Below are 554,833 nucleotides of genomic sequence, written 5' to 3'. Positions count from 1 at the left end.
ACAGGTGAATGGACGAGTCTTCTTCCAGCTGAATTCAGGTACCCCAGATACCTCTGACACCTCAAACAGCAGTGCCCACACGCACTGCCCCCCGTGTCTGAGCTCCCAGGAGCGTCTCCTCTGCCGGTGCCTGGCACCGGTGCCTGGCACCAGTGCCTTCCCAGCACTCCTCAGAAGGACCGTTCACCTCAGCCAACACGCATTCATCTCAGACTGGCAAAGAACTCGGACTCGGAAGCTTACTGGGGAGTCCCCATTACCTGTAAAGAGCTTAAAGTGAAGTGTCCAGAAAAGATCTATGTTAGTGTAAGGAATTATTATTATTATTATTATTATTAGATGGACATACAGAAAATGTGGGGGATTGTGAAACTGGGGACTCTTGCAGATCGTGGAGTGGCACAGCAGTGACGACCACCAGGCTGAGCAGCAGGGCAGTGTGGGCTTGCTGATGAGGATGAAGGCACTCAGTAAATACCCTGATGTTCGTGAGCTTGGAGGCTGAAGGGTAATTAGAGCACGATTCAGAACAAGACTCGAATCTACACAGCCTGTTGTCTTAATGCAGTGAGAACACATAAAATACATTATGAACGACTGTGGGAGTCTGATACAGCGATATTTAAAAAGCTTTAAGCAGTCAGATACACTTATGTACACAATTCAGAAAATATTTCTTCCGATGTCGTAACACCTTCCGTTCGTTTTCTGCTGGCTCGCTACTCAGAAAATGTCTGAAAACGTTGTTCGCAAATGTTGTGCTTGCATGAAAGATCTATGACAGACGTACTTTCTATTGCCAAATAATGGTACGTCGGTAAGAAAAAGAAAAACGCCATTTCCCATAATACCCCAGATCGAGCTTCCGTTTAGTGACGTCACATACGGCTTTAAAAATCCTCCCCCGACTTCGTCACGTCCTCTTGGAGTTGGTGCCATCTTAGAAAGGTTAGTATGGTGTTTGTTCTCCGGTTTTAGTATTGTCGAACAATCCAGAGCAATCTGCTGCCATCCGTGGTTTTTTCTAACATTTGACTTTCTCTCGTTCACAGAAACAACTCCACAAGATGCGAGCGAAGGTAAGAGTTGTTTTTTTTGTGTGTCGAATACCGGTCTGTTGACGCATGTTTAGCAGTTGTGTTCGTGCAGTTCCGCAGCTGAAGGTCTGCGTGCTTTCTGGAGATCGGGGCAGCGGCGCTGTGCGCCTCTTAACAAGCCGCTACAGTCCTGTCACTCGGGAAGAGGGGTCAGGGTCTGAGCCGCCTCGGATCAAAGCGGCTTTTGAGTTTGACAGCGGAGCGATCCTGCCGATAGGTTAGCGCCATTTTATAACTCCGGCCTGCGCGACCGCCCTGACCCGCACGTAATGCACTGAGCCTCTAGCAGGAAGATCCCCGAGCCCTGGGGGCGTGAGCGGTCGCTCTGCTGCCGGAACGGCCTGGGCTGTTGGTGAGCCTCCGGCTGGGGGTGCTCATCGCTGTCCGGCCTGGCTCGGAGCGGGCGTTGGGCTGAAAGCGAGCGTGGTGTCCGAGTGACACTCGGCTCGGGCTCCGTGCGAGTCGCACGGTTAGTCCCCTCTGCCTGCGCCGTGTGCGGGCTGATTCTCCGGCAGGGCTGGGAGGCTCGGCCTGACTGACGGTGTTTTTCTCTCTTTGCAGTGGAGGAAGAAGAGAATGCGCAGGTAAGCGGCCGAGCGGGCCGGGGGGAGGGGGGGGAGCCGAGACCACGCTGCAGCGGCTGAGAGAGGGCAGTGCGGCCCGCAGCGCGCTGGGACTCCTAGCTGGAGCTGTACTGGCCCTGCTGGGTAACTCTAAATTCTGCTGGGATGAATCGTGAGGAGTGGAGCCGAGATACAACTCTGTCCCACTAAAAAGATGTAAAGCTCTTAAGCATTAGTCTCAAACATGGGGGGGGAATGAACAAGTTCTTGATGGGCAGCAGCACATATGCACGTCTCTCTGCCCATATTTCACAACTCCTTTACAGTTACAGAGTGCTTTCCTGGACACTCCACTCAAAGCTCTTTATAGGTATTGGGCTCTCCTGCACCATCTAGATGAAGCAACGGCAGCCAGACTGTTGGTCTGCTCCCCACACACCAGCTGTCAGTGCGGAGGGGAGCAGAGTGATGAAGCCAGTTCATAGATGGGGATTATTAGGAGGCCATGACTGGTAAAGGCTAGGGGGAAAATGTGGCCAGGATGCTAGGGTAACACTCCTACTCTTCTTAAGAAACTGCATGATTTTTTTTAAAAAAATCATTGCAGAGAGTCGGGACCTCAGTTTTACCTCTCATCCGAAGGACGGTGCCTTTTTATTACAGTATAGTTTGCCCATTGTTGTATGGCTCCTAATGCCCCAGTATAGACTGCACCCCCTACTGGTCCCACTATCACCACTTCCAGCAGGAATCTTAGCTTTCCCAGGAGGTCTCCCGTCCAGCTACTGGCCAGACTCGCACCTGCTGAGCTGCAGGGGGCTGCCAGTTGTGAGTTGCAGAGCGATTATAGCTGCTGGCTATTGCAGCAATGTACACTAATCTGATGGCAACTGTTCCCGTGTTAAGCCGTGTTTTAATATACCAACTGCACGGGGAACAAAGGATTTATTGTACACATGTATTCTAAAATACCTCCCTGAACATTCAAAATGGGGATGACGAGAGCGAGAGGGGTTGTAAACGATGGGCTGAGCTCTGCTTTGAACTGATAAATAATACAGGTCTTTAAGCTGATTCTGCTGACTAATTTCACTAGCAGGTTCAATTTCAAATTTTAACTAATTTCACTAGCAGGTTCAAATTTTATCCTGGGGGGGCAAAGTTGGCTTTATGGCACAGCCCAATAAAACAAGGAAGGCGATGAGTTTCCTGGCAGTGGGGATGAGGGATTTCCTGGGTGTTGGGACTGGGGTGCAGCATCAGCCTGGCACTCCTGTGCTGGTGCCCTGTGTGGCTAAGGTTTCTAAACCATCCAGGTGGGGCTGCACATTGGGGGTGGTGGAGGGGAGTCCCCATTACCTGTAAAGTGCTTTGAGTGGAGTGTCCAGAAAAAGCGCTATATAAGTGTAAGCAATTATTATTATTAAACCAGTGTTTATGGGGCAGGGGGTAGCAGGGCTGCTGGGTCACTTTTTACATTGGCAAATCGCTTAGCACTTCATCTTGTGGAGTTGGGTTTGATTTGGGGACCCTGGGCCTCTTATGTTCTTGTATGGGGGTGGGGGGGTAACAGGTGGTTTTGGGGTACCAGAGCTGACCTCTTCCAAGTTACCAAGAAACGTGTAGAAACTGAGAAAATTGTATAAAGGGTTTACTGTAATATTCTCAACGGGTAGCCAGCTTGTCCTGGGTCAAAACTGTCATCTCCTGGTCAGTGTGCTGCTAACCGCTGCCCTCTTGTGGTCACAGGCTGAAGCGGAAGAGAAGAAAGATGAGGCAGAGGTCCAAGTAAACTGGCTTCTCTCCACTGCAACTGTGAGCCCTTCTGTCCCCGCTGCCTATTCCCTGCGGACGGCAAGCAGGCCTGGAGTTGCTGCTGCTGCAGCTGGAGGACGTGCCTGTTGTTACACCCCTCATGTACCAGGCAATGCTGTGGGGGAGAGACGACCTGACCAGCAGGAGGAGGAGATGAACTGGCGACTGAGCTCTCCTTTGGGAGGCACTGGACTCTTTGACACCAGCCCAGCACAGTTGCTTTGTATAAAACCTTCAATAAATTCTTTTGGTATTAAAAACCATCTTGATGAGTGTTCCCTTTATTTTTTACGGAGTAACTCCCTGGTGCTCTTGTGGCCTGCGCCAGGGGATTGGGGATGGGCAGCTCTAGGCCTCAGGGTGCTTGTTAGACAGGGGACCTGTGATCTTTGAATTCAGTCACTCACTCCACTCCAAGCCACCTGTAGGGCCCCAGCCTTCCAGGACTGGAGCAGCAGGTCTGTGTAAAGAGAAGCTTGTGCAGGCAGGTGGAGTGTAGTTCTGATGTGCGTGGCGTACTGCTGACCGACTGGGCTGCCAGCACCCGAGTGACTGGGTTTAAGCCTTGATTTTGAGTGAGTGACTTAAGACAGGTAGACCACTGTGCTCGGTCTGTATGGATGGCTTAGTGTGACTGCTGTCAGATTTTGGATCCGTGCTGCTAACCTGTTCAGAAAGGATGGGGGTGGTGTGTTTGTATTGCAGTCTTTTAAGCAGAGCAGCCCAGGGACAGGTGTGCCCCCTGCAGGAGGGGTAGTTGATGCCCCTTATCCATTGCAATGCTACTTTTCCCAGTAGTATCGCACTTACCATTAACAGGAGAGGATGCAGCTCAGAGACCATTTGACCTGGTTGTGTTATTAATTGAGCAGAGGATCTCAGCCAGCTCTTCCCTGGAAGAAACCAGGGTCTTAACACACCTGTGAGCCTTGTTCCACACTCCCACACCCCTTTGTATAAAGGTGTGTTGTTTGGATTTTCAAATGCACTAAACATAGTGAATTTGTGCATTATGTTTAAAGGAGGGTGGTCACCACATGGTAGTGCTGCCATTACAAAATGACCCAAAATCCTCCTTTCGGATCCTGAGGGGCATTAACATCCCCGTGCCTGAGCTCTTACCCCAGTGCCGCAGGGGTGAAATATAAGCTGCTCTTTCAGCTCCTGGGTTTCTTCACACTTTTGTATTAACGCTTACTTCCAAAGCCCAAGTACAGTATTTTTAAGTCTATGGCCTCAGGAGTTTCTAATTAATAAGTATTTAATTAGAAATTATGTTTAGAACCATAACTGTTATGTAGTGTTTGACAAATATTTGATACTGTTTACGTCTGCCTACAGTTAGTGACGGAATCCATCCTCTTTGAATTTTGCGACAATCCAAAACAATGTTAAGCCTTCTTCACAGTGAGTTTAGTCAGTGTCGCAGAATGCCGATAGGAGGCGCTCTTGGGTCTCTCCTCCACCTCTTTGAAGTTAGCGCTTCCCGAGGTGAGTCGCTCTTGATTGTGAACGGCGAGTCGTCGGTCTTGGAGGACCAGTGCGGAGTGCGCCTGGGTGCTGTTGTTCGTGTTCTTTGAAATATTTTAGTTATAAAATAAAAATATAAATGCCTTTTCATAAAACTTGCATGATAAATATCCCGAGAGAGCCACGACATTAAAAAGAGCACCAACTTCCTTTCCCGGTGCTGCAACGTTGTTCAAGGTAAGGCGTTGCAATTTGCTGTTGAGTGTAGGCCGTGGTGTGACGTGTTGAGGCTATTAATAGTATTGTCGATATCGTTAATTTTAGTGAGGTTTTTTGTTGTCGTGCAGAAATTCTAAAGTGCATAGTAGCAATACTTAGCGGGAGCAGCAGAAATAATGTTCCATTATAGGGCAAGGAGCTGCTGAATTCTCCAGTCCAACCCAGTTTGGAGTGTCTCAGTCTGCACTGCCGATGTCAATGGGAGTCTCGAGTATAATGCCAGGAAATAACTAATCCAGATCTCAGTGAAATCAGTGCTAATCACTGTGTCACAGTCTGAGCCACTCCAGGCTGTACTGGACTGACTTGTCTGTTGTCTTGATTAGTTATTACCTGAGATCAGATTCCCAGAGATACAGACAGTAGAGTCTGAGCCACTCCAGGCTGTACTGGACTGACTTGCCTGTCCTCTTGATTAGTTATTACCTGAGATCAGAACCACATTCCCAGAGATACAGACAGTAGAGTCTGTACTGTACTACAGGCTGTACTGGACTGACTTGCCTGTCCTCTTGATTAGTTATTACCTGAGATCAGAACCACATTCCCAGAGATACAGACAGTAGAGTCTGTACTGTACTACAGGCTGTACTGGACTGACTTGCCTGTCCTCTTGATTAGTTATTACCTGAGATCAGAACCACATTCCCAGAGAAACAGACAGTAGAGTCTGTACTGTACTACAGGCTGTACTGGACTGACTTGCCTGTCCTCTTGATTAGTTATTACCTGAGATCAGAGTATCAGACAGTAGAGTCTGAGACACTCTTGGGTCTCCTGCTGTTTTACATTAATCACCTTGTTGACATTGTATTGCAGTGCCATTGTAATGGATGACGCAGTGGACCAGAGTCTCGCTCTCCAACATTGTTTGATTGTCTGTTGCAGATGTCTCCACGGAGGACGTCGCTGAGCTGAGGAGTCCAGGGAACGCGGCGCCCACTCGGACACGCAGAGAGAGAGAGAGCCGCACGCGGACTCCACGGCACGCGCACAGACAGGCGTCCGCGCGAACATTGCCACACAGAGCCAGGCCCGTGCGCGCGATCACCCACATGCGTGCTGCGTCTCCCTTTTCCTGGGCACGGCGCCATGCCTGACCGGGATAGCGCATACCTGTCAGGCGGGGGGGGGGGCGCGGGCGGCGGCTCGGGCAGCGAGGAAGGGGGCAGTGGGGGAGGGGGCGCGGGGGGGGCGGCAGGAGGGGGAGCCGGGGCGGGGGGAGGGTCTGGGCCGGCAGGGGTGGGGTCCGTGGGGGGCGGGGCCGGGGGCGGGTTAGGGGGCGGGGGGATGGGCGGGGGGAGCGCGCTGGGCAACGGCAGCACCTGCGGCAGCGGGGGGGCAGGCGGGGGCCTGGGGGCGGGGCCCGGCTTGGACGACGTCTGCCGGGACTTCCTGCGCAACGTGTGCAAGAGGGGGAAGCGCTGCCGGTTCCGGCACCCCGACTTCAGCGAGGTGCCGGACCTGGGGGTGCAGAAGAACGAGTTCATCTTCTGCCACGACCATCAGAACAAGGAGTGCGTGCGCCCCAACTGCCGCTTCGTGCACGGCTCCAAGGAGGACGAGGACTACTACAAGAAGACCGGGGAGCTGCCCCTCAGGCTGCGGGGCAAGGTGGCCGCGGGGCTGGGGCTCTCGCCCACCGACCTGCCGCTGAGCCGCGGCGAGGTGCCCATCTGCCGGGACTTCCTGAAGGGCGAGTGCCAGCGCGGCAGCAAGTGCAAGTTCCGGCACGTCAAGAAGGACTACGAGTACGAGGCGGCCCGCGGCGGCGCCGGGGGGCTGGGGGTGGGCGGGATGGGGATGGGGATCGGGGGCGGCGGGCTGGTCGGGGGGGCGGGGGTGGCCGGTGGGGGGATCTCGGGGCTTGTGGGCGGCGGAGGGGGCGGCGGGGGAGGGGGCCTGCTGAGTGTTGGGGGCGGGCTGAGCCTGGGGGGCTCGAGGGACCCCGGAATGCCAGGGGGAGGGGGCGTCGGGGCAGGACTGTCGTTGGGAGCCCCCGGGCCCCGCAGGTTCGACCGCGGCCCCTGCTCGCTGTACGACCCCCTGTTCGAGGGGGGGCTCTTCGACCCCGGGCCCCTGGAGGACCCCGTGGACGCCGCGGTGCAGCTGAAGAGACGCAGGCTGGAGGGGCTGAGGCTGGCCGAAGGGGGTGGCGGTGGGTGTGCCGGGGGCCACTATGAGCTCGGGGTGCAGGCAGCCCCCCCGCCTCCCAGGCCCCTGGAGTACAGACTGCTGGAGGAGGAGAACGCGCTCCTGAGGAAGAGAGTGGAGGAGCTGAAGAAGCAGGTGAGAGAAGGGGGAGACGCACGGCTCGGGCCGAAAAGAAGGGGTGAGAGGGATCAGAAAAAGATGACGGAGGGACACGGAGGCGGCGAACACCCCCTCGAATTAACATTTCCTTCGCTGACTCCTCGTCCATCTTCCCCCCTCCCTCTCTCGCAGGTGTCGAACCTGATTGCCACCAATGAGGTGCTGCTGGAGCAGAACGCCCAGTTCCGCAGCCAGGCCAAGGTCATGACCCTGTCCTCTACGCCGGCGCCCTCAGAGCAGAACCTGGCGCCCCCCGTGGGCTCGGTGAGCTCCTACAACCACAGCATCGCGCAGACGCACACCACCCTGAGCAGCGCCGCCCTGCAGCCGCGCCCCGTGAGCCAGCAGGACCTGGTGGCCCCCGCCGCGGCACCCCCAGCTCCCCCGAGCAATGCGGCCCCTCCCTCCGCGCCCCCGCCGCACCTCAACCCGGAGATCACCCCTCTCTCCGCCGCCCTGGCCCAGACCATCGCGCAGGGCATGGCGCCTCCTGTCTCCATGGCGCCCGTTGCGGTCTCCGTGGCGCCTGTGGCAGTTTCCATGGCGCAGCCCCTCCCTGGCATCACCATGAGCCACGCCACCACGCCCATGGTGTCCTACCCAATCGCCTCGCAGAGCATGCGCATCACCACGCTGCCGCACTGAGGCTCGCCCGCCTCCCTGGACAGGACAGCTGCTGCACGGGGGCCGGGCGTCTGGACGGAGAACTGAGAAGGAAGTCCTTCGAGTCTGGGAACTTTGTTGACCGGAAGAACTTTTTTTTAAATTTAGTTTTTTTTTTTTAATCGATGATACAATCCTTGTAGCTAAAACAAAAATGTTGATGCGTTTCATAGAAAAACACAGAGCCTGATGGGCAGACTGCTCCCATACTGAGGGGTGTGTGTCTGTGTGTGTGTGTGTGACTGGATGGGAAGACTATGTCTGGGGGTGTGTGTGTGTGTGTGTGTGTGTGACTGGATGGGGAGACTATGTCTGGGGGTGTGTGTGTGTGACTGGATGGGGAGACTGTGTGTGGGGTGTGTGTGTGTGTGTGACTGGATGGGGAGACTGTGTCTGGGGGTGGGGGTGTGTGTGTGTGACTGGATGGGGAGACTGTGTCTGGGGGTGGGGGTGTGTGTATGTGACTTGATGGGGAGACTGTGTCTGGGGGTGTGTGTGTGTGTGTGACTGGATGGGGAGACTGTGTCTGGGGGTGGGTGTGTGTGTGTGTGTGACTGGATGGGGAGACTATGTCTGGGTGTGTGTGTGACTGGATGGGGAGACTGTGTCTGGGGGTGTGTGTGTGTGTGACTGGATGGGGAGACTGTGTATGGGGGTGGGTGTGTGTGTGTGACTGGATGGGGACATTGTGTCCTGGGGGGTGTGTGTGTGACTGGATGGTGTGGGGTGGGGGATAGATGGGGAGGCTTTGTGGGTGCCTGACTGGGAGATGTGCCAGCCAGAGTGTATGTAGCCTTCTGTCCGCGTGTCTCTGTTTTCCCTGAAGCGTGTGCTGTTCTGAGGAAAACCAGACCTGTAAATAAAAAGAACAAACCTCAGGCAGCAAGTTTTTATTCTAGTGATGCAGTGGGACCAGTATGTTAAGATATTTTGCACTAACATTACAATGGCGTTTGAAGTAATAGTACTGTAAAACAGGCCTGTTGCAATACAGGACTACAGTGTTTGAACAACAGAAAAGCTCTGTTACAACAGGTGTAGGAACTAAAGTGTAAGTCTAACTTGTCTTATTTATAAAACAAATTAATCAAATGGCTTCAGCTCATCCCAAAGTCCCATCTGTAGTATAATGGAAAGTGCTAGTGCAGTTTCACACTATGAACACAAGAGGGCACTCATATTTCTTATCTGGAGACTGCAGGTAGCGGTGCTTTATAAACTATAATTGTATACGGGTTGGTAGCTGCGTCAGCATGCGCAGTCTACAAAGGAACGAGTGTTTATTCCATGCTGAAAAGAGAAGAGAGAAAATGCAACGTTACACTTGAAGAAGGCTTCACAGCTGAAACATTGTGTTTTCTCCCTTCTCTTTTCAGCATGGAACAAACCTATCACTTGTTCCTTTGTATAACTGTATACTATGTGTATAATCGTGCAGTTTATCAGTACTGTACATTACCTGACCAATTCCTGCCCAGCAGCTTACTGACCTGTCTTTACTGTCCATTAATGTTACTAAACAGTCACTCCTTTTTTATTGCCACTGACCGGGCTGTTGTGGCTGTAGAGTAGTACTGTCAAATCAGCAGATTTAAAGGCCAGCTGGCCTTGTGACAGAACAGGGATAAGATGATGGCTTTCCAAGTTCAGGACATCGGTGTTCACAGAAACAGGACGGACCAGTGTACAGACACTCGCGACCAAAAGACAAATACACATTTCTGTTCATCCCGCATTAACCTGCTGTTTGCTGATTCTCGAGTGTTTGTCTTTCTCGTTGCAGTGTCTCTACGCTTTAGTGAAAAGATGTCCTGCCACATGGAGGCAGCACCCTGGCCCCGTCAGGGTTAGGGTTAGAGTAAGGCAGGGTTAATCCTACCCCTAACCCAGAGACCCGGGCAGCAGCTCTGGCTCAGGCTGGTCCCTGTGCTCCTCTGGACTAACGAAGACAGTCAGTTTCGTTAAGCAGGTGTGAGCTGGGCTGAACCAAAGACTGACGGACACTGCAGCTCTGGGCTCTGCAGTCGTGGTGCCGGACAGCCACGGTCTGGTGTTGGAGATCTCGGAGGATCAGCCACAAGTAGGTTCTGATTGGCTGTAGTTTAGGCAGAAAGAAGCGAGCTGATTATAGCTAAGCTGGGGAGAACCTGCAGCCAGACCGGCTGGCTGGGTCTGGGGATTGTGCTCTGGACAGGTGGCGTTCCTGTCGTTGTTTTCTCCAGCGTGAGGGACTGCAGTCAGGTGCTGAGCGCCGCTGCCGGCCCCCGGGCTGTGTTAACAGGCGGCGTGTTTACAGTGCAGCCGTGGAAAACAACAGCTGTCCCAGTTCTGAAATCTCCCTGCAGCACTTAGTTCATTAAACATTGAAACCGACAGAGACGGCCTTTCTCTTGTCTCTGCTCTCCTCTCTCCCCCTCCACCCCTCCCCTCCGCTCTCCTCTCTGTCCCCTGCCTGTGCCTCTGCCTTGCCTGCTCCAGTCCTGCTCTCTCTGGGACTCTGGCGGCTGCAGGGAGGTCTTGTCTAGGACTGCTGGTTGATTTGCAGCACTCGCGCTCTGCAGGTCCAGATGGGTCTGTGGCACAGGACCCAGGATATGAAGAGGAGGCCAGGCCAGAGAGCACAGGAGAGTGTGAAAGATGGGGGGAGAGAGAGGGATAGCACAGTGCACGGACGGTATTTTGAGAAAAGCAAACTGTGGGAGAGCGCAGAGAAAGCAGGACAAAGTTGCTGTGATACTGCTAAGAGTAGTCAATCAAATTCCTAGCATTCTTGAAGCTCGCTGTCACAGTGGAGGGAGAGTCGGAGCAGGACACAGAGCAGCGACAGGATAAAAGCTTTCGGTAAAAGTCTGTGCTTGAAGGCCACACTGGACTCGCCGTGCACCTCGCACACACACTCACACCTCCCAGGAGCTCAAGGCCAGTCTGCCGCCCAGCCAGCCAATCACCGGTATCATGGCAACACTGGAACTTGGCAGTGTCGCCAGAACAGTTGCTGGGCAAAAAGTCTGTCACCATGGAAACCCACTTGGAAGGGAAGGGTAAGGGAGATAAGAGGGTGAGGGTTTGGTAAGAGAGCGTTTTCATCACCCTTCCGTTCGTTTTCAGCGACCAGCTTTAGAGGGTTGCAGAGAACCAGATCCTCACCCAGAGGGCACAGGGCGCAAGGTGGGAACACACGCACATGGGGGGGAGGATTACAGACCCAGACCACCTGTCGTGAACTGGGAGGAATGTCATCACAGAGGGAACGTGCAAACTCCACACAGACAGAGCCAGAACCCAGGACTCTGGGGCCACAGCAAAGTCCTTTCTTCATGTATCTTACCCAGACCTCTGCAGCACAACATCCCAGTTCTGCCCTTCCATAATACCTAGTTGTGGAGTCTCTAGACCAGCTCCTGTTACTGAATGAGACCAGCCTTATTATGTCCTGATTAATATGATTTTAGCCCCTGATAAATGAGGCACATAACCCTGCAGGGACTGGGGATCCTGCAGTCCGGGAAGGTGTAGCTTCACCCCATGACTCCTGCAGGGCCTGACGCAGATGCTGAAATAGCTGGGAGATGTTAATAGCTATAGGTCTGGGGGGGATTTGTCAGCCTCATGCGAAGCCCCACAGTGAGGAGAGAGGGTTCTCCCATTGTCAACAGTGCAGCTCCTGTGAGGCCTCCGGGCTGGGTGGATTCTGCTGCCTCTCAGCTTCCTGGTCTTCTCTATCTCCCCATCTGTGGCTCACCCTCTCTTCATGTTTTTCTTTCTCCTCCTTTCTCTCTCTGTCCTCTGTTACTCTCTAGCAGTAAATTCTTATCTTCTCCACCCCCCCCCCCCAGTGTCTGTTTCCAAGCCTCCTTTGTGGTCGATTTCTCCAGTTCTGGAAACCTCTTCCTCGTCTCTCTGTGACTGTGGACACTCCGGTCAGGTGTAGCTGGTCACGCAGACTTGAGTACTGCAGCCACATCTTCCGAAAACAGCTCTCGAGTGACACTGACTTCTTAGAAGTGAATACAGGAAGTCAATTGGGGAAGCATTTCACTGTTGCACAACAGTGGTTAACCACTCAGCCAAAGCCGCTAATCCTGCAATACGGACCAGCAGGGCTGCGGCCGCGGGAGACTTAAAACATTTTCTGTAGGAGCACTGAATATGATTAACTTTGGAAAATGCTTTAATCATTTTAAAAGGTCAATCTGATTAACCCGACCTGTGTATCCAGCTTTCTCCATTTTCAGTGATCAGAGCCAATGAATGTGGTTCAAAGCCAGTAACTAAGCCCTTGGCTTGGAATAGAGCTCACAGACACAGTGTTACCCCAGAACTGATTTAAGGCACAATTCTGATTCAAGGTATCTGAGTACAGGGTTCAAACTGAGGGGGGGGGCATTTCACTGGTTATGCTCCTCTGAACCAGCTCTAAGGCCTGCAGGCTTCCTTTCCTGAAAAGAGCCAGTCGGGTCAGCTGGCACCTCATCATTGTGAGCTAATCGTACTGCAGATGAAGGCCAGAAAACTTAGAAATATGCAATGAGGACATTGTCACCGCCAATGAAAGGCAGAACAGGCTCTACAGGAAAAAAAAAGAAAACAAAAACCTTTAATTGTGTTTAAATAAATCTCACATGAATCATCGTTTACTCTCTCGAGGAAAGCCATGCGCATTTATACAGCATTTTAATCGTAAGCATCCCCAGAGCGGTACATGAAGCGTTAGCTGACCTGGCTTCATCAGAGATCAGATACAGAAGGACCGTGCCTGCAGGAGAAGATGTTGTGGATCGAATGACCCTTGAAACACATTTCACCCTTCCCCCCTTTCCCTCCCCTCCCCCCAGATAAAGAACAGACACTCAACACAAATGCCTCCTTGTTTACAGACAGGGCTGGGTTTCGGAGGATCCTGGCTCCTGAGCCTCTGCAGAGAGGCCGTACGTTTACAGAACACAGACAGGAAACCCCCGCTTCAGCACAGCCTGGGGTCAGTGTCCAGCCTCTCCTGCCGCAGGGCTGTCGGACTGTCCGCTCAGTGCCGACCCCCAACGCCCCCGACCTGCAGCTGCTGGTCTGAAAGCAGTCCCTCTCTGAGCTGAGCACGATCTCAGACAGCTTCACCCCTCAGATCACAACAGGGCTGACCTCCCAGCGGCTCTGGGGCTGGTCAGCCACTCAATTCAATTTCAATTCAAGTCAAGGTGCTTTATTAGCATGACCGATGGGTACAATCAGTGTTGCCAAAGCAAATAAAAATAATAAAATTAACATGAAACAAAACAAAAATAAAATAAAATCTACAGAGATTTACAACGTACATTCGCACACAAACATATGGAGCATTACTGGGAGACAGACTCACTGTTCCTCAGGCTGTGACAGGAGATCACATACTGGGCTGCCAGTTCAACTGAGTTCCCTCCTCCTCCAGTCATTCACCCAGAACCATTAATTCATGAAACCAATAATGCGGTCAGTGAGCATCTGAGATCTGGGTTGGAATGAGCCCAGGGGATACTGTGGTGGAGTAACGCTACAGTGTTTGTATGGGGCGAATGAAGCACAACTCACTGGGGCTGAACACACAAATTACAGTCACTGCAGTGTACGCACACACACTGGCTCTCTGTTAGTACACTTCTGAGGCATTTTAAATCTATCCATCCATTTTCTAACCGTTTCTTAAAATCCAGGGGTGCAGGACTTTGGACTGTAGCACAACTCTCTCAAATGGGGGGATTAACATACAGATAGTACCTCAGGAATTGAACCCAGGTCACTAAGAGGCAGCTTAACTAACTGCTACTAACCGTGCCACCCTAGCTTAAAAACACAGTATAAAACCGCTCTATGAACCAGTCACTGCGGGGTTTAGATCGATGACTCAAAATGGACGTGTTTTCAAATTTAAAGACGCGGTCACAAGTTGGCAAGAAGTGTAAAGGAAGTTAAAAAGATACCATGCGCACACACACCCAAAGCCCCACCTCTGCACCACCAGAATAACGGGACTCTCTCTCTCGGCGGGTAGCGGGGCGGAGGAGAAAGGAAGAGACGTCGTTCAGCCCTGCCTTCTGCTGTAGCGTCGTCTATCCCACCGTCACTCCTGCTCAGTCTGAGCCGTCTGGCAAGCGGCTGTGGGTGGGCAGGGCAGCGTCTCTCTCCGCAGCGCAGGGCGTGTTGCAGCAGCTCCGGCGGCTGAAGAACGAAAGGCGTAACTTGGGCTTTTCGAGTTTGTTTTTATATTTTTGAGGGCTTTCAGGCGAAAGCGGGACATTTTTACGCACGGCCCATCATTTCGTCCCGATAAAACCGACGCGCCCGCGGAGGCTCGTTTAGCTGGGAGACGGGCAGAGCGTGGCAGCGTCTGCGCGGTCGACGAGCTCTTCTCGGAGCCGCTCAAAATTTTGACCTCAAAACTGGTTTGTTTTCATTCGCAGAAGTAGCCTCGATACAACTGGTACTTTTAGCTGACCTTTTTTTCTTAACTTCAGTTTATTTTTCCGACTCTTTGGCTAAGTTTTTCCAGTTAAGTCTCCGGACCTTCACAGTCCGGGGCGCTGTACCGATACAAGCGGAACCAGCAGCGGCTCCGATCGGATCGGTTCGACAATGCGGACGGATTCAGGCTCTATCCCGATCCCGACCCCGGACGAGGTCCACGCCCTCGACCCGCCGGTCACCCCGGGGGCGGACGCCGTGTCGGTGCTGTGGTCCTTCGGGAAATGTCTGGGTGCCCTGATACCCGTCTACTTGGCGGGCTACTTCGGGTTCAGCATCATGCTGGTGGTGTTCGGGCTGATGGTGTACACGGGCTGGAAGCTGACCCGGGAGGGCAAGGAGACCAGGCTGCGCTCCGCCATGTACCTGCTGGAGAACGAGCAGGAGATCACGGCCACCCGGGTCCTGCGGACCAAGAGAGAAATGCCAGCCTGGGTGAGCGAAGCGTTGTTCCTTCCTGCGTGCTGCTCCGTACCTCCGTCAACCTCAGACACACAGCTGCTTATCACACGCACACAGCTCAGACTCGGACACCTAGAGGATTCGCTACTGTGCCAACACACATTGTAAATTTACCCTTACTGTATAACAGAGGCAAAGCCCAATATAAACCCCATTGCCTTCTTTCTGTGATTGTCCTTCACACACAAGCTGTACTCCACTGCGGCACTGCTGCCGGTTCCGTCCCAGTCCCTCGTAGTTACGTCATCGGGTCTCCAGTTACTGCGTCGCTGCGGAGCGTGCCAGATGTGTGTATACAGAGAGACACGTGCGAGCTTTCTGCTCAACGTCAGAATGCAGTTTTGCGTTTTGCGCTGTCACTGGAAAGTTGTTTTTTGTTTTAAAAAAAGGTCTCACACTGCAGGAGAGGAAGAGACTTTGTCTGCAGCGCTGTCCACTCATGCTAGTTTTTTGAGCACTTATACCCACACTGACCCACACTGCTGTCCTGACCCCCCACTGACCACCACTGAACTCCACACTGAGCCCCACACTGAGCCCCGCACTGACACCCACACTGACACACACTGAGCCCCACACTGACACACACTGAGCCCTGCACTGACACCCACACTGACACACGCTGAGTCCCACACTGAGCCCCACACTTAGCCACTCACTGAGCCCCACACTGACACACTGACCCCCACACTGAGCCACTCACTGAGCCCCACACTGACACACTGACCCCCACACTGAGCCCCACACTGACACACACTGAGCCCCACACTGAGTCCCACACTGAGCCACTCACTGAGCCCCACACTGACACACACTGAGCCCCACACTGACACACTGACCCCCACACTGAGCCCCACACTGACACACACTGAGCCCCACACTGACCCCCACACTGACACACATTGAGCCCCACACTGAGTCCCACACTGAGCCACTCACTGAGCCCCACGCTGACACACACTGAGCCCCACACTGAGCCACTCACTGAGCCCCACACTGACACACACTGACACACACTGAGCCCCATACTGACCCCCACACTGACACACACTGAGCCCCACACTGACACACACTGAGCCCCACACTGAGCCCGACACTGACACACACTGAGCCCCACACTGAGCCCCGCACTGCTATGTGAGGCCCCACACTGACACACACTGAGACAGCGCTCTCCCTCTGTCTCAGTGGGCTGGGCTGTGTGCTCACAGGGCAGCTGACAGAGCTGTGTGAGTAGCTTGCTGTTGCAGTCAGATCCGTCTCAGATCAGATCAGAGTTTTCCTTCCTTGGTGTGAAAATGTCAGTCAGCTCTTCTGTCTCCGTCTCCCCCCTCTCTCCCTCCTCCTCCAGGGGCTCACGTCCTGGGTGGGACAGCTGGGTTATTTCCTCCCTCTGCTTGCACTGTTACACTTCCTGCTCTATGACAGGCTTGTCGTTCTGAATGAGTGTCTTAACTGACTTATCTCATTAAATAAGGAACTGGATTAATTAAAAATAAACCCACTGACCCCCTTCCTCCTCCCATCTTCCTCCTCTGCCCCTCCCCTCCCTCTGTGTCCATCCAACTCTGGCTATATTAGGCAATTCTCCAGCCCGTCTCCTGGGCCCGAGAGTGAGCCAGTGAGTCATTAGAGGAGAGAGAGGAATCAGAGCAGCGAGGAGACTCGCACTGAGATTGTAGATGAGACTGCAGTTCCTCAGTCCGTGTCTTGCCAGTGCAGAGTGCCAGTGGAGGCACTGATTTTGGTCCCGTTTCTGCTGGGAGTAATAATAATAATAATTGCTTACACTTATATAGTGCTTTTCTGGACACTCCACTCAAAGTGCTTTCCAGGTAATGGGATCTCCCCTCCACCACCACCAGTGTGCAGCCCCACCTGGATGATGTGACAGCAGCCATAGTGCTCCAGTCCCTCACTACACACCAGCTCTCAGTGGGGAGAGCAGAGTGATGAAGCCAGTTCAGAGATGGGATTAGGAGGCCGTGATTGGTAAAGGCCAATGGGAAATTTGGCCAGGACACCAGGATTACACCCCTAATCCCCTATTCTTTTCGAGAAATGCCCTGGGATTTTTAATGACCACAGAGAGTCAGGACCTCGGTTTTATGTCTCATCCAAAAGACCAGAAAAGGGACCTACTGTACCACTATCCTGGGGCATTAGAACCCACACAGACCACAGGGTGAGCACCTCCTACTGGTTCCACTAACACCTCTTCCAGCAGCAGCATTAGTTTTTCCCAGGAGGTCTCCCATCCAGGTACTGACCAGGCTCATACTTGCTGAGCCTCAGTGGTCTGCCAGTTGTGAGTTGCAGGGTGACATGGCTGCTGGCAAAAGCTGCTGTCGCCTCCTGTTCTGAGGCTCATGGATGAAGCAGAAAGCACCAGCAGTGCTCCCTGAGACAGACCAAGCTCTGTCCCTGAGTTGCCTTCTGCTCTGGGGCACTATATTACCCCTATTGTACAAATACTGCTCTGTGTGAGCATCTGCGTCAGGACCTGCAGTGATATACACCAAAACGAGCTAATCCATTTTATGCTTAGTGTTGTGTCTCACACCCACCATTACTTTCAAGGCTGCTGGTAAACCCAACCCATGAGTGTGTGTGTCCAGCTTCTTTGACTGGAGGCTTGGAGGAAACTGAAAGGAACAGCAAAGCGATGCTCTGTTTGTTTCTCTCAAGTGTCTTCATGTTGTATTAAACAGCCGGAGACTGGGAAGGCTGTGCAGACATGCCTGTGCTCTGCTCTGAGAGTGGTAACACTGTGGTCCACACTGCCACATGAGTGCTACTTCCTGTCTCTCTGTGGCCGGAAGCCCTGTGTTTCAGAGCAGGCGGAAATAGGAGAGCGTATCGTTCAGGGGGCAGCTAATGAATCATGCAGACGCTCCTGCGCAAGTATTCTACAGACAGGTGCTCGGTTTGTCCTCGTAGGCTCTGCCCCGTCCATCTCTCTCTCCCTGTCTCTGAATGTCAAAGGCCCTGGCACTCTGCTGGTCAGGCCTGGGTGTGTCAGTGCAGTGCAGTGCAGTGCTGAGGGCCAGTGTTTCCCAGGGGAAAGTGATACCTGTTTCCCTGAGATCTGGCTTTCTTCAGAAAAACATGTACACACATACAGTACACAGGCAAGGGCATGCACACACAGGTATCGACACACTCAGGCTTGCACGCATACACACAAGTATGTACACACAAAAGCATGCACACAGGTACGTACACACAGGTATGTCCACACACAGACGCACACAGGCATGCCCACAGATATGTACATACACACAGGTATGTAAACACACACAGGCATGGACACATGTACACAGGTACAGTATGTACACACACAGGCATGGACACATGTACACAGGAATGTACACACAGACATGTACATGTACACACGGGTATGTACACACAGGCACGGACATGTGTACACAGGTATGAACACACACAAGTATGTACATACACACAGGCATGCACACATATAGACAGGCATGTGCACGCACACAGACATGCACCCACGTATGTGCACTCAGAAAGGTATGTACACACGCAGGCATGTACAAACTTGCAGGCCCTGTTTTCTTCTTTCGTATGTCACGCTGTTGGCACAGGCGAGACGGTGTGTTTCTGCTTCTGCTATTTCTCTCTCATCTCCCTCCCTCGCTCTCTGCTTCCAGTCCCAAGGTGCTGCACTGGTGTGCCGGGCACCAGCACTGCTGCCAAACCTCTTTCACAGCTGCAGCCCACAAGGTCACGCGGTGAACAGCCCGGCCTCAGAGAAACACTTGCACAACACAAACATCAACAGTAAAGCAAACAACGAGCAGAGTCAAAGTTCACAAGATGTCGGGTACTTCTGTGGAAAGGAAAGGGTGGCTGGAACCCTTGGAGAAGGCTGGCCCAGTGGAGACTGGCATTCTGGAGGCTAGCATGGCTGTGGAGACTGGTGTAGTTATGAGATAAGATCACTTTATTGGCCGTATACAATTTCTTTTATTAGGAATTAGTCTTTTCACATACCCCAGCTTGCTCTCCATGAGACACAGACAGGGAGAGAAGCTTGGGGTCAGAGCGCAGGGTCAGCCATTTATAGGGCACCCCTGGAGCAGTTGGGGTGAAGGGCCTTGCTCAGGGGCCCAACAGAGTAGGATTCCTCTGCTGGCTGCAGGATTTGAACCAGCAACCTTCCAGTCACAGGCGCAGATCCTTAGCTGCTCCATGTTGCTCTAGAGGTTGGTGTGATTCTGGAGACTGGCACTGTGGAGGCTGGCATTGCTGTGGACACTGGCATGGAGCTGGTGATTGGTGTGGTTCGGGAGGCTGGTGTGGCTGTGGAGACTGGCATGGATCTAGAGATTGGTGCTGTGGAGACTGGCATTCTGGAGACTGGTGTGGTTCTGGAGACTGGCGCTGTGGAGACTGGCATGGATCTAGAAATTGGTGCTTTGGAGACTGGCATTCTGGGAACTATTGGTGTGGTTCTAGAGACTGGCACTGTGAACACTGCTGTGGTTCTTGAGACTGGTGCTGTGGAGACTGGCATTCTGGAGACATGTGGTTCTGGAGACTGGTGTGGTTCTGGAGACTGGCGCTGTGGAGACTGGGGTGGTACTGCAGACTGGCGCTGTGGAGACTGGCATTCTGGAGACTGGTGTGGTTCTGGAGACTGGTGCTGTGGAGACTGGGGTGGTACTGCAGACTGGCGCTGTGGAGACTGGCATTCTGGAGACTGGTGTGGTTCTGGAGACTGGTGCTGTGGAGACTGGGGTGGTACTGCAGACTGGCGCTGTGGAGACTGGCATTCTGGAGACTGGTGTGGTTCTGCAGACTGGTGCTAGGGAAACTAACATTATTCTGCAGACTGGTGCTGTGGAAACTGGTGTGGTTCTGCAGACTGGTATGGCTGTGGAGACTGATGTTGTTCTAGAGGTTGGTGTGATTCTGCAGATTGGCACTGTGGAGGCTGGCATTGCTGTGGACACTGGCATGGTGCTGGGGGTTGGTGGTGTTCTGGAGGCTGGTGCTGTGGAGACTGGCGTGGTTCTGCAGACTGGCGCTGTGGAGACTGGTGTGGTTCTGCAGACTGGTGCTGTGGAGACTGGCATTCTGGAGACTGGTGTGGTTCTGCAGACTGGCGCTGTGGAGACTTGCATTCTGGAGACTGGTGTGGTTCTGCAGACTGGCGCTGGGGAGACTGGTGTGGTTCTGCAGACTGGCGCTGTGGAAACTGGTGTGGTTCTGCAGACTGGCGCTGGGGAGACTGGTGTGGTTCTGCAGACTGGCGCTGTGGAGACTGGTGTGGTTCTGCAGACTGGCGCTGGGGAGACTGGTGTGGTTCTGCAGACTGGCGCTGGGGAGACTGCCGTGGCTCAGACAGCTTGCATGCCTGCAGGACGTGGACAGCTTGCTCCTCGCCGCCTCGTGACAGGGGGTCGGGGGTGTGTGGTAAGAGTGCATTCAGGAGCTGTGCTGTTTCTGATGCCTGGAGCCTGATAGGGAGCTGAATTCTAGCAGAAACAGCGTACGCAGATAACAGATCTTTAGACCACGAGGCCCTGCTAACACACACACTCACCAGCACTGCTAGGGGAGTACAGACCTTGTGTGTGGGAGTGTCTGTGGTAATGTTCTGAACTCCCCACACACTGAAAATAGGCCCAAAACAAAGGTTTGGTACTTTTGCATTTAAACAAAGATGGCATTTTCACTCAGTCTGACTCCCACAGTCACACTGGAACACTGTCACACACACATGCACACAGTCACACGGGTACACTGTCACACACACACATGCACACAGTCACACGGGTACACTGTCACACACACGCACATGCACACAGTCACACTGGTACACTGTCGCACACACACACTTTCACGCTGGTACACTGTTGCGCACACACACACAGTCACACCACTACACTGTCGCAGACACACATGCAGACAGTCACTCAGGTACACTGTCACACACACACATGCAAACAGTCCCACTGGTACACTGTCACACACACACACGCGCTGTCACACCAGTAAACTTTCGCACACACACGCAGTCACACAGTACACTGTCACACACACACATGCACACAGTGGCACGGGGAACACTGTCGCACATACATGCATGCAGTTACACTGGTGCATTCTTGCACACACACACAGTCTGATGGACAAAATTGTCTGACCCTCTGTGTCTCTACAGGTTAGTTTCCCAGATGTGGAGAAAGCAGAGTGGCTGAACAAGGTAAGAATTCATGCTGCAGTGCGACAGTAGGCTGGTGACTGTGGGATTTTGATATCTGATAGATGCCTTCCCTCTTGGTCCTCCCTCCCTGCATGAGCAGATCCTGCAGCAGGCCTGGCCCTTCCTCGGTCAGTATGTGGAGAAACTGCTTTTGGAGACGATCGCCCCCATTGTGCGCGCCTCTAGCCCTCACCTGCAGACTCTCAGCTTCACCAAGGTCAACCTGGGGGAGAAGGTAATACTGATGCAAAGATGCAAACTGCACGCTAATTCACTACTTCACAGGTACTGCACATTGAATCACTACTGCACACCAATACACTGACTGCACAGGTACTGCACATCGATTCGCTACCATACACCGGTTCACCATTGCACACTAATTCACCTCTGCAAAGGTACTGAACTCTTATTCACTACTGCGCAGGTACTGCACATTGATTCACTACTGCACTCTGATAAACTTCTGCATGGGTACTGCACATTGATTCAGTACTGCACACTGATTCACTACTGCACAGGTACTGCACATGGATTCACTAGTGCACACTTACTGCACAACCATTCGCTGCTGCACAGGTATTGAACACTGTTTCACTACTGTACACCGATTCACTGCTTCATGGGTACTGCACATTGATTCCAAACTGCACCCTGCTGCAAAGTGATTTACTAGAGCACAGGTACTACGCACTGATTCACTACTGCACCCTGCCGGACACCGATTCACAACCGCACAGGTGCCGGACAGCGATTCACAACCGCATAGATGCACACCGCAGACACACAGCTCCAGTCCAGTGCTGAATGATGCTGTTGTGTTGGCAGGCTCTGAAGGTGGTGGGGGTGAAGGCTCACACTGAGAATGACAAGAGACAAGTGCTGCTGGACCTCTACCTTAGGTACTGGACAGATTTCTGTCCTTCTCTGTCTGTTTCTCTCACTCTGTCTCATTCTCTTTCACCCTCCTCCCCTCACTCTCTGTTTCACCATCTCTCTGTCCTGATGTCTTCCTGACAAGATCGGATTTCATATCCTTAAAGCTGTCGGCTCGTCTCTCTCCTGTCCCTTCTCTCTGTCCCTGCAGCTACGTTGGTGATGTGGAGATCAATGTGGAGATCAAGAAGTACTTCTGCAAAGCCGGAGTTAAAGGGATACAGGTGAGAGGGAGCTGCCTGTCCGGACTCCGCCCTTGCGTGACCTCATGTGACCCCTCGTGACCCTGCGTGACCCCGCAAGGTCACGTCTCTGTGTGAACTCACGGTTTGCTGATGGAGACATTGTCTCGTTTTCACATCCTGTTCATAGCTCATCCTTGTTTTCCCCGGTCTGTTTTAAACTGTGAGCAAACCCTGCCTGAGCTTGAGAGGCAGGGGCGAGGGAGAGCTGAGGTGCTGCAGGAGTATTTGTTGTCTCGTCTGAGAACCTTCATGTGGTGGCGTCAGTGTGACCGTCTCCCTGTCTGCCGTCTCCTGCTGCCCGTCTGTCCGCAGCTCCACGGGATGCTCCGCGTCATCCTGGAGCCGCTGATCGGAGATGTCCCGCTGGTGGGAGCCATTACCATGTTCTTCATTCGCCGCCCTGTGAGTCCCCTCGCCCGGCCGGTCCGTCTGCTCCTGTTCCAGCGATCCCCGTCCGTTACTAATGTCACTCTTCTGTCTGTCCCGGCCAGCGACTGGACATCAACTGGACTGGAATGACCAACCTGCTGGACATCCCTGGGTTAAAGTGAGTGGATTCTCTTCCCAGAAGTAACGTAATCAGTAGAGTAGTAAACCATTCTCTTGCGGTTTGTGCGAAACCATTTCATGTTGCAGTGCTGTTGAAACATCTCTGTACTATTTGCCCTGCGTACCAGAGTGTCCGTACAGCCCTCTGCTGTTTGTCTGGTGCATTACAGTGTGTGTTTTCAAACAGTGGTCCATTGTTGCAGTGCAATATAGTGTCTGCATATAGAGGTTTCTGATGTTTGACCCTGTGCATTGTAGTTTTTTAAATACAAAAAATGCTGGGTGATTTAAAATCCTAAGAAGTACAGAGTTTAAAAAATGCCCCCTAGCTTGCCCTGTGTGGCGCAGTCTAGTCTTTGTCCTCTGCAGTACAGTGTTTGTACTCTGGTGCTTGTGTTCCTGACCCCCGTGTTTTAATACCATCCTCTGGTGGTTTTCCTGTGGAGAGCAATGTCTTTTTAACTACTGCCCCCTAGTGTTTATTCTGGATACAACAGTGTCTGCTTAATCAGCGTTCCCCCGGTTTGCGCTGCAGCTCTTTTTCGGACACCCTGATCATGGACGCCATCGCCTCCCACCTGGTCCTGCCCAACCGGCTCACGGTGCCCCTCGTGGCCAACCTGCACGTGGCACAGCTGCGCTCCCCGCTGCCCAGGGTACGGACACCCCCTGCACCCGCCACTCGGCTCGGTCTCGCGCCCCTTCGCTGCAGCTGCAGCGCTCTGAAGTTCACCCTGTCCCTCTCTGGTCCCCCCCCTGCAGGGAATCGTGCGGATTCACCTGCTGGAGGCGGAGGCGCTGGCTGCCAAGGACACCAAGATCAAGGGGCTGGTGAAGGGCAAGTCGGACCCCTACGCCGTGGTCCGAGTGGGCACGCAGACCTTCACCTCCCGCACCATTGACGACGATCTCAACCCGCAGTGGAGAGAGCTGTACGAGGTGTGCTGGCCTGTTCGAGACTGGGGGGCTCGGCACCCTTGTTAGGGGGTTTGCATGCTCACATCCTCCTGTCTGCGTGTGTGACAGGTCATAGTACATGAGGTGCCGGGCCAGGAGCTGGAGCTGGAGGTGTTTGACAAAGACCCGGACCAGGACGACTTCCTGGGGAGGTAGGGCTCCCTCTGTCACTGCGTCTCACTCTCTCCCGTCGCCTCACTCTTTGTGGTGCTCGTCTCACTCACGTGTTGCCTCACTCTTCATGGTGCTCGTCTCACTCTCTCGTGTCACCTCACTCTTCATGGTGCTGCGTCTCACTCTCATGTCACCTCACTCTTCATTGTGTTGCGTCTCACTCTCTCGTGACACCCCACTCTTTGTGATGCTTGTCTCACTCTCTTGCTCACCTCACTCTTCATGGTGCTGAGTCTCACTCTCTCGTGTCTCCTCATTCTTCATGGTACTCATCGCACTCTCTCGCGTCGCCTCACTCTTCATGGTGCTGCCTCTCACTCTTTCGCATCGCCTCACTCTTCATGGTGCTGCCTCTCACTCTCTCATGTGGTCTCACTCTTCATGGTGCTCGTCTCACTCTCTCGTGTCGCCCCACTCTTCGTGGTGCTCGTCTCACTCTCTCGTGTTGCCTCACTCTTCATGGTGCTGCGTCTCACTCTCTCGTGTCGCCTCACTCTTTATGGTGCTGCCTCTCACTCTCTCGTGTCGCCTCACTCTTCATGGTGCTGCCTCTCACTCTCTCGTTTCACCTCACTCTTCATGGTGCTCGTCTCACTCTCTCGTGTCGCCTCACTCTTCATGGTGCTGCCTCTCACTCTCTCGTGTTGCCTCACTCTTCATGGTGCTGCCTCTCACTCTCTCGTGTCGCCTCACTCTTCATGGTGCTGCCTCTCACTCTCTTGTGTCACCTCACTCTTCATGGTGCTGCCTCTCACTCTCTTGTGTCACCTCACTCTTCATGGTGCTGTGTGGAAATGCTCTCTCTCTGTCTCGCAGGATGAAGAGCGATCTGGGCTGTGTGAAACAGACCCGCGTTCTGGATGATGTGAGTTGACGGACAGCGAAGTGTTAATGAAGACTTGACAGGCACCCTTCCCTGTGTTGTGAAAAGTGTGTGACAGTGTGTCATTGTACAGTGTAGAGCTCCTATCCCTCAGTGTCAGTGTACAGTGAAGAGCTCCTATCCCTCAGTGTCAGTGTACAGTGTAGAACTCCTATCCCTCAGTGTCAGTGTACAGTGAAGAGCTCCTATCCCTCAGTGTCAGTGTACAGTGTAGAACTCCTATCCCTCAGTGTCAGTGTACAGTGAAGAGCTCCTATCCCCTAGTGTGTGAAGAGCTCAAGTCTCTCAGTGTGTCAGTGAAGAGCTCATCTCTCTTTCCCAGTGGTTCCCTCTCATGGACACGGAGACTGGTAGCGTCCACCTGCGGCTGGAGTGGCTCTCCCTGCTGCCCAGCGCGGACAAGCTGGACGAGGCAAGTGCCCTTCTGCCTCACCCTCACACCCATCGCCTTGTACACAACCTGCTAATCCCCTCTCTCCCGCTCCCCCCTCTCCCAGGTCCTCCAGAGGAATCGCTCTTTCTCCACTCAGAAGGCAGAGCCTCCCTCGGCAGCCATCTTGGCAGTGTACCTGGACCGTGCACAGGAACTTCCTGTGAGTCACACTTCGTGTCACTGTCATCTGTCTGCTTCCTGTGTGGCTGCTTGGGCCTGACAGAAGCCAGGAGACATCTGTACCGGTCTCTTTGTGTTCTGCTGTGTTGTTGTGTAGTTGCTTGTACTGTTTTGGTTAGCTCACAGGGTTGCGTGTAATGGTGTTCTTGTTGCTTCATTGGTCTGATAGACTAAGTGTTACGCTTAGTTCAGGGGGGTCGTGTGTGTGCTTGTGCAGTGATGTGTAGCTGTCCTGACCGTGCCTGTTTTTTTCAGTTGAAGAAGGGCAATAAGGAGCCCAGCCCCATGGTGCAGCTGTCCGTGCAGGACACCACCCGCGAGAGCCGAGTGAGTTACCCCCAGCACCCCACTATCTCCATACCCTGACAGCCAGGGAATCCATACACCAGTACAACAGCCACTCCTTAAATACCCTGACGCCCCAGTACTTCCAGTATCTCCAGTACTCTTTATAGTACAGTGTTTATACCTCTCCACAGTTTAAATAACATGAGAAGGGTTGCCGTGAGATCAGGCCCAGGGGCCCGTCTGTCCCGTTTGGCAGCTGGCACCTCATTGATCCCAGGATCTCATCCAGCCATTTCCAGACGGAAGGCAGGGTATCGGCTTCAACATCATGCTTGTGCAGCTTGTTCCACACTCCCACCCCGTGGAGAGGAGAAGGGTAACCTGTGATCCCCTCTCTCTGCCTGTGACAGACCTGTTACGGCACGAATAACCCCGTGTGGGAGGACGCCTTCGTCTTCTTCATCCAGGACCCCCGCAGACAGGACATTGACGTACAGGTGAGTGATGATCACAAGCACCCCGCATCCATTATCCACGCATCTGCCTCGGATCCACCCCGGATCTAACTGGGACAGGACACCATCCACCCATCTTCTAACCGTTGCATCCAAGTCACGGTTGCAGAGGAGCTGGATCCTTTCCGGCAAGCAATGAGCACAGGGCAGGGTCCACCCTGGACAGGACTCTAGTCCATCACAAACCCACACGCTCACACTAGGGCCAGCTTTCCCAGAAGCCTTTTAAGCTGCCAGTATGTCTTTGGCCTGTGGGAGAAAACCTGGAGAAATGCACACGAACACAGGGAGAACATACGAACTCCATGCAGATCGCACCGTACAAATTGAATCCAGGTGCGAGGCAGCAATGCTAACCAGTGCGCCACCGTGCCACCAGTCCCTGTCATTTAGAGATGTGAATCAATATGGCCAGGGCGTCTGTAGAAAGAGGAAGGAAACAGGAGCACATTAATGGGAACATGCAAATTCCACACGGAAGGTGTGCAAATTCAGAATCACTATTGAGGCAGCAACAGCACTAACCACCATGCCACTGTACTGCTCAGTACTATATCAATTATAATACTGTGATTCTGATGTTTAGTACCAATAAGATAAGATAGCACTTTCTACAGTAGGTCATATACAATTTCTTGTATTAAGAATTTGTCTTTTCACATACCCCAGCTCACTCTCCATGAGACACACGGACTGGGAGAGAACTTGGGGTCAGAGCGCAGGGTCAGAAATTATTACGGCGCCCCTGAAGCAGTTGGGGTTAAGGGCCTTGCTCAGGGGCCCAACGGAGTAGGATTCCTCTGCTGGCCGGGGGATACAAACCGGCAACCTTCCAGCCACAGGCGCAGATCCTTAGCCACAGAGCCACCGCCCTGCCCTTTACTGCCACTGTGACTGCTGCAGCTGAAACAGAGATCTTTGAAAGTGAAAGATAGTAATAGCAGTGATAGTAATTTTCCTCTCAAGCTGTTAATGGTGTTATCTACTACTTGTAAGAGTGACGGTAATTAAAATGTTGCTAACGACCACCTCTTCCTTCCCCTCCTCTCCTCCTCCTCCTTCTCCCTGCCTCCTGTCTCCCCCCCCCCCCAGGTGAAGGATGATGACCGCTCCCTGACCTTGGGCAGCCTGTCCATCCCTCTTTCACGGCTGCTGACCGCTCCTGACCTCTCCCTGGATCAGTGGTTCCAGCTGGACAGCTCTGGGTCAGCCAGCCGCATTTATATGAACATCATCCTGAGGGTGAGCGAGAGAGAGACTGTACAGGCTCAGTGACCGCAGCCTGGCCATAGAAACTGGGCGACACAGGCAGACCCGGCTGCCCAGAGAGGACAGGCTGTGCTCCCACTGCCAGCGGGGAGACTTCCTACTGCACTGTGACAAATATTCCTCCCAAAATTTACAAATCTAATCCCAGAATTCCCACACCTGCCAGAATCACAACAGGCCCCAATCCTACTGGGAGAGGGAGGAGGGAACTCAGCTGAACTGGCAGCCCAGTATGTGATCTCCTGTCACAGCCTGGGGAACAGACAGGGGACCTTTTTCTCAATAATAATAATACAGTTTTTGATCTCCTGTCAGCCTGAGGAAAAGTGAGCCTGCCTCTCAATAATGCTCCATATGTTTATATGTAAATATCTTATGATTTTGTCTTTATTGTAAATGTCTGTAGATTTTTGTTTTTAAGTTAATTGTATTTGTTTTGCTTAAGCAACACTGATTTTACTCATTGGTCATGCCAATAAAGCATAATGAGTTGAACTGAAAATTGAGTGCCCCCTGGTGACCATGCCCTGCTACTGCATCATCATGGGGCAGGAAACTGGGCTACTGCCGTTTTTCACAGACGTGTTCTCTCTCTTTTCTTCTTTTTCTGTCTTTGCCTTTCTGTTATCATCTAGTATGATTTTAATATAAAGCCCTTTCCAATATTTCCTGACGAGAACAATGCCGCATGAAATCAGTTGCACTGATTGATCGCCATCTCTTCCTCTCTCTGCGTCTCTCTCCACCTTGTTCCCCCCCCCCCTCAGATCCTCTGGCTGGATGACAATGCCTCCCCCAGCGCCCCTGTGTCGCCCCGCCCCTCAGTGCCTGTGCCCGTGCCAGCCCCCAGGGGGACAGGGCAGGGTGAGGACGGGACAGGCTCAGTGGTGGCCCCAGGTGGGGTCAGTGTCCCGCCCTCCGCCTCCGCCACTCTGCCCCAGCACACCAGCCCTGGTCCGAGCTTCGCCACCGAGGTGAGAGAGAGGGACTACGGCAGCACGGGGGTTAATTACTGTACCAGCTCGCAGCTCAGGATTAGTGTTCTTGCATTGCATTGATATAATTATTATAATTGCTTTATTATTATACTGCCGGCCTGGGCACTAAACTGTCACACACTGAAAAAACGCAATCCAGCCTCACAGTGATGTGAAGCCAGCAGCCATGTCATCCTGCAGCTCACAACCGGCAGCCCACTGGAGCTCAGCAGGTGTGAGCCTGGTCAGTACCTGGATGCGAGACCTCCTGGGAAAAACTAAGGCTGCTGCTGGAAGAGGTGTTAGTTGGGCGAGCAGGGGGCACTCATCCTGTGGTCTGTGTCTGTCCTAATGCACCAGTATAGTGACGGGGAAACTATACTGTAAAAAGACACCGTCCTTCGGATGAGATGTAAAACCGAGGTCCTGACTCTCTGGTCATTAAAAATCCCAGGGCTTTTCTTGAAAAGAGTTCTACCCCAGCGTCCTGGCTAAATTTCCCCCCTGTTCTTTACCAATCGTGCACTGATAGCTGGTGTGTGGTGAGTGCGCTGGTGCTCTCTGGCTGCTGTTGCATCAGCCAGTGGTGGAGGAGAGTCCCCATTACCTGTGAAGCACTTTGAGTGGAGTGTCCAGAAAAGAGCTATATAAGTGTAAGCAATTATTATTATTGATGTGGTACTATAGCCGAGCGTTATGGAGTAGCTGGGCCAGGGTGCAGTAACACAGTTTGTCCCACAGGGGGTGCTGCGGATCCATCTTGTGGAGGCTCAGAACCTGATTGCCAAGGACAACTTCCTGGGCAGGGGCAAGAGCGACCCCTACGTGGTGATACGCACAGGGGGCATGACCTTCCGCAGCCGCGTGATCAAGGAGAATCTCAACCCCACCTGGAACGAGCTGTATGAGGTTCGTTATTGTCCTAGTTTCCCCCACTTGGATAGGGGTTTTGCGCTGAGAATTGCATGAGCTGTAGTGTGGGAAGACGCCAGCACAGTAATTCTGATTGCCTGGCAGGTAATCCTGACTGAGGTGCCGGGGCAGGAGGTCCAGTTCGAGGTCTTTGATAAGGACTTGGATCAAGATGACTTCCTGGGCAGGTGAGGCGTGAGCATGGGATGGACTCGGGTAAAGCAGGACACCTTACTTTCACAGTAGTGCGCCCCCTTGTGGCCATGCTGTGGAGGGTGGTTGCAGCTCTGTGGCAGTTACATAACAGAGTTCTCTGTGTGGACAGGCTGAAGATCAGTCTGAGAGACATCATTACATCCCAGTACATCGACGAGGTGAGAAGTGATGGTCTGTGTTTGTCTCTCCCTATGTCTGTCTGTTTGTGTTATTGACCCGTGTGTGTCCAGTGCTGACTCGTGTGTGTGTGTGTGTGTGTAGTGCTGACCCATGTGTGTGAGTTGTTCTGACCCGTGTGTGCTGTGCTGACCCATGTGTGTGCATGGTGCTGACCCATGTGTGTTTGTGCTGTGCTGACCCATGTGTGTGCGTGCTGCTGACCCGTGTGTGTGTTCTGTGCTGACCCATGTGTGTGCTGACCCATGTGTGTGTGTGCTGCTGACCTGTGTGTGTGTGCTTGCTGCTGACCCGTGTGTGTGCTTGCTGCTGACCCGTGTGTGTGCTGACCCATGTGTGTGCGTGCTGCTCACCTGTGTGTGTGTTCTGTGCTGACCCGTGTGTGTGCTGACCCGTGTGTGTGCTTGCTGCTGACCCGTGTGTGTGCTGACCCATGTGTGTGCGTGCTGCTGACCTGTGTGTGTGTTCTGTGCTGACCCGTGTGTGTGCTGACCCGTGTTTGTGCTTGCTGCTGACCCGTGTGTGTGCTGTGCTGACCCGTGTGTGTGCTGACCCATGTGTGTGCTGTGTTCCAGTGGTTCACGCTGTCGGAGGTGAAGTCAGGGCGGCTGCACATGACCCTGGAATGGCTGCCCAGAGTGACAGACCCCGCCAGGCTGGATCAGGTGAGGCGGACACACAGACAGCTGCAGTCCCTCCACCTCCCCTCGCCGTCTCTCTTCTCCCCCTGATTCCACCCGCCTCTCTCTGCGCCAGGTCCTGCAGCTGCAGTCCAAGAGCTCCTATCAGAACAAGGTGGTGCCCGCGTCCGCGCTGCTGTCGGTGTTTGTGGATCGTGCCCACGCCCTGCCTGTGAGTCAGTCCGCAGGGAGCAGGGGGGTCTCTGTGCCGCTGGGTATAGTCACACAGCTGTTTGCCCCATTGCATGGCAGCTGTGAGCCTGATTCCTGTGGCAGGACTGTAGTTTGCTCTGTGCGATGGTTAACATTGTTGTAGTGTGTTGTGTTTGTGCAGTGACAGTACGTTGGACTGTACGGCTGCAGTACTGGTGTGTGTGACTCTCTCTGTGCAGCTGAAGAAGAGTGGGAAGGAGCCAAAGGCAGGAGCAGAGCTGATTCTGCAGTCGAACTCCCACAGGACCAAGGTCAGTCATCACATTGCACTTTGGATTCATTAAATGAGATTTGACATGTTGATTAACAGTCTCAGTAATCATAATTATATCATTAAAACCATAAACTACAAATTACATAGGTAACCATAACCATAGGCAGAAAGTTAATTAGTTAGTGGTCTCCTGGTGTTGGAAAGACCTGTTTCCTGCTGAATTCCCAGAGGGCTTGTGTATAGATCGGGGCGAATCTGTGGGGGGTTGAATTGGTTGAGGTCGGCAGGTGTTTTCCAGTGGCTGTCTCTCCCCAGGTGTGTGAGCGCTCCACCAGTCCGCTGTGGGAAGAGGCCTTCTCCTTCCTGGTTCATGACCCCCAGGAGGACATGCTGGTTGTGAAGGTGAGAGAGCAGCGTGCAGCGTGCAGCGTGCATGAGTGTGCTCATGTGTCAGGTTTGCTCCGTGTGTTAATCTGTACTCTCTCTCCCTAGCTCTCCCACAGCTGGGGGATGCCGCTGGGCTCTCTGGTCCTGCCTCTGCGGGAGATTCTGTTTGAACCGGACCTGGTGTTGGACCGATGGTTTAACCTGGATGGAGCAAAACCTGAGAGCCAGTTACTGCTGAGAGCTACAATGAAGGTAAGAGGCACAGAATCAGCCCTGCATGCAGTGAGAAGATTCACAAGTGCATCATCATCCCTGGAGAATATCACTGCATGCAGGTGTGCAACACCGCTTCATAGCTCGGTGCTGATGATGAGCGATGTACAGTAACTCTGTGTCATTGCTCAATGCTGATGATGAGCGATGTAACTGTGTCATTGCTCAGTGCTGATGATGAGCGATGTAACTCTACGTCGTTGCTCAGTGCTGATGATGAGTGATGTAACTCTACGTCGTTGCTCAGTGCTGATGATGCATGATGTAACTCGGTCTCGTTGCTCAGCGCTGATGATGAACGATGTAATTCTGTGTCATTGCTCTGTGTTGAGTATGTTTGCGTTCTGTCTCCATGCAGATCCTGGATTCCCGAGTGACGGAGTGTGGACTAGGGGATCGGAGCGCGCTGGACAGAGCCCCTGCTGGACTGGAGGGAGAGGTGCAGCCCATCCCCAACCCAGAGAAACCAACCACCAATCAGGATCTCCGACACCGATCAGTGCCTACGCAAGGGTGAGACATTCGGAGACACATGTGTCATGCATTTGTTTGATTGATGTAGTTTTTTTGGGATAGGGACATAACTCAGGACATGACCTTTACCTTGAACAGTGGGTCTGTTCTAGGAGAGAACTCTGACCTCCTTGGTAGGAGGTATCCTGGGATCTGGAGTGTGGACAGGCGGAGGCAGGCAGTGTCTCACTCCCGGATGTGTGTGTGTTGTAGGGACGGGGAGCAGGGTCACGGTGCACCTGGCCAGGTGAAGCTGTCTCTGTCCTACTCCAGGGAGGAGAACCGGCTGGTCATCATCATTCACGCCTGCAGGTCTGTCTCCTTGCACGGATGCTGGGTCCATCTGCGAGCGTCTGTGTGTCTGTCTCTGTGCCGAACTGTCCATGTCCACACTGTCCAGGCTGTGTCTGTGCCCCTGGGTCTATATTCATGCTGTTCCCCTGTGTCTGTCCAGGCAGCTGACAGCCTGTGCCAAGGACGGCTCAGACCCCTACATCTCCTTCAGCCTTCTGCCAGACAAGAACAAATCCACCAAGAGGAAGACCAGTGTGAAGAAGAGAGACCTCAACCCAGAGTACAACGAGAGGTCAGGGCGGGAGGCGGAGTTCTGTCCTCGTGTGTGTGATGTGCAGCTCTCAGTGTGTGGTTCTGACCCTCTCCATCTCTCTCTCTCTCTCTGTAGGTTCGATTTTGAACTCTCCTTAGCGGAGTCTCAGAAGAGGAAGCTGGAGCTCTTTGTCAAGAACAGTGTTTCCTTCATGAGCCGAGAGAGGGAGCTTATTGGCAAGGTCTGAATGCCCTCCTGTCTGTCAGCCCATCTGTCTGTCTACCTGTCTGCCCGGCTGTCACCTGTCACCTGTCTGACCAGCTGTCACCTGTCTGCCTGTCTATCACCTGTCACCTGTCTGTCCAGCTGTCACCTGTCTGCCCGTCTATCACCTGTCACCTGTCTGTCCAGCTGTCACCTGTCTGCCCGTCTATCACCTGTCACCTGTCTGACCAGCTGTCACCTGTCTGCCCGTCTATCACCTGTCACCTGTCTGACCAGCTGTCACCTGTCTGCCCGTCTATCACCTGTCACCTGTCTGTTCAGCTGTCACCTGTCTGCCTGTCTATCACCTGTCACCTGTCTGTCCAGCTGTCACCTGTCTGCCTTTCTATCACCTGTCACCTGTCTGACCATCTGTCACCTGTCTGCCTGTCTATCACCTGTCACCTGTCTGCCCGGCTGTCACCTGTCTGCCCGTCTATCACCTGTCACCTGTCTGCCCGGCTGTCACCTGTCTGTCCAGCTGTCACCTGTCACCTGTCTATCCAGCTGTCGCCTGTCTGCCTGTCTATCACCGGTCACCTGTCTGTCCAGCTGTCACCTGTCTGCCTGTCTATCACCTGTCACCTACCCGACCAGCTGTCACCCTGGCTATTTCTGTGCTGTGGTCTGTCTGTAGAACGCCTCTCTGTCTGTAACCCCTGGTGTGTGTCAGTCTGCGAGTGGGCGCAGTGATGCCAGCCCCTGTCCCCTTCCCTTCCAGGTCCAGATCGACCTGGCGCAGGTGGACCTGAGTGCAGGGGTCACGCAGTGGTGAGTAGGGCTCAGGGACAAGCTCCATCACGAGGCTGAACACAGCTCCTCACATTCCTGTCCAACAGGAAACTGTTGGCTTGAGCTGCTGTCTTTCTCCCACTGACTGTGTCTCTCTCCGACAGGTACGACCTGAAACAAGAGACTCACTAGATAACCAACAGCAACTGTGATTCAGCCTCACCCAGCGATGCCTTTCCACCCCCCCACCCTCTCTCTCCTTCTCTCCTCCCCTTCTCTCCTTCTCTTCCGTGCCAAGAATGTTTTTAAAAGGAATTATTAACAGTTTAATTGTACTGCTGTAGTGTGAGTACTGGTGAGGAGCAGACGAGAGAGGGAGACATCCCCAGCCCCTAGGAGACACAAACATGCCCCTCGGCCCTGCAGCCCAGCTCAGGTCTGACCCAGGGTCAGGAGCAGGCCCTCGAAGTCACGACTGCAGGGATTCGTCTCGCGAGACTTCTGCTAGCCCCTTGAGCTGCACTCCTGCGGGAGGCAAGGGAAAGTATTGTCTCCACGGCTCTGTTCCCCTTTCGCCATGCTTTTGCATTGCTCGGTGCCTCCCCACGATTCCGGCTTATGCCTTTTCTCACTGTGTCACGATATATATATCACGACAGCGCAGCCCCGTCACGGAAGACTGGAGTCCGGAAGTTTCTGTTCTGTTGGTTTTATCACAGGCTGTGTCTGCAGTCGTGGCTCCCCTTGCCCCTTTGCTGTTTTGGTTCGGAACTGCGCCATGCTTGGTGGCCAGTGCCAAGGTGCCCCCTGGGCACGCCCCCAACGCCACTCAGCCCCTCCCCTACCTCCGATGGGCGTGTCCAGGGAGCAGGTTGCAGTCTCCCTGGATTAGGGACCAGCCAATCAGCCGCAGGGAGGGAGGGGCTTTTCTCCATGGCGATGGGGATCCTGGCTGTGACCCTCGAAGGGACTGGGACTGTTCTGGAGGCGGGGGTTTCCAGCAGTCTTTGTCCTGGAGAACAGGTGCATCAGCACAGGCACCTGCACAACTGGGAGAAGCTGCTCAATTCATCCAATTAAATCAGAGACAGTGACAAGGGAGGGGAGGAGCAGGGGAAGCGGAGTCCAGGGTTCGACTGGAGAGACAGCCTTCATTTTGCCTTACCAGAATATGCCTTTTTATTTTTTGAAAAGCCAAAGATGTTTCTTGAAATGCTGTAATATCTGTTTTTTAATATTAGTATTGTTCCTTTTATTGTTTTGAGAGTGATTTGAACTGGTTCATTCCATTTTTTTACTGCCCAGTGTTTTAATCTGTGTAGCTGAGTCCTCTGGTTTCTGTGTGAGAACGATGCCTTATTGTCAGGCGTTCTTTTGCTATGACACCAGGTCCCAGATCTCCTGTATGGCTCCCACATTCCCACGCATTCCCATACAGTCCCTCACAGCGCCTCACAGCGCCTCACAGCCCCTCATAGAGCCCCACACACCCCTCACACAGCCCCTCACAGCCCCTCACACAGCCCCTCACAGCCCCTCATACAGCTCCTCGCAGCCCCTCACAGCCCCTCACAGCCCCTTACAGCCCTTCACAGCCCCTCACAGCCCCTCACAGCCCCTGACAGCCCCTCACAGTCTCTCAAAGCCCCTCATACAGTCCCTCACAGCGCCTCACAGCCCCTCATAGAGCCCCACACACCCCTCACACAGCCCCTCACAGCCCCTCACACAGCCCCTCACAGCCCCTCATACAGCTCCTCGCAGCCCCTCACAGCCCCTCACAGCCCCTTACAGCCCTTCACAGCCCCTCACAGCCCCTCACAGCCCCTTACAGCCCCTCACAGTCTCTCAAAGCCCCTCATACAGTCCCTCACAGCGCCTCACAGCCCCTCATACAGCCCCACACAGCCCCTCACAGCCCCTCACAGCCCCTCACACAGCCCCTCATACAGCTCCTCGCAGCCCCTCACAGCCCCTCACAGCCCCTCACAGCCCCTTACAGCCCCTCACAGCCCCTTACAGCCCCTCACAGTCTCTCAAAGCCCCTCATACAGTCCCTCACAGCTCCTCACAGCGCCTCACAGCCCCTCACAGCCCCTCACAGCCCCTTACAGCCCCTCACAGTCTCTCAAAGCCCCTCATACAGTCCCTCACAGCTCCTCACAGCGCCTCACAGCCCCTCATACAGCCCCACACACCCCTCACACAGCCCCTCACAGCCCCTCACACAGCCCCTCACAGCCCCTCATACAGCTCCTCACAGCCCCTCATGCATTCCCTCACAGCCCCACACACCCCTCATACAGCCCCACACACCCCTCACACAGCCCCTAAAAGCCCCACACACCCCTCACAGCCCCATACAGCCCCACACACAGCCCCACACAGACATCACGCCTTGCAGCATAATGAGGAGCTGTAGGTGTTCTGTCCCGATGATGTTGTAGCACTAATAAGAACTGTGCACAGGGCACATCCCTTGTGATCGCATTTCCTCTAGATCTGTCCTGATGTGTTCAGCTCAGAGGTCATGTGTATCTTGTTTCACCCACAATCTTGGATCTGCAAATGGGGTTGTTCTTAAGACACAAAGGGTTGAGATTTAGGACCTGGTGCAATTGTGCACAAATAAACTCCTGGTTAAATTATTGTCATTATTGAAGTGTACGTTCGTTTGGACTCTGTGTTGATGAAGAAACGGGAGGTATCTATACCTCTGCAGTGACAGTGCTGTGAAGTAGAGCTCACAAGGTATAGATGATGTTTAAAAATGAAAAAATTTATATATTTCTGCTTTTGTCCCTCCAACAATATCAGCCTTGAAGAAGGAGTGGATTAACGGCAGAGCAGTTCTGCAACAATCAGAATGGGGACAGTGAGGCTGTGTGTGTATCAGACTAGTGTTACTGAATGAGACCAGGCTGCCCAGTGTAAATCAGTCTGTGGATGGGGCAACAGCCTTTGTGGAAGAGGGATTTCTGACAGACTGACTGTACAATCACAGTATTCAAATGCCACACAAAATACCGCCGGTGTCACTGTACCGCTCTCAATAAAACTATTTGCACTGCAACACACACTCTATCTGGGGTGGTTTCTGTCTGAGAGTCTGCTGTGCACTGTGCATGTTCACACACTGGGTAAGCAGAGAGATGTCTCTGGCCATTTAGAGATATATAGGAACAGAAACCTGGTTATAAATAGACAAGGTGCTTAAATGAGTGATCAATGCCAGTTATTTAAGGTTGGGAGTGGATATAAATTTCCTCTGGCTGTTTCATGGTCACGAGCTGCAAAACTATCTAAACTGTTCTGTTTGGGTATAAAACCGAAGCTGGCGGCGTCAGACAGCTGTCTTTCTGTTACCGACGTAGCACGCTGACCAACAGGTGGACAAGAGGAGCTCTTCTATAAGCAACAAAGGTGTTCCTGGTTTAGGCACTCCTCCCTCTCGGCACTCTGAAACACAAAGACCCGACTAGTATGCATTCCTGTAACGGGTGATGACTGCTTGCTTTTCCAAAGAGCACTGACAGTTCTGGCTCTGTAGTCCTGGCAGCTATTCTGTTCCTGTAGCTCGCTCCTGTGCTCTGTGCTCCGTGCTCTGTGCTCTGCAACTGTAATCTGTACAGGTGCACAGGAGCACTGCACTGGTATTTATAGATAAGGGTGTTGTCTTTCCAGTTAAAAAAAAAAAGCTTCTCATAACACAAATATTCCCTAGCAGCAGTTCCTTGTATCTTAACGTTTTTCAGCCTGTATTGATCAGCTGTAGGAACTGTCTGCTGTCCAGGAATGTAACAGCTCCCCCTGCGGCTGCATTAGAGAGTAAACTGGATGCGACAGCGGGAATTACACGTCCTATTATTTAAGTATTGTAGACACATAGGCTCCTCGGTACCAGTATAGTTAAATATTTACGTGCGGTAAAGGCAACGCAACAGTCAAAAAAATATTTTCAAGTGAACTTCTACTTAAAAAAACCCAACATGGTGTATTTGAGTTTTAATCGAAAGTTACGTTTCCCCTGAAGTGAAAGTTCGGTTCGCCCAGACAAGACAGCAGGACAGCGCCCCCTTCTGTCCGTTGTTGGAAGCTGCGGGACTCCTTCGCTGTTTCTCTTTCATTTTAGCCGAACCGAAAGTGAATGCCAGTCTGGGCAGAGAGCAGTCGGACTCGCACCGCCGGGTCAGAAAGCGGTTCAAAAACAAATCAGTTTGATCTCTTATTGTGGACACCAAGTCTTAATTTGACTTAAGAAAGGCACGCAGCAGAGAAGCAGTGTAGGATCTGATAGCTGGGCAGTGTCAAGGTCTTCATAAGGTAACAATTCACTTTATACTTCCTGTTTACATTCCAGTAGTTCAGTGTTGTAGCGACGTTTTATGTTTAATCATTTTATTTACTTTAGTATTCATTCAGTTTAGTTTGTCTTGTCTTTAGTTTGTCGAAATGTAAACACACAGGTGTTGTCGAAGTTTTAATTGACGGAAGTGCCGAGTTCAAGGTGTGAAAGAGAAAGTGACTGGTTGATATAATCTTGTAAAATATAGCATATACATCCTATAATTATTTTGCTTTGCTACACTAAGCTAAAGTTTTCATATGTAGACGATTGTGGAGCTATAATGTGGCCGTAGTATAGACGAGTGTGGAGCTATAGTGTGACAGTAGTGTAGATGAGTGTGGAGCTATAGTGTGACAGTAGTGTACAAGAGTGTGGAGCTATAGTGTGGCAGTAGTGTAGACTAGTGTGGAGCTATAGTGTGACAGTAGTGAAGACGAGTGTGGAGCTATAGTGTGGCAGCAGTGTAGACGAGTGTGGAGCTATAGTGTGACAGTAGTGTGGAGCTATAGTGTGACAGTAATGTAGACGAGTGTGGAGCTATAGTGTGGCAGCAGTGTAGACGAGTGTGGAGCTATAGTGTGACAGTAGTGTGGAGCTATAGTGTGACAGTAATGTAGACGAGTGTGGAGCTATAGTGTGGCAGTAGTGTAGACGAGTGTGGAGCTGTAGTGGCAGTAGTGTAGATGAGTGTGGAGCTATAGTGTGGCAGTAATGTAGACGAGTGTGGAGCTATAGTGTGGCAGTAGTGTAGACGAGTGTGGAGCTATAGTGTGGCAGTAGTGTAGACGAGTGTGGAGCTATAGTGTGACAGTAGTGTAGGCGTGTGTGGAGCTATAGTGTGACAGTAGTGTAGACGAGTGTGGAGCTATAGTGTGGCAGTAGTGTAGACGAGTGTGGAGCTGTAGTGGCAGTAGTGTAGATGAGTGTGGAGCTATAGTGTGGCAGTAGTGTAGACGAGTGTGGAGCTATAGTGTGACAGTAGTGTAGACGAGTGTGGAGCTATAGTGTGGCAGTAATGTAGACGAGTGTGGAGCTATAGTGTGGCAGTAGTGTAGACGAGTGTGGAGCTGTAGTGGCAGTAGTGTAGATGAGTGTGGAGCTATAGTGTGGCAGTAGTGTAGACTAGTGTGGAGCTATAGTGTGGCAGTAGTGTAGACGAGTGTGGAGCTATAGTGTGGCAGTAGTGTAGACGAGTGTGGAGCTATAGTGTGACAGTAGTGTAGGCGTGTGTGGAGCTATAGTGTGACAGTAGTGTAGACGAGTGTGGAGCTATAGTGTGGCAGTAGTGTAGACGAGTGTGGAGCTATAGTGTGGCAGTAGTGTTGACGAGTGTGGAGCTATAGTGTGACAGTAGTGTACAAGAGTGTGGAGCTATAGTTTGACAGTAGTATAGACGAGTGTGGAGCTATAGTGTGACGGTAGTGTAGACTAGTGTGGAAATATAGTGTGGCAGTAGTGTAGACAAGTGTGGAGCTATAGTGTGGCCATAGTGTAGGCGCATGTGGAGCTATAGTGTGACAGTAGTGTAGACGAGTGTGGAGCTATAGTGTGGCAGTAGTGTAGACGAGTTTGGAGCTGTAGTGGCAGTAGTGTAGATGAGTGTGGAGCTATAGTGTGGCAGTAATGTAGACGAGTGTGGAGCTATAGTGTGGCAGTAGTGTAGACGAGTGTGGAGCTATAGTGTGGCAGTAGTGTAGACGAGTGTGGAGCTATAGTGTGACAGTAGTGTAGGCGTGTGTGGAGCTATAGTGTGACAGTAGTGTAGACGAGTGTGGAGCTATAGTGTGGCAGTAGTGTAGACGAGTGTGGAGCTGTAGTGGCAGTAGTGTAGATGAGTGTGGAGCTATAGTGTGGCAGTAGTGTAGACGAGTGTGGAGCTATAGTGTGGCAGTAATGTAGACGAGTGTGGAGCTATAGTGTGGCAGTAGTGTAGACGAGTGTGGAGCTATAGTGTGGCAGTAGTGTAGACGAGTGTGGAGCTATAGTGTGACAGTAGTGTAGGCGTGTGTGGAGCTATAGTGTGACAGTAGTGTAGACGAGTGTGGAGCTATAGTGTGGCAGTAGTGTAGACGAGTGTGGAGCTATAGTGTGGCAGTAGTGTTGACGAGTGTGGAGCTATAGTGTGACAGTAGTGTACAAGAGTGTGGAGCTATAGTTTGACAGTAGTATAGACGAGTGTGGAGCTATAGTGTGACAGTAGTGTAGACGAGTGTGGAGCTATAGTGTGACGGTAGTGTAGACTAGTGTGGAAATATAGTGTGGCAGTAGTGTAGACAAGTGTGGAGCTATAGTGTGGCCATAGTGTAGGCGCATGTGGAGCTATAGTGTGACAGTAGTGTAGACGAGTGTGGAGCTATAGTGTGACAGTAGTGTAGACGAGTGTGGAGATATAGTGTGGCAGTAGTGTACAAGAGTGTGGAGCTATAGTGTGACAGTAGTGTAGACTAGTGTGGAGATATAGTGCGGCAGTAGTGTAGACGAGTGTGGAGCTATAGTGTGACCGTAGTGTAGACTAGTGTGGAGCTATAGTGTGGCAGTAGTGTAGACTAGTGTGGAGCTATAGTGTGACAGTAGTGTAGACGACTGTGGAGCTATAGTGTGGCAGTAGTGTAGATGAGTATGGAGCTATAGTGTGGCAGTAGTGTAGACGAGTGTGGAGCTATAGTGTGGCAGTAGTGTAGATGAGTGTGGAGCTATGGTGTGACCGTAGTGTATACGAGTGTGGAACTATAGTGTGACCGTAGTGTAGACTAGTGTGGAGCTATAGTGTGACAGTAGTGTAGACTAGTGTGGAGCTATAGTGTGACAGTAGTGTAGACTAGTGTGGAGCTATAGTGTGGCAGTAGTGTAGACGAGTGTGGAGCTGTAGTGGCAGTAGTGTAGACGAGTGTGGAGCTATAGTGTGACAGTAGTGTAGACGAGTGTGGAGCTATAGTCTGGCACTAACAGTGGATGGATTTCTGGACTCTGGACCAGAGAGTTGTGGGTTTGAATCCCAGCTGGGATGTTGCTGTTGTTCATTTGAGCAGGGTGATTCAGTCAAGCTGCACGCTGCCTTTTGGACTCTGGAGCTCTTGTTTTACATGGTGGACTGGATTTTCAGTGCAGTGGTCCAGTAGCGGCACTGAGAGACACAGAAGAGGCTGTTTGTGTGGCCCTGTGACAGATTCAGATTGGACAGAGTGTTTTTAGAGGGGTGAGTTACCACATCCTGAGACTGCTGGAGTTGAGCACCGCGCTTTCTTGACTAGGAGGAAGGAGGCATGATTAAGACAGAGACTTGGGGGAGGAAAAAAACCTCGAATCACAGGGCGTGATGTATTGTTTTTGTAAAAATTTAGGAAGCCACTTCCGGAGTGGCCCTGGTGAAGTCAGTCAGAGCCGCAGAGCCATACCGCTGAAGGCCAGCGCCATGGCAACAGCCAGCGGAGAGATTCATGGGACAGAAAATGGGGAGGAGCCCATGGAGACGGTAAGAGCCATAGAAGCTGACAAATGGGATTCTGACACTCGCATGTCAGTCACTCTCCGCTTTATAGAAAAGATGTCGCCCCAGAATCAGTGCAGAGAAGCGCAAGCAGGAGCTTTAGGGATATCCTATGCTGACAGTTGAAAGGAACTGAACCTTTTATTCTCAAAAAGACAAGATTACAAGGGAACCTGAAATAGGTTTATAAAATCTTCAAAGTAAGTCTAGCAGATTTCTTCAAAATGAACAGTTAAACATGAGTCTGAGGAGAAGAGTGGAAGCTATGTGGACGTTTATTTAAAACTAAGAACCCTTTACCCAACAGGTGGTGAGAATATGGACCCCCGCTACCTAGTCACGTTGTTGAAACCAATATTTTGGATTATTTTAAGAAATATACAGTATGGATGAGATTCTTAGGTCAATTATCTACTCACTATCAGACAGACTAGATGGGCTGGATGGCTCCTCTCATTTAAAACCTTTACTCTGTTCTTCCTGCATTCTCTTTAGACACAGTCCGCTCCTGCAGTGTCTGCACCCTCTGCTCCCTGGCCTGCTCTGTCTGCACCCTGTCCTGCAGTGTCTGCACCCTCTGCTCCTGTCTGCACCCTGTCCTGGAGTGTCTGCACCCTGTCCTGGAGTGTCTGCACCCTCTGCTCCTGTCTGCTCCCTGGCCTGCTCTGTCTGCATCCTGTCCTGCAGTGTCTACACCCTCTGCTCCTGTCTGCACCCTGTCCTGGAGTGTCTGCACCCTGTCCTGGAGTGTCTGCACCCTGTCCTGGAGTGTCTGCTCCCTGGCCTGCTCTGTCTGCACCCTGTCCTGCAGTGTCTGCACCCTCTGCTCCTGTCTCCTCCCTGTGCTGGAGTGTATTCAAGTTCTGCTCCTGTCTGCTGGGTCACAGGCTGCAGATCTCACTGTGCTGGGTTTCTTTTGCAGGATTACAGCCCAGTGACAGAGCAGCCAGCTCCACTGCCTGTCACGACAGCTCCGCTCTGGATCTCTGTGGACTTTCTCACTGAAGATAGGCCTACGAAAATAAAAATACAGAAGATGCTGCAGAGTTTCTGTAACAAAGAAATACAATGTGAAATATCAACAATGCAGCTGGTGGAGGAGGGTACCCAACATTATGAGCTGCAGATATCACCCCCATTTGGTGAGACAGAAGTAACTGCACGTTATTCCTTGTGTCCACATACCAGGCCGTTTGATAAGATCACCCATATACAATTTCATGCATTAGGAATTTGTCTTTTCACATACCCCAGCTTGCTCTCCATGAGACACACAGACAGGGAGAGAGAAGCTTGGGGTCAGAGCGCAGGGTCAGCCATTTATACAGCACCCCTGGAGCAGTTGGGGTTAAGGGCCTTGCTCAGGGGCCCAATCTTCTGCCAGACGTGGGATTTGAACCAGCAACCTTCCAGCCACAGGTGCAGAGCCTTAGCCACAGAGCCACCGCATTGCCTCCTGTAATGATCTTTATGTTGATCTGCTTCTGCATTTCATGAGGTCCCATAGTTGCTATTGGTCATTCTTGCAGACTGCGGTCCCCATGCCCCATTTTAACATCAGTGTTTCCAAACGCATATACTGAGAGAACCAGTAGGATTTGTTCCAGTTTGAATACCCGACTAACACTGTAGGCAGATTATATGCACAACATCAGTGACAAATCCCTTCCTGAAACTCTAAAGAGAAACATCATGAGAGTGTAAGTCTTAATTCCCTTTTGAATGGTTTCTCCCCAGCTTTGAGGGGGAAAAACAGACGTGTAAGGTCTGCAAATGAATTTGTCTCACCAGCTCTGGCTGACCAGGCCCCTAGGCCCTAGGCCCCTGAGACTCCCTGCTGGCCTGTTCCACCTGGACCCTTGCCATCCAGCCTGTCTGGACCCTGCAGGACGGGTGTCTGACTACAGACCCCCAGTACTGAGGCCGTCTCTCCATGAAAGAGCCCTGGAGTTTAGTTTAGGTTGCAATGTGAGTGAATCTGGTCTCGTCTCGTTTCTTACAGCTGTGACAAGGCTGCTGGAGAAGAGATCTTTGGAGCTGGAGAAAGACAAAATTAAAGTGAGAGTTCACTTCTCAGCGTCCCGGTCACAGCCTGGAGCCCCACCTCAGAGCCCCGCCACCACGCCAATACAGGTCTGTGCTGCAGGCTCCTGCTGGGCCCGGTTCCGTCGGTCCAAAAGCATGTCTCCCCCGAGTGTGTCCCCCCCAGCACACGCCCAACTTCGGTCCAGCGATCGGCTAGGTCGTCCAGCCCCTCACTACACCCAGCTGTGCTTGTCCTTTCTTGGTTTTTTACATTTCCAGTGTCCGTTTTCTTACCCAGTTGTAGAAGTAACTCCACATCTCCAGAAATAGAGATTGATTTGTTTTTCCAAAAATGGTTTGATTGTGCAAATGGAGACGTCAGTTAGGGATTCAATACCATGGCGGAGAGTTCAACTGACACAAGTGCCTGGTCTTTTTTAAAAAAAAAACCTTTTTTTATTTTTTAAAATATTAAAGCTCTTTCTATAGAAACCATCTCTTTCTTGGAAATGTGCAGACCTTTGAACTTTGCGCCAGGTTCCTGATGTGCAGTTTATGAACTCCAGGTTAATGTTGTTTTTTTAATGGAGAATTTTCTCAAGTAATACAGGCGATATTCAGAGATGCTTTGCTGCGCTCTTGCTGCTGGGGTTTTTTCTCAAAGTGCTGGTCCTGAGGGAGCCCCGAGTGACTCCCTGGGATTCGCAGACTTGCAGTCTCTGTCCTTCCTCAACGCAGAGAGCTCGCTGAGCAAATTACTGTACTCCCTTCCGTTATTGTCCCAGGCAGGAAATTTGCTTTTCAAAGCAGCTAAAAGACGGAACACAATACATAATTAACACAAACAAACCTTTTAACAGATAGGAAACACACATGCATAAGATGAGAAAAACAAGAGAGCAGCTTAAAAAATCTTCACCGTTTAGAAAAAAACAAGACAGTGGGTCATCAGCATGTGGGAGAGGTACAGAAGAGACATGCATGATGAAAAAAACAAAGAAAAACATCCAGTCATTTGTCCAAACTAAGCACATGAAGCTGGTGGTCAATCCCAGGAAGGATTGAACTGCTGTGCATCCGAAGTCTGAGCTCCGTGCTTGTCCGTGTGTCTTCCAGGAGCAGATCCCAGTGAGAGTGACAGTGCAGGCAGATCTCACAGGGCTCGGCGCGCAGGCAGCAGAGCGCTTCCTGCTGTCGTATGGGAAAGGGAGCCCTTCTCCGCGTGAATTCACCATGACGGGCTCCTTCGAGGAGGTGGCCAAGTTCCACCGGGCGTTCTGCGAGTGCCTTCCGAATTCCCAGAGGGCCCCCCGAGAACCTGAGGGGGCAGAGAGCGGGCCAGCCAGTGCCCCACTGGGGGTGGTTAATGGGGACCCTGGTCCCAGTGCTGCAGACACTGCAGAACCAGGTGTGCCAGGGAGCAAGGCGCCCATCCCTGTGCCCCTGCTGCATTTTGACTACATCAGCAAGGCCTACAAGGATGAGATTCAGAAGATCGAGCGAGAGAACAACGTGGCGATCACCCCCCACGTCTCAGTGTCAATCGATCCAGCAGGAGGCAGTGAAGGCAAGGCCACTGTGGAGAGAGCCGAGAAAGAGTTCATCAGCCTCTTCCAGGACGTGGTGTCCCATGTGTCTTGCGTCCAGATCCCCCAGCCCAGCCTGGATCACGTGGCCGAGGCGCAGAGAGAAGAGGCCAGGCTGGTTCTGAGCGTCAGTGCGAAGGGCTGCCAGGTGATCGGACCTGCAAGGAGTCTGGCCAAGGCCCGGATGGGTGGAGGGGCAGCAAGTTTCAGATCTGGTGTGGAGTCGGTGCCGGAGCTGGAGATAAAGAGCCAGGACCCTCTGGTGGACCAGGGTCTGGAGATAAACAAGGCTTACTTTCACTTCATCCGTTGTCTGTTTACAAATCAGGTGGTGGCTATCCAGCAGAAATTTGGAGTGATAATTAGGGCACAAGACCTGGATGACTCTGTAATGACAGTGAAGGTGAAAGTTGAGCCTGGGGAAGGCAGAGCAAACCTGCAGTCTCACGCTCTCCGTGCGTTCATACAGCTCTACCAGAAAGTGGCCACCAAGATCATGGGCTGCACACTGCAGGACCCCAAAGACACAGAGAAGGCCAAGACAGTCTTCAGAGAAATCTGTGATCGCCACCCTCTTGTGATTGATGTGGAAGCACCTGGCCCCTGGAAGCTGATCGGTTTTCCAGAGCACCTGAGTCCCGTGGTAAAAGAGATCGAAGCCAAGCTGGGGGGTCCTGTCTTCTCAGAGGGTGCGAGACTGCGGAGTGGGCCCTTGGGCTCGGGGCCCTCAGCCAGGCCTGAAGGGGCCACTGGAGGCCAAGACCACAGTACAGAAGACCAGGAGGACACCTGCCCCATCTGCATGGACTCCTTCCATAGTCCAGAGACGCTGAAGTGCAAGCACCGGTTCTGCAAGGAGTGCCTGGAGAAGTCAGTGGAGGCCATGGGCCCCATCTGTCCCGTGTGCAAGGACGTGTTCGGGCAGGTGGAGGGGAACCAGCCTGATGGCAGCATGTTTTGGCTCGTACATCCATTTCCTCTCCCAGGATACCCAGGCTTCAGCACAATTGAGATTCGCTACTCGATTCCCAGTGGGAGACAAACGGTAAGAGCCTGGTTTCTGTCTTGCAGTTAGGCAGCTCGGCCTGGCTTCCTGCCGCGGTGTATTACAGCATGGGGCTCAGTAGAAGCCAGTGGAACACTGATGTGCGCAGATCAGGAGTGGTATCTTTCCCTTGAGGTTGCAGGCAGTGTGATTTCGCGCTTGTTAAAAAACGTTTTCCCATAAACAATTTAAATAGCTCTTTTTCCCTCCGAGACCCACTGCGGTGTCGCGACACTCTGGGTGAGATGGCCTTCTGAGTCACGGTGCTGTGGGCAGTCCACCCTGAGCTGGCAGCCGATGCCCCGCTGACTGTGTGGCAAACATCAGTGTCACCCATGAGCAAGGGGTGTGTGGTGGAACTGACCCTTTGGTGGGGGAGTACCCTAGCTCTCTGAGCACTGACACCCCCTGTTGCAGGTGGCGTGTCCTCTAAATTTGTTGACCATTTCTATGTGGCAGCCAAAGATCTGCTGCCTTCCAGGGAGCTCACGGTGTGAATCACTGGCTCAGCAATACATTTCTAAAAATGAAGTTTAATTGATTGATTCTCCGTGTGGCTGAAAGGCACTGCTGTGGGCTCGATGTTATCTTTCCGATGTCGGATGTGATTTCAGGACAAGCATCCCAACCCAGGCAGGCTATTCCATGGAGCACAGAGAACAGCGTACCTGCCTGACACCCCCGAGGGCCGTGAGGTGCTGAGTCTGCTGAAGAAAGCCTTCGACCAGAAGCTGATCTTCACAGTGGGCACGTCCAGGACCACAGGAGCGGTGGACGTCGTCACCTGGAACGACATCCATCACAAGACCAACACCGATGGAGGCCCGCAGGCGTGAGTGATCCTGGGTTCACATTCCTCCCCTGTAAACTCACCTGCATACTGAGCTGCAGTCCAGCTCGGATGCCCAAACCAAGGGGAGCAGATCTTCACTCGGCTCCACAGCCTCTGAGCTCCCTTCACTTGCCCAGCGGCTGCCCGTGTCTGTGGGCACACCTGGGTCCCCAGCAGCTGCTGAACAGGACGCCCTGACAACATTTTGGGGTTTGTGGGGTTGGGGTGATGTGTACAGCAATCACAACAACGGTCTTTATACTAACGGCGATAATAATAAAAGCTACCTGCACCCAGAGGTAAATACAGTATGTTCTGCTAAAGTGAAAACTCAATGGCTGCTCATTGCTCTTTCAGAGTGGTACAGTGCCCTGAAATAAATAATAATAATTCCTTACACTTACTGTATATACTGTAGCACTTTTCTAGACACTGCAGTCAGTGCTTCACAGGTAATGGGGACTCTCCTCCACCACCTGGATGATGTGACAGCAGCCATAGTGCACCAGTACCTCACCACACACCAGCTCTCAGTGAGGAGGAGAACAGAGTGATGAAGCCTGAACTGGCTTCCTAATAATGGGGATTATTAGGAGGCCATGATTAGTAAAGGTCAGGGAGAAATTTGCCCATAACACCAGAGTAACACCCCTACTCTTTTCGAGAAATGCTTGGGATTTTTAATGACCACGGAGGGTGAGGTTTTCCATCTTATCCGAAGGTCGATGCCTAGGACCCACACAGACTACAGATGAGCACCTCCTGCTGGCCCACTAACACCTCTTCCAGCAGCAACCTTAGTTTTTCCCAGGAGGTCTCTCATCCAGGTACTGACCAGGCTCACACCTGCTTCAGTGGGCTGCCAGTTGTGTTGCAGGGTGATAATGGCTGCTGGTGGAATACTGCTAACACAGTACGTTACACAGTGCAAGAGGAGATACAAGGAGCATTGGTTAAGGCTAAGTCTCTTGGCAGGTTTAGATGCCTGGAGGGACGTGGTTCAAGCCCTCTGGCCTCAGCCACAGCCTCACTGCGTCTCCCTATATGATGAGCCTTGCTGTTCTCCTGGTCCGTCTGAGTATTCAGCTGGAGTGTGTCTGTGTCCTGTGCAGGTTCGGCTATCCTGATCCAGACTACCTGAAGAGAGTGAAGGAGGAGCTCAAGGACAAAGGAGTCCAGTAAGGAGAGAGGAGATCAGACAGCAGTACAGAAAACAGACCGATGGCCTGAGGCAACAGTACACCTTCAGTAATGAGAAAACTAGTTTTATTCGGCCAATGTTTCTGCCAACTCCTGTGGGCACCTCCTGTCCAGATGAAGTTGTGCAGCAGGAGAGAGGTGGAGCTGCACTGGCAGAGTTTCCTCCATGAACAATCACCTGGCTCAACCATCGACGGTCTGGCTGTGTACTGCTGTGGGAGTTCAGGTGTGTGTGAGGTCAGCTCTGCTCTTTGCTTTTTTCCTGGCAACCCAGCATCAGTGCTACTTTACTGTGCAAAATAAAAAAAAAATCTTTCACACGTCATCAGAGCTCTTTCACTGTGGAAAGTTATCGATGTAGGTTACTGTCCTGTCTTCCTCTTGTGTGAGTGTGAGGATTGGACACAGCCAGCTGTGGAGTCGGTCCTCATGTTGTTCACTGCACTGCTCAGATTATACTTATATATTGAGTTAATAGCAGAAGTCACACAGAAATAAAACCTTTCCTTTTTACGTGTCGTATATAGAATGCAGAGACCGCAACAGGACTTCCTTCAGACTGCAAAAAGTTTCAACTTTATTTTCTCAGTAATGACCATTCGTGCTCCAGGTGAGGTCAGAGATTAAAAGCATCGTCGCTGTGCGAGGATGTAGGCTGGAGGCCTGCAGTGGGCTCAGTGCACACAGTGCCCCAGTGCCCCTGTGCCCCCCGCCCCCCCTCCCGTTAGAAAAGCCCTTTGCTCTTCTTGAGGCAGAGCTGTTTCCAGTGGGGCAGACCATCAAACTCATCCCGGGAGATTCCCATGACGGCAACAAAGTCCTCATCCGAGAGGTGTTTCTGCGGAGAGGGAGAGGGAGGCGAGAGCTCAGTGGTAGGGTGTTGGGGTGGCGGAGTGTCAGGGTGTTGGGGTGGCACAGTGTGGGGGTGTCGGAGTGTAGGGGTGTTGGGGTGGCATAGTGTGGGGGTGTTGGAGTGTCAGAGTGTAGGGGTGTTGGGGTGGCATAGTGTGGGGGTGTTGTAGTGTCGGATTGTCAGGGTGTTGGGGTATGGGGGTGTTGGGGTGTCGGAGTGTAGGGGTGTTGGAGTGTGGGGGTGTTGGGGTGTCGGAGTGTCGGATTGTGAGGGTGTTGGGGTGTTGGGGTGTCGGAGTGTCAGGGTGTGGGGGTGTGGGAAAGCTCTGTCTGATTGCTTGCTGCTGCCCTGAGCCTGAAGTCCCAGAGCAGGACCCTTGAGCGGTGACTCAGAACTGGAGGCAAGCAGGTCCTGACTCAGCTCTGCCCAGGCTTACTTTACTGGAGTCCTCTAAGTCAGGGGTCAGGGATTAGAGACGGGGTCTAGGGCTTAGGAAGAGGGCTTGGTGACTGGGACAAGGGTCAGGGGTCAGGGAGAGGGCTCAGGGACAGGGAGAGGGGTCAGGGGTCACAGTCGGGGGCAGAGGGGGTACAGTTGCGCCCTACCTCCTTCAAGGCGGGATCCACGCCCTCCGGCAGCTCATGCGCCTGTTTGTTGAGCAGCTCCTTGGCAGAGAATTTCTTGTAAGACTTGGGGGCCTCATCTGGGGCCGCAGGGCTTCCGTTCAGATCCTAGGGGGTGCACAGAAGAGACCACTTACTTCCCAGAGTCCAGCTCCCTTTGGACCATTCATCTCAATGCTCTCCGGTGATCTGTTTTAGTTTCCATGTTTCTCCCTCACTATGTGAATTAGGGATGGCACGCTGGGGTCAACGCTGGGGCCCTGGGTCCTGTCTGCGTGGAGTTTGTATGTTCTGCCTGTGTTTGTATGGGTCTCCTCCACATGCTCCTGTTTCCTCACACAGTAGTGGTGGGGTTAATCGGTTTCTGGAAAAGCCCGTGTGTGAGTGTGTGTGTCTGTGTCATTGTGTGCCCTGCGATGGACTGGCATCCTGACCAGAGTGTACCCCCAGTTGTGCCCGTTGCTTGCCAGGATAAGCTCCAGCTCTCCCACAACCCTGAATCGGATGAAGTGGTTAGAAAATGGACGGATGGGTCTGTAAATAAAGAGCTGACTGGTAGACTTGATGACCTGTCCTGCAGCGAAATCTGGGTGAACTGCTGTTTCTCACCACCAGAAGGCGCTGTGACCACACTCCCCTGCCTTCCAGTGTGTTTTACACTGACGATGTGCTCTGTTGACGTCAATCACCCCTCACTGAGGACACCCTGCTGCTAGACCTGCATCTTCCTTACCGCCGCAATCCTGGTGAAAGAGGCAGCGTCGCCCAGCTCCTTCTTCAGCTCCTCGTAGGTCTTTCCTCCCTGTGAGGGAAACAGCAGCTGAGGAGTTAAACAGCCGCGGCGGGCAGGAGAGCCGGAGACAGGAGATGAAGCAGAGCAGTAAAGACAGGGTCTTGGGGGCACTCACACTCCACTTGTTGGGGTCCCAGGCGGTGAACCAGCCAGTGAAGGTTGGAGGCTCGAAACCCTGCTTGATGAGTAGGATGGGGGTGTCAGGGTCACGCCCCCCAGGGTGAGTGAGCAGGTACTCCTGACATGTGACCACCGCCTGCTCGCGCTCAGTCTTGTTCGCCGAGTTGCCCACCCAGAGGAACACCTGCGCAGGGCACCCAGACACACATCACTGCTGCTGACACCAGCACATCACAGCACAGACACACGCATCACAGCACACATCACAGTAGAGACACATGTATCACAGACACACATCACTGCTGCTGACACCAGCACATCACAGCACAGACACACACACACATCACAGCACAGACACACGCATCACAGACACACATCACTGCTGCTGACACCAGCACATCACAGCACAGACACACACACACATCACAGCACAGACACACGCATCACAGACACACATCACTGCTGCTGACACCAGCACATCACAGCACAGACAGACACACACACACATCACAGCACAGACACACGCATCACAGACACACATCACTGCTGCTGACACCAGCACATCACAGCACAGACACACACACATCACAGCACAGACACACATCACTGCTACTGACACCAGCACATCACAGCACAGACACACACATCACAGACACACACATCACAGTAGAGACACATGCATCACAGACACATATCACTGCTGCTGACACCAGCACATCAAGCACAGACACACACACATATCACAGCACAGACACACGCATCACAGACACACATCACTGCTGCTGACACCAGCACATCACAGCACAGACACACACACATCACAGCACAGACACACGCATCACAGACATACATCGCAGCACAGACACACATCACAGCACATCACAGCACAGACACACACACATCGCAGCACAGACACACGCATCACAGACACATGCATCACAGATACACATCACTGCTGCTGACACCAGCACATCACAGCACAAACACACACACACACATCACAGCACAGACACACGCATCACAGACACACGTCACTGCTGCTCACACCAGCACATCACAGCACAGACACACACACACATCACAGCACAGACACACGCATCACAGACACACATCACTGCTGCTGACACCAGCACATCACAGCACAGACACACACACACATCACACCACAGACACAGGCATCACAGACACACACATCACAGCACAGACACACACATCACAGACATACATCACAGCACAGACACACACATCACAGACACACATCACAGCACAGACACACACATCACAGTACAGACACACAGCACAGACACACACACATCACAGCACAGACACACACATCACAGTACAGACGCACGCATCACAGACACACATCACTGTTGCTGACACCAGCACATCACATAACAGGCACACACATCACAGACACACACATCACAGCAAAGACACACAGTCACATCATAGACACACACACCACAGCACAGAAACATATCACTGCTGCCAACACCAGCACATCACAGCACAGACACACACCACAGTACAGACACACACACACAACAGCACAGACACATCACAGCACAGACACACACACACACATCACAGTACAGACATACACATCAGAGCACAGAAGTAGGCACATTACTGAACAGATGCACACACATCGCATACACATCACAGGACAGACACACACTATGATCACTCCATGACTGCACTACTATAATACTGACCCATTAGAAAATAGCACAAATGAACTAAACATTAACATGACATCATATATAGGGCCTTTCATCATACTTGGTCCCAGGTGTCCAGAAGCATGACATCATCCTCGCTGAGGTCATCCTGTGTGAACTGTGTCACCTCAGTGGCAATGAAGCGACCAGTCTTATTGGATAATTCAAAGAGGCGGGGCTGGTGATCTGGAACTTCCTGCTGTAGCCTGCCAATAAGAGAGGGAGTTGCAGTTTAAAGCCTTCCGATGACTTCACAAAATGTGGAGCAAATGCAGGGTAATTATCAATATTGACAGCTGTTACTGGTGTAATTCCAGGATTGATAACTTCCCCTGGGGTTATTCTCATGTTTTACAGCTGCCCCTTGGGGTAATTCCCATGATTGACAGCTGCCCTTGGGGTAGTTCTCATGATTGACGGCTGTCCCTGGGGTAGGTCTCATGATTGACTGCTGTCCCTGTGTTAATGCCCATGATTGACAGCTGCCCCTGGGGTAGTTCTAGTGGTTTACAGCTGCCCTTGGGGTAGGTCTCACGATTGACAGCTGCCCCTGGGTTAATGCCCATGATTGACGGCTGGCCCTGGGTTAATGCCCATGATTGACAGCTGCTCCTGGGGTAGTTCTCATGATTGACGGCTGGCCCTGGGGTAGTTCTCATGATTGATAGCTGGCCCTGAAGGAGGGGGTCTGACCTCTTGTCGTTGGCGTAGGGTGTCTTCCCACCCAGCTGCTCCCAGAACTCGGCAGACTCCAAGCCCTCAGCCACAATCTCCTCGGACCCTTTACCAATCAGCGCACTCAGCTTCTTCGCCATCTCTCGCTCGTCCCCGCTGGAGCCCTGCAGCGCGAGACACAGCCCTGAGGCCTGGCTCCACACTCCCCTGCTTCCTCACAGGGGTGGGCAGGTCCCCCTCCCACACCCCACCTTCCAGCTTTCTCCTCCTCCAACAAGTCACCTCTTGTATTCTCCTTAGCCTCTGCCTCCTCTCTTCCCTTCACCTCCTCTCTGCTCCTGTCTCTATCCTTCACCTGCTGTCTGCCTCCTGTCTCTACCCTTCACCTCCTCTCTGCTCCTGTCTCTCCCCTTCACCTGCAGTCTGCCTCCTGTCTCGATCCTTCACCTCCTCTCTGCTCCTGTCTGTACCCTTCACCTCCTCTCTGCTCCTGTCTCTACTCTTCACCTCCTCTCTGCTCCTGTCTCTCCCCCTCACCTCCTCTCTCCTTTACCTTTCCACACCACACGAAGTAGCCTGCCTGGTGCTGCAGCAGGAAGACATCATTGGAGTTGAGGGAGGCGGCCAGTGCCGGCACCTCGATGGCCTTGGTGTTGGACGGCTCGGTGCCGCGGACCTGCAGCAGTCGGATGGGCGGCTCGGGGTCCGTGAAGCCCCTCCGGGAGGTGCCACCCTGGAGCAGAGGTCACGGGGGCAAAGGTGAACGCTGGCACACAGTATCGAGTACTGCAGACTTGCCAAACCCCACAGTCCCCCGCCATCAGATCCGTGATGCTGTGATCTCCTGCTTCCTTCACAAATCCGCTCACACGACAGTATGAATCATCCGAATAATATTTATAGACAGCGGGCAGGAAAGCTGAAGCTCACCTCGAAGATGACCATCCTGCCCTTGAAGATGGACATGAAGTGGCGCGGCTCCTTGCCCATGGTGACGCGCACCTGGACCGGTTTCCCGCCGTACTTCTGGTCCAGACTGACCGCCTGGTAGGCCGAGGCGGCGATCTCGTCCTGGGAGGCGTGACGACCCTGAGTGGAGGTGAAAGGTCAAAGGTGCCGCCAGTGAAGCTGACGCTGGAGTCTGTTGAAATGGAAGACAGCAACTCGGCCGAAGCGCCAAGAGCACCTTCCAGTCCCAGCACAGGGGAGGCTAGCTGGCTCTAGCAATAACACTGATATATTAGAGAGGTACAGCTACTCCACAGCTCTCTGGTCCCGAGTTTGATTCCAGACTAGGACACCTTCTGTGTGGAGTTTGCATGATCTCCCTGTTTCCTCATGGGTGTTCTGGTTTCCACCCACCTTCCAAAGACATGCAGTCCAGTTAAATTGCTCAATGTGTGTGTTTGTGCTGTGTGTCCTGACACACACCCTGGACAGGACACCAGCCCATCACAGGACACCAGCTCATCACAGGACACATACACCCTGGACAGGACACCAGCCCATCACAGGACACCAGCCCATCACAGGACACACACACCCTGGACAGGACAACAGCCCATCACAGGACACCAGCCCATCACAGGACACACACACCCTGGACAGGACAACAGCCCATCACAGGACACCAGCCCATCACAGGACACACACACCCTGGACAGGACACCAGCCCATCACAGGACACCAGCCCATCATAGGACACATACACCCTGGACAGGACACCAGCTCATCACAGGACACCAGCTCATCACAGTGAAACACCTGACACATGTTACCCCTTCTTTCAAAAGGGGAGGGAACAGGAGCTTCTGGAGAACACTATCTGCACTGCACAGTCTGGAATTGAAGCCAGGACCTGGACATGAATCTGCTGTGCTGTGACACTACAGTGCAGGGCATTCATATATAGCACACAGAAATAACTGAACTGTTTTCTGCAAACACACAGGTTTGAAGGACTGTTCACTAAGCAAGATCACATCTTGCGGTGGCTTTATGGCTAAGGATCTGCGCCTGTGGCTGGAAGGTTGCTGGTTCAAATCCTGTGGCCAGCAGAGTAATCCTACTTCGTTGGGCCCCTGAGCAAGGCCCTTAACCCCAACTGCCCTATGGGTGCCGTATAAATGGCTGACCCTGTGCTCTGACCCCAAGCTTCTCTCCCTGTCTGTGTGTCTCATGGAGAGCAAGATGGGGTATGTGAAAAGACAAATTCCTAATACAAGAAATTGTATATGACCAATAAAGTGATCTTATCTTATCTGTCTGAATGCCTGCCTGCAGTTCCCAGGCTGTCCAGCAGGTGACAGCATCAGCCTCACCTGCCAGAAGTAGAGCAGGTAGCACTTCCTGTTGTTGACCTCATAAGTGTACAGCACCAGGTAGCAGTCGCCTCCGTAGAAGAAGCCGTAGGACTTGGGGTCAACGGGGGCCAGCTCCACATTCTCAATCCTCCACACCTGCAGAGGGCGACACAGATCGGTGCAGCTTCTGCTTCCTGCTGCTGGAGTTAGCACCCCTCCCTACACACCTGGCTTATGGCCATGGGATCAGTCAAGACCAGGTAGTGTGGATCTTGGTTTAGCGTCTCATCTGAACGACAGCGCCTCCTACAGCCCGGTGTCCCTGGTCACCAGACTGGGTATGAATTTCACCAAACCACTGGTTTGGAAACTCAGGCACAGAAGGAAGAGCGCCACCTTGTGTGCTGCATGAATCCCGGCTCTGTTTTCGACCTTAAAGTCCATGGCTCACACAGGAAGGAAGCGATTATTATTAAAGTCATGGGTGCTGCATAGTTTTGCATAACATTGCTTAACCAAACACTAATACCAGACTGTGTCCAGTCGCAGGGCTAGCTCCAGTGCAGATGATCCATTTCATTTTCTATATTCAGATGAATCTATTTTCATATAGAAGGGATTGACTCCTCCTCTGTTGTCTTCACTGAGCTGCACTGGTTACTGGACTGGGCGGCTGCGGAGCTGCTGGTGAGCCCGTGTCACGGCTGGGGGAGCTCACCTCCACCTGGCCCGAGCCATCGTCCACCATGCGCTCCTGTGCCGAGATCTCCGGCTTGGCGTGCATGAGGGTGGCGTCAAACTTCTCCTGGGACACCTTGGCTGGGGGAGACAGGAGGGCAAGGGATCTATCAACTTATACCCATCCAACCGTCAACAGGAGCAGGTGAAGGTTCGTTCCACGCCGAGAGGAAAGGAACAGAGACACAATGTTTCGGCTGTGGAGCTTCTCAAGATGTGAGGGAGAGAGGCAAACCGGCAATTAATGCAGCACAGGAGTGCAGAAGAGAGGGTAGTTGAGAAATTCTATATTCTAACAGAGAATAAAATATTCTCTATTCTAATATCTTCGAATATTCTCTATTCTAATGGAGAATAGACATTTCTCTATTTCGTTGCAGGTTCTGACTTCACACCTGTCTTCCAGTTCTCTCCCCTCCCTGCTCGGTGCCTCCTCTCAGCTCAGTTTCCCTCTCTCCCTCACACCTGGAGAAGCTCCACAGCCGAAACGTTGTGTCCCTGTTCCTTTCCTCTGAGCGTGGTATGAACCTTCACCTGCTCCTGTGCAGCCCGTGCACGCTAACACAGTTACCAACTTCAAGTCCTCAACAGGTCAGCCGGCCAGCCCGTAGCTCGTGCGCCTGCCAGCTGAGGCTCGTTCGTTGGGGGCTAGTGTGCAGCTCTGATCCTGCTCCCTTCTTCAGCTGAGCCGTCGGACGGGGCCTCAGCTGTCAGAGGTCACCCAGCAGCTCCTGCTAGGCGGCCTGTTATTTTTAAGACTGCTCTCAAGATGAGTACCACCTCCGGGCTGGACCCAGCTTGCAGCTTAAATCAGAACACAACTGTGGGCGCCGGTACCCCAGACCACAGCAGGACCCCTCGGGAAACACCAGCTGCCAGGTCGGGGGTGGCGGAGGGGCACGGACCCAGGCTCTCAGGACTCACCCACTCTGCCCACGCTGTAGGTCCTCCCCATGCCCACCGTCTGCTCCCTGACCGCCCAGCTCTGGAACAGCTGCTTGAACAGCGCGGACTCGGCGCCGTCGTTCACCGTCTCCACGTTGGTGGTGACCGGGTAGTGTTTCATCTTGATGAAATCCTGCGGAGCAGAGGCGACACCCTCAGTCCAGCAGGGCTCGCAGGTCTCCCGGGACCTTCAGACCTGGGGGAGAGGGGCTGCACTGGCTCACTTCACTGAGGACTGAACTCATTTACACCCTGCGCTGAGATACAGAGGCTTCTCACTGTACCTGAGTCACTCCATCAAAACTGGCAACCTTAGATAAAATCATGATCTGCTTCCTAGGATGATGGGTCAGTTTAGAAGAGGTGCCACTGCCCCATAACTAGAGTCTAGAAAAATGCTAACTGTAATAGCGATTCCTTGAATTTCTGTAATGCTTTTCAGCTCAGCCCTTAATAAACCAGCTCAGAGCCTTCCTTCTGACGCGAGGACCCAGTCGTATTCCCCTGCGCGGGACACACACCATAGCGCGGGCCATGGCGGTCTGCCGCTCTGCCTTGTTCGCCCGTTTCCCCTTCCACACGAAGATCTTCACACCGCCCTGGTCCAGGATGTAGCAGTCCTGCAAAACACAAGGTGGCAGTCAAGAGCGGAGCCCGGCCGCAGGGCTCGGGGGGTTGTGCTTGTCAGGCTGGGGCGTCATCAGCTCGGTGACCCCTCTCTCGGTGTGTCGCACACTCACATCGTGGTTCAGCAGGTCCTGGACCAGTGGCCTTGTTGCAACCTCGGTGACCTTCATCTGACCCTGAGCATCAGACACGCTGCGGGAACAGGACAGGGAGGATCATGGGATCACAGGACGTTATTGACATACAAACAGACACAGAGGCTGTAGGCACAGACTGACATGGAGACACAGACTGACACACAGAGACAGACATGAAAGGATAGATAGACACACAGAGACAGAGACACAGGCTGACGTGGAGACAGACTTGGAGACAGACAGACACAGACTGACGCACAAAGGCACAGACACAGACTGACACATAGAGACACAGGCTGATGTGTTGGTCACTGACAGTCACTGTTACAGTCACTTTCTAACAGACTGATGTGGAGACAGACAGACAAACAGAGACAGAGACACAGACACCCAGACACACAGGCTGACATGGAAACACATAGAGACAGAGGCTGACATGGAGACAGACTGACACACAGACACACAGGCTGATGTGGAGCTGACACACACAGGCCCTCAGCCTGAACTCACTGGTACAGGGTGACGTTGGCTTTCTGCTGCTGGTCGGCCTGTTCGTCCGGCTCCCCGCTGCCCAGCTCCAGTGTCCGCTGGCCCAGAATCCCAGTCAGCATCTCCAGCAGCTCCGGCGAGTCCTGCTCCGCATCGCCCTCAATCACCCCGATCTCAGCACGGCCCCCCCGCTCCCGATCCCGAATATCCCTGGCCAGCAACATTCCCTGCAGGAGACAAGCAAGAGGACACACCCCACAGGTCTGATTGCACAGCAGTCTGATCCAGTCCAGGTTTTACCAGTTACAGGAAACTGCACACAAGGCGACAATAAGCCTTAATAAGGTTTTAAGACGAAGTGCCCTATTGTTTACTCAGTAGGACTGAATGTTATATTCCACATCAGGATTGTAAGTCCAGTGAGAACAACGAGCCCTCCAGCAGGTAAAACCCGGGTTTCTCAGGGAACTATAGTTCTGATTCAAGTCTCATTGTTAGCCAGAGGCCACAATTAACAAAACAGGACAGTCATGTGGTAAACAACACCGGTAAGACAAGTTTGGGGTGATGGCTGTACAGTATGTGATTCACAGTCAGAACGGTCAGTGGAAGACATCAGTACGAGGCCTTCCTCTCTCTGCACTGTCTCTCTGTGCATATGGACTGTGAAGACTGTGTCAGTGTGCACATAGTGTGTCCAGAGATACTGTCCAGTGCTCAGTAACCAGTGTTGTCCACTGTCCAGTGTCCAGCACCTTGAGCCGCTCCTGTTGGTTGCTCTCAGGACCATTCCACTGGATGATGGTCTTGCCGATGTCCAGGAGGAAGACATCTCCCAGGTTGAAGCTCTTCCAGTCCATCTCCACCTGCAGAGACCCAGTAATTTCAATTCAAGATGCTTTACTGGCATGACCGATGAGTACAATCAGTGTTATCAAAGCAAAAAAAATACAATTATCATTAAAAAATCTACAGACATTTACAATAAAGACACATCATACAATATTTACATATATTGTAGACATATGGAGCATTATTGAGAGACAGGCTCACATACTGGGCTGTCTGTTCAACTGTATCTTTGCTGCACAGGACGTCCCACTGTATGCAGGACACACCCACCATGTGGTCCTCCTGTCACTCACAAGCCACGCCCACAGTAAAACACCCCACTGTAGCCAGTACACTTGGCTACACTTGGTGTGTGTGTGTGTGAGAGAGAGAGAGAGAGAGAGAGAGAGCTCTGTCAGTGCGTGAGTGAGCTCTGTCAGTGTGTGTGTGGGACCTGTCAGTGTGTGTGTGAGCTCTGTCAGTGCGTGAGTGAGCTCTGTCAGTGTGTGTGTGTGGGACCTGTCAGTGTGTGTGTGAGCTCTGTCAGTCTGTGTGTGTGTGAGCTCTGTCAGTGTGTGTGTGGCAGCTCTGTCAGTGTGTGTGTGAGCTCTGTCAGTGTGTGTGTGTGGGAGCTGCCAGTGTGTGTCAGCTCTGTCAGTGTGAGTGCGTGCGTGTGAGCTCTGTCAGTGTGTGTGTGTGGCAGCTCTGTCAGTATGTGTGTGTGAGCTCTGTCAGTGTGTGTTTGAGCTCTGTCTGTGTGTGGAAGCTCTGTCAGTGTGTGTGTGGCAGCTCTGTCAGTGTGTGTGTGAACTGTCAGTGTGTGTGTGAGCTCTGTCAGTGTGTGTTTGAGCTCTGTCAGTCTGTGTGTGGCAGCTCTGTCAGTGTGTGTGTGAGCTCTGTCAGTGTGTGTGTGGCAGCTCTGTCAGTGTGTGTGTGAGCTGTCAGTGTGTGTGTGAGCTCTGTCAGTGTGTGTGAGTGGGACCTGTCAGTGTGTGTGTGAGCTGTCAGTGTGTGTGTGAGCTCTGTCAGTGTGTGTGAGTGGGACCTGTCAGTGTGTGTGGGACCTGTCAGTGTGTGTGTGAGCTCTGTCAGTGTGTGTGTGAGCTCTGTCAGTGTGTGTGAGCTCTGTCAGTGTGTGTGTGAGCTCTGTCAGTCTGTGTGTGGCAGCTCTGTCAGTGTGTGTGTGAGCTCTGTCAGTGTGTGTGTGTGTGTGTGTGTGTGTGTGTGTGTGTGTGTGTGTGTGTGTGTGAGCTGTCAGTGTGAGAGCCAGGCTGATGCACCTCTTTGGCAGTCACCCTCCTCTTTCCCTTCACGTGCAGCAGCCTCTTGATGTCGTAGCTGTTGGTCTCCGTGTGTTTCATCCCTGATGCCACGCCCCCCTTCTTATAGCTGCAGAGCAAGCCAGACAGACAGATGGGTGGACAGAGCCAGACAGAGGGACAGCACTCTCTCGCTCCGCCCTGCAGCCCCGGGTACGTGACGGAGCGATCTGACACTCAAGCACTCGGTCAACTCAAACCCTTACAGGTGGAACAGAAGATGCAGCTGTCAATCGGGACACCACCTCCTTGAGCACCACCAGGGATACCTGTCCCTCTTTATAACCCTCTGGGCCTGCAGTGTCAGGGCAGGGGGTACAGTGTAGCACACTGCAAGGCTGCTCTTCCTCAGAACCGGGCCTGTTAAAGCTCAGTGCTTCCCTGACACAGCTGGGCAGCTGGATCCAGGCTCCGGGCGCCGCCGTGGGGACTCACATGACGCCCTGCTTGAAGTAGCCCCTGAAGGTGTCCGACTCGTGGCCCTGGACCTCCCTGTGCTGGACGGGCCTCCCGCCCAGGAACTCGTCCAGCTGGGTGATGTAGATGGCGGCGGCCCCCTGCTCGTCCTGCGTGGATTCGGACCCGATCCAGTAGTGGGCGTGGTAGGACACAGTGGTGCCGCACCGCTGCGTCTGAGAGAAACACACACGTCGGGACGACAAGAGACTGAGCTCAAGCCCCTCTGCGCCCTCTGCTGGCGGGTTCCAGGACCCACACATGCGGCGCGCTGGAGAGCAGGACAGGTTAGAAGCTTGGTGTTGAAACTCCACCTCTGACCAACGAACACACACACAGTGTGGAGAGGAAAATCGGATTACAGTTCAGAAAGTGTTCACGTCTTTTCTCCTACCCAGCACACAACAGAGCAGTACTCCGCATCAGCTGTACTTCGAACTGGACTTGGAACAAGTGCGTGAACTTAATGTGAAGACTCTGATTTATTTAACTGCGCCTTTATTATTTAATCAAGGGTTTAGTTAATCCTCAGATCCGTTCGTTACGGAATACGACAGAGCAAGGCAGGCCTAATGGCCTCCGCTTAGCTGTAGTCCTACTGCATGCTCTAATTTATGTTTACGTGCATAATTGGCAGCTTGATTAAAAATACCATAAAATGAATGAAATCATCTGCTCACTCACAGACAGCAGGATGTAACAATCTCCTTCGTAGAAGCTGCCGTGGAACTTCTCCTGCACCAGCACCAGTTCCATCTTCTGCAACACAAGGAGGGGGAGACTGAGCAGAGCTGAGCAGGGCTGGAGGAACACAGCCGAGGGGGGACATCGGCCGAATTTGCCCTCAAGGCAGCGGGGCTGAGGATTCCGGGTTCAAATCCCAGGTGGGACACAGCTGCTGTGCCCTCGAGCTGGGTGTGCCGCTCGGGTGGCTCCAGTTGAATGCCCAGCCGTGTAAACGGACACTCACGTGCGTCTCTTTGGATAAAAACTTCAGCCAAAAGATGACCAATGCATCTCCAGAGAGATGACGGAGCAGCTCCTTGGAGAGATGGTTCAAGATCTAACCGTAAATGATCAGGATCTGATGCTTCGGAGAAACTACAAGATACTTAAATAGACATCTGGAAGATAAAACCAAAGTGGGAGTGTTTGAAGGAAACTGAAAATGAACTGTGGAGCAGATCAGAAGAACTGTGTGCGATCAGAAGAGGCAGCACAGGTCCTCCTGGAGAATGGGCACTAATACACACAGTCCAGGGAGACGCGGTGGACTGGGCTACAGCCAAGGAGCTGTGGAGCCTGTCGCTGCCCCGCTGTGGGCTCAGGAATAGCGCGCTCAGGCTGGGGAAGAGCATCATAGGCTACATCACACGCACAGCACACAAAACAGGGGAAAGGGAAAGGGTTTTTAAAAGTCTGAGATCCGGGTTTTGAAGGGCCCCAGAACAAGGATTGGGCAACTTTTCCTCTGCTTGCTGAAATGAGTTATGCCATGTAAGACTTATATTAAGGACATGAAAGATTAAAAACAGAAGGAAGGTGTCTGTATTCCATTTTGAGTGCGGTCTATTCTAGAAAATCGGGTGCTGTGATTTAGGGCGACACACTCGTCGTGCCCTGACGAGGCTCAGAGACAGCCCCGCTCGCCACGGGTGCCGGAGACTCAGCTGTACCTCGATCCTCCAGACAATGATCCCAGGCGTGTGGGTGACGGCGCGGAACGTGTACTCCATGCTGCCCGCGGTCTTCCTCGGCTCTCCTGTGGGCTGAAACACCACCATCATCATCATCATCATCATCACGGCTGTTTCAGCACACGGCTCCGGCCCTCCCAGGGCAGCTCCCACTGGCGACGCTGCAGGTCGACAGGTGTCTGTGCAGCCACACAGGGGCGCTGTCGTGCAGCAAGCAGTGAAAACCCAGGGCTGGCCCACTGGACATCCCCGCCTCGGAAGCAGGGAAGGTCTGAAACTCGCCAAGGCTTCCTGGCCCAAACCAGTCACTGACCAGGGGAGGAACACGCTGTCCTGCTAAGGATGTTTTACATGTGGACACTTCGACCGCTGTCTTACAGGAACAACATGCACAGGACCCTCCAGGGAGATCTGGCCTTCAGCTCCAGAGCTTCAAGCCCTGTCTGCCCTGAGTGACAGTGACAGCTGCCCCTGAAGGACAAAATACCTTCGCACAAAGCTCTTGGGACCTCCACAGCAGTCAGGAGACAACAGACAACAGGTAACAGGTACCAGGTAAAACCCACAAGTTCATCTCAGACACTCAGTCAAGGTCTTTTACTGCTTCCTGGGATCTTTGGGTTCTGGCACCAATCACACTTACAAACGTGGAATCTTCCCTGTCCAGCTCAAACACAAACACCCCCACCTCCGGCAAAAACCACCCCGGTCCCGAAACCATTATCCCACGCCTGTCCTCATTCCTGCTTCTGTCAGTGTGTGTCAAACTGCAGAGCTGAGAGCCGAGAGCCTACAGGAATCCCGGCTGAGGGTCGGCTCCTACCTCAGTGCAGCGAGCTGGTCAGTCAGCGATGTCCGGCGATGTCCGGCGATGTCCGGCTGCAGGGCTCAGGCGAGATCGAGACTCACTGGACCGACCTGCTTCGGGGAAAGGAGCACGAGGATCTGCTGCCTTCGCTCCTGCGTGCACCAGCCCAGCCCGGCGCTATTTGACTGAGTTTGCATGTTTCGAGCGTCGCTGCCTCCTCCCTTCAGGCCCTCCTCCGAAAGGGAAAGGCCTTTGACCGCCAGAGGCAAATGAAGACAGAACTATTACAGACTCGCATGCAAAGGAGAGGCCAGGGGGTGGGGGCGGCGATCTCAGGAGCCCCTGCAGCTGACCGCCCCAGGGGGTGGACAGGCTTGGGGGCTGGACGTCGATTTCAGGAACGTACCTCACCTGTCCACTCTCACCCTGCCTGGGGCCCAAACAGAGCTCTCGGCTCTGGGCCTACATTGCCTGCATCCCTCATGCCGAAAGGATATCTCAGCAGCTGCATTAACGCAGTGATCTGTTGATTTAGGAAAGAAATCTCGCTCCCAAGACACAGGCCCCCTGACATCTCCACTAGCAGTAATGTGATGCCACAACCAGCCCTGAGAGGGTTAACTGCGCTGCTCCTGGTTTTGCATCCAGGGACAGATAAGAGACTCAGATCCTGCCTGATGAGCACCGAAGGAGAACTCTTTCCGATTACACGAAATGAATTTCTCGCTGTGTTCGTACACCGTTGGCAAGACAGACAAAACGTTTACGTACAGGGAAGGCCCACTCGAGAACCATCTTTCCAATTCCTTATGAGACCCAGCGATGGGGAATACATCCCTTTGTGAAGAGAGGGCTGTTCACCATGCCTACCCTGATGACGACGGACATTGACAGGCGCTGTCTTAGGCCATTTGCTTTCTAAACAAGGTTCTGTGCTTTCTGCACCTCTGGCGTGGGCACCGGCGGGGCGGCTGGGAGCAGCCATGCAGGGCTGGAGAGGGCCTGGCTTTCTCATTGCAATACAGCGGGAAGTCTGCGCGTGAAAACCCCCCCGAGCCAGAGAGCAGGATATGCTGCCCTGGGGCCTGTGGGGAGAGCAAACATTTTCTCCATTTTCTCTAAACAGAATGCAAATCCCCTGGGGCTTGTTTGTCCTGTGATGTTTGACTGCCAAATAGGCCTCAATGGCAGCGATAGGGACTCCAGCAGGGAAGGAGAGAGCAAAGCAGATAAGACCGACTCCTGAGGGAAGGAGAAATTTGGAGAATTTGATGCGTGCCTCTGAGTGCACGGCTGGGAGTGCCTCACTGCGTCTGCTCCAGATGCACACGGGTTCGACTGACAGGAGCAGCTGAGACACGGGTTTGACTGACAGGAGGAGCAGCTCAGACAGGGGTTTGACTGACAGGAGGAGCAGCTCAGATAGGGGTTCGACTGACAGGAGCAGCTCAGACAGGGGTTCAACTGACAGCAGCAGCTCAGACAGGGGTTCGACTGACAGGAGCAGCAGCTCAGACAGGGGTTCAACTGACAGGAGCAGCAGCTCAGACAGGGGTTCGACTGACAGGAGGAGCAGCTCAGACGGGTTCGACTGACAGAAGCAGCAGCTCAGACAGGGGTTCGACTGACAGGAGCAGCTGAGACAGGGGTTCGACTGACAGGAGCAGCTCAGACAGGGGTTTGACTGACAGGAGGAGCAGCTCAGACAGGGGTTCGACTGACAGAAGCAGCTCAGACAGGGGTTCGACTGACAGGAGCAGCAGCTCAGACAGGGGTTCGACTGACAGAAGCAGCAGCTCAGACAGGGGTTCGACTGACAGGAGACTTCAGTAATACTGCAGACCTCCAATATGCTGTGTACTTTGCTGTATACCTTCAGTTTCAGGAAATGAAAAATCATCACACGGTGTCCCCAGGGACTCAATAAAAAAACCTCAGCTAGAGATAACGACCTAAACTCTCCAGCGGTCTCAATGCCATCTCTGTTCCTGCGGTTATCTGCCTCCCATCCACTTTGATTAGCATCTCCACACAGGCAGCAGGAACACTCCTGCCAAACTGAGGGCCTCTGTCCCCCTTACTGACACTGGTCGGGCTGGATCGAGAACCGGCGAACGGACAGAAAGAGTGCAGGGTGCCAACTGTACAGGGGTGAGAGCTCCAATAGGGGTGCAGGAAATAGGGGAGCACTACAGCAATCTCCTTGTATTGTAACCTCTCCTCTTCCTTGTTGATCTCAACCATGTGAACTCTGGTTCTCCAACTAGTTCAGTTAGCAGGTCGTAGCAAACTAAGGGGGTTAGGAAACTGTCAAAGTGGACAAAGGAATTCAGAAAGATTGAGAAAAACGTCTGCTGTGTAGAAAATGCAAATGTGGGAGAACACCTGGCCGGTGACTACAAGCAGGTAAGTGTAGGGTGTTATATGCCAGGAATGACAAACAGATTAAAAAAATGTAAAAAGCTGAGCTTAGAGAACTACTTGCGAAAAAGACCTCAGTGTTTGTGTGGAGAAACCCTCCAGGCAACATGGAGAAGCAGTAAAACCAGCGAAGGATGCGAGGATACGTCTCGGCGGAGGGCAGAGAGCCAGCCTGCCACGAGGCAACCCGCTCGCTAGCACAGCTTTCCGAGGAGACACAGAAGTGGCGATTTGAATATTGCTTTACTCGGCCACAATGTAAATCGGCTCACGGCGGCGCTCGCACTCTCGCTGCCTTATAAAGGCACAGCTTTCCCCAGGGGACGTGCAGGAGTCTGCCTGGACACGCCCCAGGCTCCCTGGCCACGAGGCCGGACAGCCTGAGCAGTGCAGCTGTATTCCAGCACAGGGTATTGATCTAGCCACGTCTCCACCCACTTCATTGACCCGTAATTGTTTAATTGCTTAACGAGCCACAGAACCAAGCCCTGGCCCAGCTCTTTTCCCAGAATGCTCTCCCCTTGTTCCCTCCACGGCTGACCACAGCCCCCGCAGCCCTCAGGCTCAGACACCCAGACAGGGTGCTGCCACCACTGCAGCACTCCCAGACTCCCACTGCACGGCCGCGCAGTCCATTCCAGGCTTTACTCACTGCTACACAGAAACCAGCAGCAGATCAGTGACCAGAAACGTCAACCTTACTACAATGTGGATGCTTGTGCAAAGGAGTACAAAGTTAAATATTAAAACGGAGATACAGTGCGATTACCTGCAGCGTACTTCACTCCTAGAAGCGCACACGAAGAGATAACCGTCCTTTTAATCAGCTTCCCATATACGCCAGCAGCACAGCGCAGGCCTCATGAAATACAGGAACTAAAAACTGCACAATATCCAAATTACCTGCAATATTTCCTGAGCGTCTAGAAAGCAGCTGAAGTGAGAAAGGTAGATCAATCAGAATTATGACAATGGCAGAGCTGTCAACTCCAAGAGATGAGGAGCCAGTAACACCAGCAAACTCGGTACCATTTTGCCAGTCGAGGAGCAGCGCGATGCCCCCTCCTCTTCCTCGCCCGCTGAGGGACAGAACCAGAGATCGGACCGCAGGCAGACCCCCCCCCCCCAGGAATCACAGCAACACGCCAGGCACGATTTCAGAAAGAAACCTTTTATTTGACTTTTTTTTCTTGCTTTACAAAAGTTTCCAAAAATACAATATGGATATCTTAGGAATCATTTCAAGCTTCTGAAGACTTCTGTTTTATAAAAACAAAGTTGTTGTTGGTACAAAGTTTTTAAAAACCCGAACGGTATCTTGCCCCCCCCTCACACCAGTTCCGCACATGACCCTCAGTGACTGAACGCCGCTGTTGCTTCATGTGGGCAACGCTGTTCGGCAACAGAGCCCAGCTGTGGTCCTCACCCTCGTGTTTCGGATCGGGACACTGAACAGACTGTTAGAAGGACAATGAAGATCAACAGCGAGGAATGTTCCTAAAAGAAGAAACCGAACGTACACAACATCCCCTGGGAATGAGGGTTCCAGACTGCCGCCACACCCTGGTCCGGAAATTCCAAACTTGTTACCTTTCCCAGGGGAAATTTGCATAGGAAAACGTGTGGGGAATTCTCACACACACACACACACACACAGAACGTTTGTTTTGGCTTGATCTGTCCGATCTGCATGATTTGCATCAACATCTCTGCAGCTGGTACAGCCTGGACTGGACCAGACTGCCGTGCAATGGGAGTGTGAAACCACTGTACAGCCTGGACTGGACCAGACTGCTGTGCAATGGGAGTGTGAAACCACTGTACAGCCTGGACTGGACCAGACTGCTGTGCAATGGGAGTCTACAGTTCACTTGCTCAGCTAATTCTTAATTTTGCAGAAATGTAGTTTTTTTACACAAATGACTGAAAGCAGCAACAAAAAGGGGACATGGGGAACGCGATCATGTTTGCTCCTTGTCGGGCTCGAAGATATGCTTCCAATATTATTTATGAGCTCCTGACAACTTAAAAGAGATTTCACACCCCAAAACACCCCAAGCACTTCTGCACTTCATCTGAGCAGTCACCCGATATCAGACCTGATACAGAAAGAGATGTTTCAGAATGGCTGCCCATAAAAAATGATAATTAACAAAAAATTGAGAAACTTGAGCATCCAATTATACTCCCAGTGCAGAGCTCTCTGAGCCAGTCCAGGACTGACACTGCCGTCAGTGAACCTCCCAGTGCACAGCAGGCTGTGATGAAAACAGCAGAGAAGTGTACGAGTGCCTGTACCCACAGCCCTGCAAATAATGAGTGCCCAGAAGGCATGAGTTTAGGTGGCAAGTCGGACAGTGACTGGTGAGACAGGTAAGGCCTGGTACCTCAATGTCTGGCCCCCTGATCTAAAACAACCCCTACTCCCAAGCCAGCCACTTCCCAGCAAGTGCCAGGAGAACTCGGCTGTTATCCCTGAGATATCCGAAAATGGGGAACAGCCCCCCATCCCCCCAAAGAAACTGATCAGGGCTTAGCCCTGTCCCCATGCCAAGCAGAATGGCACTCTTCTCAGTACCATACAGAACATCACACTTTGTCAACTCTGTGTATCACTGACATGCGGTACAGTGCTGCACCAGCCTCTTCACTCTGCTGGAACTAGAGAAACTGGAACACAGCAGCCGCCATGCCGGATCTCCGCGCACGAGAGCCTTACAGCGATCATAACAGGATTCCCACTGTCATGACATCTGCATTCTTGGGGTAAACATCAGACTTCTGCCTGCATGGCTGCTGCAGACCCTGAGTGTGACACATGCAAATCAGAGCTTCACTCCATAGAGGCATCTGCGTGGAAGTGTGCTCCATTTTGGCCTTGGTGTTGTGCAATTCTGGTACAGCACATGTTTACAATGGGATCAGGCCTCCATTTCTAAGGCACTGCAATTCCTCAGATCACCACCAGAGGGTGATCAGCTCACACTCAAAAATTAAAGACCTCCATTTTGAGAAAATAAGGCAACTGGATTTCTTTGCACTTTGTGTGTTCATATGCAAATACATAAAACAGGCCAACTATAAGATTTTTTTTTTCTACTTGAGTGAAAACACTTTGCTCCCAGGTTACCCCTACACCAAATCAACCCCACTACTTTAATAACTAATACTTGTTTGTGTGAAGAAAACTGCATTTACTTTTTCTTCGCATAATGACTTGGGTCTCTAGAATACAAGCTAAACCCTTTTTGCTGTAAAGGGAAATAAGCACCCAGCAGCTGATTGTTCCTCCAGATCACAGCTCCTTGTCTCACAGCTCAGTCACAGCAATCAGCTGCAATACTGGCTCCCTGCCCCAGAGTACTTTATTTCATAGTGTCCATTTGAAGTCCCCTCTAACGTTTGCTCTCAGCTGTTAACAAAGCGAATGAGATTTACAACTGAACCCATTACTAATTAGCGCATTGTAGGGACTGCCCTCACTCAAGTGCGCTGCCCGAACCGAACCAACCAGACTGGAGCAGAAGGAAAAACACTGATAGTTTGGGAGTGTCTGATACATAACCACTCCCATTGTGGGCATGTCTCATACAGAGCCACTCCCACTCTGGATGCCTCAACACATGATCAGTCCCACTGTGGGTGTGGCTAATGCGTGACCACACCCACTGCGCATCTTTAGTCAGAAATAAGACAGCGACTTCTTAATTTTATGAAGCGAGCTAAGAAGAGAGTATGTAATGTTCTGTGCGCTGAAGCTGTTGAGAAATAATGCACTTTTAGGGGATTTTGAAGTCCAAGACTGAGCAATAGCATATCAATTCCAGGCACAAGTATCAATTACAGGCATAAGGGGGCAGCTGGAATAAAAAAAAAAAACAACAGAATTGAGATTCCAAGACTGAGAACCCACTGCTACAGCTTGAGTACTGCCTGCCCAGTGTACCAGACACCCATCCCAAGGGCAGTACTAGAGCTTCAGTCCCACAGTCAAATTAGCTGAAGATTCAAGTTAATGATCAGACACCTGTTAAACTGTGATCACAGCTAGTTTGGTTTTCAGATCCATGAAACCGAAATTGAGAACTCTTTCACAGAGAGAGAGAGAGATCGGAAACAGTGGCTCAGGAGATCGGCCTGCTTCAGGTTTAACAAAGAGCTGCAGAGCTCTGGGACTGGATACAGTATTCGAACCCTGCGACCCTCCTTGCAGTAAATGGGCATAGACAGGTGTATAAAGTTTTAAGTACGAGAAATACATTCTTTTCTTCCGTACAAGGGCACTGTAGCTAAAGGGTAAAACCTCAAGCAGGTACACTGCTGTGCAATTGCCCCATGATATCTGTAATGCTTTTCCAGGATTGCTAATGCTTTCACAGAGAACAAACAGGGAGAGACAGTCTCACGCCACCCTTAGTGTTTTCCTGATGAGCATTTTAAAAAAGCACCCTACCGCCCACTACACACCAGGGGCACTGCTGCCCCGAGTCCAAACGCCTGTCTTTGCCAAGCACAGTGTAGTTCAGTACTCAGATCTCAAGAGAAAGCAGGAATTCTCTTTCAACAAGGGGCTTCAGATGAAAGGACTGGTCTTCGGGGGGAGAGACAGAACTGCGCTCCTTGAAAACAGTCTGACAAAGGCTGTGTGGTTGTCAAACGCTGTGTAAACTCAGTGCAGTCTGGCTTGTGTCAGGGCTGACTGGGTGTCCATGGGGGCAGAAGCATAGCACACAACAAGCTGCTCCTCACTTTCATACGATTTCACACAGCAGGAAGCCCTGTGCCCAGGAAGGGATCTCCGCACATGCTGCTCTGTGATTGACTGCTCTCGCCTGTGCGGCAGGCATGGTGGGACTGGTCAGCCAGCAGAAAGATCCTCCTTCAGACACACGGACGTTAGTGCACTGGGACTTCAGCCATGACATGACAACCCAGGAGTCACCGCTGGAAACAGAACACCTGTTCTTAAAGAGTGAAAAACACTTCACTACGCAAAGAGTGGCGGTGGAGGGGAGTCTGGAGCTGTTGAATTCCCTCCAGCATAGGGGTGGACCAGATTCTGGGATCTGCTAACAGGCTGGAATGTAGTTCCTCTTTTGATATAGCATCTCTCATCTGCTGAACAGTCACAGCCAGTGCTGGTCACAAGTCATTGCATGTGGCACAACCAGAAATGCTTTGGCAGACAGAAAACCTGACCTCTGGCCGGCCAGGATGGCACACTCCTGAATACTGAACCGCCCTGCAGAGTGAGCCCGCTGGCGGCACAGCTGTGCTTCCCCACGCTGCTCTCGAAACATGACACAAAGGCCACATGTTCACAGGAATAAAAAACACACACCGAGAGCTTGTATAAAAACCACAAGAAGGCTATAAAAAAGAGAAAAGCCTTTTTGTGAAAGAAAGAGTCTGGAATTCTGAAAGGCACAGCGATGGACAGTCAGAGCAGAGCAACAGGACAGCTCCCGCTCAAGAAGCGGCCATCTTGAACGCTTCCTGAAGGTTCCCGCCCGGAGCGGGGCTCGTTTCTCTTCCAGAAGGTGTGGCGTCCTGCTCCGAGCTCCGCTCCAATCCTGGCAGGTCCTGTCCCAGCACAGTGCTCGCTCGTGCGGAGCGGGACGGCCTGTGCTGAAGACCTCGGCGGCAGGTTTGCGTTTCTTTCCGTTTCATGGGAGAATTCCCACTGGAGTGGGGGGTGGGGTGGGGTGATGTCTTGGAAGAGCGTGGCTGCAGGTCCGAGGACTGGCGATGACGAGCTGCACCAGAAGGTGGCGCCGTGCCACGCACAAGGGGTGGGGTGGTCAGGGGGCCCGCAGCTGCCCCAGGCCCGTGTACACGTCCTCCGCCTGACTCAGCTCCTCGAACACAGGGATGAGGCTGAGTAGCTCCGAGTCCTCGAAGTCGTCAAACCAGGACACCACAGGCACCTGGGGGGGACAGACAGCCGTGTACCTCTGGGGTTCCAGCTGCGAGCACGCTCGGGTTCGAGGACAGTACAGGGCGTGCAGGGAGAGCTTCAGCCGCCGTGGGCAGAGGGGCAGTGACACACAGAGCATCACTCTGCAGGGCACAGGCCAGGGCCAGGAGGATGCCATGGTGGGGCGAAGGATTTCAGGGGTCAGGAGGGGGTACTCACTGTACTCTCGGGGTGGAAGATGGAGGATTTCGGGGGTCAGGAGGGGGTACTCACTGTACTCTCGGGGTGGAAGATGGAGGATTTTGGGGGTCAGGAGGTGGTACTCACTGTGTTCTTGGGGTGGAAGATGGAGGATTTCGGGGGTCAGGAGGGGGTACTCACTGCGTTCTCGGGGTGGAAGACGGAGGATTTCGGGAGTCAGGAGGGGGTACTCACTGTACTCTCGGGGTGGAAGATGGAGGATTTTGGGGGTCAGGAGGGGGTGCTCACTGTACTCTCGGGGTGGAAGATGGAGGATTTCGGGGGTCAGGAGGGGGTACTCACTGTACTCTCGGGGTGGAAGATGGAGGATTTTGGGGGTCAGGAGGGGGTACTCACTGTACTTTCGGGGTGGAAGATGGAGGATTTCGGGGGTCAGGAGGGAGTACTCACTCCGTTCTCGGGGTGGAAGATGTAGGATTTCGGGGGTCAGGAGGGGGTACTCACTGCGTTCTCGGGGTGGAAGATGGAGGATTTTGGGGGTCAGGAGGGGGTACTCACTCCGTTCTCGGGGTGGAAGACGGAGGATTTCGGGGGTCAGGAGGGGGTACTCACTGTACTCTCGGGGTGGAAGATGGAGGATTTCGGGGGTCAGGAGGGGGTACTCACTGTACTCTCGGGGTGGAAGATGGAGGATTTCGGGGGTCAGGAGGGAGTACTCACTCCGTTCTCGGGGTGGAAGACGGAGGATTTCGGGGGTCAGGAGGGGGTACTCACTGCGTTCTCGGGGTGGAAGATGGAGGATTTCGGGGGTCAGGAGGGGGTACTCACTGCGTTCTCGGGGTGGAAGATGTAGGAGGCGGGCGAGTTGTCCAGGATCAGCGTCTTGCTCAGCTCGCGGCCCAGCCGGCTCAGGTCCTTGACGTAGCAGCCCTGGTGGAAGACGCAGGACTCCCGGAACAGCCGGGTCCGGAACACACGGCGCTGGTCCAGCAGGTCAGTGACAGGGTCTGCGTACTGCAGGGGGGGCAGGGTGTGTCAGGAGTCACGAGCACGGAGGCAAGCAGACTGGACACACTACAGCAAGAGCACGTGTGAGCGTGTCAGTGTGTGTATTAATGTGCCAGTGTGTGTGTGAAGGTCACATGGTTTCATGCCATACTACAGACTCTAACCCCTTGACCAGCCCGTGACACCCCCAGACCACCACAGTCTCGACCCCTTGACTACGTCACATCATGTCAGGACACAAGGGGAACCTACATGGAAGTGCATTAAAATCCAAGAACAGGAGGCACTTCCTTACACAAAGAGGTGTGGGAGCATGGAACTAGCAGAAGCAGGGAAGCTGCTGTTCGTGTGCAGGTCTGAAGCAAGTCTGAAAAACAGGGTGCTGGAGGACCGCGGTCAGGAGGCCCGGAGGACTGGACTGCGATGTGTTTTGTGCCACCCCAAGTGGCTGGCGCGGTCTTCGCTCATGTACCTTGGCCAGGCTGGCGGTGAACAGGATGCACTCAAACAGCTCGCCCATCCGTTGCAAGAACTCGTCCACGTGCGGCCTCTTCAGGACGTACACCTGAAACACGGCAACAAGTCAGCCTGGCGGAAAACACATCCCTGCCCCTCTTTCTCAAGGAGTGTGAAATAGAGAGGACGCCCCATTAGTACTCCGGCCTTTACCAGTCATGGCCTCCTGAGAATCCTCATCTATGAACTGGCTTCATCACTCTGTAAAGCACTTTGAGTGGAGTGTCCAGAAAAGCACTACGTAAGTGGAAGGAATTATTATTACTACTGCGCCCCCCACCTCAGCCGTCAGTGGTCTCCTGTGTGCCCCTCTCACCAACCTAGTGCAAGGTGGGAGCTCTTCCAGTGGAGCCAGCAGGGGGCGCTCACCCTGTGGTCTGTGTGGGTCCTTATGCCCCAGTATAGTGACGGGGACACTGTACTGTAAAAAGGCGCCGTCCTTCGGAGGAGACATAAAACCGAGGTCCCAATTTTCCGTCGTCAATAAAAATCCCAGGGTGATTTTCGAAAAGAGTATCCCGGCTTCCTGGCCAAATTTCCCATGGGTCTTTACCAATCATGGCCTCCTAATAATCCCCATCTCTTCATCACTCTGCTCTCCTCCCCACTGAGAGCTGGTGTGTGGTGAGAGTACTGGTTTCTCTGGCTGCCGTCGCATCACCCAGGTGGTGGAGGGGATCCCCATTACCTGTGAAGCGCTTTGAGTGGAGTGTCCAGAAGAGCGCTATATAAGTGTAAGGATATTATTACTATTCCTGTTATCGTTACAGTTATTATTACTGCACTGGGCTCCTCTCCCGCTGCCTGCTCTTCCCGTCCGTGCTCCCCTCGACTCCGCTGTCAGCAGCCGCCTCCTGAAACAAGTAATCAAGAATAGGCCGCAGTGCCAGGATCCAGCCTATCCTGGATTACTTGAACCACGGAGCAGCTAGGGATCCCAGCGTTCTCCCGGCTTGGGGGGCGTACAAGGAACGCTCCTCTTCCCGTCCTGCCTCCTCCTCCCGCCGCACGCGTCTTCGGACTGGGCGCGGCGCCAGCTGGAGACCCGTCCGCGGCGCCACATGGCCTTGGCGGGACTCTGTAACCCCCCCCCACCCCCCACCGTGGGGGCAGAGCGCCCTCAGCCTGCCTCGTACCCGCACCCGTCACCACACAGGCGTGAGCGACCGCAGGGGGGCCGCTCCCCGACTCCCTCACCTGGTGGGTGGTCCCCTCGATCTCCACTGGCACCACGAAGTCCGCGTTACTGATGGGCTGCAAGACACCAGGCCAAAAAGTCATGAAGAGGGAAACACAGGGGGTGGGGCCCATGGTCTCAACCCCCTGACACCCCACGGTCTCAGTCCCTTGACCGGTATGTGACACCCTCTGACACCCCACGGTCTCAGCCCCTTGACCGGTATGTGACACCCCCTGACACCCCACCGTCTCAGTCCCTTGACTGGTATGTGACACCCCCCGACACCCCACGGTCTCAGTCCCTTGACCGGTATGTGACACCCTCTGACACCCCACGGTCTCAGCCCCTTGACCGGTATGTGACACCCGCTGACACCCCACCGTCTCAGTCCCTTGACTGGTATGCGACACCCCCCGACACCCCACTGTCTCAGTCCCTCGACCGGTATGCGACACCCCCCGACACCCCACGGTTTCAGTCCCTCGACCGGTATGAGACACCCCCTGATACCCCACGGTCTCAGCCCCTCGACCGGTATGTGACACCCCCTGACACCCCACGGTCTCAGTCCCTTGACTGGTATGTGACACCCCCCGACACCCCACCGTCTCAGTCCCTTGACTGGTATGTGACACCCCCTGACACCCCACGGTCTCAGTCCCTTGACCGGTATGAGACACCCCCTGATACCCCACGGTCTCAGCCCCTCGACCGGTATGTGACACCCCCCGACACCCCACCGTCTCAGTCCCTTGACTGGTATGTGACACCCCCCGACACCCCACGGTCTCAGTCCCTTGACTGGTATGTGACACCCCCCGACACCCCACCGTCTCAGTCCCTTGACTATGTCAAAATGGAGGACACAAGGGGAACCTGTGTGGAAGTTTATTAAAATCCAAGAACAGGAGGCACTTCCTGACACAAAGGGTTGTGGGAGTGTGGAACTAGCTACCCGGCAACATTGAGGCTGAAAAGCTGGATTCTCTCAGGAAAGAGGCCAGATGAGATCAACTGGCTAAGGCAGACAGGCGGCTCAGAGGGGCCTAGGGGCTGCGCTCGTTTGTAACAGTTCTCTTGTCCTCATACCAGTCTCTCTGCCAGCTGTGCACTGCTCAGTGTCCTCGCCCATGATCCCCAAAGCACAGGGTGAATAACTGAAAACTTCTACATCATGAAAAACCCTACTGTATCTCCCCACAGAGCCAAGACCACGAATATCAGTTTCACAAGGGTGCGACACTCCACTCATTTTAATGGTATGAGTCCGTTTCAAGGAAGCTTTAATAACCCATCCAGTCACCCTGTGTTTGTGATTCCGACACAGCACAGTCACCCTCCTGGCTTTTCACCTCTGACCTCTGACCTGTCCGCCCCCAACCGCAAACACGGGAGGGGCCCCGAGGTGCCGCGGCCTCACCTTGAAGGAGCTGTGCACCAGCGTCTCGTCCAGGTCGATCACCACACACATCTTGCCCTGGTCCTGAGGCGTCACCTCGGGCAGCAGGCAGGGCCCAGGAATCTGCCGGAGAGGGGAGGGAGAAGCTCTGGGATCCAGGCGGGACTGGACCTGTTCCCACAGGGGAGCCGGAGAAACCCCAGAGTGTCCTGGACTCGCCCACCTGCGGCTTCCGAAGCTTTGCCTATCCTACACTTCCAGCAAGACCTGGTACACCTCGGGCACGTGTGGTTATTGTGTTGGAAATGTTACATGTTGTCAGGTTTTTATGGAATGAGGCGCAACGTTTCTCTTTTCTTCTGGGAAAAGGGAAGCTGCTGTCAGGACACTAGCAGAGTCGGGTTCGCTGAGAGTGGTCATGTAAGTCCTGTCCCCCCGGTCACACCTCTGCCAAAGGTCAGCTCGGGGTCCAGCCCTCTCGGCTCTCCAGGGCGGTCAAGACCAGCGAGAAGCTGCTGTGCTTTTAGACTGAGGGGCGTCGATACTGCCCCACAAACTCTGCCCACTGTAGCGACTGGTGTGGATTCGGGCCCCAGAGACACCCGCCCCTGCAGCTCCGCTAACGAAACCAGAGCAGGGCCCCCAGCGGACCCTCCCACAGCGACGGGGGCGGGCTGGGGGGTCCTGTTGGTGTCTCCTCTGCAGGATGGGATGCAAGGCGACTCAGTAACACACAGGACGTCCGGGGCAGAGCTGGGGAGCCTCTTGCTAACAAGCCCCGGGCTGCCCAGCCAGAGATCAAGCCTTGCGCAAGGGCACTGCTCTGATCCGTCAGCCCCCCCCCCCCTTCAAGAGGGGGCAGCTTGTGGGTCCTGACCTGCACTTTCCACTTGGCTGAACTGCACTACTTGAAAAAGGAACTACAAGGGAGACAGAAATATAATGGGACAACTGATCTCAAGGCTGATCGTTTTTCAGATTCATCCAAGGAAAACCGGTCAATCAAGTAACGCTCTTCAGCTCCAAAACGCACCCGGCATCCTCCTCTGCCAACATGGCGGTCACCAGAGCGACCGTTACCTTGGCAACCGGCCCGTTCTCCTCCGCCTGCGGCAGGGTACCCTGGGCTGGGGGCAGTGGCGGCACATCCTGGGCTCTGAGGCAGCAGAAGAGAGCGCTGAAGATATTCCGGCTCCGGGGCTTCTTGGGGGAAGAGCTCTTCACCTGGCCTGGGGAGAGACAGACAGCAGGGGGCGCGTCAGTCCGCCAGGGGCTCTCCGAGCGGCCAGCCGGAGCCGGAGACTGGCCGGCTGGCTGCTGGAGGGAGCCAGTTCTGTGCAGACAGACGCGAGAGGATTGACATGATCTAAAGGGCCTGGCTTTGCAGCCTCAGCCCGTCCGCTCACGAACCGGCTGCTGGTAAAAACAGAAGCGGATCAAACTGCTGTGCAACACGGAGTCCAATCCCTCCTTCAGGGCAACGCGCCAAATATACCGTGCCTAAAGCCAAAACAAGTCACTTCACACACAACAAAAGAAGTCTAAACACAAAAGAGAGAGAAACAGGGAAGTAGGAGGAGAGGCAAGTCCAGCCCTGCAGTGGACCGGGCAGCCCACAGACAATAACCCAGCAGCACTGGGTGTCCAGCACACAAACCACACTGGGAGCCCCGGAGCCCCGCTGTCCCTGGGGCGACTCAAGGGGACGCGCTCCTCCCTGTGTGCCCCTGGGAGACGTCAGCAGTCAAGAGTGACCCAGCTCATAAACCAGCGAATGACCACGCAGAGTCACCGACTCCGTATCGCACCCACCAGCCCCCGGCTCCCCCCCGACCCCCCGGAACCCAGCGGGGCCGCCAGCCCCCGGCTCCCCCGTGACCCCCCGGAACCCAGCGGGGCCGCCAGCCCCAGGAAGCCGAGAGAAGTGCCTCTTGCGCTGAACACCTTGCTTCTTCAACATGGTAGCTCCCCCTCAGGAGGACTCCAGCACCTTCCTCTGTCCAAGACAGAGACACACCCCCTCACACCCACACCCACCGCCTGACAGGGGTGCTCTCTGCGGTCTGGAGGGCTTTCCCTTGGTTTAAACCCCCAGCAGGTGGACCCCCCCCCCAGCTCCTGCAGGGCTGAGCGTGAGGAAGTGGGGCGTGTCCGTTTCCGCCAGGGCGAGGACCACACCCACCAGCAGAGGGGTGCGTGGGAGCCAGGCCCCGCAGTGCACAGCCACATGCGCCAGGCGATCGTGCGCGCGTGCTTGCGTGTGTGCGTGCGTGTGTACGTGTGTGTGTGCGTGCGTGCGTGCGTGCGTGCGTGCGTGCGTGCGCCTGTGTGTGTGTGGGCACACATGTGCCTCCTGGGCTCAAGCCTGGCGAGAAGAGCTCTGCTTGACCTGTCTTGTCAAACTCGGCCGACAGCAGGCTGTTCACTATTTGACCGTTTGATTTTGACGTTGGATTTTAAACGGCTTCTCTCAGATTTACAGCCACAGCTGGAGGCAAGCCAACACGAGTGCCCTCTCGACAGCCTGCACAGCCCGGGCAGGGGACAGCGGAGACCTGCCAGGCCACGACCATTCCAGAGGCACCGGAAACAACTAAACCACCGCAGACAGCACCCGACAGCCAGCGGGAACAAATCAGACACTTCCGACACACTGGCTCGCAGCGCCGTGCCGGCAGAACCCCGAGTCTGGCGGCACACCGCCTCCTCCGGAGCCGCTCTCACCCGCGTCGTGACGACGAACCTGACGTCACTCGAGCCTCGAAGAGCTGCTCGCATACGCAGTCTCTGGCGTGCGCCTCCGCGATATTGGCGAGTGAGCCAATTAAGGCAGGAAATAAACACGATCAAAGTGCCCCGCGCTTAAGGAAGAAACGACAAAAATAACCGCACAACAGCTCTTCAGAAACGCACTCTGCTTGTGAATGACTCTTCGGCGGGAGCAGCGATCGATTCCTGCAGAGAGCCCCGCGCTGCCCCAGGTGACTCTATTCACACCAGCACCCCGGGGAGGGGGGTCCCACACCTCCTGCTTGTGCACGTTACTCCTGCCGAAACGCAAAGCTCTTTTCAGCGCTAACAGCCCAGCTACGGAGCCGGGACACCCCCTCGTTCTGACCGAGTAGCCTCACTGGGCTCTCCAGCACCAGCCACAGCAGAGCTCATCGGCCCCCGGGACCGCCACGCAGGGCCTGCCGGGGCCGCGCACGAAGACGTTGGGAAAACCGTAGCGCCGGATGGCGGACAGCTCGCGCCTGAGGGCTGCACTGGGCGGCGGGGCTCGGCTGGCCCACCTGAACCCTAAAACTCCTCAGAAACCGCTCTGGCGTTCATGAATATTAACCAGCCCCACCACGCTGCTGCAGGAGGCGGAGACAGCAGCCAGGGACGGCCGAGAGCTGCACCGCGCCGATGAAACAGCTGCCCCCGATGCGAGTGCATTTTTAGCAGCAGCTCAGTGTCTGACTGGAAGGCGTCACAGGGGGTGATCAGGTCAGGTCAGCCCAGTCCATCAGCGGGGTACAGCTCCCCTCTACTGTGGACATTTCTACAACTGGCTGTCTCAGGAAGGCTGGAAGAATCGCTAAGGACAACAATCACCCTGGTTACTCATCTTTCTCCCCCCCTCCCTCTGGTAAGCCTTACAGGAGCATAAAGGCACAATGTGTTTTTTGAGTTGTATGTGATTTAATTTGTTGTTGCTGCTGCTGCTGCTGTTCTGTGTTTAGGTCTTTGGTGATTTCTTTAACGTCTTTGTATTGGAGCCTACGTGCAAACAAGCATTTCATTACACTGATGCATATGACAATACACTGAACTGAACTTTGACTTTGAACGCAAGTAAAAAAAGCAGCAACAGAAGTAGTAGTGTAGTGTCGCATTTGGACAAGAGCTAATTACCATTCTGTCCACCACAGGCTCCAGGTGAAACCTGTCATGTTTCCAAGAGTTGAGTGTGAGTGATCGGGCTCAGACTCTACACGGACACCTGACCTGGACAGTCACAGCCCAGAGAGCCATCACCGCGGCGGTCAGCGGCCCTGCCCACACCCCGGACTCACAGGACCGGTCAGCAGCTCCAATATACCGCACAGACACCTCAAGACCGCACCTCCACCACACCGCACGGACCCCTCGAGCCCCCATCTCCTCTCCACCACACCGCACAGACACCTCGAGCCCCCATCTCCTCTCCACCACACCGCACAGACACCTCGAGCCCCCATCTCCTCTCCACCACACCGCACGGACCCCTCAAGACCGCACCTCCACCACACCGCACAGACACCTCAAGACCGCACCTCCACCACACCGCACAGACACCTCAAGACCGCACCTCCACCACACCGCACAGACACCTCAAGACCGCACCTCCACCACACCGCACGGACCCCTCGAGCCCCCATCTCCTCTCCACCACACCGCACAGACACCTCGAGCCCCCATCTCCTCTCCACCACACCGCACGGACCCCTCAAGACCGCACCTCCACCACACCGCACAGACACCTCAAGACCGCAGCTCCACCACACCGCACAGACACCTCAAGACCGCACCTCCACCACACCGCACAGACACCTCAAGACCGCACCTCCACCACACCGCACAGACACCTCGAGCCCCCATCTCCTCTCCACCACACCGCACAGACACCTCAAGACCGCACCTCCACCACACCGCACAGACACCTCGAGCCCCCATCTCCTCTCCACCACACCGCACTGACCCCTCGAGCCCCCATCTCCTCTCCACCACACCGCACAGACACCTCGAGCCCCCATCTCCTCTCCACCACACCGCACGGACCCCTCAAGACCGCACCTCCACCACACCGCACAGACCCCTCAAGACCGCACCTCCACCACACCGCACAGACACCTCGAGCCCCCATCTCCTCTCCACCACACCGCACAGACACCTCGAGCCCCCATCTCCTCTCCACCACACCGCACGGACCCCTCAAGACCGCACCTCCACCACACCGCACAGACCCCTCAAGACCGCACCTCCACCACACCGCACAGACACCTCGAGCCCCCATCTCCTCTCCACCACACCGCACGGACCCCTCGAGCCCCCATCTCCTCTCCACCACACCGCACGGACCCCTCGAGCCTGTATACCACACATACCATGATATACCATGGTATACAGGCTTGAGGTGTCTGTGCACTGTGGTGGAGATACACCATACAGACCCTGTCTCCACCACACTGCACAGACACATCAAGACTGTACTCTCAACTTTTACACTTAAAAGAAAGTCATTCACAAGCAAAAGAATAGATGGCAAGCAGCACCGTTTTAAAAAGGCAATACTGTAACAGCTATATTTTCAAAACACTGGATAAAATGAAAATCTCAGCACATAAATTTCCCTGGAATCATAAAGGCAGTAAGAAGAAGAATGCTTTAAATGAGAGGCCATTCAGCAATCGCAATGTACTGCACGGATCCGTCAACAGCGCACAGCACAAGAACATCTACCCTGTGCTGCACGGATCCGTCAACAGCGCACAGCACACGAACATCTACCCTGTGCTGCACGGATCCGCCAACAGCGCACAGCACACGAACATCTACCCTGTGCTGCACGGATCCGCCAACAGCGTACAGCACACGAACATCTACCCTGTGCTGCACGGATCCGCCAACAGCGTACAGCACACGAACATCTACCCTGTGCTGCACGGATCCGCCAACAGCGCACAGCACACGAACATCTACCCTGTGCTGCACGGATCCGCCAACAGCGTACAGCACACGAACATCTACCCTGTGCTGCACGGATCCGTCAACAGCGCACAGCACACGAACATCTACCCTGTGCTGCACGGATCCGTCAACAGCGCACAACACACGAACATCTACCCTGTGCTGCACAGATCCGTCAACAGCGCACAGCACACGAACATCTACCCTGTGCTGCACAGATCCGTCAACAGCGCACAGCACACGAACATCTACCCTGTGCTGCACAGATCCGTCAACAGCGCACAGCACACGAACATCTACCCTGTGCTGCACAGATCCGTCAACAGCGCACAGCACACGAACATCTACCCTGTGGTGCTGCACAGATCCGTCAACAGCGCACAGCACACGAACATCTACCCTGTGCTGCACAGATCCGTCAACAGCGCACAGCACACGAACATCTACCCTGTGCTGCACAGATCCGTCAACAGCGCACAGCACACGAACATCTACCCTGTGCTGCACAAGTACATCGATACTATAGTAGTTAAAGTCACTATCGCGCACTCACAGCCCGCCCCTGACTTCCCTTCAGTGGCCTCGAGACAGACTCCAAGTGCACGAGCGCGGCGGTACTTTCCGGCCGCTCTCGTGCCCAGTGACGCCGCCGCGCGCCTGGTGCCCCCGCGTCTCTCGGGCACTCCCGCGGCTGCCCCGAGCGGAACGGGTCGCTCCTGCAGCCGGGGGGGGGGGGCGCGACCCCCGTGTCCGAGAGAAGAATGAAGGTCCCATTTCCGGGTCACGGGACATTCCGCTCCTTCGAGTGCAGCCTGTCAACACTCCCGCAGGACTCGCGCTGGGCTGGGCAAACACTCGCCTAGTAACGAGTACTACAGCTTTTGTTTCACTTACTCTAGACTTTTCGCCGCTCATGAACACCCGCTGCTTGTACCTTGTTTAAATATGATGAATTCACTATATTCACTGATCCCGCCTCACGCGTTTTACGCCGCTCATATCCCACAGCGCAGTGTCTCGGGTGTAAGCAGCGGGTTAAAGACACGATACCAACAGATAACCCCGCTAGCAGACCTCCGGAGCTCCGCACAGATGCCGATGTCCATGCCTTGCTGCTGAATGCAGAAAGCGGACTTTTCTCCCCCGGCAGGTGGAAATTGACATTTTAGACACGAGCCACAGCCCCCCGGGGTTCGGGCTGGGGCTCGAGGACAGGGGTCCCCCCTCAGTCCCGAGGGGGCGCCGTGGGGCGAAGGGAAACGCGCGAAGTGGACCAACGGGCAATAAGTAGGCGATGCAGCGGAAGGCAAGTTTCTGGAGCTGCTGTCCCGTAGGTGTCGGGAGAAACCGCCCAGCACAGGCCGGACAGTCCGGGAAAAACTAAGCGGCCCCACGTCACCTCCAACAACCAGCACGAAACCCACCCGAGCCGCGGCTCGCGACCCGGGTCACCCGCTCCCCCCCCCCGAGAAAGAAAAAACACAACAACTTCCAGCGCAGGAAAGGCTCCCGCGCGCACGGGGTACTGCGAGTGGAAGCGTGGAAAGATTCACGCCCACTGTCCCGCGAGTTACAGACACGGACGGGGCACGGAGCCGCCGGCCCGGCGCTCGGGGGGCTCTCCGGGCTGTCGTCTAGAGCAGGAGGTGAAACAAAAACATTGCAATTAAAAATACTTGCAGTGACAGCCGGGGGGGGTGTGGATGGGGGGAGGAGGGAGGAGGGAGGGGGGTCGACCACACGTGATTCTAAAAAAAACACCACACGCCTCCACGCCAGAGAGGACTGGGGCTGGAGGGCGGCGGGCGGGCTGGCGCGGTTTTTCTCTGCAAAGTTTTCCCCGACTCCGTTCTGCACACAAACACCCCACAGCAAACACGAGTGGCGCCCCTTACCTGGCTTCGACGGCAGAGCAGAGTCCCCTCGCTGCGCTTGCGTGATGATCGAGCTTTCCATCTAACGAGCCCGCGGCGCTGCCCCCCGTCCCTCCCCCGGATCAGACCCGCTCCCCCGGCAGGTGAGCGCTCGGCCGCCGCCCCGGCTCCCTCCGGTCCCGCTGCGCCCCCTCCTCGCGTGTCCCCGTCCCCCGGCGCGGAGGGGCAGGGGGGCGGGCTGTCCTGCGGCTCGGTCGCTAGGGGCTGGTCCCCGGTCCCTCGGCGTGTGCGCGGCTGCCCGGCGCCCAGCGCTGTCTCTGCGAGCGGCGGTGTTGCTCCAACATGGAGACTCAGCCCGGAGGAGCAAAACAACCGAGGAAATGGGGCAAGGGGGCGGGCGCGGCGGTTTCAAGCTGCCCTTACTACGGATAAACAACCCCCTGGATCGGGCGTTTGCCGACGAGATAACGGGAAAAGGACCCCGGGAACACCCCCCTTTTGCCCCCCAGGAAGAGGGCCCCTGGGGTCCTTTCGGGTGAAAAGTGCGGTTTAAGGGACCTTTCGAGCTTTGTTTTTGCCTTTTCGGGCACCCTGAGGGAAGCCTTGAAACCGCTCGCCGGCTCCGATTGGCTGCGCGCTGCAGGGGGCGGGGCTCGGCGGCATTCTCCCCCCCCCCCCCTCCTCTGCACGCGCCGTGCTGAACACATTCCAGCGCGCGAGAGCTGGGGACCCGCAGAGAGTCCCGCGACTTCAAACCGGTGGAAGCGAGCGTGTTGTTGGGGGGGGCGGTGTCAAAACTGCGTTTGTCAGCGCCTCAGGAGAAAAATCGTTTCACTTTTCATCGTATCTGACCAAAGGGGCTGGCGAGAGGGGGGGGAAAAAAAACCATTTTGAACGGTTGATTTATGAAACATCATTTCGGTACACAGCGCGGTATTGGCAGGTTTCGTTAGAATAGACTTATGAACGGCGCCGATAGGAACCATTAACACAGCTTCGAGTCTGAAATAGCGGCACAGGACGGTGCGGTGGCGCTGACGAACACCATTTTGAGTGTGCGGCCGCCGAGGACAAAGGAAGACGGTGCAGGGCGCTGTGCTGTCTGCGGTCCTGCCCCGCCTGGCCGCTCGCAGCTCCGGGCTGAAGCTGCACGACACACGCAGCCCAGTCGTCCGGCTTAGCTGACAGGCATCGCGTTTTAACGTTTGTAAACCTCAGATTGTCAACGTTTCAAATATAAGAGAAGGGATGAAATGTGTTTGGCAAATGAAACGCCACTATGATAAAGCGAACTCCCGAGAATGTTATTTTGAATCAAGTGAAAAATGTCTGTAAGGATCTACTGTAGGGAAAGCGTGGATAGGATAGCGGCACTGGCATTCAGTGTGGATACATTGTTGGTTTGTTATTAGACTTAGAAATCGTGTTTTAAGAAATCCTTTTCAAAATTCTAGTTTAAATATTAACTCCTGTCGGTTAATATTAGTGTTGTTGCCGTCAAGAGGAAAATACGCCCTGTGGTTATATGAGTATGGCTGGTTTTCAGGCTTGTCCCGTGTTTGCCTGACGCCCTCTCGCGCGAGGCTCGCAGCGGCTCACGGGCGCTGGATATGACACGGAGGGAGATAAAAACGCTTCAGCATAGGCCAGGGGAACTGGGAACAACCCCCCCCCACCTCACCCACGCCTTCATTATTGGAGTCATTATATTAATTAGTTCAGATTAAGTGATACCCTGGGGTTTCGGTAGAACTTGCTTTCCTGCTGTCTGCACCTCACACAGCATGTAGCAGGTGTGTACGGGACTAGTTTTACTGAGAAGAACATTTTAACCCTACGTCCTGGGAAGCCACTGTTCAATGCGTAAGTTAAAAACTATCCTTCCTGTCTTTTATTCATGCTCACGTCTTGCAGATACATGTGTGACAGGTAAAGGAATATAATTGCCCTGCAGCTCACATCTGACAACTCACTGAAGCTATGCAGGTGTGAGCCTGGTCAGTACCTGGATAGGAGACCTCCTGGGAAAAACTAAGGCTGCTGCTGGAAGAGGTGTTAGTGGAAGTAGGGGGTGCTCACCCTGCAGTCCGTGTGGGTCCTAATGCTGCAGTATAGTGACAGGGAAACACTATACTGTAAAAAGGCACCGTGCTTCGGATGAGACGTAAAACTGAGGTCCTGAGTCATTTTAATGTCATTAAAAATCCCAGGGCATTTCTCGAAAACAGTAGGGGTGTTAGTGTCCTGGCTAAATTTCCCATTGACCCTTACCAATCATGGCCTCCTAATAATCCTCATCTCTGAACTGGCTTCATCACTCTGCTCTCCTCCCCATTGAGAGCTGGTGTGTGGTGAGGTACTGGTGCACTCTGGCTGCTGTCACATCATCCAGGTGGTGGAGGGGATCCCCATTGCCTGTAAAGTGCTTTGAGTGGAGTGTCCAGAAAAGCGCTTTATAAGTGTAAAGAATTACTATTATTATTAAAGATCTTTCTGTAAAGCCATCAAACACAGGTGACAGGTGAATGGACGAGTCTTCTTCCAGCTGAATTCTGGTACCCCAGATACCTCTGACACCTCAAACAGCAGTGCCCACACGCACTGCCCCCTGTGTCTGAGCTCCCAGGAGCGTCTCCTCTGCCGGTGCCTGGCACCAGTGCCTTCCCAGCACTCCTCAGAAGGACCGTTCACCTCAGCCAACACGCATTCATCTCAGACTGGCAAAGAACTCGGACTCGGAAGCTAACGTCTAAAAAACAAAACAAGACCTTCATGTCACTGCTGCTGCTGGGACCTGGAACTTATCAGACCGCTGTACTATAGAAGTCTCATCTATATCCCTGCATTGCACAGCGGTCTGATCCTGGCCAGGTGTCACAATGTCATCGACCAGACTCCCAGTGCACAGCGGTCTGATCCTGGCCAGGTGTCACAATGTCATCGACCAGACTCCCAGTGCACAGCGGTCTGATCCTGGCCAGGTGTTACAGTGTCATCGACCAGACTCCCAGTGCATAGTAGTCTGATCCTGGCCAGGTGTCACAGTGTCATCGACCAGACTCCCAGTGCACAGCGGTCTGATCCAGTCCAGGTGTCACAGTGTCATCGACCAGACTCCCAGTGCACAGCGGTCTGATCCAGTCCAGGTGTCACAGTGTCATTGACCAGACCCAGTGCACAGCGGTCTGATCCTGGCCAGGTGTTACAGTGTCATCGACCAGACTCCCAGTGGACAGCGGTCTGATCCAGTCAAGGTGTTACAGTGTCATCGACCAGACTCCCAGTGCACAGCGGTCTGATCCAGTCCAGGTGTCACAGTGTCATTGACCAGACCCAGTGCACAGCGGTCTGATCCTGGCCAGGTGTTACAGTGTCATCGACCAGACTCCCAGTGCACAGCGGTCTGATCCTGGCCAGGTGTCACAGTGTCATCAACCAGACTCCCAGTGCGCAGCGGTCTGATCCAGTCCAGGTTTTACCAGCTGCTTGGCTTCTATGCACTAATCCAATACAGGGGACCTTCAGGCTTACCTTATGTTGAGTGGATGTGTAACATTGATGTGCAGAGTCAAAATACTGAGGAATAAGTGAATTCCTATAGCATTTCTGCTTCAGCTGCACAGTCTGCAAGAGAACATCGCAGCAGGAGAAGCGTGGAGTGCCTCTAAACTGCTGTGCAGAGGAGGTCACATGGTGGGGGGTGGGGACGGGTGGGCACGTCTTTGCACAAAGGGTTGCTGGAGTGTGGAACAAAAACCCAACCATGTGGTTGGAGCCAATACCTTGGTTTCTTCCAAAAGCCGATGGTTTGTGATGCTTGGGTGGATTAGCAGATAGCAAGCAGGTGAGCTAGAGGGGTCAGATGGCCTCTTATCGTTTGTAACGTTTCTCGTGCGGCTGTAGGCCTGCCTGAGAGCTGATGGGTGGCTTGATGTTCCTGTTGCCAGTACTGAAGCTGTGACTCTCCCTGCCTGTCCCGCGAGTCCCTTGTCTCGAGTGTCTGTGTCCCGTGCTGATCTCTACTTGCCCCTTGTCTGGAGCGCTGGGTGTGGCGATGTTGGCCATGTTGTCGAAGCTGATGCCCCGGCTCCCTGCAGGAAATGGCTGGACGAGTTCCTGGGATCAATTACTGGACAAAGAAAAACAGGCCAAGGAGCGTGAGGGGCTGGAAGGCCGCCTCTCGGTTGTAACCTTTCCCATTTCCTTACGTTCCCACCCAGCTCCTTGCATCCTGCTCATCCCTATGGAGACAACACAGAAAAACAGGCTCTCGCTGTAGTGCATTCCGCACGACAGTCCAGTCACCCCGCCTCCTCCAGCCCACGCTGCCGGGGGGGTGTAACCTCAGCGGACGCGGCTGCTGGGTCTGCCGAGCAGACAGGCAGCAGCACACGCGCGCCCGGAGACAGGGGCGGGAGGGGCCGAGGAGGGACTCCTGGCTCCCGATTGGCTGACTCTGCGGAATGCCTGGTAACCTCCGCTGCAGGTCACATGGTCCCTGGGGGCTCTGGCACGCAGGGGGACAGGTCCGGGTGGAGCCTCCTGCAGCAGCAAGCTGGGCTGCAGTGAGGGCCAGTCCACAGCCTGGCGCTGTGGGGCACAGCCGAGCGGCGCAGTCCAGCCTGGCGCTGTGGGGCACAGCAGAGCGGCGCAGTCCAGCCTGGCGCTGTGGGGCACAGCAGAGCGGCGCAGTCCAGCCTGGCGCTGTGGGGAACAGCCGAGCCGCGCAGTCCAGCCTGGCGCTGTGGGGCACAGCCGAGCCGCGCAGTCCAGCCTGGCGCTGTGGGGCACAGCCGAGCCGCGCAGTCCAGCCTGGCGCTGTGGGGCACAGCCGAGCCGCGCCAGTCCAGCCTGGCGCTGTGGGGCACAGCAGAGCGGCGCAGTCCAGCCTGGCGCTGTGGGGCACAGCCGAGCCGCGCAGTCCAGCCTGGCGCTGTGGGGCTGCAGAGCGGCGCAGTCCAGCCTGGCGCTGTGGGGCACAGCCGAGCCGCGCAGTCCAGGAAGCAGGTGTGCAGTAGAGCAGTGTTCTCACTCTGCAGCCTGATCTCACCAGCCCTCAGAAGCTTAGCCAGGCTGGGATGGGTCCCCTGTGGGCCAGGTTGCTGCTCTAAGTGTCGCAGGGAGACCAGCTGGGGGCGCTCTTCCATCTGGACCAGAATTTCCAAGCCTCTGTCCCAGTATGGTGACTGGAGATACTGTGCACCAGGATGAGACGTGAAACTGAGGTCCTGGCTACTGGGTCATCACAGACCCCACGACTCTTTGTAACAGTGGGAGTGGGGTACCTTGGTGGAGCCATTTCTCCCTCTCGCCTGCTGTGTGGGGGTCCTCTTGTCTGTGGACAGTTCCTTGCTCCAGGGCAGGGCATCGTGGGTACTGCTGTGACGGGAGGGTGCAGTACAGCAGGGCGGCGCGGTGTGGGACAGGGGTACCAGGGCTGAATCGTCATAGAAACAGGGGCTACTCTGTAAATGATCCGTACCTCGCCCTGGCTCTTGCACAAACGCTGCACTGTCGCCCTCTCTGCCTCGCTCTCTCTTCCTTCCCCCACTGGTCAGTGTTCCTTCGATTGCGTCACGTTTCCTGATGCCCTCCTTCCCGGCTCCCGTCTGCTCTGCCTCTGCCCACGACCCCGGAATCCCCTCTTCCCCTCTGTTCCTCGGGGCTCCCCTCTCCCTGTTCCTCGGGGGTCGGGGGGCACGAGGCAGGCGTGGACGTGATCTGAGAGGTGCCCAGGCTCTGGCTCCGGCTCCCAGTGGCTCTTCGGTTCTGGAAGCTCACCAAGGCAGCTCCCTGAGCGATCGCACAGGGCCAGCAGCTCCTTCCCGACTGTCGGGGACTGAGGGGACACCTCCGCATCTCTGATAATCTCTTGGGATCTCAGAGAGATGGCGCTTGGGTTCTGTGCTCTAGGGGGTGGTGAGCTACCTATTCATGATCCAGCTCAGCACTGCAGCGTCCTTGCAGGGCCTGACACAGACGGTCACACAGAAGGGCTGGTGTTTAAAACCCAGAAAAAAGTGGATAAGAATATAATAAGTGTAAGGGTATTGTTGTTATTATTATTATTATTATAGTAGGACAGTGTGTGTACAGTGTGGGTGCCTGGATAGCTCTGTTGGCAGAGCTGTACAGTTTTCCTATGCAAATCTACAGGTATCAAACCAGTACAACAAGTCAGTTCTTTCTTGATATAAAAATGCACAAGTTCACGAACAGATATCTGAAAGCAGACGAGAGTCCCACCGAGACTAATCCCAACACACCTGCCGACAGGACCACGGATCAGGTGTCTGATCTACTGGTGAAGAGTGGGAGAATTGTAACTGGCATGTTTCTTTTCTTCCTCGATTGGATTTTAAAAAGAGTAAAAAATAAAATCAGTTCCATTTCAGGCCCCAGTGGTGTATCGGGGGAAGAGAAGCAGAGAGCAGGGAGGGCTCAGCGGAGACGGGGACAGACAGACGGGCCCTTGCCCACAGCTGGTGCTTATGTAAGTCAGCCAGGGCGAGGGGGGGTGGGGTCATGTGACTTTCAGGAAGCGGACTCCCCCGGCCCTGCCCCTGACTGGCCTCAGCGGAGCCTCGCTTCCAGGAAAGGGGCCTTCTGGGCAGGCGGAGGGGCCCGCAACAGGGAGACTCATTGAGAAAAACACCACCACGGAGCAGCGCGCGCCCCCCGTACCCTCTGTACCCCCGCCCCCACCACAGCCGGCCCCCCTCCCCTGAGAGAGGCTGGCGGAGCCCAGAAACCTCGGTGTGGGCAAATTCAGGACAGGGAAGAATCTCTGCCATTTTCAAATGAGCAGATGTGATGCAGAGCGGATCCAGCTGCAGACTAGAACCACAGCCCCCCTCAACATCTTAAATCAATTCACCAGTATATCTTCAACTGCTGTGCACTGAGCTGAGTAAGTGCTCAATAAATGATTTATTACATGAGTTCATAACCTTAATATCTGCAACATGAGTAATCAAGTTAACAGCCACAGTTCTGGCTGTCGCTGTGGGGACTGGAGGAGTTTCCCAGGAAGTGCTGACAGTGCGTGAGACCACAGACACGATATCACTGCCAGACTGCACAGTGCACTGCAGATTCTACACACTTTTCAATACAGACACACCTCCCTGCAGACACTGTGCACTGCACACACTACACACATCTCCCTGCAGACACTGCACTGCAGACACTGCACACTGTGCATTAAAGACACACCTCACTGCAGACACTACACACTGTGCATTAAAGACACACCTTACTGCAGACACTACACACTACATTACAGACACTACTGACTCCAGACACTGCATACTACATTACAGACACTGCACTGGAAACAGTAAACACTGCACATTACAGACACCAGTCACTGGAGACAATACCCACTGTACATTACAGACACAATTCTCACTAAAGTCTCTGCTCATTGTACAGTGTACAATGTACATTATAGACACTGCACACTACAGACTCTACTCACTGCACACTGCAGACACTGCACACTACAGACTCTACTCACTGCGCACTGCAGACACTGCACACTACAGACTCTACGCGCTGTGCACTGCAGACACTGCACACTACAGACTCTACTCACTGCGCACTTCTGACTGCACACTACAGACTCTACTCACTGCGCACTGCAGACACTGCGCACTGCAGACACTGCACACTACAGACTCTACTCACTGCACACTGCAGACACTGCACACTACAGACTACTCACTGCGCACTGCAGACACTGCACACTACAGACTCTACTCACTGCGCACTGCGCACTGCAGACACTGCGCACTGCAGACTCTACTCACTGCACACTACAGACTCTACTCACAGTGCACTGCACACTACAGACTCTACTCACTGCACACTGCACACTACAGACTCTACTCACTGCACACTGCAGACACTGCACACTACAGACTACTCACTGCGCACTGCAGACTCTACGTACTGCGCACTGCAGGCACTGCACACTACAGACTCTACTCACTGTGCACTGCAGACACTGCACACTACAGACTACCTACTGCGCACTGCAGGCACTGCACACTACAGACTCTACTCACTGCACACTGCAGACACTGCACACTACAGACTACCTACTGCGCACTGCACACTACAGACTCTACGCGCTGTGCACTGCAGGCACTGCACACCGCAGACACTGCACACTACAGACTCTACTCACTGCACACTGCAGACACTGCACACTACAGACTCTACGTGCTGTGCACTGCAGGCACTGCACACTACAGACTACTCACTGCACACCGCAGACACTGCACATTACAGACTCTACTCACTGCACATTGCAGACACTGCACACTACAGACTACCTACTGCGCACTGCAGGCACTGCACACTACAGACTACCTACTGCGCACTGCAGGCACTGCACACTACAGACTCTACTCACTGCACACTGCATACACTGCACACTGCAGACACTGCACACTACAGACTCGACTCACTGCACACTGCAGACACTGCACACTACAGACTACGCGCTGCGCACTGCAGACACTGCACACTACAGACTCTACGCGCTGTGCACTGCAGACACTGCACACTACAGACTCTACTCACTGCACACTGCAGACTCTACGCGCTGTGCACTCCAGACACTGCACACTACAGACGTTGATTGCTGGAGCAGTCCACACTGTACCAGAGATATACTTTAAATTCCATATTGCAGACACACCGCACAACCTGCAATCGATCTCTGGATCAGAGAAAACTCCAGTTTCAAACGAAATTCTTAAGAAAACTAATGGAAACAGATCATTCTCGGAAACCTGTTGTACAGCAGCTGATCCTCTCCGGGTTTACCGACTCCTAAGACGCTGTGTGTGTAACCCTGCAGGCTGTGCCGGAGATTTCAAGGCTGTTACCTTATTTTCAGCTATTATGCACAGACAGCTGTGTGGAGTTAAACCCGTTGTGTGAAACGTTATCTTTCTATTGCATCACGGCAGCTTGTTTTTGTCCATTTAATTTTAAAATATTTAGTTTGCATATCAAATTATACAATGATTCAAAGTCATTGTTTTTTTTATTTCCTGCATACATATTACTTTCGTAAAGTGATGTAGGGAAAATTTTGGTGATGCTTCTTTTTGTTGTTTTGTTGGGCTGGACTCCACCGTAAAAGAGATTTTATAATAACAAAGCTTGAAAAAAAGGAAAAACCACTGACGGCAACAGCGCCTTCAGCCTGGCCCGCCCTCTGGTGGCCGCCAGGAGAAAAACAGCCGGACTCGCGCACTGTCACGGGACCCCCAGAAAAAAAGTGCTCGCTCTGCAGAGGGAGCGCGCCGCTGATCGTGCAAAAGGGAACAGGAGACACAGGTACTGTAATCGTACTCCTTGGCGTTTAAGTGTGATTTGTGTCATTTACACCAAACACCACACGCCAGGGGGAAGCGGTGCTTACGAGCGCTTGTCGCTTTATAGTCAGGCTCTACTGCATTCAAAGCCGTATACGTAGTAGAAATGCAAAGTGCTATGTAGTAATATGATGTATGTGATTTATAGCGTATTGGCTTTTCAACGAGACTTCATTCTCCACGATACAAGCTACAGACGATGCTCTCCTAGTTACGTCACAAGGCACAGCTGTTATGTCACAAACACCGGCCCGGGGCACGTGGTGCGCCATGAGAGTCAGACCCAGCTAGCTGGTTCACCAGACCCGGGCTGCTCACAGCTCCACAGAGTAGGAGACCAACGCCTTGCCGAGGTAATCTGTGGTTTTAACGCGTTTCTGTTAAATCTCCGGCCCCGAGCCCTGTTATATCACGTCCCTCTCCCGGGAACGGCTAGCGGTGTCCTTCACACGGCTCTGGTAAAGGTTGCAGTGCGTCTCTACGACTCGTTTGCTCTCCAGCAGCGGTTTCAGACGAGAGCTCCGGTGCGCCTGGCTTGGTGTTTTGGGGAGATACCGGTTTAGGCGGATCTGGGTCTGTAGTGTTGAACCAGCGGCTGTGAGTGGGACAGTGCTGCGTCTCTCTCCGGGTCCGAGGAGCCCAGTGCGGGCTGCGCCTCTGTACGCCCTGCGGGTCGCGTCTCCGGTCTGGATGCGCCGCCGATCACCACCAGAGTAACACCAGAGCCTTCCGACTTGTCTTTAATGTTCAAGAACCGACACATGATCGCAAATGAGACTTCGAGCAGCTTGATTATGCTTGATTATTATTATTATTATTATTACTGCTGGTGCGAATCTGAAAATATGCGTGTGTTGGCAGTTCTGCGACTACAGCCGCTGTAGGACGGTGTCCGAGTGGCGGCAGTGTAGGACCTTGGAAGAGGACTCTTCTCTGCGGCCCGGGAGAGATCCGTCTCAGTTTCGTGGCTGGTTGTCAGGCAGAGCTGCAGCTGGGGTTGGAATGAGGGAAGTGTGCTTCAGTGTAACCCCACAGAGCACCCCGAGAGCAGAGCGTACCTAACCCAGCCTGTGCCCTTCCTCTCTTCTCTCTCCTCTCTCTTCTCCAGGGATGTCCTGGTCTTCAGACGGCGAGAGCCAGACCTCCAAGCTTGTGAGGAAGTCCAGGGACGCGCCTTTCGTCCCCATCGGTGAGCCAGAGCAAGGCCTGGTCCTGTGTGTGTTCAGGGAGGGTGTCTCTGGTCCTGTGGTGCTCTGTGTGTGTTCAGGGAGGGTGTCTCTGGTCCTGTGGTGCTCTGTGTGTGTTCAGGGAGGGTGTCTCTGGTCCTGCAGTGCTCTGTGTGTTCAGGGAGGGTGTGCAGTGCTCTGTGTGTGTTCAGGGAGGGTGTCTCTGGTCCTGCAGTGCTCTGTGTGTGTTCAGGGAGGGTGGCTCTGGTCCTGCAGTGCTCTGTGTGTGTTCAGGAAGGGTGGCTCTGGTCCTGCGGTGCTCTGTGCCCGGGCCCTGTGTGTGTTCAGGGAGCGTATTATTCTTGTACTTAGGAGATACTGAGAGCTCACACTCCACACAAGACCACAGCACTTTGTACATCATAATACACCGCCTGTAACATACCATGAACTGAGCCAGGTGCCCAGGCTACTGAGCCAGCTCTGAGGACTGAGGGCCCTGGCTCGGTTCTGTGCTACTGGCCTTGTACTTGGTGTCCCCGGGCCTGTGGCTCTAGCGGTTCTGAGCCCGATATGAGATGTTGCAACTGTGCTGCCGTGGTGACGGACTCTGACCCCTGACCCCTGACCCCCGACCCCCGGGGGTGGTGTGGCATCTCCATGTGTGGCTGACTGCGTGTGTCCTGTCCAGGCATGGCGGGCTTCGCAGGAGTGGTGGCGTACGGGCTGTACAGGCTGAAGTCTCGGGGCAGCATGAAGATGTCCGTCCACCTGATCCACATGCGAGTGGCCGCGCAGGGCTTCGTGGTGGGCGCCATGACGCTGGGTGAGTGGGGTGGGGGGTAAAGTCTGTACTGCGGGACACATGGCTGCGGGTTAGCCCCTCGCCGTCTCTCCCTCCCTGCTCCCTCGCTCTGCGGAGGGCCTGTTACACATGGCAGGGTGTCATCACCTTCCCCTGTGCCTCGGGGCTGCTGGGAGCTGCAGCGGGCAGCTGGAGCAGATTCCGCCCTTTTCAGAATCATTTCTACAGATCGCCCCCTCCTGCTCACTGTCGGTCTGTCGGACGATGGGACGATGCCCGCCTTGGCATTCCCAGGAAAACCTGCATGAAGTAACTAACGGGCCTCAGGGAGCTGGGAGCTGGGAGCTGGGAGCTGGGAGCCCCCCGCCCACCCCTGACCTCCCTGCAGTGCCCCTGCTGCCCAGGCCTGAGCGCTGCCCTCTCTCCGCAGGTGTGATCTACTCCATGTACAGGGAGTACTTGGCACCCCGGGATCCCAGCCAGTCCAGTAAGTGAGAGGGGCTGCCGCTCCGCCTGCCCTCACCGACTCCGCGGAGATGCACTGCCCTCCCATCGCCGGCAGACCAGCACCATTTCCAGAGGTTACATCAGACTGCTTGTCTGCTCTCCGTGAACTTGTCCATTGTGAACTCACCCTGAGGCCTTGTCAAGGCTGACTCCCAATGCACAGCCTTCTGATCCACACCAGGTTTTACTGTGTTGTCATCAGACTCCCAGTGCACTGCAGTCTGATCCACTCCAGGTTTTACTGTGTTGTCATCAGACTCCCAGTGCACTGCAGTCTGATCCACTCCAGGCTTTACTGTGTTGTCATCAGACTCCCAGTGCACTGCAGTCTGATCCACTCCAGGCTTTACTGCGTTGTCATCAGACTCCCAGTGCACTGCAGTCTTAAAATCATTTGACATGCTGTGTAAAAACCACCACCAGGTGCTGGAGATCTCCAGCTTGCTAATTTGTTTTTGTGAACAGGTTAATCTGTCCAGACAAATGTGTTCAGTTAAAAAATGTACAGAATTTACAATTTTGCTTTTCTATTTCATCAGTACACCTTTTACAGTCATGTTACAACTTTTAAGTACCAGACATGGATCATAGTGCTCTGCTGTGGGAGTCTATTATTCACTTGGTTTCATCTCACATTGAGATAACTTTACTAACAGCAGGCTGGATATAAGGAAATAGTCAAGAATAGAGAATTAGCTATTTATCTGTGGAGAACAGTCAACTGATGGCTTACTTCACAAAGGAAAATAATAATGTGACTATAAATTAAACTAATTTATTTGACACTTAAAAGTTTTTCTTTCTTCCGTTTACAAAAATGGGTTGAGATACTGAGACACAGTCAGGACGGCAGTCCTGGTGCCACGAGGCTGGGTTCACTCTTTAACAGGTTCACTGCAGCATACCATGGTGAAAACAGCATGAACATACAGTACAGTCAGGCGGAAGGAGGGGTGGTGAGGAAATCATGATGCAGACAATAGTGTAAGCATGATCAGAGCTGGGGGAGTCTGCTGGATCATCATGCTTTACAGCAGTAAGGTGTTATAAAAGCCTGTCTGGGCTTTGACCTTTGACCCCACGAGCAGGTCACATGACCTGCACCACATTAGCGTACAGGATGACGGGTCTGGAGTGGCTGGGCCATCACGCAGGGCGTCCATCACCCTTCTAGCCTGGGCACCTCAGTGCGTACCCTGCTAATGCCCAGGACCGCAATCACGTCCCTGATCTCTCGCCTGGACCGGCTCGTACCGAGGTAATCAGGTCATGTACCGTCTTCTGTGAGAGCCAGCAGGACAACATACAGCCTTCAGCAGCACAAAGGACCTGGGCACCTCTGAACCATTCAATAAATAAAATCATGGATAATTAGTAACTGAAATGATCCTTTGATTAATTAGCCCTGGTGCTGCAGAGGACTAGAGAAGGGTCAGGAGTAGCAAAGACACGAGCTGGACGTGCTAAGACTGGCCACTCCCAGTCTCGAGGTCACCTCCCGAGCCCAGGGCTCTCGAACGTTACCATTTCAGTAGTGAGACGCCTGCAGCTGTCTGTTCGTCTCGCCGCACGCCGGCGCCACTCCTCAGCGTTCCCCATCGGACAGGAAGACTCGGGAGAGGCTCCGGCCCAGAGAGGCCCGCCAACTGGCTGGGGAGGGAGGGCGCTTGGTGCACAGTGTGAGCCTGGCTCTTGAAACCGCAGCTGCAGCTCCCTTCCAGGGCAGGGCTAAGGCACTTGACTGTAATTACAGCAGCCGACCCCGCGGTGGCGCTGGCGGGCCCAGTCGGGGCTTGGTGGTTCTCAAGGCTGCTACCTTGGCAACCATTTAAAATGGACATTAAAAGGAATGTTTTTGTTGTAGTATTGCTCCCACTTTGTTAAAAAAATATACCTAAAAAGGAAATAAAAAGATGCATAAGGTAAAAAGGATTCTCAAGAGCAGCGGTTTTCCAGTTGTCGTCGGCCGACAGGAGCCTCTCCGGAGACGACTGAAATCTGGGCGAGGGGGCAGCCCCGAGGTCACCCCCAACGTGCTCCTGCTACTGCTACCGCTCCGCACACGGCTGGCCGTCCATGTTGTTCAGGAGGTAGAGGTCGGTGTGCACGGTCAAGCCCACACGGAACTGCGGGGGGGAGAGGGGACAGAGAGTTACACGGGGCGGGCTGGACTGGGCCGGCGGGGTGGCCAGCGCCCGACGCAGAAGGAAACCCCCATGCAGGAGTGCGCCCAGCCAGGGGCCACCTTGTGACCCCACCTGCTGAAGCAGGATGCCGCATAAAGACGGGAGAGGTCAAGGATCTGGGGACGGGACCCTGTTAGGAAGAGTCTACAGAGACAGTGGGCGGCCTGGGGTTTCCCTCTGGGTCAGGCTTTGACCTTTGACTTTCCCACCGGAGGATACTGCTGAATCCTGAGCACAAATACAGCCTGGGGGCTATCAGAGTGGGAACCGAGCTCTTGACCAGGTCAGGCGATCACAGCGGTCATTAACGCACATCTGTTATATTGATGTGCCTCTTGACCACACAGGACCTCAGCCAAGGGCCTGAACACCTCTGATAACCCCTCCCCTGCTGTGTCAGAGATAACGAGATGTTTTCATTCATACAGCTCATTACCGACCCGGGGAATCAATCAAGAAAATTAACGGGCAATCACAGCCAGATTAAGAGCTGATTTCTGCTGGTCACGAACAGGTGAGGCCTGGGACTGTGGCTCTGCGGCCTTCACCAGCACGTCCACTCAGCGTTCAGATTTCTGGGTCGGGGGAAGGGGGGGTGCAGGGCTTTGTCATTTCCATCTGCAGTGTAACCAGACCCTCCCTGATCAGCAGTGAAATGTTTCAGTTCTTAAAGCCTTTGGGATTTGTGTTCCAGAGGTCAGCTCCGTGTCTGGATACAACAGGCTCCTGCCAGTCCAGGTCCTGTTTTCCTAACAGGAAGGTCTGGAGCAGTTGTGGCTCCTGTGGTGAATACGTGGAACAGAAACCCTACAGTGCTGGAAGATGGCTGGGGACAGGGAAGCCTGGACTCAGCTGGGAGTTTGTTTGAAGGCAGTGCAGGGCTGCTGGGGGCAGGGGTTTGACAGAGGTACAACACACCCCCGCCTTAAAAGTCCTGGCGGCTCGCTTTGCTGGTTTGCCTACAACTACACAACAGATGACCACTCCCGCTGGAGGAGGTTAGGGACATTAGAGAGTGACCACACCCTGCCTGACCACGTCTCCATGAGGGGGTCTACGGTCTGAACACCTGCCCAGTGTATGTTACATCTAGCCTGGGGCAGGTCTGCAGGAAAAAGGGGCTGACCACAGTCTGGGCAATGCCCTGTCTTCAGGAAGCCAGAGACAGGAAAAAGATCTCACTCTGACCCTGGGAATGTAGGCTATAGCAGATGGAAAGGTACCAACACTGTGCAAGACGAGATCAGGGGGTTATTTTTGGAAAGGAGGGCAAGGTTTGTTTAATCAGTGGAATTTGTAAGCGTCTGCTGGGAAGTTAATACAATTTTTGTGATTAAACATCCTGCGATCTACCTGTTCAGTGGGTGACAGCTTAGCCTGTAGACATGGCAAAGGGCACCACAGCCGCTGGTGGCAGGCTCCCCGCCCAGCAGCGCCCCCTGCGGGTTAGCGCGAGGCACAGCTTCCTTACAGAGCAGGGCTGCCTCACGCTCGGCCCGGACAGCTTGTAATGCAGACATGACTCACAGCACACCACCATTACCACCGACATCAGTACAACAGATCTGTCCCCGGCCGGGCCCAGTGCGCCCGTGGATCCGTACTGACTCGGAGCCCAGACTGGCAGAACCACGGTGTGGCCAGCTGCGAGTCTGGGACAGGAACCGGACCAGGGCATGACACAGGGGAGGGTGCACAGCCCCCGGAGGACACCCTGGCAGGCCACAAGGGGGCGCTATACAGACGGGCTACTGTCTAATGAAGAATAGTGCCTCGGGGCTGGAGTGGGCAGGTGACAAACTCTAAGTCAGTAAATCACTCGAGTGGCCGGCGGTAGCCCCCAGCCTGTGAGTGGCACGGTGCTCTCTGCTGAGACACTCCAGTCCGCTGACCGCCGTCTGAGACACTGCTACTGCGGGATCGAGGCACTTCGGCTCATTTCATCCACATGTCCTCAAGCGATGCAGAGAGGCCCCGCGGGCGATACTGTCCATCAGAACATGGACACCCCAGAAACACGGAGACCGCGCTCCCCCACAGCGGCTCTTCTCCCCGGCACAGCGCCCTCTGCTGTCCACAACAGGGCAGCCCGTGAGTGACGCCCAGGGCTTTCTGCCAGGCTGCAGGGGGACACGTTGGGCGGAGATCACTCAAGAGGACGGTTTCTGGGCTGCAGGCAGGAAGCAGGGGGGCAGCTGGCCACTCCCTGGGGGAGGGGGGGGGATATTACCACATGGCCACACAGCACAGCAGAAACAGACACACCGGTTCAATGCACACACTGGTGTTCTTTATTTGTGTACAGTCGTCATCCAGAAGTAAGAAAATCACTGTACAGAAGCTTATCTGTGCTGATTGGGTTATTATAAAATTATCTTTCTTCTCCCAAGTGGGCTGTTCGGTCGATTTTAATTTTAACACTGGTTACAGGCATCGACTGCACCCTATGATCAGGGCAGCCGACATGACACATCATACAGGATCACACATGATCGAGAACCATGGTGGACACACTGTACACATGTCCACACAATAAAAAAAAACATTGATACAGATTAAAATCCCATGATTAAAATGAAGCTGACCAGCCTGAATGCTGTCACATTCATAGAACATACTCCCATTTTATTCCTATTGCAACCTGCTCCATCGCAATCTATCCCACTGCCAAAACCCCACCCATCCCAGTCCCATCTCTCCAGTACATTCCTGCTCGCACTCATTTAAACAAATAAGAAATCTGCACATGTGCACATCCAAAGTGGCACATGTGCCTTTTAGGGTGTCAATTTCATACCCTGTCCTCATTAGTGTTTTACATTTGACTTTAAACCTGGTTTGAACGGACTTATAACTCAGTTTGAACCCACCACAAACACAATTGAACACTGAGCTGTAACCCCCGAGTCTGAGTACTGCTCAGGAGGGGGAGGGGAACACAACTGAAGGCCTAATTAGGTTAGCTGGACATTGCCAAATCCTCCACTATACCACAATGCTTTGCAAGAAGACAACACCACTCGCAGCACAGGATTTCGCTGCCTGCGTTAACACACCAGCACCCCAGTAGTGTCCTGATTCCTCTTTTGCACAGGGAACACTGAGGCTGGTCTGCTCACACCACTGGGTCACACTGTTCCTGAGCGAGCCAGTACACAGCGACTACACACACACACACACACACACAGGTGAGGCGTTACCCTAATACCACACCTTTGAAATTAAATATCGACTTCCTGTGTGAGGATCTACGTTTGGCCCTGCAAGACACAGACGGCCAAGCTGATCTCAGAGGTAGAGAATGAATGAATCCACACGATCTTTTACAGTCGTGTTGTGCAGACAGGCTGCTCAGTTCTCCAGAAAAGCCTTTTTAAACCCTGTAAAATCGTACAGAACATGCACAGCTCCAGCAGAGGGAAGCCAGGAAGAGGCACCATCAGCCCCCACTCAAAAGCTCATGCAGAAATGCATCTTAATATTGTCAACTCAGCTTAAACACTAGAGACATGTTTCTCTTACTTCGTGCCTATGGATGTGTGGCCTTACCAGCACTGAAACAATAATGAAACTCCCAGCAATAAAACAATGTCAGCTGTACCTGATGTGCTTTGATTGTCAACTTCTTTCAAAATCTTAATCATACCAACGAACAAAGAAAAAAAATACTGTGCAATATGAGTATAACACCTGTCAAAGTGCTGTCAGACCATCTGCATCAAAGGGGCAGATCTCCAGTGAAATACATTTCAAATACTAGAATATGACACACAGGAAGGCTGATGGATCTTTTCCACAGCAGCAGCAGAGTGCAGGAAGCCTGAGGACACAGGCAGGGAGGGAGGCAGTTTTGACACGGGCCGTTTAAAGCTCTGCAGTTACCCCGGGCCGCCACCAGGGGGCGACAGGACACGAAAACTAAGCTTCCTGCTAGGAGGCTCCATGGAGGAGAGCCGGAGGAGATCCGAGAGAACTAAACCAACATGCACAACATGTGAGAGCATGCAGACAGCTGTGTGGGCAGAGGAACGCCACATATAAGGACAAAAGAGAAAAAAAACTGCTCTTTCACATCAAACCAGAAGCCCCTGAGTTGAATATCTTATCGACGGGAATACTGTTTTCATTAACTGGTGCCTCCCAGATCTGGGTCTGGGCAGACAGGGCGCTAGTCCAGAGTTCTGATCTGACCGAACCACAACACGAACACCCGATTTAAAATGATCTAGGGGCTACAGAGAGGGGCAATGGAGAATTATTCGCGAGGACAACAAATAAGCAACAGTGTGTCAGCTAGGCTGCAGGAGTGGGGTTCCGTCTCCACCAGAGTTCGAGGGTTCAAGCCGGGGAGGAGCCTTGAACTCCCTTCCCATTCCCAGAAGGCTACCGTGTTGCTGGTTTGTTGTGTTTCACCCTTATCAATGGAGCATATTACAGACTTAACTACTCACAATTAAATGTCTCCTGATGTCCAGTTATCCCTGACCTTTACAGCTGATGGGGACCCTTGTTCAAGCAACCCCTCTCCCCAAATTAAAAAAAAAACACTCAGACTGAAGTGTAGTTAGTATAAACCACACAAATCAATTAAAGATTCTCAACCAGGCATCTGGGAACCCCAGGGGATCTTCAGAGATGTCTAGAGAGTGTAGAAAAAAACAACCCACTGCAGTCTAGCAGTGAAATCCGCTCTACTCCGACCAAGGACCTGTTCACCCACAACTCTTCCTGCAGCACAGCTAGTAATCACTGCAGACGCCAGCTTGAGGTTCTGTATAGTTTGAGGGATTTTGTTCAAAAAGGGTCCCCTAGCCTGAAAGGGATAAAACCCCCCTGTAACAAAATAATTTCATTCAATTAAAAAATGCTAAAAGCAGACACTTGGCTGAGAAATACAGTGTTTGAGAGAGCCCTGCCGGGCCCAGTCCTTCAGGAACAAATTCTGAGGATCTCTGACTCAAGATGGGGGCTGCAGTCGAGCACACAGCCTGCACCCCATCAAATAAAAACGCACCCCTAAAACCTGCTTCTGGCAGGCACACAGGCCGAACACCACCTTGAGCCTCCTCCTGTTACAGCTCCAGCTGATCAAGAACACCCCTATTCCGAGGAAGAGCTCAGGAAGGGACCCAGCTGTACTCCAGGAGGGCTCATCAGAGCTGAGACTAGAACTGAGCCCAGGACAGGGGCATCCAGGGCAAGGTGGCGACACAAACGGGTCAAAATTAAATCACCAATTTGACGGGAGTCCTGGGTGTTCCCATCACAAGCCTTGACAACAGAACTAACTTGGAAAGTTAAACATGTAGGGAAAATCATGACCAGGGCCCATTTTATACAGGCTACAAGCAAGAGCTAACTCTCCTGCAGACCGGAGATCAGCCCAAAGGGTGCAATTGTGTGTATGGGGGGGGGGACTGATGAAAACAGGCTGAGCCCCACCCCACCACACAAAGCATCCTTTATCCCAGCAGCCTCAGAGAGATCCGGCGCACCCCCGGTCCGAACCCGGCAGCCCGCCACGGTGCAGGTTAAGCGTCTGACTCGGACGGCTCCTCGATAAGGACCCCTGGCATGTTCCTTACCCTGCTGCCCACGTCCAGACACTTCACTCCCAGCACGATCAGGCACTGCCAGGCCTGCAGGGAACAGAAACCAACACAGGCCGCTGTGATTCAGGAGAACATGCACGTCACTCGGACACCTCCACATGCAGCATCACAGGACACAGGACACGTGTGTGCCTGCTGATCACAGCAACATGCACCAACACAGACACGCCACACACGCGTGCACTGATCACAGCAACACACATGCCACAAGCATGTACCTGCTGATCACAGCAACACGCACCAACACAGACATGCCACATGTGCACCTGCTGATCACAGTAACACACAACACAGACACGCCACACACATGTGCACCTGCTGATCAATGCAACACACACCAACGCAGACACGCCACAGCTTGATAAAGGGGCCGCGATTCACTCACCAGGTAGCCCACGAAAACCAGGTAAGCCACGGACAGCAGGGCAGCCAGGACGTACAGCAGCACGCTGCCCAGGCCGGCCACGTACACCACCACAAAATACATGTTGATGGCGCAGACCACCAGGATCAGCAGCCCACCACCGATCTTCCACGCGCTGGGGGGGGAGACATACGTCATGCCAGACTTAACAAACGAAGGTTCATCACAGTGGGGCAGTGTTGCTACAGTGCTCAGAAATGTCTGTAAATACTCTCAGAGATACAGCGGGAGTTTTCTGTTTGTCACCCGGTCTGGGCCGCTGCGGGCAGGCGGGCGAGCTGGTCTTACTCACAGGCCGTTGGTGAAGTCGCTCATGACGGAGGTCAGGCTGGTGAAGGTGAGGATGGGGATCAGGGCGAAGGGCAGCTGTGAGTGACACGGGGGGAGAGACGGAAGTTAGACTCTCAGCCAGCAGCCCTCTGCCGTGACCGACTTGTGCACAGTGTACTGGTACAGGCCTTGTGGAAGATACGACTGCACACATGGACACATAACACCCATATAATGAACAGTGTAAGATTGGGGCTCCCCTGGAGCAGGGGTACAGTCGGTACCCCGATGGACTGGGGCTCCCCTGGAGCAGAGCTACAGTCAGTACTCTGCAATAATGGGGCCCCCCTGGAGCAGGGCCACAGTCGGTATCCTGATGGACTGGGGCTCCCCTGGAGCAGGGCTACAGTCAGAAACCCCATGGAGTACGAGCAGTGGACAGCTGTATGCTCTGCTTTGTGTTCCTTTGTAAGCTGCAGTTTATTCGTCGACAGCGAGCTCCGGTCAGTGTGAGGGTCTCGGGGTGTCACTCTCTCGCTCCACCTCTGACCTGCACCCAGCCTTGGTCCCCCCTCACCTGCAAACTCTGCAGCACGTTGAGGAAGTCGTTCATGCCGGTCAGGTGCTGCACGTCCTGGAAGATGGCGACCAGCAAGGTGGGGGTAATGGCGATGGAGCGGGTCAGCAGGACCCGGGCGAAGCGAGACCAGCGCAGGTTCAGGAAGCCCTGAGCAATCGGAGAGAGAGGGGGGGCGTGAGTGAGGGAGAGAGACACTGCTTGTTCATAGCGCGGACCCCCAACATCCCAAAACCCAGTCAAGCCCCGTGAGGTCCTGCTCATCAGAACTCAAGAGGTCCTGCAAGGAAGGAGGCCTTTCGGCTGGACTGAGACCCGGCGCCCTGCATGTTTCCACCCTGTGAGAAGAGGTCACGACCCCTGGGTGGGGTCTCCCCTCTCCTCGCGTCCCCCCAGAACTCACCTCCATGACGAACTGCCCCGAATACGTCCCCGTCATAGTGGAGCTCTGTCCTGCCGCCAGGATCCCCACGGCCCAGATGTAGAGTGCTGCCGGCCCGAAGAAGCAGCCCAGAACCACGCCCTGCGCAGCAGACACACAGAGCCATGGGGAATCAGTGACCGTCCGCATCACACTGGGGCGGAGACACCTTCCTCCGCACGCAGGCCAGATCAGAGCAGGAGGAGCGTCTTTCACAGCTCAACACAGCTTTTCCCCATTCAGTCCCCACGCCCCACTCTCAAAGCCCCCCGCGCCACACTCTCGATCCCTCGATCCCCCCATCTCTCAATGTCCCCTGCCCCCCCACTCTCTTTGGCCCCTGACCCCCGGTCTCCTCGATCCCCCCGTCTCTCAATCCCCCCGTCCCCCACTCTCCATCGCCCCCACCCCGCTCTCAATCCCTCCTTCTCAATGCCCCCCGCCCGGCTCTCAATCCGCATCCTGACCCCCCAGAGGACTGTGCCACCACACTGCCACCAGCCTGTACCCCCTCTCCACCTGGACCCCGGAGTGCTCACCCCCTTGTAGATGTCCACTTGCAGCGTTTGGTTGTTGCTGGGGAAGAGGCCAGAGTGCGGGCTGCTGTGGTTGACACACATGTCGTGCTGCAAGAGGGGAGACAGATCAGAGAGCGTGAGGGTGATGCTGTCCAGCCTCCTCACAGAACCCCACCCAGGACACTGGGCAAACTTCCCACTGTCCAGTCTCACTGGACCCCATCCAGGACACTAGCCAAACTGTTCCCACTGTCTCCTCACAGTCTCTTCACAGAACCCCACCCAGGACACTGGGCAAACTGTTCCCACTGTCCAGTCTCACTGGACCCCATCCAGGACACTGGGCAAACTGTTCCCACTGTCCAGCCTCCTCACAGAACCCCACCCAGGACACTGGGCAAAGGGCTCCCGCTGTCCAGTCTCCTCACAGAACCCCACCCAGGACACTGGGCAAAGGGCTCCCGCTGTCCAGTCCATACAGTTTCCACCTGTCCCTGAACTACACTTCACTGAAGAGACCCAGACGGACAGGACTGTCCTTCCCTCTGCAGCTCAGCAGGGTGACCAGCAGTGTTTCCCCGGAGCCTGGCTCCTGCTGCCCCGAGGCTAGGGGCGCGCCCAGCGCCCCCAGGCGCAGATGAGGGCATGCCCGCTCACCACTTGCTGGTTGGTCTGCCCGTAGAAGGCCTCGGCGAAGACGGTCACGACAAAGACGTTGATGAGGAAGGAGACGAAGAGCGCGATGCACGATTCGATGAAGAAGTACTTATTGGCCTCTTTGACCTCCTTCTTGTTGGCGCGGTTGACCTGTCTTGACTGCAGAGAGAAGGCAGAGAAGGGTTGGCGACCTGTCGCAGTTGTAGTTGTAGTTAACTGTTGCCGTGCTTCAGCAATGCTGTAATGGATCAGTTAAGCCAACAAAGCCCTCTGGACTGAGGAGCAGAATTCTGGACCTCATCTTGCTTTGACACCTAAGAAACCTGAAGAAACACGGACAGCCGAGTGCCTGTCGATGTGCAAAGCCCTGCACCGTGCTCCGATTTCTCCAAAATTCCTCCTCTCGCCGGGACTTCCCGTGTATTTCGGTACGTAATCTGGAAATGTCATTCTTGTCAGTTTTAGAGTAATACTGCACAGCAGACCAGATGCGAAGGAAGTCTGAAACACACACGAGTTCTGCTTCACTAGTGCATTTCTAACAGACTGCTACTGTAGCTGGAGAACAGTGCACCCACCCCCCCCCCCCCCGTGCCCCCAGACCCCCCCTGCCACCAGCAGCCCCTGGGGTCCCGGTACCTTGACCAGCGCCGAGTGCAGGTAGATGTTGTGCGGCATGATGACCGCGCCCACAATGCCCACCGCCTGCTCCAGCTGCACAGGGCCGCAGTCCTTGCAGTAGGGCAGGAACATGCCTTTCAGCAGCTCGCCCTGGTCCGGCTTCACCATCACGTACTGCAGTGACACACAGGCACGAGCAATCACAGAGCGCCCAGAGGCGGAAACACGCGCACGCAAGGGCCTGCCGGGGAGAAAGGCAGCTCGGACACAGCCGATCAGGGAGAAGGTGGTCCCAGCAATCCAATCGGGCAGCTCCCAGCCAGCCAGCTAGCTCATAAGTCGATCGAGTCCAGCAGTATCGGAGTGGGACAGCCTAATAAAAGGCACTTCCGAGACAGCCAGCCAGATCCAGCTGAGACACAAACCACAGCCTGTTGGGAGGACAAGGTACAGGGCAGTTACCTCGTATCCAAAAGTAAGGCCCATGATCGTGATGAGGAACCCAAAGAAGGCTTCCAGTTTCCTCAGGCCTGGGGGGGGGAGACAAAAAGCGTAACACACAGGAGCTCATTATAATAAATATAGCAGACTCGTGTTTTACATAAAATATTTTTAGGGGAATTTGTGGATGCGTACACGGTGACGAAAACGAAAAAAAAACAAATAATGGGGAAAATTTCACAAATTCAAATCTGGCTCCGCACGCACCTGAGCTTCGATTTGGGAAGTCGCTACAGAGCCTATAGCACGCCGGTGCTTTCTTTATCGTGCGGCATCACCCTCAATATGGTTCGCAAATCGAATACAAGTACAAAGAGGAAAGAAACAAGCATGGAGGGGAAAGGCAAGAAAAGTGCCGGATTTGGAGCTAAATACTGAGCTTTTGAACAAGTGAAGGGGTGGGATGACGATGACCAGTTTAGCGTGGACGAATAACTAGAATTAATCTTCAATTCGTTCTTTATTTTTATTAAATTTTATTTGTTTTATGCTGTGTCCTGTTTCACTGTTTTCATAACACTTTAAACTGCCCACATACACATGCTAATACACTTCCAATTCAGTTCACTTGTCTTGGGGAGGGGAACAGGACGGTCTGATTATATGTGATTTGGGGTATAGTTAACCTAACTACGGGGTAAAATGAGAATCTACTGTATAAACTAGACAGATGCTAGGATCCAGATGAAAAATCAGTGTCTGTATGTTTCGGAATCAATCATTCCACTGTGAGCGAGCGTGAGCTGCTGTCACCACATGGCTGCAGACTGTGGAGATCGAGTGTCTCCCCACTCACGTCCCACAACAAGAAGGCCGGCCTGCGGAGAGACAGACGTACCGTACTTGTCCAGGAAGAGGAAGACGAAGGTGTCGATGATGGTGATGAGAACACCACCCCACAGAGGAATCCTGAAGAGACAGGAGAGCGACAACACAATGAGACTACAGGCCACACACACAAGCACACGTGCACACACCAGAACCAAGACTTCAGAGCATGCACACAACACATTGAGAACACCCTTCCAAGAACTTAATAATAATTCCTTACACTTATGTAGCACTTTTCTGGACTCCACTCAAAGTGCTTTAAAGGTAATAGGGAATCCCACTACCACCACCAATGCGCAGCACCCACCTGGATGATACGACAGCAGCACAGAATGCTCACCACACATCAACAGTAAGGAGGAGAGCAGAGTGATGAAGCCAATTCATAGATCAGGATTATTAGGAGGTCATGATTGGTAAAGGCCAATGGAAAATTTGGCCAGCCCGTACTCTTTTTGAGAAACAGGGATTTTTAATGATAATGGAGAGTCAGGACTTCCTTTATGTCTCATCCAAAGGACGGTGTCTTTTCAACAATAGAGTGTCCCCGTCTCTAGACCGGAACATTAGGACAAACACAGACCGCAGGGTGAGCGCCCTCTGCTGGCCCCACTGTCACCTCTTCCAGCAGCAACCTTAGCTTTCCCAGGAGGTTTCCCATCCAGGTGCTGGCCAGACTTGTACCTGCTGAGCTTCAGTGGGCTGCAAGATGTGAGGTGCAGGGTGATATAGCTACTGGAAGGTGCTGGCAACGTCCTGTAACCTCTTGCTGGGAGTGCCTTTATCAGGCACCGGACTGTCTGACCAGGCATGAGCACGACCCTACCTGCCGACCGAGAGCAGGTTGAAAGCGATGGCGCAGCCGATGACCTCCTGCATGTCTGAGCCGATGATCGCCAGCTCCACCATCAGCCACAGCAGGATCCTCGGCACCTGGGGGGCAGGACCGCGTCTCCGTAAGAGAGAGGAGACTCATGCTGTGGCGGTGGCAATAGGAACCAGGGGGAGAGGGGGAAGGAGACAAAGACCAAGAGACACCACAGACAAAGACTGACCGCTTGACAGCAGAGACACAGGCGGACAGAGGGACAGTGGAAATCATGGACAGACAGTGAGGTAGTGGCAATCATGGATGGACAGTGTGTCACCAGAGAAGGACAGATAACGGAATAGAGGAAATCACAGACAGACAGTGGGACAGTGGAAATCACAGATGGAAGACAGGATACTGGAGAACATGGATGGACAGCGGGACATAGACAGTGATATCTGATTGAGTGACCGGAGAGGAAGGGAGAGACTTACAGTGGGGTACTGGCGGTAGCACACCTCCGCCAGGTGCATGCCAGTGACGACCCCCAGCCGTGCAGCCAGCCTTTGCAGCAGCAGCCCGATGATGGTGGCACCCAGGAGCACCCACAGCAGCTGAGGGGAGAGAGATCAGTCTGGGCACAGACAACACACAACACAGCCCCCAACACAGTCATCTGGACACAGACACACTAAAATACACAACACAGCCCCCAACACACAGAGTCGTCTGGGCACAGACTGTAGAAACACACAACACAGCCCCCGACACACAGAGTCATCTGGACACAGACACACTAAAATACACAACACAGCCCCCAACACACAGAGTCGTCTGGGCACAGACTGAAAAAACACACAACACAGCCTCCTACATACAGAGCATGTGGGCACAGACTCTGTACAAACACACAACACAATGACTGTGGTTTGGGGCCTTAACGATTTGAATCAGGTTCTGGTGCATTTGGTAAATATTTCGGTGCAGCAGTAGCCTATGCAAGCACCACCCTAACAACACTGCAGAGCCCCACAAACCCACCAAGGAGAGTAAGGTCACATGACAGGATCAGCCCTGGCAGCTTTAAAGGGAATCTGGATCAATTTGCTTGATGCGTCTGAAACCACCCGGTGCTCGACTGCCTGGTGCACAGCGATACCTTGAACCCAGCCTTGGCTCCGGACTGCAGGTCCGATTCGATGTTCCCTGGGTCCAGGTAGGCGATGCTCATCAGGAAGCCCGGCCCGGTGAACGCCCACAGCTTCCGAAAACTGAACACGCCAGCCTGCACAGAGAGAGAGAGGGAGAGGAAGGGTGAGTTATTGGCAACTGCCACCAAGCAACAGTCCAGACACTTGTCAGCGTGCCTCAGACAGGGTGGATTATTAAAACGGTCGCTGTAGGGTCAGACTTATCTGCAGTGCGCTGCCCTCACAGTACTACCACAGACAACACTGGAGACAATAACAACACCCAGCTCCCACCAATAAACTGCAGCAGCTGTTCCTTAGCAGCTATATCAACTCATCTATATAGCAACTCACAACCAGCAGCCCACTGGAGCCCAGAAGCTGTGAGCCAAGCCAGTACCTGGATGGGAGACCTCCTGGGAAAAACTAAGGCTGCTGCTGGAAAAGGTGTTAGTGGGGCCAGCAGGGGAAGCTCACCCTGTGGTCTGTGTGGTCCAGGATAGTGATGGGGACATTATACTGTAAAAAAAGAGGCACCATCCTTCACATAAGACATAAAACCAAGGTCATTAAAAATCTTAGGGTGTTCTCAAAAAGAGCAGGGGTGTACCCCAGTGACCTAGCCAGATGACCCCTACCTACCTGGCCTTTACCAATCATGTCTTCCTAATAGCTCAGGAGGGTAGCTGCGTCAGCATGCGTAGGCTGCAAAGGAACAAGTAATAGGTTTATCCCATGCTGAAAAAAAGAAGAAAGAAAACACAACATTTCGGTCGTGGAGCCTTCTTCAGGTGTGCACCTTCTTCAAGGTGCTCACGCCTGAAGAAGGCTCCACGGCCGAAACATTGTGTTTTCTTTCTTCTTTTTTTCAGCATGGGATAAACCTATTACTTACGTCTTCCTAATAATCCCTATCTCTGAACTGGCTTCATCACTCTGTTCTCCTCCCCGCTGATAGCTGGTGTGTGGTTGAGCCTACTGGCACACTACGGCTGTCGTTGCATCATCCAAGTGAGGGCTACACATTGGTGGTGGTAGTGGGATTCCCCATTACCTGTAAAGCACTTTGAGTGGAGTGTCCAGAAAGGCGCTATATAAGTGTAAGGAATGATTATTAAACACCCCATCCTGTCCCAGGGTTTCCTGCAGTCCACCTGCCTTGGTATCCTCAGGGATGGGCACCTTCTCCTCGAAGTAGGTGGTGAAGGGCTCGTCATCCTGCTCACAGGCGGCCGGGGGGGAGACAGCGTTGTACTGCGTCTGCACCATCGCACCCTCCCTGTTCTCCTGGGAACTGGGCTCTGAAAAGCAGGACAAACAGGGGATCAAGACTCCAGAGACTGACCGGGAAAACAAGGAGGACATCTGGGAAATGTGGCAAACTTCTCTCCTTGATCCTTCAAGCACATGGCTCAGACCATCAGCCCGTCACGCTCACTAAATCCGTTCTGGGTTTTACCAGCTGCAGGGAGCTGCTGCTGAACCAAGAGCTAAAGAACATTCCGAGGGGACAGGAGAACAAGAGGAGGGAAAGGAGGAGAGGGGGCAGGAGAACAGGAGGAGGGAAAGGAGGAGAGGGGGCAGGAGAACGGGAGAGAAGAGCGGAGGGGACAGGAGAACGGGAGAGTTGACAGTTGTACAGGAGGATGGAAAAGAGGAGAGGAGGACTTGTGGGGACAGGAGAACAGAAGAGGCGAGGGGGCAGGAGTTGAAACAGGAGAGAAAGGAAGAGAGGGAACTTGGGAACAGGAGGAGAGATGGGAGGAGGGACAGGAGAAAAGGGGAGAAGAGGAGGCAGGAGAACTGGAGAAGTGAGGGGGCAGGAGAACAGGAGGAGAGAATTAGGAGAGGGGACAGGAGAACAGGAGAAGCAGAGGACAGGAGAACAGAAGAGGAGAGGGGACAGGAGAGGCAGGAGGGAAAGGAGGACAGCGCTCTGCAGCAGTACTCACGCAGCCTGGAGTGCTCACACACCCCTGAGCTCTGGACGGTCATGTGGCTCTGCTGTGTGGAAACAGCTCTGCTCTAAGCCCGGTCTCCCTGCAGCTCTGCCTGTGTCCTGCTCTCAGGACTGCCTCCCTATTTATTTCACAACGACTTCCTCTTTCCACATTTACGTAACACTGACGGGGCATTACTAACGACTCCACCCGGGCAAGTGACTGGGCACGCTGGCGCTCCTGCTGCGCAGCGGCTCTGTAAAGAGAAGCGCGGTACAGCCCAGTGGAACGTGGTACCAGCAAGGTGAAGCGGGGGCACAAGCAAAGTTAATGCCCACATTAAGCAACAGATGTCCTGGAAAGAAGGCTCCAATCCCACAGTGCTCTGATCCACTCCAGGTTTTTCAGCTGCAGGACTCGGGTATAGAATTAAACCTAGGGGCTGGAGATCTCGCACATGTGGGCTGAACATATATTCAAACAGCAAGGGGAGATTCTCTCTCATTTCTCCTGTTCTGCTTCTTCTGTAGATCTTGTACAAGGTAACAGAGCCTGAAGCAGTGTCTCTCTCACACAGGCCAGTGCAGCTCAGGGGCTGTAAGCCAGTGTCTCTCTCTCACACAGGCCAGTGCAGCTCAGGGGCTGTGAGCCAGTGTCTCTCTCTCACACAGGCCAGTGCAGCTCAGGGGCTGTGAGCCAGTGTCTCTCTCTCACACAGGCCAGTGCAGCTCAGGGGCTGTGAGCCAGTGTCTCTCTCTCACACAGGCCAGTGCAGCTCAGGGGCTGTGAGCCAGTGTCTCTCTCTCACACAGGGCAGTGCAGCTCAGGGGCTGTGAGCCAGTGTCTCTCTCTCACACAGGCCAGTGCAGCTCAGGGGCTGTGAGCCAGTGTGGGGCGGAGCGGTGGCTCTGTGGCTAAGGATCTGCGCCTGTGACTGGAAGGTTGCTGGTTCAAATCCCGCAGCCGGCAGAGGAATCCTACTCCGTTGGGCCCCTGAGCAAGGCCCTTAACCCCAACTGCTCCAGGGGCGCCGTACAATGGCTGACCCTGCGCTCTGACCCCAAGCTTCTCTCCTTGTCTGTGTGTCTGTCTCATGGAGAAAAGCCGGGGTATGTGAAAAGATGAATTCCTAATGCAAGAAATTGTATAGGGCTAATTGTATACAAGAGATTGTATCTAATTGTATACAAGAGATTGTATCTCTCACACAGGGCAGTGCAGCTCAGGGGCTGTGAGCCAGTGTCTCTCTCTCACACAGGCCAGTCCTACTCAGGGGCTGTGAGCCAGTGTTTCTCTCTCTCTCACTCTCTCACAGTGTCTCTCTCTGTGCAGTAGGACACAGTGTTCTGTTCTCTGCTCTGTAGAATTGCACAAGCTCTAGCATGACCCTGCTGTTTGTGCTGCGTGACGTTAACCCCTTGTTCGCAGGAAATCGCAGATCTTGGACAGGCCTCACCTGGCTGCAGGACACCCAGGAGCCCGTGGTAGGACTCACACAGAGAGTACAGGAGCCCCCCCCTCCCCAGCAGTCTCGAACCCACGACCCTCTGAAGACACCTGAAGACACCGCCAGAGTGCCGAACCCTGAGCTCACGTCGGGAGGTACGCCCCTGAACACTTACCTTCCTGAATGGAGGGCTCATGGCTCGTGGGCATGGTGCCAGCCGCCGCTGGGGGCAGAGGAGGAATGTGGAAGCTCTCGGGGGGAGAAACCGTACCTGGGGGAGGCAAGAGAGAGACGGGGATGACCATGGCGTCAGTCCTGCAGAACACAACCCAGGCGCTAACTCTCATCTCTTCTCCCCTGACACAGAGCGTAGCGCCCCAGTGTCTCAGCTGGACAGTGGGCAGAGAGATCCCCATTCCCCCCCCTGCACGGGGCCAGCAGCGGCAGACTGACCACCTCGCTCCGCTGCTGGACAAGTGACCGGACGAGCCAACCTCTCTGCCTGGGTGCGCAGGAGCGCCGTGTCTGCAGCCAGCGGTATTTCTCATGTACAGCCGTGTCCCAGACACACAGACGCACAGGGTCTGCTGGAGCGAACAGCCAGTGGCCTTGAGAAGGGCTCACGGAGCACAGTGCACAACCTCCCCCTCCCAGAACAGCTACACAAACAGAGGAGTGGAAACTGGTCAGGGCATATACTGTAGACGCAGCTGTTTCAAACCACAACAAGGAAAGTCACATCCCTTTTTCTCCTGGCCCTTTCAAAACAGAGGTTAGCTGACACTTAGGAAAAGGCAGAGAATGAGGTGAAAATGGAAAAAAAGCTCTGAGCCAGCATGACTCGGCAGAACCTGGTGCCTCGTGGCCCCGAGGCTGTGAGATAAACAGCTCCAGGCCGCGCTCCTCCGCTCCTCCTCACGACGCAGGGAGATGGAGGTCTCTTGCCCAGCCTGGACACAGGAGCAGAGTGGACACCTGCCTGCAGCTCTCTCTCTACACCTCTCACCAAGACAGCAGCCCATTACTTCATAACTGAGAGGTGGCTCTGTGGCTAAGGATCTGCGCCTGTGGCTGGAAGGTTGCCAGTTCAAATCCCGCGGCTGGCAGAGCAATCCTACTCTATTGGGCCCCTGAGCAAGGCCCTTAACCCCAACTGCTCCAGGGGTGCTGTATAAATGACTGACCCTGCACTCTGACCCCAAGCTTCTCTCTCTGTCTGTGTGTCTCATGGAGAGCAAGCTGGGTATGTAAAAAAAAAAAGACAAATTCCTAATGCAAGAAATTGTATATGACCAATAAAGTGATCTTATATATATATAGCACTCCACTGAAATCTGCAGACACACACAGAACCAGTACAGTGAACACCATGTCCTCTGGAGTCTACACACTGAAACAGCATAGTGAACACCAAGACTACTGGAGACTGCAGACACACAGACACACAGACACACAGACACACAGACACACAGACACACAGACACACAGACACACAGAATCAGCACAGTGAACACCATGTACACTGGAGTCTGCAGACACACAGAAACAGCACAGTGAACACCAAGACTACTGGAGACGGCAGACATACACACATAGAATCAGCACAGTGAACACCATGTCCACTGGAGTCTACAGACCAGACACGTACACAGAAACAGCACAGTAAACACCATGTCCACTGGAGTCTACAGACCAAACACGTACACAGAATCAGCACAGTGAACACCAAGACTACTGGAGACTGCAGACACACACACAGCACAGGACAGGTGACCCACAGGTCACAGGTTATGAAAGCAGCGCACATTGGAAACTGAACTGAAATTGACCACATGAGACTGCCTGCAAGAGGCCCAATATAGAATGACTATATTAACAAAAAATAATTTCAGGTTTAGTTTCACATGCACTCAGTGTAGTGCGCACAAGTATTTGTCAATGGGGAAAAAAAATTGCACAATTTGAATTTTTTGCATATACAAGCCATTATGAATTAGAGGGAACATTGGCCATAGGTCCCAGAACACTGAGCACCCTTGACAACCCTCATTGCACAGCTCCCCAGCAACCCCACAGTGTCCAGACTGAACTGGAACTCTCAAGACCACCTGAAAGAGACTGACACAGCAGTAAATGCCCCACCTTCACAGAGCTGTAATTAAATACTCAACACCAACAGCCAGTACTGAACACAGCAGTCAGCATTCTACAACCACAGAGCTGTAATTAAATACTCCACACTACCTAGTACTGAACACAGTGGTCTGTGTCCCAGTCACAGATCTTTAATAAAATACTCAACACCACCAGAAAGAGACTTAACACAGCAGTCAGTGCCTGGCAGTAACAGAGCTGTAGTTAAACACTCACCACCACCATAGTCACAAAACTGTAATTAAATACTCAACATCATCACCCAACGCTGAACGCAGCAGTCAGTGAGCCTATTTCACAGAGCTATAATTAAATATTCAACACTACCAGACAGGGCCTGAGCACAGTGGTCAGTGTCCAACGTCACAGAGCTGACATTAAACCTGAACATCCCCGTTCACTGCCTGAACCCAGTGGTTAGTGTTCCACAGTCACAGAACTGTAATTAAATACTCAACACTAGCAGGCAGGGCCTGAACACAGCAGTTAGTGCCCCACTTTCACAAGGCTATAACTACTCAATACCACCAGCTAGTACTGGACACAGTGGTATGTGTTCTACAGTTATAGAACTGTAATTACTCACCACCACCACCCAGTACTGAACACAGCAGTCAGTACCCCTATATTACAGAGCTATAATTACTCATCACCACCAGCCAGTACTGAACACAGCAGACAGTGTCCAACAGTCAGAGACCTGTAATTGCTCAACACCATCAACCAGTACTGAACACAGTGGTGTCCCACATTCACAGGCCTGTAATTAAACACTGAACACAATGGTGTCCCACATTCACAGGACTGTAATTAAACACTGAACACAGCAGTCACAGAGTTACTGTATAATTAAGCACTCAAGGCTACCAGAGCAGGAGGCAGCAGCCCCAGCAGGCCAGCTGTACTTACTGTGGCGGGAGACCAGGCCAGACAGAGTCAGGAGCCCCAGCAGACTGGTGAGCCTGAGAGCGGGAGACAGAGGAGTGCTGTGCGCAGACTGTGGCGCAGGGAGCAGAGGAGGGCTGCGTGCCTGTATCACCCCCTCCTCTCTCTCATATCTGCAGCTCGCAGCTCGCCCTGCCCCTCCCCTCCCCAACGGCTGCCGAGCCCCACAGTCACACCCTCCTGCTCGCCGGGGACACCCCCCAGGACACAAAGCCACCCAGCGCAGAATGACACAAAAACACACCGCAATACAACACCTGTATTCGCCCTTCGAACCAGCCTCTCCGCGTGTGACTGCAGGCAGCAGGAGCCCCTCTCGAGCTGCTTCAGGGTCAGCAGCAGCAGCAGACTCGTGACAACCGGAGCAAAATCCCCTCTGTGCTGCAGCACTGCTCAGAGCCAAGCCTTAATACGCCCCCCCTGCCCTGCTCCCTGCCCCCCCCGACACATCACCCCCTGCTGCCCCCTGACACATCGCCCCCTCCTGCCCCCCGCCCCAACACATCGCCCCCTCCTGTCCCCCCCACACTGCTCCCTGCCCCCCGCCCCCCGCCCCAACACATCGCCCTCTCCTGCCCCCCCCCACACTGCTCCCTGCCCCCCGCCCCAACACATCGACCTCTCCTGCCCCCCCACACTGCTCCCTGCCCCCCGCCCCAACACATCGCCCCCTCCTGCCCCCCCACACTGCTCCCTGCCCCCCGCCCCAACACATCGCCCCCTCCTGCACCCCACACTGCTCCCTGCTCCCCGACCCAACACATCGCCCCCTCCTGCCCCCCGCCCCAACACATCACCCCCTCCTGCCCCCCCCACACTGCTCCCTGCCCCCCGCCCCACATCGCCCTCTCCTGCCCCCCCCACACTGCTCCCTGCCCCCCGCCCCAACACATCGACCTCTCCTGCCCCCCCACACTGCTCCCTGCCCCCCGCCCCACATCGCCCTCTCCTGCCCCCCCCACACTGCTCCCTGCCCCCCGCCCCAACACATCGACCTCTCCTGCCCCCCCACACTGCTCCCTGCCCCCCACCCCCCGCCCCAACACATCGCCCTCTCCTGCCCCCCCCACACTGCTCCCTGCCCCCCGCCCCAACACATCGCCCCCTCCTGCCCCCCCACACTGCTCCCTGCCCCCCGCCCCAACACATCGACCTCTCCTGCCCCCCCACACTGCTCCCTGCCCCCCGCCCCCCGCCCCAACACATCGCCCTCTCCTGCCCCCCCCACACTGCTCCCTGCCCCCCGCCCCAACACATCGCCCCCTCCTGCCCCCCCACACTGCTCCCTGCCCCCCGACCCAACACATCGACCTCTCCTGCCCCCCCACACTGCTCCCTGCCCCCCACCCCAACACATCGACCTCTCCTGCCCCCCCCACACTGCTCCCTGCCCCCCACCCCAACACATCGACCTCTCCTGCCCCCCCACACTGCTCCCTGCCCCAACACATCGCCCCCTCCTGCCCCCCCACACTGCTCCCTGCTCCCCGCCCCAACACATCGCCCTCTCCTGCCCCCCCCACACTGCTCCCTGCCCCCCCGCCCCAACACATCGCCCTCTCCTGCCCCCCCCACACTGCTCCCCGCCCCAACACATCGCCCCCTCCTGCCCTCCCACACTGCTCCCTACCCCCCGACCCAACACATCGACCTCTCCTGCCCCCCCACACTGCTCCCTGCCCCCCACCCCAACACATCGACCTCTCCTGCCCCCCCCACACTGCTCCCTGCCCCCCGCCCCAACACATCGACCTCTCCTGCCCCCCCCACACTGCTCCCTGCCCCCTGCCCCAACACATCGCCCCGTCCTGCCCCCTGCCCCAACACATCGCCCCCTCCTGCCCCCCCACACTGCTCCCTGCCCCCCGCCCCAACACATCGCCCCCTCCTGCCCCCCCACACTGCTCCCTGCCCCCCGCCCCAACACATCGCCCCCTCCTGCACCCCACACTGCTCCCTGCTCCCCGACCCAACACATCGCCCCCTCCTGCCCCCCGCCCCAACACATCACCCCCTCCTGCCCCCCCCACACTGCTCCCTGCCCCCCGCCCCACATCGCCCTCTCCTGCCCCCCCCACACTGCTCCCTGCCACCCCGCCCCAACACATCGCCCTCTCCTGCCCCCCCCACACTGCTCCCTGCCCCCCGCCCCCCGCCCCAACACATCGCCCTCTCCTGCCCCCCCCACACTGCTCCCTGCCCCCCGCCCCCCGCCCCAACACATCGCCCTCTCCTGCCCCCCCACACTGCTCCCTGCCCCCCGCCCCCCGCCCCCCGCCCCAACACATTGCCTTCTCCTGCCCCCCCACACTGCTCCCTGCCCCCCGCCCCAACACATCGCCCTCTCCTGCCCCCCCCACACTGCTCCCTGCCCCCCGCCCCAACACATCGCCTTCTCCTGCCCCCCCACACTGCTCCCTGCCCCCCGCCCCAACACATCGCCCCCTCCTGCCCCCCCCACACTGCTCCCTGCCCCCCACCCCAACACATCGCCCCCTCCTGCCCCCCCCACACTGCTCCCTGCCCCCCGCCCCAACACATCGCCTTCTCCTGCCCCCCCACACTGCTCCCTGCCCCCTGCCCCCACATTGCTCTCTATCAGAGCCCGGTTCAACACAAAGCACCTGATGACAACCTGCAGACTTGAGGACGCCTCACTCCTGCGGAGAGGAGCAGGAGAGAACCCCAGGTGCCAGGAATTCCAGACGAAGGAGGGATAAAGACACTGGGGGAACTCGGGATGCTGGGAGGTACAGAACTGAAAGAGCCGCCCACCCCCTGTCTTCCAAGCCACGATCCTGGAGAGCACAGCCCCGGGATTAGGAGCTCCGTTCGGAACGCCCGGTCTCGCCTCAGGAAGGGGATCAGGACAGCAGGGAACACCCACAGTCCTGGAGCTCTCTCTCCAGGTTTACACCACCAACAGCACTGAGCCTCGGGACCACCCAGACTGCTCCCCACACGCACACACAGACACACACACTGCCACCGCACACAGAGCTCTTTGGTCTGTGGATGGACATCTTTGGATGGACTGTCCTCCCCTGGCCGGACGCAGTGAAGCCAGGACCGGCCCATCCACCGGCAGGACGGATGTAGAAGGGAAGGTTGAACCTGGGAGTCAAACTCACATTTCCAGCTTTATCAGGGAAAACGCAGCCAGCAGGTTCTGCTGTGGCGCGCACACACCCCTCAGTGCTGGTGTGTCACCTTCGAGATTACAGCAGCGAGACAGCTCTAGGCTCTAGGCAGGAGACGTGCCATTATTCACAATAAAACACCATAATAAAGCCAAAGAAACTACAGCCTTCAGGAAGCCTAGAGTATAACAATTAAAGATAAAAAAAATGGAAAGAGAGAACCTTGATCAGCATATTCCAAGGTAACATGTTATCTGAATATTTTTCAACTTAATGCACTCTGCTGCTGTTCAAGGATAAAGCAAGAAAAAACTGCACAACTGCACTTCTTCAGACCCCCAGCTTCATGTTTTCACTTTACTACAGCGACACAATCAGGGTCTCAAGAGCTGCCCAGCGATCAGATCCCTTTCCCCAGCAGAGATCACAAGAAACTGGAGGGAGAGACGGGAGAGGTGCAAGAGAGGGGAGGGAGACAGGAGAGGGGAGGGAGACAGGACATAGGAGGAGAGAAAGATAAGCAGGGGAGTGAGAGAGAGACGGCAAAGGAGTGACAGAGGAGAGAGAGAGAGAAAAGTGACAGGAGAGGAGTGAGTGAGGAGAGGGACAGGAGACAGAAAAGTGAGATGGGAGTGAGAGGAACTCCAGCCTCCTCAGGTAACCCAGAATAGCCCCTGAACGCTTTCAGAAACAAACAGCGTCTCAGATCAGAACAGCCCTGTGTGCTCCCCAGTGTGAGCGAGGTTTTCAAGATTTGTTTCTTGGGACTTAAAGTCTTAACAGAAACCTAATCCCCCCCGGACCTTTCCCAGTCCCAAGGTCCTGACAGACGCGGGCTTGGGCCTCTTCCAGGCAGTTTCACAGCCAAAAGACGAGCCAAACCCATCGGATGTCTTCAGCCTGAACTGACACAAGAACCACTCCGCACAACTGGAAACTACATAAAGTGCATTTATTACAAAGAACAAGATGTTGTACTTTACACAAAGGGTGGTGGGAGTGTGGAACAAGCCGCCCAGACACGTGCTTGAATCGAGTACCCTGGCACCTTTCCGGAAAAAGCTGGATAAGATCCTCCAGTCAGGACAGGGGGGCACTTCTTTACACAAAGGGTGGTGGGAGTGTGGAACAAGCAGCCCAGCCATGTCGTTTGAAGCTGATGCCCTGGCTTCTTTCAAGAAGCTGCAGCGTGAGATCAATTAGCTACTATCGACCCAATGAGCCAGACGGGTACAAGGGTCCTCTCTCCCTCGTGACCTTCCTTCTGTTCTAATGAATCACTTCTTTCCTCCTTCACGAGGACAGGAGACTCATCACCTCATGGCCACAGCTCAGCTGCTGGGACTGCAGCGTCGACTGGTCCCGAAGGCTGGCCACCTGCAGCTGACCGGGTCGGTGATGGGGACACACACACCCCTCCCACCCCGTTCGCCCCCCAGTCCACAGCTCCTCCTGGGGCGCGGAGAAGTGAGAGTCACCAAGTTTCTACACAACCGCTTCCCTCTGCCATGACAACACATTCACTGGGAAAGGACGGACTACAGGACCTTACAACACAGTGGGCAAACCCAGGGCCGAGCAGGATCGGCGGCTGCACATCGCCACTGTTCTTGGGTAATATGGGTACAACTGGCCTGCAGCATCACCGCATGGCTCTCGATGAGAGCCGCCGGTCTGCCCGCCCGCATGTCAAGCGCCGGCACCAGAGATACTAGAGATTGCAAGGGGCGAGCCCAGCTGCCTCCCCAGACTGTGACGTCAGCGCCTGACCGGCTGCTTCGCTCGTCGGCGGAAGGAAAGCCCCCCCCCCGCGAACCCCACAGTGGCTGCGACGAGGGACAACGTCCACACGCACCCGGCAGGCCGCTTCATAAGTCTTCCCGATAACGACCGACTTACTGTGCTTTTAAAAACCCCAGCTCCGTCGCCAGTAAAACTTCACACACGGAAACAAGCCGACCAAAATCAAAATCGCATTTTAGGGGGCTCCTCCCGCGAGTTAGATTCACCCTGACGTGCCACCGCACCAGTGTTAAGCCTGAGCAGTTTTCAGGACTGTGTCGCACGTATAGATTTATTCACGAACACTCATCCAGGTTACCTCTGACAAAGGTTAATTCAGAACTGGACCAAGAAAACTCGCTTGTCTGAGGTACACTCATTAAATGAACAACAACCCTTCGCACAGTCTCGACCAAGCAACAACGGAAAACCGCTTACCTTTGTTGTCCGAGCATCAATTAATGGGTATTTAAAAACTCTTTTTTAAATAATTTAAAAATAAATAAGACAGGACACATGACAACACGCAGACACAAGCAATGACATGTTAACTCGTAGAACCCTCCCCCACTCGCTCGTCTCATTGGCTGCCGGCTCTTTAATCAAGTCACTGGGTGGCTCGTGAAGGTGTCAATCACACATAGAGCAAGAGGAACACGGGACAGAGCAACTCCACACATTCGGGAGGTCTGCTGCCCCCCAGCGGCCGGAGGAAGAATTTCACCGTTATGAAAAATCATTGCTCGTGTCCCAGTATGTGAGAACACGTACATCAGCAGTGTGCGGGGACGTAACGGGGTAAGAAAAGCTTAGATCACAAGTGGAGAAACAAAGAGACAGATAAAAAGGCGGAAAAGAAGAAAAAGTAAACAGCAATGTAACAGGAAAGACAAAAACGAATCAAACTAAAGCCCGAATAAACAAGAAGGTTTGTAGGAGTTACCGGGAGCGAGCTCCAGAGCTTGAGAGCACGACGCTTGTACCTGCACGTCGATATTTAACTGTTTGGTTGTTTTTTTAAATCTATCACGTACATCAAAATAGAAGAAATTCCCATTTACAATGAAGACCTCGAAAACGGAATGTAATATACAGTATATTTAAATACAGTATATACAAATCTTAAAATGGTGACAACTGAGAGAAAAACTTGAAACAGTACAGCTGTACACAAGAATATACTAATCCCAATGTAAGTAGTGTTAACAGGAAAAATCTTAACATGCCGCAAAATCCTGTACGTACAGAATACACGTATAACATATGTAAGTAAGAAAACCCATATCATGTCTCTAGGTATATCTTTAGATTGTTTACAACTCTCCCACCCCGGGCTTACAGACTTGCAGTTATTTAATCAATACATATTCGTTAATTAATTGAGTAAATTCTACTGCACCAGAGAAAACCGCAGGGTCAGATTTTAGCTAGTGTGTGCTTAGTTTAACTTAGCTTAGTTACTCAGATTCAAATAATACTTGTCAAATGCATGTGCTGTGATTTATAATATCACTCCCAATCGAAACAATAAATACTGCATGTCGATACACCGAAAATGACGAACAATTTGTAATGCAGTGCGGCGGGGTTCTTGAACAAACGTGACGTTTTTACACGTTCTCACATGTTCTCACTGTGAGATTCTTTCTAATATCTTATTTTTAGTCAAAGACAACAAACGCTTGTTTTGAGTTTACTTAATTTTTAATCCAGGTAGCGCTTTTCCGTTCTCCTGCTCCATCGGAAGCGCTCGATGGATTAATTTAGTCCCCCTGGATCAGGAATATCCTGGCGCACTGACTCTCACCCCGGGAGTGTCTGCGGGTCTGGGTTCGTCGCGGGTGGGAATCGCGGGTGTACGGCACTGGTTCATTCCCAGTGTAGTCTCAACTGCGGGATCGTGGGCCGCTAGCCCGCCACCTGCTGGCCGCCTCTCTGCGCGCTGGCGGTATTGTGGAGGAAAAGCGAACTAAACGGGCGCGCCGGGCGACCGGAGCTGCTGTCCGGCACCATTGCGTCTCACCTGGACGAAAGATGGCGAAGATCTTCGTATTCCCGAGTCGCCTCATGTCTCGTATATCTTATACCTCCAGCTCCCGCCGCTGCCCGGGGTCACAGGGGCTGCCTGCAAGCCATTTCGTCCGACAAAGACACGTACACAGATCTCGGCGGAGTTTATTGTGCTATTGATTGCTTTTAAGGTGTTGCTCGGGTTTTGAAAAACGCAAATAGCGGGTTATTGTCCGTAAATTTCGTTTGTCTCACCGGTGCTTTCGGGTTTTCGCCTTCACCCCCTTCTAGAGGAACAGCCCAGCACCGAAACGACAAGAGGGAGTTCGAGCTCTCTGAGGGCTGCAACACGGGGGTGGGGGGTGAAAAGGGGGTAAAGTCCCGCCTCCAGCAGGCAGGTGAGCTGTTGGCACCGTGCAGCCTCGCCGTCTGGTCATGGTGCAACAGCTGAGCTCCATTCACAAAAAGGGGAGACCAGGAGATGTCGTATATAGGGCCCTCATTTGGAAAAAAGAAAGTTTTCTAAGAGTTTAATAAACTCAGGGGTTGCATTAATAATAATAATAATAATAATAATAAACTTTATTTTATATAGCGCCGTTAAAGGTGGCTTCTCAAAGCGCTTTACAGGATGACAACAACAATAAATAAGAAGAATACACAAGATAAAACACAATTACAATATATAGAGGAGAGCGTGGATGGTGGTACTAAGAGAAGCAGCGGGGTGAAGAATGGAACCAGTTCAGTAAAGGCTTTTCTGAGTCTGGATCTGAAGGAGTTTAGAGAAGGTGACTCTCTGATATCCTTGGGGAGAGAGTTCCAGAGCTTGGGGGCATAACAGGAGAAGGCCCTGTCACCCATAGAGTGTAGATGGGCTTGGGGGACAGTAAGGAGAGCAGAATTAGAAGGTTGCGAGGTGGGGAGTAGGGCGATAATAGTTCAGACAGGTACTGAGGTGCCAAGCCATGCAGAGCCTTATAGGTGAGCATGAGGATTTTAAAGTCTACACGGAATTTGACCGGAAGCCAGTGCAAGGACTCCAGGATAGGAGTAATGTGAACACTTGCACTAGACCTGGTCAGGATTCTGGCTGCTGAATTTTGGACATACTGCAGTTTGTTCAGAGTAGATTTAGATACCCCAGCGAGTAGAGGATTACAGTAGTCAATTCGAGAGAACACAAATGTGTTGATCAGCTTTTCAGCCACAGTTAATGATAGCATAGGGCATAGTCTAGCGATATTTCTAAGGTGAAAAAAAGATGTTTTGACAGTATGCTGCACATGTGGGTCGAATGTTAAGCCAGAATCTAATATATGAGAGAATATTATGAGAGAGGGAGCCATTTCAGGAGAAGAGTTAACCACAGCACGTCCACGGTTTTGTTTGCCTTTTATTATAATGTGATTTCTTGGACATGAAACAATTTTGCTTGTAAAAAGTACTAGCAGTGTCGTTCTTTATATGTTGTTATTAGGCCCGCTGTCCAAACATTACAGCCAGCATGAGCTACTCCACAGGCCGAAGGAAGCTGCATTCCGACTCCCACTGCACAGCAGCTCGATCCGGGTCGGGTTTCACGCACTGCTGGGCTCTGGTGCGACCTGCCAGCCGAAGTGACCTCCGGGCCGGCTCAGACTGCTGTGCACCGGGAGTGCTTCTGCTACAATACACAAGGCCAGCACGTCTGGCGCACACAGGTTTGAGCACGTCCACATGGGTACTTCCAAGGGCAATAAACGAAAGCCTACTGGAATGATCTGGGGGTAACTGGGTAATTACCCAACCGCAGCAAACGTCATTTGGAGCAAAGGTGTAATTAGCCCTGTCCTGTCTGAGTCACCGGCGCAGGGAGAGGAGACCAGAGCTCACGCTCACAGCTCTCTGCGTGTCCTGGTTCAGAAGGATCCCAGGTCAGAGGTCAGAAGGAGGGTGTTCTCAGTGTGAGTCCTGTACCCAGCCTGCAGGAATAGGGATCCCGTCACTGCTGTGGTGATGATTGTCTGATTACTGGACATGCTGTGACCTCAGAGAAGATGGACACAGATAGCAAGTCTCAGGCTGTCACAGTCTACTCTCCTCCAAACAGAGCCCACTCCGTCTCTCTCAGCTGCCGCAGGATTTCTGCGATGCAGGGGTTGGCTGCCTCCTCCTGATGCCAGTAAAGCGCCCCCTGATTCTCTGTGGGCGGTCCATCCCCCTTCGTCCCTTCAGACCCACACAGGGGGCGGTCCTTCAGTGGAGTGGGCCAATCAGGGTCTTGCTGCTGTGGCCCGGGGTCCAAAGCTTCAGTCGTCACGGCAGCCAGCGGGGTTGACGGAGCCCGCGAGTGATGGCCAGGCGATCCCAGGCTCTTCTCTTTGTCACGCTCACCGGCCCCTCCTGCACTGACCAGCTCCCCTGGTTTCCCATCAGCCCCAGTGCTGCTGCTCTCCTGCCCCCTGTCATCATTCCCTCTCGGCTCCCCGTCAGGATCCGCACCCCCCTCACCCTCGTTAGCCTCATGGCTGTACACCCCACTTTCTCCCTGCCTTCCCTCCTCCTGGTCCAGCTCTTCCTCAGCACCTCCTCTGCCTCGAGTGGTGTCCACACACCCTGCTCCCGCCTCACTGCTGTCCCTTACAGCCCCTCGCAAGCCCCCCTCCTCTTCTCCATCAGGGTGCCTCTTGCTGTGTTGACTCTCCCCCTCTCTGGGCACCCCAGCTTCCTCTTCTCCTCCTAGCCCTGTTTCAGGGGGCCCCAGATCCCCGCTCTCCTCCTCATCCTCCTCCTGCCCTCTCTTCATCTCAAACACCTCAGGCTCTGGTTCTCCAGGACTTCCCAGCTGCTCTCTCTCTTGTTCCCAGACACTGCCTCCCAGACCAGACCCCTCATTCGGAGACTCTTTCTCACCCTTTACTCCTACACCCCTTTCCATCTCCCTATCCATCTCCCCAGTTCTGCTCCCCACACGTGCCTCTGGCTCCCCAAAACTTCCATCCTCCTTCCCTTCCTCCCTGCCAAAGGACGCTGGCTGACCCATGATCACAGTGTCCCGGGAGGTGTGACTGTCGGAGCTGCTGCAGGACAGCGCATCGGCTTCCTCTGCCCTTCCTTTTATCTGCTCCCCCAGACTGTCCTGCAGACTCTCCCACAGAGCTTCTTGGAACCCTTCCGGCAATCCCTCCCCTGGGCTCCCACATAGCTCTGCCCCCAGCTCATTTCGAAGCTCCTCCTTCAGGCTACCTAGTAACCCCTTCCCCAGACTCCACTGTAGCCCCTCCCCTACATCCCTCTGTAGCCACCCCCCCATATCATTCTGTAGCCCCTCACCTACATCCCTCTGTAGCCCCTCCCCCATATCCCTCTGTAACCTCTCCCCCATATCACTCTTAAGACCCTCCCCCACATCAATCTGTAGGCCCTCCCCTACATCCCTCTGTAGCCACCCCCCCATATCAATCTGTAGCCCCTCCCCTACATCCCCCTGTAGCCCCTCCCCCATATCCCTCTGTAGCCACCCCCCCACAACAATCTGTAGCCCTTCCCCCACATCCCTCTGTAGCCCCTCCCCCACATCCCACTGTAGCCCTTCCCCCACATCAATCTGTAGTTCCCCCCCTACATCCCTCTGTAGCCCCTCCCGCATATCATTATTTAGCCCCTCCCCCACATCAATCTGTAGTCTCCCCCCTACATCCCTCTGTAGCCCCTCCCCCATATCCCCCTGTAACTCCTCCCCCCTCCTGGAGATTTCCAGAGATCCCATCTCTTCTGACATGCCAGTCTCATCTGGTCCTTGAACCTCTGGGCTTTGAGAGCCTTGAGGTCCTGACTCTTCGCTTCTAGCCCCAAAAGAAGACACCTCAGAATTGTCCATCTCTTTCCCCATCCTCTCTCCATGCTCCCAGTGCTCTGCCCACTCCTCTTCCTCCTCGGTTTCCGAATCGGGGGCGGTATGCCTGCGAATGCGGAAGACTGCCTCCCTGAGGGTCTTGGGGTAAGAAGACCGCTTCCTGGGTAGGGGAGGAGGAGGTGGAGGATGGGGCAGGGGGCAAGAGCGAAGCACCCTCCCCTGGAAATGGGTGTCAGGGCTGTGGCACCTGGCAGCAGAAGGAGAGAGGGAGGGAGACTGGGAAAGAGACAGGGAGGGAGAATGGAAAGGAGACTGGGAGGGAGACAGGGAGGGAGACAGGGAGGGAGACTGGGGAGGAGACAGGGAGGGAGACTGGGAAGGAGACAGGGAGGGAGACTGGGAGGGAGACTGGGAAAGAGACAGGGATGGAGACTGGGAAGGAGACAGGAAGGGAGACTGGGAAGGAGACAGGGAGGGAGACTGGGAGGGTGAATGGGATTGAGGAGAGCCAGGCATTGGGCAGGGAGGGTTACTAGGACAGGAAGAGAAGGGGGGACAAGGAGAGTGAGAGAGACAGGGAGTGGGAGAGGAGGAGTAAATCTCCTCTGGGTTGAGCAGAGGAAGAGCTAAGGACTCTCCCTTGCAGACAGTCTTTTTGTCCTTGGGTAGTTCCTGCGTTCCTTCCAGTGAAAGGCATGCGTATCTGAGAGGCGCTTCTCTGTTCTCTGGCTCTGCTGTCTCCAGACCGCACACACTGTCCTCTGTCTCTGCTGTCTCCAACCCAGAGTCACTATCCCCTGTTCCTGCTGTTTCCAAAGCAGAGACACTGTCCTCTGTCTCTGCTGTCTCCAAACCAGAGACACTATGCCCTGTCTCTACTGTTGCTAAGGCAGAGACAGCGTCTTCTGTCTCTGCTGTCTCCAAACCAGAGACACTATCCCCTTTCTCTACTGTTGCTAAGGCAGAGACACTGTCTCCTGTTTCTGCTGTTTCCAAACTGGATACACTGTCTCCTGTCTCATCCCTCTCCAAACTGGACACGCTGTCCCCTGTTTCTTCTGTTTCTAAATCAGAGACGCTGTCCCCTGTTTCTGCTGTTGCTAATCCAGAGACACTGTCCCCTGTTTCTGCTGTTTCCAAACTGGACACACTGCCCTCTGTCTCTGCTGGTGCTAAAGCAGATACACTGTCCCGTGTCTCTGCTGTCTCCAAACCAGAGACACTGTCCTCTCCCTTCACAAGTCTGCTGGAGCTTCTGTGCAGCTGGATCTCAGCTGTGAGCAGACAGGCGTCCTGCCCTGACAGTTCCACTGTCTTCTCAGCCTCCCAGGTGTCAGCCTGGCCCAAGTCATTGACAGGCGCCTGGACACCAGGCTGCTCTAGGGTGTCCAACCACATGGGTTTGCTTGTTAACGGCTCTCTCTCGGAAATCGGGCAGGAGACGCCCCCCAGGTTGGACCCCGAATCCTGGAGGGGGATTCCCAAGATCCTCACGGCTCGCTCTTCCAAAGTTTCATTGGCAGTGATCCGCGGACCAGTGGGGAGGGGACTGAGAACTTCCCTTGGCCCCCTGTCAGTGGATTCCTGCAGGCGTCGTGTTCTGGGAGTGTCCCTGGGGTCATTGCTCAAAGTGTGGTTTGGCAGCAGATCAGACCACTGGGGCCCCCTGCTGGGCGAAGGGTCCCCCGTGTCTCCTCCGCCAGCGGGTGGACTGTGGCTCAGAGCGGCAGCCTTTGACTCAGGCTGACCCGGGCAACGGCTGCTGTCTGTACAGGGCTCTGTGTCAGCAGGCGCCCCGGAGCTGGCTGAGTTTAAGTACCTGACGTGCTCTTTTTGGGGTGGAACGATGAATTCAGCCCGGACTACAACACAGGTGGCGTCAATGACCAGGAATCCGTTTCTGATGGGGGTGCTGTCAGGTTCTCGCTCTGTGTTCTCCCCTCGGTCTGACGCCTGCCCTTCCCCATTTCCTGCCCTGCTCTCGCTGGGATTATCGATCAGGGCTTTGCCAGCTTCCAGGCAGGAATCCCTCACTGTTTTGCTGCGATCTGAACAGGGCTTGCTTGGGAATTTGCCCTTTGCACAGTCGTATATGTTCTGACTTTTGTCTTCCTGGCTTGGAAAATGAGTCTGATCTTTGCTGTCTGCGCTGTAGTAATCGCTCCTGACTTTTCCTGGCTTTCCCGCTACCTTCTGGTCTCCTGTCCCTCCCTGCGGGGAAGGAGAATTCCGGGGCTGGGCCAGGCAGCTGGGCTCTCTCCAGAGGGGGAACCGGAGCCGGTCTGGACCGTCGGCCTGCTGTCCTCTTGTCCTGGGGGCTGACAGCGTGCCATGTTCTCTGGCTTCCACCCCTGTCATGACAGCTCTCTTCCTCTCCCTGCCTCTCCGCCGCGGCACAGTCTGGAATTTTAGATCCCAGCTGTCCGCCGGGACTGTGGGCTCCCTCTGGACGGCTCGGAGCAGCTCGTCCTGTTGAGCGCCTGCAGGCCAGCTGTCCATCAGAGCCGGGCCGGGCTGGGCACTGGAGCTGCTACCAAGCCCCAGAGGAGGCGAACGAGCCTGGGGGAAGGTACCCCCCAGAAAACTGGGGTCCGGCCCTGCGCAAGCTCTGTCTCTGCTGTGGGAAGCTCTCTCGCTCTTTTCCTGCCCTGCACCCCCCAGAGATCCCACCCCAGTGCCCCCCCGACTGGGCAGGGCTGAGGGTCTGGGTCTCGGAAGAGAAAAGGATTTTGAGGCTTCTGGGAAGGATGCAGAGTCCCCCGGCTGGGACACCAGGCAGAACACGGTCTCCCTTGGGCTCTTCCTCTTCGTCTTGGTCTTAGTGGTGCTGGAGACTTCAGGTTCCCCCTCCCCTGGCCTGCCCCCCACCTGTGCGTTTCTGGGGTGCTCTGCCTGGGTGGCGCTCCCTAGCGGTGGTTTAGGGAGCGTGCTGGGCCCTCCCCAGGTACTGTACCCAGCCTGCTCAGGCCAGCTTTCAAGACCTGGTCTCTCCATTTTCTTTCTCTCTGTCCGTTCCTCCCCTGCCTCGCTCTCCCTCTCGCTCCTCCAGGTCCCAGGAGGGGGGCTGGCAGGGCCATGGGGGTGCTGCTCCCACTCCGATGGGGGTCTGTCTATTCCGGGGACCCCAGGTCTCTTCACTTCCCTCTTCTCTGCCTGCTCCTGTTGCCGCACCGTCCTGTGGGGGGAGCTGTAGGGTGGCGGTGGCACGTAAGAAGGGGGCTGGCTAAACAGCCTCCGGCCAAGCCGCCCGGGCTGGTTCTCTTTGCTCTCCGGCCCCCTGCGGCGCTGCAGGCTCTGGGGCCGAGGCAGGCTGAGGTAGGGGTTCACTGTCCTCTGTTCCTCTGGATAAACCCCCCGGCGCAGGGATGCAGGAGGACCAGCACTGGGCACCCCCTGGCGTAGTGGCCCACCCTCCCTGGCACCCCACTGCGACAACCTCCCGCTCTCCTGCCCCCCCCATGTCTGGGGCCCCCAGGAGCCCGCCTCCTGGTGCCGCTTCCTGGGCAGAGAGTGCCAGTAGCGGGCGGCCCAGGCCTCCAGCTGCCGGTAGCTGTCACTCTGGCTCCTCCGCTCCACCCTGCGCCGGCTTGGGCTGCACGGCTCCCTCCGCTGTCCCGACCCCTCTCTCTGCACCCCGATCTCTGCCTCCCGCTCCCGGGTCACTCCCTCCAGCAGCCCCCACTTCCTCTCCCGCCCCGGCACCTCGGCTTTCCTGGGGTCTCCAGGCTGACGGTCCAGGGTGAAGGGCCAGCGGGGAGGGAGGGGGCAGGCTGCCCAGTTGGTGTAGTCCTGCAGGACTCCCCCTCTTCGTGATCCTGGGACGGTCCAGGAGCTGAGAGCTGGCAGCCCATCAGGCTCCAGCTGGAATCTCTCCTCTGGGCATCTGGAACAACAGAGCAGCTCTGAGACAGATGCTCTCCTGCTCAGAACCCTGGCCACTTCCTGTAGGGCCCAGGCCACTTCCTGCAGTGCCCAGACCACTTCCTACAGAGCCCAAGCCACTTCCTGCAGTGCCCAGGCCACTTCCTACAGAGCCCAAGCCACTTCCCGTAGAGCCCAGGCCACTTCCCACAGAGCCCTGGCCACTTCCTGTAGGGCCCAGGCCACTTCCCACAGAGCCCTGGCCACTTCCTGCAGAGCCCAAGCCATTTAATGGGGCACTGTGTATGTGGGGTGTGTGGAGTGGGGTATGAGTGTGTGTGTAGTGGGATATGAGTGTGTGGAGTGGGGTATGAGTGTGTGTAGAGTGGGGTATGAGCGTGTGTGGAATGAGTGTGTGTGTAATGTCAGTGTGTGTGTGTAGTGGGGTATGAGTATATGTGTGGGGTGAGTGTGTGTGGAGTGGGGCATGAGTTTGTGTAGTGGGACAAATGTGTATTTGTAGTGGGGTTTGAGTGTGAGTGGGGTTTGAGTGTGTGTGTGTGGTGAATGTGTGTGGAGTGGGGTAAGAGTGTGTACATGTGAGTGTGTGTGGGGTGTGAGTGTGTGTGGAGTGGGGTGTCTGCGTGTGGGGATGCTGTGAGTGGAAATATCACAGCTGTGACACAGCAGGCAGAAGAGTGCAGCAGCCATAGCCACACCTGACCTTGGTACGGCTTGGCTCTGTGTGCATGCAGGGCCTCACACAGACGCTCACTCAGGAAGCGGATGTTTACACAAGGAGTGGCACTGCTGTCATAAACTCATAAACCAGACTGCAGCGGCACTGATTTCCTGTGGTGCTCAGCAAAACCGCTGCACTGGGGCTGTGGTATGAACTGATCAGCCGAAAGCACTAAAAGCACCCTGACCCTGCAGGCGATCCTGTCAGGGTCAGTGCAGACAATCTGCTCCATCAGCTAAGATAGCAAAGTCCAGTGTGTTTATAGAGCTGGAGGAGGAACAATGAATCTCTCTCTCCCGTACTGGTACACTGTGACAGCGCCTCTCTCTGCCTCTTGCACGCAGCGCGTTGACGGCGTGGATACTCACCCGTATCGCCCCACTTCTACCCCGAATCTGGGGTCCCAGGCCTGCTGCCCCGCCGGGCCTGTCCAGAACTCCATCACTCAGGGGTCCAGAACTGATATGGAACTCGAGAGCCCAAACGAATCTAGAACACAATTCAACACAGCACAGAAACACTAACCTGGAGCTCCCTGACCACAGACCCCGAGGCTGTCTGTGTGGTCACTGCTCTGCTGGGAGACATTGCCATGCTGGGACTCAGACATAGTGATGCAGGGATTAAGTATTTTATTGATATCAAATTTTGTTTATATTACTATTAGTGTTAATAATAATATTAATGACTATTAATAATTAAACAGCCTCTCCAGCTCTCACTCTCTCCGTGACACTGGGCAGATTTGGCTGCACATGATAATTTGCAAAGCCCTTACCTCCCTGAATGTGCCCCAGCACAGCCTCACGCACAAAGCAGAATGCAAGAGCATCACACGGACCTGGAGGCCAGGAGCCGCAGGTCTGTCTGCTCCAGGCGCTGTCCTGCTGTCCCGCTGTCCTGGTGCCTCGCCGGGCTGATCGGACTGTCTGGACTTGCGCTGAGCCGCAAAGGCTTTTAAACCAAGAGGCAGGCCACCCCCCCTCAGCTGCAAATACCCTCCCGCCAGACTTTCGGGAACGTCCCCTCGTCAGCTTCGACACCTCTAATTAAAACAAGCAGCCAGGAATTCTTTAATTAAGTTCATATTTAGTAGGTGTCAAACACACACTGGTCCACACCAACTCCCCCTGAGAGAGGCGGAGATGAAAAACCACCGACACACACAATCACACACTCACAATACACACATACAGTACACAATGTCTCACACACTCACAATATTTCACACACTCGCTCACACACATGAACTCTCACACTCACAATCACACACTCACAATATTTCACACACTCACACACAATCTCTCACACTTATAATATTTCACATACATTAAAAATCTCATACACACAATCTCTCTCACACTTTATCACACTCTCTCTCACACTCTCCCTCTCACACACACACAAGTACACATTCTCTCACAAACACACAGTCAGATACACACTCTCTCTCTCACAATCACACAGTCAGATACACACTCTTTCTCACGCACACACAGTCAAATACACACTCTCTCTCTCACAAACACACTCTCGTAGTGATCAAAAACAACAGCAGCCCTCCAGAGCTGACCTCAGCACTCTGCCCCCATTGTCTGGGCTTGTGGCACTCAGCCTCGTCTCTTTGTCCTGCTGCCCAGACGGGACGCCACTCTGCACCCCACTGCGGGGACACAGGGAGAGCCCTTGCAATATTAGGGTGCTGGCCAAAACATTCACGAGTTGAGCTTGAAAGTTGTGTTTTTTGCTGCTCATCTGCTGTCCTACTGTTAGTGCAGTGGCCGGTGCTTTAGAAATTAAGGGTCACACAGCGGTCAGTTAGTCCAGGAGCTGGGCTCTGTCTTTTACCATAGTTCTTCAGCGGAACAAACAGGATTTATTCTCTGAACAGAAACTCCCTACATCAGCAGGGAGAGACTGAATTCCTTTCTGAATGCATGGTCAAGGGAATGTGGAATTGTGAGTAACTGGGCAGCAGAGTTTGGATTCTTGTCAGAGCAATAGGGCAGGGGCGTGTGGATTTGAGAGTAATGGGCCAGCAATATGTGTTTTCAGGTGGGAGTAATGGGGTAGGAGAGAGTGGATTTGTGAATAATTGGACAGGAATGAGGATTCCTGTGGGAGTAAAAGGACAGGAGAGTGTGGATTCCTGTTGGAGTAACAGGGCAGGAGAGTGTGGATTCCTGTTGGAGTAACGGGACAGGAGAGTGAGGATTACTGTTGGAGTAACGGGACAGGAGAGTGAGGATTCCTGTGGGAGTAACAGGGCAGGAGAATGTGGTTCTTGTTGGAGTAACAGGGCAGGAGAGTGTGGATCCCTGTTGGAGTAACAAGGCAGGAGAGTGTGGATTCCTATTGGAGTAACAGGGCAGGAGAGTGTGGATTCCTATTGGAGTAACAGGGCAGGAGAGTGTGGATTCCTGTTGGAGTAACAGGGCAGGAGAGTGTGGATTCCTGTTGGAGTAACAGGGCAGGAGAGTGTGGATTCCTGTTGGAGTAACAGGGCAGGAGAGTGTGGGCATGGGATCCATTTGGATTCTCTAATGTTTTGGTTCGTAAGAACAGGTGCAGTTATCACACGTGAGCTCCTTGCCTTCGTAGCCAGTGTGAAACCCAATGACACAGCACCAGGCCCAAAGACACAGCACCAGGGTCCAACTCTGTTTTGAGCAGTTTATTAGCAGCTTACCTCACGCCCTGACCAGGGCAGCTGACACTGTAGAAAGAAACAGTTACAAAACTTATATCAAAACTTTAGAAAAAGATTAAAGTGTACAGACAGAAAGAAACGGTTAAAAAGCTTCTAAAAAAGCCACATGAAAGTGTAGCACAACAGTAGGCAAATAGGCATGATGTCTGTGAATGTCAGTCCAGTGGGGCTTCTGTGTCAGAAGAGGTGCCCAGCTCTGTTGTCCCAGCGTGCCCCACAGAGCCCCGTCTCTCTCTCTCGGTGTCCCAGTGCACCCCACAGAGCCCCGTCTCTCTCTTTCGGTGTCCCAGTGCACCCCACAGAGCCCCGTCTCTCTCTCTCGGTGTCCCTGCGCCCTGCAGAGCCCTGTCTCTCTCTCTCAGTGTCCCAGAGCCCCGTCTCTCTCTCTCAGTGTCCCTGCGCCCCGCAGCGTGCCGCGGTAGATGCTGATGTTGAGCTGGTCGTCTTGGTGCAGCAGCTCGGTGTGGAAGCTCCCGGGCAGCAGCTCTGTTAAGAACTCCGGTGTGCCATGCTCCTGCCGCATCTCGGACGCCAGGTACAGCACTGCCCCCTGCTGGCACAGGTGGCGCAGCGTGGCTAGCAGCAGCGGGTAGGTGTCCCGCGCGTACACGATGTCTGCCCCCAGGACGAGGTCCCAGTCGGAGGGGAAGTGGGCGTGGTCGCGCCCCCAGCTGAGCGCGCGCACCGAGGGGGGGTGGGGCCAGCAGGGGGCGGGCTGGTTAGCCGAGACGTTGCGCTGCAGCTGGGGGAGGGCATGCGGGAGGTCCGTCAGCGTCACTGCCGCACCTGCAGGGGGCGGAACACGGCTCGGTGAGGGACTGGTCAGGGTTCGAGTAGGGGTCAGACTGGGGACAGGGAGAGGGGTCGGGCTGGGGACAGGGAGGACAGGGGTGTGGTCTGGGTTCGAGGGAGACAGTAGGGGTCAGGCTGGGGTCAGGGAGGAGAGTGGTGTGGTCTGGGTTCGAGGGAGACAGTAGGGGTCAGGGATAGGGGTGTGGTCTGGGTTCGAGGGAGACAGTAGGGGTCAGGCTGGGGTCAGGGATAGGGGTGTGGTCTGGGATCGAGGGAGACAGAAGGGGTCAGGCAGGGGACAGGGATAGGGGTGTGGTCTGGGTTCGAGGGAGACAGTAGGGGTCAGGGAGGAGAGGGGTGTGGTCTGGGTTCGAGGGAGACAGTAGGGGTCAGGCTGGGGTCAGGGAGGAGAGGGGTGTGGTCTGGGTTCGAGGGAGACAGTAGGGGTCAGGCTGGGGACAGGGATAGGGGTGTGGTCTGGGTTCGAGGGAGACAGTAGGGGTCAGGGAGGAGAGGGGTGTGGTCTGGGTTCGAGGGAGACAGTAGGGGTCAGGCTGGGGTCAGGGAGGAGAGTGGTGTGGTCTGGGTTCGAGGGAGACAGTAGGGGTCAGGGATAGGGGTGTGGTCTGGGTTCGAGGGAGACAGTAGGGGTCAGGGACAGGGGTGTGGTCTGGGTTCGAGGGAGACAGTAGGGGTCAGGGAGGGTAGGGGTAAGGGCTCGAGACAGGTCAGAGTTGGGGTTCAGGCAGGCACAGTGAGTTGTATTACCCAGACGAGCAGCCAAGATGCCCACAATGCCAGTCCCCGATCCGAGCTCAATCACACGCCTCCCTGCAAAGTCGAACTGCTGCTCCTCGAAGTACCGGCACAGACAGAGAGCCTGGGCAGAGACAGAACAGGAGCAGGCTCAGTTCAGGCGTCGACTGCAAGCAAGCAGACGTCCCACACACGCCCCCTACCGGCAGACCGGGCTAAAGCCGTCTCCGGGAACACTGCGCTGCGCGAACTTCCACCTCGGGATGAAATGGTATTCCCACGGTCCAACATGCAAGTCCGTAGGAAAAGCGAGAAACCAACACAGTCATTTTATCCAGGTTAACTTTAAAGGGACGTTTTTCGGTGCCAGCGTCCCAAGTTGTGACCCCCCCCCAGCCCCCCACTCACCGCCTCCCAGACCGGAGCGGCCACGCCGAGGCTGGCGCTGAACTCCTGGCAGATCCGCAGCTCCTGCCCGCTGAAGCGGTACGCGCGCTCCTCCGAGAACGAGTCCGAGAAGAGGCGGCAGTCCGCCGGGAACAGGTCGTCGTGCTCCTCCTCGACACTCATCGCCGTGCCAGTTAAAATACGACGGAGTTTTAAAAAAAACACAAACAGATTAAAACGAGGGCGGGCGAGAGGCGCAGCGCCTGCTGCCCGCAGCCAACATCTGGGCGAGCGGGCGCTGAACCGGGCGGCGCGGTTCCTCTCGGCGGCCCCGGGTGGAGCCGGGCCCTTCTCAGCCCGCTCGCACGGTCCGGGTCGGTCCGGGTCGGCAGGGCTGAGCGCGAGCCAGCAGGGTCCGCTTCTCACGCGGCGAGCGCGCGCCCCCTCGCAGCGAGCGCCACGTAGGAAGAAGCGGAGAGGCGGTTTGGTTACAGGCTGATGACGTCGTTTTCCACAGCGGTGTTTTGTAGTTCCTTATCCCAGTGCCCCCGCTGCTTCCCATATTTTGAAAATCTCTGCTACGTCGCGACAGGCAGCACATGAAAACTACACATTGGGAAGTACTCTGAGGAACTCGAACTATTCGAATGGAAGACAAACATCTTGATTCAACATACACACTCCGATATTGTACAGACACTTCGGAGCTGTAACAAGAATGCTCCTGCCATACGCGGACCACAGTTAGACCACAGGATCCTATCCGTCATTCCAGTTGAACACGAGTGCGTACAGCAGCTAATACGTGAGCTTCTGCAGTTCTTCCTTCTAGGAAACGCGCGGGACGCCACTACTCTGCAGTATCGGACGTTGCCCAGCAGATGGCGCCAGTGTTCGTACGAACAACGTTTCGCTTTTTCTTTAACAGAACAACACGGCGTTTCCAGATCACAGATACCCAGCCTGGTCCTACAAGAAATGTCGCAGACTGACCTACGCAAGCCAGGCAGGAGTGAGGCGTCTGGCGGGTGAACGTAAAGAAGGCGACAGGTCCGGACAGTGTTCCCGGACGGGTCCTTCCGTCCTGTGCCGACCAGTTGGCCACGGTTTTTACAGATATTTTTTAATATTTCACTTCCCGTGAAATATTTAATCTTCCGTTCCCGTGTGTTTCAAGAAAACCACCATTAAACCAGGGCCAAAGAAAAATACTGCGACCTATTATAATGATTACAGAGCAGTAGCGCTCACATCGGCCGTAATGAAATGCTTGGAAAGGCTGGTCATGAGGCACAGTAACACTATGGTACCCGAGTGCGTAGGCCCCCTGCAGTTTGCATACCGGCGTAACAGGCCCGCTGGCGACGCTGTTTCCCTGGCTCTTCACACTGCCCTGGCTCGTTCGGGTGATAAAGACACACGTCAGAACGCTATTCATTGATTCCAGCTGTGCCTTTAAATCTGTAGTTCCATCCAGACTAGACAGGAAGCTTAATGTCCTGGGTAACAGCCCCTCTCTATGCAGCTGGATTATGTGGGCGTAGGTGGCTCTGTGGCTAAGGACCTGCGCCTGTGGCTGAAGGTTGCCGGTTTGTATCCTGCGGAGGCTACTCTGTTGGGCCCCTGAGCAAGGCCCTTAACCCCAACTGCTCCAGGGGTGCTGTACAATGGCTGACCCTGTGCCGTGACCCCACGCTTCTCTCTCCCTGTCTGTGTGTCTCATGAAGACCAAGCTGGGGTATGTAAAAAGACAAATTCCTAATACAAGAAATTGTATATGGCCAATGAAGTGATCTATCTTATCTATGGGTTTCCTGACTGGCAGCCCTCAGACTGTGAGGGTCGATGGAAAGCTTTCTTCTTCGCTGACCATCAATATAGGAGCTGGGTGCTTAGCCCCAAGCTGTTCTCCTTGCCTACCCACCATTGCGTGGCCAGACACGGCTCCAACTCCATCTACGAGTGCCTTGACAATCACCTCTCCCCCAGCGCCATCAAAACCAAAGAGCTGCTCATCGATTCTAGAAAGCAGGGTGGGGACCACACCCCTATTCACGTCAGTGGGGTGGCTGTAGAGATTCAAGTCCCTGGGTGCCTTCATTACTAGTGATTAAACGTGGTCCCAGCATGTAACTGGAGCTACAACAGCGCCCTTACTTCCTCAGACAGGTGAAAAAAATGTGCCTATCTCTAGCTGTCCCTACTACATTTTACAGGTGTGCTGCTGAGAGTGTGCTCAAGTGTGGCATTACTGTGTGGCCTGGCAGCAGCATGTTGTCTGATCACAGGGGGTGATCAGGTCAACCCAGTCCATCACCGGGGTACAGCTCCCCTCTACTGTGGACATTTCTACAACTGGCTGTCTCAGGAAGGCTGGAAGAATCGCTAAGGAGAACAATCACCCTGGTTACTCATCTTTCTCCCCCCTTCCCTCTGGTAAGCCTTACAGGAGCATAAAGGGATGAACCTCCAGATTCAGAGACAGTGTCTTCCCACAGGCTGGCAGATTACTGAACTCTTCCCCTGGCTCTGGCTCACACTGATGTGTTTTTTCCCCTCTCACACTGCTTGTGCTGACTTGCTGTTTTAAAGTTGTGTGTTATTTAAGCTGTGGTTGCTGCTGCTGCTGCTGTTCTGTGTTTGTGTTTTGGTGATCCCTCAATGTCTTTGCGTCGGGGCCTACATGTAATTAAGCATTTCACTGCACGTGCGCAAACGACAGACTGAACTGACACTAACCTGCAGGAGCTGCACAGAACGGAGCTATGCTTCCATGGTGCTGAAGCCGACACCCTGGTATCTTCAACACAGGGTTGGGCAAGATCCTCCAATCAACTAACTACCAGCAACACAATGAGCTATATAGGCCAAATGACCTCCTCCCAGTTGGACTCCCTCTCATTTCCAGTTAAAGCTGCTCTCTTACGTTATAGGTAGGGGTATCTAGGCTAGGTATCGGCTCAGGTGAGCGTGTGCTGTATCGTTTCACATGTTGTGCTTTTAGGGCTGGACAGAGGTCAGTCCACCAGCTAGCTCAGGGTCCAGTCGGGCTCTGAGGGCCCCAGGGGTCCTGCAGGAGTGAACTCTGACCCCGCGCGTGCCATGTGCAGGCTGGTGGAGTCCTGGAAGGGGGAGCTGGTCCGGGGGAGTTTCCTGGAACAGCCCTGTCCTGCCCGGAGCGGGACTTGGGACCGGGATTCTGGGTAGCGGGGCTCGGCTGGACAGGGGGGCAGCGCGGGGAAGGGGGGGGGGGGTCGGCCAGCTCTGCTGACTCAGCACGGGACGCGCTGGCCCGGCTCCAGCTCGGCGGCCGTGACACGCCCCGCAGCGACCGCTGGACGCTGGACCGCCCTGTTCCACTTGGCCTCGATCCCGGGCCAGACCCCTCCGCCTTCGCCTCCCCCTGCCGCGTGGACCCGGGGCCAAGGCTGTACACAGAACAGCACGCCGCTCCCTGCCCTGGTCCCTGAGGAAAACAGCACCCAGCGAGGCCAGCCTGGGCCAGGCGGGGTCAGGCCTGGGTCTACACAGCTGCAGTGCTCAAAACCAACAATACTCCCGTGTCAAACACATTCGTACAGGTGAACAGGACCAGCCGGCCACTGCTTCCGCTGCCTGCAACATTCTTTCTCACCAGGAGCCTCTGAGCCTGATGAAAAAGACAGAGGGGTCTTCTTGACCCGTCGATTACGTCTTCTGGACAGCGTGGGGCAGCATTTAAAAAGGCAAACCCACGTCAGGACAGACAGTGCTGAAGTGTAGGATTTAGAGAGATGTATAACACACTATCGAGGGCTGATTTCGAGTGCTGTGTACGGCGCTGGTCACCACACGCTAGACAAGACACTGCGGCTCTGGAGTCCGTGCAGAGAAGAGCAACCAGGTACACAGGCTGAAGGAGCTGAACCTTTTTAGTCTTGAACAGAGAAGATTGCAAGAGGAGGCGGTTCAAGTTTTCGCAGTCCTCAAGGGCACTGACCATCCTCAAACCTGAGGACACAAGTGGAAAGTGCACAAGTGCGTTTAGAAAAGTGCAAAGGGGGAAGAGCATTGAACATTTAAAGCAGGAGACACGTCTTTATGTGAAGGGCTGTGGGAGTGTGGAACAAGCTACTCAGCGATGTTTATGAAGATGACACTCTGACTGTTTTTTTCGAGAAATGGGTGGATTTTGGGGCCAATTAACTAACTATCAAACGGGCTACGAGGGCCAAACAGTCTTGTCCCATTTGTATCTGATCAGCTGATCAGGTGGGCTATCACCTGGGAGGTCATGAGTAATCACTTGGCCCAATCCGGCACCTGCATTGTCCAGCTCTGGCTCTGCGCTGTCGACCTGCACGCTGTTGGCCCAACTTTCCTGCTTCAGCCACACAGGAGCACCACAGCGTGGATCTGGGCCCTGTATTGAAAGCACAGTGAACTTACATTGATGGACTTTCATGTCCAACCCTGCAGATCCGTCTGGCATCATGCTCTCTGGCTCAGAACAGCTCTGCGTTAATATTAACCAGAGACTCCAGGGGCGTCTGAACTGGGATGCCCTCCTTTCTAGTAGTTAAGGGAACTTTCCAAGAGCTGCTCAATGCCACACGCCACTGCGCTCCGACATCTACACAACACTTACAGGTTGCGGGAGCCTGCAGCAGAGACTCCTGGGAGTGATCCAGTGAGGAATTATGGGCCGAATCCCACTGGTAGCTGGAAGGCTGTGCTCACTCACATCAGAGCCTTCATGTTCAAGAACTAGACAGTTCACGGACCTTTTCGCCGGAGCAGTGCAGACTTCACCCACCTTCAGCTCATACCTCTGACTTTACATAATTTCTGGCACGCGGCTTCGCGGGCAGACCTTGGTCCCAGCGTGGACTTGTTTTCAGAGCGCAGGCTGGCAGGGTACAGTAAACAGGTACCGGTGCCAAGCTCTGAGGCATGCTGTCCACCCTGCCCTCTACCCCAGCTGGCAGTGCTGCCCTTCTCTCTTACTAGGTGGCAACAGAAAAGCACAGGGAGCATCATGCTCATTTAATCCTGTGCTACAGTTGCACAGCACTCCACACTCAGACTGTGTCTCCAGTGATGAAAGCTGTGTGTGTGTGTGTGTGTGTGTGTGTGTGTGTGTGTGGAGTCAGTATGGTGTGTGTGGAGTCAGTGTGGTGTGTGTGTGGAGTCAGTATAGCGTGTGTGTGTGGAGTCAGTGTTTTGTGTGTGTGTGGAGTCAGTGTGGTGTGTGTGTGTGGAGTCAGATGGTGTGTGTGTGTGGAGTCAGTGTGGTGTGTGTGTGTGGAGTCAGATGGTGTGTGTGTGGAATCAGGGCAGTGTGTGTGTGTGTAGGGGGAGTCAGGTCAGTGTGTGTGTGTGTGTGTGGAGTCAGAGCAGTGTGTGGGGGGGGAGTCAGGTCAGTGTGCGTGTACAGTATGTGGGGGGAATCAGGTCAGTGTGTGTGGAGTCAGGGCAGCGTGTGTGTGTGTGTGTGTGTGTGTGTGTGTGTGTGTGTGTCTGTGTGGAGTCAGGGGAGCGTGTGTGACTGGGCCAGTGAGAGAGTCTGAACAGCTGACTCAGCACTGAAGGGCTCTCAGTTGGTGGCTGGCAGGGTGGGGCTGGGCTGGCCAGCTCAGGTCCTGGCACGTGGGGAGACCAGAGTGATGACAGCGCAGTTCCCTCTCCGGGTCAGACCTGCTGCTGGCTCGTGCAGAGCCGCCTCCTGGACCCGCATCCCACTGACCCCCGGGACAGGCGGCCGGCCGACAAGCCGGAAGAAATCAGGGATGCAAGGCTGAGGCTCCACAGAGGAACATATTCACCATTGTTGTTACACTTGGTTTCAAGCAGGTCACTGACATCAGGATCTCAGCCATGTGTTTCAGACAAAACAGCCTTGACCCCAGCAGGTATCAGGTGACCACAGGCCAGAGGGACGCTGTCAAACTGCGCAGGACTTTAAAAAGCCCCCGTTTCCAGTATTACACTAAAGTGAGTACTGTGGCTCTGCCAAAAACAATGAGGTATAATAAATAAAGAACTGTATATTTTAATTAATATTGTCTTATTGCTAGTATCAAGAGAACAAACGGACAAAGTCTCACATTAAGAAAAAATGTATATGTAACAAAATAAAATCATCTGTCCTAGTTGTACATACTGAGGTCACTTGGTCTGATAACATAGATAAGCAGCATCAAATCGCAGCAGCTGTAGTTTTTACACGTAAAGAGTTTGAATGGAAACTCCAAAACCCTTAATTGTGCTCAGTCGCTTCTTAATTAGATTACAGCTCCTTGAAAATTGCACATTTTAAGGTACTTGTTGAATCTCATATACAGTAGGTACACACACAGCTCCATCGGTCTCATTTCTGACATCAACAAAGAAGCTTTAATTAAGCAAAAGGTTTTTTTTTTCTTAATTAAAAAAGGAAGCTCAAGTTGAACGCAAACCACATGAGAAGGTGGGGTCCCCAGCAGCAGGACTGGGGACCGCAAGTTCAAGTCTGCTGCAGCCTGACAGGCGCCGCTGTCTCTCCAGGACCTCTGTCCAACCCTCTGCTCTTCATGTGTTAAAAGTCAAGCAAGTCGAGCTCCAGTTTCCTCTGTGATTACAGGCAGGACTAGTGCTGAGGCCCCCACAGCAGCAGAGTCGGCAGAGAGACTGGGCCACCACCTTCAACAAACAGCGCCCCACGTGCCTGACCGCCACTAACGCCACAGAGCGTTGGTAGATTCGCACTCAGCGCAGAGCTTTCTGGGCCATCGCCCTGAAATTCTTTATTACAAGCGAGGCTCAGTGGTGAAAAAAAGTCACGCCCGCGGTTTTGGCCCTGGATCGACAGCGAGGGAGCTCAGGGACCTCAGCTCTGCTGTCCGAGACCTGAAGTGCAGCTCCTGTCTAGTAGGCAGATGGTCAGCTCCTGCCTAAAGGTCAGGTGGTCAGGTGGTCAGCTCCTGTCAGCTTGTCTGGCGGGCAGGGGTCAGCTCACACCTAGTTGTCAGGTGGTCAGCTCCTGTCTATTGGTCAGGTGGTCAGCTCCTGCCTAGCGGTCATGTAGTCAAGTTCTCAGCTGGTGCCTAGTGGTCAGGCGGTCAGCTTCTGCCTAGTGGTCAGGTAGTCAGGCGGTCAGCTCCTGTCTAGCAGTCAGGCCCTATTGCACTCTGACCCCTCAGGTGAGCCCCGTCCTCGTGGGGCCCTCAGATCCTGGGGCTCGGGTTCCGTCCTGCCCCCCAGTTCAGGTGGGGAATCCTGGGTCTTCCTCGGCTCTGCCGCGGCCCTTAACCCCGGCGCCCTCATCTCTCGATGAACTGCAGGCTGATGTGGCTCTGTGGCACAAGCAGGGTTCTGGTCATGGGCCGGACCTCACCGCCCTCTGGGTCAGGCTTCACCTCGAACCGGGTCAGAATCTGAGGGGAGGGGAGAGGAGAAGCGAGACCTGTCACCACTGGTGAGGCTTAGTAAGGAGCTTGGGGAAAAGCAACTTTAAAAAGTCAGCAGTTACAATGATCACTGTAGTCTGTGTATAGTTACTATTTAAGGCGATTACCTCTTAAGCACTATTTTCTTAGTAATTTTAACAAAATAACCCCTTGCAGATGCAACCTGGACCTATTACACAGTAAGAGAGCCCTGGTCCCTGGCCAGCTCAGTAGCGCCCCCTGCAGGGCGGCGCAGGACTGACTCTCACCCGTGCCAGCGCCAGGTACAGCTCCAGCTCCGCGATGCGGCGCCCGATGCAGCTGCGCTTGCCCACGCCGAAGGGGACGGACGCGTAGGGGTGGTGACCCTCCTCGCGGCTCAGCCAGCGCTCGGGCCAGAACCGGGCCGGGCTGGAGAAGAACCGCGGGTCGCGCGATGTGGCGAAGTGGCACAGAGTGATGAGGGTCTGGGGGGGGGGAGAGAGGAAAGGTCATCAGGGGTCTCGTCAGAGAGAGAGCCGCTCACACACACTGCAAGAGAGGCACTGTCACACCGCACGGAAGTCATCCTAACACTCAGGAACACAGGATCCGGCCCACGAGAGGAACCATCCGGCCCGTCTGGCCTGTTTGGTAGTTAACCGAACCCAGGATCTTATCCTGAAGTTTCTTTAAAGAAGCCATATCAGCTCCAGCAACATGGCCGGAAGATTGTTCCACACTCCCACCACTCTTTGTGTAAAGGGGTGCCTCCTGTTTGCAGGTACAAAAGGACATTCCCTGTAGTTTCTACTTGTGCCCTCCAGCTGGACTCTCACTGTCCGTGCTGAAGAAGTCTACTGGCTTTGACTTTGTTGATGCCTTTGAGGATTTTGACTTTGTGTTTGAAGCGCTTTGAGAAGCCATTTCTAAAGGAGAATTATAAGGTAAATATTACTTAATATTATTTATATCGCATTCCCTCATTGGTCTTCACTGTTCAAGGCTGCAAGGTCTGCTTGCACACTGGGGGAAGGGAGGGATCGGCTGCTCACCTTCTTCGGGATGAGGTATCCTCCCACCTGGATGTCTCGGTCTGCGATGACCCTGGCGTTGGCAGGAATCACTGGGTACAGCCTGGAACCGAGAGGGGGTGTGAACGGGGCAGCGGCAGAGAGAACGAGGGAACGAGACTCAGAGAGAGAGTTGGCTGCCCAGAGAGGACAGGCTGTGCTCCCACTGCCAGCAGGGAGAAACAGAGACAGAGGTGCACATCCTACTGCACTGTGACAGATACTCTGGGATTAGACAAACATTCTCCCTTAAATTCAGAAATCTAATCCCAGAGTTCCCACACCTGCCAGAGTCAGAACAGCTCCCAATCCTACTGGGAGAGGGAGGAGGGAACTCAGTTGAACTGACAGCCCAGTATGTGATCTCCTGTCACAGCCTGAGGAACAGTGAGTCTGTCTCCCAATAATGCTCCATCTGTTTACAGTATATGTCAATATTTGATGATATGTCTTTGTTGTAAATGCCTGTAATATGTCTGTAGATTTCAGTTTACTTTTATTTTTGTTTTGTTTCATGTTAATTTTATTATTTTTATTTGCAACACTGATTGTACCCATCGGTCATGCTAATAAAGCACCTTGACTTGAATTGAAATTGATAGAACAAGAGAGAGAATGAGGGAATGAGACTTGGAGAGAGAGAGAGAACGAGGGAGCCGATGGAACGAGACTCGGAGAGAGAGAACGAGGGAACGAGACTCGGACAGAGAGAGAAAGGCGCAGGTCAGTGCCTCACCTGAGTACCTCCTTCACCACGGCTTTCATCAGAGGCATCCGGGCCACGTCCACAGCCCCTGGCACCTCCCGGCCACCCAGGACCCCCTCCACCTCCCTCCTCAGAGCACTCTGCACCTCGGGGTGACGAGACAGCTCGTACAGAGCCCAGGACAGCGTGCTTGAGATCTGAGGCCACAGAGACATGGGGAGGTTAATCCAGTTTCTCTGGACAGTACTGGACACTCAGTCCTCTGGGGTGTTAATCCAGTTTCTCTGGACAGTACTGGACACTCAGTCCTCTGGGGTGTTAATCCAGTTTCTCTGGACAGTACTGGACACTCTGACCTCTGGGATAGGGGTATTATTCCAGGTGTTCTGGACAGTACTGGACACTCTGACCTCTGGGATAGGGCTATTATTCCAGGTGTTCTGGACAGTATTAGACACTCTGACCTCTGGGATAGGGGTGTTAATTCAGGAGTTCTGGACAGTACTGGACACTCTGACCTCTGGGATAGGGGTGTTAATTCAGGAGTTCTGGACAGTACTGGACACTCTGACCTCTGGGATAGGGGTGTTAATTCAGGAGTTCTGGACAGTACTGGACACTCTGACCTCTGGGATGGGGTACTATTCCAGGTGTTCTGGAAGGGCGCTCTGGTGCCCCAGGAGGGGTGGGCAGTGCTCACCGTGTCCACTCCGGCCAGCAGCAGCTCGGTCACGTTGCCGTACACCTGCTTCATGGGGATGCCCTGCTGGGACAGGTAGTAGGTCAGGTATCGGCCCTCCAGAGTCTCGCCCCGCGCCACGCGGGCCGCCTCCTCCGCCAGCCGCTGGTCAATGTGCCCCTTCGCTGAGAGAGAGATAGAGAGAGAGGGGGTGGGCATCAGTACCTGCGCCACGAGCAGCCACGTGCGCCAAGACTGGACCGGGCCCGGGCCTGGCCATCTCTACTCACCGAATTCAAACATGTAGTCCCAGCACTGGCAGAAGGTGCGCCAGGGCTTGGGGAAGAGGCGGTGCAGCCAGCGTGGCATCGCCATGGTGAGCAGCGTCATGACGAACATGGTGTTGATGGCCTGGATGAAGCGCTCCGTCTCCGGGGGAACCTGGGGCTCCAGGCAGCCGATCCGCGACTCGAACAGCACCGAGGAGATGCCTGCGGAGGAACGTCAGCTCCTGAGCCATCGGCACATTCCGGCAGGGTGGGGCCGGGCAGGACGGCTTGTCTAATGGGCCAGCAGTGACTTACTCGGCCGGCTGAAATAATTCGGGATCAGCTGGGACTGGAGCTCTGGGAACGGGGTGGGATCAGTTCTCAGTGCAGCCGGAGGGGGCAGGTCAGGACGCACCCCTCTCTGAACCCTGCACTACAGACACTCCTCGTGCCTGTGACCCCTACTGAGGGGGATCTGCAGGGCAGGAGCCTCTGGCGGGGCTGAAGGAGCCAGTGCCAAGCAGGCCTGTAGAGCAGGAGAACGTCTCTCGCACACTTTCAGTGCTGGTGGGCTTTGTGGTGGACTATTTCCATGTGCTTTGCGATCCTCAGCAGCACTGACACTTGACTGTGCTGTGCCAGGCCTCCCTCTTTAGTCACATGATGCAGGCCCAGTAAAAGATGCACCCCCCCTTGCTCACAGCTCTCGGAAGATACTGTTCCCTTTTAAAAAAAGTGTAGCTCTTCACACCCCCTACCACGTGGTGCCCCATTTTATACCGGTGCTCACCCTCTAGCCCGAAGCGGTAGAACTCGCTGGCGACATCCTTGACGACGCCCTGGGCGTTCTGCCGGCGGCTGAACTGCAGCTTGGCGATGAGGTCCGTCACCACGCCGTTCAGCGTGTCGCCGTACGCCTCCACCGCGCGCGGGCGCAGCATGTGCTTGCCCAGCAGGCTGCGGATCGCCTGCCACTCCTCCCCCTCCCTGTGCGGGCAGACGGACAGAGGGTCAGGGGTCAGGGGTCAAAGTGAGCAGAATGTAAAAGCAGCTGCCAGGGAGTCTGAGCTCCAGTCCCCCATGTGCCTCTGGTTTTTAGTCCTCAGGAGCATAACTAAACTAATTAAGCGTTTGAATGGGACCAATTAGCCCTCTTCCCAGGAGTGAAGGAGCTGGTGTTAGGAGACTGAGAGGTCCCCCTTGCCTGTGGCTGTGGAAGACGGGGCATGTTATTGGTTAACGGGCTACTCAGGAAAGGGAAAAGGGGAACAGGTGCGTTTGGAGGCGAAAACTGCCTAAAAGTACAACCCAGCTGTGCTGCTGAAACCCATTCTTTGGGATCCTTGCGGACACAGCTGGGGGTTCGGCAGTCGATGTGCTACTGAGCAACTAAAACAAGCATGTCGCTCTGATGCTCTTCAGTACCAACACAACTACGAGAGAATGGCCCAGAGTGCATCCCGGCACCCGACGGGTTTACCGCCTTCCTGCGCCTTCACTTCCTGCGGCTTGACCTCCCCTCACCCCCCCACCAGGCCTCGGCCGTGTCAAACACCACGCGTGAGGAAAAGACTGAGTGACGTAGGCTCCGCGGAGCGGCTCCGCCACCGCAGTCCTGACTCACGTCCTGTGCACTGCTTGGCCAACCCCCCCAGGCAGAGAGTGGCTCTGCTGAGTCACCACCCTGCTCTCTCTTACTCATCTCGTTCCCTCTTCGCCATCATGACTTTCTCTTCCTTCTCCGCTGCTGTTGTGAAAATCCTACCCAGAATCAGAGGAAATCACCTATTTTCTGAAGGCAGATTACTGTAACGGACAGGAAAGGCAGAGGCGCTGGCGTAATCAGATTGGGACAGCAGCATTGCCACCCAGTAGCCTGATCTCGTCATCAGAAGCTCAACAGGGCTGGTCCTGGTCAGCACTGGGATGGGAGACGCAGCATGTAATGTAAATATGTGTATTTATTGTCTGTATACACACCAGGTGGCTGTTACAGTGGATGACAGTATATTACATCATCATGCGGATGTGAGGTGTGTAGGCTGCTGATGTCATTGTCACGAATCATGATGTCATGAAGCTGAACTGCCAGTCCTGCACACACGGCCTCTCACACACACCCTGTGCATGCTCACACTGCGCACACAGCCTCTCACATCCTGCACAAACTCACACTGCACATGCACCCTGGACACACTCATACTGCACATGCACCCTGCTCACACTCACACTGCACATACAGCCTCTCACACCCTGTTCACACTCACACTGCACATGCACCCTGCTCACACTCCCATCCCAGTGCAACCCAGGTTGCTACTGTTAGTGGTGTTGGGGTACCAGTAGGGGGTGCTCTTCTCCCTGGACCAAAGTTTCCAAACCACAAAGGACACTGGGCTGTGGGTTTAAACTGAGGCCCTGACCGTTCAGCCAGTAAAGATCCCAGGGCTGTTTGGTTTGGCTGAATCTCACTCCAGTGCACTCTGGCACAGCTGCAATTCTGCATTGGAATAGGTGGGTCCAGTCCTACGTATAAAAGACTTTGGAGTCCTTTAGGATTAAAACTGCTATGTATCTTAATAAGATAGATAGATCGATCAGGTGGGTAGCTGCGTCAGCATGCGTAGGCTGCAAAGGAACAAGTAATAGGTTTATTCCATGCTGAAGAAGGCTCCACGGCCGAAACGTTGTGTTTTCTTTCTTCTTTTTATCAGCATGGAATAAACCTATTACTTGTTCCTAGATAGATACTTTATTGTATCTTATTATTAATAAGATACATATAATAATATTATTATTATTGTACCTTATTATTAATTATTTCCTGCCGGCGCTCAGGAGAGCAGAGGACAGAATCTGAGAGAGTGAGCAGGGGGCGAGCAAGTGAGTGGGGGGGTCGGACTCACGCAGTCAGCAGTCCGTAGGCGTGTCCGCGCAGCTGTCTGTAGTCCTTCCAGGAAGAGAGGTCGGACCGGATCGGGTGCTGCCCCTCCTGCCGCAGGACCTGTTCGATCAGCGCGGGCTCGGCCACGTGGACCGTCAGGATCGGCCCGAAACTGGCCTTCCACACGGGACCGTAGCGAGCGCGGCCTTCCACCTGCAGCCAGAGGAGTTACTGATCAGCCCTCCAAAAAACACAAACTGAGGAAGACAAACAACTGTCCGGCAGCCCACGCTGCAGAGCGCGCGCGGTCACTCAGCTCTGAACAACAAACACTCCATCTGGCTGACAACCTGCACCCTGAAGCAGGACAGGACACTCCATCCAGCAGCAGGAGCGACTGCTGGGACTGACTGGATCGACACACAAGCGCTTTGTGGACCTTCAAAGCTCTGGGCAGAGTACACTGGCAATAATTAAGGATAACTAATAATTAGGGATAAGCTGGATCACAGACACAGTGAAAGCTGCTGGACTCGGCAAGATTCCTCAGTCCTCCTCTCCACTGGGCTGACACTCGGCTGGCACGTGCCCAGGGGGTGGCCTGTCCCTTGGCAGCAGGTGGGATCTGGTACGCAGCCCAGGAGCATCACCACAGCATGACTCACCCTGACCTGTTTTAACCATTTATTCGCTTGGGTGACGCCTTTATCACAGGCGACCTCGAAAAGGTTACAATTATCAAATCGCAGCATGTAATGTAAATATGTGTATTTATTGTCTGTATACACACCAGGTGGCTGTTACAGTGGATGACAGTATATTACATCATCATGCGGATGTGAGGTGTGTAGGCTGCTGATGTCATTGTCACAAATCATGATGTCATGAAGCTGAACTGCCAGTCCTGCACACACGGCCTCTCACACACACCCTGTGCATGCTCACACTGCGCACACAGCCTCTCACATCCTGCACAAACTCACACTGCACATGCAGCCTGCACACACTTATACTGCAAATGCACCCTGCTCACACTCACACTGCACATACTGTACAGCCTCTCACACCCTGTTCACACTCACACTGCACATGCACCCTGCTCACACTCACACTGTGCACACAGCCTCTCCCACACAGCACACACTCACACAGCGCACACACTCACACTGTGCACACACTCACACTGTGCACACAGCTTCTCACTCCCTGCGCACACACAATGCACATGCACCCTGCTCACACTCACACTATGCACACAGCCTCTCTTACCCTGCACACACTCACACAGCCCCTCACATCCTGCACACACTCACACTACGCACACAGCCTCTCTTATCCTGCACACAATCACACTGCACACACTCACACTGCACACACAGCCACTCACACCCTGCGCACACACAATGCACATGCACCCTGCTCACACTCACACTATGCACACAGCCTCTCTTACCCTGCACACACTCACACTACGCACACAGCCTCTCCCATCCTGCACACACTCACACTACGCACACAGCCTCTCACACCCTGCACACACTCACACTGCACACACAGCCTCTCTTACCCTGCACACACTCACACTGCACACACAGCCTCTCACACCCCGCACACACACACACTACGCACACAGCCTCTCACACCCCGCACACACACACACACTACGCACACAGCCTCTCACACCCCGCACACACACACACTACGCACACAGCCTCCTTTATTCAGTTGTAATTACACATACCACACTTTACAAGAGTCAAATAAGTTTTTCTACAAGCCCTACTAAGCCTGTAATTAAGAACTGGCATTACCTCTTGCTTTGGTGATGGATACTGTGTGAAAGTAAAGAGGTAATGAAATAGAATCATTTAATTATCCACCTCAACCATGTCACACACTGAAGCCCAGGTGAAATGCTGCTGTTGTAGAAAAGTGCATTGAATTCACAGGAATTGCAATGTAAAGCACATAGAGACAAATTCTAAATCATTATGCTGGTACTAGGAAAGGACTTAAAAATCATCTTTATCACGACTGTTAAAAACTTCAATGACATGAAGGTGCAGAATTGAGTTTTTTATCCCTGTCATAAACTAACCCCCATGTGAACAGGGCTGCAGACACCTGGCACACCTCAACACCTCCATCCCAGTGCACAGCAGCCAGGTTTCCCTTTATAATCCAATACCGCCTGTTTGACAACCAGGCTTTGCCATCCAGTACAGACTGTCTGACAACCAGGCATTATAAGCCAATACTGACTGTCTGATAACCAGGAATTATTGACTAACACAGACTACCGACTGACAACCAGGCATTGCATCCAATACCAACTGTCTGACAACTACACATTATTGACTAATATCAATTGTCTTACAACCGGGCATTATAAACCAATACTGATCGTCTGACAACCAGGCATTATTGCCTAATACCGACTACCAGCTGACAACCAGGCATTATAATCCAATACCGACTGTCTGACAACTACGCATTATTGACTAGTACCGACTATCTGACAACATGGCATTGTAATTCAATACCGACTGTCTGACAACTAGGCATTATTGACTAATACTGACTGTCTGACAACCAGGCATTGCAATCCATTACAGACTCTGGTACAAACAGGCATTATAATCCAATACTGACTGTCTGACAAACTGGCAAAATAATCCAACACCGACTGTCTAACAACCAGCCAATCTGCAGCAGAAGGTAGTAATGGTTTCTGGGCCATCCTGTATGATATTATCTATGACTTCACTAAGATGCAAACAACTATGACATATAACTTAGCTCTCAGAGATTCGTGTTCTATTGCACATTCACCAAAAACACTTCTCTGGTGGACCGTGGCTGCCAGCACCTGCGGAGGAGAGGGGTCCGTATGTTCTCAGCCTCTTACGGCAGGAGTGCCAGAGCCCACCCCCCTGCACAGGAGCGCTGCGGAGGGTCAGTCTCAAGGCCACGGCTTGTGTGGTGGACAGCGGTATTGATTCCTCTGAACAGCAGATTACCGCTGCTGTTGAGAAGGTTTGTTTGTCTGGTGGATTCTGGCTGTAACCTTTCAGATCTGGATTCTGAAAACCAGTATGTTTTTTTTTTCCTGCTGTTTTGGGAAATCCCTCTTAACTTATTCAGTATCGCTTACAATAAAACAGCCCAGATGTCTGAAATCGTGCGCGCATGTCTCTCAAATTATTTTTAATGTAGAATTCATATTTTGTAACACAACATCACCCCAGCCCAGCCAACAGGTAACACATAGATATATCATATTAGCTACTGTCCGTTCAAAAGAGTGCAAATTTGTTTTTCTGGCATCACTATAAAAAACTGCAAAAGAAAAACCCAAATAACAACATACATTGGACAGACGTTAAACACGAACTCGTCGAGTGTCATCGGGTTAGGTGTCCGTGACTGTGTCTGTGAGCGAACGGCTCTCACCTGCAGCTCGTGCAGCCGGGACAGACCCCCCCTGGCGAAGAGGTCCCACGCGAAGCTGAAGCCGGAGGGTCCCGGCATCTCTTGGAGGGTCTTGAGCGCCCGATCCTGCCTCGGCAGGGACACCCTGCTCTCCCACACGCTTTCCAGCCACCTCACCACCGGAGAGGCGCTCCGAGCAGTCCCTTTCAGAGCCTGTAGCATCTTCTTGGGCGGATGTCAGAAAACTTGGGAAGCTGTTCAAAACAGAATTCCTGTCCCCCCACTTCGGCTGCAGCTACTATTTATATTTCACCGGCACGCCGGTACTAGATCACGCCCCCTTCCACATTATTCATCAGGCCTACCCATCACAAGGTGCCGCCAGACACGCGGCAGCGGGACCTAGCCCGGGGGGGGCGGGGGACGTTTGGAAGGTGTGTCCAATCAGAACGCAGATGAGGAGCCCGTCCCCCCTCTCGGTGGGCGGGGCCTCGAGAGGGGGCGGGGCCAGCGAACAGCTGGAGGGACTGGGCGGCAGGGCTGGGGCGGGAGCCGTGTCGCGCTTAAAAACTTCAGGAACCTCTCACGTCATCCATCCTACCTGTACCCGCCCCTGAGAGCGAGAGCACACTCTCACCTGCTCACAGCGCAGGAGACGGGCTTTCGCTTTTAGGACCCTTTAGGACAGTATATTTAGGGACAGTGGGAGCCAGGTGTCAGAGGCAGTGCGAAGAGGATGAAGGCGCAGCGCGGTTAGGGTTCACCTGAAGTAACAGCCTCTTCCGAAACGACATTTTTAATCGCGCTGTTCCTGCTGGACTCAACTGATTCATTCTCTGTATAGTATTATTTCTTCCCTTTTTCTTTCTGTCCGTCCGTACACCAACACCGCTGCTGTAAAACAAGTTGCCCTTCGGGGATAATAGACACTCTCTTTCATTACGCATGTGATATGGCATCATAATCTCATTCTTACATGAAATTACAGCTGTCCGTATGGGAAATTCTGGTCAGAGTGAAACTCCTCGCTCTCGGTTACAGCTCCTGAGCAGAAGCACGTCCGATGCCCGGAGACACGTCAGGCAGCGTGGCCGTGAGTCAGGCCGCGACTCGGACCCTGCTGGGAAATTGCAGCAGTCCGGGCTCCTGCGCCATGACGCGCGCAGCAGAGCGCACTTCCCGAAGCCACGGCAGGATGTTCCCTGAAAGGCAAAACTTTCGCTATGATGGACGAGTCGTGAGGTCATACGACAATGAGCGCCCGAGAACTTGAGTTAAACCACAGAAGGCCGCCGACAGCGATGCGCAGCCTATTGGTCGGGACTGAAATGAGATGAATCCATAACCCACGGACGAGACCGGGGTTAGCGCCGAATTGAAATTAAACCGGTTTGTTGCCTGCAAAATATCAGTCCGTTGGGATTCAGGGCCGGCCCATGTAAAGACATACGAACATTAATCCATCCGCGTGCAATAATCGATAGGAGTGAAATCGTAAAAGATCACACTGAAGATGCTGTCTATGGCCCCACTCCCGCGAGCGGTTCTCATACGAGACCACAGTTAGCGCCAGTAAGGGGTTAACCGCAGCGCGGATGACTGGAGAGGTTTGCTGACTCAGGCGACAGCTCGTGGGATCGGCCTTTGAACTCCCAGATGAAAACACAGTCGACAGAGAGTTAGTCCGGGGCTCCTGATCCAGTTCCAACTCGCGCACTGTTGATGGGTAATTTTCTCCTGGGTGTTCAGCATTAATGTTTGAGCTGGGTTCCTGGAAGGCAGCCCAGACTCGCGCTGCCCCGAACACACCTGTACACAGACCCTGGCACGCGTGTCCAAAACACCTCCCCACGGAACAATAACCTCTACCACCACAGCGAAACATCTGCTCTGCCGCGAGTCGGCGTTTTCAAAGGACCCCCGTTAAGAGTTATTAATTTGTCGGGCTCACTGAAAACCGAGTGTCAGCGTGCGTTTTGTTCTGATACCCATTCCCGGAGGCCAGCACTCGGCTGTTTTCCCGGGGGGCGGGGGGGGGGGGTAAATTCGGATACACTGTGCCGAGCCGCTGGGCGTGTTGCCAGACAGCTACTGTAAATAATTCCCGTCAATGCAGAGATTAGCCCTGGGTTGGCGGGTCGGGGAGGGGGCGAGACTAGAGTGTCTAGAATAACCATTTTTATTAAAAATATATAAATCCATCTCCAGAATGACAGGGCCCACACCCTCACCCGTTTCACAGATTTTAGAGATCTTTAAAATTGGCATTCTCCTTGCCAACACGCTGTCTTTCTTACCCTCCCCACCCCTCCTCCTAAACAAAACGCCTTTATTGAAAAGACTATCTTCTTTTCACACGTAGTCAACGAGGAGCCTAGAGATGTCATGAGCTGTCTTCAGGTAATTTCACCGCGGTCGCGAGGCTCCGGTTTCTCGCGCGGCGCAGCAATTATGTCGGAACAAAGGGGTGACGTCACGAAGCCGTCTGAGGGGCTGCGAGTGTCTGCGAGAGCGGAAGTTGAGGTGTCACACTTTAGGATTGAGAGAGGCGTTTCCACGACGATTTATTATTCTGGAATTCGCGGAGGTCTAATAAAAGTAACGGGAAAGGGTCCTTTGTCTTGATTTGGGGGTAATGGCCAAGAAAAAGGCGAGATTTGTTTTTTTTTCCTGCGCGACAGAGAGACGTTCTTCACCATGGGGGGGGGGGCAGACCCCCCGAGAGGCTCGCACGCATCCCGGTGTGGCTCGTCCGACAGCAGCCGCGTGCGTGGGTAAAGTCCGCGGGAGAGTATCTCGGGGTTATCTGCCTGTCGTGGATCATTCCGGCTTTTGAAATTGCAGGCTCCCCTTCCCAGCAGTCGGTACAGAATTAGAACGACCAGCACAGCGCGCTCAGACACCCGAGTCCTCTCGCTTTATCTAACAGAAAGCACCTTTCGCCCATTTCAGATTAGGTCAGCCGAGCTGTGTGGTGCAATGCACGCCTGAAGGGCGACCGTGTGGAGAGCGTAGGATGCTGCAAGGTTGTGGGTTCAAATCCCGGTGGTGGGGGGGGGACAAGCATGGCTGCTCTCTGCAGAAGAATGCCCAGCCGTACAAACGGCATGTGAGCTTCAGCAGAGAAAGAAAGAAATACTTCCCATCGAACAGCCCTCTGGGAGACGTAGCTGGGCGTTAAATGAATCGCTAACAGCTCCGAATTAATCTGGCAGGTTGGAGACGGCGTCACTGACCTACTGCAGCCGGGAGGCGTGCTGCTGTAGGAGAGGCTCTGTCGTGCCAGCCTGGAGTCTGTCCGTTCCCACGTCTCCCACCCCAGAGGGTACTGTGCCCGGGTCTCACAGAATCCCTTGAGCCTTAAACCCATCGCCCGTCATCCTCGACAGAGGGGCCAGCGTCAGTGCGGAGCCCTGCAGCACAATGACACCATGACACCATGACAGGAAAGGTGCTGGTCATCAAAGCTGAGCTCTTGCCTGTCTTGAATTTTCTGGCTTCTACCTTCCCAATCCCACACCGTGTTGCGGCGGTGCTGAGGAGATTGATGTTTCAATTTCTATGGGGTGGGAAGCAGGAAAGACTCAGAAGGGAAATAATGTACAGGCCGCTACCCTCAGGGGGGAAGTCTGTCCCAGATATTGCTACGAAGCTGCTGTGCATTTTCCTGGCCTCTGTGCTGAGAGGCTTTGCAACAGCACCTGCAGCGCGTACCTGGACTTATTTTTCCAGGCTCTGGATAGGTAGGGAGGTGTTCAGAGTGTGGGGTGTCAGACCCAAGCTGGATGTCCCACTCTCTGACACATGCCCTGCAATTTATGGGACAGTTAAAAGTTTTCTAAGATCTCACCCAATTGGCCATATTCCCCTCCGAGATGTCAGCGTCCAAAAACTGGAAGATTTCGTTGCACCCCAGAACAATAGGCAGACCCCTGTGGGCATTTTAACATCAGCCCAAACAAGGAAGGTGTGGAAACACACATCCTCTAAGTTTCTGTGCAACATTCACAGAGATTTAGCCTGGAGTGTCGTCCACCAGTGCTTACCGGTACGAACTTTCTTGTACCGTAGGGGCCTCACCCCCAGCCCTCGCTGCGTTAGTGTGGGCTGCGGCGAGGAGGAGAATGTGACCCATCTCCTGTGGTCCTGCTTTTTTGCTAAGGCCTTCTGGGCACAGTTTGAAGATTGGTTGCAAGCTCTCTCGCCCCAATTTACCCTGACTGCTGCTTTCGTCATATACGGCATCTCTCCTGTCAAACTTCCTCCTGACGTGTTTGACAGGATCTGGGCCGTGGTGAACAGTGGGAAAGACGCCCTGTGGAGAGTGAGGAACATGGGGCTGTTCAAAGGCATCGAGGTCCCAGTCAAGGCAGCAGGTAGCCTGGCCCTGTTCATCACCCGAGAGAACTATTACCTCAGAGATCTGTGGAGAGAAGGGAGGGAGGAAGCAGAAAATCTGTGGGAAATAGAGAGCATAGGTCAATATCTCAAGAAACTGTGAAAAACATTATCATGTTTAAGTAAAGAATGAGATTTGCACCAGAAAAAAAGAAATTGTTGCTATGTAACTGGTACAGTGTCAAAATGCAATGAGATGTGATCATATATACTGTTTTAAGTATGTATATTAATGTAAAGTGTTCTAAATTGTGATGTCCTGTACTTTTTTGTGAAAAGAAAATAAAGTTCTTAAAAATTGAATTGCCCTGCAGCACAAGGTTCACTTCAGGAGGAAGGGGCAGGGGAACCCATTGGGTATGTCTGCCGGCCACAGAGCCCTGTGTACAGTCCTCCAGACGCGTGGGAGCATTGCCCAGTTTCATCTTTACTTTAGTCTCCCCAGAGTCCTGTTCCTACAAATCGTGTGGATTTAAAGCAGACTTAAACTCGTCCCCTGCCTGTGTTTGGGAGAGCAGTAGGGTCCTGGAAAGAACAGGCCCAGCCGGGCTGGGAGGTCACGCGAGTCACATGTCGCCACCGGTCCTGGACCTTTCCCACAATCCATCTGAAACAGTGATGCAGCAGGAAGCAAAAGCATTTGGTCATTTGTGTTCAGGCCAGTCCCGCCCCACTTTAACTTTTATTGCAGGTTGAAAAGAGAGGAAGATCGTTCAGTTCTGCATCAGTGGATAATAATAACAATTGCTTACACCTATATAGCACTTTTCTGGACACTCCACTCAAAGCGCTTTACAGGTGACGGGGACTCCCCTCCACCACCAGTGTGCAGCCCCACCTGGATGATGTGATGGCAGTCAGAGTGCACCACTACCTCCCCACACACCAGCTCTCAGTGGGGAGGAGAGCAGAGTGATGAAGCCAGTTCACAGAGGGGGATTATAAGGAAGCCATGATTGGTAAGGGCCAATCCAGGGGTGCCATATAAATGGCTGACCCTGCGCTCTGACCCCAAGCTTCTCTCCCTGTTGTGCATCTCATGGAGAGCAAGTTAGGGTATGCAAAAAGACAAATTCCTAATACAAGAAAATGTATATGGCCAATAAAGTGATCTTATCTTATCTTAATTTGGCCAGGATGCTGGGGTAACACCCCTACTCTTTTCAAGAAACGCCCAGGGATTTTTAATGACAACAGAGAGTCAGGACCTCACTTTTATGTCTCATCCGAAAGATGGCACCTTTTTACAGTATAGTGTCCCCGTCACTATACTGCAGCACTAGGACCCACACAGACCAGAGGGTGAGCGCTCCCTGCTGGTCCCACTAACACCTCTTCCAGCAGCAGCCTTAGTTTTTCCCAGGCGGTCTCCCATCCAGGTACTGACCAGGCTCACACCTGCTGGGCTTCAGTGGGCTGCCAGTTGTTGTTGCAGGTGCTGTTTTCACACACCGTGTGCTGGGCTGGAGTCCCGGTCCTGGGAGCAGTGTCTCCTGGGTAATGGATGGGCGTTTTGACACACCGATCTTGTAACATCTGCATTACTGCAGCTGTGAAGCCACAGCCGAGCCGGCTGGTTCTGGCCTAGGCCACAGTGTGGCCGAGGTCTGCCTGCTGCTGATCTCGGACATTCTCCAGTCTGACAACCTCGTCGACAAGAAATTCAAAGACATGTGCCTGCATTCTAGTTAAACATCTGTAAGCCGAGGGGCTGTTTGAAAACAGCGGTGTGCCTCAGTGGGTGAGAGGTCACTGTGACAGTGGGTTGTAGAGCAAAGGTCCGCTGGAGGGCAGAGGTCATCGTGACACACTCTGTCCCAGTCTGAAGCAGCCCTGGGCCTTGGGCTCGTCCACCCCCTCCCTCTCGCTGGGAGACGTGTGGCATCACGGTAGACTAATGGCAAAATGTCCTGGCTTTGCTCTGGTTTGAAAGACAGATACAGAGGAACCATCACGTAGCGATGCTTAGACACACAGCACAGCCCTGCCCTGAACTTTCCCCTCATTCCCAGCTCCCATGAGCCCTCCTCACACCGCAGGGACTGCTGGGATGCCTGCTGGAAACACGCTGTGCCGGGAATCACAGGAGGGGTCACCCCGTCTCTCTCGAGCCACCCCCCACTCTCCAGCACACAGCACACACTGGACCCAGCTGACTCTCACCAGCCAGGCACTCCTGCTCAGAGGCACCAAACCTCACATTCACCCCTTTCTCTAAGCCAATTAAAATCAGCACATTTTGGTCAGCTGGAAAGATTACCCAAGGTTAACAAAGTTTTATAACGACACCCAAGTGTATTGAGAGGTTTATGGAGGGCTTTGGTTACAGTAAATTTGGATTAACGCGCCTGAATGAGGGCGGACCCCCCTGTCCACAGGACGAGGAGGCTGGGACCCCCTGGGGAAGAGGAGTGACCAGGGGGCAGCTGCAGAGCTGGAGATGGGGAGGAGGAGGGAGGCAGAGAAGGAGGTTACTGTGCGTACAGGATTCAGAATGTTGTAGGTGAGGAAATAACAACAGGACTGATTACAAATTACCGACAGCAGAGGCTGAGGTCATCCCTCGCAAAACGTCATTATAAACTTCATTTGATGAAGCCAGTGGCATTTTCAATTAAGAGCCGACCGTGGTAACCGGGAGAGCAGGGGAAGCTGCAGACACAAGCTGAAACTTGCCGTCTGCTGGGCAGGTCCCCGACTCCTCCAGCACGGCTGACTGGAGGTGTGAAGGTCTGAGTTAGCGATTGCAAGAGGGCTGAAGTTTGTTTTTTTTGTTTAGTTCAGTTGCAGGCACAGTCCGAAGAAAGACAGTTCACCGCAAGCTCTCCGCGCTCGGAGGAAAAGATTCAACACCGGGCCTGCAGGGCATCTGATGAGAACACGTCAGGAATACCTTCAACCCCAGTCTGAGCTCTAAATCCATTTCCTAATCCGTCACGGTGTTGGTTTTGAAACCCTTTCCTTGACGACAGGTTACAGGCAGAGGCGACTATTTTCCCCTCGTCAAGCAGTTCAGCTCAGGAAAGGGGAATGAGACTCGTCGTTGCTGCAGTCGAGTGGCTGGTTCGGGTGACCCTCCACGCCGCTAGAATGACAAACAGACGCAAGATCCCGCGGGAGGGAAAGAAAATCCCACTTCCCAGAGCTCCCCTGTCTGGCCAGCCCAGCCCAGCCCCGTGTGGTATCATGGGTAACGTGATTAAGCCGCTGCCCTAACGAGGAGCAGGTTGCCGCCTGGCTTTCGATCTCCCCCTGTTCTGCAGCGTGTGCAGATGTCCGGCGCTGGGAGCCTTCCAGGCACTTATAAACCTCACTGCGGTGAAAACGGAAGAGCCCAGTGGAATCCGGGTACAGCACAGCTAGCAGCTGGCGCAAGCATGTGGTACACAACACCCTGGGAACCGTTCGGAAAAATACCCTACAGAATAACCGCCAGTGCTGGGAAACGTCTGCTCCCAGCTGGCGGAGATCTGGAAAGATGAGCTGGATGACGAGGACTCGGCCTGACAGACCGCACCAGACGGGATTGCTGGGGGGAGATTGGGGGCGCGGTTCTGCCGGATGAGCTATGGGTTCCCAGCCAACAGGCAAGCAGTGGGAAACGGCTCTGCTTCGCGCCACACCTCTCCCTCTGCTGGGGTGCCCGCGCCCCATCTCGCGGGCCGGCACCATGGCCTGCGGCTCCTCTCCTACTGGGGGGCGTAGAAGATGACAGCCTCCACCCTCCACGCACACTGTCCCCCCTTAACCCTTTAATCCCCAGGCTGGAGCGCTGCGGCTCTGTTCGGGGCCTGTCAAGGATGGGCCCCTGTGCTCTTCAGAACGCAGACACGCCCCGCCAGCCGATTTTCCATTGTGCTGTTTACAGTCTCTCTCGCTCCGGAAAGCAGGGCGGCGTGGCAGTTGCTTTGCTTCCCCGTCAGCCAGGGACAGGATTTGCAGGAGACCATGAAGGCTGACATTCCCCAGCCCTGATCGCAGGGCTTTTGAAAAACCAAAGCACTGAGCAGCTTGTCTCCGGGAGCAGTGCCAGCGGATCTCACAAGGACAAGAAGAGGACAGGAGCACGTCTCTCCTCTCAGACCCCCATGTATCCTTCAGGGAAAGAAAGGAATTGAATCAGGAGGCTCTTTACACAAAGAGTGGTGGGAGCCTGGAACAAGCTACACAGCTATGTTGTTGAAGGCACTAGCTTGACCTCTTTCAAAAATTGTCTCATGTCGCTCAGCTACTTGCAACCAATGAGCTAGATGGGCTAAAAGGTCCATTTCAGAATGTTCCTGAATCCGGCTTCTAGTGTATATTTAACTGGAAATAGCAGGCTCAGAATCACAGTTAAGATGATACTTGTACTGAGGAGCTGGAGTGAAGGATGAGGCCAACTGATCACCCCGAATCCTAGCGTGGAGAACGAGCACCGGGCTCGAGAGGAGAGAGGGCAGGCAGGCTTGACCTGAGAGTCAGGCAGCGTGTGGACACAGAGCTCCCTCCTCCCGCTCTTAACTGGAAAGGGCTGTGTGGCATACTGCAACAGCGGACATGACTGCGAGCAGGAAGAGGAGGCATGCTTGTTTACCCAGCATCCCCTCACCCATCAGCCCTGCTCTCTCTCTCTCTCACACACACACACACACACACACACACACACACACACAATGAGCGGATTGTCTCGGCACGTCCCATCAACAGAGCCCTCATTGTGCTGCAGAGAGAAACCGCTCCATTCAAAATTATCCAGCCCCGGCATGCGGGATCGTGTTGCGGCCTGCGCCTTCACGCCCCGGAGAAGCCACCTGCAGCGTTTCCGCAGCGAGTGACTCACCCTGCCTCCGCCCGCAGGCCCAGCGTTAGACATCACCGTTAACCCTTCCTGCACGCCGAGCCAGGACCTGCTGCTTCCTGGCCAGGACTCCTGCTGACCTCTACTAGCAACTGAATCAATAACCTGCTTCAGGCTCTTACAACACTGTCCCCGCCAGGCCCTGTAAGAGCGCAGAATTCAAGTGACTCCGGTCAACACTTTTGTTGCCTGAAATGTACATGGGAGTAGAGCACTAATTCACAGTCGTTAACCTGGTGCTGGTTGGGCTGTGCTAACATTTTATTATATGTTAAGAAAGAAAGTAAACTGTGGGCATAAACACAGTAAATGTGTAATTCACTGACAACAGCACTTGTATTACAAGTTTACAAAGAACCATTTGCAACACCTAAGCTGGAAGCAATAGAGAGGCCTGGCTGGAACTCTTATCAGTCTAATTAAGGGCGGCTCTAAATTGTTTGTCCGGTGGGTACAAGAGTTATAATGGCTTTCTTCCTCATTTATTTCACAACGGATCAAGCTGCTCCGCAATGCAGATACAGCCCAGGAGAACCAGTCTCGACTGCACCACACCGCCAGCAGGCGCAAGAAGTACTGGTGCCACAGGCGCACACGAGTCTAAACAGGCTTGGAGGTTTGGAAAAGAGACACGGCCCAGGGCAGTACTTCTGGTTACACCTCCAGGCATGCAAGAAAAAATCAGTCACCACAGCAGCCCATTTCCTTTTACAAACACGCTTGCATACTCCAATCTTTTACAGGTGCTAATGACCAACAGTGTTTAGAAATGTGCCACAGCGCAAGCGGAAACTGAAAATGTAGTGCATTGACGCCTTACACAAAGAGTAGCAGGGGTGGGGCACACACTGCCCAGTCACATTGCTGTAGCTGGTTCCCCTGGGTCCGTCAATCGGGTGGACGAGATTCACAGGCCAATAAGCTACTAGAATCCAAACACCCGCCAGGCGCTGAGGGGGTGCCATTCCCAAAACTCCAGTGTTCTTTGCAACTGACAGGAAACCCAGGGAACAGCCAGGCCACCGGGCCTTAAACAGTTAAAGCTGACAAGAACAACTGTAAACCAGTGTCTCCGCACTGGGACAATAGCCCCCTTTCATCCGAACCAGGTGCTTGGAATTGAGATGGAGGTGGGGGCAATGTGTAATTCAGAACTGTGAATTGTCTGAGAATGTCCCTGCGCTCCCTGCCTGACTCAGCACTCCTCTGCGCTGGCCTCAGCATCTGATCTCAGGAGGGAGATCAAACGAGAGGTGGGATGAGGGCCAAACCGCCGTTTCCTCTCTGGCTGTCGTGTCTGGACAGGGAAAAAAAAAACCCTCCAGGCATTACAGACTCGGCAACAAAGTAAAACACCAAATCCCCCCAAAAAAACACGCTCTGATGGCAGGGCGCTGGAAAGTGTGCTGCATTGCTGGTCCTGAAACCAGGCACCACCGCAGGAGCAAAGCAGGAAGTGCCCCACTGCAGCCTGTCCAACCCGCACAGCTGCTGTGGCTGAAGGCAGCACACCTGCAGGGGGCGCTATAGGGTTCGACACACCAGCCTGCAAGCTCCACGCTTGAGTGAGGGAGGACACTGCCCACCTAGACCGCAGTAACAAAATTGAAAAACACTCTACTGCAGCACAGTAAGAAAAACTGACTATACCTCTTTAGTAACTGTGGTAATGTACCAAATCCACAGTGGTTATTATTCTTTAAACATTTTTTTTAAAGGAGAGCTGGAACGATAAGAATTCTGTAACTGTTTTGCACTAACCACGCACCCATCTGAAACACACCCAGCCGAGATCTGGTAAGGCTGCAGAAGAAAAGCACCTATGTTTGGGACTCTCTCACACCACACTGCCTCATTTCGAGCAGAGTTCTCTTTTGGACGCCATGCAACTGACGCAGTGTTAGAACCTTGGAAAGAGCTCAGGGAAATGACACAGGCATGAGTACTGGTCTGAGGCAACTGTCACATACAGGCACACTAATCTCTTCAAGCTAGAACAAAGGTGACTAACACAGTACTGAAACAAGGAAAAGACATCAGAACTGGAAACTAAAAGGCAATTAAACTGGAACTAAAACTGCAAAGTAAAAGGGAATTCATTCACGAGTAAGAACAGGAGACGGTCTTTCACACAAAGAGCTGGGTAGTCTGGAAAAGGGTTCCATGACAAACAATGACAAACAACCAAGGCCCAAACTCTGGGCTCTTGCAATATGCGCCTGGGTGAAATGTCAGATTCTCTTACCAACTAAATCACCAAACAATCAAGATGGGTCGAGTCCTTACCAGTTCTTTTTCATAATAATTGTCATTATTTATTCACCAAAAAAAATCACAGTTACTGCTTAAGTTGTGCACAGTGAAGTCAACTCCAGGGCCTGAGAATCTCTCCTGCAGCAGTATTGTAGCACTGTCCCAGCACACTGCTAGAAGCCAGGTCTGAGGTCTCATGCTGCAGGGTCTGAAAATCTGCAGGGTCTGGACAATAAGGTAATTGCACAGGTGTCTGGAACAAGATTGGGGGAAGAAGTTGGGGGTAATTATTCAGAATGAATCTGGCATAAACCACTAGATTTTAATTGTAAATGACACTTTTTGTAGTGACACCAGTGAGCCCCCTATCTCCCCATCACATGAAAGTGGGGGAATCCTTTTCTCCTGCGTGACCCCAGGTCGGTGTCAACTTGCCCCCGGAGGAGGGGTGTGTGTGCTCACCTCCACTGACTCAACGCAGGGCTGCAGCTGAAGTCCCATCAGTGAACCAGCACGTTAAAAAATGACAGTAAAAAATAACACCAAAGAATGTAGATAAATGAACTCTCGGGTTGACAGTTTTAGACTCTGATGTCAGGTATCTCATTTCAAACTTCCATACTTCTGAGTTTCCCGAGGCTCAGTTTTCCGTAGATTTATGCTTTCCTGCAGACTGGCAACCGGTCAGCAGATCAGCTGCTCGATGCGTCTCCGAGTCCTCCGTTCTGCGGAAGACGGCCATGTAGTTTTTCCCACCATTTCGCTGGACTTTTTTCCCCTCCTCTGTACAGGTACCCAGGCGATCAATGATGATGTCATCAACCTGCAACAACAAAAACAGTCTGAGAGCCAAAAAACACCCTGGCCCGAAGAAGGCAAGGGTCCCAGGGTCAAGGATCAGAAGCTAGGTTTGGCCATGTTTGACTACTCTTTGTGTACAGTAACAAACTTTGCATGCTCTCAGACTATCATCTCAAAAGCAACATCTCAGTACACTCGGCTGTTTGACCCTCCACCACAGAGACAGGGATAGCAGTGAAACTCCCAATCAGCCGAGAGCACTCTCCCTCCTCACCCCCGCTCCAAGCCTGTCAGAGCACTCCGCCACCTCACCCCCGCTCCAAGCCTGTCAGAGCACTCCGCCACCTCACCCCCACTCCAAGCCTGTCAGAAGCACTCCGCCTCCTCACCCCCACTCCAAGCCTGTCAGAGCACTCCCTCTCCTCACCCCCATTCTAAGCGTGTGGGCGCACTTCGCCTCCTCACCCCCACTCCTAGCATGTGGGCGCACTCCGCCTCCTCACCCCCACTCCTAGCATGTGGGCGCACTCCCCCTCCTCACCCCTACTCTTAGCGTGTGGGCGCACTCCACCTCCTCACCCCCACTCTTAGCGTGTGGGCGCACTCACCAGCTCCTCTGGGGTGACACGCTCAAACAGCGGGTGCTCCGTGAAGTGCTTCACCATCCATAGGTGCACATCCTCCACGTCTGTGATCGTATACACCAGGCCCTGCAGACCACAACAGTACAGCATGCGTCATCATTACTGAAAGGCCCAGCAGGAGCTGCCCTTCTCAGTCTAGGAGTGGAGGGGGGAGTAAGCTGTATTACATGCAGATTATCAGCTGTGTCCATCACATAAAGTTCCTACACGGCCAGCCCTTCGACTCCAACTGAGATGTACCGGGAATTATTTCAGTCACATAAGAGATGGTGCCGTCAGGTGGTCTGAGACTCATTTCCGGCCTCCGACTGCGTGTGGTGCTTAATGCAAAAGACCAAAGCACAGCGGCAAATAAGGTTTCGAAAATCCAACTTGATTTATTTTCTAGGGTAAGCAGAAATCAAGTACACAAACACAGCACTGGAAATTCACCCCAGTCTGTATCTGTAAATCAGACAGCTCCCTGGGCACCGTATGGAGACTGGAATACAGTGGGCACAATGGCACACCACACTGTGTGAACTTCTATCATTTTACAGCCATACTGAGGCATTACGTAATTTGCTGGTAGTTACAGTGGATCATGTTGGAAGCCAAATTAATAATTAAAATAATGTCATCATTTCATTCCATCAGATAAAAGTAAAATCTTGGCACCAATTTTGTTGGAAGCAGCAGAAAGAGACGATTTCAGGTTCATTTCTGGCTATCAGTGTAATTCTTTTTGGCGCTAGATCAAAGGATAAATCCAGCTGGCTTCCCGGGGCGGCTGTAGGAGCTCTCCTCAATACAGCCAGGGCTGCCGTTTTCCTGGATGACAGGGCTGCCGGCCTGAGCTTGACAGCACCATGACCGCAGTTTGTGTTGCTAGCCTTGAAAGTCCCCATTTTCACCCTTACTCTCCACATCGCTGCACATTCCCCCTTCTCACCCCCACTCGAGGTGTTGTGGCGCACTCCCCCTCCTCACGCCTGCTCTCAGTGTGACAGGGCCCTCCTCCTCCTCACGCCTGCTCTCAGTGTGACAGGGCCCTCCTCCTCCTCACCCCCCACTCGAAGAATCATTCCCCCTCCTCACGCCTGCTCTCACTGTGACAGGGCCCTCCTCCTCCTCACCCCTGCTCTCAGTGTGACAGGGCCCTCCTCCTCCTCACCCCCCACTCGAAGAATCATTCCCCCTCCTCACGCCTGCTCTCAGTGTGACAGGGCCCTCCTCCTCCTCACCCCTGCTCTCAGTGTGACAGGGCCCTCCTCCTCCTCACCCCCACTCGAAGAATCATTCCCCCTCCTCACGCCTGCTCTCAGTGTGACAGGGCCCTCCTCCTCCTCACGCCTGCTCTCAGTGTGACAGGGCCCTCCTCCTCCTCACCCCCCACTCGAAGAATCATTCCCCCTCCTCACGCCTGCTCTCAGTGTGACAGGGCCCTCCTCCTCCTCACGCCTGCTCTCAGTGTGACAGGGCCCTCCTCCTCCTCACGCCTGCTCTCAGTGTGACAGGGCCCTCCTCCTCCTCACGCCTGCTCTCAGTGTGACAGGGCCCTCCTCCTCCTCACCCCCACTCGAAGAATCATTCCCCCTCCTTACGCCTGCTCTCAGTGTGACAGGGCCCTCCTCCTCACCCCCACTCGAAGAATCATTCCCCCTCCTCACGCCTGCTCTCAGTGTGACAGGGCCCTCCTCCTCACCCCCACTCGAAGAATCATTCCCCCTCCTCACGCCTGCTCTCAGTACCAACAGGGCCCTCCCCATCCTCACCCCCTCTTTCACCGGGTCGGCACACCCCCCCTGCTCACCCCGACTCTCAGTGTGTAGGCGTACTCTGCCAGCAGCGTGGGACTGATGATTCTCCACTTGTGTTTCGTCTTCTTGAAGTGGGGGTCCGGGAACAGGAAGAACATCTTGCTGAGCTGCGTGAGATGGAGAGGCAGGAGGGTTATTCTCCAGCGCAGGCCAGCGAGTACAACTAAACACTTGTTACTCAGCCTCAGACTGGCAGCAGCTGCCAGGACGCAGAGCTGGTGCCTCAGCTTGAAGAGGCTGGCAGACCAGTTACTACTACTGACAGGCAGGTAAGGAACAAAGAGGAGGCTGACAGGCCCATAGGGTGAGCCCTGCTGACCTGGCCTTTGGTGAAGAAGTTCGGCAGATATTTCATGGCGTTGCTGCGGAGACAGGCAATGTTCTGGTACTGGCCCGGATGGGCAGCCCGCAGGCTTTGGATCCGGTCCTGCACATAATCTGACACCTTAACCCGGATCTCCAGACCCAGGATCAGCTTCTGAGGGAACAGCAGAGCGAGCTCCACTGCAGACAGACAGAGAAAGATATTGATCATACAGACCCTCTGCACACAGACAGATATTCGACTATAGTGCTCCTTTGTGGGCACAGACACCTCTAGTCCTCCATGACTGCCTAACTGGGGTTACCGATAGCTCTCCCTTGTAGCTGACTTCTTAGCTGCCAGACTGAAAAAGGGGGAAAGAAATCGTGAGAGAGAGCTATGATGTATGACAGCACGTCCTTCTCAGCCATTTTTGCGTTCTGATGTGCGAAGGTGGCTGCAGTGTGTAACAGGTTTACACAGAGCCTGACACTGAGGACTGATGCATGGCAACAACAGCACCTTATAGGACTAAAGAGTCCTCATTTTTAGGCCTTACCCAGAAGCCCTCCGTATCCACACCCAATGTCGGCAAACTCCACCCGTGCCTCCTCTCTCCTCTTTTCTGATTGGTCCGCCTCGTCGTCATGGCGATCTGACTGGGATGGCGGGCTGAAAAAGTCTGGGTAGAGCTCAGACCAGTCCATCTTGTCTGGGCACACTGGGCTGAAAAAAGAGAGGGAGGGACAGGGAGGTGGAGAATGAGAGGAATGGGGCAAGAAGGAGTGAGAGGTAGGGGATGTTGGCTGGAGTAACGGCATGATACATGACTTATGCAAAGACACTATGTATCGCACACAACGTCGCTTTTAAAAACAGTAGGAAACCCAGCAGACTGAGTTGCCCGAGCTGAACATTGTTGGACCTATTTTCAAAGGGGTTTTCAAAGACCCAGACTACTACAGACTTGTAACCCTGTTGCCTCACTCCTTCTAAGATCAGGACAAATCTGGCAACAGTAAGGTATGATAAACGGAGATGTTACACTATGACTGAGAATGTATTTGCAGCTGTGGTTTGAGATTCACTGAAGGATGCTGATACTGTGGCTCACTCACTCAGTTCTGCCAAAAATGCTGGGTAGTACTGGCCTGGATACGAACTCCCAAGTTATTCAGAACATGGTTCCAGAATAATTTACAAATCTGTAGACTGTGTTGTCCTTGTCCCTGTTTTTCTCCTTCAACATTAACAATACCACTCTCGAGCTCTTACACAGCTCTTATATCTGCCGCTATGCCGAAGACAACATCTTATACTCAGCTGCACCTATTTAATTATCAGAAACTGAAGATCTGCAGCTTTGTTTCTGCAAACTTCCGCCAGAGGTGTCTAAAATAAAGCTTTAACTATAAATATACGTGGTTCCAAAAAGAACCAACGCACCCTATCAATTTACTTATCAGGATTTTTGCTTTAGGTAAGTTCATGTCATAGAATAGAGATATAAAGGCTTCAAGCTGTATATTGCATTTACTATCAAAACCCATAAAAAAAATCACAAGCTATTGCGAATATTCTTGTTCGCACGTTCCTCCAGCCACACGCTAGCTCAGAAGTCCGGACTTGACATCTTTAACTATAGTAGTTCAGGTGGGCAGCTGCGTCAGCATGCGTAGGCTGCAAAGGAACAAGTAATAGGTTTATTCCATGCTGAAAAAAAGAAGAAAGAGAACACAACGTTTCAGCCGTGGAGCCTTCTTCAGCTGACACCTGAAGAAGGCTCCACGGCCGAAACGTTGTGTTCTCTTTCTTCATCTTTAACTATAGACCCTCTTACACCATTCTGAACGTTTTCAGTTGTGGTTACACCGGTTCTGCCACACACTTGCACTTAATAACACAGATCCGTCCTTTTATCGACATTGTAATAACATTGTATCGCTATTGTAACAGGATTCATCTGTGCTACTATGGTGCAGCCTGTTGGCCAGGTAATTAGTTTTCATTTGTTCTAAAAAGATGTGTCTTTTAAAGTAAAGGGTTGTGCAGAGGATTAGTAGTGGTATTCATTCACAGCACTGGAACAGAAAAAAGTGAACGTGCTACTCCAGACACACACAGACAACCTAGCAGTACTCACTAATCGAACGTGTGGTCGGCCATTGGATTAGAGTGCGCTCTCTGCCTATAATAGCGCTTCTGCGGCAGTGACGATGCCATCTTGCGATTGAACAATCGAGAAAGGTTTGAATTAACACAAAACAATAGTAGAAACTAGTAAAGTTTACTCCGCTCCGCGGTACTATTCTAAATCTGCTGTTCCACGCTCTACGAGTTTACATGAGTTGTTCGTCGCAAATAGTCGACGTCATCAACCTCCGCCACCCAGCAGTGGCGAAACCTGAGGCATGGATTTAAAAATGTACAAGTCAAATTGTCTTGCCACAGCGTGACAACATTGAGTGATGTAATTGTATTCCTGATTTTGTGTGTGTGATTAATATTTTTTTAATACCAGAAGGCTAATTTAATGCGGAAAAGACTGAATGAGAAAATCTCGCGATTAAAGCGAGGTTTATTAACGCTTGGATCCAACAGCTCAACTATCGGCATCAGTGAGATGTCAGACCAGTTGTTCAGGCAGCAGCCTGCTCTGTCAGGGTCTGTCTATGCGATTTATACATTTAGATTTGAAAAATTAATGAAGTTCTACAGAACCAGTAAAAGTGTTAATCTGGTGCTCTTGGTTATCAGTTCTTAAGATAAGATCACTTTATTGGCCATATACAATTTCTTCCATTAGGAATTCGTCTTTTCACGTACCCCAGCTTGCTCTCCATGAGACACACAGACAGGGAGAGAAGCTGGGGGTCAGAGCGCAGGGTCAGCCAGTGTACAGCACCCCTGGAGCAGTTGGGGTTAAGGCCCTTGCTCAGGAGCCCAAGGGAGTAGGATTCCTCTGCCAGTTACGGGATTTGAGCCGGCAACTTTTCAGCTACAGGCACAGCTCCTTAACCACAGAGCCACCGCTCTGCCCTCCTCAAAGGTCTAGGTGAGTTTGAAGTCAGTTTAGAGCTCTAGTCCGTCATTTCCCACATTTTCTCAGCTTTCCCTCAGGAAGACTGGCAGCACAATCCCACTTTCAGCCGGAGTCCTGAGCTCAGGGACAGGGGGGTGAGAAGGGAAGGAGAGGGCAGCCTCTTCCCTCTCGCAGCCTCATACAGTGTGTCCAGGGTTGACTGTCCCATCCAAAGACACCACTGACTGTTATACAGGTTCTGGTTTAATTCAAGCAAAGTCTGTTTTTATATGAATGACAGATTATTCCAATAAATTACCTGTTACTGCCAGCTTCTCAGTTTCTACTTACTAGACTCTGTTTCTACTTGCAACAGTAATCAGACCATCGTCTAAACTAAAGCAATGCTTTTAATTGGTCCCAGAGCACCACTGACTGAGTCAGACCATGTTGCCCTTTGGAATGACTGTTTCAAGTGAGAACACTTGTAAAGGTTGAGACTGAGGCCTGATCCCCTCAGCCAGGGTGTCCGCTGGGTACCTGGGTGGGACGGCTCAGTCTAGTCTGGATTCTGGGATCGGACAGGCCAGGTGAGGGCAGGGGGCTTGCTTAACCCAGAAGCAGACTCCCGGGGCGCGTCGAGGAAACAGCTGGGTCAGATGTTCCCTCGGGTTTGTCCCGTCCTTATGGTGGCGGGTCAGCAATGGGTTAAGAGAGGAGCAGCCTGCGGGTCAGGCGCTCCCTGCGTTCTCCGCGCTCTGGAATCAGAGAGAGGGGTGGCGCCGGCCGCAGGTGGGGAGTTATTTTTAGCAGGCAGATGTCAGCCCAGCTGCTATTTGTGGCCCAAAGTCTAAAGTGTGTTGACACTGGGCTCGGCTGCGCTGTGGGACAGGGGGGCCATGTGTGCTTAGAGCTGGCGCTCAAGGCCGAGACCCTCCCTGCGTGCCTGCGCCCCTCAGCACGCCGTGTAACCTGTAAGGGGGCCTTCTGTGTCGGACCATGGGAACAAGAAGCACAGCTCAATAAAAAGGGCAGCCTGTTCAGGTCAACACCATCAACTCTGACTGAGCGCCAGTGGGACAGAGCAGACACCTCTCACTATTCATTTCACTGCCAGTGTGGCGTGTGGAGTATTGTCACTAGGCACAATTGGTTCCTAGGCTTCAAAGGCAACCTGTCATTCACAGTTTGCTCTGACAGTGTGTCTGCACACCAGATCATTTGCAGAGGCATCGGACTGATGCACCTGAACAGCACTGTCCTGGGAAGACAGAGGAAGGAGCTGTGCTGCTCTCTGGCGCCACCTCCTGGTTGTACAACTCGCCTCTCACTCGGTTCTTGTGAGGGAAAGCAATAGGTCGAAGATGTGCAATCTGTTTGTGCCACAGACTGCTGACCCGTTTATCGCAAATGGTCTATCGTAGATTTTTGATTGCTACTTTTTATAAGATTTAAAAAGCCCAAATCATCTCGGAACTGATACATTATGCAGAGGGATGGTCAGGACTGCCCTAGACCTGTGGTTTGTCTTTGTGACTCCGTTACCTTCTGATTTCCGTTTTGGTTGAGTTCCCATTGGTTACCAAAACATTAATCTGAGCTATTAATTTCCATGCAGTTTTAAGATATTCCTCACTAAATTCAAGCATCTTTTAATTAAAAAAAAAGGTCGGTGCAGTGGCTCTGTGGCTAAGGATCTGTGCCTGTGGCTGGAAGGTTGCTGGTTCAAATCCCAAAGCCAGCAGAGGAATCCTTCTCTGTTGGGATCCTGAGCAAGGCCCTTAACCCCAGCTGTTCCAGGGGTGCTGTACAATGTCTGACCCCAAGTTTCTCTCCCTGTCTGTGTGTTGGAGAGCAAACTGGGGTATGCGAAAAGACAAATTCCTAATGCAAGAAATTGTAAAGGGTTAATAAAGTGACGTTATAAGATTTTCATTTTTGTTGTTGCACTGCCCCCCTGTGGTCATAGTGCTGTACTACAATCTGCAGACCCCTGGTGCACTGGTCTCTAAACCCGGATCTAACCGAAAGGCGCAAAGCTTCTTCAGCGGGAATCTGAACAGGGCCTGATGCAAATGGAACCTCCTGGATTCAGTTTTCCAATTTCAGTTCAGGAGACTCATTCACATTCCAGGTGTTTGACCTAACCAGACCTTTCCTACAGAATTGTGCAGAGTAATGTCTGGGGCTCTGAACCCTCAACTAGAAAGCTTGGGCTCCAATCCCAGGTGCGATGCTGCTGTGGGTGTACCCTTGAGTAAGGCCAATCCCTCATCTGGCCCAGTAAGCGTTCTGCTGTATAAATGGGTATCCGGGTCAGCATTATACAGGAGAACCTGTCCTCAATTGACTCAAGTAAAGGGTTAAAAAGAGCAACATTGCATTTACTAGCACTGAAACACAAACATTAATTATAATAACAATAAACAGCTCCTTCCATTTATAGTCAGTGTTTCATCCCAAAGGATAGGTACAGATGGGGAGCCTCTTGATATACCACTGATACGCACCACCTTCGGACATTGGCTGGGAATTCTGTTCCATATGGAAGAGCGCCCCCTTCTGGTCCTCCAGCAACACTTACAGCCGCGACCTGGGTTTCCACAGGGCTCCCGTCCCCTGTGGATCCGACTCCCTCCTTTTCCCCCTTTCAGCCCTCGGGCATCAGGATAAAATCTGTGGGGTTTTAAAAATGTATCCAAAAAACACATCGGTGCTGTGGAAGACCTCAGGGCAGGAAAGGAGGGAGACAGAGAGCGCGATGTGAGGAGAGGAGGAGGGCAGGCGAGGGAGGGAGAGAGAGAGAGAGAGAGAGCTGGGACAGACGGGGGAGGAGAGGAGAAAGAGGCTGTAGACTCAGGGTGGAGATTCTCTGTGAAATGTACAGGTTTCTTTATTGCCGGGACAATGTGTCCGTTTGGAAAATTATTATCCGTTATTATTCAGCGTTTTCTTTGAATATTTTATTGCACCCCAACCCCCCCCCCGCCCCATGTGTCCCCCCTGTCCCCCTCTCTGTGGAGGGCGGAGGCAGTCCCAGCTCGTCGACTGAAGGCCCTGCGCCGCCTGCCTGTGTGTCCGTCCGTCTCGCGGACTCCAGCTCGGAGCCCAGGGGCTGCGCTGGGGGGGGGGGCAGGAGAAGAGGGAGGGGCCGTGAATGTTTATTTCGTCGAAAGAATCCCTTATAAAATTAAAACCCTTTGTTTTTTTAAAAAAAAAGAAAGAAAAGCCTGGAACTCATAGAAAAGAATGGCGATGCTCTGCGTGAATCTTGTCAGGGGTGGGGCGGGGGGGCCGCCGCCTGCTCCCCCCTCCTCCGGGCCTGGAGCGCTGACGCCTGTGGAGCTGGAAAAGTGTCCGTCTTTCCTCCTCGGGCGCCGAAAGCCGGCAGAGCTGAGCGTCAGGAGGGGGTCCCGCCAGCTGCCCGGCGCCCCCGCTCGGGGGTCGGCGCCTACGGGTCCGCCAGTCCGCCCGCTGCTGCTGCTGCTGCTGCTGCGGCCCCCCCCCCCCCTCCGCAGGCCTCATACGGTGGTGACCCGCATGACGACCTCGCGGTTGGCCGTGGCGCCGATCCGGTGGTCGCTGGGCCTCAGCTGGCTGAGGATGTGCAGGATGGTGTAGCCGCAGTGGTGGTGCAGAATAGTCCTAACGCGCTGGCCCCGCCTCCCTCCCCGCTCCCCGCTGGCCGAGGCGTGCGGGCTGGTCCGTGACCCCCGGCCCCCGGCCTTGCCGGCCGTGCCGACGGGCTCTCCCAGGTCCTTGGATTTCTCATAGTTCAGCACCTTCCACTGCTGGTTGACGGCCTGCCAGCGCTTGAAGATGCGGTAGACCGATGAGCCCTCGTGGATGATCAGGCCTGCAGAGAGCACACACAGAGGGAGAGGGGCAGTGAGGCTGAGACCCCGAGTCTTGTTATACCAGGATGTATCTGAGAGTGGCTCAGCGCAGGGTAGCCCAGTGCAGTGCTGTTCAGTACAGTATAGTCCAGTTCAGTGCAGTACAATGTAGTCTAGGGCACCACTGTTCAGTACAGTGTGGTCTAGGGCAGTGCAGTGCAGTACAGTACAGTATAGTCCAGTTCAGTGCAGTACAATGTGGGCTAGGGCAGTACAGTTCAGTTCAGTACAGTGTAGTCTAGGGCAGTACTATTCAGTACAGTGTGGTCCAGTTCAGTTCTGTTCAGTACAGTGTAGACTAGGGCAGTGCAGTCCAGTGCAGTGGAGTCTAGGACAGCGCTGTCCAGTACAGTGTGGTCCAGTTCAGTTCTGTTCAGTACAGTGTAGTCTAGGGCAGTGCAGTTCTGTACAGTGTAGCCTAGGGCAGTGCAGTGCAGTTCAGTACAGTATAGTCCAGTTCAGTGTAGTCTAGGGCAGTGCAGTTTGGTACACTGTTATTCAGTCCAATAAATGGGTATCCAGGTCAGCATTGTAAAGGAGAATCTGTGCTCAATTACAATCCAATTTCTTTCTGTGCAGTATAGTCCAGTGCAGTGCAGTTCAGTACAGTAGAGTCGAGTGCAGTGCAGTACAGTACAGTGTTAATGAGTACAGTGATATTCAGTGCAGTAAAGTTCAGTGTTTATGAGTACAGTGTACTCATGCACTTACAGTGCAGTAAAGTTCAGTGTTAATCAGTACAGTGTTATTCAGTGCTGTACAGTTCAGTGTTTTTCTGTGTAGTCCAGTGCTGTTTGGTACAGTGTATTCAGTTCAGTGCAGTGTAGCCCAGTACAGCATTATTCAGTACAGTGTAGCCCCGTGGAGGGCACCTGAGTTCAGTATTATTCAGTGCAGTGTAGTCCAGTTCAGTGCAGTGTATTCCTATTCAGTGTAGTGTAGCCCAGTGCACTGCAATTCAGTGCAATGTTATTCAATGTAGTGTAGTTCAGTGCAATGCTATTCAGTGCAGTGTTATTCAATTCAGTTCAGTGCTGTCTTATTCTGTGCAGTGCAGTTCAGTGCAGTGTTATTCAGTTCAGTACAGTGTAGTGCAGTTCCGTGTTATTCAATGCAGTTCAGTTCAGTGCAGTGTTATTCAGTTCAGTACAGTGTAGTGCAGTTCCGTGTTATTCAATGCAGTGCAGTTCAGTGCAGTGTTATTCAGTACACTTCAGTGCAGTATTGTTCAGTGCAGTATTATTCAGTTCAGTGCTGTTTTATTCAGTACAGTTCAGTGCTATGTTATTTAATGTTTAAGTGTAGCCCAGTGCAGTTCAGTATGTTGTTCATTGCAGTGTAATTCAATGTGGTGCAGTTCAGTGCAGTATTATTCATTTCAGTTCAGTGCAGTATTATTCAGTTCAGTGCTGTGTTATTCAGTGCAATTCAGTGCAGTGTTCTTCAGTACAGTTCAGTGCAGTATTGTTCAGTGCAGTATTATTCAGTTCAGTGCTTTGTTATTCAGTACAATTCAGTGCTGTGATATTCAGTGCAGTGTAGCCCAGTGCAGCTCAGTGTAATGTTATTCAGTGCAGTATTATTCAGTGTAGTGCAGTTTAGTGCAGTATTATTCAGTCCAGTGCTGTGTTATTCAGTAAAGTTCAGTGCTGTGTTATTCAGTGCAGTATTATTCAGTTCAGTGTTGTGTTATTCAGTGCAGTACAGTTCAGTACAGTATTATTCAGTTCAGTGCTGTGTTATTCAGTGCAGTACAGTTCAGTGCAGTTTTATTCAGTTCAGTGCTTTGTTATTCAGTGCAGTGTAGCCCAGTGCAGTTCAGTTTAATGTTATTCAGTGCAGTACAGTTCATTGCAGTATTATTCAGTGCAGTACAGTTCACGGCGGTATTATTCTGTTCAGTGCTGTTTTATCCAGTACAGTTCAGGGCTGTGTTATTCAGTGCAGTGTAGCCCAGTGCAGTTCGGTGTAATGTTATTCAGTGCAGTACAGTTCAGTTCAGCAGCCCAGTGCAGTTCAGTGTAATGTTATTCAGTGCAGTATTTTTCAGTGTAGTGCAGTTCAGTGTAACTTAGCACAGAGCAGAGAGTGTTTCCTCACCTATGCAGACGATGTCCATGAAGCCATACATGCCGTAGCAGATCTGGAAGAGCAGGTCCTGACGCTGCCACTTTGCAGAGGGGCTGAGGGACGACCAGATGAGCCAGGAGATGCTGGCGATGAGGAACAGGGAGCCCAGGATGATCGCCGCAATCTGCACCTTCTCAATCACTGTCAGCGAGATCGCCTGCCACTGGCGCAGAGAGAAACAGAGCAAGAGAGGGAGAGTGAGAGACAATAGACAGCTGCTTAATGAGGAACCTGAGTGGGATCACAGCTTGACATGTAGCCCCCCAGGCAAGGCGCCTGCTACACCTTTTGTCCCAGTTTGATTCTCCAAACCTGGAGTATTTTTCAGCAAATGTATATATTTAAAATGATATATATTTTTTATTCCATGCTGTTTCCATTCTGTTTATTTTTTGTGCCCTTCTTGTTTAAACAAGAAAAGTCCTGTTTTTAGATCAAGACAGCTTCTGCTTCCGAGCGGAACACACCGGAATACTCGGAGCTCCAGTGGTCCAGGTGCAGGTCTTGTCACCAGGAGGTTCCTGGCTTAAACCCCACAGACGCTACCTCCCCCCTCCCCCCCCCCTCCCCGGCCCACCCTCTGAGGCAATTCCTGTGCATCCGCCAAAGCCCCCCGGAGAGAGCCAGCAGGGGGCGTTACCTGCAGGGGATTCTTGGTGCTGATGGCCAGGACCTGGTATTTGAAGTAGCAGAGCTCACAGCTCCAGGACCCCCGCTCGCTGATCCAGCGAATCAGGCAGGGCTGGTGGGTACAGCGGACCGAGCCGTCACACCGGCACGGGCTCAACAGCTCCCCCTGTGGGAAAGACAGAGCACAACGCCGCTGCTGTATTTACATCGCCGGAAGAGCACAGGCTCCACAGCTCCCCCTGCGGGAGAGAGGGAGAGAATACCGTACTCCTGCGGGCGGCGGTCATTGTGAGAAGAAGTGAGGGTGTGAGAAGGAGGGGAGGGCCTGTCCGGCGTGTCTGCGCATCGGCTGCGAGATCTGCCTTCCCTGCGCAGCCAGATGCGCAGCCGGGTGCCCAGATACGCGCACAGAGGAATGGGCGCCCGTGGCGGAGCGCACCAGCTCCCTGACCTACTTTCTCTCGCTTCGCTCCTCTCCTCCGGTTTCTTTCGAGCTCAGACAAGCGCAGGAGAAGGGGGATCTGGGGCGTAGGCGAGCGATAGGGTCCTGCAGTGAAACTTTGTTCTGGTCCACCGAGTTCAGGGGGGTGGGGGTGGGGGGGGGCAGCTGCATCTTGGTGCAGGAAGGAGACACCGGCGAAGTTTCTTAAAAGCCCCCCAGGATAATGGCACTGTGGTTCCAGCTATCAGAGGGAAGGGTGGGCAAGCTTAGTGAAATCACATCACAGCTGTCTGCCTGGCGCGGAGCAGGAGGGACACAGGGACATGGGGAATTCAATCTGCTGCACAGCTGGGAGGTGTGTTCGGAGCAATCACTGCTCTTTATGAAAAAAACTGGCTCCCCTGTTCAAACCTACACTCTCTTCTCTGACCCCACGTGGGGCTCCTGGTCCTGCTTCTTTATTACAATGCGTGGCCCCTGCGCAGACTGCCGCCCGCCACGGCGCACACAGCTCGGAGAGGGCCGCGTGGGCGACCGTGATTATCGGAGCGAGCAGCCGAGGCGCAGCGCACGGTGTGGAGATGTTTAAACCCAGCACCGACGTGATGCTCGTACAGCTCGATCGTCTGCTCCGTGTCCTGTGTGCTCCGTGGTTTGGTTTCAAACAAACGTTTCTCACTCTTGCGCTTTTGTCAAGCAGTTCGATGTCTCGCCACGCGCACTAACGCACCTACCCGCAGAGTCAATCTCCCAGCATGCCTGAAGCCAGCCCGCGCTCTTCGTTAAGAGTTCGGCCCAACCTCTGACCTGGGTAATCTGTCAGCCCCCCACTGGAACTCATTAAGAGTTGCTCTCACCCCTGGGGCGGGCCACGGGCCAGTACTCACGGGTCAGTACTGTAAACCCACTGGTTTCCCTCAGTCTGGCCACTTATTACATGAGGCAACACGTGTGCAAGAGCAAAAATAGATCAGGACACTTAACTCAGACTCTCAAGATGGAACAAAAGCTAGAAACAGACTCAGTATCTGCCAGCCGCCTCAGTCTCTCTCACAGCCTCAGTGTCTGCCAGCCGCCTCAGTCTCTCTCACAGCCTCAGTGTCTGCCAGCTGCCTCAGTCTGCCTCAGTGCCTCAGTTTGCCAGCTGCCTCAGTCTCTCTCAGTGCCTCAGTCACTGCTATCCGCCTCAGTTTGCCTCAGTGCCTCAGTGTCTGCCAGCTGCCTCAGTCTCTCTCACAGCCTCAGTCACTGCCAGCTGCCTCAGTGTCTGCCAGCTGCCTCAGTCACTGCCAGCTGCCTCAGTCTCTCACAGCCTCAGTCACTGCCAGCTGCCTCAGTCTGTCTCAGTGCCTCAGTGTCTGCCAGCTGCCTCAGTCTCTCTCACAGTCTCAGTCACTGCCAGCTGCCTCAGTCTCTCTCAGCCTCAGTATCTGCCACCTGCCTCAGTCTCTCACAGTCTCAGTCACTGCCAGCCGCCTCAGTCTCTCTCACAGCCTCAGTGACTCCACCTCAGAGTCTCACAGCCTCACTCTCTCTAGCTCACTGTGTCAAGAGGAATCAATAGCCCATCTACTTAATAAACTGACTCACTTGACAAGTTTCTAATTATCATTAATATTTTATGCCTCCTGACAAGGCAAGTAATTGTGTTTGTGGAAGTAATTGGGCCACAAGCAGAGAGAAAATGCAGGCACCTGTTGAGCTGCAAAGCTGCAGGATACACTTCACACCCTACAGAAGAGATAAACACTGTGAAAGCATCCATCCACCAAGGCTGACAGGCAGCACACAGCAACATCATCATCAACACCAGGAATCAGAACTGTGACCGTCAGCCCGAACCGTAACGCCTCACAGCTCACAGCAGCAGCTACATCTCAGGTACAGCACCTTGACATCCGCTCTGTGTCCTGTGTCTGTCCAGCTCTGCTCTGTGTCCTGTGGTGTCTGTCCAGCCCTGCTCTGTGTCTTTGGTGTCTGTCCAGCTCTGCTCTGTGTCCTGTGGTTTCTGTCCAACCTTGTTGTGTGTCCTGTGGTGTCTGTCCAGCTCTGCTCTGTGCCCTGTGGTGTCTGTCCAGCCCTGCTATGTGTCCTGTGATGTCTGTCCAGCCCTGCTCTGTGTCTTTGGTGTCTGTCCAGCTCTGCTCTGTGTCCTGTGGTTTCTGTCCAACCTTGTTGTGTGTCCTGTGGTGTCTGTCCAGCTCTGCTCTGTGCCCTGTGGTGTCTGTCCAGCCCTGCTATGTGTCCTGTGGTGTCTGTCCAGCTCTGCTCTGTGTCCTGTGTGTCCTGTGGTGTCTGTCCAGCTCTGCTCTGTGTCCTGCGGTGTCTTTCCAGCCCTGCTGTGTGTCCTGTGGTGTCTGTCCAGCTCTGCTCTGTGTCCTTTGTCTGTCCAGCCCTGCTCTGTGCCCTGCGATGTCTGTCCAGCTCTGCTCTGTGTCCTTTGTCTGTCCAGCTCTGCTCTGTGCCCTGTGAGTTCACACACTATGAAAGAGCTGAAGGAGTGCAGAAACACACTCTAATAACAGCCTCGGCTGCTTAAATAGATGTGTCCTAGACTTGGAGAGCACTGCAGCCTTTCACGAGAAAAAAAAATTTTTTTTGAAAAATGTTCTTTCTCTGTCTCTCGTCTTTTTCTCCCTGGTTCTCTTTGTTGAAACCATCAGGCTCCCTGTCTCTCTTTCATTTTCTCGCCCCCTCTCTTTGTCTCTCTCCCTGTCTCGCTCCCCTCCCCCACTTTCTCTCTCTCCAGAAGGCTGCGAAGCTGCTCTGAGACTGGGAGAGGTGCAGCAGGCTGATCCACCAGCAGGGCCAGCAGGAGCAGGAAGGAGAGGACAGTGTGGGTTGGGGATGGAGGAGCTCCTTTTCAGCTCAGTTCCAGGCTCCATCCGAAACCCCGGCACATCACTTTGACCCCTAAAGACCGCAAGAGCTGGAGATGACTGAATTCTCCCAGACCTGCATTTAGCAGTTTAATGAGTCACAGAGGGGAAAAAGAGCAGCAGAGCCTGTAATTGCTAAAAAAATAATGCTGTTCCCAGCACAGGGGCAGGATTTGAGCCCAGGTCTACAGGACTCTTGTGCACAGCCGATAGCTGCATGCCAAAGAAAAACTGGCCTGCTTGTTGAAACTGCACATACAGGCTGTAGCCAGCCTTTTAAATAAAAAAAAACAACAAATAATTAAAAGCCACAGATCCTGGAAAAAAGAGCAATTAGACCCAAACTGACTCACTGAAGATTTGTATCAATCGCTGAAGTTCTACACATGCATTAGTCCGGCCAGAATAATTCCCGTTCTGAAGAGGGGTGTCTCACCTAGACAGGTGAAGGAAACTGGCTCGGCTTGGTTCTATACAGAAGAGACTACAAGGCGCCTTGCGACAAGCGTTCAGAATCCTGAAGTGTAGTGTCAGAGTGGACACAATGGACTACTTTCAAATTCCGAGGAAGGGCGTTTAGGCGTGAAAGCAGGTGGAGCATTTTCACCCAAAGGGTAGTGAGAGTCTGCTACAAGGCACTCCGCCATGCTGTCAGAGTGCATCCCCAGGATCTTCAAGCAACAGCTGGAACGATTAGCTACCAGCAACTAAATACTGTACCTGCAGTGTGCTGAAGGGCTCTTCTCTTCTCCAGACTTTATATTCTTACTGTATGTTGGGCACAGTGAAACAATGATTTTAATTAAAGCTCTTCAGCCTGCTCAGCGACTCTTAACACTGGTTCCTACCATCTTCATTTGCTTGTGCAGTTGTGTTGCATCTCAGAAAAAAGTTCCCAAAGGAACTTTACTTTGATTAACGGATAATTAAGTTCTTTTATGAACTCCATTTTTGCCAGCTAAGGTTCCATAAGGAACTCTTTGCAAAATACAATTTTGCAATGAACCACTTTAATAGATAAAGTTCATATTTGAACCCTAAAGGTTCGACTCCTTTAAGAGTGTTTGCGTTTGAGGGGACCGTGAGGACCGCGTACAGGACAGGCTGCGGTTGGGGTACCCCGCCCCCTCACTTCCACCGTGTTAACAGAAAGAAGGGGAGAGGACAGACACTGATCTCAGCGCACTGCCTGCGATGAGCACGCCGATCAGGTACTGCCTGCCTGTGGTGAGGCTGTCCTCACTCTAAACCCAGGCGCACATACAGTCACACGGTGGGTGTTCAGAGAGGGCCCATGCTGAGAGCTCAGACTTCTCCTCTCAGTGGCAGTAAGGTCGCTGTTGGCTAGGCGCTCCCTGTGCTCGACACCGTTAACAGCAATACTAATTAGCAGGAAAAACAGCATCAATTAACTCCTGCCCAAGGTGAACCAACCCACTCTTGGAGCTCTGGTTCCGCAACATCTGTTGTTTAAAAGCTTGGCTGCTAAACAAAGACCCTCCCACAGCCTCTCTCATCTTCTATTGGCGTAAATAACAGGGCTTCTTGTCAGCGGGAGACAATGGCACGTCTATGAAAGACAGGATTTCAATTAAATGACGGTACTGACTAACTGCCTGAACCGGACTGACCGACACGCCGACCGGCTGATACGCCACCTTAAGGAAAATGTGACTGGCGCACTGACTCAGAGACTGACATACTGACGGACAGTGACTGACGGACTCACTGACTGACTGAACTAAAGGACTGATGCTGACTGACTCACACACATACTGACGGACAGTCTGCCTGACACAACAACTGATTGACTCACAGACAGACTGACGGAATGACAGACTGACACTGACTTACTGACAGACTGACAACCTGACATGGTGACTGACTGACTCACAGACAGACTGATGGACTGACTCACAGAAAGACTGACAGACTGACACAGTGACTGACTGACTCACAGACGGACTGATGGACTGACAGACTGACAATGTGACTCACTGAGAGACTGACAGATTCACACCGTGACTAACTCATGGACTGACAAACTGACGCAGTGACAGACTGACACAGTGACTGACTGATGGACTGACGGACTGACTCACTAACAGACTGGCTGACAGACTAACTGATGCTGACTGACATGCCTGCTCACTATTGTCTGACTGACAGACAGATTCACATCAATTTGAAATAAAAAAACTTGAGCAAAATCTGTTGTGACACAAATAGTTCTAGAAGTCATTCTGTGAGCAAGCTGAGCATGGTTGGGCAGGAACAAGGGCAGGCTGTGCTCTCAGTGGGGCTGCAGGTGATTTCCACACTAGTGGATCAGAGACAACAAACCAGCACATGCAGCAAAGTCTCCTGCAACAGGCACTGGCAGCAGGTCTCTTACAGCAGACACTGGAAGCAGATCTCCTGCAGCAGGCACTGCCAGCAAGACTCCTGCAGCAGGCACTGGCAGCAGGTCTCTTACAGCAGACACTGGCAGCAAGTCTCCTGCAGCAGGCACTGGCAGCAGGTCTCTTAGAACAGACACTGGCAACAAATCTCCTGCAACAGGCACTGGCAGTACGTCTCCCACAGTATGTGCAGGCAGCAAGTCTCCTGCAACAGGCACTGGCAGCAAGTCTCCTGCAGCAGGCACTGGCAGCAGGTCTCTTACAACAGACACTGGCAGCAAGTCTCCTGCAGCAGGCACTACAGCAAGTCTCCTGCAACAGGCACTGGCAACAAATCTCCTGCAACAGGCACTGGCAGCAAGTCTCCTGCAGCAGACACTGGCAGCAGGTCTCTTACAACAGACACTGGCAGCAAGTCTCCTGCAGCAGGCACTACAGCAAGTCTCCTGCAACAGGCACTGGCAACAAATCTCCTGCAACAGGCACTGGCAGCAAGTCTCCTGCAACAGGCACTGGCAACAAATCTCCTGCAACAGGCACTGGCAGCAAGTCTTCTGCAGCAGGCACTGGCAGCAAGTCTCCTGCAGCAGGCACTGGCAGCAGGTCTCTTACAACAGACACTGGCAGCAAGTCTTCTGCAGCAGGCACTGGCAGCAAGTCTCCTGCAGCAGGCACTGGCAGCAGGTCTCTTACAACAGACACTGGCAGCAAGTATTCTGCAGCAGGCACTGGCAGCAAGTCTCCTGCAGCAGGCACTGGCAGCAGGTCTCTTACAACAGACACTGGCAGCAAGTCTTCTGCAGCAGACACTGGCAGCAAGTCTTCTGCAGCAGGCACTGGCAGCAAGTCTTCTGCAGCAGGCACTGGCAGCAAGTCTCCTGCAGCAGGCACTGGCAGCAAGTCTTCTGCAGTAGGCACTGGCAGCAAGTCTCCTGCAGCAGGCACTGGCAGCAAGTCTTCTGCAGCAGGCACTGGAAGCAAGTCTCTTGCAGCAGGTGCAGGCAACAAGTTTCCTGAGGCAGCACTGGCAGTAAGTCTCTGCAACATTTGCTGGCAGCAGGTCTCCCGCAACAGGTGCAGGCAACAAGATTCCTGCAGTAGGGCCATCAGCAGGGAGGCTCAGTGAAGCCTTCCTCACAGTACCTCACAGAGAAATAAATATACAACATGCAGAACACTGCCGGCAGCCTGCAGGGCTGGACCAGTGCGTGAGCAGCAAGGATACAGGCTGACTCATACGATAGGAGCGCTCTGCTGTGATACCTGGAGGGTTGTGGGCATGCTGATTGCCAGTGCACTCCAGCTGACCTCCGCAGGGCTTAAGTGAACGAATCTCCACCTTAGCTGTTCAAAATGAAATTGCTCCTTGTTTTTATGAGGTCCTGACTTAAACATGACCTATAAAAGCCCTCTGAGATTGTGAGTCTCTGCGAGCAGGACTGTTAACCGCCACAATACTACACACTATCCATCCATTTTCTAACAGCTTCTTCCAATTCAGGGTGGGGGGGGAAGCCTGGGCTGATCCCTGAAAGCAACAGGTGCAAGGCAGGGTACACCGTGGATGGGACGTCAGTGAAACACACGCACACACTCACACCAGGGCCAATCTTCCCAGAAGCCAGTTAACCTACCAGTATGACTGTGGGAGGAAATCGGGGAACCCAGGGGAAACCCGTGTGAACGCAAGGAGAACATTCAAACTCCACGCAGACAGCACCCCGGGTCCATAGGTGAACCCAGGGCCCCAGCACTGCGAGGCAGCAATGCCAACCACTTTGCCGGGGGGCCGCCCACCCAAAACACCGTTTCCTCCAAACGGCCCGTCGTGTGCAAGACAGCCAGTGCCACTTTATAGCTCGGGTCAGTCTGGGACGGCCTGGGTCAGCCTGGGCTCTGCAGGAACCTGCTCTGCCTCTTCCACCAAGCACTCTCACTAATTAAGGCTCCTGCACCGCTCGGTGAGACAGGCTTGGGGTACCCCCTGGCTCCGTGAGACACGCTGCCCGGGCCCTACCTGGTGAGTCTGCACCCGCTGTGTTTGCACTCACACTGGTACCAGCGTGAGCGTGTACGATTGGATTGGGCCGGGTGGTACCTGCTGCACCTCCCAGGAGAATGAATGGCTAACATGCAGCCCGCTGGTTGTCATTTGTCATTGAATGTACAGCAGGATCCTCCTGGCTCACCGCACGGTCTGATCAGACACAGATGGGCCGGTCCTGTCCAGCACCTTGTGCTGGGTGGCTGCGTTGGGCACCTGAGCTCCTGAGCTGGACAGCAGTGTGCTGCCCTGCAGCCCCGGACCTCCTGGCCTGGGCGTGCACAATGACCCACCGCAGTTTGTCTGCCAGCACGCTGATGACGCCCAGGGAGCAGCGGCCTGTTTCTTCTTGTCCCGTATTGATTCATCAGAGCGCTCAGAACTCTCTCTCACACAGTAGCACCTTCCTTCCCGCGCAAATCAGGGAGCGCGGCTGACTGACAGCGTCCCGCCTGCAGTCGGCGGCGAACTGACAGAGCCGGCCAAGACCCCCCCCCCCACCGACCCCCCTCCCCGGCACGGTGAAGCGCGATTCTCCCCCGCCGCACAGTCAGCGGCGGCCTTCAGGGGTCCAGCTCCCCGGCACCGAGACGGCGGCCGACAGGGAGGAGGGCGGGAGAGGGAGGCGAAAGGAGAAAGACATGCGGGAAGATGGGAGCGGAGGAGGAGCGGCGGGGGGAGGGGAGGGGAGGGGAACGCGAGGAGGTCCGCCGCCAGATGTTGCCTACAGCGCCGCTCGTGCACGAGTCCCGCCGCGGACAGGCTCAAGCCAGCGGGAGGGACTCGAGCGCCGACCCACGGGAGAACACGGCGTCACGGTTCCACAGGACACGGCGAGAACGAGGAGCACAAGTGAAGAGGACGGGAAAGGCTCTTGTTTTCCCCCCAGAGCACAAAAAGCACCGCCTGTGCACCGACGCGAACACACGCGGGGAGAGAGGCGCGCTGGCGAGCACAACCACCCCGCAGAACGGAACCCAGAAGGCCGGACGGCACCTCCAGCCCCCCCGGTGTCAGGGCGCCCCGCGAGCTGCCCTGGCTGGCCTGGTCGTCCACCAAGTGGCAGCCGCGCGGCGCGAGTGTCCCCACTGCCGCGATCCCGCCGAGACGCTGCCGCTCACCTGCTCGGGTCCCTGAAAGCAGATCCGGCACTGCGGCGTCCGCATCCCGCTCTCCGTGCTGCTGGACAGCGACACGCCGTCCAGGCCGGCCTGCAGCCTGCCGTCCTTCTCCTCGAAAGCCAGGCTCCGGGGGCGGGGGTCGGTGCCGTAGTACTCCTCCTCATCGTCCCGGGAAGAGCAGTCGGCGAAGGGCGGCCACCCGCAGCCCCCGACCCCGAGAGCTCGCATGCTGCTCCGCCTGTCTGCGTCTATGTCTGGCTCGGCCCGTCGAGAACCGGACCGCATCAAAACCAGGACTTTGAGCTCGTTGAAAAACATGCGGATCCGATACTTAAACATCATTTAACATGTGTGGATGAGGCCACGGGGCGAAATAAACTCTGATATGGATGACGATGAAGGAAATCAGAATCCCGAGAATGCCAGCTACAGCTTTTGCAAGCCCAGATTGTATATTATGATTATTATGATTATTATTATGATTTAATCAGATGCAAGACTATGGCTGAAAGAGGAAAAGTCGATATCTAGGGGGAGGGCGGGGGGGGGGGGGGGTCACTCTATCGAGTAAACTGGGCAAAACGCCTCAGCACGCTGACACCGCCGTGACAGCGGACTAGCGGGGCGACAGAGTATTATATCGACATCCCCATGTGCGGGTCTCTCCGCGAGGGCGTCCTCGCCCGGTCCCGTCGCGCTGTGCGCTCCTTCCCCTCCGTGCCCGGAGACACGCGGATCATCACCAATGCGGATGAAAGCCGGGGAGGCGGCGAGCCCTCCTCCTGCGTGCGGACCGGCAGCCCCGCGTGTCTCGGATGGGTTTTGGCGGAGGCTGATACACCCTTATACCGAGCAGCCGTGCGCGGCCGGGGGAGCCCGCGTCCACGGCGTCAAGAGCCGACCGTCCGAGGGGTCGGAGCCGAGCGCTGGTTCAGGAAATGCGGATCGGCGACAGATTCTCCCTCCCCCCTCTAAAGATATATTGCCTGGGTTTGCATCGGACATGCCCTGCGACTGAAAGAGAGAGAAACTGAAATGCACTTGAAAAGAAACGCAAAATAGACCCCCGCGTTACAAGCCCAAGATCCACAAAGCCATATCGGAGTGTCGCTTCCAATATCCAATATTATAATCCTCAGGGGGGGCAAAAAACAGCTGGGAGGCGAAATTGAATTAAACGCGATGCAAATCGTCTCTTTTTTGTTTGTCCCTCGGCACCATTCCGGTGTCTCAGATCATCTTGGATCTTTTTTGTTTTTTTTTTTTTAAAAAATATTCGAATGATTATTTCTGTGATTTTCGGGGTGATGTCTTCAAATCCGTCCCGCGCACTTCACCTCCGAGCCCCGCCGAGACCAGATTCACAGTCCAACGTGTCTGCATTGTAAATCGGATCTGATACGACGGCGCAAACGAGCACAACAACACGGATCCGTTTTCCACCGCGGTTCCATCCCTCCTGTCTAGTCAGTGATCCGCGCAGCGCGGACCGGGAAGGTGCTGTGCGCGCCCCCCTCCCCCTCCCAGAAATAAAATACAAGCCGTTCTTCTACATCAGGGCTGCATGCGAGGAGCCGGCAGCCGCAGATACGGGTTTTGTCTAATGATGACGATTAAAAAAATAACAACAGTGATACGGATGATGCTATCAATAATACCAGCGTTCCCCTATTGAAATGGATGACTTTGAGAACGGACGAATATGGCTTCTCCTTCCGGTAGGGCATGCTAAATGAAACAGCCGGAGATGCCGAGAGGCAGCGCGCTGTGGTTTATCTCCTCCTGCTTTTTCCTCGGGTTCGGCGATGGTGGCTTTTCGCTGTGCGCCTCTCAGCCTCTCTGTCCTCCGGTGTGAAAGGGATCCGCGGCGCTTCTGCGCATCGGCAGACGCTGCTGTCCGGGGTGCTGATCCCGCGCTGACGTGCTGGGGGGGGGCGAGGAGGAGGGGGGCACGTGCCAGCCGTGTACCGCGGGAAATCCGAACCCGGCTCGAGGACGGCGGTCCTGGCTGAGGTACACTGGGGAGTCTCGAGCAACAGTCCTGATGTGGGGGAGGGGGGGGGCATTAATTTATTTATATATATATAGGTATGTATAAACTCGATTCCATCTTTTGTTAAAACCGAAAGCGCCAAAATATTTGCCCGGGGATTTTTTGTCGCTCTCTTTTGCCGTGGAGTCTGAAACACGGACGTGCAGAGCGAGCGCGCGCCTGTGCGCCTCACAGGAAGCTCATCGGTTCGAACCCGCGGCCGACAGTCTCTGCCCGAGCTCTCCCCGGTTTTGTTAGACTTTAAATTTGAGAAGCGGGGGGGCGAATTGACATTCACACGCACAGAACAGAGAAACGGCACGGTCATGGCTTGTGACCGGCTGCATGCGGGAGGGGTACCATTTCTTTTAAAGTCTTTCTCCTGGTTTTCCAGCGCGTTTCCCCTCCTTTCCCCTGGCTGTCTTTTCTTACACGTTTATTTCCTGATTAAGGCGGTTTCCACGCGCTCCTGTCGGCTAAGGGAGCAAAGCTGAGGAAGGGGGGAGGACTGGAGAGGTGTTTTGATACGGATGGGATCCTGCGGGAAGAAGCCCTGTTTTTCTCCCGCTGTGTCCACGCTCGTCACAGGGGCTGTTGGCATGAAGATAAATCACCGCTTCAGTGCGCAGCCTTGCTGTGGCCCGCAAACGCAGATCTGTCCCTTTTTCCCCATGTTTGAAATCTCTGGGGTTTCTCCTCGTCTGAAGTCGAAAAGACCAGAGGGCCGGCAGCAGGCGGCGCTCTCGCCCTTTTCCACGGCTGCACGGGCAGCTTCCTGAGGCTGGTCCGGTCTGGTTCGTCTTCTAGCCCGGCGGGAGACGGGTTTCCGGCCACCGGACCCCTGGCGGCGGACAGCTGGCGAGCCGGACCGCATGGGTTAATGTTCCGTCAGCTCCTTGTGTTGTCCGCCGCCCCAAAGCGTTGATGCCGGTCTGGCTGCAGTCCTGGTTCGCGGCAGGCCCGGCCGGTCCTTCGTTATCAGACCGCCAGTGAAGACGCAGGCACCCGCCTGAGCCGGCACTGTCCCGAGTTAGAGACGCCGCTCCGCGAGTGGGGTTTCCACGCGGCTGAAGAAGAAAAACCCCACTCCACGCCAATATTCTAGTTTGTGATTGGAGTCGTTATGTTATTATCACACCCCGTTTTCTCCATTTCTTCATGCGCTCCGCTCTTCCGGAACCCGGCGCTACGGGATATCTGCCCTCTGTCAAACGCGCGCTTTCGATTCTCGTTGATGTGGTTTTGCCTCAGCGATAAAACTAAAAGAGCAGATCAGCAAACGGCGCTCTAGAAGTCGTTAGCTTGTCCCAGCGGCGGCCTGTCAGCCGCCCCTCGGCTGGCCAATTTATGGTCCGAGCGGCCGGCTGGTCCCCTGCCTCAGCCGAGCGCCGCTGTCCGAGGTGCTGAACCGCGCCCGGCCGCCTCATTAAACCGCGGCGCGCCGCCGCCGCTGAGACACAAAGCGCTGCCTTGTGCATTAAAAACGGATCAGCCGAGCTATTACGAAGGCAGTAAAGTCGTGTTGTCTCCTTTTTAATTTTTTTTTTTTTAGAAGACACAGAAGCAAAATCTTTTAAGTGCTAAAAAAAAAATCAATCGAATCTCGAGAGGCTTGATAAAGTCGTAAATGTCACCCGGACCGATCGGCCTGTCCCGGCCCTCGGCAAAGACGAGCCGCACGGAGCCCCCGCAGCCCCGCGGCCCCCTGCGGTCAAATTATAAGGGATGTGCAGGGGAGGGTACGAAGCGCCCAGAACAGCAAAGAGGAAACGAAAAACACACCGCCGGAGCCTGAGAGGTGGAGCAGCCAGGAGAAGGTGGAGGAGCGCGGAGCCAGGCGGCAGTCAGCGGGGTCGGTGACCCCCCGGGGTCAAAGGGCAGCCGGATCACTGGAAAACGAGCCACGAAGAGTCGGGAGGGCAGAAAGCGGCAGCACGCGTCTGAAATTACCCCCGCCTTCTCACCTCCACTTCCTGCCTTACAGCCTTACAGGGCGATTAGAAACCGTCAAATTAAATTGGCAGTAAATTTAATTACACGTGCAGCTCGCTCGGCAGTGCCAGGCTGGCAGGCTGTCTGACTGGGTGTCGTTTTCAAGGACTTTTGGAGGCAGGAGTGAGGAGGTGGGTTCAAAGCGAGGTTTTATAATGAGGAAGTAGAGCAACAGTAGCTCATTCTCAAGATGAAAGCACTGCGGCAGGCAGCCCAGTGCATCGCAGCCCACAGGCGTGTCAGTCTAGAGACAGCCACAACATGCGAATCAATCAAATGATCCATTTCCAAAGTGTAGCTGATTCGTGTTCCAAACACCCACAACTCTTTGTGTAAAGAAGAGCTTCCAGTTGTGCTCCAGAACTGCGCTGTCTCTTGATTTTGACCTGTGTCATCTGCATCACCTCTGTCACCTGCGTTTCACCTGCATCACCTGTCACCTCTGTCACCTGTGTGTTGCCTGCATCATCTTTGTCACCTACATCAGATGTGTGTCACCTGCATCACCTGTGTCACATGTGCTCTCAGGGCCTTGTTGAGTTTTGGAAACAGTCAGTTCAGGATGGTGATACAGTACCTCTGTCAAGGGGCTCCGCACTCCCCCGGACATTCAGGGTGCCTTGGCAGACTGAAGAGTCCTGGCAATCCAGGGGGCTGTCCGTCACAGGGAGGGATGTTCCTGACCCAGCCTCCTTCCTGATGGCCCAGAGGAAGTGAACCTGGCGGTTGTGGGAGTACCGGTTGTGGGGTGGGGTGTCTGTGCTCTAAACCAGGCTGTGCTGCAGGGGGAAGCAACACTGGGCCTTAATGGCTGAACGGGACCCATGAAGCAGGTGAGAAGCCGCACAGCTGTGGCCTGCAGGGGTTTATCGGGTGCTGGCCGACCCCACGGGACCCCGGTGCCCCTGAAGCTCTGGTGTCCGGACTCAGAGCAGTGTTCAGCTGCCCAGCCTCAGGCCCACTTGCCCGCTCCTGGCTGCACACTAGCTGACCACAGCACTGGCTGGAGGGATGGATGGTCGCCACCAGACTCCCCCCAGTCGTTCACCCAACATACGGGCCGGTCGAGCAGGGAGGAAAGAGCCAGCCCCTCCTGGAGCAGCGCGCTGGCGAGGCCGGGCACGATGAGACGCCGAGCCCTGCTGGGTGGGGAACCCAGGGGCGAGGAAAATCACCCACAGACGTGCCGCTGGCGGAGAGACAGTCACAGAAACACGGAGCAGGGGCCCGCGCGGTGCCACGGCCTGTCTGTGTGGAGTCTGCATGTTCCCCCATGTTCACACGGGCTCGGGAGGTGGGGCTGGGAGGGCAGAGGTGCATGGTGGGGTGGGCGGTTCCCGAGCAGCCAGCTCCGGCTCTGGAACAACACAGAATTCAGTGATGTGGCCTTTGTGAAATGCTGATCCACGCGGCGCTATTAACGCCAAGGAGAGACCACGGCCACGCACGTCCACACGCCGCCGCTGCCTCTCTGCTGCGCCCTGCTGTTTACACTTCCTTGTTTACTCCGTCTAGCCTGTGCTGTAACAAGAAAAAGAACACTGGTAGGTTGTTGGGTTCGGTGGATTTAAATTCGGCGTTCACGGGGCGAGAGCGCGGAACTGAGCGACGGGACGCCGGGACGCCGGGAGGACGAGAAGCAGGCCCGCGGCGGGAGACGGGCGGCGCTTTCACACGGGCAGCGAGCGAGCCGCGGAACCGGTTCACACGGGCAGCCGGACTGCGGCTCCCAGCGAGCGCCACCAGGTGGCGGGCTTGCCTGCCTGTGTGCCCGAGAAAACTGCATTGTATTACTCGACACATAAATATACGTTAAGCTACTGGAGGTTGACCGAATTTGCTATGTGTATCTACATGTCACAGCACATACATGAGTAAATGTAAAGAAAATAAAGATTAGTGAGGTCTTGTTCAAAAACAAATTTACGCCACTGAGCAAAGCTCCGTTCTGTGCTGTAGCACCAGTTTTTTCGATTCACACTTCTGTTTTCCAAGATTTAGTTCAGCAGTACACCGGAGGTAAAGTCTTGACCAATTGGCACATCTGGTTATATAAAGGATTAAACAATGAAAAACGTGGAGCTTTAAAACGGAGTTATTCTACACTGTCAATATATTAAACACAAGGTAATTAACTACTGCGGTTTTTTAACTGAACTCCTTTCATTCCAGATAGACTCTCCCATCTCGGAAAGTGAGCATTCAGATATCCTAGTGAATGCATGTACTTAAGCTACAGAAGGAGACCTGTGTTCTTCTGTCTTCTGGGCTGAACATGTCCCGTTCTAGGCCCTTCACTCACTCATCTACCTGTCCTCTCACTCATTCATCCGTCCACTCACTCATCTACCTGTCCTCTCACTCATTCATCCGTCCACTCACTCATCTAGCTGTCCATTCACTCATTCATCAGTCCACTCTCTCGTCCACCTGTCCACTCACTCATCCACCTGTCCACTCACTCATCTACCTGTCCACTTACTCATTGACCTGTTCACCCTCTCGTCCACCTGTCCACTCACTCATCCACCTGTCCACTCTCTCGTCCACCTGTTCACTCACTCATCCACCTGTCCACTCTCTCATCTACCTGTCCATTCACTCATTGACCTGTTCACTCTCTTGTCCACCTGTCCACTCACTCATCCACCTGTCCACTCACTCATTGACCTGTTCACTCTCTCGTCCACCTGTCCACTCACTCATCCACCTGTCCACTCACTCATTGACCTGTTCACTCTCTCGTCCACCTGTCCACTCACTCATTGACCTGTTCACTCTCTCGTCCACCTGTCCACTCACTCGTCTACCTGTCCACTCACTCATCCACCTGTCCACTCACTCGTCTGTTTCTAAGTGATGGCAGCAGATGAAGGCACTGTGCTTTTAAACTGCATTATAGCCATAACTGGAAAGCTGCTTGATTATTTCAAGCCCAAGAATAGCATCAACGAAAAAAAGGGTACAACCATCAAGCACAAAAGGGAGCAGACTCAAACAATGACTTGGCCTTGTGTGCTGTGCTGGACCTAATGTGAGAGTCAAGTGCCAGGTTGGCAGGCATTGATAGTGAACTGGCAGGGTCCTGATCTAAACATGACAGGACAGCAGGGAACATATACTGTACATTAATAATAATAATAATTGCTTACACTTGCTTTCTGGACACTCCACTCAAAGCGCTTTACAGGTAATAGGGACTCCCCTCCACCACCACCAGTGTGCAGCCCCGCCTGGTTGATGCGACAGCAGCTATAGTGCGCCAGTACCTCACCACACACCAGCTCTCAGTGGGGAGGAGAGCAGAGTAATGAAGCCAATTCATAGATGGGGATTAGTAGAAAATTTGGCCAGGACGCCGGGGGTTACACCCCTACTCTTTTCAAGAAACACCCTGGGATTTTTAATGACCACAGAGAGTCAGGACCTCGGTTTTACGTCTCATCCGAAGGACGGTGCCTGTTTACAGTATAGTGTCCCTGTCACTATACCGGGGCATTAGGACCCACATGGACCGCAGGGTGAGCGCCCCCTGCTGGCCCCACTAACACCTCTTCCAGCAGCAGCCTTAGTTTTTCCCAGTAGGTCTCCCATCCAGGTACTGACCAGGTAATAGGTATGTACATATACACTGACCAGGTAATATTATGTACATATACAGTGTGTTTGAAGACTGGGGCTTCTGAAACATTCCCCTCGGAGTGTGGACTGACTCGAGGAGTAAAGCAGCACAGTGTCTGCAGAGGCACGTGTGACTGTGAGCATCTTCGTCAGAAGACATGTGGCTGCCATCTGAAGCACATTCCACTGAGCTGTGGTCACTGTGCCTCCGTCTCTCGGAGCCTCACCATGTGTGGACAATTACACAGACGCACCGGCCATTCATCGAGGAAACACCCCCCGGCCTCTATCACAAATAATAGCCTTTGGTACCACTACGCAGAGGCCTAATCACACACTCCCACAGACCTCCCTGTTCCCTGTTCACACACTGGGCACTCTCAGTGCAGCCACACTCACTTTCACATTATAAATAGAATGTCACTGCATGATGACAGCCCAGCCCAGTGACATCCCTCCCAGTAGCTGCCTTCAGTCACAGTGTAACAATAATAATAATAATAATAATAATAATAATAATAATAATGGGGACTACCTGCCCCTACCACCAATGTGCAGCCCTCACCTGCGTGGTGCGACGGCAGCCAGAGTGCCCCAGTACCTCACCACCTCACAGAACACCAGCTATCAGTGGAGAAGAGAACAGAGTAATGAAGCCAATTCAATTCATGGGGGTATTTAGGAGGCCATTACTGGGAAAGATCAGGGGGAAATTTGGCCAGGACACTGAGTTCAAAGGGGCCATGTGGTCCACCTATCCATGCAAAAGAACACCAACATACTTCCAGGTCAATAGTAAACTCTAGTGAAGGAAATTAAGTCTCCAATCGCACTGCAGTCTGATTCACTCCACGGTTTACCATCAGCTCTGTATCCTTCTGCAGCTAAGCTAATACTAGTGCATTAGTGTAAGCTGGATACTTCATGCATGTGACGTTTTGAGTGAATATCCACAGCAGAGCTCAAATGATATGAAAAACACACTCATGATTTTGTCTGCCATAAAAAAAAATACAGAGCCAGACTACACTGGACTGGGATGTGCATCTGTCCTGGGCGTGATTTATCTGGACCAGAATTGAAGTCAACAAGCACCGCTGTCCCACAGGAGCCCCAGCTCTGCAGTATCTGGTAATAAGCAACTGGGTGTATATTGTCATTTGGGTCACCTAAGGAAATACACTTAGATCAAAGCTGCAACCAGTGGGACCTGGATGAGGTGCAATGATTGCAACGGTGCTCTAGGGCTGACTCAACAGCCAGTAATGAAACAGCCCGGGCTTGATCTCAGACCACAGCACTGGGCTCTTTAAAATGACTGGCTGTAGCTAGAGCACACTGCAGCTTAGATGGACTTGAGTTGAAACACTTGATGTCATCATGCCTGAGGGCGCACCACAGTCCTTTACGTTCTCAGGCGTCTGTGAGGAGGGAGGGCTGGAGTGACAGGGCAGTGTTGCACAGTTCTGGGACTGTCCTGGTTCGCAGGCACCTCTGACATTCTCCAGTCCCCCGTCAGGAAGGCAGGAAAGGGACAGCCTACAGGATGTCCTGTCCTTCTGATTGTTCCAAGCAGCTATAAAGGTGGATAATTTGCCGGATTTATGGATACACTCCGGAAGGACTGTTGTTTGAAGTGTAATTGTTACTGTGATGCAGGGTGTTATTGTGTGTTACAGTTACAGTGCACTGCAGTATTGTGTGCAGTGGTATGTGTGTTACAGTGTGATTTTGGTGCAGGGTATTATTGTGTGTTACAGCTACAGTGCACTGCAGTATTGTGTGCAGTGTGTACTGTGTGTTACAGTGTGACTGTGGTGCAGTGTGCATTGTCTTACAGTGTGACTGTGGTGCAGTGTGTACCGTGTGTTACAGTTACAATGCACTGAAGTAGTGTGTGCAGTGTGTACTGTGTGTTACAGTTACAATGCACTGAAGTAGTGTGTGCACTGTGTACTGTGTGTTACACTTACAATGCACTGAAGTAGTGTGTGCAGTGTGTACTGTGTTACAGTGTGACTGTGGTGCAGTGTAAAATTGTGTTACATTGTGACCAATATAGACCGTTTAAATGTCTTATTGTGGTGTAGTGTTACACAGTGCTGCAACGTGTGATTGTGTGTTGTGGCGCAGTGTGTTACAGCCATTGTGTTACTGCGGCGCATGTTTCCGTCCACGAGCTCCTCCTGCTTTCTCTGGAATGCAGAGGTTAGCGCGCGGCAGAGCAGCGGGTGAGCCTAGCAACAAAGCCTCTCGACCAATCACAGCGCAACAAGGAGCCAGTGCGTGGTGGGGAAGGGGCGGGGTTACGTGCTCGGTACGCACAGCGTGCCGACTGTGGGGCGGAAGGGGAGCCGGGCCTGACAGACACTGTGTTGTGTTAGTGTAAGAGTAGGAGGGGAAAACTGAGATTTTTAAAAATCCTTAAATATTTACAGAAGAATTTCACGTCTTTACTATAACAGCAACCCAGTGTGTCTAGATTTGAGCCGAGGCATATACATTAATATGCTCAAATACGTTGCTGCAAGATTGCAGTTTGTACCCATGGCTACGCTTTTGCAGTCCTGAACTGATGTATTTGGTACAAAATGTGAAGTTTTTGGGGTGTACTCAATGTCATTAATTTAAAAATAAACTGCTTTGTAATATTTGGGAGAAAAAACCTTTCTTCATCTTTCTAAAAATACGCTTGTGTTCACACAAATATGGTTTGCAACAAAAGTTTTGCCGCCAAAAAGACGTGGGCTCTTACGTGCATTACAAAGACCTCTCGCTTCAAACCCGACTTCTTCCTGGTCTGTGCTGCAAAACCTCTTCACAGTGCACAGTTAGAAAATCGGATATCATGGTAAAGCTGCGGAATTAGGTCCTGCTGGAGATTTATATGTGTAAACAATATTACCCTTAAACGCATAACCGCACCTCATAATCACAATTAAAAGCTTCTGGCACTTCGCTGTCTGATGTGAAATTTTTATGAATTAATAATTCCGAGGGGGGCGGAGCCAACAAGGGAGTCAGTGCTGCTGAAGGTGCGAAAGGGATTGGCTCTGTGGGCGAGGGGGCGTGTCCCCCGGACAGGAAGCTGGTCGAGGCTGGATTGATGGCCATGAATGAGCCTTCGCAGTGTTTGGGGAGGAAAAAGTCAGGCCAAAGTTTTCTACATTTTTTAGACATATAAACAAACCATTTTAGCGACAAAAGGGGGGAAAAAACATCTGTAGGCGCGCTCTCTTCGAGCACCTCCGGATGGAATCGAGCTCTTCAAAGGCCAGAAGAATAACTGATTAAAAATGAGTTTAATTGTGCATTAAAACAGTCGGAAAGCAACGTGGTAAGTAGACAACTCAGCGAACCTATTTTACCTTTTCAAGCCGCCGAGGTGTGTACAGATGGTAAAGGAAAATGCAAGAATGCCGTCTGAGAACTGTCGAACTGAACACACGCTGCGGTTTACGAGCGTTAACGAACCACGTTCGGCCGAGCACATCGGAACGACTCGCATCTAGAAAAGTCAAATGTTAATCGCGTCTTTTTTTTAAAAAAAAAAAAAAAATGACGAGGCAGCCGAGATTAAAACTGCCGTGGGACAAGTGGCGACCCCACGGCCGAACTGCGGGAGGGGGCAGTTTGTTAGCCCGGAAGGTGAACACCCAGCCCGGCAGCGCGACCCGGTTCGGGTGGCTGGACTGTTGAGGCGAGACCCCGAACCGCAGGTACCGGGCCTTTGACCCACCCCGGCCGACTGGTTAACAAAGGAGAAGTTGCGTCCCGGTCACCACGTGCTGGAGAAAGCCCCCGCGCTCGCGGCTGCCCCGGGGGAGGGAGGCCCGAGGGAACCGGCCTTCGGTCCCGCGTCCTGACCGGGCTCCGTGGCGCCCCAGCCCAGAAAATGTCGGACTCGAAATAATAACACAGTCACGCTTTTCAAAACTCAGAGCTCCGGCTGTGGTGCATTCGAGCTACCGGACTGGATTCCTCGGTTCGCTTCAAAATGGAGCCGGGTCCGAACTCCACAGGGCCCTCGGTTCCGGCTGCCTCGATCCCCCCCTTCCGTCCCCTCTCCGAGTCCGGCCCGAAGAGGGGCTGGTCGTTTCCGAGCGCTGCTGTTGCCGGACATCCGCAGTGACACCGCCTGTACTGGTCTCTAGAAACCCAGTCGTCACCACCGCTGCCCGGGGGTTTCTGCGGGGTCAGCAGCGGAGCGCTGCTGTCTGTACATCTAATTCAAAACAGGAACAGGCAGAGGGTAATTCCGTGGAAAATGTTTGCTTGGTCCTTTGAAGCCAACCTACTGTGACTCAACTCCCCACTCGAAAGTATTTCAGTACAGGCTGCCTGTATCTGACCGCCTTAGAGTAATGTATATGTAGTGACCGATCATTTAATTATTCGAAAATAAATCGAAAAGTCCATTCGGGGGACACACGGGTGTCGATACAGAACATGTTTCCTTCCCCAGCGCACAAACACTTTTGTGTTTTTTATTCTATAACACTTTCTATTGTGCTGATGGTCATGAATGAAGGCGTCAACAGTATTATCAGGAGCAGTTCCAGTTCAGACTCACCGGGTTTCTCAAGTTGGCGTAGCCAGGCGGTATCCACACCGAGACGTGTCTCACCAGTGCACCAGGTGACCTTGCACCTCCTGGAAGAAGCTGAGGAACTCGGGTCTCGCGGGTCGCCTGGTGACGAAAGCGCGGTGTCCGACCTCTCCAGTAGGTGGCGCTATAAAGAAGAGGGTGGGTGTAAGCAGTGGGTACAGACGTTGAATGGACTTATATTTGGGTTTCCCTGTTTTCATCTGCGTGATATCACTGACTTCACACAGTACACTCCTGGTTGGGCTTGCGCGTGCGCGTGTTTTGTCATGAATCAGTGGCGGTGCGGAGCTTTAGGCCTGCTGGCCTGATTGCTGGGCTCCCTCCCGGCTGGATTTGCTCGGAGATGGGGTGGGCCATCTCCTGCCCCACCCGGGAGTGGTCACCTGGCCTGGGTGGCCCAGGGGCCGGCGGTGCTGTAGTTACAGGGCGGTCCGGGCTCGGTGGGGTGGGGGGGAGAGGCGACCCCTGTCAGCCTGTCTCTCCCTCTGCCTGCGTGACTGTGGCGGCTCTCTCGCTCCCCTCAGGAATGTGCTGGTGACCGAGTTCCTGGCTCGCTGGGGCTGTAGGTCAGATTCCACAGGCTGGGGAATTCCAGCTGCCCGGCCCTGTGGTCAGGGAGGGGGGCAGTGGGAGAGTGGCGCGACTCTCGCCTGCCTGCCGCGGGGCTGTAGCCCGGTGTGTTTGCGTCTGAGCTGCAGACGGGGAAGGTTCGGCCCGGGGCTGTGTCTGGACTGATTCAGGAGCAGTAGCAGCAGCAGCAGTGCTGTTGCGTTGTGGAGGCTGTGAGGTCACAGGAGCCCTGTCCCGCAAGAGGAGGCCGTCCAGCCCCTGTGGCAGCTGGTAGCTCACTGATCCGAGGGTCTCCTCTGGCCATGGCTCGTTCCACTCTCCCACAACCCTTGGGGTAAAGTAGCCTCCTGTTTTCAGTATCGAATCCACACCCCTGTAGTGTCCGCATGTCCAGGAGCTCGTGTTGCCTGTGGGTTGACCTTGCTAATGGCTTTGTGGATGTTGAAAACTTGTATCGGGTTCCCTCATCGTTTCCTCGGCCCAAGACTAAAGAGGTTCAGTTCCTGCAGCCGGTCAGTGTAGGACAGTCCCTGGAGTGTATCTTGTCGTTCTCCTCTGCACTGATTCTAGAGTGTGGTGATGAAAATTGAACAGTATTCTAAATGAGGCCTTACTAACGCATTTTGTAATTTTAACATCCTTTGATTTAATTTCTGTGCTTAACTTCTAGTCCTAACATTGTTTTTAGAATTGCTTCCCCACAGGGTCTAAAAGATCTAAACATAAAAACTGGAGCCTCTTTGAGTTTATTAGTTTGCTACCTGTTTGTGACACAAAGCACTTGTCTACGTTGTCTCCAAAGATGTTTGCCTAGTCAAGATTATTCTTGTAGAAAATTTAAAAATTCATGCTGAGCTTGAATTTTTAATGTTAAGAGTTGCACACAATATTCTAAATGAGGTCTTGCTAACAGACCGACCAGTTTTAAAATCACCTCCTTTAATGGAAGTGATGGCTTTGGAACTACATTTCCCAGAAGTCTCTCCCCAGCCTGTCTCTCATCGTCGCCCTCTGTCTGCCAGGCTGGGAATGGCGCAGGAGAGCGTGGTGCAGTACGAGCCGGTGGCGGAGATCGGAGGAGGCGCGTACGGGACGGTGTACAAGGCGCGGGACCGGCAGAGCGGGCAGTTCGTGGCCCTGAAGAGCGTCCGGGTGCAGACGGACCAGGACGGGCTGCCGCTGTCCACGGTGCGGGAGGTGGCCCTGCTGAAGAGGCTGGAGCAGTTCGACCACCCCAACGTGGTGAAGTGAGACCTCGGCCGCCGGCACCCACGCGCGTGAACCCCCATGCCCTGTCCCGGTCCGGCCCGGTCTCACAGTCTGTGTGTGCGTGTGTCTGCGCCGCAGGCTGATGGACGTGTGTGCCACTCTGCGGACGGACCAGGAGACGAAGGTCACCCTGGTGTTCGAGCACGTGGACCAGGATCTCAAGACCTACCTGGACAAGGCGCCGCCCCCCGGCCTTCCGCCTGACAGGATTCGGGTAAGGGCAGCCCGCCTGACCTATGGCCTCGCCCCTCTTGGCGATCCTTCCACGGGGTCCGCGAGCCGGCGAACAGCCCCACAGCGTCTCTCTCTCTCTCTCCCCGCTCGCAGGACCTGATGCAGCAGCTGCTGTCCGGCCTGGCCTTCCTCCACTCGAACCGCGTGCTGCACCGCGACCTCAAGCCCGAGAACATCCTGGTGACGAGCCGCGGCCAGGTCAAGCTGGCGGACTTCGGCCTGGCGCGCATCTACAGCTGCCACATGGCGCTCACGCCTGTGGTAAGAGCCGGCAGTGCGCCCCCTGCTGGGCGGATCGCATATTGTTCCTTTAACTGTGCCGCGCGCGTCCTCGCGAGCTGGTGCAGCTGTGTGTGTTTGACGCGCCTCTCTGGCTCCCCCAGGTGGTGACTCTGTGGTACCGCTCCCCGGAGGTTCTGCTCCAGTCGTCCTACGCCACGCCGGTCGACATCTGGAGCACCGGCTGCATCTTCGCCGAGATGTTCCGCCGCAGGTGGGTCTTGGCCCTGGGTTCAAGTCAGGGTGGGATGTCCGCCAGGACCTGGGTTCGAGCAGGTGGCGGTTTCCACAGTCCACAGCGGAAGGCTTGCTGGTGTTTGTCAGGGACGAATCAGTAAAGGGGGGGGGGCTAATAATGGGCTTAATTTGATTAGCGGGTGTAAGATTGGGGGTTGTGGGAATTCTGACCCATCCAGCCTGTTTTGTTGTAAGTGAAATACGACCGGCGATTGTAACCAGCTGTGACCTAGAGCTTCAACAGCATGTCTTCTCACTCCAGAACCCCAGAACCGCTAATCCCCCTTGTACGCATCTCCCACTGCAGCCCTGGGGCGCTCTGGTCTCAGCTGGGTGCGGGGCAGTTGTGTGGGGCAGTGTGGCATTGCTGTTAGAATGGGAGGCATGTCTTTTTCCGGGGATTATCTCTGAGAACTGTAACTAGGTTTTCCCTGGTCTTGCAGACAGGTTCCCAAGCAAGCCTGGGCTCATCCTGTCTTAGAGAAAGAGAAAGTGGGAGGTGCGTTCTGTAGGGTTCTCTGCCAACCCGCACAGCGATTCCATTTAACTGTTTCTTGTTGAATTTATCTGCCAAATGGTTTGGCTGTAGCTCTCTGCTGCCACCCTGTGGACAGTGGGGGCACTGCAGCTCTGCAGCCTCCATGTGGTTTTCAGATAAAGGAGGCCCAGCAGGCTTCTTCTCTTATCTCACAGCAACAACCTCAACGGCCAAAGCAGAAAACAGTGCGTCAGCCCAGTTTCCGTTAGATTTGAGGACCAGGATGGGGGCATGAGCGGTGCGCTCATAGTGCTGTATTGAAGAGCTGAATCCTACAGCTTTTCGAATATCACGGAGGTTTTCTACAAAAGGAGAGGAGGCCAAGAAGACGGCAGAACCGTGCTGTGCTGTGCCGAGCCGAGTCTCGTACACAGCTGTTAGAAAACCTGAATCCCGCTCCTCATTGTGGTTGAGGACATGAGCCCCACGGCTCATGGTAAAACCTGGACTGGCTCACACTGCTGCGCACAGGGAGTCTGATTGCTTCCCCAGCAGGTGGCAGATGTGTCCATCAAGGGAATGTTCATTTCTTGAAGTGCAGTCCCATCCCTTTGACACGCGTTCAAAATATTTCCTCTTCAAGGTCCGTGGTTAAGGTCCCAGGATTTGCAGTCCAGCTGAACACATTTCAGAGGAGGAGCAGGCAGAGCACCGCTACAATACTGAGTGTGCTCATCTGCCCCTGTGTCCAGAGCAGCCCACAGGGGCCTGGGGCAGGAGTGTGCTCATCTGCCCCTGTGTCCAGAGCAGCCCACAGGGGCCTGGGGCAGGAGTGTGCTCATCTGCCCCTGTGTCCAGAGCAGCCCACAGGGGCCTGGGGCAGGAGTGTGCTCATCTGCCCCCCGTCTCCAGGGAGCCTGCAGAGGCTTGGGGCAGGAGTGTGCTCATCTGCCTGTGTCTAGGGAGCCAGCAGAGGGAGCCTGCAGAGGCCAGGGGCAGAGAACTGCAGCACAGACCCTGACATCATTTATTCCTTTTTTTTAATTGTATAATGTTAGCATGCCCAAAGGGGTTGGGCAGCCAGTTGACCTTGGACCGCTAGAGGTTTGTTTTCTCCTTACTAAGGAGTTTTCGGTTCCTCTCCTCCCTTGTCTTCTGGTCTTTTCTGTTCTGTCTTCACAACATGTATGGTCACTTGCTTTGTTAAGCTCCTTGGGGCAACCTTGTTGTGAAAGTCGCTATATAAAAATGAATTGAATCTGGACCTGGGTTTGAAGTCTTGTCTGAAAGACGCCCCCCTGGAGGCTCAGTATGTCAGTCAGGGGACACACTCAGTGAGGTGGGGTTCATCGGACGTGCTGCACATCAGATACGGGGGACATGTCAACTGTACTAATACGTCTGCCCAGAAGTGTCGGGATGGCTCCCTAAAACAGTCTCCTTCTCCCTCCCTCCCCCAGGCCGCTGTTCTGTGGAGACTCGGACGTGGACCAGCTGGGGAAGATTTTTGAGTAAGTGTGAGGCACGGAGAGAGCTGCCAGTGGTAACTGGAGTTTCTTCGTCTCCCAGTTCAGTTCCAGTTGGCCGAAGGACTGGTGTTTCTGGTTGGCTAGGGGATTCCTGTGTGCGCTGAATGTGATTGGCTGACGGTTGTCTTCACAGCAGGCAAGCCCTTCTGTCTGGCGGTGCTTGTGATCTGGTTGGCTGCTGTTTTCCTCCCTCGACATTTGATTGGTTAGTAACGTTCTGTCTCCCTCTCTTGTCCCAGTGTGATTGGCCTGCCGCCGGAGGAGGAGTGGCCCGCTGATGTCACACTGTCGCGGTGCGCCTTCAAGCCACGCGGCCCCCGTGCCATCACAGACTGTGTGCCTGAGATCGGCCACCAGGGGGCGAACCTGCTGCTTGTGAGTGGGGGGGCGAAGATAGGGAGGGGGGGGGGCGTGTTTCAAATATATTCATTCCATTTAAATCAGAAATGTATACATCAAACTCGGGAAAGAATGGTGGCCTATATCAGGTACAAGTGAGAATCAAATGATATAGTTGATCCAAGAAAAAGCAAGCAAAGAATTATATGAAGGCAAGTCGTATAGTTGCGTACACATGACGTAACCCTTTTTATATGGTCTTAAAATAATCCTGTCCGTTTGTGACCGGCCAACGAAACCAGCCGCCTGTGCGTCATCGTCGTCATGTGCTGTTTTTCAGGAGATGTTGACCTTTAACCCCCTGCGGCGGATCTCTGCCCTGAATGCGCTGGAGCACCCTTACTTCCAGGAGGGGTGACTGATGATCAGCTGGGAGACGGGAGGCGTCGTGGTGACCGGTGGGGGGGGGGGAGGGAGAGGGGCCGAGGGGACATTATTCCTATGCGAGGTGGGAGTGCAGGAGAGTGAGACCCTCAGTGCACAGCAGTCGGACTCGACAGACTGCAGGAGGCTCCGGTGAGCCCAGCTGGGTGCAGTGCTCCTCGTCTGTGAGCTCATCTGCACGACATGAGGAGCATTTTCATTCGATATATTCGCTTTTTTTTTTGCCTCCTGGGTTGCAGGCTTAGCAAGATGCTCAAGTGGTTTCTACATGCTGGTCCAGATCCCAGTTCCTCAGGGCTTCCCCCTGTCCTGCTCTCCTCTCCCACCGGTTCTCTGCTGCGGTGAGAACTCCTCTCGGGAGAGTCTCGCCCCCTTCTGGCCCACGGTTCAATTCAGTAATTAAGCCTGATCAATAAGGTTACCCGAGTAAGAGCTGAGCTGGATGGGAAAGCAGGAGACATTGGGATACTCCAGGACATGGACACTGGGGGAGTCCTCATGCATCTGTCTCTGAAGGGGGGTGCAGGTCAGAGGTTCTGGGACGGCAGGATGGTGGCGACGGGAGAGTGACTCTCGCTGCATGGGGGTGTCAGGGCAGTATTGACCATGACCACAAGTGCCCCTTAGATCTCTCACACTGCCACCTGTACAATTTAATCATATATTATATATATGTTTCTAAAGCATTAATAAACACATTCTGCTCTTTTATATCTTTCCTTAATTTTTTTTAAAATCACGCATGTGGTTGGGAGGAGTTTTGCAAGTGTTTCGACAGTGGGGGCGACCGTGCAGTTCTGTCAGTGAGGGGGTCTCTGATTGGCCTCTTTGAGGAGTCTGTGAGGGGGGTCTGTGAGGAGGCTGTGAGCTGAGTCTCAGTGCCGCAGCTGGGGGGACCGTGAGGGGGGTGTCTGATCGCCCAGCTGGAGGGACCACGGGGGGGGGGGGGTGTCTGATCGTCCCAGCTGGAGGGACCGTGAGGGGGGGGTGTCTGATCGTCCCAGCTGGAGGGACCGTGGGTGGGGGGGAGGGGGTGTCTCCGATTGCCCCAGCTGGAGGGACTGTGGGGGGGGGGTGTCTGATTGCCCCAGCTGGAGGGACCGTGGGGGGTGTCTGTGATCGTCCCAGCTGGAGGGACCGTGGGGGGTGTCTGTGATCGTCCCAGCTGGAGGGACCACGGGGGGTGTCTCTGATTGCCCAGCTGGAGGGACCGTGGGGGGTGTCTCTCAGCACATCAATGGCCGATGTTCGGTTCTGCAGCGAAGGGACCCTGCAGGCGAGTGCGAAAGGGGCGCTGTTGTCCACGTGCTGCCGCCGCCACCACCTTCCTACCAGCGCTCTGTGCTGCGATGGTGCTGGAGCCGCACACAGGAAGTCATTGAGCACTGTCACGCCAGCAGCCGAGGCTCCTGGGAAGATGCATAAAAACCGATAAGATCATGTGCAGACTCTGGGTAATTTATTAAGTGAACAATAAAACTGATTAGATTCCCATTGCACAGCAGCTTGATCCATTACAGGTTTTACCTGCACAAACGAGCTGTTCCACTAATTCTATGTAATATCCTGTAACTTAATGTGCTTTAACTGTCATTTGGACTTATGTTTTAGAAACAGTGCCATTGTACATATGCAAATATTGCTTGATTATTTTACTTGCAAAGTGTGATAACTAAAAGACCACCTATAGCATAGTAAGAGCTGACGACAGTCAGCCAGTTCAAATAAGAGCCGAGCTGTGGAATTGAGAGCTGTGCTGGAACAATACTAGTAGGTGTATGTAGGATTGTAGCGCCCCAGCACAGCTGCTCTCCCTGGCCGGTCAACTTGTCTTCTGGTCATGCCAGCCTGGACTCTCAATCAATTAATTTGTCTTTATTACCACTGTTTCTGGGTCGTTAATAATGGAGGATTACAAATTACCTATAAAACATGAATTGACAAGGAGTGAATCTGACAATAAGACCAATGATCTGACCCAGCTATTGGTTTAATTGTTCTTTGGCCCCTAATTGAAAGTCAGGGCCACTCCTATAGACCTGATTTCTGTTCTGCTTGCCCACTCATGTGCCCGGCCAGCGGTTTCATTAATTAAACTAATTACTCTTGTTGTCACAATTAATAAGGCAAGCTTCTTACCACCTCGCAGAGCGCCATCTGGAAGCAACTGCCCATTTTGTATCACCTCTTGTTTCACAGACAGGCGCTTGATTGACTTCCCAAAGACCACTGGATTTCTGGAAATTCGGTTTGCCCAGAATTTTTCCCCAGTGCTCAAAGCAAAAGGCACAGGCCAGGAGATTTGTTTTATTGTCTCTTTATTTAATCTTTAATTACTATTTACACTTCAAAACTGATGCCTAAAAACAGGGAAATCAGGCAGGTGGGAGGACGACTGCAGGGGGTAGCTGCCAGTCGGACACAGAGGAAATCAAACAGGAAGTGACAGGAGCATCCAGCCCTGATCCTGGTCCCACTAGTGCAGATTAACAAGATCTGTGACTGAGGAGACCCCTCTCTAATCAGTACTTAACAAGCAAAACCAGCTGGTTATGATCTTAACTGGACCAGTTCAACAGCTACTCTCAGCTCTTCTGGCGTCACTGCTGCTTTAAAGAGACGTGAAACACTTCCAGGGACACTGACCACCCCAGCACCAGGACTGGACACCCTGCAGACACACTGACCCCCCCAGGACTGGACAACTCTGCTTCAGTACATCAACACAAGCTACTGGACTAACAAGGACTGACTTAACTGCTGTGCAGCAGCTATAAAACTAACCCTGTATCCTGTGACTTAATGTATTTGAACTGTCATTTGGCTCAAAGCAGATGCATGCCAGACCCTCTGTAGCTGCAAGCATGCTTCCATTAGCACTGGAACTGTCCACAATACCTCAGGGTCCTGGTTCCACATAATTCTTCATCCAATCTTTCCCCCGTCCACCAGTGGGTTTTCTGGGTCTCTCTTTGAATCAACTACAAAAAGACTTATAGATCTGGGTTATATTAAACCAATTAAGTCTTGAGTGAGGCCAATAACAAAACTGTTCCAGTCTTGTGCTGGTAATGTCTTAAAGAGACCTAGAAAAGCTGGACTGTGGCGCCAAGACCCCCAAGTTGGGGACCCTGGTCTCTTGGGCACTGAGGCTACAGAGGGAAGCCTGTCCCACCCCCCAGAGAGCAGAAGCCCTTGTCCTCTTGACACTAACATTGGCAGCAGAGCTGGTGGCGCTCACCTTGTTACAGTGTATTCATAGCGAAATCAGGAATCACAACAAAATGCACCATTAAAAAATATTGATGACAGCACAAAGGGAAGAGATGCAGGAAGGGGCTCTGGAGGGCAGGAGCTGCCCAGCTGTGCCACCTGGCATTCATACCCACTGCTTGTCCAGCGACATCACCAGAGCTGCCTGGACAGGAGCCCCGTTTCCCCACCAGCCCCCAGGGCACCAAGAGAGGCCTCACGTCTACAGCAGGCAGTTATCCCTTCCATTAGTGGAGGCTGGAAGGATCATCCAGGAAGTAACGAGTGGCTGTGAAGCCATGTGTTAATTTACCAACTGACTGGCTCACTGAACAGAGCTGGACTGGAAGGAAATCTGGCAATTCCTGTACCCCCCACCAGGAGCAGCTCTGGAGACGCTGGGAGTAATGGGATCGGGCAGAGTTGGAGATGGCAGGATGGGCCGGCAGGGCCCATACTTGACTGCGCCCTATTTTCCACATCAGGTCCCCCCTCCTAGCTGCCCCCGCCTGCCCGACTAGGAGCACAGAAACGCCGGAATTTCACTCCGAACGCCAACCCCCAGGGCCATCAGTGCGCTGCGAGGTCACGGGGAAGGACTGGGCGGCCCGGACTGGAACCCGGGACAGGGGGAGAGGAACAGACGTGACTCGCCCTACGAGCGCAAAGTTAAGACAAAATTGAGAAAAATCACTAAACCACTTAATAGCAACACCATGGAAAAACATAAAACTTGAGCACTTTATCACATTAAAAAGAAGCGATCTACCTCACTGTGAAAGCCACTCCCAGATTGGGCAGAACAGCACTGATCATGAGGACCGTGATGAAGACAGCCGCCAGGACACCAGTGGCTTCTGGCTTCCCATCCAACACAAACTCATCCAATTACGTACAGCCTTAATTAATCCCGACGAGGGCCGAGGGACTGGGGTCCTGTAGGAGCAGTGCAGGCCCAAGGAAACAACCTGGCCAATCATATTGGTGGTCAGCCTTGGCCCGTCCAGTCCAGCACATCACACACCTCGGATCCTTGCACTGGATTACAGAACTGACCACCAATCGCTTAATTGCCCCTGGAGTCTAGAGTGGTAAAGCTGGAACGGATGCAATGTGCAACAGAGCAGAGGAGTCGAGGTCACCCACCCCTGGCCTCACCCCTGCCAGCTCAAACTTCAACAGCCCGCTCAAACTAATTATTGGCCAATTAAAACTGGAGCAGCTTTTAATGCCGATTTAACAGAAGCTTTAACGAATGTTGAAAAGAAGCCTGTTGGTACTGGAGTCGGACACCCCTGTTCCAGCTGATCTGTTCCGTTCCGGCCGATCATTAATTACATAAGGGGGGCCAGCCGCAGCAGTCAGGTAAGTAATTCCTCAGCGTCAGCGTCGGGGAATAAACATCACCTCCAGCAGGATTAATTATGCCCGTAATTGCTTAAGTAATTAAGAAATCGCAGGTTCAGTTGGAACGAGAACCAGGAGACTGCAGCTGGAGACAGAAGCCCTGGATTAAACAATAAAGCTGCCCTCCTGACAGTTATTCCCAAGCAGGAGCTTAAGCTCCTTGGAAAACTGTGGGACTCTGGGTGGAGGAGAGAGGACAGTCCTGCTGGACTGAAGACCCCCAAGCAGAGGGGCAGGAAGGAGATGACTGGGGCTGCTTCCCTCAGCAGCGCAGAGCGGTCACGCACCCGGACGATCACACACAGCAGCGACTGTAGACCCCCCCCGCTCCCAGAGGGTCACAGCGTCCGTGTCAGGCTTCCTTCCAAACCCCAGCCTCGCCCATTCCTAATTGATCGGGCTACAGGACCGATCGGACAGCCTGACGCACCGCCCCCCAGCGTTTTCAGAGGGCAAACGAACCTCATGTCAAGAGCGTCTCCATCAGCAGCGCGAGGCCGCAGATTAAACACGGTAACAAGGGTCAGAAACACCCCACCTCCGGTGAAGACGACAAGATCCGTTAGTCCGGCTGAAAGCGGAGAAGATTCCGGCCCGAGCAGCGCTGCAGGCAGGCCGTCGGACATCCTGGCCGATTCGCCACGCAGGAAACAGTCTCCTCGCATCGAGGATGGTGCAGATGGCGGTGGGGGGGTAGGTGTTGGCACTGCAAACCCCAAGGGTGGTGGGGCGAGGTGGGGCAGGACTGGAACAGTGAGCCTTGCCATCATGCACAGGGGGACAAAGCAAGCGGATTCCTTGGCCTCCTTCCTCGCCTGCGGGCCTGACCTAGCGTGCTTCCAGGCTGCTGATGCCAGGTCCGGTACCATGGGGTTCTGCCACGCAGAGGTCTCCAGCCCTGCTCCTGACTCAACTCTCCTCTGCTTGCATTTGCCAGTTAGACCGGCTGGAGCTGATCCAAGGGAAGGTCTCAACGAAAGCTGCAGGCCTTGGCACTCACCCGCGCCAGGGCTGGACACCTCTCTGTGGCGGAGGATGTATGGTTTGGCGATCCTGCGCCACCCCGGGCTCAGGAAGAGGCGAGGCTAACTACGGAGGCTGTGCCGGAAGGGTGCCTATCGGTGTGTTTGACTGTGTAGGTGTAGGAGTATGGGCGTGTTTCACGTGTGTCTGTGTGCGCTGGGCCGCCTCCTACATGCGTGTCTTTAGCTACATGACTGTGTGTGTCTGCCGGTCTGGATAGCTGGGTAACGGTGTGTGTGCGTACTTGACGACCTGTCCAGTGGGGTGTGAGCGAATGAAAAGGGGTCACTATAGGAAGGCACTGGGGTTCGCTCTGGGATCCTTCTGGTTTCTGTATCGCACAGCCAGCCACACCCCCAGGATCTGAAACACGAAGAGGACAAAACTCAGTGCGATGAAACGGAGACTCCGAGACGGTTCGGCTATGGAGCGCGCGCGGCTGGGGGAGACCAGCCCAGCCCCAGGCGACGGACCTCCGTGAAGCTGAAGAAGAGCCCCACGCCGCCCAGGATCTGCAGCGCCTCGGTGGAGTGCTGGAGCATCTTCTCCCCACAGGTGTGGCAGGACGCCTTCAGCTTGCAATCCTGGGGCGAGAGGGAGGGCAACCGCGTCACCAACGAGATCAAAACTCGCCACAGCCTCCGGCCGGCGATCGGCGGCCTCGCGGGCGCGCTGGCTCACCGCGTGGCAGGCGCCCACGTCGTGCAGGAACTGCGCCTGGGCCTCCGTGGTGTTGAGCAGGCCGCAGCAGTTCAGCCGCGTCTCCAGGTCCTGCCGGGTGGCGTTACCCATGAGGCCCCAGGTCGAGTTCAGCAGCTTCACCTGCGCAAAACACACGGAGCCGTCACGGGGGGCGGGCACGCGAGGGCGAGACCCCCGAGGCACCAGATCAGCCCCCTCTGCTCTGTGGAGAGGGAGGGAGAGAGAAGGAGCAAATGGGGGGAACACACAAGCGTATGAGGGGGGTGTCGATGCGGCTAACTCACCTGCTGGTCCCGGTTTATGGCTAGGCAGGAGCAGGACACTCCGAACTGAAAGAGGAAGACGAGGAAGAGGATGACCATATACTGAGAGAGAGAGAGAGAGAGCCAGGTCAAGGAACACAGACACACCACCTAGCAGTTCAGCCACGCAGGGCACAGAGAGGGACACAAGCACCTCCTCCAGCTGGTCCTTGAAGCGCCTCAGGGAGCTGGCAGCTTGTTATAGACACCCGCCACCCCTTTGCGTAAAGAAAGGCCTCCCGTCCCAAGTCATATACTCAGGAACCAATGGTGACTCCCCCGTAACCCTCCACCCCCCCCAACATGAACCCGAAGCGCCGCCGGGTGCTGGGGGCACAGCTCGGGCGAGGCCGCCACCAGGGAGGAAGGATACGAAGAACAGCATGACTTGGTGGTGGTTGATGGCGCCGATCAGCCCGACCACGGCGATGAGCAGCAGGAAGACGCCCACAGCGATGACCCCGCCGATGATGTGGATGCTGGACACGATGCCGAAACCCTTCCCCCAGGCCGCCACGCCGATCAGGAGCAGCCCCACCAGCTGGAAGACACACAGAGGGACACATGGCAACATCCGGAACAGCGCACACACTTGTGAAGCCTTCACGTAAGGCGGCTGACGAAGAGGGAGGGGAGCTACTCTTCCAGGAAGGCATGTAGACCGATTGAAACTGCGGATACTTTCAGAAGAAGGACCCAAGGCGAACCGCCTTCCCTATTTCATCTGTCACACAACAGTCAGCAGCCATATCACCCTGCAACTCGCAGCTGGCAGCCCACTGAAGCTCAGCAGGTGTGAGCCTGGCCAGTACCTGGATGGGAGACTCCTGGGAAAAACTAAGGCTGCTGCTGGAAGAGGTGTTAGTGGGGCCAGTAGGGGGTGCTCACCCTGTGGTCTGTGTGGGTCCTAATGCCCCAGTATAGTGATGAGGACACAATACTGTAAAAAGGTGTCATCCTTCAGGATGTCCTGACTCTCTGTGGTCATTAAAAATCCCAGGACATTTCTCAAAAAGAGTAGGGGTGTAACCCCGGCATCCTGGCCAAATTTCCCATTGGCCTCCTAATAATCCCCCTCTCTGAACTGGCTTCATCACTCTGCTCTCCTCCCCACTGAGAGCTGGTGTGTGGGGAGCGTACTGGGGCACTATGGCTGCTGTCACATCATCCAGGTGGTGGAGGGGATCCCCATTACCTTGTAAAACGCTTTGAGTGGAGTATCCAGCGAAGTGCTATATAAGTATAAACAATTATTAACAGACTTGGATGTTGAGACTCTCTTAAGGTTCTGCACTAAGATCTACCAGCGTCAAACATGAAATAAAAACAGACTGGGCTACTCCCTTCAGAGATCTGTCAAAACCCAGTTCCAGGGCTGCTTGTGACAAGGGAGGGAGACAGCGTGTTGAGCAACACAGAAAGAAGAACTGGAAAGTGCAAAGTACAGACCGTGATACATCAGGAACATGTGACCCTAGTTCAACAACCTGAGATCACAGTGGACACATGGCCAACTTCCTACTCCTCTCTCAACTCTTTCACTCCCAGCAGATTTTCACACGACCATACACGTATTCTTACTGCGAGAGCTCAAAACCACAAGAACAGTCACCAGCTTCGTGCACCGCTCCTCCAGAAGGCCTCGCTGGCGGGCTAGCGAGGGGGGGGGGGGGGGGGTTCTGCTCTCCCATCGAGACGCTGCTCACACCTCGACTCGACCGGCGCTCTCGGCCACCACCGGAATCGAACCCGGGCCTTTGTCAAGCACGAAGCACGCGACGGAGAGTCCAGTCTCGCACCCGGTTCTCCCTCGGTCTCCAGTCCAGCCCCACACAGACCAGATCGTGCAGAACCCTCGGCTCAGCCCGGGAGTCGGCACCAGTCACTCACAGCTACGGCCAATGAACTGCAGGAGGACTCCAGCGGAAGGAAAGGCAGACTCTCCTGCAACTCCCTAGACTTTTTAATTAGACTTGAAATGAATGGAGTCCCTGTGTAGCGGAGCTAGTTTGGATACGGTGACGTCAGCGCCCTCCCTGCGCGTAGCAGGGACCTCAGCTGCCTGGGCTGGGGGAGGTCTCCTTTAGCTCACTCGGCTGGTTCCCTGTTGCGTTATGCCGGAGACCCGGGGTCACGCCCCAGGTGTTGCGGGACGAACCGGTGGGGTGGAGCGGCGAGGGCACGAGCCCGCGCGGAACCGCCACGGTCCCACCTACACTTTTTAATTAGGCTTGAAATTACAGTGCCGCCCCTGACCGAACCTACAAGGGACTTCCAGTGTCTAGTCTGGGTGATTAAATCAATCACTGACGGAACGAGTTGGCAATTGGCACAGTCTTTCACCCCACAGAGACGTCCCCGGTCCCCAGAGGTCAGGCGGGAAACAGACAGAACCCATGAGCTTCGGGTCTGTTTGTTTTTTTCCATTTAAAAAAAAAAAAACATTTTCCCTCCTGTCACGGGAAAAGGATTAAGAATCCCGATGCACAGCTAAATAATGAAGCTCTTCTGTGGCAACCACCATCCTTAATGAGCCCCTGCTGTCACTCACAAGTATGATGGCCTTACAGTCATGCTCCCAGAGGTCTCCGCGTCCTCCCTGAGCGCACGTATGGAGCACACTGAAAGACTTTTAAGCTTCTCTATGCTGAAGCCAACGATAGGGACCATGTCCTGTGTTCGAGCGTTAGATGATTTCAGCTTATTAATGATCATTAATAAATAATAGGCTTATTATTAATGAGATTGTTTGGGGTCTTGTGCAAACTGCAGGTGAAGCGCAGTAAAACACTGCTTTAAGACTCGCCAGTGTCTAAGGTGTCAGACCTCAGGTCTTGGGAAAGTAAGGGCAGAAACGGAGAGCGGACCAGTCCAGAGAGAGGAGGACAGGGCTAAGCTGAAGGCTCAGGTCATTAGTAACGCAGCTGCCCCCCGCCAGCAGACCCTGGCCTGCGGGACAGCGCTCAGGGGTCTTGACCCGGGACCTCCGGCTGGGAGGTTGTAGGTTCAGGCAGGGCTGAAGACTCTTTAACCGAGAGCCTGTTCGGCATCCGGTCGCATAAACTACATTCCGCTGATCCGATAAATACCCAGACCGTTAACGGGAGTTTGGAAACGATCAACCGCAAAAACTACCACGACTGTTTTCAAATGAACTGTCGTGCCACGGACGGTTTTGCCACATGAGACGGAGGTACGCTTCCATTTCCTGCGCAACCAACCGTCCTACGGACGACACCGATCACAGCCGAGCCGGACCAGAGCAGCGCCACGACACCGCTGGGCTTGAACTCAAACGACGCGAAGTCAGAAGCCAGGACCCCGATCCGCCGGCCACCGCTGACCACCAAACACTGTGGCCAGTCTCCGCTGACGTCACCCCGGACAGACGACACTCTCCGTTACTCTCTGCGGGCCTGCGATAACCTCTGCCACTGCTGAGAACAGCAACGCCTCGGTTTTCATAGACTAAAGGTCCTCTTTATTTAAAAAAAAATCTATTTTCGCAAACGACTCTGACATGGTCGCCGGATACTATTCTCCTAACTCGCAGCTTTTATTTTTTTACTGGCGTCTCTAAACAGACGAGCAGTGGTTACTGCTCCTGTTCGTGGAGATGGGGGTTGTCTGTACAATTCAGTTCGTGACGGGATTTTCATTTTCAGCGCTTGTGGACAGTCCCTCCACCTGGAGAGAGTCCAGAGGCCATGTTTCTGGCGGTGGGGGGGACGCAGTGCCCGACCCACCAGCGGTAAGGAAATCACTGCCGCGCTAGTGAACTGGACCTTCACCCGAATTGAGAAACAACAGAGCAGAATGCGTTAGGCTCCATACTCACCATATAAACCACGTTAAGGGAGCAAAGCGCATTTTTTGAGCACGTAAATCCGCCGCAGACCATCTTCGGAACTCGATTTATAAACACTCGAATGTAAAGGAACAGGATTTACTGGCTTAAATAACGCTTACTTTGTCATCTATTGATCTATAGCCCAGAGACGAAACCAATCCCAACCCGTAACAGGGAGAGGCACTGTCTCTTTAAATCTGCAGAACGGATTTCCTCCCTGCTGCCGTCATCCTCCTGCCGAATTATTGGGTGAGGGCCCTGTCACTCATCATCATCTCCCGCCCCCCGTTTCCCGCCGGTCAATAAAGGGCTCACTCACCACACGAACGTCATCGCGGACCTCGGGCGAGACTCTCGAATGATTGGTTGGAAGAAGCGTCGGTTTGACGGCTTTGGGGGCTCTTATTGGTTACTATAAGCTGTGGGGGGTGGAGTCATCCGGGAGCAACCTTTTGTTTAAGCCCTGTTTCTGATTCTCATTGGCTGCACTCCGGCTGTCAATCTTAGCGGGGGGGGTGGCATGTTGTGCTGCGAAGCGTACCGTTACATACGTGATACATCATGAGTGTGGACCGGATATAAATAGATCAAGAATATTACGTTGAATGGCTGCTTAAGAAATGTTCTGTGTTGTGTCTCTGGGTTGATAGGGTGGTGAGCTGCTCACAGCCCAGGATTCTAGCTAGAGTGTGGTTTTCTCGGTAATGAAAGTTGCTGATTTTTTTAACTTCTATGGCACCTGCTCTCCTGTGGTGTTAATGTTAATATTGACTCGGCACGTAAGCCCCCGGCCCTGACCTCCATACTGCTGTGTTCGTGACTGCTCTGTTTCGTGCTAGGTGTTGTGTCCCACGCACACGTTACTTGTGTTTATCCGACTGCAGGAATAATAATAATAAAAATAAAACAAGTAATAGGTTTATTCCATGCTGAAAAAGAAAAGAGAAAACACAACGTTTCGGCCGTGGGGCCTTAAGCCATGGAGCCTTAAGCCTTAACCACGCAGCTACCCACCTGAACTATAATAATAAAACTACGCGCACACTATGAATTAACTACGCAGCGACCTGGATGAGATCTCTGGACAGTGGAAAGTCACTTTCTTTTCCTGAACCGAGTGAGCAAGTGTCCGGGCAGAGAAACGTGACCCACACAACAACAAAAACCTCCCTTAAACAATGCAGTTCAATCTGTACGGTAATTAGGCGTGGCTCTATACACGTACAGTTTGTCTCCCTAGTACATGATGAACTGAATTAACACATCCAGCAGCCATGTCACCCTGAAGCTCACAGCTCACAGCTCACAGCTGGCAGCCCACTGAAGCTCAGCAGGTGTGAGCCTGGCCAGTACCTGGATGGGAGACTCCTGGGAAAAACTAAGGTTGCTGCTGGAAGCGGTGTTAGTGGGGCCAGCAGGGGGCGCTCACCCTGCGGTCTGTGTGGGTCCTAATGCCCCAGTATAGTGACGGGGACACTATACTATAAAAAGGCTCCGTCCTTCGGTAAGACGTTATACCGAGGTCCTGACTCTCTCTGGTCATTAAAAATCCCATGGCGTTTTTCGTAAAGAGCAGGTGTGTTACAGATTTCCCATTGGCCCTCATCAATCATGGCCTCCTAATAATCCCCCTCTATGAACTGGCTACATTACTCTGCTCTCCTCCCCACTGATAGCTGGTGTGTGGTGAGTGTTCTGGTGCACTATGGCTGCTGTCACATCATCCAGGTGGGGCTGCACACTGGTGGTGGTGGAGGAGAGTTACCCCATTACCTGTGAAGGGCTTTGAGTGGAGTGTCCAGAAAAGCGCTTTATAATTGTAAGCAATTAATTTATTAACTAAACACAAACATGTCAGGATGAATGAGTGTTTAAAAAGCTGCTGATGACGCATGAGTGAACAATAATGAACAACGTCTATTACTCTAAATAAATTACTGAAAAACAATTTCCGTCTGCAGTTGTTGTGTGCTTATATCGCTACGGTGACTGCAACTGTAGCGCCAGGAGTCTCTAGTCCCGGTTCTGAGAGCCCAGTCCAGTAATAAGTCATCACTCAAGCCTGAGTTTGTGAAGACCCGACACGACTGAATAGTGATCAATCAAACCAGTGAGGTCTTGGATGAGATCATTGTGAATAAATATCAGAAGACATTTCAGTCCCCAAGGACCGGAGTTCCCATAACTAAACGAATTACTATAATTTTGACGAATTCCGATTTTAAAAATTGGTGATTTTGCGTGACCTTCGGGTGTGACACCCGAAGAAGGCACCCCAGCCTTCTCTTTTCAACATGGAACACGATTAAATGTGACAAACGCCCATAGTATAGTATAGAAATGTAACTACAGTACTGTAATCGGTTTTTGGACGCAGTTCCCAGGAGTGTCCACATGGTGGAGACAAAGCGCCATCTTTCCCCCCTGTGGCCTGAGCAGCGCATGGTCTGAAAAAGCATCGAATTGGTCTGACAGTCTCCCTGAAATGAGCAGGGGTGTCAATTCTCGCTCTTCTGTGCCGAAATATTCCACGGCTACTTTAGCGATCGTTACAAATGATTCTATATGTGTGTATTTAAAGATAAACGAGACATTTAATGGATAAAAAATCATAATTGTGATTTTGTGTGTGTGTGCGCTCCTACAAATGTGTACTCCAGCTGTATTTTAACTAATATGCATGTAATTTCTGCAACATGCAGGCATCCTGTATACAGTACATATACTGTACTGTACTAATCACTTGCTAAGGCGTGTCAGTTGTTTAAGATTAAAGAGTTTCTGGGAACCACCTCTCGCCTTAACCCGAAGCCCAGAGTGGCCACACAAGCTTCCTGAGCGACTTGAGACATCTGAGCCCAGCCCGAACCGAGCCACGGGCGGCGGGGAGTCCGGACCCACAGTGCGGGTCAGAGTGCCGGTGCCGGCTCGAGCCCCTCTCAGCCCTCCGGCTCGCGCTCAACGAACCTGAGGTGACGTCAGCACCTCTATCAGATGTTAGATCTCGTCTGAAGAAAAAAAAAAACACGAGCTGTCATTACTTAAAAATCAGGAAGTCGAGTCGGCGATACAGAGAGAGGAAACCGAAAAACACGATTGCTGAGAAACTTTTTCCCCCCCCCCCTCTCTCTCTCTCTCTCAGAAAAAAAAAGAGCTGTTGGCATTTGGGTTTGAACTCGGTCCTCCTGCCGCTCTCTGTTGATCTATTTGGTCGATTCGAGGAATGAGGGGGGCTGAGGCCGGGGCGCTGTAGCGGCCGAAGAGCGGAGCGGGGTGCCGGATGGAGAGCGGGTCTTGGAGACTCGGAAGAGCAGCCCAAGATGAGCGTCAAGCTCGCGCACTCCACGGCCATCCGGCTGGAGGTGAAGCGCCACGAGGCCGTCAAGAGCAGCATCAACATGCTCTTCAAGCAGCTGGACAAGGTCGGCGACCCCCAGCTGCGCAGCGGGCTCAAGCTCTACCTTCACAAGGTCCAAGGTGAGCCGCCGGCGGCACACGCACCCCCACCCCGCGACAGGTGTGCCGGGCCCCGGGCCAGCGGCGCTGCGTGCGGAGCTGGGGCCGGGGCACAGCGCGCCCCAGGGGTGTCTCCGGGGGTGCCGCAGCGCGCACATCAACAGGTTAGCCCTGCGGAGTGTTAAGGTTCATCCGCGCACCCATCGCTCTTGTATGAAGAGCAGAGGGAAATTCAGTTGTAATGTCACTATGACCTCAGCAATAACAGTAATGACAATAATACAAGTCATGATAATGGTAATAGTCATGCTTAAAGCAGAAGGCAAAGTGCTGAACCGCTCAAAGTCAGCAGATAATTAATTTCGACTGGGAGCTGAGGGAGGATGAACCGCTGGAGGGCCCAGGTGCCTACAGCTGCGCGTCACCGCCCCCAGAGCCGCAGAGCCGCGGAGCCCTCAAGTCCCAGGCGCTCGGGACTCGCTGGACGTCGCCCGCCGTGTCGCGCGCGCTCTCTCGGGAGGTTCGGAGCTGACCCAGAACGACACCCGCGTCTCGAGGCAGAGCCGCCGGCTGCCTTTCCTTTCCTGACCGCAGAGAGTGCAGACGTGCGGGGGTTTTCTAACGGCCGGGCTGATGACACAAACCCAGACAGCTTCAGAGCCGAAGCTTCATAAGAAAGTTCAGTGCAGGAAACGACAGAAAGAGAGGTCGGACAGGAGAACTTGGGTGCTTTTTGTAAGACTGTTATAAATAAAATGACAGAAGAGGGAAGAGGTCGTTCTAAGACTAGCAATTCTTTGGAAGGCACGAACCTGTTGATAATGCACAATTCTGTGCAAAAGACAACACCACCAGTCAGATCAGAGCAGCCCAGGGCGATGGGATTGGGGTTTCTGAGGTCATCAGGCTGACTTCAGCAGTTCCTCTGACCATGGTCAATCTGGAGGAACTGAAACAGAGGTCTGCTCCTTTCTCACACACAGGGACTCAGAGCACAGACTGACCAGTCTGGAGCAAGCTATGTGGCCATGCTATTGAAGCCAGATCCATAGTGTCTTTCAAGGAACAGCTAGATGAGATCAGTTAGCTACTAACTAATGGTCCAAAAAGCTCTTCTCAATTATAACCTTTCTTATATTCTGACTGAGATGTTGACACAATGATACACTGACAGTCTGGCTGACATTGAGTTATTTACTGACCTGTATTCTGGCATCAGAATCGGCTGGGCATTAAGGAAGGGTGTCATTGTATCTAGATATGAACAGGTGTATCAGGGTGTCTGCAGGTGTGTCCAGATGTGGACAGGTGTATTAGGATGTGTACAGGCGTGTCCAGATGTGAACAGCTGTATCAGGATGTGTGCAGGTGTGTCCAGATGTGAACAGGTGTATCAAGATGTGTGCAGGTGTGTCCAGATGTGGACAGGAGTATCAGGCTGTCTGCAGGTGTGTCCAGATGTGAACAGGTGTATCAGGATGTGTGCAGGTGTGTCCATATGTGGACAGGAGTATCAGGCTGTCTGCAGGTGTATCCAGATGTGAACAGGAATATCAGGCTGTCTGCAGGTGTGTCCAGATATGAACATGTGTATCAGGCTATCTGCAGGTGTATCCAGATGTGAACAGGTGTATCAGGGTGTCTGCAGGTGTGTCCAGATGTGAACAGGTGTATCAGGATGTGTGCAGGTGTGTCCAGATGTGAATATGAGTAAGGGTGTCTGCAGGTTATCCAGACGTGAACAGATGTGAAAAGGATGTGTGCAGGTGTGTCCAGATGTGGACAGGAGTATCAGGCTGTCTGCAGGTTATCCAGATGTGAACAGGAGTATCAGGCTGTCTGCAGGTGTGTCCAGATGTGAACAGGTGTATCAGACTATCTGCAGGTGTATCCAGATGCAAACAGGTGTATCAGGGTGTCTGCAGGTGTGTCCAGATGTGAACAGGTGTATCAGGATGTGTGCAGGTGTGTCCAGATGTGAACAGGAGTAACAGGGTGTCTGCAGGTTATCCAGACGTGAACAGATGTGAACAGGAAGTGTGCAGGTGTGTCCAGATGTGAACAGGAATATCAGGCTATCTGCAGGTGTGTCCAGATGTGAACAGGTGTATCAGGATGTGTGCAGGTGTGTCCAGATGTGAACAGGAGTAACAGGGTATCTGCAGGTGTATCCAGATGTGAACAGGAGTATCAGGCTGTCTGCAGGTGTGTCCAGATGTGAACAGCTGAATCAGGATGTGTGCAGGTATGTCCAGATGTGAACAGCTGTATCAGGATGTGTGCAGGTGTATCCAGATGTGAACAGGAGTATCAGGTTGTCTGCAGGTGTATCCAGATATAAAAAAGGTGTATTAGGTTGTGTGCAGGTGTGTCCAGGTGTATTAGGGTGTATGCAGGTGTATTCAGATGTGAACAGGTGTATCACAATATGTGCAGGTGTATCCAGATGTGTGCTGTTTTATCAGGGTGCATGCTCAAGTGTATCCAAATATAAACAGGTGTATCAATGTATGTGCACATCTGTCCAGATGTGACCAGGAGTATCCAGATGTGAGCCAAATCCATCAACTGATTGATCAATTAATGAGAATATTAGCATAGTCATGCCAGTTTTCATAAAATCATTCTATATAAGTATATTTTTAAATAAATATGACATTTAATGGATAAAATGATGACTGCCAGGACTCATGCTTTATAAAATATGCATGTAATTTCTGCAACATACAGGTGTACTGTATACAGTACATATAATCACCTGCTTAGGCTTGTCAGTTTAATTCAGTTAAACAGTTTCTGGGAACCATTTCTCACCTTAACCCGAAAGTCAGAGTGGCCACACAAGCTTCCCAAGAGACTTGACACACCCGAGCCCAGCCCGAACTGAGCCCGGCTGGCAGGCAGTCCGGTCTCACTGTGCGGGTTCCGAGCCCCCTGCTGTGTAGATGTTGTACTACTGTGAGTGCTGAAGCCATGGTAATGGCAGTGTTTGTGGCAGCATGCTAGTCACTGTGTTTGTAATGTCTCTGCTGTGGTCCACTCTGAAACACTATAAGCAGTTCAGGAATTTCGTTTAACCAGAAACTTTAAAGGCACTGTGATCCAGTGACAGGATCCCAGCTGGAGTCTGAGATGACCCACTGGGTCACGGTTGTGGACCAGTGTGGACCTGAGGCAGATGAGGTGCTGCAGGGACCAGTCTGGAGGTCTGTGTGTCACACGTCCTGCTCTTCAGTGGAGCCATGTCACCCTGCAGCTCACAACCGGCATCCCACTGAAGCTCAGCAGCTGTGAGCCTGGCCAGTACCTGGATGGGAGACTCCTGGGAAAAACTAAGGGTGTTAGTTGGGCCAGCAGGGGGCACTCATCCTGCAGTCTGTGTGGGTCCTAATGCCCCAGTATAGTGATGGACACTATACTGTAAAAAGGCACCAACCTTTGAATGAGATATAAAACCGAGGTCCTGACTCTCTGTGGTCATTAAAAATCCCAGGTGTTTCTCATAACAGTAGGGGTGTTATCCAGTGTCCTGGCCAAATTTCCCCCTGGCTTTTATCAGTCACGGCCTCCTAATAACCCCCCTCTCTGAACTGGCTTCATCGCTCTGTTCTCCTCCCCGCTGAGAGCTGGTGTGTGGGGAGGTACTGGTGCACTATGGGGGCTGCACACTGGTGGTGGTGGAGGGGAGTCCCCATTACCCTTAAATCACTCTGAGTGGAGTGTCCAGAAAAGTGCTCTGTGTGTAAGGAATTATTATTGTTATAGCAGTCCACAAGCACGCTGGCACGCTCCCTCCCCCCCCCCCTCCTTCCCTCGCAGAGTTTCGAAACAAGCGAGGAGAGCCCACAGGGAGGCAGGAAGTGTTTCCACAGAGTGGGGCTTGGTTCTGAGAGGGCAAGAGACACTGCTCAACCGCTGGTGCCGCCTGCAGCAGCCAGAGTGAGGAGCTGCCCAGCCGGGCTGGAGAGAGGGGCCTGTGGGGCAGCTGCTGGCAGGATTGTATTGATGCATACAGTAGGTGTATATGTGTATAAGTGTACATGGATATAGATCTTAAAGTGTATGTGTCTGTAGGTGTTTGGCTATATAGAAGTGTAGATAGGGCTGGGTGATATGGCCAAAAACATTATCACGATAAAAAATTTCATATCAGTCGATATCTATAATTATCACGATAAATGTCAAATCATTATTTCTTTCAGGTTTAAAGGCAGATTTTTTCTCCTGAGTGAAAGTTGAAGAAACCAGACAGTTAATTGGTAAATTAAACAACTCTTTATTTTAAGAACACAACAAACACTTGCCAAACAGCAGAAACATTAAACAAATCTGAGGTAGAGAGTATTCAAGTCTTTTTTATGTCAAAATATGCATGAGCAAAATTTACAAAATAAATATCTTAATAGAAAAATTAAATACTGCAGTGTGATAAAACACACATAGAAGATGGCTCAGACAGACTGCAAAGTTTAAAGTGCTCTGTTTTATGTCTGATCGTAAAAATCCAAAATATCTCCAAATTACCGAAGTTGAATGACCTTTTCTGCCAACTATGTCATCGTCCTTCGAGCTGGTCGTTGGCAGCACTACATTCGCTTCAGTGTCGCTCATTCCTCCACTCAGCCACCACCGTGTGGGTAAACACCACCACGTTAGCTGCCCGGTCTGCAACATGCACGCGCACTCGCGCAGTATTTTGCGCAAAGCATAAACATATATATCGAACATTTATCGAACTTTTGTTAAAAATATATCGCGGAAAATTATATCGCGATAATTATCGTTATCGAATTATCGCCCAGCACTAAGTGTAGATGTGTACAGGTATAAAGGTGTATATGTGTATAAATATATATACTGATGGAAAAAAGAAACGCAACATTTTCTGGAATGAGAATACTATGGTTATAGTTCATGTACTTTCACAAAAAGTTGTCAATTTGTTTTACGCCCTCTGACCAGCAATACAGCTTGTGCGGTGAGGCATTGCAACTTGCCAATCACACGAAAGCTCGTTAGGTGCACTTTTACCCAACGAGGTCCAGGTGGAACAATGCCTGATCACCTATAAAAAGGCCTTAATTCAAAGTTAAGGTCACTGCAAGAAAAAGGCCACACTTGGTCAGTTTTCTGTGCATTCCATAATGCCTCGAATCTCAACAGGAGCGAGGGAGAGGGCCATTGGCATGCTGCAGGCAGGCATGTCATGTGCCAGCGTTGCCAGACACTATGGAGTAAGTCGCTCCACTATGTCCCGACTGTAGAGAAGGTTTCAGCAGACCGGCAGGACAGACGACCGTGCACGATCCGGTCTCCCTCAGGTGACCATACCAGAGCAGGACCGACACACCGGACCGGTCCATCTGAGAGATCGTTTCAGATCTCCAACTCGTACTGCTGCTGAAACTGCCAGCAGACACAATGCCCGCATCAGTGACAGGACAGTGAGGCTCCATGCTGCTGGCCTTAGAGCAAGGCGACCTGTCAGAGGCCCTCTGCTCACACCTCCTAGACGTCACACCTGACTGGCTTGGGCCAGACAGAGGCTGCGATGGACTCGTCAGCAGTGGCATCAGGTCCTCTTCATGGATGGGTCACTCTTCAGCCTGTTCCACGCAGACGGGAGGGCCAGAGTGTGGAGGAGGAGATGTTGTGTTTCTTTTTTCCATCAGTATATATATATATTTGTGCATGGGTGTATTGATATACAGGTATATATGTGTGTGGGTTTATGAGTGTATTGTTGTATATATGAGTAAAGGTGAATGGGTGTATAGATGTGTACAGATATAAGGGTGTATATTTGTATAAATATATATATAGATGTGTGTATAGGTGTATTGATATATAGGTGTATGGGTTTATGAGTGTATTGTTGTATAGACTGTATGTGGATAATTGTAAGAGTCAATGAGTGTATAGAGCTGTAGATGTGTATAGGTATAAAGATATAGGTGTATATGAGTAGAAGTGTATTAATTTCTAGGTTTATGTGTGTGAAAGTATAAAGGTGTATATGTTTATAGGCGTATTGATGTATAGGTACACATCCCTCCTTCCCTGTAACATACACATGGCAAAATACTTCTCAGAGTATCTGAAATACAGAGTGGCAGCATTCTCATCCATCCAGCCATTTTTAACTCCTTCTTCCAACACTTGGTTGCCGGGGGGTAGTACTTCAGAGACAAAAAAAATACCCTGACAGAAGAGGGGTTAGCATGCCCATAAAGCATCATCTGCAAGAGGAAAGGGCTTGGATGTAGCGTTTTTCTGTTTGACAATACCTGAAGACTGGTATTATCATGATCTAATTATACAATGTATCTAATATACAGTGCGATTATGATTGCATGTGATTTATAAGGACTTCCCAGATTGACAGGATCTGGTCGGGCAAGGCGAGGGACGTCTGCAGCTCAGTGCATGCAAGCTGCTAACTGGCGTGATGCTGTTTACTGGCTCAGAGCTGGCAGTACTCGGCCGCTCTGCGGTCTGCGCTGCTGTGTGAGTTGTGCACACTTCACAACTCCTGCGTTCAGTCTTTAAGCTGGCCTGGCGCGTGTGTCACAGCTGGACGGCACCCCGAAACGCTCGGCACACGCCCGCGGGGGGAGTCGGAGAGCAGGCGCCAGAGCGCAGCTGCACCCGTCTCCCCCCCCCAGGGGCTGGGGAGCTCAGGCTGCTTCTGAAACCGAGACGCAATTTCAAACCTTTTCACTGTCTATATATAGAGGCTGCTGTCGCTGGGGCTGAGCCAGAGGAGTGCGGGGCTCGAAGCTGTCAGCCACCTGCCTGGCTGGGTTGTGCTCTTGATGTTGGAGTTCTGACCGTTTTGAGCTGGAAGTGATGAGTATGGGGGTACTCCTGTGCACCCCCACTCTGCACACTGACGCACGACCCCAGCACATCTACTGTCTCAACACCCACCACAGCCGGCCCTGCATACAGCTCCTTCGTAAAATGTATTTTTCGTATTTATTAGCTGTAAGAAGTGTGAATCTACCTGCTATGACTCAGACTGCTGTTTCCAAGGCACTGAGCAGTGCAGCTTGGAATGAATGCTGAGAGCATGTACTGTACCCCACTGCGGTATTGTACTGTACCCCACTGAGGTATTGTGGTGTACCCCACTGTGGTATTGTAGTGTACCCCAGTGCAGTATTGTACTGTACCCCACTGCGGTATTGTACTGTACCCCACTGCGGTATTGTGGTGTACCCCACTGTGGTATTGTAGTGTACCCCAGTGCAGTATTGTACTGTACCCCACTGCGGTATTGTACTGTACCCCACTGCGGTATTGTGGTGTACCCCACTGTGGTATTGTACTGTACCCCACTGCGGTATTGTGGTGTACCCCACTGTGATATTGTACTGTACCCCACTGCAGTATTGTACTGTACCCCACTGCGGTATTGTAGTGTACCCCACTGAGGTATTGTGGTGTACCCCACTGTGGTATTGTAGTGTACCCCAGTGCAGTATTGTACTGTACCCCACAGCAGTATTGTACTGTACCCCACTGCGGTATTGTGGTGTACCCCAGTGCAGTATTGTACTGTACCCCACTGCGGTATTGTGGTGTACCCCACTGTGGTATTGTAGTGTACCCCAGTGCAGTATTGTACTGTACCCCACAGCGGTATTGTACTGTACCCCAGTGCAGTATTGTACTGTACCCCACATCGGTATTGTACTGTACCCCACTGCAGTATTGTGCTGTACCCCACTGCAGAATTGTACTGTACCCCACTGCGGTATTGTACTGTACCCCAGTGCAGTATTGTACTGTACCCCACATCGGTATTGTACTGTACCCCACTGCAGTATTGTGCTGTACCCCACTGCAGAATTGTACTGTACCCCACTGCGGTATTGTGGTGTACCCCACTGTGGTATTGTAGTGTACCCCAGTGCAGTATTGTACTGTACCCCACTGTGGTATTGTACTGTACCCCACTGCAGAATTGTACTGTACCCCACTGTGGTATTGTGGTGTACCCCACTGTGGTATTGTACTGTACCCCACTGCGGTATTGTACTGTACCCCAGTGCAGTATTGTACTGTACCCCACTGCGGTATTATAGTGTACCCCACTGCAGTATTGTACTGTGCCCCACTGCGGTATTGTAGTGTACCCCAGTGCAGTATTGTACTGTACCCCACTGCGGTATTATAGTGTACCCCAGTGCAGTATTGTACTGTACCCCACTGCGGTATTGTAGTGTACCCCACTGCGGTATTGTGTCGTACCTCACTGTGGTATTGTAGTGTACCCCACAGCAGTATTGTAGTGTACCCCAGTGCAGTATTGTACTGTACCCCACTGCGGTATTATAGTGTACCCCAGTGCAGTATTGTACTGTACCCCACTGCGGTATTATAGTGTACCCCACTGCAGTATTGTACTGTGCCCCACTGCGGTATTGTAGTGTACCCCAGTGCAGTATTGTACTGTACCCCACTGCGGTATTATAGTGTACCCCAGTGCAGTATTGTACTGTACCCCACTGCGGTATTGTAGTGTACCCCACTGCGGTATTGTGTCGTACCTCACTGTGGTATTGTAGTGTACCCCACAGCAGTATTGTAGTGTACCCCAGTGCAGTATTGTACTGTACCCCACAGCGGTATTGTAGTGTACCCCAGTGCAGTATTGTACTGTACCCCACTGCGGTATTATAGTGTACCCCAGTGCAGTATTGTACTGTACCCCACAGCAGTATTGTAGTGTACCCCAGTGCAGTATTGCACTGTACCCCACTGCAGTATTATAGTGTACCCCACTGTGGTATTGTACTGTACCCCACTGCGGTATTATAGTGTACCCCAGTGAAGTATTGTACTGTACCCCACTGTGGTATTATAGTGTACCCCACTGCAGTATTGTACTGTGCCCCACTGCGGTATTGTAGTGTACCCCAGTGCAGTATTGTACTGTACCCCACTGCGGTATTGTAGTGTACCCCACAGCAGTATTGTAGTGTACCCCAGTGCAGTATTGTACTGTACCCCACAGCGGTATTGTAGTGTACCCCAGGGCAGTATTGTAGTGTACCCCACTGCGGTATTGTAGTGTACCCCAGTGCAGTATTGTACTGTACCCCACAGCGGTATTGTAGTGTACCCCAGGGCAGTATTGTAGTGTACCCCACTGCGGTATTGTAGTGTACCCCAGGGCAGTATTGTAGTGTACCCCACTGCGGTATTGTAGTGTACCCCAGGACAGTACTGTGCTGTACCCCACAGCGGTATTGTAGTGTACCCCAGGGCAGTATTGTAGTGTACCCCACTGCGGTATTGTAGTGTACCCCAGTGCAGTATTGTACTGTACCCCACAGCGGTATTGTAGTGTACCCCAGGGCAGTATTGTAGTGTCCCCCACTGCGGTATTGTAGTGTACCCCAGTGCAGTATTGTACTGTACCCCACTGCGGTATTGTAGTGTACCCCAGTGCAGTATTGTAGTGTACCCCAGGGCAGTACTGTGCTGTACCCCACTGCGGTATTGTACTCTACCCCACAGTGGTATTGTACTGTACCCCACTGCGGTATTGTAGTGTACCCCAGTGCAGTATTGTAGTGTACCCCAGGGCAGTACTGTGCTGTACCCCACTAGGGTATTGTACTGTACCCCACAGCGGTATTGTGCTGTACCCCACTGCGGTATTGTAGTGTACCCCAGTGCAGTATTGTAGTGTACCCCACTGCGGTATTGTAGTGTACCCCAGGGCAGTATTGTAGTGTACCCCACTGCGGTATTGTAGTGTACCCCAGGACAGTACTGTGCTGTACCCCACTGTGGTATTGTACTGTACCCCACTGCGGTATTGTAGTGTACCCCAGTGCAGTATTGTAGTGTACCCCAGAGCAGTACTGTGCTGTACCCCACTGCGGTATTGTACTCTACCCCACAGTGGTATTGTACTGTACCCCACTGCGGTATTGTAGTGTACCCCAGTGCAGTATTGTAGTGTACCCCAGGGCAGTACTGTGCTGTACCCCACTAGGGTATTGTACTGTACCCCACAGCGGTATTGTGCTGTACCCCACTGCGGTATTGTAGTGTACCCCAGGGCAGTATTGTGCTGCAACAGTAAGCATATTGGTATCGATGATGGTGAGGAAAGTGTATGCTCCTGTGAGCTCTAGTCAGGAAAGGGTATAACAGGAACCACATGACCTTGAAAGAAGATAGTATCAGTCCTGAGCTTCCGGTGTCTGAGTGCAGCGAGAGAGAAACACACGCACACACTCGTGCGTGCGAGCACACACGCGCAGTGTAACATACTCGGCAAACTAGTGTTCACTTACATCATTGACTGCCAGGGTCAAAGGTCACCCCAGTCGGTTCTAGAAGAATCGAATCGGTAAGGAACCCCATCCTGGATGGCACCCTGGACCAGGGTGGGTGTTCTTCAAATACTGCAGGACTTTATCTCAACACTTATATCACATACTTAACCCTGATGCTTAGTACAAATCAGTTAATTAAGCCTTGAGTCAAAGCTGGATTAGGGGTCTGGAGCTCAAGGGACAGTCAGAACTCTCATACCTATCTCTTTCAACTGGTGTTTTTTTAAAAAGCACAGAGAAACCCCTGTCAGGGAGTCACTGGACTACGGTTCCCACAGTGCCTTGGGAATGAGTCTGCTGCAGCTCAGAGCAGTGAGAGGGGTCGATTCGTGTGAGAACGGTAAAATTGAGAAAGACTGATGACAAATGGCCTGCAGCAACTGCAGGTCCTGCGGTGTGCCGTATGGTGTCAGTTTTAGGCTGCTATTCTGATGAGGGGCCCTGCGTCCTGCTGCTGTCATGAAAGGCGCTATATTGCGCGCACATGGGTCCCTTTGCTGCTTGGGCTTCCATGGCTGCCTTTGTCGGCCAGCGCAGGGTGCCAGAACAACGGGCCCCCTGAGGGTGCCGCTTGGCGTGCCTCGCTACTTCCTGTCTGGCACTCGGAGATGAGGTGCGGTGACCTAACTCAAAGCCACTTCCTCTTCGAGCCCGAGAAGAGGCGGAGACGCCACCTGCCTCCTTCTCCTCTCTCTCCCTCATCTGCTGTCTGTCCGCCTTCCTCTGCTGCCTGTTTCCCATCGCTCCCTGCCTGTCACCCCCGGGGGGCAGAGGGCACTGCTCTCAGTCCTGGTGAGCTTGTGATACAGCCCTGAAGAGTGCTGTGAGGAAGCCCAGTGTGTAAGAGCAGAAACCCTGAAACTGTCACTGCATGTAGAGTCCCTTCAGCTATTCTTCTACAGCTGCGGTGTCTGCTGCTCTCTAGCAATAGGTCAAAGATCAAAGACTCTTCACAGGGGAAGGGGAGCCTTTTCAACCCCCACTGAAGTGCAGCCCCACCTAGACGACGCTCAGCAGTCCCACTGTCTGAATTAAGGGGGAACTGCAGGGAGGCCAGAGTGCTCAAGCCAGGTGGATTCTAGGACAGATTAATGTCTCATCTGAAGGACAGCACCTCCTACAGCACAGGAATTCTGGTTCAGAGGGACGAGTGCCCACTCCTTGTTCTTGAGCTGCTCAGCTCCAGAGATCGGGTGGTCCCAGTGGTGCTGAGGGCTCTAATCCGGAGAACAAAGACTTTTTCAGGGCTGTGAACCTGAGAGACGAGGCCCACTGGAGCAGCTCTGAGCTCAGTGTGGAGACGGTGGAGAAATCTCTCACTTGAAATAAGTAGGTCACTTCCGAGACTGAGCGTCTGTGAGCAAAGGGAGTGGGCTGACAACACCCCCAGAGCCTGGCCTTGCAAAATAAAAGTCATTTTTATACACCAAAAAAACGAGAGTCGATAATGAGAGTCGGACTTGGCAGATTGTCTGCACTGCTGCTGATCTGACACACAGCCTCTCCACTGACTGAGGGCAGAGCTGGAGAGGAAAGAGGGGGAGAGGAGAGAGAGGGGGAGAGGGGGGGAGGAGGGAGAGAGAGGGAGACAGGGGGAGAAGAGAGAGAGAGGGGGAGACAGGGGGAGAGGAGAGAGAGAGGGGGAGACGGGGAGAGGAGAGAGAGTGTATTCTGTGTGCTCAATCCCTGCCCGGAGACAGGCTCGCTCCCAGCTCTGTCTGGGGGTGTCCATGGCAGATTAATCCTATTACCACACATCCCCACGGGTAGGAGTCGTCACTCGTCTGCATAACACTGAGCCTGTAGACACACACCTGCATCACAGGGCTGGGAAAGACATCAGACAGTGTTGCTGACACTACTGACCTCCGCTCCGCACTGATCTCTCACCAGGTGACAAAGGCTGGTTAATCGACAGGGTCTCTCAGCTGTTCTTTCATCTCGCTGTGTCAGTCTCCTTGCAACACAGCCACTCTGACAGCCCCCCGCCAGACACGCCCCCCAGACAGAGCGACAATCGTTTCCGTGGCGATGTGGTGACCTCGCTGACCCTCGCACAGTGACACCGGACATGAAAGTCTCCACTGTCTTACTGTGTTGTGTTCTCTCGGTGGCAACTGGCTCATTCTCCAACACACTGGCACAGATGCTCATGCTGATACAATCACATTCACACCAACACACACTCAGCACAGCACTGAGCGCTAGCTCATCCATGACCGGGGAGAACAATCCCATTTTTTCCCCACCTTTGAAAGTAAGAAGCCTCGGTTATCAGGGTGGTTGGCGTGCTTCTATCATTGACCAGCTGCCCAGAGGCATTTAAAAAAAAACTGTTGTTTTGCAGCAGCGGGTCGTTAGTGCCCTGATGACTGAAGGAGGGTGTGCTCTCACGGCACTGCAGGCAGGGGAGAGGGGAGAGGGGCCTGCTGGGAAGACAGCAGCAGAGCATCTCTCTCTCTCTCTCTCTGTGAGCAGCATGGGAGCTCAGCGAGGAGAGCTTGTTTGTGGGTACAGAGCGACTGTTGGCAGGGGTCTGTGCTTTTACTGTGGTATTTTGTTTATGGCGGTCTCAGTACATTTCACACTAATGTGCCACCTGCCTCTCCGCGCTGGGCTGTAATGTTGCCATAATTTACTGTGGTAAATGTCCATTAGAGTGGGATTGGTCCTGCTTTTTCCAGCTCCATGCGATCAATCAACAGATACATCTGCACAAAGCTTTTTTGCTGACAAAACAGGAAGGCTGAGGGGGACCTATGAGCACTTGCTTGATCTCTCACCAGGTGACAAAGGCTGGTTAATCGACAGGGTCTCTCAGCTGTTCTTTCATCTCGCTGTGTCAGTCTCCTTGCAACACAGCCACTCTGACAGCCCCCCGCCAGACACGCCCCCCAGACAGAGCGACAATCGTTTCCGTGGCGATGTGGTGACCTCGCTGACCCTCGCACAGTGACACCGGACATGAAAGTCTCCACTGTCTTACTGTGTTGTGTTCTCTCGGTGGCAACTGGCTCATTCTCCAACACACTGGCACAGATGCTCATGCTGATACAATCACATTCACACCAACACACACTCAGACATACTTACACTATCACACACTAACACTCTCAAACACTCATACATTAACACAGACCCAGACACACTCACACATGAACACACTCAAGACACACACTAACACATACTCAGACATGCTCACACTATCACACACTAACACTCTCAAACACTAACACTCATGTTCATACTGTATATTAACACACACTCAAACACACCCAGACATTCTTCCAGACATGCTCGCACTAGCACACACTAGCACACACTCACACTGAGACATGCTCACACAAATACACACCGAGACACACTTACACATGAAAACACTCAGACATGCTCACTCTAGCACACACTAACACACCGAAACTCACTCACACTGGCACACACTAACACACACTGAGACACACTCACTCTAGCACACGTTAACACACACTGAGACACACTCACTCTAGCACACACTAACACACACTGAGACACACTCACACTAGCACATGCTAACACACACTGAGACACGTTTACACCAGCACACACTGAGACATGCTCACACTAGCACACACTAACACACACTGAGACACACTCACATTGGCACACACTAACACACACTGAGACACACACTAGCACACACTAACACACACCTAAACTCACTCACACTGGCACACACTAACACACACTGAGACACACTCACTCTAGCACACACTAACACACACTTAGACACAGTCACACTAGCACATGCTAACATACACTGAGACACGTTTACACCAGCACACACTGAGACATGCTCACACTAGCACACACTGAGACACACTCACACTAGCAGACACATACACTCAGACACGGCTGTGCACTAACAGCACTAACGGCCCGGGCAGAGAGACTGTAATGGAGAGGAGGGAGGAGGAGGAGGTGGGGATGGATACGGCCCTGCAGGGGGGGGGGGGGGGGTGATGGGGGTCTCTGCATGCTGGAAATGCACAGAAATCCTGGAGCCTCGGCAACAGAGCCCTGCTGCAGCTGGCTGGGCAGGAGCAGAGGGGAGACGCTGCTCCCACACTGGTGTCAGACGAGGGAGCTGGTGCTGTAGAGAAGGCAGAGAGACCCTCCCTCCCTCCCTGTCCGCCCGCTTCATCTCCACACCCTCTCCCTGTCTCATGTGCGTCTTAGCTTGTTCTCTCCCTCCCTTCTGCTCTGAGCGGCACCCTTCTCTCCCTCTCCCTGCTGCGCTGCTGCTCCAGGCTATCCCCCTTTCCTCAAGCGCGGAGACAGAGAGAGCGGGGGAAGGATCCGCCTGGAGACTGGAGAGAGAGGAGCGCTCTGGTCTGTGGGATACAAGCCGGAAAGCAGGAGCGACACAGAGAGAGGGAGACGAGTGCAGCAGCTCTGGCAGACTGGACGTTATTTCCTTGGCTGGGGGAGTAGGGCTGGTGTGTGTGTGTGAGTGTGTGTGCGCGCACTCACAGCGGAGAGGTGCTGCTGTTGCTGGGAGGGAGAGAGAGTGAGCTGCCGGCCCCGTCCCGGGCTCAAACACATTTTATTGACTTGCTAATTGCCTGACACTCTCCGGGAGGATGGGAGCTGGGTGAGTGGGTGTCGCGTTAGGCTTCCTCTCCGTGTTCTCCGGGGATGGGCCGTTCCAATCTCTCTTCCTCCTCCTCCTCCTCCTCCTCCTCTCTCCTCCGTTTCACCGCTCTCGCGCGCTCTCTCTCTCTCTCTCCGCATCCTTCGCTGGGAGAGAGGAAAAGAGAGGGAGGCTCCGTAGCGCACCGTGAATGATCCATTGATCGCCGATCCCCGCCGCCACGCTGTGCCCTGTGTGTGACCACGAGGAAATGAAAGGCTCTCCCGCGGCTTTTTCCGGCTGAATTCCGAGGGGCGTCCGTCTCCGTGGCTCCGGAGGATTTCTCCCCTCGATCGCCGCGCGTCTGTGTGGATTACAGCTGGGAGGCGGATGGGAGAGCACAAAGACGGAGCAGGGACAGAGGGAGAGAGGCTGGAAAAATTCAGGGCTGGGACCAAGAAATAGACAACAAAAAGCAGAAAGCGCTCTCCGCCGCTGACGGAGTCCACAGAAGCACCTTCCACCCCAGGGAAAGGGCGGACAGGAGAAGGCAGATGGGGATTTATCAATAGAATAAGGGACAGGCTCCTGCCATGCCCGAGCGCTGACCATGGCTCCATCCCAGCTCCTGGGAACCAGCGCCGATCCAGCCGAGATCTGGAGGGGGGTTAACCGCTGTGGGAGAGGGATCGCTGGGACGCAGCGCGCGCCGCGAGAGGGAGCGTGACGGGGGATGCAAGGGAGGCAGAACCAGGCCCGGGAGGAGGACAGCGCCCGGCCCGTTTGAAGCCCACCGTCGATCCCACAGAGCTGTCTCGGGATTCTTCTGATTGCTTATTTATTTCATTCATTTTTTTGTGCGTGTCCCTGTGAAGGGGGGTGGCCACGTCCCCCATCTGAGCACAAAATGTAAACCAGCTCTTTCTGGAGGTTCGCTTGTGTCGCGGTGACCTCTGACCTCGCGGAGGCACAGCAAGCCTCGCTCCAGTTGGCGGGGTCGTCCACGCCGCCCAGGGTAGCTGTCTATGATCCACCCGCTCGAACCCGGGGCCTAGCCGTCTATGGGCTGTCCGCTGAAGACTGACCCCATGAGCCGAGCCGCCACGCTGCAGCGACGCACCACCTACCTCATCTCCCTCACCCTCGTCAAGGTCGAGGCGGTGGGCGAGGATGGCGCCCCGGCCGCGGTGCCTGCGCTGGAGGGCCGCAGCCCAGCAGGGGGAGCTCCGGAGACGGAAGGGAAGCCCCCCCACGCCCAGCCGGAGGAAGAGGAGGAGGAGACAGAGATCGAGGAGGACGACGCACTGAAAGGGAGAGGAGACCGGACTCCCTCCGGGTCTGGAGACTCCAAGGCCACCGAGCGAGCACGCCCCAGGGAGTGGGGGCCCAAAGAGTGGCCCCCCCTCGTCCCTGCCAAGGAAGGGAAGAGGGAGACCCCAGAGGGGGACGGGGGGACAGGAGCCAGGCAGGAGGAGATCCCGGGACCTGGAGAGGAGACCCCCGAGGAGCCTGAGCCCCCAGGAGGGGCAGCGAAGGAGCTGAAGCCCTGGAAGTCTGTGGAAGTGGTGGAGGCGCCACGCACGCCCTCCAAGTGCCAGATCCCCGTGCGGGTCGGGCAGCGGCCGGCGGCGCTGCTCAAGGCCCAGAGCAGCGCCGGCCGCAGGGACGCCAGAGACAGCGCGGCGCCCGCGGCCAAGAGCCTGGACCGGAAGGAAAAGGCCGCCAAGGCCTCTGCCGCCGTGACGCCCGGGTCCACGCGGCTGTCGTGGCCGGAGAACGAGGGGAAGCCCAAACCGCGTGGCAGCGGAGGGGCGGGGGCGGCGGCAGCGGCGGCGGCGGCGGCAGGGGCGCGGGGCAGCCCCCGGGCAGAGAAACTGAAGACGGGGTCCGCCTCGCTCCCCGCCCCCATCAGCCTGGTTCCCAAGCCGCCCCGCAAGGGCAAGAGCCGCACGCTGGACAACAGCGACCTCCACTCGCTGTCGCAGGACCTCCGCAGGGGCAAGGAGGGCGCCCACCTTCCGCTGCCCCTCCCCGGCCCCCCCCCCTCCGCCGCCGGGCCCCCCTCCCAGCGCACCTCCGCCCGCGACCGGAAGATGCTCAAGTTCATCAGCGGGATTTTCACCAAGAGCACCCCGGCTCCCGCTAGCAGCCCCGGACCCCCCCTCTACGGCTCGGTGCAGAGAGAGTCCAGCGAGGAGGAAGGTAAGACAGCTGCCCCCCCCCCCCCCCACAGAAAAATCCTTCCCACCAGCACCCCACCCCAGCTCCGGGCTCCTGGCTCTCGTCAGCCTTCCCTGCATGCAACATTCACCCCCGGCGCTATGGACAAGCTCCAGTGGCAGGGCTTAGCTGATCTCTGAAAACACTCGTGTGAAAGGTGAAGGAGAAGAACTTCAGTGTCTCCTTTTCCTCCACAGCAAGCGATTCTAAGCCTAAATTTGAAAGTATCACAAATTCCCATCTAGCGCTGGACTGAAATCCGCTTTTAACAAGTTAAAATCCGGTCACGGCCTTGTGGTTAGCCCACTAAACTGAGATCGGTTGACAGGGCTCTGTTATTTTCTATTCCCCTGAAAATCTGGAAGACCTCGATCGAGGGGTCTTTTCGGAGACTGATAAGATACGATCAATGCGTCCTCCAAACTCAGCTCCTAAAAGTCCTGGCGGGTGTCGCTGCTCTTCTCTGCTGTCCTTCACGCTGCTGGGTCTCCTCAGCCAAGTGGAGACCCGGGTCGTGGTCTGGTCCTGTCTAGTCCAGAGGCCGCTGTGTCTGCAGGCGTGTCAGGACAGCTGGGAAAAACTGCCTTACCGGTCATTTAAGCAGATAATGAGCTAATTTAGGTCATTATGAACAGGAAGAGCACCACACCAGCCCGCCAGGACTGGACTGGACACCTGTGAACTAGTTCTTTGTACCCTTTTAGTATAATCTTCAGCATAACCTCTGTTTATTGGTAAGCAATATTAACAAAATGCAGGAAACCAGTTTTTCAGGTTGATGAAGCAGCGTACACATTTGTGTAGTCGTTTCGAGACGGATGTCCTCTTCTAGGTTTTGAAGCTGCAGGTTGTGATGAGTTTCCTGTGGAAAGGGCTTTGATCTTCCTTCCTGTGACTTATAGCAGCATATCTGCTGTTGTGGGGCCCCTGGGTACAACGCTGCCCCCTGCTGTCTGGCGGGTGCGATAAGCTGTTTTGGGTCTCAGCATGCTTTTCAGGGGGCACCCAGCTTTCCTGCCAGTATAGGGCAGTAGAAAAGAAAGGTCTCTTCCTTTCGTTGCAATTAAGCTTCCAGGCAACCCTTAAAGGTCTTCAATAACAGGATCAATTAAGCAATTAAGAATCGATCAAGCAATTAAAGTGCAGAAAGACAGAAGGTGTCCTGGGAAGAAAACAGTTCTAGTGGTTAAGGAAGTTGATTGCAGAACTCCTGACCCATCTGGGTGACTGAACCCCCCTTGTGCTCTGGGCCAGTTTCCAGCCACAGTCGATGTTGGAGTTGCTTTCCTAGTCGCTGTGATTTGCTTCTGATGTGCATCACAACAACACATTGTTGTGATGCACGTCAGAACTTTCCAATGTTTTTGTTACTTTGCTGCAGCACAAAAAATGCCACATTGTGGTTGTAAAGAAGCTGGATGCACTCAGTGCCCTTATGTCACGTGTTAGAGAAGTAAAGGGGCTGGGGCTCGATCCAGACGACTGTGGTTTCTGAGACAGCGCCCGTACCTGCTGTGTGTGGCTGCCTCCTGCCCCTGCCTTTAACTCACACCTCCCGGGGGCAACAGCAGCTCACAGTCCGCCAGTCAGCTGGCCCTGTCGGCCTTGGACTGGTTAGCGTGTGCCACTGAGACTGAAATTCTTTGGGATTTTGTTTGTCCTTTAATAATGTATCAATTTTATATTGGAAGGTTGCAGAGATTTTAAAGGACTTCTTGATACGGTGCTGTCAATGAAGCGATGTTTCTATAAGCTATAAAGCTCATGGTGACAACAGCTCATTAAATGAATTAAAGTAACAATTAAGTACTAATGACAATAATTATCCAGCATTTCACCTTGCTAAAATGAGCAGTTGTCTGCTGAAGAGCACAGAGCACAAAACGGAGCAGGCACAAACACGGCAGCGTCCGCAGGCTCTCGGCTCAGGCAGATGGGCGGGGTCAGGATGTCTTGTGCTGCTCCGTGGTTTGCGGCCCAGCGCCGGATGGCTGCGGCAGGCAGCCTCTCGATCCGACTCCCGGGATGCCCTGGGGACGGAGAGCCAGTGGTCCAGCAGAATTCACGGACACGCAGAGCTGGCAGGGGCCGGGGCACGCGGACAGAAACTAAATGCATTGCAGCCGAAAGCATGTGTGAATGCACTGTTGGGGGACAGTGCGAATCCAGAGGTTCCAGTTGCCTAAGGGCAGAGCAATGTGTCAGGAGTAAGGGCTGTATGAACTGCTGAGGCAGTGAGAGGAGAGGGGGTGGAGGTGCCTATGTCACGCCTCAGACACTCCTTCAAGATCCTCTATATCCTAAACCCCAACCCTAACCCTAGCCCTAATCATGACCTTTACTCCGACTAACAGTAACTTCCAGTCTCTTCCTTTCTCATCCACTGGCTTCCTGCCACACACCCCCATTATTATGGACAGCAAGGCGACCAGAGGCTCACAGCGGCACACGCAGCATGCTGGGTAAAAGGCCCAGGCGCGCAGGTGGGACAAGAGAGCGTGAGGAACGAGGAAGGGGAAACTTCCAGGGACAGCGACAGAGCAGGCTGCAGAAAAAGAGAACAAGCAGCAGGAAACAGAGACAGATCGCAGAAAACAGAAAGGACAGAAAACAGGCCGATTAAGATGTCGCTGTGTGTCTCGGTGATTGCGTGTCTGTCTCTTTCTGAGCACATGCGATTGTAGATTGTGGGTGTGTTAGCGGTTCTGCGTGTGTGTCTGTTTATTGCTGCATGTGTGTTGCCTTGCCGATTGCGTGTGTGTGTTTAGTGTGTGTGCCTGTGCGTGTCTGTGTTGCGAGTGTGTGCTGGAGTAGAGCCCTAGCCGGAGGAGGGGTTGTCATGGCGACAGTGAGACCTGTGAGAGGAGCCAGTTGGATGGTGAGTGATGCTCGGCTGGGTGGGAGGAGGTGGGAGAGAGAGGGAGCGAGGGGGGGGGGGCGAGAGCTGAGAAAGAGGGAGCGAGGGAGGAACAGAAAAGGGGATTGGGAGAGAGACAGCGAGAATGTGGGGGAGACAGAGAGAGGGATGCTGAAAGAGGGAGAGGGAGCGAGGGGAAGAGAATGAAGGGGAGAACGAGGAAGAGGGAGCGAAGGGGAGGCTGGTTTGGCTCAAGAGAGAAGCTGCCTGCAGCAGCGATCTGTGTATAAGACACTCTCCTTCTCCCTCTGCTCAGGGAGGGTGTCTGAAGTGTGTGCGCTGTATGTGAGTCAGGCTGGCCTTGAAGCTTACACACACTGCAAAACTGCATGTGTGTGCGGCCATACCGAGAGAGAGCAGCTGAACAGCTCACGCAGCAGGTACAGCAAGGCAATCTGGATCCTGCACAGGATCTGGATCCTGTGAATAGCCCAGGGCAGTAGTGGTCTGTATAGTGAGTACAGACCAGGGCAGTAGCGGTCTGTATAGTGTGTATGGCCCAGGGCAGTAGCGGTCTGTATAGTGTGTACAGACCAGGGCAGTAGTGGTCTGTATAGTGAGTACAGACCAGGGCAGTAGCGGTCTGTATAGTGTGTATGGCCCAGGGCAGTAGTGGTCTGTATAGTGTGTACAGACCAGGGCAGTAGCGGTCTGTATAGTGTGTATGGCCCAGGGCGGTAGTGGTCTGTATAGTGTGTATAGACCAGGGCAGTAGCGGTCTGTATAGTGTGTACAGACCAGTGCAATACTGGTCTGTACGGTATATTTAGACTTGGACAGTACTGATCTTCATAGTGTATATAGACCAGGACAGAACTAGTCTTTAGTGTGTAGAGACTGGGGCAGGACTGGTCTGTATAATAAGAAAAGTTTGCACCAACTTTGTGCTCACATGTATTATTGAGGATATTAAGGCCCTTAAGAGATGCTTAGCAATCAGTCTCTGTAATTAAACCGCTTTGTGTCAGATGATAGCACAGATACCAACATTCCTGCTGGACCTCTGCTTCCCCACCTCTCTCTCACTCCTCACCAGTGTACCAGTCTCTCCTCCCTTCTTTCTCTCCCTCTCAGCCTGTCCAACTTTGTCGATAACACACCACTGCGCTATGCGACGGTCAGGCCCAGGGGCTGTAAAATTAGTGGTCAAGTAAATGTGATCCAACCCATGGGAAGCACTGCACACAGTGAGAGGGAAAGGCTGAGGTGTGAGCGTGGTAAAACCTGAGCCAAGCCTGCTAGACTTCAGGAAGGGCTGTTCTTTCTTCGGAGTAGCCCCGGGGACCAGGAATGTGCGATTGAGCTTCGTTAATTGACCGTATGGGTGATTTTTAATTAGAGTCAAGTTCCGCCCCGCTGAGCTGCCCTGACCCAGTGGCCTGCCTGCGTGTGCGTGCTTGAGTGAGGGCGCCTGCGTCTGCGTGTCTCCGTGTCCGGCAGAGAGTGGAGAGGAAGACGTGTCTGAATTTGCAGATGCGTTATGAAATGGATTAACAGTAAATGTTTCTAATGAAAAATGAGTCTAAGATGGGGGAAGAGGCAAACTGTAAACGTTTCACTGCTGTGCCCCGAGCAAGACCAATGTCATCTCTTAGTGCAGCATGAAGTGTGGCTCTGTGACCTTTAACCCCTCCCATCGTTCTGCATGTGCTTTTCTATGGTGTGAAGCAGGAGGTGGGGCGTCCTCCTCGTGTCGGCATAGCAACAGCAGAAGATGCTTTTCCATTGGAGGACCTTGGAGGTGTCAGTGCAGATTGAGGGAAGGGAGGAGCAGATGACTGTGCACAGTAGGGAAAAACTGCTCAGAAAACGGAATGGACGAGCACACTGCTCAGTCTCTTCTTCCTCTTTCCTCTCCCCCCCCCCCCCCGTGCTCTTTCGATTGAAAATGGGCAGTACTGGCCTGGCGGACAACGTCAGGGTTTCCAGTGCAGTCCTGTAACAATCCTGTGTCTCTCTTTCTGATATTCTTCTGAGTTTGGAGTCAAAGGAGCTCTGCGTCAGCGCTGAATCGGGCGGGTGGAAGCGAGTGTATAGACTTCAGCACTCCCAGTCTGTATCCTGGGAGACAAATATCCACCTTTCTTAGAGCAAATAAAAAAACAGATATATAATAACAGTGAATAAAAACAGACGGGCAGTGCCAGGACTCTAAAGCCCAGGGCTGGCAAGAAGCTGGCATGAGGAGACGGCACGCGCTCCCCTGTCCCCTCTCCTGCCATGCTGGGCAGCAAGGTGAAGGGTCATCTCTGCCCTGGCACGGAGCTGATAACAAGCCGGAGCCGCGCTGTCCCTGTGCCAGCCGGTGGGCACTGCAGCACCAGGCGCCCACGCGGGCTCTGGACTGCTGAGCCAACCGCTCTCCCTGCCCTCCTGCCACTTACCATCTGTACCCGAGAGCAGGCACATATGGGGCACAGCATGGCAGGAAATGCTGGTGACAGAGCGGCATCTCTCTGCGCCTCCATCGCAGAGGGCACAGAGGGCACCGCACGGGCCGCACCTCAGAAACTTTTTTACCCCGCTCGCTGAAGGCTTGTACGTGGGGCGTGGGGCGTGGGGCGTGCCCCCCCCCCCCCGGGCTGCTGCGTTTTCCTTGAGCGAGCGTCCCTGTACCGGAAACAGACTCACTCTCCCTCCTCTCTCCCTCTCGCCAGCGGCCTGCGCCAACAGCCAGGAATGGACCCTGAGCCGCTCCATCCCTGAGCTGAGGCTGGTAAGTGACGGTGCGCCATCTCTCCCTCCCTCTGTCCTCCTGCTCCGATTGTCCCACACTCCCTCGCTTCTCCGCCTGGTCCTCTCTCAGTCTCGCCCCCTCTGTCTCTCCGCAGGGGGTGCTGGGCAGCTTGCGCAGCGGGAAGTCAGCCCTGGTGAACCGGTACATCACCGGGAGCTACCTGGCCGCAGAGTCCCCCGAAGGTACTGGATCGCCGTCCCACGCGGCGAGGCAAGGCGGGGCCACCGAGCTGTGTCCGACAGTACCGACCCTCCTCTCTCTCGCCCCCAGGTGGCAGGTACAAGAAGGAAGTGCTGGTCGACGGTCAGAGCCACCTGCTGTTGATCAGGGAGGAGTCAGCCCCCGACGCCCAGGTGAGAGAGAGAACGTGGAACTTGCACGACCCGCCCTCGTGTTTCTCTGGCGCGTCAGGCCAGGGGCAGGCAGCTGTGCTCGTTCCCATAATTCACCGTGCGTTTGGAAACATTTGATCCACAAAAATTAAGGGTAGAAGTCAATCAAGTCATGAGTGAAGTGCAGTAGACTGGGCCTGGCCGCTGTGTGACAGCAGCTTGTCCTGAGAAGCCAGCAGGTGGGAAGAGGCACCTAAGGGTGTCCCAGTGGGGTCGGGACAGCAGCGCTTGCTTTTCATTCTGCCATCCATCAGAATTCCAGAGGCCCGCCATGAACCCCCTGTACCTCAGGGCCGGATTTTGGTGTTCGTAGGCCCTAGGCACTTTCACTCCGAAATGTGCAAGAAGAGGGGTAAACGCCGATTGAATTACATCGCCTGACACGTCGCACCTTAAACTATCATATTGACCGGGATGAAGCTCGCCCTGATGAGCCGGCAACAACAGGTTTATTTACCCCCGCCCCCTCGGACTCTGACAGACAGAGATTGAAACTCCTCGAAGGGCTGACACACACACACACACACAGGGTAAGGATTAAGGAGGGGGACTTCTTTTTACGGAGGGTTACAAGGACAAAGCAGCAACACACTGACAGCTATTTCCAATGGCACCTCATAAACTCTCTAGGCTCTTTACACTGCCGGGTCAATCTCCGGTCAACACGCTGACCTCATGTCCAGCCCCAAGGCCGCTGCCCCCAGCCTGCCTTGCGGCACATAGCTGGGAGGTGCAGCCGCTTGGCGCTACACCGTTCTAATGCTAAACCTCTTGATCGATGGAGCGAGTCGGGCGACCGTCACTTCGATACTTTTAGTTTCTGGAACAGCCGCTGGATAGCGTCCGATTGTTGATTTGGAGCGCCTAGAGTCGATCGCAAGCGTGGTGTTTCAGCTCATTTTTCGTTAGTCGCTAGTGTTTCCCTCCTTCGTAGGCCCTAAAATGTTCGTAGGCATTAGGCTCTGTGCCTGATGGGATATGGGACATCCGGCACTGCTGTATCTAAGTGTTGCAACCACCAAAACACCACAATAGGTCTCCCCCTCTCTGTCTGCAGTTCAGCGCCTGGGTGGACGCTGTGATCTTCGTGTTCAGTCTGGAGAATGAGGGCAGCTTCCAAGAGGTCTACAAGAACTACAGCCTGCTGAGCTCGTACCGCAATACGGCCGAGATCCCACTCATAGTGGTGGGCACTCAGGGTAAGAGAGGCAGTGAGGAGGAGCGCGGAGTCCTTCCTTCCCCAAGCCCCTGCCTGACTGTCTCTGTGTCCCTCTGTCCCTCCCTCCCTAGACAAGATCAGCAATTCGAACCCACGTGTTATCGAAGATGCACGAGCCCGCCAGCTGTGCACAGATGTGCGGCGCTGTGCGTACTACGAGACCTGTGCCACCTACGGGCTCAACGTGGACCGGGTCTTCACAGAGGGTGAGCTTCTCAAAACCGATGACATTCTTGCCATTGCTGAGCACACCTCTCTGTCTCAGGGTTTGGGCCTGTCCGGCTGCCAGCATGTGCCATCAGTGCTTCAGCATGTCAGTCCGTCTGCCTGTCAGTCTGACAGCCTGTCTGTCCGGTCAGTGTATCTGTGTGCCAGTCTGTCTGTCCTGTCAGTGTATCTGTGTGCCAGTCTGTCTGTCCAGTCAGTGTATCTGTGTGCCAAGCTGTCTGTCCTGTCAGTGTATCTGTGTGCCAGTCTGTCTGCCCTGTCAGTGTATCTGTGTGCCACTCTGTCTGTCCTTTCAGTGTATCTGTGTGCCAGTCTGTCTGTCTGGTCAGTGTATCTGTGTGCCAGTCTGTCTGTCCAGTCAGTGTATCTGTGTGCCAGTCTGTCTGTCCTGCCAGTGTATCTGTCTGTCTGTCTGTTTGTCTGTCTGTGTACCAGTCTGTCTGTCAGTGTAGCGGTGTGCCAGTCTGACTGTCATGCCAGTGTAGCTGTGTGCCAGTCTGTCCTTGTTGACGATCTCCTCTTTGCTCCAGCTGCTCAGAAGATGGCTCTGATGAAGAAGCAGGGTGCTCTGCTGGCCTCCTGCAAGTCCCTGCCCAACTCCCCCAGCCACTCAGGCGGCTCCACGCCAGTGTCAGGAGCCTTCCCCGGACAGGTGAGCCAGCTCACCCTCACTAGCCTCTGTCTGCCCCCCCTCTCTCACTCAGTCCCCCACCTGCCTCTCCAACAGGGACCACTCCTGTCTCTCTCTCCCCAGGCCAGTAATGGGCTCAGAGCAGTGACCACTCCTGTCTCTCTCTCTCCAGGCCAGTAATGGGCTCAGAGCAGTGACCACTCCTGTCTCTCTCTCTCCAGGCCAGTAATGGGCTCAGAGCAGTGACCACTCCTGTCTCTCTCTCCCCAGGCCAGTAATGGGCTCAGAGCAGTGACCACTCCTGTCTCTCTCTCTCCAGGCCAGTAATGGGCTCAGAGCAGTGACCACTCCTGTCTCTCTCTCTCCAGGCCAGTAATGGGCTCAGAGCAGTGACCACTTCTGTCTCTCTCTCCAGGCCAGTAATGGGGCTCAGAGCAGTGACCACTCCTCTCTCTCTCTCCAGGCTAGTAATGGGGCTCAGAGCAGTGACTACTCCTCCTCTCTGCCTTCCACCCCTGTGGTTAGCCACCGGGAGCTAAGAGGGGGTGACGGAGGGCCAGGCTGCACCACTCCAGGGTCTCTCCACCGCGCCCCCCGACGCAAGCCCTCCATCTTCACGGTCAGTCTTCTCTCCTCTCGGTCCCTCTCTCAGTCTGTTGGCTCATGTGTCCTGTCATCTCTCTAACTTTCTGTCAGTCTGTCTGTCTCTCTGTCTAGCTGTCGGTCTGTCCATCTAGGCATTTGTGTGTCTGTCCATCTGACTGTCCGTCTAGCTTCCTGTCTGTCTGTACCCCTCAGTCTCACTGTCTGTCCGTCCAGCCCCAGTCACCACACCTTCTCCCTCTCCGCCTCAGAACCGGCGTGGCAGCGATGCAGAGAAAAGAAGTGTGGACAGCAAGGGGGACATCGGCAGCGGCAGGGTCATCCCCATCAAGCAGGTGAGCTGGACAGAGGCAGGGTCGTTCCCATCAAGCAGGTGAGCTGGACAGAGGCAGGGTCACTCCATCAAGCAGGTGAGCTGGACAGAGGCAGGGTCACTCCATCAAGCAGGTGAGCTGGACAGTGGCAGGGTCATCCCCATCAAGCAGGTGAGCTGGACAGAGGCAGGGTCACTCCATCAAGCAGGTGAGCTGGACAGAGGCAGGGTCACTCCATCAAGCAGGTGAGCTGGACAGAGGCAGGGTCACTCCATCAAGCAGGTGAGCTGGACAGTGGCAGGGTCATCCCCATCAAGCAGGTGAGCTGGACAGAGGCAGGGTCACTCCATCAAGCAGGTGAGCTGGACAGAGGCAGGGTCACTCCATCAAGCAGGTGAGCTGGACAGAGGCAGTGTCGTCCCCATCAAGCAGGTGAGCTGGACAGAGGCAGTGTCGTCCCCATCAAGCAGGTGAGCTGGACAGAGGCAGTGTCGTCCCCATCAAGCAGGTGAGCTGGACAGTGGCAGGGTCGTTGACCACTTGACCTTTCAGTCAGCCAAAGTTATACACACAGGTGTGAAAAGGAGTATGAAAAGTGTTACTGAGTCACACACTCCATCAGGATTTCCATCATGCCCCTTTAATTTTACGTTCCAGTGCACTGACTATATTCCTGTCACGATTATAGTCCCCCCTCCTTAAGGGTGCTCCAGCCCTTTCACTAAGACTTTATTCTCTGCACCTGTTCCCTATTCCCAGCCCACCTTAAAAGCCAGGCGCTGACGCTCATCCGGGCTCTGCATCTGATTTCCATATCATGCGAGTCCGGGACCAGGAAGCGCCTGGTCCCGTTAAGGTTTTAACCTCTGTTCCCGTTCCTGTTCCCCGTCCGCCGGTTCCGACCCGGCCTTCGTGGTTTTTAATCCTTCTTCTGATGGATCTCCTGGTTTTGGACTTACTCGTGTGTTTTGGATTTTCCCTACGGACTACTCTTTTGGATTGTTCGCCTCGGCCACACCTCCCCCGTGCACCAGCGCACCTTGGACACGCCCCCCTGTCTTCAGCCCCGTTTTCCTGCATGACGTTTCCCTAGTGTTCCCCCCACTCCGTCGGACTGTGTCGTCCGCATAGGGTCCGGAAAGAACTGTTCGTTACAATTCCACCATGACAGGATAGGCAGTCCATCAGAAGACTGATTGCTGGATGAGTGTGTGTGGTGTGTTAATGGCAACTTGGGCCGTTGCGGAGTCCAGATGACCGGTGGTGCCAAGAATCATAGTGCCATCTTCATTCTTAGACTCATTTTCTTCTTTCACTGCCTCTTTCCAGAGCTGGACATCCTGCGTGTGATATTCTGCATTCTGATGTATCGCCTTGTTTGTCCCTCTCTCCTCTGCTTGTCCTTCTCTCTGACTCCCTGTCGCCGCCCTGTGGACAGAGTATCCTGCTGAAGCGCAGCGGCAACTCTCTCAACAAGGAGTGGAAGAGGAAATACGTGACGCTGTCCAATAACGGAGTGTTGTCCTACCACCCCAATGTCAATGTGAGTCCGCACGCAGCTACACAGCAGCACAGTGTCAACACAATGTCCACACAACAACGTGACTGAAACTTATCACGCACTGCCGGACACTGAGGCTCAGGCTAAGCAGCGGTTTAGTGCACCCTGGTGGCCCGAGTGGGTATTGATCTGTCATCTACTTCTGTGAGGTTCATTCCTTACACAAACATGATACAGAAACATCTTAATTCATTTAAGGCTTATTTGCTCATAAGGAGACTTTTCTGGACACTCCACTCAAAGTGCTTTATAGGTAATGGGGACTCCCCTCCACCACCAATGTGTAGCCCCAACCTGGATGATGCGAAGGCAGCACCAAACATCAGCTATCTGTGGGGAGGAGAACAGGGTGATGAAGCCAGTTCAGAGATGGGGATTATTAGGAGGCCATGATTGGTGAAGGCCAGGACACTGGGGTAACATCCCTACACTTTTTGAGAAACACCTAGGGATTTTTAACAACCTCAGTTTAATGTCTCATCTGAAGGACGGTGCCTTGTTCCCGTTATTGTACTGGGGCATTAGGACCCACACAGACCACAGGGTGAGCGCCCCTACTGGTCCCACTAACACCTCTTCCAGCAGCAGCTCTAGTTAAGGTTAACTGAGCTTCCCTTCCTTTCATCGTGATACAACCAGACCTCTGTGCGTAAACATGTGCGGTTGAAAAGAAAAGGAGCCAAACAATGGGTCTCAGAAAGGAACAAAAAGACTCAGATGCCTGTGTTTGCACGTGCGTAACCTCTGACCTCTGACCCTGGCAGGACTACATGCAGAATGTCCACGGGAAGGAGATTGACCTCCTGCGCACGACGGTCAAAGTGCCCGGGAAACGCCCCCCACGTGCCGTGACGACCTGCGGCCCCTCTGCCAGTCACAATGGCCTGGTCAGAGACACGGGTGGCACTGCTGTCGGGGACGGGGTTGGCGCGGGTGAGACACGGCACACACTGCTGGGTTCGGCACACTCTCACACCGCTGTACTGCAACTGGGCTGTGCCACCTGTGTATCTTTGTTACACTGTGAGAAACTCAGTCCGGCTCACTGTCCTCTCCCTCTCTTGCCTCAGCTCCTTCATTCCCCAGCACTCTCCTGCCCGTAGAGGAGAAGAGCGGCAGCGTCTCGCCGCGGTCGGAGAAGGGAGTCCAACGCTGTCCATCTTCACTGTCCAGCAAGGCACAGAGCGTGGGTACGGCATGCCACACGATGCCACCCCCATCCGCCCAAACTCACGCCCTCACTGACACTCTCACTCCCTCACTCCCTCACTATCACCCTCACACTCTCACACCCCTCACCTCCTCACTCCCTCACTATCACCCTCACTATCACCTTCACTTCCTCACTATCACTCTCACTCCTTCACACTCTCACTATTGCCCTCACTTCCTCACTATCACTCTCACTCCCTCACACCCTCACTATCATCCTAATACCCTCACTCCCTCACCTCCACACTCCCTCACACCTCACCATCTGTCACACTCTCACACTGTCACAGCCTCACACCATCACTATCGCCCTCACTTCCTCACTATCACTCTCACTCCCTCACACTCTCACTCCCTCACACCCTCACTATCGCCCTCACTCCCTCACTCCCATTCTCACTCCCTATCGCCCTCACTCCCTCACTATCATTCTTACTCCCTCACTTTCTCACTATCACTTCTTCACACCTCACACTCTCACTATCACACTCGTTCCCTCACTTCCTCACAACCTCACACCTCACCATCTGTCACACTCTCACACTGTCACACCCTCGCTCCCTCACACCATCACTATCGCCCTCACTTCCTCACTATTGCCCTCACTCCCTCACACCTCACACTCTCACTCCCTCACCTCCTATCACCCTCACTCCCTCACTCCCTCACTCCCACTCTCATTCCCTCACTTCCTCACACCCTCACTATCGCCCTCACTCCCTCGCTATCACTCTCACTCCCTCACTTCCTCACTATCGCCCTCACTCCCTCACTATCACTCTCACTCCCTCACTTCCTCACTCTCACTCCCTCACTATCACTCTCACTTCCTCACTCCCTCACACCCTCACACCCTCACTCCCTCACACCCTCACACCCCTCATATCCTCACTCCCTCACTGTCACATAAATGCACCCCCACAGCCTTCCATGAAAGTCAGATGAGCCTGACATCTCTTTCTCTGCCTGCCCTGTCACTTCCACACCCCTGCTCCCCTCTCCTGCACCCCTCTCTGTCTTTAGACTCTGCTGTCGAGGGCTTGGCTAGCCCCACGTCAGTGAAGGACCACGCCCCTCCCTCTCCGATGATTGACAGGAAGAAGAACCGCAGGAAGAAGAGCATGAACATGAAGGGCGACGCAGCAATGGGACAGGCCGAGGGTGAGCAGCCAATCAGGGGAGTCAAGGGGCAGGAGCCATTCCAAAAACGACGGGAGAGATATGGGGAAGATAAAGGAATAGAGATTTGTAGAGTGGTTTTTACATGCAGGGGAGGGACTGCAGGAGAGGAGCCAGTCACAAAAGAGATGGGAGCGTTACGGACAGGGGTTTCTGCCAGTGAAAGAGAAGAGGGGAGGGGCAGAGAGATGGGAGGTGGAGCCTGAAGGCAAACAAAGAACCAATAACAGAAGAGCACTGGCAGAGAGAGACAATCAGAGAATGGAGGCGAAAGGCATGAAAGACAATAGAATTAAAGATGAAGTAGTGGAGGATTTAGAAGAATATAACACCAGCTAATTAGTCACAGAAGCAAAAAGGAGCAGGGCCCTCCTCTGGCTGTCTGCCATACTGCAGGAGTGTCAACACATACTAGGGGAGCAACACCAAGGGCTGTTCTTTCCAGACTCCTATGCGCCCCCTGCTGGGAAGGGTATGAGCAGATACAGGGAGTAATGCTTGATATTGTCACTCACAGAGAGCACCATTCAAGAACTCTTCTCTCTGTCTCTTTCTCTCTCAGCAGGCAAGCTGAATAGCAGGGGTCTCGCTAGCCTTCCTCCCCTCTCCCTCTCTAACGTGCTCCTTCTCTCTCTGTCTTTTTCTCGTTCCTCCCCACTCCCCCACTTCCTGTCTGCTTCCCCGGAAACGCGCTAAACCTCTCCTTCTACAGCTAAACGCAAAATGTGGAAGCTAAAAAGCTTTGGTAGCTTGAGAAACATTTACAAGACAGGTAAAGCCAGCTGTGTGGGGCATGCTGCCGTCGGTCTGTCTCTCCCTGTCCCCTGTGCCCCTCTGCATGCTGACAGTGCTGTAGCCCGTGTGTGTGACTGTGCTCTTCTGCAGAAAGGAAGTTCGAGTTCTGTTTTCTGACATTGCATCATTAGACGTTCAAATCCCTTCTTGGTTTTTCAAAATGCTAGACATGGCAGTGCCAGACGCTGTCCTGTGAGCACACCTTAGTGGACCCAGTGGGACAGTTAGCACAGCTGTGGCCAAGCATTCTTCTGCTCAGCTAATATTGAAATGTTAATTGCTTAATTGCTACAACTTCACATTTCCTTGTTCTTCACCTCTGTGTTGAATGGTGCTTTAAGAGAGAGAAACCCTGCAGGGCTGTGGATCTAGAGCATGATGAACTGGCCATCCCTGTGCTGTAGGCAGGACAATATCTCCTTCACTGTCCATATCCTCTCCCATGTCCTCCCGTCTGTGCAGAGGAGGAGAATTTCGACTTCATGATCGTGTCCAGCTCGGGACAGACCTGGCACTTCGAAGCTTCCACCCTGGAGGAGCGCGACGCCTGGGTTCTGGCCATTGAGAGCCAGATCCTGGCCAGCCTGCAGTCCTGCGAGAGCAGCAAGAACAAGGCAAGTCCCAGGCTTCTCACCAGGCCCTCTGGGAGGTCACGTCAAGGGGGGAGACAAGGTGGAAACTGCTGAGCCGGGCATCCTTACTTAGGGATCAACGGCTATATTTTCTGTTTAGTATTATCATAATTTGGTGAGTAAATGCAACAATTTCCCATGTATATCTGAATGAAGATCCAGTACCTTCCAGGTGATGGCTTCCACCCAGTCTGGAATCATGAATTTTGTCCTTTGCATCTTGCAAAGTGGAGCAACCCCACTGGGGGGGACCGAGGAAGTGCCCTGCCTACCCATTGACCCACTCATCTCAGACACACTGAAAGTTCTGTGGCAGCGTACAGGAGACTCAGTGCTAATGGCAGGAAACACATGTCCCTCAATGACAACATTGCTGGCCTGCCGCTGCCTGCAAATTCACCTCAAATTCAGGGCTAAAAGTACCTGTCAACTCATCCCAGCCCTGCCTTACAAAAGCTGATTTCTAAATGTAAAAGTTCCAGCTGAGGAATATGAGCAGCAAGGAAGTTTGGGGTCCCCCCCGATTCTTTTCTACAGGACTGTGCACTGAACACTTCAGGTAAACACCTCTGGCAGCCCAGTCTCTATGCTGGTTCATTTAATTGGAGGGACAGGAAGTTGATGTGATCGGAAATCCCACTGCTTACACCAATGGCGACTGTGTCTGACCTGTCGTATGTGTCTCTCTGTGCATCTGTCCACAGACTCGGAGGGACAGTCAGAGCGAGGCAGTGGCGCTCCAGGCCATTCGAAATGCCAAGGGGAACGGCTTCTGCGTGGACTGCGGGGCGCCCAGTGAGTCCTTCAGCAGCTGCCCCCACACTCTCCTCATCAGTCTGCTGGAACGGATTGTGTGTCTCTTCCTGTTTGTTCTGCTCTCAAACGCTGATCCATCTCTCTCCCTACATACCAGTCCTATGTCACACTATCCGCTGTCCCCTGTATTCCTGTTGGTTTGTCCATCGTAGTGCCTGAGCCGTCCGTATGTCGGCCTGAATTTCAAGCCCTCGTGCTGACTGTGCCTCTCTCTCTCTCCCTCTCTTTCTGTCTCTCTCAGACCCGACCTGGGCGAGCCTGAACCTGGGCGCTCTGATCTGTATCGAGTGTTCGGGGATACACCGAAACCTGGGCACCCACCTGTCCCGCGTGCGGTCCCTGGACCTGGACGACTGGCCGCTGGAGCTCAATCTGGTGCTCACCTCCATCGGCAACGCCATGGCCAACAGCATCTGGGAGAGCAACACGCACGGGCGGCAGAAGCCCACGCCCGATGCCACTCGGTGAGCGCAGGGCGCGGGGCGCGAGGCGAGATGTGTGCACAACTGCCCCGACCCACTTCAGAGCGCTGGGTCATTGCAAAAACACCCAACGTTTTTTAAATGATCATTGTTTTCCCGTGACAAGCTCTGCGCACTAGCTGCCCTGGGGTGGTTATGAGCTCTGTGTCTGTGTCTGTCCGTGTGTCCGTGGCGCAGGGAGGAGAGGGAGTCGTGGATCCGTGCCAAGTACGAGCAGCGTCTCTTTGTGGCGCCGCTGCCCCCGGCCGAGGAGGGCGTGGGGCTGGCGGCGCGGCTGATCGCGGCGGTGATGGAGCGAGACCTGCCGGGACTGCTGCTGCTCCTGGCCCACAGCACCAAGGAGGAGATCAACGCCCCCCTGGCGGCCCCGCCCGCGCCCCCGCCCGCGGCCCCCCGCTCCGCCCTGCACGCCGCCTGCCAGCTCCCGGACATCGTCATGACGCAGCTGCTTGTCTGGGTGAGGGGCATTTGCTTTTCCTAGGGGGGTGTGATGTTAGAGAGAGGGGTCCTGGAGACAGTCCTGAGATGAACAATACTGAGAGGAGACCCGACTGAGGTCAATTATCTTGAATTAGAAGCTTGAAGCCCTAATCTAGGCCTCTAGTGTCTATACTTCCACAGATATCAATAATTGCTTGAGGAGACATCGTTCCAGGCAGAAACGTCCTCTGCTGGTCTATGACACTAAATGATTAAAGGAAACAGGCCATCCCTGCAGTGATTTCAGATCGCAGTGTCTTACTGCTACAACACTGTACAGTGCAGCTCGGTCAAATGCAAGTCACTATGGTAGAGTCTGGAACAGTGCAGTATAAAACAGAAAACAAGAGTTCAATTACAGAACGGTATAACAAAATTCAATTATCTTGAATTAGAAGCTTGAAGCCCTAATCTAGGCCTCTAGTGTCTATACTTCCACAGATATCAATAATTGCTTGAGGAGACATCATTCCAGGCAGAAACGTCCTCTGCTGGTCTATGACACTAAATGATTAAAGGAAACAGGCCATCCCTGCAGTGATTTCAGATCGCAGTGTTTTCTTACAGCGACGCTCCTGTTGAAGTCGATGTTGTTAGCTGTGCAGGGATGTCAGACATAGATAGCTCGGTTTTAGGAGGACAAGATTCATTCTTGGAGGTGGCAGAAGCTCTGATGGTGTAGCCCTGGTTTCGGGCACCTGAGGGGGGGGTCGGCGGGGTCGAGTGACGGCTCTTTCTCTCGTTGCTCTGCCCCCGCAGTACGGCAGCGACGTGAAGGCGCGGGACGCCCAGGGCCAGACGGCGCTGGCGCTGGCACGCAGGGCGGGCAGCCAGGAGTGTGTCGACATCCTGCTGCAGCACGGTTGCCCCAACGAGATGCCCCCCGCCCTGCCCACGCCTGGTCTCTCCCGCAAAGCCAGCACTGCCAGCCTGAGCCGCGCCAACTCCCGCAGGGGGGTGTCATAGCTGCAAACCCCAACCCCTCTACACCCTCCCCTCCCAACCCCACCCCCCCACCCCCCCCCCGCTGGACACAAGCACACAGTGCACAGACAGCCTGCTGCAAGGCCAGGGACACACACACAGGCAGCGACGGCGTTCCCAAGCGTGCAGGCTGGCAGTAAATTACCGGGGACTCGGACACACACACAGACACAGATTCGAGGATGTGGACATACTGGCACGCGGGCAGGTCACGCCCTCATTGCACATTCTTAGAACCGATACCCAGACACACAGCCAGGCACAGGGTCGGAGGCGCTCAGCGGTTTAAAAAAGAGGTGACCGGGATAAAAATGCCTTTGTCTCCTGCCCAGAGACAGCGAGGCGTCTCCTGGGCAGTGAGGATCGGTGCAGTACTGACATTTCGTCTGGGGCAGCTTCACATCCCCAGTGAAGTCTCCAGTATTGCGCGCTGGAATGCTCCCTCCCTCTTCATCTGCCTCGTCCCGGAGGAGCCTCGGCCAGGCTGGGATAACGGGGCAGCTGGGAGAGTGGATTCCGGTCACCGTCCTCGGAGCGGCGGGCGCAGGAGGCAAGGCCCTCACCGCCGCTCAGAGCCCGTCCCGGCCAGGTCCCGCGACACCGGCCGCAGCGCCCACAGCGCGGAGACCCACAGCGATGGCGCCAGTGGCACAAGGCGGGCTGAGACAGTCGCGACAGCAGGAGCAGGTCGCCGTAGCGAGCTGCATGTCACGGCAACAAGCGGCCCGTCGTGACGGCAGGTACCGCGTCACGACGGGCGACAGCATATCGCAGCAGCGAGCACCGCACTGCGAGTTCGGCAGCCCGTCACGATACCGGCAGCCTGCCGCGACAGCGAACAGGGTATCACGACGGCAACAGGGTGTCATGATTGCAAGGATAACACAAGCAAGAGCAAGGGAGCCAAGCCGACAACAGACCAGGACAATGATTAAAAACTGTTGGGAAGGACAAGGGCGGAGACCGGCTGGGCCACTCCGGACAGGTCTCTGCTGCAAAGCCCAGTTAGCGCTCGGGCCGGCCACCACAGAACTTCGCTGTCGGCCCAGAGCGAGCACCGCACTTTGCAGAGACCCCTCTCTGCCCGGCAGGACAGATTCGGAGGATACAGGGTCGAGCACAAAGGGAGCTTGAGGAGCTGTTTTGGCAGCACAGGGTCCTCGATACCCCCGCGCCTGTGGAAGCAAGACAGCTGGCAAGATTCTCACGAGCAATACAACTCCGCACCTTCAACACAGGAAGCGGGTGCGTACCAGGGAGCCCAACAGGTGCCCGTCTTGCCCAACCAGATCCAGAGAGAGAGAGAGAGCGAGTGTCGAGTCCAGCCTCTGGGATCTTTTTTTTTTTTCGTTACCTTTCTTGTACAAAACTGAAATTTTTAGATGTGTTTTAAAAAAAAAAAAATCTGTGTTGTGCATTGCAAGGAAGAGTATTGCTGTCCATATTCAGTCCTTGACATCTCTCGTGCATTTGGTTATTAAACGTCGATAAGGTCGAATGATAATGAAAACGTGGGGAGCGAAATCTTACTCTCCCTGGCGCGTCGTGCCGCACAGAGTAATTAAGAAACCAGCAAACGAGTTGGTGTTGCTTCAGTTCAGGGAGTGAAAGAGCACAGTATTATCGGGGAGCAGGGGTGGCAACATCGTCTTGCAGAAGGTCAGAGTTTACACGAGTCTACTGCTGAGATGGTCTATTCAGATTAATGATTGAAAACTGTTCTAAAAAAAGAGTATTGTAAAATATATATATAATGATATTATTATTGCTATTGATAATGTATGTACAAGATTGTAATTGTATGTAATGAAATTTGTATGACTATCTAGGATGACTATCTTGTCTGTAACAGGTGATGGGTTATGATTTGACGTTCAGAAATCTGCATCAGTGGTGATGTTTTTTAGTGATGTTTTCTGTTTAAATCTGATATTTTTTTATTACGCTCAGTGTTGGATTTTTCTAATTCCTGTTCAGGTTACCGTGCTAGGCCGAAGGCTCCGGGTCTTCTCTCAGAATTCAGCCCTGGTCAGCTGTGTCACTGGGTCAGAGCACCAGTGCAGAGCTGTGTGGGTAAAAAGACGAGTAACAACACTGTACAGTGCAGCTCGGTCAAATACAAGTCACTATGGCAGAGTCTGGAACAGTGCAGTGTAATACAGAAAACAAGAGTTCAATTACAGAACGGTATAACAAAGTACGGGCAATACAGCTCAAATCCGTGCCAGTCCAAGACAGCACAGTTAATACAGTACGTCTGCTGCAACACAGCACAGCGTAGTTAACGACAAACCGACGCGTCAATGTCAGATCTCTCATCCTTCCGGCCCCCGAAACACAGCCTGGCTCAGCTCGGACCTGCAGGGGCTGGTGAAACTGGTGTCCAGTATCACAGGACGGAGACGCACCACGCAGCGTGACGTTGCGTGGGGCCGCACCGACAGGCGCGAGGCTCCGGGGGCGGGGCGCCCGCGGTCCTGCGACTCCCCTCTCCGGAGCTTCACGCCGCGCGTGTCCGCTCCTCGGTTTCGACCGATTTTTCTTTCGCCAGAGTTCTCTTTTACTTTGTTTTTCCAAACGTGAAACTTTTATCTGCTGTAAAAAAATAAAACTTTATATGGAAAAGGTATAAAAAAAAAGGTTGGTCTGAAATCGTCTTTTGTTCTTCCTCTGCCTTGGCTCTGGCTGGCTGTGCCGCGGTGAAATGGTCAGACCGAGGTCTGAGTGGACGCACTGGTGACACAACACCAGGCTCAAAAGGGAGCACGCTCTAGCATAGCAGTATCTACCAGCCAGGTGTGGCAGGGCGCGCCCCCTGCACGGTGTGGTGAGAATGTCAGCTAATGCAGCCTGCTGGACCACAGCTTAGTGAGAAAAGGAAAAAAAAAAGTTTTATATACTCAATATTTTCCTATCTGTCAATTTCGACTAGTTCTCCATCTTATTTCTCAAGAAACGGGACAACCGGTTCTTTAGTGTCAGAGTCCGTCCTCCGGCCGCCGGGTGGCGCTGCTACTTTCCAGGCGACCCCGCTGCTCCGTGTGTGTAATGAGAGGTAGTTCGGTTTTTGTGTTGATGTTGAGAAGTGGAGTCCGAAGAAACCAAAACCGAATCGTTAAACAATCGGATTTATGGGTAAGCTGGTGATTTCTTACAGCACACATTGTGGTGTAGTGTCGTGATCTCTCCTCAGCCTCCTGGCGAAGGTCCTGACAAAGAGAGAGGTGTCAGTTTTATTTTAATTCAAGTTCTCATATCCAGGGGACGCTGGTGTGATGCATTTTTACAGTATTTGTTACATTAGGTCGTTTTTAATAGCCGAGTGTCGGTTTCGTTGCTGCGTTCAAAAGCATCGATTTCGATTCCTCCCCAGTTTGTTCTTGTCGGCAGTGTGATGTTTAGACAACCCTGCACGATCGTCATTGCTGTTTATTTCTTATTTTTCAGAAGTGTGTTTTTTTGCGGCGAGCAGCAGATCTGTACTCGATAATGTTGCTAAAACGCTGCTCGGATGAGAAACGTTCAAGAAAGTTCAAGATAGAAGAAGAATCTTTAATCCGACATTTTAGCATTAATTGCTAATCGCTGGTAATTGATAATCTTGTTTATTATTATTATTATTATACCTTTGTGTTTTCCACACGAGGTTTTCTCGCTTGTACTACAAATTCCCGGTGTTTACCTGGAAGTTAATTGACTGTACAGTGTCACCGCTAGGTAATACAGTACAATAATTATACTGTACGTGCTGAACTGTTAGTGTTAGTGCCTCGGGCATCTGCTGGTTTTTAAAGCTTTGCTGTGATAAATCTGTTTGCTCGCTGACAGCAGTTTTCTCTGTCTGCCTGTCTGCGCTCCTGTCTGTCTGCGTATCTGTCCACCCGTTTGTCTGCGTGTGTCTCTGCCTGTCTGTCTTCATGTGTCTCTGTATGTCTGTTTGTCTGCGTGTCTGTCCTCCTGCCTGTGTCTCTGCCTGCCTGTCTGCCTGTGTCTCTGCATGCCTGCCTGTGTCTCTGCATGCCTGTCTGTGACTCTGCCTGCCTGCCTGTGACTTTGCCTGTCTGTCTTCATGTGTCTCTGTATGTCTGTTTGTCTGCGTGTCTGTCCTCCTGTCTGTGACTCTGCCTGCCTGTCTGTCTGTGTCTCTGCCTGCTTGTCTGTGTCTCTGTCTGCCTGTCTGTGACTCTGGTCTGTCTGTGTCTCTGCCTGTCTGTGATCCCTGCATGCCTGCCTGTGACTCTGCCTGTCTACTTGTGTCTCTGCCTGCCTGTCTGTGACTCTGTCTCTGCCAGCCTGCCTGTGTCTCTGCCTGTCTGCCTGTGTCTCTGCCTGTCTGTGACTCTGCCTGCCTGCCCGTGTCTCTGCCTGTCTGTGACTCTGTCTCTTCTCCTCGCAGTCCAGCAGGGGGCGCGGTGGGGCTGTGTGGCTCAGCGCCGATGGGCATGAGGATCCGGCTGCACGGCGCCGGCCACGCCTCCGGCCTGCTGGCGGAGCTGAACCGCTGCCGCGTGTCCAGCTCGCTGTGCGACGTGCTGCTGCTCGTGGGGGGGCGCTCCTTCGCCGCCCACCGCGCCGTCCTGGCCTGCGCCGCTAGCTACTTCCACGGCCTGTTTGCGGGAGCCGGGGCGGGCGGTGCCCAGGGCGCCCGCGGCAGCAGCTACACGGTGGACTTCGTCTCGGCGGCCAACTTCGAGAAGGTGCTCACCTTCATCTACACGGCCGAGCTGCACACCGACCTCATCGACGTCGGCGTGCTCTACGAGGTGGCCGAGAGGCTGGGAGTGCGGGAGCTGGTGCGGGCTTGCCACGCCACCTTCCCGGACCTGCAGGGGCTCGGCTCGGGCGAGGGCGCAAAGCCGCCGGGGGCCTCTACCTCCACAGCCACCGCTGCCGCCGCTCTGTGTTCGTCGTCTTCTTCTTCCTCCTCCTCCTCTTCGGGGTGCTCCTCCGCGGCTGCTGTCCCTCCCCCTCCTCTCGCTCCCTCCCGGCTGCCGGACGGGGCGTCCAGGCAGGGTCGTGGCCAGCCGCCGTCCCTCTCCTCCCTCTCCCCCTCGCCCACCCAGTCTGCCCCTGCTCCGCGCCCCCTCCCCCAGCCTCCCAAGGCCGAGGATGAGGAGGGCTTCCTGGAGTATGCTCGGGCTGCGGCTGCTGACATGCCCCTTCAGCCAGGCGCCCCTGACTGTCGGCCCTCCCAGACGGGACACGAGCCCCCCGCCGACGGGCTGCCCACCCCGGCGGCTGCCTGCCGGGGGCTCAAGACCGAGGAGGACGAGGCAGCGAGTGAGGGGGCCCCCCAGTCCCTGGGCTTCTTCGTCCCCGACACCTACCCCGACTCCTCGGCCCAGCTCGGGGAGACCTGCGTGCCGTCCTCCTCTTCGGGGGACCCCCTGGAGGGGCTGCGGCTGGGCGAGCCGGAGGGGGAGGAGGCGCTGGGGGTGGGGGACCTCTTCTTCGAGGAGGAGCGTCTGCGGGGGGGCGCGGGGGGCGGGGTGGCGGAAGAGATCATCGAGCTGAGCGACGAGGAGGAGCACTGCATCGAGGAAGACGAGGAGGAGGAAGAGGAGGAGGAGGAGGAAGACCTGGTGTGCCTGGAGAACGGCAGCGCTGGCGGCGGCGGGGGGGGCGCCGGCGGGGGTCAGTCCGCCTGCCGCGCCTGCAAAGCCTGCGGCGCCCTGCTGCCCCCCGACGCCACCACCATCCGCGCCCACGCCGAGACGCACCTGTCCGACTCGGGCACCTGCCGGGTGTGCGGCGCCACGTTCGCCGAGCGCTCCAGCCGCGTGACGCACGCCCTCTCGCACGTGGGCATCCTGCTCTTCTCCTGCGACATGTGCCGCCTGCAGTTCGGCAGCCGGGCTCAGCTGGCGCAGCACCGGCGCCAGAGCTCTGCCGGCAGCGCCCCGCCCCTCCCTGCGCCCGGCCAGCACGCCGCGCTCACCGCTGCCGCCCAGGGGCCGGGAGGGGAACTGCGCTGCGCCATCTGTGCCAAGGCCATCGCCAGGGACTTCCAGGTGAGCGTTTCGCGTGGTGCTGTGGCGCGGCTCAGCGTGGCGTGACAGTGCGCTTCACGGGCCTCTCTCTGTCCCTGCCTCCCCTCTCCCCAGGCCGTGAGGGATCACCTCCTGGAGCACATCTGCATCCAGTCCCTGCGGTGCGGTGTGTGCGATCGTCCCCACCCCTCTCTCTGCACCCTCCTGTGGCACGCCCTCACCCACCTCTCCCTGCCCGTCTACTGCTGCCCGAGCTGCTCCTGCGGCTTCCTGGAGCGCCCCCTACTGGAGAAGCACCTGGCCCTGCACGGCGGCGAGAGGGAGGGCGAGGAGGAGGAGGCGGCGCAGGACGCGGGCGTGCTGCACTGCTTCCTGTGCCCCCTGGCCTTCCGCTCGGCCTCCGCCTTCCAGTACCACCTGAGCCTGCACAGCGGCGAGCTGCTGGGCGCTCCTGCGCGGGGCGCGAAGCGCAAGGCCGACAGCCTGCTGGAGACTTCCTCTTCTTGCTCCTCTTCCTCTCCGCTGGAGGGCGGCGGCTTCCCCAGCTGTCACAGCGCCGGCGCCGGCTCGGGGGCAGGGCCGGGGGCAGGCCCGCTCGGCCCAGACGGCCTCGTCCTGGGGCCCGTCGCCGGCTTCCCCTCCGGTCTGCACGTCCTCCCCGGCGCCCCCCCCGCCAAGGCCAAGTGGTACCGCTGCCGGTTCTGCGGGAAGCGGTTCGCGCACTCGGGCGAGTTCACCTACCACCTGCGGATCCACACGGGCGAGAAGCCCTACCAGTGCAAGGTGTGCCTGCGCTTCTTCCGCGGGCGCTCCACCATGATCTGCCACCTCAAGACGCACGCGGGCGCGCTCATGTACCGCTGCACGGTCTGCGGCCTCTACTTCTCCACCCTCAAGCTGGTCACCTCGCACATGGAGCTGCACAAGGACTGCCTGCCCCCCGACTTCAACATCGAGCAGACCTTCATGTACAACGACCACTCCAAGGAGCCGCTGCCCTGCCCCGAGAGCTGACCGAGCTCCGCGGAGCTCCGCGATCCGGCACCGCGCGGCGGGGTGAAGCCAGGGAGAGAGAGGGGAGGGTCCCGGGTTTTGTGATCGCCGTCTTGACTTCCTGGGCAGTTTGAAAAGGCTGTTTTCGTCCACACAGGGCTTGGCCAATCGCCTGTTTTAGACCTGAGACGAGTGGCTCGTGCCAGATCGGTGCCGGCTGGCTCTGGCTGTGCGGAAGGAGAGCAGGATGGTTTGGAACATGAGCACCCTGCAGGCCAGGCGTGAGGGTGCTGTCTTCTGTGGGTGCGTCTTTGTCATCCGGCTGGATCTTTCTGCGTGAGCTGGCCCTCTTGTTCCTTTAGTGCAGCTGTGTGGCATGCACAGTCAGGGCACGTCAACGGTGCGAGCCGGATTAAGAACCGATCCCAGCACCAGTGCGGTTGGCACTGCCCTTTGTAACGGAGCTGAGGAGCTGAGCAGAAACCATCATGACAGCAAAACATGGAGAGAATTCAGCTGCAGGTGTTCTCGCGCGATTCATCGTGTAATTCCTGCCTCTTAGCACTAGGGGGCAGCAGCGGTTCGTTTTCCCCCCTCACTCCCTTTCAGTTTCCTTCCTTCTCCCTCTCTGCCCCTCCAGCACGGAAAGCCCGAGACGGATCAGACAGCCGCCCAGAGGGAATGCTGAGTTCCCCGCCCGCTGTATTTTATGAAGGATTTTCACTGTTTTCCCCATGTGTTTGTAGACCCATTTTTTATCGTCGAATTGCATACCTCTCGTTCTTGGTATTAATTGACCTCTGCGTACTAACACACACAAAGACCTTCAGAAACAAGCGACAGGGGTCGTCTTTTAAAACCCTAAATGTAGCAAAGCGGTTTTCGACTCCAACACCGACTTGTTTTGCAGATGATTATTATAAGGGGAAGACGAGGCAGGCCGAACTGTGAACAACCTGACTGTTCCTCGGATCCTCCGACACCGCCTTAGCCAACTCCACAGGCTGCTCTAAACTCGGAAAACAAGACTGTTTTTTTCATTTTTATCTTTAAATTAAAAAAAGAGATTTGTATGTTTTTTATACTTTTTTTTCTGGTCCATTGAGCATCAGGGCATATCGTTGGATATTTTTTATTTATGTTTTGTCTGTGTTTTTGTCTGTTTCTGTTTCAGAGTTGAACAAATTAAACTAATTTTGATGATTATACAATTATTAAGCCAGCCTTTGGAGCTCTGCACATTGGGAGTGAGGTTTGGAGTTGTGCACTTGTGTGTGATAGGTGTGAGGTTTGGAGTTGTGTGAGTGATTGTTGTGAGGTTTGGAGTTGTGTGCGTGTGTGTGATAGGAGTGAGGTTTGGAGTTGTGTGAGTGTGTGTGATAGGTGTGAGGTTTGGAGTTGTGCATGTGTGTTGGGAGAGTTTTGGAGGTGTGTGCGTGTGATAGGTGTGAGGTTTGGAGTTGTGTGCGTGTGTGTGATGGAAGTGAGCTTTGGAGTTGTGTGCGTCTGTGTTTTGTGATTGAGGTTTGGAGTTGTGCGTGTGATAGATGTGAGGTTTGGAGTTGTGTACATGTGTTTGTTGGTAGTGAGTTTTGGAGTTGTGGGTGTTTGTTGGGAGTGAGGTTTTGTTTCAGAATCTGCAATGTGCAGTAATTCTACGTGCATGAACACCCAGGGTGTCTCTTTATTCAAATGTTGGTATAGAAATTGTCCTCATTTTAATCTGCTGAAGGAAAAGGATGAAGTTGATTTAATTATTTCCTCCCAAACAGCAACAGTTTTACATCACGTTCATCATATCTGCTGTTTTTTCCCATGATCCCTGTATTCAGGGTAGTAGACACAGAAAACAATGAACAGCGACAGCTTTCAAACCCCTGCACGCTGGGAGGCCAAGCAGGGAAGTTGGATGCGCTACTGTTTCAGGCAATGGCTTTTCCTGCTGGTGCCAAGTCCTGACCCCTGACCTCTGACCCCTGCACTACAAGCTCTGGCTTGGCTTTGTGTAGCTTCCTCCCATTGTGTCTCTCCCAGCTCTGCTCAGTCAGCAGCAGTGGAGCCCAGTGGAAAATATTTGGAGATTGTGGAATGTGAGTGTAGCAGCTCATCAGTCAGCTCCCATGTTACTGACTCCACTAGGCACTGCGTGCAGACTGTGTCTGTCCTGTGGGCAGCAGATGCACAGCTCCAGTCCCAGGGGCCCACAGAGTCAGTATGTTGGGTTAAAATCAGGGTTAAATAGCAGAAATAGAAAATTAATTGTGCCCAAACTCCCCCCACCCCATGAGTTTGTCCATGTGAATGATCATCACACAAGCTAAAGGACATGGTTACAAATCAGTGGAAAACTGAAGAGGCACTTCTTTACACAAAGAGGTGTGGGAGTCTGGGACAGCTTACCCAGTCATGTTGTAAAAGGCAGTACCTGAAGCACCCTTGTTGTGCAGGAATGGGCTCCCTGGGGCTCCTGTACCAGATCCCTCCTCCTTGGGTGTACTCTTTCCATGACAGGCTTGTCAGGACACAGCAGTACAGATGTTCCACAGGTCTCAGGTTCCTATTCTGAATCTGTGGTCCAGCTGTTGCAGATACAAGTCTGGTCCCTGGACTCCATATCTTGAAGCTGGATGGCTGATATGTGATAAATGTCATAGTGACAGCTGATCTAAGCCTTTTGAGAATATGGAGGTGAAAGTGGACTAGTGCCTGAACCTGTTGTATCATTCAGCTCTGGGTTTATGTGGAGATCCTGTCCTGGTTAGTGGAAACTGTAGTGAATGAGTAAACTTTAAAGAGTCGCCATAGACAAAGCAGTGTAATTTAACAAAGAGTTATTGTCTCACTGTAAATTATTTATTTGTGTAGCACATACCCTTGACCAGGGTGTTTTACAATATATACAGCATATATGAAGTTTGTAATAGTTTTAATACAAGGATATAGACTACAACAGGAATAAATTATTAAAAATGACTAAGGCCAGCGCACACTGGGAGAACACTACCAGCTAGCCAAGGTGAGCCGATAAGAATTCGGACAGGGGATACAGAGAGTAACGAAGGCAGCCTGCTGGGGTGAGTTCTGTGTCTGCAGGGACTGGGAGCAGCTCTGGAGCCGGGCTGTCCGCGTGCTTCCTGACGGGTCGTTCAGAGTCTGAGTTCCGGAATGATGAGCTCCCGGCCGAGCTCCCGAGGGATCAGGGAATTCATCGAGCCGTTTTATTCCCGGGAGCTTGCGCTGTTCAGGGCAGCAGCCGGCCTGGTTGTTTGAAAAGGTTCTGGTATGGATTTGTTTTTGGCCGGCTCCGCAAAAGAAACAACAAAGGAAAAAGCTCCAGCACAGGCCGGCCCGGTGAGGGGGCACCTGCAGGAACACAGGGAGGGGAGACGGACGAGGCAAGCCTGGGAGCTGCGGTGAGGGTGGCGGACGGTTCTGATGCCAACTAGCCTGCCACGTGCCCTGGGCGCCCCCTGCCACGGACAGCTCCCCGTGCCTTCCTAAGAGATGACGACCGAGTGGCTGGTGGTGGAGTCACTGGCCTCCCGGTCCTTCCTCCTGGCCCCCGCAGGCTTGCCGTTGGCGTCCTGGGGCTCGGCTTGGGCGGCCTCGCGGGGGATGTAGCGCACCACGGTGTTGATCAGGTCGCTGCGGAAGCTCTTGCTCAGGAAGTTGTACAGGATGGGGTTGGCGACGCAGTGGAAGAGGGAGATGCACTCCACGATGCAGTAGGAGAAGTACAGCAGCTCCACCACGTTGCAGCTGAAGCTGGTGGGCGACAGGTCGTCCAGCATGAGCAGGAACATGACCAGGTGGTAGGGCAGCCAGCACAGCACGAACACCAGCGAGTAGACGTGCACTATCCAGCAGTCCCGCCGCCCCTCCACGCCGGGCACGGCCTTCACGGCGCGGGCGATGAGGACGTTGAAGGTGACGATGATGGCGCCGGGAATGAGGAACTCGAAGACCAGGCAGATGAGGGTGACGGCCGTGTACCACTCGGCGAAGCTGTGCGAGGGCAGCATGTAGCAGCCGGGCTCGTCCCACTCCAGCAGGTCCACGTGCACGTTCTCGATCAGCGTCAGGAGCAGGGCCAGCGCCCACAGCGAGCCGCAGATCAGCGCCCGGCGCCGCCTCTCCGGCGGGCCCCAGCTCTGCGCGGGCCGGGCCAGGGACAGGTAGCGCTCCACCGTCATGTAGGCCAGGAAGAAGGTGCTGCCGTACATGTTGACCACAAAGACCAGGTGCGTCACCTTGCAGAGGGTGCGGCCCCAGAGCCACACCCTGTTCAGGATGACCTCCAGCATGTAGAAGGGCACCACCAGCATCACGCACAGGTCCGCCACGCCCACGTTCAGCACGCAGAAGGTCACCCCGCTCCGCGAGTGGCGGCGCCGCCAGTTCACCCACACCACCAGGGCGTTCTCCGCCAGCCCCACCATGAAGAGCAGCAGGTAGAGCAGGAAGAGCACCATGCGCCGCGCGTCCTCGTTCAGCTCCAGCGTGCACTCGTAGAAGAACCAGGGCAGCGAGCCGTTGTGCTCGTGCAGGTGGTCGGAGGCGTTGGGGAAGCTATCCATGCTGGTGGAGACCTGCGGACAGAGAGGGGGGGGAGAGTTTTCTTCCTTGGCACTGATAACAGGGCAGTTGGGCTCTGAAAACTCTACAGTGCTCCGGGGAAGACCTAACTTAATACGTCGTGTTCATGGGGAATTGATCTGCAGAAGACAGCGGACAGTCAACGGTGAAACGCGCGCCAGCGGACACAGGCAGAAACTGCAGGAAAGAGCACTTAACACTGAGAGCAGGAGGCTCTTCTTTACAAAAAGGGGTGTGGGAGTCTGGAACAAGCTGCCCAGCTGTGTCGCTGCCTCCCTTTAAGGAGCGGCTGCATGAGATCCTTGCTTCATAAAGTTATAAAAGTTACAGATAAGAGGAGGCCTTCCACCCCTCTGGTTAGAATTGTTGCTAGTAGCTGACCGATCTGAGAATCACATTTCTGCTGCCTGTGTGTATCACCCTGCGCTCGTCTGCCTTGCGCGTCATCTGACTGGTTTTTCCCCATCCTGAATCTGGTGCAAGTCCTTCGGGAAGAGCAGAGGTCTTACTACAGATTCTATGCTTTATGGATTCTTCTTCTGTACATTCGATTTCAGCCTTCACCCCTTACCTGCGCTGTTTTCCATCCCTTGACCAGTGGTGTCAATTACCACCTACATTACCATGCAAGTCTGCAGCGTGCAATGTGAGAATTGATCAGATGTGCGACTTTATCGGATCCCTAAATTAGCCTTCCGAAGCTCCGTCTCTACCATATAATCTTTCCGGTTTAACCCACTAGTGCTGCTGCCTGTTCAAAAACACTTAAACACAAGCAAGACCTTTCCTGTTGACAGACCGGCCCCTCGAATCCTACTGCCAGACAGATGAGCCTCGAAAAGTTTGAACTTTAACTTTCAGGTGATCAAGAGCCAAACAGGCCGGCTCTGAGCAGCACTTCTGTCACAGTTTCTGTGCTTGTCACCTGCGCAGATGTCTGCACACAAACCTCAGCGGCCACACTGAATAGCACAGACACGCAGTTGATTTCAATTCACACACACACGCGCGCGCACGTGTTATTATCTCTGAATACTGACACTGCTCAGCATTTACGAGTGGTTTGTAAAATATGTCCACAAAGCATTATACTCCATAATGCTGGACGCAGAAACGCCCTCGAGACCATGGGAGGTGAAGTTTACCTTCAGCAATGCAACATGCATCACAAACAGGGCTCTCACGGTCTTTGCAGTTTCTAAGAGCAGAGCGGCTCGTACCTGGAGCTGAGGGGCGGGCGCTCAGTTCATTGGCGTTGAAGGCGCTGTCGAAGGCTGGACTGCGGACTCCCGATGACCGAAGACGACTCTCCACGGGCTGCAAGCTCTCGGACACTCTGGACTCCCCTAGACAGGAGCAGCATGATAAAACGACGCCCAGCCCCACACCTCCCCTCCCATGACTACCACCACAGGACATCCTCCCTCCGAGGGAGGGGGGGTGCAAACAGGAAGGCCCTGTGGGGGCCAGATTCCCCCTCTTGACTCGCAGGCCCCAGCGCTGGTCCGAGTTACTGCCCCTTCTGAGCAATAGCAGCTGCACGCGCAGTGGCCCCTGCCAGCTCTGTGTGGTGCGCGTGCCTCTGTGTTCAGGCTGCAGGTTCTGAACGGGCCCTGCTGACAGAGTGTGGCAGGAGGCAGCAGTACGACATGACTGAAGGCGATGCCCAATGTCCCAAGACGAAGCTGGGTGAGACGCTCAGATCGGCTGTCTGAAAGCAACCAATCGGGTTAGACAGGCCTGCTGAGGGGTCTGATGTCTTTGGCAAGTGCTGCGCCTCTCCAGGGCTGTGATTGTTCAGCCCTGGTCTGTCACTGAACGGCCTCACACGCCAAGCCCTTTCGTGTTGCCGCGGGCCTGCAGCTAGAAGGGCTGGTTCTGGGGTCTGTCCGGAGAGTCCGAGCCCTGCTGGGGGGGGTCTCCTAATTCTGAGCACTGGCCACGCCACACCTGTGTGATATTGATCAATCAGGCACGTGATCTGCTCCCTTAACAGAACTCTGGCCCGTGGAGACGGCGTGATTTCTAACTGGATTAAGCAGGGCTCTGCTGCCTGCTGGGTGAGGTCTGCACAGTTCTTGGCACTTCCAGTGAGCGGCAGACAGCCCCACCCCCTTTAATCCAGGGGTCCCCAATCCTACACAGTGGGACCCCCCCACACCAGACGGGTTTTGTTCCACCAGACCCCCCGATTAAACAATCAGAGCCTTAACAGGCCTTTTTACTGTTGTGTTTCATACACACCTCAAAACTGCCAGCCTTTGAGCAGACATAAACCATGCAGAGGTTCTAGCCCAGGAGCCTGCTGGTTCAGGTCAGGAGCTGTGGGGGTCCCCAGGACTGAGACAGTGAACCCCCAGTTTTAATCTCCCTGCTATTGACTTGTGGGCCCTCCGTTCCCACTTTTCCCCAGTGTGGGTGCTTTCTGCTGGAATTCGGTCCGGGGCAGAGCTCTGCAGCAGCAGGGGGAGCGCGCCGGCCGGGGAGGGGGGGGGGGGGTGGGGTGGGCAGCAGTAAATCTGCAGCGTTGAGAATTCCTCGAGAGCTAATCACATAAACAGCACACAATGCCAGGAAACCTCTGGAGCAGAGTGGCGCTGGGAGGTGTGGTGGACAGAGGAAGCCTGTGGGACATTAACTCTCATCAAGGAAGAGGACACTCACGGAGCCCCTGTCCCTCCCCAGCCCCCGAACTGGATCGCGTGTTCGTCTCCCGAAGCTACAGCATTCATGCAGTTGGAGGCTCCGGCTCCTGCGTGCCGCTCCGCGTCTTCGGTCCAGCCAGCCCAGGCCCTGGACTCCGGAACAGAGTCTGCGGGCCTGCAAGTTTGTTTTGGCAGTTCCTGGTTTTAATTGCAAATTAACAAGACCCCATCTGGAAGAGTGTGCAGCTCCTGATCTGTCAGCATTTTTTCCTTCTCTTGGTCATGTAAAGATATAAAACAAACAGATAACATCTTCCTCCATCTTTTTAAAGGTACTTTCTGCAGGAGAAACAGGAAACACCTTGTCAGCAGAACTATGGCTTCTGGAAAAGGGCGATCCCGTCGTGTCCCTGACCTGATTAAGTGTTGAGGCCAGAAAAACAGCCCCCTCCCACCACCGCCACCTCCCATCATGCCTGAAGTACAGCGGAGGTCTGGTAGCACTGCAGGACAGCGAACACCCCCACACCCCAAGTTCACCCAACTTTAAAATGAAGAAGACCCCATACCTGCATATCCCTGATACAGACCTGCCAGCTGGCATAGGACACGGGGGTTATGGTTGACAACACCAGTCTGTATTTACAAATCTCCTTGGCGACTCGTGTTGCCATGAACAATCGAGGTGTTGACCTGGGAGGATGGAAGTTACGTGCAAGCAGAGAGCAGCCCCCACACCCCCTCTGCGCCACAGAGCATCAAGAACAGCACACGAGGGGAAAGCAAGAGAGGATTGCGAGCTGAAGCCACTGATCCTGAACTCCAAGCTGGAGAACTTCCAGAATCCCGATTTGTGCACTAATGTGGGCTTCACCAGCTCTTCCGATGGTATGATATCGGACTAGGATAGACTGTCCGCTGCTCTCAGATGACAGCGGAGGGCACAACTCCAGCCCTAAGGGGGCCAGAAGGGTGCTGCTTGTCCTTCCACGTGACTCAGTAACCAACGGTAAATCATCGGTCAACTCAATAGGTAGCACTTGAAAATGGCTCCTAAAACTACATATTGTAGGTACTTCCTCTGGTTTAGCTGGCAAACTGTTGCAAAGTTTCACCAAATCAGCAACGGCAGTACATGTCATTATGCCCCTTGGGCCTTGCCTGGAGTCTTTGCGGTCGATCACCGAGTTCTCACATGGGCCCGCGTGAAGCCCTGTGCCTCCTGCACTACAGCTTTTTTACACCGCTCGGGGTATTAAGTCATCCGCTCAGCAGGAAAACAAATAAGAGCGAACATAGTACCTGAGCCTTTAATTACCTAATTGAGAACATTAAGTGCTTGACTGGACAAGTGGAAACCTTCTCTTGCTCTTGTGAAGCTGGAGACTTAGAGAGCTACTAACGTATTGGACTGCAGCCCTAATGTATCAGAGCTGGAGATCACTGGACTACATGGAAATAAAATACTTTCTCTACAAGTGAGCTGTGGGAAAACGTGAGAGATTAATCAAGTTAGTCAATCAACCAGACAGACTAATGAATGATTTCAAATAACATATCCAGATTAAAGGCAATCCTGAAAATATATGCATAAACATGGAAACAAACTCATAATTTAAAACAATCCATAAAAAGGCACTATTGGTAATAAAATTTTATTTTTGCTTGTTTGGTTGTTAAATAAGCGTGTAATTTACATCCAAGAAAAGCAGGAGAGGTAGGACCGAAGACCAGAAAAAAACAGCATCTTCATACTGCGGACTGCAGTACCGGCAGGCGGGTGTAGGGGGCGCTATGCGAAGATGTTTGCGATGAAGTCTCGGAAGCGCTTGGCGTACTGCTCAGGGTGCACTGTGGAGATTTCCGCACCAGCCTGGGAGACAAAACAGAACATCAGTCTGTGCCTCAAACAGGCACCAGCCTGGGGAACAAGGTCAGTACATCTTAACTATAAATATGATTCCTGACACTTATATAGTGATTATCTGGACATCCCTCTCCAAGCGCTTTACAGGGAATGGGGACTCTCCTCCACCACCTGAATGATCCAACGGCAACCGGAGTGCCCAGTACCTCCCCACACACCAGCTCTCAGTGGGGAGGAGAGCAGAGCGAATGAAGCCAGTCCAGAGAAGGGGATTATTAGGAGGCAATGATTGGTAAAGGCCAGGACACCAGGATAACACCCCTATTCTTTTTAGAAATCCCAAAGATTTTAAATGACCACACAGAGTCAGGACCTCATCTCTCCTCCGAAGGACGGCCCCTTTTTTACAGTATAGAGTCCCCATCATTATACTGGGGCATTAGGACCCACACAGATTGCAGGGTGAGCGCCCCCTGCTGGCTCCACTAACACCTCTTCCAGCAGCAGCCTTAGTCTTAGTCTTAGACCAGGAGGTCTCCCTTCCAGGTACTGGCCAGACTCACACCTGTTGAGCGTCAGGGGGCTGACAGTTTTGAGCTGCAGGGTGATATGGCTGCTAAGGAACAGTCTGTCACAGAAGAGTAACTATGTTGTAAGAACAGAGCGTTACTGTGCAGACAGTATCGGTAGACTTATCTGAAAGTGTATCACAGAGCATTACTGTTCACACCACTGAGACAGTTCCATTAGGGTCTTTACTCCAATAAGACATTAGACCAGTCAGTGTCCTGACTGAACTAACACCCCTGCTCTCGTACAGTCTGGCTCTCCTCCGCCTGGCCTCACCCCAGTGGAGGGTGCAGTAGATCCCATCTTATGTGTGAAGTACTTTGGAATGAAAAGCCCTGTCCAGATGCCAACAAATTAACAATACAATAAGCGATACTCCTGGGGAGTGTTTTTGCTGACTAGCCCCAGAAGAAGCCTGTTTTCTCAGGGAGCGTTTGCAGAGGGAGCTCTGGCGAGCTGCGGCTCTCCACCCCTCCCCTCACTCACCCCGTGCTTGACCGTCTTGGCCGCGTGCGCCGCCTTCTTCTTGGTGTCGTACTGCGTCAGCACGTCGATCAGGCCCATGAAGTACACCTCCCTCTGGGGGGCACCTGCAGCAGGGGCTAAAGGTTACCCACGGCGCGCGGACCGCCCCTCCGCGCCCTCTGAGTGGACTACAGCATACAGGTGGGGCTGAAGTGTTAGAGCATGCTCTAGGGGCAGGGCTGAGGCAGCTGTATGGACTAGGGTTCAAGTCAATGAGAAGTTAGTTTAAGGTTTCCTGGTCAAACAATTTCCCACAGACAAATTCCAGTGCGTACCCGTCAGCTCTCCAGTGTTTTCCGGGAGCCTCCTAGAATTTGGAAACTTCACTGAATGGTTTTGACTTAAGAGATTCTCCTGTGGAAGCCGGTTTAGGTCTGGTACCTGGGAAGTCTCATGTGGTTCGAGACACATGTCCCTCTATCGGTCTCTGATCACTCACCAGGGGCGCTCTTGACTGCATACACATCGACGTAGGGGTCGAACTCTCCTGGCCCCAGTGGCTTGTGGGTGTTCAAGTAGCCAGCAATTCCCTCGGGGGAGTTGCCATAGGAACCCGTGATGGCCAATCCGTTCTCTGACTCCGCCTCCTCCTTGTGACAGGGCTCCTCCTCTTCCTCCTCCTGCTCCGCCCGCGAAACGTCATGGATCCCCAGCAGGAGGCTGTAGTCCATGATCTTCAGCTGCACCAGGAACTGGACACACAATGCGGAACGAGAATGAGAGCTTCATCATTGGCCGCCAGAGGAGAGAGGAGGGGCTGCCCAGTGAGGGAGGAGCAAGCGAGAGAGAGACAGAGACGGCTCCCTGCCTCACCTCCACGTCTCTGTTGAGCTTCTCCATGAACCTCTCCTGCTGCTCCTCGCTCACGTACACCTTCTGCATGTTGTTCCTGAAGTCCATGTCCTTGAAGGTGGGCAGCTCCTTTACCTGGGGGCGCAGAGAGACACGGGCAGTACGTACAGCTGCAGGAATAGGCACTCTGTACGCGTCCCTGACTAGCCAAGGGCAAGACACGCTGCAGTTCTGCTCTTCAAGCCTATTTCATGCTCCTTCATGCTTCCTGCTATTCTAGTGGTTAACAGGCATGGTGCAGACAGGGGAGATGAGGGCTCCTGTCTGAATGCGGCGCTACCCTGATCGGTACCCCGTTCAGAAGAACAGGCTCGCCCGAAACGAACCGCCAGCTCCTCGGCCAGTGTTACCTTCTCTTTGTCACTTGCTTCCCTGGACACCAACGATCCCTGGAACACAGTAAAGACAAACAGATGTCCCTTGTCAGTGCTGTTCTCTCGGAGCAAGACCCGAGGAAGTGCATCCTGATGTGTATTTTTGCATATACTGTAAGTTTGCTATTGTGTACCGTGCTCTGAGTAGAGTAAAGTGCAGTCAAACAGGGGAAAAAAGGGAAAAAACATCCAATTCCATGCATCCCAGAGCTCGGTGCCGAGGTGGTGGTGATGTAAGAGTGGTAGGAGTGTGCCCCCTTGTGGCTGTTGTTGGTACCTCTGGTAGCGTGTGTCAGAGCAGTCTGGGCTGGTCTGCTGCTCACCCAGCTTCCCCATTTGATTTAACACAACGCAGGGCAACTTCCTCCATCTTTTGCTCCCAGGCAAATATTTTTCTCCATATTCTAACTTCACTTAAATTAAAAAAAAATCCATATGCACGGTCTCGCCAGATTTGCACCTGACTGCAGGCCTATGGACATGAGAATCAAGGGGTTTCAGGACAGCTGGGCTACTGAAGAACTTCTTCAATTCCACAGAATGTAGCTTTCAAGTATGACGGTTTATGTACTCTTGATGGTGATTCACCACCTCATTAACAAGTTTAATGTCACAGGAACAGGTAAAGATTCGTTCCATGCTGAAAAGAAAAGAAAAAAGACAATGTTTCTGCTGTGAAGCCATCTGCAGGTGTGATGAAGGCTGAAGAAAGCTCCACAGCAGAAACGTTGTTTCTTGTCTTTTCCTTTCAGCACGGAATGACTCTTACCTGTTCCTTTGCACGTGTGTTAGAGCCGTGCCTCCGCAGTCAACAGTAATGCGCACGGCTCTTCGGTTGGCTGCACAGAGTGTGGAACCATGGTGCTTTGCAGCGACTGTGCCCGCCCCCCTCGCTCACCTTCAGGTCGTACTTCCTGTGGACAAGGAGCCTGTGGCTGAACATGTTCCTCATCACCAGCAGGTAGGTGTCCTCGCTGTCCACGCTCACGCGGTACATCCCCAGGAACTGAGGGAGCAGGGTGCTGCCATGGCTCTTCACAATGTGCTGATGCACAGACAGAGAGAGGGGGAGAAAACGCGCCAGACGGCACGTGCAGGAAAGGGATGAGGCCGCGCGAGAGAAATCAGCCAGCTGCTCTATCGCCCTGCATCACACAACTGGCAGCCCACTCAAGCTCAGCAGGTGTGGGTCTGGCCAGCACCTGGGAAAGATAAGGCTGCTGCTGGAAGAGTTGTTAGTGGGACCAGTAGGGGGCGCTCACCCTGCGGTCCACGTGTAGCCTAATGCCCCAGTATAGTGACGGAGACACTATACTGCAAAAAAGGCGCCGTCCTTCAGAAGAGATGTAAAACCGAGGCCCTGAAACTCCGTTGTCATTAAAAATATCAGGGTGATTCTCAAAAAGAGTAGAAGTGTTACCCCTGTGTCCTGGCCAGCTTTCCCCCTGGTCTTTACCAGTCATGGCCTCCTAATAATCCCCATCTATAAATAAATTCCTTACAGCACCTTTCTGGACACTCCACTCAAAGCATCACTCCGTTCTCCTGCCCACAGAGAGCTGGTGTGTGGGGAGTGTACTGGCGCACTATGGCTGCTGTCACATCATCCAGGTGGAGCTGCACACTGGTGGTGGTGGAGGGGAGATCCCATTACCTGGAAAGCTCTTTGAGTGGAGTGTCCAGAAAAGAGCTGTATAAATGTAAGAAATACACACTAAAGTGACAGTGACAGACAGAGACGGCACGATGAATGCACAGACACAGAGAATCAGCTCAATCCTTCACTACGAGTTTGTAGAGCCCCTCGTGCGCTGAGTGAAAGAGGGGTGCCGGTACCTGGTGGTATTCAGACAGGATGCTGTGCACGTTGGCCACATCTTCACTGGAGATCTGCTTGATGACGAGGGTGCGGTCGTACGAGGTGAGGAACAGCCCCTCCTCCCCCTCCCCGCTGGCGGGGGGGCTGCGCGCCAGCGACACCTGAAAGTGAGGGTGGGTAGAGACACTGTGAGGCAGGGAAGGGTCACGGGGGGTCCCTAGGCTGGGAGCTGTGCTGGGCTGTGCCCTCCATGTGACGGGACCCACAAGTCACTGAAGGGATCAGTCCTATTGCAGCCCTGCCCATGCTGAGCCCATCACACCCTCCAGAACAAGTGTACCCAGTTATCTGGCCAAAATAATCCGGGTTTTGATGGGGCAACACTGGCACTGGCCCGGGAAATTTAAGTGCCCACAGGAGCGGGAGAGATGTCTCGGATAAAGAGGGATGTGGCAGAGGAGGCTATCCATGTCACTGGAGATCAGAACTCCAGCGCTGAGGACTGGCCAGATCTCTCCAGAAGCAAGCCGGCACTGCACCTGGTAATCCTGGTCCTCGATCCCAAAGCGCTCTCGGAGGTTCCGGAAAACCTGCGGGCAGTACTCCTTGAACTTGAAGTGACCGGGCAGATTTTCCCTGCAAAGAAGAAAAGGAATGATTTATTTAGGAAAATACACAGAGCTGCCCATCTCCAATCCAGTGAGGCTGGAAGTATTTCACTGCCTCACTACACCACCTTAGCCTCAGGAGCTCAGCCTGCTTTTATCCGAGAACTCCGCTGCCCCTCATAATGAGCCTCACAGAGGATCTGTCTGCAGAGTTTCCTGCAGGAACCCATGTGCTCAGGCTTAAAGAAATGACATTGCTGCTTAGGTCCTTCCAAAGAGGACCGGGTGAGACACTGGGACGGTTGAGCCGAACGGAGTGCCTCTTGCTCAGAACCCTCATCCCGATTCTCCCCAGCCGTGCTCCAGCAGAGCAGGTCCCAGCCAGGAGCGCCCCACTGCTGCACGGAAAGTTACAGCGAATTCACACTCCCTGTGCACAGTCGTTTAGTCCAGAACTCCCTGCCAGCCCCGGATTCCTGCAGGGATTAACGGATTGTGCAAATCCATTCCAGGCATTGTGGAACTCAGCCACCAGCTCCTACCAACAGACAGGCTGGAGCCCCCATCGCCCAGGCCTCCCTCCTAGAGCAGAGCCGTGACCGACTGCACACACACCCGTCTACTGCCAGGCCTCTACACTAACTTCATCCTCGCGCAACAGAACAAAGGCAGATTCCTTGCCCTGTGCCTGCTTCAGAGACCGAGACCCACAGGAACAATCTGATTCTCTGCAGCAGCAGAACCCAACCCTTTGGGGTTTAATATGATGTGGGCTACTGGGTATTTAGATGAACGAGTTGGCCCATTTACACCTCTAGCAATTATTCTCAGCTGCTGAACAGGTGGCGATTTATCTACTCTGTTAGATGCCTCAAGAAGGCCAGGTCTTTTCTCAAGGACCCCCAGTCACCCCCACCAAAATCTGTTTACTCTACTACCTCTGGAAAACGACACCAAAGCACACAGACAAAGACCAACAGATTTCAAAACGGCTTTCCCCCCCAGGCAATGAGACTACTGAACAGCCAACCACAGCAGCCACCAGCAATAACCCAAACGACCACTGATAAATAGTCAGTCCAGTGAAACTGATAAGGTGCTCCTGCATCTTCCTGATACTTCGCATTCTCAGGATATAAATGACAGTGCTAAATACCTCCTATCCCCACCACAAGTCCTTGTGTTATTTATTGCGTGAATGTCGTAAATTGTTATTTAGTGTATTCTACTCTGTAACCTTAATTCAATCAACTTCTGTCCTTGGCGAGCTTGCGAAAAAGCATTTCATTGCCAACAAACACCGGCGTGTGCTGTATTGTTGTGCATCGATAAATCAACCTTGATAGATTGATAGAGCAGGACAGCGGTCAGTTAAGCGACGACAACTGGTCCCACACAGCTGCAGGAGCCGAGCCAGAGCCCGGCGTGCCCACCTGTTGAACAGGTGGTTGTTCACTCTGATCTTGGTGTTGGCCTTGAAGTCATCGGGCAGCAGCATCACAGGCACCGGCACCTGGCTGAGGTCGTTGATCTGTGGACACAAGAAGGCGCAGCGCTGACACCGCGTGCAGAGCCAGAACAATACAGGACCCAAGAGCACACCAGAAACTGGGGGTCTCAGCAGCAGAAATACTAGCAACGCCCCCCCGCCGCCCCCCATCTCATCTGCAGGGCCTCTGTAAGCAGCGCGCGGGACACAGCGTGTTCAGTCTGGAGAAGGTGAACCTGCCTCCAGACTCACAGAATGTGAGGCCTGGGCTGGTGCTCCAACTGGACCGTGCCAATCAGCTGCCCTGTACTATTCTCTGCTAAAACAATACTTCTCCATACATCATGGCTATGAATATCATTTACTACTGTCCCATATTGTATCAGCCTATACCGTGCTGCTCTGAGCTAGTCCCATTCATTCTGACTAATTACATCCCGAATTCAAGAGGGTCCAATTCCGGTTGCCGGTTCATCCCACTGCCGGCAGAGGAGTCCTACTCCGTTGGACCCCTGAGCAAGGCCCTTAACCCCAACTGCTCCAGAGGCGCTATACATTGGCTGACCCTGCGCTCTGACCCCAAGCTTCTTACTGTTTGTGTCTGTGTGTCTCATGGAGAGCAAGCTGGGGTATGCAAAAAAGACAAATTCCTAATGCAAGAAATTGTATATGGGCAATAAAGTGATCTTATCTGATTCCAGTCCAGAGAGTTCGTGTGTGCAGGTTCTAACTCCAACCCGGCAATTAAAGAGCTTAATATGAGATGGTTACTGACTTAATTGGATCAATGCAGCAGCTTCTGGCAGATCTTCGTGTGCGACTGCTTTAGACAGAGCCAGAAGCGCTGCTGACCAGGACTGGACATCCCTGCAGCGCTGGAGCCGTGAGCCGACGCTGTCCAGGAGCGAGCGCAGTGACAGCCGGCCTGCGCTCTGTCAGCCTCCTTACTTTAAACATCTCTGACAAGCGTGTACATTACACAATATAACATGTCCCACTGAAAGCATGTTGGAGTTTGACACGTTTCCACTACGAAGATAGTATAGTCGTTTTATTTTGGTCTTAAACGCGGAGGAGGAGGAAAATCTTTCCTTTCAGCAAGGAGACAGACTAACGACAGCCTTCCACGCCTCCGACTGACCACTCCGCTGTGAACCTCGTCGCATCACCGGGTAGCTAAACCTCACCGAGGGGCGCCCGGTGCCGGTCCTGAAGGGGCGGTGTTTCATTCCAGCTCCGCCGTTAACAACCTGGAACAGCGGGTTACAGCTACCTGAAGTTGGGTGCTATCAGTTACTGCCTTAGCTTCACAAATTTAGCAGCGAATCCTGATTTTTTTTTTTCCGGGTGTTTTCTGCTTTAAAGAGATCCGGAAAAGCCGCCCCTCGGCACAGCTCGCTCAGCGCCTCCGTTTCCCCGTTTTCCCGGTGACGAGCACAGACCCGCGCACCCAAGCGCGACTCGCAACCCGACAGAAGTTTTCAAGCGGTATCTACGCGCATCGGACTAACTTCACTCGGGATAGTTACAGCCTCTCACGGGCCGTGCCGTGCCGCTGTCCTGAAATAAATCCCAGTTCCTTTCTGCAGTTACTCGTTTTCTCGGTCTCGGCAAGCCCAGGCTGTCAGTGATCACGGAAGCGGCAGCGCTCCGCTGGAGATACCCCCGCACCCACCCCCCGGGGCGACGGCTCCCGGTGCGCGGTAGGTACCGAGTGATTAACTCCCCACATGAACACGCTGAGGACGGGATCGCTGGCCCGGAAGACCTTCAGCTTCTGCTGGACGAAGTGCTTCTTCTTAGTCTTCGTCTTGGGGATCACCATCGGGGCGGAGGTGGCACTGGAGTTACCGGCCGACGCCATGAGAGCCTCCGCGTCTGGGGCTGAGCAGGCGGAGGCGAGGAGGGGCGGGGGGAGAGGGGCAGCGAACTCGCTCTCTCTCCCGAGGGCTTGAAATATGCGCACTCCGCCAGTCCGCCCTCCCTCGCTGTGTGTGTTTCTCTCTCTCTCTCCTTCCCCGTGTTCTGCTCGCTCTGAACCGAACAGAAACGTCTCTGTCCCGTGTCCCTTTTCTTCTCTCACATTCGCTCCGTCCCCTCCTGCGCACAAAAAAAAATGTCCACCGAGCAGCGAAAGAGCCCGATGACAACTGAGCACAGAAACTCCACTCACCTGGTCCCCACCCCCCTCCTCACGTGACTGCGAAGGCCGGCCAGGTGAGCCGCACACAGGTGAAAGACCCGCGTCATGTGACCTGACCCTCACTCCCCCTTCACGTGGTTCAGTACCTACCAGCCCGCCCGCTGGCGGTCGTGCTCGGGGATTTCGGGGAAGCACGGGTGGTCTGTCAACCCTACAGCCCGCATTGCTCCAGTCCGGTTCATTCCAAGTTTTTCTCGACCAGTTATTTTGTGACATACTGCCCTATATGGCAGTGGAGACTGGGGCCCAATCACAAAGCAGAGCTACAGCCCAGTATGGGATCTTCTGTCACGGCCTGAGAAACGGAGAGCGAGCCCCCTCCCGAGTTAATGACGGGACATTATTCCTGGAGATGTTTGTCAGGGCTCTTTGAGCCCGAGAGAGACTGGGAGAGGGAGACAGGCAGGAACAGTGCGAGAGTGAGACGCGTTTACTTCTTTACTGAGCCCCGTCACAACAGTAGGAAACCGAAGCAGCTGACAGATTCGGCGAGGCTCCGAGGAGGAGGAGGAGGACGCCACGAGCGGCCTGACACGCCTCTCGTGTACGGGGCCACAAGCCCGTGTTTGCTCCCCGACACAGTCATGTGAGAGAGACGTGGTGCCTGAGCCTCGGACGCCACCCGGGGCCACGGCGGCCAGCAAGTGCCCGGGCGAGCCCGTGGTCCGCCGAGCGCAGGCCGGGCTCCGTGCGGGACGGGGAGAAGTTCACCGCTTCGGGCGCTGAAAGTGAATCAGCTGCAGAGCCGGGCGCGCCTCTTATCGCTCTGCAGAAAAGTGTTGCGGGCTGTTGCTCTCTCAGACTTATCGAGCTGATAAGGAAACGAGAGGTCTTCGGGAAAGTTCAGAAACATTCCGCCCCCCGCCTGTACCATTACTGTTCCTCTCCTAATAATCCCCATCTCTGAACGGGCTTCATCACTCCCCGCTAGTAGCTGGTGAGTGGGGAGAGTATTGGCCCACTCCGGCTGCCGTCACATCATCCAGGTGGTGGAGTGGAGTCCCCATTACCTGCACAGAGCTTTGAATGCGGTGTCCAGAAAAGCGCTGTGAGGATATTATTAAATACTCAACGCTAACAACCATCCCTGAGCACAGTGGTCAGTGTCCCGCTGTCACAGAACTGTAATTACTCAACACTCCCAGCCAGTGCCTGAGCACAGTAGTCAGAGTCCCACAGTCACAGAACTGTAATTAAGTATGTAACTATGAACTGGCTTCATCACTCTGTTAGCTGAGAGCTGGTGTGTGGTGAGAGTACTGGCACACTATGGCTGCCGTCGCATCATCCAGTGTAAGAAAATATTATTATTATTATTATTATTATTATTATGTAGGCTATGTGCCTATGTCTTATTTAGGTCTCAGTCGCTTCTCATTTTGAAGTCTCTCCGGGTTAATTCAGGAACTGAAGAGTGAAAGAAATACACTTAAAAAACAACACCGCTTTAACTACGAAAAGTTTAAACTTAATTTATTAACATATTGCATGGAAAACCAGAGCATTTCAAAGGAAAAAAAAATCTAACAAGTCCACTGCAATTTCAATATCGAAGACAAACGTATAAATTAAACACTATAACATGTACAGCAGTAACACAGCTCTGAAAGTTGGCGGCTCGGAGGACGTCTCCGTTAAGGTGCGCGCACAGCGTCCGCTTCAGAAGACCAGAAACGTTCACTGATGTTCTTAAATAATCACTTCGAACGGAAGAGGGAGAAACAACCCCATCGTAAATGCATCACAAAAACATATACATTTATTAAATACAACAGACGCAGATAACGTACATAATTAAGTTTATAAAAATATGTATATCGCCTTGCAGAGAACGACAGCCTTTCCAGAAAGGTGCTTTGCACGATTCAGAAAGCGGAGCTGCAGTGCGTCAGGGAGCGGGCGAGTCGAGCTGGGCGCTTGGCTTGAAGTGAGAGACTCTCAGGACGCGTGTAAAGTGTAACATATTGTTAGGAAAGTGAAATACAGTTGCGCTGATAGAAAACTATACATTGCATGTACGTGTTCGCGTTCGAGGAAACCTTACCTATTACTCCAGAATAAATTAAATATAATCATTTGGTTTAATATTAATTCCGTGGTATAAAATGCTCAGTGTTTCTTGCGGAGGAGAGGAGGCGGTAGGAGAGGCAGGGTTCAAACTGTAACCAGTCCTGCAGAGGGCCTGAGATGGGCTGTCCGATTTCTGTATGTTTAACAAAACCTCTGAAGACCCGTATTATTCTTCCAAGGCAAACTGGCAGTGTGTGGATTCTTTCAGGATTAGACCTGTTATGGGAATTTATGTTTGTGTTACTACAGATACTGGAGGTACCTGTGTCACGAAAGTTCCCGTTTCTTAAGAACTATTATTTACACGAAGTTTCCAGGGGAAAACTGCTCGTATACCGTGATCGCAATCACGAAAAGGCAGCGATATATATATATATATTTGCTGAAGTTGTCTCTTGATCACTCTCAGTTTATCCGATCAGAGCAGTAACGTTCGAGTTAAAATGGCCACTTTTTGTAAGATAAAGCGTTTCGGAAAACGCGTTCTCAGCAGCGCAATATAAACGGCACCACCAGGGGGCGGTGCGGCGCTACAGCTGGGTCAGTCTCCCAGTCCTGCTCCGGGTGTCCCCGAGACGAACGCTTTTATTCCACACCAGCTCTTGATTCATTTCATGTAACGAATCAATAACCGAACCTGCTCTGTGGAGGGATGTTCACACTACCTTATCAGTTTCAGAATTAATCTTCTTAACTTGACTTTGAAGAAATGTAATGGGTGGAAACTCTGTTGCAACTGCTTGTAAAATCGCTGTTAAAATAACGTAAGTGGTTTTCAGCCAAGAGTGTTGGAAGACAGGCAGGGGTGACACTGCCTGGCACTCCCACTGACAACATTCCTGCTGCTGTACAGGTGAGCTGTCCACCCTTTTCCTAACTGCTTCTTCCAATTCAGGATCGGGAGTGGGTGGGAGGGTGCCTGGTCCTACCTCTGCGAGCAACAGGCGCAGGGCGGGGTACACCATGGACAGGACACCTGTCCACCGCAGGGTGCACACACACACACATTCACTCTCACTCTCTCACCAGGGCCAATTTCCCTCAGGAGCCAATTAACCCACCGCATGTCTTTAGACGGTGGAAGGAAACCCACAGGAACAGGGGGACACCATGCAAACTCCACACAGACAGCACCCAGCGACTGAACCCAGGGCCCCAGCGCTGTGAGGCAGCCATGCTGACCCCTGTGACTGAAAGAATAAAGCCTAAACGACGTCAATTCTGCGGCGGCCTTCTGCTCTCAAACACCTCTCAGTAGTCAACACTTGAAACCGATTCTTAAACAGGACGCAGCCAATCGAAAGGTTTAACAAGCCGAATTGGTCAGGAGCGGGACCGGCGCTGGGAGGAGTGTTCAGGCTGCGGGTTCGAGTCCACGGGCGGCTGAGCAGGCGAGGTGCGCTGTGAGTCTGGGCTCGGCTTTTCACCGGACAGTCCTTCTTCCATGAAGTGGCGGCGGCTCGTTCCCGAGCCGGGAATCCCAGGAGCCCCCGGGGCCGCGGCGGACGTGGGTCGGCTGGGACCTCCGGCAAAGCCGCTGGAGAAAGCCGCTCACCTGTCCCGCGCTCCACGTGATACCAGCTCACAGACACCGGCCCGGTGTGCGGAGCTTGGGGGGGGGGGGTTGTCCCGGTCCGGCCCGGCCGCGCTCTCTGCAGGGCAGGTGAGGGTTCGGCCCCCTGTCCTCCTCTTCCTCCTCCTCCTCCTCCTCCTCGCGCGCTGTGCTGAAGGGCGCCCCTCACTCCCCGTCGCACTGCAGGCTGGCGTCGCCCCGGTCGGGAGAGGACAGCGGCTGGCCCAGCTCGTCCACGCACCAGCACTCCCCGCGCTGCGTGCCCTTCGACGAGCGGCACTGAGGGCAGGCACAGAGGCAGGGGCAGAGTTACTGACAGCACCACTTGAGGCTCGCTCGGCCGGCCACACAGGCCCCAGGGCTGTGGACACTCGCCACACTGCGGTCAAGCGTAGTGCAGTACAGCCCAGTAAGACTGCAGTACAGCTCAGTGAAGTGTAGTTAAACTGCAGTAAAGCCCAGTAAAACTGTAGTGAAGCCCAGTGAAGTGTAGTAAAACTGCAGTACAGCCCAGTAAAACTGCAGTGAAGCTCAGTGAAGTGCAGCAAAACTGCAGTGCAGCCCGGTAAAACTGCAATGAAGCTTAGTGAAGTGTAGTAAAACTGCAGTGAAGCTCAGTACAGTGTAGTAAAACTGCAGTGAAGCGTAGTAAAACTGCAGTAAAGCCCAGTGAAGTGTAGTAAAACTGTAGTAAATCCCAGTGAAGTGTAGTAAAACTGCAGTGAAGCGCAGTAAAGTGTAGTAAAACTGCAGTGAAACCCAGAGAAGTGTTGTAAAACTGTAGTAAAGCCCAGTGAAGTGTAGTAAAACTGTAGTAAAGCCCAGTGAAGTGTAGTAAAACTGCAGTGAAGCTCAGTGAAGTGTAGTAAAACTGCAGTGAAGCTCAGTGTAGTAAAACTGCAGTGAAGCTCAGTGGAGTGTAGTAAAATTGCAGTGAAGCCCAGTGAAGTGTAGTAAAACTGCAGTGAAACTCAGTGGAGTGTAGTAAAACTGCAGTGAAGCTCAGTGGAGTGTAGTAAAACTGCAGTGAAGCCCAGTGAAGTGTAGTAAAACTGCAGTGAAGCTCAGTGGAGCGTAGTAAAACTGCAGTGAAGCTCAGTGGAGTGTAGTAAAACTGCAGTGGAAGAAAGGTATGTTACAGAGGAAAAGAACAGAATTATGGGTAGGCCCAGGCCCTGTGTCCGTATCCCACGATCCTCGCGCCCTGGCTGTTACCTGATTCTTCCTGTAGAAGCCCCGGGTGTCACAGTTGGGGATGTAGATGTCCTTCGGCGACTGGATGACCGTCAGCTTCAGCGACTCCAGGACGGAGTTGAGCAGCCGGCGGCAGGGGGCCTGTGGACAGAGGGCGGAGAGGATTCGGGTCACGTGAAGTCAGAGATGCTCTGTGCTGCCCTCTCTGTCTGGGCGAGGCACTGCACTGCGCAGCTACTGGAGCTGAGAGAGGGGCCCGTTCATCACTGTGTGAACCGAGCCAGTGTCTCCTCCCACACTACTGGACAACACTGGGATCCACAGCAGGAAGAATGCAAATCAAGGGAAATTATGTCACAAATATACAGTGCACCAGTAATGTAATGTGTTGTTATGGTGGGCACATTACAAAAAGAACACTGACCGCCCCCTGTGGGCTACTTTAGGATCAACAGTGCGCTTCTTTACACAAAGAGTGGTGGGTGTCTGGATCAAACTGCCCTGGAGTAAATATTTCTTATATGTTCTCAGATTGAACTGTCTGGGATCTTTCACAGCTTGAAAGCACTCAGGACTGCGCCCCACTGTAAGGGTCGAACAGAAGGGGACGGCCCAGAGAGACCAGCAGGGGAGGTTTGGAAACTCACGAGTTCAGCTGATCTCCCGTCAGGACTGCGGGCCGGCGGCGCTGAGCTACCCCCTGGCAGGACTGCAGCTGCTCACAGAAGAAAGAAAAATGGTGAAGAGTTGATGTGTGCACTGCCCAGAACAGGTTCATCTCTCAGAACGTCATTTCAGTGCGAGGTTTTTAAAGCCGAAATTTAATCGATAAGCGTCCCCCTTCGTCTCTATACGGATGCAGTGGCGGAGTTCTGCCAGCAGGGGGAGCAGTGCGTTTCCCAGAGCGCAGGGGAAGGCGTGGGAAGACAGCAGCACGTGGCCTGGTCAGACCAGCGCTGTACAGACAACCTCAACATGTCCTGCAAGACCAATGACTCAGGGCGAGCTCAGCCTCACGCAGGAAGAATTTCAAACCTCTCCTAGCATAATGCAAATATTTAAAAAGAACATCCCTGAGGCTCAAAACTCTAAATGAAACATTTGGGCTGTTTACACTGGCTTTTAAATGAACCTGAAAATAAAAGACTGATGTCACTCTTTACAACTTTTTTTTTAAAGTAACCATGTGCACATTCAGTATCCTGGGAAATGTTTCATGGATACAGCCTACAGGACTCTGAAAAGATCCTTCCCAGCTAATACACAACACTGCAGCTATCAAAGATCCAGCATGCAGCCAGAGTTCCAGTGCACAGCCAGTACATAGAGATCTACCACACAGCCAGTACCTGGAGATCCAGCACACAGACTGTACCTGGAGATCCAGCACACAGCCGGTCCCTGGAGATCCAGCACACAGCCGGTCCCTGGAGATCCAGCACGTAGCCGGTCCCTGGAGATCCAGCACACAGACTGTACTGTACCTGGAGATCCAGCACACAGACTGTACTGTACCTGGAGATCCAGCACACAGCCGGTCCCTGGAGATCCAGCATGCAGCCTGTACCTGGAGATCCAGCACACAGACTGTACTGTACCTGGAGATCCAGCACACAGCCAGTACCTGGAGATCCAGCACACAGTGACCAATATTGTAGTTTGGACTGTGTTCTGAATACTTCACATTCAGTATTGTCACATACTTATTAGGAGAGGCCAAGCTGATCTAAAGACAGGAGAGAATGAAAGAGAAAAGAAGAAGATGGGACAATAGAGGAAAGGATAGAAGATGGAGAATCAGAAAGAGGAGAAAAGTCACACGCTTGTGTTCCAGGAACTGGCTCCTGGGTCTCAGAGCAGGATAGTCAGAGAAACTCTGAGTCATACACTGAAGGATATGGAAAACTGCCAGGCCTTTAAAGACTTGTCACTGTAGTCACAGGCTTGACGTCTTTAGAAAAACCCCTTCTAGAGAAGAAGCACAGAACCAGGCTCTGCTCAGGCGGCCTCTGCCTGAATGAGACTGTTCTCAGCGCTGCCAGTCTGCTTCCCTGTCCCCTTCCCTGCCACCCCTGGAGCCTCACGACGAAGAGCTGCGTGTGCGAAGACATCTTCTGGCTGTGAGGGCAGTGCGGAGGCGTCACTTGACAGACGGCGACCCATGCAAACTCCCCCTGCAGCGCATTCCAGCAAGCCGCGAAGGACCCCCGTCTCGCCCGAGTCCCCCCGTCTCCTCCTCCAAACCCCACGGGCTGCAAACGCTCTGCCTTGCTCTGTGTGGCCACAGCCGCCCACCAGTGCCCCCAGCCGGACCTCCCTCCTGTCAGCAGCCCCTGAGCCTCTCCATAGGCAGCAAAGTGAGAGGCCGCGCTCCGAGGATGTCAACACAACATTGTAAAATGTTACAACAGCCCACGCTGCGAACCCCTGCCAACCAAATCTACAAGCGGCTCGCCAGCCAGCCCTCCCTCTGCTCCCCGTGAGCGCTGAACCCTTCCAGAGAGACAACAGCTGTTCTGCTGTAGAGACAGCAGCCGTCCCCCCTCCCCTCTCCTCCCCAAATAAGCTGGTGCCGACCTGGGACACATGCGAGGGGAAAAGGACTGTTCCATTTCCTAACGGGGGGGTTTCGACTGAATGAAGTTCCTACTGTCCAAGGAAACACCGCCGTTTTTACAAGATATCGCCGAGATTTCCTCAGTTCAGCGGACAAACGTCTGAAAAAGCAGATCCAATCAACGTAAAATCACTCTTTAGCAAAATCTGCGCTACCTTCGATTTACACAACTCCCCCTTTCCTCATCACCGTGGTCCTGCCCGCAAGAGCAGCACTCTCAACCACTCTGAGCTGTGGTGCAAATTTTTCTCTGCCTGCTGGTAGATGCCTGCTACCTTTCCAACGCTGTTCAAATAAAGCTAAAAACAGGGAGTCTTGTTCTTATTTCTCATGTCTGTGGCCATGTTTTTCCTAGCTAGATTTGCCTGTTTCACTTCTTTTTTTTTTAAACCGGAAAGAAAACTCCACGCTGGAGTCCACATGCTTTCAGCCACCCTGTGTGGGTTTCTCTGCAGCCCCGTGCCAGTTTACCTGCGGGCACTAAAAGCTGAAGCAGCGTGCAGAATCCCCATCCAGCACTCCCTCCAAACAAGCCACGTGCTACACAGAGACCAAGACCCTGCAGCTCCCAGGAACAGACCCCAGATGCCGGCATGCCGCTCTGTGCCCTACTTACTTGTGAGGTTCTTCAGCACTGGATTGTGGCCGGTCTTGTTTCTGCCTGGCCGGGCGCAGACACCTCTGCCCTGCAGCAGAGCCTGCAGGGGGCTCTTCTCTCCAGGGCGGGGCACACAGCGCAGCCCCCTGGCACAGCCCAGGGTGTAGACTCCACAGGGCTCCCCCAGGGCCAGAACGGCCGTGCCCGCCTCCCCTCCGCCGGGCTCCCGGAGTGCCCGCGCCGGCCCGCCCTCCTGCCGGCACGACGGGCAGCCCCTTGTGGGCACGAGGTGGGCACCGAGCGCCCGGGTGCCGGGCTGGCAGAGCAGAGCGACCAGCAGCGTGAGGAGAGCCTGCAGGCTGGGCGGCGTGGGCATGGCGAAGCTCGCAGCTCACTGAATCCAACTTCTGCTTCTGCGTTGTTTTGGAAACTCGCGCTCCCGTCCTCCAGAGTCTGAGCTCCTGCGAACACGACAGCAGCGGCGGCGGCAGCAGCAGCCAGAGTGAGACACAGAGGAGAGAGAGGGGGCACTGGCTTTTAAAGATCTGAAAGGTGGAGAGAGAGAGTGGGAGAGAGCAAGGACTGTTATGACACCTCCAGGGGTTGGGACTCTCCAACGAAAGAGAGAGAGAGAAGGATTTTTTTTTTTTCCTTTCTGGAACTGCCAAGAACTCCTCCTCTGCTCCTTCCCCGTTGCTCCGTGTCCTGTCTTGTCACTCTCATTCTGGCACCTTGAGTGGCTCTTCCTGCCCCCCCCCGCCCCCCCCCAGTGCAAGCCCTCGGAGCGGACAGGACAGAGCCCCCGCGCCCAAATATCACTGGGCCGCTCTCCATCTGCTCCTGCTCGGGGGAGCCAGAGGGAGAGGGGTGGAGGGGAGCTCCCCGCACACAGCTGGGCGAAGCAGGATCTGATCTCCTCTCTCACACACAGAATAACTCCAGCACAGAGTCTGCAGCAAGACTCTCACACACAGAGAATAACTCCAGCACAGAGTCTGCAGCAAGACTCTCACACACAGAATAACACCAGCACAGAGTCTGCAGCAAGACTCTCACACACACAGAATAACTCCAGCACAGAGTCTGCAGCAAGACTCTCACACACACAGAATAACTCCAGCACAGAGTCTGCAGCAAGACTCTCACACTCACAGAATAACTCCAGCACAGATTCTGCAGCAAGACTCTCACACTCACAAAACAACACCAGCTCAGAGTCTGCAGCAAGACTCTCACACTCACAAAACAACACCAGCTCAGAGTCTCCAGCAGGACTCTCACACACACAGAATAACACCAGCACAGAGTCTGCAGCAAGACTCTCACACACACAGAATAACTCCAGCACAGAGTCTGCAGCAAGACTCTCACACTCACAGAATAACTCCAGCACAGATTCTGCAGCAAGACTCTCACACTCACAAAACAACACCAGCTCAGAGTCTGCAGCAAGACTCTCACACTCACAAAACAACACCAGCTCAGAGTCTGCAGCAAGACTCTCACACTCACAAAACAACACCAGCTCAGAGTCTGCAGCAAGACTCTCACACTCACAAAACAACACCAGCTCAGAGTCTGCAGCGAGACTCTCACACTCACAAAACAACACCAGCTCAGAGTCTGCAGCAAAACTCTCACACTCACAGAATAACACCAGCACAGAGTCTGCAGCAGGGCTTTCACACACACAGAATAACACCAGCACAGAGTCTGCAGCAGGACTCTCTCACACACAGAATAACTCCAGCACAGAGTCTGCAGCAGGGCTTTCACACACACAAAATAAAACCAGCACAGAGTCTGCAGCAGGGCTTTCACACACACAGAATTATACCAGCTCAGAGTCTGCAGCAAGACTCCCTCACACACACAGAATAACACCTGCACAGAGTCTGCAGCAGGGCTCTCACACTCACAGAATAACTCCAGCACAGAGTCTGCAGCAAGAATCTCACACACACAGAATAACACAAGCTCAGAGTCTGCAGCAAGACTCTCTCAAACAGAATTACACCAGCACAGAGTCTGCATCAAGACTCTCACACACACAGAATAACACCAGCACAGAGTCTGCAGCAGGACTCTCACACACACAGAATAACTCCAGCACAGAGTCTGCAGCAAGACTCTCTCACACACAGAATAACACCAGCACAGAGTCTGCAGCAGGACTCTCACACACACAGAATAACTCCAGCACAGAGTCTGCAGCAGGACTCTCATACACACAGAATTACACCAGCACAGAGTCTGCAGCAAGACTCTCACACACAGAATAACACCAACACAGAGTCTGCAGCAGGACTCTCATACACACAGAATAACTCCAGCACACAGTCTGCAGCAAGACTCTCACACACACAGAATAACACCAGCACAGAGTCTGCAGCAGGGCTCTTACACACACAGAATAACACCAGCACAGAGTCTGCAGCAAGACTCTCACACACACAGAATAACACAAGCTCAGAGTCTGCAGCAAGACTCTCTCAAACAGAATAACACCAGCACAGACTCTGCAGCAGGGCTTTCACACACACAGAATAACACCAGCACAGACTCTGCAGCAGGGCTTTCACACACACACAGAATAACACCAGCACAGAGTCTGCAGCAAGACTCTCACACACACAGAATAACACCAGCACAGAGTCTGCAGCAAGACTCTCACACACACAGAATAACACCAGCACAGAGTCTGCAGCAAGACTCTCACACACACAGCATAACACCAGCACAGAGTCTGCAGCAAGGAAAGCGAATCTGGTATAAAAAACTATGGGGTGTCTGCAGCACAGAGACCCAGTGCACTCTGTAGTGAGCCCGGCCGCAGGGAGGCCCCTCTCCGGTTGTTTTTCATGGGGAGGATGTGCAGAGGATGCACCCAACTGGGCGACATCCTCAGCGCGCCAGCGGGTGGGGGGTAGCTGGACAGACCCCTCGGCCGCCGCCCCTGACCCCTGCTGTGCGCAGGCTGACACGCATGGATCGAGCTCCAAGAGAGGGGGCCACGCTCCCCTGCCTCACTCTGCTCCCGGGCTCTGACGTGCAGTGAGACCGTGATGCCCCGGCCGTGCCAGTGAAGACGTGGGGCCCTATCACGCAGGCAGAGGGAGGGCTGGCTTCCTGCCTGCAGCCCTGCCACCTGATGCTGGACAGTGACCCGCAGGGATCAGCTGACTGGCTTTGGGGCAGGTGAAGTGCTTCTCTGGGTAACTGTAAGACTGTCTCCCTGTAGAGTCACCTCCTCACATGATCACCACCAGGCTGCCTGTCCAGCTGTGGTCACTGCCGGCATTTCTGTCCAGCTCTGGTCACTTCAACTCTACCTGTCTAGCTGTAGTCACCCCCAGTCTGCCTGTCCAGCTGTGGTCATCTCCGGCATGCCTGTCCAGCTGTGGTCACCCCCAGTCTGCCTGTCCAGCTGTGGTCATCTCCGGCATGCCTGTCCAGCTGTGGTCACCTCCTGCCTGCCTGTCCAGCTGTGGTCATCTCCGGCATGCCTGTCCAGCTTAGGTCAATTCTGGCCTGCCTGTCCAGCTGTGCTCACCTCCTGCCTGCCTGTCCAGCTATGGTGCCCTCCGGCCTGCCTGTCCAGCTGTGGTCGCCTCTTGTCTTTCGGCCAGGCTGCACTTCGCCTCCAGTGTAGCAAGGGGGCGCTGCAGACACAGTTCAGGCTGCGCTTGGCCGGTGTCTGTCTCGGCCACCGAGACTGAGTGATCACGGTGAATCGCGCTGGTCCGTTTTCAGCCTGTAGAGCTGTAACGGTCGTTTTTCGTCCATTAGAGAAGAGTCTCACGTGGTGGTAATCACATTTCAGGGAATAAGCCTCAGGGAAGACAAAAAAAATGTTTTTCCTGGAACCGACATTGTTTTCGCTGGTGTTGCGGACAAGATAAATCAAAGCGCTTCTTTTGGCTGGAACGGGCTAGCGCATGTAACGTAAAGGCAGTTGTGTGTACAGCCCCGCCATGTACGGTAACCAGAGGGGCTGAGAGCCTCCGGATTCGTGGGGAAATCGGATCTTGTGAAACGAAACGGAAACAGAAATCCATTCAGAAGAAACACGTTTTAAAGCTGCATGTATCTCTGTCGCAAGTTTCATTTAAGAATTTTATGATGTCGTATATTAAGATAACATTTAGACGACATCAAAACCCAGTCAGAACTAACTCCGTTAGCGATTGTTGCATGTTGGGTATCAAAGGTCACACAGAAACGTTTTAATAATTGCTTCTTGTTCATGAAAGTGTCATAACCCTCCCCCCCCCCCAGCCTCCGTAATGAAACGTTACCGGTTATGGGAGTTTGATTAAATTGTAAAAAAAGAAAACACGACTTCTCAGAAGCGCCTGAGGTACACTCGCTCCAGAGCTGAGACGAGACTTCCAGCTAGAGAGGGACTCGCACCGCAGTGACCCCGCTTGCCCACATCTCAGGCCTTTTCCGCTTGTTAATCAGTCAGGCCTGCCGTGAATGAGACAGACGCAGGTGGCCAAGCCCGGCCAGAAGGCGCTGGATCTCTGGCTTGGGAGATCAGGACTTGTGCAGCCCTGGCGCTCGGCTGCGGTTTGTCTGCGCTTCCTGGCGGCCCCAGCCCTGTGGATCCTGCGCTGTTGGGGAAGGTCAGGCGCTCCCAACAGCCTGTTTGGCGGCCAATACCGGCGGCTGTGCGCCTTTTACACGTCTCTGCCGTCACTGTGACTAGAAGGTGCGGTCAGCTAACAACGCCTTCATGTCAATTCCGTCCTGACTGAGATATATATATATAAGAATATTTGAGGTGGCTAGGCAGCTGTTATTTCAGCTTTATACCCAGTAACATCACGGGAGCGTGAGGTGAGGGGAGCTACATCTTATTCCATAATACCTGCGCGGCTCTCGGGACCTGCAGGACGTGTTTCTGTCACGGCGGAAAACAGCGGGTGGCGGCGGCGAAGCCTCGCGGGCCTTTCCCCGGGAATCCTTCACTCCCCGGCAGAGGGGCTCCGCGGGATCCTCCTCCCGTCACAGTCCTAAGAATAGCTCTGGGAATCTCCTCCATGACACCCTGGAGCACGCCGCCGTTCCGGATGACGTCACTGCAGCTCCGGGCTGCTGAGGGAAAAATTCAGAGCGCAGTTTGTGTGAAGAGCGGCTTGTGGAAGGAAAAGAGCAGTCGACCGTTGCACTGAGATAAAATGAGATAAAACCGGTAAAATGCTCAGGGGTAAAATTTAATAATATATCTCATAATAATTCATTGGATTTATATCGCATCTCTCCTCCCAGAGTTTCTCCCAGCAATTTATACAAAGCAGGGTACCCACTTCACCCCACACTGAAGCCCCATCTGTGTGACACACAGAGGCCATTCTGCAAAAGCAGCCCCATCTGGGAGACGCACAGAGGCCATTCTGCACCAGCAGCTCCACCTGGGAGACACACAGAGGCCATTCTGCAAAAGCAGCCCCACCTGGGAGACGCACAGAGGCCATTCTGCACCAGCAGCTCCACCTGGGAGACGCACAGAGGCCATTCTGCACCAGCAGCTCCACCTGGGAGACGCACAGAGGCCATTCTGCAAAAGCAGCCCCACCTGGGAGACACACAGAGGCCATTCTGCACCAGCAGCTCCACCTGGGAGACACACAGAGGCCATTCTGCAAAAGCAGCCCCACCTGGGAGAAGCACAGAGGCCATTCTGCACCAGCAGCTCCACCTGGGAGACGCACAGAGGCCATTCTGCACCAGCAGCTCCACCTGGGAGACGCACAGAGGCCATTCTGCACCAGCAGCCCCACCTGGGAGACGCACAGAGGCCATTCTGCAAAAGCAGCCCCACCTGGGAGACGCACAGAGGCCATTCTGCAAAAGCAGCCCCACCTGGGAGACGCACAGAGGCCATTCTGCAAAAGCAGCCCCAGCTGGGAGACGCACAGAGGCCATTCTGCAAAAGCAGCCCCACCTGGGAGACGCACAGCACCATTCTACACTAGTAGCTCCACCTGGGAGACGCACAGCACCATTCTGCAAAAGCGGCCCCCCTGTTCAGCTGACCAGGGGAGGATTGAGAAACTGACCCACTATTTGAATTAAGAGGGAACTTCAGGGAGATTGCTTGAGCCAGAATGGAGTCTAGCTGAGAAGCTGGGGTTAACACCCAGGCAGGGCCATAGCGTCTGTATGCTCAAGACCTGGGTGTACTCTCTGATCAGAAGGACAGCCTGTGTCGGCACCATGTCTCCTGTCACCAAACTGGGGTATCAGTGTGGAAATTCTGCTCTTGAGGGGACAGCACCACCATCTGGGCGCCGAACAAGCAGCAGCAACCTGGTTTTCTATACAGGCCTCCCCTCTCAGTACTGACCCGGCCCAGCCTGGCTGAGCTCCTGCGATCCGATCAGGTCGAGCTAGAAGGATGCGAAGCTGCTGACATTTCTAGAAGGGCAGATGTTTTTTGACAACTGAAAAAGAATAACCTGGCCCGCCATCAGCTGTTGCATATTAACAGGAGGAGGATATGGCCCCGGTCCCACACACACACTTGGAAACGCCACAACAACAAGCCGGCACTGACCCTCCCATGAACCTCCTCTCCCATGAACCCCATGGGGCAGGTTGCCCTTAGTTGACGCCATCAGCCCCGCCTTTCTGCTGTTGGCGGTGATTAACAGCAGAAGTCAGCCTGGAGAGATGTGTGTGTGTGTGTGTGTGTGTGTGTGTCGCGTTCCCATTCCCAGGAACAGGCTGGTTTCTGTCCTGCTGCTGTTCCATACTCCAAGCCAGGCAGAGCCTTGCTCTCTTTTTCCACACTTGTGCCCGGGATTAGTCACTTCTTCCGGGTTGGTTCCCATTCCCACTTCCTACTCTCCTGCTGCAGAAGAGATGCTCTGTCGCTGCCGTCCAGGACAAAGACCTCCTTCATCCTCCTCTAAAACACACCCGTCCTGCATCCCAGAGTCCGTCTCTGGGACCGGGACAGGCGCACTTTTCTCAGCGTGGCCATTTCTGGGGCATCTCCCTGTGCAGAAGCACCCCCACAATCCCCTTCTCTCGCTGGCGTGGCAAGGAGGGGAAAGACTTCCCGTGGAAGCGGATTGGCGTGACTCCTCTGTGAGTCACGGCTGGGTCCTCTCTGAAACCTGATGTTGAAACTGAGGTTCGATAGGAAACGCTGTGCATCTGCGCCTTCCCCTGCACGCAGAGGGGCGGACTGTAGAGGCATTAGGCACTGGGCAGGAAGGTTCCCATCCATTTTTTCATTCAGATCTTATGGAGTGTAAGTGAAATAAATTCCAAGACACATCTTGTAAAAAATATTTTACAGGTCCAGCTGTTTATTTTATAGAGAATATTTGGATTGCCTGTTTCAGACCACAGCTGGGGGTCTGGAGGGATTAGCCAAATGCATTTTAATGCACCTGAGAATGGCCCAGGGGCTGGGGCAGGGCAACGCGACACAGATATGGAACAAGCAGCCCAGCCATGTGATTGAAGCCGATACTTTCAAGAAACTGCTGGATAAGATCCTGGGATCACACACCAGCCCCACCTGGGAGACACACAGCAGCTCTATCTTAGAGACACACAACAGCTTCACTTGGAAGATACACAGCAGCTTCACTTGGGAGACACACAGCAGCCCCAAAGGAGACACACAGCAGCTCTACCTGGGAGACACACAGCAGCTCTATCTTAGAGACACACCACACCCACACCTGGGAGACACACACCAGCCCCACCTGGGAGACACACAGTAGCTCTATCTTAGAGACACACAGCAGCCTCACTTGGAAGACACACAACAGCCCCACGGGAGACCCACAGCAGCTCTACCTGGGAGACACACCACACCCACACCTGGGAGACACACACCAGCGCCACCAGGGAGACACAGTACAGCCCCGCTGCACAGCAGGTCAGGGGGAGGAGAGGGAAACTGCTTTAACAATTTAAATAATGGGAACTTTAGGGAGGTCAGACTGTAAAGACCCAGAATAGAATTTAGTCAGGACATCAGGGTTGATACTCCAACTCTTACGAGCTACATAGGATCTTTAATAAGAATGTAGTTAGTCCAATATGTCATAGTTAGAAATTCTGGTTCAGAAGGAAGAGCACCCCCTACTGGTCCACCTGAACCACTTGAAATTTCCTGCCACACAGATGACACTGAACAGCTGCGTGCAATGTGCCAGCCATCGCAGACAGGAGTGGTCGTCCTGGAGCCGGTGTAGCGCCCCCTGGTGTGTATCCACAAGAACGTGTTTCCCATGAGAACAAAGCACATTCGTGTGGAGACGAGTCGATCGCCAGGAAATAATTTGGGGTACACACTTCATCATAAGCAACAGATTAATGGTTTTAATAGAAAACACCAAGATATGCTGTATTAATCCTTTGTAGTCAGGCAATCTTCCCATAGAATGAAGACAGTTTTTTAATGGAATTAATTTGATATTACAAAAGTTAACAATTCCAACACGTGTTCTGTAGGCGGACATGGTAAAAACAATTTGTCTGTGAGATCATGATTGTTAAATACAACAGTAGCCGAAAATCTGGGAAATGTTTTGTTTTACAAATGATAGTATTTTTCAGCCAAGCAGGACGGCTTATTACAAAATGTGTGTCTGCGGGGTTTCCCTACATTTATACAAGAAGATTACAAAAAAAAGGGTTATTTAGGGACTCGAATTGTGTATCATAAATCCTGAAAGATATTGATCCTGCCATCCACTATCAATCTTCAAGTCCAACAACCAGGTACCATAGCTGGGGAGATGGAGGTTTAGAAGAATTAGGAGATAAGCGTTTTCGATAACGGTGGTCAGGGTCGGGAACAAATGCCGAAAAAAGAGTATGCGTACATGTTGTAAACATAGTAAACCAAGCAACTCATATTTATGTAGTAAATATTACGATAACAACTCTTGCCAGCTCATAATCTGGACATGTGTCACTACATGACGTCACCCTGTAAACTACTGACGCATCTAAAAAAAACACTGAACTTTCTCAACTTTTGGACGCCCCTCACAGTTGGAAGACCAGCGTCTATTGGCTTATCTCCGGTCACTCAAACACAGCTCCTACTGTGATTGGTCTGTGCTAAAGCTGTTGGCGCCAACGTCACCAGGAAGCGCCAGTGCGCTGTCTCTGTGAGTTTTGAGTCTTTAATGGAGAAAGAAACTCTGCGGCCGGGAGTGGAAGGTTTTAACGACAGCACTAGTATCAGTCGTGAGAATTGCGACTCGGTCCTTTACAAGAAATCGATGCCACACTGGAGTGAATAAGGTAGAGCGAGAATGTAGCTTCAGTGAGTTGTGGTGCGGTTTTGGTGAGACGGAGCGGAACGGGACGGAGGTGTCCTGTCCCTGTTTTTTTTTCCGGGAGTTCGGAAGTGCCAAGATTGTATAGTGACGTGGGTTTCCCCCGGGGTACCAGCGTTATTATAATTACGTGTTTAGCACTTTAGCGCTCCAGCTGAACTTTAATTGGTCTCCTGCGACGTATTTGACCACGATTTGTAGCCGCCTGTACCTGCAGCTCAGCACTTGTTTTCCTTGGGTGGTGTCCAAATAAACACCTGTAGGTGGCCTCAGCAGTGGTCCGACGGTTTGAGACCTGTGCGGATACGTACCGTGTTCGATTACAGTAACACAGGGTCTCTTGAGGCAGCCCACCAGTGAAGTATTTGTCGTCTTTGTCTTAATACGTATATAATGTACGTTTTAAACATGTGATGTTTTCTAAAATGTCATGGCTGGCCTTAACGTCATCTGCAACATGGTTAGTTATATCACTGTGACTCACCGTGATGTCTAGTTGTAGTCTTACAAAAAAGACCAGAGACCAGTGAGTTGGTGCTGGTTGGGTCTGAGGGAACAGGTGAGTCAAGTTGGGAGGTGAGAACCGGTGAGTTTGAGGGGGTCAGGTCTGGGGGGAGACCGGTGAGTTTGAGGGGGTCAGGTTATGGGGGGAGACTGGTGAGTTTGAGGGGGTCAGGTCTGGGGGGAGACTGGTGAGTTTGAGGGGGTCAGGTTATGGGGGGAGACTGGTGAGTTTGAGGGGGTCAGGTCTGGGGGGAGACCGGTGAGTTTGAGGGGGTCAGGTCTGGGGGGAGACCGGTGAGTTTGAGGGGGTCAGGTTATGGGGGGAGACTGGTGAGTTTGAGGGGGTCAGGTCTGGGGGGAGACTGGTGAGTTTGAGGGGGTCAGGTTATGGGGGGAGACCGCTGAGTTTGAGGGGGTCAGGTCTGGGGGGAGACCGGTGAGTTTGAGGGGGTCAGGTCTGGGGGGAGACCGGTGAGTTTGAGGGGGTCAGTCTGGGGGGAGACCGGTGAGTTTGAGGGGGTCAGGTTATGGGGGGAGACCGGTGAGTTTAAGGGGGTCAGTCTAGGGGGAGACCGGTGAGTTTGAGGGGGTCAGGTCTGGGGGGGGACAAATGAGTTTGAGTGGCTCAGACCAGTGAATTTGAGGGGTGTCAGGTTTAGGGGAGACTGGTGAGTTTGGGGGGGTCAGCTTTGAGGGGAGACTGGTGAGTTTGAGTGGGTCAGGTTTGGGGGAGGCAAGTGAGTTAGAGGGGGGACTGGTGAGTTTGAGGGGGTCAGGGTTGAGGAGGGACCGGTGAGTGGGTCAGACTGGTGAGTTTCAGTGGGTCAGGTAGGGTGTGGGGTACCGGTGAGTTTGAGGGGGTCAGGTCTGGGGGGAGACCAGTGAGTTTCAGTGGGTTAGGTCTGGGTGAGTGGGAGAGGGGGGATGACGAGTGAGTGTGAGGGGGTCAGGTTTGGGGGGATACCGGTGAGTTTGAGTGGGTCATGTTGGCTGGGGGGGGTTCTGGTGTTGCTGATGGATGCTCTTCTTCCTTTGTCATCAGTGTCTTGTCCCCCAGAGCGCATTGTGACACCATGGATGACATCAACCTACACTACAGGTTTCTGAACTGGCGCCGGAGAATCCGGGAGATCCGAGAGGTGAGGGCCGTGCGCTACCAAGAGCGCTACAAACGGATCCTGGTGGACGGGGACACGCTCAGGTGAGGCTGGTCATGGCAGCTCTCTGGATCTCTGTCCGTCTGTGTCTCGGGGGTTCAAGTCCTGCCATACACACACCAGTCTGCCCCCAGGCTGGAACAGGTGTGTTGTTAGACGTTGCCCCTAAATTATTGACGTTATGTGACTGCAAAAACTTGGGTTTACAGAACTACACAACAGCAAAAATACATTAAGAAAAATGTGGTTATTTGTTCGAGTGATATATACTTTTGTTACCAAGCAACGTATGCCGTAGGAACAAACGAACTGCCAATAGCCATAACTACATGTTTTGCATTAAAGGGGCACTGTTCAAAAGGGATGGCAAAACAGACCTGGAAAACAAACTGACCGGTTACAGGTGTTCGATAAATGAAACCACATAAGCTGAGGCATTGTGGAGCAGCAGTACTTGTTCTCTAGGCTGTGGTAATTAAAGAAAAGCATGGGTCTCGCTCCCTAACGACAGCTCGTTTTTCACCGGTTCAAGGCAGCTTCAGCCCGCAGGATCTCTGGTCAGGGCTGGTTGGTTGGGCAGCTCAGATTCCAGCTGGCGCCTTCAGGATCACAGGGTTCAGCAATATATTTCTACTTAAATAGACTGCAGGTGTGGTTTCTGCTTGGCATGCGATTATTTACAGACATCTTGACACCCATCCCCCGTAGGACTGTGCCCCCAAACGTGACGGGCTTGTTTAGAAGAAAAAAAAAATGGAATATTGGTGGAATATTGGTGCGGAAAACAAAAACAGAAGAGTGACAGATGAAATGATCCTTAAGTGAATTCCCGGCTTGTTGGAGTCATTTCCATGTTCACGCTCAGGTTAGAGGTACTCAGTTGTGATGTGTCTCAGTAATGTCTCAGTAATTGGCTGAAGGCCGGCTGAGCACTGAGAAGTCGGGTGTCGCTGGGTCAAGCATCCCTTGACTGGGATTCCCCAAAGCGTCAAGGTCCAATTGCCAGAGTGTGGAGAGTGGAGTAGAGGAGTTTATTGCCATATGTACACGTACACTGGAATCCTTCATCACACCGATCTCTTGGAACAAACACGGTACAGCAGACACCATCAGACAATGTAGACAGTACGTGACAAATGTAATAAATAATAACAACAGGGACGATAAATATGTTGTGGGACGATGAATATGTAGTAGTGACAGACATAACAACATGGTTAGACCATGCAAAACGTGCCAATGCACAAAGTGCAGATGTGTGTTGAGTCCGAGGCACTGCGGCAGCTGTGGAGGATGAGTACTGCAGTGGGATGGAAGCTGTTCTTGAGTCTAGTGGTCCGTGCTTTAATAGCGCGGTACCGCTTGCCAGAGCGCGGGGGGGGGTAGAACAGTTTGTGGCCGGGATGGCTGGGGTCATGAACGGTGGATTGAGCTTCACCGCGACGGCTGATGGTGCGAATCTCACCGATTGATGGTAAATCACATCCTGTAATCCTACAGTCCTCGGTGCCATTGCCACAACCCTTTGTAGTGCATCGGAAGTGCTACCAGGGTAAGTTGGCCGGCGCCCCCCAGTGGTGTCCAGCTGCCGGGGACGCGGCTGGAAGGTGGGCAGGGGCGCAGGGGCCTCTCGGCATGGCTGGTTCCGACCATGACCAGCATGACCAGCCTCCTGGTTCCGTGCCGATGCAGACCTGGAGACCAGCGCTGACCCTGAGGGGGACTCATGCTCTCGAACCCCTGTTTTGCAGTTACCAAGGGAACTCGGACGAAGTCGGCTGCTATGTGGCTCCTCGGCCCTTGTCCAAGGGAAACTGCTACTTTGAGGTAAGATCTTGCCCTTCTATCTCCGGCAGGACCCCTCGTGTAAGTTCACCTTAATAATCGTACGGTGGCGTTTTCTTACAGGCAGCGCGGTGGCACAGTGGTTAGTGTTTTTTGCCTCTCAGCACTGGGGCCCTGGGTTCAGTTGCGGACCTGGGTGCTATCTGCTTGTTTGCATGTTCTCCCCGTGTTCACGTGGGTTTCCTCCCACGGTCCAAAGACGTACTGGTAGGCGAATTTGGCTTCTGGGAAAACTGGCTCTAGTGTGATTGGACCCAGTGATGGACTGGCGTCCTACCCAGGGTGTGTCCCGCCCTGTGCCTGTTGCTTGCTGCAATCAGTTCCGGCTCCCCCCATGATCCTGGATTGGAAGAAGCAGTTAGAAAATGGATGGGTGGCATTCTCTTGCCTTTCTTGTGGTCTTAACCATATCTTTGCTGAGATTTCCTGTAGTTACAGCAGGGCCACGTGAGTAGTAATACAGTCTACCAGAGGAAAGATTCCTCTGAAAGGCCTGACGGATTGTATTATAAAACTCCCAGGCCCAGCATAGCTGTGAAGGCATGTTGAGGAAACCACAGCAAACCTGAGAAGATAGTGTGGTGAATTTGCCAGAGTACACTAAAGGGGTCTGAGTGAGGCATTTGCTGATTTCTTCCGGGAGCACTTTGTAGTAAAACACTTTCACATGAAACGCTTTGGAAACAAAACAATCCTGTGTGTCTTAAAAAAAGCTTCAAAACATTTAGAGAAAAAAAAACAAAACACTTGTAAAATATGGTCCAGGGCTGGTTTGTGGTTAGCAGGAGCTGTGTTTTCCGGTGCTAACATCCCGGTTCTTGGTTCTGTGGTGCTGGAAGGGGGTGTGTATTCCCAGTGATTTAGTGAGGGAAAAGCCTGCGAGCGCTCGGTTATAAATTACAGAATCCCGGAAAGCTGAGATGTTTACGGCGCTCTGTTCCTGCGGCCGAGGCTGGGAATGAGCTCCCTGTGGCGCCGTGGCCTGCGTGGGGGTTTTCTGGAGCCACTGGTCTTGGGGGGTCGTCTGAGAGATCGGCAGCGCCGTGCCCGCCAGGCTCGCGGCACTCTCTGTACTCTCCGGCGAGCTTCGCCTCGCTCCCTGGCGCTGCAGGTCGAAAGCAGCCACACGCACACACGTGTACAGAAAGCCACACCTATGCTGTTCTCTCTTCTACACGGCTGCGGTCTCTTTCCACCCGCTTCTAGGACACTGTGTCCTGGAGAAGAAAAGGAGGTTGGCCTGCGTCATACAGATTTTACAGTGGTGGTATAAAGAACTCGGAGATTAGTATCCTTCAGCGTTTCCCCATCACTACTGACACTTAGCTTTAACTGGCTTGTATCTAAATGGATTTCTATACACGTGTGTACAGAAAGTGACACGCACGCACACGTGTGTACAGAAGGCCACATGCACGCACACGTGTGTACAGAAGGCCACATGCACGCACACGTGTGTACAGAAAGTGACACGCACGCACACGTGTGTACAGAAAGTGACACGCACGCAAACGTGCGTACAGAAGGCCACATGCACCCACACGTGCGTACAGAAGGCCACATGCACCCACACGTGCGTACAGAAGGCCACATGCAGGCACGTGTTTGTACAGAAGGCCACATGCAGGCACACGTGTGTAAAGAAGGCCACATGCAGGCACACGTGTGTACAGAAGGCCACATGCAGGCACACGTGTGTACAGAAAGCCACATGCACTGTCTCACACTCAAGCTCCTCCAGACAGCAGTTCATGCTGTTCCAGGAGCTGCAGCCCGGCCGTGAGGCAGCGAGGGTAAGAAGCTCCCGTGTCGCTCACTGTTGTCAGAAAACCTCTCCGAATGAGCCAAACAGGACACGATTCAGTGCGCAGTCAGGTGGCGCCCGGCTTTTCCGGGACTGTTTTCCCGAGTTCCTTCTTTAATCTCTGGGAATTTCTGACTCTCCCTGCACTGCCCTTCAAGATTTGTGCTGAAACGCCGTGTCAAAGGAAGAAAGTTGTTTTTTTTTCATTTTTATTGGCTCATCTGCTTGGCAGCCTGCGTGGAGTGAGTAAAGTCAACTCCAGTGCAGGGGAGCTGATTCATTCTCCACCTGCAGAAAGCAGCTCAGCTCAGGCGGCCTGTTCCTGGTCTGCAGGAGCTGCTGCCCTCAGAGGCCCTTTGATGTGGTTGTATTGCTTACATAGATGTGGACATAAAAAGCCCTGGTTTTGTTATAGGTGCATTGCACCGACAAAGTAGCATTAAGGAGGAGGAAAGGGGAATTTTATCTTATCTCCTCTTTAAAATTATAGAATATTTGGATGAAAAAATCTGCTCTGCAGAACCACAGTCAATGCTGTTTTTACTGTTCTTATTAGCCAAAGCCATTATCTCAGACAACAGATACTGAACTTTCAGAATAAACAGTGCATGAATAAACAGCGTACAGCGGTATTAAGAGAATGTTAGGCTCATGTGAAATACAATCATACAGTAATACAATAATCTCTACAGCAAGCAGGCCAGTACAAGGGAGAGCAGTTGCAGGAATCTGGAATGAATCACACAGTCTGAAGGGCTGGGCCTTGAGGAAACAGGCGAAATGATACAGCTGAATAATGGAAGATAATACTGCGGAATGTGATGGAATAAACCAGTTTGAAGAACTTAATATGCCTCAATATTACTATGTTGGAATGAAATGGAACACTGTAAAATAACTTTCAGAGGAATGAGACAGAATGCAGCATAATTTAATGGAATTCTATAAAACGGCATAGAGCATAGCACAGTTTAGTTCAGCTGAGGTACAGTGCATCTACACCAGAGTACAGTACAGAGCAGCAGAGTAAGGCACCGTTGAATACAATACAGATCAGTAGAGTACAGTATAGCTGAAATACAGTACAGAATAGCAGAGTACAGTAGAACAAGTACAATACAGAGTGGCAGAGATCAGGGCAGTAGAGTACAGTAAAACAAGTACAGAGCAGCAAAGTACAGGAGAGCAGAGTACAGTAAAACAAGTACAGTACAGAGTGGCAGAGAGCAGGACAGTAGAGTACTGTAAAACAAGTACAGAGCAGCTCAGCTCAGCTCAAGTACAGTACAGAGCAGCAGAGTACAGCACAGCTCAAGTACAGTACACAGCAGCAGAGTCCTGTACAATTCAAGTACAGTACAGTGCAGGAAAGCAGGGCTGTGCCTGGGAATCTTCTGAAGACTGTTTATATTTAGAGCAACAGAAGGAAAGGCTTTCCTGGTATCGGATGAGGAGAAGCTCGGTCTCCAGAGCCGCAGTGAGCGGCTGTTTCCAGTACCACGGTTCTTTCCCAGAGCTTAGCGCAGGAAGCAGCTGGCACACCAGGGCTCCGATTGCGCAGCTCCAGCCCCAAGGCTGCCCTCTCCGAGACGTGCAGGGGACAGCCGGCTCTCTCCTCCGGCTTCTCTCCTCAGAAGAGTAGGCTGTGTCCCCAAGTCAAAACGGAGCAAAGAAACGGGTCCTCAGCCTGTGACAGATCTCATCTCTTGATCTGACCGTGTGGTACAGCTTCTTCTGAGTGCGTGTCTCATTGACTAATCATGTCCTTTTTCGTGTTTTGTTAGCACTCAGTGGATATTTGATATCGTTTTTTTTCCTTTAACATAAAAAATCATAGATAGGCAGTTTGCCCCCTGTTGACAGGATGACTGTCTGTATAAAGCTCCTCGAAACCGGAGCACGTTTAAGGACAGGGGCAGAGCCGGTGAGCGCTCTGGGTTAATGTGCTGCGCTCTGTGCAGGCGGGCTTGAGTAAACCGAGAATCCCACAAGGATGGGTGACAGAGCTGGGATGCTTGCGCAGATCACACTGTTACTCATACACCCTGGTTTCTAGAGCTTTCGACACAAGAGACCGCTTTTATCTTCTATCAATCGCCTGTATTGTTCCGCTCCCCATGGTGTCTGAAGATTGGGTGATGCCATGGTGAATAAGCTCTAATACTGCCCAGTCAGGTTTTAGCGCTATGGGGCTTGGTCTCTGGGTTGTGTTTTTACATTAGACTTGACTTTTAGTTTTAATTGAAAATCTGGAACCGTCAATTCTTTTTTTTATTATGTCGTGAACTGATTTGGGATCTCCAGCGGCGCCTTTACGTCCCCTCCTCACTGCAACAGCCCTCAGATCCAGACTCCATGTCTGGACCAGCCTGACAGCAGCTTTACTCCCTTCTGGTCTTGTCCTGTCAGAACGTGGAGCTCAGCAGGGTTGGGCCTGGCCAGCACAGGGATGGCAGACCTCCATGGAGAAAAAACACTTGGTGCTGCAAGAGGTATTGGACAACCAACAGGGGCCACACTTCCATCTCGACCAGAATTTAGCCAATGCCTCTGTTTGGAGATCGGGGACACTAGGCTGTGGGAGGTGCCGTCCTTCAGATGTGATGTCACACTGAGGAAATCAAAGACCCCAGGACACCCAAAAATGTGGTGTTTATCTTGGTGTCCTGGTCCAGTTACACAGCAGCCATTCGGTACCAGCAGCCCAGGCGTGGGGTCATCCACGTGGGCCTGCACTTCAGTGGCAGATGAAGTGGGTCCACTTCTGCATGTAAAGATGGGTCACAGGGTCAAAGGCCACGATGGCTGCTGGGAAGTCCATGCGGCTCGGGGCAGGGAACGGTGGGACTGCAGCATGGGAGGGGTTAAAATCTCGGAGCCCAGAGGCAAGCGGGCTATCCCGTTTCTTGACATGTCGCAGTCTGCGTTCCTCTTAGCTAGCATTTCCATTGATCCACCCAGCGTTCCTCTGCCGACCGCCCAACATGTCAGTGTGAGGATTAAGAAAATAAAACTTTTTTTTCATGAAAAAAGAAAAACACACGAACGATGAGGTCATGGGTAATAGCTTAATGGTTCCTTTAGAAAGCCTGAACTCTATGAGGGTGTTTTGCTGTCCCCCAGGGTAAAGGAATGTAATTGCCCTCCTTAGTGCTTTGTGAAAATAAGGCGGCATCACAAATATTTAGAAAGCTGCTGTCTGCCCGAGATGGCAGGTAGAGTAATTTTCCTCTCGATCTCTCACAGTGCTGTAGCACCTCCTGTTCGGCATGGCCAGTCGGAGAGTGTCCACAGAGACCTGTTGGTTTTTATTCCGGACGAGCTCGTAATTACTTAATTGAGCCCCTATTTGAACCCGGTCGTTTGAATAATTAAAGCTGTTGTGCTGTTTTCTGTTCATTAAAGTGTAGGTTTCAAGTTAAAAAAAAATGATTTATCAACAGCTCAAGATCTTCCACTTTCACAGCGACTGTCATCTGTGAATGAAGCTGAGAATGTAACACAGTCGAGGCGCAGTAATCGGGAGCTCAGCTGCATTGAAAACAGACACTGGGCTCGCCGGGACCAGAATTGGGAAGCCTTGCTTTAAAGGCTTTTGATTTAATACCACTTAGGAAGCACTCTCTGCAGAGCCCAGGGTCACTCTTCAGAATAGCATCGCCTGAGCCGAGCCCTGCTCAATGAAAACACTTCCCAGACTGGTCCCACTCAACCTTGTGAACATCAGCCCCCCTTTGTAACGTCACCTTTCTGAGGTTCGTGGCATTCTTACAGAGAGCGTCTCTGCTCCCTTCGCGTGGCTTCCTTGGCTGAGCTCGCCCCGGGGGCTGGGGATCAAGGCAGCACTGGACAAACTCTCAGATGAGGCGCAAACTCTTTGCTCAGCCCCCCGCCCCCGCTGCCCAAGAAAGAGACCTGAAAACTAATCACTGCTGCGGTTCTGCCTCTCCGTGTGTGTGTGGCTTTGCTGACTTCTCAAGCTTGTGATTACACTCGTTTATCTTTTTTTTTCCAATTTGTTTAATGAGTTCTGCTATATTACTCCCTCTGTGCCCCGTGCTTCTGTCCTGCACACTTCACCGCAGCAGATGTGAGAACAGAGAAAGTCGCCGGGGGTTGACTGAAACTGAAACACCTGCCCCAGGACGTCTGTAGCAACTAAAGTCAAAAAGTTCTGTCTTCTAATGACTTGTGCTGTGAGTCAGGTAACTCGGTTGTGAGCAGACTGATTCAGTTGAACTCAGTTGTTTGAGTCTCTTGTGCGTTCCAGGTGACGATCATGGACACCGGCGTGAGAGGCACCATTGCCGTGGGCCTGGTTCCGCAGTACTACAAACTGGACCACCAGCCGGGCTGGCTCCCCCATTCCATCGCCTACCACGCCGACGACGGCAAGTGAGTTCGCACCCGGGTCCGCTGCGCTGTTCGGCGCTCGTGTTTCACGTCTTGTGTGTCTCACCAGTCCCTGGTGACTGCACTGCACCAGGAGCGCTGAACTCTGCAGGGAATCCTGGTCTTCACTCCCAGCTCTCCCGAGGCAGGCGGGTCTGCAGCGCCGCTCTGCAGGACCGGATCGGAACAGCAGGCCTCTTCTGCTACAGACGCCATGACTGTCGATAAGGAGAGCTTTGCACAGTCCAGGAGAGAGAATTCTGTGCTGTTTCTAAGCCATGTGGAATTCAGATTTTTAAAGTTGAGTTGAAGCATGTTGGGGACTCTCTAACGGGCTGTCATGTTTTTTTTTACCCCCCTCTCCCAGGCTGTACAACGGCAACACAGTAGGGCAGCAGTTCGGGCCGAAGTGTAACCGTGGAGACCGCATTGGCTGTGGCATTTACTTGGACTCCTTCGAGGCAGGCCTGACCACCGTCTTCTTCACCAAGAACGGCAAAGAGGTGAGACACCCCTCCCCCCGTGCCGCGTGCTGGCAGCTCTGTGTGCGCCGTGAATTAGAGTCCACATCTGTCGTGTTATAGAGCAGGCCAGTCGCCGGGTTGCTGGCTGCTTAGCTGCTGTGCAGCCAGGCGCCAAACCGCCGAGCTGCCGAGTCGCCGTGCGGCCGGACACCGAGCGGCTGTGGGACCAGTCTCCGAGCTGCTGTGCGGTGTTCAGTCAGTGGGCTTTAAATGCTGCGTTTGGCACACAGCAGTGCCGTAAGCCAGCATCAGTCACTGGTGAGTGGGGGGTGTCCGTGTGGTGGTGTTCAGAGCTGTGCAGGCAGCGCCAGTCACCGCAGTGTGCTACCGTGCAGGTTGGATCGGTGGTGGTCCCGGTGTCCCCGGATGGACTGTTCCCTGCGATCGGGATGCACTCCCTGGGGGAGGAGGTGCGGCTGGACCTGCAGGCGGAGTGGGGGTCGGAGGAGGACGACAGCGTGATGATGGTGGACAGCCATGAGGACGAGTGGGGCCGCCTGCATGATGTGCGGGTCAGCGGCACGGTAAGAACCCAGCCTGTCCCGATTCGTGCCTTCCCCCACACTTGCACTCTTTCCCAGCACAACCCAGACTAACAGCGACTAGTACTGGGAAATATTCCGGACAAACACCATTATTGTTGTATCTGAGCTCCGAAGTGTAGTGTCGGTTTGCAGAAATGCGTGCTTTGACAGTGCCCCACCTCTCCGTGGTTCATTACAGAGGTGAAGGGGGCAGTGTGATGTTTGAGAGACACACCCTCTGCGGCACCAGTCTCGGCACATGGGGAGAAGGGTAGCCGCCACCGGATGGCCAAGTCGCCTGCTTTGCAGCCTTTTGCAAACTGATGGGCATCCTAACGAATAGAAAATTCTGCTGTCTTTTGTCTGGGGACTTCCCGGATGTCCGTAGCTCTCCTCTGATTTCATCGTCTGGTGTCTCTTGTCAGGGTCCCCTTGTATGTGAGACCTGAGGAAAAACCGCTGACGGTTTTGAAATAAGAAGTGAGCTCTGCAGTCTCGATTTTTGTGCATGATCTTTTCGTTCTGTTAATTTTCACTCTTTCTAACGACCTGAGGCTCTTGCCAGTTCTGTGAGCGCTGCTGAGCTGTGACAGTACTGCATGTGTAGCCTGCTGTCAAGATGCAACTCTAGCGCTAAGGAAGCTCGTTCTGAATCGTTGCGGAGAAGCGGAGAAGAATCCCTGCACACGGCAGTCTGTAGCTCAGATTTTTGGAAGCTGCAGTATGGAACTGTACCAGAGCCAGGGAATTGAATGTTATTTGAACTGCATGTCCGGAAATAAAGTGCAAAGCAATAAATATCCAGAAACCTGGCACTGGCTTGTGTATAAAGGGCCTGCAGCTTGTTAAAACCCAGAAGGCCATAGCAGTGGGTAGCAGCAAGTAGCAGTGCAGTTCTCAGGGCCTGGACTGGCTTCACGTGTGGTTGGAGGCCTGTGCAGCTGTGAGCGGCTCCGATCTTTTGCTTTTTGTTCTCAATTCGCTTTGTTATCTCCGAAAAAGAAGCCGACACCAGCATGGTGTGGCTCATGCTGGAGCAGGAGATGCCAGGGCTGATAGCGCCTGCCTGCTCTGACAGCTGCTGCCAACTGGGACCGGTCGGGCTGTTTGGTTTCACTCCACGCTGAGCAAATAAATAACTGAAATAAAGTAAATATGAGCTGGCAGAGGCAGATGGGAAGGGTTTGTTAGGAAGTGTTTACTGCCTGAGCGCCAGGATAAACTGTAGTTAACCGCTTAAGGAGCAAAATGTTTTGCAGACTTTCTTGTTTGGCTTAGCGCAGACGTTAAAAAACAAAAAAACATAGCCTGTTCTGTGTTTGACCTGAGGAAGTCCAGTACAGGACAGCGGCTCTCCGCCGCGAGCACACAGTGACGACACAGGTCGAAAAGGCGTTCGTAAACAAGTTTTTGTGGCGATCCATAAATCCCCAAGAGCTACTGAACCGATTTTTCCAGCAGCACCTCCTCTGGTCTCTTCTCTTTGCCTCAAGAGGAGCTTTTTCTTGTCACGCTGGCGAACGTGCTGATCCCTGGGAATGGCAGTGATCCGTCAGCCTTGACATGGAAACCGCCGCAGTGAGCGTGGGAGGTAATCCGCTCCAAATTCCCAGACCTGTAAAACCTGGAATCTGGATGCAACAGGGCCACAGTAAACACAACTGCTTCTGTCCGGTCTGACGCTGGCAAGAGGCACCGAGACAGCAGCGGAGCCCTGCTCTTTAGAGTGCTGTATGGAACCTAAGGGGAGGTTTTTTACAGTCAAGTGAGACACAAGAGCAGTAGAAGTGATCTAAATTCATGTTTTGTTATTTGGATTTCTAATATGTATTACTGAAATCAGTGAAACAGAAACTGAAATCAGTGCTGGGAGCCTGGAACTAGCTCCCCGGCCGCGCTGTCGAAGTGGAGCTGTTCCTCCTCCTCCTGTTCTCAGTTTTGAATGTCTCCCGTTGCCTTCTGTCCCCAGAACAGTGGCCGTCTGTCAGCTCCAGATCTGTGCGAAGCCACTGTTTCTGTTCCGCTGGGTCGTGTCGTTCTGCGGGCCTCGCTCCTGAGGTCACGGACGTCACCGGCTTTTGTTTTCCACACAAAAAGGAAAACCAGAAGAAGGTGAAAACAAACACATTCTTCTGTGTTGACTTCTCAGGCACGGTATGGCGGAGCTCAGCAGTTTTGTTGCGGTTTTCACTTGTGAGCTCTGACAGCCTGGTGTGCGTGTGTGCGTGTGTGTGTGTGTGCGTGCGTGCGTGTGTGTCTGCCCGGCCTGGGAACGGACCCGGCCCTCACTGTGACTCACGGGCTCTGCCGTGGGTCTGACGACTGGCCCTTCCTGACTCACGCCCGGGGCCTCTCACAGCGTCCCGACTTGCCTCTCGCGCTGAGCCTTCCTGTGCCGCGGCAGATTTACGAGGGAAGAGAAAACGGGGGGTCTCCTGTTAAATCCCGGGGGACTGTGAGCGGAGGCCTGAGTCACAGGTGATTTATTTCAGGCGTTTGTTGTTCCTTGACAATCGAGAAGGGAAGAGAACAAAAAAGAAGGAGCGCACAGCTGCCTAGCCCCTAGCAACGCAACCTGCGCTCCCACCGAGAGTCACCTCGCCGAGCGAAACCACAGGCCACCCTCTTCCCGCATCGGCGGCATTCCTCCCGAAGAGCCCCCCGGAGGCGCGCCCCTCCCCCCTGCCCCCCTGTAATTAGGCGGGTGAGTCACGAGACTGGGATCGCGATGGGCGTGCTACGTGCTCAGGAAGGGCACCGCCGCGCCCCTCGTCTTCCAATTCCGGCCCCTACCTGCCCTGGCCCCTCTCTACAGCGGTAGCGGGGCCCGCTTACGCAGCATGTCAGGAATCGGGTCAGTCCCTTAAGGCCCTGTTTCCAGCTCCCCGCTTTCTAAACGGAAAGCCGTTCACTGATCCAGCAGCTGCCGTGTCAGGGGGCCTCAGTGCAGGGGTGATCAGCGCCCGAGACCCTCCCGCAGGCACTGGATTTAGGGTGCACTGGAACCCCTGCCAGGGTTGGGCTCTTTACGGCCGGGGCAATTGGAGCAGAGGCTGGGGGCAGCCAACTGCTAGCTGAGTGCAGGAATCAATATGACCAGTGTTGTGACTTTTGCAGTGCATTGTGGGAGCTGTCTGTGGTCTGCGCGTTTGTCTGTGGCAGCTTTGTGCAGCTGTGAAGGCCCTTTATTGCCGATCGCGGCGTGAGAAGTCTCCCCGATTCCAAGCTGCAGCAGTCCAGTTCCTGAGCAGCCTGATGGGCAACAGAAAGGCTTCTGTCTCGCGCTGCCAGCTGCACGTTTCGCCGGGGCGTGCGTGCCCCAGCTGAGCCGGAGGAGGCTCCGACAGCGCTGCTGCTCTGGGGAGAGATTGATGTATCCTCTCACGTGTTTCGTGCAGGAGCTGTAAGAGATGTGAAATTAAAGACTGCGCACAGAAGCCGAGCCATTAAATGGAGTCAATTTATTACCTATTATCTCCTTACAAAACAATTACAAGCTACCCCAGGGCACATGAGTAATGAGGAGGGTGTGGGGTGCGTGGGGGGGTGCAGGGAGATGTCCCTCTGGCTTCTGCTACTGCAATTATTTTCTTATTTACGGACTTCGGCAGCTCTGACAGATCCAGTTATCTCAGCCCTCGCAGGGTTGTGGGGGGGGGTGGGGCACAGAAGCACAGTTTGAAGCTGAAGGGGGCTCACGGCCCACGACCGTGCCGCGCTCGAGCAGAGGCGGCGTTCCACTAGGGGCAGAGAGGAGTGCACGCTCTCTCCAGGGCTCTCCGGGACCCGTCTCCTGGCTCGGAGAAGACGACCGTCGCAGAGCCCCCGAGCGTGTTGGCTGACAGCAGCGGTGTCGTTAGCTTGATCGTCCCGCGTTCCGCCCCCCTCCCCCCTGTCGGGAGTGTGTTGCTCCAGTGTTGTGGTTACACGCCGGCCGATCCTGTCACTTGGGGAAGAAAGATTGTTTTCCGTCAGGATTTCACTGCTGGGACAAGAAAAGCACCCCTACTCCTACACAAGAGCGCACAAAAGTGCGCCTTATAATGGGGGAAGAGCAGCCCGAATCCCCAGCAGCCTTGGCTACATTCGAACGATGGTATTTTGGCAATTGAGAGGAATGTCTTCACAACCACTGGTGAAGCGCTGAGGTGTGCATTTCGTTGTTTTTTTTAAATAATTCTGCTTTCTAATTCCCCTTGGAGCTGTATGGATTCAGATTTTAAAACCTCCTTTTTTTCTAAGGAAATTAAATGTTTTTTAATTGGTTAACTACTGCAAATTCCAGCTGCTAATTAAAGAGAACAATGAGTTGTGAAAGGTTCAGCGGATAATGATGTTGAAATGGGCCCAGGCTTTCCTCCAAGGTGCTTCTCACTGTAGAAAGCTGAGCGGTTGCCAGTTTCGTGACGCGCGGTTTCGGTTTTCTTCTGCCTTTGTCTCGGTGCTTGAAGGGGGGGCTGACCTCGGGGGCCGGGTGGCTCTTCAGTCCTGCGGGACATGCGGGCGGACAGCGGCGGCACAGGAGTCAGTGTCTGTCCGAGCTGTCCGAGCCGACCCGACCCGCAGCGGTGCCGCCATTTTAGGGAGGTTCAAAGTTGATACCGGAAAAAGCTGACAACCTGAAAGCACGTCAGTATAGTCACTGCAAACAAACATGAGCGTCAGAGGTCTTCGGCCCACATGGAAAAAGAAAGGAAAAGAGCGCGCAGTGTGCCAGGAGGTTGAGAAATCGAAAGGTGCTGTAACACGAGCCGGAAAAGTCACTGTTTCCCTCCTGCACTGTGTCAGAGCTCCAGACGTAGATCTTGACATTTTGAGAGGAAAACATCATCGAGTCACCATCCTCTCCTGCTGGGGGCTCTGCTATGAGCTAACAAGACTGGGATCTTTGTTTTTTTCTCCCACCTGGGCCACCAATGAGAGACAGAGATCTGCTCCTACGGACTGAGACCTGTCCTCTCTCCCATTCGGGACACCAATGAGAGGAGAGAGATCTGCTCTCTTATAGTGAGACCTGTCCTCTCTGCTGCTCGGTACACCAGTGAGAGGAGAGAGATCTGCTCTCTTATAGTGAGACCTGTCCTCTCTGCTGCTCGGTACACCAGTGAGAGGAGAGAGATCTGCTCTCTTATAGTGAGACCTGTCCTCTCTGCTGCTCGGTACACCAGTGAGAGGAGAGAGATCTGCTCTCTTATAGTGAGACCTGTCCTCTCTGCTGCTCGGTACACCAGTGAGAGGAGAGAGATCTGCTCCTGCAGACTGAGACCTCTCTTCTCTGCTGCTCGGTACACCAGTGAGAGGAGAGAGATCTGCTTTCTTATAGCGAGACCTTTCCTTTCTGCTGCTTGGTACACCAGTGAGAGGAGGGAGATCTGCTCCTACAGACTGAGACCTGTCCTCTCTCTTGTTCAGGACACCAATGACAGGAGAGAGATCTGCTCTCTTATAGTGAGATCGGTCCTCTCTTCTGCTCGGTATACCAGTGAGAGGAGAGAGATCTGCTCTTACAGACTGAGACCTGTCCTCTCTCCTGTTCAGGACACCAATGACAGGAGAGAGATCTGCTCTCTTATAGTGAGATCTGTCCTCTCTGCTGCTCGGCACACCAGTGAGAGGAGAGAGATCTGCTCTCTTATAGTGAAACCTGTCTTCTCTGCTGCTCGGTACACCAGTGAGAGGAGAGAGATCTGTTCTCTTATAGTGAAACCTGTCTTCTCTGTTGCTCGGTACACCAGTGAGAGGAGAGAGATCTGCTCCTGCAGACTGAGACCTGTCCTGTCTGCTGTTCGGTACACCAGTGAGAGGAGAGAGATCTGCCCTTACAGGCTGACACCTGTCCTCTCTCCCACTCAGGAGAATAGTGATGGTGGGGAGGAAGCTTTTAACTGCAGACTGTTGCTGTTGCAGAGTACAGTATGTACATTTTTGCTGATGTCGCGTTCGTCTTTCCCTGTCTTTGCCCTCTGTCTCCTAGCTGAAAACAAGTGCAATGCGTGCCAGGGCCTGGGTATCAGCCGCGTTTACCAGGGATTTAATTAGGTTCAGTGACTTTTGTTTTGCGCGAATGGAATTGGGTTGCATGTTGGCATTGGCAGCTAATTATTGTTAGGCAACTACCTCCCTGAAGACATAATACTATTCTTTTTTTTTGTTATTAAAAGGTGGTGACAACTCCACATGCCCGGGACTGTGAAGGCAGGTTATTGGCATGATGTGCTGCAGCTCTTGGAGGTGGACTATTCAGGGCTGAAATCCAGCTCCGACTGCTTATCTCTCGGGCCGACAGGCGGAGGAGCCTTCCCACTGGGAATCCGTGTGGAAGTTTGCCCAGGGAGTTAGTGTGCCGGGTTTCTCTACCTCTGCGTTTGGTGTGAATTTTCCGAGCGCCCCCTCGGCCGGCACGGTTTGCCCAAAGTCCGATTTGCATGCGCCAGCCCCATGTCACAGGGAGCGCGGGGAGCGATCCCAGCCCTGCGGAGAATCAGGTTGACCTGTTGCAGGTTATTCGGTCAGCTAGGGTGTCCTCTTAGGAAACGAAGCGTGATTCCATTTCCAAAGCTGCAGTGCTGGCGAGAGACAGCGGGGTCTCTGCCTCCGCAGGGGGTGGAAAAGCCGAGAACTTGGCCGACTCCGCTTCGTGCTCAGTCCTGACCCCTGCGGCAGGGGTGCTCGCTCTGATTTGGGACTCTTCTGGGTCTTTGATTTAATTGGACCAATTATAGTAATTGCTGAATTAAGCCAAGACAGGGTTTTTCGTTCAAGGTCTCTCTACCAATTCTAAAGCTCTTTGTAATTACTGCAGCCTCCTACTAACTCCTTGAAAGCTACCGTCCATGTTACCCTGAAGTACCGCAGCCCAGGGTTAAGGTCAGGGCTAATGTTATTTGTTTAACATGCATGGATTTTTAAAGAGTAAACTGCTTTGGTGTTCATGCTGTTTAAGGGTTGTTAGTGGTACTTTGTGAATTAGTAAGAACCCCCCGCAGGACTCTATCAGCCCTATCTTACATAAACCCCCTAACGTCTGAAATATCTTGAATATACAGAGTGGATCTCTTCTGCCTTAATGATGATGTCGACTTCATTGTGTTCAGCTGCTCTGTGTAACATCCTTAAAGGGGGACTTCTGTGCAAAGTCTTGAACTGCCATACAGCGCTTTAGAAAGTCAGGCATCTTTGCGTGATAGCCCTGTGCCCCCAAAACATCGCTATAAAGCCCCGCTGCTAGTCTCTTAACTCGGTCCTCTCAGCGTGGCCTCCTGAGCCACAGGAGATCACTTCAAGGGATCACAAGACGGGTCGCAGGCAAGAGGAGACCATTCCAACAATCTTGCCCTTTTGGTTGCTAGTAACTAATGGATCCACGGATCAGATCTGGCCGTTTCCTGCCCAGAAGAAGGCAGGGTGTTGGGTTCAGCAGCCAGGATGGGCTACTTACTTCAGACATCCACAAGAGGTTGAGATTACACTGACAGGTGTTATATTATAAGGGTGGAGTCCTGGGGGATCACACCTCTGAGTCTGGAGCAGAGCTGCGTATTGATTTATGAGATTGCTTTTGTCTCCAGCCCAGAGCTGCTGTTACAGTGCTGTGGCCGCGATGTGCTCAATATGGCGCCTTGCAGTGCCTCGCCTCCTGTACCAGCGCAGGGCTTCCTGTGTGTCAGGAGGCAACTCTTTGAGGGCTGAGGTGTGAGACAGCAGCATGGCATTGCTGGGTGTTTCACGGCACGAGATCTTTAAATGGTGACATACTGTATTCTGAGCTGCACTTTGCTCTTTGATTAATTGTTTTGCGCTGGGGAAATCTAGGGGGCTTTTGCCTGCTGGCCAGATGGCTGCGGACGGTGTTTAAGGCTCCCGGCCTGTGCTGAGGAATCAGAGTTCCCACTAATCCTCCCCCTGCGCTGTAGCCGGGGGCTCCCTGCCCTCCCGCAAACTTGATAGAGGAATTTTGCCGAGCAGCAGAAATATTTTGGGAACTCCTTAGAAACCCGTAACCAACAAATACTACCTGCACATTCATCGAGACTGAGCCCTCTGGCACTCACACACTTCCTCCTGAGCCAAGCCGTGTGCGCCACACCAAAAACATGGTTGAACACCGAAACACACGGGTGAACACCGACACACACACGTGCGCACACCAACACATGGGTGAACACCGACACACACACACACGTGCGCACACCAACACACGGGTGAACACCGACACACACGTGCGTGCACACCAGCACTCGGGTAAACACCAACACACACACACACACACACACACACACACACACACACACACACACCAACACACAGGTGAACACTGACACACACATGTGCGCGCACCAACACACGGGTGAACACCGACGCGCACACCAACACACGGGTGAACACTGACACACACACACGTGCGCACACCAACACACGGGTGAACACTGACACACACACACATGCGCACACCAGCACACGGGTGAACACCGACACACACATGTGCGTGCACACCAGCACACAGGTGAACACCGACAACACACACGTGCGTGCACACCAGCAGACGGGTGAACACCGACACACACCAACACACGGGTGAACACGACACGTGTGTGTGCACACCAGCACACAGGTGAACACCGACACACCCACGTGCGCGCACACCAGCAGACGGGCAGACCTTCCTCTTCAGACATGTGCCCATGGATGCCATCACGCAGGAGCCAGCTTGTTTGGCTGCGGGGGCCAACCTGCCCTTCTTAAAGAGCTGCCGGTGTATTTTGGGAGTGCTTTTAGTTCCATGTGAACCGCCGTGTCATCAGCACAGAAAAATGTAGTTTAAACCCTGTCATTCCAGCATTTAAAAGTGAGGATAGGGGCTTCTAAAATGCCAAAATAAACAGTTTTAGAGGAGCTGGAGGTTTATGTTTTGCGCTAATGGGTGTTTGATGAGTATTTTGGTTCTGATGGGGCTGTCAGTACGTACCTGGCTGGGGCTCTGCGGGCTGGTTTAACACCCTGTGTCCAAACCACAGAACGATGGAGACACCAAGGTGTTAGTTCAGCGCAGTCACAGGCCTTCAGTCCTTGACCTGGAGTGACACAGTATAGGATGTTGGACAGGTCTACACTGGCATCTTTTCAGGATTTCTCTCAGTTACAGTGAGGAGGGTCTATCTCTCGGCCTGTATGCTGGCAGGGCAGCGTCCAGGCGATCTTCAGGGTCACTACCTGAATGCTGGATATGGAGCTTTAGAGGTCAGTGGTGATGGTGTTTCCAGTCTGTAGAAACCAGTGTTTTCAGGGTGGCCTGGAAGACCCTAAACTCGCAGGGCAGCAATGGAGACCATATAGTTGGGAACAGTCGGATGGGAAAGAGGAAGAGATTTTCAGAGATTATCTTGCAGTTGTGCGTGACTCTGGGTAGTTGAACACCTTTCTTTGGTCTTCAGCTGTTGTAGATTTTGAGACACCTGGAAAGCCTGTTGGATTCCAGCCCAGGAGGTCTGGAGTTTGGCACCTGTGTTATATAAGGTTACAAATGGCACATCTGGCACATCGGAGCAGGAGCAGGGAGATGATACCTCATTCTGCAGAGGGAGGGAGAAGAGCTTTTGCCATGAGAGGAGCCCAAGGACAGAACAAGTCAGTCTTAGCAGGATTCCTTCCTTGCTGAATATCACTCTGGAACAGCACTTGATCAGAGCTGTACGTCACAGTCCACATCAACTCCTTAGAAAGAATTACAAAGGCTTGTTTTGTGAAGGAATTTTTTTTCTGTTAATTTATTGCAGTTGTGCTGCATCGTGTGAGAATTTACTTGTCAAAACCCAATTTGCATGTGATCTGGACCAGTTGTGATGAGACTGCCGCCCACTCTCTCTCTCGTGTTCCCACAGAGCGCTGACTAGTCAGTGCAGGTGCTGTTCGTCTGTGTTATTAATTTGAATTTAATCTCAAACTCACTTATTATTAAGTCAGTGAAGGGTCTGATTGTGTAACAGAGGGCTCTGCTGGGACAAAAACGAGCAGGCACGTAGGTCACCAGGATCAGGATTGGGAACCACTGGTTGAGCCGGCCAGTTGTGACCCCTTCTCCATGCCTTTATCCGGCAGTGATGTGAACCCTTAAATCCCACCAGAGCCCTGTCTGCTCTGACCCGGACAAGCCGAACTGCTACATCATTCTTGTATCTCAGGCAACAGGGGAACTAAACAGGCCATCACCCTCCCCTTGCACCCCCTACCTGCCCCACACTTTCCTTGCCCCCCCCTGCCCCCCCGCCTTGTGGAGACTGGTCTGTCAGCACTGCTGCCAGAGTGCAGGAAGGCCCGGGTGAGATCAGGACTCGTTCCCCATGAGTCAGCTTCAGGAGAGGCAGGAGGTGTGACTAGGTGTGACCCCTTTTCACAAAGCGCAAGTGATGTCGGGGCATGAAAGTTGAAAAGGTGGCCGAATAGCCGAAAAAAAAATAAAAACAAAGGTGCATATTTTTGGCTTCAAAGAACATAAGAAAGGTTACAAAAGCCAGGACGCCCTTCAGCCTCTCCAGCTAATTACACTGCAGGTAGCTGATCTCATCCAGCTGTTTCTTGAAGGAAACCAGAGTACCAGTACCACACAAACTTTCAGATAAAGACATTCCTCCGTTTCCCAGTTTGAAACGCACGTCTCAGCACATACAGTGCAGTCCATAAGTATTTGGACAGTGACACAATTTTTGCTGTTTTGAGTCTGTACTCTAGCACGTTGGATTTTAAGTGAAACAATGAGTATGAGGTTAAAGTGCAGGATGTCAGCTTTAATTCAAGAGTATTTACGTCTATATTGATTGGGTGAACCATATAGGAATCACAGCCCTTTTCATACATAGTCCTCCCATTTTATGGGACCAAAAGTAATTGGACACATTAACATGATCTTGTTTGCACATCCTTTGCAACTGCCTGAAGTCTGTGACCCATAGACATCACCAGACGTTGGGTTTCTTTCCTGGTGATGCTCTGCCTGGCCTGTAATTCAGCCCATTTTCAGTACCTGCTTGTTTTGGGGGATTTTTGCTTTCAGTCTTGTCTTCAGTAAGTGAAACGCATGCTCAATGGGATTCAGGTGATTGGCTTGGCCAGTCAAAAACATTCCACTTTTTGGCCCTGAAAAACTCCATAGTTGCTTTAGCAGTATGTCTGGGGTCATTGTCCTGCTGCATGGTGAAGCGCCGTCCAGTGAGTTTTGAAGCATTTGGTTGAATCTGAGCAGATAAGGTGCTTCTGTACACTTCAGAACTCATCCTGCTGCGGCCGTCTGCAGTCACATCATCAATAAAGACAAGTGAGCCAGTTCCACTGGCAAACATACATCCCCAAGCCATGACACTGCCTTCACCATGTTTCACAGATGAGGTGGTATGCTTTGGATCATGAGCGGGTCTATTTTTTCTCCTTCCATCACTCTGGTACAGGTTAATCTTTGTCTCATCTGTCCATAAGGCTTTGTCCCAGAACTCTAGAGGCTTTTTATGTACTTTTTAGCAAACTGTTACCTGGCCTTTCTGTGGCCTTTCTTACCAGTGGTTTGCATCTTGTGTTGAACCCCCTGAGGTTATGCTGGTGTATTCTTCTCTTTACGGTAGTCTTTGGCACATCTATGCCTACATCCTTGAGAGTGTTCCTGATCTGTTCAACAGTCGTTTTTTCTTCACGATTAAAAGTATTCTTCGGTCATCCACTACTGTGGTCTTCCGTGGTCCACCAGGTTGTTTGCTATTGCTAAGCTCACCAGTGCGTTCTTATTCTTAACAATGTACCAAACAGTTTATTTTGAGACACCTAATGTTTTGGCTATGTCTCTGACTGGTTTATTCTGATTTTTCAGCCTCATGATGGTCCGCTTTAAAGGCATTAACAGGTCTTTGGTCCTCGTGTTTCGAGACAACTTCAACAGACTCCAGACACAAATGCCACACAAAGAATCGACTGTAGACCTTTTGTTAGCTCTCTTGTGCATGAGCTAATGATGCAACAACACACAGCTGGCCAAGAAACAACTGAGCAGCCAACTGTCCAATTACTTTTGGTCCCCTGAAATGGGAGGACTATGTATAAAAAGGGGGCTGTGATTCCTATAGGGTTCACCCAGTATAGATGTAAATACCCTTGAATCAAAGCTGACATTCTGCACTTTAACCTCATACCCATTGTTTCATTTCCAATCCAATGTGCTGGAGTACAGAGCCAAAACAACAAAAATTGTGTCACTGTCCAAATACTTACAGACTGCACTGAATATATAGAATAGGACAGGGTGAGATGCTTGTGTCTTGTGGGGTTAAAAGGTGACCAAAGGTGGGTGCTGCATATTGGTGACGGAGGTGGGGGGGGGGGTTCCCATTACCTGTAAAGTGCTATATAAGTGTACGGGCACAAAAACTCCACCAACATAAGTCTCAGTCCTGGTGTCGGGCAGGCTGGGGTCAGGGTATTTTACTGCAGTTGTACTCTGCCTCACATTTACGTGCAGACACCCCGCTGGCCCGTGTGTGTAAAATGTTTTTCTCGGCACTGTTTCCATTGGCTTGCTGAGTAAATTGAAAGCTATTTCATTGAGAGTGAGAAGTGCTCGCCGGGGCACGCACACCCGCACTGGCCATCTGTGGGTCCTCACGCGCTCGCCGAGGGCCAGACCTCCAGCAAGCAAACCAGCAGCAGCAGGGGGAAAAAAAAAAAAGAGACTCCTTGTTTCTGAACTTGCCTGATTTTTGTTGAATTTTCCACTCGGTGCAATAAGAGTTCAAATTGGTCGGGCTGCAGTGGCCGCGGTATGGAATTAATAAAGCAGGCATTCGCTCGTTGTCATTCTGCACAGAGCGGGCTGTGCGTTTGTGTTTGTTTACCCTTCTCGTCCTCCCTCTCTGTGTGTGTTTTTTTTTTGCAGCCGAGCGCGAGCTCTGATCCCTTCATTAGGGACCTGGATTGCGGTCTTTGAAATGGCAGCCGGTCCGTTGCGCGCTTTATTAAGACTCTCTGGAGCGTGCAGCCCGGCGAGTCCCTGCCTCTCTGCAGGCCCGGATCCCACGCTGGGCTGCCGCCTCGGCTCCACGCGCCCTCCGTGGACCGAAGGGAATCTTACCTACCCCAGGCACGTACCTCCCCCAACCCCCCCCCCCCCGCTCAGCCGCTGGGCTCTGCGCGCTAGGAGCCGTGGGAGGAACCTGTCCCAGGAAAGGGAGTCGGGGTGAGGGAAGGAGGGGGGCAGTTGTTCTCCCCCCCGGGCAACGTTGCCCCTTTGACGCGCGGCGAATGCTAGAAATAAACAGGAATGCCAAAAATTGTAAACGGCTCTTCGGATTTTTTCCATTGCCGACTGCTTTGTGTTAGCACGCGGAAATCTCGGGGTAATTAAAGCAGCATGTGGAGGGCCGAAGCACCAGGCCTGGAGAGGTGTGGAGGCGTTTTGGGGGGGGGGGCAGCCGCGGGCCCTGGGGTGCCAGAGGTGACCCCGGCACCCGTCTCCAGGGGGCGACCCACCCGAGTCGCATGCGTGGCAGCAGGTCTGGTTTCGGAAGGACAACGAGCTGCCGCGCAGGAAGATGGTAGACCTTCACTCCTGCCATCCAGCAGCTGCTGAATCGAGCAACTTGGAATTCTGGAAGCCGCTCTTGCGGTTAACGGATTCTCCTTCCCCTCCTGTGAAGCATTTTAAAATCCCGTCTGCGTGGCGCGGCCCCGCCCGCAGGGAGCTGCGTAGGCCTGGCGGTGGCGCAGGGCAGGTTCGGCAGAGCTTTCTGAGTTTCACTCGGGATAGTCGAGGGATTTAGGCCACGTCTGTAATCCCAGATTTCTTGTCTGTCAGCCACAGACAGACGCATCGAAAGACATCGTATCCATATATATTCATGTAATGTCACAGCTGGTCTTAAAATGAAAAAGGAAAAGAAACATGCTTGTATTAAAAGATAAACAATTTTTTCCCTGGAGTTTTCGGAGTTCTCGACGCTGGTGTGTTGGCACGTGCCCACCCCAAGATGTGTGTTCTCACCTGTCCGGGCCGGCGCCCCCCACTGTGTGCCCGTGCTGGAGGGCTGGCAGGAGTGGCGGGGGAGGGCTGGGTAACGTGGCTCTCTCAGAGAGATCTGCTGGGCAGTGGCGACCAGGTGCGCTCGCACAGGGCACGGGGCAGGACACTGCGTGGTGACTCAGTCCTGGTCACCAGAGATGCTGCCGTGGGCAGAATCCATCTGAGAGGCTGCCTCCGCATCTCATTCCCAGAATTCCTCAATTGCAGACCTTTTTAAAATTGGGGGTCTAGAGGACAGGTTGTCATTGTTGTATTGTGAAAGACACCTGTGTTTATTTGCAAAGGTATCCTCAGCTCTCCGTGGTTTTATATCTGAAAGCGTATCTATTGAATGAATTTAACCGTCCCTCTTTTTAACTCCTCTGATCAGCATCGGTCAGTGGAGCAGCTCTGGGGGACGGGACCTGCTCAGCCCCAGAGCAGATTGACTAGAGCTGATGCTGCTGGGAAGCCCTGATGTGCTGTTTTTTCAGTCACATTACCTCGCCGCAGCCGGGTCCTGCTCTGTGCCCGCGAGGCGGTGGTGCCAGCTGGGTGGGATTTTGGAGCGGAGCTGCACTGCCGCAAAAACCGAAATGGTAACCAGAGGGGCACGCCGCGACTTGTTTTGGCGTCGGAATAAGTGGCAGCAGCATCGCGGTGCCTCCCCGACACCTGAAACCGGCAGTAAGACGGGTAGTTAAGGCCGCGGTGCCCGTGCCGCGTGCAGCTGTGTAAGGTATGGCGCGGTGCAGAGCGATGAGCGAGCCCCGGGTCCGGCAGTTGCGCCGGGGTGCGTTTTGGCACGGAGGCCGCCGTTCGGTTCTGCCCCGCGCGGCCCTCAGGTGTGGCGGCCCACAGCAGGTGCGTCGTTCGCAAGCTGTGACTCATCCCTGCGGGCGGGCTCTGCCGCCAGGCCTGCGCTCACTGGGGGGCCCGGGGCAACCTTTCTGAAGGCGCTTGTCTCCCCCAAGCAGAGCCGCGTCCTTCTAATAACGACGAGCACGGCGGCGGCGTGCGGGTGCAGCGCTGTTCAGAACGACTTGTGGGCTGCCCCCTGTCGCGCCAGGCCGTGGGCAGACAGGGAGTTCCTAAGCTCTCTGCCCGACAGGCGACAGTCCAGCAGAGATGTTTGCGAAGAGTCCAGCTGCAAGCGCAGGAGGTAACGGCCCTTCGGGAATATCGGCACAGTGGGCGTCGCTGCTCCGAAACCTTTGCTTTCGGCCCTTTTCTTTCGCCTCCTCAGCAACGGTTTGCGAGCAGCTCCGCGCCCACTGATACCGGTTTTTGTGAAGACATGCATCTTGCTGATCTTGACAAAGGTTAATAGCAGTGTTAAGTTCGTGTTTTCCTTTCTTTGGTGATATAGAAGAAAATTCATCTTCAGCAGCACCTTCACTCCTCTTCGTGAGTTGAACCTCTATCCTGGACTTCTGGCCAGGAATGTCAAGACCAGGAGCGCTTAGATTGGATAGAGGCAGGCAGCCAGCACAAATCTGAGTTCATTTCAGGTCTAACAGGATGACGTTGCTTCTACAAATTGCACTGATGAATAGCAAAACAAATATGTGTAATTGCTTTTATTATTCTTTTTTTTTGGTGGGGGAGGCGAACAGTCGGGTCAGACATCGCTTGTGCAGCGTGTGAACCGAAGGATTAGACACTGGTTTTGGGGCTCCCCAAGGGGTGACTTCGTTCGAGTAGGCTGCGGGGTAGTGGGGGGGGGGAGGCCACCGCGTGTCCTTCGAAAATGTAACCAGATCACAAAATGGCAACCTGAGCTCCGGCACAGTAAGTGTACGATGTCCTGCTCAGCGGCCGCTGACACCGGGCGCTCTGGTGCTGGCTTGCACGTTGAAAGCCCTGAGGCTGTAGTAGCTGGGGCGGCTGGTAAAACAGCATAAAGCTGTACAGCATCTCATTTCCTGCCCCAGACTGCGACTCGCGACCCAGCCTCGGCAGCCCGGCGGACAGGAGAGGTCCCGCCGTGTGCCGGAACCCTCCCGCCTTTTGTGGAAGACGAGCGGAGGGGCTCTTGCGACATGTGCCGAGCTGGTTTTTCCCAGTTTTCCCAACTCTTCCTCTCGTGAGCGGGCTGCTGGGAAGCAGACACGGGCATGGCGGACAGCTGAGGCGAGGTGGCCAGGCCAGGCCTGGGTGCGGACGCCCGGGGGAAGACAGGGAGAGGGGAGTTGACGTCACTGCAGAGGAACTCGTGTCTCTGCCTGGTCTTGTTGATGTTTGTGCATTCCTAGACACAGAGGAGGTTCCTCTGACCTTTAGACAGAATTTTCTATCTTGCCTGCTGTCCAGGCTTCCACCGATTTCCTTTTTGTGCACTGAAGTGACGATGAAGCTTTGGGGGGTTGTAGCCATCTCCGTCATTATTTCATCATAAAGGGACATGTTGCAACCAGCTTCCTGAGTTCCTAAGCAGGAATATAATTAAACAAATATTAGACATCCTCTTTTCATGACTGATATCCTAAGTAATTGGGTAATTGGGTCTTTTTTAGTTGCGAGTTCCTTTACAAATCTTCATTCTTCCCCCACAGTTTTATTAAGTATTTGTAAATGCCGGAAGTGCAATTTTATGTTTGTACCCATGACTTATAAGCCTTGTGTGATTTTGGTTTTTTTACTGACACAGTGATTGAGTGGCACACTGACTGACTGGTTGAATCTCTAAACTGCTGGTCTCTCTGCCTGTGTGTGTCAGTCTGAGGGTCTGTCTGTCTCTCTGCCTGTGTGTGTCAGTCTGAGGGTCTGTCTGTCTCTCTGCCTGTGTGTGTCAGTCTGTGGGTCTGTCTGTCTCTCTGCCTGTGTGCGTCAGTCTGAGGGTCTGTCTGTCTCTCTGCCTGTGTGCGTCAGTCTGAGGGGCTGCCTGTCTCTCTGCCTGTGTGCGTCAGTCTGAGGGGCTGCCTGTCTCTCTGCCTGTGTGTGTCAGTCTGAGGGTCTGTCTCTCTGCCTGTGTGTGTCAGTCTGAGGGTCTGTCTGCCTCTCTGCCTGTGTGCGTCAGTCTGAGGGTCTGTCTCTCTGCCTGTGTGTGTCAGTCTGAGGGTCTGTCTGTCTCTCTGCCTGTGTGTGTCAGTCTGAGGGGCTGCCTGTCTCTCTGCCTGTGTGCGTCAGTCTGAGGGGCTGCCTGTCTCTCTGCCTGTGTGCGTCAGTCTGTGGGTCTGTCTGTCTCTCTGCCTGTGTGCGTCAGTCTGAGGGGCTGTCTGTCTCTCTGCCTGTGTGCGTCAGTCTGTGGGTCTGTCTGTCTCTCTGCCTGTGTGCGTCAGTCTGAGGGTCTGTCTGTCTCTCTGCCTGTGTGCGTCAGTCTGTGGGTCTGTCTGTCTCTCTGCCTGTGTGCGTCAGTCTGAGGGTCTGTCTGTCTCTCTGCCTGTGTGCGTCAGTCTGAGGGTCTGCCTGTCTCTCTGCCTGTGTGCGTCCGTCTGTGGGTCTGTCTATCTCTCTGCCTGTGTGCGTCAATTTGAGGGGCTGCCTGTCTCACTGCCTGTCTGGCTGTTTGTGCCCCTCAGGTCCTGGAGTACGTGGGCAAGGGGAAGAGTATAATGGATGTGGGACTGGCCCAGGCTCGCTACCCTCTCAGCACCCGCAGCCATTATTTTGAGGTGGAGATTGCGGACGCAGGGGAGAAGTGCTACATCGCCCTGGGGCTGGCTCGGCGGGTGAGTGCCTGTTATCGTCATCCTTATCCTTGTTGCCGTTTCTCCTAAGATAGTCTCTCAGCCCACATTTTTACCTCTCTCTCGTCACTCCTAAAGCTAAGTTTGACGGTTTAAATTCTTCAAATAGCTCTGCCGAACATGAGACCAGTGTTTTCCTGAGGCTCCTGCAAGAATGCAGCACTTGAAGTACAAAATAAGGTTCTAACCAGCTGAGCGCTTGGCTGTCATTTGAGAAAACAGTGGTAGGTCTCTGGTAAGATAGATCATAATATGTAATTTGAGTTAATTAAATACAAGCAAGAATATCTGATGTCTGTTTTTTGGTATCTGAGAAAACACAATTGTTGAAATTTGCATCTGCGGCATTGATCTGTATCAGCTTTCAACCTTTCCTGACCTTCAGCTTTTGACAAAGCGAACCCAGTGGATGAAACTAGGACCCGCAGGTACAACTGGGATAGTAGTCCTCGAGTGTGTTGAGGGCAAAGAGGAGGCGCATCCTTTACACAAAGGATGGCAGGGGTCTGGAACAGTGCCCCCTTGTGTTATTGAAGCTGGTTTGCTCAGATCCTGCAGGAAACAGCTGGCTTGTTACTGGCCAGTAAATGAGTTGTCCAGCCTCGGATGACCCCCCCTCGCGTTAGTATCCTTCCTTACAGTGCAAAGACTTGTGCGCACGCTGTCTGGACCCAGCTTCCAGTTTGCCTGCATGTTTGAGCTAAGTGAAACAACATGTGTGAGGAGCTCTGCGATCGGGACCCCTCTGCTCCGATAGCTGTCTGCTTTGATGTTCCGCAGTTGTCTATTATTATCAACGCCCCAAGCCAAGTCTGCTTACTCACTTTTTCCATTTTAAGTTATGAATGGTCCAGCCCGTAAAAAAACAATTAAAGAAATATTTGCAGGTCCAATTTGGAACCCTAATTTCTTTTTCCAAAGAATGCACACATGCGGTTTCCATTTGGATGTCAGCACTCACCGTATGGCAGGACACATGCACACGCACAGCGCGGCTGTGGGAGGCGCCGCCTCGCGGCCCGTTCCCAATTCAAGCCAGCTGAGCCGGGAGAGGAGACACTGGCGGCTGTCACGCACGGCACAGACGCCCCGCCTGCGATCCCACCTTCCTCTTTTCCACACCGTTTCCTGGGAGCACTGGCTTCTTTCCGTGCCTTTGTGGGTAACCAGGTGGCCGTGAAGCCGAGGAGGGGGGGGGGTGGGGGTTGTTATGGAGGCAGATTGCTGTGCTTGAACAGTTCATTCAGTTTGTTTCTGAAATGAATCTAGAAATGTTCAAATCAATTTGGCAAGTGCCGAAGCAGGGAGCTGCATTCATGAATTCCTGTACTCTTGCATGCAGAGTCAAGGAAGAGGCAATGTGTATCGTGGAGGGCTCTCCAAGCTGCCTTCTTGAAAAGCCACCCTAACGGCTCATTTGCCTGCCCCAGGGTTTCTGACCTCTGACCTGTGTGCCGTTTACCTGTCATACAGGTGCTCAGCCACCCCCAGCCTGATCTGACCAGATCTTGTAAACGGGGCCCAGTCACTGCTGGGATGAGAGACCCCTGTAAGATTAATCAGATTGCGGCTGGAAGTGGTGGTGGAGGCCAGTAGGTGTCACTCCTTGTTCCCTCTTTCTGGATCTTGGCCTTCCCAGCAGTGCTGATCAGATGGGGTGCTGTGCTGTAGAACGTACTGTCCTCCAGATGAGACATTAAACGCTACTTGTCCTAAAAGACCCACTAACACTGTAAGTAAGGGGGAAGGGTGCTAACCTGAGGCTGAAATTTAGATCCGATAGGTTAAGCCTTATGTCAGAGCTCCCAGTGTTGGCCAAGGTGACACCAGCGTTTGCTGGTTTTCCATCCAGTTGGAGTTTGTTGCTGTAAATTGACTTTCAGTTTAAATACTAACCTGATCCAATGGACTTTTTCCTTGTTTGCAGCTCTCGAAAAGCTGACATTTTTGTGTCATTTTAGTTCCAGGACTGCAAACAATTCAGAAAGGTCTAGGTAGTACCTACCTCATCAGTTGAATTTTGGGGTCCAGTTAAATAATGGGGAGATCAGGTGGAAGAAAACATAGCAGCCGCTGCTGCCATCGCTTAGAGAGGCCTTTAGGCCTGCCAAACACTTTGGGGTCTGTGCCGTGTGAATGTAAGGGACCGGTGACTGGTCAGACGGGACGTTGTTTGATTGCTGGGATTCCTGGAAAAGAAGAGGGGTCATTATGGTTTCTCTGCCACTGCAGAGCTCAGATTCATCCATCTCCAAGCTCCTGTTGGCATGTGACTGGGCCGCGGAACAGGCTGTTCTGTTTGCTGCTGCTGCTGCTGTGGTTTTCTTCCCCAGAGGTGTTACGGTAAAGACAGAATCGGTAATTAAAAAGATTTTTCAGTTGATTACTGTTTATGTGCGCTGTGTGCGCAGTTCCACCCGGCATCACGCTGCTTTAGAGACAGCAGAGGGCACACGGAGAGGGACCTGATAATTGCGCAGAATTGGAAGAATGTGTGTTAACGGCGGCTCTCCGTCAGGAGTCCAGGAGATGCAGCACCAGGGTGAAATGACTCCCTGTTCTCAAACCTCATACGCGAGGTGTGCGGACGGAAGGAAATCGAAGCATGTTTTAGACCGTGCGATAAATCTGTGGCAGCTTCGATTAGTGCTGTCTCAAACTGGAGTGATCATGGAGTGCTTTGGTGCATCTGAAGAACCTGACATCTTCAAGTCCACTGCAGGAGGGCAATGGTGGGCAGTGGAGGGAGGCGGCAGGCACAGCTGTGTCAAGACTGTGACCCCGAGCACATAAGAGAAGATCTGCGTGAGTGGAGGACATTCGACCCGCGTTGCTCACGTAGTGGCTAATACCTGACTGATCCGAAGATCTGTCATTCCTGAAAACATCTTGAGGAATCTGTTTCAGCTTGCTCCAGCCTCTCACAACCCTTTCTGGAAAGACGTGTACCCCCGCTTAACCCTAAACGCCCTCAAGTGCAGTGCAGCGGGGCAGTGTGAGTGTGCAGCACAGCTGTGTCTTCAGTGTCCGCTCGCAACTGGGTCTAAAGCTGTCCTTTGGGATGACTTTGTCCTTACCTTTTAGGATCTGAAACTCCTGATCCTGGTCCCTTACAGTCACTTCAGTTCAGGACTAAAAGAGATTTGGTTATTTTTGACCTGTGTGCGAAAGGCACTTAGAATGCCCTAGAGCGATTGCAAGCAGGGGTGCCCGTGGCCGTTCACGGGGGGACTCAGCCTGCCTTTTTGGTGGAGTCACTCTGCGCCCCCGTCTGCTCTGTCTGAGGCTCTGTTTCGCCACAGTGTAATTTCTCTGCTCGTTTTCATGTGGCAGCGGTTCAACAGGCACAGGCTCGGGCTGCTTCCCTTTGCGCTGTTCTATTGCTTCATTGTTTTATTTAACAATGTAAAGCGATCGTTTAAATACGCAGGTTTATCATACTTTGTAAATGTTACAAAATAAGATGCCATAAAACTTTACTTCTGCATTTTTTTTTGCCTAAACACGTTTGATCACGTTTCCAGGATACAGTTGGAGTTCTGTTGCAGGCACATGGTAGCATAGTTTATACTAGACGTCTTGTAACTGCAGATTTGCCAGATTCCCCCTTTTCCCCTGTGTAATTCCATGAGATCCGAAGGGGATTCATGCAAGAATTTTGCACAGGGCCATCCAAGCATTTTTAACACTCCCACTTCCTCCTTGGGCTCTAAAGACCCCTTTAACCAAATGAGCAGTGTGTTTCAGCTCCTGGCCACATTAATAATAATAATTATAATAATCGCTTACACTTATATAGCGCTTTTCTGGACACTCAAAGCGCTTTCCAGGTAATGGGGACTCCCCTCCACCACCACCAATCTGCAGCCCCACCTGGATGATGCGACGGCAGCCATAGTGCGCCTGAACACTCACCACACACCAGCTCCCAGTGGTAAGGAGAGTAGAGTGATGAAGCCAATTTATAAATGGGGATTATTAGGAGGCCATGATTGGTAAGGGCCAATGGGAAATTTGGCCAGGACGCCGGGGATACACCCGAGAAACACTCTTTTCGAGAAACACCCTGGGATTTTTAATGACCATAGAGAGTCAGGACCTCAGTTTTACGTCTCATCCGAAGGACTGCGCCTGTTTACAGTGTAGTGTCCCCGTCACTATACTGGGGCATTAGGACCCACATGGACCGCAAGGTGAGCGCCCCCTGCTGGCCCCACTAACACCTCTTCCAACAGCAGCCTTAGTTTTTCCCTGGAGGTCTCCCATCCAGATACTGACCAGGCTCACACCTGCTGAGCTTCAGTGGGCTGCCGGTTGTGAGTTGCAGGGTGATATGGCTGCTGCCCATATTGGACAGTGCCATGTGTTATTTTGCTGAAAACTCGTTATCCCTGAAAGAAACCCTGCGGGATTAATCCGTCCCTAGCAGATAAGTGCCGAGGTGTGCTCTGGGACCGCTTCCTCCCTGGAGACAGGGCCGGGACAGTTGCTAGGACCCGGGTGAGCGTACAAAGCCACGATGGTGGCCGGGGCGTGAGCGCTCAAGGCTGATGCAGTGGCTCTTATCTGCGTCTGCTTTCCTGTTCGCCTCTCCCACCTCGCCAGTGCTCCCCGCGGCTGGAGAGATTCCCGGTCTCGATGCGACACCCTGCTGCAGGAGCTGTGGACAGCCCGCAGGCTCCCAGCTGTGCTCCCGTCAGCACGCGCCCTGCTGTCCGGCTTTTCTCATCCTCTCTGCAACACGGCAGCTGGCTGTGTGGGTGTACTTGTTGCAGAGCTGCCATCGCGCAGGAGCACGTTGTGTTTCCAGCATCAGTCGATAATAACCTTTCAGAGGACCTAAATCCGACACTTGAATCATGGGCTGCCTGTTGGTTGGCACTACTGCCCCAGAGCTCCAGGGCCCTGGGTCCGAGTCCCTGGTTTCCTCTCTGCAGGCATGCAGCCTTGTCTGGTTGACACCTCTGTCTTAATGCCCATGATAAAAGCTTCTGGGTTTGCCCAGAGTGGCAGGCCTTTGGTGCATCTCTGGCTGTGAGACTCCGCAGATCTGCAGGCATGGGATATATGATTGTCTGATCTCTTCATACAGCACCACAGTGCTGTAGAATCACAGTGCCCTGTGATTGTTGTTGGGTTTTTTTCCAGCTTGTGGCACCGGGACATAAACCACTGTGCACCTGAATGTCAGGGGCTTTGAATTCTGAGAAAAGACAGGCTGCAGGCAAGCTGTGTCTGCCCTGTTCTGGCTGCTCCTAGTTCAGTGACCCCAAGTGGGAGATCGAAGCCCAGCTAGGACCCCAGGGTAGCGGTGGGATCACTTTTGCTTTCCGTGCGGCCCCTGTGCGCGTGTGGACTTTGCCAGCGTGTGGAAATGCGGGTTTGCTCGAGTCACAGCGATAACAGCGCCTGCAGGATCAGACAGGGCTCCCCCACGGCCAGGAGGCACCTCCTCCTGCGCACTTTCTGGGAAACGGGGCTGCTTCGGAGCTACGGCTTTTAATCCTGAGACAAACGCCTTTTCCATTTGTTTATTCAGTCGGCCGCTCGCTCATTCTCTAGCAGCTTTTGTTGATGTGGGCTTGCAGCTGATTCAGTGTGTGACCCGAAAGAGGAAAACAAGCAAGAAGGAAGCGCCTGAGTGCTCTCCTTCTGCACTGAATGAACCGTCTGTAATTTAGCTCTCTGAGATGATGACTAACCCCTCCCCCGCCCCCCAGCCAATTAAGGCAAAATAAACAGAGTCGGGATTCTGAATGGGATCTTGAGCAAACCGCTGCAGGCGCCTTCAATCAGCCATTGCCTTTTCGCTGCCCACTCATCTGCAATTAGCAGTTTTCTTCATTGGTAGAATGAGTTCCGGATGTCAGAGCGGTGGAGCACCGCAATCATTCCTCAAACCGAGAGATGCTGAAAAACAGGGAGAGGAAGGCCCAGAAACTAAAGAAAATTACAGAGCAAAGGATGCCGATAAATTTTGGTATGAAACGTGATGCAGTGAACGTATTACGGACAATCGGTGTGACCTCCCTGAGGACTGACACAATTCTGGCTGACGCTCAGACCTGATCAGCCTCCGGACAGGCCGCTGTGGGGCGTTCTGCCAGGTGTGACCAGTCTTCTATTGATGGTATTAATGCAAGGGTCTCACCAATGTTCTGTTAGACTGTGTTTTCACGAACATTGATTTCTTGCATTTCTGTTATTGTTAGTCCCGCAGCTGTGTGCTCTGGGACTTTGTTGATGTATTGCTGTGTAGTAAGGTAGCCCTCTGTCTACACCTGCACCTGTGGTATTAAAGGAGATTCCTGTCCACATTGTCATGTTTCCGCCACCCCACCAAACAGCTCACACAACAGAGCAGTAAGGGCAATGCCCCTCCCACACTCTCATCCATCTGCCTGTACATGAAACACTCCAGCTCAGCTCTTCTCTGATCCTCAGACATGCATCATCTGTCAACGTTGCCCTTGAACAGTTTCTGTGCAGATCATTTCCAGGTAGTCGGTGAGCTGCAGTCACTCCTGATGCTCTCAAAGTACTGCCCAGGCATTTCTCATCCAGCAGCCGCTACCTTCTGGGAAGTGAGATGGCCTTGCTGAGATTCATCAAGGGGCAGTGCCCCGTTGAGTCCGAAGAAAAGGTGTGGGGCAGCATGTTTTATCACGCAGAGCAGAAAGTCCGTCTTAAACGGGCTCTTCTTAGCACAAATCATAACTGCTTATGCAAAGACTCACATGGCTTCGGTGGTGCTGTGACCCTGCAATGACACTGCACTCTTTTATGTGCTTTTTGTTCCTGGCTGGTGTGCGGAGTAGTGGAACAGGAGAAACCCTGCTCGAGTGGGGTATCGGACAAAAGAATGAGAGGATACTGGGTCTTTAAAAAGAGAATTACCTGTTGACACTGCGCTGTAAGCCCTGCCAGAGGTTGCACAATGCAATATGTTAAACCTGAGCTCCTAGTATTAACTCGTTTCACATAATTGGTTTTTTCGTGCCCTCAGGTAAGATATTTTGTAGAACAGCGGAGCGCATTAGAGGGTTGTTATTTCATAACTGTTTATTTTTTTTAAGCGAGGTAGGTCTGTGGTTGCACTGGGGTTGTAAATCAGTCAAAATGGCAGTTCTGAGGTTACCCCCCTCTAATTAGATACAGAGCAAATCAAAAAGCTTTCTTCTGGGGGGGGTGAGAGGGTTGATCTGTGTTTCCTTTCTGTTGCGAGAAACTGCGTCATTCCAGGTTGTTTTGGAAAAAAGAAAAAATCAGCTTTTGAAACAGAAAGCAGTAAGTGGCTGGGTTAGACTTTCCTAGGGCTAATTTGTCTTGGCCTCCTTCCTGTAGGGCCTGAGCAGTGATACTGAAGAAGAGCTGTGAGCCCCTGTCTCACTATTCAGTTCACTGACCTGTATCTCTGTCGATATCCTTCTGTCCACTGAGAGACGCCTGTATCTCTGTCAGTATCCTTCTGTCCACTGAGAGACGCCTGTATCTCTGTCAGTATCCTTCTGTCCACTGAGAGACGCCTGTATCTCTGTCAGTATCCTTCTGTCCACTGAGAGACGCCTGTATCTCTGTCAGTATCCTTCTGTCCACTGAGAGACGCCTGTATCTCTGTCAGTATCCTTCTGTCCACTGAGAGATGCCTGTATCTCTGTCAGTATCCTTCTGTCCACTGAGAGACGCCTGTAGCTCTGTCAGTATCCTTCTGTCCACTGAGAGACGCCTGTATCTCTGTCAGTATCCTTCTGTCCACTGAGAGACGCCTGTATCTCTGTCAGTATCCTTCTGTCCACTGAGAGACGCCTGTAGCTCTGTCAGTATCCTTCTGTCCACTGAGAGACGCCTGTATCTCTGTCAGTATCCTTCTGTCCACTGAGAGACGCCTGTATCTCTGTCAGTATCCTTCTGTCCACTGAGAGACGCCTGTATCTCTGTCAGTATCCTTCTGTCCACTGAGAGACGCCTGTATCTCTGTCAGTATCCTTCTGTCCACTGAGAGACGCCTGTATCTCTGTCAGTATCCTTCTGTCCACTGAGAGACGCCTGTATCTCTGTCAGTATCCTTCTGTCCACTGAGAGACGCCTGTAGCTCTGTCAGTATCCTCCTGTCCTCTGAGAGAGGCCTGTATCAGAAGGACTCTGTTCTTTGTTGTCTTTTTGTCATGAATAGCTGTTTGATTTTCCCCATTCTGAAGCCTGAATCTATTCTTAGAGTGTTTTGTGCAAGACAGTAAAAAAAAAAAATGCAAGAGTGAAACATGAGAGAAGATGAGTTCACACCAGAGAGTTTAATTAAAATGGTAGGTGTGAGTTTCAGGATTACGACATGCTTTTAGCTCGTCAACCCTGAGTCATCCCGATCTGATCAGATTGTGGCCAGCTGTTTGGTCTGGTGTTGCCGGGCGAGGCTACACTATTCTGCCATGTGAGCCGAGAAAGGTACAGTGTCCTTGCAGTGTGGCAGCAGGCCGCCCTCGTTCGCGTTCCAGGTCACAAGAGGAAGACGAAGGAGATGAAGGTGTTTAAAGAAAAGCATGTGCAGTGTTTCCTGTTTCTTTCCAGATCTGCTCTTCTGTTCATAACCCAGTCCCCTCCTGAACTACCCTATTCACTGAAGCGCTGTCTTTTCCACTGGTGTAAAGAGCTTATTTCTTCTGTGCCTCCCTCTTAAGTGGATTTGAAGGGTTGAATAGGATTTGGAATAAGAATTTGCGTAGGAGCCGAGAATGGGAAATAGCCACAACAAGTTAAGAGATTGATTGTGAATTCTGTGTTGTGTTGTTATATGCCCGAGCCCCCAGGCTATTTGATGTGTCAGTTCATTCGTTGTGCATGAATTCCTTGTGTGTGTTTTTCTAACCAGATTTAAAAATATCTTTTTCTTTTCATTTGCAGGACTATCCCAAAAACCGCCACCCTGGGTGGAGCCGTGGATCAGTGGCCTACCACGCAGGTGAGTGTGTTTGTCTGCGCAGAGTGAGGTTGGCACACACTGCCACGGCAGGACAGTTAGACCCAGGTCAGGCTCTGTCCTGACATGAGCTGGAGTGTGATTCCTGCAGGGTGTTCTCTGTGGCTGGACAGTTAGACCCAGATCAGGCTCTGTCCTGACATGAGCTGGAGTGTGATTCCTGCAGGGTGTTCTCTGTGGCTGGACAGTTAGGTCCAGATCAGGCTCTGTCCTGACATGAGCTGGAGTGTGATTCCTGCAGGGTGTTCTCTGTGGCTGGACAGTTAGACCCAGATCAGACTCTGTCCTGACATGAGCTGGAGTGTGATTCCTGCAGGGTGTTCTCTGTGGCTGGACAGTTAGACCCAGATCAGACTCTGTCCTGACATGAACTGGAGTGTGATTCCTGCAGGGTGTTCTCTGTGGCTGGATAGTAAGGCCCAGGTCAGGCTCTGTCCTGACATGAGCTGGAGTGTGATTCCTGCAGGGTGTTCTCTGTGGCTGGACAGTTAGGCCCAGATCAGGCTCTGTCCTGACATGAGCTGGAGTGTGATTCCTGCAGGGTGTTCTCTGTGGCTGGATAGTAAGGCCCAGGTCAGGCTCTGTCCTGACATGAGCTGGAGTGTGATTCCTGCAGGGTGTTCTCTGTGGCTGGACAGTTAGGCCCAGATCAGGCTCTGTCCTGACATGAGCTGGAGTGTGATTCCTGCAGGGTGTTCTCTGTGGCTGGACAGTTAGGCCCAGATCAGGCTCTGTCCTGACATGAGCTGGAGTGTGATTCCTGCAGGGTGTTCTCTGTGGCTGGACAGTTAGGTCCAGATCAGGCTCTGTCCTGACATGAGCTGGAGTGTGATTCCTGCAGGGTGTTCTCTGTGGCTGGACAGTTAGGTCCAGATCAGGCTCTGTCCTGACATGAGCTGGAGTGTGATTCCTGCAGGGTGTTCTCTGTGGCTGGATAGTAAGGCCCAGGTCAGGCTCTGTCCTGACATGAGCTGGAGTGTGATTCCTGCAGGGTGTTCTCTGTGGCTGGACAGTTAGGCCCAGATCAGGCTCTGTCCTGACATGAGCTGGAGTGTGATTCCTGCAGGGTGTTCTCTGTGGCTGGATAGTAAGGCCCAGGTCAGGCTCTGTCCTGACATGAGCTGGAGTGTGATTCCTGCAGGGTGTTCTCTGTGGCTGGATAGTAAGGCCCAGGTCAGGCTCTGTCCTGACATGAGCTGGAGTGTGATTCCTGCAGGGTGTTCTCTGTGGCTGGATAGTAAGGCCCAGGTCAGGCTCTGTCCTGACATGAGCTGGAGTGTGATTCCTGCAGGGTGTTCTCTGTGGCTGGACAGTTAGGCCCAGATCAGGCTCTGTCCTGACATGAGCTGGAGTGTGATTCCTGCAGGGTGTTCTCTGTGGCTGGACAGTTAGGCCCAGATCAGGCTCTGTCCTGACATGAGCTGGAGTGTGATTCCTGCAGGGTGTTCTCTGTGGCTGGATAGTAAGGCCCAGATCAGACTCTGTCCTGACATGAACTGGAGTGTGATTCCTGCAGGGTGTTCTCTGTGGCTGGATAGTAAGGCCCAGATCAGGCTCTGTCCTGACATGAGCTGGAGTGTGATTCCTGCAGGGTGTTCTCTGTGGCTGGACAGTTAGGCCCAGATCAGGCTCTGTCCTGACATGAGCTGGAGTGTGATTCCTGCAGGGTGTTCTCTGTGGCTGGATAGTAAGGCCCAGGTCAGGCTCTGTCCTGACATGAGCTGGAGTGTGATTCCTGCAGGGTGTTCTCTGTGGCTGGATAGTAAGGCCCAGGTCAGGCTCTGTCCTGACATGAGCTGGAGTGTGATTCCTGCAGGGTGTTCTCTGTGGCTGGACAGTTAGGTCCAGATCAGGCTCTGTCCTGACATGAGCTGGAGTGTGATTCCTGCAGGGTGTTCTCTGTGGCTGGACAGTTAGGTCCAGATCAGGCTCTGTCCTGACATGAGCTGGAGTGTGATTCCTGCAGGGTGTTCTCTGTGGCTGGATAGTAAGGCCCAGATCAGACTCTGTCCTGACATGAACTGGAGTGTGATTCCTGCAGGGTGTTCTCTGTGGCTGGATAGTAAGGCCCAGATCAGGCTCTGTCCTGACATGAGCTGGAGTGTGATTCCTGCAGGGTGTTCTCTGTGGCTGGATAGTAAGGCCCAGGTCAGGCTCTGTCCTGACATGAACTGGAGTGTGATTCCTGCAGGGTGTTCTCTGTGGCTGGACAGTTAGGTCCAGATCAGGCTCTGTCCTGACATGAGCTGGAGTGTGATTCCTGCAGGGTGTTCTCTGTGGCTGGATAGTAAGGCCCAGGTCAGGCTCTGTCCTGACATGAGCTGGAGTGTGATTCCTGCAGGGTGTTCTCTGTGGCTGGACAGTTAGGTCCAGATCAGGCTCTGTCCTGACATGAGCTGGAGTGTGATTCCTGCAGGGTGTTCTCTGTGGCTGGACAGTTAGGCCCAGATCAGGCTCTGTCCTGACATGAGCTGGAGTGTGATTCCTGCAGGGTGTTCTCTCTGGCTGGACCGTAGGACCCAGAATGTTCTCTGCTCTTTGTTTCATCACCAAATGCTAGACTTTTCATTGGTGTTCTTTGTGCTTACTTTCCCAATGTTGTGTGCCCCATGTTTTGATGGCAGGATGACAGAGAATGTCTTGCTCTGTAGAGAAGTGATCCCTGATATGGGAGGACCCCTAAGGTGGTGGACGAGGCAGAGGGGCCACGAAAATAAATCATTCAGAACCATTTCACCTCACACATGGCTTTGAGTGTTTTTGAAACCTGTTTTTAAGTCCCGAGGAAGATGCAAGTCCTCGGGCTCTAATCTCTCTCTAGATCCGAGATGGGGTCATTTCTGCAGGTTTGGGGCTGGGGGGGTTAGTCGGGGTGTAGGTTTCTGCCAGTATGAGCATCGGCGCAGTCTGCGTGTTTGTCTTCTCCACACTAGGTTTCCTCTCCTAATCTTGGCAGCCTCGGCTCCTCTACGCTTATCGCTCATCTCTCACTGATGCTGTTTTCCTGGTCTTGTATCCCAGCGTGTCAGTACAGGGGTGTAGACAGAAACAGAGCACGTCCCTGTTGGAGCGCGAGAGCCCCAGAAAGAATCCTCTGTTTATAACCTATTTTTCTGCATCTGAAATTGTTTTCGTGGATAACACTGACATATCTGGCGTTTCCATCAGTGACTCACTCTCTATAATCTTTACTAAATTTACCTGGAGCGTAACATGCTTTTTTAAGATCTTCAGATGCAACGTTTTGGGGGGTTTTCAGGAACCAGGGTTTATTTTTGTAACCTGGGCGTGCACATCGCAGCCCAGCCTGGCCCTGTGCCGCGTGACGGCACGTCGCTCACAAATGATGGTGAACGCCAAACACAAACACTGCCTTATCGTGAGATTGCCGCTTGCTATCAGTGTGGCTGCCAAGCCCTTTCTGTTTTTAATTTATATGAGAGAGGCAAATCGGTGGACTGGCCCTTCTGGTTTTTAGCCCCGATCCTCCCGCTCCAGAACCCTGTTTCTGTCAGCAGGGGACACCTGTCCCTCAGCAGCTCCCACTGGCCCTGCAGAAAGAAATCAAGCCCTTTGTGTCCGACACCCAGTGATGTGCGCCCGTAAGCAAGACAGGCCTTCTGCTTTCGAGCAGACCCAGCGCGTTTTATTTCTAACGCTCTGGCAGCCAGACAAGACAAACTGGCCTCTCTCTCATCTCTGTCCTGTTTCTCCTTCCTGTGCTGTTCCCTCTCTCTCGCCGCTCTCCGGGGCTCCGCGCTGCTCCCACGTTTCCAGCGAGCTCCTCCAGGCCCGCAGTGTTGTGACAGAAGGGCTCCCTCCCTCCCTGCCCCGCCAGATTGTTTAAACAGGCTCCTCGGCCTGCGCTGGGTCCCATGACAACCCCACAAATATTTACCAGCAGCGTGATGCAGGGAGTCTTGTCTTCAGGGTACCTCTTTTCTGCTTTAAAACCAAAATCGCTGCTCTCTTGGCATTTGATGACATTCCAGTGCTTTAGAACCTGTTTTATAAGGGAGGCTGGACTGTTAAACACCTCTGCAAGGTCGCTGTGGCCAGGTGGCTCAGCGAGCACGGCTCAGTTTGCTTGTCAGTTGAACCGCAGTCTGCGATTTGTTTTCTTATCCCACCCCCCCCCCCCCAGCCCGGTCAACTCTTCTGCGTCTGCTTTTCCTAAGAACGGCACACCCTACCTGCCCGAAGGGGGCTGTCTTGACATGGAGGTAGCAAGTGCGTGGGACTGAGCACGTGACGCTGCAGAACGGGATCCGAGAGCCTGAGCCTCCTGTGGCGTGTAGGGCCTGTTAGGAGGGGAGGTCAGGACAGGGGTCGTGAACTGGGCGCCGGGAGGCCTCGGAGGCAGGAGATCCGGACAAACAGGAAACTAAATGACTTCGTGAAAAGAGGGGCGTCGTTTTCGTTGCAATCCATAATGCTGTGTTTTCTTTTTTGCCCCCAAACCCCCCCCCCCCCAATTTGTGTATTTTGACTTGACTCCATCGATGACACAGGCCTGATGCAGGCTGTGAGACAAGGCTTCGGGGCCCTTTTTTTGGGGATCGTTTGACCACAGCTGACCTCCGCCTGCGATCTTGCAGTGTGAAGGGGGCCGCGGCGCCCGGCCCCTGTGCCCGGTCGTCTCCGTGTGCCAGTGCTCCATGGCGGGGCCAGTTTGGCAGGGAAAGGAAGCGAGTGAAGGGGGTCCCAGCGCCCTGGATTGTGAACCCGGTCTCTGTCAGTCTTTCCCACACATAACTCACCCTGACCGATGTGCGTCTGGAAGTCCCCCGACACTCTCGCTCTCAATCTCTCTCTCTCTCAGATGATGGGAAGATTTTCCATGGCAGCGGAGTGGGCGACCCCTTTGGCCCGCGCTGCTTCGAAGGGGACGTCATGGGCTGTGGAATCATGTTCCCCAGGGACTATATTCTGGACAGCGAAGGTATTCCATTGTGATACAGCGGGAGAGGGGACCATGGGGGGGGGGGGGGCTGCAGTCCGCATGTGGGGACGGGACGGACAGGATTCAGCTTGAGGTGAAATGAAATGACCCAACGAAATTAGACAGGTCCTGACCTCTGCACTTGCCTGTATACAGCTGTGGATAGCTTTGTGTCTGATGATGCCAAAACTAGCAGGGTGCTTTTTCTGCTGTACACGCCTTATAGAGAACTGGCTACCTTCCTCTCACTACAGAGAGCATGACGCATGCAATAAAGCCCTTCTGTCCACAGGCACCTCCTACTGGCGAGCTTAAATAACAAAAATAAATAAGGTTACATACAATGTGAAGAATGTATTGCATAAGAACTAAATAGAAGGGTTAATTGGATTACTGTGAGATTATGAAGTGCAAAGAACATGTTAGAGCAGTGAGCCCATTAGAGCAATAAACTTACTGGAGCAGTCAGCCCATTAGAGCAATAAACTTACTGGAGCAGTCAGCCCATTGGATCAGTGAACTTGCTGGACCAGTCAGCCCATTGGATCAGTGAACTTGCTGGAGCAGTGAGCTCATTGGATCAATCAACTTGCTGGAGCAGTGAGCTCCTTGGATCAATGAACTTGCTGGAGCAGTGAGCTCCTTCGATCAATGAACTTGCTGGAGCAGTGAGCTCATTGGATCAATGAACTTGCTGGAGCAGTGAGCTCCTTGGATCAATGAACTTGCTGGAGCAGTCAGCCCATTGGATCAATGAACTTGCTGGAGTACTGAGCCCATTAGAACAATCAACTTGTTGGAGAAGTGAGCTCATTAGAGTAATGAACTTGTCAGAGCAAGGAACTCCTTTGAGCAGTGAACCTTGTAAACCAACAGACCTATCTGAGCAGTGCATCTGCTAGTTGGCATGCCACCAGGGGTGTATCTTTATATTCTCAGAGTGCTGCATTTTTCTCATGTTTTTATTCCATCTGGAGTGCTCAGTTACGTATTGAGGCTTGAACTGAGTTTAATGAGCAAACAATGGCTGGATAAGTTCAAAGGTTTAGTCAGTACGAGAAGTGTATGAAGCCAGCTGGATTAGGTAGGAGTGAAAATAGAAAGCGGGCAGCTCGAAACTGGGGTGTCCGTCTCTGCGTTTGCAGACGAAAGCGATGATGGCGTGGACACGGTGGAATCGCGGGCGAAGCAGAGGCGTGTCCAGAACATGCTGTATCTCAACGCCGAGGATGAGGAGGAGGAAGGAGAGGATATGGAGCAGGAGCACGAGGGGAGGAAAGTAATGGTGAGAACACACGCTGCTAAAAACAACCGCACACATCCCCTGGGTGACAGGAGGGGCAGCCAGTGCCTTGATGAGGTCATGGTGATCTTAAATTGCTAATCACATCGTCTGCACACTGCCTCCTGGAGGGCAGGAGGGGAATAGCGGCAAATGCCTGATGAGGTCAAGGTGAGCTCACTTTGCCCCAGCCTCTGCAAGTTAGCATTGCAGAGATGACCCTGATGACCCTGATTATTATGGGATAGGCATACCTTGCAGAAGTGGTAACGTGTAGCTGAGTCTGGGTGTAATAAGAGTGTCATCTGTCATTTAATGACAGTAATTCGGAGCCTGTTTGAGCGTGCTTGTGGCAGGTGACTAATCTGCCTGCTATGAGACGGTAGGTTTCCTCTACAGGAAGACCACCGGTCTTGCCCGCATGATAACATGCACAGCTGCGGGGGACACCTGCCTCAGGTCCAGAATGCAAAAAAAAAGGCAAAGTAAGCCCAGTATTTGCTTAAATTGCTTAGTATATTTCAAGGCCTAAATAAATAGCTGGGCTCCCGATGGGGAATGGGAAGTGGATTATATCGGAGCACATTCCGGTTAATCAGATAGCCAATCCCCCCTCTAGCTCCGGCCCTGGACGCCGTAATCACAGCCACATGGCCGGAGAGGGAGCCCCCTGCCAGCTGGCCCCAGAATCGGGGCTCTGCGCTGGGGTGGGGCCAGCCTGGGCCTTTTATTTTATCCAGCCTCTTAATTAATTATCTGACCCTACTGCAGGGCCTGATCGACCTGTCGGGCCGCCCGTTCCAAGTGTCTAATGGTTGGCACTGAGTATCTGTAAAGAGAACAGTGCAGTAAAATGGCCGAGAGGGCCCTCACAGTCATCGCCTAAGCAGCCCGCCGTTCTTCGCGGCGTTTGTTCCCATCAGCGGGCCAAGCCAGCTGCCGAGAGAGCGTAGCGCTTCAGGTGCTGCCCTCTTGTGGCCGCGTGTGCGCTGTGTCGCCCGCTGACTCACTGTCGCCCCCCGGTGTTCACGCAGGTGTTCTTCACACGGAACGGGAAGATCATCGGGAAGAGGGAAGCGGTCGTGCCGGCGGGGGGGTTCTACCCCACCATCGGGATGCTGAGCAGTGGCGAGAAGGTCAAGGTGGACCTGCACCCCCTGAGCGGCTGAGAGGGCCGGGGTGGGGGTGGAGAGGACCCCAGAAAGACTGACTTCTGAAGAGAAAGCACCCCGGTCCCCAGGAAGCCCATCCCCCCCGAGACAGGACAGGAGAGGATCCCTCAGACAGGGAGCATGGAGTCAGTCCTGGGCGACGCTGCCAGCCCCCTCACAGTGCCCCGACATGGCACAGCGCTCGTACCCCCCCACACTCTCACTTCTTCACCGTTCTCAGCTTCCTGCCCCAGAGCGAAGTCTGGCTCTCCGTCGTCTGAAAACGAGCTTTCCCAGAGGTGCGGGAGAGTGAAACCGATTCCGCTGGTAGAGCGAAGACCGGAGAGGATTCCTTCCTCTGGAGCAGGAGGGAAGCCCTGCATGCTGCTGTGCGCGAGCGGGATCGGCGGTCCCCAGCAGGGGGCACTGTTGCTCCACACCGGCCGGCTCTGGAGACTGTGGCTGTATGGGAATCCGGTGGTGGGCGGGGCCTGAAAGCTAGGGCAGGATCAGGCTTTCAACCTTGCATGGAGGCTGGAGCCCAGCCTGGCTGCCACACAGCTGTACCACATTTACACTGACAGGAGGCTGAGCTGGTATTTATTGATCTGATCGTTATTTAAGTTAATTTAAGGGCATGATGCATGCTGGGAGCTCTGGCCACGACGGGGCAGCAGAGCAGAGTGGCTTCTGTTTCGCCCCGGCGCTCTGAAGACGAGGGCTAGCCTGCAGAACGACGCGTGCGTCCCAGGACTCCTCGGATCTGGGAATCTCGCGATCCTTGCATTTCTCCAGCGCGTTGGCTCAGGGGTCGCCTGGTGGCCCGTGTTTCTCCTTACTGCTCGGCTGGGCTGCGTTGTTGACTGTGACTCAGGGACGCGTGTGAACAGTGCCTTCCTGTGCTGTAGGGTAGATCAGTTGTAAAGCACCCGTGTTTTGAAAAATTCCCGACTTCCCTTCCTACACGCCAGCTGTCCGCTGGTCCGCACAGCTCTGCATCGCCTGCTTCTGTCCACTGAGATACAGCTCAGACACATTTTGACTTCACGTGTTTCAGAAGAAAAGCTCCTCCGATGGAAATCTTGAACATGGGAGCTGAGGACGGGTGGCAGCAGAATATCTTGGTGTCGCCGTCTCTCCTGGAAAACTGGGGAGCTCGTTGTTCACGAGCACAAAAAACACATTTACAGCTGCGCCACTTGAGTCCCTTCCTCGGTTTCAACTGCGAGCTCTCACATTTAAAAACGTTAGAAAAGCTCTGAAACCGCAGCCGTGAAGCTCAAGGAGCAGATTGAAATCTGTTACACTGGTGCTGCGTTACTAAACTTGAAAAGAGCCCGGTTATTTTAAAAACACTTTTTTAAAAGGAACCTTTGGACTAGGCCCCGCAGGCCCACACACACTCACAGATGCTGTCACCCCCTGTAATTCGCTGCCTTTCCTGAAGGGGGAGCTCTTGTCTGTAGCTGTTATGAGAAAGACAGGAGAGTTTTGACATTGGGTGCCCTTGTTTGAACTTTTCCTTAAATGCAGCAGCTAGTGTTTCTGAGCTCATGGTGTGCGCCTGTGTTGTGTGCACCTGAGCTCTTTATTTCCCTTCCGCTCAGGGACTTCGCGGACCTGGAAGGTGGTCCCTGGGACATTCTGGTTGATCCCTCATAAAAGCAGCTTAGGACCCGTGAACAGTTTTAAATAATAATGATTAATTCGTAGGACGTTTAAATTGACCATCTCTTGCAGTCTAAGCTTAGTCAGTTCCTATGTGTGGCCACCAGGTGTCCCCATCTACCTTTATGACCATTATAGGCAAGGGATAGGTTTTGTCGAGTGTTATTAAAAAACCCACCCCTAGCTCCCCCCTAAACGCACACACTTGACAGCGAGCCAAATACTGGTTGTTTTCCAAAGACAGTTGTCGCGCGCCAAACAGCAAGAAAACTTTCACTTAGCCTGCCACATAAGCAAATGTAAATAATGTATTTGTGGACGTTATGTACAGATATGACTTACAGACATCACTGCAGCTCAGAGATAGCATGTCATTCCTTTCCGTGCTCTGCTCAAAAAAACTCTTGCGAACACCCGAAAGAGCAGTGCGATTCTGGATATTGCATCCTGGGAACCCCCATCTGTGGCAGATTGCTGCCACCTGCTGCTTCTTTCTTGAACTGAGAGTAATTACAGGGGTGCGGACTGTATTGCAGTACTGCAGTAGAGTGGGGTGTGAAGGGCTATGTGTCAAGTCCAGTCCAGATGTAATTGTTTCATTATTGCTGGCTTTGCTGTAATTTGAGTCCAGCTAAGCCTACACTAGGGCACGTGAGAGCACTTTGTCACTGTGTGGGCGTTTGTGCTGAATGTGACAGGACACAGTCATGGCAGAACTCATATTGAAACGTCCAGTAGATTCTGAAGATGCAGGAGACTTTTTTTTCCCTGCATCATACATCGATTAGAAAACGATCACAGAGCTGGAGCCCACTGGTGAAGATGGCGCAGATGTTTTAGAGATTTTGACGAGATTTTCCCAAGGCACTATGGGTAAAAAGCCCCCTCTGCATGGCTCGGCATGGATCTTCCTCCGAACTCTGGATAATATACAAGTCTGTATGGAAGCTGATGGGTGGCCTGTCAACAAGCTGGTGTGGCTCAGTTAAGAACTTGATTCTACTTTTCTTTCTCAGTGGCTTTTCTAGAACTTTTTAGCCCAGCGGTTTTTCTACAACTGCAGTTGAATATCCTCCTTGTACCGTAAAGACAAGGCGCTGATCTTGCAGTGCTACTATGTTGGGAGCAGAGCCCAGACGGTGATTTCCAGAACAACACTAAAGCAAGCGCCTGTGCCAAAGGCTGATGGGATTGCCCATTTTAATGTCCTAACGAGCTTGTAACACCTGCGCCTTGTGAAACAGGTCAAGAGTTATAGTGGCTAGACTCGTCAGCTGAAACACACCCGCTTACAGCCGTCTTCAGTCTGTCTTGCAGTTTGAAATTTCATTGGGCCTTCCTCGCATTTTCAGTTTTCCACGAGGTCTCTGCAGGAAGTATGAAGTTAAATCGTTCTGGAATTGTCCCGTGTTGTTTTTAGAAGCTATTTAAGAGACAGCATGATATTCCAGCACTTTCTATACAGTGAAGAGGGTCGTACATGAATTAGGGTGCAAAGGCCAATGGTCACTCAGGAATTCGTACTAGTTAGAAATATTGGGAACCTCCATCCAGGTCAATAGATTGTCAATGACCGGCACTGTGTAGTGGGTAGTTGGATCTTTCTTATACTGACTTGAGAATCGGATCAGACAAAATCATCATTTTCTGTGTGCGTAACACCCAAGCCTCCATCCTGCTGTGAAAGCGCATGAGGAATCCTAATGGGCTGGTTGGTGAGTGTAGAGTCACACTCAGCCCTAGTGTGCAATCAAGAGAGAACAAAGAAATGGGGAAGGCCCGCAGTGGGCCTGTACATTTCGTCTTCTCTTAGTAGCCGGCGCCATCTAGTGGCCTGAAGGTGAACTGCAGCAGAGTGATTCGGCTTGCTGTGTGGTACCACCCGGAGCTCAGTGTATGTTGCATTTAATGTCGCCCTGAAGAGAGCATCTTCCTTTTCACAGACCATTGCTGTAGTGTAAATATCTAAAATCATCATTATACTGTTGTCACTCGCACTTTACAGATGTATAGTCTGACATGGCTGCCATGCTGGAGCTCTCGGAGAGGGGAGTGTCTGGGTGTCTGCCGCTCTCGGGCGCTCGGCTCCTGCACAGGGTCGAAGGTGGTTTTCTCCGGGTTTTGCATTGGGTTGAGAGGTTTTTCTTGTTAAAATAAAGTCAAGCAAATGTAACTGAACTTTCAGGTTGATGCTTGCTGTTTATAATGCTAAGAGAAGAGCTGGACTGTAATCCCTCTGCCGGGCTCCTGTCTCGGTGTCCTACAGGCCTGCCGCTCCGACTCCTGGGTTTCACTGCAGCCAGGCCTCTCAGACACTCGTTTTATCTGATTCGATTTGATTAGATTCACACTGATTTGACTAATCGGGCAATTGCAATGGCCTCCTGCAAGCGGCTGTCAGAATGAAAATGATTCCTATAAAGAGGAAAAGGCAGGATGTTGTCTGCGATATTCTGCAGGTGCTGGAGATCCACAGAGGTCAGAGTGACTTGATGGAATCAAAAATCCAGGAGTCTCAGACCTCTGCCTTTCAGGACCCTTCTGATATTAATGAATTGGACTTATTATTTGGGAATGTCACTTGTGTTTGTAAAATCTTAATTGGCCATTTAAATGGAAAGTACCTGTCAGACCTGCAGGGCTCTCCACAGTGGAGGCCTGGGGCTGGGCGAATCAGTCTGTGGCCCCCTCCCCTGCACCCCATCTCAGGCGCTGAAGTCCCTGCAGCTGGACTGAACCTGCAGCCGGACTCGGTGTGTTCCTCTGAGCTGGGCTGCGGTGGGTCCCCGAGTTCCGGACAGACCCAAACCCTGTGTGCTATGTGCTGCAGTGCCCTGTAAGGAACTGGACCTCTGCATGCATGTCTCACCTGCTTCCAGCGCGCTCTTGTGTCAATGTATGTACAGAACGGAGATGTTTATAAACCTTATATTAATGATGATGATAATAAAGATGGCTATTTCCATATGAACTGGGTCTGGTGTGTCTTATGCTGTATTCCCTCCCTATCTACAGTGGAAAAAAAAAAAAGTTCTTCCTATTTCTTGGATCTGCCAAAGCAAGGGTGGTGTTGCAGGCATCATGCAGCATCACAGGGAAAGGAAAAAAAAAAAAGTCATGCTCAGGACAAAAAGACCATAATGGCTGGATAAAAGGACCCAGACAGATGTATCCTTGGATACATGTTAGACCCAATCCATTTATTTTGTGCTGAATTGGACAAAACCAGTAACAGTCATCGCAGATTAATTGAACTAGTTCTACAATTATACAGTGTGCCCATTCAACAGCAATTGGCAGGTAAACCGTTAATAAAAATACAGAGCTGAGCGCACACTTGTAAAAGCAGGTTGGAATTACGCAGAGCTAGTGGGGGGCTTTTGTGGACTAAATCGTAAATCATTTTTCAGCCAGTCTTCTCACGTCAATACATGAGTAAAACACAAATAACTGCAATAAGAGACTCCAAAAACATCAAATACCAGGCCAGAGCCAAAAAAAAAAACGATAAACTGAGAACAGGGAGCTCTAATACACAGCTAAACTTGATTTTTCTCAGTAACCATTTCAATCTCTACAGTTCCGTAGCTCATCTTATCCTCTTGTCCAGTACGACCGTGTAGTGTGCGGGTACTATCCGAAGATCCCCACGACCCTTTTTAAATTCTACAAAACTAAAGTAATATTCATACATCTCGTTAACAAATGAATCTATTTTATGATGATGATGTTAAGTTGTTCTGTTTTTTACCATCATAGAGGCCCCGCCGTGAGGCAGGGCGATCAAAAAATTAGTTTAGACTCATAATGTTCCTCTCCACGGAAATCTTTAGTAAAAGGCGAAAGATTTATACGATCTGAAGAGAAACCAGAGTGTACTAACCCTGTAGTTGGAAACACCGAAGCCGCATCCACAGCCGATATCCAGCAGTTCACGGTGAGAGTATGAAGCCCCTCACAAACAGACGTTTTGCAGCTCGCTGCCACACAGCCCAAAGTAACATCATTATCGTGCTCATTGAATTGTATTTACAAACAGACTTTTATAAGTTATTGTAAAGATAATTATATATAAATACAACACACTGTCCAGGACATGGTGCATTATGGGTAACATGCAAATAGCTCAAGCTGCATGCTCTCCCGAGGCAGCGCCCTCTAGTGGTTAAATAAGCGAAGCACAACTAGATTCCGCTGTCTGCCACAGCTGGGGACCGACTGTCTCTCGGGCAGCCCAGGAGGCAGGAGAGCGCCATGGACTGCGAGAACCGTTCAAGATCTGTGAAGATCAATCCTATCCTCCACAGACGTACTGCCCCGGGGCCTTGCTGGAACCTCCAGAAATTTCTGTTTTTCCTGCTGGGGGGGGATGTTTGGTTTTCCTCTCCTCCGCGGTCACCTGTTCCTGTATTTTTTAAATGCACCAGAGCTGTGTCAAGCCCCCTGCGGCAGGCAGGAGCATAGGGCGAGACAGCTAATCCAACGTTGATTGATCGCGTTCTGTTTCTCTGAAACTGCGGAGAAGCGGGGGTCGTGCCCAGGCTGAGACCCTGCATCAATCCAGCTCCGGAATCGCCCCTCTGCCTCACTGTACCGAACCTGGACTTCAGAGACCACAGGGGACTCTGATCCAGTATTTTCATGGACCAAATACTTACACTGTCAAGTGTTGTGTATCTTAATAAAGAGCCGTTCTTATATTATTTTAACTATTTTATTAACTACACAAATCACGCCCTTACACCACATATTCCCGCCTTCTACTCTCTCGTTCTGTTGTCTCGGGATGTCTACTCACTATACTACAAGAAGCAACCTTGACGTTCAACAAAGATTTTTCTTTCTAAGAATAAACTTTATTCCAACAATGTATACATTTCAAAGAATACGATTCTAACAAAGCAATGCGATTATCACAATTCAAAATTTAAGAAAAGTCTCAAAGTAGTGGTGGTCCATGATCAATGCCGATACTCAACAAGGAATAACGGGTCTGTCGTGTATACCTGTGATGTCCACTGTTTCATCCAGCCGTTTACTGACCACTTTATCTGATTCAGGGTCACAGGGGAGTCAGAGCCTATCCCAGCAAGCAACAGGATTTAACTAACAAAACCGCACACAGAGCGCACTGCAGGCCTACAGTGGAGCCCAGGGCTGTGATGCACTGTGTAGACAGAAATCATGACTTCTGTAAACATTATGGAAAAACACTATGCGCCACTACCGGTTTTGCCTGAACCTGTTTTTTAAAGTGATTTGTAGCTCCTGGGGTCACATTCTTCCTGGGACACTGCCCTGTGGGACCAGCTGCCCAGGACCAGAGCTGGCAGTCACGCATTTCGGCATAATGTTACCAAAAGCAAGCACACATCTAGTCATGCCACAGACAGACAGGCAGCCAGCGTGGGTAACCACAGGCGGTGCTGCACCAGCAGGAGTCCCTGAGGAGTCTCTGGGGTTGCCTGTGCTGTGGGAAAGAGTTCACTCAGAGTCGCCCCGGGAGACCAAGACGAGGACACTATGGGGAGGGGAACGTGACACTCACACCAATTGTCATGAAGTGCTTTGAAAGGCTAGTCATGGGCCACATCAAGTCCAGACTCCCCTCCTCTCTGGACCCCCTCCTGGTTGCGTATCGTCCCAAGCGGTCTACCGACGATGCCGTATCCCTGGCCCTGTCATATCTGGATAAGAGGGCCACTTATGTAAGAATGCTGGTCAATGACTTCAGTTCAGCCTTCAACACAATCATCCCCCAGAAACTGATAGAAAAACTGAGCTTGCCGAATCTCAATGCCTCCCTCTGCAACTGGATTCTGGACTTTCTGACCGAGAGACCTCAGACAGTCCAGATTGGAAACAACATCTCTAGTACCACCATACTGAACACTGGAACCCCCCAGTGCTGTGTACTCAGCCCTCTCCTGTTCACACTGATGACTCATGACTGCACCGCTAAACACAGTGCAAACCACACCATCAAGTTTGCTGACGACACGCTGGTGGTGGACGTCATTAGTAACAACGATGAGGCACCATACAGAGGGGAGGTGGAGCAATTAGTGGATTGGTGCTTCAACAACAATTTCAATTCAAGGTGCTTTATTGGCATGACTGATGGGTACAATCAGTGTTGCCAAAACAAATAAAAATAAAATTAACATGAAACAAAACAAAAAAATAAAAATCTACAGACATTTACAACAAAGACATATCATAAAATATTTACATATACTGTAAACAGATGGAGCATTACTGAGAGACAGGCTCACTGTTCCTCAGGCTATGACTGGAGATCACATAGTGTTCCCTCCTCCCTCTCCCAGTAGGATTGGGACCTGTTGTGATTCTGGCTGGTGTGGGAACTCTGGGATTAGATTTTTGAATTTAGGGAAGAATGTTTCTCTAATCCCAGAGTATCTGTCACAGTGCAGTAAGACGTGCACCTCTGTCTCTGTTTCTCCCCGCTGGCAGTGGGAGCACAGCCTGTCCTCTCTGGACAGCCAGGTCTGCCTGTGTCGCCCAGTTTCTATGGCCAGGCTGTGGTCACTGAGCCTGTACTTCCTCAGGGTCTGTTTCTTTTCCCTCTTTCTTATCTTGGTCAAATATACGGCTAGTGTGTATTGTCTGTTTAGGGTTCTGTAGCATTCCAGTTTCTGTTGCGTTTGTGTGTGTGTGTGTCCCAGTGTGTGAGATATTGCTGTTTGATCTGTGCTGTGATGTGCTTGAGTCTGAGTTGTGGTGCTCTAGCAGTGTTGTCCTGAGACTGGCTGGTGTCGGTGTGGCTCGGGTCAGTGAGCCTCAGGACCAGCTGGCTCAGGGGGCTCTGTTTTGGGCTCAGCTCTCGTCTCAGCAGTTTGTGGTGGTAGGAATTATGGTCACTGTTTTTTAGGTGTAGCCAATACTTTAATACTCTTGTCTGTTTTTTTATTAATAGTTGGTATTGGCCTAATTTGGCCCTGCACCCGCTGTTAGATGTTTTTCTCTGCACATGGAGGATGTTTCTACAGATCTCCATGTGCAGAGTTTCTGTGGGTTGTTTGTCCCATTGAGTGTAATCCTGGTCTGTGAGGGGACCCCACACTTCACTGCCATATAGGGCAATGGGTTGGATTACACTTTGAAATAGAGCCAAATTCTTGTTGGTGGGTTGATGTTGAAGAGCCTCCTTCTTATTGCGTAGAAAGCCCCGAGTGCCTTCTCCCTCAGTGCCTTCACTGCCAGGTCAAAACTCCCAGATGAGCTGATGGTGAGACCAAGATATGTGTAGCTGGATGTGTGCTAATGCGTTGTTGTTGAGTGTGAATTTGTATCCGTTTCCCTGAAGTCCGGCTTTCTTCTGGAAAACCATGACTCTGGTCTTGTCCAGATTGACCGTCAGCGCCCAGGTCTGACAGTACTGCTCCAGCAGTGCCAGGTTCTGCTGCAGCCCCTGCTCCAACATTCCTGCTAATTCGTTGATATAGATATTGAACAGCATTGGGCTCAGGCTGCAGCCCTGTCTCACCCCTTGGCTGTGGGTGAAGAATTTGGTCCTTTTGTTCCTAATTTTCACTGCACATTTGTTCTCTCAATACATCAATTTAATTATGTCATACACTTTACCCCCTATGCCACTATCTGTCTCTGTAGATAAGACAAAAGAGTCGACAACTGACTCCCCTGTGGAGACGGCTAGAAGTACTTTTTGTTTCTTGGTGGGCGTATCACAGATGACCTCACTTGGACCATCAAAACCACTTCCCTGACTAAAAAACCACAACGTCTCCACTTCCTGCGGCAACTGAGAAGGGCAAACCTCCTCCCCCATACTATCCACATTCTATAGAGGTACCACCGAGAGCATCTTGACGAACTGCATCATTCTTTGGTTTGGGAATTGTAAGGTCTCAGACCGCAAGTCCCTGCAGCGAATTGTCAGTACGGCAGGAAACATGACTGGAGCCTCCCTTCTGTCCATTCAGGACATCTACCACACGCTGCAAACACAAAGCCTCCAGTATTGTGGACGATCTCTCCCACCCCTGCTGCAACCTCTTTGCCCTCCTACTATCTGGTAAAAGGTTCCACAGGCCCTCAGGCTCCTCAACAAGCTCCTGGTACCTACTGCAAATCCAGAAACTTAGTTCCTTTTTGCCTAATGTCAGGCACATGGTCAGACACATTCTTTGCACAATCCTGTAAAGTAAATTGCACTCTGCACATTGCACTTTCTGTACCCTGTATCCGGTCAGAAACATCTATGTCTACATTGTCTTGTAAGTGCCTTGTCGGTATTCACACCATAGACCTGGAGAACGATATCTCACTCCTCTGTATACTTGTATATGGCTGGAATGACAAATAAACTTGAACGTCTAAACTGGAGTTATAGCAAACTAGAATGTGAAAAAATAAGAAGGGGGGGATATTCATTTCCAAAATAAAAGTGAAATGTAGTACATCAGAAAGTCTGGAAGTCACACTGTCTTGTTGGGGAGCCAAGTCTCTCCTGAGGCTGCTCTGAAGTCACACACCTGTACACACACACTAGTATACACCCACACCTGTATATACTGAACATTCACACATCCACAGTCACACTCATATCACATATCATAGTTACTATATACACACAGTCATGCCTCTACATACACATATACACCCACACCTGTATATAGTCACTCATACATTCACACCTGTACACACATCCAGTCACAGTCATACACACACACCTGTACAGTCATTCCTATACACCCACACCTGTGCAGTAACTGCTGTACACCCACCCAGTCACTCCTGTACACATGCTTGTGTAGTCACTCCTGTACACCCAGTCACACCTGTGCAGTCACTCCTGTACACCCAGTCACACCTGTACACATACTTGTGTAGTCACTCCTGTACACCCAGTCACACCTGTGCACAGTCACTGCTGTACACCCAGTCACACCTGTACACATACTTGTGTAGTCACTCCTGTACACCCAGTCACACCTGTACCCACACCTGTGCACAGTCACTGCTGTACACCCAGTCACACCTGTACCCACACCTGTGCACAGTCACTGCTGTACACCCAGTCACACCTGTGCACAGTCACTCCCGTACACCCAGTCACACCTGTGCACAGTCACTCCTGTACACCCAGTCACACCTGTACACATACTTGTGTAGTCACTCCTGTACACCCAGTCACACCTGTGCACAGTCACAGCTGTACACCCACCCACAAGTTTGTGCTTCCTCCTTTTGACTGCTGTTCTATCCGTTCCTCTTCTGTACTCCACTGAAAGGAAACTCGAAAAGGTGATGGGATTTATAGTGAACTTGTTAAAGACAACACCAGTGATTTTTGTAGAGACCAGAACACCATTCAGGACTTTTTCGACACACAATTTTCACCGACACACACAATTAAACTTTCTCTAAACCATGATGCAATATGCGCACAAGACAACTGGCCCTCAACATCAAGCCACGACAAGAGAACAATCTTAATTTAATCAGTTTATTTTAACAAATCTTACATTTACTGAGCAAAATTTATAACCCCCAATTATTGAAAACAAAAATGCTTGAAAATGCTTGCTCTTCACAGTATTGAGATATGCTTTTTTTCCCCATTTTTTATAACAGATTTTCACCTATAAAAGCATAATGTCATTTTATTTCGTATATAAAAAAGCCATCTTTGCCGACAGTCTGGTAAACTGCTAGTGTAATTGGCACTTTCAAGGAGACGAGATTCTTCCCAAGCAGAAGGAAATAAAGGGGGTTTGGCTTCTATGCTGCTGCGGTTCCCCTTAAATAAATGATCAACTAAAGGGCCCATTACTCCTTGAATCTATTGGTCGCCCTCAGAAAGCAGGGGCGCGGTACCCAGTTCTCAAACATCTTCAGGGCTCCATCACTTAGGCTGCAGAACAGGTCCTGAACTGGCAGAGGCCGTGTCTGGCACCAGGAGCAGGCGACACTTTGCCAGGTGAGAGAGCTCCGAGAGGGACTACTGGCATTCTCAAACCGCCTCATAGCGGCGGCAGCCTCTTCGCTGCCACTTGTACCTAGTCTGGAATAAAAGAAGCTGCAAGCGCTTCACGCTTCACATGCAGCTACACGACAGCGGTCAAGGAAGTCGCTTGGCTTGTGGAGGGTTCAGAAATGGGACCCCCTTCCGCCAGTGCTACCTCAATAAAGAGGATTTCAGCACTCCTTAGCTTTACGGTCCTATCGCTCTCATCTCCATCATCTCTCTACTCTGGATCGGCACACAGTCAGTCAGCAGAGAGACTGTGCCAGACATTTCCTCAGTCCTGGAGAAGAACTCCCCCCGTCAGGAACGCTCTGAGAAGCAGCGTGAGTTGACGCAGTAGCTTTGTTAGTTGACCTCGCCCAGCTGTCTGCAGTTTTCAGACCTCAAAATGTAAAGTGCTACAACTAAAGCAAATTTAAGACTTCTTACTCGATACAAAGCTGCAGAGGAGAAGGAAGTTGATCAGACTGGACTGGATTTTCTGACAAAGGAAATAAGACCCTCGTGGACACAGGATCCAGCTGTTAGTGCAAATCCTGTTCCAGGCGATGCTTTGATATTAACGGCTGAGTCTACAAGGGGGGGAGGGGCTGTAACAAGAGTATCTGCTACTTTAACCAAAGGAAAGAAATTTCTCCCCAAATGTCAGAGGGAAAAGCAAAGCCAGCCTGGCAGCTACCTTTGTACAGGCAGCTCTATTCCATGTTGACACTGTTCTGCAGCTCAGAGGTGTTTCGAAAAATAAAATCATCATTAACCACATCTTCATTCCCTATCCAGACCATTCCAAAATGATCCGCAGAGACAAAATATGGCCACCATTACACTGAGCCAAATGTGCTTTGTGCTTCCTGGATACTCCTGAACTCCACTGGGAATATGCAAGTCCCACTGGATACCAGGCATCTGCTTAACAAATAATGAACATGTCTTCTCAGGATGACAAACTTTAAGAAGCCTGGACATCATCGGGCTGATTAAAGGGAGGCAGTCTAAGGCTAGTTCGGAAATTTGAGCAACTAAAGCCCAATGTTCTCCTCTCAGTGCCAGGAATCACAGGTTTGCATGAATAAATGCACATTGTTCACAATCAAATTAAGCCATCATTCTGGAAACACCAAACTCAGCTGAAAAATATCATAGAAACATCTCCTATAGCACTCCTACAAGAGACATTACGCAAGGCTCTTTCAATTTTACAGATCTGCATTTCAAATCAGGAGCGATCGAATTAAGACTCACAAAAATAAAAGCTATTACTCTCACTGACGCACAGGCAGAAATGTAGAAGCAAGGAAGGATGGCTTCGCTTTTAAGTAGTGAGCAGGGAAGACAGAGGAACTGAGCTGTAAGCAGAAGAGATAAACTATGCAAGAGGAGGAAAGAATGGCTTGAGTTACAAACCACCCAAAAGATTTCCAAAGAACCCAATAATGCACTCAGACCCTTTTCCCCAAAAGATTTAAGTTAAAGACATGTGACAGCAGTTTTGTTCAGCAGCACTTGCACTGGAAAGCTGGGAACCTACAAGTCCTCCTCAGTATAACATTACCAGCTGCTCCACCTGCTGGCCAGGTCTGATCACTGCAGCTTTGACATTAACACTGCCATGCACAATCCCTTAAGATTCTCCTTAACTGTGAAGCCAAACTCGCATGGAAAATGAATAAGACACTATGTTAAAGAAAAACTATAATTAAGAGGCGGGGACGAAAGCACCAAAAGCGTTTCAGATACTATTCCTTGTCACAGATTTTTAATTTGAGAGAACGTTCACAGATTTCGCTTCATTTCCATCTACTTCTTCTCCTTCTTCTTGTCCTGCAGAAGACAGACCACATCGAAATGTCAGGAGAGGCACCAGTCAAGTAAAAAAAAAAAATTCGATCCAGGATAAGGGATATTATTCACTCTTTAGTTCAATCCAGTTTTCACCTCAACGGGTGTGAAGTTATTGTGAACCTGAAAGCTGAATTCACTGCCCCAGACAGAGCAAGTGTGAAATTCAGCTGGACAGAGACGGCACTAAAACAAAATAATCAATTAAGCTCCGCCGGCAGCTCTCTTTCACAACGCACAGCCAGCTGGAGTCTAAAACAATGCCTTCAGAACAAAAGAGCAAGCAAGCCCACAAAGACCTTAACACAGAAGTAAAACAGCCCCTTTCCAGGTCGAGAAGTTCAAGTGGGTAGTGGCGTCAGCATGCATAGGCTGCAAAGGAATCAGTAAAGGTTTATTCCAACTGAAATGAGAAGAAAAACACTTTTCGAAACGCTGTTTCTTTTCTTCTCTTCTCAGCATGGAATCAACCTTTACTTGCTCCTTTTTACAGTCGGTTTTACTGTTGTTTTCATGTTTTTACTGTAAGCCTTGGTTGCTCTTTTGCTTTGATGGCATTGTTGAGTCACACCTTGTGACTCAGTGCAACGTCTCTTACTCCTCTCGCCTCTAATGCAAAAGCAATTCAGGTGAGAGCTGGAGACCACCCCCCCCGACTGAGATCTGAAAGAGCTGCTTTCTGATCTCCCGCAGGGCGCCGAAACATCAGCCCCACCCCAGGCCAGAACACGCTTTCCCTGACAAGAACCCACAACTCAAGTCTTTAACTCAAACTCATGGCCATGCAGGACACCCAACTCCCGGATCCTTTGTCCTTACCCATCCCCAAGCCCCACTGAGGCCTCACCTTCTCATTCATGGCCAGGATCACCATGAGCTTTCTGAAGATGGTCACAAAGTCCAGGAAGAGGTCCACGCAGTGCCTGCAAAGAGAACACATCACTGCCGGGTGAGCTTACCTCCGGGTGTCTGGTGGGATGCAAACACTGTGCCTTGAGGACACTGATTGCTGTCAAGCTCACGCCTCAACAACAGCTTCTTGGATAGGGGACCAAACAGATGGAGACTCTGCCTCTCTTTCAAGCTGGAGAAGAACTGCACAGAAAGGCAGTGGAGTTATCTAGCCCCAGTCCTCCGGAGAGCAACCAGCAGCTGACTGTCTCAAACCAGCACGCATCTGTTGAGATTTCACAACCCCACTGAGCCACCAGCTCAGAGAGCCCTTACGACTTGCTTTGCAAGACTATGGCTGCCTCTCGCACCAGACCCAGTGTTGAGCTGCCAGCTGAAGAGAATCTACAGGTAGAGATGAGACACCCCCGCATCCAGTGCGGCCTTCCGGTTCTCACAAAGCTGATGACTAAGGAGGGAGTCTCTGACAACACTGACAAATTGACAGGATTAAATCTGCCTTACTCTGGAGAGCATAATTTCTTTTACCTCTTGAATATCTGATCCCTGCTTAAGGATGTTCCAGAACAATAACAAATGATGTTGCCTACTTCACAGCAAGAATTACATTCCAAGTAATGGTAATTTCTGGTGGGTAGCTGCGTCAGCATGCGTAGGCTGCAAAGGAACAAGTAATAGGTTTATTCCATGCTGAAAAAAAGAAGAAAGAGAACACAACGTTTCGGCCGTGTGAGCACACCTGAAGAAGGCTCCACGGCCGAAACGTTGTGTTCTCTTTCTTCTTTTTTTCAGCATGGAATAAACCTATTACTTGTTCCATGGTAACTTCTGTCTGATTTGGCAAGAGAAGGACTGCTTTTCCTTCACATGTTAGTAAACTGTCCCAGGCAGAGGAATGACAGCTGGGAGGAGAGGAGTAGTGGAGGCTCTGTTTAGGAATTATATACCACGCAAGTCTGGAAGTGAGTCTGCTGAAATTCAAACACACAGCACACAAGGAGAAGCACTTGGAGAAAGGGATGATAATCTGCCTGGACAACAATTTCTTCACTCTGTCCTCCTAAGAACTGAAGAGGAAGGGAGAGAGACACATGGCGGACCTCCCAGGAATTTTTCCGATGTAGCGGACTTCAGCTTCATGAGAAACTGAAACACAGGCAGCAACTGTTTTGACCCAGCCATCAACAATGAGGCCCCACCTAATGGGCTCTGTGCACTACAGGAATAAACAGACTGAGTGCAGCTCCTGGGATAACGGGCCTGGACCACATCCAATGGGCTGCTACTGAACAAACAAGCCACAGCCAGCCTTCAAGCGCATCCAGCACGGATCAGGCCTGGCCTGAGGCCAGACTGAAACGAGTACAAAGCAACAGCTCACAGGAGTTTCATCAGAAGAGCCCATCGCCACGTCAGGCCTGGGAACGGGCTGCCGGAAAGCCCCAGAGCTGATCAAGGCTGAACGCCTTCCTGCAGACTCTACAACACCACAGGACCAACAACTACGACCCGGGCGGGTCTCAGCAGAACTTGTGAAAAAGCCTCGCAGACGAACGAACGCACAGCACAGGCTCTTTGGTCATTTTAAATTAAGGGGCAATTCTCACCAAATGTAGTCCTTGTCACCCATCTCTGCCTTTTCAATGATGAGCTGGGTGTCGAAAAGCACAAAGCCACACATCAGCATCAGCCCGATGTACATGTGAGCCTGCAGAGAGAAACAGTGCGTTACTGAAGACAGGACACAACAGGGCTCCGTTTACTGTCCTGCACAAGGGGAAGAACAATGAACAATACTCTCAAGGTTCTGAACTACATACAGAAGAGCTTGTAAATCACTTTTGAGAGATGCCTTCAAATATCTGTTAAGAGTTTTCCGTGACTCTTTATGGCCTGTCTGGAACTGAAAAGGTCTGGCATGTAGTGTCATGGCAAACAGCCAAACGGTTAGTCCCATTAAAGTGAAATCAGACAGTTTTCTTTCTGGACTACAAGAAATATATATTTCACATTTTCGTGCTGGTAGTAACGCCCAAAGATTTTAATAGTTTTTCTTATCTGTGGTCTCATTTCCCCATCACGTGGCCATGACAGAGAGGTATAAGCCGATCTAACTCATTTGATATATACCACAGAAGCCATGTGGAAAAATTCTTTGATAATGGACAATTGGCCTGATTACACACAGAATATATCTTAAGATACTGTAGCTTATATATTAAGATCCTGTAGAAATTCTGGGGTTCCAGCTTAAAACTTCAGGAATTTTATGGGTCTCCTGCTGCACTGTGAAGCTCCTCTGGCCTCTTACTGAAAAATGAAGGCAGTCTTGTAGCCTTACCTTGAAGAGCATCACTGAGCCAAAGAACATGTTGAACAAAGAGAGCAGGAACAGGAGGGACAGACCAGACATCAGTGTCCCTGCAGGAAACAAGAAGCTCTTTGTGAAGCACACAGACAGATGCCCATCATTTCAAAAGAAATTTTCCAGCAAGAAAATATCCCAAAAACTGAATCTGCGAGGGGACTTCATTTCCAATACTTGAAAACACATGGTGATTGAGGGCTCCCGGATTGCAGCCCCAGGGAGCTTTTGTAACTCCTTCAGACCTGGACAGGAAGGTCTGGCCCAAATATCGCAGCGCTGGTCTAATCAAGACCGAAACAAGGCTACTGAGCCCTTTTCCTAAGGTCTTGTGTACACCTCTGCCTCTCGCTCGGACTTCAAACTGCCCCACACCCGCCAGCGGGCTCCGCAGCCTTACCCCCCAGGAAGAGGTAGCTCCGGCGCTGAGCATACAGGGCGCTCATGGTGAAGCACACGAAGACGATGGAGGTGCCCAGGAACGCGGTCACAATGATGCTGTGGAAGAAGCATGCAGCCGGTGAGACTTAGGAAAGTTTTGTGTTTCTCTAACAGACAGAAGGGCTACAGGCTGAAAAGCTGGAAAGGTCAGGGAAACAATGACTCATTCACGTTTCACCTCGGCACGTGCCAATCTCTTAGCAGCACGGAACGATTAAACAATTACATATTGACGGAACAGCCTGCTGGGTTTTTTTTAACTGCCAAATACAGCACAGAGAAGCACTGCCTTTTAAGGGTCACTGCTTAATGGAGGTCAGACTAATACCAACTAACATCATTACAGCTCATGTATTTGTCTGAAACCAGATACTGTATATCTTCTAGTTTCAGACTCAAACCTGAAGCTGCAGAGAGATGCCATCAATCAAGATCACAAGGCACTGTTTTCTGAACACGGTAAATCTACATAGACCATTTCCCCTCTCTGTCTCACTACTGGTGTAAGGAAGGTGGGAAACCACAGATTTTGTTCAAAAGTCATATTTGATGGACAATCTATGGTCTTAAGTGATATGAAAACAGTATATTAAAGTTCAGCACTGCTTTACAGTGATTTCTGTACATGTGTAACAACAGGGGCAAGCCCAGGCACAATCCAGCGATGCGGGCTGCACCCTGTGTGGGAAGAGTCTCTGTGTCGTATGTCATATACGTGCTTTATCGAAAAAGTCAGACGTCATCAGAAAGCAGATGGCAGCTGCTGCCGACAGGTCTTACCTGGGGTTGATGGCGATGACGAAGTCCATGACAGGGCCTAGCCCGACACCTAGCATCGGCGAGACAGCGCAAGACCAGAATGAGAACCGGCACGGACAGCCAGCACAGACCCAGGGGCAGACCCTGGCATGCACACACCCATCTGCCCCACATCGGTGAGCAGAGCCGGGGCAGCCCAGCTCCTCAAAGACTGATCCTCCATCCCCCTGCTTCTCAGCTGCTCAGAAATATTTTACTGACTCCCAGACAGAAAGAGAGAGCTCATGTTATGAGCTGCTGCAATTCGCACCCTGTACTGTGACGATGAATGAGACGTGCAGCTCAGTGAGAGCCTGAGCCTGGCAATCAAACAGTTCAGAATGTCACTTTAATTGCATAAAAAAAACAATTAAAAGCAAAGGAGGACTGGTCCATCTTCCATGCAATCTATGTGGGGTCTAGTCTGCATGCTTGTCTCTTGAAGGGCCGGAGACAGGCCTGTGACCTCACCTGTGAAGAATGCAAAGCCCGCCAGGATGCCCAGCCTCTTCTTCTCCGTCTCTGGGCAGTGAGGGGTCATCGCCAGCCAGGCCATCATTCCCAACGAGCCCAGGAGGGACAGGACTCCGCCCTGGAAGAGCGGCACAGGCCTCAGTTCAAACACTTGGCAAACCCCACTGGGTACAAAACCCACTGAGGACACTCGGTCTGTATTCAACTCATCTCCGAGAATGGAAATATGTAAAATAAAAAGGACTGCTACGTGCAAAAACCTCTCTTCATTATAAAAAAATAACCCCCCCCCCCAAGACACCACACACATTCCAATGCAGGATGTCCCAGAAATTCAAAGGCAGTCTCCCACCACTCTTTAAAGCAGCCCAGCAGTCAGGGCCCTTGTAATTAGGAGTAACTTCTCTGGTTCCAATTAGCCTATATGTCCTCCTCTCACAGTTCACAGATGCAGGACACCTGCAGATCTAGGATGACCCCTAACAGATGCAAAGCAGCAGTAAAATATTCCTCCGCTTCCTGCTGACACCTGCTGGATCCAGCTCATCCCCGGCAAACCCATCTGACCTGCCCCTACCCCCCAGCTCCTGGGCTCGGAGGTGCTGCTTTCCATGACAGCCGTGTTTTGCCAACAGCGGCGGGAGGGAGGGAGGGAGCCGCGGACAAGGCCCAGGGCAGAGCCTTACCTGGAAGAGCCGGGTGACAACGTGGACGTAGGCACCGGCCCCCGCCACGAACGTGCACACGGCCAGGCTGGAGTACACATTCTTCAGGTGCTGCTGGGTGGACCGCGAGCTGCAGGAGAGCAAGGCGTCAGGCTGCCTCTCTGGCCAGAACGGACGCTGCCCGGCCTTAAGGCTCGCAAGCCGGCTTTCCCGACTTTCAGAAATGAACGGTTCTGGAGCCCAGGCGGTCCTGGCTCGGCCCATTCTCCTTTGCTCCCCCTAGCTGTGAGCACTGCCATCAGACGCCTACAACAGGGCACCGCTGCAGGTGGAACACGAGCAACACAATCTCGCCAGCCTGTCTGCTGCCCTTGACATTCAACCGCCCCCACTTTTTAAAACCAATTAAAAGCTCAGCCGCTCTGGCTTCAAAGTTAAAGAGACAGATGTTTCCCTTTCTTCATTTCTCATTAAAAGAGCCCAGCAACATTCTGGTATTCTTCAGTAGTCCAGCCACAGAAAGCAATTAAAAGAAAGCTTAAGAACACAACTTCAAAATTAAGGTCCAAAACACAGAATACGTCTATCCTAGCAAGTGTGCTTTCTCTGCAGGCTGCACTACTGCAAACGTTTCTATGGGGTGTCAGTTTAGACACACCAAGAAGCAGCAGGGTTTTTCCACTATGAGAAGGATCCTGATGGTGTCATTTCCGATGATTAACGCCAACACTACAAAGGAACAACAGTCTCAGAGATGAGAGATTAGCACATTGAACCGCACAGAGACAGTGTCTTCCCACAAACTGTCAGATTACTGAACTCTACCCCTACCACAGGCTCACATTGATGTTTTTCTCACTGTTTTTTAAAGTTGTACGTTACTTAACTTGTTGCTGCTGCTGTTCTGTGTTTATGTTTTTGGTGATTCCTTTAATGTCTTTGTATTGGAGCATACAAGCAAATAAGCATTTCACTGCACTTGTGCACATGACAAATAAACTGAACACAGTAATGTTAATAAGACACAGCAGTCACATTCAAAAGAATGTTATGAAGAAATAAGTAATAAAAATGTGATGAGTGCATCATTGTCTGAAGGATTATTTAAATCGACTGTCATCCTAACCCTTCTGGAACAGGGATCCAAACTGCAGAACAGGCGACCCTGCCCACCTCAGCCAGCAGGCGTCACGTGTTTACAGACACTTTCAAGGGAAAACCCAAACACCTGCTCCCACCAGACAGAAAATCCTCATCTCAAGAAAGAGTACTCACATCTGTGAAAACTTAAACAGCGCGTCAAAGTTGATACTGCGGTCAAACATGTTCATCTTGAGTCGATGTCTCCGAGTCTGCTCGGTAGCTGGAGTACCTGCAGAGAAAGAGAGACAAGCCAGTGACCTCTCCCTTCGCCTCAGACTGTGTAGGAGCTGGCCTAGTTACTGAGGAACTCAGGTGGAACAAAACCCAGAAGACTATGAGGAACAGGAACAGAGATTAACACCCACGACACAGAGCATTCAGCAGACAAAACACGCCCGTTCTTTACACAGCCAGCAGGGGGAGCCGTGGAGCTCACCTCCCAAACTCCAAGGTGGGGTCCCCTGGTCATCACCTTGATGGGACACCTGGACTGTTTAGCTAGGCCGGGTAGCAAGCAGAACAGCAGGATGGGCTAAACAACCTCTTCTAGCCTGTCCACTTCCTTACTTTGCTGCTCGTACCAGGCCTAGTGTTAAAACCGTTACGGTTTTGGAAACCACCATGTTTTGCAGCAGAAAGAACACTTTCTGTTTTCACTTTCTCATTAAACAACCCTGCAGCCTGAGGATTAAACCACGTCCTCTTTACTGACGTGCCATGCTGTGAGTGAACTTGACGCGAGTGAAATTCCCCTCCATAAACGCAAAACTGCTCGTCTTTTCTGAGATCAGACCTTGTTCGGGGGGGTTTACACATGAACTTGGCTCGCTGTTCGCCAGTCCCGGGTCCGCCGCAGCACCAGTAACACCACACGGCGCTGGAAAGCGGCTCTGGCGGGGCGATCTGATCCCACACACGACGCTGTACCGGATTTAGAAACTGCGGTTACGCAAGTCGCGTCCCCCCTCAGAAAATCCTGCGGCCGCAGCTCCGACTGTCAAAGTCCACCCGCGCTCCAGCAATTTCTAACACGCCCCCCCTTCCACTGCACGGCTCCCGAATCAGCGCCATTTCTACCAAACGCAATGACGGTTGTTGTTTTTTTTTTAAATTGTACCTGGAAGACGAGATCGGTGAATCTGCCCATCAAATCGCAGGTGTTGAAACTGAACAAGGCTGCGCGGAGCCCCCCAGTGGGGCGGCCGCGGACTAAAACACGTCTCCCAGCGTCTCCACGGCAGCGAGTGATGAAACTCTGCTGTAATCGCAGCTCACACCGCGTACCGGTCACGCACTGGGGACACGGAGGCCGCCGGCTGGACGGGCCGCCCCGGGCCCTGTCCCCGATCCCCGCGGGGGCTGCGTCCTCAGGCCGGTGCAAACCGTAGGCCCCGGACACACCTGCGCCGTTGTTTTCTAAACAAACCGCGATTTTAAAAACCCCAGACGGAAACAACGACGCCCCCCGTGCCCTGCGCACTGCCTGTAGCGGCAGGCGGACGGCGGAATGAAGACAGAAACGCGATTTTAGTAACGTTACGCCGGCGTTTGAACAGCTAAACGCGTATGGTGGGGGATCGGGAATTTATTTGTTTTGTAATCGAGTCGAAGCTACAGAGGCCGCAGCGCAGGGATATTAATTTTATGCCGAAGAGACACAAGCCCGGAGTGGAAAAACACGTCGCTGCTTCGCCTCCGGGTTTGCGGCCGGCGGCCGTCCAGCTGTACCGACCCCTCGCCGGGAGCCGCCGCCGGACTGGTGCGCGTCTCCCCCGGCCCAGCGCTCCTCCGCCAGCCGCTCCCCTCCTCCTGGCTCCTCCGCACGCTGGCTTCCGCTCCTAAACCCACCGTCTGTCCCACTCCGCACCACCACACTCCCCGGCAACACACACGTCGCCTTCATATTGTTATTATTTTTTCTTACGAAGTAAAAAAAAACCCGATGAAGTGTGTATTTACCCGTACGTGCAGAGCCTTCTGTTGTCGTTTGCTTCTCTCTCTCCGACTGTCTGTTCCGTCTTCTCCTCACGCACGTAGCGCGTCGTGACGTCACGGCAGACCCGTCCCCTCGGCGTAGCGAACTGCGTGTGAAACTGAAAGTGAGGAGTTTAGGTTCATATATTTTTTTATTATATAAAACAGGCCGCGCTGCTGCCTGTATTGGATTTTGGCTCCTACGCTTTGGGTGTAGCATGTGGAAAAATAGCTCTTTTATGTTCTGTTTTAGAGACCTAATATATCGGTCCGACCGGGATTTGTAAAATTCCAAAAATTGTCCGGGATTTTGTTTTGCTCGTTACTCAGACTGTGTAAACAAGCATAGCCCTGCATATATTAGTTCGTTCCATGCATTACCGGTAGATGTTTTGAACTTACACGCAGCGTAGCTTGAAAAGGGTTTCTGTGCGTGTGGGGCTGTTTTTATGACAAATAACAATGTTTAACTTGTTTCATTATATTTCAAAATGTTTCGTTAAAATTGATCATTTTTGCAACCAGTGAGGACTTTTTTTGTGTTTAAATGGAAAAAAAAAACTTTGTTTAAAATAGGGCTATATATTTTTTCTTTGTTTGCTATTATGGAAGAGAATTAGCAACCCTGCGATTGTTTAAACGTTTACTAAGAGGTTTAATAAAAACTAGAGAGTTTAAATTGATTTTTTTTATTAGAAAAAGATTCATTTCTTTGGAGGCATGTGTAGAGTGTCGATTATCCCCCCCCGCCCCCTCTTTTTTTTAAACCAAAATATGGTCACCCTAATTTAAATCTTGAAAGTCAAGAGTATCATCTTAAAATAAACCTCTACCACTTCTCTGCGTTTTGGTGAAGTGCTATATAGATGAATGGTGGCGTGTTTTCTTATCTACCCAATTCTGAGCCGAATCCCTGTAACTCAGGAAAATCTTAAGAAAGATCTGAACCAGTAGGAGGCGATCTTCCTTACAGACCCTCTAATCCAATGAACTGTCCTGCAGAAGACACTGTCCTTGGGATGAGCTGTTAAACCATACATCGAAGTCCTGGCTGGTAATTTACTGGCCCTGGGGTAGTGTTTGTAAGGGTAGGGATGTTAACCCCTGTGTCCTGTAACGCGTCTCCCACAATCCCCCTGGTGAGCTGCTGTGCAGTGGGGAGGCTGTGTGTCACCCAGGAGGGGCTGCAGTGCGGTGGTGAGTGATGTGGGATCCCTATACCTCAATGGGTTTACCTCAATTGTCTCGGATGGGAAATTTGCTTTGCAGAGAGGTACAACAAAATGCAATACATTCAACATAACATGAACCCATCAACAAATCACCAATGCTAAAGTATCACATAAAATTATCATCAATAATATTATATATTATAGAGCACGTTTCTGGACACTCCACTCAAGTCCACCACCACCAGTGTGCAGCCCCACCTGGATGATGTGACAGCAGCCAGAGTGCTCCAGTACGCTCCCCACACACCAGCTCTCAGTGGGGAGGAGAGCAGAGTAATGAAGCCAGTTCAGAGAGGGGGATTATTAGGAGGCCAACTGCTGAGCTTCAGTGGGCTGCCAGTTGTGAGTTGCAGGGTGATATGGCTGCTGGGAATTAAATGAATTAATACATTTAACAAAAATCTTGAACATATAAATCCAGACATGTAAAAAGTAGTGGCATACAAAGTAGTTTCTATTTGAAGGTGCAAATGCATATATGATGAGAAAAAGTATATATACATTAAGTAAAACATAAAATCTATTGTCCAAATTAAGCAGGTTAATAGCCACAGGAGTAAAAGATAACTTTGTTCTAAGTGGAGTCTTGGAAGGAGATCAGGTTCACTGGCAAATTTTACTGGACACCAATCATTTTGCTGGCCACCTTCGCAGTCCTGCTGTCTGTTTTGATTGTATGTGTTCAGGCTACGCCAGTGAATGTCAGGACAGATTCAATGACAGTTCTATAGAATAAAGTCATTGTTGCAGTGCACATATTAAAAGGGTGGCGTTTTCTCACGAAGAACAATCGCTGTTGGCTCCTCTTACGTGGGGCTCCCATGATGTGGGATCATTGTGATGGGATGAACGGTATAAGTGTACAGCGTGCCTGGGAAGTCCTAACAGTTTGAAAATGTATACCCATTTCCGTGCGGGACGTGTTTGTGAAAAAGCGGTTTGCCGCTGAAGTAGGTCAGAGTGGCTCAGTGATCCTCACTGCAGGTGCTGGGGAGCTGCAGGGTCCGCCGGTGGTCACGGTGTCTGAGCTCTGGGCGAGGGGGTTGCGTCGCCGGGCGAGGGGGACCCCCGTCAGCGTGCAGGGCAGCAGGCGGAATTGATTTTCAAACCAAGCGGTGGAAAGAAATTAGGACAAGCAACGTTTCGGCTGTGGAGCCTCTTCGGTGGTGTGAGGAAATGTCCGTTTCTTTACTACTTGCTGAAGTCAATCGGTGATGGGCTTAATTGGTTCATATTGCTTCACAGTAAGTGTCCCTGAGGAGTACGAGTTAAAAAGAATAAAAACAAGAATAGTATACTTTATTTTTGTGTAGCACCTTTAAAAGTGGCTTCTCAAAGAGCTTTACAGAACAACAAAAACAAGTTCCAGTAAAGTCCTTTCAGGCTCTCAGAGCCCAGTAGAGAGGCAAGCAGTGCTCTGTACCGCAGGTGGTGTTTTGTGGTAATTTTGCGGTATAAATAATTACTGCAAAGCAGACATTTTGCTCCAGGGATCAGGATGCAGAGGGTGAGATATTGCAGTGAAAGAGTAGTGAACCACCAGTACTTCCTAATTACTGTTTCTGAAAATTATGAGAATAGATTAACCTGATGCAATTATTAATTAATAACATAACATCACTTTATTAACCCTATACAATTTCTTGCATTAGGAATTTGTCTTTTCACATACCCCAGCTTGCTCTCCATGAGACACACAGACACGGAGAGAGCCTGGGGTCAGAGCGCAGGGTCAGCCATTGTTCAGCACCCCTGGAGCAGTTGGGGTTAAGGGCCTTGCTCAGGGGCCCAACGGAGTGGGATTCCCCTGCTGGCTGCAGGATTTGAACCGGCAACCTTCCAGCCACAGGTGCAGATCCAGAGCCACAGAGCCACTGCTCTGCCCATAGGAGGAATAATCCCTACACTTATACCGGGCTTTTCTGGACACAACGTGACAGCAGCCAGAGTGCACCAGTACTCTCACCACACACTAGCTATTAGTGAGGAGGAGAACAGAGTGATGAAGCCAGTTCAGAGATGGGGATTATTAGGAGGCCATGATTGGTGAAGGCCAGGGGGACGTTTGGCCAGGACGCCGGGGTTACACCCCTACTCTTTTTGAGAAACACCGTGGGATTTTTAATGACACAGAGAGTCAGGACTCTCAGTTTTATGCCTCATCTGAAGGATGGTGTCTTTTTACAGTATAGTGTCCCAATCACTATACTGGGGCATTAGGAACCACATAGACCACAGGGTGAGCACCCCCTGCTGGTTCCTTCTGAACCATACAAGCATTCTTAGGAAGAGCTCTTGTGTTCACTATCCTCAAGGACACTGACAGAGTCCACCCAGCCAACTTCTTCACAATCAACAAAGAAACACAAACTGGAGGTCACAAGTGGACACTACTGTACATGGTAGTGAACTTAAAACCAACAACAGGAAGAATTTCTTTACCCAAAGGGTGGTGGGAGTATGGAACAAGCTATTCAAACATCTTGTTGGGGCTGATTTTTTAAAAAGAAAATAAGCTTTATTTTTATCGATGTATACAATTCTTACAAAGAATAAAATTTTAGCATACAATTTATACAAGTATACAAAATAGCTCATAAAAGGTTATTGTCCATTATCCAATTTAGCAAGTGGTCGTTAAGGCTGGATTCACGGAACAAAGTCCCTCCAAGCCTCCCGGGTTTTTCCACCTGCTTTAGTCTCCAAAAACCTGTCCCGGCTCTGAAACGGCGGTTGTCCGGTTCTCCGCAGGCGGTGCTGTTTCCTCCTCAGGCCCTGTGCAGGGCCCACAGACGTTTCCAGCACGACATTTCTAGGGAGGAACCTCACCTGACTATGTCTCCATTCTTCCTCTGAGGTTCGCTAGCACCCTCTCCTCCAGCTCTCTCGCCCTCCTCCCTGTGCTGTATCCTGGGGAGCTGAGCCCCAGGCAGTGTGCTGTGGAGGCCGGCTGCAGGATACAGCATCTTTAGAGCCTCATGGGAACTCATGGAGGCAGGGGATCCTGTTGGGCCGACCCTGGGTTAGATCCTTCAGAGGACAGCCAATATGTTGTTGTTTTTTAATTCGCAGAACAGCACCCTGCGTTTTATGACGTTTTCCAGATGTAAGAACTCCTAAGAAAGAAAGAAAGTCAGGGGTTTCCTGCACCACCTCATGTTAATTTAGGTAAACAAGGCCAGGACTCGTGATAACCAGTGGATTTGGAGTAATACCCCACTGACCCCTTTGAAAGATTTCTATTTATCCCCGACGCAGCCTTTTGCACTAGATGGAGCCTTCCACCAGGTGGCAGCAGAGTGCCCTTCTCGGCAGCTCGCTGAAGAAATCCGGGTTCTTTGTAAACAGGGCGGCCAACATCAAAGGCAAGACCAGCTCTTTAGCATACCGTGATGGACGGCTGGTCCGGCCAACCGTGTTGGCCGCGGGGCCTGACGGGGGGCGGGCGCGGGGGATCTGATTGCATGGAGCGCAGTCCTCCGAGCTCGAGCCCCACAAGCCTCGCCACAATAATGAATGGAAAGTCAGAGCAGCCAAGTCAGAATAGCAGATATGCGGTCGGATAAAATGATTTCATCAAACCAGGGACGTGCATCCAGACTCTGGTAGACTGGGCGAACCCCACAGGACACGCGAGGTTTGAAGGCTGGAGTTACGTCTGTGTAGATATTTGAACTTTTCAAAGTTTTTTTTCCTACCTTTTTCTTACAACTTTTAAACAACAAACTTTTTTTTTTACTCCTAAAAGGCGTCTATCGAGTTTTATACAGAAACGCTGAAAAGCTGAAGTAAAGCGGATTTTATTTTTTTTTTACTGGACGTTTTGACTTTGGCGTTGCGAGCCAGCCGGAGATGTGAAGAGCAGTTTCGGAGGAGAGACCGTAGGCAGGGGGAGCGGACGGACGGATGGATTTGGGGAGATTTCCGAATTGTTTGGGGGGAAACGACCTGCCTGAAACCAGCGGAAATACCCTTTTTGGTGGAGTCTGAGCGAAGGAGAGGGCTCGGCTCTCGAAGGGAGATCTGTCGGTGTGCGTCGGGGGCTGCGGCGGTCTTGCCCGGAGCGCAGACATGGGGAACGTGGAGAGTGTGGACGGGCAGCCGGAGGTGAAAGCGCATTTCGTGCCTCACAAGGTGCCCATGCCCGACGCCTGCGAGCTGGAGGAGAGGTTCGCGCTGGTGCTGGTGAGTCGGCTTGTGTGCGTGTGTGTGTGCGTGTTTTCTTTCTTTCCTGCGAGCTTAATTGATGTTTTTGTGAAGAATTGCGGCGGGCGGGTATAATTAACTTCACGGTGGGTCTGCGAGTGGGGGGATCTGATGGACTTCTCGCCTTTGTCTGGGGGGGGGGAGAAAAAAACCGGTCCCGGGGGAATTGCTGTGAGGCGAGTGGGAGCCGTTCGCACGTTTTTAACGTTATTTCCCACCTGTTAGTGTCGTCGTCGTTGTTGTAGTTGTTTGACACTCGGATAAAACGGTGTTTTGGGTCAGTGTGCGCTGGTATGCCTCTCAAAAGTTGAAATGAGAAAAAAAAAGAAATCGCATCTCTTAATTACTGTTATTCAAACGCGCAGCGTGCGTCTCCCCCCCGCTTTCTGGGGCGATTGGAGCCCGACTCGGGTAACAAACTGCCGAATTTGGGTCCCTTCTGTGTCCGTCGAGGTCGTGGGAGCTGGGGGGGGGGAGAGAGAGGGAGAGCTGTCCGAGTTTTTACAGCCCTCGGAATGACAGAGGCGCAACTTCTGTGGATAAAGAAATCGCGGTGGACTTTTTTTTTGTGTGTGTGTTCGCTCGACTTGACTTGCTCTCTGCGCTGTGGAGTTGCTGATATTGTAAAATTACGCGACCTGGCCCCTCCCACCGCTCCCCCGCGGGTCTCTTGTTTCTGAAAGCCAGGCGGCCGGGGCTCTGGGAGCGGGGGGTCTCAGCCCGGGCTCCCGCCCCGGTGGCTCGGTGGCTCTCCCAGCGGCGAGCCGAGGGGGCAGGAGAGCCGCAGACGCTCCGCCAGCAGGCGCGGGTGTCTCCCGGGCAGGAGCGGATGTGCGGCGCCGTTGCCACGCAGCCGCCTCGGAGGGCGAAAGAAGCTTCGGGGAAGCAGCTCGGTGCAGAAAAAGTCCCGAAGCACGGGTGGCGTTGCGTTTTGGAAGCCCCGTGCGAATTTCCCACCCCGCGCCCTCTCCTACACGTTTCCACACCCCGCTACACGGCGCAGCGAGCGGGGGCGACCTCCCTGCCGCTGGCGTGTGCGCGGAGGACTCGTGAAATGAGCAGCCTGGAAGTCTTGAGCGGGGAAGTTGGGCGATCTCGGTTGTGGTAGTGTTTAAGTATCGCCCCCGTGGACGCCCACATCAGCTGTGATGATATCAGCCTTTAAGGCGTTATTGCTTGCCGTGTTAAGTTAGGCGCACAGGAGCGACACCAGAGTATGTACTCTGTCGCTCCCACGGACGTGCGTGATTCCCAGATCTGGGCGTCTCCTTGTTTATGTTCGCATGTCCCCTGTCCGTTTCCCCGGTGTGGGCCGGGCAGGCGCGGCGGGTCGCCAGGTCGGGGGGACTGGCGCGGGAACCGTTGGATTCTCTTTTCGGCACAGAGCAGCTCTCTCGGAGGATGGCGTTGGTCTGGCAGGAGGGGGAGGAGGGCAGGGCAGCACGAAACCCCCTGCCCACGCGGTGGTGTTGTTGTTGTGGTTATTTATCACGGTTTCGTGTTTCTGGGGTAACTGTAGTAGCCTGGGAGGAGGGAGCCGGGGGCCGATGAGGCACAGACATCGGAGACTGACTGAAGCGTTGGAAGAATGCTCCCTGTGTCTCTGGCGGAGCAGAGCCAAACACAGGCGAAGTGAGGCTTCTGTCTCTTAAATGGAGGCCGCGAGGCTGAACCCCTCAGAGCTGTTGACTCCTGGCCAGGCTCATGGGAGCCCAGAGCCCATCCAGGAAGTGCAGGGTGGCGCCACACCCTGGTGGGGGCTTGATGGAATAATCAGGGCATTGCTGTGGCCACCCGTCCAGTCAGTCCTCTGACCACCGGCCTGAGGGGGCGGCGCAGAGATTGTGGCTTTTATCACAGTCCCGCTGGATTCGCTGGAACTCAGTCGCCCTGAAACTGGGACCCGGGGCGTCGATGTTGACCCCCAGGTTCATGGCGGCAGAGAAGCAGCTCTCGGGGACGGACGCCCCCCTGTTCGCTTTCGCCCTGCCTACGTGGAGCACAGCAAAGAGCCGTCTCCTCGGTTTCCCCTCCTCTCTCTCTCTGTACTGCACTGCGGAGAGGCTGTGCCTGCCCTGTGGGCTTAAGTATAGGAGGGGACAGGCCTGGTCTCTCATTACCCTCTCTGAATTACACAGGAGCCCTCTCTGGGCCTTCCTGGCATCGGCGCGGTTTTTCTGTCCCGCTGTTGGCTCGGCTCTTGTCCCGCCCGCGGCTGTGTGTCTCATCGGCTCTGTGCTTTGTGCTCTTGTCTCTAGACTTTCCTTTGACGCTCGTGTTGGTAGGTGCTGCTGGGGTCCCTGTCCGCTCTGCCCAGGTGGGGAATGAGCCCCCCGCTCTGGACAGCGGGCTCCACAGCTCCTCGGTCAGTCCAGCAGGTGTGGTGGGTCCCTTACATGGCAGACAAGGCCAGCAGAAGAGCACGGAAGGAGCTCGATCTAGGCAGAGCGGCCATGTGCTGGTTCGCACTACTGCCTCACGGTTCCAGACCCCTGGGTTTTATTTCAGACGGGGGGGGCCGTCTGTGTGGAGCATGCATGTTCTGTCCTGCATGGGGTCTCACCAGGTGCTGCAGTTTCTCCCCTCCCAAAGACCTGTGGGTTAAATTTGATCTGTAGCAGTCAGTGGTCCCCTTTCAAGAGCTGTCAGCGGGCTTTGAAGGGTCTTCTTGCCTCTGTGGTTTGTCTGATGCGTTGATGTTCGTCTAAGACTTCATTGTACAAATTTAACCATCCTGCACATGTTTGAAACGGCTAGTGATTTATGGAGACCTAAGAAACTATTAAGAGTTCTGCTTTCGAGACAAACACGAGTCTCCATCTCAGCGATGGGCTTGTCAACTCCTGCTGCCTTCACTCAGGCCGATATGCGGCATTGGTTTACGCAAAGGGTTGTGGGTGTATGGAGCGAGCTACCCCACCACGCTATTAAAGCCAAGATCCTCGTTTTCTTTCAAAACACTGCTGGGCAGAATCCTTGGATCTGTTCGCTCCCACCTGTCAGACAGGCCAGCTGGCCTAATTGTCTTCCATCCTTCCAAATGAACATAACTGTGTGCGTGTTCATCTGAAAACCAGCCACATCATGTGTTGGGGGGGGGGGGGGTTCTCTCCAGCCCACCTGGAGCCCTGTCGCCCATGTGCTGGACAGATTGAGAAGAAGCAGCCAGTGTGGTTCCTGCGGTGTCCATGGACAGTCCCTCCACCAGCAGGGGGTGCTCAGCCTGCTCTGTGTTGAGTGAGCAGCAGCGTTCAGTACTCGTTACCGGAAGGTCATGGGTTCGAATCCAAGGTCAGATACTTGTGAGCAAAGTGCTTCACCTGAATTGTTCCAGTAAAATACCCAGCTGTATACATGGGTGCGAGTGTAAGTCGCTTTGGAACAATGCAGTGGCCGGATATTATTAGTAGATTAGTAATTGTGTGTATGTCTGGGTGTCCTGGTGCGGTGTGTGGCTGGCAGAGCATTCCTGTTTACAAGCAGCGCGCGTCGGCACTGGTGGGGTCACGGCGATGGTGTCTCAGTCCTGCTGGGGTAGTCCTGACTCTGTCGCCCACAATGCCCTGAATTAATGGCTCATTATCTGCTCTTGCAGGCAGTCTCCTCTGAAATGGAACTTCCATATCTGTACATGGGTCGCATGCGAAGATCTTGTCTGCCTTTAAAAAAGTCAAAATGGAAAAGGAAGATAAAGCTTCAAAGCTGTTCAGTTGCAGGGGGAGATTATTTTTTTCTCTCTTGATTTGTTTCTTTTACCTCTTCTCTGAAAGAGGGAAAAACAGCTCTCAGCACAGAAACACACCCTGGGTCTGTGTAAGGAGTGAAGTCGTGTTGTCGTGTTCTGGTTCACACTGCGCATGGAGGACACGACTCTGTCTGCACCAGCCAAGTGGACACTGCTACGTAATGTGCCACTGCTATGCTCTGCTCTGCCCTGAGCTGCTCTTCTCTGTGCTACGATGCTCTTCTTTCCTCTGCTCTTCTCTGCCCTGTGCTGCTCTGTTTTGAGCTGCCGGGCTCTCCTCTGCCCTGTGCTGCTCTGTTTTGAGCTGCCGGGCTCTTGTCTGCCCTGTGCTGCTCTGTTTTGCGCTGCCGTGCTCTCCTCTGCCCTGTGCTGCTCTGTTTTGAGCTGCCGGGCTCTCCTCTGCCCTGTGCTGCTCTGTTTTGAGCTGCCGGGCTCTCCTCTGCCCTGTGCTGCTCTGTTTTGAGCTGCCGGGCTCTTCTCTGCCCTGTGCTGCTCTGTTTTGAGCTGCCGGGCTCTTCTCTGCCCTGTGCTGCTCTGTTTTGAGCTGCCGGGCTCTTCTCTGCCCTGTGCTGCTCTGTTTTGAGCTGCCGGGCTCTTCTCTGCCCTGTGCTGCTCTGTTTTGAGCTGCCGGGCTCTTCTCTGCCCTGTGCTGCTCTGTTTTGAGCTGCCGGGCTCTTCTCTGCCCTGTGCTGCTCTGTTTTGAGCTGCCGGGCTCTTCTCTGCCCTGTGCTGCTCTGTTTTGAGCTGCCGGGCTCTTCTCTGCCCTGTGCTGCTCTGTTTTGAGCTGCCGGGCTCTTGCCTGCCCTGTGCTGCTCTGTTTTGAGCTGCCGGGCTCTTGCCTGCCCTGTGCTGCTCTGTTTTGAGCTGCCGGGCTCTTGCCTGCCCTGTGCTGCTCTGTTTTGAGCTGACGTGCTCTTGTCTGCCCTGTGCTGCTCTGTTTTGAGCTGCCGGGCTCTTGTCTGCCCTGTGCTGCTCTGTTTTGAGCTGCCGTGCTCTTGTCTGCCCTGTGCTGCTCTGTTTTGAGCTGCCGTGCTCTTCTCTGCCCTGTGCTGCTCTGTTTTGAGCTGCCGTGCTCTTCTCTGCCCTGTGCTGCTCTGTTTTGAGCTGCCGTGCTCTTCTCTGCCCTGTGCTGCTCTTTGCTGCTCAACTCTGTCCTGTTCTGGTCTGGTCTGGTGCTCCTGCAGTGAAGGGGGCTTTCTGAAGTCCCCGTTGTGCTGTTGCCTGCTCAACACACTTGAGCTAAACACCAGTTTGGGTCTTTGCAGGAATGTTGGCGCTAAATTCATCGTGGTTTCAGTATTCAGTCTCCAGTTTGTCATGTTGCAGTGGTGTCTAGTGTGTTGCTGTGCACAGGGGTTGATCAAGGTCGGCACTGAACTTCAGCTCGGAGTCCACCAGGGGCCCACCGGCTCAAGCCCCTGGCGGCTGTCCCGGCCGATGAGCGAGCTCAGCTTGTAGCCTGCCCCCAGATTCCTAATGGCAAACCCAGCTGTGTGTTAGAATAACCCAGCGGCTCCTCTTGCTCACCTGTCCCCCGTCCGCAGCTCCAGGCGAGCACGAGCTGAATGATCAGTATGTTGTGAATGCAGACCTGGAGCATTGCACCTTCCTCACGCTGGCTGGCGCAGGTGTGTCCTGTCCCTGCCAGGAATTCAGCCTTTCCGTCATCCAGCTGGGCGTGTTAATGGTGTCGCACTGAGAGCAAGGGCTCCCCAGAGAGGGTCCCCTCGCCTCCTTGCTCTGCATGGCCTCGTCCCCCCCCCCCCCCCAGAACCACGTGCGCGTCCAGGCAGCCGCACATCTGGGCCGGGCCGGTCTGGGCTGTGGCGCTCCAGCCGTCTGCGTCTCCTGTCCGGGAGTCTGCCTCGTGGGGCAGTTCCTTGTGCGCTGTCCGGCGCAGGCTGCAGTTTTCCTCCTGTCCAGGGCTGCTCCACAGGTGTCTGTGTGCCCCTGGTGCCGTGACGTTCATTTCTCCTTGCTGGTTCTGCCCGATGGCAGCCAGTTCTGGACTGTGCTGATTAGTCAAGCCAAGCTCTGAAGCAGGTATTGCTGAAATCCAGTTAGGTTTTCTAATTTTGACTGAGCCTTCGTTTATATCGAGTTCAGCTGGAATGAAAACCAGGAAAAGGGGACCAGGATTCGAGAGATTTTTCTTGTATGATCGTTCGATGACCTCAGGAGCGTGGAACGACTTCAGGAATGTGAAGAATGCGCTGTCTGGCACTCGGCCGACACTGAAACGGTTAAGTTGGTGCTGGGAAGCTGTGGCATGTCCTCCCGCACGAGCGGGACGTGTTGGGGAGGACGCAGCGGCTGTGTGAGTGAGCGTGCGAGGACCAGGCTGGACCAGTTTCATCAGCTGCCCCGGGAAGAGCTGGGTCTGGCCCCTGTAAGACCGAAGGGCTGCTAGCAGGGCGATGGGCAGGCGGAGCTGCAGTCTGAAGTCCTCCTCCCAGCAACGTCAGCATCCTCTGACAGTAAGAAAATATACAGCGCCCCCCCCCCCACACACACACATCCCCCTCGCGTTTCCCCGCTGCGCGAGTGCCCCCGTGTCTCGGAAGGCAGCCGGCGCTCGTGGTGTAATGATGTAATGGCTGTGGCCCTGTGCGCCTCGTTAGAGCCCCGGCCTGATCGCTTTAGCAGGCTTCGGAGGAGGGGGGTGACACCCTGGGGTCGGATTAACCCCCTGTGTGCCAGCCCAGCAAGGAAGTGTAGCTCTTGCCACCAGAGTTACGAGCTCGCAGGCACCCTGGTCCGTCACCGAGAGGCACTGCCGTGGAGCCTGAGCTCAGCTGACAGCAGGCAGGGCCCCAGGGGCAGCGGGTCCTCACCGCACTGCCGCTCTTACTGGTCCAACTGCAGGGCCCCAGGGGCAACGGGTCCTCACTGCACTGCCGCTCTTACTGGTCCAACTGCAGGACCCCAGGGGCAGCGGGTCCTCACCGCACTGCCGCTCTTACTGGTCCAACTGCAGGGCCCCAGGGGCAGCGGGTCCTCACCGCACTGCCGCTCTTACTGGTCCAACTGCAGGACCCCAGGGGCAGCGGGTCCTCACCGCACTGCCGCTCTTACTGGTCCAACTGCAGGGCCCCAGGAGCAGCGGGTCCTCACCGCACTGCCGCTCTTACTGGTCCAACTGCAGGACCCCAGGGGCAGCGGGTCCTCACCGCACTGCCGCTCTTACTGGTCCAACTGCAGGGCCCCAGGGGCAGCGGGTCCTCACCGCACTGCCGCTCTTACTGGTCCAACTGCAGGGCCCCAGGGGCAGCGGGTCCTCACCGCACTGCCGCTCTTACTGGTCCAACTGCAGGACCCCAGGGGCAGCGGGTCCTCACCGCACTGCCGCTCTTACTGGTCCAACTGCAGGACCCCAGGGGCAGCGGGTCCTCACCGCACTGCCGCTCTTACTGGTCCAACTGCAGGACCCCAGGGGCAGCGGGTCCTCACCGCACTGCCGCTCTTACTGGTCCAACTGCAGGACCCCAGGGGCAGCGGGTCCTCACCGCACTGCTGCTCTTACTAGTGGAGCCACTCGGCAGCCCTCAGGCACGTTCCCTCTCGGAAGATTCCTGTCATGCTTTCAAGGCGGCAACCCTGTGCACCTAGACAGAACTTTGAGAATTTAAATTATTAAAAAAAAAACAATTAGGGAAAACTTGGAGCTCGGAGGAGGTTTTATTTTAACAAGAAAGCGAGAAAATGACCAGAGCAGCTCACTTTCCCTGGGAAACGGATCAGGTTCCCGTCGCACAGCAGTGTGAGTCATTTCTGTCGAGGCTCTGCGTGTTTGACTGCAGCTGCACCAGCAGGGCTTGACGCCCAGGAGCAGGACAGGAGCTGGGGGTCCTGCCGGCTCTCCTGTGACAAGGCATGAGAGGTGCCTTGAAGCCGAGTGGGAGTAAGAAAGAGAAATGATCAGAAAACGTTCCCTTTCCGTTCCTCAGCTGACGCAGGGGGAATGTTCAGGGTACCTTCTGTACACCAGTGTTAGTGAGACTCTGCGGAGGCCGCTGTCCTTCAGTAACGCACGGCAGCCTTTCTCCCAAAGGGAGTTTGCCTGTGATTTATTTCTAAGGTGGAGCTCTGACCTCCTACTCTGACTTTTAAAGGTTTCAGTATATATAGAAACCTGCAGCCTGTGTGCTGTTCTATAAAAATGGGGGTGTGGCCTGACCGATTCTGGGACTCTGTGTCCTCGTGAGGGAAGGGGCTGGGACAGTTTCGAGGGCACTTGCTATGAGCGGAGGGGTGTCCCTGCAGGCCGGCCAGCTGTGTGGTTTCTCTCTCTAGCCCCATGCAGGAATCGCCCCGCTGCTCTGAGGTTTTTAACAGGTCACCCCCTTTGTCAGCTGTAAGAAAATATAACTATAGGTGCTCCCCTCACCAGAGGGGTATCAGAACATTTGGGGGGTACAGGAGAGAGAGGGAGAGGAGGTGGGGGTGTGTGTTGGTTGGTGTTGAGGGTACAGGAGAGGGAGGGAGAGGAGGTGGTGGGGGGGGTGTTGGGGTACAGGAGAGGGAGGGAGAGGAGGTGGTGGGGGGGTGTGTTGGGTGGTGTTGGGGGTACAGGAGAGTGAGGGGACTGGAGGGGGGGTGTTGGGGGTACAGGAGAGGGAGGGAGAGGGGACTTGAGGGGGGGTTTTGGGGATACAAGAGAGGGAGAGGGGGGTACAGGAGAGGGAGAGAGAGGAGACTGGAGGGGGGGTGTTGGGGGTACAGGAGAGGGAGAGAGGGGTACAGGAGGGGGTGTGTTGGGGGTACAGGAGAGGTAGGGAGGGGACTGGAGGGGGTGTCAGGCCTGTGCATGCAGGCGGTAGTTGTAGCCTAGGCTGGGTGGCAGTGCAGTTTCCTCCTCGGTACAATAGGGCTCTGTCGGAGTGTTGTTTTAAAGGGGCCTAGACTCCAAGGCCAGCCTCCTCTGCACTGTGCTTTTCTTACCCAGGTGCCCCAGGATAGAAGCAAGTCCAGTTCCAGCGATAAACACACAGTTCTTGGGCAGATCTCCAGCACACACACTCATGGTGTGCGTACAGAGCTCTGTGATAAAGTATGTTCTCAAGTCCTGGGGAAACGAGCTTCTGACAGTGTCCTGTGTTTTTCTGGCTACCTGATTCTTCAAGGAAACAGGGTGAGGTCAGGTCTCAGATAATGAACTCTCTCTTTTTCACTGGGCTCTCACAGACTCAGAGTCGAGTTCTGTTACTGGTCTTGATGCCTGATCTGCAGTAACCCCTAACTGCTGTGCACAAGAGATTTTGTGACCTGCGGGTGCTCGGCCTCTCTTGAAAGGTGATTGTGGTCTGGCGCTGGTGGATGGGACAGCTCTGCAGGCAGCATGCAGGCGGGTGGGCGGGGTAGGGGCTGTGCAGGTGGGGGGGGGGAGGATGATTTATGTGCACCTGAACGAGACGTTGCAGTGCCCCCGTCTTCCCCTTGGCTCAGGTATTCCAGCAATGCCAGTAAAGAAGAAGAAGGTGCATATGCACACGTGACATGTACAGTCACACCTTACAGAGTCGCAGTAGACAGAAGTCTAGTCTAGTCTAGTCCCCCCCCGACACACACACACGAACACCCTGGCCAAAATCAGGAGGCGCCTGGATGAGACCCTCAGATCTCGTACACCCCATCGCGAGCAGGCTAGATCAGCAGCGTGGGCTGTGTCTGGGGCGTTCTTGTGCGCTGTTTGTGAGTTTGTTAATGAAAGATATTGCTGACGGAAACAGAACGGGCCACACACTGGAATGGAGCTGTGCAGGCGTGGGGCAAGCGGGCTTCACAGACAGCCGCTCGCTGGCGGCTGCTGCGATCAGCGCTCGGCTGAGGCTCTCAAAGAGAGGAAACGGCTGCCCGTGTCGGCCCGCATGATTCGGAAGAGCGCGCTCCTCGCGTGACTGGCTCTGTGAAAGGGGAGCTCCGCAGCGCAGAGGAAGAGAGGCTTGTTGGTCTGATTAAGTGCATATCGCTGATGCTTTAGGTAAAGTGAGTTATCATTTGTTGCATGAAGGAAAAGCTGGTCTGCAAAGGCTGTAGGGTCATTAGTATCTGATCTCCCAGTGACTCAGTTGAACACGTCCCCTGTTCTGCTGATCACAGCTTGCCTGTTCCAGAGCACTGCAAATTGAATGGGAAGAATTGCTGGACGACGGGCAGTGCCCAACTCCACATGCCATTATGGTTTGTTGGGTGTGAGGAATTAAGCTGAATGGCTGTAGCTGCACAGTTTAGCTCCGGCATGGCACCGGCACAGCTGAGCTGCAAAAAGGAGCCTGTGTGCTGTAGCCAGGCTGGCTGAAAATAGATCTCGAGGACGAGCTGGTTTTCCGGCCCAGAGGAGGAAACGAAAGCCCTGCGCTTCCTGAGCCGTCTGTCTATCTCTGGTCTGCTGAAGCAGGAGCAGCTCTCGCTGGCAGGCTGCTGCGGTCGTCAGTTCTGATTTCTGCTCAGAATTCTCCGCGTGGCCTGATCCCACATGACTCGAAGGCCTCTTGCGGTTCAGTGTCACAAGAGTTTCGATTGATTTTTTTTTCATTTCTGCATTTCCACAGCCAGCCAGGGGTTCCCAATCCTGGTGCTGGCGGCTCGCACGCCTCCTGGGTTTTGTTCCAGCCGAGCCCCCAGATGCACAATCAAACCCTTGACTGGCCTAAGAAGATTAACCTGAGTTGTACGTTCCCTGCTCTTCACCATGTTGGAGCTTTCACTGTTGGACTATGTAACAGTGAAATAAAATCTCAAACTTGTGACTGGATGCAAATATTCCAGTGAAGCCACTTCTTGGATCACTAGGCCTTCAGTGATCTCGTGCGGGTGGGCTGGCATGAAAACCAGTGGGGCAGCGGGATCAGGACTGGGAACCAGTGTTGTTTTAAGGGAAGCTATTGAAGGGCAGGAAGCGCCACACCCTCTCACTCCTGCGGTTATTCCCTTGTCATTCCACAGCCTCTGGGGACAGCGTGGCTGGTCAGCTCCTCAAACTGGGCAGGCCGAAGTCCCCCCCACTAGGCTGCAGGGATTGGGATTGGGATTGCGGGACTGAATCGGGACCGTGCCGTTCTCCGGCATTGGTCAGGCACTGCCAGACTGGCTGGGCGTCTCCAGCTCGCTGTCCGCATGAGCAGAAATCCGTCATTCTCTTCTCCGGGCACCTCAGCCAAGCCTGGATTCCTGCTCGCTGTGAGTGAGAAAAGTACGAGACGGCCTGATGCCGTTTCAGACCTGCCTGCTCCCCGGGATCGAGGAAAACACGTTTGTGTCGGAGAGACTGAAGGCCTGCGGGCTCTTCTTCTCGTCTTCTTTTCGTCTGCCTGACCCGGAGTTTGCAGTTACCGTCGTTGCGGGCGTGAAGGAGAGCTGCTCTCCACTGGTGCGCTGCGGCCGCAGGCGGAGAGAGAGGTTATTATTAGACGTGGAAGTTTACAGGAAACGGTCTCGGTCAGACACAAGGGCACTCTGGGACAGCAGTCCGGCCCGGCTCCGCTGCTGGGATGCCTGCCATGAGCCGACTCGGCACAGCTCCGGCCAGGAGCACACAGCCTCCTTTGTGCTGCTCTCCCCTTTGTTGCGATTGCGGGGTTCGGATTACCGGCCGGCCCCCCGGATCAGGTGTCCGCCCGGAGAAAGGGAGGCCGTCTTTTCTCACAGTGGCTGTGACTCGGGGGCGCCTGCAGCTCTCCAGCAGGAACCCGAGACGTGCGGCGCGGGGCCGGGGCCAGGGAGCTCTCGGCTCTCGGTCCGACCGGTATCGCCACACGAGGCGGAGGGCGGGCCGTTCTCCTGTGTTGTGTTCAGGAGAAAAGAGACGCAGCTGGTCTCGGCTGGAGTCTTGGCTGCCTCTCGTTCAAGCTTCCAGGGGGAGGTGGCAGAGAGAGGCGTGAGCCAACCTGGCTGGGGACCCCACCCGTCTCCAGAGTCAGGATCAGCTCCTGGGGCGCTGAAGCGGCTGTTGGGGACCTGCTGCCTAGTCTGGGTTCAGGAACTTGGCAGCACGGATCACGTTAGGAGGTTTAAGCCAAACCTTTTCAGAGCGGGACACACTGGGGCAGTGGGTGAATACTGTAGGTTTTTGTTTTTTTACGCACTGGAGAAACAGAAGCACAAGCACACAGAAGCTCAGCCGTGCTTTTCCTCCTGGGCAGAGCAATGCAAAAGAAGTAAACAGGCTTGCAGTATCCAGGAGCTGGCGCTGGCCTCCTTACACAGCTGATAATCCCTGAAACGGATCAAACTGCTGTGCAAGAGGAGGCCTGTCGGAGGCCCCTGACCTCTGACCTCTGACCTCTGAACTCTGACCGCCCCTGTGGGTGCAGATGGCTGCACGGAGCAGCACCAGCCAATACAGACGGAGGAAAAGGACAGGCCGCAGCCATTTGATCCATTTGGTTTGTCGGAGCTCTTTATTGAGCAGAGCTGCTTCCTGAACAGTGTCGCAATACAAACTCTCAAAACACATGGAGTTTGCCACTGCTAGGCCATTCCCTGCTCCAGAAAACAAAGTCACGTCATCCTTCCTCAGACGTTCCTCACTTTTATAAGCATTCGCCCGACAGGTTTTGTTTTTTTCCCCCATCACTCTCAGCCACAGCTGACCCAGAACTTGTGAAGACCAGAGGTGGGGCGCAATCACGTTCAGCAATTGAAACGTCCCTCCAACACAGCTCTTCGTCTGAGGCCTAGTCGCCCCAGTTACCCAAAACAAATGCGTCTAGCAAAGTAAAACAAATAAGCAAGGACTGTTCTTTCAGCTTTCTTCTCATCCTTTTGTTGCCAGTGCAAGAAAAAAATTAACAATAAATACAAAGTTCATCCTTATTATAATATTTTTGACATTTGACATGATAGAGCAGTAAAGAACACAACAGTAAAGTGATTCCTCTAAGTCCTAAATGCACATCCTAGTCATGTCCTCTTGGAGCTGGGATCCTTGTTTGGCAAGTGGCTACAGACCTCCGGCTCAGTTTACAGTACTTGGAACAGCCCCCTTGTTGCCTCCTGTATTCTGGAGTAGAGATGCTGCTCCTTTGACCTGTCTGCGAGAGCCTGCAGGCCCGACTGTGTGTCTAGGGGCCTCCTCAGCCACGTGGCCGGTCTGTCACCCCAGAACAGTCGCTGGGCAGCTCCCTCCCAGTCTCTCTGCTCCCCATGCCCCTCAAAAAACTAGGAAGCTTCTTTCTGCCTCCGATTTTTTTTTTAACACCTTTCAGGAGGAACAGAACTGAAGCATCAGGCCAGATCCCCAGCCTGGAGAACTAGCGGTGTGTGTTTCCGAGCGTCGGTCTTATCACTCCTGCTGCAGCCGGAGCCCCGCCTTGCCCTGCCTTGCCCTGCCCGCAGCGGCAGTGATAGGGGAGGGAGACGTGGAGGGTGTGGCCTGGGGGGGGTGGGGGCTCAGCCGGTCGGGATTGGTGCCGTTTTCTCTTTTCTGCTGTAGATGAGTACCGGAAAATGCACAGCATGGCAGACCCTGCTGCAGTGCAGACTTCCCTGTGTTCGGAATCCCGAGATCCTCCGGCCTGGAGAGGGACTGCTCCTCCCAGTACTGGTGACCCGCTTGGCCAGACTGGCCTGAGCCTTGGTTGCCCAGTAGCCCAGAGGGTGCTAAAGCCCGGAGCTGGAGAACAAGGATAGCGTTTCTCTTTTGTGCTCTACCCTCTGAATGGTGGTGGTAGGATGTAGTGGTCCAGCAGTGTCCTCTGTGGTTACTGTTGAGATACCAAGCATTGATCTGGGTGGGAGTGCAGGGGAGTGCCACCAATTCCCGGAGCGAATCGGAGAAAACTCTGAAGCTCCAGAAAAAACCCTTCGAGAGTCGTAGCCATCTGCCCACTAAAACTCTTTCAACTTAAGGGATTATCTGAAATTGTTAGTTTACAAGGCAGCACAGTGGTGAGCGTTGCTGCCCTGCAGAGCTGGGGCCCTGGGCTCCATTCCAGACCTGGGTGCTGTCTGTGTGGAGTTTGCATGTTCTCCCTGTGTTCAGGTGGGTTTCCTCTGGCTGCTCTGATTTCCTCCCACAGTCCAAAGACATACTGGAGGGATCATTGGCCGTGGTTTGAGTGTGAGCTGAACGCCTGCCGCCTCCCACTCCACACTTCCACGAGGAAGTGAGAGCACTGTGGTGTTGCACCTGGCGATGAATTGGGCCTGGAAAATGCCAGGCCGGGATGTGTGAGGTTGCGCTCTGGGATACGAGGTTCTGGAAAGGCTGGCGTTATATTCAACACTGGGGTGCTGACAGGGACATCAAGGCAGTATTTAAAAAATCAGCTCGGTTTAATCAGGGAGGCTGATTATACCTCATCAGAGAAGAGCCCAGATGCCCTGTCATTCCTCACTCCGTGGAGGTGGGCTGTATTTAAAAATAAATCCTGCGTCGTACAGAGCTAGCGGCTTTTGGAAGAATAGGCTATTTTGTGGTTTGCCCTGACGCAATGATTTCCTGTCTGACTCCCTGTGTGTAATGCTGAGCTCCAGTCTGACGGAGCAGGGGGGGGGTTGTGGACAGAAGAGGCAGCAGGTTGGGGACAATTAAAATGAGCACATTTACAAACATCAGTAATGTGACAAATGACAGGAGCCGTTTGGCCCATATAGCTAGTTACTTTAGTAGTTAATTGATCCCAGGATCACGTCCAGCTGTTTCTTGAAAGTAGCAAGGATGTTGACTTTAACAACAAGGCTGGGACAGCTCGTTGCACACTCCCACCACCCTTTGTGTAAAGAAGCGCCTCCTGTTCTGCGTATTAAAATCACTTCCACATATTTCACACTTGTGTTTTCTGCTTTTGCTGGTCGTTTGGAAGACGTCCACTGAGCGGTTTTGTCTGTGCCTTTGAGGATTTTCAATAGGAACTTTGGCATTTGTTCAGGCAGCAGATAAAAACCTGAAACCATGTGAGCACGCCCACTCCAGTAGCTACCCCTGAAGTCGCTGTCAGCTCCCTGCATGAAAGCCCAGGCTGCTGTTAATGGGTGATCTGGCTCAGATAGGACCTGGGCTTCTGTCGGGACACGGGTTCAGCCCTGCCAGCCCTCCTGCTTTGACCTGCCTGTGCCTCCTCTTGCTGACCCCTGTGTGCGTGTGCGTGTGCGTGTGCGTGTGCGTGTGCGTGTGCGCGTGCGCGTGCACGCACGCACGCACACACACACAGACGAGCGATGGGAGTCTGGGCGCGACCCACCCCCCCCCACCGTCCGCTGAGCAGCCACTTCCTGACGGAGAACTCCCTTCCCTCCTCCCGTGTCCTTGCGGCCGCGCTAGCGATTGAAATCCCACAGATCCGCAGCAGGAGCTGGCAGCTGAGCACCGTCGTGGCCCTGAACTCGCGTGTCGCAGCGGCAGGATGCCGGCGCGAGAGGAAAGGACAGTGTTACACTCTCGTTGCGGTCTTTCTTCAGGTCCCGACCTGCGTTTTCCTGCAGTTCCTAGTCCACCCTGCTCTCTTTCAAGGTTTCGGCTCCCTTCCGGCACAGGGGGGCGTCCTGGGAGGCCTGGCTGGGGGCTGAGCGGGGATCCCCTCTTCCCAGATCTCCACAGCCGCCTGCGCTCATGCGGACTGCAGGCATGTCTGCCAGCGCCTTGGATTGTCAAGGAGGTCCTTCGGCCGTTGTTTCGTTTCTAGTAGTTGAGTGATCCAAGTGTGGCATTGAGATGATCCCTAAAGGGACCCCCTGTTTTGACAAATCATTACTGAAGCGACCCGCTTGTGGGACATTCCAAGCATACAGGCTCTGGCCCTACAGCTGTAAAGCAGCTGCCCGCAGGCTTGGGTAGAGTAGGGCCTCTGTCCGGGGAGAGGGAGGTTCATGACTGGCCGGACAGAGAGTCATTCAGGTCAGCTCCCGAATCCTCAGACCCCAGACCCCGGTCCCATCTGCACGAGACATCAGAGCATCTTGAGAATCTTGCTTTTAACTTCGCTTCGCTTGCCCCTAACTCTTCCCTTTGTAAATGCATGCCGTGGGCATCGCCAGGGCGTTGCAGGGTGAGCTGGTGAGGTCTAACCCAGCTGTGTCAGCGTGCACCTGGAAAAGCGGGCTTGAACAGTACCGTTTCCTGTCCATCAGTCTGAAGGAGAGCCGGTTCTTCAGCCTGTCCTGCTGAGCCTGTGCTGCCGACGGAGGAGTTTCAGACATGGGGGGGTGGGGGGCGCTCCTCATTCCAGCTGGCAGTCTGCCCGGGTGCTCTATTTCAATCCTACCCTTTGTCCGTCCGTCCACCGACGTGCTGCCTTGAAAAACGCTTAGTCCCGCAGCCTTGTGGTGGTGCGTTAATTGCTTTTCATTTTCCTCTTACGTGGAGCTTTGAAGTTGCTCTCCTGCTCTCTCGGGGCTCCATTACCTCAGTGGTCGTGCGCTGCGGCCCACAGAGGCCTCTTCCTTGTGGTCAGGACAGGCGCGCTTTGCTGGTTTTTCCGAATCGGGGCCTCTGTTCCGTTCTGTTTGCGTAGCCTCCCTCGGGGACTCTCTGTGCGATGTGTTCGGTGTCCAGCCGGGACTCGACTGTCCCTCTCCCCCCCCCCCCCCCCTGCAGCTGGTGACGCAGCCCAGACGGGGACTGGTGACTTCTGGGATACAGGGCTGTATCTGCGCTCCCAGCAGGGGGAGCCGCTGGGGAGTGCTTGCTCGGCATTGGCGTGCACTTTCCCTTCCTCTTCTACTGCAGACGCGTGCTAGCTCTTTGAGACAATCTGAAACTGCATGCCTTGCGAAACTAAACTGCCTGACTGGGGCGATTCTTCCCGAGTGAGGCGGTAAGCTAGCTGGGGAGGGTCAAGGGACTACAGGACTCCACTGCGGTCTTCTCCCTTGCAGAGTTTTGAGATGATCAGCTTCTTAGTTACTGTTGCTCGGTGTAGGGGTCAAAGGTGTGGTTGTGCGAAAGATCTGGAGTGGATTGGAAACTCTGCAACACTGACCTACCCTGCGGAGCTCCGGGTAGGGGGCAGAGAGTGCGGTCAGTCAGAAACACCACCACCACACCACCCCTGTGCTGGCAGCCACTGACGCCAGCCCTGGTGCCCTGGGGTACCTGGATTCAGGCCGGGCAGCTGATGTGCCCTTTGGGGGGAGGGCGGGGGGGGGTTGTGTGAGGGAGACAGCTGTGCTGCACCTGGCCTGTGGTTCGGACTGAGCGGAGGGCCACAAGGGAGAAGCAGGCCCTTCAACCGTGGGGTTGATTTGGCTGCTGGGAGCTTCTTGACCCGCGAATCTCATCCTGCCTTTTCTCAAAGTCTCCCAGGACCCGCGACCCGGCTCTTGCAAAGTGTTCCAGACTCCCACCACCCGCTGCGTGAAGTAACGCCCCTAATATCCTGTGTGTGTCCTCGGGTCACTGTTCTGCCATTGGTCTTCGGGGCGGCCTGGACCCTTAACCTTTCAGGATTGTGAATATTTGCGTCGAGATTTTGAACACAGACATGAGATGGGAGATGACGATCAGACATTTTCCACGGCTTCTTGTGCTTGAGAGTCAACGAAGGACTTTGATCCGTTTTAGCAGCTCGGCCAGAGTGAGATGGACAGGGTGAGAGATCGCCGCCTTCAGCGTCTCCCCCAGTCACAGAGCTTGGATTCGGATGCAGGAAGGAGGTCCCACTGCAGCCCCAGCAAGGGAGAATTTATAGGCAATTTGTAACCATTGTAAACAGGACGCATTCCTTCTTTAATTCTGGCCATCTGGAACGCTCGGCGCTTCCAGGGCTGTTTCTTGTAGGTCTGGCTTGGCAGCCGTTGCGGTTTTTGAAAGCCGGGACCTGATTTGACAGTTCCCATTGTAGTTTGGCCGAAACTCACAAAGAGAAATCTGGGTCTCTTTCCTGCTTGAAAGAAATGTTTTGCTTTGTTTCTTTTCATGCGCTTGGTTTTTCTCCCGGGCAGAGAGCGCTGAAAGCCGGAATCCTGTGCCTGGCCACGCACGTGCTATGGCACTGTTCAGCACCGAAGCGGCCCGGCTCGCAGATGTTGTCATCCTCAAGTGGCTTGAGCAGGCGAGGAGAGTCCATAGGCACTGCCACGAGCACGCTGCTGGTTGGGCCTCGGTTTAATGTCGCCACTGAAGGTCGTAGCACGAGGGGGCGCAGGGAAAACGCTCAGCGAGTCGGAGGCATAGCTGGGGTTTGAACCAGGAACCTCTAACCTTCCACAATTGGAGCTCCTGGCCTGCTCCAGTCACAGAGCAGCTGACCCCCCCCCCCCCCGAAGGAAGCACTCGGACGCATGAGGACCAGGACGCTCGATCTCCACACCCCTCGATTATTGTTCATCCCTGTGAGCTGCTACAGCCGCTGCATCAACTTGCTTCTCTGCACGTGTGCTGATTGGTTTAAACCTCCTGCCCTGGCTATAGGGACATGAGCGCGTGCTTGGCGCAGGGGGCGTGTCCTCAGGCTGGCCAGGCGATTGGTCCATCAGCTGTCACTCAAAGCTGCTAGAGGCGGGACCTCCTCTAGCACTCCATGCTGTGAGAGTGTGGGCGGTGGCCCTGCGGAGATATCCCGAAGAGCTGGTCAGGTCTCGATCGTGCCTCCAGTGTTCTGTCTTCTTTATTGCCTGACCAGTGTGACGTGTCCCCTGAGAGGCACTGTGGGACTTTCCACATGACCACAGGGGGCGAGTCTGATCTCTGCACCCTCTCCTGCTGGAATTCCCCATTCAGGGCCCTGCCTGTGATCCACTCCTTCTCCTCTGTCACATCTCCCTCATTCCCTCCCTCCCTGGACAAGGCGACGCCGGCGCGAGGTTACGGCTACCGCTCCCGGAGGAAGTGGTTGACCTGCACCCAGGCTGAACCAGTGACCCCCCCCTCTCGGATGACCCCCAAGCATGAATCATCTGTGCTCTGCAGTTTTGCTTCCTCTTCCTGCGCTCTGTGGGAACCTGTTCTTTGCCAAGTGGAAGCAAAGCCGTCACCGGGCCTGGCCCTGCTGGGTCACCGCCACCTCTCCCCGGTGCCCAGTTCTTCCCAGAGATAAAACACCATCCCAGCACTGCTTCTGTCTTCAGGTGCGGATTGGATAATACACACTATCCCAGTCCCAGTCACCTAAAACCACCATCACAGTTCTCCGACTGATCACACTGAAGACGACAGCCAGGAAGGTCTCCTTTGAGCTGTGGTTGTGTGAATTACTGTTATGAAATAAAGTTGCTGGAGTGGTTTTCTCGAAAGGAGGCCTAAAGAATCTGCTCTGTAGGTGAGGTCAGAAATGTTTCCAAAGCTACAGCGCGATGATAACCCAGGGGGTTAAATCTTCACCCTGGCCCCTTCAACCTCCATTTCGAAACGCTGGAAATATACCTGGGAGTTCTTGCTGTTTGCTAGTCCACACCCCGGAGTCTGTAGCGCCTCTCTTGGTGCCTTTGAGGCACAGGCACCCCCTTTGTTCGTCACTCGTCTGTGGCTCGGGGATGTCTGTTCCTCTGGGGACTGGAGCCACTGTATGTTCAGCAATGCCTGTGGTTTCACCTGCCTCATTGTGAAAGCTCCTGCGCCTCATGTCCACTGGGTGCTGCAAGTCAAGTGGGGTCCTGCGACACTGAGGGGATTCCTGGGGGATTCCCAGCAACTGTGAGAGAAATCACCTTTATTTCACCATTCCTGCAGTTATCAGTTTTGCTTTCGGTTGCTAAAATAAACGCCTGGCTTCCTGTAAATCTGTGGTCTGTGTCTCTTTTCCAGAATCAAAACTTCGCAGAGATGTATTTTCACACAGTTATCTGTTCTGGAGCAGGGTGACCTCATGCTCTGTAGCCATGCATCCTAACCTTTTGAAATGTGAGCTACAGTCCTCAGACAGGCGATGTGACCTCGTGTAATCTCTTTCCTGAGAACAGTGACAATCAAGAGGAGCCTTTCAGCACATCCATTGTCCGTTCGGTGGTTAGTCACTGATTGATCCAGGGTCTCCTCTAGCAGTTTCTTGAAAGAAACCAGTGCATCAGCTTCAACATGAGAGGGTAGCTTGTTCCAGACTCCCACAACCCTTTGTGTAAAGAAGTGCCTCCTGTTCTTGGTTATAAGCGCACCTCTCTGTAGTTTCCTCTTGCGTCCTCTGGTGCGTGTTTCACTGGACATTTGGAAGAAATCCGTTGGATTGACTGAGAATTTTGAGCATTTTCACTATCGGGTCCCCTCGTGGTCTTATCTGTTCATGACCTGAAGGGCTTCACCCTGTCAGCCTGTCAGGGTAAGACATTCCCTGAAGCTCCAGAATGAATCCGGTTGCTCCTCTCTGGGAAGAGAAACGATCCCTCTGGGCAGCGTCAGAATGTCCATCACCCACACACCCAGGTGTAGCCCCGCGGGGACAACAGTAGCAGCACCAGACCTTCCTAAGCCCTGAGGAACTGTTGACTCTCATCTCTGCTAGTTAGCTCAAGACATGCTTGATCAAAGGAAACTCATTGGCAGCTGGAAGATTTTTCTAAGGACAAAGGGCAAATACTCTTGCTTGGGGACAGAAGTTGCATGCCTGCTGCTAACAAACAGGAAGCTGTTGTGCGAAACACTCCGCTCCGCCAGCACGAGCAGGTGCTCAGAGTTTCCTCTCCTCCCTACTCCTCTCGCCTCGGGGATTCTGGGATTCCGGCTGATGTTTTCTGGCACTTTCCTCGCTGGGCGTGGTGGCTGGCTGTCCTGCGACCAGCTCCAGGACGTCTGTTTCCACTGCGGTCACTAGGGGCACACAGCCACGAGGAAAACCAAATGCCATGTTTGCACTAAAATCAGTTTAGATCGTTTTGTGTCATTAAGCTCCTTCTTTCCCTGGGTAGCAGAAAGAGAGAGGAAAGTTTGGGTAAAACCAGAAGTTTAACAAATAAGGGCATCCCCTGCCCATCCAGAAAGCCAAATCTTTTTTATAATAGAGAAGCTAGTCAGAAAACCTGGACCTAACCCTCCGTCGGAGGAAAAAAAAAAAGTTCCTTAGATACCCTCGCGTGTATACTAGCGATACGGTCAAAGCCGTCAAAACATGCAGATGTTATGAAACGGAAGAGCTGGTGAGCTAAAAAAAAAAATCTGAAGCCGCAGAGATGGAATGATCTCATGCAGCTCAGGCCAGGAAGCCATCAGCCAGCACAGGAAGTGAGGTCATCGGCTGCCGCCCAAGCTGGAGTGAGGGAGAGAGATTCTGATCCGTGGGTTAGGGGTCACGGGGACCACCCACTATTCCAGTCAGGAGCTCCAGCGTACTCACGGCGGCTTGGCAGACATCCCTGGAATCGTCAGCCACCTCGCTGTGAAACGTGGAGCCTGGGAGGCTGGAAGACTCCCGCCTTTAGAAACCTGTGGCTGATCTGCACTGGTAGACAGGCCTGCTGTAGGGGACAGCCTGCAGGTCTGTGTGCAAGGCTGGCTGTGCACTTGTCACCTGAAAGAGCCGTGGGAGGTGCCTCACAAGTCATAGTCTGCTCGGTTTAGTCTGCAGGCACCTCACTGACAGGTGGCCTCTCCGTTTCCATGTATACATGCAGGGAGTCTGCCTAGGGGGCCCTTTTCCTCATGCTTCATCATTAATAATGGTGTCATTTCTTCTCAACAAAAGCGCAGAACTGTAACGTTTTCAGCTCCCACCTTTTCAGCTGCCAAAGTGCCCCCCCCCCCGGGATCTGGGAGCGAGAGTTTTTTGTTGACCCTTCCAGGAAGACTGTGGGCCCTCACAGCCCTGGTAGACATCTACACACAAGAGCATCCCACATGGGAGACTGCAGAGCAGGAGCGCCCTGCCCTGGTCAGGCTGCACCCTTGCCTGCAGTCCTGGGCGCCGTGGGAGCGGCCCGCGGGGCGGTCTGGGCCTGGGGCAGGGGCAGGTGGCTTTGATGGCTTGCGGACGCACATGAAAGCGCTGCAGTGATTTCAGCGGGGTTCGCCCACGGCTGTCGGTTCCTCACTGCTGCCCCTCTCTGCCGTTTCAGAACTCCATGAACTTGCCCCCCGACAAAGCTCGGCTCCTGCGGCAGTACGACAACGAGAAGAAGTGGGACCTGATCTGTGACCAGGTAGGGCAGGGCTGCGCTCGGCAGCTGTAATTCGGCTCTGTGCTCAAAATGGGAAGGACAGCGGGAAGCCGTCCTGCCGCCTTGACCCGGGTCTGTTGAGCGCCGTGTGAAAAGCGCTGGGGCTCGGTGGGATTGCCGAGCTCAGGAACAGTGTCCAGCAGGCCTGGGGTCCCCAGGAGCAGCACTGGCCGGCCTCCTGTTCCAGGGAGGCTCCGGTTCCCTCATGTCACTGCGTTTCTCCCTGCATTACAGGAGAGGTTCCAGGTGAAGAATCCCCCCCACACCTACATCCAGAAGCTCCGGGGGTTCTTGGATCCAGGAGTGACGCGGAAGGTAGGAAAAGGAGTGGCCGATGACCGAGTGGGTTTAATGCCAGGTGTCTCCTCTCTCTCCATCAGATCACTCTCCATTCCCCTCTCTCTCTCTCTCTCCTCTCCCCTCTCAATTCAAGTCAAGGTGCTTTATTGGCATGGCCGATGAGTACAATCAGTGTTGCCAAAGCACATAAAAATAAAATGAACATGAAACAAAATTTTAAAAAATAAAAAATACAATCTACAGACATTTACAACAAAGACATTTCATAATACATTCACACACAAACATATGGAGCATTACTGGGAGACAGACTCACTGTTCCTCAGGCTGTGACAGGAGATCACATACTGGGCTGCCGGTTCAACTGAGTTCCCTCCTCCCTCTCCCAGTAGGATGGGGACCTTTTGTGATTCTGGCCTCTCTCTCTCCCTGCTCTGTTTTCCAAGACTCCTGAAGATGTTGCTTGTTTTGATGGTTGCAGGCTCCTGATAAATGAATTTCTGGGGCCTTGCGAGTGGCTCACCCAGTGAAGCCGCTCACCTGAGCGCGGGTTCGAGCCCCGGTTGTGTCACTGGCTGGCTGGGACAGGGATATCCCCGTGGCTGAGTGCCACCAGGGTCAGGGTGTCTCGGCTCTCAGTGACCCGGTGTCCCCGCGCCTGCCAGCGCGCTCGGGCCTTTCGGCACGAGCTAGGACTCCTGTTCTCTGGAGACAACGGAAGCACTGTTGAAGTAAAAGTGGCGTCTCCCTCTCTTTCTCCCCATTCAAGAAATTCCGCCGGCGAGTGCAGGAGTCCACCAAGGTGCTGAGGGAGCTGGAGATCTCTCTGAGGACCAATCACATCGGGTGAGCATGCTGCTTCCTGTTCCTCTCGCCCAGTCAGCAGCCAGCCGGTCGGTACCGTGCTGAGGAAACTGTCCTTCCCAATTCCCAAGTGAATGATTAAACAGCGAGTTTTGGCATTTGTCGCTCGTGTCATTATGCTTATATTTTTTGCTTGTGTTTTTACGTTCTTATGATACCACTAGCGGCACAGTAGTATTACAGTTAGCATCTGTCTGACGCTTGCATGTTATCCCCATGGGCAGTGTGAGCTTTCTGTCTGCTCTGGTTTCCTCACAAAGCAGAGGATGTCCAGGTTGGTCAAGGTGTTTAGATCATTCCTTGTTATGAGTGCAGGTGTGTGGGTGCTCTGTGATGGACTGGCGTCCTGCCTGAGGGGTATCTTACCTGCCATCTGCTGGGTTAGTCTCCTGCTCACTGCACTGCACCACTGTGTTGGACTGGAAGTTTATGAAAATTGATGGATAACCAATATACCAGATATTTATCATGAACAGTGTAGATAACCAACTGTGCCAGACAGCTGCACCCTCCTTTGTGACAAGATCGTGATGAGCAAAACACAAAAGTGAGCTGGGTGTTGTTTGCGAGTTTCTCTGCCCTCCGCGCTGCTCAGCTGCGAGATTGGAATAGTTTGTCAGACACTTACTCCATTGTGCTGGACTTGGGAAGGGAGCAGGAAAGTCTCTGGGCGGGTCTGAAATTGGCACCGACTCCTGGAGAAGCCAGCTTTCCTGTGTGTGTGAGTGTGTGTCCGAGCTTCTGGCTCAGGCAGAAGGCCACGCCCAGGGGTGTGGACAGCGAGGGGCCAGAGCACCGGCCTGTTGCCCGACTGCGTGACGTGGGGGAGGGAAATGAATCTGGGAAATGCTATTGTGCATTTCACTCCCTCTTCCCCTGTCTCTCGGACTGGCCAGGGGGGAAAGAGAACGCCCATTCTGGGTCCCTGCGATGGGCCCCCGGTGCCAGGCTTTGCCCTTTCACCAGAGCAGTGCTATTGTGCGGCCGCCCACCAGCCGCTCGCGCGGGCAGAGGGCCTGGCTGGGCATCAGGAGCAGCAGACAATGGAGCCAGGGGTCAGCAGCCTCAGAGCTCTTCTCTGGCTCGCTAACCCCACATCTACTGGCCCAACCACACACACACACACACACGCACGCAAGAGAGATAGCGCCCTTCTTCTGGGGCACGGCGAACGCCAGGCCGGCCGTGGCTGAGCTGTGTGCCCCTCAGGCTTGTCCGGGGTTCGACCCGACTGATCTCTCTCTCCGAGTCCCCCCTTTTCTGTAACCAGGGAGCAGGACAAAGCAGGGGTCAGTTCAGGTCTCATTCCAAGCAAGAGAACACAAGCAGCATAGCGTGATTTCAGCAGGAACAAACGAGAGGCGTTCATCCAGCCCGTCCAGTCGTTAGTAGCCAATTCATTCCAGGATCTCATCCAAGTATTTCTTGAAAGAATACTTGGAGGGTATCGCCTTCAACAACGTGGGTGAGTGGCTTGTTCCATACTTATCTATTCATACTTCTATGACGCCCCACAATATTCCAGATGAAGCTTTAGTAGCGCGTTTGTACGATTGTAACACAACATCCCTGGATTTAACTCCTACACTATTTTTCCCAAACATCTCGTTCCCGGCGGTGTCTAGAAGATGTAAAGGATGTGCCGAACAAACTCCTCAGTCCTTTACGGGAGTAGGATGCTCTGCTCCGCTCTGGAGTCTCCCAGCCTGACTGTGTGTGAAAGCTGTGTGCTGGACGATCGGTCAGGGTCGGGCCCTGTCCGATAGCCGGCTGGCCGTGGCTCCGCTGTCCTCGGTTCGGGCCCGAGGCTGGGCAGCTGGGCCCCCGGGGGCCTTGAATCCCAGGGTCGTCACCTCGCAGGTCCTACAGGAGGGCGGCCGTCTCCCTCGGCCCGGCCGCTCGGACTTGTGGGACGTGGCCTGCCGACCACAGCAGCAGGAATGAGGCAGGTCCCGGGCGGACGCACCGAAATCCCACTCGCAGGCCTCCTCCTCCTCCTCCTCCTCCTCCTCCTCCTCCTCCCTGCCTCTGCTCGCGGAGGTTTTGGAAGGTTCCTGGGCAGGAATGAAGCCGCGGGCTGTTTGTACGCAGTGTCCGAACTTTGAACCCTAGCGGTTTGTTATTCCTAAGCATGCCAGGAGAACCCAAAATAGCATCTGGACAGACAGGAAAAGAGGGGGGAGAGCAGAGGGGCTGGGGGGGGGGGTAATGGTAGACAGGAAATGGATGATTTGAGCAGACCCCTCCCCCCTCGCTCTCAGGGAAATGCGACATTGTCTGCGGAGCGGAGGGGTGTCCGTGTTTATCCTGCAGTCCTGGCGGGAGACTGGCCTCGCCGCAGCCTGATGCTGCCCGCATCACGAGGAGAGCATCTCGGGAAATCGGCTTTGAAATCTGGTCCTCAGGGCTAGAAAGACAATAAATATGGAGCCCCGGAGAGGTATATACATGATATATATATCCACCCCGAGCATTCTGGAATTACCAGAAACTAAAGAGAAACTGGCCTTCTTCTTCTTTGACAAAGTGCCTCCCACATTCTTTCCAAGCTCGTGATGGGAATTAAAGCATTTGCTTTTAAGCGTTGGAGCTCAGAACAGTAAAGTAATGGTTTACTGTAATGTGTTCTCACCACCCAGCTGCCAAGGCTGTGCGGAACGTTTCTTGGGGGTCACTGACTGTGCTGGGGAAGCTGCTGGGCGGCTCTAAGAACCGATATAGCGCCTTGCCAGTGGAGTGGGAAGGGCCTGGCGACCCAGACCCAGTGGGTCTCAAAGTGTAAATCCTGGACCGATGTCCACCTGGACCGCTCTTTCAGTATCACGCTTCTTTTAAGAAGAAAACTGACAATATTTAGTTTTTTAAATAAAATTAACATATTAAATTAGTGAAAGAAATTAGCAGCCCAGGCCCATGCATTCCTACTTCTGGTGAATCCAACACACTGAACCGAAGCAGCTGCTCAGGAAGTAGAACTGCAGTTGCATTTGGGACAGGCTCTGCTGCACACAAAGAGTTGTGGGTGTCTGGAACAGGCTACTCATGCTGTGTTGTAGGAATCTGCTTCACTGGGAGTTTACTCAGCGTGGACTTGTCATCTCTCCCCCGCGTGCGTTTCTAAACTTGGCGCTGTCTGAAGCTTTCTCCTGGCGCTGCGTGTCCAAGCAGGACCGTTCTGAGGGCAGTGCAGGGAGCCCGCAGGTGTCGGAGGGGTCGGCGGGGCTGCAGGCGGGGCGCCTGTTCTGCCAGGTGATGGTGGGATGTTAGCCACCAGAGTGGCGCCCTCTAGCATCAGGGCTAGAGGAGGCCACAGTGGGAGCGTCACACATGCTCCATGTCCGTGTCCGAGACTGACCAAGCCCGGCGCCCATGTGTGTGTCTCGCAGGTGGGTGCGGGAGTTCCTCAACGATGAGAACAAGGGCCTGGACGTGCTGGTGGAGTACCTGTCCTTCGCCCAGTGTGCCGTCATGTGAGTATGTCTCCCGGTCACCTGTCGCACACCGTGTGAAGTGCTCGCAGGCCTTCTGCACACCCCCTTGTTGAGGAGCAGAGGAGAGTCACCTGCACATGCCCGTGGGGCCTCTCTGCTCGTACTGTCCCAAGTGGAGCCGGGGATCGGCAAGGGTCTGAAGGAAAGGGCTGATGGGACTGTTTTTTTGGCAAAACTTCAGATCAGTAAAGTGCAAGGCGTTCTGTTAATACGCTGGTCGAGCTCAGCCTGTTGCACGTGCTGGAAGAAGGTTTACCCGGACACGCGCACATGAGCAGATGAATGAGCCAGGCTTTCTGCTCTCCGAGGTAGCTGAGCTGGATCTCAGGGGAGGATCTAGCACAGGACAGTCCAGCCCTTTTGAGATCAGATGCCTGTGCAGCCCAGACAGTCCTGCGGCCAATGCAGGGGTGCGCCACCCCCTGCAGGACAGGCTGAAGAAGCCCTGTCCTCGTTCCAGCCACCTCCTGGACCGGAGCTGTGACTCAGCTGCAGCAGTCGGATCATGTGAAGTCCTGTGCTCATGTCTGCAGTGTGTAACCTACATGTTCCCAGAGGCGTGATGACCATTAGTCATTGTGATGTGGAATGGTAACTTGGTGCGATCTGATGTCTTTGTGCAGCTGACTTTCGCCCATTTGTTACAGGACCTGTCAGTCACAGGACCGCGTGGATGTGCTTGAATGCCTCGCTGCCTGCCTGGCAGTCCCCCTGCTGCAGTGGCTTGAGCTGTACTGTACCATGCCATGCTGTACCCTTATCCCAGCCCTCCCTGTGCTGTGCTGTGGAGCTAACCCCGTCTGTCTGTCTGTCTGTCTGTCTGTCTGTCTGTCTGTCGTGTCTGTCTGTCTGTCTGTGATGCAGGTTTGATTTTGAGAATCTGGAGAATGGGGAGGACGGGGTGTTAGACAAGGCCAAGTCCTGGAGCAGGTCTATCGAGGATCTGCACCAGAGCTCTGCCCAGGCTTTCAGCAGCAGCAGTCTGGCTCGCTCTGCCCGCCAGTCTGTGCTCCGGTATGTAACCTCCCAGCGCCTGCTGCTCGAGCGCGGGAGTGCTGCGCCCGGCCAGGGCGGGGGGGGGGGGAGCCCTCGGCTTGGTGCAGGTCGAGGACGATGCCTGCGTGGGCAGGTGTCCCGCACTCGGGACCAGGCGAATGGGACCTCGGTGGCTTACCGGATTCTGCTGAGGGCACAGGCCTTGCATGAGCGAAACTGCCCCTGGTGGTGCAGGAGGTGGCAGAGGGACACGGTGAGACGCGATGTGGCTGGCAGGGGTGGCAGCTCTCCTCCAGGCTGTCCCAACTCTCCAGTAGGGCCCCATGGGCAGAGAATTGCTGTGGCAGGACCACGTTTTTACAAGGAAGGGCTCACTGGGCTTATCCCTCTGCTGGTGCAATGGTGCCAGTGTTCCAGTCCGGTCTTAAAGAGATGCACAGTTCTGCATTAAAAGCCTATTTTAGTTGGCAGTCATATAGTAAGTGTGATGCTGTTTTTGCGGTGCTTAAGACTTCAGCATTGTGCATTCCCGTTGCTCATTGCTCTTGCACCCTGGTATTGGCATTAAAATTGGAACGAGTCAAATATCATCCTCTGCCCCAGTAACATCACGGCCACCTCACCTCCATACTCTGACGATCCACTCTCCCCGCCCCTGGGGCCAAGGGTCTGCAGAATCCGGGGCACCCCCCCGGGCGCCCTGACCGTTCTGGGGTAGCAGAAGCAGCTGCGCAGGTCCCCGAGCCCCGCGGGTCAGGGCCAGGGCCAGGGCAGCTGCTGTGCAGGTGTGGGACCCCTGGCTCGGGAGCAGCCGCCTCCTGCGCTCTGCTAACGCGTGACTCTAATCCGAGAGATGCTCTTGTCTGTGCTTGCCTGTGTTTCTGGCGGGGTAGGTAAGTTCTCCTCCCTTTCTCTTGTTGCTGTGTTGTGATCATTAGACTTGATTAAACTGACTCAGGCTGAGTATTGGCATTTAGTCGAAAGAGAGACAGGGATTGGGGGGAGGGGGGGGTCATGTTTAAAAATTTGTTAAGAAAAATGAATTTACATGCTATCGAATTCGGCTTCGGATGTGGCTTCCAGATGACTTTATGAAGTCTTTGCTTGCTATGTGGCTCAGTGGAGCGTTTCAGCAATGATGATGTGCAGGTAGCGGAGGTCCCGTCAGCTCTTGGCAGGGTTGCTGTGCAGCGCGAGCAGGAAGAGCCTCTTGAAGCCGCAGGCGTTGACAGAGCAGCACCAGGCACATGACGAGAGCCACAAGGAGGCTCTCGAGAACCCCTTGGACGTCTGGCCCGAGTCGCTGGCCGGGACTCCTCCGTCAGCTGTGCCGAGTGAGGGTCGCACCGCACCAGCGCCCCCCTGTGGAAAGAGTGCAGCAGGCGCCCTGGCGCAGCAGTAGGGGCCGCGGGTGTGGGATGGCCCCAGGTGACGCGTCTCAGACGGGGGGGGCCTGGCGTGGCGGTGCTGGGGTCCTAGTGGCAGGAGGACGTCGTTGGGCCCATCCTGCTCGTTTGGCCACTTCGTCAATGGGCTGATCGGATTGGATCTGGGCCACTTGAAGAATCCCGCTGTCGCAGGGGGGGCCACCCCTGCTGTCTGACTGAATGGAAGGCATGTCATGCTTTTGGTGTGAACACCCCCCTCCGTCACCCCAGCCCTGCAGAGTGAGCGGCGCCCAGCCCACGGGTTTGGAAAGAGGTTGCAGTGGAGGTTCAGGAGTGAGAGCGGCACGCTTCCGATGCGTCCCGAGCGCCTCCGAGTCACTCCCCCCCTCCGTCCCCGCGGTCAGCCTGCTGACCGAACGGACAGGGGGGAGCAGGCCGGATTCCCAGCAGCCAAGCCGGGGACCCCGGCTCCGTCGGCCGACTGAGTCTCGGGGCGCCCAGGGGTTCACTTGCTCCCCGCAGCACCAGCCTGATGCATTCGTGCGAGGAACCTGTTCCTGTCAAACCACATCCGCCCCCCGCCCCCCCCCAGTCACGTCTGTCTGCTGCTGCCGGGGACGCGCTGGGGCTGCGGGCAGGAAGTGGTGTCTGTTTCAGAGAAACGGCTGCTGAGCGGGGAGCCGGGCCGCAGCAGCCTGCCTGGCTCTTGCGCTCGCTCGACTCTCGCTGAACTTTCAGCTCTCTGACAGGGGAGCTCTGAGCATCAGCATCGCCTGTTTCCTGTCGGGTCAGGTCAGGGCCGCTGGTCTTTTTCTCCCGGGCTTCTGAAAGCATTGCTGGTGGTGGGCGCTGTTAGGTGGAGAGCCGGGGGCTGATCTGGCCTCCTCTCAGGCTCTGATGCCCAGTATCGTTCATCCAGCACTCCCTGTGCCTCCCTGTTCCCTCCGATCTGCAGCCCTAAGATTGTCAGCAGCCATTTGCAAGGCAGGCGAATGTCATTCGAGGAGCTGGTACCTTTGCCAGGGTATTGAGCCAGAAACCCTGCTCTTAACCACCGCTGCGGTTATTTTTCTGATTGCTGAATGGTGGCTGCAGTCCCTGGCTGTGTCATATGCTGTTGTGAGCCACCTGCGGGTCATTACTGCCCTTTCGGAGGTTTTGATCTTAGTGAAAGCAGCTGAGAAAGCTGGTAAATGAGCCTCAGTCCAGTAGCCTGGGACCCGCTTTGTATGTACAGGAAGCTCTTTTCTGTGACAATGAGGCAGGAGCCTTCTGATTCACATGCAAATGAAGTCACTCTGCGTGTTTTAGATCTAGCTCATCGGGTGACTCGCCAGCTTGTCCCAGTCCCAGCAGTAATTGAAACTTCCAGTCCTTCAATGTTTGAGTTGAACACATTGCTGACCTGGGAGAGCAGCGGCGTGGTAGACTTCCTTGTAGCCTCTTATTCATTACAACTGGGGATGTGTATGACCCAGTCGGGCAGGTGCACGCAGAGCGCTGGAGTAGGTGTCAAGTCGGACCAATCGGCATGAGAGAGCAGAGGCAGGCGTAGGATGTTGCTGTTTTTCATCTCGTGCTTGAACTTCGGTTTCAAAAGAGAACTCATGACTCCATCTGTTGGCTCTTTTTTGTCAAGCCTGTAAAATGTGAGGAACTCACTGCAGTTAGAAAACCTGTAGCACTGTAGGTCTACAGGTGTAACAATGAGGGAACCTCTTTGCTGTTTTTGCATTGATCAAATAGAAGACACTATTGATGCCGCTTGAGTTACAGTGCAGAAACCCCATTGCTGTTAATAGACTTGCAGTGTTAGAGTCGGGTACGTATTGACCAGTGTTTCCAACCATACTGCCAAGGTAGGTAGATTGGTTAGCATGAAAGACCCTGTCCACACTGCCTGTATTAGTGTGTAATACCCACTCTCTTGTGTGTAATACGCACTGTCTGGTCTCCTTGCAGCTATAACACACTGTCCAACAGCAAGACCATCAAGAACTCCCGGCTGGTCAGCCAGAAGGACGACGTACACGTCTGCATCATGTGCCTGCGAGCGGTCATGAACTATCAGGTCAGCAGAGGATCGTGTTGTGTCAGTCGTGTGGACAGTGCAGACGGGGACGACTCAGAACTTCCACTGCAGGAGATTGATGAACAGTCCATAGCAGTGTGATCCATTCCTGGCTTTACAAGCTTTGCGGTCTTGCTGGGGCTGGTCTGATGACGGACACAAGCTTTGTATGTTAACGCAGTGGTGAGAGAAATGCCCTGCTTGGCTGCTGGTGTTTCTGCCCATTTGGTTTAGGCACAAGCCCCCTCTAGTGGCTGCTTCTGTACTTGCATGCAGGAATCATTAGTGCCGTTTGAATAAGGCCCTGAACCCCTCAACATAATAATAATAATAATAAGAAGAAGAAGAATACACTTATAAAGCTCTTTTCTGGAAACTCCACTTGTAGCGCTTTACAAATAATGGGGACTCCCCTCCACCACCACCACCAATGTCTGGATGATGTAACAGCAGCCAGAGTGCACCAGTACCTCTCCACACACCAGCTCTCAGTGGGGAGGAGAGCAGAGTGATGAAGCCAGTTCAGAGATGGGGATTATTAGGAGGCCGTGATTGGTAAAGGCCAATGGGAAATTTGGCCAGGATGCCTGAGTAACACGCCTACTGTTTTCGAGAAACACACTGAGAGTCAGGACCTCAGTTTTACATCTCATCCCGAAAGACGGCGCCATTTTACAGTATAGTGTCCCCGCCACTATACTGGGGCATTAGGACCCACACAGACCGCAGGGTGAGTGCCCCCTGCTGGCCCCACTAGCACCACTTCTAGCAGCAGCCTTAGCTTCTACCAGGAGTCTCCCATCCAGGTACTGACCAGGCTCACAGCTGCTGAGCTTCAGTGGGGCTGCCAGTTGTGAGTTGCAGGCTGATATGGCTGCTGGCTTGTTAACATGTTAAGCAGGCAGTTCAAGTGAAACGTATCTAAAGAATACTGACCTAATTAAGACAGTATGTTGCAACTATTCTTAAAACATTTCATAATGTGGCACAGTTCGCAATTCGCAGCTTGTGCATTGAGAGGTGGAAGTTATCCACAGCAAAAGACATTAGGCATTAGTGTGGCCAGTGTTTCTTGGATCAGCTGTAGCTCTCGTGCCAGGTGACCACTGTGTAGGAAAAGCTCACCATGCGGCTGAACTCAGTAACTCGGATTGCCCTGAGGCCGTGTGTCTTACTGTCCTGTCTCCCTCTCTCTCCAGTACGGGTTTAACCTGGTCATGTCACACCCGCACGCTGTCAATGAGATTGCCCTCAGCTTGAACAACAAGAACTCCAGGTAAGAGCAATGCCCACAGTTTCCAGTTTAGAGCTGCATCTGAGGGACATCGTGAATATAGCTGTTGTTTAGGAGTGTTTTGCTGGTCTACAGAGATCTGCGTGGAGTACTGACATACAGAAGACATGATGGATGGATGGACTAATACCCTCATTCATTTATTTCCTTTTTTTTAATTGTATAATGTTAGCACGCCCAAAGGGGTTGGGCAGCCAGTTGACCTTGGACCCCTAGAGGTTTTTTTTCTCCTTACTAAGGAGTTTTTGGTTCCTCTCCTCTGTTTTCTTCTGGTCTTCTGTTCTGTATTCCCAAAATGTATGCTTACTTGCAGTGTTAAGCACCTTGGGGTAACCTTGTTATGAAAGGCGCTATATAAAAAATAAATTGAATAATCTGCAGACGCATGCTCTGAGCTTGGTCTGCCCCTGAGTGAAGAGGTGCCCCCTGTTTCCAGTCCCGAACACTCTGCCCTCTGCTCTTGCCCCTCTGCTTTGGGAGAGAGCTTGTCACTTTGCAGCTGGTAATTTAGAGAACCTGTGGACTTTCAGTCCAGGGCTCCTGCCTGATCAGGCTTCTGTAGGGATTATTCTGCAGGGATGCACACAGAGATGAACGCTGTTCCTAAGCAAAGTGCATTGTAGAGTATCGGTAGCAGCCAAGTGCCAGGGGGCAGCAGAGAGCAGTGGACTCATTCCCACAAGGCCGTGGGCTCAGACCCTCCGGAGACGCCACTGTGGAAGCCGGTTCTAATGGCCTGTCGTTTTCTCCAGAACGAAGGCGCTGGTCTTGGAGCTCCTTGCTGCTGTCTGCCTGGTGAGGGGAGGCCACGAGATCATCCTGTCGGCGTTCGACAACTTCAAAGAGGTAAGCATGTCGCCCGGCCCCGAGCACCTTTGTCCCGGACTCCGCCCTGCGCGAGACCGGCAGTCTCTTCCCTGGGAGCTGCTGCTGTTTGAGCTCGGAGGATTAGAATATCCTTATTATGATTATTAGGAGGCCATGACTAGTAAGGGCCAATGGGAAATCTGGCCAGGACGCCAGGGTAACACCCCTCCTCTTTTCGAAAAACGCCCTGGGATTTTTAATGACCACAGAGAGTCACGACCTCGGTCTTACGTCTCATCCATCACTATAATGGGGCATTAGGACCCACACAGACCGCAGTGAGCGCCCCCTACTGGTTCCATTAACACCTCTTCCAGCCACAGCCTGCTGGTTGAGAGTTGCTGGGTGGTTTAGCTGCGGGCAGATTTGCTGCACAGCGGGAGGGAGCTCTGTGTGATGGCGGTGGGAGCAGCAGCCATTCGTTCTGGGACCGAGTGCCTTTTCAGGAATGCCAGATGCGAGGAAATGGCTCTGGATTTCACGATAAGGATCTCCGTGTTCCCTTTGGGGCTTCAGTAAATGAGCCTCCTTTTCTTTCCCTGGAGGCTCGGAGCAAACGCTTCATGTAGCGTCAGTAGTGAGGCCCGCTGATCTGGCAAAGTACAGGAACTGGCCAATTTAGAGAACCGTGGAAGTTTAGAGGGCGCCTGGAGAGCAGAGTTCAAGTCTGGCCAATCAGTCGCATGGTTGAAGCACGTCTGCTCAGCGCAGAGATTTAAAACGCAGAGTTAGAGCACACCAGCTTAATAAAGGTCAGGTCATTTGTATTCTGATTTATGTGATCAGCTTTTTTAGAGGCTCCCAAGAAGAGAAGGCTGTGTTGTCTAGCCTTACTGCTTCTGTGTTACAGAATTGTTACAGAAGTGAAAATAAAACCGCTACCGATAGTGGAGAGGTGGGCTTCCTACACGTCTGCCCTGAGTCTGATTGACCACTGGTGTTGATTTCCCCTCCTCACTTTGCTGCGTGTGGGACTGCAGCTGGAGGCAAACTCTCTAATCTTGATTTTGTGTTTCTTTCCCAAGAATTCCCATAATTGGGGAACAATTTTCTCCACGAATGAGCACTAGCTGGAGTACTAGGGCCGATTGCTATCAAAAAATCAGAAACCAAAAAACAAGTTGGACACCTGGAAGAGGATGAAAGACCTACATCATTTTTGCAAGGAGTGTTGTGTTTTTTATAAAGCATGATACTGGCAGTTTTTTTCTTCTTTTAGAACCTCCTTTTAATAATAAAAAAAAATCACTTAAATGTTATCTTGTTCTCTGACCCGGGGAGGAATAATGTGTTTGAAGCAGATTAGCACTGCACAGCGCTCTAAAGCCCACTGGTGAACCGAAGCCTGTGTATCGCTAAAATCGGTCCTCACCTCATTTCCTGCCACTACAGATTGGCTGATACAGTAGACCGCAGTGCAGGATAAGGCAGAGAATGCATTCAAGTATATGAAGCGGGATGGAAAAAAGTCAAATGTTCAGAAACAGAAGGTTATTGTACCTACATTTTTAAAGAATTTAAGTCGTGCTGTTCTTGCCACTCATTAAACAGTCAACTTTTCTTCCCTGTTCGCGGTCAGGTGTGTAAGGAGAAGCATCGCTTCGAGAAGCTGATGGAGTATTTCCGCAGTGAGGAAGGCAACATCGACTTCATGGTGAGTTCATGGCCCTGGCAGCGCTGCCCAGGTCCTGCCCGAATGCGTGACGTGAACGTTTCCGAAGAACTGAAGGTCCTGAAGTCTTCTGTCTGCCTCCGAGGAGAATATCTCCAGTTCCGCATCACTGCCCCAAACGTGTTCTGCCGACAACACCTGTGCAACTTAGGGACCTTGTTCCAGGGCGACAGCCGGTGCCAGTGTTCAAAATCATGTCCAGAGGTGCGATCAGCAGAAAACCATCTCACAGGGGAGTGGGTCCCTGAGGGGTCACGTGCTCAAATCCTGGGTGGGCAGAGCTGTAGCACGCTTGAGCAGGGAACATCAGTCCATCTGCTCCAGTCAACTGCTCAGCTGGGGAAGAGTCACATGGGATGAAAATATCAGCCACATAAATTGAATTGAGCATCTCGGAACATCTTTAGCTGATTGGGTGCAGAGCCAGTGCAACAATCAGGTGGTTTAATATGGGCAGGGAGAGATGTGTGTGCTGTATGTGTGCTGTTGCATGTCTGTGACTCTTGTTTTAGTGTGTATTTGTTTTATGTTGAGTGTTGTTTTTTTACAGTGTTGTATGATGATGCCAAAGACAAATATCCACCCTTTTGGATGGACAATAAATGATCATGTCTTAAAAACACACACACAGTTGGCTATTTCAAACTTAAAATCAGCCGTGAATTGCATGATTTGTGCAGTAACAGCGACAGCACTTTGAAACGTGAGGATCCTGAATGGACATGTAGGTTTCCCGGGATAAATCCGGAGGATCCCCACCCCGCATCCCCACCGGAGGATCCCCTTGAGGGGCTGTTGAGGTTCCTTGGTGGAAAAAGCTTCGGTCGAGGGGAGACTCCTGCGTGTTCGGGGGGCCATGGGGTGGGCTGTGTCAGCGGCTCCATGACTGTCTCTTCTGTGCAGGTGGCCTGCATGCAGTTCATCAACATTGTGGTCCACTCGGTGGAGGACATGAACTTCAGGGTCCACCTGCAGTACGAGTTCACCAAGCTGGGCCTGGACGACTTCCTGGAGGTGAGTCCCCCTCCCGGCGTGCCATGCCATGTAACTCTTTGAAGAAGGGCTTGTGGGATTGACGAGACATGCTGGGTTGGGCACTGTGAGAGCAGCGCCCCCTGCTGGCCCTCGCTCTCTCCTGTCTTTCCTGTCCGCATGGGTCACCTCTCCCCCGAGCAGCACGGGGGGTGCGGCTGGAGAGCCCAGTCCCAGAGCTACTGGCAAATTCCAGATATGGAAAGACGGAATGGAGCAGGCCAGCTGGCGCGCTGGTGGCGATGTAGTGCTTGAGGGGGTGACCGTGTGGACTCTTCCTTCCAGAAATCGAGGCACACGGAGAGCGACAAGCTGTCCGTGCAGATCCAGGCCTACCTGGACAACGTGTTTGATGTGGGAGGCCTCCTGGAAGATGCGGAGACCAAGAATGTGGCGCTGGAGAAGGTGGAGGAACTGGAGGAGCACCTGTCTCATGTAAGAGCAGCCCCTCCACTGACGCACTGTGTCGCTGCTATTCCCTCTTCTTGACATCCCCAGCGCGAGCACGCCTGCAGCTGTAGGGGTGCGAGCTCGTGACTGGGGCTCGGCGCTGTCTCTGCTGTGTGTCTGTATGTCGCAGTGCGTGTCTGTATGTTGTTGTGCGTCACTGTGTGTGTCTCTTTGTCGCTGTGCGTCGCTGTGTGTCTATATGTCACTGTGTGTGTCTATATGTCACTGTGTGTCGCTGTGTGTGTCGCTCTGTGTGTCTATATGTCGCTGTGTGTGTCACTGTGTGTGTCTATATGTCGCTGTGTTGTCGCTATGTGTGTCTGTGTCACTGTGTGTTTATATGTCGCTGTGTCTGTCTATGTCAGTGTGTGTCGCTGTGTGTCTATATGTCAGTGTGTGTCACTGTGTGTGTCTATGTCACTGTGTGTGTCTATGTCACTGTGTGTGTCTATATGTCAGTGTGTGAGTCTGTCAAAGAAAAAAAACTGGACCTTCTGTGCTTAACCGAAACCTGGCACAAGCAAACCGATGGACTCCTGTTTAACCAATCAGTCCCTCCTGGGTATGGTTTGTTTGACCTTCCAGTCTTTCAGGCAGAGGCATCAGCATCATTGTCATTTACAACCTTTTTTACAGTCTAAGTCCTAATACTATACCTCCTCCCTCTTCTTTTGAGTGTCTTGTTTTAAATGTTTCTATCCCCCAATCTACTATCATTGCCACAGTTTATAGACCACCCAAACCCAGTGAGGCCTTCTTAGGTGAGTTTGCTGACTTACTCTCATTTTTTAAGCCTTAAGTTTAAAAGGATCCTTATTCTAGGGGACTTTAGTATACACATCGATTCAAGCTCTTCCAGTCTGGCTAAAGACTTCCTTTCTCTATTGGGATGTTTTGGTCTTACGCAGTGTGTTTGTACCCCTACACAGAACAAAGGACACACCTTAGATTTAAGTATCACAAATGACTCTTTTGTCTCCCACTGCTCTCCTCCTGATCTAGGCCTCTCTGACCACTTAGCCATTCTCTTCAATCTGGAATTACCTGTTTCTAACACCTCCCCCCCACGCTCTGTAAACTTCCACAACTGGCGATCAATCGATCACCCAAGATTTGCAAATTCTGTTCTGTCCTCCTTATCCTGTTTCTCTTCCTCTGACCCTCTAGAGGACAAAATACAGTTACATGACAGTGCTCTTTTATCTACCCTCGACACCTTTGCTCCTTTAAAAACTCGAACCATCTCCTTCTCTCGCCCCGCCCCCTGGTACAACGATCATCTGCGATCCATGAAGGCAGCCTCTCGCAAACTTGAGCGTAGGTGGCGTCTTTCTGGCCTAAATGTACGTTATCAGGCTTGGAGAGATTACTTCTCTGAATATAAGGTTACTATAGAGTCTGCTAGATCCACCTACTTCTCTCACATCATTGAAAATCAGCAAAACAACCCCAGACATCTTTTCTCCACCATCAACAGACTGCTCAAGCCAAACTGCCCCACCACATTACCTGCCTCATCACAACTTTGCAACACATTCTTAGATTTCTTTAGTTCTAAGATTGACAACATCCGGCATCACATTCTTTCCACTACGGATATAATTTCCATACCTCCTCCCTTCTCATCCAACTTCTCTGGTTCCCTTCTCTCCAGCTTCTCTCTTCTTGACTCAGCATCCCTCAATAAACTATACCTTATACACGCATGAAACCCAACACATCTATTTTAGATCCCATTCCCACCACTTTATTCCAGTCCTGTTTCTCTTCTCTCTGTCCCATTGTCCTCAATATTATACATGAATCCATGAGCACTGGCATTGTACCAATGGTCCTCAAAACTGCTGCCATTACCCCCGTGCCAAAAAAGCCAAACATGGCTCTCGACAATCGAAACAATTTTCGCCCCATCTCCAACTTACCCTTTCTGTCTAAAATTCTAGAACGTGCTGTCACACTGCAGTTACATAACCACCTCATGACAAACAACCTTTTCGAACTCCTCCAATCTGGCTTCCGTCAACTTCACAGCACAGAAACTGCCCTGGTCAAAGTCACTAACGATCTTCTAATAGCTTCTGATTCTGTCTCTCTTTCTATACTCATCCTTCTTGATCTCAGTGCTGCTTTTGACACTGTTGACCATGACATCTTACTTTCTCGTCTTGAGACTGTGTTTGGAGTTTCTGATACTGCTCTCAAATGGTTCAAATCTTACCTCACTGATCGCTGTCACTTTGTCTCTCTTAATGGGTATAGGTCTGAATTTGGTCTTGTTAAGTCTGGTGTTCCTCAGGGCTCAATACTGGGCCCCTTGCTCTTCAGCATTTACATGTTCCCGCTTGGTCAGCTTTTAAGATCACATGGCCTCAGCTTTCATTTTTACACTGACGATACTCAAATATACATCCATACCAAACCTGACATTGATGTGGCTGTCTCTATTCTATCTAATTGCATCTCTGACATAAAAATTTGGATGACTTAAAACTTCCTTTATCTTAAAAGTCATGCTTATTGGCACCTCCCATCAACTTCGTAAAGCCAGTCCTGTAACCCTATCTGTAGATGGCTCTGTACTTGAGCTTCAATCAAAATTGAAAAACCTTGGGGTTATATTCGATTCTGGCTTAACATTCGACCCACATGTGCAGCATACTGTCAAAACATCTTTTTTTAACCTTAGAAATATTGCTAGACTATGCCCTATGCTATCATTAACTGTGGCTGAAAAGCTGATCAACACATTTGTGTTCTCTCGAATTGACTACTGTAATGCTCTACTCGCTGGGGTATCTAAATCTACTCTGAACAAACTGCAATATGTCCAAAACTCAGCAGCCAGAATCCTGACCAGGTCTAGTACAAATGATCACATTACTCCTATCCTGGAGTCCTTGCACTGGCTTCCGGTCAAATTCCATGTAGACTTTAAAATCCTCATGCTCACCTATAAGTCTCTGCATGGCTTGGCACCTCAGTACCTGTCTGAACTATTATCGCCCTACTCCCCACCTCACAACCTTCTAATTCTGCTCTCCTTACTGTCCCCCAAGCCCGCCTACATTGTATGGGTGACAGGGCCTTCTCCTGTTATGCCCCCAAGCTCTGGAACTCTCTCCCCAAGGATATCAGAGAGTCACCTTCTCTAAACTCCTTCAAATCCAGACTCAGAAAAGCCTTTACTGAACTGGTTCCATTCTTCACCCCTCTGCTTTTCTTAGTACCACCATCCACGCTCTCCTCTATATATTGTAATTGTGTTTTATCTTGTGTATTCTTCTTATTTATTGTTGTTATCCTGTAAAGTGCTTTGAAAAGCCACCTTTAAAGGCGCTATATAAAATAAAGTTTATTATTATTATTATTATTATGATGTCGCTGTGCGTCACTGTGTGTCTATATGTCACTGTGTGTCTCTATATGTCGCTGTGCATCACTGTGTGTGTCTATATGTCACTGTGTGTGTCTGTATGTCGCACTGTGTGTGTCTATATGTTGCACTGTGTGTCACTGTGTCTGTTGCTGTAAGTCTGTAAGTCGTTGTGTTGTGTGTTGTGTATATGACACTGTGTGTCTGTGCCCTTGCACTTCGCGTCCAGAATCGTCTGTCATTCCAGCCCTGCGTGACGCCCCCATCAAAAACAATCTGCGCGATTCTCCCTCTGCGAGCATGATGTGCTCTGTTCTCTGTGCTTTGTTTTATAGCCTTCGCAACCTTTAGTTTCATTATTCAGCACCCCAAATGCTTGGAAACGATTCTTTTTAGACTGTGAGCTCAGGGCTGGGGAATTTCCAGAGAATTCCGAGGTGAGAGGAGGCAGGAGGTAACTAAATGTTTTCCCAGAAGCTGCCGTTCCCTGCCGTTTCCGCAGGGAGGAGAGAGGGATGTCTGTGGCGCCCCGGTGCTGTGTCACAGGGCCTGGTAGCTCTCATTTCGTATTGATCAGACTGCGCTCCGAGCAGCGCAGTGATCCCTGCCCTCTCCCGGCCTCTGTTACAGCTGAACGAGAAGCTGCTGGACGTGGAGAATGAGAACATGACCAGGGTGGCCGAGCTGGAGAAGCAGCTGCTGCACAAGGACAAGGAGCTGGAGGCTGTCAAGGTAGGGCCACCCGCTGTCTCCTGCCCCTGCCCCTGCCCCTGCCCCTGCCCCTGCCTGGGCTCAACAAGAAGGGAGAGGAGGGGGTGCTGGCAGTTTCCGGCTAAGAGCAAGTAATTTCAGTCTGCACTGCATCTGGAGATGCGGCTAGTATTATTTTCCTAAATCCTTTATCCTACAAACAAGCTGCATGTTCTTTTGCGACTCCAGGCCGGCTGAGCAGGGAGATCTGTAATGTGAAAGATCTGGTTGGGGTTTTTAAGCCTTAAAAGAGCTTAGTGAGCAAGCAGAGCCAAGATGGGGTGGAAACTGAAGTGACGAGGGCAGACTTTTCATCCTTTAATGTGTCATGGGTGTGTGCCCGCAGAGGCCCTTGTCTTTAACACTATTCCCAGTGGTTACAGCAGTCAGTTCACTGGAACACGTTGGAACGGGTCCAGGATCCGCGGGGTCGTTGGCGGAGTGTGTGGCTCTGCGGTGCTCAACGTCTCCCCCTTGTGGCTGCGCAGGAGACCTACGAGTCAACCAGCTCCCAGGTGCACACGCTGCGGCGCATGATCAAGGAGAAGGACGAGGCCTTCCAGCGGCACTTCAACATCGAGAAGCGGCTGCAGGAGCTGGAGCAGCAGGGCAGCATCCGCGTACGCAAGCAGCCCGACGGGGACATCGCCATCGAACCCCTGGGGGCGCAGTCGGAGGGGCCGGGGGCCCCGGGAGGTCCGGGGGGTCCGGGGGGTCCGGGACCCGGGGACGGCAGCCCTCCTGCAGCCCCTGAACCCCCACCCCCGCCCCCGCCACCCCCGCCCCCACCTCTGCCACCTGCACCAGGTACCGTGTGCCCTGCCCTCCAGCCCTGCAGTGATCACTGCTGGTGTGATTCAGATAGACACTGAAGCTGGAACACGTATAGCTGCCGTGGCCAGTGTGAATGTTTTTTGTTTTTGGCAAAAACTCATCCTACAGATGAGACGTGAAACTGCTGTCCTGACTCTTCCTGGTTATGATAAATCCTAGGGTATTACCCCGGTGTCCTGGTCAAATTTCCCCCCTGGCCCTTTAACAAACATGGCCTTTTAATCATCCCCATCTCTGAACTGGCCTCATCACTGTCTTCCTCCCCACTGAGAGCTGGTGTGTGATGAGCGTACTGGTGGTGGAGGGGAGTCCCCATTACCTGTAAAGTGGAGCGTCCTGTATGAAGTTCTGTATAAGTGTAAGGAAGTATTGCTAAGTGGAGAGCCTCGTTGAGATGCAGTTCAGAAAGACAGCATAGTAAGCGTACGTGTGTTAACCTTGCAGAAAATGCAACAGGGGTTCTGCTTTTCTGCAAAGGTTTTCTCATACAAGAATCTCTCCTTGTCGGCAAACACAGCTGGAAGTGCATCACAGCTGTTGTGCGCATATAACTGTGAGCGGTTAATATCATGGCATGCGGCTTGACATTAATTCAGCTATAAACTATAGAACCTGGGACATCGTCAGTTCGTTCATTTGACGAATTCTTTTCTCCTTCCACAGGGGAGTGCGTTATGATCCCGCCCCCTCCTCCGCTGGCCCCGCCTCTCCCAGGAGCCTCGCCTTCCGTCATCCTCAGTTTCGGCCTATCAGGTGAGGGAACTTTCTGAGGCGTGGAGCCGTGAGACCAGGCAGGTGTTTCTGCTTCCTCTCCTGAGGTCCTAAGGTGTTCTTGTGTTGTTATTCATTCCAGCTGAAGCCCATCCACAGGGCAGGTACATGAAATTGAAGCACAGGACGTTTTGCATATGTGAGAAAGTAGAAAGTAGTAGAAAGTTACAGGAGTGTCTTCCATAGTGCAATATCTGTTAGTGTCTGAATCATGCAAGCCTAATCTGTTAGGGTTGCTCAGTCAATCTATTGGGTCAAAACAGTTATAAAACAAGACAATATGGAGTTCTTCTGTTTGCTAAACATCTTGGCTTAGGTTCACCTACTGGAAAAAGACCAACTTCACTACATTAAGCCTAAGTAATTAAGACCAGGGTGTCCTGAGAGTTAAAAGCTGGCCGCCCATGCTGTCTCTGTGGGCTTGCTGTTCACTCTCTGATGAAGTTTGGTCTGCAGCCATCAGGATAAAGAAGCCCATCAAGACCAAGTTCCGCCTGCCCGTCTTCAACTGGACCGCACTGAAGCCCAACCAGATCAACGGCACCGTGTTCAACGAGATCGATGACGAGCGTGTGCTTGAGGTGAGAGACTGTGTCCATGTGGTCTGTCCCTCTTTCCTCTCGCTCCTCCTCCTCTCCCTGTCTCTTCACCCTTGTCTCTCCATCGGTGTGTGTCATCGGACATCTTGTGTGTACGTCCCCCGAAAGGAGCTGGACCTGGACCAGTTTGAGGAGCTGTTCAAGACTAAGGCGCAAGGCCCCCTGGTGGACCTCTCCTGCACCAAGAACAAGGTGTCCCAGAAGGCCCTCAACAAGGTCACCCTGCTGGATGCCAACCGCTCCAAGAACCTGGCCATCACACTACGCAAGGCTGGGAAGACCACAGAGGAGATCTGCCGAGCCATCCAAACGTGTGTATCCCCCGCCTTTCCTGCACCAGTCCAGGCCCTTGCAAATGATGGACGATAACATCCAGCCCTCCCTGCCACAAACCAGCCCCAACCAAACGATTGCTGATAACATCCAGCCCTCCCTGCCACAAACCAGCCCCAACCAAACGATTGCTGATAACATCTAGCCCTCCCTGCCACAAACCAGCCCCAATCAAAGGATTGCTAATAACTTCCAAACAATCAATAATAAAATCCAGCCCTCCCTGCAACAAAACAGCCCCTTCCAAACAATTGACAAACTTTACTTCTTTCACCATACTTTGAGTAAAATACTTTGCCAACCATTCATGCTTCACAAATGTTGTGCTTGTTTTTGAAAACATATCCTTAAAATGCAGGTAAAATGTTGTAGTCTTCTCCATTTAATTTACAATCCCATCATTTCAAACGTCCAAAATTATTTCTGCTCTGAAAGGCGGAGTCCCGGCTTTTCTTTCAGCTCCAAACCATCTCTTTTCCAAACTGTGACCAGTGCTCGTTTTGCTTTTGCTAAATGTGTGACATGCTCACTGGGAAACTGGCGATTTTCAGTAGGCATTTTAATATGGAGCGTTAAGTTTAAGTATGTTTTAGAGACTCTTGTAGTTCCTGTGTATGCTTGCCTGCATGTACGTCAGACAGCTGTAACTGGATTGTCATTCTGAGATCAGCTCTTGGTGTTGCCAGAGCCTGGCAGTGCTGATGTTTGTCTTGAAACACTTCTTGGGCTCTCATGAAAAAGTGTGAAACGCAGCCCAGTCAGTCTTATACTGTAGGTCACCTGTTTTTAAAGATGTAGTGGAAGCAACACCTGTTGGCTCCTGATAAATTAAGCAAGTACTCTGGTCATATAAGAGGACTATGGACCTTGAAGGCTGAAGAGCACTTAGATTTTAGTATTGAGCTCATTGAGGTAATTTAAATTAAATGTCATTAATTTAGTCTGTTCTAGATTTAATGCTGACCTACATCTGCAGCACAAGGTGCAGATCCCTGTTCTAGACTGAAGAAATTGAGTTCCCTTTAACCTGTTCACATACTGTAGCTCAGCTGCCTGACACCAGGAGCCAGTCCTGCTCTTTCCCAGCCTGCAGCAGCCTGTGCTGGTGGGACAGGAGTGGTGGTGGTGATGGAGGGGGTGGGGGGGATGTCTGGTGTTCAGTTCCCCCCAGGGGCTGACGAGTGCCCGCTGTGCTCCTCGCCGCGCAGGTTCGACCTGAAGGCCCTGCCGGTGGACTTCGTGGAGTGCCTGATGCGCTGCCTGCCCACGGAGGCGGAGGTGAAGGTGCTGCGGCAGTACGAGCGCGAGCGGCGGCCGCTGGACCAGCTGGCCGAGGAGGACCGCTTCATGCTGCTCTTCAGCAAGATCGAGAGGCTCACCCAGAGGATGAGCATCATCACCTTCGTGGGCAACTTCCAGGACAACCTGTCCATGCTGACCCCGGTAACTCGGCCTCCCTGCCCTCTGCCTGACCTTGCTCGCCGCCGGGCAGCGCAGCCGCGCTGACACCTTGTGAGAGGGAGAAAGACGTCGGGGCGCTGTTTTAGCGAGTGTTCTTGGGATAGGGAGCTTCGAAGTTTGAAGGCACGTTGTGTAGCCTTCCTGGTTAAAGGAGCTGGCCTCTGTCGACCTCTGACCTCTTGACCTCCTTTTCCTCAGCAACTGAATGCCATCATCGCTGCGTCAGCGTCCATGAAGTCATCGCCCAAGCTGAAGAGGATGCTGGAGGTAAGGTGGCAGCCCAGGCCGTCCCCGTTCTGCCCCCGGGGGCGCCACACAACCGCGAATCCTGATGGGTAATGGTGGCGCTGGGCTTATCCAGGTCCCCGTGTTCAGCATTCCATGTTTTTTCCATAAATATTGGCTCATGGGCGGGGGCACTGTGTTTTGAGGTACCCTCTTTCATTAAAGAGTTTATGTACCTCTTGGGTCCCCCTGTCCTGAGGGGTGAGATGGGATGCCCGAGTAGCACTGGCTTCTGAAAAGGTGTTAAGGCTGAAGCGGATTTCAAGGTTTGACGTAAATGGCGTCCACCTGGGGCCGTTGTCTGGGATGTAGTGCTGTGATCTGCCACAGGCCCTCCGGTGAATAACGATTTGTCGGCCTCATTCTGCTCCCAGCCATCGCAGCGCTCAGCTCCTCTCTCCCTGTGCAGATTATCCTGGCCTTGGGGAACTACATGAACAGCAGCAAGAGAGGGGCCGTCTACGGGTTTAAACTTCAAAGCCTGGATCTGGTAAGTTCTCCTGCTGTGTGTGTGTGTGTGTGTGTGTGTGTGTGTGTGTGTAGGGGGGTATTTTGTACTTTACAATATCAGGAAAGGAAGGAGGCAAAAGAATCAAGCTGGAAATTAACATGAAAACCTTGTTAAATAAAGAATCCATCTTTAAAAGTAATCACAGACTCCTACAAACAGCAACCAGAGGCAGAACACTCCGCTTCTCTCACTGTGTGCAGCCACAGAAATGTACATGAAAACATAAGATAGGTTACAAAATTCTGTAACCTATAGCCCATTCGGGCTATATCTGGGCCATATGTCAGTGTGCCACATGGGGGCACCCACTGTGTTAATCCTCTGATAACTAGTCTCCAGTTGGCTCTCTTTGTTGATCCAGCAGTTAATTGCTTATCAGTGGGACAGCAGGCTTTGCGCCACATACACAGCCCACCTCCTGGAGGTCTGGTTGCTGGTAGCTTGATGATCTGTGAATTGCACTGAAGGATCCCAAAGATCCTGGCTAAGCAGCGTGGTGCTGTGTTCAGTACCCCCACTGTCTGTGTAAAGATGCGTCTCCCATTTCTCTTCAAGAGGCTCCCAAGCTTAAGGCCTCCCTTGTTTTTCTGGAAGATGATCAATACCTTTCAGGATTGTTTCAGGAACCTTTTTATTTGAACACAAATCTAATCCAGGCCCACATACACTGCTCCCCTTCCCACTGCAGCAAACGGACAGTGAATTTCTGTGCGTGTCTCGGGCTCAGCCTGAAGGACCCACCGTTTCTTCACAGGCCGTGTGCTCTCTCTCTCTCTCTCTCTCTGCGCAGCTCTTGGACACTAAATCCACTGACCGGAAGATGACCCTGCTGCACTACATCGCCCTGATTGTGAAGGAGAAGTACCCCGAGCTGTCCACCTTCGGGAGCGAGCTGCACTTCATCGACAAGGCTGCCGCAGGTCAGGCCCCCGGCGCCCCGCCCGGCCGCAGTCAAGGGGGTGACCACATGAGGAGTTTCAGCAGAGAATCTCGCCCGCGGGAGGGGGGCTCTGCATGGGGACGAGTCATCTGGGGGGGGGGTCTCACTGTGAGAATCAGGAGCTCAGTAGGCTCTCCTTCTTCCAGAATTAATTGCAATCCATGGGCCAGCAGGCTTTATTCCACAGCATTCTGCCCACCTCCAGAACGGTGGCCGGGATTGTGCGAGGGTTCCCTCGGCACACCTTGCTCTTTAGCAATCTGGGAGGTGCCCTTCCGGAGGGAGACTGCAGCCAGGGGGTCCCGAGTGGCCTCGGAAGCCTGGGTGGGGGGGTGATGCAGGCGCTCTGCAGCGTGAAAGAGGCAGGCAGCGACAGGGCCCGTTCCCAGCGAGCTCTTCAGCAGCGCTGCAGGCCGCCCCGCAGGGTGGTGAATACTGGGCTGGGGGCCGCGGGGTCGGGGTCGAAGGCCGCTGTGTGTGTCTGACGCCGCCGGCGGTCTCGCAGTGTCCCTGGAGAACGTGCTGCTGGACGTGCGGGAGCAGGGCCGCGGGATGGACCTGGTGCGCCGGGAGTGCAGCCTGCACGACCACGCGGTGCTCAAGGCCTTCGTCAGCAGCAGCGAGGCCCAGCTGGAAAAGCTGCAGAGAGACGCCAAGACCGCTGAGGTACCAAGCCGCTGCGCAGCCCTTACAGCGTCCCCTTTCGGGGCTGCCCCTGCCCGCGTCTCTCGGATGAGCTGAGCACCCAGCTATAGAGCCCTGGGGATGGAGCCTTGCTCTGGCCGGGCAGCTGGACAGTGTGGGTTACTCCTTTCTGTCTGTCACTCCTAGACAATCCTTGTTCAGTCATTTTCTTGCAAAATTGTTCACACACTGTTGTCTTCGCTTCTCAGTGTAACCCTGGTGCTTGAAGGGAAGGGTTATACTTCAAAGAGTCCGAGTATCACTTCTCAACCCTGTTCTCTCCTCTCTGCCCGTCATCCTCCTCCTCCCCTCCCTGGCCTTGCTCTTGTCCCTCGCAGGAGGCCTTTAACATCGTGGTGCAGTATTTCGGGGAGAACGCCAAGACAACCCCTCCGTCGGCCTTCTTCCCCGTGTTCGTGCGCTTCGTCAGGGCCTACAAGGTAAGGTCAGAGGCCTGCCGGTCATCATCGTGAGCCCATGACCGCAGCCCGAGAGTCCCGCTCGGGTCCGCTGGCCTGGAACCCCCAGGAGCGAAAGGACTTCTCTTGGCTGTCTGCGAACTCCGTCGCGCTCGGTTTCGGGACGTCCGCTGGGGGTGTCTTTCAGGCTGCCGGACACCACGCTGGAGTGTAGACACTCACAGGAGGTCACAGAAGGTTAAGTAAATATCCCTTCGTGGAGAGGGCGTCCCGTGGCAGGGTGGCCAGCAGTGGGAGTCGAGATGAGTGTGACCACCTGTTCCAGACCCCAGCTTTCGGTGGGGTTGGGCAGCTGGCCAGCTCACTCTTCCATCTGACCCTGCTAAACTGTTTTGCCTTCCTCGCGCACCGTTGGATCATTAGCTCTGTGAAGCCTCGAGGCCTCCCTGTTGCCGTCCCGAGAGATAAGTAGCCCAGGAAGTGGGAACTGAAGCCAAAGCCTCGCGCACAGTCGCTCGCAGGGCCGCGTCCCGGGCCGCAGAGCCAGAGGTTAACGACAGGAAGGAGCCGCCGGGCCCCACCGCTCCGGCCCCGGACGACCGGCTTCCTGAGATTGTTCTCCACGGATTTATGACCCCGAGTGCAGCCGGCACGCGGAGGCCCTGCCAAGGGCTGTGCGTGCTGTACGGCCTGCGGTATTCACTGCTCCCCGGTTTGTTTAAGTATGAGGGGCTTCTAAAGTTAGTCGGCGTCTCCCGCCAGCTGCGTCCAGGAGCACGCACGCGCCGTGCAGCAGTGAGGCTCGGTCCGTACACACGGGGCCACAGCGGGCGCGCTCCTGTGGATGGCAGCGGGCGTCGGGGGGCAGCGGGATGCTCGCAGTGAGCCGACGTGCTGGAGAGCGGACCGTAAGGGGGGGCGGGTCCCCTGTGTGTGTTACCCCCAACACTTCAGCCACAGCGGAGGGGCCTGCTCCCGTCTTCCAGCGCCCTCGGAGTAACGTTCCACCTTTTGCCCTTGCAATGTACAAAGCAAAGTCCTCAAGCGAAACCGGGCCCCGCTTTTTGGCCGATGAGGGCCGGATGGGCCCTGCCTCGCTGCTCTTCGCTGGGGTGCGTGTGGCGAAGTGCGTGTGGGCAGGCCTCACAGATGTCCCTGTGTCTGTCTCTGTGCGCAGGAGGCGGAGCAGGACAACGAGCTGAGGAAGAAGCAGGAGGCGGCCATGCGGGAGAAGCTCCTGGCCCAGGAAGCCAAACAGCAGGACCAGAAGGTAGGAGCGGGCCAGGGGTGGGCCTGACACGGGTCCGAGGTGGCTAGAGTTTTCGGAGGGCCACTGGCTGCCCACAGCAGCCATCATCTCTCCTCTAAAGGTGGCAGAAGCAGCAGTTCGCAAGGGAACAGGACAGGATTGCTGCCAGAGGTGCAGCACTGCCGCTGTTTCTAATGTTCAGGGTGCTCTTACAGTTTATTAGCCTATTCAAACCACTACTGTGAACACGGAGCTCCGTGGCGCAGTGGTATTGTGTTCCTGTCTAAATGGGAACACTGGGGAGCATGTTGCCATGACTGGTGACAGACACTGGAAGGTGCTATGTTGCCTCTTAATGGTTGCATGTGCCTCCTGGGGGGCACCAGTGAATTTTGCTTCCTCTGGTGTGTATTTCACAAAACTGTCTGAAGTTGCATAAGATTGATACTCTTGCACCACATACACTGGGAACCAACGGTAAACTGACCATTTTAGATCGGAAAAAAATGTAATGCAAATGCAAAGCACCAATAACAGTGGCTGAACTGCACACAGGCACAGGCGCAGAAGACCAAGCGCCAGCAGCAGCAGGACCTGATCGCGGAGCTGAGGCGACGGCAGGCCAAGGACCACCGGCCCGTGTACGAGGGCAAAGATGGCACTCTGGAGGACATCATTACAGGTATGGTGTAGGCGTCTCCCTCAGTCTGTAGGACACCAGCCCAGGTAGGGCGCAGGCGTCTCCCTTAGTCTATAGGACACCAGCTCAGGGCACAGGCGTCTCCCTTACTCTGTAAGACACCGGCCCAGGTAGGGCGCAGGCATCTCTGTCACTCTGTGGGACACCAGCTCAGGTAGGGCAGAGGCATCTCTGTCACTCTGTAGGACACCAGCCCAGGTAGGGCGCAGGTGTCTTCCTCAGTCTATAGGACACCAGCTCAGGGCACAGGCATCTCCCTTACTCTGTAAGACGCCGGCCAAGACAGGGCGCAGGCATCTCCCTCACTCTGTGGGACACCAGCTCAGGTAGGGCAGAGGTGTCTCTCACTCTGTAGTACAACAGTCCAGGTAGGGCAGAGGTGTCTCCCTCATTCTGTAGGATGCAAGCCCAGGTAGGGCACAGGCGTCTCCCTCACTCTGTAGAACACCAGCCCAGGTAGGGCGCAGGCGTCTCCCTCACTCTGTAGAACACCAGCCCAGGTAGGGCGCAGGCGTCTCCCTCACTCTGTAGGATGCAAGCCCAGGTAGGGCGCATGCGTCTCCCTCACTCTGTAGGACACCAGCCCAGGTAGGGCGCAGGCGTCTCCCTCACTCTGTAGGATGCAAGCCCAGGTAGGGCGCATGCGTCTCCCTCACTCTGTAGGACACCAGCCCAGGTAGGGCGCAGGCGTCTCCCTCACTCTGTAGGATGCAAGCCCAGGTAGGGCGCAGGCGTCTCCCTCACTCTGTAGGATGCAAGCCCAGGTAGAGCGCATGCGTCTCCCTCACTCTGTAGGACACCAGCCCAGGTAGGGCGCAGGCATCTCCATCTACAGCATCTTTCACAGCACGGCCGTTTATCATTACCAGCATAGCCTTACCTGATGGAAGACAGGTGATCCCATGTCTACATGTGTCCCCCTGTACCCCTGCCCAGCACCCTGCTCCTGTACTAGACTTCTTCCCAGCCTTCCTTCCTGAAACGCCCCCGTCACTGCAGCTCACACACAGCCCATAGTGCCACCCTGTTCCCTTTTAGGCAGAGGGATTAAGTGTAACGGGTCCAGATGGCAAGGGGACTTTGCCTTCTACGTGTGATAGAAAAGGCTCCCTCGTCCTCACTGTTAGGAGCTCCCCTTCAAAACCACAGGCTAACATCACAGCTTCCTCGCCTGCTGTGATCTTAATGAGAACATGAAATGTTGCTGCTTCCTGAAGGTCCTGTATTGTTAGAAATAAAAACAGGACTTTGAATATAAAAGCAGGGGTGAACCGTTTTAAACAGAACTGCCCGGAAGTGGCACTCTGCGTTCTGCCGGAGGGCAGGAATTCATACCTGAGGTGGTCGGCTGTGCTTAATTGCCTTTACAATCCTTCCCTTTCCTGTAACTTGCTGACTTCCACAGGGAAGGGATTTTGTACCAGCGCCCAGTCTGCCGGGCGATGGGTGTGACATCTTCTCTCTCTGCCCGCAGTGCTCAAGAGCGTTCCCTTCACCGCCCGAACGGCCAAGCGGGGCTCGCGCTTCTTCTGCGACGCCAACCTCTACGACGAGTCCAACTGTTAGCCCCCCCTACCCCAAGGTCACCCCCTGCCCCGGTGACTCTGCATGCCGTTAGTTAGAGCTCTGCATGGCCCCTGCCGGTCCCCAGACTCGAGTCCTCCTTACTAACCCAGCCGTCCGGTAGCGGTGCGGCGTGCGTCCATGAGCGCCCTCCACAGGTGAAGTCAAGCCTCTTTACAGAAGCTGTGTGCACACGGCCTCTCCCCCCCCCCGTTGACATCGTGACCTCTTGACCTTGCGACCTACCCAGGGAGTCCTCTTCTGAGGAAGACGGGCAGACCGCCTGGGAAGCTGCTGCAGCTCATCTCCAGCCCAGTGTTCCTGGATGGGCCCCATACAGCCAGCCCAGGAATAAAAGCAGCAGCAGGTCAAGCAGCAGGTCGGATCTGATGCCTAGCGGGTCGAGGCCGGTGGAAGGCGGTCCTTCCCATTGTGCGCAGCTTTTCCCTAAAGAGGCTTGGCTTTCACGGTTCAGTCCTATTAACTGTGGCTCGTTCTGTCAGCCTCCACCTTGTTAACCTCCTTCTCTCCCCCTGCTCCTTGTGCCCCTCCATCTAGAAGGAAGAGCGATCTCTAAGTGTAGTCCTTCCACACAGCGGGTAAGACTGGCAGCGTATCTGGGCATCGCAAAGCTTGCCGCCTACCTGCTACAGCGAGCCTCCCAAACTGAATGACAGGCCAGCTCAGCACAGCTGACTTATTTTTTTCCCTGCTGCCCCATGGGAAATGTTGATACAATTAATAAGACAAGAAAAACAAAGACCCTAACAGAAGCGTAAGGCTTTGGCAGGTTTGCCCTGTGTTGTCAGAGCTGCTGTGATGCTTTCGACGAGCGTCGTTGTGATCTGTGCATATGCTTCACCTGGACGTGGTCAGGAGATGATAGGCTTCGGGCTGCTTTGCGTAAACAGCCAGATGTTGTGTTTTTGGCAGCTGTAGCTGTACAATACCAATAGGTGGCGCTGTCTGCGGCCTGAAATCCTGATAGTGATCTGCAGGAAGCCCCGAGGAAGGAGGTTGGCTTCCTCCTCCAGCACATCCTTAACTGTCTGCATGGGAGTGTCTGCCTGCTTGTGCTCTGCACTCAACTAACCCTTAACTTGATTTTGCATTAATGACGCTTACCAGCCTTGATGTGTGCCCTCTTATGAAAGCAAATATACTGGGCAAACATATCCAGGTAAATCTTGGCCAGTAGCATCCCCTATCAATATCTCATTTTATTGCAAAAACCGCGCAAGCCAGCGATTTCTGAAATATTTGCACTGCCTTCCCACTGACAGTGCATTGACTTCACGTGTCTGCTGGCATGTTGACAAACTGTGTGTCCGCTATGTCTGTGCTCTCCTCAGACACTGTGTCTCCAACAAAGCACAGGAGATGTCTTAGTGTGGCTGAGGCCTTCAGCAGAAAATTGGCAAGCACCGGAAATCCTTTTCAGCACCAAAACCATTTTTCAAGGACACACACAGCGAGAGAGATCTTGTTCCATTGCCTTGCCTGGAGATGAGGTTCTACTTTTTGCAACCTGGTCAGCATTGCTGATGTACAGCTAAGAGACGACTGATAGCATAAGCCACCTGGATTTGACACCCTTCTTTAAAACCGATTGTGACAGAAGACACGTTACTGCAGCCTTTATTAAGGTGTTTCCTCCTGTGGGCAATCAGAGTTGCACATATCTTAGGCAGCCTGTCACATGGCTTTGGCAGGGTGCTGTTCAACTGTTCAGGTCATATCCTGGCTTTTGAAACGGAAGCACTGTTCTCTCCTGTCCTCTGACCTGATCCCTGCTGAAACGGTACGGGATAAACATTTCCCAAATGTCTAGAGCTGGATGGGCAGAGATAGTCTGTAATGCCAAAGCTGTGTGGCAGAACGCCTGTGGTATGTGTAAGCCTCTGACCAGGGGGGAGATTTCTGATAAGTTGCAATGTAACATATCCTCTGTTCTGTTGAATACTGAAGCTAATGTAGTTCAAGCAGGGAACTGCGTCAGCATGCGCAGGCTGCAAAGGAACAAGTAAAGGTTTATTCCATGCTGAAAAGAGAAGAAAGGAAACACAACGTTTTGTCTGTGGAGCCTTCTTCGGGTGTGAGGAAGACCTCACACTCACACCCGAAGAAGGCTCAGAGACGGTTTCCTTTCTTCTCTTTTCAGCAGGGAATAAACCTTTACTTGTTCCTACTGAAGCTAATGCTTCCTTTCTTGTTCCAGTAAGAGCAGGAACAGTACTTTCTTAATTCTGAGGACCAGTCTGTGCACACAGTGCTTAGGAAATTAGTTGCCCTGTTCAAAGACCTCCACTGTGGAAACTGCGTGGTGGGCAGGGGTGTGTGGTACCTGGGTCCACTTCCTTTGACTCTGAACATCTTCCAGCTGTTGAGTATGTCCACTGAGATTCTGGACACAAACTGCAGTCGCCCTGAGCCAACGGTAGCTCCCTTCAGTGTGTGCTTCCATCACGAAGGGGCTTGACCACGTTACCCCTGGGGCCGTTGGCGCGAGTGTAAAACTTCACTGCTTGACGGCGTGCAGTTTTCACAGGCCAGCTTTCTAAACTCCCTGTGTGCATGAAGAGGCCAGGCTGCAATGGAACAGGATCGTCCCTGTGCCCGCGGTGAGACTGCTGGCACGAAGTCTGTTTGGGCAGAACAGTGGAGGTGTTTGAAGAGGCGTGACCCCTGACCTCTGACCTCTGTCTTTCTTGGAGAGAGGTGTCTCTGTCCCTCCTGCTTGGCGAGGCCGAGGGAGGGGCGCGTCCTTCGCCACCTACGCCGTCGTGGCCCGTCAGCCTGCAGGTGCCAGTCTCTCTTGCCAGCTGCCGTCCGTGGCATGTGCCGAAGCCATAACCTTGCCCTTCTGCCCTCTCGCCCTCAGACCTCCGAAATCAGCCCTTCCTGCGTGCCGACGCGGTGATCCGCAACGGCTGGAGAAGACTGTGAGACCCGCCGCCATCGGAAGCGTGTCCTCTGTGCAAACCGCCCACTCCGCCCCACCCCTCCCTCCCCACCCAAAAACAATCGGAGCCTGCGTTCAGGCATTGCACACTTCCTCCAGTCACAGGCCCGCGTCTGAAAGGAGAGGAGCACACATTGTTTTAATTTATTTTTTTTCGAGACGTTTGAAGTTGAGTGGCGGTGGCTGAAGGCTGGGGTCTTCGCCCACACCAGAGGCGCTGTGTCCGGCAGGAAGCCGCGATGCGCGGCCCCTCAGACCTGCCCCGCACTGCAGGGGGCGCTCTGAAAGACAGCAGCAGTTCGGCCACCTCCATGCCCCCAGCTGGTCCTCGGCCGTCTCCACGGAGACCAGAGGGCTGCCCAGTTTGTGTGCGGGACTGGCCCTGTGCTGTGGACCTGCCTCAGCCCAGCGGCGTGCCGGCCGAGAGAGAGGCTTTGGCCTTCGTTGCCAGAAACACCGACGGTTCCCTCTTTTCCAGCTCCGGGTGGGAATGACCGCCATGCTGCCTGGAGCGCGATGAGAAAACAGACAAGCTAGCAGAACCAAACTGCTCGACTTCTCTTTTTTTAAAGAAGTGCCTCAATGTTATGACAGTATTATTTTCAAAAGCATCTTGTTCTTATGTTTTTTTAATGTTTTATAAGCCTTTATGTTAGGTTTTATACATTCCTGTTGTATTGTCCTGTATGTCTTAAATATCAATACTGTACAGAAACTATGCAATGTCTTAATCTGACTTCCAGCTTTAAATAAGGCCTTTATTGTGTGCAACATGACTTTCTTGATTCTGGAGGACTAGAGGAAACTTGTACATCTTTAAACTGTACTGGCCAATTCAGCCTGTTACTTCTGCATTTTTTTACAGTGGCACTCCTAAGTGCTTTCCAAACATTCTCCCTGGTCATGGTGTGTTGTACAGCTGCTGTGCTTTTACTCTTCTCAATCCCAGCCCGAGTTACAGTCTTGCTGGAAAACTCTGTCCCACTATCCAGGCAGACACGAGGCAAGCTGAGGGCAATGCAGGTAAAGACCACATCAGTTATATTCCTCTCCCCCTCGTCCGCTGTTGTGAGCTGTCAGGTGTGATGTCGCTGCCACAGTCTGGCGTGTCGGAGGGATCCGTTACCCGAGCAAGGTCTGGTGTCCTTAATATCCAAGACTGGGTCTGCTGTTTTGTGCAGTGCCCATCTTGTCGGACAACAAGCCCACGGCAGCTGTCTGCCCGAGTGCATGCTGGGATTAAACGAGCGCTTGCACAGGCGAGATCATCCCCGGCGTGTAACAGGAGACACGAGGATCCTACAGCAGCCTCCGTTAACAGACAGAGGTGGAAGTGCTTGTAAGCTTGCTTCCTAGAAACGTTTATATTTTGAAGAGGGGAAAGGAGCAGGGCAAACGAACTCCCTGCACTAGGCTGATGGAGTCCAGAGTAACTCGACCAGGCAGGAGCCTGAGGCGAATAGTACCTGCTCTCCTGATGCTGCTTTTTTTTCTTCAGACAAAATTGACCTGCCTTCACAACAAAATAACCTTTAAGCACGAAATTCACTTAAGGGAACTTTTCATTTCCCACAAATAAAAAATGACATAGCATTTTCACCAATTAACTTCTGTCTCTTAGAGCCATATTGCACTCTCACACCTGCGGCTGTTTAATGCCAGTGCCTTATTCTGTATTGTTTTCTTAAAAAACACCAGGCCAAGACTGTTTCTTAAAGCCGAGAATTCCTCTGTGCCTATTGTTGATGGAGGCAATTGTATTTAGCCTGACTAATCCCCTTGGAAGCAACTTCCAGCTGGCAGACCATAAGGTATCCAGATCCGCAGTAGCTCTCCTCATGACTCCTGCGGGACCCGACAGGCAGCGAGACCAGGGACTCCCAGAGCTGGCAGCCCCCCCGCTGTCCCTGGCCTCCTGCCGCAAAAACTATGCAACAGCTCTGACTGTAGCTGGTACTCTTGTTTTAGACAGAGCACCTCTTGACAAAGACGACTTGATGCCAAAGATGAAACGGGACAAAGTGCAGAGTGGATTCAAAGCCATTTTTATTGTCGTGTTCATGAAGTCCTTGTTGCCTTGATTTTGAAGATCTGTTTTTTTGGGGGGGGGGGGAGACTGCCGGCCTGCAGGCATTTACTTCAGGTGAAGCCTGACCACACAGCCCTGCTTGTATTCCCCGTCCGCAGGACTGGCTGGGCGTTACTCCCCTCTGCTCTGGCGTGGCTTGCCACCACAGGGGCTGTGCAGGCAGAAAGCCTCCCCCCTGTCCGTAACCGGCAGTCTCGCCTCCCCCTGCCCGGGACACGGGACGCGGTTCTCGCAGAAGCCAGCGGATGTCCAGAGCCGCAGCCCGGCCCAGAGACGGTTTACTCACCAGGGGGCCGAGGCCTGGACGCTGGCTGTTGTGGGCTCTGCTGCCTCCGGGGGGCGCTGCTCCAGCGCTGCCCTGTGGCCGTTTATCCGGGTTCCTGTTCCGGGCAGAGCCGGGCCAGCGCCTCACCTTGCCGATGCTATTGGCTGGGTTTGACTGAATGGTCGCTGGTGAGAAGCTGTTCCACCCGCGAAGCAGAAAAGGAGCGACTGCCGCCGATCTGCTGGCGAGCAGCAGTCCACTGTCCGTCGCTGATGTTTGAGTCAGGGGTGGGTGCTGGCCTCCTCTCGGACCCGCGCTTTCCACAGCTTTCCCAGAATCCCAGTGGACACTACTTCCTTAATATTGTAACATACGTTATCCTTTTTTTTTTACATGTTGTAAATGTATGAAGGAAAAAAAAGTGTTCTACCCATTCTGTATAACACTACTTGTAAAAAAAATAAGCGAAAGCAAATTTTTGTGCTGCGCCCAATGAAGTTAATAAATCTTCTTAATAAAAGGCTAGCCCGTACCCCTGGAAACGTGTGCTTTTTCAGTGGTCTGCCATTGCCTGTAACTATGACAGGGTTTCCTGTTACCCCAAAAATACCAGGAAACTGTTCACTGTTAGAAATCAAAGCCTAGTCCCTCCAAAACCATCGGGGATTCACTGGGGGTTTTATTTAACATGAATACCTCTCCTTCTACAAACCCCAAGAGAGAAAACTGATGAACACGCACGTGGGCTCCTGCCCAGGGATGAGAGAGCAGCGCACAATGACCAGTGATGGACCCTGCCTTGGACTGTGGCTTTAGTCGTTTACTACGGTGCCTGCTCAGGTGGGGCAGAAACGGTGTTTCCCCGCAGAACAGAACACTTTAAGCTCTTAAAGGGCTTATTAGGCTGTTTTCCATAATGCTATGAAATTGGCTTTCAGAAAGTCTTGGATCAATGAGAACTATCAGCACCTAATGTAGGTGAGTAAGAAAGGTCTATGTTCAGTGTTGCACTATGCACGGTTTGTGTTCGTGTGTCCAGAGTGTGTGAGGACATTTACTCTTTGTGCTCAGTGTCGGTATGTGTGTTCAGTGTGTTGTCACTGACTAAGTGTCCAGTTTTCACTGCAGGAATGTATCTAGCTCTGATCTTCCCTTCTCCTTCTTCCTGGTGTATATGCGAGACTTGTGCCGCCTTTCTGCCTGCTCGCTCTCTCCCCACAACACTCTCTCTCCGGATCCTTGTATCTTTCCTTCTCCCTCTCCCATTCCCCCCTGCTCCTGTCCCTCTCGGGCTCCTCTTTGCGCTCCTCTGGCTCAGTCCTGCCACGCTCAGCAGGTGGTCGACCCTTCCACTCACACGCAGTAGCAGCACAAAACCAGGACAGTTTAGAAGTGTGACAGTGGACAGACCCAGCTGACCATCAGGCCTGAATAACCAGAAGCTGTGCGGGAGGGGTTACACTCTCCTGGCCAAAAGGATAGTTTATCGGTTCATCAATTGTCTGCTAAAGAGTCATCACTGAAGCCAGTGACTTGAATTGATTTTGCTGCAATACACTATGTCCCTCTAGAATCAGGTCTGGTAATTGAGCAGAATACTTGCTTAACCAATTGATAACTTCAAAGTGTTCTTTGAAGGAACAGGTGATTAAGACTCCAGGACTCAGGCTGCAGGGCCCCCTGTTAAGTCACAAAACCAGAGCGTGGGGTATTCAGACACGCGAGTGTGAGAATGTCAAACCCAGTTTGACTGGTGACCTTTGACCCCTGCTGGTTCAGCCCATCCCCTGATCTGCGCCTGTGTTTTTTATCGGTGACGACCTGATTTCTGTGGTTGTGCACTGCAGATTCTAGAGGCTGTTAGGAATCTGGAATCTGCAGAAAACGAGAATCTGGAGAACGGTAGCTGAGGAGAGACCCCAGAGCCCCAGCCTCGAATCCACTCCGTGTGAGCAGAGCAGACGCACACAGGAGGGGTCTTCAGGAGGAAGAGGGGATCCCCACGCAATTGTCAAGACCGGCAAGCTTTTCCCGCCCCTGTATGGACAACACATGCACTGAAACAAACCATCCCATATTGTTCCAGTTCGTGGAAAACACACCTTGTGCAGAAACTGAAAATATGCAGAACTCACACAGAACATGCTGCAGAAGTTTTTTTATTGGTTACAGACTTCTAGAAAGAGGTGAAGCAGGACTCATGTAGGCCCGTGCTGTGCATGTACATCTCTGCCCGGGCCCGCGTGCGAGAGCGGGGCTCGTCATCTCCCCACGTCACTTCTGGCGCCGCAGTAAAGCCTTGAGTCTCGGCAGGTACATGGGGGGTGCCCGGACAACATCCAGGACCCTGATGGCCCTGGGGTCCCAGACGCAGGTCTCCTCCAGCCCCGAGGGGTTTAGGTTGTAGGATTTGGGCGGCACCCAGGCTGCGTCGTAGCCGGCGTTGTGCCAGGTCGTCCTCAGGGGGTCGTTCTGCTTGGTGATGGCTTTCACCCGGCCCAGCTTCACACGCAGCTTGAACAGGACCCTCATGGGAGGGGGCAGGTCCAGGGGGTACCGCTCGGCCTTGCGGAAGTCCCTACTGACGTAGACGCCCCTTCCCAGCATGCCTGAACTCGACTGCTGGAAGCCGTGTATCAGGATGGACTCGGCAGCGTTTGGCCGAGTGCCGTGGTACATAGTGAAGATCTTGAAGCGTCCGCGAGGGGCCTTCTGCACAGACAGCTGACGGTCCAGCAGGGTTTCGGGGGCTGAGACCAGCACGGTGTCGTTCTGCAGCCGGGCCGGGTCGGCCAGACCAGTGGATATGAACACGCCCACAACTTCAGGGAAGAATCAGACAAGAGAGTCAGATCCGTCTTTCTGACTGATCTATAGGCAGTGGAACTAATCTAGGAATTACTGATTAAAATTTCATTAGGAATAACAACACCCAAGAATTAAGCGTATTGAAGGTTTTTTGAGTATTTAAGTCACAGGAAACGTGGATTTACCCACTTAGTTGAGGGCTGACCCCCTGGCCATAGGACTGCAAAGCGAAGAGTGACCATGGGTCAGCTGCAGAGCTGGAGACGGGGAGGAGGAGGCGGGGAAGGGGGTTACCTTACGTACAGGATTTAGAATGTTGTAGGTGAGGAAATGACATTGGGATTGATTACAAATTACTGACAGCTGAGGCTGTTGTCATTCCTCCTTTCGTTATAAACTCCATTAATGGCCTACATATTGATTTATAGTCGTATTATAGATTCTGTGGGCTTGTCTTCAGTTTTGAGCTGAAATAATTTCATGTCCATAATGAATCTGCTGTTTGGCTCGGTACTTGCAATGGACACCTGTCTTTAACATTCTTAATTCCTACCGGGCTACAACACTGAGTTCTCCCAGCTCTTCTGGGTGTGTTCTGTGAATTCTCTATCAAAAGGTTAAAGCAATAGGCGGCTTAGCAGCTTTCTGTATTTGCTCTTTTCAAATGTTTCTCCTAAAAGAAAATGAAATTGAGTTTTGGAAAACAGAAAAAGTATTGCATACAAAAGTGTCCTTGTTCTAAAAATATTGACCACAGCATGCATTATTCTCCACCTGATCTCTCAATATCAGTAACAGCTCAGATTTCTCAACACGCATCATCGGACTGCAAGTTAACGTTGAAAATGTAGCCGTTACTTTTTGAGAGTCCTTCTCCTGAAAGAAGAGTGTGAGCACACCTGCGTGCGGAGGCAGAGCTTTTCACTTCTCTCTTCTCCACTCTGAATGACCCCACAGATCAGCACAGGTCCAGCCTCCATGAAAGCTGAGCTGAGCGAGTCTTTTTTCAGTGCGTCTGAGATGGACAGGATGGACAATATTGCACAACACTGTGGAACACACCTGGCTCTGTCACGGCAGCCTCAACAGACTACAGGAGGAAACGGACACTCACCCAAGACTGCAAACACCATCATGTTTCCGCAGGCCATGGTTAATCACCGAGAGGCTATCAAAACGCTCACGTCCACCTGGAAGAGAGAATTTCAGATGCTCTTTCTCCGGAGAAGTTTCTAGAGATGAGGGGCTCACGCTGGGCTCTCTCTTTTACATCTGCTGCACAGGCTGGTGGGAAAACAGGTCCCCTCTCTCTCTGGGGCTCCCATGACTCAGAACTGGACCCACAGCGTGAACTGGGAACCCCTTTACCCGTCCTGCTAACACCAAGTGGTCACCTCTCAAAACCCCCTCTTTTTACACCTTAAAAAAGACCAACTGAGGAGAATGTCTGCTTCACAGCACAGAAGGAGACAAACCAGCTACAAAGAAGAGAAAAGCAGAGACCAGTGAAGGAATTTACCGTTTCCAATGTTGCTCAATCGGCAGACAGACGGCCTTTCATTTGAAGCAATTACTCCCCGTTTCAACAATTAATTGTTCAGGAGACGCAGATTATTCCAACAGTTGTGTCTTTTAGGACAAAATATTTTCAAAGATTGACCCCAGGTTCAGACTGTGGGTATTAATCTCTACAGGTATGTTTGTCTGCACCCCAAAACCCATTGGGTGTTAACGCAGTGCGGGGCGACGTCCCCTTTGATTAACGAAGCGTTGGTTATCAAGACAGCCCGATGTAGAGGTTTCCCTTTCAAGTCTTACCTGACAGTGCGAAGAAGGACGCAGGCTCTTCCAATCCAATGGCATCGTCCTGCTTTTAAATGTCCTCGGAGTGACAAAACAGCAGCTGTAGAGTGTTGTGCATTAAGATAAGATAAATGTTATCGCTTCCTATTTACATGGATATTATAGATTTTTATTGCATCCTCACCTTAGCACATATTAGCCCGCCTTAGCACATATTAGCTCTTCACGTTGTGCCCAGTGCCAAGAGGCTTTGAAGCCGGGAAAACATTGCTAGAAGAGGTAATGCTAAGGGCTCTGGACTCCTTACTGGAGGTTGAGGGTTCGAGCCTCTGCTACAGACGCTGCTGTTGCAGGCTTCTGCTCAGTGCTTCATCTCGGGCGCTCCAGTCCACCCAGCTGTACCCAGGAGGGTCACCCCGAGATGGACAAGCAAGGGGGAGGTGACCCCTCAGTCTGCTCTGTCTGACATGTGAACCGGTGGGGGGAAGTGAGGAATCTACACCCCACACACTGTACACTTGGTCTGTGTTAAGCTGTCAACTGTGTCAACAACGTAAAAATGAATTTTCCAAGAAACAGCTGTTCCATGTAAGCTGTTATTCACCTAGATAAGAAATTAGACAGCAGCCATGAACTGAATGGATGCACTGTCTTTCTGTTTAACAATACCGCACCTAACATCTTCAAAGCAGGAAGACCTTGACAAGCTGGACAAGAGGAGATTAGCTTTGCTTACAATAGGAAAAATGCCCCATTATCGACCTGTGGATCTCTTTCATGCAGGAAACACCTTCTTTAGAGCAGTGTCTGCAATTCTTCGTGGAGTCAGTCCAGGGAAGAGTCACCACAAACACTCCCAGACTTACAGGAATGTCCTGGACTGACAGGCTGGAGAGAAAACAGAGAAAACTACCAGGAGCCCCAATTCCCTTTTTCCACACACAGCTCTGAAGCTGAACACAAGCAGCAAACTACAAGACATAGACATGTAATAAACATAAATGTACTGTTTTAGGATTTAATGATGTCTATTTTCTATTTATTATAAAAGCACAAAATTACAAAGTGCACCAAAATTATGGCATGTTAAATTAAATATATCAAAGTTTTCAAAAGTTACATTAGATGGAAATCATTTATCTAGATCAATGTGAGGATGTTAGTCATTAAAAGAGACATCAGAAGATTAACGATAACAAGATTGATTTGCTTTAAGCCATGATTTCACTTCAGTTTTAAATGTTATGAAATTAGATGATTGTCTAATGCCAGATGGCATTGTATTCCAGAATCCAGATGCTCTTGATGAAAATGCTGACTTTCCGGACTCAGTGGCTCTATACTGTACCAGTCATCTCTAGCAGAGGCTCCTGTGTTTGTGATTGTCAATCCCAGAGTGATATAAAACATTTCACAGGAGGGGGACTAAGATTATTTATGAATATAAAAACCAGGCAGGCATCTGCAAAGCACATGTAAGTGATCAAATGACAGTAGATGAGTTATTATAGTTCTTCATTCTGTTATATACTGGTGATGGTGTGTTGATTTCTTGTCCAGTACTCTCAGTGTTTTCTTGTACAATGTAAACAGAGGTCTGAGCATAGTTTTTCCCACCTGTGACCAACTTGTTATACAAGTGCGTATATAATGCATGTATAACTTAGCAGCATCTGTAGTTAGAAGAAGTTCAGGTGGGTAGCTGCTTCAGCACGCGTAGGCTGCATAGGAACAAGTAATAGGTTTATTCCATGCTGAACACAATGTTTCAGCTGTGCTGCTCACACCCGAAGCATCTGTAGTTAGCTGTTTTAGGATATATCTGAAGTTAATGAGATTACATTTGACTGTTTACAACCATTTTCACGTGTTTTTGGACATAGGATTTGAATCAATAACAACCCCAAGACGTAAAATGAGACGCAAATTTAACATTTTCACCATTTACAACAGTAGGATCATACAGTATGTCTCCTTCTTCTTCATAGACAAGCACCTACAGAGTGTCATGTTTACATTTAATATGAGGCATGTATTTGAAAGCCAGTCTCATATTTTTCTCACGGCAAAATTAGTTTAGTTTATGGGATATTTGTTATGTGGATTTTGCATGTACAGTACATAAAGAACTATGTCATCAGTGAACTGTATATTCATTTCATACATACAAGTGGGAAATCAATAATAAGCTGTCTACAAGACCCTGCAACTCATAACTGGCAGCTCGCTGAAGCTCAGCAGGTGTGACCCTCGTCAGTACCTGGACCTTCTGGGAAACACTAAGGCTGCTGCTGGAAGAGGTGTTAGTGGGGCCAGCAGGGGGCGCTCACCCTGCGGTCCATGTGGGTCCTAATGCCCCAGTACTGTGATGGGGACATTAAAATGTAAAAAGGCGCCGTCCTTCGGATGAGATGTAAAACCGAGGTCCCGACTCTCAGTGGTCATTAAAAATCCCAGGACATTTCTCAAAAAGAGTAGGGGTGTAACCCCAGCATCCTGGTCAAATTTCCCATTGGCCTTTACCAATCATGGCCTCCTAATCATCCTCATCTATGAACTGGCTTCATCGCTCTGTTCTCCTCCCCACTGAGAGCTGGTGTGTGTGGTGAGGTACTGGAGCACTCTGGCTGCTGTCGCATCATCCAGGTGGTGGAGGAGAGTCCCCATTACCTGTGAAGCACTTTGACTGGTGTCTAGAAAATGCCTTTCTTAAATCTAAAAAACGGTACACCCCCATTATCAAGTTTGGATTTCATTTGTTCAATAAGCAACAGTGGAAACTCTAAGGAAGTTTGCATTTTACACCGAGAACGGGAGCTACTTCATTACACAGAGGGATGCAGGGAACTTCGCTGAATTTGGGATATAGTGTTCTTCCCAATATCCCAATCACTGTCCACGGGCGTGCTACATACAGCACAGGAGCTGAGCTCTCTTGAGGCTTAGTAAATACACTCTTAGTATTTACTCTCCTAATATCGTAAAGGAATTGATTTTCCAAAGTCACAGACCGCCAGCTACCGAAACATTATCGAGTCGCGTTTCGTAGAGTAACCGAAGGGCTACAATGCAGGTAGATGTCAGTTGTTGAAAATGGAGGCTGGGCTGAGAGAAAACGCCCGTCGCTGAGTAATGTAGCGTTCAAGTCAGGAGTGAAACAACTAGACCAGCCCATCAGCTTTGCTCTTCGGTAACCTCCTCCCACCGCCTGGGCGAGACTTGTTTGTGTTGCTGAAGAGGTAGCAGCCTCACTGCCTGTGTACTGCGCCGGAACCGTGGGCCTTCCTTGGGCGGCTCTGGAGGGATTTTGAGGGGTACCCGCCTGTTTCAGCTATGCCCGCCGGGACGGAGAGAACAGGGACGCCTCGGAAACGCGTTTTATCCCGGGGAATGAGCGAGGATGAGTCCTTGCGGCATATCATGAAAGAGGTGAGGGGGAAAAAACACACACATTTACTACGCGTTTTAACCTCGAGTGTGAATGAAAACGTTTACCAAGCTCCAACTGTTGTTTAGTAAACTTAACCACACGGCCTCGCTCCTCAAGGCGTTGGCGAACGAAGTTAACAAGAGGGCAGGTTTAAAATGAGTCTTAATACGCGTTTTAATAAAAGTAAGAGTCGGTTTCATCAGGGTATCTGAATGCGGTTTAGTGGCTTTGATTCAGCGATTTCCTTTAAAAATTGGGAATGAAATGTTTGTTCTCGAAACAAAGTCTCGGGTTTCCCTAATAATTCGTCAGATTCAAGTCCTTGGGATTACAGATTCGCGGTTAAAATCACAGATGCTCTTGTTTGTAGACCGCCCTTAGCTGAAGACGAACGAAGGTACCGTAAATAACAAAAACGGTAAAAACAGCGTATTGTCTCAATAATTACAGAAGGATCACGAGGGGCGACGAAGAATAGTTTTCGCAATACTGAGTAGTTCCTTTTTTGTGCAAGAGTTGTAGCGCGTCCTTTGATGTGTTACTGGAAGTAGGGGCAGAACTCGACTCCGTCGGCTCTTGGGTTTTGTTGTCTCGCTTCTGTGTTCGTTTCCGTATTTGGAAACAGCCCACGGCGCGCTTGCGGGTCCCGAGTTCACAGCCGCCCTTTGGGGGTGTCGTATCTGTCCCGTGCCGTGGCCCCAGCTTTTCCATAAGGGTGCCGGCTCGCTTCGCTTCGACTCTGTTTAGGGTAAAAGCAGACTTATCTCCTGCCTGTTTTTCGCTTCATTTAGCGGTGTTTGTCACCCACGGTCGTGGGGGGGGGGGGGGAGAGGGTTTGCTGTTCTTGAGAAAACGCTGCTTGTTCAGTCAGGTTTGGGGCCGGCCCAGCACAGATCAGGGGAAGGTCCCGACGGGACTGGGCTGTACTTGTGGCCGGGATGAGCATCTGAGCTCCGGCACACTCGCTTTCCTCAGGAGGGTGGCAGCCTGAAGCCGAGTGCACCAGCTCAGTGGGCATGGCCAATGCTGGGCTGAGCCGTTGGCCCACAGCTGGGACTGGCCCGGTTCTGGAGCCTCTGCAAGCGCAGCACTGATGTGAGCAGCACTGTGACAGACTCCCTGTGCCCAGGTGTGTGCCTCCAGGGCAGGGGAGGGTTTGAAGTGGCTCAAGTGGCCGAGCGATTATCTGACCCCTGCAGGGCCGTCGGGCTGCAGGGCGGCCGTAGTGATGGTCAGCGCTGGGGGCGGCCCAGGATGCTCCGTACCCTGAATCCCATGTCTGGGACGAAGGGTCAGGAGAGAATCTCCAGGGTGCAGGTCAGAGTCCAGACTGAGCTCTGTGGGGACATGCGGGGGATGACCGATATCCAGAGCAATGTCCCTACGAGTGCCTCCCATCCCTGTCCCACTCCGGCCCAGACAGGCCGGAACGACAGCCGGGGCAGCCGGCATTCCCTCCTCGCAGCCCGATCGCCCAGCCGGCGCCATAACTTCACGGCTCACGACTGTGTCCGGCTGCAGCTCGCCACTGCCCGCCAGCCCCAGCCCGTGCCCCTGTCCAGAGCTCCGCGCCCCGGCCCCCAGCAGCGTGGTCGGCACTGTAGCTCCTGCGCCGTGTTGGTTGCTAACAGGGAGAAGAGGGACAGACAGGCTGGCCCCTCCAGTCTGACTGCTTCTCACATTGTGCTGCCCTGGTGACGGTGTAGCAGCTGTCAGCGAGACCTCCGACAAGTCTGCCTCATTATTTGTGTGGCCATTGCTTAGCTAATTGCTTTATCCAAGGCAACAGGCTGTCAGGTACTGAACGGAAAGTGACACAGTGCACACGTCCCTCATGTAGAGGACAGTTCAGACCTGACTGCAGACAGCTGAGCTCCGCAGTGAGTGCAGGTTTGGACTGTAGGACTGGCAGGGGCTCAGGAATCTGCTGCAGGGCAGGTAGAGGTGTTGCCCTGGGCTTATCTGTGTGTCTCTTGCACACACACCAGCGCTGGTTCCTCAGAACTCAGGCTGGGCCATCGCCCTTTCCCTGCCCTGTTCGCAAACAGGAATTCAAGGTTGGTGGGAGAAGGACGAGACATTCTTGCGAAGGGTGTGAGTGCATTTGTGTGGAAATGCTCAGTTAGTAGCGTTGTTTCCTTTTCTGGAGGCACCCCTGCCTTGTCCAAGCATGGAGTTTTCGACCCCAAGTCTGGTTTTGTGAAAATCAACACTCCCACACTGCCGGCCTGCTGTTAGTCTTCGCCCGGTGGTCCTGCCCTTGTGAAGTCGGGATGGGTGATTAATAACGTCCGACTGGGGTGGAATTGATGTGATGTGAAAAGTGGGGCGAGGGTTCCCAGCCCAGAAACCCCACTCCGACGGCCCCCTCGCCCAGTTTATGGGGGGTCTGGGTCCCCCAGGAGGCCAGCCTGCCCAGAGTGAGTCGTGTCGCTGGACGTGCGCCGCAGTGCGAGTCCTCCGGCTTGCGGAGAGTCGTTTACTGCTCCCTGCCCTGCCCGTCTCGCGCGCGGAGCGGAGAGGGTGTGATCGCGCCTTTAGAAATGTTCCTCTGTGAATTCACACTCTGACAGCCTCGCCTTTGTCTGTCTTATCTTGTGACGTGCGTGTTCGTTTTGTTGCAAGGGTGCAGGGACTTTCGGGGTGGCGTAGCATTAGTGTGGGTGAGCCTTTGGACTGGTGACTGAGCCAAACCCAGTGGGGTTGGGGCTACGAGTCCCTGCTGCTGACGAGGTGAATGTAACATTCGTAAGATTGGCTTCTTCGTGATCGTTCTGCCCGAAGGGGTCTTGTATGGAAGAAGATCAGAGTGAGTAGAAACGGAGCCGAAGGCTGTCAAGCGCAACTCTTAAATTGGCGGCCTGACAGGCCTGGATCGTGAGGCGAATCTGCCAGTGAGTCAGCCTCACCCCGCGCCCTGTCCCAGTACCCAGCACCCAGAACCCACAGCTCAAGGTGGTCTTGTTTTCGCGCTGTGATGAGCACTCCAGGTTCTGCGTCAGCTGTGTGGGGAATGACAGGCTGGAGACGACTGTACAGGCTCCCTGACGGTTTTGCTGCCAGTTCTGTTACAGTGGGGCGTGATAATCGCAGAGGCAGAGGGAGAGAGTGCAGGCTGGACACAGTGGAGGAATTCATGTTTATTCTAACTGATCACTTGGGAATCACTGTTATTTCTTTTAGTTGATCAGTTTATTAGTGCTGTAGTGCTTTAATACTTTAATTATCATAATAAGGGAGGACTACTTATGTCTCTTAACCACACATACTATTATGTGACGGTATGGGGTGGACTTGATATGAATTTGGCTATGTGTGATGATTCTCTGCACTGACCCTTGCGAATGTCGAGACCCTGCTGTGCAGTACCCCAGTACTGTATGGTGTCCCAGCACTGTACCCCAGTGAGACATCTTGGTCCGTTAAGGGTTAAAGACAGTGTGAGCTTGCTGCTGCCCTGTGTGCTCTGGTCAGGGCGGGGATCGCTCTCTCAGTGGGGTGTATAGGAGAATTGTGGGGCCCGGAGGAGACGGGGCTTCTGAGCTCTCGCTGTCCTTTCTTCCAGGCCGAGGGCTCTGCCAGGCGCCTGCCCCAGGCCGACAGCAAGCTGGGCTCCGGCCGGAAGCTGGAGAGAGCGGAGACCCAGGTAAGAGCCCTGCGGCCCCTGTGAGAGTGAGAGCGTTTCTTTCCAGTGCGCGTGTGCGTGCGTGCGGGGTGCCGCGGGAGTGTGCGTGCGTCCGGGGCGCTGCGGGAGTGCGCGTGTGCGTGCGTGTGTGTGTGTGCGTGCGCGGGGCGCCGCGGGAGTGTGTGTGTGTGCGTGCGTGTGTGGGGCGTGCGTGCGTGTGTGCGCGGGGCGCTGCTGGACAAGCAGTTAACTCGAAGTCTCGGAAAACACAAGAGCTTCAGTAGCACCCAGGTTGCTCTCGGCTCGCGACACAGTGTGATATCTCTCCTGGTGTGTCGTCAGAAGAAAGTGTGAGAAGGAGGCAGCCTCACTGACTCAGGGCTCGAGAGTGACTCTCGGTATCGGTGCTAAAAAATGTCTTGCGTGTTGCATTTGTCTGCTCCAGCAGGCTCCTAAATTCTCAGAAGAGTGTACCCCTCTTCGTTCCACAGGAACGTGACGATCATTCATATATTTTGTATTTTCTCCTTTCTGCCAGTCTGAAGAGGATCTGATTATGGGGCATCCTGAGATGGTAATTATGTCTTGCTGATTGCATAGAAGAATAATCCAGACTTTGTCAGAGCTCGTTGAAAGAAGTCAGCTAACTACAGGATGCCTCTCTCGTCTTGCTCTGAGGACCAGAGAGAAGACTGTATGTATGTGTCAGTCTGCCAGTGGGCTGTGAAGGTGTGTTGTCTAGTCCCTGTGCTCTTGGGACCTGCCTGTCCTTCTGTGTGCTGTCTGTGTGTTTAAAGACGGTCTGTGCTGTAATGTCAGCTGGCCTGTGTGCTGTCTGTGTGTTTAAAGACAGTCTGTCCTGTAATGTCAGCTGGCCTGTGTGCTGTCTGTGTGTTTAAAGACAGTCTGTGCTGTAATGTCAGCTGGCCTGTGTGCTGTCTGTGTGTTTAAAGACGGTCTGTGCTGTAATGTCAGCTGGCCTGTGTGCTGTCTGTGTGTTTAAAGACAGTCTGTCCTGTAATGTCAGCTGGCCTGTGTGCTGTCTGTGTGTTTAAAGACAGTCTGTGCTGTAATGTCAGCTGGCCTGTGTGCTGTCTGTGTGTTTAAAGACGGTCTGTGCTGTAATGTCAGCCGGCCTGTGTGCTGTCTGAGTGTTGGCTCTGGAGCGTCTCCCAGTCTGCTGCTTGATGGTCTGTTTTTGTTTGGCAGTTTTAGTGTCCCGGTGAGGGCTGTTTTCTGCTCTCCCTGTGTCTCAATGCCTGTGCCTCCCTCAGCCCGACCTCCAGGAGAGCTATGACGAAGCCCTGCAGGACATCCGGGCCCTGGAGCTGCAGCGGGAGGTGCTGCTGTTCGAGGTGAACTGCCTACGGGAAACGCTGGAGGAGGTGGAGGAGCTGCTGGCCGAAGCCCGGCGCGAGGGCACCGACGCCATTATGGTATGCCAGCCTCTGGCACGCGCCACGGCATGCACAGTGCAGGAAGACAGCCGCTGCTGTCCTGAAGAGCCCCTAGTGCCGACCCACCAATGACAAATGGATCCTTCGGACGCTCTTTGCAAGAGATCACTGTACCTGCATGTGTCCTTTTTCTTTGTATGGACTTGTGAAGGACAGTGTGTCTGCATTGTGATTGCTGATGCAGACTAGAGGCAAGTGGATGTATAGTTTTATATTTAGTGAGAGAATCTGACACGGAGCCAAAGCATCATGAGCTCAGTAACCAGGTATACAGCCTGCAAAGCTGAAGCAAGGAGAAACTGGACTCTGCAGGTCACACGAGCCTGGTGTCCGAGCAGCCTTACTGACGGGCCAGATGGAGAGGATGGCCTCCTCTCTCTTCTTACAGGTTCAGCCTGCGCTGGCTTTGTGTGGCTGTGACTGACTCTTCTGTCCGTTATCAGGAGCTGGAGAGGGAGAGGCAGGCCAGGACGCAGCTGGAGATCAAACTGGACATCCTGGCGCAGGAAGTGCAGAGACTCAGAGAGGTGAGTGGCCGGACGCCCCAGCCTGCCTGTCTGGGGCTCCTGCTCAGTCCCACCTCTGTCTGGCCAGCGTGGTCACTGCTGGCCTTGAAGTGGCTTTAAAAAGGCTGCAGACCCCCTCCCCAACAGTGTACTTACAGGAAAGCTGCTGAATTACAAGCATTGTTCAATCTGAGAGCATCTCGTGGATGAAAGTCTTGTGGCTTTAGGAGACTGGGATGTTGTGTTTGTGGGCAGGACAGTGGCACAGTGGTTCGCACTGCTGCCTCACAGCACTGGGGCCCTGGGTGGAGTTTCTGACCTGAGGTGCTGTCTGTGTGGAGTTTGTATGTTCTCCCCGTGTTCATGTGGGTTTCCACCCACATTCGAAGGAAAAGCTGATGAGAAAATCAGCCCTGTTGTGAGTGTGTGTCCTGCGCTGGGTTGGGTTTGTGTCCAGGGTGTATCCAGCCTTGCACCCAGTGCTTGCTGGGATAGGCTACGGCTACTTTCCAACCCAAAATTGGAAGAAGCGGTTACAAAATGGATTTGGGGTATTTCATTTTAATCCTGGAATAATGCAAAGCCGTTTTAATGTGAATGGCAAATCTGTCCGAACCAGGTTCTAAAGAGTCTGTGCTTGGCGGTCTTACAATGAAAGGTTTCATACCCTCATTGACAGCATTGACTCCAAATTCATGTTAAAAACGTTTACTCTATTTTAGATATGATTTAATTATTATAGATGTAGTTAATAAATATTTTCTTATTTTTAGATAGTATTTTATATATTCAGATCTTTCCAATGTGGGGATTACAGCAGATCAGCCTTCCTTCCCAGCAGTCAGAATTGTCAGCCAGCCGTGAGCGGTGAGCTCTGTGCTCACGGCGCCTGCTGACCACCTGCCTTCTGCCCCCCAGGAGAAACTGGCCGTTCCTGCGGAGCTTGCAAGCCCCCTGGTCAAGCCCGGAGAGGAGCGGACAGGCGAGGAGGAGGAGGAGGAGGAGGAGGCGGCGGCGGCGGCGGCGGCGGCGGAGGCGAAGGCGCAGAATGTCTCCCAGCCGGTCAGTGAACCAGACGGGGCCGCGGGCGGGGCGCTCTCCCCGGCAGAAACGGGACCGTCCGAGGACGAAGCCGAAACCACTGATGCGGGGGGCGTCTCAGCCTCGATTCTCACGAGAGGGGGGGAGGTCCCCGCAGCGGAGCCAGGGGTCCCTCCTTCCCCGCAGCGGGGGGCCCAGCAGGAGACTCTGCCCCCGCAGAGTGAGGAGACTCTGCCCCAGGAGGAGGAAGCCCAGGCAGTGGAGTGTGCGCCCCCCCTGTCTGCAGCGGGGGAAGACAGCCCCCTGATGAAGTTCCAGAAGCTGGTCCACAGGACTCTGGCCCAGCTCCCGGGGCTGCAGGTGGCTACAGAAGTCCAGGATGCAGCTAAAGCCCAAATCAGGTCCCGGAGCAGCCTGGAACCCCCCCTGCAGACCGAAGGGCCTCCTGAGGAGCCTCCAGCTGATTCCCTCCACTCATCCCTGGAATCCCTGACCAGGAAAGACAGCACTGAATCCAAGAATTCAGATTCCTGCACGGTCTCCTAAACCTGTCGGCAGAGAAGGATGAGCTGCAGAAAATGCAAATTGCACAAGTTGGAGCAGCTAGGCCATTTTCAGTGCTCTTATTAATCCAGGACTGGCTGCGCAGCAGAGCGGAGCTCCTCTCCCAGGGCAGTCAATTTCCATTTCGTTTCTGTCATGTCTGAGTCAACATGGGCTCTGTCTTTGTGCCTCTCCCCCATGGAGAAGGACCTCTTTTAGCTGGTATAATCTTGGCAGAGATTTTTTTTTTAATTTTAAACGATTAAGTGAGACTTCCACACATTTCCAGTTCCATGTCGAGAAGCAGAATACACAGACCTTCACTACTGTGCATTGTAAACAGGATGCATGTAGATATACGTTTTAACTACTGTATAGGGCTGATGTTTCACAGAGCTCCATAATCTCGCAGCATACACCATAAAGTTAGCTAAGTCACGTCAGTCTGAAATTGCCCAGCAGTCTCCAGGAGCCAGGTGGTCCTGGCGGCTGCTCTGGCTCCTGAGACTCACTGTTTCAGGGGAGGAAGATACCAGTGCCTTTGTCAATGTGGACTGTCATCTCCAGCTTCATTTTAATGGGCAGCCATCAGTGAGGATTTAGGGATCCTGGATCTTCTGATTCCTGGTGTGATGGATGATTGTTCCATGGACTGAGGCCCAGGTCCACAGGCTCCCTGCAGTTTGTTCACATCTCCGATGACCCTCTCTTAATCTTAATCTAAGTCATGCTTCTGATCTGATGCGGTTTGTTTTTAAGAAGTGACGGTAGTGATGGCACCTAAGGGGAAAATAGATCTAGGTCTTTCTCCAGTGCTTCCTCTTGTTATAACTCATTTCCACCAAGGATCTCGGGAATCACAGTCCCAGGAGGTGACTCTGTAGAGGCTTGATCTTGAAGAGAAGATGGACAGCAGGAAAAATCCTGTTCCTGTTCAGGGCTCCTGTTCACCGGCTGCAGTTTTTGAGCCTGTGTGCTATTAGGCCTGGTGGGGGAGAAGCGTGTGTGTGCAGGGAGTGTGCTGTGGTGGAGATGGCAGCGGAGGAAGGTCTGGGTGTGCCGATGGTCACTGCTGTGGTGGGAGCATGCAGGCTGGTATTTCCAGCTTCTCGGCAGGTAGAAGCTCCACTTTCTGTTTACTGTAGTCAGATGCTTCCTGAACTGGGACGTGTGCTTTTTTTTAAAGTTTGAAGTAGATTAACCACTGACACTCACTGTAAACCAGAGTTAGCCTGTCTTTTAAAATGGTTCCGAACACTTGTGAGCACTGTAGTTGTACACAGTCTGGTTCGTTTAGCACCTGAAGTAAGGTTTTGACTCACAGGATTCATGCACGTATCTTCCTGGGGTGGCTGTTGTCTCACAGGGATGCTGGTGCTCAGCTTTCACAGCAAAGTCGTGTTACTGAACATATAGGGAAAAGAGCTTTCACTGCTTTAGGTCAGTTATGGTAATTCAATGCATTTGTCAATTTAAAATGTGTGCTTGTACCACATGTATTGGGGAAACTGCATTTCTTTAAGAATAAAAAAGGCTTTTAAATTTATCTGGCTTTTGATGCATTTGTCAACAAAGGTGCTCAGTGCACACCATTAATTTACTGCTGAGAGCAGAGGCACATCTTTACACAGAGAGGTGGGGGAGTCTGGAACAAGCCATTCACCCGTGTAGTTGATGCTGGTGTCCCGGATTCAAGAAACAGCTGGAGGAGATCCTCTGAACCAAGTTACTCACGCTCAAATGTCCTGAACAGACCCACTGACGACCTTGTAGCGGAGCTAGTAAGGTGACGTCAGCGCCCTCCCTGCGCGTAGCAGGGACCTCAGCTGCCTGGGCTGGGGGAGGTCTCCTTTAGCTCACTCGGCTGGTTCCCTGTTGCGTTACGCCCGAGACCCGGGTTCGCGCCCCAGGTGGGCGGGACGGAACGGCTGGCGGAGGGCACGACCCCGCGCGGAACCGCGACGGTCACATCCTCTCATCTGTAACTCGCCGTGTTCTCCAGAGTGGACAAAACTAAACCAAGCTTTGTCCTGTTGCCCTAACAAAAAAAATGACATGGTACAACAATGTAATAAGAAAGGCAATTTATTTAGTTCATACAAGTAGACAGTACTTCTGTTTGCAGTAATCCTGTACTTACATTAAGTACATTATGGTGCCTTTACCGATTGCAGCCTCCTGGCCAAGTTTTGAGTTTTTTTTATACTTATTGTAGCAATAGCTTGAATTAAAAAAAAAAGTATATTGCGGTAAGAGACTGGGTTAAACTACTGCTTTCCCCTTTTACCACACCAGGCTCCTGTTCTCCCCGTTTCTCTGCAGAAAGGGCTCAACTGCAGCTGTGCGCCTCAGCCGCGTCCTTCGAGTGCAGACAGGACTGCCGCAGAAGAGCAGGGCAACCACTTCCTCTGTCTTCACAAGACGGGCCAGGCAGTGGAGGGCCAAGGACCACAGCAAGCAAGCAGGGATGCCTCACGCCTGGCATTCGTCATTGGACAGCAGCCGTCGGCCTGCCATGAAGCCATTTCTCCACCAGCAGCTGTCCATACCCCTGCGCCAGTGCACTGCTCAAGCCAAGAACCCCACCTTCTTCGAACCTGGAGCTCAAGAGCCCCTCTCACAAAGACGTAACCACACGCATATCCCGCCATTCATGTATATACATGTATATAAAACAAACAAAAAAGGGCATTTAACATGGAAGAACTTGCATTTATATCATTTCCTCAACCCCACAAGGAGAACACATTTATGGAAGACGGGGGAAAGGCAGAATGGACGAGCATGAGGATTTTGTAAGAGGTGGAATGGCACAAATTTAGCAAGAAAAAAATGCTCGTCTTGACTGTTTGACAGGGCGATTGCACAACCTCTGCTCTGACACGAACTAAAGATATGAGCACTGCTTTATCCCAGAGGTCATGTGAAGATCGCTGCAGGGCACAGTAGCTTTGATACAGGGGTCACAGGACCCCCCCCCCCCGCAGTGACGCATATCAAAGGTCACATGACCTCCGATGTGTCCCAGCAGCTGGAGTAGTCGTGGTGGGAGAGCCAGACCAAAGCCCTGCGTCTGCGCTAGTGCACAGGCCTGTCCTGGGATCTGCTGCCAGGCGGGTCTCTGCACTTCTTGGCTCTCAGTTCCTCTCTGCAGCACAGTCCCACAGGCCTGTATCCTTTCGGTCAAGCTGTCTGCTTGCTTGCAAAGCCAGCAAGCAGATACAGAAACAGAACACCAGCAGTCCTCCCCTGTGATGCGCGACAGGGGATCGTATAGCTATCTGCTGCTCAAACTGCACTGTGAGAACAGTGGAGTCCACCTGCATCCACACCAGAGGGCGCTAGCAGGCCCCCAGCATGCACTGCAGCTGGGACACAGCTTGTGCTCATATGGAACTGAACACTTTCCTTGAGGTTCAAACTCCCTCGCTCCAGAGCGCCCCTTTCACGCTGCAGTCGTTTGATCAGCCTGCCCTACACCTGTATAGCAATGTTCACGTCCCCGGAAGGCGCATGGGTAACTGTTCCTTAGTGCCTTGTGAGCGAGGCAGTACAGACTCACCCCACTGCCCTCACCCAGCCCAGCCCTGCCTCCTCGCAGAAGCCCTGGTTAGAGGGCTCATTCCCACCCTGCAGGGGAACCCAAGCTCAAGTCACAGGTCACAGGTCTACTTGCAGCACAGATATGGATAAATCTGCCCCCTTCGGGAACTAGCCCCCGATTTTCACCTGCAATCGGCATCAACGCACTTCTTAGAGATTTTGGAAATTGGAAACAAAGCTCTCACCTTGGTGCACAGGCTGGACAAACTTGAAATACCCTTATCTGCCAACACTGCTATATCTTGAATCTGGCCTCCACCACTGTAGAAAACATGCACTAATCGGCACCCCCCTCCTGCCTCATTAGAATCACCCAGAACAACAGCAACCCCCCCACCTCCACCAGCCAGGAACCCGCTCCTGGTTAATGTGCATCAGCACTAGCTCGTCCACACTGCTGCTGTAGCCAGGAACTCCTTCCCCTCTCTTCAGAAATAGCAAGGCAAACCTGGCTGCAACCACAGAGCCAGAAGAAATAGATCCAGAAGCCGAGGGTTGCCTCCACCATTTTAATGCAATGTCAGGACCGCAGCAGCTCTCCCGCTCGGATAAAGCTGGCAGGAGTGTCAATACCATACGAGACCCTCCCCTCCTCACCACAGGCATGCAGGTCTCCCTGCTGCCCAGCAGAGCCCCCCCCCGTGCCTAGCTCTGCCCAGCCCAGGACCTCTGGCCCCAGCATGGCCAGACAGCTGATCTGATCTAAGCCTCCAGAACGCATCTGGGCCACCTACAGGGCCTGACGTCAATGCATCTCCCATCAGCGTCAACACTCACGCCTGAGCCCCGGCTACACCCACTTTAACACACAATCAATCAACACAGAAGAAATATTTTACCCGCCGTCAGGGTGCTGCTGTGTAAAAAAAAAGCACGGCTTTACTGAGCCCATGGATTCCCCCCCACTGACACCCCACATCATTCCCAGTCGTTCTGGCCCTGCGGGAAAGACTTCGAGAACAGACATGCGCCTTGGTGAAGACGCCAATTCACAATCACAACCCCAGACTTCTGTGTTCTTCAGGGAGAGAGCAGTAAAGTGGGGGTCCTGCGCGTCCTTGGCGATATTTCAGCTGTGTACTACAGAGCGATGGAGGGCCGAGCGGCCGGTCGGCGTTGCAGTGTGCCGAGGTGACTAGGGACCCGCGAGACTCTGCTGTGAACGACTGGGTTTATTATCAAGGCGATAAGATGCAGAAGTTCTGGGTGGGGGGGCAGGCAGGCCGCAGGTGCGCTCACAGCTACACTCTCTCCAGCACCCAGACAGTCTCCGCCGGGGGGTTCTGACCAAGACCAGACCAGCTCGGGAGAACCGGCCGCACCCAGCCAGCTCTCCCGCCTCCGCCAGCGCAGGCAACCCTGTGATCGGGAGACAGGGGGCGTCTCTGAGCCCAGGGCAGAGGCCCAGCAGGTCGTCTGGGGGGAGGACAGAAGCGGGCTGCGCAGGGCTAGGCTTGAGACACACACGCAGCACGGACTCCGGCGGAACCTGCGCACCCCTCCCCCCCGCCCCCCCCGCGCCCCTCAGTTCCCACAGCACTGGCTGCCCGCGGGCTGGCTGGGCTGCCTGAGGTCCACTCCAGCACGGCCCCCCCCACCCGGGGCCGCCCCTCCGCCACCCTGGGGGTCACTCTTTGGCAACTTCTTGGCTGAAAGAGAGAGAGGAGACGGCGGAGAAACCATGAGTAGGGGCGGTACGGGGGGGGTGTGAAACTCAATCCTCTTCTCTCGTGCCCCAGACCTCCTCACACTTTTTGGAAGTGCTGCCCACTGCTAAGGATTCAAATGGCATCTGGATGCTCTCAAAACAGCAGACCTCCACAGTGAAGCTGATTGCTTCGTATTGAGAATCGTGAAGAAAGATCCTATACCTGCATTTTCCCTCTCTGGTTTAAGTGTTGACTTGGCATGAGCTTCTCATGACCAACCATTAAGGCAGCATACAAACAACACCCCGAGACCAGGGAGCGCGCGCCCCATCACAGCCCCGGGACCCCGAGACCGGGGAGCATGCACCCCATCACAGCCCCGGGACCCCGAGACCAGGGAACGCGCGCGCCCCATCACAGCCCCGGGACCCCGAGACCAGGGACACGTGCCCCATCACAGCCCAGGGAGCGCGCCCCATCACAGCCCCCAGCCCTGACCCACACAGCAACCCACCAGCACGAGCCACAGAACTGTTCTCAGACCGCAGGAGCGGTCAGCCTGCGCACCAGGGAGCTGGGCGCAGCGCCTCACCTATGGCCAGGAAGAGGTCGTTGACATTCATGGCCGTCTTGGCAGAGGTCTCCATGAACAGGAGGCTGTTGTCATCGGCGTAGGCTTGGGCTTCCTGTCAGGAACACAGACGGACAGGGTGAGGCACAGCGGCAACACACTCCGGAAAACCGAGCTGGAGCATCGGAAATAAAACTGCACACAAAGTAATAGAGATGCAGATCTGGGGTCCCACTCTGAAAGCACATAGACAACAAACCCCACTGAGATGGATAGACATGCATAGAGCTCAGTTCTAATGCTGTGCAGCCTGACTGATCAACAATTACAGCTCTCGCAGGCAGGGAGGCCAGTGACCTGTACAGAGCTGGGGTCCCATTCAAGACTGACTGCACTGCCAGGGAATCTGGCCAACACTGGCTGTACTCATTTTCAACAACAGATACTCCGTTCACATGGGAAAACAATGTACTCTTTCTGAACAGAGCAGAGTTACAGGCTCTTTCAGCACACAGCAGGGGTTTATAGGTGTGCCCTGCTGTAAAAAAGGGGGTTCCAGATTGTCATTGTTAATAAGAATTTGTTCTCAGTTGACCTACCAGGTTAAATGAGGCTGAGACAAAGGACGTGAGACACAGAGACAGGGAGACAAGGACAAAACACAGTCATCTTCACAAGCACACCACTTCAGATGGTATCACTCGAACATTCGCAAGCGCTGGAGGTCCCGGATATACAGTACGTCAGTTTTATGGAGGAGAAAGTCGCAACATAACAGGGATGCCGTGTACTTCTCATTGACTCTGGAATTTCTGTTCTTCTGTACTTTCACAGGGACACAGCTGGGCACACAGGCGAGAGCAGGCAGGAGGGGACAGGGCCAGGGTAACAGGCGAGAGGGGCACATACAAGAACAGGCAGGAGGGGCACAGGCGAGACCAGGCGAGACCAGGCGAGACCAGGCGAGACCAGGCGAGACCAGGCGAGAGGGGACATGGCCAGGCGCACAGTGAGGACAGGCAAGAGGGGCCAGGCGCACAGGCAAGAACAGGCAGGAGGGGACAGGGCCGGGCCGGGCGAGAGGGGAACAGGCGAGAACAGGCAGGAGGGGACAAGGCCAGCCTGGGCGAGAGGGGAACAGGCGAGAACAGGCAGGAGGGGACAGGGCCGGGCCGGGCGAGAGGGGAACAGGCGAGAACAGGCAGGAGGGGACAGGGCCGGGCCAGGCGAGAGGGGAACAGGCGAGAACAGGCAGGAGGGGACAGGGCCGGGCGAGAGGGGATAGGGCCAGGTGCACAGGTGGGGACAGGCGAGAAGGGACAGGGCCCGGGTGCACGGGCGAGAGGGGACAGGGCCTGGTCGCACATGTACCTCGTACTCCACGGCCCTGCTGGCCGCCAGGTCGGCCTTGTTCCCCGCCAGAGCGATGACAATGTTGGGGCTGGCCTGCCGCTGCAGCTCCTTCACCCACGTCTTGGCCCGTCCGAACGTCTCCTGCGGCCCAAACACACCGTTAGGCCAATACGCACCAACCCCGTCCTGCAGGGGGCGCTCCTGCGCCAACCAGAGAGACAAGGCCACAAGCGGTGCAGAGCTCAACCACACACAGTGGGGCTGCCTACCGCAAACCCGTGGTTTACCAAAGGTCAGGCCGTCGCGCCTTACTGGTTATCTCACGTGATTTCTGCTACAGCTCATGCTGCCGAGCCGCGTGTTCAGGGCTCCGTACCGCGTTGGTGATGTCGTACACCACAATGGCGGCCTGCGCTCCTCTGTAGTACATGGGCGCCAGGCTGTGGTAGCGCTCCTGCCCCGCTGTGTCCCAGATCTCAAACTTCACTGTGGCGTCGTCCAGGCAGACCGACTGAGTCAGGAAAGCAGCTGGGAGAGAGAGAGGGAGGGAGGGAGAAAGAGTGGCTACAGGCTCAGTGAACACAGGCTGGCCATAGCAACTGGGCGCCACAGGCAGACCTGGCTGCCCAGAGAGGACAGGCTCAGTGACCACAGCCTGGACACAGACAGACCTGGCTGTCCAGAGAGGACAGGCTGTGCTCCCACTGCCAGCGGGGAGAAACAGAGACAGAGGTGCACTTCCTACTGCACCGTGACAGATACTCTGGGATTAGAGAAACATTCTTCCCCCAATTTACACAGCTAATCCCAGAATTCCCACACCTGCCAGAATCACAACAGGTCCCAATCCTACTGGGAGAGGGAGAACTCAGTTGAACTGGCAGCCCAGTATTAGATCTCCTATCACAGCCTGAGGAACAGTGAGCCCGTCTCCCAGTAATGCTCCATATGCTTCTATGAAAATGTGTTACAATACAGACACACAAATGTCACTAAACGTCTGTAGATTTTATGCTAATTCTATTTGTATTGCTTTGCCAACACTGATCTACTCATTGGTCAAGCCAATAGAGCACCTTGAAGAGAGACAGAGAGACGGGGGGGGGGGGGGAGGAGGAGGGATCAGGGCAAGGAAACCATTTGGGAAGAGAATGAGAATCAGAGACTCATTTCACTGGACAGGAAACGCGTGGGGGGCTCATAATTATGAGACTCTAATGAGACTTGTCTCATTAGGATAACACAGGTCTTAAGCAAATATTAACTGAAATAAGAGTTTAGTTCATGAAAATAATTAAAGCTAATTAAATCCTCAACTAATCCACACACTGACAGCACTGAGTGATTTGACTGCAGGCTGGTCAGCGGGCCAGCCAGCAGGGGGGGGAAGAGTGCTGGTCAGCGGGCAGCTCTGCGCTGGCATCACGAGCAGAGCCTCTCACCCCCGATAGTGCTCTCCTGGTACTCGTGGAACTGGCCCTTGACGAAGCGCAGCACCAGGCTGGACTTGCCCACGGCCGACTCCCCCAGCAGCACCAGCTTGAACTGGCACACCTTGCTGGGCTGTGGCTGGCCGTTCGGCCGCAAGGGGCGCCCCGCCATCGCTGGCCAGCAGGGCGCGCTGCGGAGGTCACGGGGCGGGGGCTGGATGGGGCCGCGACCGGAACGCTGGCTGGACCTCACTGCCGGGGAAACCTGGGGAGACACAGAGCACGTCCTCTCACCAAAGACACCCCCCAACAGCGCCGCGGCCTGGCGCTCCCCCAGGCACCCCCTGACCACAGCCCCCCAACAGCGCCGCGGCCTGGCCCTCCTCCAGGCACACCCTGACCACAGCCCCCCAACAGCGCCGCGGCCTGGCGCTCCCCCAGGCACACCCTGACCACAGCCCCCCAACAGCGCCGCGGCCTGGCGCTCCCCCAGGCACACCCTGACCACAGCCCCCCAACAGCGCCGCGGCCTGGCCCTCCTCCAGACAACCCCTGACCACAGCCCCCCAACAGCACCGCGGCCTGGCGCTCCCCCAGGCACACCCTGACCACAGCCCCCCCAACAGCGCCGCGGCCTGGCCCTCCTCCAGACACCCCCTGACCACAGCCCCCCAACAGCGCCGCGGCCTGGCACTCCTCCAGGCACACCCTGACCACAGCCCCCCAACAGCGCCGCGGCCTGGCGCTCCTCCAGGCACACCCTGACCACAGGCCCCCCAACAGCGCCGCGGCCTGGCCCTCCTCCAGACACACCCTGACCACAGCCCCCTGGCTGCCCATCTCTCCCCAGCAGCCACCCACCGCCTACCTGGAGAGCCCACTGGGACTCTTCTCCAGGTTGCTCACTGCTCAGGGTCTCCCCGATATTGGAGGGGATGCCCTTCAGCCCCCTCCTCCAGCACAGCCCCACCTGAGGGACACAGCAGCGACCCTGCACTGGCACCAGCGCAGAGTGGAACCGAGCCTGGAGACAGGGGTTTCTCACGAACACCACCCTGCGCTCTGTAATGAGCTCTGTTGAACGTCTCACCTGAAGAAATGGGACTCTTACAGCCCAGTCTACACCATACTGGGGTACTGGTGTGGGGATTCTGGTGCAGGCGGAAGAGCGGCACCCACTGGGCCACCGCAGCCACAGCCTGGGTTTGCACAGAGGTCTCCCGACTGACCCAGTCCATCCAGCCGTGCTGAGCTCCTGAGGCCTGATGGAGTGACCTTAACCTCGCTGCCAGCAGCGCTGCCCAGGAACACCGCTGGGCAAACAGGCATCCAGGAAACCCACACCCATCACACTCGCCTCCTCGCTCCCAACAGACGCGGATCCGGAGGATCGGAGTCTCGGCCCCGAGCAGCGCTGAGCGGAGGGTCACGCTGGGACGCCCGCCCGGTTCGAGTTCATCCCAGAAAAGCCGCGGCTGAATTGCGGAGGCTGGTGGTACCGAGCAGCGGTCAGCAACCCACAGCGCGAAACACGCGGGGAAAACGGACACGAGACTCCGACTGCTAAGCGGTTTGAGCCAGTTCCGGATTTCACCTTCGTCGGCTTCGGCCGACACTTGGCATCGCGGGATCTTACGGTTTCTCAGCTGGGGTACAGCAGAGCACACCCGAGAAGCGAGTTTTATTTAGACGCCCCCACTTTTTAATTTCTTCCGCTTCATCAACACGCCGCACAAACCCTGGAGTGGGCCGGCTCGGCCTCCAGTTTCCCCGACAGCTCTGAGCCTCTCCGGCTCCGGCACAGGACACGGGACTCGAGCGCCGCTCGCCGAGCCGTACAATGAAGACCAACCCCTTCATTTTCTGTCCCTGGAGCGGAAGACCCATTAACCTCATAGCACACTTAGCCTGAAACCTGCCTCCGATGCCCTGCTGTCCGGAACTCGCCCCGCAGCCTGGCTGGACACAGAGGACAGCCTGTGGACGTGTGCCGGGTGACACGGCCGCCGCCGCCGCTGCCAGAAACCCTCCCCGGAAACAAACGGCTTTATTTACAGCACCGCTGCTTCACTCGGCACCGCGGGCGGGCTAATAACGGCCCGAGCAGGACCGCCGGTCCTCAGCTCAGGCTAACCGGGCAGTCCTTTCCGGAAGAGGCTCTCCGGCTCACGGCCAAGTGCAAACCCGGCTGAGCGGCCAGTGGAGGAGAGGAGAGGATTCAAAACACCGTGAACATCTTACACACACCCCCAGAGAGAAAAACGAGTTTCACACCGTCCTCCGAGAGGCTAAACCGAAAGGCGCTTTAAGGTGGGCTGGGAGCAGGAAAGAGCCGAGCCCAGCAGCTGAGACACAAAGCCCGCAGACACTCGGCTGCTACTTTGTAGCCACGCCGGCTTCAGCGAGCCGAGCCCAGAGCCACTTCTCCCGGCGCAGCGCCGGGCTGCGAGCAGGCAGGGACCGTCACAGACGGCGGGGAGAGTCGACAGGCGCCCGGCCCAAGAGCATCACCAGCTACGGAGAGGAAAGAGGGAAGGAGGGAGGTGGTATGTGGAGGGGGGGGGGGGGGGAGAGAGATTTCTGACGGTTGACAATCAATATGATTGTTTCCCACCCCCACCCACCTCTGCTGTCTCCCTGCAAGACCCACCCAGCCGCCAGCCCCGTAGCGCAAAAAACACAAAGATCATCCGGCATCAAACAGTTAGGTAGCCGTAGACGGGAACACGACAGGCAGCGCCAGACCCAACACCTGAGGCCGGCCGAGCCCCCTTCTTTCTCCGTTAATTCCTACCTGTCGCTCCGTCACTCCCTCTCTCTCTCGATACCCCGTTGCTTCGCTCTCGGACCTGCGGAGTGTCGCTCGACTCAACCGAACCTTCTTCGGGGTTGATGGACAGGCGCTCTCAGCAATGGGGCGGCGCTGTGGGTGGAGCTACAGGCTTCCGCGGCGGGTCCGGCACCCGAGGCTTGAAGCTCATTGGTTGAGGGTGGTCAACGCCCACACGGAAAGGGGGTGTGGCTTGGACCTGTGGGTCGTGCAATCCAGTCAAACTTTCAGATGGTGGATGCTTTCGAATTGTTGTGCGTGGGAATGAGGCAGGGCGTAGCTTTATTTCGGTTGCTGGCCCGTCCTGCCATGTGAAAATGTTAAGTAATTTACATTTACACGCACAACGCAGTCCTGCAAACGAACCTCCCGAAGAAGGGAGGTCATTTAGCCAACAAACACATCACAAACGTTATGAATACTGAGCTGGAGCAGGCGATGCCGACAATTCAGGAAGTAATGAGACCCCCCTCCTGTGCAAAAGCACTTTGTAACATAAATAAGGTTACAAGTGAAAGGAGGCCGCTGTGTTGCGAACAGCTAATTGATCGGTGATCTCACCCATGTGCCTCATGTTCATTTTAAAAGCACTTCCCTGCAGTTTAAACTTGTTTTTTTCTCCAGTAATAACAGCAGCAGTAAATCACAGTGGCTACAGGGGCACTCTTAATGATACACAGACCCAATTGTCCTTATTTTTCACACTTATTTCCGTTGAAGTCCTTTGAATAATCATTGCTATAAGGTACCTTACAATAACATAAAACACTGTACTCAGTGAACCACTGGGATGACCATGCTGGTAAATGGGTTAATGTGAATATTTGTTTATGCATATTAAAGAGAGTCAAGTCTTTCCAGCTGATGTCTTCTGCAATATCAGGAGGGATGTTTCCTCTGTGGTTTGATGTAGTCCACAGAGGGGCACAACAGTCCTGGGGGGGATGGACTGGTTTTCCTTCTGCCCGAGTCCTTAATTACCTGATTGAGCTCATGCCTTGCTGAACTGGACAAGCCGCAGCCCCTCCTTGTTCTAGAGAAGATGGAGATCTTGAAGACTCGTAAACCTGCTGGCCAGCGCCCCCCTGAGGACCCCACTAGTAGCCCTGCCAGTGGGCGTAGGCCTCCATGAACGAGCCCAGGTGGGGTGGTCTCTCCCTTGAAATCCATCCTGAGCTCCAGCTCGGTCAGGCCCAGGTATCTGCTCTCTGCTGGGCACCTGCAGCGGTACGACCAGCAGCCTGGTCCCCCTGCCTGCTTATTTAACTGTGCCCCCAGCCTTACCTTACCTATAAAATTCATAAAGTAATGTACTGTGTCTTGGAGAGTAAAACAAAAAGGGCTGCATGTGATAAAGTTCAGTTAAAGGTTCGGTCTGAGCAGCCGAGCCCGGCTGGTGATGGAGACACTGGGATAACTAGGAAGATAAGGAAAATAAGATAAGATCACTTTATTGGCCATATACAATTTCTTGTATTAGGAATTTGTCTTTTCGCGTACCCCAACTTGCTCTCCAGGAGACACACAGACAGGGAGAGAAGCTTGGGGTCAGAGTGCAGGGTCAGCCATTTATACGGTGCTCCTGGAGCAGTTGGGGTTAAGGGCCTCGCTCAGGGGCCCAACAGAGTAGGATTCCTCTGCCAGCCATGGGATTTGAACCAGCAACCTTCCAGCCACAGGCGCAGATCCTTAGCCAGAGAACCACCACACTGCCCCCTAGAAGAAACTCTGCTGAACTGTTAAAAGCAAACTACTGGCTTTTAGAGAACTGTGGGCATTGAGCAAGTTCCCACTTCTCAGTGGATGAACTGATCGCCATACACAAGTCCAGCCTTTCATATTTATAATATTTCTCCACACACAACGCGTATAGAGATTATATCTCTTTATGCAATTTAACACCAATCCTGGTTCATTGCCTTATATTGGTGCACAGCCTATGAGCCAGTTAATACAGCTTGGCAGAGCAGGTATCTGAGCAGCGCAGCCCAAGGGGTGCAGATCTCCTAGAGTCCCAAGAGCTGGGGTGCACAGCCCTGTTCCTGATGGGGCACAGCAGCTGTAGGTTCTCACCCTGCCCCACTTCTAAACACCTGGAACTGGGCACCCTCCTACAAGAGCACCCCAATGTGAACCAGGGCACATGATGCTCATCTCACACCCTCACCTGTGCACATCCAGCAACACAGACACGACAGTGTGAGAACAAGGCAGTCTTTATCAATCACCCACACGAACCCTCCTTCCTACAACCAGTTAAAACTGACCCTCTCACGCAGCGTCTTAACACAACAGAGAACTTGCAGAAAAATCGTTTTTCCAAAACAGAAAACACAACCTCGACAGCGGCAGAGAAAATAGCCTGTACCTCCCCCTTTGTAAAACCAAAACCCTAAATAAAACATACTGGGATTCGAGTCAAGTAAGTCAAGTAAGAACTGAATTTAATCATTAAAAATAAACAAAAAAGGGAATTATCACTCCCCCCCACCCCCAGCAACGCACCTGTAACTCAAACCGATCACAGACTGGGACGTGGGACGCTGGGGAGGACAAGACGCCTGGCGGTGCCCTCTCGTCCTCCAGGCCAAGGGTCACGAGAACGATTTCCTTGCGAGAGCTCTGGGGTGGGATCGCCCCATCTGCAGAGCGCCCCCTTGTGATCAGACCCCACCACCACGGCTCAATTAAGTTGTCAACTGGGCCATGACCTGCGTCCAGCCTCCCTGCCGCCCTGAGTGGCAGGAGATCCTGGCTGCCGCACGAGAGGAGGGACAAGGAACTCCAACACGGCACTAGGGCATGCTGGGACAGGATCGCTGCGCTGTGCTAGGGACAGCACTGCCAGGCCACCCCCGGGTCCTGGGACAGGGGCTCTGTGTCGCCTCGGTCACTGGACAAACACGGCCGCCCCTTGAAAACTACTGCAGCCAACCGGCCCGAGCGCACAGCGCAGCAGCTGGGAGTCCAGCAGAGAAACCCTGCCATGCCAGGCCCTGCAGGCTCATCGACACACGGCGAGGGAGGAGAGCCGACTGCGTCTGAACGGGAGGGAGAGAGGGAGGGAGGGCTGCTTACCGAGCAAGCAGGGCAAGTACCTCATGAGAACACGTGGCCGCCGCCCTTCAGAAGCAGATCACAGTGCCTCCAGATCCAATGAAGCAAAGCTCAGGGTGCAGGTGAGCTGGCAACTCATGGGTTAGCGCCCCCGAAACTGCAGCCAGCAGCCAGGCACCCTCCCAGCATTTACCGATCAGACCAGGAGAGCAACCGGCTGGTCTGGGGCGGGGCACCGGCCGAACACGACTTTCTACTCAAACACCAGATCTTGGTTGATTTTCTTCACAGCGGCTGCCTGAACTGAACCAGCCCACAGAAAGGAGAACAGAGGACAGGTTCCCGGCTCCAACAACATCACGAGGCCGCGATTAAACAGAGAGGCGAAAGCAACCCTAAGCACCAGTGAAGAGCTCAGCTTTCTCAACAGTCAGACAACAAGAGGAGGTTTATGGCCATTCAATTACAAAACCGCGCACCCAGGCACCGCTCGGGTCTTTCAAGCAAACAGAGATGAGTCCCGTCTGAAGCCAACAGGGCGTCCTGTCCCGGGGTGTCCTTCCGAATTCGCCTGCCCCGCGGCCGCGCGGCTGTCAGGGGCGCAGCTGCGGCAGGGGCATGGTGACGTCCCGGAAGAAGCGGTGGAGCAGCGCGTTCTTGGCCGAGATCCTCTTGTTGGGGTCGTAGTGCAGCATTTGCTTGGAAAAACACAAACACAAGGAGAGAAATGAGGCAGGGCACGTTAACAGGAGAGCAGGTGAGATTGATTTATTTCTGGGAGGGGCGTGTCCTTCGCTCACCACACTGCGGGCGCCCAGGTCTGCGGGACTGAGTACCCACTGGTGTCTCACAATCACCTCCTTGGTCTTTCTGACCAGCGCCCACCCGATGGCATTAGAACATAGTACATTTAAGACCTCAGCATTCGCCCCCCTCCCACCCGAGGACAAGTGAGCTCTGGGGAGTCTTGAAGAATAATTATTCCCGCAGTCTGAAGGACCAGCATGCACGGGGGACATCACCCCTGGCAGTCTGAAGGACCAGCATGCACAGGGGCTGCTCACTTGACATCACCCCCGGCAGTCTGAAGGACCAGCATGAACAGGGGCTGCTCACTTGACATCACCCCTGGCAGTCTGGAGGACCAGCATGCACAGGGGCTGCCAACTTGACATCACCCCGACAGACTGAAAGACCATCATGCATAGGGGCTGCTCACTTGACATCACCCCAGCAGCCTGAAGGACCAGCACGCACAGTCCCCGAGATGCAGTCGCCCAGACACCGAGCCTGCACTGCAGAACGAGGACTTACTGCCAGAAGGTCTCTGCCATCTTCGTCCAGAGGTGGCACAACCTTGGACAGGTCCTGGCGTGCCCACCTCGGGAAGGACGGCTTGTAGTCGGGCATGGAGGTGACCCCCGGCCACACCGTCTCGTCCGGCGTTCCCAGAGTGCGGAATATCCGGAAGAGCTGGTCGATTTCCGAGTCTCCGGGAAACAGCGCCCGTCTGGTGATCTAGGGAGGAAGGAGAGTTATTACAGCCAGTAGCCCGAGGCTGTGAAAGTCTGCCGAAACTACGAGCAGAATTACTGAAGGGCTCCCCAACCCTGGTCCCGGGGAGCCCCAATCCAAGCAGGTCTCATAAACGGCTGATAAAACACCGATTTCTAAAGCCTCAGAGCCAATCCCCTGATTACTGAAGGTGGCTCCTCACATGAAGCCATCTAGAAATCTGGAACAAAATACAAAAACATTTCAGCCCTCGAGGATCAAAATTTCTATAACTGAGTAAATCTGAGAACTTGCAAGCACTTTAAGTCTTTAGAAATCGTTGGCTTAGGGTAGCCCGTGACCCCGCCCTTTAACCGTTTTCTGAAGATAACGCATCTTAAGGACATTTAAGAAAGGAGTGGCTGGGCAGTTTGTTCCAGACACTCACTACTCTTTGTTCAAAGAAAGTGCTCCGTGAGTCCTACATGCCTTCCCTCTAAATGGCCACTTTCAGACCTGGGGTCTTACTTCACTGCTGCTCCTGAAGTCGTCCACTGGGTGGACTCGTTCAGAGCCTCTTGGGATCGTGAAGATTCCTGAAGCCCCCTTGTGCTGCTGGATGTACCATCAGCCTGTCACCTGGCCGCTCCCGGGAATCTGGGAGGGGGACACAGTGCCATCTCTCCAACAGAAAGCGTGCGGCCCCGAGATCTTACCATTTCTGCAAAGATGCAGCCGAGACTCCAGATGTCGACGGCTGTGGAGTAGAATTTGCAGCCCAGAAGGATCTCTGGAGCTCGGTACCACAGGGTCACCACCTGAGACAGAGGAGACAAGGCCTGAAACTCCTAGCTGGCCCTTCTCCTCAGGGATCTCAGGAGCGAACTGTCTCACAGACAAGACTGCTCCCAGGATTAATTAGTCGTGCTTCTGAGGACTCATAAAAGTTACAAACCAGAGAAGGCCATTCGGCCCATCTAGCGCGTCGAGGAGTTACTAACTGAAATCATCCAGCCATTGAAAACCGTCAGGGTATCAGCTTCAACATCATGGCTGGGCAACCTGTTCCACACATCCACCACTCTCTGGGTAAGGAAGTGCCTACTGTTCTTGCACTGCCTTGTAGTTTACACTTGTGTCCCCTAGTTCATGTTTTCAATTCTAAAAGAGTCCATTAGGTCATGTTTGGCAGGGCCTTAAAAACTCCCAGTGCATTCCTCAAAAAGAGTAGGGGTGTTACCCCTGTGTGCTGGCCGATTTCCCCCTGGACTTTATCAATCATGGCCTCCTAATAATCCCCATCTCTGAACTGGCTTCATCACTCTGTTCTCCTCCCCACCGAGAGCTGGTGTGTGGTGAGAGTACTGGTTCACTCTGACTGCTGTCGCATCATCCAGGTGGTGGAGGGGAGTCCCCATTACATGTTAAGCACTTGAGTGAAATGCGCTGTATAAGTGTGTTATTATTATTATTATTATAAGCTCTAGCTGCTCCACAGAGAAACACGGCTGAGCAGCTGTGCTGACCCTATTGTCCCTCCATATAAAGACGTTTTGCTTTCAGCCCTAAATGCTCCCTCTAAACACACTGTTTTCCCTCTTTCCAAGACTTCCCCAGGCATGCAGACACAGTGTCCAGGATATCAAGGACAGGTGGAAACTCAGGAGCGATGCACAGTGGCTCTTTCCCAGCGCCCTGGCAAGCCGGTGTGGGGCTGCTGTAGCCCACCGACGCCACCTACAACGTGACTGAACTGTGCCTACATGGGCCCCCCAACCCTCACCTCATGGGTGTAGGTTCGCACGGGCACCCCAAAAGCACGTGCCAGCCCGAAGTCCGCCAGCTTGATCTCCCCCTGGGCGTTGATGAGCAGGTTCTGCGGCTTGAGGTCGCGGTGCAGGACGCGGTGAGAGTGACAGAACGCCAGGCCCTGCAGCAGCTGGAACAGGTAGCTCTGAGCACAAGATGGGGGGGTTTCATTAGTGCGTCTCAATTAACGGGCACTAGGGAGCTGGAAATTTAAGTGCATGTACAAGTACATAAGACATACTGTGAGTGCAAAAAATAATTGAATGAAATGACAAAGCTTGAAGTGCATATAAAAAAACAGTAAGAACTAAAACAATAGAAGAATATACATTATCCTTATTAATTTTAGGTACAAGTGTACCCATTTCTGCTGTTAGGCAGGCTGCTGAAGCAGTCTGTGTGAAGAACTGTGCCCTCCTTGGATTTGAACCTGCAACCCTACGGCATGTCCTACTGTGGACACAGAGCAGCTGTGTGAATTTGCTGCTGGTATGTGCTCAGTGCTTCCAGTGAACAAGTTACTGTCCTGGGAGCTGAGCTCACTGCAGATGTAGGTGTCAAAGGGGAGCTGCAACGCTATTTTCAAACTCCGGGGTTAGAAAGAATCAGCACTGATGAGGGCATTTCAAACCGCAAGAAAAGTAAAACGTACACAGTAACTTCTAAAACCTCCAATTTACATCACAAAATACAGTATATTAACTTTCCAAGTATGCACAGCACCATGTTGTACGATTCAGAACAAGGCACCAAACTTCCAGTGAGGTGAGGCGGCCCTGTGACATTGTCAACAAGCAGGCTTGTGAATAAATCTCTTAATCCATTAGAAATATTGCTCTTGATGTCAAGACAGTATTGCAGACAAATACTACTTACTTGTTAACTAACTTGTTCATGTTGGAACATTTCCGAGGTGAAATATCCACTGTACAACCTGTATTTATTTGGTTGCACACCACATTACATTAGTCATCACGGTGACTAGTGAGCAGGAAGGGCCACTTCACGCCACAATTCATGTGAATTTCGAATGCGAGTTTGCGACAACATGGCGACTTATAGTACTTTCACAAAGTTCACGATTTTGTGCTTGATTCTAAATTTGTACATTTTTTTCTGTAACGTCAAGGAATTTTAATTTGGTTCCCCTTTAAGAGCATGACTCGAGTTCCAGCTCAGGCAGAGAGACAGAGTCTCAGGATGAGCCGGGACATGGCGGCGGCAGTGAGCGTCGGTCAGCTCAGCCCCGTGCCTGGTGGGGCTCGTTGGGGATACAGCACTGTCGGGGGGTGTCTGCCCTGGACTGCCCCCAGGAGGAGGAAGGAGCGCCTATCCCAGAAGAGGGGTCAGGTCCGTCTCTCGCCAGCACGGCCGCACTCCTGACACTTGCCGTACCTTGACCAGCGGCAGGGCGATGCCCGTGACCGGCGTGGAGTCCATGAACTTCTTGAGGTCCTGGTGCAGGAACTCGAACACCAGGTAGAGCTTGTTCTCCGTGTGGATGACATCGCGCAGCCTGCAGGGGAGAGCAGTCACATCAGCACGGACAGCGGTCCTGCTGCCGGGCCCGCGGGCCCAATCGGGTCGCACACGAGGCAGACAGAGAAAGGGAGAGGCACACGGGGACAGAGGCCTGGGCAGATACGGGACAGACGAAACTGCACACTGATTACTACAGACACACGCTGCGCACTGCCTTGCGCACACACTGCACGCACACTGGGCAGAAAGCAACACACACTGGGGGCACCACACGCACACAGGGCACACACTGCACGCACACTGAAGGCACTGCATGCACACTGGGCACAAAGCAACACACACTGGGTGCACCACACGCACACTGAAGGCACCGCACGCACACCGGGCACACCGCACGCACACTGAAGGCACCGCACGCACACCGGGCACACCGCACGCCCACTGAAGGCACCGCACACACACCGGGCACACTGCACGCCCACTGAAGGCACCGCACACACACCGGGCACACTGCACGCACACCGGGCACACCGCACGCACACTGAAGGCACCGCACGCACACTGAAGGCACCGCACGCACACCGGGCACACCGCACGCCCACTGAAGGCACCGCACACACACCGGGCACACCGCACGCACACCAGGCACACCGGCGCACACTGAAGGCACCGCACGCACACTGAAGGCACCGCACGCACACTGGGCACACTGCCTGGGGACTCAGCAGAGCAGGGAGAGGGATTGGGGAGTCTATTTACTTTCGTCAACGTGCTCATTCAAGACGGTGAACAGGAGATGCTTCTTTACACAAAGAGCTGTGGGTGTCTGGAGCAGGCATCGCAGCCGCACGTCTGACATTTATCATTCATTTTACTAGTAAACCAGACAAGCAAGGCAGGCATGTAGGCCAAACGGCCTCCTATTATTCGCGAACTCTCTTACAACTGCTGACAGCTGTACACACAACACCAACAACAAGCAATAACACCAACAACCTGCCCCCCTGCTCCCGGAACCCCTCACTTCCACACCCCCTGTAAGCGCCCGGACTCACTTGACAATGTTGGGGTGATTGAGCTCCTTCAGGAGGGAGATCTCTCGGATGGCAGTGCTGGGGACTCCCTCTGTCTCCCTGAAACACACCGACATCACACTCAGTAACGACCAACAGGACCCCCCAACACACCCCGGCTCCACAGAGCAACAACAGCTGACGGACAGCCAGAAAGGACGGGGCTCAACCCTGGCGGCCTCAGCCTGGCCTGGCTCAGCACCCTCTACATCAGTAGGGGCTTTCTGGGTCAAATATGAGAACATACTTTTCCCCCCCCCCCCAAAAACACTTCGTTAACTCGGGACTAAAGTAAACTCGTATAAAACAACAAGTAAAAAAAAAAGAACACACCACGTCTGCATGGTTTAAATAAAGGCTGAAGATTAAAGCAAAGACAGTAGCCGGTTCGTAGACACACAGCACAGCGGACACATCGCAGCCCCAGAAAACTATACACAACAGAAAGGGACGAAAATCACCGCATGCCCAAGTCTTGAAGTTCACTCGCTCCGAGCGGCTCAGTGTCCGGTGAGCCTACAGGGTTTATAAGGCGCTTTCGTGACGTGGACGAGCCGCCGAGCAGCAGAGCGCTGCGTCTCAACCCCGACACGGAGGACCCGGACCCAGACCCGGACCCGGGCCGGGCCGGACAGTTGGGTGGGAGAGGAGAGGGGCTCCGCGTCGGGCGGCCGCGCGCTCGCTCGCCCGCCCGCCCGGCCGCACGCGCGGCGCGCAGACGCCGTAAGGAGACACGCGCGCGCATCAGCAACAGGCTGGGCTCGACTCACGTATCCAGCCGGATCTTCTTCAGCGCCACCGTCTCGCCTGTCAGCTTGTTCTTGGCCTTGTAGACCACCCCGTAGGTCCCCTCGCCGATCTTCTCCACTTTCTGAAACGACTCCATGGTTCCTCCCCGCTCTGTGCCTCCACCCCCCCCCCAGCCCCCAAAAAATTCCCTTTTGTTGGCCCGAGTGTCTCTGCCGCCGCTGCCGCCGCCGTCTGACCAAAAGACCGACACTCGCTCGACAAAGAACTTCTACGAGCACTTGTCGGGGGTTTGTGGCTGGAGACGGTCCGCCCGGTGCCGATGGGGGAACACGAGAGGGGCCCCAAAACCAAAAAGACCCTCCAGCATTGACCTGTAACCCTCTCCCCCACAGCCCAGAAAACGGAAAGTAACTGAAAACCGCCAATTCCCGCGTTGAGGACGCCCCGCCCTCAGCTCCAAACCCCGGCGTAAGACCCCGCCCCTTTGTTATTTCGGCGTTCAATTGGGAAAAAGCTACCAAACCACGCCCACTTGGGACCGAGTCACGCCCATTGTTGACGTAACCCCGCCCCTCAGTCCGGACTTCCCCGCCCTCCACCACACAGAGGGACAAAGCGAGGCCTGTCGCTCCGGAAGAAGTGCGGAGCTGCATATCAATTTAAAGGCAGCAGTAGGCACCCGTAGCAACCCGCCTCAATTCAAATTTCACTTTCCCGAAGTGCAGTTGCCGTGCTCCACCACACCGAAAATCTTGTTCGAAAATTTCAGCTCGCAGTCTGTCTGTGACAGCACACGCTGCAATCCTCTATTACACTACACAAGCTGTTGAAAAGTGTTCTGATTTGTTATATTTTTATAGGGGGATTATCAAAGTATTATGTATAGTAGTATTTGCTCTTGATTTGTTTCAGGGATGAAGGTGAGAATTAAGATGGACACAAATGTGGTATGCAAAAACCATAATTGCATCTTTGAAACATAATTTAGGAATCTCAAATATTTTGAAAGAAAAAGACCAAACACTGCCTCTCCACCCTTCAGCTCCAAACACTAGCCCACACTGCAACCCTCACTCCCAGTGCCTCAGCTCTAACCACTAGCCCACACTGCCTCCCTCTCTCTCTCCCAGTGTCTCAGCTCTAACCACTAGCCCATACTGCCTCCCTCTCTCCCAGTGTCTCAGCTCTAACCACTAGCCCACACTGCCTCCCTCTCTCCCAGTGTCTCAGCTCTAACCACTAGCCCACACTGCAACCCTCTCTCCCTCCCAGTGCCTCAGCTCTAACCACTAGCCCACACTGCAACCCTCTCTCCCTCCCAGTGCCTCAGCTCTAACCACTAGCCCACACTGCAACCCTCTCTCCCTCCCAGTGCCTCAGCTCTAACCACTAGCCCACACTGCCTCTCTCTCTCTCTCTCCAGTCTCCACCTCCACACCAGTCACACTTTGCCGTTTCTGAGCAGATGTGTGACTGTCATGCAGATGTGATCCCATGAGCACATGTGCAGCATCAGACAGATATCATAGTCCGTGCCCCCCCACCGCCCCCTGTCTTGGAGGGACACTGCTCCAGGTCTTCCCAGTGGACTCTGAACACGCAGCTTTGATGCTGAATCCTTGGGTGCAAAATCCCATCGCAGTCGGAGTCACAAGAGCTCCCATAATCCTGATTAACTCCACATTCCACACGCGATTGTGTGCTTCCCCTCATGTGGAGCTTTTCCGTCTGCAAGGATACTCTTCTCAGGGACAGGGACAGGGACAGATCACTATAACTCTTCACACTCACACTGCTGCCTGCGCAGCTACCATAGAGCAGAGATAATATGAGTCAACACGCTTTTACAGTATAGATCCACAGTGTTATGAAAGTGTTATTAAACCTTAGCCATATTGGGATGTATAATTATGAACCTTTTGTTCTTGTAACTTTTTTACACGTAAGATGTAAGGTCCAGCAAAATCCATGTGTCATTTAATTATAGATTCATTTGATAATATTGTTACGACTTAAGAGGCCATAAAATTAAAAACCAACAGGTTTACGTAACTATAAGGGGGGCACAGAGAGTGTTTTTAGTTTGAATTTGTAAATACAGGTTTAGGTTCCTTATTTCTTTCTATTTTGGATGTGGTGGTAATGGCAGGTCAGGAATGATCGACTGGTGTAATGAATGATTTTAGATTTGTAAGAAAAAAAAATGCCTTAACCCATCGAAACACAAATCCCAAATCTGCAGCAACACTCTTTGACCCTCACCCCCTGTAAAACTCGGGAGTGCTTCCGTAACAGCTCTCGAGATTAAAGTTTCATAAGAACCAATTACCCCCAGACAGAAGTGACCTCTCTGCCATAATCTCTGAACCTGGCTGGACCACTGGGCACGAGTCTCCGGCCTGCACCAGAGCCGGTCGCGACAAGGGGGGGCCGAGTAAGCAATAGCATACCAGGCTCACCGGCTCCAGCACTGCCCTTCAGGGGCGCAGGTGCTGAACATCGGGGTACCAGAAACGTTCTGAGGCAGGAATTAAAGGAGACGCCAAAAGCCCGTCACAGTATTCTCATCACAGCGCGTCCTTTAGAAAAGCAGCAGAGTTCAAATTCAGGCAGGGCGACGCCTCGCGTCAAAAAAGACACAAGGCTTCCCTTACAAAAGGAGTACAAAGACTTAAAGGGAATTTACCTAAAATCTAAAGATTTAAATAAATAAAGTCCCTTTATTGATTTGTATGGTGCCTTTCATGCCAGAGTCAGCTGTGGTGCGGTGCAGTAAAGCATGGAGCGAGCATAGCAGCCCTACAGGAAACTGTAGTAAAAGTCAGTAAGGAAGTACAGTAACAGCGCAGGACTGTCAGGGAGAACTCGGGGTGAGGAACAGTATCAGTGTGCAACAGTCCTGCTACATGAGTTCATAAGGTCTTTGCAGAGCCCAGAGATTTAGTGTGAGTGGTGATTCTAAATGGTCAGGTTCTTCTGGGAACAATATCATAAGACTCCATTCTTGTTAGTCTCACCTCTACTATTCTTGCAAAAAATGCTATTAAAAGCACTGTAAGTTTCAACACAAAATCAGCTTGTGCAAAACCCAGGTGAGGAATAATCAAACCTTCACCTCCGTTCACTTTCCTCAAAACCCTGCTGCAGATCAGCTCCCACAGGATGTTAGGAGTATTCATTTATTGTCCAAATCATCCTTCCTTCTCCGAGTCCGGGGGCAGCCCGGGCAGGTTGGCCGGGGTGGGGGTGTGGGATTAAAAGGGCTCATTGTTAAGGGCTCCTGCAGCTTGTCTTGTGACCCCCCTCGCGCAGCTCTGTCAGGGCTGTGTGACACAAGAGCTCACACACAAGAGCTCCTGAGCCGAGCGCTTTGTGAGGAGGCCTACCAGCATTCGTGGTTGTATTCATCAAGCACATGAGCAGCTCAGTGATGCTGCAGGCAGGGGCTTGGGTGCCTCAGTCTTGTTACACGTCAGTTTGTAAGGTCTGTGCAAAGCCCAGGAATTCAGGGAAAGAATTTCTTAAAGTTCAAGTTCTTCTGTTCACACTGTCCTATGACACAGCATTTTTGTAAAATGACCTCGTTATAACTATATATATACAAATAACTATTATGAGCCCTGTTAGTTTCAACATAAAGTATTCAGAAACTGTTTCTTTGGATCTGAATTTTAATCCTCAAGGACACCAAGTCTGCAGGTAATAATAGCAGAGAAATGCACCATTTTTCTCTTGGTCTTCGTTAGGTCTTTGGCGAAGTGTCACGCGATTTTGGAGTGCGACACTGACACGCGTCCCCCGGTCACTGCTTCCTGTCCGACTCTGCGGAACCCTCTTCAGGGCACATGTTTTCTAGGGGGCAGCTGGCGAGCATGGCGCAGGTCTCGGAGGAGCAGAGAAGGGCACACAGCATGTGTGATGGCTCTGGCAGCAGAGACTGGAAACGGGGTTGTTACAGACATCATCCCTGCAGCACACCCCTGCCACAGCCCACTATAGTGAGATTTAAACAGGACAAATGAGCAATCTGACTTTGAGCAATCTGCAGTCTACCGATCTTTCCAAAAATGTTAAATGTGTCACTTTTTAAAAAAAATACTATACTAAAGCACATGTGGACCAGAGTTTCTAACCAGTGTCCCAGTATGCTGACATGACAGTGTGCTGTTGGAGGCTGAATGAGATGGGCACATTAAAAATCTCCTGGTGTTTTTCCTTACCATGGGGTGTGAACCCTGGTGTCCTGGCCTAATTCCGCTCTGGGATTGTAGAGTCTGACCGCACTCCAGTTCCCCCTAACCCAGCTGCTGAAGCCGTTTCTGACCTGCTGTACAGCTGGGCTGCTGTGTGTCACCCAGGTGGAGCTGCTGATGAGTCCTGTCTTTTGGGATGAAGACATAATGGAAATAATAATAATGATAATAATAATAATAAAATACTTTATTTTATATAGTGCCTTTAAAGGTGGCTTCTCAAAGCGCTTTACAGAATGACAACAACAATAAATAAAAAGAATACACAAGATAAAACACAATTACAATATATAGAGGAGACATGGAAGGTGGTACTAAGAAAAGCAGAGGGGTGAAGAATGGAACCAGTTCAGTAAAGGCTTTTCTGAAGAAGAGGGTTTTGAGTCTGGATTTGAAGGAGTTTAGAGAAGGTGACTCTCTGATATCCTTGGGGAGAGAGTTCCAGAGCTTGGGGGCATAACAGGAGAAGGCCCTGTCACCCATAGAGTGTAGATGGGCTTGGGGGACAGTAAGGAGAGCAGAATTAGAAGGTTGCGAGGTGGGGAGTAGGGCGATAATAGTTCAGACAGGTACTGAGGTGCCAAGACATGTAGATTTTAAAATCTACACGGAATTTGACCGGAAGCCAGTGCAAGGACTCCAGGATAGGAGTAATGTGATCATTTGCACTAGACCTGGTCAGGATTTTGGCTGCTGAGTTTTGGACATATTGCAGTTTGTTCAGAGTAGATTTAGATACCCCAGCGAGTAGAGCATTACAGTAGTCAATTCGAGAGAACACAAATGCGTTGATCAGCTTTTCAGCCACAGTTAATGATAGCACAGGGCATAGTCTAGCGATATTTCTAAGGTGAAAAAAAGATGTTTTGACAGTATGCTGCACATGTGGGTCGAATTTTAAGCCAGAATCGAATATAACCCCAAGGTTTTTCAATTTTGATTGAAGCTCAAGTACAGAACCATCTAGAGATAGGGTTACAGGACTGGCTTTACAAAGTTGATGGGAGGTGCCAATAAGCATGACTTCAGTCTTGTCGCAGTTAGGATGAGGGAAGTTTTGAGTCATCCAAATTTTTATGTCAGAGATGCAATTAGATAGAATAGAGACAGCCACATCAATGTCAGGTTTGGTATGGATGTATATTTGAGTATCGTCAGCGTAAAAATGAAAGCTGAGGCCATGTGATCTTAAAAGCTGACCAAGTGGGAACATGTAAATGCTGAAGAGCAAGGGGCCCAGTATTGAGCCCTGAGGAACACCAGACTTAACAAGACCAATTTCAGACCTGAAATATTATTATTATTTTCATTCAAAATGGACCCAGAAGAAAAGGTGCTGCCTGTATGTGCATGTAGGGATATGCATGTGTATGTGTGTATGTATGCACTTGTGTGTATGTGCATGTGTATGCACGTGAGTGTGTGTATGCTTGTGAATATGTATGCTTGTGTACATGCACGTGTATATACGTGAATGTGCATGTGCGTGTGCGTGTGTGCATGTATGTGCATATGTATCTAAGTGTGTGTGAACGTGTATATATACATATGTGTACTGTATGTCTGTAGGTGTCCTGTTTGTGCGTGTGTGTGTATGCGTGAAGGTACTTGTGTGTGTACATGTGTGTGCGTTTGTGTGTTTGCACATGTATCTGTGTGTGTATGTACATGTGTGTAGTGTATGTGTGTATATATGTGTATATACTTGAATGTGCATGTATGTGTATGTTGATGTGTATGTACGTGTGTGTGTGTATGTGCGTATGTGAGTGTATATGTGTGTGTGCGTGTGGGAGTGTATATATGTGTGTGTGTCAGTGTATACTCTATGAGTGTGAGTGTATATGTGTGTGTATGTACGTGTGTGTATGTGTGGGTGTGAGTGTGTGAGTGTATATGCATGTGTGTGCATGTGTGAGTGTATATGCATGTGTGTTAGTGTGTATGCGTGTGTGTGCATGTGTGAATGTATATGCGTGTGTATGTGTGTGTGAGTGTGTATGCGTGTGTGTGCATGTGTGAGTGTATATGCGCATGTGTGTGCATGTGTGAGTGTATATGCGTGTGTATGTGCGTGTGTGTGTGTGCATGTGTGAGTGTATATGCATGTGTGTTAGTGTGTATGCGTGTGTGTGCATGTGTGAATGTATATGCATGTGTATGTGTGTGTGAGTGTGTATGCTTGTGTGTGTGCATGTGTGAGTGTATATGCGTGTGTGTGTGCATGTGTGAGTGTATATGCGTGTGTATGTGTGTGTGAGTGTGTATGCGTGTGTGTGTCAGTGTATACTGTATGTGTGTGAGTGCATATGCGTGTGCATGTGTGTGAGTGTGTGTGTGTGCATGTGTGAGTGTATATGCGTGTGTATGTGCGTGTGTGTTTCAGTGCAGGTGCTCATGTGAGAAGCAGGGATGTCCTGAGGCTGACAGTCCAGTGAGCTCAGCAGTGAGAGGCGGGTTTATGCTAAGGAGCTCAGTGGAGCCCTTTTTAAAGAGACGCTGACACTCTGGTTCAGTCTCTTCGGCAATTCGGCAGGGTCCCCTGGATTTGAGAGGAACGAAAACTTTTTTGAGGAGAAGAGCAGAAAAACTCAGGCCCAGGATGCGGAATTGTCTGCTGGTGCTGGCGGCGGCTGTCCTCACCGTGGTCTCAGCTCACCGCGAACGTAAGTCTGTCCAACAGCCTCTGTCCAGCCCGACCCTGGACAGGGACTCCCCGTGCTACTGTACTGCCTCTTTGTACATGGTTTTGGTCAATTTCTGTTTTTTATCTTGCTAAGGTTTAATGTTTTTAGTATAAGTTTACAGAAATGTTGGATCAAAAGAGAAAAATAGAACTAAACTGTAAAGCGAAAATCTCAAAGCTCCTTACACATGATTGGGAGTTTTAAGTTTTTCTTATAAGAGCAGGGACTGGTTGCTTGTCTCATATCTCCAGACACTGCTGGTAAAGTTCTCTCTTTGAGAGACATGGCTATGTATCAGCCAAGTGGTTTTTCAAACCTATACCCCTGTTATTGGATTAAAAAAATATAACTTTTTCATCCACCTGTTTGTTAAAAGATTATTCAGAATTATTGTCCTAAATAAGAAGAAGCAAATACAGGGTTGTCTTTTGATTGTAAATGCAGCTGCAAGCATTTGATAACGGGGACATTAAAGACAGCTGTCATTAGAATCCTAAAGCTCTGTTTTACCGTTATTCTGTTTTTAACGGAAAATTCACAAAACACATTAAAAGCTTTAATTGTTTTTCTCTAAGGACCAAGATTATCTGCATCCCACAAGCACTCCAGTGCAAATTCTAAATCTGTCTGAAATTCTGTCTGAATAATATCCACCCATAGACTTCCCTTTGCTCAATTTGTACATGCTTGCAAATTTTCAGTTGCATAGTGTTTGTACTAACAGCCATTCTTCCAAGCCTCTGTGGCCTGATATTCCAGGATTTCTTCTGTCTGCAAGTCTCGGTAGAGACCCCCCGCTTTAAAATAAGGTTGATCGAACACGCGGAACAGCGCCCGGACGGCTCATGTCGATAACGCGATATTAAAAGCAGTAAAGAATGAACAGCAGTGATGATGATGGCAGCAGCTGCTGTGATTGAGTGATTTTTAGAGAACAGGCTCTTCTTTGCCCCCTCAGGTGCAGTATAGGTTGTTAATCTGCGCCACACCCTGGTCTGTACTGTGAGAGAAAATCTCTGAGCTTTTATTGGGTTCAGCAGAGACTAGTGTGAATGAATGTATAAGGGCTGATAATACATAATCAGCAGTTCAAGACAAACCAACAGACAGCCTCTGGCAGTCACTGGCCTTTTCTAACATCCCTCATCCCTATTGACTGAACCACGTCTGTGACGTCCGTCCATCCATTTTCTAAGCACTGTATCCAGAACAGGGCTGCAGGGGGAGCTGGAGCCTATCCCGGCGAGCATCGGGCACAAGGCAGGGTACATCCCGGATGGGACGCCCATCCATCGCGGGACACACACAGAGGCACAGACGCGCACACACTCACGCCAGGACCGGTTTACCCAGAAGCCAATTAACCTACCAGTATGTCTCTGCACTGCGGGAGGAACCGTAGCACCCAGAGGAAACCCACACAGACGCAGGGAGAACATGCAGACTCCACACAGACAGCACCCCAGGTCTGGAATTGAACCCAGGGCCCCAGCGCTGTGAGGCAGCTGTGCTCACCACCGTGCCATCCGTAGCACATCAGGCCAAACTTTCCAAACTCAAGTTCATATTCAAATTCAAACATCTGTATTGGCATGGCCAGTAAGTTACAGTGTTGCCAAAGGATATACACTCAATACCACATCTACATACACTTATAATGCAAATAGATCAAAGGACATCTACATACTTACACATAACACTCTCCATCTGTCCTGGTAGGGGTGCAGAAATGCTTGGGCCTGAGGTCAGCAGGAGTGGGTGAAGTGATTGGAATAAACCTGGCACGGCACAGGGAAGGGACACAGGCCAGAGGGACTCGGACCCAGGGCACCAGTGTCCGATAGTCAGGGGGAATGACTGGCCATTCACTGGCTGCTTTTCGCCATTTATTCTTTAATAGAAGCAATGAAGGCTAACAGTTCGTAACCAACACCTGCTGGAGAAAGAGTACGCTTGTAAAAGTAGTGACTTTTAATAGTGACTATTTCCCCTGCAGATGCTAAAAAAGAGTATGTCTATTCCAGACCTGATCCAGGAGAGCACCAGTCCAGCAGGATTCCATTGAATCTCGCATTTCTAGAGACGTGAAACAACTTAATTGCAATTAATTAAGCAGGTGTATAAGCAGGTAGTGTTTGCACAGAAATTGATGTGCAGTCCTTGTTCCCGTACTGTAGATGGTTTAGAAACGTGGATGCCTGGCTTTCCTGCGCTCATCAGAGCACAGGCCGAGCCCAGATGTCGCCGGTTCGAGTCTGAGCCTGTGCGCTGATCTGACCGGGACTGGGGCTCGCCAGTCGACAGTGCCCTGCGGCAGGGGGGCAGGACCAGGGTGCCCCCGAAGGCCAGCTGGCTGTGATGTCCGCCCCCCCAGGCGCCACTCGCTGGCGCCCTCACTGGGAATTCGGATCAGAAGAGGGCAGGGAGTAGTCCCACTGTCCCGGGACAGGAGAGGGCAGGCACAGCGACGAGCCAAGCTTGGGAACTAACTGCCAGTTTTTGCCAGGATAACAAGGAAAAACAGAGAATAATCCGTATTTTAAAAACGAAAAAAAAACTGCTTTCACTCCCCCTGTCAAGTAAGTGACCCTGGTCGTCTGCACTCTGAGTGTTAGCCAAGGGGTAAGGCAGCAAAATAATTTCCTGCTGGCAACTTCAGAAAGACATTTTAATTCAGGTTGAATTATTCGGTACCTCTGGAGTAAACGCGTGCGTATAAAAGGCTCCGGGTCTTACAGGACTCACGGAGCTCTGCACTGGGTGCTGCACACAGGCAGTTAAGGTTTATGGAAAAAGGCGCAATTTCAGGGATCAAAACTTCGACCCAGACAGCCTCTTCCTAAACCGAATCAGTTTTGCTTTTCTTAGCCATTACGAATACAAGAGGGATCTTGTGTCCTTTGACGGGGCGTAGCTTGAGAGTTCAGAAGCAATTAGCAAATTACTATAACATCAGTGAGCATGGCTAATGAATTTAGTCCTGGGTTTCTTTCCAGAACTAAATATCCGAGTGAAGCCTGCCAGACTGAGTTCCATTATACACAACAAAAAGATTTCAATACCATTCTAGAGAACCGTGGCCCGAATATTTTAGCAAAGTAACAAACTAGTGACTATAAAAAAACAAAGTATAACACCGAGATCATTGTTCACATGTGCTGATCTGCAGTGACAAAGAATTCTCCTGCCTGCTCCCTTGCAGCCAAGTGGTTCTTTAGTTTGGCTTTGTTTTTGCAGCTGTAGGTTTGCTGGGATTGTTGTTTTTCATAAGAAACTCCAACAAGGTGACGCTCAAAAGTCACTGACTGCACTGAGCCCTCAGCTGCTAACCAGCCGCTATCCCACAATCCATCTCTGCAAGAATTACCCAGACACCATCATGGCAGGCCTGTCCACACTGCTGAGACTCCTCTCTGGGGCGTCCAGGGTGGGTTAAATTAACTAAGACCTGCAGTTTAGCCCAGGAGCATGAGAGGGATGAACAGGACAGCTGAGTCCTATTTAACCAAAGGCCATCGCTACTGTCCTATAACTGCGCCCTCTGTTGGCTGCCCTGTGAAATGCACCATAGGTTCTGAATGCTAACACTCAGCTGTAGAGACACCATCACTAGTGCACTACAGCTGAGCACAGCACAGCCCTTTTTACAGAAACCGTTAATGGTCTAACGTCTAGTTTAATAAGCATTAAGAATATTAAGCAAGACGGGGACAACCAGCTGATTTTCGGCCTCAATGGAAGGAGAGATATGTCCAGAGATACCTCTCTGCTCTCTGTCTCTGGGCTGTGTGGACAAACACCCAGCTCATCCCAGAGATCGCGGAGCCTGGAGTTCGAAAGGCTCGCTCCTTCCCAGAGCCGGGCTGCTGGATTAGGGCTTTAGCGGAGGCTCATCTGACAGTCACATGAAAGGGATTGAGGGGGATTGAGGGGGCCATGTGACTCAGTGCCTGGAACCCCTCCGCTCCTCCTCCTGCTCCTCAGGGCAGGCAGCTGAGCACAGGACTGATCATGTGAAGAAACGTGGGGTCACAGCAGGGGTTGGGGAGCTGGGTGGAGGTGTGGGGAGAGGCGAAGAGGGAGGCTTTGAGCAGCAGTCTTCGCTCTGGATGTCAAGTGCTTTTGGCAAAAGAGCTTGGAGGAGAATGGGGCTCTACAGCGCGCCCAGTCAAGCACAGAGCCTGGCCCAGCCCTCGCTAACAGAGAGATCCACACGTCTGGCAACCCAGGATCTGACCAGTGAGAAAAATGCCCTTTTTCAGCAGCCAAGCCGGTGTTAGATATTTTCTTAAAACGATTAGGAAACTAAAAACCTTCAAAAATGTGAAGCTGGTTCAATTAAGCTCAAGCACAATAAGCACTAGGAGACTCTCCTATTCTGAAGGCTGGAGAGCTGCCCAGATTCCTGTGAGCTGCTGTTCCCAGAAAACACAGGTCCATTGGCTTTTCCGAGTTTTATACCAGCCGGGTTCAGAGCCTTGAGCTGCTGTCCTACCTGCAGGTCTCCACCTCTTCTAGATCCATGCATCCGAGGAAGGGTGAGCTCTTCTGCAGTTTTCATCCCAGCTGGGAGCAAGATCCAAGTTAAAAGATCCAAACTTAAGAAAAGGCAGACAGCAGGTGTGCAATTCAGCTCTGAATCCACTTTTCAGCACTGCCGTTGTGACGAAGTCCGTGAGCAAAAACTGTTTTGTTTATGGTCTCAGGAAATCCAGCTGAAAAGAAAATACTTTCTCTGCTGGTCAAAGGGGTGAGTTAAGGGTTTGTCTGGAGAATAGTTCAGTTAGTTTCATTTTTAGAGTCCAATCCGTGTGTGTCTTCCACCAGATCTGAGAGGTTTCCCAGTTAACTGCTACCTGAACTTATCCCTGCATAAAGGATGAGAGCAGAGGCTCTTTAATAACATGACTGTCTTCTCTCTCAAGCACTGAGGGGTTCCGAAGGCTTCATCCGGTACCGCTCCTGGAACTCCAGAATGTATCCGATGTGGAAACAGGGAGACCATCACAGCAGAAACTGCTGGACAGGTGGGAGCACGGCGCATGCATCTGATTTCAAAGAACTCATGTTCGCACACAATAAAGCACGTCTTTCTTTCTCTTTCCACTAACTCAGCAGTATAAAAGAGAACATTAGTGCTCTAGGGACAGATATGCGCATTCAATAAATCAGGCTTTGCTTTTAACCTGTCTTCTTTTGAGCTCTCAAATTCAAATTTAATTTGGGAGAGCTTTACTGGCATGACTGATGAGTTACAGTGTTACAGAAAGTGCATCTCTGTCTCTGTTTCTCCCTGCTGGCGATGGAGCACAGCCTGTCCTCTCTGGGCAGCCAGATCTATCTGTGTCCAGTTTCTATGGCCAGGCTGTGATCACTGAGCCTGTCCTCTCTGGGCAGCCAGATCTATCTGTGTCCAGTTTCTATGGCCAGGCTGTGATCACTGAGCCTGTCCTCTCTGGGCAGCCAGCTCTGCCTGTGTCCAGTTTCTATGGCCAGGCTGTGTGAGCCTCTCCTCTCTGGACAGCCAGGTCTGCCTGTGTCCCGTTCATATGAAGAGGCTGTGATCACTGATCCTACACTTTGTCAGGGTGTGTAGGATCAGACTGTGCGCTCTGTTGAGATAACATGTGACACCCCTTCCTCTGCATGGTCCAGTTCTCCTCCAAACTCAGTTTGCTCTGTCGCCAGGCGGAGACGTGACCTTCAACATCATTAACGACAGCCCGACCCTGACTGGAGCCAAGGTCTCCTTCAACATCGAGATCCGCTTCCCAGGCAACCAGACCGTGCTGCCGGATGGCCAGGTCGTGTGGGCTGAGAACTGCACCATTAACGGTGAGCTCTTCCCCGCTCTGCAGCTCGCGCCCCCTGCAATACTGTTCGTACCTCAGGACCTGGGCGTGTCTGTGTGGGTGTGTCTGTACATGGGCATGTCCATGTGTGGGCGTGACTTGCACAAGCATATGTGGGCGTGTCTGTATGTGGGTGTATCTGTATGGGTGTGTCTATACATGGGCATGTCCATGTGTGGGCACGTTTGTATGTGGGTGTGGATCTGCCTGGACAGGTGTGGGGGCGTGTCTATAAATGGGCATGTCCATCTATGGGCGTGACTATATATGGGCATGTCTGTATGCAGGCGTGACTTGCACAAGCATGTGTGGGTGTGTCGGTATGTGGGCATGTCTGTGTGTGGCAGCAGTGTGATAATTCGCAGGGGAAGCAAATAAGTGTTGCGCTGTGCCATTTCCTGTCCTTTTCCCTGCCCAGTCTGTCATTTGCAGTCACAGCTAAGTCTTCCAGGAAAAGCAGCTTAACTCATAAACAGGAAATACAGGGGAAACAAAGTAGTGTTGCACTGTGCTGTGTTTTCTGGCGACGAATAAGTAGGGATGTGCAGCAGTGCAAGAATGATAAACTTCCAGAGATCAAATGCAGTTAGAAAATGTCCTTTTTCTGTGTTGTCTAGTGTGGAGAGGCCAGCAGGAACACTGTTGGTCAGAAATGGAACATGCAGGAGAGCATGAGTTAAATAAAACACTTCCCTTTTCTGCACTCTGTCTGTTTAGGGACTCACTTCCGGAAAGGAGAGGCTGTGTATCCAGACCATAATTCCTCAGAGGTATGGAACGGTACCTTTCCAGATGGGACCCCCTTTCCCAGGAACTCCGACAAGAAGCCCAGATTCGTGTTTGTGTGGAAGACTTGGGGTAAGAAATCTGACCCAGCCCTACAGCTCAACCCCTCCACAACCTCAGACCATCGATTCTGCAGATACCGTCTGTCGCAGTCGCTGGACATGATTGTCATGTCGCACTGTTGTGTTGGGCCTCTGCTGGAAATCCAGTCTCTCCTGGATGATGATAAATGCTTGAATGCAATCGGATAATAAAGTTTGAATTGAAACATTGGGTCTGGAGGAGAAGACATTTAAAGGGGTGGAACTGTGGAGGTCAAGTGGACATTTCAGAGCTTCGCACTTGAGCCACAGGTAGCATACTCATCCAGTCAATCCCATTCATTTCCTTGACGTACATTTGCAGAGTTGGGGAGAGCAATATAATTTACTTGCAGTCCACTTATTTTTTAAAGTCTAGTAGGTTTTTCTTTGCTTGTAAAATATCACGTTGCGCGCAAGTGAGGCAGCTGTCTGATGATTGTGCTCCTCTGCGTACTGCTGGAAGATGCCCATGTGTCTGTGTCTATGTCCCAGGACGGTACTGGCAGGTAGCCGGCGGCCCCTCTTCCTCCCTCACCATCGGCACAGGCAATGTTCCCCTGGGCTCCTACAACATGGAGGTGGTGATCTTCCACTGCCGCGGCAAGGACAAGTTCATACCCCTGGGGTACGCCTCCAGCCAGTTCTCCATCACAGGTAAGGGTCCGAGCGCCCAGCCACAGAGCAGTCAGCCTGGATACAGACCAGTCCGGGTGATCTTCCCATTGTAAGAAGTCAGCAGGTCAGCAGAAACTTTCTGTGGCTCTTGCACATCGAGACATTGCACAGTGTCTCAGTGCCACAGGGCCGGTGCCTCTAGACACCCCGCTCACCAGCTGCGCACGCACAGTGCCCTGAGTGTGACCACAGGGCCGGTGCCACTAGACACCCCGCTCACCAGCTGCGCACGCACAGTGCCCTGAGTGTGGCCACAGGGCCGGTGCCACTAGACACCCCGCTCACCAGCTGCGCACGCACAGTGCCCTGAGTGTGACCACAGGGCCAGTGCCACTAGACACCCCACTCACCAGCTGCACACGCTGCACACGCACAGTGCCCTGAGTGTGACCACAGGGCCGGTGCCACTAGACACCCCGCTCACCAGCTGCGCACGCACAGTGCCCTGAGTGTGACCACAGGGCCAGTGCCACTAGACACCCCGCTCACCAGCTGCACATGACCACCCCTTGCCTTGAGTGAAGTACTGACCACTGCTTGTCCAGCTGCCCCTGCATCATCTTTAAACCCCTAAGACAATGAGAAAGGGAGAGATTTATATTTGATACTAAAAATCGGTGAATCCATGAAGTGATGTACTGTACTTTGTTTCACCGGACAGGAAGATGCTTAAGCAAGGTCTTACATACAGCTGAGGCCCTTAGTGGGCTAATAGAGAGCTTGAGCCAGCAGCTATATCGCCCTGCAACAACTGGCAGCCCATTGAAGCTCAGCAGGTGTGAGCCTAGTCAGTACCTGGATGGGAGACCTCCTGGGAAAGACTAAGATTGCTGCTGGAAGAGGTGTAAGTGGGGCCAGCAGGGGGCGCTCACCCTGCGGTCTGTGTGGGTCCTAAAGCCCCGGACACTATTCTGCAAAAAAAGGTCCCATCCTTCAGATGAGATGTAAAACCGAGGTCCTGACTCTCTGTGGTCATTAAAAATCCCGGAGTGTTTTTCGAAAATAGTAGGGGTGTAACCCTGCTGTCCTGGCCTTTACCAATCATGGCCTCCTAATAATCCCCATCTCTGAACTGGCTTCATCACTCTGCTCTCCTCCCCACTGAGAGCTGGTGTGTGGTGAGCAGACTGGCGCACTCTGGCTGCCATCGTATCATCCAGGTGAGGGTTACACATTGGTGGTGGTGGTGGGATTCCCCATGACCTGTAAAGTACTTTGAGTGGAGTGCCTTTTAGAAGTGTAAGGATGAATTAATATTTGACGCTGGGCTGTGGTCCCAGTGGAGTTTCCAGTCAGTACGCCTGAACGATGGGACCTGCTGATGATCGCCTCCTGTCTCCGGCAGATCAGATCCCGTTTGCCGTGTCCCTGTCCCAGATGAATGATCTGAACCAGTCCGACAGCAGCTTCATCCAGAACCGGGCCATCGCCTTCACCGTCACCCTGCACGACCCCAGCCAGTACCTGCAGGCCGCCGACATCTCCTTCAACTGGGACTTCGGCGATAACAGCGGCGCCCTGATCTCCCGCGAGCTCACGGTCACCCACACCTACCTCACGCCCGGCTCCTTCCAACCGCAGGTGGTCCTGCAGGCCACCATCCCCAACGTGGGCTGTGGCACCTCTGCGGCGCCCACCTCCTCTCCAGAGGGGGGCTCCACCGGTGAGCTGGGAGGGGGGGGATGTGTCACTGTGTTGTAGGACGTCTCCTTCTCCTTCCAATTCATTCAGAGGTTTTTCCACCATTTTCATCTCCTGTAAAACTAGGAGCTGGTCTAGAAGTAAGCAAACAGCAGCTGGCACCACTGCAGACAGCAAGAGGAACAGAGATTTAAACTGCTTTGAAAACATTTGGAACATCAGAGAAGCTAACAGATGAGAGAGCGCCAGTGCTTTGTTGCTTGTCACAGACTTTATTTTACGTTTTGAGGAAGATAGACTTCACAAGGCAATGTGGCGTCCCACTGGCACATGAATCTTATCAAGCTTTTTTCCCCAGGCATCTGCTGCAACAACATGGCTGAGCAGCTTGTTCCAGACACCCACAACCCTTTGTGCAAATTTTTCATTTGTGTCCTCTGCAGTTTCCTCATGGATCCCATAGTTTTACGAGGTTTAAATTAAAAAAGGTCATGAAGGAGAACCAGTCATGTCTAATTCCATGCTCAAAATTGGAAAGAAGAGACACAACATTTCGGGTGTCGAGCCCTAATTCTAACCCCTCCTCCTGTCCTCTCCTCTTTGTCTCACCAGCCCCAGCTGACCCATCGGCTTCTCCAGCTGCTGTGACAGTTAACTCTCCCACTGCTGTCAACATTGATCTGGCTGTGCCTGTCTCCCCCGGCGACGACATCGCCCTGGCTGCATCTGCGCAACCGGCAGAAACACCTGTGGAGGGAGAAGCAGCTGCCTCAGCTGCCCCGGCTGCCACTCCAGTCGTTTCAGCAGCTGCGCCAGCTACACAGGACCCAACTCTTCCAGCTGCCTCGGCTGCTACAGCTGCACCACCTGCTCCAGCAAACACAGTCCTGCTCGAGGGCACAGTGGCCCTGGCTGCCTCAGTGGAGGCGGGAGCCTCTGTCACACCAGCAGCCGCAGGAGAGGCAGTCCAGACAGCGAGCCCGGAGATGGCAGGTGAGACTGGGTGGCATTACTGACAGCATCTCCACTCCACGTGCTTTTCAGTGTCTACCTGAGGAGATTCTGTTACAGGTGTTGCACAGCCATTTGCTAAGCCAGATATTTTAAAAAGCCCCTGACTGAAGGTATCTCAGTGCTCTAATGGTTGGGGGTACTGAGGCTATTATCAGCACAACACAGATGAACATGCCCACTGTAATGGGCTTCAGAGCACCATGTGGCACTTTGCTTCCTCTACACCCTTTATAAGCAAGTATGATCAGGCCGTGTCATTGCCGAGGTGTGTAGACACTGTGGCACACAGCCAGGATCAGATACGATTCCAACAGCTGTGCTCCTCTGATCGCGCGCTGCAATGACCACCCTGTCACTCCTCAGTTGCCCCGGCTGCCTCTGCCACAGTGCTGGCAGAGGGGGGGATCCAGGCAGTGACTGGCACGGGGGCGGAGGACGTGGTTGTGGTGGTGGCCAAGCGCCAGGCTCCAGAGACTCCCGCCAACGGCTGCTTCATCTACCGCTACGGCTCCTTCTCCACCAGCGTGGACGTTATCCGTGAGTCAGGGGCTGGGGCTCCGTGCGCCAACTGGTCTCTTCGCTATAACACACTGATCTCAGCTATACTGATACTATAACACACTGATCTCTGCTGTACCTATAGTATAACACACTGATCTCAGCTGTACCTATAGTATAACACACTGATCTCTGCTGTACCAGTCCTACAACACACTGATCTCTGCTTACCAATCCTATAACATGCTGATCTCTGCTGTACCGATAATATAACACACAGAACTCTGCTCTATCAGTCCTATAACATGCTGATCTCTGCTGTACCAGTACTATAACACACTGATCTCAGCTGTACCAACACTATAACACACTGATCTCGGCTGTACCAACACTATAACACACTGATCTTGGCTATAACACACTGATCTCAGCTGTACCAACACTATAACACACTGATCTTGGCTGTATCAACATTATAACACACTGATCTTGGCTATAACACACTGATCTCAGCTGACCAACACTATAACACACTGATCTCGGCTGTACCAATACCATAATAGTCCAGTCTCCCCTATATCCAGTACTACACTATTAACTCCATTCTCAGACTGCTCTAGACCGTCATCACCTCTCAACAACAAGAACACCCCCATTGTCAGCTCTCTCCCACTAAACTTTCCATTCTCAGATGTCCAAACTGAACTTACAAAGACCTGATAGGACAGTGTTACAGCTCAGCATCTTCCCCCATGAAGGCTTTCCGTGGTACAAGCTAACAAGACGTGGGCAAGCTTGATGAGGCACACAGAGCACTGGGCAGCAGAGAGGCGTATAGTCAAGCACGGGTGCAAACTGACTGCTAGCCTACACATTTAACATGCTCCGGCCTATACATTGCACTCCCCCAGTAACTGAGTGTTACCCTGAGCTGTCCCTGGAGCAAAATGACCTGGCTGTGTTTCTCCTTTCCCAGAGGGCATTGAGAGCGTGAATATTGTGGAGGTGGCCAATGTGGTCCTGGAGCCAGAGGAGGAGCAGAACGCTGTGGACCTCACTGTCACCTGCCAGGGGAGGTGAGGACGTGCCTGGGAGCCTCTCTGTGCTCTTCCTGAGAGTCTCTGCTGTCCCCTGGTGTGTCTCCTGCTCCCCGGTGTGTCTCCTGTTCCCAAGTTCTCCTTTGTTCCCAGTGTCTCCTGTTCCCCAGTGTCTCTCCTTTGTTCCCAGTGTCTCCTGTTCCCCAGTGTCTCATTTGTTCCCAGTGTCTCTCCTTTGCTCCCCAGTGTCTCTCCTTTGTTCCCCAGTGTCTCCTGTTCCCCAGTATCTCCTTTGTTCCCCAGTATCTCCTTTGTTCCCCAATGTCTCTCCTGTCCCCCAGTGTCTCCTGTCCCCAGTGTCTCTCCTGTACCCCAGTGTCTCTCCTGTTTCTCAAGTGTAGGAGGCACCACTTCACAAACCTTGCCTTCATTGCAAGCAGAACCAGTTTTAAAAGATTTCAGTGCCCCTCTTTATGTGAACAGATTTGGGGCTGCCAGTCACCGGCCAGACTGACTCACTAGTTTAACTTTTGGAGGAGATGAAGGAAGTCCAGAGAGACGGACTTCCTATGTCCCACTCCTCCCCTAGACACGCACCTTTCTTTGACCTGCGATCCCAGCATGCACTGGGCATCCTACAGAGGTGGCCTCAGGCAGCGCTGGCAGTGCCCACCCTCCCAGAGCGCTGCACCGAGGAAGCCTGGCATTGGACAGTGGCAGGCGCCTCCAGGCTGGCAGGCGGAGGCCAGGCTCGGGCCTCTCTGCAGGGAGACCGACGCCCCGGCCGTCAGCCCCTCACTCTGACGTCAGCCCCGTCACTCCCTCTCACGCCTCGCCCTTCTCTCCGTCTCTCCGACCCCTCCAGCCTGCCCAACGAGGTCTGCATGGTGGTGTCCGACGCGGACTGCGCCGTGCCCGTGCAGACGGTGTGCAGCGCCGTGCAGCAGCTGCCAGAGTGCCAGCTGATCCTGCGCCAGTTCTTCAACGACACCGGTGTCTTCTGCATCAACGTGACCTTGACCAACAACGTCAGCCTGGCCGCCACCAGCGCCCGCGTCAGCGTCACCACAGGTGCGTGGGAGGGCGCCCCCTGCAGGCCTGACGTGGGAGGCCCCCGGCAGAGCTCTAACTCTGATCCAGCCTGCCGCGGCATCACCCTCGTAAGAGCACGAGAGATGAGAGCAGGTCCGTCTTGCCTGACTTGGTTGCACTGAACAGGATTTGAAGAGGTTCAAGCAGGGAGCTGCGTCAGCATGCGCAGGCTGCAAAGGAACAAGTAAAGGTTTATTCCACGCTGACAAGAGAAGAAAGAAAACACAACGTTTCGGCTGTGGAACCTTCTTCGGGCGCATCAAGTGTGTCAGTTTGTCACACCTGAAGTGGATCCACTTTGTGGACCTTTGTGTTTCTTTTCTTCTCTTTTCAGCGTGGGATAAACCTTTACATCTTCCCGAACAGGCTTTGTTTTCCACGGACTTCCTGCCTGCCTCACAAATTCACCATCACCCTCCTGAACAGTATCTCCCAGGCACTGCTGTTACCAGCTCCACTTGCCCCTAAATCTTTACCGAAGACCAGCAGCTGTTGACTGCTATGTGCACCAGAAGGATGCTACTGTAGGGATGCAGGCAGTCACAGTGTAGTCCAGTGCAGGCTTGAGATGAGTTTAATTGTGATGAAAAAGGACATTTCCAGAGAACGCTGAGACACACAAGATGCATTTCCCACAGTGCCCTGAATCACAAAGGTGTTACAGAGGGTTTTATAGTCCAGCTACTATGAACAGGTGTTCGAGTCACCATTACCAAAATATTTCTACTTCTGGCCCAGTGGCTATTCTTGATAATGTTGATAACAACAGCAGACTGAATGAAGAATTCACTCAAGCCAGATCAGAAGTAATGACCCCAGGCCAGAGTCAGGTTTCTACATTGTCTCAGAAACAAAAAAATTAATATCAGAGGCATTAGGTATTTCTTTTAAACTAAGGAACTGGTATCCCTGCCCCCCACTGGCGACACTGATGCTGCCCAGCTTCTTTACCCACCAGAGGGCACAGCTGTGCCAGCTCCCCGACAGGAGTGCTCCAGATATCCGTGAACAGAGACCACTGTGGGTTTCATGGAGCCCAGCAATGACCGGGACTTGTGTTTCGGTTGCAGGTTCGAGCTCTTCCACTGCTGGCACGGTGGCCGTGGCGCTGGGGATCCTAACAGTCGCCTGTGCAGTGGCGGCAGTAGCTGTGACCTACAGGTGAGGACAACCACAGCATCCCACACCCCAGTGTGCTGTACTGGATCACTACCACCCAGGATGCCGTCCACCACTCACACCACCCAACCCACCCCACCCCATCGCGCCCACCCCAGCCTCAGACCCGGTGTCTTCCTCTCTCCCCACCAGGCGCACCAAGCAGTACCAGCCACTGAGGGAGGACCCCGCGGGCAGCTCCTCGGGCAGCCCCAGAAGGTCCTCGTTTCCCATGCTGCTGTGGAACCTGCTGGGCCGCCAGCCGGCCGGAGAGAGCCGCCCACTGCTGCAGAGCCGGGTGGTCTGAACCGGATCGGAGCCATAACCCCACCTCCCTCTCACCCTCACACGCACACACGCACACACTTACACCCGTGACCCGTTGACATTCAGCACCTCTGTAAGTTTAATTTGAAAATCTGCAGCTCTTCAGACATGTATTCATGTCGGGCAAGTTCTGGGAATACTGCACCAACAATAAGCCAAGATTTAAAAATACCTTAGCACATCTGCTGTTCTGACAAAGTAAATCGGTTACACCTTCAAACATAAGGGGCACTGGCTTTATATAAACCGTCCGCTGCCTGTGTGGAACTGTAATCATTTTCTCCGAAAAGCGAACAATTATTAAATTTCTGTGGGTGTTGTTGCCTCTCGAGGGAAAGATCATTGTTGTGTGTTTTTTAAATAAACAGTTCAAAGCCATTTACTTCTGTACGGCATAATAACACCTGTCCTGTTGCCATTGTCTCTTCAGTCGGTCTCTGAGATAAATACTGATGCCTTGATCTGCAGTGCGGTTGTAATCCTACGCGTATGTCCTTTCTCCGGTGTTCAGTAGACAAACTAACCCCTGCGAACTGAAGTCCTGGCCAGACCCGGCCCTAATAATCTTGATGTGACACCAGGGTTTGTAGCAGAAATAGAACAACGGCAAAACACAGTTTAAAAACGTTAAAATAAGAAAAACACAAAAGTGTTCAGATTACAAAGGCATCGAACCTGGGTGTAACGGGACATCACCTCCGAAACTTGAGCCCAAACCTTGCCGCTCGTCCTTACAGTCTCGCCACTGGGCCCCACATGCCTGTTAATTACACTCACCTCGAGTTTAAGTGGCAGAGACGCTCCAGTTGCGCGTTTGAGTTTGACAAAAAGGCTGAGAATTTAACCCTGTGAAGTAGTAATAGCTTATTTCGGCCGCAAGAGGGCGGGGTTCGCTGGGGAAAAAAGCAGCCACCTCACGTGACGACGGGCGCAGCACAGCAGGAGCGAGACTGGCAGAGCATTGTGGGAATCTGCGCGCACTGGTATAAGAAAAAGCAAACATGCTGGAAACGTTCACTCTGAAATACGTTTTTTTTTAATTCAAGTAATTGTAAAAGTGTCTCTAACACATACCTTGGAATCACAATTTCTGCGGCTGAGCTTCGGAAACCGTATCGGAAACGTCGTTCACACCAGCTGGTTTCTGAATAAACGTTTATTCCAGATAAAAGCATGTTTAGTTTTTCTTGAGTGGTGTACTTCGTTTTTCGCGGTGTGTATTGACAGCTGGTTACACAAGGTTACACAGGGGATAAGGTGAAATACTCGACACCTGAATGTATTGTTCATTTCTTCTCTGTTGTAGATACAGCTGACTTGGTAATGGGTATATATTGTAACGCTTACGGCCGACAGGCACTGTGTAAGATCCGGCGTACCAGAGCAGGTGATATCACCGCCCTTCCCTGTGATAGCAGGACTACAGCTACTGGGCTGTAGAGAGATCTCTCTTTAGCTCACGGGGCTAGGTCGCTGCAGAGAGACGCGGGAGTCCCGGGTTCGAGCCTCAGTCGGGATGGGGCCGACCTAATGCGGCAAGGGCGCCCGCCTGAGCCCCCGTTGCGTTACAATATTTTCATAAGGTGCTGTTGGCCCACTTAGAGCAGACCACCACCTCGTACACCTAGCCAGGACACAGCTTGTTTCTCCCTGGAAAAACTCAGCCTCGTCTCAATTCCTTATACGTATATAGCGCTTTTCTGGACACACCACTCAAAGTGCTTTACAGGTAATGGGGTCTCCCCTCCACCACCTGGATGATGCGACGGCAGCCATAGTGCACCAGAACGCTCATCACACATCAGCTATCAGTGGGGAGGAGAGCAGAGTGATGAAGCCAGTTCAGAGATGGGGATTATTAGGAGGCCACAATTGGTAAGGGCCAATGGGAAATTTGGCCAGGACGCCGGGGTTACACCCCTACTCTTTTCGAGAAACACCCTGGGATTTTTAATGACCAGAGAGTCAGGACCTCAGTTTTACATCTCATCCAAAGGACGGCACCTTTTTATAGTATAGTGTCCCTGTCACTATACTGGGGCATTAGGACCCACATGGACCGCAGGGTGAGCGCCCCCTGCTTGCCCCACTAACACCTCTTCCAGCAGCAACCTTAGTTTTTCCCAGGAGGTCTCCCATCCAGGTACTGGCCAGGCTCACACCTGCTGAGCTTCAGTGGGCTGCCAGCTCCGAGTTGCAGGGTGATATGGCTGCTGGCAAGCTCAAGCTCTGCCTTCTCCCAGGGCTGTGAAACCAGCTGTGAGCCTCAGGATCTGGGGGTGTTGGAATCAACTGGACCCTTGATCGCTTTTCCTCCTTCGTTCCCGGTACTCCAGAGCTCCAGCAGCGAGGGAGAAAGCCGAGTGCCAACTGTGGGACACAGCTTCCGATTGAGCTCAGCAAACTCCCGGCTTGCTGTGCTCTGTTCTGTTCTTCCTGAAGGCGGAACGACTCCGTTTGTGCTCTGATCCCTCTCCGCTGCTCATCAGGTGGCACGAAGCCCGTCCGTTCGAATTAACCACACCAGAGAATTACTGGGCCACCTCAAAGCCAGGCTTAGCGCTGCGGTAAAGAGCTTGCCCTGGACTACTGCTGAAGGGCCTGGAGACGTGACACAGGCTCAGGGCACGTCTTTACCATAGCGTGTCAGCTTCCCAGCGTAATCACCGCCACCTTCACACTCAACCCAGATAAGACTCGGCTCGGAACCACCAAATGGAAATGAGTCAGGTCACTACACAATGAATCCTGTCAGCCTCAACCGTCCCCACTTACATCCCTGTAGAGATAAAACAGTCTGTTTCAGTGCCAATTTGCTTAATGTATTCTGAGGAGCTTTACTTCAGTCAAGTGAAGAACAATTGTCGATGTCCCAGAGGAAAAAAAACAGGGACACTGGAGCGAACATTAAATGGAGCCATTAGCTCCATACCCCTAATTGCCAAGAGAGAAAAGATTCATTTGTGGGACAGTCAAATTCCTGACTTATCAAATCTCGGACTTCCAGTGATCTAAAGTACACCACCACCACTAACATGTTTTTTAGAAACAATGCACAATGTCACAATTGATAGTGTTGGCTGCCTTTCCCCCTCAGACCAGATCAATCTCGATCTGTTCAGCATTGTAGACAAAACAAACACCAATTTAATTTCACAATTTATTGCAGATCATTGTCAGAAGGTGTCAGACAGTAAGAAGCAAATAACATTTAAAAAATAATCACAGACCTTAAAACAGTGATAAACAAAACCAATCTTGTAAAGATTATTTCCAACAATCACGGCACATTTCTTGTGACCATTTCAGTACCAACAGAACACATAGCACCAGTATGACAAGCCTACTAAAAGTCTCTAAACTAATAGCAGCTGAGATGTTAACTTCTGACTAATGATGAGCATGTTACAGTGATTGACAGGATAGAGTGGCCAATGGAAATTAATACTCCTCTCCTTCCTCCTCCCCCTCTCCCTCGATGGAGTCAACGCCCACCTCTTCATAATCCTTCTCCAGGGCTGCCATGTCCTCTCTGGCCTCAGAGAACTCGCCCTCCTCCATTCCCTCACCCACGTACCAGTGCACGAAGGCGCGCTTGGCGTACATCAGGTCAAACTTGTGGTCCAGGCGGGCCCAGGCCTCGGCGATGGCGGTGGTGTTGCTCAGCATGCACACTGCCCTCTGAACCTTGGCCAGGTCTCCACCAGGCACCACAGTGGGAGGCTGGTAGTTGATGCCAACCTTGAAACCAGTGGGGCACCAGTCCACAAACTGGATGGTGCGCTTGGTCTTGATGGTGGCGATGGCAGCGTTGACATCTTTGGGCACCACGTCACCACGGTACAGCAGGCAGCAGGCCATGTACTTGCCGTGACGGGGGTCACATTTCACCATCTGGTTGGCCGGCTCAAAGCAGGCATTGGTGATCTCAGCCACAGAAAGCTGCTCATGGTAGGCTTTCTCTGCAGAGATAACAGGGGCGTAGGTGGCCAGTGGGAAGTGGATACGAGGGTAGGGCACCAAGTTGGTCTGGAACTCGGTCAGATCAACATTGAGGGCACCATCGAACCGGAGGGAGGCTGTGATAGAGGACACGATCTGGCTGATGAGCCTGTTGAGGTTGGTGTAGGTTGGGCGCTCGATATCGAGGTTCCTGCGGCAGATGTCATAAATGGCCTCGTTGTCGACCATGAAGGCACAGTCGGAGTGCTCCAGGGTGGTGTGGGTGGTCAGGATGGAGTTGTAGGGCTCCACCACAGCTGTGGACACCTGGGGAGCTGGGTAGATGGAGAACTCCAGCTTGGACTTCTTGCCGTAGTCGACAGACAGGCGTTCCATCAGCAGAGAGGTGAAACCAGAACCGGTACCACCTCCAAAGCTGTGGAAGACCAGGAAGCCCTGCAGACCTGTGCACTGGTCAGCCTGGAGAGAGAAGATGCATCTGGTTGACTACTGCAGAAGACAGATGTGCTCTCCATTCAATCTTTTTAATTCTTAACACGGGTGGTTTGGGCTGTTCAACATTCATTCAGATACCCACCAGTTTGCGGATCCTGTCCAGCACCAGGTCGATGATCTCTTTGCCAATGGTGTAGTGCCCACGGGCGTAGTTGTTGGCAGCATCCTCCTTGCCAGTGATGAGCTGCTCAGGGTGGAACAGCTGGCGGTAGGTCCCAGTGCGCACCTCATCTGGGAAGAGACGGGCAAAGGGCTGTGAGCTCAGGGGCTCTAGAGCAGGGAGGAAGAGGAACAGCCCTGATCCCCCTCCACTCCACAGCCTGCAGAGCTTACCGATGACTGTGGGCTCCAGGTCTACAAAGACAGCTCTTGGGACGTGCTTGCCCGCTCCGGTCTCGCTGAAGAAGGTGTTGAAGGAGTCGTCGCCGCCTCCGATGGTCTTGTCACTGGGCATCTGGCCATCCGGCTGGATCCCGTGCTCCAGGCAGTAGAGCTCCCAGCAGGCATTGCCAATCTGGACACCAGCCTGGCCGACATGGATGGAGATGCACTCACGCTGTGGAGAGAGAAGGAGATCAGTTAACAGGAGGAACTGGCTCAGAGGCACAAAGGAAGAGCAGTATGTTGAGAGGCACTTTTGTGTATCCACATGCTCTTCATCTAGAAAGAGCTCATGCAATCTGATTTTAGATTTTATCACCCCTAAAATCAGATAAGCACATGGAAGTAAAAACTAACGTGGGTTACACCGAGAACTCTCAAACAAGCACTTTCCAAAGTTCTGACTCACCTCTCCACATTTCAGCTCGATAAGCTTGCAAAATCAGATAGTTAAAGGACTCGTTTGTCATGCAAAACCAAGGAGACCAGTCAAGATATGATCTGTTCCTTGTTGCTTACAGGACTAATTACCTCCCGTCCGTTTATAGCATCTGACAAGAGTCAGATGTGTTTGACTTAACCATTTGAAATGCTTGCTATCTGCTTAATCACTGCAGAACCTTGCAGCCCCGAGGCCAGAGGGTCAGTTTCCAGTAATCGGAGCCAGCGCCTCACGATCCAGGGAGGCTCCGGGATGCAGTCAGAGATCCTGCTGGGAAGAGGAGCCGCCCCTGTGCGGCGGAGCAGAGCCAGAAGTGGCAGGGGCTGAGCCATGATGGATCACGCCACGTCCTCCAGTCCCCCCCCCCCCCCCCCGCCCCCTGCTAGCTGCATGTACATTCGCACATGGGCACTGGGATCCACAGGAATGCGCGTTGCTTGGCAACGGTTACCCTGACAGCACTCGCTCAGAATTCCAATTACCGGGGGGGGGGGCGGCTTCTATGCAGGAGAGATACCTGAACAGCTGACTACGAAGAAAAAGCCCAGAATTTGTAATAATGCAAGCCAGACAAAGGCCAACGAGCTCATCACCGCGCTGTGTAGGTTTTGGCTCGTCCAGGAAAATCAGGATGAGAAGGCATCTACCAGAGCCCTGCAGTCTGCATTCCCTCAGCTCTGCACCCATCGGCCTGCGGGCTCAGCCACCCTCGCTCCCCGTCGGCACTGAACGCCTCTCCCTCGTGTGTGCGCGCTGTGGCAATGCAGTGTGTAGTCACGAACTTAAGCCTCACGTTCAGTAAGGAACCTGTTCATCTTCCAGCCCACTGACCTCCTGCAGCTGCCTGCAGTGCGGATGTGCTGCCGAGCCCCCCCAACCCTGCCCGCGGGCCCGACCCGTCAGCACCGCCAGCCGGCTGTCCCATACGGCTCTTTAATCCAAGCTGTGCGCCGACACATTCCTGCCCTGCTCCGGGGTTTTAAAGATCATCCCGGGATCAGTCCCCTGAGTTCGGTGCCAGGCTGTCGCTGTTTTGTTTTTTTTTGTCCTGTGAGCAAGACGGCTTCAAAACCTGCCCACTGCCTCAATTCACAAGAACCCCAAGATGCCTTACCTAAGCCAATCGGAAGCTCTGGAAATGTGAAGTGTTCGTGTAGAGGGAGAATTTCACACTGCTGAGGAAGACTGGAGAGATTTACCATCTTTACCAAGGTACAGGACCAGCTATACTATCACAGTGCCACAAACACACAAAATGCACAGGAATCGCAGGGGGCAGAGAACTGCTTCTGCCCTATACTCGTATTCAGTAAAAAACAATGGAGGGGAGTGCTTCTTTCGGCTTTTGAAGGAGACTTTCCCGGTTCTCCCGGTCCAGAGAGACCTGGGGAGAACAGATGTTCGCCAGCCCCCCACCCCCAGGAGGGGGGGTGAGGTCACCAGCACCGCTCCCCTCCCCCGCTGATGTCTCCGGCTCGCTCTCCAGCCGAATCAGTTCAGAAGAAGCCCCTTCTGAAGGGAGAGAGGCCGCGGCTGCTGGGCGATTCCCCCCAGAGACACGGTGTTACATCTCAGACTCCCCTGTTTCTCCAGCTTACAGAGCACACCGCGGGCTTGAACACGCCGTGCAGAAAGACCGTGAACCCCCAGATTCAAGCCTGGCTCATCCCCCCCCCCATCCCAGCACCACCGGAGAGACTTGACAAGATCAGCCGACAGGTACGTCGGCTCCAGACGTGGGCGTTTGTAATCCTTCCCCCCCCGTCTGTCTCTCCCGTTGTATAACGGGCGTAGAGACAGAAACACGCTCATCGTTCAAAAGCTCTGAAAGACTAAGTGGGCAACATTTAAACGTCACTGTCGGCGGCCGGGGTCTCCCCCTGGTGGGACGGCCGGCGGTTTTCTCTCTAGCTGGGAAAGATGAACGATTTCTACCGCCTCCAGACAGAACCCTCATTAACCTTATGTGGATGTGGTCTCGTTGCTGCAGCATCGCTGTTCCAAGAACCTGCAATACGAAATCACGTTCCGGCAAGAAAAAAATATTATTCTGGAAAATTAAAATCGCTGCCAGCTCAGTCTCTCGGGATACCCCCCCCCCCTCCCTCGCCCACAATCTGGTCCCCGATAATCCTGCTGCTGCAGCTGTTCGACCGGCTACTGGTTTCTCCCATTCAAATTCAACAGGACGCTCTTCCTGCCCGGGTTTCACCGAACTGCCGGGCGCTGTAGCTAAAAACAACCGGGACCGAGTTGCGCACGGAAAGCCGTTTATCTGTTCGCGTTTCGCCGCGTCGCCCAGCAGAAAGGAGCCGGGCAGCTGCCGGACACCACCGCGGCAGCGCGCTGCGCTCGGATAAGCAGATCTGGAAACGTCCCCGTACTCACCATGCTTTCTGTTAAGGTGGAACGCTAAGGGAAAGAAAAAAACCAGGAGAAAAGCAACAGAAGGGGTGACTTGGCGTCTAACGGGGCGGTGCCGTTACTTGACCCGACGGCTAAGAGTCGATGCAGTAACTGGTGAACAGCGCGCGCCGCGATCCCGCTTTTATGGCAGCACGCGGGAGGACGGGCTTGAATAAATTACTGAACTCGCGCGCGCGGGAGGCGTGAAGCGAGTGACGCGCTGATCAGTTATTAACCAGAGCCCAGGAGCCTTTATTTGCACGCTTGTATGCATCTTAATCATCGTTGACCCCACAGAACTGCCAATGGTATATTTTAGGATCCGATCAACCAAGGACGCTATTTAATGTCAGCGAATAATGTTCTAAAAATGCAGTCGGTATTTTATTTTAATAACGTCATAATTTTCCGCTCATGCTCTCACGAACTACTGTAGATTGCGTCACTTTCCAGAACGAACCTACGGTACACAGCCCGGACGACCGACGTACCAGAGCGGTGTTAACGCATGGACCTGAGGCACAGAGACGAGGGCTTGTGTGGAAACCCTCTGTACTGTGTGTGTCAGCTCTGAATCTCAGCCAGGAGATTTACAGCAGCTTCCTCAACACAGCCGTCCCGGACCAACAGCAGACTGAGAAGTCAAATATTTGCAGAAGCCTCTGCAGTTTTTCCCCATACAGGCTGCGGGTAGAAGCAGACCAGGACAGGCAGACGCATTCCCAAGGCTGAATACGCCACTACGTGCACTTTACAGCCCAGAAGCAGAAGCAATCCTCTACACAGAATTCCCAGCTCCGGGAATCTCCGGAGCCCGGACCCGAAGCTGAAGGAGGCAGTGGGATTGTGAGCACCAGCAGATGACACTCAGAACTGTCCAGCCCCGGTCCAGGAGAGCCCAGGTCCGGTCAGTCTCACAGGTCACTGGGGCTGAAACGATTATTCGATACTGTCGACAATAAAAATATTTCCGTCCTCGATGTTTCGTTTACATTTTCAAACTGGCCTCCAACCCTCCGGCGAGTTAATGACGTGACCTGAAGAGGACGGCAATGCTGCTACAGCGTCGTGACTAGAGAACGGGCTGAAGAAAAAACAACAGTGGCGGAAAAACCGATAGCCTGGTTAGCAATCAACATTTGTGCAAAAGGGTTACTCTTGGGAAATTCAAATTGCAAACCTTTCATTACTAAGCAACTAGGTGTGGAGTTGTATTTAATTGACAAATGCATGGCGCTCGGTGGCGTGGGCGGTGTTCCGACAAACTGAGCTACCCAGTCCTGCTAGCCTTACCAACACCCCTGAAGATCACTGTATCCTGTCGGAGTATACGGGTCATGAGAATAGCGTTCTGAATAATCAGAAGGGTTTAGCAACGGCGAAATACCACAAGCTCCCACTGGTTTGCCTGTTAGCCTCAAGTTAGCAGAGTTGCAGTTCAATGCTATTGCAGCATATTTTCGGTTTGCTGAACCCGCACCATATGGATAGGAGTCTCTTCAAAGAACTGTACGAGAAGAGAGATAAAGCTGGTCATCCTATCAGATATAAATCTGTGAATAACAACCAGCAGCTCTCCCTGTCGTAGCGTTACATGGATTGGGTTAGGTCAAAGTGTTTAGCCTAAAAACAAATCGCTCGTCCTGGACACCTGTTCATAGCTCGTCTTGTGAACTACCGTCATATATACAGAAGCTCATCCCGTGAAATAAAAACACGATCAGAATAGACTACAGTGTTTACCCGGTTAAATGATACTGCAGCCGAGAGAGAGAGAGATCATCTACATGTTTATTATTGATCAGTGTTCATCACCGCGGCTCAGATTCGCATGTCCCACAGTCCATCGAAACATTTACTTGCTGCTGTTCCGAGTTCACAGTTGGATTTCAAGTGACTTATTTGAGTTTATTTGGAACTTATTTGAATCCTGTTTTATTTATTTTATTTTTTATATTTAACTGAACATTATTTTGAATTTTATTTTTGGACAAAAAAAGAAGAAAAGTTCTTTCCTGAAATTTAAGTGTGAAAGACAGTGCAGTCAGAAGATGTTAATGCTAAAGTTAATCATTATTTTATGGAATAAAGGTATATGGCTGCTGAACAATGCCAAACATTGTCACAGCCTCTCTCATTTGCAAGCCATAAGTTGCAGCTAAGCCGATGAATCGATGAATCGTTGTAATATTCGCCTGAATAATCGATGACCAAAATATTCGTTTGTTGCAGCCCTACAGGTCACCCAGTTTAGTCAGCTCCTGCTGAATCAAGCGGGTCGTCGGCTCAGTTAAGAGAACTCTGGCCCTTGAAGAGCACTCTGATTCCTCTACATGTCCGAACTGAACAAGCCACCTGCTTCACTCCTGACAATGGAAACTGGTGAACAAAGGGTGGCCCTGAGGAGCCCTGCTGTACAGTCTGCCAGAAGCAGGTCTGCTGCCATGATCTGCGGACATCTTGAAAAGTCTCTGCAGGCCAGGCCACGTCCAGATCCTACTTTTATGCAAGTTACGTGCCAGTGTCCTAAATGCACGCTATGTGATTTCATTAAGCTCAGGCTACGCCACAGAACAAGGTCCCCTCTTGCTTTGCTCTCACCTGTTCTCACTCGCTCCTCATGGTGGAGTCCTCCCCTGCAGCAGTGTGCTGGCTAAGCGGCTGTCGGTCCACGGCTACGGGCTGGAGTGAGCAGGAGATTAAAGACACTTACAGGAACAGGCAGACGGACAGGGACCCCAGTCCTGTTGATCCGGGGACACAGGGACCCCCAGTCCTGTTGCTCCGGGGACACAGGGACCCCCAGTCCTGTTGATCCGGGGACACAGGGACCCCCAGTCCTGCTCTCGGGACACAGGGGTCCCCAGTCCTGTTGATCCGGGGACACAGGGACCCCCAGTCCTGCTCTCGGGACACAGGGGTCCCCAGTCCTGTTGCTCCGGGGACACAGGGACCCCCAGTCCTGTTGATCCGGGGACACAGGGACCCCCAGTCCTGCTCTCGGGACACAGGGGTCCCCAGTCCTGTTGATCCGGGGACACAGGGGCCCCCAGTCCTGTTGTTCCAGGGACACAGGGGCCCCCAGTCCTGTTGCTCCTGGGACACAGTGGCCCCAGGTCCTGCTCCCGGGACACAGGGGCTCCCAGCTCTGCTATATAAATACTTATATAAAGCCGTGTGATTTTTTTAGATTATTCTCAGTAGACTTTCGGGCTGTGACCGACCGTATGTTGCAGGAAGTTCCTCGCCAGAGGAGCAGGACACAGTCTTGTGCAGATTCGGTTGTGTTGATCTCAATGAGGACAGCTACGTGCGCCGGGTCTGCCCCGCAGAACAGACACACTGCCGGGCGCTCCCAGCTCCTATACACAGTACACAGGCTCAGAAAGAAGCTTCCTTCACATTTTGAATGTTTGTCCTGTTTTATGATCTGTTTGTGAGAGTTTGTCCTGTCCTGCCTTGTGTGACAAAAGTGGTTTTCACACCTTGAGAGCTAGTCCTGCCATTAGATGTGATTACTTCTATTCTTATCACCTCCTGGAAGGAAATGAGGGAAACAGTTGCTGCAGCTGCTAAAGCAAGTCACCTTTATTCTGTCTTACTGTACTCTTTGGCGAAGGCTTAACGAACAGATCCCAGCATTTACTCTAGTACCTTCCACAATGTGGTGCACTAGTAATCTTGTAGTGCTGGACATGTTCAATACAGACATATGTGCTGCTTCACCATTGGAGGCGTGTGTTTCACCACGTGCCCGCGCTCTGCCCTGCTGGCTGGCGTCCGCGTGCCCGCGCCCTGCTGGCTGGCGTCCGCGTGCCCGCGCCCTGCCCGGCCACGAGAATGAAGCCGGCTTTTGTCAGACCTGCTGTCACAGAGGAGGGTTGTGCGCCGCTTTGTATCCTTCTGCTATCCAGGCGCTACTGTACCTCATCTCCGCCTGAAGCGAGTAACACCGACGCGTAGTGATGCAACTTGTCTGTTCATCTCGGATGCTTCCTGCGAGGAGTTTCCCTTCTAAAGACTTTGAAATATTTGACATTAAAATATTTACTAATCGATGTCCCCGTGGCTAACACGCGAGCTCTGCCTGAAACGAGCACGTTACGTTTAGTCTAGAGGCCCGCAGAGCATTTTAGGGCGACAGAACCGAGCGAAGGCGGTGCTCATCATTAAAGCGTGCCCGACACCGGACGGGCTTCCCTTAGCTGTCCCGTCAGAAACTTTTCTTTCTGTATTTATAGGAAATTCAGCCACGCTCCGCACAGTAACGAAACGTTAATATTATCCGCCCTGCCACGTTCGATCAGCTTGTCCAGTCCCGGTATCTGGGCTCGTGTTCTGACCAGACGGGGGAGAATCCGGCCCCAGGACCCGTTTCCGCACGCAGGCACGGCCGCCTGGCCCACAGAGGCTGAGACTGGAAGCGCGTGGCGTGAGGGACGAACACATGAACCGACCCCCCCCACCCCGACACTGCGCCCGCACCCCGGGTCACGTCACTGGCCGCGAGGGCCGGGGTCCCCATGCCTGATTGGACAGGCGGTCCGGGTGTGGGCGGGGCCGGTTCCGAACAGAATCATCTGTCAGAGTGCAGTGTTAGGAGTAATAAGTAGCTTGGTCTTAACATTTAAATCCAATTCCATGCTATTATTATTATTATTATTATTATTGTTATTATTATTATTACTCCCACCCCTCCCACAAACTCTTTGCCCTCCTACCACCTGGGAAAAGAGATCGCAGTGTACGGGCCAGCTCCTCCAGACTCTGGAACAGCTTCTTCCCGCAGGCCGGCAGGCTCCTCAACACCCTGGAATCCATCTGCACCCACTCCAATTCCAGAAACAGGGTTTAAATCCCCAGTGTGTTGTGTTTATTCTATGATGTATTTGCCTTGTAATTTGCACTGTCTGCACTTTGCACTATGTGGATCCTGTCTGCAATGTCTGTGTCAGTGTCCCGTCTGTCCTGTGTATTTGCACCACGGACCAGGAGGAACGATATTTCCTTCCACTGTATATGGCTAGAATGACAAATAAACGTGAACTTGAACTTGAACTTGATTATAAACTCTGCTAACCCTCATATCGTCTGATATCGTGGTGATTTTGCTTGTCTTTAACCGGAGTGACCTGCTCTTGCTGTTGCTGTTGCTGTTGCTGTTGCATGCTCTCGATACAATCAGTGGCTCGGCAGAGTGAAGTGATTCCTGCGATTTCTCCCTCCTTGCAGGAGACTCGTTTCAAAGGCAGCCGGCGGTACCTTGTGCTGCCCTCCCACAGCTTTGCTCTCCTGCCTAGCCTGGCTTTAACATCAACCGCCTCCATGTTTCCATATGACCTAGTTCCCTGTCCTGCTGGCTCACTGCAGCCAGTGGCGTGTCTGTGTCCGCAGGCAGCCTTCCTGCCACACGCTGATTAGATCAGGCCCATCGACTATAAATACCCATAAGAGCGCTGAGTAATGCCGTCGAGCGGATCTGCGCATGTGGGCAGAGCAAGGACCAGGCTAATAGCATTAGCACTGAGAGTGAGCCAGGCTCACGAGGGCGTGAACTCCAGCTAGGAAAGGAGTGCACTCCAGCTCTACCCATCTGGGGCTGATAGGTGTTGCCCAGGAAAGTGTCAGGAGGTGGGGCTGAGATGCTATGGAGCAGCCCTTGCCCATGAGTTCTGCGGGCTGAGGAAGTCACAGAGAAAGGCTGCTTGCTGGCAGCAGAGTCCATGTGGCACCACAGGTGATGAAGCCAGTACCTGGATGGGAGACCTCCTGGGAAAGCTAAGGCTGCTGCTGGAAGAGGTGTTAGGGGGGCCAGCAGGGGGCGCTCACCCTGTGGTCTGTGTGGGTCCTAATGCCCCAGTATAGTGACGGGGACACTATACTGTAAACAGGCGCCGTCCTTCGGATGAGATGTAAAAACCGAGGTCCTGACTCTGTGTGGTTATTAAAAATCTCATGGTGTTTCTAGAAAAGAGCAGGGGTGTCACCCCAGCATCCTGGCCAAATTTCCCCCTGGCCTAATAATCCCCATCTCTGAACTGGCTTCATCACTGCTCTCCTCCCCACTGAGAGCTGGTGTGTGGTGAGAGTACTGGTGCACTATGTCTGCCGTTGCATCATCCAGGTGGGGCTGCACAATGGTGGTGGAGGGGATCCCCATTACCTGTAAAACGCTTTGAGTGGAGTGTCCAGAAAAGCGCTATATAAGTGTAAGCAATTATTATTATTAAAGGAAGTTTCAACAACACGTTATGTACATTCTGTGCTATTCATCCCAGTCTGGGTTTGTAATCCCCAGACAGGGGATACAGAGGTAAAAGGTGACAAATGGCGCATCTTTCTTCGAATGGCAGTAGTTTCAGTATCGTACAGAATCCAGCAGAGTCAGCTCCAGAGGCAAGGCTGGGAAGTTTGTGCCAGATCAGTGAGTGCCACAATCCTATAGAGGTCATGAAAACACTTCCTGAAGTAACTGAAGAATATAAACATTCAACAAATACTTAAACTGCCTACAGGCACTCTCAAACTGGCTTCTGAAATGACTTTCAGTTTCCATTATCCTGGTGCTGTCCTCATTTTAGAAACTAAGGACCAAACCTGACAGTGTAGTGAGAGTTTAATGGCCATTGTCTGTGAAACAGCCTATAATAATAATAATAATAACAATAATAATAATAATAATAATAATTGCTTACACTTATATAGCACTTTTCTGGACACTCCACTCAAAGCGCTTTACAGGTAATGGGGATCCCCTCCACTACCACCAGTGTCCAGCCCCACCTGGATACATGTACATATATTGCAATACATAATGCAATAAGTCAAAAAGAAGCAGTAAACAGACAGGAAGCCAAGGGATGCGCAGGTGTTTTTTCTCAGCCTGCACAGGCAGTTGGGGGTGTTAAACACGAGAACAGGAAGAGCCGTGGATCGTGGCTGGGTATTTGAGAGGTGAGTGGGCTGCAGGGCTCCTGGTACTGTCCCAGCAGTGCAAATCGGGCAGCAGTCGAGCTGCAGTCTGAGACAGATTTCTGGCTGCAGGGTTGCTAATGCAGCAGTACCTGCCACTGATCCAGAGCTATCGGCTCCCTGGTAGGACAGCACAGTGCACTGCGTCTGCAGTGTCTGTAACAAGGTAACACACTGCCTGCCGCTCAAGAAACATCTCACTGAAAGCAAGATTCGCAATCAAGAGGTCTGAGAGGTCATGAAAACGCACTCCTCCCCTCCTCAGCCATCTCTGTCAAATACAGTACCGGCCCTTGGAAATGGAAATGCCGAGCAATGAAACAGAGTGAGGTGCCCCCTTCTCTCCTCCCCCTCCCCGACACAGCACAAGCTCACACCCTGTAACATGATAGGGTCAGGGGTCAGGGTCGTGTGGCCAAGCAGACTCAGGCAGTGGATATTAGTTCCAGTGTCTTCAGACACACAGGCTCAAATCCCACTGCTACCAAAGATTGTCTTGAAACCCACAGAGCATAACTGACCTGAGATGACACAAATCAAAAAAATCTCGAGGACAGAACTTCAGAGCAACATTTAGGGCTTGGTGTTCCAGACCGGAAGGTCGTGGGTTTTAGACCCTGGTTGGGCCTGTGGTTGTATTACTTAGCAGAGTACTTCACTCAGATTCTCTACAGAAATGCCCAGCTGTATGAATGAGTCTCCAAATCATCATCGCAAAAGAGAATCGATCAATTATAAAGAATTTAATTAAAATAATCTTTACTGAATGCTTTTGTGATGCTAATACTTACCCATCTACTTCCACAAGGTGTCAGTGTTCCTGTCCTCTCGCCAGGAGACACAGCTGCTTCCTCTGGACAGTTTCTCCAGCTCCCAGAAACACACAGCCCAGAGCATCACAGCTCGCGCACAGGATACAGGATACCTGGGAGAAATGCAGGCCACTAAGGTGTTTACACACACAGGTGACATGAAGACTAATAAACACAGCGACAGGACAGAGGACTAAACTGGCAACCTGTTCTTTTTAGAAATTATTTGAAGTCGTTGCAAGGAGCTCTCATACTGCAGCACTGTTACATTAATCACATCTCTGTTGCCAATTTATATGATGAATGAGATCTTCTAGCCCTGTTTAAAACTCCAACTTAAGACAGAGGAGGGACAGAACCTCTGCTACAAGGAACGCTGTGTTCATAGTGATCACTTTCTCAGGCACAGGGCACATGTTTAAAAACCCCTCCCACTCTAAGCCAGTTCTGGATGGTTTAAATTACACAGTCATGGGCTGGCATTTGAGCTGTAGTAATCAGCATTGTAAATGATCAGATCTGCGTCATTGTATATATGCAGTGAAATGTTAAATGAATATTTTGAATTTGAAATAAAGATGGTTTAATTAGGATGAACGGTCACAGTAACATTTATGATTGTCTACCAGACACTCAGATCAGGCAGGTGGTAAGTTACAGCAGATTTCAGGAATTGTAGACTACAATGTAATACTACAAAAGGTTACTAACACTTAGAGTGTGGAATCCTGTTTCTCACATCATTGCTAAGACTGTTTCTGCTCTGCAAACAATAGATAAAAAACGGAAAAACCCTTCACACTCCCCACAGAACGCCTGAGTGAATGCTGCTGTGAGGTGGAGTGGGAAGGGCTCTGGAATCGTAACTGGAAGGTTGTGGGTTCAAATCCCATGCTGCAGTACCCCTGAGCAAGGTCCTTCACTCAGACTGCTGAAGGAAAACGCCCAGCTCTGTAAAAGATTACCCATGTAAGTCAAACCAGTTCAGGAGTAATAAACCTCCTGTCACGATCGTCATCCCTCCTCTAGAGGGCGCTCTGAACCTTTCTGTGTTTAGGTTTCATCATCACGTACACCTGTCCCTGGATTCACCATTATTATTTAAACCCGGTGCTCCGGAAGCTCGGGGCCCTGCACTGGAAGACAGACGCCTGCATGCCCGGACACCCGGACGCCCGGACGCCCACCTAGCATCAAGTCGCCCTACGTCTGCAGCTTGAAGGCTTAGGCTTCCGTACGGCGTCCTGACCCAGCTGAGTCCGGGGCTCGGAGCGCCTGGCCTCGCCACTCCGTTTTTAATTTCCTCGTTCCATGTCCCTGTTCCTGTTTTGAATCGTCTTGTCTTGGATGGATTCCCTGGTTTGGGATTGTGGACTGCGCCCCGGATTTCCTACACTGGACTGTTCCCTGGACTTGTTCGCCTGTGCTCCCCCCTTGCACCTGGATCACTGTCGGCACCGCCGCCCTGTACGCCATCCCTTCCTCTCCTCACTGTGTTTTCCCCGCAGCCCTTTTCCAGTCACTTCCGGATTATACCGTCTGCACAGGGTCCTAAGCTACGCACCACATGGGAGTCAGGACCGGCTCCTGTTACACCTGCCTCTGTGACAAAAGTAACAGTAGGAATACGTGCTTATCAAGTGTCCAGTGTGATGACACCTGTATCTCTTTATCTCCAGATGTTAAACGGGGCTGTTACCTGTGTTATTGGACTGTAACGCCTGACCTCCTGTGTGTTTGACATTGTTTAAAGAGTGCTGATTCTGAAGCAACATTTTGTCATATTTTTTGGGTGATAGGCTATTCGCTATACGCAGTTGCATCCAGAAAATAGAAATAATGCTTGGACATAAAATGAAAGATGATAATCTTAACAGCAAGGCAGAAGGGGAGCCATGCTAGTGTACGTGATGAGCAGTATACAGAGTCAGCAGCCCTCTCCCCCCCCCCCCTCCAGCCACGCCCCAGTGCCCCCCCCTCCACCGCCCATTCACTTCCTTCTTTGTCCCAGATTTTGCTGCAGTGATGTCATTCCTCTGCAGTGGGTCACATGACTGCCTCGTCGCTGGCACACTGTGAGCCTGAATCCCGAGGAGCTCGCTCTCCCCCTCTCTTCCCTCACTCTCCCCCTCTCTCCTTCTGTCTGTCACCATCCCTCTTTTCTCTCTTCCTCTGTCTCTGCCTCTCCTCTTTGTCTTTCCCCATGCTTGCGCAGAGGAGCTGTGCTGGCTGTATACAGAGAACCCCTCTGTGCACATACTGTAGGTTCATAACTCTTGGCCTGAGCACAGTTCACTACAAATATACTGCGAAAGAACGACCTTTTTTAAAAATATTAACTTTCACCAACGGTGATTTTTTCGAATTTGAAAATGAACTATCTATAAATTACAAAATGATGATACTATTGATGAACTGAATGATTAACTATTACAATTATATCACATCAAAATAAATCTGAATTGAAACATCAAACGGAAAGAGAGAAAGGACCTCAAAGCAAAAAAACAAAACCGAACACAGATGGGAAAGGAGCAATCTGAACAAATGTGACACCTTAGAAAAAAGCAGCGGGCCTGTGCGTGATTCCCAAAACCAGCTGAGCCGGCCCTGTGGATGAAAAACCCGACAGGGGTTCAGATTTACTGACAAATCGTTTTGAGTTTACAGCCTGCGTTACTGTTATTTCAAGGCCTGGTCTCTTCAGGGCGGCGTGGGGCTGTGACAATCGCTTCAGCCACACCGGGCTCACATTACAGCAAGACAACAGGCCTCCATAGTGCTGCCCCCATTCCACCGGCCACAGAGCTCCCACGAGCCCTGGCGTTGGCCCGGAGACAGTTCCTCTCGCTTTCCTTCTTGTGCCTCCCGTGTTTCTCGCCCTCCTTTCTGCCTTTCTGTAGTTTCTGTTGGAGGACACAGCCTGCCTGCCCTGCCAGACCCCGTGCGTGGGTTTGAATCACAGCTGCACTGCGTGGCCCTCCTGTTTCTGAATCCCAGGGTGACTCACTTCCCAGACCCTGGATTACAAGCCGCTGCATCCTGATCGGGTTCACTGTCCACGGCTATGCCTGCGTGTGGGACATTAGGCCACATCAGTCTTTCCCTGGTGAGACAGAGCTGAGCTCGAGTCGGGAACAACACTGCGTACTGCCCATATTGCCCTTGGACCGCAAGGGGCAATCAATCTGTTCAGGCAGCACTTGCGATTGAGCTGCTGGTCTGAATCCTAGGAGGGAGCTGAAGCTCGAGCCCCATAGATCCCAGTACACACCCACCGCCCCCGCGTCGTAAGAGCCAGCCCCCTTAGCCAGGCTGTAGGTCTGGGTTCATGTGGAGCTCACGGGGTGGGGTCTGAAGAGAGTGCTGTAATGCACTGTGGCTGCACCGGCTCGAGCGGGTGGCCTCACATGAACCAAACTGCATAAAACAGATCTGTCCTGGTCACTCGACTAGCTCTTTCCGTGCTGATGGAAAAAAAAAGCACAGTACAGCTCTGAGGAAGACGTCAGGGACTCCACGCCTGCACACCACTACCGCGGCCGTCCGCTGAGGCTGGAGCGCCAGTTATTCGGAAGCGACAGCTGACTGAAATTCCCCAGCTGCCTCCGCTGAGCGTGACTCATGGCCTGTTGACAGCCCCATGCTTCCAGGCCAGGAGCGGAGACGGGACAGTCATCTCCGGCAGCCGCTGGCTCGGCCCCCAGCGAACGCCTGGCGGGGCGATGCTGGGAGTGCTGCCACACCCTCCGGGAGCTCCAGGGGGGGCATGAGGCTTCAGTGGCAGGTGCCGCTCACGATCCAGTCTGGAATCCGCTCCATATTCTCAGGAAAAAAGCATCGCCCATCTCCAAATCCATTTCATTCCCAGATGCAGTATCACAGTAAATCCTACAATCCAGACAAAGCCATTCAGGCTCATCCTGGTTTGTTGTGGTTCCTGTTCCAGATGATTAAAGGTCTTTTGTATTAAACCAATATTCTTCATGTTCATTGTTGGAAATACTACATATGCAGCGCAGGCATACAAAATAAACACTCCCAATGCACAGCAGGGTGGTCTGTTTGAAGTTGTACTAGAGGCAAATTTTCAGAGTCATATTTTAGGATAAATTCTGAGTCCCCCTGTTCTCACATCTTGCCTTAAATCACAGCGCAGGATGCACTCTTTTACACAAAGGGTTGTAGGAGTTGGGAACAAGAACAGCCTCCTCTCATTTGCAGCTTTACCTGTGTTCTAAAAGCTTCATGGCGCTCTTGTTTCTTACTGTTTCAGCACAGCGTTGAGCTATCAAAACCTACTGGAGATAGTACAAGAGGTAACCAGCACCTGGTTTCTAGCTTTCAGAAAAATCAAGTTAAACGAAATACTGAAGTGACTAAAATTGCGCTCTGAGAGGGAACCCATTCATTCGCCACTGAAATGCTCCTTTAGCTGGGTGACACACAGCAGCCCAATTACACAGGAGTAAGAAACTACTTCACCAGCTGAATTAAGGGGGAGCTTTAGGAGAGCTAGAGTGGAATCTTGCTCAGACACTGGGTTTCACACTTGTACATTCACTTGTCTTCCTTGGTATACACCTCTCCTTGTCACAGGCAGACTAAATCACCCGTTCCTACAGTGCATGAAGACCTGACCATTACTGGGGTAAGAATGCATCATAGACTTGTCAATCACATCCATTCACTGAGTCATTCACAGGCAGCAGCACTACCTTACAGCTCCAGAGCACTGTTATAATAATAATAATAATAATAAACTTTATTTGATATAGCGCCTTTAAAGGTGGCTTCTCAAAGCGCTTTACAGGATGACAACAACAATAAATAAAAAGAATACACAAGATAAAACACAATTACAATACACAGAGGAGAGCATGGATGGTGGTACTAAGTGTAGTAGGAGCAGAGGGGTAAAGACTGGAACCAGTTCAGTAAAGGCTCTTCTAAACAAGAAGGTTTTGAGTCTGGATTTGAAGGAGTTTAGAGAAGGTGACTCTCTGATATCCTTGGGCAGAGAGTTCCAGAGCTTGGGGGCATAACAGGAGAAGGCCCTGTCACCCATAGAGTGTAGATGGGCTTGGGGGACAGTAAGGAGAGCAGAATTAGAAGAGCGAAGGTTGCGAGGTGGGGAGTAGGGCGATAATAGCTCAGACAGGTACTGAGGTGCCAAGCCATGCAGAGCTTATAGGTGAGCATGATTATACAGGATTATACAGTTACACAAAGCTCTGACTGCCCGGACTCCCCTGCCAGTGTGGCGTGGAAGCCAGCCCAGGCAGAGCCACGCCAGACAGCTGGCGCTCCTCTGGGCCATCCTGAGCAGCTGGAGGAGCTGGAGGAATCTCAGCAGCTGCGAGAAGGAGCGTGTGGGATGATGGGACGGCGGGGAGGGGGATGTGTGGGAGAGGCGGGCTATCCTCTCTGGAGAGCTGTCCTGACCTGACACATAGGAGTGACTCCTTAGTGAATACCATGTATTTGGACAGAGAGATACTTTTTTGGCCACTGCTGTGGAAATTTGTCTTTGGCTTCTCCAGCAGAAGTAACAACACTCAAGCTAAACATAAGAGTCACATAAAATGACATGAAGTCACAGCAACAGTATGTGATACATAAATAGATGGATGGATAAATATGTAGTGGGGGAGACTACATTTACATACATTCATTGAGCAGTTTTGCTGCAGAGGGGACTAAGGACGTCTTACAAATGTTTTTATTTGAATGTGGTCCCCTGTACGGTCTTCCTGATGGGAGTGTTATGAATTGAGAATGGAGTGGCTGTGTGGAGTCAGCTGTGATGTTCCCTGCCAGTCTGAGAACTGTATTACAATATAAATCCCTGAGCTGGGACTGCTGCTTCCCAATTATTTTCCCTGCCGTTTTCGCAATCCTGGACAGTTTGGTTTTGCTTTTATCAAAGCAGCTGTTGGTTAAACAAACACGACACAGGCAATGGGATCCTTATCCCATGATCCAATTGTGTTGGCTTGATTGAACCTGTGCTCAACTGAATCTGTGTTTTGGGTGCATGGGTACTATTTTAGATCCAGGGGAACCAGCTTGTGTATATTTAAATGTCCACAACGATCACCGAAAATGCAGCAGATTGTCTTCCTTCTTTGTATCTTGAGCCCTACAGTATACATGTCTGTTGTACGTGATATGCAGGACCAAGGTTAAATTCTAGGATGAGGGTGCTCATTTTAAAAAGCCAGGGCTCTGCATAACGAGCCCTGTGTGTGTGGACTAGTGGGCTGATGGAGCAGGTGATTACATCATCGCGGAGCTGAGCACAGAGTGCCTAAGTCATATTGATTGCACTGCCTCAGAGGAGTGGGAAACATCACAGTGGGGGAGACAGGCAGAGAGAGAGACAGAGAGGGAGGGAGGGGATGGGATCCATCCACATGACATCAGTGGTCTGCAGAGAAGGCCTGTCTCCAATAAACAGGAAGTGCTCTGGCTCAGTGCCGTCTGGAGACCGGATCAAGGGTAAGACTCAAGAATGTTACTGTAGAAAACCACAGCCCGGCTGTAATGACTGCTTTCAGTTCTGCAGCAGGACCTGCGGGTTTGTGAAACACAGTAGAGCAAGGAGAAAACATCGTGATTTGAAAAGAAAGCATTGCAAGGACACAAGAAAGCACAAGCAATAAGTCTGGGACCTCCTGACAACACCAGGCTCCGAATACAGCAGGGTATAAAAGAATGTGGTGTGGGTAGGAAAGTTAGGGGCACGATAAAGAGATCACACCATTGGCATGAATGGTTGCTGTATATCAGGTTTGCACATTACAGCTAAGAAAGAGCTTATTGTGTGTATCCTGTATTATGGCGGAATGGGTTGGAAGGACTGAGAAGCACTCTTTTAGGTCATTTTTCAATGGCTGAAAGAGCTTGTGAATGTAGTTTTATTGGATGCTTTTGTGTCCTAAACCCTTATTTACATGCCTGTTCTCAGATTTATGAAGCATCAGCATGGTGCCATGTAATTTGAGTATCTCTGATTCAATTCCTAGAAGGCCTAGCCTTTTCTGTGGTTTTAATACCACTAGTGCTCTCAGTTACATAGCTGGTCTAATTAACAGCATTGCTTAATTACTTCTGAACAGGCTTCAGAGTGTAATAACTTGTACCATCAGTAAACAGAACGTTTCGAGTAATCTCGAAGTTGTACATTTGACATGTTGGACTTTTATACCTCATGAAATAGCTTGTAAAGAAAATAAGAAGGTTAATTGTTTTTAAAATTGCTACTTAGGTTTGAATAAAAGCCAGAAAGGACCAGGCCCTCCAGGAATGGATTTTCATCTCTTTGCCTTAATATTTTAAGGCATGGTTATCTAGGGCCAGTGAGTGAACGTGAAACAAAAAAATAAACACATGGTGAAATAGTGATTCACAAGGAACTTATTAGCCAGGTTTGTTTATTTAAATATTTAGGAATAGACATAGACAGCAACTCGAGCTGGACTACTCAGTGTTTGTTCCAGAGTACAGCAGGGGTTGTATTTTTCATGAAGATTAAGAATGACAGGAGTTAGACAGAAAATAATGCTCCTCTTTTACCATGCCATAACTGAGATGGTTATCAGATACGGTACAACAGTGTGGTCTGGTAATTTATCAGTCCAATTAAGATCAACAATCACTGGTCCTGTCTAAACAGCAATGGAGGTTATGGGAGTAAGTCTGCTCTCCTCCTTGCAGACAGCTTTTGAACAATACATGATTAGACATACGGAAAACATTTTATTCAATCCTTTTCATACTCTCATTTCTGAATATCAACTTCTTCCCTCTGGCGAATGTTTTAGGGTTCCCAAATCTAGATCCAGTAGATACAAGTATTCACTTGTTCCTTTAACTAGTGAAGCGATTAATCCAAATAAATGGCAAAGATAAATATAATTGTGTCAGTATAAATCAATTATACTGTAACAAACGATGTAGGCGTAATATGATTATGTGTTAACGAGTTATACATGGGTTATAGATGTGATGTGTAATGTTTTGTGATGTATTCGGATGTACAGAAGTACTGTGTGTCCATATAAGGTTGCCCACAAGGTGACAATCAAGATGATCTTATCTACAGTAGAGGTTTTCATTCTCATTTCTGAATGAGCTAAATCAGCTCATTGCGGGCTTCGCTGGACTGCTTCAGCAGCTTCAACCATCTCTTCTGGTGCTGCTGATTTAAAGAGACCTGGAAAACCTGGAAAAACTGTCCCTCCGGGATCTGGACTGTGCAGTCCTGCTTCAAGGCAAATTCCTATGAAACTGCTTCGTTGAATAATAAAGTGAATAACTTATAATTCTGTTTAAAAAACAAAACAAGCAGAATCTGATGGTGACAGCTACACTATGGCTCCCGGCACTAAACACCAGCTGTCTGTTTCGACCTTCGAGGTGGCAGGTTTTGCATCAGATATTAAGGCAATTCCTCTAGAGCAGGGGTGACCAACCCGTCGATCCATCGCAAGAATGTTTGGCAAAACAGAAATGGGCTATTTGACTAATTACTTTTTTTATGATAGCCTAAAACCGTCATTCAGATCTGTGCATGTAATGTCATACATTTTACTGCCTTTGTGTGTGTTTAACCCTTGTCGAATGGGTTGTAAACGTGTCTTCCCTGAGTGCTGGCTGACTGAAAAAAGGCTATAGGAGTGTTGCGTGTGCTGACCAAGACCAGTCTCGAACTGGTGCCGAGTGCCGCACGAACCCCACATTCGCTACAGTGCATAGTGGAGCGAAACAGACTGGCCGTGACAAATTCGCCAACACTTTGATAAGTTCGATTGCCTATTTTATAGTAGTGGTGTTTGAACGAAAATGATGAAGCAAAGAGACCGAAAACGTACCGTTACCAAAAAGAATGGGAGCATGATTATTTTTTTGTACTTTCGCATTCAAATCGGCAGTGCTCGTGTCTACGCGAAAAAGGGAAATATAGAACAGCATTTCAAAACTGCACACAAAACGTATGATGTGGGCTTTCCCCGCTAAAATTGAGTTAAAATAAAAGTGGAAAAATTAAAATCTCAACTACCAGCTGTCGGTTTTCACGAGGCCTAATACAAGAGGGAAAGCGGCATTATCGCATCGTTCCGCGTGAGCCACGTTCTGGCTAAACACAAAAAGTATTTCAGGGATCCAGAAGTAATTTTTAAAAAAGCGTTTGCTGAGGCTCCTGACTTGTTATTTGGAGATTTCAAAACCAAACATTTTTGGCGAGGTTCAGACAGCTGTTGCCTGAAATCAAATAGTTTCTCAAGTCGTCTAAACATGGTGAATATGCCCAATTAGAGGATGACCAGTGGCTTCTGGATTCAGCATTCCTCACAGACTTGACTGAGCTGCTGAATGAGCTGAATGTCGAGCTGCAGGGGCACAATAAAAATGTCATCGACATGATCAGCAGTGTCAACGTGTTCAAAAAAAAAATTACAAGTGTCCTCAAGTAAACTTCTCAGGACAAATGCTCACATTAAGGTAGGATATTCTTTTTTCTTAAATGGGGAACATTACTGGTTCACTGTAGCATGAGTCACTTGCTTTTATTTGCTTCCATTTTAGTGATGGCTACCGTTATTGTACTGATGTGCCCACAGTCTGGTTTTCCTATATCGGAGCTTCAAATTGGTAGATCGCACTGGACTGGCAAATGAAAAAATAGATCTTACGTTAAAAAAGGTTGGGCACCCCTGCTCTAGAGTGATACGGGCTAATCAGAGGAACTGCTTCATATCCACAGTTGGGCGGCCCAAGCCTTTGACCAACCCCCAAGTTCCTCTTGTCTCTCCTCACAGCCGTTTCCTGACAATGTGCCCTAACTCCAGCAGGCAGTGGTTTTCTTGGTCTTTGGCAGGAATTCTAGACACCCAGAGAACACACTGATTACTAGGGTAGCAACTGTTGCTAGCAACAACAAACACAAGCACAAGGCAGGAGGAAGTGGCTTCTCTGCTACCAGGCCAAGAGATAGGACAGGAACTGGGTGCCATTTGTCTGAGTGTGTGAATGCAGTGCCTATTAAAGGCATTGAGCACAGTGGGGTCCTCCAACGTCTACGTGCTGTCTTTCAGGTTTTCTCCTCCACTACCCTTTCAGACTTTTCTAAATACTATTGTACTACCTCAGTCCTTCTGCTGTTGTTGCCATATGTACAGATAACATCTGTACAGAACAGGCCACAGGCTAACCGCACAGGTGTGCGATAGTGACAGAGAGACAGAGAAGTGATTTAAAGGTGGTGTGAAGAAAAAGGAAAACCAGAACTATCACCAAACTCTTGCTCAGATGGAGAATGCGGAAGATCACACAGTAAATCAGGTCCCCCCTCTGTAAGTTAGCAACAAATAACCATCATTCAAAACAGGGTAGCCTATCTTAGTATGTGCTTTGAAAGGAACAATGAAAGTCATATGTTCTTAAAATAAATACACCCATATTGCACCTCAGCTGCCCCTACTCGCCCACTGTTCTATGGCGTTGTGTAAAGGTTGACAGAGGTTCTCCTTATCTCAGAGTGTAGTCCTCAGTCAGAAGATAAAAATGTCAAATTGACTGTTCGAGTACTAGTTTGTTTGGAGTTGCCAATGCATCAGTTGTGAGTAAACAGACAGTTGCCCCCAAAACAAAGCCAGTCTCTATAGATTTCTTTCTATGACACTGACACTTCTATAGACGCTTTTTCAGGGACACTGATAAAGAAATGACGTTCTTCAGGAAGGCAGCGACAAGACAGCTGTGTTGGCAGACTGAATGTCAGTTATGGGCCAACACCACTGACAGGCTCTAACTGGTTTTCCTTCTCTCCACCATTGCCCATTCCAGGGCTAGAAGCCCAGAAGCCCTGGGTCTGGGATTGACTGAAATCCACACCCAAGCAAGGAGGACTAAGGGATAACATAACATCACTTTATTAGCCCTATACAATTTCTTGTATTAGGAATTCGTCTTTTTGCATACCCCAACTTGCTCTCCATGAGACACACAGACAGGGAAAGAAGCTTGGGGTCACAGCGCAGGGTCAGCCATTGTACAGCACCCCTGGAGCAGCTGGGCTTAAGGGCCTTGCTCAGGGGCCCAACAGAGTAGGATTCCTCTGCCAGCTGCGGGATTTGAACCAGCAACCTTCCAGCCACAGGCACAGATCCTTAGCCACAGAGCCACCACTCCGCCCTTATCACTCAGTGATAATGAGTGACCACTGAGTATCAACCACACAGCCGGCTCCTGTCCGGGAACCCTTTTACACAAGGCAGGTTTCAGTCTAAATGCATACATTTTAAAAACATTTTGCACAATTAACAAATCACAAGGTAAATGCGTGGTTGGTATGTACGGTCAGTTAGTGACATTTTTGGCTTCAACAGATTTACAAGACATAACACGTGAAGAATGAGACCCGCTGGACTGTGGCTCTGCAAGGCCAGTGCTGATGCCATCTTTGAATTAGGCTGTGAAAGGGAGAGAGCACAGTAACGCCAACGCCACAAGCTCAGCAATGCCTGGCGACAGAAGGGCATATTACAACAAGACACCCACTGACATGCCAGACAGCTTCAGCTTGCATAGTTTGTAGAAATACCATGCAAACAGTAACAGCTGTGGGACAACAAGGTACAAAATAAATGAAGCTGTGAATTCCAAACATGAAAACAATAACTTTAAAAGCCCAGATCTGGTGTGTGACTTGAGAGCCTCAGGAGTATGTCAGGCTGTGTCTTGGGCATTCTTTTCCTTTCCTATTCCTCTGCGCTACATGTGAAACATGTCACAGGACTCCCGTCCCTTCTCGCTGGCGTAGGATGGTCGATGTGAGGAGCTCTGCCAGGGTGAGGGCGCGATGGGAGTGTCTTTATTTCCTCTGCCGGAGCTGCCCCCACCTCTCCTCATCTGCACTGTCATTCAATCTTGGCCACGTGACCCACCGACTGCTAAAAGGAGGCTTTATGAAGCCTGATGTAGCATCTCCTGGGCTCTTGCTGGTATCCTAGCAACCGAGCTATTCATTGCCTAGCAACTACAGGATACCGAGAAGGGGGATGGGGGGTAGCCTTTCTCCTTTGGCTTTGTGCGTGCTGGGGCAAGATGGTCTGGGTGCTGAAGAGATGGGATGTCATCTACTTTGAGTAGTGTGTTCCAGACTCCCACAACCTTTAGCGTAAAGAGCTGTCTCCTGTTCTCGGGTGTAAATACACTGCCCCTTAGTTTCCGGGTTCATATGAAGCCTTTTCAGCAGCTCTGTGTGGTGCAATAGTCAATCAAGATGGGAAAAGACACCCTAAGTAGAAATGGCAGCAGGGAGTGGCTTATGGTAGAGTGATAAGACACAGTGATGAAAAGCAGAAATATTATAATAATCCAGATGAAGTCAGCTACTTGTACATGATGTTGCTTAGCTTCAGGGCTTTCATATACAGCACGTGCTGACATGGCCTCCGTAACGTTGGTTTAAATTACTTTGATCTGAAATATTAATGTCCACATAAATATTTCATCTGTATTGAGGGCTTTCCTAAAGACAAATTGCACCCCGAATCGCACAGTCATTGCAATCTACAAACTGCAGTTCTTTCTGCGATATTCAGGTCGGATTAACCAGTACTTTTCTCCCCAGAGGCAAGACTGGACAGTTCGTTCTCGCACAGGGGTGGTGTGAAGTACAACTAAGCCAGTGGTAGAGCAGTTCTTAATTTTAGCTCTAAAAAACGTATATTGGAAACATGCAGTGAGCATTACACGCTTGGCTCTCACCCCAGCACACGCCCTCTGTCAGGAGATCGCCGGGTTGTCTCTGTTACCCGGCACTCAGTAGACACCCGGGAGCAGAGCCGCCACGGGGCCCGCGCTCGCTTCACACTCGGCGCCTTTGTTGCACGGCCGCGCGCCGCCATGGGCGTGCACCTGCGGCACAGACTGCGCGCTTCAAGCGGCAGCATTTCATCAGGAAAACCGCTGTAAAGGGTCCTTTTATAGAAACGTGATCTATATGTAGGGTTTTTACAATCGATGCTGACTGCTGACTTCTGCTTGCTTCCTGGGCAAGATAATTCAGCGGACGTGACGGCTAATGTACGGACGAGCAGATTTTTATATCGCGACTTTTTTTTTTTAGTTTAGTGAAACCGATGCATTATAAGATATATTTTATGAAAGAAGAATACGGGAGTGTCTCTAATGAAAAATGGTTGAGTTATTAAAAATGATAAACCTTAAAAGCTATGGAAATTGGAGCCCAGTCAGAGACAGCGAGGTTTCCCGGGAACAAAGGATGGGTAGCCTACTTAACACAGCCATGGGCGTCGCCGAATTTATGAGACTGTTACACCGCACGTTTATCGGGAACAGCAATCCGACAGAGCATGCAGTCATCACGTACAGCGCGCTGTCGCTTAGTCATCATAATTTAATACTTAAGCCCTCCGATCGCCTGTATAATTCAGCTGGTGTGCAGGCTCTTCCTGCGTGCTTCTCCGGCGCGGGCTGTCGGTTCCCCGGTCCTGTGGTAGCCGCAGGTGCGAGGGTGCCGGCTCTGTAGTGGGGGCGGGGCGGGCGCCCCAGATGAAAGCAGATGGCGCGTGGAGGAAGCCGCCTGAAGCCTGGAGCTAATATGCGGATACTGTGGGGGGAGGGGGGGCAACACAGCACATCTTCGGGTCCTGAAATATATATATGCACTTAACTAAAGGTTTTATCATTCAGCTTTCTAAAATCGCTAAAACTATACAGATTTTTTTTTTAATGAGGTAAGGAAATGCGCCCGGGATTAGGGCCTACAAAGTCTGTATCCGCTGGACTTGGGCGGCTCACAGCCGATGACAAAGTACATCCAGCAGAACTCACACTCATTACACACATTACATGGGAGTATTTCTTGAATCTGAGTTCATCTGTTTTCAGAGAGAGATTCTTGTTAAAAACAATAATCATCTCAGGCAGCTATCCTGTGCAGCCTGCCTTCTGCCGGGCTAAGTGTCTCTGTCAGACGGGGGCAGATCAAGTCACTGAGGACTGAGTGGGCTTAGTTCAGCCGTGAGTCAGTACGGCTGTGAGGGGCTGGCATCCAGTCCAGAGTGCTTCGCGCCCTGAGACCCCTGACATCAGGAGTAGCTCGGGGTCCTGCAACTGTCGCCCAGAAAGGGTGCTTTTCTGATTATGGGTGGACCTCGTCATCCCTCACGGGAGTCGATTTTCAGCCCGCCATACTAACCCAGCAGGCGACCCCAGGCACCTTTCACCCCCCGACAGCTTAAAGATAACCCTGATCTTTTTTTATGATGCATTTTTAAATGCTTCACTACTTGACCCAATTGAATTACTTCTGTAGCTGCTGGGACCCTCCAAGTGTTAATTACATATCTCAGTTTATAGACTTTCTTAACAGTCATGAACTATACGTCACGGTCCTGTAGTAATAATATCACAATTAATTAGTTCAGGTGGGGAGCTGCATCAGCATGCGTAGGCTGCAAAGGAACAAGTAAACGTTTATTCTACACTGAAAAGAGAAGGGAGAACACACAACATTTCGGCTGTGGAGCCAGAAGGAGCCAGAAGGCTCCACAGCCGAAACGTTGTGTTTTCTCTCTTCTCTTTTCAGCATGGATTAAACCTATTGTTTACAATTAATTATACACTTTGCTGATATAAAATATGGCAGATTATCCCCTAAATGCATCATTCCATGTGTATCACTAGTCCTCTTCAGATTAACTGATGCTGTTAATGCTGTATACCGGTGTGCAGCGGCAGTTTTACCCAAGTGAGCGACAGATAACTGTTTTCTCTATTGTCCGGACAAGGTGGGGGTCGGCAGGAGGGGCTTGTCCGGCCGGGTTGGTGCCTTAACCAATGGGAAATCAGATCCGCCGAGGTCTCCGGGCGGACAGCAGACACGTCGCCCAATGATAAAATCGCAGGCGCAGTCGCCACGGCAACGCATGTATATAATAAGCCGTTCACACCCATGTGCTTCAAGTTCTCTTGCATCGACCTCCTTGCTGTCGGGTTGTGAGAAGACTCTCTGAACGGGCTCTTTCCCCCTCGCTCGCTTGCCAGACAAGAACTCCACACGGCATAGAAAATGGTAAGGCGAGGGGTTTCACATTTCAGAACAATGGGGTTGCTTTGCTACCTTACGCATTGAAAGGAAACTGGTAGTCTGAGCTGTAGAAAGAAAGAGCAGCACTGTGGAGTTTTCTGGAGTGCGCGGTGAGGCTGGCTGTCTTGTCGCTGTAACTTGTCACCCTGCTAAGAGGGGTCCGCTTCATGTGGTGAACAGACGTGGTGGGGGTGGGATTTTTGGAAGGGTAAAGAATTTTCGCGACTAGGGCAGTTGCTTTGTAGAAAATGCATTCTAGAAAAATCCAAATAACGAAATGACGGGGAAACAAGAGTATTTTGACGTACTGCCAGCGGCACACGGAGCTGTCTGTACTGTGCGATGCCGGAACCCCTCGCCTCTAAGGCTCCAGTAACAATAGACCAGTGTTGCCCTCACTGGCGAGGACTGGGCTATGTGGTCCGAGAAACCCCGTCTCAGACAAAGGCGCACTTGACAGGAATGCGCTGTGAGCGGAATAAATTATCTGGGACACATCTGGGTGTTCCCCGCCTCTCGCAGTAAGACGTCCTGTCACTTCGGATTTTACAACCCCCACGCCGGTCCGTTTCTTGGATAAATCACAGAAATGGGAACGGACAGGTGTGGGTTTTCTATTTTTTTTAAGTTTAAAGTAAAATTGATGGAGCTGTCGAGGACAACAGAAATGCTAGCCGACTTGGCACGCACTTCATCCGTCAGCGTCAGCGCGGCGCCTGAAAAAAAGACTGAAAGCCGGTTTGAGTTTTCATGTGAAGTGCTCTCCAGAGCACTAAAATGTCGCACAGCTTTCGCTGCGCGTTGTCAGAGCGGCCGTCCGTGTGTCCGTTTCGGACCCCGGGGAGTGCTGTGGCCGGCGCCGAGATGGAGCAGAACCCCAGCACGCCGCCTAGCTCGGGCGCGCGGCGCTTCGAACGCGCCGTCCTTTGTCTGGCGCGCTCTCACCCCCCCCCCACCCACCCATTATGTCCGTGAGCTCGCGCCAGCCGCCCCGAGCGCCGCGCGGGCTGGATCGTTCCTCCAGAGCTCCAAGCCTTGCACACAGCCAGCCCGCGCAGACTGGTACCCAAACCTTCGTGTTCGACTCTTTCACGTATTGAGGGTCTTCTGCAGTTCGGCTCCGCTCTCTTGCTGTGCTTTTGTTAACCGGGTCAAGCAATGATTCCATGAAGTAATAGCAAGGCTCTTTGTCTTGGATGTAGCATAACTTCCCGACAGCGGTACACATTTTCAGTGAAAAGAGTTGTGGTCCACACCAATATGAAGGGAGTAGCCCACATTGTAACACCTGCTTGTAGTCTTTCAAGAGGGCAGGAGGCCTGCTGGAGTTACGATGGAGGTTTTTCCTCAAAGGGCTCTTTATTGTGCAGCTCACTAGAGCACAATTCAGTACTGTGGCTGGGAAGAAGAAAAACGGGAAGATGCCTCTTTTAGGTCAAACTACTTGACAGAAAATCAACTGGGGAAAAAGGGCCAGGCTTTGTAAATTCATTTGAAAGCTCTGTAACTATTAAAGAAAAAAGTATTAAGATGGAATCAGTACAGAAATGCAGATGAGTAGTTGAAAAACGGCTCTTGCAAGAAGGCCAATCACTAATAAAGAAAAAATAACAGCAGAAAATAATGCTTGGTAATTTGTCAGTAAATACTGGACTGGATTGTAAATCAGCCTTTTCTTACACTATTTAAAAGACCTAAGGCTTCCCTTCTTAAAGTTTAAAGTAAACCGATAAGCGTTTACATTAAAAGGTGAGATTTCTATGGATTTGTTTTTCTGTACAGAACAGCAGCCTGATCAAAATATTTTAAATACTGAAATTGTGTAAAAATACTCTAACCGAGGCGGTTAAATCAATGTCATTGATCAAGTAAATTAGAGAGGAAATCAAGATTAATGCATTGCAGTTGGTTGACACTGTATCCAAGCTGAGGTCACAGAAATGAGTAAGTTACAGGATTGTTCCTCTTCTGATCTTCAGCCAACACCGTTCCTCCTGTTAACTGATCTCCTTCTCTCTCCACAGCGTGAGTGCATCTCCATCCATGTCGGCCAGGCTGGTGTCCAGATTGGCAATGCCTGCTGGGAGCTCTACTGCCTGGAGCACGGGATCCAGCCGGATGGCCAGATGCCCAGTGACAAGACCATTGGAGGCGGCGACGACTCCTTCAACACCTTCTTCAGCGAGACCGGAGCGGGCAAGCACGTCCCGAGAGCTGTCTTCGTAGACCTGGAGCCCACAGTCATCGGTAAGCTCTGCAGGCTGTGGAGTGGAGGGGGATCAGGGCTGTTCCTCTTCCTCCCTGCTCCAGAGCCCCTGAGCTCACAGCCCTTTGCCCGTCTCTCCCCAGATGAGGTGCGCACTGGGACCTACCGCCAGCTGTTCCACCCTGAGCAGCTCATCACTGGCAAGGAGGATGCTGCCAACAACTACGCCCGTGGGCACTACACCATTGGCAAAGAGATCATCGACCTGGTGCTGGACAGGATCCGCAAACTGGTGGGTATCTGAATGAATGTTGAACAGCCAAAACCACCCCTGTTAAGAATTGAGAAGATTGAATGGAGAGCACGTTTGTCTTCTGCAGTAGTCAACCAGATGCATCTTCTCTCTCCAGGCTGACCAGTGCACAGGTCTGCAGGGCTTCCTGGTCTTCCACAGCTTTGGAGGTGGTACCGGTTCTGGTTTCACCTCTCTGCTGATGGAACGCCTGTCTGTCGACTACGGCAAGAAGTCCAAGCTGGAGTTCTCCATCTACCCAGCTCCCCAGGTGTCCACAGCTGTGGTGGAGCCCTACAACTCCATCCTGACCACCCACACCACCCTGGAGCACTCCGACTGTGCCTTCATGGTCGACAACGAGGCCATTTATGACATCTGCCGCAGGAACCTCGATATCGAGCGCCCCACCTACACCAACCTCAACAGGCTCATCGGCCAGATCGTGTCCTCTATCACAGCCTCCCTCCGGTTCGATGGTGCCCTCAATGTTGATCTGACCGAGTTCCAGACCAACTTGGTGCCCTACCCTCGTATCCACTTCCCACTGGCCACCTACGCCCCTGTTATCTCTGCAGAGAAAGCCTACCATGAGCAGCTTTCTGTGGCTGAGATCACCAATGCCTGCTTTGAGCCGGCCAACCAGATGGTGAAATGTGACCCCCGTCACGGCAAGTACATGGCCTGCTGCCTGCTGTACCGTGGTGACGTGGTGCCCAAAGATGTCAACGCTGCCATCGCCACCATCAAGACCAAGCGCACCATCCAGTTTGTGGACTGGTGCCCCACTGGTTTCAAGGTTGGCATCAACTACCAGCCTCCCACTGTGGTGCCTGGTGGAGACCTGGCCAAGGTGCAGAGGGCAGTGTGCATGCTGAGCAACACCACCGCCATCGCCGAGGCCTGGGCCCGCCTGGACCACAAGTTTGACCTGATGTACGCCAAGCGTGCCTTCGTGCACTGGTACGTGGGTGAGGGAATGGAGGAGGGCGAGTTCTCTGAGGCCAGAGAGGACATGGCAGCCCTGGAGAAGGATTATGAAGAGGTGGGCGTTGACTCCATCGAGGGAGAGGGGGAGGAGGAAGGAGAGGAGTACTGAAAAGGGGGAGAAAAAAGCAGCATCTGCTGCAAGGGAACAACACCTTTAAAACCACCTCAGATTTCTTTTTTATAAGTCACTCTGTAGCAGGGTAGTTTTCTGGCCTTGTATGTCTGCATCTATTTCTGATCTTTTGCGACATAAAAATTGACATGAATCTCGACTGCTTGGTTGGTTTGAATAAAAGTGTAATCCCTGTCTTGGTGTGTCCTTTGTCTTTATGATGGTTTAAAAACAAATCACACGAAAGAAACATTTTCCATGTTATTAAAATGTTTGGAAAACAAATGGCATCTTCCATGCAGTATTTCTAAATAGTCAAGTTTATTTAAACTTGATTGCAATTCCTGTAGCAATATGCACTAAAGTCAGTATGTTAAATGATGCATATGCCTGTTCAACACCTTTTATAAAATCAGAAGTTTTTTGCAGTAGAATTGGCTATTTGTTCATTTAAAGCAACAAATAGATATGTATGGGAAAAGTAAACCTAGTGATGACTATTCTTTCTGGGGTGTCTAATACTGGATGGAGCACACGGCCGGCATTTTGCTCACAATGTGCCTTCTGTACCACAGCGCCCCCTGCTTAATCCATCAAGCATCATGTCTCCCTGCAAACTATAAGTTGAACATAAGTGCATTTTTTTAATGTAGGTCGAATACAAACTCTACACGTTCATACAGACAAGTGTTAAATGTTACCAAAGTTCTAAAATTCAGTCTTTTATGAAGTTCAAATATGTAGCAGTGTCAGCATGTGTAGGCTGCAAAAGGAACAGGTAAAGGTTTATTCCATACTGAATGGAAAAGAGATTGTTTTGGCCATCTCTCTTCCTTTCAGGATTTTTAAAATAAAATATTTACCTTTTCCTTTTCAGACTTTAGTTTAAAAGTATTAAGCTGGTTTGCGTCTTCTATCATTAATGCTTCTATATGTAAATCGGCACAGCCATTGACACGGTGCTAGCGCATGCACCTGGTGTTTCTCTTTACAACAGCTGTAAAGAAGTTAGATGCACCTTTGTGTTCATTTGCTCCCTCTGGGGGCTAGCTGTCATTACCAGTGCCATGTCTGTTAACCGTGTGATTTGTGGATAAAACAAAGTACAAGCAAATTAATGCCAATTCGAATGCCAATTATACATTCTGAAGTGTACAGAAATCAGCTGAAGTGAATATATGTTATTGAATTGTTTCCATGATCGTCATCTCATGTGTCTTTTCTTGAAACCCAAGAAGTTCAGGTTTGAGCCAGAGGTTCCCCTGACACCACCCAGTTGATTTCTTTATCAAAGATGAGTGTGTTTGCCCAGCAGTTGAGAGGTTCAGTCCTTATCTGCCATGTGGTTTTGGATGTCTACAATCCAAAGCGCCTTCCCGGACAGTCACTGAAATAACTTGAATGTTGTTCATAATTTAGATACATCTGGTAGGTTTCTGTCTTGTGGAGTGTCCACAAAAGGGCTATGTAAGTGTTAGGATCATTGTTGTTGTCAAAAATCTATTTAATACATGGATGCTAAATTTACAATTCAGGTGCTTTATGGTTAATTGCCAATGAAAAATCAATTTTTGCTAGTGAGGTGATCTCCAAGTCCAAGAGTTCAGGTATGCAAAGGAGAAGGACTGCTCACCTTTAGAAGCACTGAATATAAATCCACGTTTATTAAATCTAAACTCTTTCAGAAATGATCACCGTATATTGTGAAATAAATACCAGGCCAATCAAATTAAGTGAATTGAGTCTATAAGTCACCTTCTCCACAGCAGCTGTTAATGTGTCTTTTTAAATGGGATGCCGTGCTAGTCTCTGAGGCAAAGCTAGAGGACATTGAGGGTCAGTGTGTCCAAACTGCAGGAAAGCTTTGCATTAAATAGCAGCTTCTTCTAAAAAGAGAATGCAGGCAGTTCTCTGGTACAGTGCTTCACAAGCACACACAACAACAGAAAAATCAGGCACATGGACACATCTTGGCAAGCTATGAACCAAACTGCAAATCCCCATAATCCTCCCAGAATCCCGACTTCCATCGAAAGACTTTTAAAGCAGGTTTGATCTTCTTGGCCTTCATTAAATCATTTCATTTTAGTCTTTCTGAAAGCACTTTGAAGTGATGACCAGTTTGTGGTTCCTTTTTTAAAAAACGTGTGCATCATCTGAACTAATGTATCTGTATGAAACGATGGCTTATAAAAACAAATGTTATATTGAAGAAAACTGAGGAGAAAGCTTGTGGAACCTGAATTTAAAAGTACAGCCCACTGAGACCATCAAGCCCTGCCAACTCCTTGCGATTTTCAACACTTTTGGCTAGAGAACTAAAGTAAACTTGCTTGCATTTGTTCTTGGAAGGTAACTCAACAATTAAAAAAAAAACCTGCAAACCTATCAAAGGATGAATTAGGTGAAGAAGGGCTTTTTGCGCTTAAAGATTGTTTCGGAAATTTTGCTGCCTTTTGTTGGACATCCAAAAAAGATAACTTTATTGGTCATATACAATTTCTTGCATTAGGAATTTGTCTTTTAGCATACCCCAGCTTGCTCTCCATGAGACACACAGACAGAGAGAGAGAAGCTTGGGGTCAGAGCGCAGGGTCGGCCATTTATACGGCACCCCTGGAGCAGCTGGGGTGAAGGGCCTTGTTCAGGGGCCCAACAGAGTAGGATTCCTCTTCCGGCGGCGGGATAGGAACCGGCAACCTTCCAGCCACAGCCACAGATCCTTAGCCACAGAGCCACTGCAGTAGATCATGCACTGCGCCATGATGCTTCTTGCCAGCGGTTTTAGCAAAGCATCAAGCATCATTTTAGCTCCCAAACTTGACAGGACTGTTTGTATTTTGACAGAGTAAACAGGATGTACAGTCTGGACAGAAAGCCCTGCCTCCCTAAATCCTTGCTGCCACCTTTAAATGCTCCTTTCTGAAGAGCAGGGACTGAGTGAGGTGGAATTGCCGTGTGCAGATGCCCCAGTGGGGTTTCTGTGTTTCAGTGCTTTCTGTGTGTTTCCCAGCTGTCTCACTATTTCAGTGCTTGCTGACAACAGGCTCAGCAGCTGCACACGAGCCGCGATGTCGGCATCCCATTCCTCCTCAAGGCTGCGGCACCATGACAGCGAACAGATGAGCCACAATCTGCAGTTTGTCTTCACAGAGGATTGTGACAGAGGATCTTCTCCTTCAGCTGTGCACTTAATTAACGATAGACTACCATCCATCAAAAAGCTTACAAGCAATAAATAAAAGTGTATTTTTGCATCTAGTTGGATATAAATAAACTGTATTCCCATCATCCCAACACTGCAATAATCATGTTATGAATTTCATGTTGCCATTAGGATCTTCAAAAGTAATGCAGTTTTACAGTATCCTGTACATTATCAATATTCTCTTTGAACATCCAATCTTATGGATGCAGTAACTTTACTGTTCTCTTTCAGGTGCCCTGCAAGCTAAATTTTTTACATGCTCAGCAAATGCCCTTATCTAATCTAAATTAGTTGCTACACAGCCTCAGCTGCCATTAGCTGAAGTAAGTAACAAACAAGCCTGCAGAGGTGCTTAAGATTCAGAATTCTTCAGTGTATAAAGGCATGAAGAAGGTTGTAAAATTTCGTGACTGGCTATGTTGTTTCCTTTTTTAAAGGCTCATTAATTTGTAGCATGTGTATAAGAGGTGCTGTTTTTAAGCCATAACCTATTGTGAAGAAAGAGCAACCTACAGACTACAAGTCACAAAGATTCATAAAAACGACAATTGTAATTATTATTTATTATTTGCAAAATTAAAATGAACAACTCCTTATGGCAATACCCAGCAAACACAGAGGACACACCAACAGCAGGACCTGGTATTTGGTGATCCTTCTCTTCGTCTGGAACGCATGAGATATCTAGAAAATGATTCCGAAATACCTTAATCTAATTTTAATAGATACGAGTTCGCTCCCCATCTAAAAAAAAAGGAAGGGAACTCGCAGCCCGCAATTCCTCAGGGGGCACATTAGGCACCCCGTGACTGCGGCACGGCCACGCCTTGCTTCGCAGACCACTGCGGATTTTTCCTCCTGCAGTAAGGGTGAAGAGGGGGCGTCTCACAAAAACAAGATGCGCATCTTCTCAGCGGTGTGTGAAAAATCCTACACGCACAAGCAACCTAGGTGAAATAAACCTCTGAAAACGGTCCCGTGTTTTTCAATCTTGCTCACCGCTATTTGAAGATGCCCGGTTTCCACCCAGGGCTCCTCCACGCTTTGTGTAACCTATTGTTCAGAGACACCGCAGCCATCCACACAGGACATCTCTTTATTGTAACGTCAGGGAAAAGGAATATAACCACATGACAAAGTGTTCGCAGCGACCGACCCATCCCCAGTTCCGATCTTCACATTAAAACAAGCACTTTTAATCTGTTATTTAGAAATACCCCCCCCCACTGCTAGATTGCATCATACAGTTCTCCCCCCCACCCGAGGTAATTTATTCATCAAAGCGGCTTGTGGTCCCGCCCAAGCCAGCTGAAGGGAAGCATTCCGGAGTCTCTTTGCTGCGATTGGGTCCGACGCCTCTTAATTATAATAATATATTAATATATTCAGAACTACCTATAAATTCGCAGGACGCCAGGCGCTCTGCGCTACTTACTTGCACTGACTCTTAATTGTCACAGCGAGTGGCGTAATTCTTTTTTGTGCCATTTTCTCCACGCTTTCTCCCCGGTAAAGACGACATCATGGTAAGTAACATCAAGTCTCCTTCCGATACCTTTTCCTCAGATAATATCTCATCGCGCTGTATTCCTTTTCTCATGCAGACGACTGATCGCTTCAGGAACTGTACACGTTTTCATCCTTGATTAATTTTTATGGCGCTGATGGAGCTGCCCAGGGCGATGGTGAAAATTGCACACACAGAAGGCGAGCTTTGTAATTGGTTTCAGGGTACCGATGTAGCTAAATTTAAGGGGGTGGTGTTTTCTAAATTGCACATCTGTACTGAGCCTGCGGTCTTATGACGTCTGAGTGGGGCTTTACGTTTGACTTTGTCCCGTCTGCAGAAATGTGAAATTCTAGCCGTACAGAGGGAAACGGACTCTGCTTTTGCGCGGTAGATGAAGGGCGCTCGAGTGTGTGGTACGCGCAGCTCTCTTCCTTGTGCCGCACACGATCGCTCACCGCACAGCCCGTTGGCCCGGTTCCCCAATACCGCGCAGGGATCCGAGCGGCACGAGAGACCCACGGGCGCTTTGCCATTGGCTGTTTTAAACGCTCAAAGTGACGTCACTTCGCGCCCTGACAGGCGGGATTACAGTCTTATCTGACCTTTACACTGTAATAACTGCAACTGCATCCGCGTTATAGGTTTTAAAAGGTTATGTTATAAAGTGTAATAGTAACTCTGGGAATGGGAATACACCTAAATGTAGTGACCACGTCTTGTCTAAATTTAACACTATATGAATTAACTAGATAAATTATGTACATTTGTTCACTGCACCTGCCCTACACAACTTGAAAGCTTCAATGTTGCTAATAACGTCTCTCCTCAAAATGGAAGCGAAATATTGTATATGTAGGATGAAACCGTTTGATTAAAATCAATGAAAAGTCATTTTTGCATTAAGGGGTTCAAATGAAGTCGGCGAACTTCATCTTTGATTAAAAGGCTTCTTAGCCAAAAGGGAAGCATGCTTAGTTTAAGTATGCAGTGGAACCGCTAAAACGATGGCGTGGTATGTCAAGAGAATACGTGACAACACGATGAGTGAAACCGTTTGTCTCGGCATAGAGCTGCTGAACGGAAATACGTCACGCAAAAGGAAGTGAGCTAGTTTCTGGAGCAGCAGTCTTTCTAGACGACATGGATTCTGGGAGTCTGACCATGATAATGGTCCTTCTTTTTCATTGGAATAGGAAAAAAGAAGGCCTGTACTGAATTATTGTAACAGTGGGAACCCACCAGACAACATACTGTCCTGCATCCAAAAGTACTGTACTTGTACAATTTGAGGTACAGCAGCAGGGACCACTGGCTCATAAATATGTACCTGAGCAATAGGTCTCCCAATGACACAGGAGAATACAGATCTTGAAAGGATTTAAAAGAACCAGTCTTGATTTGTCTAAATAAAGCAACCTCTACAATAACTTAAAATAGACATATGTGAAAATTAACTAGTTTGAAAACAATTATTCAAATTTTGTGCTCAGTGTACACTGCTTCCCATGCCCAATTTATTTTTCAGCTGATATAATTGCACATTATGGCCTGATTAATTGAATTGGTTCAACAGATTTGCTTAAAGAAAGAGGAAGACCAGCTTTATATTATAAGCTCTCAAGGTTCAATTTCTGTTTTAGGAGGGCAGGAAGACTATGTATTTTATAAGAAGTAAACTTACATTCCTTTCTTATCCCAAAACTCCAGCCAAGACAGCAGAGCCATGCGTAGCTTTGGTTTAAATGTAAACCAATTTACAATTGAAATCTATCATGCTTGAAATCACTGTAATCTTTCCTTTCTCTCCACAGCGTGAGTGCATCTCCATCCATGTCGGCCAGGCTGGTGTCCAGATTGGCAATGCCTGCTGGGAGCTCTACTGCCTGGAGCACGGGATCCAGCCGGATGGCCAGATGCCCAGTGACAAGACCATCGGAGGTGGCGACGACTCCTTCAACACCTTCTTCAGCGAGACCGGAGCGGGCAAGCACGTCCCGAGAGCTGTCTTTGTAGACCTGGAGCCCACAGTCATTGGTAAGCTCTGCAGGCTGTGGAGTGGAGGGGGATCAGGGCTGTTCCTCTTCCTCCCTGCTCCAGAGCCCCTGAGCTCAAAGCCTTTCACCCGTCTCTCCCCAGATGAGGTGCGCACTGGGACCTACCGCCAGCTGTTCCACCCTGAGCAGCTCATCACTGGCAAGGAGGATGCTGCCAACAACTACGCCCGTGGGCACTACACCATCGGCAAAGAGATCATCGACCTGGTGCTGGACAGGATCCGCAAACTGGTGGGTATCTGAATGAATGTTGAACAACCCAAACCACCCGTGTTAAGAGTTGAGAAGATTGAGTGGAGAGCACGTTTGTCTTCTGCAGTAGTCAACCAGATGTATCTTCTCTCTCCAGGCTGACCAGTGCACAGGTCTGCAGGGCTTCCTGGTCTTCCACAGCTTTGGAGGTGGTACCGGTTCTGGTTTCACCTCTCTGCTGATGGAACGCCTGTCTGTCGACTATGGCAAGAAGTCCAAGCTGGAGTTCTCCATCTACCCAGCTCCCCAGGTGTCCACAGCTGTGGTGGAGCCCTACAACTCCATCCTGACCACCCACACCACCCTGGAGCACTCCGACTGTGCCTTCATGGTCGACAACGAGGCCATTTATGACATCTGTCGCAGGAACCTCGATATTGAGCGCCCCACCTACACCAACCTCAACAGGCTCATCAGCCAGATCGTGTCCTCTATCACAGCCTCCCTCCGGTTCGATGGTGCCCTCAATGTTGATCTGACCGAGTTCCAGACCAACTTGGTGCCCTACCCTCGTATCCACTTCCCACTGGCCACCTACGCCCCTGTTATCTCTGCAGAGAAAGCCTACCATGAGCAGCTTTCTGTGGCTGAGATCACCAATGCCTGCTTTGAGCCGGCCAACCAGATGGTGAAATGTGACCCCCGTCACGGCAAATACATGGCCTGCTGCCTGCTGTACCGTGGTGACGTGGTGCCCAAAGATGTCAATGCTGCCATTGCCACCATCAAGACCAAGCGCTCCATCCAATTTGTGGACTGGTGCCCCACTGGTTTCAAGGTTGGCATCAACTACCAGCCTCCCACTGTGGTGCCTGGTGGAGACCTGGCCAAGGTTCAGAGGGCAGTGTGCATGCTGAGCAACACCACCGCCATCGCCGAGGCCTGGGCCCGCCTGGACCACAAGTTTGACCTGATGTACGCCAAGCGCGCCTTCGTGCACTGGTACGTGGGTGAGGGCATGGAGGAGGGCGAGTTCTCTGAGGCCAGAGAGGACATGGCAGCCCTGGAGAAGGATTATGAAGAGGTGGGCGTTGACTCCATTGAGGGAGAGGGGGAGGAGGAAGGAGAGGAGTACTGAAAATACTAATGGAATATTAATGACAAGAAAGTAATGGAGTACTTTCATGTCAGCCTCTTTCTGTCAGGTTTTTTTCCTTTGGTTAATGTGGAATTATAGTTTTATTTATGTATCAGGCAAATAAGTGTTTGCTAGCTAATTCGGATGAGGGAATGATGTCAGTCTGAAATTGCAAAGTCTGTGACTTTTATATATGTATAAGTATGATGTGTGGTCTTTGCTCATCACATGCAATAAAGCTGACTTGAAAAAACTCTTTGGAAAGGGTAAAATTCTTTACATAAAACAACTTTAGTGAGAACATTTTCCTTTTGTATGAACTACTAGCATTAATGCTAAAAGTAGAGAACAGAGTCATGTCTGAGTGATGTAACCTGCTTAATTCAATTTCTATAGAGCTTTTCATAAGGAAGGCATTATTTTGTGGTGAAAGACCTGTAAGACGTAAAATAACATTGTGCAGCTTCTGTATACTGCATATATGAACTCCTATTGTGTGCAGTCTACTACACTCAACTAGACAGATCGTACATGTTGCAGGCTGCAGTCTTGTCTCATAAATATTTTACAACCACTTTCAACTTTCCAGTCATGTTCTAACTCAACTAGCTTTACTAACCAAAATCAGACTTCATGGGAAAAGTGCAGTTCAGCAACAACACTGCTTTCTATTTAAATGGACATCCTATGGTTTTAAAGTTGCCAAATTGTTTATCTGTAGTATCAATGTTAAATATATTTTCTGGCAGTAAACGGTTTCCTTTTTTTCTGATAAGAAACCTGTAACACTTTGCATTCACTTCCAAATGGTACAAACCCTGGAACACTACAGATCTCCAAACTTTGAGTAGGGGGGGGTCTTGCAACAGCGTCTTGTTTAATCTGTAAATACAAAGTTGACCGTGATCTGTGACTGACTGTGACGATGTCACTTCACTGAGGTCAAGAGCTCAGCTGCAATGAAAACCAGCAGGTGTTGTAGCCCCCAGGCTAGGGATCAAGAACCTCTTTTCTAAATTAAAGCTAGGCACCAAATTGAAATGATAAATGGGGAAACCATGAACTCAACTGAGAAAATAAACCACACTGGTGCAGTAGAAAGACTGCACCATGAGATTCTAGTTCCTGTTGAGATATGTAATGTCTTGTGAGTTCAGCACCTGCAGCGGAAACAAGCCAAACACTGCAGAACTGTAAACTAAAGTGAAGAATGATAGTACTGTACTGTTTCTGAGTGCTTTTCAAGACTCGAGGTACTGAACCAAATAACACACCATATACATCTACCATATACATCCTTCCTCCTTCTCACAGCTTTATCCAAAATAAGGTTACAGGGAAGCTGAAGCCTATTCCAGCAAGCAAACAATATATACAAGAAAAGTAAAAATAAAACAAGCACAGGAAAGTTACCTTCTAAAATCACAAGTTAAAAACTAAAAGGTACAGTGAGAATTTTTTTTAGTTTGTTTTAAAAACATTCTACAGTCCAAGAGTCTTAAGGGCTTTTGGATCCACACAGCACCAGGGATTACCACAGAGGGTTTATGTGGTGTGGTACCAAAATACTTTAACATGTTTATTCCATGCTGAAAAAAAAGAAGAAAGAAAACAACGTTTCAGCCGTGGAGCCTTTCGTGCCACCTGAAGAAGGCTCCACGGCCGAAACGTTGTGTTTTCTTTCTTCTTTTTTTCAGCAATGGAATATTACTTGTTCCTTTGCAGCCTACGCATGCTGACGCAGCTACCCACCTGAATTACTTTAACATGTACCTTTGCAGGCAGTAGTTCCCCCTTATTGAAATACAGTTTCACTAGCTTCATTGAAAAGGACAAAAATATCCTTTTAAAATTTTGGCATTGCTCATTGCTTACTGAGGCCTCAAAAGCTGAGCAATGGAGTGGCTGATTACATGCAGTATGTAAGAACCGTAGTGTGGCGAACGGTTAGGAATTCAGCCTGGAGGGTTGTGGCTTCAAATGCCAGGTTAGACACTGCTATTGGGCCCTTCAGCAAGGTTCTTCACTTGCATTGTCCCAGTACATGTCCTGCTGTATAAACAGGTATTCTCCAGCTTGTCTCTGTAAATTAGAACTGATTTCTCAGTTAAATAAAAATTACATAAAAATATTAAAATGAGTACTAGAATAGGAAACCACATACTGTAGTCAAATTCAGCTGCTGTAAGTGTCTGTTAAGGACCAGTAGATGGCGCAGCTCTCCCAGAAATACAAAATTCCACAGTATAGCAAAGTCCTGTAAGTGACAATGGGTGATGTTTTTCAGATGTGGCTGATATCTTGTCAAAACTGAAGAGATTCAAAACCCTCCAAGATTCACTGACAAAGTCACCCCAATAGATTTGTTCAGGTTCAACGGTAAAATATGAACTGAACGTCATTGGAAACTACAAGGAAAGCGCTTCTTGTCCTTGTTTTTAAATGCACTTTTTTTTTACACAATAGAGCGTCTGTTAAATTTATTTTAAAATGAAACCTACTGGGTTTTTATGACAACAGCTTGCACTTGCAATTATATAGTTCTTTGGTGTAGGTCTCTCCTGGCCTCTTACAGACTTGCTGTTGGGCTATACTCCCATATTTGTATAGCTCCTGGTGTGGGCAGCTTTGAGACATAACAAATCCCGTTGCAAGCTAATTTAGCTCAGCTCCAACAGCCCATTTCATCTCGTGCACTGTTGTGAGGTACAAGGAGTTTGCCCCGAACATGCTTACTGTTTCTTCACAACACCCACAACACATGGACAGTCAGTGTCAATCAATATAAACTTTCATTTCCAATGGAGAACAGGCCTAACCCTGAAAAGGGAGAGGTTCACAAAAGCACATTAGTCAACTGAGAACGACCTTAATGACAGCCTGGACACAGTGATACAGCGGGGATTTCACTGGAATGAACAGGGTGCTACATCCTGCTCAAAGGTACAACAACAGTGATTCCCACCCGGGATTTGAACCCGTGACTCTGTTCCAGAGTCCAGAGTCCTGACCTCTACTCCACACTGCTGCCTAAAATATGTTTTTCTCATGTAAAATGTTTATTCTAGCCTGTCGTTAGGGAGTTCTTCCTTTGCATTGCTTAATTATCCAAGATACATTATTAATCAAAATACCTCAATTGGAGAAAAAAAAACCTACATCTGCAACAATAAAAAACACAAAAGGGAACTTAGGTTCTCAATTTCAACTGGGCTCCCAATTGGAGCTGAGACCTAAATGATTTCTGGGCTTGACTTAAATGAGAAGCAGCACTTCTGTAACCCAGGGGCTTATACAGCAAGACCCTTTGCTCCAATTATTCCTGTTGCGTTGTTGGCTTTTTCCTAATCGAGACAAGCATTGTGTTAGAGGAACTGTACAATGAACATCCCCAATCTCTGCCCACCTGCATGCAAAAAAACAATCCTGCAGAATTTCCTTTTTGCTTGTTTCTTTTATGGAAAACAAAGATGAGATACTGGTGCTCTGAAAGAGCTTTCCACACCATTTAGTGAGAAGGATTTCACTTACAATGCAATAAAGAAGCACAATAGAAACCAATGGCTTTGATGAGGCACATCAGAGTCATGGGGCACAAGAGAAAGGCAAACGGGATGGGCTTCCGGTAAATTACACAGGACAGCCAAAGTTGAAGCAAAAGCACAGCCTATCTGATTTCACAACCACCAAATATTTCAAAACAAACTACAGGAGGCAAGTCTACATTTTGTAGACCAAGCAAATTCGATAACCTCCCACTCCTTGAGGAAGTCTGTGTTTGGAGCACTCAGACTCCTGCCCTTCAAGTGTGATGCACATATTGGGCAAAGTAAAAGAACCAAAGACAGCGACAAAATTCAAGATGCAGTTACAAGGATAAGAGGCAGGGTAGCTAAACCGCTTACTTAATCTTCCCCATCTTCTCAAACTGCTCACAGCTCAGAATCTTTACAATGCAGGGGACAGAAAACAAGACTATACACCAATCCCACCAGAGAAGATGGCACTACTGTACAGTATCTTGTAAGGTTTTTGTTTGCCACGAAAATAATTTATAAGATGAATGCTCAAAGCAAATTGGAGGTAGTGAAATGCAGGAGTGAAGTGTAAATACATGATTTCAGGATTAAGAGAAACCCCTAAAAATTTTTTTTGCAAAAGTTTATTCTATCCCTCACTTGTCTCCTCTCCTACTTTCTCACAAATGTCTAGCAGGTCATGCCAGAGGCTCTTTTTCAGTGGAGCTACTGGCGCACAATCTAACCAGAGAGGACAGCAGGCACTCTCACTGAACAAAATGAGCACAGACAGAATGGAAAGCCAAGAGGAACAACATGCATACAGTTTCTTCAGAATGACTGTAACCCACAGCCCCGTTGCACTACACTGACATGGGTAATAACGCGGGGCATAAAATGGACGAGGCACAAACTCCACACTATGCAGTAGCTTGGCCTTGTGCATCTCATAGCGTCTGACTCAGACCGAGCGCCACGGGGGGGGCAAAAGGGGGCATCGCCGCCTCAACAGAACTGCCCCGCCCCCTCCGTTTTGGACAAAAGGATTTTTGAACACTTTCGCTTACTTAACTCGCGTCCTAAAAAATAGCTGTACTTTGTCAATGGTCAGATAACTACACTAACCCCGCATTCACAGTTACTACATCGGACTGTTTGATGTGCAGGAGAGCTATCCGTCCACGAACGGCACATATTACATGGTGTATACGTTATTGTGTGTCAACATCATTACGATCTTGTTTGCTCAGGTGGACCGATTCCTCGCAGTAGTTTATCCTTACACTTACAATCGTTGTATAACAAGGGCTGTAGTTATAGCAGTTTGTGCTTTCTGTTGGTTTTATAACGATTTCTTAATGATTCAGAACCTCGTTACCGTCGATGTAGCTGCACAAATGAACGCGTGTGGTCTTTTGTCGCTCCGGGGAATACTAACCGCAAGTGCTGATGAACGTGAAACTGTACTTCATCGTTAAATACCAGATAGCTCTTCGTTATCTTCTATCATGAAGCACTAATCAGGGGCGATGATTGCGAGATTTCACTTGGGTAGTTGCAACGGCTCCGTTTCAACCGAAATATCACCGCCCCCCTACAGATTTATCCCCTAGCGCCGGCCCTGGTCTGACTCGAGACCCTCCAATAGAAAGCTGCTATCTGCACAAAGGGCATGAAAGTGTTGTTTGAAAACCATGACAATCTGGCTGCGTGTGAGGATAATCAGTTCAGTGCAGAATTAATGTGAGAAACACAATGTGGATACAAAATCCTTTCTTGTTTCTTCCCAGGGGATACATTTTGTTTGCCTCATAAATATGTGAATGCCTTAGCCTAAGGTTAGAAGAGCAGTTTTGTCGGACAACTCGAATCACAATCCCACACCCTGAGGTAGAAGAGTCAGGCTAGGAGTATTCCCAGAAACACCTGCCTCCACTTACACTTCCGGGTCATAACTGCAGGCGTCAGCCACAAACCTGGGCACAATGGGATCCCTCTGTAAGAGAACAGCGACAGAGGCCACAGAAATCCCAGTGTAACTGAAACCCCATTTCTAAAACCATTCCTAATACAAATAACATTGTCACAGTCAAGGTTTAGTTTTTTCTGCTGTGGTTGATATTATGTATGCCTTGCTCAATAATCATACTAGAACTAATACTAATGCATTAATAATAATCGTATTTGTCCTGAATGAGGTCAAACATATAACATTTCTCGAGAGGGCGAAATGAGCTCACAGGAAACGAGACACTCCTGCAGAAATTCGAGACGGAGACGGAGACCTACTTCACAGACGCTGACAAGAAATTCAGGAATCACAGTCCAATCACGCACTTTCGTGTAACAAACCCCCCTCATTCGGTTATATTGGAGGGGGGAAATTACCATCACCACTTTTTTCCTACCAGTAAAACACGTACAAACCAGCCCACAGCTCCACCCCTCCCCCGGCCGGCACGGCTTGGCTTTTACGGGTCATTTCACTTCTCCCTCTTTGTGCCGAGCGGCTTCTCGGTGCTAAGTGCCCAGATTTCTCGCTCGCTTCCTTACTAGGCCGTGGAATTATGATTTGAACGTCTGAAGCGGCCTATCGGCAGCCCGGCGGCCCCTGGTCCCCGGGGCGGGCGGGGAAGCGCGAGCGGGAGGCGGGGCGATGCGCGCGATGGCCGCCTCCCCCTGCCCCGCGCTATAAATGGCCGCGCCCATGAGCAGCACGCAGCAAACTTCTCACAATAGACTCCTAAAGGTCCCTGTGTGAGAGTTGACTGACAGAACTTTCTTTCTTTCCTCGTCTTTTTCTTACGCTCCATCAGCGCAGCTCTTAAAAATGGTAAGTGTGGAACTCGGGGAATATTACCACTCGACTGTGCCTTGTTACTGTTGCCATTCTCCAGAATACAGGAGGAGGTTTTACCAGCTCGGCTGGTGTTAAACGTCTAAGACGGTTATACGTTAATAATTAAGTTTTCTAGCGATGATCATGAGATTAGTATCTTGAAAGTGTCTCGGTGTCACGCGTCGCTTTGTTGCAGGAATCTGCTGCGTCACAGCATCTCCTGGACCTGCCGGCCGGAGGGCGGTTTTTCTTCCCTCTATAAGCTGCTAGTTCGCGTTGAGATAAACTGCACTACATTGCTGACCTTAAACCGGCACTGTGTAAGCGTGTTGTAATTGTAACGCCAGTTTACAGTAGGACGAAGCCTGTTCGTGTGGATTTTTGTCGTTACATGAGCAGAGCTTCGAAGCATTGGAAAGAACCGTGCGCTCCTCGAGTCTCTTCCTCCCAGAGCATCTATGCAAGGGGAGCCCCCGTGTGACAGTTGATAATGAAGGCGCCGCTCGGTGTGCGGTGTCGCAGTAGGTCTCCGGTCCGGCTGGAAACCCTGATGAAGTCCTGAGCACGTGCTGCCTCCCCTGCCTGGCCGGGCAGCGCGAGGGGCATCTGAGCCGCGTGCGAGCGAGTTGTCCGGAGCCCGTCAGTCCGCGCGGTCGCACGCCAGAATGAGAGGGGCACATATTAGAACCCCCCTCAAAAGAGTAATTATTTTCCTAAAAATATACGCATATTAATCAATAGTAGGTGTTTTTTTTTCCCGCAGCAGGGACGCCACGGTTTGTAGAGACGCATCTATTGTATTTCTAACACGAGTGCGGCGGCGGCAGCAGGGACTGCACAGTTAACAATGGACCCGTCCCCGAGTTCGTCAAAGAGCGACGGTGTTACCGCCTTAGACAAGTCAAGGCAGATGGACCAGTGAATGTAGCCGCGCCTCTGTGTCCCTCCCTTGTTCCAGAGTATTTTCAATGTCGGCGCTTTTATCGGACTGTTTAATACCTATATTCCGCGACAGCCCTCTGCTAAATTAGTCGCACCCTCACAGAGTGCTCATTCTGATTTAGACGCAGGTCTGAAAGACAATATTAACATTTGCCCTCTGAATTTTGTTTCGTCTTGTTTTTACAGTATAGCTAGAAAGTCCCCAAGCTGCAGTATAATTTTTTTTTCCAGGACGGCTCTAACTCCCGAGTAGTTAAAACGCTTCGGTAGCTCGGTGGACGGGCGGGGTGCGCAGAGCGTCATGACGTCACGCAGCCCAGTGGACGACGTCCGCTGAAGATCCTAGAAATGTCCGCGCGGGTCGATAAGGGAAAGAGCGACAGCGGTCTTGATCTCCCAATCCTTTGAGACAACTCGGCACTACTAGTCTCCTATTTTCTCATATTTAACTAGCCGAATAACTTTTTCCCCTCTAAGCATTTAACTAATCACTTCACAACCGAAAGTGCATGTTTCTGACGATCACTCGGAGCTCTTTAAACGTTTGCAGCAGTGCAATTAATATTAAATACAGTAGAGATTGGAAAATTTCTCAGTTAGGTGCTTCCTATCCAGAAGGAAACGTGAAAATAAAATCTTTCTGAAACTTTCCAATGTGTGTCCTGCAACATCTCTTTACTATGACTAATCTCGCCGATCTTTAAGGGAAAATCCAAGTTCTCCAATATCCTTAAGCATATCTTAATTGTATGTAGTCCCCATGTAAAGTGTTTGTAGAAACACTTCATATTCTAAGTATACAGTACAAGGGTTTCCCAAATCCGTCTTACTGGGATCTGGAATCAAACGGGTCTTCTCGAACCCTGGTCCAGGGGAGACCAGATCCTGCAGGCGAGCCTTTAAATCAAATTCCAAAGGTCTGGAATAAATTAAACATGGTTATAAAACTGTTATTAAAATCTGGATAAAAAATCCAGATGTCCTTCAGCCTCCTGGGACCAGTATTCCTTTTACAGAAATATTACTTGCAACTGAACATTTTAAGCTCCTGCTGTAGGTGTGCCCCTGCTTTTTAACAGGCGATTGACCTATAAGAGTGACGGGAGCAGGGTTGGAGACCCCTGCTCTAGGTTATAAATGGCTTTGCAGTGGGAGAAGAGTTTCACTGGAACAGGTCACCCCTTCTTGATGTCTTAAGCTGTTTGAGGTAGAAAAACCTGGTCTCTTTTTTTTTTTTTAAATCTATTTTGGGGAAACTTGACTAAAGATGTCTTGGTTGAGCAGATCACATAGATGCCTTAAGCGCATTCCAGGAAATGCATAAAGTTAAATTCCCCATCAGTGTTGGGAGACGGGCTCTTGGGAACCATACAGTGCCAGACTAGTTCAGAGTCGGAGCCTGCAATGTGCTGACTTTGCATTGCAATTGTAATGGGGATTAAAACTGCTCAAAGCCATGATCTTGCCATCAGAGCCGGGGATGTACATTTCTGAGGTGGGGAATTAGTTGCCATGAGGTCAGTGTGGACGTGTACAGCCCTGGAAATCTGTCCTGCTGATGGTCATGCATCGTTAGAAGTGTTTCTGTACAATGTGTAAAAAACAGATTCCTTTGGGAACTTGCTTACGGGTGGTAGACTGATCCTGTGGGCTTCCAGGCCTGCAGTGTGGCTGTATATGTGGGGTTAAGCTTCATGTCCAGGATTTAAGATTTATTTTACAAATTAAATTCTCAAGATGGATTCAAAAGAACTCGACTGCATTCATTTTATCGGGCCAAGGAGATGGTGAAGTTCCCCCCCCCCCCGCCCAGTGTGTAACCGTTTCTTTGCTGGTGGAATGGACCTGTGACTTTGCAGCTAAATGAATGTTTCAGCTAGGGCGAAGCGCAGGAGACCCTTGTTACTGCAGAGACCCAGACATCTGAATGGTCTGCTTTCGGAAAGCTGAAGTCATGTGCTTGCCCTCTGTAGAACTTGGAAACATAGGCCTGGTCTGTCTCCGATCTGCTTATGAGCTCTAGCAGGCACAGTCAGGTGATGTGTGGCTTTCTGGTTTGAACTGGTATTTGTTACAAAAGAACTCCCTTTTATTCCTGCAAGGGATTAAACAGAAGCCTTATAAAACCACTCTGACGAGAAGAGACATTGAAACGGATTGGAATTCAGTTAGCGTTCTTGGCTGTTGGTGTCAAAGGAACCTTTTTTTTTCCAGTGGACAAATCTAGATAATTCTTGGCAAGGACATTAAGCTTACAGGGGCTGGAGTAAGAAGGGGTGGTTAGTAAGTTTCTGATGACATCTTAAAAAAAAAAAAAAAGATACACTATCTCCTTCTCCTATCTATACCTATTGACATTTCGAAAGCTGTTCTGTTTACCATACACAGTAACGGGTAACCGGTCTTCAATAACCTCAACATTTTACATTTAATTTCCAGCAAAAAAAATTAATTTACACAGTAATCTTTTTTTTTTAAATCATTTAATAAGAAGCTTAAGGGCAGGAGGTGAACAGGAAACCAGTTAATATGTACAAGGATTATTGAGAACTTTCATCTGTCTTCTGCCAGTGAGTAGGTACAGCAGACTGAAAGTTCAGGATGACTCATGCTTTAAGTAACTCAACAAGGAAGGGTGTTGATCAGACAAACCGCTGATTCGCCTTGTGTGCTGGAACGCGGCACACATTCCACAGAACTGAGCTGGGGAACTTTTCAGGGGGAAAAACGGCATCTGTTTTCAGGCTATTCTTCCCTTTTGAGAACGCGCTATTATTACCAGACGTTTATAATGGCTTGTAGATGAGCTTGCATCACTTCCTTTCTTTAGTAAATTTCTGAAACATTCTGAGGAAAATATGGCTTTCTTTTAAACATGTTACCCCTTTTCAAGGTTTAAGCTGAAAATCTTCCACTTACCCTTTCACCCTTAAAGGGTCTACAGTAGGGGCTAAAACCATTCTATATTCTTGTTTTAATATGCAAGGGTTCTCTGTTAGGCCTGCTCAATATGACTTGGTGTAAGGGAAATGTAAACAATCTGCCCCAGGCCAAGTTATAGAGCCACTTGATTTTAACTTCTTTGATTTACTGTGTTGTAATGATTCTTGGTCAAAACATGGGGTTTTACAGTCCTCTTCCTTTCTCTCCACAGCGTGAGTGCATCTCTGTCCATGTCGGCCAGGCTGGTGTCCAGATTGGCAATGCCTGCTGGGAGCTCTACTGCCTGGAGCACGGGATCCAGCCGGATGGCCAGATGCCCAGTGACAAGACCATCGGAGGCGGCGACGACTCCTTCAACACCTTCTTCAGCGAGACCGGAGCGGGCAAGCACGTCCCGAGAGCTGTCTTCGTAGACCTGGAGCCCACAGTCATCGGTAAGCTCTGCAGGCTGTGGAGTGGAGGGGGATCAGGGCTGTTCCTCTTCCTCCCTGCTCCAGAGCCCCTGAGCTCACAGCCCTTTACCCGTCTCTCCCCAGATGAGGTGCGCACTGGGACCTACCGCCAGCTGTTCCACCCTGAGCAGCTCATCACTGGCAAGGAGGATGCTGCCAACAACTACGCCCGTGGGCACTACACCATTGGCAAAGAGATCATCGACCTGGTGCTGGACAGGATCCGCAAACTGGTGGGTATCTGAATGAATGTTGAACAGCCCAAACCACCCGTGTTAAGAATTAAAAAGATTGAATGGAGAGCACGTCTGTCTTCTGCAGTAGTCAACCAGATGCATCTTCTCTCTCCAGGCTGACCAGTGCACAGGTCTGCAGGGCTTCCTGGTCTTTCACAGCTTTGGAGGTGGTACTGGTTCTGGTTTCACCTCTCTGCTGATGGAACGCCTGTCTGTCGACTATGGCAAGAAGTCCAAGCTGGAGTTCTCCATCTACCCAGCTCCCCAGGTGTCCACAGCTGTGGTGGAGCCCTACAACTCCATCCTGACCACCCACACCACCCTGGAGCACTCCGACTGTGCCTTCATGGTCGACAACGAGGCCATTTATGACATCTGCCGCAGGAACCTCGATATCGAGCGCCCCACCTACACCAACCTCAACAGGCTCATCAGCCAGATCGTGTCCTCTATCACAGCCTCCCTCCGGTTCGATGGTGCCCTCAATGTTGATCTGACCGAGTTCCAGACCAACTTGGTGCCCTACCCTCGTATCCACTTCCCACTGGCCACCTATGCCCCTGTTATCTCTGCAGAGAAAGCCTACCATGAGCAGTTGACTGTGGCTGAGATCACCAATGCCTGCTTTGAGCCAGCCAACCAGATGGTGAAATGTGACCCCCGTCACGGCAAGTACATGGCCTGCTGCCTGCTGTACCGTGGTGACGTGGTGCCCAAAGATGTCAACGCAGCCATCGCCACCATCAAAACCAAGCGCACCATCCAGTTTGTGGACTGGTGTCCTACTGGTTTCAAGGTTGGCATCAACTACCAGCCTCCCACTGTGGTGCCTGGTGGAGACCTGGCCAAGGTTCAGAGGGCAGTGTGCATGCTCAGCAACACCACTGCTGTTGCCGAGGCCTGGGCCCGCCTGGACCACAAGTTTGACCTGATGTACGCCAAGCGCGCCTTCGTGCACTGGTACGTGGGTGAGGGCATGGAGGAGGGTGAGTTCTCTGAGGCTAGAGAGGACATGGCAGCCCTGGAGAAGGATTATGAAGAGGTTGGAGCTGACAGCGTAGAGGGAGAGGATGAAGGAGAAGAATATTGAGTCTTGCAACTAAATGTGGCTTTCAGAAACTGTCTTCCAAAACTGTCTTCTGAATTTAAACTTTCAGCCTTTCATTTTTTTCTATCCCTGTGAAACTTTTAAAGCTGTTTTGAGCACCTTTGTTGCAATAAATGTGAACCTTATTTAACATGTGCCTCTAATTCTGAGTTTCCATTTTCTTTAATAGAAGAAATAATGATGGCTTTTAAAAAAGAAAAGGCAATCTTTGTGAAACAGTATGTCTAGGTTTCTTAACCTTTGGTATAGAAAGCAAACACATTAGGTCCCCTTGGGGGGGGAGTCCAGGCATATAACTTCCGAGTTTTATCACACGCTTCAATCACGCACTGTTCAGGGACCACAACCCTTGTAATCACCACATCTCATTCATTTCTGAGGAACTGAATTCCAATTGTGTGTATGTGTGTGTATATATATATATAAAAAAACTGAAGCACCTGTCTCAAACTTTCCACTTGTAGAGCTCCTGCTTTGCATGATAGGATCCACACAACTACTTGATTTGTTTACTGGACTCCTCAAAATGAGCCCTGTGTAATTCCTGGTATACGAAACCCATTCAGAAGAGATCCATTGTTTTAAAAACTAGTCCTTAATGCTGGATTAGGAATGAACATTTCAGGCCAACAGCTTAAGCACCAGTTTTTTTGTTTGTTTGTTTTTGTTAGACAAGAGTGGGTATGTGTATATGGTTCCATTTGGAAAGAACAGGGGGACAGCACATTTAAATACGAGCAGAGTGAAGAAATAAAATATAAAATGTGCCTTGCAATACATCCATGTTAATGGGATTTACTGGGAGAAGAAAAACTAAATGACCATTTCTAAAACTACAATTTTGAATTAATCGAAATGACACCTTCAAATATGAAATAATCCCTAGAGACGAATATTTTTTTTTTAAAAAAAGGCAACTCGCCTTCAGTGAAAGCGGAAGCAACTGCATCTTAATTTATTTAAATTTCTTACCAGTCACTCCTCTTTTTCAAACTTCTTGGCAGCAATCCAGCAGCTGGACAAATCTCTGCTTCCTCAGACAGTTGCTTCTATTGTTCTTTGATGAAGGATATTCTATGCTAGGCCCTGCAATGCATAAAAAGTGATTAAAACCTAGACTGTGACTTTGCTACACATGCATCAAACCCACCAGATCCACATGACCTTTTTTTGTCTGCAAGCACCCATGCAGACGGAAAATGATTCTTTAAATATTACTGGCAGTTTGCACTGCTGTTCACTAGGATATGTCTTACAAAGGGAATATACTTTTAATCACATTGCAAGTGATTAGATGCAGTAAATACTATGCGAATTAAAATTTGTTTTAATACATATTCTGTATCCTACACAGTAGCTTCTAACTACCAAAGGCAGCTACATAGGCAGAATGATCTTTCATTTGTAAAATTAGAGGTCTTAACAGGAAATTATTTTGCTGAATTTCGTATCTATTGTAATGCTTAGAAAACAGGCTACTCATACACACCTAAGCAGACAAAGCACTTAATCTGTTCTAAACATTACAGCGTGACACTGACTTCACTGAACACTCGGATAAGGACACAGTGTTGATACAGACTTGATAAAGCTATCTCAGAAATGAACATGAAAGTTAGCACACTAGCCTGGCCTAGAGGGGGTTGCATTCTATGCAGAAAATCACCTGGTTAACATGACAGGCAACTAACTTACTGCTGTAGACTTAGCATAGAGATCACCCAGTTTTAATGTGCATCTAATGGTGTCCAGCCTGTTACATGGGACCTGTAACTCTTACAGGAGATCATCCTACCCTCGTGGTAAGCAAAAAATGCCTTTAACTACAAATGTAGCAGTAATGAAGAGTGCAGATGAGAAGAAGCCATTCAGACCTCTTGCTTATCAAGGTTTAAGCAGTTCAAAGGGTCATATCAGTGACAGCATATCCAAGCTTTTCTTTTCCGCACACACACAAGCCCTTTCCCCTTTTCCACCCTGAATATCTGCGCCTTTACAAGACTTGTTTATACAGGAGCGCAGCAGGTGGTGGTGTTCATGCCATCATCGGATTACTGTACACTCACACTGCCAGCTCTGCTCAGACACATGGCTCCTCCACGGGGTTGCTGAAGGGAACACCTGGACCTATGGAATTAGCCCCGGGCTGCTCCCACATAAACTACTACAGTATCTGAAAAGATAAACCTCCTGTCCCTAACTAAGAGCTGCAATGGGCTACTTTTCAGAGGCATTCAGCAGGCCTTACAACACTTGTTTTCGTGCTATAGGAAACTGTGGTGGCAGATTTGGGGGAGACATCGTCAGGGAGAAACTGGAAAGGCTGTGGTGTTAAGTGGAGGGACCCCTGTAGAAGCACAGGGGCCACTGGGGCTCTTTCTTCATTCAGCTACAGTCCTCCTCTGTTCAGTATGGCCTGACGTCTTGCCTACATTTGACACTACAAGGACTGTGCCACAGGCTGGCGAGATGTAATGCACTGTGCCAAGCGCTTCTGACCAATGTTTTTGAGTAAACTAACTTGGTCTGATGAAGAAGAAAAAGACAGATTTATGAACCGCGTAGCAGCGGTACTGGCCCCTGCAGTTTCTGCTGCAGTTGTTGTAGCCGCGGCTGCTCCAGCGTCATTATCTGTAAAAATACTGTAATCCCAATATCTGTAATGCCTGCGGCTCTTTGAAGGGCGCCCTCGTGTGGGCTCTCTCACGCACGGTACGGATTTATGCGCTTAATTTTTGACGGGTATTAAAACCCGTTGTTGCTTCTTCGTCATACTCAAGTTATTAAAAGCCCTGACTTGCTTTCCTGTATTACCGGAAGAGAAAACATTCTGGAAATGTCCATTCACGCAAACGCCCCGTTTGACATGACAACGGTTGAGGACAAGCTACTGATATCTTACCCTTCAGTATCTCTAAAGTCGTACAATTCACAATTTATTTAACTATTTGGAGTGAAATTATGGAACATAATAAACTTTGTTGAGCTACAAATCAAATTATGTCCGCGTTTCGTACTCATAATTTACAAGGACATCATTTATACAGTACATATACTGTACATGAATTCCCTTACAGCATTACGCATATTGTTCAAAGACAGTAACGAATTAAGTGAATTTGCTGAGCTACAAATCAAATGATGCCCGCGTTTCGTACTCATAATTTACAAGGACATTATTTATACATATTCATTCATTCCCTTGCAACATTACACATATTGCTTAAAAACAGTAACGAATTAAGTGAAATCGCCGCCTCCGCTCCTGGCGAGTCAGCTGCAGATACCTGCGCTAGCGATCGTCACCAATTTATAAGAACCCAGAGGGGTTTTTTTAGGGTGGCCAGAGGGGATAGCTGCTACAATACAAATACAAATGAAAGGAAAGCTTAAATCTCCAATTTGTTCACACACACACACATATATATATATCGTGATAAAACTAACTTTAGCAGACTCTCCACACAGGACACCTCACCCTGTAGAAACTCCGTCTCCGCCAGGGCACTAACCGTTTCCTCAGAACTGCAGCGAAAGATGACGTGAAAAGTGATTCTGGCGGGAACCGGATGTAACGACTCCCGCCACCTGACCTAAAGCCACTTCCGTTAAGAAGGCGATGATCTGGCATTAGCTTGAATCGCTTTTCAAAGTGCTTAAATCGAACGCTTTACATTTAAAAAAAAAAAACATGTATGTGTGGAGGTATTTTAATACATGTAAATCAAATATCAATTTACCAGTTGCTCTTTGAAAAGCAATATGAAGGATTAAAGTTAATTAAACGTTTGTGGTTCTTGATGTAAAAAAAAGTACAGCTTAGGCAAATGAAAGACATGTCATTTAAAAGAAACAGCAGTCTACATTTAAATTCAAATGCATAATACCTTTAAGATCTTCCCTCGTTTAAAATTTTAGTTCAGAATTTAATCTGACAAACTGGTAGAACTCAAGGCAAGACATGAGTGATACTGGGACGATGTCTCAGATTTTCCGTACTATGTGAGAGTTGTCCTGTGGCTGTGTGAGTACCGTAGGGTCAGGATTTGTTCTGTGGTTGCCATGGTCTGACAGTAAAGTTGAGATGTGCTGGGGGAGTCCAAGAGAAGTGCAGTTCCAATATCATCGATCAAAGCATGGGGACGGGGTTTGTGTTCACTTCAGTTCACCATGGCACAGGCTACCAAGCCACCATCCCACTAGTGATTCTTTGTCTAGATACCCAGGCCTGCCTGCATGACCCCAATATTACAGGTTACAGGATTTGTTTAAAAATAAAATAAAATAAAAATATATATTCGTTTTTCTTTTTTTTTTATTACACCCACTTGATTTTGGAAGAGCCAGTCATGGATGTGGCCTATCTGGGCTCAGATGATCTCACATGATGCAACCCAGAGACCTGCTAAAAAAGCCTGTAAGTGTAGGGTCCCCAGGGGCAGGATGGGGGTCCCTTGTGTACTTTGTGCACAGAGACAGGACAAGCATCAATGTGCTGCAGAGCCAATTTCCATCACCCACGTTTCAAACTCCCCACTAATGGCATCACTGTGTGGTACAGCAATACTACAATGCATGACAGAGATGCACTACAAAGGGTTGTGGCAAAGGCACAGAGGATTACAGGATGTGATTTATCATCAATTGGTGAGACCGCACTGTTAAAGCACGGACCACTAGACTCAAGAGCAGCTTCTAACCCACTGCAGTACTCATCCTCAACAGCTAACTGCAGTGCCTTAATACACATCTGCACTATGCACTTTTTACATAGTCTACCATTTTTTTTGGTCTCACTAGTACATATTTATTTTTCCACAGCATATTTATTGTTCCTGTTGCCTACATTGTGTGGTGTTGTCTGTTGTACTGTGTATTTCCCGAGAGATTAGCGCGATTAAGAATTCCAATCTACCTGTACATATGGCAGTAAACTACTATACTCTACCCTAAACGTTTTGCAAAAAAACACGCTTGACATCAGTGTGATTTTTAGACCAAGTGCCTTCAAGAAACGTGCTGTCCAGCCCAGCAGATCACAACCTGTGTTCAAAATGTGATGTGACCAAGGGTAACAACTACCGGCCAATTTGAATAGGTAAATACTACCCTTCTCCCCACGCCTAGCAAGCAAATATTGTTCAGAAATAAACTGCAATGATGCCTCTCTAAAAGAGACTGAGACAGGGAGGAAGGACAAACATTTAAATCTTCTTTCTTTTGGTACTGTGTTTCCCTTTTTTGTAAGAAAATGATTTGTCTCAGTGCAGCATGTTGGCGCAATGATTAGCAATCTTGCCTCTCAGCGCTGAGGCCCAGGGTTCAATTTCTGGAGTGCTATCTGTGTGGAGTATGTATGTTCTTCCAGTGCTTTGTCCAAGTGCTTTAGGTTCCTTCCGCTGGAAGGTTAATTGGCTTCTGTGAACATTAACCCCCATGTGAGTGTGTGTTAGGGTCTGTATGCCTTGCAATGGACTGGTGTCCTGACCAGGGTGTATCTTACCTTGCAGGGATAGGCTCTGGCTCCCCCCACGACCCTGAGTTGGATAAAGTGGTTAGAAAATGGACGAATGAAGGATTTGTTCGAATGACCTGAAAATGATCGAGAAGGCCACCATCACCATCTTCAGTTATTTGGCACTATGAATTATTCCTGCAGGGGGCAATATTGTACTGCTTTCAACAGCGAAACGCTGCTGTACCACTGTATCGTCGCAAGATAAAGAACTGTTACAGGCTTTAGTTTTAAGTGGGAATGCCTCCTCTTTCAGAAGCGTATTATAACATAAGACCAGTGACAAACAAGACAGAGGAGCCATTGAGCCCATCTAGACTGTATAAGTGGTACCTAAGTAAACTCACAGTCACATCTAGTCTCTCAGAAAAAATAAAAGGTACCAACTTCAACCACGTGGCCAGCCACGTGGTTGAAGTTGGTACCTTTTATTTTTTCTGAGAGAAAAAATAAGCTTGTTCCAGACTCCTACAACCCTTTGTGTGAAGACGAACCTGCTCCTCTGAGGATCTTCAAAGACTGCACTTATTTTTACAAATTTAATATATGGTGATTTAAATATGCTGCCATTAATGATAAAAACGGATTCTGCTCATATCCAACTGAAGGATCTTTATGTTATGTATGTTTTGGGTAACATACGTATTCTGAGAAGCACCAGCTACCGAAGGACTGCTGTGAAGTAAAAATCAGTTCACTGAAAACAATTTACATAATTTACAGATGAAGACGAAGGATTTCACATCTTTAATATATTTTCTAATTGGTAAATTTTGTATTATGTAAACTTAATTCCAAACACTCATAATATAGCCAAGTAGGCAACACAATACATTAATTCTTTTTTTTTATTAGAACACCCTGGTCAAAAATCCAGGAAACAGTTTTGTTCCTGATGAGGCGTGGCAAGGTCGCCGGCTACTTCCACACTCATAGCCACTAGAGGGCGCACAGGTTTTCTAGATATTAGCTTCCTGATTGCTACTGAAAGAATTTCCACGTGCGCGATTTAGTATGTAAATAAACCACGTGGGAATTCTAGGCTTAGCCTTATTTTCTTGGATTTCAAAGAGGAGGGGACGGGGGCAGCGCTCAGGAGAGTTAGTTGAAAGGCTTCGGTTGTATGAGAGCATGCCTTGAAAGAAAAAAAAAATCTATATTATTTAGGAAGAGAAAGGAAGCTAGACAGAAAAGAGTGCTGTAGGAGATGAGGATCAAATGTCCATACTAGAAAAGAAGGAACGATCAGCCTTCAGTAGAATGGACATGGAAGCAGTTTGATCAGGGGCTACGTAAAGGACTACTTAAGATATAGGACACTTTGGTTAGGGGTTACAGCAGCCTGGGATTTTTCCAGGAAGCACAAGACAGGGCTGCAACCTCAAATACAAGGGACATTTACAGACAATGTAGAGACAGGAAATGCGCTAGCCAGCGTGTCTTTGAAAGAGGAACATGTTATAAACATGCAAACTCCACACAGAAGGCACCCCAGTCCCAAATCAAGCCCAGGGCTCAGAGCTGTGAGGAAGCTCTGCCTTACTTTCAGCTCACTGTGCGGCCCATCATGGTGTACAATAAAGGAACATAAAGACAGTTATGAACAATGCAAGACTAAATGATCATAAATCGCTCCCAGAATCCTGCCCTGTCCCAAGAGGAGAGATCCCAGAGAATCTGTTTTGGAATCATGGATGACACATGGCTGAGACTTTCTGGTTAAAAAATAAACATAAAAGTAAAGATATATCTTGGCCTCCTTATCCCTGCATTGATTCTATTAGCACCATTCAGGGTTTTGAACTGCGGACTCCAACACCCCTCATAATTCCCTTTGTTTGAGACCATAGAGATTCTGTTCCTTCCATCCTGACGGTATGCAGCTCACTTATATAAACTGTAATTAAACAAGCTTTGCATTCAAAGTAGACTTGCTGGCTTCTGTCTGAGAATGGGCTTGTGTGATTCTGCACCTGCTCCTAGTACTGATGCAGGATTCTGAGGGGAAGCAGGTTCCTGATAACAGAAAGACTCATACTAACAAACCTGTTAGAGTTTGCCTCCCGTATTGCTTAGAGACTAGACAGATCCTCCCCTCCTCTCTCCAGCATTGATATGTGTGTAAGACAGCCCTGTTAATGGCTCTGCAGACATGCCTGCAGTTTTTCTTTCTCCAGCCTTGGCGTGACAGTGCTCTCACGCCAGCTTTGTCTTGTCTAGAGGACGACCGGCCGTACTCTCATAAACATAAATCACCATAAGAGCCATTAACCTGAAATGCAAATGTACTTAATACCTCCGTCAGCCCCCCCCACTCCGCCCGCACTTCAGAGGCCTGGCTACGACCAGGGCAGAAATGAAGCACCTCTCCTGATGGCAGCCAGGGGATCTGATTGGCTGGCCATGACATCACTCTCCCCTGTCATGAGCATTGATCTCATTACCTCATCGCAGAGCAGCCCCTTGATGTGACTGGGGCGGTGATGGTGGGGGGGTTAATTGATGTTGTTTCTGTGTCATTACCGAAATAGCACTTCTAAAACACGATACTCGTTCCCCCCAGCTAGACGCGGTGTTCGATCCCCCGGCTTTCAGTGGAGACGGGCTGCCGGTCTGGCCCGCTGTGGTGAGGGAGGCCGAGCCCACTGGGCTGCTGAAGCAGGAGGAAGAGCTGCTCTGACAGGCTGCCGGGGTGTGGTCAGCGGCGGTAGGCTTAGTACAGGCAGGAGATGCAGGCAGCCAAGGCGCTCTAATGAGAAAAAATCCATCCATCCATTTTCGAAACACTCCATCCAGTTTAAGGATGCGGAGGCGAATGGAGCCTATCCCAGCAAGCAATGGGCACAGGGTGACCAGGACCCCAGTCCATCGCTGGGCTCTAACAGACACACACACTCACACCAGGACCAGTTTTCCGAAAAAGCCAATTAACCTGCCCATGTGTCTGTCAGCTGTGGGAGGAAACCCATATGAACACGGGGAGAACATACAAACTCCACACAGACAGCAGCCCAGGTCTAGAATCGAACCCAGGGCCCCAGGGCTCTGCGCCAGCAATGCTAACCACTGCGCCACCCAAGATAAAGCTCCCATGTATGTATCTTGTCCGTTAGAATTCAGTCCTAAAACAAGTCCTAAAACAATCCCCATGGTGGCATACTGTGATAATAATAATAATAATTGCTTACACTTATATAGCGCTTTTCTGGACACTCCACTCAAAGCGCTTTACAGGTAATGGGGACTCCCCTCCACCACCACCAGTGTGCAGCCCCACCTGGATGATGCGACGGCACCCATAGTGCGCCAGAACACTCACCACACATCAGCTATCAGTGGGGAGGAGAGCAGAGTGATGTAGCCAATTCATAGAGGGGGATTATTAGGAGGCCATGATTGGTAAGGGCCAATGGGAAATTTTGCCAGGACGCCGGGGTTACACCCCTACTCTTTTCGAGAAACGCCCTGGGATTTTTAATGACCACAGAGAGTCAGGACCTCGGTTTTACGTCTCATCCGAAGGATGGCACCTGTTTACAGTATAGTGTCCCGGTCGCTATACTGGGGCATTAGGACCCACACAGACCGCAGGGTGAGCGCCCCCTGCTGGCCCCACTAGCACCACTTCCAGCAGCAACCTTAGTTTTTCCCAGGAGGGAAAAAGATAAAAAGATACAAACCAGAAACTGTAGTTCCGCAGTATCACAGTCCACGGATGTCTGAGAGGCCCAGACTGTGGTAATAGAGATTTTTTTTCTACAAAATATACTTAATTCCGTAATAACATCTCATAAGGAAACAATCTCACACAAATTAAAACACTGCATGCAATTAAAACATTGTGCAAGTGGGGGCGGATTTGCTCAATTAAGAGAGTCCCTCCAAGCCCTACCACTTGCTTTTGTCCATTAGTCCCTGTACAGGGCCCAAAGTCCTTTCCAGCGCTCCCTCGCCATGGGGAAACCCCATTTGGCGATGTCGTGCTTCATCCTCCTTCTGAGGTCCGCCAGGATCCTCTCCTCCAGCTCCCTCGCTGGTAATAGAGATAATCCCGGTCTGAGCTGCGATGCCATGGTGGACTGTGACAGTAGGGTTGACGGCGTGGCTGCAGCAGCTTGCTCACGGGAGAGCTGTTTGGACACCCCCCCCGGCCCACATGGCTTATTGGATCCTGAATGAGGTGACCTCCCCCCTCCCCCCAAGGGAGAGCAGGCAGAGGAGGGCCCCTGGGGGGGTCCGGCACCATCTGTTCCCTCAGCAAACAGGATGTAGGGGTCATCTGAGAAAGCTCTCTGCCAGGGACTGCGAGGCGACAGGGCAGGGGCAGGGCTGCTTTCTCAGGCAGGTCTGGAGGGGTGGTGGAGGGGAGATCACGCTGGGCAATACCGTTTATTTAAAGTGTTCCCTTTTCCCGTGAAAAGTGCTGCTTGCATTGTGACGGCGGTGCGGTCAAGAGCTCATCCGACCTTTCCTCAGTGAGGTGCTCCGTCTTGACATACTGGGGTTCTGGTCTAGAATATCCCTGTTGCTGTGCAGAGCGCCACCTACTGGTGGCCACACACAACATTTCCACCAGCTGCCTGAATGAAGTTTTTTGTCCTCCCTGAAACCACTGACCAGGATCTGCCTTGCTTAGCTTCAGAAATCCAATGAGCACAGAGTAAGCAGTGCGTATGCTTATTAATGACTCATCCCAGAGACGCTCACCTCATTCCACCTCCACCAGGTGACCAGGCTGTGGAGGAGCTGTGAGTCTGGGTGCTTGTTGTGGGGACCTGCAGAGAACGGAGGGCCAATGTTTTCTCAATGATGAAGTCACAGCTGAGGACTGTGATGAAAGGTCACAGTGTCCATCCATCCATTTTCTAACCAGTTTATCCAATACAGGGGAGCTGGAGCCTATCCCAGCAAGCAAGGGGCACAAGGCAGGATACACCCTGGATGGGACGCCACGTCATTGCAGGGCAATGTCGCAGTGTGCATAATCCTGTCGTCCTCTTTCTACAATACTGGAAGCCATGGTTAAGAGAGAAGGGAGGGAGGAAGCAGAAAATCTGTGGGAAATAGAGGGCATACTGTAGGACAGTATCTCAAGAAGCTGTGAAAAACATTATCATGTTAAAGTAAAGAATGGGATTTGCAGCGGAACAAGAGAAATTGTTGCAATGTAACTGTTACCGTGTCAAAACTTAATGAGATGTGATCATATATGCTGTTTTAAGTATGTATATTTATGTATAGCTTTCTATTTTATGATGCCCTGTATTTATTTGTGAAAAGAAAATAAAGTTCTTAAAAATCGAATCGAAATCAAATAAAATTATGAAATTTTATTATTCGCTAAACGAAGAATGATATGTTTACAGTATGCCGTCTTTTTTCATTCTTTTTATTTGCGACTCCTAATACATGACTGCTATTGCACAGCACTCTGAGGTTTTGGAAAGTGCTGTAATTGATTGATACAGTTACATAAAATTGCATTATTTTAAATATTCTTATTCTCATGAAAGGTGAACCAGAGGACACAAATGGAAACTACAGTAAGGTATGTTTAAAACTGAGCACAGGAGGCACTTTTTAGTACAGAGGATTGTGGGTGTCTGGGAGAACTTACTCAACTTACTCGCTCTTGTTGGAGTGAACACCCAGGCTTCCTCTCTCATTATCACTTTAGGCAAGCTTCTGGCAGCTGTATGCCTGGGTGTTTGTCTGCCTCCGAGCTGTTATGCTGCAGCCCATTTGTCTCTTTGTCTGTGAGCTGTCTAGATGTTGAAGTTAGCTACAGCCTGTGTGTCTGTCTCTGAGCTATCCAGATGTTGAAGACAGCTGTGGCCTGTGTGTCAGTCTTTTTCTGAGCTGTCTAGATATTGGAGAGAGCTGCAGTCTGTGTCTGTCTGTCTCTGAGCTGTACAGATGTTGGAGAGAGCTGCAGTCTGGGTATCTGTCTGTCTCTGAGCTGTAGGTCTGCATGTCTGATCCTGAGTCGGGATGAGCTCTTACTTACTCCATGTTCTGTTCTTGCACCAAGAATATAGCATTTTAATCTCCTGCTGTTTAATAGCAATGCAATTTAATTTTACAAAGGAAGACATTAAATATTGAACACGTACACTCGGGAAGCAATTATTTCCTGGTTGTCGTTATCCTGAATTTTTCATGATGTTCCTAACGAGTAGACAGCCCTGCGCAGTGAGCTCAGAGACTCCCTGGGAGCATGGAGCTGTGATGAATCGGCATCTGACATTGTCTCTAATCGCACGGGGTATTTCAATCAGTTTGCCTCCATTACTACAGTAAAGGGTTCAAACCTAGTGTGAGAGAAGGCTTTTGCCACAAGTCGTGCAACAGTGGAGCCACAGTGATGTTGTGGGGTGGGGTCTTTGGAATAGCTTCACATTCTTCATCTGTTTCTTTGCCTTTTTGCATTTACACTGAGTACCAGTAAAACACAAGTATTCTTGTATCATTTTTAAGCCTGGCTCTTCCTGATTGGTGGAAAGGAAAAGTTTCTGTGGTGATTTTATCACAGGAGCTTTGCACTCCTGCCATTGTTCAACCCTACTGAAGACTAAAGAGATTCTGTTCTGTTATCCTGCCTGGGTGTGATCTACCTCTGAGACTACGATTCACTCTGATGGGTCTTCCTACAGATCTGTCCAGGTCAGCAATGTACTTTTACGGCTGTGGTGACGAGAACTGTAATCAAAATTCAAAATACTTATTTGTTACAGAAGGTGAATATCATGAAAGCCACCTGTTTCTGGTTTCATAATGTTTGTACTGCCTGCTAAACTGACGTAATGAATGAGATCGTTGCTACAAATCCGGAAAGAGCATGGGCCCCAATAAAGGCCACTGAGGAACACCCAACAGCTTGAAAAAAAGAATCCTAACTTTGAGTTATCTACAGGTTACATGTACAAAAACCAAATGTTTCTCCTTGCACTGATCACAAACAGAGATGTGGTGTGTTTCTGAGAGACAATATGACTTAGAAAGCTACTAAAGGAGCACTAGAAAGAAAACTTGTGTCTTTGAAGAAGATACCAAAATTGTCCAATTTAAAGTTCCCAGTGACGTGTAGCATTTACCCAGTGAGAGCTCAGCAGAGTCACACAGGCAAGCCAGGAAAAGTGTTTATTTGCTGTAACCACTACCCCCTATGAGAGACACTGCTGGGAAAGCTGGGGAGGTTTGGCACCTCTGTGTGAGATACCCCACACAGAAACACTGGTAATGAATGAGCAGCTTTCTTCTGAAGTACAGAGTATCACTACCCTTTACATTTACATCATAATTTCAGAGAAAGAGTATTTCAAGCCCAACTGTCAAGGCGTTGGTTGGATTCCCAGAGTGCTGTATCTATTTTTAGTTGTTTTTCTTTTCATTCTTATAAAGATCAAGCCTTGAAGCTGGTTTAACCATTTAACTGCAAAACCAGTTTGATTTCTTGTTCAGAATCTGCATGGACAGACTAAGGGGTTGCTAGCACCCCTACTCCTATGAGTGGTGTCATGTTGTTATGTGCTTGTGCTTTTCCTTATTTCAATTTCTGGTTCTGGCTCAAGAGCAGCACCTACTTGTCTACCAACACCACTTCATGCAGCACCCACCCAGTCGCCACCAACAATGTCTGGCTGAGCTCCTGAGATCTGATGGCTTCAGGCTCCTCGAGGGCACCAGGCCCTTGCAATGCAGCGGTCAAAATTAGCGGTTCTACCTTTTCACCTGTGGCTTGTCAGAGCCAGCTGCGTTTCCACGGAGGACCAGCAGATGCACAGACTAAGAAGGAAACTTCACAGGCCCAAGGACTCAAGGTCACCTCCTGAGCAAATCCAACCTGAAAGCAGATAATCCAGCTTTATACGAAACCGATATGTTTTCTAAGTGCAGCAAAAAAGTGCTGACTGACTGATTGCCAGGGGCAGAGGCCGATACTGTGGTGAGGGGAGCAGGGCTACAGAAGGGGCAGAGGGGACAGATGTGTCACAGTGTCCAGGGTCCAGACACACCACACTGGGGCTCTAGAGGAGCACACCTGAGAGGCAGTCGGAGACACCGTGGAAACGAACTGTTGGGGATGATGGAGGGAGACGGGAGTATATCAGAAAAGTTACAATTCCCAAGGGGCTCATTTGACCCATCATGGTCTGACACAGAAGCAAATCCAGGTCAGCAGCTGTACCGCCCTGAAGCTCCCAGCCGGCTGCCCACTGGAGCTCAGCCGCTGTGAGCCTGGCCAGTGCCTGGATGCAGTACTGGTGCACTCCGGCTGCCGTAGCATCATCCAGGTACTGGAGGGGAGTCCCCAGTACCTGTAAAGAGCTTTGAGGGGAGTGTCCAGAGAAGTTCTGTAAAAGAGTAAGGATTATTATTAGAGGTCAGGTGCCTGAAGATGTGACCTTTCAGAAATGCAGGATAGAGCCCAGCTCTGGGGCTCCCGTTTGGGGAACAGGGTAATCGAGCTCCTGGTGCTGCAGAACCTGTGGTGGGTAAACCTGTGTGTTATATTCCAATGGCCTGGTGCATGAGTGTGGCCGAGGGCACAAACCTGCAGACGAGCATGAAGTTTAATGATTGCATCATTACTGTGCATCATTCAGTACTGAATAATGTGAATTGCAAAGGATAATGTTTCATTTCCTTATAGTAGCCTACTATTCTCTAACAATATCCTTACACTTATACAACACTTTACTCTCTTTACTAACTCAAAGCTGTTTATAGGCAATGTTGATCACCTCCTCCAACTGGATGATGTGACAGCAGCCAGAGTGAACCAGTACTCCCACCACACATTGGCTATAAGTGGGGAGGAGAACAGAGTGATGAAACCAGTGCATATATTATTATTCTCTAATGACTTAATTCGTGTAGCCTTTGGCCAATCAAGCACTTAAGAGCTGCTCGTGTAGAGATACAGAGAGAGGCAGTATCGCTACATCCTCGACAGACTGTATGTAACATCCAAACCAGACTCTCTTTGTCAAGAAGAGAAGGGGTGAGTCCTTCATAATCACTGTAAGTAGAGCAGCTGTCCAGCCCCACAGGGGACAGACCAGAGAGGAGAGAGTTAAATTACTCTCTGGTTGATGTAATAGTGCAGACCGATACGGAAGAGGAGTATTATTTGACAGTGCACAGATGCATGGTAAAAATGGCCGTTTAATCCAATTTGAGGTCACTTCGCCTGAAGCACTGTACAGTCACGCCTCACCAGCTGAGAGCCTGGACTCTGGAGCTTTTTAAAGGCCGCTGGTCAGGGAAGAGAATGTGGCTGCCTCCACCTCTGACAGAAAATCTAAGTGTGATTGTTTGTCTTGGGCATGAAAAGAAAGCACAGAGGGAGGGTTCTTTTTTTTCACCTTCTTGTTAACAGTGTGCCAGTATATCATGATTACCACTTTTAGTCCAATTTTATTCTAGCTGGGACAGCAGTTGGTATTTGATAACAGTAAGGTGATAGTGACAGGAGTGACATTAAATAGTTTGTATTTTCTAAAGTGGTCCAGCAATCGCTGATTACTTGCCAGTGTCTGCCTTCATGGTCCTGGAAGGGCGTGTTCAGCGAGCGGGACTCCACTCATCTTTCCTGGCAGGAGGAAAGTAACAGTGCTCTCTCAGATTCCAGCCTCGCTCCCTTGACACCGAGTCCATCCTCGAGCGCTGGTGTCAGACTTCTCGATGTCTGAGCAAAACAAACAGGCTCTGCTGTAAATCAAGCCCGTTCTCACACAGACCGCCCCCACACCAGCGCTCTCACAGGGGTCTGCGTTAGGCCCGCTACTCTTCCATTTTAAACATATACAAGGTTTGTCCCAGATTTACTTCTCTGCCTGATTCAGGGGAACCTCTGTGGTCTGTTGACTGATTCCAGCTACTGTATTGTGAGAAATGCAACATGGAGCAACGGAATTCTGCATGTATACAAGCAGAACCACAGGAGAAGTGTGCCCTGGCACCCTGGCCTGCTTCATGCCTCTGTGTACCATGTGTGTCCATGCCTGCTAGACTGTATGGGCACACAAGTGGTTTCACTGAGCCCAGGTGTGTTGTCTTTGTAAATCCATCATCCATTCTTTAACCGCATAATCCAATTCAGGGCTGCTGGTTCGTATCCTGCGGCCGGCAGAGGAATCCTACTCTGTTGGGCCCCTGAACAAGGCCCCAACTGCTCCAGGGGTGCTGTATAAATGGCTGTGCTCTGACCCCAAGCTTCTCTCCCTGTCTGTGTGTGTCTCATGGAGAGCATCCTGGGGTCTGTGAAAAGACACATTCCTAATACAAGAAATTGTATATGGCCAATAAAGTGATCTTATTGTATCTTGCAATATACTTTTGTCTCAGTGTGTGACTTGATGCACTAGAGTACTGCTGCATCCTACAGTTTATGGGATCAGTCAAACTCAGCTTAACTGAGTTACTGTAGAGCAGAAATAATCCATTATGTCTAATGTGATGGCAGTATTAATTGCAGGTTGCCTAGCAAGCTACATTCATAATAATACATGTAGTGCTTGTGTGCATTGCTGTGTGTAAAGCTCCATCACAGTTAACAGAACAGCTTCTTTTGTTTCCAGTCTTATTTCTTATTCTCTGTTTCTCCAATCGGTCACTTTTTACAACTCCAGTTGCCCGTTGCCGTGACAACTCGGCAGGGGTTGCTTAGCGACTGACACCCAGTGCACAAAGGGGTCAGTGTGAACAAAAGGAAGGGGGGGAGGGCATCTGGGGGGAGGAGATGTTTCGGAGGGGAACACATGTAAATGTAATGAGATTGTGGGCAGTGAAAACTTCAGATGGGCCCTGGAGGCCTCGTGTAATAGTGGGAAAGCACTTTGGAGACACAGCAGGACCCGCAAGTGTGCAGAGAAGTGATGAGCGGAAGAAACATCTGGACTGAGGAGCAGCAGACACGTCTGGGCTGAAGCTCAGGCTACCAGAACACATTTCTGGTCTGGGCATAACTATATAACAAGCCCTGGGATGGCATTGAATAGGTGCCCCACTTTTTTCAGATCAGTAGGTAGTTTTTCATCAAACAAGTAGGTGTGCACTACTTGCATTCTGTAGCCTACAGTATATCACCTGGCTGGTCACAAGGTGAAACGTTTCCCAGTTTTCATGGTTATCTCCTTCCACATTGTGCCCGTGTGAGCTTTCAGTCACTCTGCCCACCTTCCTATGCTGTGACTGAGCTACCGAGCGCACTCTGACAGGGGCTGAGCAACAGCTGGGACTCCAGCCCGCCAGTGGGGCTCGGCTTCGAAGCCCTGGGCCGTCCTCTCCCGACACGGGGAGCTCCAGCTGCAGCAGGGGAGACATATATGACAATATGCATTATTGAGCTGCTCATTAATACCCGTCTGGCGCAGACGGAGGGTGCAGCTCCAGCCCCAGTCTGACAGAAGAAACTGGAGACCGAGACAGAGCGAGAAGCAATGGCTGATGATGGTGCAGAGGAGGGGGGGGGCAGTTGGCTCGATATTAGAAACCCGATCAGGTGGCATCTGGGGAGCATCCTTTCCCAGCAATGGGCGCGGAGATGCCTCTGCGGAAGGTAATTTTCCATTAGGGCCCTGCAGAGAGACGCAGCGAGGAACGAAAAATGCATTCCTTCTAACGAGACAGGTTGATTAGATTACGCTCTGGCCTGGCGCTCAGGAAACTCGTTCTGCAGACATGGGCGGCAGCTGGCAGCAAGCTCTGCCCCTGTACCCCTTCCTGTCTGATCCAGTTAGCAAAGAGAGCCTGGAGACGGGCCTTCTGTCCTCTCCCTGCCCTGAGCTCTATTGGCATGACCAGCTCGTCCAGGATTTGCCAAAACAACTAATCATTCACAAGGGTGCAGTTCGAGCAGCTAGAAACACCAATACTGTGCAGCTAGAAAGATCAATGATACACAAACACGTCTACCTGTATGAATATCGAAGGGTTTCTATAGAAAGTTCTAGGTCAGGGATGTCCAGCTGTGGTACTGGACGGCTGGTGTGTGTCTGAGAGGTTTCATTCCCACTCAGATCTTAACAAGCAAAACCAGCTGTTATGGTCTTACCTGGACCAGTTCAACAGCTTCTCTCAGGTCTTCTGGTGTCACTGCTGCAAGGACAGCAAGGAACAAGGACTGGACACCCTTTAGACCAATAACAGGACCAGGAACTGCAGGACTAGGGCTGAACTCACTGCTGACACACTGACCCCCCAGGTCTAGGACTGGACACCCAGCAGACACACTGTCCCTGCAGGACCAGGACTGGACACCCAACAGACACACTGACCCTGCAGGACCAGGGCTGGACACCCAGCAGACACACTGATCCTGGAGGACCAGGACTGGACACCTAGCAAACACACTGACCCTGCAGGACCAGGGCTGGACACCCTGCAGACACGCTGACTGTGCAGGACTAGGACTGGACACCCTGCAGACACACTGACCCTGGAGGACCAGGACTGGACACTCTGCAGACACACTGACCCTGCAGGTCCAGCACTGGACACCCTGAAGACACACTGACCCCGCAGGAGCAGGACTGGACACCCTGCAGACACACTGACCCTGCAGGACCAGGACTGGACACCGTGACGACACACTGACCCTGTGGGATATTCAAGACCATCTATAGGTTGTTTTTGTATCAATAAGCTGGTCAGCTCTTGTCCTCCTCTCCTGAAAGAGGTTACTAAACTGGAAACCAAAACCAGGTTTTTCCTTTGTTCTTTCTCCGTGAAGAGACTGACTTGGCAAAACAGTCTAGTTTTGGGTTATTGTTGAGCCAGCAAAGATGCAGGGAGGCGATGCTGGTCCTGTGTTGACCGATGGCTCAACATCACTGATCTTGCTGGGGGAAACCGTCTTAATTGCTTCATCAGCTTCCTCCCTGACTGAACTATTCTGCAGTGCAGCTTGTGCAATTCCTGACCTGTACACAAGCCAGGCTGCCTCTCTCAAGACAACAGGGGGTGAATCCAGGCTGGTGGCAGTCACTTCTGCTCCCTGTCCCAACAGCAGAGCAGCGGCGATCCCATCCTCAGCGCCCTGTCCAGCGTCCAGCGCCCAAGGGTGTGACAGCGTCCAGAGCCACATTAACCAGCGCTCAGACCTCTGCAGCCGAACCCGGTCCACATGTGGCAATTTCAAAACCAGGGGTACAAAATTAGACACGTAACCATGTGATCAGAAGCTGAAAACAAAAAGGGCTAAAAAAATCACCAAAGAAAGAGCAAAAACAATAACTGAGGACTCCAGTCGAGTCCCTGGGCTCAACAAAAACCCCCTTGTGTCCTGAGCTGAGAGAAGCAGGAGAGACAGGCCCTGACTTTCCCAAAGTGACAAGAAAGCAAAACACAGGGGCGCTTCAAAATCAAACTCCTTGAACTGGCAATTCCTTAAATATTTTACTGGCCAGCTTGGTTGTGTTTCGTTTCTCCAAATGGTTGTGTTTCACAAATCAGAAGCACAGGAGCGGCAGGGATTTCTTTTCACTCCGAAGGGCCCTGAGGTTGGGGCTTTGTCAAGGGAGGTGTTATTTATGGAGGGGGCGACACGGGCTTTGTCATCGGTATCTTCCTTGTTGCGATTAGCAATGCTACTCAGGAGCGCCGGCCTGTCCCACAATGCTCTGGAAGCCAGGCGGGGCTCTTTGCACTGGAGTAAGAGTGAGTGAAAGGCAGCTTTCCGGCTCTCTGAGAGGCAGTGGGGACTGTCGAGCCGAGGCGAGCTAGTGCTTGGTCCGAGAAGCAGACGCTGCTCTGGGGTCTGTTTCATAACAACCCCCCCAGATCCAGGGGATGCCCCCCATTTCACATCAAACCTCCACATTCTGTCACCCACCCCCAGCCAGGACAGGCCAGACTGATCCCAGCGCAGGTTCGTGTCTCCTTCAAAGGCTACATGATCACAGCACCGGCAGCAGCTGAATTTCCCCAGACCCTGAAGTCAGGCTGGCTCTGCTGAGTGAGGAACAGCAGTTTGATTTCACAATTCTTATCCCAGGGACGTTGAGCCCAGTTCCTGGAGTTTCTGGGCAATTAATTTAACACTTCAAAGTTTCCTATGTGGACCTGTTTCATTTTTTTATTTTTAGTAAACAGAATGTACCAGACACTGGAAATCACCTGCTTGCTGTTGAATGAAAATTCATTGGATTTCTTTGGGTTCTTTCAATATCTGTGAGTCCCCTTTGTAGCTGCCCTGTTGTGAACGTTAGAGCCTGTCAGGATTTTAAACCCCTGAGCGAAGGCAGATCAGGACGACACCTGCTCGCCCCCGGCCAGTCAGAAAGCACTGAGCTCCT

At 52.3% G+C, this 554,833-nt stretch overlaps 30 protein-coding genes, 1 long non-coding RNA gene and 1 other non-coding gene across 52 annotated transcripts; 15 read left to right on the top strand and 17 right to left on the bottom strand.

Annotated features, from left to right (window-relative positions):
- Window positions 1–893: 893 nt before the first annotated feature.
- LOC148841593 (uncharacterized) lies at window positions 894–3,738 on the top strand. Its single transcript, XR_016091101.1, has 4 exons — window positions 894–948; window positions 1,053–1,079; window positions 1,659–1,681; window positions 3,410–3,738. It is a non-coding gene; the product is annotated as an uncharacterized LOC148841593 (long non-coding RNA).
- Window positions 3,739–5,009: 1,271 nt separating this feature from the next.
- On the top strand, window positions 5,010–9,170 carry zc3h10 (zinc finger CCCH-type containing 10). The gene is made up of 3 exons (XM_088917940.1): window positions 5,010–5,182; window positions 6,113–7,513; window positions 7,670–9,170. Exons 2-3 carry the CDS (start codon window positions 6,317–6,319, stop codon window positions 8,180–8,182), a joined length of 1,710 nt encoding a protein of 569 aa, XP_088774066.1. The 5' UTR covers window positions 5,010–5,182; window positions 6,113–6,316; the 3' UTR covers window positions 8,183–9,170.
- Window positions 9,171–14,303: 5,133 nt separating this feature from the next.
- Window positions 14,304–36,996, top strand: esyt1a (extended synaptotagmin-like protein 1a). Its single transcript, XM_088917434.1, has 31 exons — window positions 14,304–15,127; window positions 21,348–21,389; window positions 21,490–21,624; window positions 22,218–22,291; window positions 22,477–22,549; window positions 22,883–22,972; window positions 23,062–23,117; window positions 23,655–23,775; window positions 23,882–24,058; window positions 24,146–24,228; window positions 25,067–25,115; window positions 25,456–25,545; window positions 25,631–25,726; window positions 26,002–26,073; window positions 26,445–26,531; window positions 27,642–27,791; window positions 28,586–28,792; window positions 29,537–29,704; window positions 29,813–29,895; window positions 30,033–30,081; window positions 30,676–30,765; window positions 30,857–30,952; window positions 31,173–31,244; window positions 31,523–31,609; window positions 31,700–31,846; window positions 32,226–32,380; window positions 32,594–32,692; window positions 32,835–32,966; window positions 33,063–33,168; window positions 33,913–33,962; window positions 34,088–36,996. Exons 1-31 carry the CDS (start codon window positions 14,804–14,806, stop codon window positions 34,113–34,115), a joined length of 3,288 nt encoding a protein of 1,095 aa, XP_088773560.1. The 5' UTR covers window positions 14,304–14,803; the 3' UTR covers window positions 34,116–36,996.
- A 1,045-nt stretch (window positions 36,997–38,041) lies between these two features.
- On the top strand, window positions 38,042–48,771 carry LOC148841590 (E3 ubiquitin-protein ligase DTX3L-like). 2 transcript variants are annotated; one of them, XM_088917409.1, is made up of 7 exons: window positions 38,042–38,246; window positions 41,613–41,743; window positions 42,681–42,900; window positions 43,761–43,891; window positions 44,900–46,414; window positions 47,029–47,246; window positions 48,359–48,771. In XM_088917409.1, exons 2-7 carry the CDS (start codon window positions 41,684–41,686, stop codon window positions 48,426–48,428), a joined length of 2,214 nt encoding a protein of 737 aa, XP_088773535.1. In that variant the 5' UTR covers window positions 38,042–38,246; window positions 41,613–41,683; the 3' UTR covers window positions 48,429–48,771. The 2 variants fall into 2 exon arrangements, with proteins under 2 accessions (XP_088773535.1, XP_088773525.1); XM_088917399.1 differs by having other exon boundaries at window positions 38,058–38,246; window positions 42,254–42,900.
- A 224-nt stretch (window positions 48,772–48,995) lies between these two features.
- Window positions 48,996–63,771, bottom strand: avil (advillin). The gene is made up of 20 exons (XM_088917420.1): window positions 63,600–63,771; window positions 62,756–62,848; window positions 61,764–61,838; window positions 61,059–61,255; window positions 60,585–60,693; window positions 59,229–59,339; window positions 58,495–58,700; window positions 57,961–58,039; window positions 57,742–57,840; window positions 57,200–57,353; window positions 56,256–56,356; window positions 55,556–55,693; window positions 54,165–54,323; window positions 53,788–53,967; window positions 53,253–53,398; window positions 52,621–52,765; window positions 50,831–51,019; window positions 50,656–50,724; window positions 49,905–50,030; window positions 48,996–49,284 (listed from the first exon to the last, which is right to left on the bottom strand). The coding sequence occupies exons 2-20, from the start codon at window positions 62,813–62,815 to the stop codon at window positions 49,171–49,173; spliced, it is 2,457 nt and encodes an 818-aa protein (XP_088773546.1). The 5' UTR covers window positions 62,816–62,848; window positions 63,600–63,771; the 3' UTR covers window positions 48,996–49,170.
- Window positions 63,772–67,158: 3,387 nt separating this feature from the next.
- ctdsp2 (CTD small phosphatase 2) lies at window positions 67,159–84,362 on the bottom strand. Of its 2 annotated transcripts, XR_016091099.1 has the most exons (8): window positions 83,837–84,362; window positions 77,307–77,455; window positions 76,248–76,349; window positions 74,845–74,901; window positions 73,604–73,696; window positions 72,952–73,137; window positions 67,833–71,932; window positions 67,159–67,781 (listed from the first exon to the last, which is right to left on the bottom strand). XR_016091099.1 is itself a non-coding variant. In XM_088917382.1 (7 exons), exons 1-7 carry the CDS (start codon window positions 83,895–83,897, stop codon window positions 71,807–71,809), a joined length of 774 nt encoding a protein of 257 aa, XP_088773508.1. In that variant the 5' UTR covers window positions 83,898–84,362; the 3' UTR covers window positions 67,159–71,806. The 2 variants fall into 2 exon arrangements, 1 of the variants encoding a protein (XP_088773508.1); XM_088917382.1 differs by having other exon boundaries at window positions 67,159–71,932.
- Window positions 84,363–92,345: 7,983 nt separating this feature from the next.
- LOC148841587 (HIG1 domain family member 1A, mitochondrial-like) lies at window positions 92,346–96,477 on the top strand. 2 transcript variants are annotated; one of them, XM_088917370.1, is made up of 4 exons: window positions 92,346–93,169; window positions 94,316–94,396; window positions 95,065–95,199; window positions 95,609–96,477. In XM_088917370.1, exons 2-4 carry the CDS (start codon window positions 94,318–94,320, stop codon window positions 95,671–95,673), a joined length of 279 nt encoding a protein of 92 aa, XP_088773496.1. In that variant the 5' UTR covers window positions 92,346–93,169; window positions 94,316–94,317; the 3' UTR covers window positions 95,674–96,477. The 2 variants fall into 2 exon arrangements, with proteins under 2 accessions (XP_088773496.1, XP_088773487.1); XM_088917361.1 differs by lacking the exon at window positions 92,346–93,169 and adding an exon at window positions 93,210–93,560.
- On the bottom strand, window positions 96,445–124,043 carry slc11a2 (solute carrier family 11 member 2). Of its 7 annotated transcripts, none has more exons than XM_088917348.1 (17): window positions 123,978–124,043; window positions 113,867–113,962; window positions 111,463–111,605; window positions 110,274–110,399; window positions 109,609–109,728; window positions 109,130–109,236; window positions 108,311–108,381; window positions 107,434–107,501; window positions 106,990–107,145; window positions 106,351–106,509; window positions 105,715–105,801; window positions 105,158–105,277; window positions 104,755–104,904; window positions 104,200–104,273; window positions 103,869–104,022; window positions 103,457–103,510; window positions 96,445–97,811 (listed from the first exon to the last, which is right to left on the bottom strand). In XM_088917348.1, exons 2-17 carry the CDS (start codon window positions 113,898–113,900, stop codon window positions 97,734–97,736), a joined length of 1,701 nt encoding a protein of 566 aa, XP_088773474.1. In that variant the 5' UTR covers window positions 113,901–113,962; window positions 123,978–124,043; the 3' UTR covers window positions 96,445–97,733. The 7 variants fall into 7 exon arrangements, with proteins under 7 accessions (XP_088773474.1, XP_088773440.1, XP_088773466.1 ...); XM_088917314.1 differs by lacking the exon at window positions 123,978–124,043 and adding an exon at window positions 123,736–123,878; XM_088917340.1 differs by lacking the exon at window positions 123,978–124,043 and adding an exon at window positions 122,151–122,281.
- A 1,753-nt stretch (window positions 124,044–125,796) lies between these two features.
- LOC148841585 (uncharacterized) lies at window positions 125,797–132,605 on the bottom strand. Its single transcript, XM_088912849.1, has 4 exons — window positions 132,532–132,605; window positions 128,638–131,443; window positions 127,223–128,433; window positions 125,797–127,141 (listed from the first exon to the last, which is right to left on the bottom strand). The coding sequence occupies exons 1-4, from the start codon at window positions 132,603–132,605 to the stop codon at window positions 125,797–125,799; spliced, it is 5,436 nt and encodes a 1,811-aa protein (XP_088768975.1).
- A 2,217-nt stretch (window positions 132,606–134,822) lies between these two features.
- LOC148841584 (EEF1A lysine methyltransferase 3-like) lies at window positions 134,823–137,649 on the bottom strand. The gene is made up of 3 exons (XM_088923899.1): window positions 136,830–137,649; window positions 136,434–136,545; window positions 134,823–135,659 (listed from the first exon to the last, which is right to left on the bottom strand). Exons 1-3 carry the CDS (start codon window positions 136,989–136,991, stop codon window positions 135,232–135,234), a joined length of 702 nt encoding a protein of 233 aa, XP_088780025.1. The 5' UTR covers window positions 136,992–137,649; the 3' UTR covers window positions 134,823–135,231.
- Window positions 137,650–142,859: 5,210 nt separating this feature from the next.
- On the bottom strand, window positions 142,860–153,682 carry cyp27b1 (cytochrome P450 family 27 subfamily B member 1). Its single transcript, XM_088912418.1, has 9 exons — window positions 153,258–153,682; window positions 149,827–150,017; window positions 147,711–147,907; window positions 146,942–147,142; window positions 146,673–146,836; window positions 146,003–146,169; window positions 145,249–145,330; window positions 144,484–144,681; window positions 142,860–144,202 (listed from the first exon to the last, which is right to left on the bottom strand). Exons 1-9 carry the CDS (start codon window positions 153,456–153,458, stop codon window positions 144,089–144,091), a joined length of 1,515 nt encoding a protein of 504 aa, XP_088768544.1. The 5' UTR covers window positions 153,459–153,682; the 3' UTR covers window positions 142,860–144,088.
- An 11,078-nt stretch (window positions 153,683–164,760) lies between these two features.
- On the bottom strand, window positions 164,761–170,651 carry mettl1 (methyltransferase 1, tRNA methylguanosine). Its single transcript, XM_088911869.1, has 6 exons — window positions 170,419–170,651; window positions 168,835–169,001; window positions 168,291–168,475; window positions 167,965–168,078; window positions 166,137–166,238; window positions 164,761–165,550 (listed from the first exon to the last, which is right to left on the bottom strand). Exons 1-6 carry the CDS (start codon window positions 170,496–170,498, stop codon window positions 165,368–165,370), a joined length of 831 nt encoding a protein of 276 aa, XP_088767995.1. The 5' UTR covers window positions 170,499–170,651; the 3' UTR covers window positions 164,761–165,367.
- Window positions 170,652–174,153: 3,502 nt separating this feature from the next.
- Window positions 174,154–188,702, bottom strand: marchf9 (membrane-associated ring finger (C3HC4) 9). Its single transcript, XM_088910773.1, has 4 exons — window positions 186,842–188,702; window positions 177,964–178,119; window positions 177,294–177,486; window positions 174,154–175,153 (listed from the first exon to the last, which is right to left on the bottom strand). The coding sequence occupies exons 1-4, from the start codon at window positions 187,181–187,183 to the stop codon at window positions 174,819–174,821; spliced, it is 1,026 nt and encodes a 341-aa protein (XP_088766899.1). The 5' UTR covers window positions 187,184–188,702; the 3' UTR covers window positions 174,154–174,818.
- Window positions 188,703–197,543: 8,841 nt separating this feature from the next.
- Window positions 197,544–205,185, top strand: cdk4 (cyclin dependent kinase 4). The gene is made up of 8 exons (XM_088916801.1): window positions 197,544–197,823; window positions 200,688–200,912; window positions 201,013–201,148; window positions 201,262–201,429; window positions 201,552–201,661; window positions 203,623–203,673; window positions 203,931–204,066; window positions 204,371–205,185. Exons 2-8 carry the CDS (start codon window positions 200,695–200,697, stop codon window positions 204,446–204,448), a joined length of 897 nt encoding a protein of 298 aa, XP_088772927.1. The 5' UTR covers window positions 197,544–197,823; window positions 200,688–200,694; the 3' UTR covers window positions 204,449–205,185.
- Window positions 205,186–206,771: 1,586 nt separating this feature from the next.
- tspan31 (tetraspanin 31) lies at window positions 206,772–215,229 on the bottom strand. The gene is made up of 6 exons (XM_088916813.1): window positions 214,999–215,229; window positions 211,534–211,701; window positions 211,143–211,223; window positions 210,838–210,978; window positions 210,630–210,740; window positions 206,772–210,519 (listed from the first exon to the last, which is right to left on the bottom strand). Exons 1-6 carry the CDS (start codon window positions 215,059–215,061, stop codon window positions 210,445–210,447), a joined length of 639 nt encoding a protein of 212 aa, XP_088772939.1. The 5' UTR covers window positions 215,062–215,229; the 3' UTR covers window positions 206,772–210,444.
- A 2,849-nt stretch (window positions 215,230–218,078) lies between these two features.
- Window positions 218,079–255,474, top strand: agap2 (ArfGAP with GTPase domain, ankyrin repeat and PH domain 2). Of its 2 annotated transcripts, XM_088916780.1 has the most exons (19): window positions 234,434–235,635; window positions 241,228–241,286; window positions 241,402–241,489; window positions 241,578–241,660; window positions 242,757–242,898; window positions 242,990–243,124; window positions 243,677–243,798; window positions 244,241–244,396; window positions 244,632–244,715; window positions 246,133–246,237; window positions 247,020–247,188; window positions 247,326–247,445; window positions 248,491–248,628; window positions 249,359–249,418; window positions 249,904–250,055; window positions 250,778–250,868; window positions 251,131–251,353; window positions 251,549–251,828; window positions 252,611–255,474. In XM_088916780.1, exons 1-19 carry the CDS (start codon window positions 234,495–234,497, stop codon window positions 252,815–252,817), a joined length of 3,555 nt encoding a protein of 1,184 aa, XP_088772906.1. In that variant the 5' UTR covers window positions 234,434–234,494; the 3' UTR covers window positions 252,818–255,474. The 2 variants fall into 2 exon arrangements, with proteins under 2 accessions (XP_088772914.1, XP_088772906.1); XM_088916788.1 differs by lacking the exons at window positions 234,434–235,635; window positions 249,359–249,418 and adding an exon at window positions 218,079–218,487.
- Window positions 255,475–255,907: 433 nt separating this feature from the next.
- On the top strand, window positions 255,908–261,029 carry zbtb39 (zinc finger and BTB domain containing 39). 2 transcript variants are annotated; one of them, XM_088913719.1, is made up of 4 exons: window positions 255,908–255,970; window positions 256,283–256,423; window positions 257,232–258,846; window positions 258,940–261,029. In XM_088913719.1, the coding sequence occupies exons 3-4, from the start codon at window positions 257,272–257,274 to the stop codon at window positions 259,837–259,839; spliced, it is 2,475 nt and encodes an 824-aa protein (XP_088769845.1). In that variant the 5' UTR covers window positions 255,908–255,970; window positions 256,283–256,423; window positions 257,232–257,271; the 3' UTR covers window positions 259,840–261,029. The 2 variants fall into 2 exon arrangements, with proteins under 2 accessions (XP_088769845.1, XP_088769852.1); XM_088913726.1 differs by lacking the exon at window positions 256,283–256,423.
- A 1,620-nt stretch (window positions 261,030–262,649) lies between these two features.
- ackr5 (atypical chemokine receptor 5) lies at window positions 262,650–265,752 on the bottom strand. Its single transcript, XM_088910915.1, has 2 exons — window positions 265,635–265,752; window positions 262,650–264,407 (listed from the first exon to the last, which is right to left on the bottom strand). Exon 2 carries the CDS (start codon window positions 264,393–264,395, stop codon window positions 263,316–263,318), a length of 1,080 nt encoding a protein of 359 aa, XP_088767041.1. The 5' UTR covers window positions 264,396–264,407; window positions 265,635–265,752; the 3' UTR covers window positions 262,650–263,315.
- Window positions 265,753–268,698: 2,946 nt separating this feature from the next.
- Window positions 268,699–277,339, bottom strand: pip4k2ca (phosphatidylinositol-5-phosphate 4-kinase, type II, gamma a). 2 transcript variants are annotated; one of them, XM_088916750.1, is made up of 10 exons: window positions 276,875–277,339; window positions 275,108–275,205; window positions 273,606–273,702; window positions 273,084–273,227; window positions 272,146–272,292; window positions 271,224–271,262; window positions 270,835–270,948; window positions 270,461–270,713; window positions 269,983–270,086; window positions 268,699–268,932 (listed from the first exon to the last, which is right to left on the bottom strand). In XM_088916750.1, exons 1-10 carry the CDS (start codon window positions 277,025–277,027, stop codon window positions 268,852–268,854), a joined length of 1,230 nt encoding a protein of 409 aa, XP_088772876.1. In that variant the 5' UTR covers window positions 277,028–277,339; the 3' UTR covers window positions 268,699–268,851. The 2 variants fall into 2 exon arrangements, with proteins under 2 accessions (XP_088772876.1, XP_088772870.1); XM_088916744.1 differs by having other exon boundaries at window positions 276,894–277,315.
- A 1,479-nt stretch (window positions 277,340–278,818) lies between these two features.
- Window positions 278,819–285,930, bottom strand: igfbp6b (insulin-like growth factor binding protein 6b). The gene is made up of 4 exons (XM_088910786.1): window positions 285,437–285,930; window positions 282,851–282,918; window positions 282,225–282,344; window positions 278,819–281,288 (listed from the first exon to the last, which is right to left on the bottom strand). Exons 1-4 carry the CDS (start codon window positions 285,792–285,794, stop codon window positions 281,175–281,177), a joined length of 660 nt encoding a protein of 219 aa, XP_088766912.1. The 5' UTR covers window positions 285,795–285,930; the 3' UTR covers window positions 278,819–281,174.
- An 8,595-nt stretch (window positions 285,931–294,525) lies between these two features.
- On the top strand, window positions 294,526–344,194 carry spryd3 (SPRY domain containing 3). Of its 2 annotated transcripts, none has more exons than XM_088916726.1 (11): window positions 294,526–294,700; window positions 296,282–296,440; window positions 298,148–298,223; window positions 304,316–304,440; window positions 304,805–304,940; window positions 305,297–305,485; window positions 323,039–323,188; window positions 332,105–332,162; window positions 337,003–337,122; window positions 338,268–338,407; window positions 339,439–344,194. In XM_088916726.1, the coding sequence occupies exons 2-11, from the start codon at window positions 296,313–296,315 to the stop codon at window positions 339,571–339,573; spliced, it is 1,257 nt and encodes a 418-aa protein (XP_088772852.1). In that variant the 5' UTR covers window positions 294,526–294,700; window positions 296,282–296,312; the 3' UTR covers window positions 339,574–344,194. The 2 variants fall into 2 exon arrangements, with proteins under 2 accessions (XP_088772852.1, XP_088772861.1); XM_088916735.1 differs by having other exon boundaries at window positions 294,573–294,700; window positions 296,297–296,440.
- Window positions 344,195–344,983: 789 nt separating this feature from the next.
- LOC148841572 (U5 spliceosomal RNA) lies at window positions 344,984–345,100 on the bottom strand. The gene has a single exon (XR_016091627.1). It is a non-coding gene; the product is annotated as a U5 spliceosomal RNA (small nuclear RNA).
- A 5,598-nt stretch (window positions 345,101–350,698) lies between these two features.
- Window positions 350,699–361,963, bottom strand: tmbim6 (transmembrane BAX inhibitor motif containing 6). The gene is made up of 10 exons (XM_088916712.1): window positions 361,835–361,963; window positions 360,008–360,104; window positions 358,754–358,862; window positions 358,065–358,185; window positions 357,576–357,624; window positions 356,755–356,852; window positions 356,331–356,410; window positions 355,597–355,697; window positions 353,925–354,000; window positions 350,699–353,059 (listed from the first exon to the last, which is right to left on the bottom strand). Exons 2-10 carry the CDS (start codon window positions 360,061–360,063, stop codon window positions 353,036–353,038), a joined length of 714 nt encoding a protein of 237 aa, XP_088772838.1. The 5' UTR covers window positions 360,064–360,104; window positions 361,835–361,963; the 3' UTR covers window positions 350,699–353,035.
- Window positions 361,964–366,644: 4,681 nt separating this feature from the next.
- Window positions 366,645–423,798, top strand: fmnl3 (formin-like 3). 4 transcript variants are annotated; one of them, XM_088916684.1, is made up of 27 exons: window positions 366,645–367,266; window positions 388,952–389,035; window positions 389,288–389,368; window positions 390,123–390,199; window positions 393,604–393,687; window positions 394,573–394,722; window positions 398,055–398,163; window positions 399,363–399,439; window positions 400,210–400,303; window positions 401,904–401,978; window positions 402,900–403,010; window positions 403,314–403,463; window positions 407,482–407,583; window positions 408,090–408,408; window positions 409,099–409,188; window positions 409,663–409,787; window positions 409,914–410,116; window positions 411,347–411,581; window positions 411,798–411,866; window positions 412,294–412,374; window positions 413,186–413,315; window positions 413,841–414,001; window positions 414,358–414,459; window positions 415,616–415,708; window positions 416,243–416,369; window positions 418,509–418,549; window positions 420,832–423,798. In XM_088916684.1, the coding sequence occupies exons 1-27, from the start codon at window positions 367,153–367,155 to the stop codon at window positions 420,868–420,870; spliced, it is 3,123 nt and encodes a 1,040-aa protein (XP_088772810.1). In that variant the 5' UTR covers window positions 366,645–367,152; the 3' UTR covers window positions 420,871–423,798. The 4 variants fall into 4 exon arrangements, with proteins under 4 accessions (XP_088772810.1, XP_088772802.1, XP_088772826.1 ...); XM_088916676.1 differs by lacking the exon at window positions 418,509–418,549 and adding an exon at window positions 417,862–417,969; XM_088916700.1 differs by lacking the exons at window positions 394,573–394,722; window positions 418,509–418,549 and adding an exon at window positions 417,862–417,969.
- Window positions 423,799–431,085: 7,287 nt separating this feature from the next.
- On the top strand, window positions 431,086–440,025 carry LOC148841569 (uncharacterized). 3 transcript variants are annotated; one of them, XM_088916609.1, is made up of 6 exons: window positions 431,086–431,306; window positions 434,873–434,953; window positions 435,471–435,506; window positions 436,207–436,368; window positions 436,833–436,916; window positions 437,814–440,025. In XM_088916609.1, the coding sequence occupies exons 1-6, from the start codon at window positions 431,211–431,213 to the stop codon at window positions 438,480–438,482; spliced, it is 1,128 nt and encodes a 375-aa protein (XP_088772735.1). In that variant the 5' UTR covers window positions 431,086–431,210; the 3' UTR covers window positions 438,483–440,025. The 3 variants fall into 3 exon arrangements, with proteins under 3 accessions (XP_088772735.1, XP_088772744.1, XP_088772753.1); XM_088916618.1 differs by lacking the exon at window positions 436,833–436,916; XM_088916627.1 differs by lacking the exons at window positions 434,873–434,953; window positions 435,471–435,506 and having other exon boundaries at window positions 431,112–431,306.
- Window positions 440,026–440,548: 523 nt separating this feature from the next.
- On the bottom strand, window positions 440,549–449,967 carry LOC148841568 (ras-related protein Rab-5B-like). Of its 2 annotated transcripts, XM_088916588.1 has the most exons (6): window positions 449,880–449,967; window positions 447,098–447,350; window positions 446,032–446,183; window positions 445,674–445,796; window positions 444,324–444,417; window positions 440,549–443,731 (listed from the first exon to the last, which is right to left on the bottom strand). In XM_088916588.1, exons 2-6 carry the CDS (start codon window positions 447,255–447,257, stop codon window positions 443,607–443,609), a joined length of 654 nt encoding a protein of 217 aa, XP_088772714.1. In that variant the 5' UTR covers window positions 447,258–447,350; window positions 449,880–449,967; the 3' UTR covers window positions 440,549–443,606. The 2 variants fall into 2 exon arrangements, with proteins under 2 accessions (XP_088772714.1, XP_088772722.1); XM_088916596.1 differs by lacking the exon at window positions 445,674–445,796.
- Window positions 449,968–452,342: 2,375 nt separating this feature from the next.
- Window positions 452,343–460,032, bottom strand: cdk2 (cyclin dependent kinase 2). 2 transcript variants are annotated; one of them, XM_088918236.1, is made up of 7 exons: window positions 459,601–460,032; window positions 458,813–458,890; window positions 457,671–457,791; window positions 456,250–456,420; window positions 455,183–455,284; window positions 454,287–454,490; window positions 452,343–453,670 (listed from the first exon to the last, which is right to left on the bottom strand). In XM_088918236.1, the coding sequence occupies exons 1-7, from the start codon at window positions 459,714–459,716 to the stop codon at window positions 453,566–453,568; spliced, it is 897 nt and encodes a 298-aa protein (XP_088774362.1). In that variant the 5' UTR covers window positions 459,717–460,032; the 3' UTR covers window positions 452,343–453,565. The 2 variants fall into 2 exon arrangements, with proteins under 2 accessions (XP_088774362.1, XP_088774370.1); XM_088918244.1 differs by lacking the exon at window positions 459,601–460,032 and adding an exon at window positions 459,164–459,539.
- A 6,391-nt stretch (window positions 460,033–466,423) lies between these two features.
- pmela (premelanosome protein a) lies at window positions 466,424–481,854 on the top strand. The gene is made up of 12 exons (XM_088915287.1): window positions 466,424–466,499; window positions 471,446–471,547; window positions 472,209–472,355; window positions 473,090–473,230; window positions 473,734–473,895; window positions 475,262–475,579; window positions 476,170–476,550; window positions 476,935–477,108; window positions 478,046–478,145; window positions 478,972–479,177; window positions 480,269–480,359; window positions 480,510–481,854. The coding sequence occupies exons 1-12, from the start codon at window positions 466,436–466,438 to the stop codon at window positions 480,661–480,663; spliced, it is 2,040 nt and encodes a 679-aa protein (XP_088771413.1). The 5' UTR covers window positions 466,424–466,435; the 3' UTR covers window positions 480,664–481,854.
- Window positions 481,855–483,829: 1,975 nt separating this feature from the next.
- LOC148841565 (tubulin alpha-1B chain-like) lies at window positions 483,830–488,486 on the bottom strand. The gene is made up of 4 exons (XM_088916664.1): window positions 488,353–488,486; window positions 485,475–485,697; window positions 485,224–485,372; window positions 483,830–485,105 (listed from the first exon to the last, which is right to left on the bottom strand). Exons 1-4 carry the CDS (start codon window positions 488,353–488,355, stop codon window positions 484,125–484,127), a joined length of 1,356 nt encoding a protein of 451 aa, XP_088772790.1. The 5' UTR covers window positions 488,356–488,486; the 3' UTR covers window positions 483,830–484,124.
- Window positions 488,487–511,112: 22,626 nt separating this feature from the next.
- On the top strand, window positions 511,113–515,075 carry LOC148841564 (tubulin alpha-1A chain). The gene is made up of 4 exons (XM_088916576.1): window positions 511,113–511,263; window positions 513,303–513,525; window positions 513,628–513,776; window positions 513,895–515,075. The coding sequence occupies exons 1-4, from the start codon at window positions 511,261–511,263 to the stop codon at window positions 514,873–514,875; spliced, it is 1,356 nt and encodes a 451-aa protein (XP_088772702.1). The 5' UTR covers window positions 511,113–511,260; the 3' UTR covers window positions 514,876–515,075.
- A 4,428-nt stretch (window positions 515,076–519,503) lies between these two features.
- LOC148841563 (tubulin alpha-1B chain) lies at window positions 519,504–523,727 on the top strand. The gene is made up of 4 exons (XM_088916565.1): window positions 519,504–519,612; window positions 521,408–521,630; window positions 521,733–521,881; window positions 522,000–523,727. Exons 1-4 carry the CDS (start codon window positions 519,610–519,612, stop codon window positions 522,978–522,980), a joined length of 1,356 nt encoding a protein of 451 aa, XP_088772691.1. The 5' UTR covers window positions 519,504–519,609; the 3' UTR covers window positions 522,981–523,727.
- Window positions 523,728–529,189: 5,462 nt separating this feature from the next.
- Window positions 529,190–535,148, top strand: LOC148841562 (tubulin alpha-1C chain). The gene is made up of 4 exons (XM_088916552.1): window positions 529,190–529,331; window positions 533,434–533,656; window positions 533,759–533,907; window positions 534,026–535,148. Exons 1-4 carry the CDS (start codon window positions 529,329–529,331, stop codon window positions 534,998–535,000), a joined length of 1,350 nt encoding a protein of 449 aa, XP_088772678.1. The 5' UTR covers window positions 529,190–529,328; the 3' UTR covers window positions 535,001–535,148.
- Window positions 535,149–554,833: the final 19,685 nt, after the last annotated feature.

The sequence above is a fragment of the Atractosteus spatula genome, chromosome 1 (genome assembly GCF_055471065.1).
Source record: "Atractosteus spatula isolate fAtrSpa1 chromosome 1, fAtrSpa1.hap1, whole genome shotgun sequence".
NCBI classification, from domain to species: domain Eukaryota; kingdom Metazoa; phylum Chordata; class Actinopteri; order Semionotiformes; family Lepisosteidae; genus Atractosteus; species Atractosteus spatula.
The sequence above is the reverse complement of the archived record's forward strand: the minus strand, read 5'-3'. Positions and strand labels throughout refer to the sequence as shown.

What these genes read in the sequence shown, in the direction of transcription:
- zc3h10 (XM_088917940.1), top strand. Translation starts at nt 6,317, where the DNA reads ATGCCTGACCGGGATAGCGCATACCTGTCAGGCGGGGGGGGGGGCGCG. An exon ending in TGGAGGAGCTGAAGAAGCAG is followed by an intron (nt 7,514 to 7,669) that starts GTGAGAGAAGGG and finishes CCTCTCTCGCAG; the next exon opens with GTGTCGAACCTGATTGCCAC.
- esyt1a (XM_088917434.1), top strand. Translation starts at nt 14,804, where the DNA reads ATGCGGACGGATTCAGGCTCTATCCCGATCCCGACCCCGGACGAGGTC. An exon ending in AAGCAGAGTGGCTGAACAAG is followed by an intron (nt 21,390 to 21,489) that starts GTAAGAATTCAT and finishes CTGCATGAGCAG; the next exon opens with ATCCTGCAGCAGGCCTGGCC. An exon ending in ACCGTGCACAGGAACTTCCT is followed by an intron (nt 25,727 to 26,001) that starts GTGAGTCACACT and finishes TGTTTTTTTCAG; the next exon opens with TTGAAGAAGGGCAATAAGGA.
- LOC148841590 (XM_088917399.1), top strand. Translation starts at nt 41,709, where the DNA reads ATGGGACAGAAAATGGGGAGGAGCCCATGGAGACG. An exon ending in GGGAGGAGCCCATGGAGACG is followed by an intron (nt 41,744 to 42,253) that starts GTAAGAGCCATA and finishes CATTCTCTTTAG; the next exon opens with ACACAGTCCGCTCCTGCAGT. An exon ending in CCGCCACCACGCCAATACAG is followed by an intron (nt 43,892 to 44,899) that starts GTCTGTGCTGCA and finishes TGTGTCTTCCAG; the next exon opens with GAGCAGATCCCAGTGAGAGT.
- avil (XM_088917420.1), bottom strand. Translation starts at nt 62,815, where the DNA reads ATGGAGTACACGTTCCGCGCCGTCACCCACACGCCTGGGATCATTGTC. An exon ending in ATGGCTCGGGCCAGGTGGAG is followed by an intron (nt 55,694 to 56,255) that starts GTGAGCTCCCCC and finishes CGCCCTCTGCAG; the next exon opens with GTGTGGAGGATTGAGAATGT. An exon ending in GCAGGATGGTCATCTTCGAG is followed by an intron (nt 53,968 to 54,164) that starts GTGAGCTTCAGC and finishes CCTCTGCTCCAG; the next exon opens with GGTGGCACCTCCCGGAGGGG.
- ctdsp2 (XM_088917382.1), bottom strand. Translation starts at nt 83,897, where the DNA reads ATGGAAAGCTCGATCATCACGCAAGCGCAGCGAGGGGACTCTGCTCTG. An exon ending in AGAACGGGCCGGTTGCCAAG is followed by an intron (nt 76,350 to 77,306) that starts GTAACGGTCGCT and finishes CCTCTCCGGCAG; the next exon opens with ATTCCTGGGCCCTGCCTGCT. An exon ending in TCACCGCCAGCCTGGCCAAG is followed by an intron (nt 73,138 to 73,603) that starts GTACATGAGCGA and finishes CCCCCCCTGCAG; the next exon opens with TACGCAGACCCTGTCACTGA.
- LOC148841587 (XM_088917370.1), top strand. Translation starts at nt 94,318, where the DNA reads ATGTCCTGGTCTTCAGACGGCGAGAGCCAGACCTCCAAGCTTGTGAGG. An exon ending in CGCGCCTTTCGTCCCCATCG is followed by an intron (nt 94,397 to 95,064) that starts GTGAGCCAGAGC and finishes TGTCCTGTCCAG; the next exon opens with GCATGGCGGGCTTCGCAGGA. An exon ending in GGTGGGCGCCATGACGCTGG is followed by an intron (nt 95,200 to 95,608) that starts GTGAGTGGGGTG and finishes CTCTCTCCGCAG; the next exon opens with GTGTGATCTACTCCATGTAC.
- slc11a2 (XM_088917298.1), bottom strand. Translation starts at nt 114,239, where the DNA reads ATGAGAAATACCGCTGGCTGCAGACACGGCGCTCCTGCGCACCCAGGC. An exon ending in AAGTGGACATCTACAAGGGG is followed by an intron (nt 105,278 to 105,714) that starts GTGAGCACTCCG and finishes TCTGCTGCGCAG; the next exon opens with GGCGTGGTTCTGGGCTGCTT. An exon ending in TGGTTTTCGTGGGCTACCTG is followed by an intron (nt 103,511 to 103,868) that starts GTGAGTGAATCG and finishes TGTTCCCTGCAG; the next exon opens with GCCTGGCAGTGCCTGATCGT.
- LOC148841585 (XM_088912849.1), bottom strand. Translation starts at nt 132,605, where the DNA reads ATGGAGTTCTGGACAGGCCCGGCGGGGCAGCAGGCCTGGGACCCCAGA. An exon ending in GTAGAAGTGGGGCGATACGG is followed by an intron (nt 131,444 to 132,531) that starts GTGAGTATCCAC and finishes CTGTTGTTCCAG; the next exon opens with ATGCCCAGAGGAGAGATTCC. An exon ending in CAGATTGTTGTGGGGGGGTG is followed by an intron (nt 127,142 to 127,222) that starts GCTACAGAGGGA and finishes GTGGCTACAGAG; the next exon opens with GGATGTAGGGGAGGGCCTAC.
- LOC148841584 (XM_088923899.1), bottom strand. Translation starts at nt 136,991, where the DNA reads ATGAGTGTCGAGGAGGAGCACGACGACCTGTTCCCGGCGGACTGCCGC. An exon ending in CCGCTCCGGTCTGGGAGGCG is followed by an intron (nt 136,546 to 136,829) that starts GTGAGTGGGGGG and finishes GTCTCTGCCCAG; the next exon opens with GCTCTCTGTCTGTGCCGGTA. An exon ending in CATCTTGGCTGCTCGTCTGG is followed by an intron (nt 135,660 to 136,433) that starts GTAATACAACTC and finishes CGCCCCCTGCAG; the next exon opens with GTGCGGCAGTGACGCTGACG.
- cyp27b1 (XM_088912418.1), bottom strand. Translation starts at nt 153,458, where the DNA reads ATGCTACAGGCTCTGAAAGGGACTGCTCGGAGCGCCTCTCCGGTGGTG. An exon ending in CTACCGCTTCGGGCTAGAGG is followed by an intron (nt 147,143 to 147,710) that starts GTGAGCACCGGT and finishes GTTCCTCCGCAG; the next exon opens with GCATCTCCTCGGTGCTGTTC. An exon ending in TGTACCTGGCGCTGGCACGG is followed by an intron (nt 144,203 to 144,483) that starts GTGAGAGTCAGT and finishes CCCTCCCCTCAG; the next exon opens with ATTCTGACCCGGTTCGAGGT.
- mettl1 (XM_088911869.1), bottom strand. Translation starts at nt 170,498, where the DNA reads ATGGCATCGTCACTGCCGCAGAAGCGCTATTATAGGCAGAGAGCGCAC. An exon ending in TGGATACGGAGGGCTTCTGG is followed by an intron (nt 168,476 to 168,834) that starts GTAAGGCCTAAA and finishes GTCTGTCTGCAG; the next exon opens with TGGAGCTCGCTCTGCTGTTC. An exon ending in ACTTCTTCACCAAAGGCCAG is followed by an intron (nt 168,079 to 168,290) that starts GTCAGCAGGGCT and finishes CATCTCACGCAG; the next exon opens with CTCAGCAAGATGTTCTTCCT.
- marchf9 (XM_088910773.1), bottom strand. Translation starts at nt 187,183, where the DNA reads ATGATGTTTAAGTATCGGATCCGCATGTTTTTCAACGAGCTCAAAGTC. An exon ending in GCACCAAGAATCCCCTGCAG is followed by an intron (nt 177,487 to 177,963) that starts GTAACGCCCCCT and finishes TCTCTGCGCCAG; the next exon opens with TGGCAGGCGATCTCGCTGAC. An exon ending in CATGGACATCGTCTGCATAG is followed by an intron (nt 175,154 to 177,293) that starts GTGAGGAAACAC and finishes TGCTCTCTGCAG; the next exon opens with GCCTGATCATCCACGAGGGC.
- cdk4 (XM_088916801.1), top strand. Translation starts at nt 200,695, where the DNA reads ATGGCGCAGGAGAGCGTGGTGCAGTACGAGCCGGTGGCGGAGATCGGA. An exon ending in GCCGAGATGTTCCGCCGCAG is followed by an intron (nt 201,662 to 203,622) that starts GTGGGTCTTGGC and finishes TCCCTCCCCCAG; the next exon opens with GCCGCTGTTCTGTGGAGACT. An exon ending in CAGCTGGGGAAGATTTTTGA is followed by an intron (nt 203,674 to 203,930) that starts GTAAGTGTGAGG and finishes CTCTTGTCCCAG; the next exon opens with TGTGATTGGCCTGCCGCCGG.
- tspan31 (XM_088916813.1), bottom strand. Translation starts at nt 215,061, where the DNA reads ATGGTCTGCGGCGGATTTACGTGCTCAAAAAATGCGCTTTGCTCCCTT. An exon ending in CCATAAACCGGGACCAGCAG is followed by an intron (nt 210,979 to 211,142) that starts GTGAGTTAGCCG and finishes TGTTTTGCGCAG; the next exon opens with GTGAAGCTGCTGAACTCGAC. An exon ending in ACGTGGGCGCCTGCCACGCG is followed by an intron (nt 210,741 to 210,837) that starts GTGAGCCAGCGC and finishes CTCTCGCCCCAG; the next exon opens with GATTGCAAGCTGAAGGCGTC.
- agap2 (XM_088916780.1), top strand. Translation starts at nt 234,495, where the DNA reads ATGGGCTGTCCGCTGAAGACTGACCCCATGAGCCGAGCCGCCACGCTG. An exon ending in CAGGAGCCTTCCCCGGACAG is followed by an intron (nt 243,799 to 244,240) that starts GTGAGCCAGCTC and finishes CTCTCTCTCCAG; the next exon opens with GCTAGTAATGGGGCTCAGAG. An exon ending in AGCAATGGGACAGGCCGAGG is followed by an intron (nt 248,629 to 249,358) that starts GTGAGCAGCCAA and finishes CTCCTTCTACAG; the next exon opens with CTAAACGCAAAATGTGGAAG.
- zbtb39 (XM_088913726.1), top strand. Translation starts at nt 257,272, where the DNA reads ATGGGCATGAGGATCCGGCTGCACGGCGCCGGCCACGCCTCCGGCCTG. An exon ending in CCATCGCCAGGGACTTCCAG is followed by an intron (nt 258,847 to 258,939) that starts GTGAGCGTTTCG and finishes CCCTCTCCCCAG; the next exon opens with GCCGTGAGGGATCACCTCCT.
- ackr5 (XM_088910915.1), bottom strand. Translation starts at nt 264,395, where the DNA reads ATGGATAGCTTCCCCAACGCCTCCGACCACCTGCACGAGCACAACGGC.
- pip4k2ca (XM_088916750.1), bottom strand. Translation starts at nt 277,027, where the DNA reads ATGGCGTCGGCCGGTAACTCCAGTGCCACCTCCGCCCCGATGGTGATC. An exon ending in TCGAGGACCAGGATTACCAG is followed by an intron (nt 273,228 to 273,605) that starts GTGCAGTGCCGG and finishes CCTCACTTTCAG; the next exon opens with GTGTCGCTGGCGCGCAGCCC. An exon ending in ACAGGAAGTACGACCTGAAG is followed by an intron (nt 271,263 to 272,145) that starts GTGAGCGAGGGG and finishes ACTGTGTTCCAG; the next exon opens with GGATCGTTGGTGTCCAGGGA.
- igfbp6b (XM_088910786.1), bottom strand. Translation starts at nt 285,794, where the DNA reads ATGCCCACGCCGCCCAGCCTGCAGGCTCTCCTCACGCTGCTGGTCGCT. An exon ending in AGTGCTGAAGAACCTCACAA is followed by an intron (nt 282,919 to 285,436) that starts GTAAGTAGGGCA and finishes TTCTGTGAGCAG; the next exon opens with CTGCAGTCCTGCCAGGGGGT. An exon ending in GCTTCTACAGGAAGAATCAG is followed by an intron (nt 281,289 to 282,224) that starts GTAACAGCCAGG and finishes GCCTGCCCTCAG; the next exon opens with TGCCGCTCGTCGAAGGGCAC.
- spryd3 (XM_088916726.1), top strand. Translation starts at nt 296,313, where the DNA reads ATGGATGACATCAACCTACACTACAGGTTTCTGAACTGGCGCCGGAGA. An exon ending in CCCTGGGGCTGGCTCGGCGG is followed by an intron (nt 323,189 to 332,104) that starts GTGAGTGCCTGT and finishes TTTCATTTGCAG; the next exon opens with GACTATCCCAAAAACCGCCA. An exon ending in ACGAGGGGAGGAAAGTAATG is followed by an intron (nt 338,408 to 339,438) that starts GTGAGAACACAC and finishes GTGTTCACGCAG; the next exon opens with GTGTTCTTCACACGGAACGG.
- tmbim6 (XM_088916712.1), bottom strand. Translation starts at nt 360,063, where the DNA reads ATGAACATGTTTGACCGCAGTATCAACTTTGACGCGCTGTTTAAGTTT. An exon ending in GCTCAGTGATGCTCTTCAAG is followed by an intron (nt 355,698 to 356,330) that starts GTAAGGCTACAA and finishes TTCTCTCTGCAG; the next exon opens with GCTCACATGTACATCGGGCT. An exon ending in GGTGACAAGGACTACATTTG is followed by an intron (nt 354,001 to 355,596) that starts GTGAGAATTGCC and finishes TTCTCTTTGCAG; the next exon opens with GCACTGCGTGGACCTCTTCC.
- fmnl3 (XM_088916676.1), top strand. Translation starts at nt 367,153, where the DNA reads ATGGGGAACGTGGAGAGTGTGGACGGGCAGCCGGAGGTGAAAGCGCAT. An exon ending in TTCGCCCAGTGTGCCGTCAT is followed by an intron (nt 393,688 to 394,572) that starts GTGAGTATGTCT and finishes TCTGTGATGCAG; the next exon opens with GTTTGATTTTGAGAATCTGG. An exon ending in TTGAACAACAAGAACTCCAG is followed by an intron (nt 399,440 to 400,209) that starts GTAAGAGCAATG and finishes CGTTTTCTCCAG; the next exon opens with AACGAAGGCGCTGGTCTTGG.
- LOC148841569 (XM_088916609.1), top strand. Translation starts at nt 431,211, where the DNA reads ATGCCCGCCGGGACGGAGAGAACAGGGACGCCTCGGAAACGCGTTTTA. An exon ending in TGGAGAGAGCGGAGACCCAG is followed by an intron (nt 434,954 to 435,470) that starts GTAAGAGCCCTG and finishes CCTTTCTGCCAG; the next exon opens with TCTGAAGAGGATCTGATTAT. An exon ending in AGGGCACCGACGCCATTATG is followed by an intron (nt 436,369 to 436,832) that starts GTATGCCAGCCT and finishes GTCCGTTATCAG; the next exon opens with GAGCTGGAGAGGGAGAGGCA.
- LOC148841568 (XM_088916588.1), bottom strand. Translation starts at nt 447,257, where the DNA reads ATGGCGGGGCGCCCCTTGCGGCCGAACGGCCAGCCACAGCCCAGCAAG. An exon ending in TGTACGACATCACCAACGCG is followed by an intron (nt 445,797 to 446,031) that starts GTACGGAGCCCT and finishes TTTGGGCCGCAG; the next exon opens with GAGACGTTCGGACGGGCCAA. An exon ending in GCAGGGCCGTGGAGTACGAG is followed by an intron (nt 444,418 to 445,673) that starts GTACATGTGCGA and finishes TGTTCCTGACAG; the next exon opens with GAAGCCCAAGCCTACGCCGA.
- cdk2 (XM_088918236.1), bottom strand. Translation starts at nt 459,716, where the DNA reads ATGGAGTCGTTTCAGAAAGTGGAGAAGATCGGCGAGGGGACCTACGGG. An exon ending in TGCGAACCTACACCCATGAG is followed by an intron (nt 455,285 to 456,249) that starts GTGAGGGTTGGG and finishes CCTCTGTCTCAG; the next exon opens with GTGGTGACCCTGTGGTACCG. An exon ending in ATGGCAGAGACCTTCTGGCA is followed by an intron (nt 453,671 to 454,286) that starts GTAAGTCCTCGT and finishes TGTTTTTCCAAG; the next exon opens with CAAATGCTGCACTACGACCC.
- pmela (XM_088915287.1), top strand. Translation starts at nt 466,436, where the DNA reads ATGCGGAATTGTCTGCTGGTGCTGGCGGCGGCTGTCCTCACCGTGGTC. An exon ending in GTTTGTGTGGAAGACTTGGG is followed by an intron (nt 473,231 to 473,733) that starts GTAAGAAATCTG and finishes TCTATGTCCCAG; the next exon opens with GACGGTACTGGCAGGTAGCC. An exon ending in CACCAGCGTGGACGTTATCC is followed by an intron (nt 477,109 to 478,045) that starts GTGAGTCAGGGG and finishes CTCCTTTCCCAG; the next exon opens with AGGGCATTGAGAGCGTGAAT.
- LOC148841565 (XM_088916664.1), bottom strand. An exon ending in CCTGGAGCCCACAGTCATCG is followed by an intron (nt 485,373 to 485,474) that starts GTAAGCTCTGCA and finishes GTCTCTTCCCAG; the next exon opens with ATGAGGTGCGCACTGGGACC. An exon ending in TGGACAGGATCCGCAAACTG is followed by an intron (nt 485,106 to 485,223) that starts GTGGGTATCTGA and finishes TTCTCTCTCCAG; the next exon opens with GCTGACCAGTGCACAGGTCT.
- LOC148841564 (XM_088916576.1), top strand. An exon ending in CCTGGAGCCCACAGTCATCG is followed by an intron (nt 513,526 to 513,627) that starts GTAAGCTCTGCA and finishes GTCTCTCCCCAG; the next exon opens with ATGAGGTGCGCACTGGGACC. An exon ending in TGGACAGGATCCGCAAACTG is followed by an intron (nt 513,777 to 513,894) that starts GTGGGTATCTGA and finishes TTCTCTCTCCAG; the next exon opens with GCTGACCAGTGCACAGGTCT.
- LOC148841563 (XM_088916565.1), top strand. An exon ending in CCTGGAGCCCACAGTCATTG is followed by an intron (nt 521,631 to 521,732) that starts GTAAGCTCTGCA and finishes GTCTCTCCCCAG; the next exon opens with ATGAGGTGCGCACTGGGACC. An exon ending in TGGACAGGATCCGCAAACTG is followed by an intron (nt 521,882 to 521,999) that starts GTGGGTATCTGA and finishes TTCTCTCTCCAG; the next exon opens with GCTGACCAGTGCACAGGTCT.
- LOC148841562 (XM_088916552.1), top strand. An exon ending in CCTGGAGCCCACAGTCATCG is followed by an intron (nt 533,657 to 533,758) that starts GTAAGCTCTGCA and finishes GTCTCTCCCCAG; the next exon opens with ATGAGGTGCGCACTGGGACC. An exon ending in TGGACAGGATCCGCAAACTG is followed by an intron (nt 533,908 to 534,025) that starts GTGGGTATCTGA and finishes TTCTCTCTCCAG; the next exon opens with GCTGACCAGTGCACAGGTCT.